Raw genomic sequence first — 451,837 nt, 5'->3', positions numbered from 1 at the left:
GTTGGGTAAAATTATTTAATCTTTTCACCTCAATTTCCTCATCAGTAAAATGGCCATAATACTGCCTACTTCATGCAGTAGTAATGCTTGCAAAGCTCTCTTAGCACAGAGCCTGGCACATAGCAAACATTCATAGATAATAGTTGTTACTACAGCTACTACTACTACTGCATTACTATTGCACTACTACAGTATCATTTCCGGTAATTGCATTTCCCAAAGGCCATGCAGCCCCTGGCAGTCCCTTAAACATCTGCTCTAACTTTAATCTCTAGAATTCTAATGCCTAAATTTCAATATAAAATTTCTAATTTTTTTTTTTTGGATTTAAAAAATGGAGTTATCTAGCAGGGCACGGTAGCTCATGCCTGTAATCTCAGCACTTTGGGAGGCCGAGGCAGGAGGAACGCTTGAGCCCAGGAATTTAAGACCAGCCCAGGCAACGGGCGAAACTCCGTTTCTACAAATAATTTAAAAATTAGCCAGGTTTGGTGGCACGTGCCTGTAGTCCCAGCTACTCAGAAGGCTAAGGTGGGAAGAATCACCTGAGCCCGGGAGGTCGAGACTACAGTGAGCCATGATTGGGCCCCTGCACTACAGCCTGGGAGACAGAGCAAGACCGTGACTCAAAAAAAAAAACAAAAATCCAAAATAACCTATATTCGGATATAAACATGTTTTTAATTTTTTTTCTTAAAGAGTTGATTGCTTTAGATAATTTATTATGCCCCGGGATATTTTCTTCTTTTTCCTGATTCTTCAGTTTTCTTTATTAAATTTGCCGTTTCCAAATGAAACAAAACGAAAGGTATATACTTTTCCAGAAACAGCTAGTTACTGAGTACTTGTTTCCCAACACAATAGCAAAACAGAAAACAAAGCTCGCTAAAGACTGCAAATTTAAAATTTACTTTAGTAATACCTATAAAATAATATTTTAAAATCATCTTTACTTGTTAGGTAGTAAGCCCATAATTGGGATCGCAAGTCAATAATTTGGGATTGGGTTTAGGGACCACCTCTTGGGAACAGGCAACTCTAAGTCCTGTCCTCTGCCAAAGCTTGTGTGGGGTGGGGGTAGGGAACCACCAAATGTCAAATGGGAGGAACATAAGGGATAGAACCTGGTATATGAATTTCTTTTACTCAATGTAATATAGTTAATTCTGCCTGCTCTGTGTCCAAACCATTTTGCTCACTTTAACGCTTCTGATCAGCCTCTGCCCAATTACCAGCTTGATTTATTCACATTATCAAGCTCCAGCCCACCACTTACTCTCCCCTTTCAAAGCCTACATAGGCTTTGTTTTGACTTCTCCAGCTGGGGCTAACTCTGGCCTTGTCACTTGACCTGGCCCAGGAGGTAGGAGCAGACTGCAAACACAGCCCTCTGCTTCCAGATCTTTCCCAACCCAGTTCTCTGGCTTTTCACCAAAGGGTGGGTTTTTTTCCCCTCAAACACAATTTTAGACCTGCTGTTCTGACTTGGACTTTAATGGCTTTTTATTAATGAGCAGCTGTTCACAGTTGAATACAAGATCATAAAGTCACATTCATTTCTTGATCAATTAAAACAAAGCTTTGCTGCACATAGAGTGATAGCTTTGAGCAGATACATTTGAAAGCATAGGATTTTCTGATGAGAATTTTAATGAATTGTTTTATTAATCTTCCTACTGGAGAATTTTACTTGCTTTCAAAATAATAAACATTAATATTCTGGAAAATTATAACTTCTTTTTTAATATTCAGAATCACCATATACTAGTTAGGGGTCAATTGCCTAATAGAGAAATCAAACAGTCTGAAGCAGATTTTTTATTTCTTTCCTATTAAATGAAAATTAACTTTCTATGAAGCATTTAAATACATTTTTCCTCATAATTATTATTACAATTAGCAGTAACTTTTATTGCTAAATGCAGGAAGATACAAAATTTAGTAACAATTTAGAGTTAACCAGGTTTCTTCAGAAGGGGCCTGATTAGAAATCGAGAAAAATAATACATATATTTTAGTAGAAATAAATTCAAATGAAAGATGAGGTGAATTCCCATTTTGTGTTCAGTAGTGAGGTTCAGCCACATCATACTTCTGGCTAATGTCCACATCGTTATTAGATTTATGACAGAGTTCAGCTATATTATGAATTAAGTAGAGTTGATGTGAACAGCATCTGGCAGTCTAAGACCTTTTGTTATTTCTAACAGTAAATGTACTGAAATTCATACAACCAACATAAAACAGTAGTTTGTAAATCTATCTTGTATATGGATTGAGAAAGTAGAAATAAAACAACATGAAACAATGGGAGACTCATTCATTGAGCTACAGCATGATGGACATCGCGACTTTGACCTTGAACAAGTTTAAGCCTCAGTTTTCTCATCTGCAAAATTAGGTTAGTAATTCCTGCTTTACAGATTTATTTTGCAAATTAAATATCATACCATATGTGGAAATGTGTTGGAAATACAGCAATAAAATTGGTGAAAGCTTTGAAGCAAACAGATTTATTATCTTCAAGATCAGTACAATCCCCTTTAGCTCACAACATGGAATAGTGCTTCCAAGAAATAGAGGTGAATTTTATGTCATCAGCAACCAGAAGTAGACATGCCTACTAGCAATACATTAACAAAGGGAAACAGGGAGGGAAAGCCAGAAGTCAACCCTCCATACCCCCACTTCTACCTTCTTTGTTCCCTTTGTTTTAAAGGCATAGGATGAAAGAGCAGCTGTCAGAACTAGGACACCTACAATCCTTCCCCTCTCTCTCCAGGCTTTTATGTACTACTCATGGGATATTTATCTCATACCAAGATCTGTTGCCAAGTTTTGTCTATTCTTTCTTCTCAGTGCCCATCATTTCAGCAAATCCGGATATCAAAATGATCTGCTAACTTAGTCTTTTGTATTTTACTATTTTCCTTCCTCTAAGTCAGTTTGGTACTTTGCTGTCTGATTAATATAAATATTGTTATACCTTCTTCATTGTAACTGATCTTTTTAAATTTTCCAGTGTCCGTCAATTCAAATTCACTTAGAAGGATATGCGTCTTGAGTGTTGCTTTTTAAACTCTTAATTTTGAATTGTTTGTTTGGGGATCTCCCTCTAACCACCCATGGCCCTTTAAGACATACCAGAAATTCTTGTTAAAGGCGTTGGTCTATGTATACTGTACATTTCATACAGTGAAAATTAACTTAAATCTATATTTTGTATGTAGTTCTTATTTGAAATTAAATCCTTTAAGGATTATTTTCACTTGAAAATTGAACTCATAATCATACTAGAAATTTTTGATGTGAAAAACTTAATAAATTTATTTTCTTCCTAAGAATTTATAACATTTACATATACAAAGGATCATCTGCCTAAATGCATAAATTACTGTAATGAAAAACCAAAGGAAAATACTCTTGCCATGGAGCCAGGCACAGTCATAAATATCTTGCACAAAAGGAATTATTTTTTTTGCTCATAGGCACAAAGCCCATTACCATAGCAACCATAATTACTCGGTCTATAACTGGGTGTGAATTTTATACACTGCTACTTCAAACATTAAGGCTGTACGTCAGGATAAAGTGCAGTTTCTGTAATATTTTTAAAAGATTTCTTAATCTCGAAAAGCTAGGATAGGAAAAGTTTCATCATGCTACCCAATCATTGGTTTATTAGAAAGTTTATTTAACACTTACCATGGGCAGACTGTGTGCTAAGCACTTCAGAGAAATTGAAAGAATACATAGTCCTTCACCTAAAAAAAAAACCTCTAATAAAGTCGCATTCATGGGTGAACGGCATTCTTAGAACAGTTTTTCCATGACCATCTTTCTAATTTCAGAATGATGGAATTATAATAACTACAGTACTGTATTAGGACTTGCAAGTAAGGCAACAAGAGGTTTGTAGCTGGTTAGACTGCCCACAAGTATTCAAGTACCTACTATGTCTCCTATGGCAGACTTTTCCTATTTCACAGTGTGTCTGTAGCTACTCTCTGGGGAGGGGAAATTGGGGGAATAAATCTTAATATCTCTTTCACTGGAGACCGAACACTCCTTGCAGCTACTACCATAATGCGGAAGCTGAAAATGCCCACTGATGATCTTAGAAAAAGGGCAAGACCCTCCCACTGTTTCAGTAGATTCCCCAACCCAACACATAATGGATTCAGATTAAAGTTTTTTTTTTGTTTTTTTTTTTGAGATGAGTCTCGCTCTGTCACCCAGGCTGGAGTGCTGTGGCGCGATCTCAGCTCACTGCAAGCTCCACCTCCCGGGTTCACACCATTCTCCTGTCTCAGCCTCCCGACTAGCTGAGACTACAGGCGCCTGCCACCACGCCCGGCTAATTTTTTTGTATTTTTAGTAGAGATAGGATTTCACCGTGTTAGCCAGTATAGTCTTGATCTCCTGATCTCCTGATCTGCCTGCCTGGGCTTCCCAGAGTGCTGGGATTACAGGCGTGAGGCACCGCACCCGGCCTCAGATTAAAGTTTAAGCATTTCCATTTGGGAGGGTATAGTAGTAACTCAAAGATGCATGTGGTATTTTAACCCTGGCATTGTCCACCTTTCCCATTAGGAAGGATTAACTCTCTGTTCTCTTGTTCCTTTCAAATTTTGCCATCTCAGACATCTGATGAAAGCAGGAGATTTAGGATAACCACCAAATAACAATGAAACCCTAAAGGAGCAAGGGCTGGTATAGGGCACTACAATGTCAGGAACCCAAACTCCTTTCAGCTGAGCTCTCTGAGTTCTGGAAGAGGTATAAAAATATTCTTCACACGAGGACATTGTAAAAGCCGTAAAATTGTCCACCATCTTAGTCTTTTCTTACCTAAAGTTTTAATTCAATCCACTGGAATTTTTTTTTTTTGGTCAAGATTTTTCTGTAGATTTTTACTAAGGAGAGTTTCTAATACAAGTTATGGAGCAGTAAAAGGCACTGGCCTTTATCATCCAGGTCTCAGGAGCCATCTTGCTCCATGTAACAGGAAAAACAGGAAGGGATGAAGAAAGGGCAAAGGGATGCATAATAGCTATGTTTTAAGGTCAGTTTCTAGAATATGCCACGAGATAATGTCTGTTTTTGTAACCCACTGCACAGAAGTTGATCACCTTCACTGCAAGTGAAGCTGGGAAATTGTCTTTGTTCTAGGTGGCCCAGTGCCCAGCCAATAATTCTAATAATTAGCACTCATGTGGTGCTTATTACATGCCAGGAACTGTTCCAGTGTAATAAGAAGCCTAATGGTTTCCTGGGCCAGGGATTGACATGATATAGGCCACATTATGGAAATAAAAACAAGAGTGGCTATCATTTTACCGCCTGTTAGGCACTGTGTTACATGTCATATATATGATACCATCAGTCTTCAAATACCACATTTTCCACATTTTATAGTTGAAGAAACTGAGAAAAAGAGAAACTAAGAACTTGCCTGAGGGCATAGAAGTGGTAAAGTATAAACCAAGAATTTGAAGAGGAATTTGGATTAAAAACTCTTCCCAGTGAAGCACTTGCCCATGCTCGAGGAAAAGTGGGAAGCACTTAAATGTTGGAATTTGGGCTCTGGAGTTAAATGGTCTGTGTTTGAATCCCAGCTTTACCATTAGTAGCTCTGTGAACTTGGGAATTTAACCTAACCTTTCAACATTTCAAATTTCCTCATTTGGAGAAGAGAATAAGGTTATCCTCATAGGATTGCTGTAAGGAAAGAGTCCATGTAGAACACACAGCATAGTGTCTGGCATGTAGTGAACATGTGATAAACCTTTACTTTATTATTGATTATTGTTATTATTAGTGCTAGGGGTATTTTAAATAGCACTTTTGGGGATAAAATGGATAAAAGGTAAAAACAGATGGACCATCTAGAAGTCACTGCAATGATCACAAGGTGATGGAATTTAGGAAAGAGTAGATACAGTAGCACAAGATATAAACATTTCACTTACTATGAGAAATACAAGAAGCTATTCTTATTAACTTCTTATTCTCTGTTTGTTACTTTGACCAAAATTGGAACAACATATTTACTTCACCAACATTTCAGGTCTTAGGTAGAAGAATATTCACACATCAAAGGATTTTTATGACTTGTTCAAGAAGATAGCCACTTCTTACAATAAAAATTATTTTTATTGAAACCAACGAGAACAAAGACACAACATACCAGAATCTCTGGGACACATACAAAGCAGTGTGTAGAGGGAAATTTATAGCACTAAATGCCCACAAGAGAAAGCAGGAAAGATCTAAAATTGACACCCTAACATCACAATTAAAAGAACTAGAGAAACAAGAGCAAACACATTCAAAGGCTAGCAGAAGGTAAGAAATAACTAAGATAAGAGCAGAGCTGAAGGAAATAGAGACACAAAAAAACCTTCAATGAATCCAGGTGCTGGTTTTTTGAAAAGATCAACAAAATTGATAAACTGCTAGCAAGACTAATAAAGAAGAAAAGAGAGAAGAATCAAATAGATGCAATAAAAAATGACAAAGGGGGTATCACCACCGATCCCACAGAAATACAAACTACCATCAGAGAATACCATAAACACCTCTATGCAAATAAACTAGAAGAAATGGATAAATTCCTCGATGCATACACTCTCCCAGGACTAAAGCAGGAAGAAGTTGAATCTCTGAATAGACCAATAACAGGCTCTGAAATTGAGGCAATAATTAATAGCTTACCAACCAAAAAAAGTCCAGGACCAGATGGATTCACAGCTGAATTCTACCAGAGGTACAAGGAATAGCTGGTACCATTCCTTCTCAAACTATTCCAATCAATAGAAAAACAGGGAATCCTCCCTAACTCATTTTATGAGGCCAGCATCATCCTGATACCAAGGCCTGGCAGAGACACAACCAAAAAAGAGAATTTTAGACCAATATCCTTGATGAATATTGATGCAAAAATCCTCAGTAAAATACTGGCAAACCGAATCCAGCAGCACATCAAAAAGTTTATCTACCAGGATCAAGTGGGCTTCATCCCTGGGATGCAAGGCTAGTTCAACATACGAAAATCAATAAATGTAATCCAGCATATAAACAGAACCAAAGACAAAAACCACATGATTATCTCAATAGATACAGAAAAGGCCTTTGACAAAATTCAACAACCCTTCATGCTAAAGATTCTCAATAAATTAGGTATTGATGGGATGTATCTCAAAATAATAAGAGCTATCTATGATAAACCCACAGCCAGTATCATACTGAATGGGCAAAAACTGGAAGCATTCCCTTTGAAAACTGGCACAAGACAGGGATGCCCTCTCTCACCACTCCTATTCAACATAGTGTTGTAAGTTCTGGCCAGGGCAATCAGGCAGGAGAAGGAAATAAAGGGCATTCAATTAGGAAAAGAGGAAGTCGAATTGTCCCTGTTTGCAGATGACATGATTGTATATCTAGAAAACCCCATTGTCTCAGCCCAAAATCTCCTTAAACTGATAAGCAACTTCAGCAAAGTCTCAGGATACAAAATCAATGTGCAAAAATCACAAGCATTCTTATACACGAATAACAGACAAACAGAGAACCAAATCATGAGTGAACTCCCATTCACAGTTGCTTCAAAGAGAATAAAATCCCTAGGAATCCAACTTACAAGGGATGTGAAGGACCTCTTCAAGGAGAACTACAAACCACTGCTCAATGAAATAAAAGAGGATACAAACAAATGGAAGACCATTCCATGCTCATGGGTTGGAAGAATCAATATCGTGAAAATGGCCATACTGCCCAAGGTAATTTATAGATCCAATGCCATCCCCATCAAGCTACCAATGACTTTCTTCACAGAATTGGACAAAACTACTTTAAAGTTCATATGGAACCAAAAAAGAGCCCGCATTGCCAAGTCAATCCTAAGCCAAAAGAACAAAGCTAGAGGCATCATGCTACCTGTCGTCAAACTATACTACAAGGCTACAGTAGCCAAAATAGCATGGTACTGGTACCAAAACAGAGATAGACCAATGGAACAGAACAGAGCCCTCAGAAATAATGCCACGTATCTACAACTATCTGATCTTTGGCAAACCTGACAAAAACAAGAAATGGGGAAACGATTCCCTATTTAATAAATGGTGCTGGGAAAACTGGCTAGCCATATGTAGAAAGCTGAAACTGGATCCCTTCCTTACACCTTATACAAAAATTAATTCAAGATGGATTAAAGACTTACATGTTAGACCTAAAACCATAAAAACCCTAGAAGAAAACCTAGGCAATACCATTCAGGACATAGGCATGGGCAAGGACTTCATGTCTAAAACACCAAAAGCAATGGCAACAAAAGCCAAAATTGACAAATGGGATCTAAGTAAACTAAAGAGCTTCTGCACAGCAAAAGAAACTACCATCAGAGTGAACAGGCAACCTACAGAATGGGAGAAAATGTTTGCAACCTAGTCATCTGACAAAGGGCTAATATCCAGAATCTATAATGAACTCAAACAAATTTACAAGAAAAAAAACAAACAACCCCATCAAAAAGTGGGTGAAGGACATGAACAGACACTTCTCAAAAGAAGACATTTATGCAGCCAAAAAACACATGAAAAAATGCTCATCATCACTGGCCATCAGAGAAATGCAAATCAAAGCCACAATGAGATACCATCTCACACCAGTTAGAATGGCCATCATTAAAAAGTCAGGAAACAACAGGTGCTGGAAGGATGTGGAGAAATAGGAACACTTTTACACTGTTGGTGGGAATGTAAACTAATTCAACCATTGTGGAAGTCAGTGTGGCAATTCCTCAGGGATCTAGAACTAGAAATACCATTTGACCCAGCCATCCCATTACTGGGTATATACCCAAAGGATTATAAATCATGCTGCTATAAAGACACATGCACACGTATGTTTATTGCGGCACTATTCACAATAGCAAAGACTTGGAACCAACCCAAATGTCCAACAACGATAGACTGGATTAAGAAACTGTGGCACATATACACCATGGAATACTATGCAGCCATAAAAAACGATGAGTTCATGTCCTTTGTAGGGACATGGATGAAGCTGGAAACCATCATTCTCAGCAAATTATCTCAAGGATAGAAAACCAAACACCGCATGTTCTCACTCATAGGTGGGAATTGAACAATAAGAACACATGGACACAGGAAGGGGAACATCACACACCGGGGACTGTTGTGGGGTGGGGGGAGGGGGGAGGGACAGCATTAGGAGATATACCGAATGCTAAATGTCGAGTTAATGGGTGCAGCACACTAACATGGCACATGTGTACATATGTAACAAACCTGCACGTTGTGCACATGTACCCTAAAACTTAAAGTATAATAATAATAAAATTAAAAAATAAATAAATAAAAAGAATTTAAACATCAATTTCTAAGACAGGAATGTTCAGAGAAATATTATTTAAATGCAAAAAATATTAAAAGCAAAAATAAAAGTTGCTTAGCATATGAATAAGGGATATGTGAAGCCATATTGCCCATGGATTCCAATAATTCAAGCATTTTTAAAAGTAGTAATTAAATTGTAATTTATCTGGAATAAACAATTATGTATTATGATAATTCTAGAAAGTTCTTAAAAAGCAGACAGCCAGAAACCTAAAGCAGTTAAAACAGGAACTTTTTAACAAAGTCTGTGGCTAACAAGCAATTTTTAGAAATTCCTTTTACTGCCATATAACTTGTATTAGAAAATTTCCTTATTAAAAACCGACAGAAAAAATCTTGACAAAAAAACTCCAGTGGGCTGAATTAATCCTTTAGGTAAGAAAAGAATACAGATGGTGGACAATTTTATGGCTTTTACAATGTTCTGGTGTGAAGAATATTTTTGTATCTCTTCCAGAACCCAAATGTAGGAATTTGTTCCATAGATGCTGGAATTGCAGTTTTTGGAATTTAGTTTTCTAACAGAAAGGAAGTATCATGGAATGAACAGTAAACTGGATTTGCCTTAGGAATACTGATTTTTAAGTCTTAGCATGAAATGGCCCACGTTCGGTCTCTTTCCCCCTCCCTATCCCAGGAACAGAGGTTTTTCACCCCACCAGGGTTGGAACTGAGGGGAGTATAAAAGTGCTCTGTTACCTGGTGCTGTACAATCAAGTATCAATGCTCTCTGGACATGGCAAATGTTCCTCATGAAGGGGCTTTCATGTATACTTTGAAGACTGCCTTGTCAGGGACCTCTTACCTGCAATTCCCTTAAAATTGTGACTATTTCCATTCCAGCTGTTTGTTTGAATTTTTTCTGTAGCCCCTAGGCCTTCAGTGGTCCTCTCCCAGTTTTCTTTCACTGCCCTTCTAGGTAGCCCTCCTGAACAAGGCTTAAGGCCTCCATATTGCTAGCAACCTCATGCTTTCCCGCTCTCTCTGTCTGTCTGTCTCTCTCTCTCTGTCTGTCTCTCTCTCTGTCTCTCTCTCTCTCTCTCCTTCCCTCCCTGTCTCTGTCTCTATCTCTGTCTTTCTCTGTCTCTCTCTCCCTGAGACAGTGATCATGTTGTATTGAAATGGTCTGTTTCCATTCTTTCCCCAAATGTCCTGAAAACTCTTCAAGGGAAGGCATAGCATCTTATTTCTTGTAGCCTTCCTACTTATTAGAACATCCAACAGATACTGCTCAAATGAATGAAATGCCACATTTATACCAAGATATTTCATTTTACTACCTGGTAAGTGTTTATATGTTTTCTGCTAAGTAAGATTAACAATGATCTGAGGTGAATGTACTAGGAGATGGCATACAAGAGACAAAGGTATGGGCTTTGTTGAATTCTCTCAGCTGTCCCAAATGTTTGCTGAGTGTCACTTGCTGGAAGGCTCTGGATATGGCTACAATGTCTTTATTAGGAGTTCTGTCAAATTAAGTATTCCCTTTAGAATTTTCTGAGTAAAGAATTGCTATTTTCAATACTGTTAGAGAGTTCGGTTAACTTAGCTACCTTAGTCTGTAGCTTTTTTGCATTCTCTAATTTATCTTCTTGAAAATAAGTTTGTTCTGTTCTTTGTTGACTTCCCCACACTTCATACTTCATTCATCCAGTAAACAGTGAATAAGAATCCACCAGTTAAGGGAACCCCTCAACCCTCAACTGGTGCCCGGGGTTGAGGGGAGTCATGCTCTTAGTAGTGGCAGTTTTGAGTGGGAAGCAGGGGCAGAGAAGGAGTTTGGACTTGTTCCAAAAGTTCATTCCAAGGGCAAGAAAACTTTTCCCAATATTGGCCAGAGTTTGGCAGATCCAGAAATACAGGACAGTCTAGAATTCCTGGGATTACTATGAATCTGAAACACAGGAACTCAGTGGGAAAAATCTGAGATGAGATTGTCATCTCAGATTGTGTGAAGACAATCTCATCTCTCCAAAATCCTTAGAAACTAGAATGGCTTAGATTGTTGGAAATCAAAACCTTATAAATGGATAGAGAAAATAAGAACCCCCCCCAAGTATTAAAAAGAATACTTAAAATGCTTCCAATCTGATGTAAAGAGCTTAAGTCCGAGCTAGACAAGCTCTTTTCATTATTTAAAGGGTTCTATGATTTGTTGGTACAATAACTTAGAGGTGTCATATCTACTTCCAAATGACAAATTTGTGCAAGTTTATTGAAATGAAATAAGAACATACAAATATAAAGAATCAAAACAAATTTATATTTTGAAGAAATCTGATTTTAGTGTTTAAAGCTAATTAGTGCATTTTATATATTATAAAAATATTTTTAGTATATTTTCATGAAAATGCTATAGACTTTTGCCTGTTGCCCAACAAAATAGCTAATAATTCTTATATTTTTGTTTCCAGGCTATTCTTCAGAACAGCACTTTAGTAGCTTCCTGAAAAATAAGAACAATACAAAACAATTTTTAAGTAGCAATAGCATATAGTATAATTTAAAATATATTTCATTAATTTTAACTTTTCTCATTTTTATGGTATAGTTAGCAGTATTTCCAAGTTTACCCATTTAATGTTAGAAACAGTAATGGTTTTGTTTTAGAAATTTATAGATTGTGGTGCTTATACAAGATTTTTTTATTTTTTATTTTTCACATTCAAAAATACACATTTAAATTATAAAGTCTTTTATTTAGTGAAACTTCATGATCCTCTTAAAAGTAATATATTATTAGTTCAGAATGCAAAGTTATAAAAGAACCCAGAATTTTAATCCATTAATGGTGTTTAAATTTCTTATATTCTAATTGAAAAATGGTAGTTTATTTAGTAGCAAAAGAGAAGCCATTGATTAATCTTCTTATTTGGAAAGTTCCTGGAAAAAACTCAGGAGCTCTATGATTTACTAATTATTTGAGAATAGAATTATATTAATTTGTTAAAGTACCAAAGTTGTCAGGAGTAAGCAGGATGAGAGTCAATAAAGGTTTTTGCACTTAATAAGGCAATGCAAAATGTGCAAATATCTACTGAGCAATATTTAGCCAATTAGACCTTATATTTTAATGCTTCTGAGAAAAAAATAAAATGAATTAAAGAAATGCTTGTCATCCTATTATAAAATAAACAATTGGTCTTACTTTTATTACTATTCTGGAGACAAGAAAACTGGCATAAAAATAACATAAACCCCCTTGTCTATATTCAGCTATAAGAGGCCAGGACAAGGTCTCTGCCAACTATGCTTCCCCCTTGACCGCTGGACTCCAATTAATTTCTTCCATTAGGATAGAAGAAAGGATTTCCTTCTTCTTGTTTTCTGGCTATTCCTGAGACCCCAGTAGTTTGTCTCAGCCTCCAGTTTGTTTTGACACTTCCAGACCCAGCCTTACTATGTCCCCTAATCCTTTATATTTAAATTTAAAATCTAGTCTTGGCTTTTATTGCTCAATATGCTTTAGTATTCTTCCAAATTGTTACCCCATCTCAAATTCTTCCTCAACTTTATTACACAGTATCTCTTATGTGATTTTTTTCACTAACCTGTCAGAAACTCTCTCCCGTTAAATGAATTGCAAACTGATTACTGTGTTCCAATCAAAGCTCTTTACAATTTGCCCACAATACCCCTACTCAACATTTCCCCTTAAGTCAGAGGTAAAGACTCAACTATCACTTTCAAGATTTAAAATCAATTAAACCACATTTTTCGTACTTATAATATGTAAGGCATACAGTCTTATAAGTGCTCACAATTTGGTGATTAAGATAGATTTGAATATAAGCTTAATACAAGTACATTACAGAAAGGACTATAATAATGATATAAACACAAAGTGCAATTGGAGACCAAGGGAGAGCAGAATTAAATGTAGAGTGGGAAGGAAGAAGGGAAACCTGCTGGATGAGGTAGTATTTGAGCAAGACCTAGAAGGATGCTGTGAGAGGTAACCTTGATGAGTAGAGACTGGCAGCCCAGTTATAGATATAGGGAACATGTAGGGTGGAGAGAATTCTTTCTGGAAATGATTTGGTAAAAGGAGGGAGTCTTCAAATCTGTTTTCAAGGTCTTTGATGTTGATTATATTTTTTGCATGTAGTGAGGAATAGTTGAGGATTTGAGATTCCTGTTAGAATTACATGACCTTAAATCTGACAGCAATATGGAGAATAGGCAAAAATGGCACTGGCACTAACTGAGAAGGAGTAGCTGGGAGAAGTATGTTTGTAAGGAGATGATGAGGAATTCTGTGCTAAACATGTATAACTGAAGATGTTTTATTCCACTGCCATTTTTTCCTTGCTCCTATCATGTCCCTGTTCTTGAGTGCCTTTTCCCTCCCTTTCCAAATCTTATACATTTTATACAGTCCCAACTTTCATGTGTTGCTAATGCAATGACATTTGCAGTCATCTCTAATCATAGAGGGACCTCTCCCTTTTATTAATCTCTCTAATATTCAATGTCTCTCTCTGCCTGTCATTCCCCGTACTAGCACCTTTATTATCCTTAGTGAAACTACACCTCCGCCATTCTCAGTACCTTACCCCATGTGACCAGGCCATGCTAATTAGAATGCTGTGGGCACAGTGATTGGTTCAGGATTGGGCATGTGACCCAAGCCAGGTCAATGACACAGTTTTGGGGCTTTTCTCTGGAACTGTTGGGAAAGAGGTTAGCTCTTTCTGTATTGGTTGATGGGCTGGTAGAAGATGTTGGTGGGTACCTTTGTAATGAGGATTGGGGGTGGTAAGTAGTCAGCCTGGGAGTGAAGCTAACACCAAAGAGAGTGGAGCCAAGAGAAGAGACAGAGGTTCTAGAAGATATCATCTGAGTCCTTAGATCCAACTGTTTTAGAAACCAGACAACTTCTAGACTTCTAAGTGATCACTTTACTAGCTAGATCAATTCAAGCTAAGAATCTGCATCTTGCAACTCAAAAAGAGTTCTGACATGACCTGCGCTTTTGTTTCACATTATTTATTTATATTTATTTATTTACGTATTTATTTATTTATTTTGACAGAGTCTTGCTCTGTCACGCAGGCTGGAGTGCAGTGGCGGGATCTCAGTTCACTGCAGCCTCCACCTCCCAGGCTCAAGCGATTCTCCTGCCTCAGCCACCTGAGTAGCTAGGATTATAGTTGCACACCACCATGCCCGGCTAATTTTTTTATATTTTTAGTAGAGATGGGGTTTTGCCATGTTGGCCAGGCTGGTCTCCAACTCCTGACCTCAGGTGATCCACCTGCCTCAGCCGCCCAAAATGCTGGGATTACAGGTATGAGCCACTGTGCCCAGCCTTGTTTCACCACATTGTTATAGACCAACATGTAGTGAATAACATTTTCCATAGGTTGTCTTGTCTCTGCCATTGAGACTGTTACTTTCTCTTTGTGTACACAGTGATATCATGCACAAGAGCTGTGCACACAGCCTTTATCCAGTAAACACTGGTACTTCAACATGCAGAGACATAATGTATTAATGGACTGTACTTACTTAAAGTTATATTCAAAGTTGAAACTGCAGCCATAAATATTTCCAAGAGCCACATTCTTCCAATCAGACAGCTAATTACTACAGCCATTATCTGGGCATATGTACCCACAGTTGATGCTTTGCTGTTGCTGCTGCTGCTGCTGCCACTGCTGCTGCTACTACTGCTGCTGCTGCCACTGCTAGAGACAGACTCTGCCAGCAGGCTGAAAGTTCTGGATTCTACCCAAACAACATTATCCAGTATAAATTCAATCTTATAATTTTTTCCTGGAAAAAAAAAAGCATCATAGTGTTTGATTTCCTTTTATGTTTTACTTGTTTTCATACAGTTCCCATTTGATTTTCATTGACTGAAAAACACTATATAGATCCTGATGAAATATTTTTGAAAGTTGAGTAAAATAAATTAGTTTAAGTACAGACAAGTATAGACAGGGTCTCAGAGTTAAAAGAGTTCTATCTGCCCATTAACTGAACAACAGGGAAGCTGGGTAGATTTTCTTTCTGCAGCAGCAGTACCTGCTTCTTAGAGCCCCTTCCTAGTGCCCAGGACTGGACAAAAACTGTTGGAAATGAGGGACAATAGGGAAGAGAGGTGAGGGTGTTGAATATCAGTTTCATCACTTCATACTTGACCTAGGAGTAGAGAAGCATCAGTCTCAGTTGGTGGAGGTGGGGATGGATACTGAACTTTCTATTTTGAAAAATTTCAAACAAGAAAAGAGTTGAAAGAATAATACAGCAAACAACCATATGCCCTCCATTAAGATTCAAAAAACTTTTACCATGTTTCACATTTGTTTGAAGTTAGATGATATTTTTGTATTACAAGGCTGTGACCCTTTTTCCTTATTCCAGGTAGACATTTTAGAAACATTGTTACTTGTGTTTAGAATGTAAAAAAGTTAAAGAGCTCATCCAATATTATTTAATCTCCAGGTTAAATCTTCCCACAGTTTTGAATAGGAGATAACCAATATATTTTTCCTTGCTATAATTTCTTTTGGGTCTATTGCTATCATTAATAATAGTCACCACACAGAATAGCATTTCTAATACTTGTACAGCCCTGTAAGTTTTTACTCATCTGTTTTCTGTGTTATTTGTTTTTAAAAAGTCATTTCTGTTTTCATTCTTTTTTTAGGAAGAGAATATAATTAGATCTTGATCACATCTGTGATTTCATGAACAACTGCAATTCATTATATAACTTTCAGGATATATGACACTGTACTATAGAATTTTCTATCACTGACAATTCCTGACAATGGTCTATTAAAATTTTTTTCTTTTTGCATTAAAAAATCTGAATTTTTGTGGCAGGTGAATTATTTTTATTAATTTTTTTGATGAGCAAATAATTTAGGGTAGTCCTTTTATTTTGTTTTTCTCCTCCTGAAGTACTGTGAAGAAGCCCAAGCTAGCCTTATGGAAAGACCACATAGAGGAGAACTGAAGAACCCAGCCAAAATCCAGAATCAGGTCCATAGAGATATGACCTCAATCAAGCCATCTTAGCCAGCTCTAGCTAATAGAAATTCCCAGCTGAAGCCCCAGACACTGGAGCAGTGATGAGCCATCCTGGCCCAAATTTCTGAACACACAATTGTGAGCAAATGAAATGGTGTTATTAGATTTGGGGCTGGTTTGTTTCATAGCAATAGAAACTGAAACAAACACTAAACATTACACAGGATGCTAAACAAGTATGTCCCAGTGTCTGTTAGTAATACTCTCTTTATCTAGGTTGGTTAAAGATGCAGATCCTTTTTCTCCCACCCAATTCTCACATCACCATTTTCTGTGTTAGAAACCACAACCCGTATCTCCTCTACCCAAGTACGCTGCTTTGCTCTTTATGGAGCTATATGTAGAAGAGGGGTGCTGTCCTGTCAGGCTGCAGTCTGATCCGCAAGGGGATTTCCTTCAGTGCAGTGACTGGGGGGGTTAACTGCTAGAAAGAGTCAGTGAAAGATATTTTGTTAATTTTCTCACTTATGCTTTGTTGTTATTGTAATTTTACTGTGGTTAATCTACAAACTGGCTAATTGATTTAAAAATAATGAACAGATTCCTATACTTGGCTTTCCTTATTATACATAACCAGGGAACTGAGATGCCACACCTGATGAAGAAAAGAGGAGAGAGAGAGAAGAAGAGGGGAGGGGAGAAGGAGAGGGTAAGAGAGAGGACAGAGGGGGAGGGAAGGAGGGATGGAAGGAAGGACGGAGGGAGGGAGGGAGGAAGGAAGAAGAGGAAGAAGAAGAAGAAGAAGGATGAAAAGAAGAAGAAGAGAAAGAAAGAAAGAAAGAAAGAAAGAAAGAAAGAAAGAAAAGGAAACACACAGGTGAAGAGCACTGGCACTTCTCCATGGCAAGTAAGACAGACCCTCCCAAGGGAAGCTTTGAATTCTGAAAAAAACTTAATGTATGAAAGAAAAATGCTTAAATTATTATTTTGTTGCCACAGTAAAATGCCAAAACCTATTTTAGTGCTTTAGTGCTCCAGTGATCCTGGGTACTTTTGGAACATTGTAGTTTGAAGACCTTAGTCACAAGGTTGGTTCTTTTCCACTGGATCCTTATTGGGTCCACCCTCATGAGGAGGTGAGCAAACTTCTTTACAGGTAGGGTTCTTGCCAGCTGCCTCATTTCCCATAAAAAAAAAATTCCATTTGGGCTGGTAGTTAAAAGAATTTAGCTCTGTTCTAAACCAGAAAGCAGTGGGACACAAGGTACTTGTCTAGGAGCACACCACTGAACTAATTGTCATTTAATTATTATCAAACATTAGGCTGAGATATTGCTGCCCAGTAGGCAGACTGAACATATCTGGTGTAGGGCACTATCAAAGCATGGAGAAACAAAAATTCAGGGAAAAAATTGGTGGGAGGGGTGCCACTACATAGCCTTTTCAGAAGTTAAGGCCCCTAACTATCTTAAGTAGGCCCTGGGTCGGGACAAACAGAACAATGGAGGCCTTTCTCAAGTGTAAGCAGTTTATCCATTTCATTCTTTTAGATACTCTACATTCTATCACCAAGAGAGATCTGTTTGGGGATATATCATCTGGACCCTGGTAGAATGGCTTTTACCAATCAGAGTTGTGTCCTCAACCTATATGAAGACAGTATAAAAAATGTAATTATGGCAGTCACGGCTATATTTACTGCACCGATGTTGAAGATATCACTTAATACAGATTAATTGTGCACACTTTCTGAAAAATCACGAGAGACATTTGTTCTGTTCTCAGAGAATATTATAATTCTCCACAGTAACTGGTCTGTTTATTTGATGGGTACTGTAAATTATGATAATGCTCATTTTCTCTTTTGCTTTGGCTTTCAGAAAGACCACAGCCAACTTTCTAGCCCAACTCTGAACTCCTCCTTAAGACACTAAAGTTATATGAGCCTACCTTATCCTTTCTTTTATTGAATTTGAAAATCTATATGTTAATTTTTCTTACTATAAATGTAATACATCTTTAGTGAGCAAATTTAGGAAAGTATACAATTGGATAAATCATGATATAATTTGATTTCCTTAATTTTTTATTTTAATTTCTATTTATTTCACATATTAAATCTACTCTTAAGCTAGACTAAATATTATCTGAAACAAGGCAAAATATAGCATTCTGATGTCTATAATTTATTGACCAGAGTGTTACAGAATGCTTTGTTCATTAAAAGCACATTATAATTGTCTCTATTTGTGGCTATGTATGTGAGGATCCAAAATAGTGCACCCACCTGTTCTAAGGGGAGTAAGGTCTGTGTAGTTGGCCCAACAGCTGCTAAACAGAATTGTTGTATTTCCACTAAGGCCATTGACTTGGTTATTATTGGAGTCCTTGAGTATGGCCCTCAAAGTTAGTGCAGTAATTCCAACTGATACACAGTTACCCTAAAAAAAAAAAGTAGATAATTATAACAATTGTCCTGTTTCCATGCTTTTAAAAATATATGCAAAACTTTATTTTCAAAAATGCCTCATTATAAATTGAAAATCTACAGAAGCTGCTTATTCCACACGAAGAGTTCATAAACCTGAGCAGCAGAAGTTCATTTAACATAAACATTTTTAAGACATTACAAGATGATATCCTTGGATATTAGTCCAACTTATAAAGGGGCTGTGTGATCCTCAGGCTGCCAGCACACCAGGATGAGTGAAACTGGCTTATCCTTCAGAATTTGTAGCTTAATTCCTTCACTTAAGTAAAATTTTGAGTTATGACTTACGTCAGAATCTGTTGCCTTTACCGAAGGCTGCTGAGGAAACGGCTGTCCCGGCTGTGCTGCCACCGGCTGAGTGATCACTAAGAGTGAGGACACAAAGGCCACGTGATGAACAGGAAATGCAGACCTTTCAACTGGCTGGGCAGTTACCTGTGAATGCATGAGGGATGAACTGGTTTCTACATGATAAACTACACTCAGCAGCAAACTCATTTTAGCCAGGCTGAGTATAATATATTCATTATTTATTTTAGAATATGTTCAATATGTAAAATTAATATAATTACAATATTTCCTCCATTAAATTTATGAAGCATTGTTATAAATATGCAAAGCAAAGCAAATTTGGAAACAATACACAACTTTTGGAAGATATGCTCCTTTGTTCAAACAACTTTATTATTATTTTAGCGAGCCCATAAAAAGTTAACAATAAATAAGAAAGACATGCCTGCTAAATTATTGTTTTGAAATAGAAACAGAGTTAAAATAAGAAATAAGTAATGATATTTTAAGTCCCAAAAAATGCATTTTTTTCTAGTTGCATTTTCTTACCTTAATCCACCCAGAGTCACTTGGGCTGGGGAGGGGATTAGTAATAGACATGGACGAAATGTTAAATCCAAGGATACTACTGATTTTTCCTAAAATTACAGCTTGTCCAAGAGAACCAGCAATTTCCTGGAGTTCAGATAATTGCATCTGACCTATAGGGAAACGGTATTATGACATTTGGATTATAAAAGTATAGAACTGTGAGAACACATGAGAGTTTTTTACTTTAGCTTTCTTTGCATTGCTCCATCACATTATAAAATTCTAAGGCTTTCTAGTCTTACCTGAGTGAAACACAACAGTCATATTAATGAGGGGAGGAAAAGGAAGAACTCAGGAGACTATATTTTAAGTTGGAATTAAAGGAAAAACAAACGTAGATAAAACAGATACAAGAAAAATGAAATGAAAACATATTGGGAGAATATGTCTCTTAATTTAATACTTTCTCCTACCAATCTGTGTATCAATGAAGCATTATCATGCATTTCTATTATCATGTGTCATTTTAAAAAATAAAGTGTTAATTTTGGAATGGAAGGATTGTTAGAATCGATCATATTATATGTACGTATTAATATATTAGTTGCTAAAGTTATTAAATTACTAACCAATTGTTACTTGCTTTGGACATTTGACAATTTTCAGTTCCTTTTAACACTACATGTAGTTTCTGTTCCCCTTTTCTAGCATGGCAGGTCTGGGGTTTCCTCTTAAACCTTCTGCCCCCACAGTGCTCTTTACCTTAAAAAGTGGTACCTTAATGCACCATATTTCTTTTTTCAGAAGCCTGGTAATTTTACTTAATCCCTGCTCCTTCACCTCTCCACTACACCACATCTAATCCATTACCAATTTCTAACTCTCTCTGTCCCCGTTGTTAAAATCCTAATTAAAGCCACATCAGCAGGGTTACTAAAACCACTTTTAAACTGGCCCTCTGGAGTCAGACTGATCTTTTAAGAAACAACTGTTAACCAGGATAACGTTTTGGTGTATTGCAGGCCTTGCTAACCCCTTGTTCCTAGGCATCCTGTACCTTCTATATCCAGAGTCATGCCTTGAGGAATCAAATCACTGAGTTTCTTCTATTAAAGTTAAGCCATAAGGCTTAGAGTGCTCAGGGAGAAGGAGGTAACGTCTTGGGCCAACAGGTCTGACATGACACTATGAACCCCACAGTCCTAAGCTATTTCAGTCCTTGTCAGTTTAAAAGGACTCTTTTGGATGACTCGGACTCTTTTGGAAAAAGGCTCAGTCTTTCAGATTCCTCCTTCTCCTCATACTTCCTCCAGAAACAGCCTTCTCCAAGGAGGCCTCCCAAGTCTGAGGGCTTGTATATCTAGCTGTAGCAGTACAGAACTGCTTCAGGTCCATGCGCTACTATTACTACTTTGTCTTCACTGGTTTTTGGCATGGACTGAAAGGTCTGATGCGGTCTGCACTGTTAACAGGTTCTCGCTGACCGTTCGACATGTGAGGGCATTCATTTCTGCTGATTGCCATCTCGAAACCAAAGACCTCAACTTGAAGTCCTCTTATTCCTGGCTGCAGGACTCTGTCTGCTCATAAATGCCTTTAATACATAGATAACCCCTTTCTAGGACATCTGGGAATTTCTGGATATCCTGATACTATATAAAAGCTATAAGGAGCCAGGAATACAACTACATGAACATCTTTCTTGCCACTTCTCAACATTTTGCTGTATTCACCAAGTTGTAGGGTTCTTCTTGAGACTTGAAACACTATCCCAGTCTGTGTCTGGAAAACATGCCATTAGCCTGTCCTTCCCACCATCCCTGACTTCTGCATTCTTCAGTGGTCTTATACCTGTCTGGATAAATCTAACAAGCTAAAACTGCTTTAAGGGGATGGAAGTAGGAGGGATTGTATGTGGGGAAATGTATGTCACATATAAGAAATAAATCCCAGTTTCTTTGGATATCTAGTGGCTAGTGTGGTAAATTTTGGACCTCACGACACGTAAGGGCTCACCAGGGATTTCTAAGAGTAGGTGAGTAATCTGTATGTGTGCCGTGGGCCCTCTACAACTCCTAAAGTAACAGGCAAAGTCATGCTGAGTCCAAACCCTGAGCCTGTAAGTCCAAGTGAGTACAGAACTGACGAAGGAAAGTTAACTATGACTCTGGGCAGAGAACATCGTGGGAGATCTGGTTGCAACACAAGCCTATGCTTCCTACGCTCTTCTAACCAAGAGTTTATAAACGCCTCCCTCCATGCAGGCAAGCCTTCCCACAGGCTTATCCCCCAATGGAAGAAACTTCCGCCTGCTTAGCTGGTAGAATTCCAGAGTGATAATGTGGTAGGTGCATAGGGTCAATGCCTAGAAGCAAACCTCTTGGGAAAATGAGTGAAGATCTCTAGTGGCATAAAGTGAGAACTTCACCCAGTACCCAGGTTTACACAGAGCCTGGGAGTTTAATGACAAAGTGACTGAAGACAGGTAGATAGGGTAGATCCCAACCTAGTGGGGCTGCAGTTTATATACGTCTGGAGGATGTCTTTAGGAAAAGGAATGCAGAAAAATCATACCTTTGTAGCTTTCATAATAACATTCAATGATTTGACCGCATTATGAGGACCTCTCCTAAGGTATTGAAAGTGAAAGCCCCTCCCAGGACTTGTATCAGTGAAGGGGCTTGAAGCGTAAGCTTCATTAGCTGGATGGTAGATCTTCCTCTGACAGATACCTGCCTCTCCTATTCTTGGGGAGGGGTACACCTAGGTCAGAGTACTTGTGCTTGACCACTGAAGACAAAGGCATGGTTGCAGGTTAGCAGTGGGGGATGTTACTGCATGCCAGAAGACCAGGAAAGTTCAGTAGTACCTCAAGAGATACATATGTAGAGCAGAGAAGATGACCCACTCTGCACCAGAGGCTGTGAAGATAAGAAGATAACATGAGGACGGAGGCCAGGACAGTCCCTTGGTATTCAGACCCCAACTTGAAAGGAGCAGATGGATAGAGAAAATTTGAAGAGCTGAGCTTTACTCAAGTGCCCAAACTGAGTGACCCTAAGGAAATGATTTCAGCCAGCAGAGATTTCTCTGATGGGACAGTTGAGCTTATTTTTCATCTCTGATAAAAAAATAGGAAGTGAGGGACACAGAGAGGGGATGATGGCTCATGAGGACGATTCGCTCAGTCACAAGAAATAAAGACAGATTATGTACTTGCACATCTGCCCTTGTTGGGATGAATCTGTGACTGTACCGTGGAAATCTAACCCACCACTCTACTGCTCAGAATATCCAATAATATTTACTCTTTTTCTTAAGAAAACATCCACAGTCCTTCCTTTGACTTCCAAAGCTTTCCACATCTAGCACCTGTCTACTCTTTGGCTACAACTCCAGCAGCTTGTCCTTCCTGGCTCCTTCCATTCCAGACCAATTGGACCTGTTTCCTCTCTTCAAATGCACCAAACTCTCACCAACAGTTTCCATAGCCTGCACACTCTTTTTCCTCTGTCTTTTCATTGACTATCTTCATCCTTAATCTCTCATCTATAAGGTCACTTGCTTAAGTAGGTCTTCCCAGATCTTTTTATATTAATCAAATTCTTTTGTTGAATTTATTAATCATCACAATAACAAAACAGAGATTCAAATTCCTTCCAATTCTAGAAGAGTTTGGTAGTACAGGAGCAAAGAAGGAAAAAGGGTCTCTAGGCACTTAGAGGGTTCAGGATGTGGGGTTGATGGGACTTCCTGAGGCCTGACTCGCCAGGCCCTGATCAGATTGTTTATGGATATGGATTTGGTAATTGCATTCTTCCATCTCAAACACCTGTTATTCATACCTGTGGTGCCATTGCTTAAGAACTGAATAGGAGGGTCTCCAATCTCTATTTCAATTATGAATCCCATGGATCTCTTCCTCCTCAGACTCTTCCCTCTTATTTTGCTGATACGGATTTTGTCACTTGGTATCTTTAGGAACAAGGCAAGATTTCTAACCAGATTGTGAGAGGTGTAAAAGTCATCTTCTGTTGCAGCAGGTAATTGGAAAGAAACAAATATCACTGTGGCAGTGTGAATTTCAACAGGTATAGTTCCTTTAACCAAAAGGTAAAGCATCTGGTAGGTTCTATCAAAGTAGTTTTCACCAAGGACAGTGGAATCCAGGTTAGGAAGGAATTGGTCTATGAAGGAAAAAAGACAGAACATCACAGCTAAGTACTTAATGTTTGTTTGAATTTAGAAAATCCCCCCAAATTCAACTTTATCATTCTTTCATAAGAAAGCATACCTTTTTAAAAACAAAAACACTTATAGAACTGACTTGCGAAATTAAAGCCACTCCTTTAAAAAATACCACAAATAATCATTACACATTGTTTGTTTTTTAAAAAATTAGCTATATAGACACAGTATAAGTGAGAAACAAATCGAGTTACGATCCCAGGAGCCTATACTGTAGTTGAAACACTATTCACATGCTCATAATTTTAAAGTCTTGACTGAAGGCATTTGGTAATTTAAAAATATAAATTTAACTTTACTAGCTATCTAATTTATACAGTGCTATATGCCAACTCTTAAAAGAGCATTTACAATTCAGTGTTTCTATTTTAACTAAGGACAAAACTGTGTAATAAAAATGAAGTATATATTAAAACATCTCAGAAGAATCTTATACCAACTAAACAGGCTTACATTTCAGCCTGAAAAATGTTTGGTTAATGCAAAACAAATTCTGCTAGGGAACTGAATTTTACAAAAGTGATTGAGATCATTATAATGAATGAATATATGTATGATTTTATGGCAGAGTATCAACAATTTCTAAGAGCTAATAAACCCACTAACACATATTGAGCCCAGAAACTGAATTGTGTAATAGTGGTGGAATGAGATATGTAGCTTCTTACCACATTTCATTGTGAGGCTTACTAGGAAAAAGAAATTAAAATTTTAGGAAGAAGAAGGAATTTCACAGTAATGAAAGGAGCAGAGACAAAGATCATAAAACATTTGAGTAACTCCAAAAATATGTATAGGTTCATAACACAGGGATATTATTTTGCATGCCAAGTGCCAAAGCAAAACGTTCACTTAAAAGCAACACTGTTTCAGAAAAACACCACTACCATAAAACACACATTTATCTGTAAGAGGGCAGTGGTGGAGTTGTTTTCTGGCTCTTCAGCACCTACATTATCAATTGTTTACATTACATTCTGTCTGTGGAGAACAAAATAATATCTCTGTGTTATGGATCTATACATATTTTGGGGTTTTGGAAATGTTTTATTAATATCTATGTCTCTGCTTTTTTCATTACTGTGAAATGCCCTCCTCCTTCTAAAATTTTAATTTCTTTTTCCTAATAAGCCTCACAATGAAAAGTGGTGAGAAGCTAAATGCCTTATTCCACTATTAATTATATAATTCAGCATTTGTCTGGGCTCAATATATGTTAGTCGAACTCTCTGCCTATGAAGATAGTTCCTATTTTCCTGACTCTGAATGATATTGTGCTTGGTACCATATGTGTTATTTGAAAAGAGTGAACAATTTATTAAAATTAAGCTATAAATGCCATTTTATTCATGACACAACTATTTATATATAAAAAGTAGTAACGCTGACTCTCTTAATTTAAAAGAAGGAAATATAACATAATGGTTAAGTGCATGGGTTTTACAGCTAGACTGTTTTTGAGTTCTTGCTGTGCACCATACCAGCTTGAGACTGCTATGGACTGAGTTGTGTCCCCAAATTTTACATGTTGAAGCCCTAATCTTCAAGGCGATGATATTTGGAGATGAGAACCTTTGGGAGGAAATAGGGTTTAGATGAGATTGTGAAGGGGGAGACCTCATGATGGAATTAGTGCCCTTCTAAAAGGAGACACCAGGTAGCTTGCTTGCACTCTCTCAGCCATGTCAGGACACAGCAAGAAAGTGGCCATCTGCAAGCCGAGAAAAGAACCCTCAGCAGAACATGACCATCATGGCACCCTGATCTCAGACTTTCAGAGATCCAGAGAAAATAAATTTCTGTTGTTTGAGCCACTCAATCTGTGGTATTTTGTTATGGCAGACTGAACTAAGACCACTATCTTGGCAAATTACTTCCTGTGTCTCAATTTACGCATCTGTGCCTACCTCATAGAGTTACTATGATGTAGTAACAATGACTTACATATAAAGCATGTAGAGCTGTGCCTGAAATATAGTAATGTCTCTGGAAACATTAGCAATTCATGTGATTAGTAGGAATACGACTTCTTCTATAAATGGTAAAGCAAACAGATTACCCATTCATATTTTCAAGTCTAGCTCATATTACGATCTACCACACACATCTATATAATGGTTAGCTAAGAATATGGATCACATCAGAAAATGACGATGAGTAGCCCATGTGGAATGGAATGTATGCTACTGGCCTCATTAGAACCCTGTTTAACAAAAAGACTTACATAATAAGAGATAAATCCTTGTTTTACAAATATCGGTCAATGAATAAGTTTAGCCTCTTCCATATGTTTCATTTAACAAAAGTTTATTTTATCATATTTACTTCACAACCTTCAGTTGATGTTATATTAGCTTTCTTGGCAATAATTCTTATGACTGCCAATTAATTTAGGCTCTAACCTCTATGAAATAGAAGTAAAGCCAAGATAAGGTGAAACTTTTAAGCAAAATCTCTTCTAGACATAGGAAGAACTGAACTCAATGTATGCAGAATGAAAACATTCTTAGGAAGCAAAAGAATGTCCCTGATAAACAAAAACTCATATCTGCATGTGCACAGATAAATAAGTTCCATTAGGAGTAATCTTTCAAGACACTCATGTTACAAATCAACACATCTTAGTATTTGGTGGACTACGGCTAAAAACTTGTTTTCTTCTGCATAATCAGTAGGTAAGGAATTAAAAATACTAATAATCAGACACTTAAAATATTATAAATAAGCACATATTCCATGTGTACTGTATTTTTCTGAGAAAATACCTTTGTACAGATGGTTATTAAGTTCACAGTATTTCTGCTGGGCATTCCATATTGTAGTTTTTGGACAGACCAATAAGTTGTTCACATAGACATCCAAACGTTGAAGTGTGGAAAAGAAAATTCCTACTAGAACAGCCTATTAAAGAGAAAAAAGTTTTAAGAAAGCAACAAAACGGAATATTTATAATTTAGCACTTAAACCGTCCTTCAATATTGTATACTTTCTGCAAACTATTAAAACTAAGTTTTATGGATTTGGGATAAGGGATGAACTAAAATTTTAAAATGGGCTTACATTCAACCATTCATACAGATAGTACAACTTAACCCTTAATTGACTATTCTTAGTAGAAAAGTACAAGAGAAATTATTAGAGGAGTATCTCTAAGTTTAAAAAAAGGTTCATTTAAAAGACAACAAAGAACAATACAGGCTTTCAATATCAGGAGCAGGGAAAGAGGGACTCAGCTATACTCTATATAATGCAGCCACACAAAATTAGGTACTTAATGTTGGAAAAAAATGCTATCTCTGAGAAAAATTTGGTAGGAAGACTAATAAATGTCAAAATAACTATCCTCTCTGATTCAATTTTATTCATTTTTCATGTTTATATTGCTTACATTTCATGCTCTCAGCTATGATCATAAAGAGACTGGCTTTTCCAAGAGCAGGGAAGGATTAATATGGAGTTTAATAAGCTATACATAGTTCTGGAATCTTCTTTGGATATTGTCTTCAGAGGCTTGGAATATTAACAGTCACATTACTTTGTAGTAACCATTCTCATTTTTAGAGTTAAAATATTCTCTTCTAATTTTTTACAAAAGAAAATTTTGAGTTCCTATTTCAGCCATGTGGTATTCAAAGTGCTGGCAGAGCCACTGGCTTCTCTGAGCTTATATTCGAGAGTGATGAAAGACAAAAAATACAAATAATAAAAGGTAAAGTAGGAAACATGTTAGATGGTGATGAATCCTGTGGAGAAAAGAAAAAAGTAAATCAGGGTGCATGTAACTTGGGAGAGCCAAGCAAGGAAGCGTGATCTTGGAGTCCTATTGAGAAAGTGGAATCTGAGGAGACGGGAACTTTAGCCACTTAGGGAAGAATGTTTTAGACTGAGGCAACATCAGAAACATAGGCCCGGGGGGGTAGCATGTTTGGTGTCCATAGGAACAGCAAGGAGCTCAGTGGGGCTGGAGGAGTAGAAGAAGCCAGAGAGCTCAGGGATGGGAGAGATTCCCACAGGGCCTCACAGGCCATGGTGAGGATTCTGACTCTTGGACAGAGACCAATAGGGAAATTGTTAAAGGGTTTGGGGCATGGGAGAGACGTGATCTGACATATTTTCACGGTATCTGGCTACTAAGTTGAGAACAGACTATAGAAGGGCAAAGGTTGAAGTAGAAAGAGGAATTGGGAGGCAATTACCATGATCCAGGAAAGGCTCAAACTGGATAGTAGCAGTAGAGATGGTGAGAAGTGGGCAGATTCTGGTATTTTGAAAGAGACTCAAAACAACTTGCAGATGGATTAGATGAGGAATGTGAGCAAAAGAGAGGAGTCCAGAGTGGTTCCAAGGTTTTGTCTGGAGCGAAGGGATGGAACTGCTGGGAAGGGGCAGGTGCCTCCTTTCCTTACTCCTTTTTCTGCTTCACCTTATCAGCATTCTTTCTTCACATTAAACACCCTGGGACTTTAAAGTTTCATATTCTTAGAAAAGAAAATCTGAATGATGACACTACTAGTTAAACTCATACCCTTTTCATACTCATTAAATATAAATTTAATGATCCTGGCTGAGTTCAGTTTCTAGCAAAGACTTGACGTTATTGAAGATATTAAAAATAACATGCTGCAGTCTCTGAAGTAAATTCCAAAGGTGTATTTCTGATATATATAAGTAATAGCAGCATTGAAGAATAAGTATATAATTCCAAGTGATAAGTTTTGGATATACATTATTTTTATGTAAAAATTTAGGTTTGCCTCATGTATGGAGCACCAGAATCAAGTGCATATGGCAAGGGGATGATGGTGATGCTTGGTACTTGTACCTTCAGGTTGATGAAAACTGTCTAGGCTAACAATAATTTCAGTGGTACCCTGATGTATCCTTGGAAATGAGCTGTAAGGCTGACAATGTTAGAACGGGGGAGGAGGTATAAGCCTTAGCAGATAGAAATAACATGCAAATAATCAACAGCAATTACTCTAAGACATCTTGCCCTACCTTGTTATGATCAACATTAAGCAACATCAGTCGAAGATTCTGAGGACTGGTGGCAGTGAAGTAAACTTCATAAGATTTGTTCAGAGCCACAATGCTGTGAAACAGGGACAGCCTTCTCTGGCATGTATATCCAGCACACCAGCCATGATCCTGTGGGCCTAAATCCATGCAAAATGAAAGTGCATACTCCTATATCATGCATTTTATTAGTATAAAATCTGAAGAGTAATTGTATTAAAAATAAATTGCAGTGGTCAAGTTCAAATGCAAGTTCAGCATTTATACCTATTACCCATCCACCGTTACCCAGCCAGCTAAGCTATTTCTCAAACCTTGGCTTAAAAAGGAAGGCAGGGAAGAAACTTCTTCCTATCACCCTACTTATACACTGCCCAGGGCAAGAAGGGCACATTAATGTATTAATAAGAATTTGTATTTGAAGGTCACTGAGAGAAATAGTAGATTTCCATATATCTCTACTTTAATGATAATATTCAAGCCTAGGCCACATGGTGAGGAAGAAAATGCTTGATGCTTTCTCCTCCCTACCAAATATAAGCTTGAGTGGGAATTGAACTTTCTCAGGCTCTTTGTTAGAAAATGTACTATAACAGAGTTAATTTGTTAACAATAGGCTCTGTACCTGGAAAACATTGACATTTGAATGCCTGAACCATTGATTCATTAATTTGTTCTTTCACTCATGCACTTGTTTTTTAAAAATAGTTAATTTGTAAATTCAACAAACACATTCGTCTAATCAACTAATTAATCTTCCTCCATTTTAATTTTAAGAAATTTTTGTTGACAGTTATGACTATTAGAGTGTTGACATCATTAATGAACTGAAGCCACCTAAGAAATAACACTCTATTAAACCCTCTAGAAAGCCAAGAGATAGTGAATGCTTTTCTACCTGAATCCAAACATTTTCTGAGCAGGTTTAAAATGACTTTTATAACAAACTTCTCTATTTCACTTAAAGTGGCTGAGATTATACATATAAAAAACATTGAGTGAAATATGGAATGAATTGTATTGATGTATTTATTCATTAGGTTTTCTGAATTTCCTAGCTTACTTGGAAATATTATCAATATTTATAACTACACTTCAAATTTTAAATCAATATAAACGTATAAAATTCATGTAGAGCCTAACCTTTTCCTTAGCATACAAAATATAAATCCTACTTTTAAATATAATTTCTTTGTGGGTTTTGAAAACAAACATAAAGAAATATCTATGTATAACATAAAAATTTAGAGACAAAAGTCATATTTTTAAAATAAAATTTAATATTAATATTCAAAAGGAAACTTCAGTGATTTTCTGTAACTTTTATCTTGGGGAATTTTTTCCCATCTAGTATAGCACATCCCAAGCTTCAGTGATTCTTCTAATAACTTCATGATTTTTCTGTGCTGCTATCATTTACATAAGACTTCTTTAAATTGATAGTCACTTTTTAAAATTTAAAGACATATTGAAGAAATATGTCTTGTCATTATCATAAATGGAAAACGTGTATTGCTTGCCAGAAAAGGGAAATGTAAAAATAAGACAATGAAATCTTTTTCACCATATAAAACAGAGCTATTTGGAAAAATCTCTTCTATTACTCCATTATTCATTGACAGTTCTGAAGTTGTTCTCATGATCTCTACTTCATACAATCCGAAAAGCAGCATCTAAAATTGGGTTAACTGCAGGTCACAGAAACCAGACATAGCACACATTGGGGTGGGAGAAGTGAGGAGAGCCCTAAAATCATGAAACTTTGGAATACTCCTGATTTAGTTCATTCTGTTCTTGTAAACAAGTTTTTAAAGCATTTATATTTTATCGATTTCTAGAATATTTTAGTACATGTTATGACACTACAAGGGCACATAAATCTATCTAATCCAAGCTATGTACACTTTCAGCACATAAAAGATCCTAATCTAAGCCTGTTTAGGGACTAAGTTTTGAGCCCCTGGTGTCATTTCAAGGATATACAATGAATTCCTGTCCTGTGTTTTCAGTACCTTTTAGAAGTTCATCTTATTCAAAAAGCCTTGGTCTCCTAGCTGATCTGCATCCTCATGGAGGCCATTACCTTCCTTCTCTGCTACAGCCTCCTAAGACCAGAATGGAAGAAACCTGATGCTAGAGCTTGACCAGCTGGTCTTGACAGTCAAAGGAATTACAGATGAAAAAACATGTTGATAGCAAGATAAGTCTTCCAAAGATTCATGAGCATAAAACATGAGCAGGCTGAGAATACTGCTTGTCAGGTATTCCAAATAACACATTATTAGTTTTTAATATATATTAGGCGAATTGTATTTTTTGGAGATACTTGGACCATTTTTTTTTCTTTAAAATATTTATACCACCTTATCAATAAAGTATGAAGCTCACTCCAGAAATAACTTTTCCCCTACTTCTTGCTCTCCTCCCCATCCCTCTTCCCCTCCTTCTTTTTATTTTAATGCCCAATTTTAAATAACTGTCCTTGCTTTCCTGGATGAGGTACTGCAAGATCAAGTCTCTCCCCTGCACATTGCTTATTATTCCAAATGGAAGGCAAACAAGGCCTGATGTTTGCTAGTTGTGTGGGGTAAATAATTTATGAGATGGCTTCATGCATTTAATAACAAGCAAATGTTTTGAGTAACTGTAGTTTATGCATATTGAATACCTACCATTAATGAGATCAACATAACCATTGCCCATTATAGCCACTGGGGAAAGTCTTCGAGTTTCTGTGTCAGGATCCAGACTTTCAATAACCATCATTGCATATTCCATCCCGAAGCACTGATAGCTCTGCCACTCTGGAAGGTACTTACACGTTGAATCTCTAATAATTCCTAGAAATATATGTATATACATTTTAGCAATAATACAGAATCTCTTTGCAAAAAAATCCTCATAACATCTTTTTCTTGTTATACTAGTTTAAGAAGTAGAAAATATAAGTTATTGGTTGAGTAGATAAGTAATTAAAAATGAAATATTTTGTTTCATGAGTTTAAGGCCTAACGACAGAATAAGTAAGATCCAACAAACCTTTATGAGGTGCTTTCTCAGTGACAGGAATTCTACTTCCATTCAAGAATGTGAGCATCGCCTTAGGAATTCTGTAGTCTCCAATTCCTACTTGGCTGTTTCCATCCCATTCATATTCTGCTTGAGGTATCACAGAACCAGCATTCCCCAGAAAGGAGCCATCTATGTCTCTAAGAAAAGATTTCCTCTTGGCATCACAAACCATGTCTACACAGTCAGATGGATTGACCTTACTATGGAGAAAAGTTGAATTATTCAGTTCATTGTTTCTAGAGAGCAATATGAATATACTTGAATATTTACTTAGAGGGTATCCAAAAAAATTGATCTGTTGAATCTTATTTCAGAGAGATTTCAAAGTGGGACCAAATAGCCTATGTAATTTGCATTATAATGAGGTCTGCTTTTCCATTGTGTTGATTTGGTCTATGATTATGAATTCATTAACATTTCAAAACGACAAGTCATACCTGTGGGATATAAAATCAGAATTCCACTTTTCTATTGTATATATTGTTGAATGATAGATTTCTTATTTGTGAATTGTTCACAACATACTAACATTGCTCCAGAGAGTAGGTGAATGATTACTGTTGTACAGGACATGTAAAATCCCTGTGTTGGCAGGGAAATCTTTATTATTATTTCCTTTCCTTCTTGTCTTTAAAAATTATGAAAGTATTGCTTACTATAAAATAATCTAAAGATTTATTAAAAGCTCAATCCCTATCACCTTCCTATACTAAGCTTTTAGGCTCATCACCAATTGCAGATTAGTATATATTCTTATAGACCTTTGCTTATGGATATATGGATATACTTGGATTGTGTTTATTATGCTACATATTTTAGTAACCATTCTATAGATAAAAGTAAGAGGTAAGATAAACTCATCATGCAGTTCAAATGTCGATGGTATTTTGGCCTCATCTTGAGTTACCTGGAGTGTTGATTGATTGTTACCTGATTATAATAATAAAACAGCTACTTAATGTGTAAGGTACTATACATTCAAATGGTATGCATACAATATACTCATAGAATACCATGATATATGCCATGGGCAGAGTTATAGTAACAAAATAATAGTGGACAGCTCAGATCTATTAAATAGTATGTAGAATAGCTCTCCCTTTTTGCTATGAGAAAGAAATGAAGCTCTTAATAGAAGTTATTCCTTACACAATATACAAGTTTTAGAGAAGGATTTTAATAAAGATTTTTGTAGTTCATGTGTTCGTTGTATTCAAGTATGTGCAATGCGCTTTTGTAAGCAAGTCTGTGAGTAGAATGCCCAGTGGCAGTCTTTTGTGTTGTGGCTTTGGGCTCTTAGTCTAGGTTCCCAAGAAATAAAGCCTGATATGTGGATTTTTGTTCAAGTAAATTAGCAAAAGAATCCTCTCAAAAAGGGGAGAAGAGAAGTGGTTTATCCACTAGCTTTAATCTGATCCCATGAAAACCTCTGGCATATGAACCGCACAGCAGAGTTGTTCCCACCTTGAGACAAAGCAGCCAGTCTTGTGCTCCTGAATCAGTCAGTCATTTTACAGGGACTGCAGGGTGGTGGGAGGGAGCACTTTGGACTCCTACGGCTAGTTCTATTTGGCTACCAGCAAAGTTCTGAAAAGCCATGGGTTGTTATTGGCCAACACTGAGAACATTTTGGGGCTGGGTACACTGCCTCGTAAAGATCTGGGAGAGCACTGACGGCATCGCCTGCAAGCACAGAACTCAGAAAAATCATATTTGAAAACGTGGTATTTTCTTCAGGACTTAGAAACTAAAATTATATGTTGAATCTGAAAGATTCAGTGACAACTAAATAAGAGCTAATAACTGCCTACTGAGGAGGGGCTCTATTGAGCCCCCAAACACTGAATTCAACAATAATTAAATAAGTAAGTGTTGGGCTGTCAGCAAAGCAAAATCAGATGAAGTCAAACAATTTATGAAATATTACATTTATCTGAAGAGGTGCCTACTTTTTTTCTGAGACATGGTCTCACTGTGTTGCCCAAGCAGGAGTGCAGTGGTGTGATCACAGCTGACTGCAGCCTCAACCTCCTGGGCTCAAGCAATCCTCTTGCCTCAGCCTCCTGAGTAGCTAGGACCACAGGTGCACACCACCACACCCTGCTAATTTTTATTTTTTAATTTTTTGTAGAGATGGTATCTCCCTATGTTGCCCAGGCTGGCCTCAAACTCCTGGGCTCAAGCAATCCTCCTGCCTCAGCCTCCCAAAATTCTGAGATTACAGGCACTAGCCACAATGACCGGCTGAGATGCCTATTTAAATACAGAACATAATTCCTTTTCTCTTCCCCTAAGCTGAAAATGGTCAAAGATCAGTAATAAAAGTTTTTCTGCCTTCAGTATTGTCTTATATCTAAATTCCTGGTCTGTGCTTCTAATAAATTTAGGAATTATTAGATATATTATTCTATGACTTAGAATCTAAATGATTGCTTCTGGAAATGTCCTGACACCAACTGACCTTTGTGATCAGATAATCATTGTTATAAGTTTATGTGTATTTATAATCACAGTGATTATAATGGCTGACATTTAATTTCCGAGCACATTTGGGGTGCCTGTGATAGGATATTTTGGAAGCAATAGGTAACCAGAAAGGATAAGAAAAAGGGAAGAAATAATAAGAGATATCTCTTATCCATTAATGACTGTTATTGGAGAAACGAACAAAAAAATTGTGTGTGTGGCTCTCGCCTGTAATCCCAGTGCTTTGGGAGGCCAAGGCAGAAAGAACCCTTGAGGCCAGGAGTTCAAGACCAGCCCAGGAAACATAGAAAGACCCTGTCTCTACAAAAAAAAAAAAAAAAAAAAAAAAAAATTAATTAAGCCAGACATAGTGGCTTGTGCTTGTAGTCTCAGCTGCTTGGGAGGCTGAGGTGGAAGTATTGCTTGAACTCAAGAGTTTGAGGCTGCAGTGAGCCATGATAGCACCATTGCACTCCAGCCTGAGTGGCAGAGGTATTTTCCAGGATGTCCTCAAACTCCTGGGCTCAAGCAATCCTCTTGCTTTAACCTCCTGAGTAGCTAGAACTACAGGCGCTTTATGCCTGCTCTTAAATGGAAAGATATTAATGTATAACACACTTCAGACCCATCTATAGCTTTCACATTTAACAATGATGATGTTATTCATGATTCACACACACAAAAAGCAATGGGAGAAAACATACATATTAAAGCCCAGTTTTAAAAACTCATCTGAGAACGTTCAGATTTACATTATTAAATGGTCTTAATTTTCATAATGCTCATTAAAGTATCATAAAAACTGGCAGTTATTTTAATATGCCAACTTTCTCAGATCTTGAGCAGGAGGAAGTGAGAATGAAAAACTATAAAGATAGAAAAACCACAATTTTTATTATTTTACCTTATATCAGGCCTATGTATAAATATTTTTGATTGTTCAGTAGTATCAACCAGTTTTATATTCTTCACATGGATTGGATGCTGTAAATCCTCATTTAAAGGGTTAGTAATGAATATAACATTAGTTTCCCCTGAACAAACATTCTTAAATCCAACAAATGTTGAACCTAAAACATAAATAATAGATAAGTGATTATTTTCTCTAAAGAAAGTGATAAAATCAGAATTAATGCACATTCTGCCAAACACATCTTTTGTCACTACCTTAAACATGGAGCTCTTGCCTGATATGGTAAATAAGTCTACCACTATTTGTTGTAGCCTGTTGCGTCCCAATATCCATATCACTGGGTAATGATCTCCCATATTTTCTCCGGGCTTGGCCGTGTAACTTGGTTTGGCCAATGGGACAATAGCAATCATGGCATAAACAGAGATCTGGAGAGTGCTTGCATATTGGAGCTTGCTCTTTCTTAGTGTTCCAGGGAATTCTGTGACTTCCAACATATGAGTAAGCCTGGGATACATGGGGCTCTATCACTCCTATCACCCCAGCTAATGGCCAGCACCAACTGTCAGCAAGCACCAACTCTCAGCAAGCACCAACTCTCAGCAAGCACCAACCACCAGACATGGAAGTAAGGCTATCCTAGACTAACCAGCCCATAGCCATCCTGTAAACTGACAGCACCTAATGGACAAGACCAGGTAAGACCAGCAGAAAAACCATCTAGCTGAACAAAGCCCAAATTGACAATCCACAGAATCATGAGATAAATGGTTGTTTAAAGTCTCTAAATTTGGGGGGTTGTTTGTTATCCAGCTAAGATAAATGAACCACTATTTTTCCCTTGGCTTCTTTGTATATGTTATGTGGCTAAAAGAGAAAATTGTTTGGATCAAAAAACTTAATCTCCATTGTACTTAAAATCCAATAACTCTAAACAGAAAAGCAAAAGGTGACCTCTAAAATTCTTAAATCAGTTATGTTTTATCTATGCCCCTTCTTAATTATATTTTCTCCTAAGAAGAGTCTATATACAGGAATATGAACCTGTAGATGAGTATTAATAAAATATCACAGTAGCAGATGCTGTTTGTGCCCTGCCCAGATCTCCTTTACTGGGCCAGTGCACCCAACCCCTAGTTCCTCCTATAAGTATTGGCTGCAAACCACTCATAGCTGCAGTCTTCTGTTTTTTTTTGTTTTGTTTTGTTTGTTTTTGTCTTTATTTTTGTTTTTTGAGATGGAGTCTCTGTAGCCCAGGCTGGAGTCCAGTGGTGTGATCATGGCTCCTTGCAACCTCTGCCTCCTGGGTTCAAGCAATTCTGCCTCAGCCTCCTGAGTAGCTGGGATTACAGGTGCCTGCCACCATGACTGGCTAATTTTTGTATTTTTTCAGTAGAAATGGGGTTTCACCATGTTGAGCAGGCTGGCCTCAAACTCCTGACCTTGGCCTCCCAAAGTGCTGGAATTACAGGCGTGAGCCACTGCACCTGGCCAGCTGCTGTCTTTTCTAAAGAATTCCCTTTAGCCACTTGAGAGTTCCCTCACCTGAGAGATTATGTACTTCCGTCCATTACCACAAGTAGCTATGCCTGACTGACAAGAGATATGGAAGAACCTTTTGCCTCAATGTGGGAAAAATATTTGGCACAATTTGTACTCCACAGCTCTCTGAAGTTTCAGGTAGAAGAAGCTGGACTTCAGTTGAGGTCATAACCTTGCTTAGCTCCTTCCTCTGCCCTATTCTAATACTTCTGTCACTCCCTTTCTCCTGAGAGCATACCTTCAATAAGCCACTTGCATAAGAATTCCATTTCTGCTTCTACTTTATTAATGCTTTGAAGAAAGAAAAGGAAACTATGGTGGTCATTCACACATTCAAAGCAAATCTCAGGATCTAAGTGTAAGATCAGAGGAACCTTACAACTTAAGAGATGGTTGGGTTCTGAGCCCTACCAAATCCCCTACATCAAAGGCCCTGGAAGAAACAAAGTGGGATGCTAAGTTAGATGGAGATATGTGGAAAGAGCCACTTGGACCTTGAAGTCTCAGAATGTGCTGAATGCTCTGGATGTGTATAAATGGTATATTCCTTCTTATTAGAAAGTAACTTCCTGCTCTGCTTGCAGAGTGTTAACCAAGGAAGACAGAAATTTAGAAAGGGTGATGGATGAGAGAGATGATGAGTATCATCTGTGGTTTAGGGACCAGCTATGGCAGTGTGACCACGAACCCTCTTCTTAAAGTTTTTCCCAGAAATTGTGACCATGCAGAATCTTGGAGAAATCATACATAACTTAATGTAACTAACAATGAAGAAAGCAAGTAGATCCCAGTGGTCCCAAGAGAGGACTAAAGTGGATACAGGCTGGTACACCCATCTCTCATCTCTTTGAATATTGGCTGTTAACAAATCTCCCTTTTCCCAGACAATTAGCTTAGCCAAAAAGGAGCCACATACACGGGAAATCAAGGTCATCCCCATAGGGGCAGCTGTAACCAAAAACTAACATGGGGATACAAATGACTCTCGTCCCCCACCCACCTCGCCAAATGTGGGATCAACTCCGTGGCAATTTTAACTTACACTCTAGAGTTTCCCAGTGGCATCAAGCGTAGCTGCCCTTCAGCTCATATCACATCCTTGCTTAGCAACTTCCCTTGCCCTGTTCTCTTCCTTCCCTTTCTACTAGGCGTTCCAAGAAGCCACTAATATAAAAGTCCTCATCTAAGGCTGTTTCTAGGGAATCTCAGTCAACCAACTTTTATATGTTATTTTAAAAGACTATATCATATGAAAGAATAATAGTTATTAATGTTATTTCAATAAATTTCAATTTTAAGGCTTCATTTCATAAAGGCAGTTTCATTGCCACATGATATTTATAATATTCTGGAGCATATTATGTATTAAAAGCCATACATGTTCAATTACAACCTATGTAGCATGTTATACAATTTCCTCCAAGGGTATCAGCATTGCAATTAACACTTAAAAATGTTGCTCATTTGTTTCACATTTCTGGGATCTAAAGTTGTGAGGAAGAATATGTTAAAACTTAGATGTCTAACTTATTGAACTACTTTCTTCAAAGAGACACTGGTTAAAATTATCCTGGAAGGGAGACTTGCTCCATTAAAACAGGAAATGCACAGTGTTATTTAATAGGCCAAATGAAAATAATTGATGTGTTTACTACATTAACTTATATATAATTATTTTACATTTCTAAGCAGCCATCCTGGTTCAGTGAAAGTGCAGTGGAGTTTGAGTCAGAAGATTTTTATTCTAATTCTAGCTGTGCCAATAGCTGTGGGAATTTGGCCAGGCACTAAAGTTCTTTGAGCTTAAGGTTCTTCAATTTCAAAAGGGGATGATAATATATAATCCTACTTACATGAAAGGGCATTTACAAATTATACAAATTAATTAATATTAAATCACAAATACCAGTGTTTTGTTGTTGTTGTTTTAGAAGGAAAATTTAACATCAGTTCTTCAACATGCAGTATAAGAATCCTGCCAAGAAACCATTCTCAAAATTGACTCTGATGTCTGATTTCTTTGTCATATTGAGCAGATTGTTATAAAAATTCACTTAAATCATTTTTACTAACAATGAAACATTATTAGTTATCCTCTACATATTGTTTACAGAAATTAATTGAGAAGATTTGTAAAAGACTGTGTACTTGCCTGAGATGTCCAAAAGGCCACTGATGGCATTGTAACTCATGATCCCTGCATGGGGCTTTCGGGGTGCCATGTTATGAGCTGAAGCAAAGGTAGGCCAACAAATCCCACTTCTCCCACCTTTTACCAAAAAAAAAAAAAGTTAATGAAAATTGAATATGCACTCATATGAACAACAACATTAAAGCTTCAAATTTTTCACCTGACGGAGATCTAGGACTCCGATGAGCAGCAGTGAGTTCAATATTGGGATCATCATTAGTTAGGACATCAGAGCAATTAAACCCAGGGCTACTTCCAACAATTAATGAGCTCTGTTTGGAAATAAGCCAAACAATATAGCATTAATAACAGCTCTTACTAAAGGAAAACATGATAATGAATAATATTAAATTCTACTGTAGTAAATAAAACACAAACTATAAATTCAAAAAGTGGATCATTCATTAAACAAAGATGAAAAAGGTTGCTACCCCAACTGGAAAGACACTGAGAATAGGAGAGGGAATACAGACATGTAAATAATTATATATAAGGACATGTTATGTTTCTGTGATAAATACATCCAGGGAACAGTAGGAACAAAAAAGTGGAAGAAGTGTCATCACCACCTAAACTGGCTCAGAAAAAACTTCATAGAGGGAGTGAAAATTTGACTAACTATTGCAAGATTAGCAGGTGATAAGCAAGAAGAGGGAAGGGAGGAGGAGAGATAAGAATGAACAGTTTTTTTGCTGGGCACGGTGGCTCACGCCTGTAATCCCAGCACTTTCAGAGGCCGAGGCAGGTGGATCATGAGGTCAGGAGATCGAGACCATCCTAGCTAAGACAGTGAAACCCCGTCTCTACTAAAAATATAAAAAATTAGCCAGGCGTGGTGGCGGGTGCCTGTAGTCCTAGCTACTCGGGAGGCTGAGGCAGGATGTGAACCCGGGAGGCGAAGTTTGCAGTGAGCCGAGATTGTGCCACTGCACTCCAGCCTGGGCTACGGAGCGAGACTCCATCTCAAAAAAAAAAAAAAAAAAAAAAAAGTTTTTTAGGCAGAGGGCAGTGGCAACAAAGGCAGGGAGGTGTGGGCGAGACAGAGATGAAAGTTAAGGAGATTATTCTTATTAGTCCTTCAGAAATTCCACCCTTCTCCGAGTTATTTTTTTCTCCATGGTGTGGCTGTATTAATTTCTTACCTTAATTTGTACACTTTTACTGGAAATTTTGTGTGATACAGCAGCTGGCAGGTAAATCATTGGAAAAATGGCCATTCCATTGTCAACCAGGGTCACATTATAAATGTGCACACTCTCTGTGGTCTGCAATAGAATTTGCAGGTTACACATAATACTAAGGACAATCATAAAAGAAAATAAATAATCACCATCTTTAATCATAATTACCTGAAAATAAATTCCATAATCCCAGCATGTCCAAATGGTAAATCCTTGTATGAGAGAACATCCAGGAAGGCCATCTTGGTTCATATAGATCCCATATAAACCTCCATGGGCTTCATTGTCAAACCACTTTTCCACAGGATTAAACTGGCCTTGGAGGGAAATATAGAACCAGAGAATGAACACTACATTTTATGTCATATAGTTTTAATAAGCAGTATCAGTTAAAGTTAACAAAATTCTTTTCAAAATTACATACATAATTCTGATATCAGGTTTAATATAATCAAAATTTTTTATGGCTCTGCCATTTATGGTTCACTCTATTTAGTGTTTTTCTTTAAATGTTCTCGAGATGGAGTCTCACTATGTTACTCAAACTCGTCTCAAACTCAAGCCATCTTCCTGCCTTGGCCTCCTGAGTAGCTGGGACTACAGGCATGCCCCACCTCGCCTGGTTTATTCTAATTAGTATTTACTTTTGTCTAACTAGTCTCTTCACTGTTACTTAAAATAACTGTATACTCATTTGCAAAAGTTTAGTGTTAACACCCTTACATTATTTATCTGATTAAAGTAAACATTAATTTAATTAGAAAGAGCATGGGATTTAGATACAAATAAGCCTAAACTTGAAACACAGTGGTACAGCTTACTGTCTGTGAAATGCTTCCCCCCAACATCTTTCCATTGCTATGTCCTTCTGGCAATCCCATTTTCAAGTCAAATGTCACTTACTTAAAAGACCTTCCCTAAATACCTGATACAAAATAACACCTCAGTCACTTTACATTACAATTAAAATTCCTTTCACTTGATATTTTTATTATTATTTGTGAATTATCCATCTCTTCTCTCCTACTAAGATGTAAGCTTCATGACAGAAGACATTGCGCCTAGCTCATTCACCATCATTTCTTGGAGCCTAGAAGGTAGTACAGAGATAGGTGGTCTTTAACTATTTTAACAATTGGTGTATGCATTATCTTGGGAAAGTTGTTTAACCTTTTAGGACCTTAGTTTCCTCATATGTAAAAAAGTTTTAATGATTAATTCAGAATTGTTCCAAAATAAAATGAAATAACCTACATACAGTGCCTAGCAAATACTCTCAATAAATGGCAACTATACTCATTATTAATATATAGAACAAACGGGATTTTCATGAAAGTTTTACTTATGTCCAAATCAGTTCAATAACCTTAATAACTACCTCCCCAAACAGGCATGAATTGGAGGATTGTCTATAAAGAGCAGCACCACCTCCTAAATTGTACTTAATACCAGCTCTCCTGTTCAGGTTCTCCAGTATCTGTTTCCTTTTATCTTCTATTGATTTTCCCTTCTTCCTAGTCCATTGGGTTTTACATTTTATTTATGATCTTCCTGGTTTTGATAATTTTCCTGCATTATTAAAATTGTTATTATTAAAAGAAGATTTTTAAATTTCTCTCCCTTAGAGTCACACAATATAGATGCATGGACAAATAGGGTTTGACCCCTGAACCTAGTGTATATCACTATCCCCAGTTTCCCAGACTCTTGTGTGGAGGATGGATTGAATAAATTGATGTACCATTACAGGAACGTAAACTCTTTATTCCTCTGTGATGTTGCATATTTCAGTTGCTATAACTCCAAAATTTCCTTATAAATAGTCTCAATTATTTAGGAATATCAACATAGTCAGTGAAAAATGCATTACATAGCGTTATACATACTAGTAAATATTCATATTCAAAGATATTTTGATGTTGAAAAATCCATAAGGATAACTTTATTGAAGTTGTAAAGAAATTACATATATTTTAAATTTTTAAGTCAAAGAAAAGCCACTTTAAATGGTTGGGAACTAAAATATTTAGCAAGAGCATACATCAAGGAATCAGTTAAGTATATTGACAAAATAGTTTTTATTCCTTCAAAATGTATTTTGCACAATAATAAAACCAGCTTAAGTCTAAAAATGTTTGAATTGACAGAAAAAAATGCTGATTCAAAGAATCTTAAAAATACACTTTTAACTAGTATATTTTTAAAAGGTGAATTTTATGCTATATAAATCATGCCAAATAAAGCTGTTAAAAAGTAACTATACTGAGATTTTTCTTTTAAAATCAGCTCTGGAAGGGACATACATTTCTCAAAGAAAGCCCATTTTCTTTAAATTTCTTTAAATTTCTTTAAATTTCTTGGAGGGTAAAGTCTGCAGATTTATTATGTATTTTTTTTGATCTGGTAATTATTTATTATAAATTATTGGTTGAAAATATAGAGATTATTTAAAAAGTATACAATTATAAGTACTGAGTCTCCTTGTTCCCAATTACTTTCTATGATTTTTATACTTTCCTTATGTAAATACAAATACCATATACATTCTGATTCCTTCCCTTTCTTCCACAAAACATATTTTATAGATATTATACCTAAAATAGCATTATATAAACTATTTTGCATTCTCCAGTTAGCACTTAAGAATATTCTAGAGATTTCTTCATATCAATACATTGAACTCTTCTGCCTTCTTTCTTTGAGTAGTCTAGTGTTCGTTCCTTTGTCTGGCTTTATATAACTATTCTACCATTGCAGGACACAAAGTGGCTTTCAGTTTTCTGCTAGTACAGACAATGCTGTGATGAATAACCTTGTTCATAAATAATTTTCTAAGTTTGTAAAGGCAACTGTTAGCTAGATTCATAGAAGTGGAAATACTGAGTCAAAGGTAAATGGCACATGTGATTTTGGTAGATGTTGTCATGTTACCCTAAGTAGAGATTATATTGTTTTGTCCTTCAACCAGCAAGGTGTAAATGTTTCGCTTTCCCTACAGCCTTGCCAAAAGAGTAGATGCTCAGTTAGTTCTTAATTTTTACTAATCCAATGTAGAGAAATCTATATTTGAGAAGTGTCTGTTCATGTTCGTTGACTTTTTGATGCATGCAGTTTTAACATACGAATAGTGAGCATTTATTCTGTCAAAGCAGAAGTTAAAATAATGGCATATGTCGACATGTATCTCTATAATAAGTGCTGTTTTTTTAAAAATAGTGGTGGGATGAGGTACTTACTGTCCCAATACCAACCAAATCAAGAACTCAAGTTGTCATTTGAGTTTTGGGATCATAAACTTGGGAAAATAAAGTTTTCCTTAGAAACCTATTTATTTATTTTTTTAGATCCAGTGTTATCTTGAAATAATTTATCTTGTTGAGTTATTTCAGTGCCCAGAAGGAAAAGATATTACATATTGAATTAACAAACAATAATTATTTATTTTAACAATTTTGTACAAGTTATTTCCTAGTTTTAGCGATTCTTGGTTTAAAAGACTTACCTGGGCAAGGTTCACCATCAAGGCGGTATCCTGCTCTTCCAAATCCAGCCACTACATTATTCTGTAAAACTGTATTGGTCCCTCTATTTATCTAGTGCAATGATTTAAAAAAATACTGTGTATCAGGCTAGTAAACATTTATATAAATTGAAAGTAAGTATATGACAATATACTTATGAAAACCTTTAATTATGACTACATTTTCATGAGGAAAATTTTTATTTATTATTTACCCCATTCAAACTTCATTACAAATCATGAAATTATACTAGGTTCTTGGTGTAAAACCATCATTAAGTACTATAGCCTGGACTTCATTTAAAAACTACGTTAAAGAGATTATTTCTTATTTCAGTCACAAAATCCACTGAATGTGGTTTAAAATTTACAAGGCACAGAACAAATTCCAGTATTATAACAAGGTAAGAAGAATGTTAACACTTTTTTCAGGAAGTTGTGATCACCGAAAAAGCGATAAATATATGTTTATATATTATATTTATATATGTTTAATATAAATATATATTTATATAAAAGTATGCATATATAGAATATATATAACATATATGTGTATATTTTGGGACAGAGTCTCGCTATGTTGCCCAGGTAGATGTCAAACTCCTAAGCTTAAGCAGTCCTCTTAACTCAACCTCCCAAGTAGCTAGGATTACAGATGCAAGCTCTTTTTAGTTATATTTTGTTACCAATTTGATTAATTTATTTAAAAAAGGACAACTAAGGCAATGAGAGTGGATCATAAGATTCAGTGGAGACATTGACTAGTTTACATAACATTTGCTATAATCACAAAGTAGGTTAGCATGAGTGTTAGGTAATTACTAAACAATTTTATTTTATAACCGAAGTCAAAGTAATAAAATATGGAAGCATAGAGCACACATTTCGTTCTTGCCTATGGTGTCAGCAAAACAGTCAAAAGTTGTGATCATATCAAACACACTTATTTTTAAATATTTTGATAAAAATAGAGTCACACGAATTCATACATGTCAATTAAGTACCTTTTCCTTCAAAAGCCATAGATACCCTTAAAGATTTGGAATTGATATTTAATATGTATAAACAGATAAAAAGATAATATTTTTTACCTCAATAATGTATACTAAATTTCAGCTTTCAGATTTTACCTTAAGGTATTAATAGTTGCACACAAAAAAAACTCAATCCTTATCCCATCTTTCAAAGATAACTATTTTAAATTTCTTTTGATTGTATGTCATAGGTAAACACAGGAGGAAGCTATCTCCTCCACTTTCTCTTGTCTTGTTTGTAATCTTACTCTATATTTAAACAAACACTTATAGTAATTGAAGAAAATTCATGGGAAACAAGAAGGTTCCAATTAGTAATATCAGATAAGTATAATAATCTTGCATGTAGAATCATGACAATTTTAGACGAGAAAAGAATTTTAGAGATTCCATTGTCTATTTTCATTTTTAGGGAGGAAACTAAATCCAGAATTAAGTAGCAATATACCTAAAGCACTCAGTCGAGCAGCAGCAAAGAGGCCCTGTACTGGAACTTGAAATAATGTTGGAGAAGAAATGAGGTAAGAGAACTATTTAAACCAATAGACATTGACAGAAAAAAAAATATACCAATGGCTATCGAAACTTACATCATCTTTTTAAAAGTGCATTCACTCCTTTAGTTAGCTCATTTTATTAGATATTTTTAAATAACTGATATAATTATAAATTAGTATAATTATAAGTTTGTTCTCACTACCTCAATTGCTGCATGCCAGAGAGTTGAACTTAAATCTTTTCTGTTCTGATAGGTTCCTGGCCAAACTGAAAGTGCAATCAAATTCCCTCGGACTCTGTTGGCATTCCCCCATATTCTTATGCCTGTTTAAAAAAAGAAAAAAAGAAAGAAAATCCCCAAAATACATAAGTCAATTTGCAACGACTATTATGAGTAATGTCTTTTGATTTTTCTATAAAATTATTTTTGTACTTTGAGCCTGACAAATGATCCTCTTAGAGTTTTGAAGGAGTCCTCTGAACTCTTTGATAATGAACTCTACCTCTTTTTTTTTTTTCTTTAGAATCTTCTGGGATGCTTGTTAAATATGTGGGTTCACAGGGTCCATTTCAGATTTTATTTAACAAACACACCCACAGCTTTTATATACATTAAATAAGTTTATTATACTTTATATTGACAAAAATCAATATAATATGCCTAAAGTTGTATGTAACCTTTATTTGTAATAATATTTATGATTGATATGTGAGGAGTAATAAATTTAAATAATTAGTGATTAGATAACTCATATAAGAACGTGATGTGGTAAAAATTCTTCCATGTTATAGGGCTATAGTGTCTAATATGATAGCCATAGCCACATGTGGCTATTTAAATGTATATTAAGTACAATTAAATTATGTACCATTAAAATTAACAATTCAGTTCCTCAGTCATAATTCAGCTCCTAGCCATAATTTAAGTGCTCAATAGACACATATGACTTAGTAATTACTATATTAGACAGCATAAATATAGACCATTTCCATCCTCACAGAAAGATCAATTGGGCAGTGTGGCTCTAGAGTATACAGATAAGAAAGCCTCCACAGGATGTGTAATTTGGACCAAAATATTATTATATTACCTTCCCCCACTGTAAAGTGAATGATGTTGTCATCTATGTCCAATCCATCTGTCCCAAATACACCAATTGCTGGAGAGAAGCCATGGTGAAAAGCACAGCCTCGAATATAAGATGAGCCATGTTCTTGAATCTATACAACATTGGAATACAGAGAACATTTTAAAAATAAAATTACAATATATTTTAAAAAATTGAAGTAAATGATTTTCAGTAAACAAACCTTGATCAATAATCAATACTCAATTCACTTTCTCTTAAAGATGATTTCTCCATAAGTCTTTAATATATCCATATATAAAATATGGAAATTTCCATATATCTGAATTTATTATTAGATGTATTAAATATGTATGCTTACTTTAAATGCAGATTTCAAAATTCTCAAGTTCTTTTCTAGGCATTTATATTCCTATTATCACTTATAAAATGCTAAGGTGCTAAAAATTATTTTTTCAGAATAGTTTATGATGACAGGGATTTTTTTTTAATTACAAAAAATAATACTTTAGGCAAAGAGTTACTATTCAAATGTCTATAGGAACCATTCAGTGAACAGGTTAGGGGTTTCAATTTAAACCTTCAAGATTATTTGTTATTTCTACTAAGAAATATGCTGTCTCTCATTTTTCTTAAATCACCAGCCCTCTTAGAATATTTATTTTCCCACTTTTGATGGAGGTGTAGATCAGACATGCATTTCATTTGAGAAATTTAAGCAATACTCTCTTTGTTTACCAGAAACCATTTGGAAAAATGTTTTTGGTCATTGTAAAATAAAGTGGATATATAAACCACTATTATAGATCTTTAATTCTTTCACGCTCCGTACTATTTTTCCTATGGTTTTTACTGGCCTTAAATAAATGAACAATATGGGTGGAATCAAATCCTGCTTATATAGGTCTAAAAAGTTAATGGGCCAAGAAAGTTTTATTATATTAGCTTTTAATTTTAGCTAATATAAGATGTGGCTATTTAGAAGTCAAATGAAAATAAAAATATTTTGCATATTTTTAATATACACAAAATTAAAAATAAAGCACAAACCTGTCCTAGGTTAAGAAACGTTACAGCATATCTTGGATCTGTGCTATCCCTGAAGCCTTCTTGACCACTGTGATAAAATTCCACATTACTTATTCTTGCATTTCCTAAGGTAGGGAAAGATTTAAAATTTGTTTTTCTTAAAACAGTTGGAATAAAACATTTTTGAAAAGCTACACAAAGTTGTTCAAATTTTTCATGAAAAAATCATTATTCTCTGCTCCTTTAATCCAGAAGAGGAAGTATTTCTCAGACCTCTTTTCATTGTACTCACAAATAGCCTTTTTCAACTTTTTTTTTTCTAATAGCCTGCACTCTCCCGCAAAGTTTTAATAATGCATATATACCATATATCTGTTAGTATACAGTGGCCCTTTGGAGGACCACAAACCATTGTAATACCTACATTTTTTGCCCCCACCTCAAGAACTAAGTTTTTCCTCCTGGGGGGTGATATTTTCAAATTGAGAATATATTGCATAAGGCATAAAATATAATTTACCTGACATTTCCCTTTTGATGCCATAAAGAGCTTTTAAAGGCATTACCTTTTATAATCTCTTTCAGAATATGTATTGCCAATTATCTGCTGGTCAGCTTATCATAAGTACCATCGAGGTGACAAAGGGTAATTTTACAGACTACTAATAACAGCAATAACAATCCATGAGAGATTGCTCTTTGTCAAGTGCTGTACTAAATGCATAACAGACAATATGGGGTTTAATTCTCATAAAGCACCCTGTGAGTTAGGAACTTTCATATCTCTATCATCTAGTTAAAAAAAAAACAGAGGCACAGGAACTCATGGCTGGAAAATAACAAAAGAGAATATTATTTGTTCAAAAACTGATAATAGGATGTGTTGGAGAAAAGTTATTTTGTACTAGAAAGGAAAGCCTACCTTAAAATCCATGAGGCAATTCTTATATACGTGGTTGAGAAGATATGAATAATTGAGATAATGATAGAGAAGCCATGATTACTACAAACCACCTGGGCTTACAAAAGCCATAGATGTGTTATCTTTACTTACATCACAAAATAATTTATAGCAGCAAGGAAAGATTCTCATAGGAATAGGGTTCATTGCCGAATTTGAAGTGAGAAAGACACAAATTAATATTCAAGATAAAAGAATCATCTGTTTCTTCATCTTTAAAAGGGGTAATATTTATGCCATAACATTATGAGGATTAAATGAGATCGTATGTGTTTAATGCTTAGCACAGTGCCTGTGATCTTGTGTCATGTTCATCATTACTATCACCATCATTATCAGTGGCAGCAGCACCATCATCATAAGGTAAGCTTCCTCTGGCAGATTATGACCAACAAGTAGAGGCTATAGTGAGACAGCTGTTTGCTCAATATAAAGATTTTATAAAATAGATCTGTTGCAAAATGAAATAGGCGGTGTTTTGAACAAATGAGTACCTGCAGAAACAGTTCAAATCAAGAATGGATGGTCTACTCCTAGTACCCAGATTGTGGGATCCAAATAACATCTTCCAATAAAAAGAACCAGAATTACTTGGAGCAACAACGAGTTCCAGTCTTAGAAAAAAATTACAATATGTGCTTGCTGTATCAGAAAGTAAAGAGGCTTAGAAAACTAAGTCATGTCAAGAGGACAGGCAACATGAAAAGGTTCTGAAGGTCAATAATGGAGCATTCTCAGTATTAATCAGATTAACAATCACAGTGGATTCGAACAGGTCAAATATGTTTTGATTCAGGAGCACATAATGATACTAACAACAAAACAAATAAAAACTCCCTGTCACCTTTGGAGGATGCTTGGGAACCAACACATTATCTTGAAACCTACTCAATATGAGGAAAAATCAAGCATTTTTTCCTGTATTTCCTATTCGAACTATTTTTCAATGCAGTCAAATGGTTGTTTAGGGGAGATTTTCTTTATTATAAATGAGAAGGAAATTTTAAACCTTAATGATTTAATGAATCTAGGCAATGTTAATTAGTAGCTACTAACATTGTAAGAAGAGAAACAATCATACGTTATGTACCTACTGATGGAAAAATACACTACCAACTGTACCTTTTCTCCTTCCTTCCTTCCTTCCTTCCTTCCTTCCTTCCTTCCTTCCTTCCTTCCTTCCTTCCTTCCTTTCTTCCTTCCTCTCTCTCTCTCTCTCTCTCTTTCTTTCTTTCTTTTGGCTGGGTCTCACGATGTTGCCCAGGCTGATTTCAAACTCCTGGCCTCAAGTAGTCATCCCATCTTGGCCTCCCAAAGTGCTGGGATTACAGGCCTGAGACACACTGTGTGGCAAAATTGTTGACTAAAAATTGAGCCTGAAATCTCTAGTTTTAAATCACCTAGGCATAGGAAATACAGGGAGACAAGAACAAGTTAAATTCCAGGAATGCAATCACTCAATTCCTGACTGTTGGAAACTCCACAGAATTAAAGGACCAACTTCTTTTAGAGATAAATTGCAAGGAGAGAGGAATGAATCAGAGATTTAAGATTCATAACCAGTTGCAATGTGGATCTTATTTAGATCCTTATTTGAAACAAGAGGATGGATGGAAGGAAGGGAGGAAGGGAGGGAGGAAGGGAGGAAGGAAGGGAGGGAGGAAGGGAGGGAGGCAGGGAAGGAGGAAGGGAGAGAGGGAGGGAGGGAGGAAGGGAGGGAGGGAGGGAAGGAGGAAGGAGAGAGGGAGGGAGGGAGGATACTGGGGAAATTTGAACTATCATTTGATGATAAGAAGTTATTATTAAGAAATTAACATTTTTAGGTCTGATATTTGTTGATGTTTTCTAAAATGTCTTAGAGTTGCATACTAAAATATTTCTAGATGATATAATATGTGGTTGCTTCAATACAATCCAGGAACATGAAGAAAGTGGATGGAGGTGTAGATGAAACAAGATTGGCCAAAGCTGATCATCGTTGAAGCTGGTGATTAGTACATTGGGATTCATTATATTGTTTTCTCTATTTTTGGTGTATGCTTGAAATTTTCCTTAAAACAAAGCGAAAACAACAAATGATCTGTGGTACTTATTCTAAAATTATCTCTGTTAGGTGAAAGACTGGTCTGTTACCTAAGGTCATTGTTAATTTGATAATTCATTTTGTCTGTGAAGATAAAATTAACAGCAGTAATTTAAGAGAATTTACTTGGAAGGTAACAACTGGGCTACATAATCACTTTTAATGCTTTATTTTCTCACATAATCTTATTTAAAAAGTGAGAATTATGTAAGAGCTGACTAAATACAGATGAGATCATGTTATAGCTCATTTAGAAAAATAAACCGAATTGATACCAACCTTTAAATGTCATCATATTTTCAGTGAATGAGCCAACCAGTACGCGTGCTCCAAAAGAGTCCTCAGACCAACCTGGGTAATCTTCACCAACTATTTTGATGTTCCTACTTAGTATCCCAACATCAGCTGCTAACGTGTAGTTCTCACCAGTTCCAGGGACGTGGTATTTTTCAGCTGCAGCATAAAGGCAGCTAGATTATTGCCAATGCTAAGAAATATCTGTCTTTACTAGTTCCTTTGCAGTTCATATGCTAAACAGCCTTCTAATAAGCCAAAAATCAACATGAATGCGTGATTATATTTACATGTTTAAACATATATAGATGGCAGTCTGATATTATGATATTCGTATTTATAAAATGAAATATAATAAAAAATATTTCCTCTACATCAAAATGATTATTATAATCATCAAGTATAAAGTTACTACTTAACAAATCTTGAAGATAGTATATAATCACTTCAAATTATATGTGAAAACCCTGTTGTGTGGCAAATTGAGAAGTGTATTGTAATTTTAATAGATGAGGAAATAAGGTAGAGAAGTAAAAGAATTTGCCCAAAGCTAGGGGGAGAATCAACAACACATAGCTATTAACACTCTTGCCACCTAAACCTTGGTTTGTTCCACTTTTTCTGTGGCGTATTTTATATCAACCACAAGTCTTCACAATAGGTAGTAGCATATCCAACACCATCTGTACATTTACATCTTAACAATTTGTAAAACATAACCTAGATTACACACTGCTTTTTAAGAAATGTTACTCAAAACTTTAAGACAAGCAGGTGCATTTCAAACAGAGAAAAATGCTTGATATTTTAAATGAAAGAATCTGTAATGTCAAACTTCGAAAACCAACCGTTTTACAACTAATTACTATGAAACATTTTTCAAATAAAACTTTTCTGTATGATTTAAAGAAAAATATATGATATAGAATTATAGACACATGCGCTTCTATCAAAGTACTGCTTTGAGAAGTTCTTTTCGGTTTCTTTTTCATGCAGGTCAAATGTCTTCTAGTCTATCATGCTGTCTTGCATCTGGAGTTCCCGTGAGCATCATGGGCATCTGAAAGGATTTTCTAACTTTACACTACTGTCTGCTCCCACTTCCTGAGATTTGGATGAAGGAACCATGCCAAATGGGGAAAGGCTAGAGTGCTGGGAAGGCCCTGCTCCTGTAAGTGGAAAACTCCTCTTCAGATCATGCTTATTCCTTCTTTCCTCAACAATTATAGTTTTATCCTTCCATTATTACTTGTCTAAACGCATTTACCAGTAAAGACTATATCCATGAAACAGTTTAGGACAACAAGGCTTTTGGATCAAGGATCCTCAAATTTCAGCGTGCACAAGAATCACCTAGAAGCTTGCTTTAAACAGAAAGTGTTGAGCCTTACCCTATAAAATGCCAAACAGTAGGTCTTTGCTGAATATTTGCTGAATGAACGAAAGCACATAGCGGGGACTATCGGTAACCAACACAGAAAGAGCAGCGCTCACTGGTATTATTGCCAATCTAAATAAAATGCTCCTTTAACATATTTGTGACACGTTTTATCAAAGAATTATAATTACAGAGTAAATGTGAATCTTTCAACACAATTATATATCTATTTGGTTAAAAAGCATCCACTTACCTAAGTGAGTATAGGAAAGGCTATCATTAAGAATGAGAATTTTATGATCATGCAGGATTTTAACGATACTTCTTGTTTCTGTCTGGTGGAAATCATAGCTTGTGGTTGTTATCACAATCTCTTCTCCCTCCTTAGAAAAATTCAAGTGCCAAATTTAAGAACAATTTTAAAAATAGGTTTATATTTCTTGATATCATTATTAAATCATTCAAATTTAATTTATATCTCATTGACAATTATGGTATTATCAGAAAGAATAAACAGTACATCGAAGTCTCTAAAAGCATATATGCTTGTGTTTGATATTAAGAATTATACATTTTGAATTATCTGAGCATTTTCTTAACTTTAATTCAGCCCTTTAGTAAAATCACAGTAATATATACCTTTTTTAAAAAAGCAAAGACATCCAAGTAAACATACTCACATTTTTATTAAAAACTGCTCAGGAAAATATTATTAAGAGTTGAATTTTTTCCCTAGTTTTTTGTTTGTTTGTTTAGTACAATTAACTATTACTTGTTATTCCTGAAAGGCAGAAAAGCCTGAGGAAAGTTAAAGGGCAAGGCTGAGTCCTAGAACTTTGTATATTGAGCTCCTCCTTGTCATCTAAATCTCTGCTCAGAAGTACCCTTGACAAAGACCATCTCTGGAATATTCAATGTTATCTGCTACTCTTTGCCATGGCAGTCTCTATCACACTACCTGTTTTATTTCCTTCATTATGCACATTATTTGAAATTAATAGATATTTATTTATTCATTTAGTATCTGACTCTCCCACTCCAATGGAAGTTCCATGATAGCTTGGACAAATTTCTTCACCACTAAATCCCCAATGCCTAGAAAAGTGTGTGACACTTGGTTAAATATTACTCTGACACAAAATTTGCAGACAGTATTAATTGGATAAATAATAGGGATATCAAAATCACTTAATTACTCTCTTTAAAAAGTAATCACACCAGAACTATCACAAGTAAAAACATATTGTAAATAGATCGTAATACTTCTCAATAAACCCTCTTTCTATTTACCAATTATAAACTACACTAAGAGAGCAAACCCATATGTTTTGATGATTTGCATTGATTTGCTCAAACTAAGGCTCTCTTTGTTCTGTGAGTCTAAAGTTTGCTCTCACCAGAAAGGAACTGGATGAGATCTGAGAGCTTGGAGACGAAATCCATCCATTTCTCTAATTTTTCTTGGCATTTAAAAATGTATTTGTAAAACATGTGGACTCTATGGCTTGTGCATAGTTTATGAGCACAGTAGAGATGAGAATTGCTACCATTTATACTTTATTAAAATATCTCATTTAACAGAGGCAGTATTTGAATGTCATTGGGTGTCAGAATTTGTTTTCTTTTCAAATTCTTAACATGTAAAATCATAAATTAGAAGTGAAGAGGTAACTAAGATAATAAAATATATTTTAAATAATTCCATTTTCTGTTTTGCAAGAATTTATAATAAATAATTTTATCCAAAAACGTTCATATTTTTCTTTTATGACTAATATACATTGGTATAAAATATGACTAATATGACTAATATATTATGTATATACATTTTTATGACTAATAGTCATATTTTAATTTTATCCAAAAATATTCATTTTTTTCTTATATGACTTACATATATATTAATATAAAATAATATGACTAATTTATATTATGTATATACATTTTAATGACATATTATATATATTAGCTTGTGTATACATAATGTATATTAGTCATATATTGTATGACTAGTCTATAGTCATATATGTCATAAAATATATATACATAATATATAGTCATAAAATATATATAAATACAATATACATACATATGTATATATGCACACACACATAATGTTCTCTATTTATTTTAAAGGACCATTGAAGCCACAATTTTTAAATGCCTCCTATTGGATAAATTTTTGCAAGCTTATTACAAAATACACATTTTTCATCTGGTTAATCACATGAGAAAATGAATGCCCATGAGAGTGGAATAGAAACTTTTTTCAGCTGACCCACTGTGTATATTCATTTTCCATTACATAATTATTTTCTCTACCTGCCAATCCACAGCCTCCATCAGAGATAGGACTTTGGAACCTGCAAGTGCAGTTTCTGAGAGCTTAGTTTTATATATTGAATGTGGAATTCCATGAAGATCCAGCTCACCAAACACCCCTAAAGAAGAAAAGCACACTCCTACTTATTCACCACACAGTACTGAGTTAGGTGCTATTATAAAATGAAAATTTCATTGATATATTTTATTATGTGATTAAACATTTTAGAACGAAAGGAATGAATTGGTGCTCTCTGCTTGGAACCATGTAAGAAGACTTTGACCCTTTAACCCACTTCTGGAAATCTGGCTCATAGACATTAAAGCCAGTATACAAGAGTACCTGAATGAAGATGCTTACCACAGCAATATTTAGAAACACGAGGAAACTGGAAGTAATCCAAATATACATCAATAGGAAAAGGATGGAATAAAGTTTAATATACTAATACTGTAGAATAATAGGCTATAAAAAAAGAGTTTTTTTGTTTTTTGTTTTGAGACGGAGTCTTGCTCTGTCACCCAGGCTGGAGTGCAGTGGCGCAATCTTGGCTCACTGCAAGCTCCGCCTTCCGGGTTCACGCCATTCTCCCGCCTCAGCCTCTCCGAGTAGTTGGGACTACAGGCGCCCGCCACCACGCCCCGCTAATTTTTTGTATTTTTAGTAGGGACGGGGTTTCACCGTGGTCTCGATCTCCTGACCTAGTGATCCGCCCGCCTCGGCCTCCCAAAGTGCTGGGATTACAAGCGTGAGCCACCGCGCCCGGCCTAAAAAAGAGTTTTATCTGTAAGTTTCAATCAGGAAAGATTTTCATAATATGTTCACTGAGAAAAGAAAACTGCATAATAATAGTCTGACCATGTTTTATGAAAGGAACAATACTATCACCACAAATCAGTATATGTAATATGAATATAGGCATAGATAAAAAACATAGGAAAACACTAAAAAAATTTTAACTAATGCTAGTGTCCTTAAAAGAGAATTAGAAAGATGTGTATTCTTTACAGATATGTTTTCTTCATACTGTTCTATGTTATTTAAAGTGTTACTTTTGAAATAAAAAGCACATAAATTTTTTTTTAAGATTGAATTTGTCTGCCTCAGGACATTTGTGAATGGTGAGCTAATTCAATCTCAAGCAATTGTTTAGCCCCTTATTTACTTGGTGTCAGTTTTAGAAATTGTACAGTAAAACAATGGTAGCACATGCTTATATGTGTCTCCTAAATAAATATGCAGTACCATTCATAAAAGCAGTTCTTAATTGTGACCAGGTGAAACTCTTTCAAGCCATTTGCTTTCTGAGCTCAAATAAGAATATCTACAGTATACTAATGCACCTGGGAATCAAATCTCAGCAATAGCTGTGATTGGGTAATTGATTGCGGAGTCAACTGATCCACAGATTATTTATTAATACTATAAATGGAATAATGTGTAGGAAAGTTACCTTTTAAGGAAAGGTACCAAAATGTGAAACATAGTATTGCTTACATAAAGAAAACTGTATGAAGAAAACCAGATTGGAAAAATAATATACATACAAAGAGATTTGTTAATATTAGTTTTGTAATAAATTACATTTTGGTTAAATATACACATTTATATCTGTTTTTACCTGGTGAAACGTGATGTTATTTAATTCTAAAATCTCTGCTACTTCTATAACCCTTTACAATAAATAAATTTCTGTAAAAACTTCTGATACTTTTGAATCAGAAGTAATTTTTATGATAAAGTATTTATCATTATGAACTGATATGTACTTTAGTGCCATATATTTTAAAGTAGATTCTTAAAACAGATGTGACACTTTTGGTATCTGTAGACACACACCTAAGACCTTTGCCCCTTGATTTGGTCCTTCTGAAAGAGCCCAGTCTGGGGCAGCATGATTTCCTCTAAGAACAATCTTTAAGTCTCCTTTAAAAGGGTTATCTTCCCAGCCACCGATTAATCTACCTCCCTGAAATGAAGCAGAAAATTGTTAATACTTAAAAATTGACCAGGAAAAAAAAATTCACCCATAAAAAGGAATTAAGAAGTCACTGGAAGCCTCCCCTACTAAAAACGAATGAGTTTTGTTATATAAAGAACAGCATTATAACTGGAAGTGACTTTAATTTCACTTTTGGATAAGCAGTTTAAATGATTTTTCAAAGGTCAAATTCAGTATCTACTTACTGACAGAACCAGACCTAAAACTGAGATTTCATAAGACCTAAACTAGTGATGTTTGAACAGACCATAATGTATTTGAAAGTAATATCCTATATGTAAAATACACTCTTCACGCTAACACCCAAGCTATGCCATTTATAAGCCATCATTGTTAATACTAATAGTTAATAGCTATCATTAAATGCTTGTTGTTTCCATCGTGCATAATGTGTAAGGCTTCACATATATTATATCATTTAACCTTTCTTTACACCAAATTCATGAATTAGTATTATTATCCTTATTTCACAGGTGAGAAAACGAATGGTGAAAGAGGTCAGATAACTTACCCCTGGTTACCCAACTAAAAAACAATAAGGTAAAATTCAGTTGTAATTTTAATTCACCTTAAAGCCATATGTCTAATCACAATACAATGCACTTTTAAAATATTAATAACCAAGTTTCTGGACTTTATTCCTTTTCTCAAAGAAATAATAGTAATGCTAACTACTTACTATTTTAATGCTGCTTAATAGCTTTTTGGCTAAGCGATTCTTTTTCATGAACAATATTACAAGACTGACAGGACAATTGAGCTGATTAAGCTGGTACAGGTTCAAGACCATCTGGGGTTTACAAGGAATGTGGGGATTGTTCCAAATAGCTGTAACATTTTGATTTATTTTCTCTTGCTTTCATAATTCTATCTATATCCCTTTGGTTTTTTAAAAATACTGTTTGTTTTATTTAAAGAACAAAAGGCTTAAATTCTTTTACTTTTTTCAGAACTCCTAGGACTGTTTGTTGGAACAAGCTGTTGGTTTAGCCTGACCTCATAATGACATAGATATTCTATACAGAATTGAAACTGGGCTAACTGCAGACTCAAGAATCCCATAATAACTACTCATAAGAAATGTTTAGTCCATAATTTAAAGGAGAACAGAAATATATTGGACTTACCTGAGACTCACATTTAATAGGCTACAGCCAGTTGTGTTTTTATTCACACCAGTTGAATATGCTTCCTTCTTATTATTTGAGTAAATGTACATTTTAGAATTAGATTAATAAAGATATAAACTACAAGGCCCTCACTCTTACCTGCAGTGATATGTAGGTAGCATTCAAAACAACTTCTCTGTAAGAAGATTCTGCAGCTGCTACATTGTATTTATCTTCCAGTTCTAGAACCCCCCAAATAATGAGTCTTTCCATTGATGGCATATCTATGTCAGCTACAATCCATGTTCCTATAAAACAATACTTTAAGAAATATAACATAATCCATAAACTACAACTTATAGCAAAACATTGACAAGCTTATCAGTGAGTCCTAGTTTTTAGTAAGTTTATGACATGCGTTTTCATATAATACCTAATTCCTGTCTCTCCCAGAAAAATCTGCTCTTGTTAATTAATGGTGAGGTTTAAATCCACAGAAACCCTAGAAGGCTAGGTTTAGTATCCGGGATGCATTAATAGAGTCCACTTCTCCACACTTGCTCTTTCCCCAAGGTGTGCTGATAAAACTGTGATATCTACCCTGCCATAGTGTTAATATTACATAAAACAAACATTTTATTCATTTGTGTTTATGCATTTACCTTCAGGTATAATCACATTTGCCCCTGGGTGAGGTACAGTATAATTATTTTCTCGTGATGATTGCCAAAAAGAATCATTTGACCATAAACTGAAAAGAGAAGAGAAATATTTCCATGAATTACTACTTGTTGTGATATACCCTAATTTTGTCTAAAATGTAAACCATTCCATTTCCCCATAATATTTTACATGGTAGAGAAGAAAAAAGAAATGCATGCTTTGTCCTTTTAAAGACGCTTGACAGATGGTGCTATTTCATTGGGAGTAGGGGTAGAGGATATAGTTGGCTAGATTCTGTGAAGAAAGGGGTAGAAGGATGGTCTCTGAGTTGACAAGGATGCACCAATGCCATTAAGCCCCTGGGCTGGGATGGGGGTGGCAGGTCTGTATCCAAAGTGAAGGCTAGGTTAAATTGAAATAATTTCGTAAAGTGTGTGGGAGGACAGACGGTCTTCAGTTTTCATCGCTATGCCTTCTAGAAAATACCTTTTAATGCAAATTTTTATGAAGAATATTATTATAAAATTGGTGATATTTTCCCACTGGAAAATATTTAAAATCATAGTCCTTCATTCTTATTCATACCATCACTCACTATCAATAATCATGTTATGCATTCCCCTTCTTGTTTCCCATTGTTACGATCAACAAAGCCCTCTTAAACCAAGCATTAAGTTATATAGCTTGAGCCTTCTGTTCTAATCCTGAGGTAGCACTTCTGGGTCAAGATTCTGTTTTGTCTTGTATTATTCATAGCTAGTTGAATAATACAAATTAATCAATCCAATTATAACTATTTCCAGTGAAGAAAATTCATACCATGGGAAGAAAGAAAAACTATACCATGGCATATACATGTAGTTTATCGTAGTTTACCTTCATCACATTCTGGCCTAGAGCAATCTAAATCTGTTATAGTAGTCATAATAAATGTTAATTAAATATTTAATAATTATATCTACCTTAGAATGCATGAGGGCCTTGATGATTCTCTCTCCATTCTTTGACATGCCACACCCTTTCTATGTCAGGGCACTTGCACAAGTTGCTCCCTAGGTCTCTCCCACCCTTCATGCAGCGAGCTCTTCCTCATCCTTTGGGTTGCAGTTGGAATAACCCCTCCCTGAGGGTGTTCCTAACCACCCCACCCAAAGGCTGTCCCTGCCATATTGCTGTCTGTCCCAGCCCCATATACGTTCTTTTTATAACATTTATCACAACTCGCACTTACGTACTTTATCTTCTGTTTACTTTTTTGTTTGTTTATTTGCTTGTTTTGTCATCTCTTTGGATTGAATATGAGTGAAATGAGATCAGAGATCACATCTATGTTGTTTATAATCGAATCCAAAATGCCTGGCACATAGTGGATACTCAGTAAATTTTTTTTAGTGGTTGAATGAATATATAAACAAATTCAATTTTTGTTCTTTTGTACAATAACCACTACATCATCTATTTATTTTGAAATGTAATTCATCTAATAACTATCATTGAGTTGTACTTGTTGCACAGTAATGGGCTATTCGGTGCCCACTAAATGTTAGTTCTTAGCATCATCATCATGATTTGTCAGTAGTATTTTCCATAAGGGATGCAAATATACATCAGATCAAGATCATGCCTTTCAGGGTCTTAAAGACTAATACTGAATGTGCTAGTACCACCATGTCCAGTAATTACTCTAATACAAGGTAGAAAGTGATGCTTCACGAGAAATAAAGGTAAAGAGCTACATAAGTTACAAAGATAGAAATATTATTTTTAACTAGAAGAATTAAAATATATTTGAAAGAAAATTATCTAAGTTCTATTATGAGATTGGACCATGATGGTTATTCTAGAGACAGCACCTGCTAAGAAAGCATTGGATTCATGAGGAGACTTAGTTTCTGGTGCTGTACTGGATATGCCATCAGTGAGCTCTGTGATCTCAGGTAATGCACCTATGTTCACTGGGTGTCAGCTTTCTCGTCTATATAATAAGGGAGTTGGGCCATGTCTAATAATCTAAATCTAACATTCTGCAACTGTGAGGTTACCAATAACTTTCACACATAATTTTTATAAGACTTTTTCATTTTCTCATGATGGTTTTTGTAAGGCTCAAGCAAAGCAGTGAGTGTGAAAGTACTTTGTAATCTACAAGACATTGTGCAGGAGTAAAGCATTATTATTTCATCCAGGAGTGACATGTGAAAAGGATTATGTTAAGAGATACTGAAGGGTATCAACTACAAAAGGCCTATGTACTTATATGTGGCTGGTCGCTTCTTGGGAATTGGTTTTCTTGATGGGGGATGTACAGGAAAGCAATCCTGGAGAACACAACAGTAAGCTTGGAAATTAATAATAACGTCTTTCACATCAGGATCCAGGTTCCCAGAAATGAGCTGACTCTGATGAAGGTCATTTCTTCCTGACACTGAAAGTGAAGTAAAAGTGGGTTAAATGAACATAGTGACCAAAGTGCTTGAATGTAAATAAAATTATGGCATTTTGGAAAATGTTCTTTAGGTAGTAACTTGAGTTATAATTCATATGTATGAAAGAGGTATTGAGAAATTCTGATAATGTATGTATTATAAAGACATACACGGTCAAAATATCTTGATAAAGATGAATGCTTTAGAATTTAATTAAAACTTATTCTTAAATATTTTAATTTTCCAAATAATTAAATCATAAAAATGGAAACAAAATATATGCCAGCTTCCATTGTATTCATTTTCTCTAAGCCCATGAAATAAAACTGTCAATGTGTAAGCATGCTGGTGTCACCTTCAATATAAAATGAAACTTCTTAATTCAACTCAAAACCTTTTCAAGAATAAATTTTGTCTCCAGTTTTTCCATTCAGCAAACATTTATTGGATCCTGTATATATTAAGCACTGCACAACACATTTGCTTATTAAGCAATTTTTCTCATCTTTTAGACAAACCATTAGATAAAATATCTTTTCTGCCTAATGACACATACCCAAGTAATATAGAGTACTAGTGTTTGCTTCAAGGTGCCAGTCTCCATTCTTGCTAGTATTCCAATTCAATGGATTTGAGGAACCATTCCTCATATCAATAATATTAAACATATCAGGATTTTGAGTGAAGTTATGTGATATAATTACATAGTCTTCTTCCTATAAAAGTTTATAGAAAAATGTGACTTGTATGTTAATATTCTTCATATAACACATTAATTTTAATGACATATAATTAGCCCCTATATTATGTTAATTAAGATTTAAAAGATTTGGATTCCTCAGGGATCTAGAACTAGAAATACCATTTGACCCAGCCATCCCATTACTGGGTATATACCCAAAGGACTATAAATCATGCTGCTATAAAGACACATGCACACGTATGTTTATTGCGGCACTATTCACAATAGCAAAGACTTGGAACCAACCCAAATGTCCAACAACGATAGACTGGATTAAGAAAATGTGGCACATATACACCATGGAATACTATGCAGCCATAAAAAATGATGAGTTCATGTCCTTTGTAGGGACATGGATGAAACTGGAAACCATCATTCTCAGTAAACTATCGCAAGGACAAAAAACCAAACACCGCGTGTTCTCACTCACAGGTGGGAACTGAACAATGAGAACTCATGGACACAGGAAGGGGAACATCACACTCTGGGGACTGTTGTGGGGTGGGGGTAGGGGGGAGGGACAGCATTAGGAGATATACCTAATGCTAAATGACGAGTTAATGGGTGCAGCAAACCAATATGGCACATGGATACATATGTAACAAACCTGCACATTGTGCACATGTACCCTAAAACATAAAGTATAATAATAAAATTTTAAAAAGACAAGTTAAAAAAAAGATTTAAAAGTTTTGGCTTTAGTTTGTTTTTTTGTCTTGAATTTCTATTTTGTTTATTAACATTTTACATGTCTATGACAATAATGCTAGTTCTGTCACTAAGGCAATGAAAGGATCTCTCTCTCTCTCATGTGTGTGTGTATGTATATATAAATACATATATATTAAGTATACACATGTAGAGTATATATATATGCACATACACACATATATATGTGATGTGTGTATGTGTGTATATATGCATATATTTAGAAAATATTTTATTTTAAAAATTGATAGATAAAATTGTAGACAATATTTTATTTCTATAATGTTTAAAAATATTTAAAACAATGCTGCACAAATGTGTGGTATAAGCGGAAGAACATGTATAAGATGGAAAACATCCAATTCAGGATACTGGCTACCATTAGAGGTGGAGAATGAGGAATAAGATGAGAGGAAATAATACAGAAGGCTTCCACTTTATCTACCATATTTTACTTTTTTATGAATTAGAAAGTAAATATTCACAGAATGTTAGATTTAGATAGAGTTAGGTAGTGGCTTTTTTTTTTTTTTTTTTTTTTTTTTGAGATGGAGTCGCCCTCTGTCACCCAGGCTGGAGTACAGGGGCGATCTTGGTTCACTGCAACCTCTGCCTCTTGGGTTCAAGCAATTCTCCTGCCCCAGTCTCCCCAAGTATCTGGGACTACAGGTGCCCACCCCCACACCCGGCTAATTTTTTTTTTTTTGTATTTTTAATAGAGACGAGGTTTCACCATGTTGGCCAGGCTGGTCTCAAACTCTTGACCTCAGGTATGTTTGATATATTTCATGATATAAAAAATAAAGTCCTTAACTGCTGGTCCCTGAGATATCATAAACTCTCAGTAATGGTAAGTTATTATCATGGTAATAATGACAGGGGAATAAGCTTAGTACTACAGCAATGTGGCAGAAAGATTGCTTACTTCTGATTCTCAAATGAAATTTTTTTGGCTTACTTCTTAGATTCAGAGTGGTTCATAAAGAATGTGCAGGATTTCAATAGCTCAATTTGTGATAAAAAGTCCCTGTGGCCTGACCATGTGTGTGAGTAAGTATGAGGATGGAAGCTGTGTTTGGGTAATACGCAATTATAATCATTAGAAGATAAATATTTTTACCTTAAATCCATAGAAAGTTGATGTATATGAAATGTTGGTTATGTGATCCACGCCTTTAAAATACCAGTTAATGTGATTTGCATTTGGAATCAGAGCCATCCATCCAGACATATGAGTCAGTCGTTTCTTCTGAAATGGAATAATGCTTGTGCCTATAGGAGAACATAGAACAAGCAAATAATAGTAATCTCTACCTCTAATAAACTCCTCCTTTTGTAAACAAGTGCAAATGCTAGTTTAGTTTGGTTGGTTTAGCAAATGTTGGTTTAGCAAATATTGGTTTAGTCTATGAAAGTCTTTAAAAAGATTAATATGGCATTTCATTACTTATGTTCTAAATGTCTTCGTTTGACTGAAGAACTGAAATGATTAATATTACATTCAACTGGATAGTAAAATGCTTTCAAACCTGGAATTTTGAATTGAGATGGAGTCTTTTTATTCCTTAGGGAAAGATACACTTGAAACATCGTGAAATTACAACTGCAAAAATGAAAGTGCCTAAATATATTAATATAATTATTTAAAGGTCATTGATCTAAACATAATTTCATTTTTATTCTTTAAGAACTTAGTTATTCTGAATCCTTGATGTATAAAAACATAAGCTCTGATTCTTTATTAGAGTTTCCTATATCTGTTGAGCTAATTAAAATCTGTACAACACATGTTAATTTTTACTAGTAAATAATTTTGTTTGACTTTAATGGTGTTTTGATTTAGAGTTCTTAAAGAACAAGGCTACAACTAGACCTATAACTTAACACTGATTAAGATATATACATTTTAGGAATACAAACCTTGAACCTGAACTACCTGTTATAGGAAAAACTATATAATTTAGTAATGCTTTGGTCACAAGAGAGTGCCTGATAACTTTAATAGAAGATTTGAAAAGTTCTCTTACAATATAAAGGAAAGGTCTTTCATTAATTTCCTCTATTTTTCTCCCCCTTCCTTTACTTTTCATCTCAGATGGGATTTTATATTAAATTAACAACCTCTTATTTTAAAAATTTAGGAGGAAGAAGCTAGAAGCAAGATTATAAATTAATTTGTCTAAAATAAGGCCCAACAAAATTCCAATGCCATGAGAGAACAAATTCATGAATTTCTATGCTTTATGAGTTAGTATTAATTTTAAAAGATTTGTGACCAGAGACACCAAAAACTTTCACTACCAGAAAATCCTGTAAAGTACGAAAAGAACTGTGACTAGCTGGATTATTGTTCAGCAAACATCCACTCCTCTCTTCTCCTTGAGGGCAAAGTAGACTTCCCTGCTTCATTGATCTTGGCCAATGGGACATTAGTGGAACTGACACTAGTAAATGCTTGAAAAGTGCTTGCTCAGTGAGGCTTGACTTCTTAAGCCTCTATCTTCACAAAGAGAAGAGCCTCCCCCAGGTAACTGCTCTCCCTTTGCCTGACACCTGGAACGAGTACACGTGGAGTTACCTGAGCTCAGCCCTTGGCGAGAAGCAAAGCCTTATATTGAAGCACAGCCTTCCAGCAGAGCCCAGCCTAGATCAATCAACCTAGCCCCTGGATGCCTAAGAATAAATGATTGTAGGCTTAAGCTATTGAGTTTTGAGATAGTCTGTTGTGAAGCAATGGTTAACATAGAAGAGCTGATTAAAATCATCCAAAACCTCTAGAATTTGCTCCTGGACTTGCAGAACTCAATTCCACTGAATTGAGTTCTTTTCTTTCTTTTTCTTTTCTTTTTTCTTTTCTTTTTTTTTTTTTCTTGAGATGGAGTCTCTATCTGTCACCCAGGCTGGAGTCCAGTGGTATGATCTCAGCTCACTGCAAACTCCGCCTCCTGGATTCAAGCAATTCTCCTGCCTCAACCTCCCGAGTAGCTGGGATTATAGGCATGTGCCAACACACCTGGCTAATTTTTCTGGTAGTTTTAGTAGAGACAGGGTTTCACCATGTTGGCCAGGCTGGTTTCGAACTCCTGACGTCAAGTGATCGGCCCACCTTTGCCTCCCAAAGGGCTAGGATTACAGGTATAAGCCACCACACCCAGCCTCCAGTGAAGTTTTCTGATGCTTGGGATTGCATTTTAACCTGTCATTTCTTAATAATTCAGTTTCATAAGTGAAACAAATTTCCATTTTTCTAAGTTGTGTTTTTCCTAATTTTTTAAGCTGCACTCATTTCAAGTATGTTGGTTTTAAGTGTCTTGGACTGAAATATAAACTCCTTCAAGTTGATATTTTCTAAAAATAGGATCATTAAGAGTTAGTGTCTCAAATTAATTTGCCATCTGGTATAACTTTATACATATATTTACATAAAGATATACCATCATGCATGAGATGCTTTGATAAAGATATACAAGGACATATGTAAAATTATAGCAAACCCTTACTTCCTACAAATCTAGTATACTTTTTAAACTTTTGTTTCACTCAGCATACATATACAATCGGGACAAGTTATCTTTTCCTGTTTTTAATTTTTAGAAGTAAATAATTTTATTTGACTTTAATGGAGATCAAAGTAGGCAAATGTACTTTACTATACAGTTGATTTTTTTTTCACACACACAAGTAAAATGCCTAGCATAGTGTTTTCTCTAATTTGCAATCTGGTCTGAGTATTGCAACTAATTCCATTTAATTCAACACTTGCTGAGTAGTTACTCTTTGCAATGTTCTGTATTGAGCCTTGTGGCATCAGAAAGATAAGTTTGTAGATCTTGCCCTCTAGGTATTCACAGTTTACTAACTCAATAAAAAATCTTAATTCTTGAAGGGAATAGACCAAAGAGCGCAGAGAAACTTGACAAGAAAGCTATAATGTTATAAATTCAGAAATACCAGATTCCCTGAATCAAAAAACCAGAAAATAAACAAATAAGCAAACAAAAGCTCCTTTCTAAAATCCTCACCACCACTAAAAATAACCACAAAAAGAAAGCTTAGAGATTTGAAAGCTTAGATATTTGAATATTAGTGCTTAAAAATTAATAGTTAAAGGAATATATACTTTTTTTTTTTTTTACATTTAACCTAATTTTATTCATGCTTGCCTTGGGATGGGGAATAGATCATTCAGTAAAAACATACAGTAAAAAGAAAATGTCTTATCATGTACAACTTTTAAACTACAATAATGACGTACCTTAATTACTTCCATGCACACAAGTCTAACATTCTTTTTTTAAAAAAAATAAACACAATTAAGTCTTCTAGGAGCATTTTATAATGAAGTAATTCCTAATCAATTTTTCTTTGTAGATCAAGCACCTCCAAAATACAAATTCCTATACACAGTGAGCACGTTACTTAAAATGAACACTTAAGTAAATTAAGTGTGTGGACAGCCTTAGGATAAGCTAACATTATAGATTCAGCTAGGTAGGCAACACACCATAGTGCCAAATGGAAAAAGTGTATTTGCAAATAAATTTTAAAAACTACGTTAATTTTTATTTTTTTATATATATTTTTTTCTTTTTTAGGATTTTTTTTTTATTATTATACTTTAGGTTTTAGTGTACATGTGCACAATGTGCAGGTTTGTTACATATGTATCCATGTGCCATGTTGTTTTGCTGCACCCATTAACTCGTCATTTAGCATTAGGTATATCTCTTAATGCTGTCTTTTCCCCCTCCCCCCACCCCACAACAGTCCCCGGAGTGTGATGTTCCCCTTCCTGTGTCAACGAGTTCTCATTGTTCAATTCCCACCTATGAGTGAGAACATGTGGTGCTTGGTTTTTTGTCCTTGTGATAGTTTACTGAGAATGATGTTTTCCAGTTTCATCCATGTCCCTACAAAGGACATGAACTCATCATTTTTATGGCTGCATAGTATTCCATGGTGTATATGTGCCACATTTTCTTAATCCAGTCTATTGTTGTTGTACATTTGGGTTGGTTTCAAGTCTTTGCTATTGTGAATAGTGCCGCAATAAACATACGTGTGCATGTGTCTTTATAGCAGCATGATTTATAGTCAAATTGACCACATAGTTGGAAGTAAAGCTCTCCTCAGCAAATGTAAAAGAACAGAAATTATAACAAACTGTCTCTCAGACCACAGTGCAATCAAACTAGAACTCAGGATTAAGAAACTCACTCAAAACTGCTCAACTACATGGAAACTGAACAACCTGCTCCTGAATGACTATTGGGTACATAATGAAATGAAGGCAGAAATAAAGATGTTCTTTGAAACCAATGAGAACAAAGACACAACATAACAGAATCTCTGTGACACATTCAAAGCAGTGTGTAGTGGGAAATTTATAGCACTAAATGCCCACAAGAGAAAGCAGGAAAGATCCAAAATTGACACCCTAACATCACAATTAAAAGAACTAGAAAAGCAAGAGCAAACACATTCAAAAGCTAGCAGAAGGCTAGAAATAACTAAAATCAGAGCAGAACTGAAGGAAATAGAGACACAAAAAACCCTTCAAAAAATTAATGAATCCAGGAGCTGGTTTTTTGAAAAGATCAATAAAATTGATAGACCGCTAGCAAGACTAATAAAGAAGAAAAGAGAGAAGAATCAAATAGATGCAATGAAAAATGAAAAAGGGGATATCACCACCGATCCCACAGAAATACAATCTACCATCAGAGAATACTACAAACACCTCTATGCAAATAAACTAGAAAATCTAGAAGAAATGGATAAATTCCTCGACAAATACACCCTCCCAAGACTAAACCAGGAAGAAGTTGAATCTCTGAATAGACCAATAACAGGCTCTGAAATTGTGGCAATAATCAATAGCTTACCAACCAAAAAGAGTCCAGGACCTGATGGATTCACAGCTGAATTCTACCAGAGGTACAAGGAGGAACTGGTACCATTCCTTCTGAAACTATTCCAATCGATAGAAAAAGAGGGAATCCTCCCTAACACATTTTATGAGGCCAGCATTGTCCTGATACCAAAGCCTGGCAGAGACATAACCAAAAAAGAGAATTTCAGACCAATATCCTTGATGAACATTGATGCAAAAATCCTCAATAAAATACTGGCAAACCGAATCCAGCAGCACATCAAAAAGCTTATCCACCATAATCAAGTGGGCTTCATCCCTGGGATGCAAGGCTGGTTCAACATATGCAAATCAATAAATGTAATCCAGCATATAAACAGAACCAAAGACAAAAACCACATGATTATCTCAACAGATGCAGAAAAGGCCTTTGACAAAATTCAACAACGCTTCATGCTAAAAACTCTCAATAAATTAGGTATTGATGGGACGTATCTCAAAATAATAAGAGCTATCTATGACAAACCCACAGCCAATATCATACTGAATGGGAAAAAACTGGAAGCATTCCCTTTGAAAACTGGCACAAGACAGGGATGCCCTCTCTCACCACTCCTATTCAATATAGTGCTGGAAGTTCTGGCCAGGGCAATCAGGCAGGAGAAGGAAATAAAGGGTATTCAATTAGGAAAAGAGGAAGTCAAATTGTCCCTGTTTGCAGATGACATGATTGTATATCTAGAAAACCCCATTGTCTCAGCCCAAAATCTCCTTAAGCTGATTAGCAACTTCAGCAAAGTCTCAGGATACAAAATCAATGTACAAAAATCACAAGCATTCTTGTACACCAATCACAGACAAACAGAGAGCCAAATCATGAGTGAACTCCCATTCACAATTGCTTCAAAGAGAATAAAATACCTAGGAATCCAACTTACAAGGGATGTGAAAGACCTCTTCAAGGAGAACTACAAACCACTGCTCAATGAAATAAAAGAGGATACAAACAAATGGAAGAGCATTCCATGCTCATGGGTTGGAAGAATCAATATCGTGAAAATGGCCATACTGCCCAAGGTAATTTATAGATTCAATGCCATCCCCATCAAGTTACCAATGACTTTCTTCACAGAATTGGACAAAACTACTTTAAAGTTCATATGGAACCAAAAAAGAGACTGCATCGCCATTCAATCCTAAGCCAAAAGAACAAAGCTGGAGGCATCATGCTACCTGACTTCAAACTATACTACAAGGCTACAGTAACCAAAACAGCATGGTACTGGCACCACAACAGAGACATAGATCAATGGAACAGAACAGAGCCCTCAGAAATAATGCCGCATATCTACAACTATCTGATCTTTGACAAACCTGACAAAAACAAGCAATGGTGAAAGGATTCCCTGTTTAATAAATGGTGCTGGGAAAACTGGCTAGCCATATGTAGAAAGCTGAAACTGGATCCCTTCCTTACACCTTATACAAAGTTAATTTTTATAATTAAATACAGAAGATATACTGATTTGCTAGAATAAATAAGATGTGATGTATTAACACTTCACTATAAAGGATGCATACCAGAACATTTATAAACAGTGAATGAGTTTTATTAAGAATAGTTTATAACAATAAACGCTGGCTAAATAGAAGTGCATTTTGTGAAGCACTATGGGTGGTATATGTTTTGCCACATACTCTTGTTACCTTGAGGTAGATAACACATGTTTACCAAATTCGGCATTCATTTTCAGTTGCTGCTGGTATCATGTGTTTTAAGAAATGTGTACAGTATGAAAAACTTGAAAATACTCATGAATGAAAAATGTCTTAGGAAAAAAATAGCTATTTTCATGCAATTATGTATAGTCTCACTGTGTAAATTTCAAGGCAAGGTTTGTTTCCTGTAAAACAGATCATTGTTCTATGAGAGAATGTTCTTTACTTGTCTTTGTGCATTTCTTTTCTCCTCCTGCGTTACACTGTTTTGCTCTAGTCTTTATTTTTATGTGCAAATGACATGCCAGTTAAAATGAAAACAATCTCACATGTAGAAAAAGAAAGTCTGGACTTTAAAAAACAAGAACTCATAAAACCCTTACTAAATGACACCATCTGATTCAAGTAAAAAATAAACACTAGTAATACAAAAAGACAAAACACATTTCATGAAGAATACAAAGATAAATGTCTGCTGAGTGTTTTAGTTTAGATGTTTCAGATGCTGCTGTATGTTTGATGAGGAATTTGAGGAGAAGATTTCATAGCAGAAGGTGTTAATGTGGCCTGTATTGACTTAAGTGGTGACCCAACTGGACTGTGAAACTGGGATGCCTATGGACTCCAGCTGCTTGTTAAAGAGGAACTCCCCACTGTTGTTCAGGAATCCTTCCTCATTTCTCTCTCCCCAAGCTTCCCATCCTCTACTGGTTCAGTTTCTAGCATTTCAGGATCTTCTTTCCTACTAAAGAACTTGTCCAAGTAACTAGTTTAAGTGTTTTCCTTTTCACCTTGTTCATCCTTCCTTACCTCACAAAACTGATTTATGAAAAAAACAGTCCTCCCTACCACTCAGAAACTGGCTGTCCCAAGAAGATTGGTACAAGGCTTCTAATTGAACCAGATTTGCCATTCCTTTTTCCTGTTTTTCTTGGCTTACTGGCTTTGATATCAAACTTTTCAATTCTAGTTGGGACACTGAGCTATTCAAGTCATTTAATTTATCAACAACATCAGTAGGCTCATGCTGGGAACTAAGCTGAATAGTTCCTGCAATAAAGAAATCAAAATCAAATCCCTGCTTCTTTTCCCTTTCTTTTCCAGCCAGTTGCTGTGATGCTTCCTCTAGCGCTATCTGGGCTTTAACCAATCCGTTCCTTTCTCATTTTGATTTGCCTTTCTTATCAGATTTTTCTTTGCGTTGTTCTTTCCAATTGGAAAGATCTATGGTAAGCTTGGGTTCATAGTAATGGTTAACTTCACTCTCTCTCCAAACTAAGTTATCTAAATATGATGATGACGACCTCGTTTTGCAGTTACAAGTATGGCTACACTCCAGATTACAGTATTTGTTTTCATGATGATCTGAGTATTGCCAACAAGGCTCAGTAGAGTAATTGGTATCAAAAGCAGGATCCTCCAGATACTTTTCCCGATCTCCATCCAAATATTTTCGGGGATCAACTTGTAAGGAATATATACTTTATTATGTTGTATATTTTAAATAATTTACTTAGGAAGGTTGCACATCTCTGTGTTTCTGTAAAAGTGTATCTTAAATCATGTTTTAATAAAGTACTAATGTTCAGTTTACTCACAGGTATGCCATAAAGTATGTAAAAGGATGATTAAATAAGAAACTATTCTATGATACAGTAATGGGAAATACTAAAATATCACTTTGTTACATAAAATAATTTCATTTGCTTCTGATGTTTTGGTTACCTTTTGTTTCAGTTTTTATTTGGAAGACACATTCATAGATATTTTGTTTAAAATATTTTATTGTACCACATACTTTAAAAGTTTAAGTAACATCATTCCATTCTGGACATCTATTTATCAGAAGAAAAACAATGGTTTCTGGGTTTATATTATTAAGACACTGTGACAGTTGGTATAGTTATTACTCAGATAGCAGGTACATGACCCTTTTAATTCACAGGGGAAAAAAAACACTAGAAAAAATGTTTTAAAATTAAATGTAGTAACTTATATAATCATAATGAATGATGGAAGTGGCGCTGCACACTTATGTTTTCTCCTGTAGATCCACTTTTCACCCTTCTCTACCCCGTTCCTTTGCCTTCTAGCTTCTGGTTGGGTTTGGACAGTAAGAAGCACAATAAAGAGAAGAGAGGGAAGGAGAAAGGTGAAAGAGAGGTATTTATTGCCCTGATTCTCACTCTTAGGGAATGTAGGGGGATCTTGGTGGGCTCTTGTATCTCTCAACCAAGGGGCACAGCTTCTTTCAAGCAGCCTTCTTCATATAGCTCTGTCTCTGGGTCCATGTAACTGTTCCTTCCCTTCATCTTTTCAGGGCCAGTAATGGTAATAGTATTTTTCCCTTACTAGCCCTTTCAAGAGTTCTATGGTGGCTGTTCTCTCAATGCCAGAAATGCTGGTAGGGGATGGTGCCATGGGATTGGGTTTTTTGATCCCAGTAGGAATAATGGAATGTAAAAGTGGCAGGAGTCAGTGCTTAACCATTAGATATAAAGGTAGGTTTAATTAGCACGACAGTCACTGGTCAGAGGAATCAGAGTGTTCTGACCTGCAGGAATCTGTGATAGCTGATTGATTGATCTTGAGATTCCAAAGATTAAATAGATGAGTAGCATATTAAGGTGATATTTGGTGTGCATATAGGAAGAAAACTAATAGAGGTCCTAGATGACAGAAGTCTAACTCTAATTACCTAGGTAGAAATTCACTGCTTCTTACCTATTTTCTAGATCCAAGCCAATTCACAGACCAAAAGCCCCACCACTGAGTGATAGAGATATGTGGCCAATTATACTAAGGAAAGAAAAATAACCAGACCTTCCATATTATTAGATCCTGGCTCTAAACTGATGCTAATAATCTTCGAAGTCACCAGTGCCAACATGCTAACATGGCCCACCAGCTAGAATGGGAGCTTATCAAGGGCAAGTGATGGATGAGTCTTCACTTAGTCTCACAGTGAGACCAGTAGGGTCATGGGTACGTATTATGGTTATTTCTCCAGTTCCAGAATGTACAGTGGAAACAGACATATAAAATCTGATTTGAGTATTTGCAATATGGTCCAAGTATTGCAACTAATTCCATTTAATTCAACACTTGCCGATTACTTACTATTTACAATGTTCTGTGATGAGTCTTATGGTGTCAGAAAGGTAAGTTTGTAGATATTACCCTCTAGGTATTCACAGTTTAGTAACTAAATAAAAAATCTTAATTCTTTTTTTTTTTTTTTTTGAGACGGAGTCTCGCTCTGTCGCCCAGGCTGGAGTGCAGTGGTGCAATCTCGGCTCACTGCAAGCTCTGCCTCCCGGGTTCACGCCATTCTTCTGCCTCAGCCTCTCCGAGTAGCTGGGACTACAGGTGCCCGCCACCACACCCGGCTAATTTTTTTTTTTTTTGTATTTTTAGTAGAGACAGGGTTTCACCGTGGTCTCAATCTCCTGACCTCGTAATCTGCCCGCCTCGGCCTCCCAAAGTGCTGGGATTACAAGCGTGAGCCACCGCGCCTGGCCAAAAAATCTTAATTCTTAAAGGGCACAGAGAGACTTGACAAGAAAGCTATTAGGTCATAAATGTAGAAATACCTGCCTTCCTGAATCATATATAAAATCTAAAAGACTGGCTCCATTTGAAATAAGGGCGGAAGTTGAAATTCTTCTAAGAAATATCTTTTTTTTTTTATTATTATACTTTAGGTTTTAGGGTACATGTGCACAATGTGCAGGTTTGTTACATATGTATCCATGTGCCATGTATCTTAATAAGAGAAGCTAACAACGTGGAGTGTAATAACAAAATTCCAGCATGTCCTGATGGATTTGACATAAGTAATTTTAGCAGCTGTCATGGGGCTGCTAAACACTTTCAAATCTTAATTGGTTTATATTGAGATACGTGGTTTAAAATTTTTAAATGGCAAGTCTCTACTTTGTAAATATCATTCAATGGGGGAAATTCAACAATATTGATAGCATTTTAAAGTAACATGAAAGTATTTGCAATACTGACGAGAAATGGTAAATACTGACACTGTAAGAGAAAAAATAAGTGCACTTGGATTCTGTTATTAAACTCTTTTTCTATACTTATGATTCCATATTATGTGTTTAGACCTTGATGATTACAGTTTTCCATATTGCTGTCAAGAAGCTGCATCATTTAGGTTTACCCAGAAAATGTAAAAAAAATTTTGACGATGATATAAAGATTTTGTTTAGCAAATCTTTGATTCATCAATGCTCTTTCCATTTTTCAGAATCTGCAATCCCTCAGAGCAGTGTATATTGTGAGAGTGGATTCATTATAAATAGATATTTTAATAATTTCTAGAGAGATGATGGATGGAATGATAAAGAGAGATACAGATCTGAGCCAGTCAGGGTAGGTTAGGTCAGGTAGAGTGAGACTAGGCAGACTTAATAACTGGAAGAATTCCCACACTGGTTCCCCAACTAATGGAGTGGGGTCAAATATAGTAGGAGGAACTATGTGGATACTCTATACTCTAGGAACCATGTTCGCCACCTCCTTAATCAAATAAAAGCAAGTTTAAATCCTTGAGTTGGAGCTGGGGGGTGGCGGGGGGCGGGGCAGGGGCTGAATGCAGAGATTAGTGCCATGATTGAAGATTTAAGAAACATGAGATTCAGGATTTTCACCCCATCCCCATTTATTTAGCTTGCTTGTTTGGCTGGTGCAAATGCCAGATGGATTATGAACAATGACAGTAAATTAATGCAACATAATCAGGTAATGATGTCAAGCATATTTGGTGTTTCAGGTATTGTACTTTTACCGGAACAAATCAGTAAATCCACAATCCCTGGCACCTGGTAGACAGCTATTAACCTAGTAAATGCTCCCCCATCCCATCTCAATCAGCAAGGACAATCAAAAACATTTGCTTTGAGTGGCAGCAACACTGGTACATTTTTACTTGCTCCAAGGGCTATGCCAACGTTCCCTCCCTCTGTCATAATCTTGTCTGGAGGTTTCTTGATCAGCAGAATATTTTGCTAGCCTCTGCATTTATAAAATGCTTCTCAAACACCTCCTTTGAGAGTATTATTTGTTTCCTGCTTGGACTCTAATATAAATATTATACTTTTTGCAATGTTTGAACAACCAAGTAACAATGCAAGGAGATGATGACAAATGTTTAGGAAGATATATTTAAATTAGTTGTTTAAACTAATATATTCCACTTACCAAAAGAGTCTGAAAGAACCACATCCTTTTCAAGCAGAGATACTGGAGAAGGCTGGTTGAACGCTAGACGGTGAAAGCTGACTGAAGCATCACAGACTGATCCAGGGAACCCAATGCTCCACTCAGCTTCCTGAGTACAATGAGAAGGGTCTAGCAATGAGCTGTGTGGAATGACGGTATGTCCTTTGTGCCCTGGGAAACAAAAAAACAAAATATGTTTTTTATTTCACATTAAGAAACATAGAAAAGGTCTACAATATACAGAATTGTGACCCATAGTACCACTAATACAGTCTAAAGGTCTGGGTAATTTTTCGTTTGTTTGTTTGTTTGCCTGGAGCAAGAGGATCTCATACAGAAGCTTTGCAGTGGCTCTTTGGTCAGGAATGTTATTGTGGATTTAGCTGAAACACAGGGTCTGAAGCACCCATGAGAGTCAAAGTTGGAAATGGGAAGTGGGATGAGTAGCCTATTCAAGGACACGGAGGATTTAAATCCAGGTGTTATGACCATAAAGCCTTTACTCAAAACTGGTAGACTACCAATTAACATTAAAAACCTAAACTGAATTAAGTAAATCAATAAACATTACACAAAGCTTTATATATCAAAAGCATCCAAACATTCTCCCTCCTTAAAGTTACGATTATACTTGAAACAGAAGTTAACAACTCTGGTTGAAAACTCAACTTTTGCGTTTGAATTTTGAGATGAATTTTCTTTCACCATTCAGAGTCTTTCAAAAGTAAATCATTACTGTCTATAGGTTTACCTGTCGATTGACTCACAAAGTATGAGGCACATATCCTTGCTATCTTATTTAGACATATTTTTTATCATTTATAATTTGTAAAGATGCTAAATTCTAGAAATCATGAATATTTATGAAATATTGAAAATGTGACATACTCTGAACTTGAAATGCTAAAAAAATTTAACCTACAATGTGTATGGAATTTTGTTCTTTTGGTATTCTTTGAATAAATTACAAATTTAGGATTTAGATTGGAATAAAAGGGTTCACAGCAGGTTTGTGACTTATTTCTTCTCTTAAAAGTATTTTCACAAGGATAGATACAGTCTGTCTACATTGCTTTTGTAGATAAGCCTGCAATTTATATGTTTCTGGAGCATGACTGGCTGGAGAATTAGGATAGTGATGTAAGCAGTTTCTTATCTGTGCAATTAACTGAGTATAAAATGGAGGCATTCTAAAACTGAAATGGTTTCCTTTTGTGATCAATGTTTCCATGAATATTGCCCCAAATTTTCTGTTAATTTAAAATCAATGTGCCAATGCAGGAGAAAAAGGACATATTTGGAGGCTGCCTCTGACAGATTGGGGCTCTTCCAGAAAAGAATGTCTAATCTGTGCCTGGTGCTTGCCTCTATCATTTAAATTATTAGTAAAGTTTGCTATTGGGTAAGATCTGTAATGCAACTAAGTCTGCTTTAACAATTCAACTCTGTGCCAACACAAACATATTTCCAATGGATTTTTATCACAAATTGAAAAATAACATTACCTGTAAGTGAGCCATCAACATCAATCATTACCATTTCGTGTTCCCAGCGAAAGCCAGCCTTGTTTGTTGTGTGAGAATACTGGATGTCAACAAACTTTGCACTCCAACCCCCACATCTGTCATTACAAACTCCAGAGATGGATGTCACTCCCAAAGCTACACAGTTGGGACGGTCAAAGTTCATAAAGTGCACAGAAGAGACAGTCAAGCCTTCACTAAATGGGAGAACCAGGCCTTTTGCTGTGCAAAATGCAGACCCCATTCCTAGTTCATCGAGATGGCCAACTATTTTGGCATTTTTAATCACCGCTCCATTGGTTTCACCCCATCCTCCAACATAAGGAGCCAGGATCCTCTTAGTCTCAATTCCAGCCTCATGGTTATTCACCATCACAAAGTTATGGAACTGAAGGGCACCTCCATTGACCCATTCAGCTCCTTTTTGACAATTCCAAGTAGTAAGTGAGTTAAATATTGCAGGCACAGGCAACGTAGACGTACAAGATCCCGTTTGCATGGGGAAATATTCCTCAAAGATCCACATTCCAAACCAACCTTGAGAATGGACAGTATTGTTAAAAAATTCGCCAAGGGGAACTCTTTTTTGACAAATGTTTCTGTCATAGGATGGCCCATCAGGGTGGTTGTTCATACGGTACCAAAAGCCAAAGTGAGTGCCACCAGCAACAGCATTGTGTCGTATGGTATTGTTCGGGTTGGTGACCCAAAATGCAGCTGGGGTCACATCATCATTCAGAAGACTGGTACTTTGCTGTACAAATACTGCCAAGTTATACTGGAGGATACTGCCATGTTCAATACCATCTTCTATAAAAAATGCTCCTCCCTTAATATCATATATAATATTCCTCTCAACCAGAAGATGGTGTGTGTTATGAATAGTAACAGCTCTGTTATAGGCCTGGTGAATTGCACAGCCTCTTACATAAGATTTAAACTGTAAATCTCCAAGCAGGTGCCAATGTATTGGATATCGCCCCAACCGGAAAGCCTGGCCAGCATGGAATACCTGTTAAGCCCAGAAATCAGTTATTTAGTAATAGCTTACATGTTGAGCTCATATTTTCTTGTTTCAAAAAATATCTAATTTTATATTATTATTAATACATTTATTTCTTCCAAATTTTTCATGTTTATTATTTGAAAATGTTATTGAACCCCCAACCCACCATGTTTTATACAATGTATAACAGACCAAACTTATTACAAAATGAATGAAAGAATGTAAAAAGCCATCTTTGACTCTTCTGCTTTTTGCCTTGGTGTATTAGTAAACTTTTGTGTTTTAGAAAATAAAACATCTTGAAAGACTTCTTTTTCTCCTTTACTTTGCTTCTTATGTAATAATAAGAAACATTTCTTGAATGTTTTATGTGTGCCAGATGTTGTGCTCTTTTGCATGCATGATCCTAGTCTTTGCCATAATCCCCTAAAGTAGGCACTTACCATTGACTTCATTTTACAGATTAATAAATGGAAGTTTAGAAAGGCTGAGTAACTTGTTTATGGTTACAAAGTTCCATTTAAACCCAAGCTGGTCTAACTCTAGAGCTGCTGCTCTTAATCATCCTGCTGTGCATTCTTTCAAATGGTCTATGATTTAATAATTTAATACAGAGGATACCAGTATGTCTGTGTGTGTGTATGTGCATGCGTGCATGCACGTGAGCATGCACAGGTGTGTCATATAATCTCATGGGGTAAGGAAATAAAACATTAGGTCCTCTGTTTTTGTTGTCCATCTGAAGCTAAAAATTAACCACTATTAATATTCAATATCCAGATCAACCTAGCAATCTCATTTAGTCCATATCTGAGATGTCACATGTAACGTATCTCAGGAGGAGGGAAGTTTACAAAATGGAGGTGCTGACTGTGTCACCATCAATGCAGTCGAGGTGTGCCTGGTTTAATGGATTTATGGATTTTATTATCCCTTCCTCCCTCCCTTCCTTCCTTCTGCTGAATACATGATAAGAACTATGCCAAACCGTGATTATACAGCCTGAATATAAATAAGATACACAGAAGTTTCTAGTGTCATAGGGATAATATGCATATTTATGTATTTGTTTAATTTATAATCAACTGAGAATCTACTATATGCCATGCATTATTCCGGGGAATCAGCAGAGAACCATAAAGACAACATCTGTAAAATAATAGAGCTTATGTTCTAGAGGAAGAGATTGAAAATAAATAAAAACAGACATCCTACTAGGAGTTATGTATAAATAAAGTAAACAGGAGTTTGGGTGGCAATTTTAAATAAAAGTGGTACGGAAAGTCCTCTCTGGAGTGATAACCCTTGTCAAAAGATCTGACTGAAATTAGGGTGTCAGCCATGCAAGTATTTGGTGGAGGAGGATTCCAAGCAGAATGAAAAGCAAGTACAGGCCAGGCACGGTGGCTCATGCCTGTAATCCCAGCACTTTGGGAGACCAAGGCAGGTGGATCACAAGGTCAGGAGATCAAGACCATTCTGGCCGACATGGTGAAACCCTATCTCTATTAAAAATACAAAAATTAGCTGGGTGTGGTGGCGTACACCTGTAGTCCCAGCTACTTGAGAGGCTGAGGCAGGAGAATTGCTTGAATCTAGGAGGTGGAAGTTGGAGTGAGCCAAGATTGCGCCACTGCACTCCAGCCTGGCAACAGGGTAAGACTCCATCTCAAAAATAAATAAATAAATAAATAATGAAAAGCAAGTACAAAGGACCTGAGATAGGAATGTGCTTGACATGATCACATAAGGAGTCTTCTATGACTAGCATGGCAAAAGCAAGGCATAGGGTCGTAGGAGATAAATTAGAGGGCATCTCTGGGTCAGATCACATGGTTCCTATGGGATGGACTGGACCTGTTGTTTTTACGTATACTATGAAGCCACTGAAGGATTTTGAAGAGGGGTGTAACAAGATCTGATTTATGGTTTTAAAATTTTACTTGACTGAAGTGTGGAGACTCTATTAGAGCAACATGGGAGCAGGAAGACCAGGTAGGAGAAAATCACAGCAGTCCAGGTGGGAGGAGATAGTGGCTCGGGCTCAGGGTCAGGTGGAGGTGTGGAAAGAGACTGGATTCTGGATACAGCATTTTGTGGGTAGAGAAGATAAAGATGCTGATGAATTCAATTTGGGGTGTGAGAAAATTTGAGAAACAAAATTTTGGTATGATCAAATGGGCGTATTAAAATTGTTGACTTATGTATCTGTCTCCTCTACCAGATTATAAGTAGCATTGACAAACAGCAGGAGTTCAATACACATTTCTTGTATGGATAACCTTGAGCAAACCGCGGTGATTTAGTAACAATGCCTCTCACCTCTACATATTCTATTCTCCCAGTTACCATGTTAGCACCAGGTACAGGAGCATGAAACATAATGCAGCCTCCAAATTGGTCACTTCCTATTTCTTCTCCAAACTTTCCTTGGAGACAGGTCTGTGTAGCAAATTCTCCTTCAAAACAGTTTTTAAAGCATCATTAAAAAAATGTCAGAATCCTCTTATATTGAAGATTTTCTCATAACTAATTGTATCATTTGATTCACGTATGATCTCAACCTCAACCTAGAACATAGTTATTTGCATTCACATCATTTCCTCTTTTAGATAGCAAGATAGGTAAGTACCTTGTCTTGTTCAACTTTGTATTCCCTAAAGTGCTTATACAGGATTTTTCAGAGAAGATACTAAATAAATATTTGAATGATCAAGGGAATATTGATAATGGGATTTAGTTTTATTATTTATGAAGCCTTCCCCAAGATTTGAGGATTAACATAATCAATACAATTTTATATTTGTAGAACATGAGAATATGCATTATGTCACTTACTTTTTTACAACCATAGTAAATAGAATAGAAAGTTTTCTTAATTTAAGAAGGATGAAACCAGGTTTCATATACATTGTGATACTTGACGCAGATAAACTGGAATGAGAACATAGCTCGTTTGACATAAAATCCATGAGCTTTGTCTTATACTTCCTTTTGAAGAAAAGGCTATTATTTAAGCGGGATCAGTTATTATTCAACTACTTATAGTATTGTAATGATATGAATGATTACATAACATATTTAAAAGAGACTTGTAAGATGCATTCTGCTTCCTGCTATGAAAACTGTGATATAAACATCATTAAAATTCACTAATATCCATTTCCCTTCTATTTCTGGGTATATGGGTTTTGCACTAACTCACTCTCTTCAAGTTAGGCATAGCCATGGAATCAGTTCTGACCAATGACCCTTGAGTATAAGAGACACCTGTCACTTTGAGACCAAAGCAATGAGTTGCTAGTGCTTTACTCTCCAGCAATCTCATCTCCTGCCTCAGAGATCACAGAAGCCCGTGCTGAGATAGATCCTTCATAAGCCTGGATCCCAAGGCAATTATAATCAGAAGAGCCCACCTGTTGACCCATATGGGACACATGCAGCATGAATGAGAAATAGACTTTTATATTTTAAATCACTGACATTTTGGGCTTGTTTGTAAATAGAGCATAACCTAGTCCAGTGGTTCTTAACTGAGGCCAATTTTGCCCCCAGGGAACATTTTTGCAAAGTCTGGAAACACTTTTGGTTGTCAAAGTTGTTGGAGGAGGCTACTAGAATTTAGTTGGTAGATGCCAAGTGTGCTGTCAAACATCCTGTGATGCACAGGACAGTGCCCCACAGCAAAGAATTATCTGGGCCAAAATACCAACAGTGCTGACTTTGGAAAACTCTGACTTAGCCTACTCCTACTGGCTCAGATCTTTATATCTATAGATTTCCCCACCCCCATCATTCCATCTATCCATTTGTCTGCCTATCCATCATCAGTCTAGGAATTAAATTAAAATATCTTTCTACAATAAATCCACTCTCACACTGTTCTGATAAACTGCAAATTCTGAAAAATTGAAAAAGCCCTGATGAATCAAAGATTTGCTAAACAGAATCTTTGTATCACTATCAAATATAGTTCTCCATATTTTCTGAGTAAATCTAAATAATGCAGTTTCTTGCTGACAATATTAAAACTAATCATCAAGGTCTAATCTAAACATAATAATGAATCATAATTATAGGAAGATGATTTATAAACAGAATCCAAGTGCACTTATTTCTCCCATTATAGTGTCAGCATTAACCACTTTTCTTCAATATATTCAAATATCTTCATGTTACTCACAAATACTATCAGCATTTTGAAATTTCCACATTTAATTATATTTACAAGATATTTAATGGTATCTTATAATAAGATTAATATCATTAAATTATATTTAATGATATTTACAATGAAATACATTGAAATAATGTATTTCAATATAAACCAATTAAATTGTAAAACTATATGGCATGATTATACCAACCACGAGAGCTGCTAAAATTACCTGTGTCAAATCCATCAGGACATGCGGGAATTTTGTTATTCCACTCAACATTATCAGATCCTCTTATTAAAATATTTCTTGTAAGAATTCCAACTTCTGCTCTTGCTTCAAACAGAGTTCCATCAGGGAGTGTGACCGTAATTCCTAAGTGTGTGTAATTTAGTGGGTTACTTAGTGTTATGTTTATGCCATCAGCAGATACAGATGCAATGGTCATTTTTTCATTCTCTCCTTGACTGTGTCTAAAAATTTTAACAAAAAATTTTAAAATTAATATAAATTGACATAACATATTGTTTTGGTATATTTGTTTTATTCATTTTAAATACTTCTTTGCAAAATAGGAAACTATTCTTATGTCATATAATATTCTGAACAGAAATTAGAATAAAACATTTTATTCTTGCTTGATTAAGTTTTACAAATATATTCAATTCAATTAAATATTTTTCAAGTTCTACATTCGTTCCTAGAACTGGAGTAGCTTATAAAAAGTATTTGGAAAACTATTAATTTATAACTTGGAGGATCATACTCAGTGGTTCTCAATCGAGGATGATTTTATTCCTCCCAGGGGACATTTAGCAATGCCTGAAGACACTTTTGGTTGTTACAATTGGGGGCTGCTACTGACATCTAGTAGGTAGAGACCAGGGGTGTTTCTAAGCATCCCATGATACACAGGATTTCCCCAATATAACAAAGATGATCCGGTCCAAAATTTCAGTCATGCACAAGTTGAGAACCTTTATAAAGGGGAGTCACTGAAAGTTGCTGAACAAGGAAAAGAAATTATTGAGTTGAAGTTTAGGAGATCTCATTTTTACCATTCCTCCAAATATACCCCAAATTCCAGCCACAGCAGAAGGGATTTGCCAATTCTGTAATGTACACATTCGTGCATTTAGTCATTCAACAAACATTTATTGAGGGTCTAACCTGCATTTTAGGCATAGAACTAAGCACTGGGGATACCAAGTAGAAAGTTTCCCTGATTTTAAGGAGACAAGTGTGTCAATGCTTGATTGTATAATATATTATCTACTAAAGTGTGATTGCTGCCGTTAACAAAGGTAAGCCTAAGGGAGTTACCTCTGTGTTTTCCCAACATTTTCTTTTGACTCTTCTCTCCCTTGGCACCTTTTACTCCTTTAAATGCCAGTTCAAATGACAGTGCCACGTGTGAAATAGATTCAAAGCAGCTCTCTCAACTTTCCCAACCCTACTTCTGCATTCTCTATACACTCTGCATAAAGCTCCGTTAGTGCTCAGAGCAACCACACTGCAGTCCTATGAGATAATCTACCTTTCTGTCCCTTCCACTGACTTGTCTGCTCTTCTAGGCATGAGACCCATTGAAATCATTTTATATGCTAAGCACTTAGTACAGCACCTGTCACAACTCAATAACAGGTTTTGATTGATTGAACAAATTAATGCAGAGTAAATTCGTGGGGGAAGAAAGTGGAATGGAGCCCAAAGAGGAAGATGATGTAATATTCCAGGTGTGAGAGGCTGAGAATCTAAATCAAACTGAGAGTAGAGAAAGCTGAGAGACATGCCAAGGGCAGACCAAAAGAACTTGGTGATACAAAGGAAATAATGAATGATGATAATTAGAAGGTCAATGAAAAAGATTTGTGAAGAAGAAAACTAGAATGCAGGGGTTTAAAGAAAGAAAACAAAGGATAGTAAGGATAAAATAGAAGAAATGAGCATATAATATCTAAGCAGTTTACAACTCTAAAATAAAGGATTAAAAAAAGAAAGATGCTACAGGAGACAGGAGAACAAAGCTGTTTATCAAGACAATGGGTGGATGGGGACAAGAATCATTCCAAAAGATACAGGGAAGGAATTGTTGGGTAGGGGCAGGGAAAGGTGGAGATTAAGGATGCTTAGAGATAAGGGCGAACCAGTGGTACAAGATCTCACAGGTGGTATGCAAAAAGACTAGATTAGCCTCCCTTGAATTTTCCTGGATTCGGATGATACGATGATTTCTTTAGAAAAGAAGTTGTGAAAAGCATTTTCATATGTTGTATGTACCTAAACACATCTTTCCTTCTTTGTTGTAATATAACAACACTAAGTGTAATAAGCACTTAGTTTGAGTCAAGTTCTGCTTTTACTGCTTTACACTTATTAACTAATGTAATCCTTACTAATAGCATTCCAATTTTACTGAAGCTCAGAGAGATAAAACAATATAACTACAGAACTAGTAAGTGGTATTGCAGGGAGCTAGACACAGACAAACTGACTTTTGAAGGCATTTTCTTAACCACTGGCTTTGCAAACTCTCAAATAAGATTTACCAATGACACAATGAACAATTAGATTTGGTGGGAAACTCCTTAATTCTTGTTTCTGAAAAATAAATAGCCCTATTCTAAACCCTTTCATTTCACACAAAAAACCATAAATGAAGATTTTCTACTCTGTTAGTAAGCCCTATCATTTTCCTGCTTTTTTATTTTGCCATTATATAATTAAAATTTCTTCCAAGGGCAGAACAAAATGAGCACTAAAGCTAAGTATATATTTAATTCTTCCTAATAACTGCAAGTCTATTTTTAACATGGAATATGACAAACTCAAAATGCCATCTTGAATTTTAAATTTAAGTTGTAACATGGCCTTAACACAATTTAGCTGTTTCTTATCATAAATCACTGTTCGTTTCCTAATAATCACAACCATATTCAATTTTACTATTATCTATAATTTGAACAATAAAGCAAAAATAATGCTCCTCTGGCCCTACCCCCATGATACTTGGTGGTATGTTAATTTTCTTTCTTTTATGTCTTATTTGCTAAAATATGTAATTAAACAGGAATTAAGGATCATAGGTACTTTCAGTTTTAAAATAACAGGCACCTAAAAGGTTATGTGAATCACTTTTTGTATAATGATTTCTTCTCTTTTATTTAGTCATTATTAACAATTTTGCTCAATGGGAACCATTTGCTAAGGCTGTAAGATAGGAGAGTTCACTAGCTGCTTTCAAACATGTTCTTTGGTGACCTCAAACTAAGAAGCTCATTTACATTTTTTCATTTATTAAGGTATTTATTTAAAACTCTAAGATATTTCCAAATGACTTTTAGTAGTCAAACACTTCTTTTTTCCAAATAGATTCTCACATGGCAGCCAAACCATGTAAAACATACATTTTACTAGGACATAGTTATTTCATAGGTTCAAATTTATATTTTTTCTTATTGTAAATCTATCAATTATAATGCAATACAAATGTGATCAACCTAATGTTAACACTTGGCAAATCTGTATTTGGCCGTTCGTATTTCATTATTAGAGGTTTCAAGCTTAAACCAAATAGTCATGCACCATCTGAATTGTCCCTCTTTATACAGTATAAAAATTTCTTTTCTAAATACACATAACTAAGCCCAGAAGACATCATACCTGTGTCCTGTGCTTGCAATTACAATGTTATCTCCTGGTTTCCATGTTACTGCTTCTTGTAAAATTAAAAATTTTTCCCCTGCCTTTGCAGTATGAGCCAAGCGAGTCCAGATCACAGGAACAGGCACACCTAGAACCAACACACTGAGTATTTCTTTACATGTGTTTGATTGATTATTGAGAACTTTATGCATTTTAATCTTTTCCTAAATTGAATCAATGTTGGAAAGGTTCATTTTACCTTGGCATTTCATACATTTCTTCAAAAAGAAATATGTAGAATGCTTGCTTTATAAAAGTAACAATTGTGTTTGTAATGACATGTATATGACTATACAACTTTTCAAAAATATTCTTCTGCAATGATATACCCTATTTATAACCATCTTTTTTTTTTTACAGGGACACAATGTAAATGGGGTGTGATAATGTTGTCAAAATGAGCGAAGTCTATTGTCTTTGTCATTATTGATAGGAATTTGTTAAACTAATAATCTAGAGTCAAATGTAGACTTTTCTAAGAAATTACATAGTATATATATTGAGCCCCATGTACGACTTTTATGATAATAAGGTATCACATTTATGGTATTCTAAATTTATAAAAGGGATAGATTATTGCCATGTAGAAGACTTCAATATAAAAAAGATTCACACCATGCTTTCTTTAAATAGTATGTTGCCCTGGTACCTCAAACATGATCAAAATCATTTTTGCTTGCTGACAAGGTTCTAGGATATAGTTACAGAAATCCACAACTATAAATCTCTTGTTATATTTTAGAGAGGCCCCATTTTCAGATACAAATATAAGAAATTACATTCTTCTGCTTCTAGACTTAGTCTTTTTATATAGATAAATAAATAAAGTAAACAGGCAATTACAGACAGGTACTATGGTTAGTGTAAAATGAAACGAGAAGAGCCTGGAGGCTCATGAAAGGGGGAAGAGGAGGAATGTAGAAAAGACCCAGAAATGCTTTCGCAAGTGTGACCTTGGTTCTGAGTTTTTTTGTTTTTGTTTTTGTTTTTTTTGAGACAGAGTCTCACTGTGTCGCCCAGGCTGGACGGCAGTGGCGTGATCTTGGCTCACTGCAAGCTCTGCCTCCCGGGTTCACGCCATTCTCCTGCTTCAGCCTCCTTGTAGCTGGGACTACAGGCACCCTCCACCACGCCCAGCTAATTTTTTTTTTTGTATTTTTCGTAGAGACGGGGTTTCACCGTGTTAGCCAGGATGGTCTCGATCTCCTGACCTCATGATCTACCCGCCTCGGCCTCCCAAAGTGCTGGGATTACAGGCATCAGCCACTGCACTGGCCTGTTTTGTTTTGTTTTGTTTTGTTTTTTTGAGACAGAGACTCACTCTGTCACCCAGCCTGGAGTGCAGTGGTGTGATCTTGGCTCACTGCAGCCACCACCTCCTGGGTTCAAGCGATTCTCCTGCCTCAGCTTCCTAAGTAGCTGGGCTTACAGGTGTGTACCACCATGCCTGGCTAAATTTTGTATTTTTAGTAGAGACAGGGTTATGCCATGTTGGCCAGGCTGGTATCGAACTCCTGGCCTTAGGTGATCCACCCGCTTTGGCCTCCCCAAGTGCTGGGATTACAGGTATGAGCCACCGTGCCTGGCCTGGTTCTGAGTCTTGATGTCTGGGCTAGCCTGGCTTGGATGTGAGAAAGAAGGAAGGGGTAAAGAGGGGATATCTAAAGACATGAGAAGCCTAACACGCTTTCACTTTATCACAGGATAAATTATAATTATCACAGGATAATTATCCCTGGTGTCCTGGTGAGTCTTCCTCTACCAACTCCCTTAGCCACTTGGCCACAGTACCGTGCAGATCCAGGATTCCCTCCCGCACAGCCAGTGTTTTGGCACCATAGACAGGGAGCTCAGGAGATCGCAGGTGCCCATGCAAGGTAATGACAGCCTTGTGTTGGAATGGGGATGTCTCTGTCCCAATCTGCAAAAGATGTCACAAATGCCATTCAGAAAATTAAAACCCCAAATCCACAATTCTAATCACACAAAAGTAGTTCTTTTCTATCTTCTCTTCTCTTTTGAGAATTAATTGCTCAGTTCATATCTTTCTTTTGAAAAATAAATCTTTAATTTTCTAGTCAGCCAAATAAACTATGCCAGACCTTTGAAAGGTATACTGATTGACTTTAGCCACATCTCAGAGTTAATGCTTTCCTGTTCTATTTTAGATTATGCTCTATGGGAATATACTACTATCTTCCCATTAAAAACACCATATTCTGGGAAACTTTTCTCCTTGCATAAAGGATTTTATACCAACAACAGAGACCTAAACAAAGATAAACTCAGGAGAGGTTGGTATAATTAACTATCCATTTTACACATTGTATTTAAAAAAATGAATGGAGAGAGGTTAGAAATGAACATGTATTATGTTCTTTTGAATACCTGAAGAATGCCTCCATCTGTAATTAGAATATTTTCTGCCTGGAGTTCAATGTCAGCTTCATCAAATATTAGAGTCCCACCTATGAATCATATAATTTTGAAATACATCACAAGGAAAAATCTTGTTAAAAGTTACCTACTAAATTATTCATTACAATTTAACATAATAATTATTAAATTATACATTAAATTAAAATTTAATTCCTCATTCATGTTCTGCTATTGTTATGCATATAACTTCACTTCAGTTCTTTGGCAACACAAAAGCATAAAAACTCTAGACAAAACCGTGGGAGTTTACAGAAAATCAAATTCCAGGGAAGATTATTTTCCCTTGAACATTGGGAAAGTAGCTTATTTTAGATGCTACTAAATAGCTCAGCTATGCAAATTAGTTCTATAAACACAGCACCTCAAAATATAAATGAAAAACAAAAGCAATTAAAGAAAAGCATATTGATAAAAACCATTATAATGTCAACATTAGCTCTGAACTTTTACCCATTAATTTGCACTCTCAACAGCTATAGCCTGATTAGCATTATTAAAGATCATACCAAGATACATTTTTATGAGACTAGTATAAATTTGTAAATTTATAAGTATTAAAATTTTATTTGTCCAAAGGTCCAATATTTAATAACTTCAGAAACCTGAAACTTTTCTATTTTACCAGAAGTTAAAAATAGTACAATAACAATGCAGGAGTCTTCTGGTGGCTAAGCCTGTTATGGCAAAGTTTGTGCACTAAATCCTCAAGCAGTCTACTCTTACCAATTAATGATTCTTTTACATGCAATTATCACAGTTGTGGTTACTTAGTTTTCCATAGTAAAAAATAAAACACAGCAGCAGAGACAACCCCAGGCAACAACAGAAACAGGTTCACAGGCAAAGGTGAAAATCACAACTTGTCTTCCAAAGGGAGTCAAGGAGATCATTTAGGATAGAGGTGAACAAATCCCTATGACTTTTTAACTCCTGGGACCCACTACATCAGTGTTTTTCAAAGTGGAAAATACCTTTTTTGTTGTGATCTAGTGAAAGTGCGTGGGCATGCTCACACCTCCCCACATTGTTATTGAACCAAAAGTTTCATAAAACAACATTTAGCTTTAAAAGGTACTTACCCATATGCATGCAATCTATTCTGATGCTTTCTATCCTATTTAATTTTTAAAATGCTGGCTGCAACACATTAAATAATACCATAACCACAAATGGATTGTAATACTCAATTTGGAAAGCCCAGGACTACACTGTGTATTAAAAAAATGATGGAACTACGGATGTTCATAATTGTGGATTTTGATTAAATCAGTTTCACAGAAATATTTCTCAGGCAGAGTCTAATGAACAGATATTCAGAAATTTACCCTGAATAAGCAACATTTTCAAAATAGGGGTGCTTTGATCCAGCAGAATGGTCTGTCCTTTTGTAATAACAACAAGAGACCCTTCTTCTGGGGGAGATTTTCCCCCCCATGAGAAATTGGAGGACCAGGCATCAACATAAAGAAAGCCAGCATTATCCTGTAATAGAATATAAGAGACCTTAAAATTTAGGGATTTTACCAGAGTTTTTCATTCGATTTTTCAAAAAGCATTTTATTACAATATAAATATATTTATATTATATAGTAAATATATATAAACAATAAGCATTTTATTAATAATAAAATCTAACCTACTTAAAATGTGTTATAATTGCCTCTTGGTTTATTTCACAATAATGATCAAGTTTAAAAAATCTGTTACCAATTACCCCACAACTCAGAAAAATCAAAAATCTTAAATAATAAAAATTTTAGGAAAAGCAACAAAAAATGTAAGCTACTTTAAATTTATTGTTGTCACAGCTCAGTTATTTTTTTGGAGACATTAAAGTAAAACACCAATTATCAATTAGCCCACCTCCCATAATGTTAGTTTTCTATTGCTGTGATTACTATACCCAACAGCACTATTACCAGTTTGGCCATGCCGACACCTCTGATGTGGACACGAACTGGAGCCCACCCTGATAGAGTATGGGCATCTGTCATGCAGATGATGTGTGTCTTGTTGGAATACTCAACATCACATTTAGCTTCAGCTATGGTGATATGAACATCCTCTATATTTTCACTGTAAAAAAGAGGGAAAACATAACATGTATGTTTTTCTCAAATTTCTAGATCATGCTGTCAAACCCTTTTATTCCTATGTATTATTGCAAAAAAAAAAAAGACCTCGTTCTATCAGCCACCAAAGTGCAGATCGATGCTTTTTTCAATATTAAGACTTCAAAATATTTATTGAAAAAAAAGTAAACAAAGAGGTTAAGAGTCCAGAAAATAGGACTGTAACTAGCAGGTGTTCCAGTGTTGGGGAAAGAAACAGTGATTGTTGTTGTTATTCAGTGATTCTATGTTGATCTCCCAACAGGTACTTTTAAAAGAGATTTTCAAGGATCACTTGTCCATGTGACATTTTCATCATGTTTGTGGACTTTAGAACTTAACCTCCAGGTAAAAATGCAAGTTCAAGGTAATCATAACTGCTTGAGGAGTTACAATGAACTTCTATGGTGTTTGTGATCTGGTGTTTTGACTTCAGCCTTCCCCACCTGAATAATGATGAAAATGCAGTACACAAATTTGAGCCAAATAATGAGTATGTTTAAGAAAAAGAAACTTGACCAATTACAGTAGAGTAGAACAGCTGTATGGAAAGATGTTTCTTTGATCCAATGAAGCAGATCATGGCTGGAGATAAGATGATGGGGAAAGCACAAGAAGAAGGTGATTTATATTTGTGATGCTACATACCAGGATTGAGGGCAAGTTGTCTAACCTGTTTAATCTGTCTTCTAACCACAAAACAAGGTAAAAACATCTCAGGAAGAAAGGCAGGACTTCTCTGTGGGTAGGCAGGGGTTGCCACAAAATAAATACTCAATAAATGTTAGCAATTAGTACTATTTTTGCCTTAAGCTTAAGTTACGAGCATATAGGTACACATTGCATGACTGTATTTCTGCACTGTCCGGGCATAGGAGAAAGCAGGCGTAATGGTTCAGGTCTGGAAATGCACAATGATGGGTATTTGTGTGGAGACAGTACCTGAATCCTGATCCCATGACTGTCAGTCTGGTGCCCCCTGCTGTACTGCCTCTCTTAGGAGATACTGCAGTGATGAGTGGAGTCAGTGACACTGTGTACGTAAACGGAGTCATGGACTGTGACAAATCTTTCCCATTAACCACACTCACTTCACAGGCTTGCTCAGCCCCCGTGCCTATGAAAGGAGGATCAGACTGAATGCACTTCTGCCATCAGGCCCTGATTCATTTCCAAAACCTCCAAACATTTTCAATAACATCTTCCTTTTCACACAATCATCTTTCTTTTCCAATAGACCTAGGCTACATGTGAATAATAGTGGCCTCTAGCAATAGCCAAAAACATTACAAAGTTCATGCTCATTATCAACAGAAGAAAAAGCCCTTCGACCCTCCCAGGGAGACTCTTCCTGTAGAACATTCTACAAACTTGCCAGCTTAGTTTTCCAATTCTAGAGGATCCAACTTTGTAAATTAGAACAGGAAGGAGGGAAGAACTGCTTAAAGGCAGGCACACTGACAACAGCAAGGAGTGACAGCTGAAGGCAAGGTCAGACACAAGGACTACAGAAACCTGATGCAAAAACCTAACGAGAAGATGCAGAGCCAGTGTTAAGACAAACAACCTAAAACCTTGACAAGTCTCGAAGCATTGCTACATATTTTTTTTAATCAGGATTAAACTCTGGTGTGGAAATGATAAATAAGCTCCATCATAAAAATATTGCATTTTTCAATATTCTTTGTTAAGGAAGTCAGAGAAAGAAGCAACAATATTTAGAAAAGCTTCACAAATTTCGTTAATGTTTTAAAAAATGTGTTCACATAAAACATATCCTTTATTCTTCTAGAATATTCACATTGTTTAAATATCTTCTTAAATTTTGTTAAGTAATAACTAAGATTTGTTGTCCAAAGTACCAAATATTTAATCTTCACAACAATCCATTGAATTAGAGTTGATAATATCTCCATTTAATAGGTGGAGAAACTGAAGCAGAGAGAAGTTACTTGGCTAGGGTTACACAGTAAGTAACAAAATTGAGATTCAGGGACTCCTCAGAGCCCAGGCTCTTAACCATTAACTAAAAATAAATAAGTAAGAATAAGAATAATAGCAAATTACATATGGTTTTAGACATCATTCTATCCACTTTATGTACATTAACTTATTAAACCTGACAATAATCCAGTAGACTACTGTGATTCATCTCACTTTATAGTTGAAAAAACTGAGGCATAGAGAGGTTAAATAACTTATTCAATGACACAGGTAGGGTTTGAGTTTAGCAATGCACTAACGGTATTGACACTCATAGCCATTAATGAAACTCCTATCTTTAACGGAAGCCTAATACTCTAATGGGAACTAAAAATGTGTTCACCATTTGGTATGCTCAATAAACTAAGAACCATCAGTTTATACCAGAAACTGAAAAACTGCAATTTATTACAAACAATTCCATCTGCAATTTATGAACCTCAACAGTCATGTAAATCTAGAAAATGTCCTGAAGAAATTGCTTAGAATAAGGACCCTCATAAAGTGATTTAATTACTCCAAGGAATCCAAGAACTTGAAAAAAGAAATTAACTGATCTTTATAAAATTAACTAGTTCTCAAAGACTGCCATTATTTTTTCTGACAACTTACCATTATTAGACGGAATTTCACATAATAATGTTGTGTAATCAGAACTAAGCCTGTCAATTGCACATTCTGAGCCACAAACTAATATAATTGAACTTTGTGGATTAAATCCGGTGCCTGTCACAGTCATGGTTTGACCCCCACCAAAGCTCCCTAGTAAAGACAAATAAAAAGGAAAAACAAAGCTAATTAAAATAAAACCTCTTCTGTGTACGTATTTTTTACCTTTATTTTAAATGTTAAAAGTAAGTTACATTAAATGAAGTTTTTTAAAACTGAAATTATAGTGCATTATTCTATTAATGCAACTGAATCTCTTTTGATTGTAGTGTTTTTAAATCTTCACTGAGTAAGTGTCATATCTGGTAATTTATTTGAACTATTTCGAGGAACTAAAATTTTATTTAAAAGAGATGTCACAAAGGATTTCAGAGTAGGCAAAACATAGACTATGCAATTACTATTTTAATTATAAGTAGATTGGTTTATTTATACTTTCTTAAGGTTTTTAACCAAAAAATGTTTTAAATAAAAAGATACTAATTTATATAGAAATAATTACATACCAGTGATGTCTAAACATGATTTAAGAAAAATTTTCACGTATAACTGTCATTTTAAGTAGGATTAAGTTTTAGGTAAATTAATCATACATCACTAAGAAATCTAAGGTATTATATTTTAAAGTTTAGTATTTTGAAATAAATCATTATACATTTACATGCTTATTTATTTGCTACATAAAGAAAAATATTTGTATTGTGCTATAAGAACTGGAAATTTTCACGGTGAAACCCCGTCTCTACTAAAAATACAAAAAATAATTAGTCAGGCATGGTGGCGGGTGCCTGTAGTCCCAGCTACTCGGGAGGCTGAGGCAGGAGAATGGCGTGAACCCGGAAGGCAGAGCTTGCAGTGAGCCAAGATCGTGCCACTGCACTACAACCGACAGAGCGAGACTCCGTCTCAAAAAAAAAAAAAAAAAAAAAAAAAAACCTAGAAATTTTATGTGTTTGAGTAACATATTATTTTCTAAATAAGGTTTCTAAATAAGTATTTACTGAAACAAAATATCTGCAGGTTCCTGCACACTTATGACTACCTTGGCTTGGATTAATATTTTGAATATTAAGTGGGTACTCAAATACAACTGTGGACACGGCTGAGCCTTTTGTCTTATGATGCATCATAACAGGAAATGTGCCCCCAGCATGATCTCCCACGATGCACTGCAACACACTGTCATTGGCCATGGTTACATTACACTGAATGTTATTTATCACCACTGAGATTTCCAAGATCTCAAAGCCAAAGTTGGATCCAGTGATCTCAATTTCAGTTCCTGGTGGACCTTAAAAAAAAAAAGCACACAATATAAATATATCTAACTATTAATACACATGCATTTAAAGATATACCTCTTTACTTTTACAAATAAAAGAATACCCTGTGTTTTAAAACTAATATAAATATTAACAATACATGCTATGTCATACAATACATTTTGACTACAATATACCCTACAGTCTACTGTATATAATTATAACTGATTTATCTCAATATTTATTATTTTTCCAGCCCTTTTGTCCATTCTACTGAGTTGTAAGTTACTAATTCATGCTAATAGAGAATAGAGGAGGAGAAAAGAGCAGGTCTAGAGTTAGGAAGTATGAATGTCTGAGCAGCGTGGGTTGGAGCATATTTTAAGGATTAGGCTTACTATCTTTATTTTTGGTAACTTCCTTCCTGACATTAGCAACTCTTTTGAGGAGAGACTACATTTTTCTTAATTCAAACGTTTTTGATAGGTATGACTTGGTAAACAAATTATGATATGTAAATGAGTGTAAGATAGTAAATACAGAAAAAAGGAATTAATTTAAAGACTTGTAGGTGAATGTTGATGTTAATGCCTTGAATGAGTGCACATAGAACAAAGAATTAGATTCTGGCTGTTCTCTTGCTTCCCTCTTTTGACAAACGTACATCGAGGGCATTAAACGTGTAGAATTTTTCATAGGTTGTTCAAATGAATGTCTACATACCTAAATTTTAAATGAAAATTCGTCAACATAACTTTTTACTTGCCCTCAAGTAGTAGTTTGATTTTAATTCAAGTGTTAATAGTAAAGAATTACCATATAATTGACCATAGTGAGGATTGCTTAAATATAAATAATTATTTTATTTTAAACATGAGAGATACTAAAGAGATATTTCATGTTAGGAAAGTTTTTGTTTGTTCATTTGTTTGTTTTGGAGATGGAGTCTCACTCTGTCATCCAGGCTGAAGTGCAGTGGTGCGATCTCAGCTCACTGCAAATTCTGCCTCCCGGATTCAAGTGATTCTCCTGCGTCAGCCTCCCGAGTAGCTGGGACTACAGGCGCATGCCACCACACACGGCTAATTTTTTGTATTTTACTAGAGACGAGGTTTCACCATGTTGCCCAGGCTGATTTTGAACTCCCGAGCTCAGGCAATCCAGCAGCCTCGGCCTCCCAAAGTGCTAGGATTACAGGCGTGAGCCACCGCACCTGGACGGAATAGTTTTAAGATACAATCTAAAGAAAGTTGTATAGGTCTTAACATTTAATTTTGCTTAACATTTTGCCTTTCAAATGGAACAGTGTTGTTCTCAGTGTGCTCTGTCACCTGACTCTTCAGCAAATAAAACAGCTCAGTTCTCACATCTGCAAGTCTCTTATACCTTTGAATACATTGTTTTGAAAAAAAAAAAAAAAATTCAAAGGCAGAGATGGGAAGAGACACAGTCCATGGAAATAAGAAACATATGCCATTATTTGCAATGATTACAACCACATGGGAAAAGAAATATGCCATTGCTATTGTTCACATCTTTCAAAATGAGCAAAGTTGACATATTAAAGAAGATTTCGACAGCAAACTCCTTGAAGGCAGAAAATACTACTTACTCAAACCTGATACATTTCCCTGTGATGTAACCTAAAAAAGACTTTTCTAAAAGGTTAACATTTAATGAGTTCTTCATTAAATGTACTATTCTAAGTTACTTTATATGAATAAACTTCTTTAACTTTATAATGTATGTATCTGCATAAATAAGGAAATTGATGCTTAAAAAACTTGTCCAAAATTTCATCGCTGGAAATTAAAGGAACCAAAATTTGAACCATTTGAGAGCCAACCTCTCAACTATTACACTATAGCTTCCTCTCCAGAATTCAGTACATACATAATAAGCATTTTAATAGTTCGAAGATGATCAGAAATAGCATAGCATAATGACAAAGGACCAAGAAGATATATCAACCTATTGTTAAATTAGAAAAATGAGTCATGCTAAGTAATTAAGAAAATCTTATTTTATAATATTTTCTCCATTGAATGGGCCAATTATCTCCTTAAAAAGAATTCTGGTGTGCTAATAAGTTAATATTCATTTGTAGTTTCATGGACATAAGGTACTCTGAAACACTCTCAATGTAAGTAAGATTGTAACTTTTGAATTTTAACTGGAGTTTCTAGTGCAAATCAACATCAATAACATAAATGAATTACCAGTTTTGGTCTATCTTCACTTATTTTTTCCTTATTTGAAATTTAGGTCAAGTTAATGGGAATTTTGTTCCTAAATAGAAGTTGAAATTTGGCTAAAATTGTCATCCCATAAATGTGTGAAAAATAATCATACAATAGAGACTACACAGAGCTTGAATCCCAGGTATTAAGTGTAAGTGGGATCATTTATAAACACACCTTAATAGTTATTTACAAATATCATTCCAATTCTATACTATTAAATATTATCAATACTATAATATCAAGATAATAAGGCAGATATTGGAGTACCTCTGCTTGGGATAATTCCTCTAAGAAATGGAGTATCCTCCAGGGCATATGTAAAAATCAAAGGTGGATAAGCAATTGTATTAACGAAGATTTTAACATCGACCATTCCAGTGGTCCCAGCGGGAGTGTGGCAGCAGACTTCATTGGGGTTGATGGAAATAATTTGACAAGGGTCATCCCCAATAGTGACTATAGTGTTGCCTGGATAGAAGCCATTTCCTGTGATCACCAGTGTAGTTCCACCACCAATGCTTCCAGAAGTTGGTGATAGAGATGCTACTGGGGGGCTGCTGACAGTCAGGTTTCCCAGAGCCAAGCCTTTACTTCCCACCACAACACTAAGAGAATGATGTCCAACTGGGAGAGGAGTCACAAGAGCAATGATGTTGTTTTCATTAACCTCTATTGCTCTGAACTGTTGATTTCCAATAAAAACAGCAATGTCCTCCAAAACAGTCCCCAAACCTTCTCCTTCAATAAGAAGTTTTACAGATCCTATGATGGAGTTCGGGAAGACTCCTGTTACATAAGGAGTGATGCTTTCTAAATATGAAAAGGTGCAGTTTCCCTGGCACTGGGCAGGCACTCCATGTATTAGAAGATCTACATCCACAAGCTGTTGGGCAGCAGGGGATGTTTCACATTCAATGGCCGTATAATTCACTGATAGAACTTTACATGGGAAACGACCCATAAGGACTTTTACACCTGCAGAAGAAACTGCAAATCCAGAGCCTTTTATGGTCACTCTTGTCATTCCTGTAGTTGATCCTGCATTTGGCAACACCAGGTCAATGTTTGGCAAAAGTACAAATCGCCTATCAAATTCATTGGACAACGTATTGATAGCAGTGCCCAGGTTGTAGACAGTCAAAGTGACAATTTCCCTGATACCAACATCCATTGAGTCTTGAGGGTCAATATGACATGTAATTGAATCCTCACTACTTTCTTCTATGACACAGGGGTAGCTACCAATTGTAACCTGTAAGCAAAATGAATACAAAATAAAACAAGTCAATACATATCTCCAGTATAAACAAATTTTGTATTAGCAACAACTATAAATTTTAAAAGCTAATCATGTGCAACTAAATATCTTTTATTCATAAATTTAATTTGGGAGGGGCTGATTAAGGCATCTCTTGGGTTAAATTGTGATTTGTACATAAATGTGCATTGCTACATTATTCATAATAATCAAAAGGTGAAAACAACCCAAATGTCCATCAACTGATGAATGGATAAATAAAAGTTGGCTTAACATGCAATAGAATATTATTAGGTCATAAAAAGAAATTAAGTACTGATACAAGGTACAACTTGGGTGAACCTTGAAAACATTATGCTGAGTGAAAAATAAATAAACTTGGTCACAATGGACCACATATTGTATGATTCTATTTACAAGAAATGTCCAGAACAACCAAATCTATAGACAGAAAGTAGATTAGAGATTGCCTTAGTCTGGGATCGATGGAGGGATTAGGTGTGATATCTAAGGGCTTTAGGGTTTTTTCTGGGGGTAATAAAAATGTTCTAAAATTGATTGTGTGATGAATGCCAACTCTGTGCCTATGCTAAAAGTTTATGAATTGTACACTGTAAGTGGGTGAATTGTATGGTATGTGATATAGCTCAATAAAGCTGGTAAAAATTAAATAACAAGGTTATCATCAAAATACTTTTATTGGGAAGATATAATAGAAGTACAAAGGAGATATTTATATTCTTACCTTATTAGCACATGGGAGATTACTAAAGCCATGTCCAATAATTGTTATTGGTTCATTTACTGTTCCAGTGGATGGAGTAATGTTGCTTATAGATGGTGAAAAACAACTTGAAACCTCAAATAGCAATCTTTTTGAATTTTTAACCCTGGTATTGTTCAGGCCGCACAGGGGTTCTGTTGCTAGGCAGCCTGCCACAGAGCTTCCCAAGTGTAAATTCTCAGGTCCTCCTTTAGACAAAAGAACTGCCCGTAAGTCGTGAATAACATTCTAAAACGATAACCATTTTCAAACTGAATTACTCTTTATTTTGATGATGATGGTTTAAATTCCGGTAAATCTTTTATGAAAAACAAAATGACAAATGGGTCTTAGGCAGTACAAAAGTATTAAAGACCTGATCAAAGATGTCATAGTAAAGAGAGAAAACTGAATATAAAATTGATTTATTTTTCAGTTTGTCCAAGGCCAGACCCCATGGGGAAAATAATAACATCATCTTACATTTAATATATGTCCAGGCACATACATAGTGTCAGAACTTTTTTACATTACATCTCATTGGAGGCACACAAGGATTCTGGGAGAAAGACTGGTAGGAAGACATTAATGAGATCCTTATTTTAGAGGATAAATTCCAGCCTCACAGAAGCCTAAACCTATTCAAGGTCACGTGGCTAGTAAGATAGAAGCACAGTTAGACTCAGTCATCTGCTACCTGCTCCAGAAATATCACACACACCCTGGGTTACCTGTGTAACAGAGTTTCCATCTTTAACCATCTTACCATGAGCATATGTGGCTTCAGAGCTACCCACAAACAGGTGCAGGGGAATGTGCCTGGTTTCAGCTGGTAAAACATTAATGACTCCTTGGAGAAAAATGGAGTGAGCCTCATCAACATACCCGCTGCTATAATAATGGATTCCAGGTGAAGTAAATTGGTAAGAAAACGAACCTGCCATAAAATGAGATTGCACATAATAAATATAAGCAATTAATGCATATTTGAAAAGAGACTGAAAACAATTTGAAATGATCATTTAAATGCACATACAGATGACAATTTCTTATTTTTCATGTGTATGAAATGTCAACAGAATGTAGTAAAACTCGCTATTAAAAGCTATCTTGTGTAACGAAATTACATTCCATGAAAACAAGATCCAGCATTGATTTTCTAGAAAACCATGGTAAGTCTGACATAACATACCAAAATTTAAAGAAAAATTCAACATGAAATGAAAGAAAATTTTTTTCGTGAGTGAAAAGTTCAAAATCTTACATGTACAAAACAAAACAGGCAATCTAAAAGGCACATTTTACACTGAGCTGTCCTATAGGAAACACTGATTTTAAATTGATTTCAGTCAGTCAAAGTTCATCACTTGCTACCAGATTGGTTTGATTTAAACATATATTCCTATTTTATTGCATTTTGCTTTTTCAATATGTTTTTCAATTGGTTGATTATCACAGAATCAATATATTTCTAATATCAGAACTCACTTGAATATGTATGAAATAACTTGCTTACACTCATTAGTAACATTTTTACTACAGCAATAAAATGCCAAATAACTTCACCTTATGCATTTGTGTATATTATTTGCGTAAAAATACTGTATTAAATCTACACAAAGTGTCATTTTATTACATCTAGGAAAAAGTGGCATGATGCAAAACTCAATAAGCAGAAACATACCTGATGTAGATTTTTGTCTTCCATTTGTGAATCCTTTGCCATCATAAATTACACTTCCAGGACTGGAGACAGAAAAAACCCTATATCCTATCCCTCTAAGAAATGGATGTGTTTGCCAATGCCATGCCACTGTGTCCCCCACAGACACATTAAGGACTGATGGTGACCAGATGTAACCTAATCCATGTACTGGGGGCAAGAATTGAGTCATATTTTAAAAGAAAAAGAGAATTTCTTAATAATTTTCTTTGACAACATTGCAATTTATATACAGTCAGTAGTGAAAACATTTTAATCAACACTAAAACTTAATTACTTACATAATTTAAGCACTTAACAAAAACAAATAGAAATAATGGAAAGCAAGGTAATAAAAAGATAAGGAAAAATTAAGTCACGAAACTCCAAAAGCTATGATCAACAGATAATTTGAAAAAAAAATTGGAAAGTCAATAAATAATTTGCTTAGAAATCTTACATACAATATTTTTAAAGCTATGATCAATTTTAATTGGAATATTCATTTGGAAATCCGTGACCAATAATAAACTACAACAATTTGGGAGTATCTGTGCTACAGCAAAACCAAATGGTAATTCCTGAAGTTGGAAATTGGAAAGTATGGCCTTCTAGACTCAAGTCTACCACTAATTCGCTCTGTACATGACCCTCTATGTCAAGCAGTTACTGCTGACAAATTATAAAAGAAATAACAATACTTAGTCTCTCAATAATTTGAAATATAAAATAAATAAAAATCAAATTAATTTCAGGTTTAAGTGCTTCAATTTTTTCAGTGTATAAATGGCTGATACCTGAATCTTTCCCATTGTTGGTAATCCTGAATATATTCCCAGTTGAATGAAGATTACATTTTATGACATTTTCTGATGATGATGTAACATTGCAAGGGATGGACCCTAGAAAGAATAAATACTGGATATTTTTAAGAAGCAAACATTTCGTCAAATTTTTTTGTGTGAATTATAGAGACGAAGCATAATTCATCAACATCCAAGACCCTAAAAAAACTCTGCGTTATATAGTAGGATCTTCAGAACTTCTTTTCTGATAGTAATCATGTGTCAGTACTATTTACAGAACAACTCCTCCACTCTATATGTTGCATACACATTAAATACACAGTAATTATTTATTGAAATCAAAAGTAGTTGTTCAGTTTCTCTTTATCACTTTAACCAAATACACTTAACTTTTTTTATGCTACTAGAAAAATAAAGCTGTGATTTAGAATATTCATATAATAACTCAGCACCTATAGTATTTCCTTTAAGCTGAGAAAAATGATAATCACTTTCCTATAAATGAAGCTCTTACCTAACAGCACGGTATTCTCAGCTGGTATTGTGCTGAATCCAAAACCCCTTATGGTGATTTCAGTTCCACCAAACAAGGAGCCTCTTTGTGGAAACATGCTGGTCACTTCCAAAACATACTGTATTGAAGAATTTAATTTGTCTCTGAGAAAAAAAATGAATAGATTTTTCAGTGGGCTTCCTACTGGTTTATCTTGCTAAACTCTTGCTAGGATACGACTTCTTTAGAAAGAGGAAATAATTGGATGTTTAATTATACATTACTTTTTCAAGATAGACAATCTGACAATTATCATAATCTCAATTTGGTTGGATGGTATATTCAATATTTTCCCTAACTATGAAAATTACATTTCCGAAAATTATAATGGCAGAAGAATTTGAAATGGAAGATCCTACAATATTATGGAAAAATATGCTTATGAGAACTGAAGTCACAAGAAATACATTAGATTTTTTAAAATATTTTATATTTTCATTAGAGTAAAACAAAAAGGCAGCTCTGCTTTAAAACTAGCAATTAAATCTCACACATTTGAGTAATCAAAGTTTTTTATAATTAATTTGAAGTTATTATTCCATGTTTGTTGAAAACTTGTCAGGGTCTCCCTTCCCACTACTTCAATGAGAGAGTTTTAAATTTATTTTGCTTGGTAACAGACAATGCATCTTCTTGGAGGCCATCAAAATGTAAATGCTTTTCTGATATGACATATTTGACTTCTAAACCCCAACTTCCCTCGTAACTGCAGAGAGGCAGAAAAATTCACTTGAGTCACTGTGTTAACTTTTAATTTCCACAGCATAACCTTGTTATTTCTTGAACCTGAATACACAACTTTTTATGGTGTCAGTTTCACCCATTATATGGTCAAGCTACAGCACAAGCCAATACAGAATCCATGTGAGCTCTGCCCTGTGAAACCAAGAGATGAATGTAGTGCTGAGGTTTATGTTTAATGTTGCTCATCTTCATTTACTTCTTGCAAGATTTTGCTGCAATCATCTCTCCTTCTACTCTGACATTAGCTTTATTGGCTTTTTTGCATCCATAAAATTTCAGTATCTTCCTTTTCTAAGTATTCCAAATCAATAACTTCCTCATATTAGAACTAAAATTTTATCAGTTAACAAATAGATTCAGGGAAAAAGAAATACTAAGCCCTTACAGAAAATTGAGTTGGAGAAAGACTCTCTGCATCATCTCCTTCAGATGGCCACCTCCTACCCATTTCTTTGCTTGTCACCTTTTCAGAGAACCTTTCCCTGATGCTCAGGATAAGTTAGCTCTCTCTATTATAGACTCTTACCGCACCTGGTACCTCTAACTCACAGTATTTTTCACATTTACAATTAAACTCTTGACGTAATCCTCTGTTTGAAATCTCTCTCTCCAAGAAAATTGTGAGCACCATTAATGCAGGGGAGATGGCCCTCTAATCCACAGTAAATCCAGCCAGCAGCATTGAGCCCCTAGAAGCTACTTGATATGCATTTCCTGAGTCAATCAAAATCATGTGACATATACATAAGGCTAGTTGTACAGAGAATTTTACAACCTTATCTGAATGGTATTGGTCTCAAAACTATGTGTCATATTGCAGTTGTATGAGATATTCTCAGCATCTTTTGCAAAAGAAGATATAGAAAGGTAAAGAGAACAATTAACACCTAAAGGTTAATGCCCACTTCTTTTCCTATCCCAATTCCACTAGCCCCATGTGTTCCACAACTCCATCAAGTTTATGTTCATTGTCATACCTTGTTAATGCAAAACCCCAGTTTCTGACTTCTACGCAGATATCATGTTTTCCAGGAGACAACTTGGGCAAGAGGCATCTAATATCTGTGAAGTTCCAGTGAAGAATCTGGCAGGTTTTTCCTCCAACATACACCGCCATGTTTTGTGTGAGTTCATTTCCAAAATTATAGCCCTCAATTGTTAAATTAACTTCTCCTAGTATTTTAAAATTTAAAAAATAATGCAAAAAGTTCAACTTGTTATCCAGTGTGAAATTTGCATATTAAATAAATCAACTCATTTCTCATCTTTCATTGGATTTAGGAAATCCTAACACTTTGAGAGGCAAAAGAGAAAACAACGAAAGATTTGGTAGCAGCAACAAAGGGATGAAATGTACATTCAATTGCTCAAAAGGAAAAAAGATGACAAAGTCCTTTTTAAAAAAAACTTACTATTTTTCTCCTTATTGCATATGTTCAATATAAAATAATGAATAGATTAATCTATGGTAAAACATACACACACATAAAACTATAACTGGTTTCACTTTAAGAAACAAAACTACAGAAGAAACTATGCTTCAAAAGCCTTTCTAGAAATGTTTTTTATACATATGACAAATGACTGATCTTACTGAAGAACTTCTTACCTAGTATTGTTCGTACTTTTGGACTAAAATCAGTTATAACTGGTGTCTGTAAACAATTATAACTAAAAGCACCCCTTGCTATGGCTTGAAATCCATTGGTAGTAACTGAAATATCAACCGCACCCTCAGTTTTCTAAAACAAGAGGAAAAAATAGAAAATATTAATTGTTGAGATACAGAAATGCAAGGGCTGAAAAGAAATAGATTATTCAGAATAAACTTCGGAAGATGTTTTATTTCAAAGTCATGATCAGAGTCAGTTTTCATATATTTAGAAAGTTGTGGTGTCAAATATAGGTTACATGCTTGAGTTCTCAAAATAGTTACATGACATAGTAGTTTTATGGGTTTTATGATCAATTTAAATGCATCTATATTATTGGATTGCTGATGGCTCCACAATATTGTTGAGATGCTCTGGAGAAGTGATTCTCTAATAAAGCATTAGATACTAGAGTTTGACTTTTTGCTCTTAAAATAGACAGGTATAGTTCTTATTTCTCTTCTCTGACAAATCACATCATTATATCTTTTGAAGACCTCACTCCAGAATCCAAGACTAAGCACTTGGATCCCCTAAGAAAACTATCTGATGCTTTTGCAGATATAGCATCTATGCAATTCCCAATTAGGAAAAACATTTTTTCACATCTAGTATTTATTTAATCCACACTCAGTGTTTAACTGAATGACATATTGTAAACAAAGTAAGTTTTAGTTTACCATATCCCGTCAATTCTCATCTCCATCATTTAGTCCAAAAAACAAATTTATTTTTCCTGCAGATTGCAAATACATATTACCCTCATTTATTCTGCTACACTTTTTTAAAAAAGTCAGTGACAGGATTCATTACGTTTTGGCATGTAATAAGGAAACCAGAGTCTTAGTTTAAATTTAAAAGCTATGTTTTATGTTCCCCTTTCTGTGTCCCTCGGGCCTGTTGTGGGGTGGGGGGAGGGGGGAGGGATAGCATTAGGAGATATATCTAATGTTAAATGATGAGTTAATGGGTGCAGCACACCAACATGGCACATGTATATATATGTAACAAACATGCACGTTGTGCACATGTACCCTAAAACTTAAAGTATAATAATAAAAAAACTATGTTTTAAAAATAAAGAATAATGATTGATTCTAAGATACAATATTCCATAGAGAACTTCACCTTTTTTGTGAAACTGAAAATTTAACACATTTAAACTGAAACTTTAACACATTTAAAAATGTATTCCTGGTCGGGCACGGTGGCTTACGCCTGTAATCCCAGCACTTTGGGAGGCCGAGGGGGGTGGATCACGAGGTCAAGAGATTGAGATCATCCTGGCCAATATGGTGAAATGCTGTCTCTACTAAAAATACAAAAATTAGCTGGGCATGGTGGTGCATGCCTGTAGTCCCAGCTACTTGGGAGGCTGAGGCAGGAGAATCGCTTGAACCCAGGAGGCAGAGGTTGCAGTGAGCCGAGATCGTGCCATTGCACTACAGCCTGGTGACAGAGCGAGACTCCATCTCAAAAAAAAAAAAAAAAAAAAATTCCTTTTTGAAAACTATTAATTTCTAGGTTTACTTTCCTGAAATCTTTAGACTACTCATTTTTTTCATCCTTAAATTTACCATGGTAAACTCTCATTCATTCTCAAATTCTGATGGGACATCAACTTTTCTGTGAAACTGTTTCTGACACTCTCTCTCCACTGTGTTTTATGTTTACTTTGTTACTACTTCTATTAATTCAAATGAAATACATTGCTTAATATTAGCTTATGTGTCTCTTTTCTTCATGATTTTAAGTATCTTGAATGTGGAGAGAATATTTTGTCTTTGAATCTTAGCGGAAAGATGTGGAAGAAATAAGTTTTAAGGAGCATAATAGAAACCCTGCAGTTCCTAAGTAAGTACACCACTTGTTCCACCCCCCCACTGAGATGCTTCCTAATTTATAAGATTTCAGACTTAGGAGGAAAAAATGACTGAAATCAGAGGCCTTACTTTTGGTGTCCTGCAGGTTATCCTATTCAAATCTCCTTCAATCACATTGCAGGTTTCATTTCCAACTAATACCTTTGAATTTTCATTAAAGCCAAATCCAGATAAAGTCAGTAGAGTACCACCTGCGTAAGAAAAGCAAACAAAAACAACAACAAAACCAGTTCAACCATAACAAAAAGAAATGTAGTAACATTTTTTGAGAATTGTCTTTTGAGAATAGTCTAATGATCCAAGAGATGGACTGGCCAATAGATCAAGGACCAGACTTGAGATGAGTAAAATCACCACCACACACCTGAGCCTGGGTGCTGATGCTCAGAACCATAAAGGAGCTGGGCTAAGTGATTTAATGAAATAACATAGATTTGCAACACACATTTGCTTTGGGGCATTGGTAGCAGCATCTGCTATTCTTCACAGTGCTTTCATCCTACGAAAAATTATGCTGCTTCTGTTCACTCAACCATTCTGTGGGTGGAAGGGGAGAGTTAATTAAGACTCTTGGCAAATCTCAAATTTTAATACCCCTAAGTAAAAGGAAAACTAAACTTTAAAAATAAGCGATGTAATAATGTAAAATAAAAGCATACCAAAAGGATCAAAATCAAAGCACAAAACCCTAAACTACACCTGGTAAAAAAAAAAAAAACAAACAAACATACAAAGGAAATGAAGCAGGACAGGAAAAATGTGTTATGTTCTTTCCATCCTCTGTGTTAGCCCTCCTTTCCCCAGTTTGTTCCCAGAACTTTTTCTGGGTCAAGGAGCTCCACTGAGACTGTGGTTACAAATGAAGCAGCTGGTAAGCAGAATAATAACTAATAAATCTTATCTTGACATAATTGATGTGCTTGTTATAGAAACATGTAATAATTGATGATATTAATTCAATAACCTAAGATGTAAGTATAAGCAGCACCCCGACTTGTGCTTTGTAAGAAACAAAAGAATTAGTCAGCCATTTAATCACTGTGCCTTCTCAAAGAAGACTCTCTGTTCTGTAAGAGGAAGCTTTGGGATCCTCTCCCTTCACCCTGTACTAGAAACAGCACATTGAACTGATGGAAATGCATGCAATTTTCTCTCTGTTTAAACTATTAAGCATTACCTGCTATGCTTCCAGAATCAGGCCAGATATGTGAGATCTGACTCTGATAAACAAAGTAGAACTCTTCACTCCCTAAATTCTGTGCTAGTCCAACATCAGCCACAGACACAGCAACTGGGGCATGTCCAGCACTTCCATTCAGAATCTGGCACTTGAGCTCTTTTTCTTGTGGAAAAAAAGAAAAAGATGAAGAAAATGGTAAATCAAATGGTTTTATGAGATAAAAGTTATGCTTGCAAATACTAACATTGGCCTTCATTTTTAGATCTCACAAAGTATATCCAAAGAAAACGAATCATATATTAATGGGTGGGGGAATCTTAGGAGGAATAATCCTTATAAACTACCTGAGGCTATGAATCAGACACTCCTAGAAAATAGATAAACCAATAATGAAAGCAAAGTAAACAATCTGCTTCTGATGCTACTGTACCCAAAACAGACTACTGTCATAATTAAAAAAAAACTAGTTTATAAGCTCATTTATATTAATAATTCTGAAATGTTTGTCAAACATATTATGTCCAAAATTGTGCAAAATACTAGGTTTTATCAGGAAAGATGAACAAACACTAAATGAAGGGCAGGCACGGTGGCTCACATCTGTAATCCCAGCACTTTAGAAGGCTGAGGCGGGTGGATCACCTGAGTTCAGGAGTTCAAGACCAGCTTGGCCAATATGGCAAAACCCCGTCCCTACTAAAAATACAAAAAATAGCTGGGTGTGGTGGCAGGCACCTGTAATCCCAGCTACTTGGGTGGCTGAGGCAGAAGAATCACTTGAACCCAGGAAGCAGAGGTTGCAGTGAGCTAAGATCATGCCACTGTACTCCAGCCTGGGCAACAGAGTGAGACTCCATCCCCCCCGCAAAAAAAACACAGAAACCAAAACAAAACAAAAACAAAAAGCAAAACACCAAAAACAAAACCAAAAAAGTAAATGAAAACATTTTCTTACATTTTTTTTTGAAATGTGACCATTTAATCCCTCAGCAGAGATGTATGTATGAAAACATAATTTCTATCACCAGTGATAGGAGAATTTGATATTGAGGATTTCATGAGTTGGGAAGAGTGATTTTTTTTCTCTCTCTTTTTAAATTATACTGTAAGTTCTGGGATACATGTGCAGAACATGCAGGTTTGTTACATAGATATACACATGTCATGGTGGTTTGCTGCATCCATTAACCCGTCACCTACATTAGGTATTTCTTCTAATGCTAACCCTCCCCTAGCCCCCAACCCCTCGACAGGCACTGGTATGTGATGTTCCCCTCCTTGTGTCCATGTGTTCTCATTGTTCAACTCCCATTTATGAGTGAGAATATGTGGTGTTTGGTTTTCTGTTCTTGTGTTAGTTTACTGAGAATGATGGTTTCATCCTTTTTTATTAACTCATCCTTTTTTATTGCTGCATAGTATTCCATGGTGTATATGTACCACATTTTCTTTTTCTTTAGAACACTGATAATACAGGTGCAGTATTGACTATTAGAGCTTAACAATGCATAAAAGATCTAAACTAAAAACAACAGAAAGGATTTGGTAAATGAATTTACTTATATAATTTCAATTGATTTAAGTTAAGAAAAATCTCCTAGAATTATGAAAGACAACTTTTAGGGAAATAAATAACTATGGCCTTCACTATTTCAAGATGTTAAAAAAATTTGAATGATCTTTAAATTCTACATTAATGGAGAGAGGTTCAGTGGGACCGGAAGTCAGGAGATGGCCACGTCTTCTTCCTGCATGGCATTGTCAAAACATGGGCAGACAGGACCATGGAACACAAGAGAAGCACTTCATACATTTTTGTGTCCCAGAGACACACCGATGGAAGAAAGATTTCATGTAACCTCCAAATGAAGGGGGAAAAATGGATAAAATTAAACTGTTATAGGATAAAGACATCGTACAACAGTGAAATAGTCTGTGGTCATAATCAAAGATAAGGCATTATATAGACCAGGTTGCCAATTTCATGACCCCATAGGGATCACGATAATTGTAATACTGGATGATGATAATTATACATGATCAACATAATTGTAATACTACCCTTTGATTCCACTTTATCTTAGAGAAGAACAATTAGACTTAATAGTTTTTAAAAGGACCTACCATCCACAGAAAGAAGAGAACAACCTATTGGTCCAACTGAGACTGATACAGCTGAACTAGGAGAAAATCCAGAACCCACTATGGTTAGAATTGTGCCTTCTTCATAGGACCCTAAAAATGATCAATTTAAATAACAATATTAAAGTTAGGAAAATAAAACCTGTTGTTATGATATCAGACATTTCTCAAATAAAAATAAGTCTATCTTCAAAAGATATAAACAATAAGCCTAACAGGAGAGCAGGGAGAAAAATCCACATTTATTTGTCTATGGCATTTTATTTCCATTATTTCCATTGAATTACTCTATATCTGTTCATATTTTGAATCTGTGTGTTGACAGAGACTAGTGGAAAGAATTATCTGATTGAAAATATGGCATAAGATAAAGAAACAAATTATTCTCATAACAAAGAAATTAAGTAGACATCTCTATATGGTAACTTAGTATATGATGGACTTGCCACTGCAAATTCATGAGGAAAGGATAAACCACACAATTAGTGGTATGGACACTTCCCATTTGAAAAGAAAAGAAGATTCCTCTGTTTATGGTGACACACATCTCAAAGTGCCTGGGACAGTTCTGGTTTACACCTGTGTTCCAGTGTCTTAAACTTAAGATTCTTCCATTTCCTCTTAAAAGTGTCCAGGTTTGATCAACAAATTATAGATAGATAGATAGATAGATAGATAGATAGATAGATAGATAGATAATAGATAGATAGATAGATAGATAGATAGATAGATAGATAGATAGATAGATATTACATATTTAACTATAACAAATCGTATGTATATGATCACCCTACTTATGTAACACCATGCACAATATAGATTCTACATAGATTCGAATAGCTAAAAACAAAAAACAAAACTCAAATATTTTATAAGTAAATATAATCAAATATCTTGATGACTTTGAGGTAGAGATGGATTTCTCAAATATGATACATGAAGTCATGGGGTTGACCATAATGGAATAAATAAATAATCTAAAATAAATCCATGACTTAAATGTTTTTGTAAACAAGATACTAAATCAAAGCACAGCTAATATACTGAGAGAAGCCATGTGCAAAGGATTGGTAAACATAAAATATAGTAAATGGTTACAAGTAAATTTAAAAAGACAATTCAATAAGAAAGGGAAAATGGATGCTAATACTTTGCAGAAGAAAAACTCGGAATGTCCAAGAAACATATGAGAAGATGCTCATGTGCATTACTAATAAGGGAATAGAAAAATTTCTAAAAAGGGATAACTTTCACCCACTGGAATAGTTAAAATTAGGAAGCCGATCACTTCCAATATTGGCAAGGATGTAGGGGATTTGTTGCTATTATATTTGCTGGTAGTATAGCCACTTGGGAGAGCAATTTGGTCATCTAGTAAACTGAATACTCACACAACCAATTGTTATCCAGTAATACCACGTCTGGGTATATACGCTAAAGAAGCTCTAACATATGCAATAGGAGGTTTGTACAAGAAAGTTCAATATAGTCTTATTGGTAAAAGCGAAAACTTGTAAACAATCTAAATGTCCACCAATAGAGGAACTAGTAAGTTGGTGTACTCATGAAATACTTTAAGGTGATTGATTAGGTGTATATAAAACCACATAAATATATCTCAAAATGAATTCTGACTGATAAAAGTAATATGCAAAATAACATTTACATTGTAATATTTCATTTCTAAGCTTACAAAACTGGCAAAATGACCATGTCTGTGTCTGTATGTGTGTATGTGTGTGTGTTATACACAAAAGGTATTTAAAATGTCATGGAAGAATACACACACAATAATTAATCACTGTGATTGCCCCTCGAGAGCTATGTAGGGGACTAGGTCTAGGGATGGTGCTTAAAAAGAAATTTAGCTGTTCCTATAATATTTCTTTCTTAAACTGATGATTGGAAGTAAATATGACACAATGTTAACAGCTGTTAATTTTCAGTGAAAAGTATATGTATTTTTGTAGTTTTCTTTATGCTTAAATTTTCACAATTTTAAAAATGATCCAAATGTGGCAAAAGGCAATTCAGATTGTCATATTGGGTAAGAAATAGTTTTTCAGGAAGTGCATGTAAAAGTGGGAATTCAACCATCCTGGCCAACATAGTAAAACTCTGTCTCTACTAAAAATACAAAAATTATCTGAGTATGGTGGTATGCACCTGTAGTCCCAGCTACTTGGGAGGCTGAGGTGGGAGAATCGCTTGAACCCAGGAGGCGGAGGTTGCAGTGAGCTTAGATCGCACCACTGCACTCCAGCTTGGTGACAGCAAGACTCAGTCTCAAAAAAAAAAAAAAAAAAAAGTGGGAATTCATTACAAAATGCAAGAGTGGATATAAACATAAGGATACCAAAGGACTGTAACCAAATTAAAGTTCATCAAATCCTTATTCTTGAGAGTTTTAACCCCATGAAACATGAATTATCCCAAAGTTAGTATCATCACTATTTTAAAAAGTCTGAAGAATATATTCTTTCAACACAAAAATGCACTATTTTTAAAATTTTAATAATTTTTTGGGAGGTACCAATATAAAATTAGTTGGCGAATTTTCCTACTATCCATCAATACTAAATATGTAACTGTAGCATCTGAGTTTATTTTTCTGATTAAAAAAGCCATCCCTTACTATCCTTATTCCTGCTGTTTTATTTCAGTCCTTAGTTGCTCAGACACAAAGCATAATCACATTTTTGAAGCAATAATACCATTTATGAAGAAATGGTATAATGTGTTCCTTAGATTGAGTTCCTGGCAATAATTTTTATATCTCTTATTCTCAAATCTAAGACACGATTCTATTCTTTTATGAAACAGCAGATATCTTGTTACTAGCCTTTTAATACTAACTCTCCTAGAGGAAGTGGTCTCATAGAACAAAAGACTCCACTTAATACCCTAGCTGGTACAGTTGAACAAAAGTTCCTCAATGTCCAAGTGAAATTTTAGAGACTGAGTCTAACTGGTGAAACTAGAGAAGTTTAAGATTAGTAAATCCTCTACTTCAAAGGCAAGATTTTAGCTTCAAAAGAAATTTTTTTTTTCAAAAATAAATAATTAGTGCCCTTTCCATAGCTTTTTTCTCTGATAGGGTTTTTAATTTTCACAATGTAGAACTGTTTGCTTGCTTTAGCTAGTGACAGTAGTAGAAACATAGTTTTAAAAGTCATTATCAGAGTTTACATTTTGCTGGTTATCTTTCACACCCTAGTATAGGTTAAAAATCAGGAAGTTACCTTGAGAAGGGCTTGTCGCCAAGACTAGGGGAGTAATGTCGGAATCCCATGTAAATCCACAGTCACCTGAACATTTAGCTGGAATTCCATTGACATAGACTTCAACCTTCAAGTAAAGAAACAAGAAGCTACAGAACAGGGGCAAAGAGGCAGCAGTAGAATATGAATAGGTTTTAACAAAAGTGATGGAATTTTTGTTGGTTTGCTAATTTACTGAAATTAGTCTATATTTTTTGCACTTTGATATTTCATTCATTTTTGCCGTTGGGAAAGTCACCTAATCTCTTTACACTTTAATTTCTTCATCTTTACAGAGCTGCTGTAAAGATTGAAGGAAAGATTTCTCTGTTTTCAAATTCTGGCATAGTAGAGCTAAAAAAATCTACTATTTTATCACAAGGAAGATAATTTTCCCAAAAGTCATAAAATAATATTATCAAGTTGATCAATGTTAAGACAAATGTTCCCATGAAATACAGAAGTCAAACCTCCTGTTTCACCAGGTCTTTAACATATTACAAACTAGTTATACTAATAAAATTACAATAAGCCTCATGAGAAAAGTTTCAGAAATACCTGCGGCTGTTGACTGGGTGTACGAAGTAGGTCTCCAAGTACATGTTGTCTGAATAAGCCACCTTCCTTTATCCTTGTAACTGTCATTTTAGCCTTTTCTCCAATAATGTTGGAATCATTAATCTATTTTTACACACAATTATTTTACTAGAAAGGTTATAACAAATATGACCATACTAGTGTTTCATTTTAAATTTCAGCATAGGCAAAGGTGAATAAAAGTCAAAGGATGTAAAATAAAATTCAAAACCATTGTAGTCACTTTTTTTAAACAAAAGGAGCCTCTTCAAAAATAAACATAACCTATCCAAGAAAAAAATTTAAGATCATTGCATTATCATACGTTGCATCAATTACAACTTGAATTAAAACTAAAATTAACTTGAATTTTTATAATTAAAAAATAAACCTAAAGAAAATGAATCTACCAAAGTTGATTTTCTCAAAATATCCTATGCTTTTTCTGAATATGATAACTGATAAATTATTCTTAAATAATTGAAAAATTGAGTCATCTTTCTATCCGAGAGTCAACTTTTCCTTGTATCATTTTTTACCTTTACCCTGGCTTTTCACCCAGTTTTGGAATTATATGTTCTTCCAATGGTAAAAATAAAGCCAAGTCAAATCAGTATATACAATTTGTTCTTTACACTGCAAATATGGCAACCTTCTGATGTATTCAGGGACTAGCAAAGAGATAGGAGTCTCCATGCTGGGCCATGTGTGAGCCAAATGATATGGAACAGAAACAATGAATAAGCAGAGGAGACTGATCAGAAAAGATGGAAGAGAGTAGATGCACAGACACCAGCACAGACACCAAAGGAGGTCAGTCACTAGACCTATCTTCATTGTGGAGATTTCTAATTTCAATTCCCAGCCATGTATTTTTTTAAAATAACCCCTACATCCTTATGACTATTACTATTTTGCACAACCGTACAGACTTGTTTTCTATGTTTACATAGTCGTTTTTGCCCCCACTTCCTTGTCTTCTCCACTTCCTCTCCTTCCCCAAATGATTTCATAAGTAGAGTTCTGCATTTTTTTCCACTTTACGTCATGAATTTCTTTCCAGGTAAATATATGTGGGCCTACAGATGGCTGCATAGTGTTCAATGTGAAAGTTACATCAATCCTTCTGCTATTGATGGGGATTTAAGTTTCTAGGTTTTACTTTTACAAATAATGCTGAAGTGACTACCTTTGTGCCTATATCATTTCACATTTATCTTATTATTTCAGTAGGATAGAGTTATATAAGTGATAGTGATGAATCATAAGCTCTCTGTATTAAGATACTACCAAGTTATCTTCCCAAAAGGTTGTCCTAATTTTCATTCTCACCAACATTGCATAGAAGGAACTATTTCCTTGCACTCTCATCATCACTAGAAAGCATTTTTTTTTTTTTTTGAGACGGAGTTTTGCTCTTGTTGCCCAGGCTGGAGTTCAATGGCAATGGCACAATCTCGGCTCACTGCAATCTCCGCCTCCCAGGTTCAAGTGATTCTCCTGCCTCAGCCTCCCAAGTAGCTGGGATTACAGGCTAATTTTGTATTTTTAGTAGAAACAGGATTTCACCACGTTGGTTAGGCTCATCTCGAACTCCTGTGATCCACCTGCCTCAGCCTCCCAAAATGCTGGGATTACAGGCATGAGCCACTGTGCCTGGCTGAAAGCATCGTCTTTTTAGTGTTTGATAATCTGAGTCCCTAGACTCCTCTCCTTCACATACTCTGGGCCTGATTCCTTTCCCTCATTCTCTTCTTCCTTCTAACTAAAGAAAGGTAATTAGATGACAGCCTAAGGTGTTACTCCCTTATGAACTTGGAAAAATCATCTTTATAACCACAAAAGTATCCAAGGCCCCAAAATACAGCTCTCATGGTAGAATGATAGTGAGGCTGATTCTCTTTGGGACCCCCTTAGCATACATCTGGATTTAGCTAGGTTTAGCTCTGAGGCCGGTCCTGACTGTGCTCCACCTGCCCCTGTCAAGGGGATTCTAACACACACATTCCTGGACTTTTTCTAAATGCGATATGGAGTAAAGTACCAACAGCTATTCTCCATGAAAGAGAACACTGGATCAGCTTAATTTAGAGAAAACCTTCTCCTTAATTTCCTTTTAAAGAAATTTTAGTTTATGGTTTGCATTTTTATAATATACATAGCCTCCAGCTCTTTTTGGAATAAGGCAGTGTTCAAATAAGCAAACAGCACATAGAAGAAAAGAGAAGCCAAGCCAAATGAGGGAACCTGTAGAAGATTCTGCTTTCCACAGGTGCTTCTCCACTTGATGTTCCACGCGTAGCCAGCACAGGTTCCCTCTCGTGTAACTGAGATTCTTCCCATTCCCTCCAGACTCTGGAGTGCAAACTGCAGATCTGCAGCTGACACAGCAGCGGGGAGGCCTGCACTCACAGAGGGGTGGCAAACAGCAGGGGTCACAATTCACAAACTGGCCGGACGTGGTGGCTCACGCCTGTAATCTCAACACTTTGGGAGGCCGAGGTGGGTGGGTCACCTGAGGACAGGAGTTTGAGATCAGCCTGGCCAACATGGTAAAACCCTGTCTCTACTAAAAATACAAAAATTAGCTGGGCATGGTGGTGCATGCCTGTAATCCCAGCTACTCGGGAGGCTGAGGCAGGAGAACCGCTTGAACCCGGGAGGCAGAGGATGTAGTGTCCAAGATCATACCACTGCACTCCAGCCTTGGTGACAGCGAGACTCCTTCTCAAAAAAATAATAATAATAAAATAAAACACATTCACAAACCAATTTCATCTTTAAAGTACACGAAATGTGTACTATGTATTATCACTTGCAAACTCTATGTCCCCCTCCAATATAGTAAAAATAAAATTTGCATTCTACTTATGCCAAGAATTTATGTATTTCCTGGAAATAAAATATACACAATTTTATCAATTTCAAAATAATAATTAATAATTATTTTTAAAAATTATATGAGTAATGTACCTTAAACTGTGGCCTTGGATCGAATATTTTTAATATCAATTCACAAATATCAAATATCAGTTGATGTTTTCATATCAATTCATTTTGATATTAAAAATAAAACTCTTAGTGTCAGAGTATATTGAGTGTTAAAATGATCTTTTAATATAGACATACTTTTATTTTTAAAATCAATTTTGATTAAACTAATAACTTAATGTTAATTTTTATGTCTCTGAAAATACTGATAACCTGTAAGTCATGAATATAAAACAGAAACAAACATTTGAGAATGCCACCAGTGTAGTGGATAAAACAGTGACAAAAACCTAAAAATGTCACTTGCCATGAATAGTTTAGCTTCATATTACTGACATACTCTCAATTACGTAAATTATAAGAGAAATACTACTAAAAAGGAGTACACCAAAATGTTTATTACAGTTGTCTAGATTAGTCTTGTCCAACTGATAAATAATGTGAACCACATACATAATTGTATATTTTCTGGTAGCTATATTTTAGAAAGAAAACAAAACCAGGTAAAATATTTTAATAGCAATAAATTGCATATAATCCCTTATATTCAAATGTTATATTTTGACATGTGGCACTAGTCACATTTTAAGTGCTCAGTAGCCACATATGACTCATGGCTACCATACTGAATAGCACAGACTTAGATAATTCAATTATAGATGTCTTTTTAAATCATATTCCAATTCTCAATTTTTCTATTTTCATATTATTGTTATTGTTTATGGCTACCACAGTAAGTAATGAATGCTTATTTTTTAAAATGCATGTATTATAGAAAGTTTTGACTTATGAAAGTCATAATTTCAACTGCCTTTAAAAAATGGCTATAAAAATTGTTATAAATTTTTGCAGACTTTTTAAAATATTATTTTTAAGGGAAAAAAATCAAAATAAATAATATTAGCTTTGGATGGGTGAATTATTTCCTAATCTATTAAAAAGAAGGATTTGAAACAACATTATGATTGGCTATTAATTGACCCTAATATGGTATATATTAATATATATGCATGTGACTTTAGTATATCACATATTTACTTATATATCAAATAAATAATTAATATATTTGCATGTATCAATAAGTAGTAATGCTCAAGTTAAACAACATTTAACACTTTATAATGTTATACATATGTGTGTGTGTATACACCAATATTTTAAACTTTTTTCATATACCTTTGAGAATATGTCCATAAGCTTGAATGTCAAAGCTGCCATTTAGAGGTGGAGATGCTGCTTGAATTCTTTGAATACGAATTTTTGACTCGCCTGGCCAATTATTTCCTCTGTAGACAAACTCGTTCTCTGTCTCATGTGTGATTATCTAATTTCCAAAATAAATATTGATAAAATGATTAAACTTTACAATGGCTTACATGATTTCTATTTCATCGTGGTACAATCCTGTGACATGGCATAAATGAACCTCATGTATTCAGGATTCTTCAGAACATTAAGGAGTGTCACATAAATCAACACAGGCCATACCTATATAGCTGCAATAATGAGGCCAAAGTCAACTCAGTCATCTGTGCAGCAATCAGCTGGAACTGCAGTAATACCTCATTAATTCAGAATGTACCCTCCATCACTCAAGGAACAAATATTTACAGAGCAGGCACTTTGTTCAAGTTACAGTGCTAATCACTGCAGAGAGGCAAAGGAGCATGAGATGTGGTCTTGGCTATTAAAAAACTAAAACAATTTTTTAAAAAATAGTACATGGAGTCTTGAAAAGTTAACCAACAACTTAAGAAAGTTTATGATTTATACAGTAGCTGATCCAGGCTAAAAAAAAATACTTGTTTAATGTTCAGTGCTAATCAATTGACAGAAGCAGCACATGCTGTAGAAATTCATAGATTGTAACCCTAATGGTGAAAATTATCTTCTCCTGTTTCTGATCCCTTATAGTTATATGTTACTACTCTAAAATTTAAAATGATAAGCCTTCTAGCCCACAGAATGAATAAACATTAGTGCTAAAAGACATAAGCAAGAATGTTCCTAGCAGCTATATTCATAATAGCCCCAAGCTGGAAATAATGCAAAAGTTGTTCAATAGAATGGATAAATTATGGCATATTTATACTATGGAAAAATGTACAGCAATAAAAGAGAATGAAACTACGGTATATGCAATGTGAATCTCACAAAATTGAATGAAAGAAGCTAGATTCAAAGGAGTACACACTGTATGATTCTATTGATATGAAGTTTAAGAACAACCGAAAATAATTCATGGTAGTAAATGTCAAAAGAGTGTTTATTGGAGTGAGGAGTGAGTTTAAGAAAGAAGAGCGGTTCAAGGAAGGTACTTGGGGAGCTAATGATTATCTTGATCTGGGTGTGATTACATGAGTGTATCTACTTTGTAAAAATATGTTGAATTCAGCAAGGTTATAAGATATAAGATAAAGACACAAAAATCAATTACACTTCTATATATAAATAATGAGCATGTGGAAATCGAATTTAAAAACATAAGACCATTTACGACTGCTCAAAGAAAATGAAACACGTTTATAAATCTCACAAAACATGTACTAGACCTGAACTGAAAATTGCAAAATGCTGATAAATGTAATAAATGAAGACCTAAATATGCTAGTAAAGTACAAAGAAGACAAATAAATGGAGAAACATACTATGTTCATGGATTGGAAGACTCAATATCACAATGGTGTCAATTCTCTCCAAAACAGTCTATAGATTTAATGTAATTATTGTCAAAATACCAGCAAGGTTTTTTTGTAGACATAAATAATCTTATTTTAAAATTTATAGGGGAAGGCGCAGGACCTAGAGTAGCAAAAACAATTTTGCAAAAGAAAAATAAAGTGAGAAGAATCACTCTACTCAATGTTAAGTCTAACTATTCAGATACAATAATCAAGAATGTGTGGTATTGGTGGAAGGACTGACACATAGACCAATGGAAAGAATAGAAAACTCAGAAATATGCTCACACAAATAATGATTTTTGACAAAGATTCCAATGTAATTAAATGGAAGAAAGATAGCCTTTTCAATAAATGGCACTGAAACAATTGGAGGTATAGGCAAACAAATGAACCTCAGCCAAAAATCACATCTTATATGTAAAAATTAACACAAAATGGATCATGGCCTTAAATATAAAATGTAAATCTATAGGATTTTTAGAAAAAAATAGAAAAATCCTCAGGACCTAGAGCTAAGTAAGTTCTTAGACTTGAAACCAAAAGCACCATCAAAAAAAAGCAAAAAAAAAAAATGATAAATTTGGCCTCATAAAATTTTTAAAACTTTGTTCTGTCAAAGACCTTATGAAGAAGATGAAAAGGTGAGGTACAGTCTGGGAGAAAATATTTGCAAACCACATATCTGACAAAAGAATTATACCTAGACGTTTCACAGTAGATATGTAGGTGGCAAATAAGTTCATAAAAAGATGTTCAACATCATTAGCCATTAGGGAATATCAATTAAAATGAAAATGAGCCATCGCTACACACCCTACCAGAATGCCTAAAATTAAAAATAGTGACATCACCAAACACTGGCAAGATTGTGCAGAAACTGGATCGTACACTGCTGGTGGGAATCTAAAATGGTGCAACCACTTCAGAAGAAAGTATGGTAGTTTCTTTAAAAACTATACATGTTCTTACCATACGATCCTATAATTGCACTGTTGGGAATTTAACCCAGAAAAAATGGAAACTTATGTCTCACAAAAGCCTGCAGATGAATGTTGATAGCGGTTTAATTCATAATAGCCAAAACCAAGAAACAACTCAAATGTCCTTCAATGGGTGAGTAAACAAATTGGTACATCCATAACAGTAAATATACTCAGCAATTAAAATGAATAAATTGATCAACACAATTTGAATGGATCTCAAGGGAATTATGCTGAGTAAAAAAAAGCCAGCATCCAAAAGCTATGTATTTGTATGATTATATGACATCTGATTCCATTTTTGTAGCATTCTTGAAATGACAAAATTATTGAGAGAATGAATTTGTGGTTGCCATATATAAGTGAGTGCAGGAGGAAGGGAACGAGGGAGGTGGCTGTGACAGCATGGCTGCAAAAAGGTAGCACGAGAGATGCTTGTAATAGAACTGTTCTGATGGTGGTCAGATGAATCTACACCTGTGATAAAATTGTTTAAGAACTACACAAACACGCACACACACACAATCCTGGAAAAATCTGAATAAGGTCAGTGGATTTTATCATGTCAAATTCCTTATGATATTATGCTATATTATACAAAAAATTATCATGGGGGAAAATGGGTAAAGGATGTAAAAATAGTTCTGTGTTATTTCTTACAACTGCATGTGAATCTACAATTATGTCAAAGTTCTTAAAACAATTTATTGATCTATACATTTAACATATGTGCATATTATTACATGTACCCATCACCTGAATTTTTTTAAAAGGTCACAAAAATCTAAGTCCTGTATTCTTCAATGTAACCTTTGATAAATAAAGATAGAGGTTACAATTACCAATTAGTTTATTGAGGAATCTTGAAAAATGGGAAATTTTGATACAGATGCTTTGAGAATACAGAGCCCTGAATTAGTTATTACCTTTTATTTTTTATTTTTTATTTTTATTTTTTGAGACGGAGTCTCGCTCTGTCACCCAGGCTGGAGTGCAGTGGCAAGATCTCCGCTCACTGCAAGCTCCGCCTCCTGGGTTCACGGCATTCTCCTGCCTCAGCCTCCACAGTAGCTGGGACCACAGTAGCTGGGACTACTGGCGCCCGCCACCACACTCGGCTAATTTTTTTGTATTTTTTAGTGGAGACAGGGTCTCACCGTGTTAGCCAGGATGGTCTCGATCTCCTGACCTCGTGATCCGCCTGCCTCTGCCTCCCAAAGTGCTGGTATTACAGGCGTAAGCCACCGCGCCCGGCCAGTTACTATATTTTCTAATAGAGCTAAGAGTAAAGCACTGAAAAGCATTTGTAAGATGCTAATCTTGAAGATATTAAGAGTAAAACATTGGGCCAGGATGGGATAAAGGCAATTTTTTTGGAGTTTTTATAATTTTTCAGTAATTTTAATCATAAAATTGTTTACTTTGCAAAAAGTCTTCTGTGAGGGTCTAATCCAATTACAATGGTTAATGATTGTTTAATCTTTAATCTTGAGCTTATTATACTTGTTTTTGATTTGTGGTAGGAAATTATATTAACTCATTGAATCTTTTTATAAAAATTTAATTTTTTAATGTTTTATTATATTTGTAATATTTAATATTAACCTTATAAATGTACAAAAAATTGTTCAGGTCCTTCTGGAATTATGAAAAACCACTTCTGTCTTCCTTTGTATAAATTTTCATACAAACAAAAATAAACGGTGTTTATAACAGAAAACAATTTAAAAGCATAATGCAGAATCTCAACTTTTCTTTCAATAATATCTGTTTAAGGATCTTTATTGGAAGAGACCATAACTTTTTCTTTTAAGTCCACAGAGAAAACTCTGCTTAAATATGACTTTTTTTTTAAGGCTATTTCTCCCTGTTTTCCTTCCCATAGACATATTTCTGTAACAATTTTTTAATACTTAAAGTCAATTTTCATACTCCAAATCTTCATATAACCTTAGAATAGTTAGTTGTCTTTTCCTGTTAAAATTTTCCATCTGTATGTTGGTTATTTAAAAAAATTAAAAATAAAATTCACTACATAAAAATTAATGCAAAATTCTAGGCTTACCTGCCCAAAGCTCACAGCCATCATGGGTATATTGTAACTGCAATTATATGAAGTCATGGTCACAGAATATTGATTTGTCATAGTTGGCCCATTTGTTTTGGTCTGATTCACCTGAAAGTGCTCTAAGAATATTCCTTTATTTGCTAATGCAGGAAGTCTTCTCTTGGGCATTTCTAAAGAATATAAATAAAAATATTAGGTTGGTGTAAAAGTAATTGTGTTTTTTGTCATGTAAAAGTCAACCTAATAGAAAGGAGATAAAATTGCGTTGCTTCTGTTGCTAAAAATAAAATCATCAAATAACATCAACATTGTCATGGAATAAAGTATTTAAAATCAAGTATTAGAAAGAAGACCTGAAGGCAAGTAGTTTATGAAGCTTGCTAAACTTTCACTTTTATATTATAAAGCTTTATGGCTTTTGACATATGAACCCTATCAAGTAAAGACCAAATATTTGAAAGCTACCAATCCCTGGGTTTCCTCCAGCCTTCTGTTGTTAGTTAGCTTTGTTCTGTTCTAGGTCCCCCAAATGTGATGCTCACTAGGATGTGTGCTTCATGAGGGCAGGACAAAGATTGTCTTCTTCATTGCTCTTTTCTTAGTACTTGACACAATGCCTGACACATAGTAGTTGCTAAGTGAATATCGTTTAATGAACGACGTTTATCCCAGCACAATCCGTCTGTCTTATACATGCTCTACCAATCATAATGTAGGTCTGGTGACAGCAGATTCAAAAGGAGTGACAATGAAGTAGTAACATTTACATTTTTTTTAAAAAGTCAGTTAACTCACCACCTTGCACTTGAAAGCAGTTCCAAAGAAAAGGATTCTAATGTTCCTCTCAAAAATGGGAAAAGTCACTTTTAAGGTGACTGTTTGGAGTTAGGTTAATTTCTTAAAAGATCATAGAGTTTAATTTTTATTATTATTACATCTAATAAATGTCATGTCTATTAACATGACTAGAAACACAATGCTAACACTATTGAAATGAAGGTTTCATGCGTAGTATTACTAATTATCACTCAAGTCTATGGAAAGTTTCAAGTCAATCTTAGTAGACAGATGTCAATGTCCATAGTTGCATTTTGGGAATAGATCTCTCATGGTAGTTGGTTTCTCAAAAATAAAACAAAGCAAAATGAAAATGTTTGACATAGTATATTTATCCATAAACGAAATCCTGGAGTATAAAGCAAATTCTTGCTATTGTGAGAAAGTTTTCATTAAGGATTCATTTATCCTTGGAATAATCACCTTGCACTATTCATTACAAAATAAAATCATAATATTATTGAGATAAAAGAATGACTCACTAATATTTAGAGATTAATGTTTCTATCCATACTACAGAATGTAAAAATAATTTCCATGGTAAGATTTTATTATATTTAGATTACAATAGAGATAAAATGATACAACATACCATCCAATGTTGAGATTGTAGATGTGTGTCCAATGTACACTACATCCACATAGAAGGACTGTGATTCCGATGCTCTATGTAAACTAATCCTTTGAAGAGAAACATTTGTCCCAGTGTATTTCGTTCTTATGAGATCCAGAAGGTCTATGCAAGTGTAAGTCCAGCTGAAATATGGTAGATTAATTTGTTGTATAGATCAGTGGTAATGTTTAAGCAAATATACTTTAAAAAGCATTAAAATTTTATAGAGTAAAATATTTTTTCCCACAAGAAGACCATCAAGGGAGCTTTATTAGCACAGAAAAGCAGCCATAACAAGGCACAGCAGGCAGAAGCTTACATTGGCAGTAAAAGATTTAGCATTGTATACAAATATAGCTTTCTTTTATTTGTAGCCTTGGCAGTAGCCATAGGAATGTAAAATAACATTGTGTAACAACAAGTAAGGAAACTAAAAAGCACAGGCATTGGTGTAGAGCACATTAACAAAACAAGACACAAGAATGGAGTCAACAATTTTAGTGAACAATACCAGGCATAGAACAGTAAGTTCAGTCCGCTGCTAAGAAGCAAAATTGGAACTTGATAACACTTCCAGGAAAGTTCCCTGGTGTAGCATTGTCCATTGTTCTAAGTGCTAGAAGGGTGTTATTTGTAGATATAAATGGTTGCACAGTACCTTTTAAATGTATAACTCAGATTCAGATTTTCCATTAAATAGTAACTGCATTGGAATCCCATAAATTACAGTTAAGCATTAAAGCTATAAGAGTTCGTAACACATATATAAATATTTCCATTCAAATAATTAAATACAGTTTAACAATAATCTTTCATCAGCTACCACTGTAGTTATTAACTGACTAGTTTGTTTGAGTACTGTATAATCCCATTTTCTTCAAGGTTCATAAACTCATCATGGGATCCACCTCTAGCTCATCAAAGATTAGACTACACATATCAGTTTTAGAAAATTGTATGCAAACGACATTAAGTTAAAGTGCTCTTTAAATTAAAAAAAAAAGTACTTAGGGCCTCGATGTAGAATTGTACAACTAATTATACAATTCTAAAATTTTAAAAACCACAACTTAGAAAATTTGGCATACTGAACAGGACCTTTTATAAGGGAAAAGGAGACTGCAAATGATATCAAAACTGAACTGCACACTGTGCCTTTGTGATTAAATAATTCCAGTTTTGAAGAGAAAGGCAACCTGTTTTTAGATTTTAAAACTTGATTTACAACTACAAACCACTTTTTGGAAGGTTGTAGAACAATTTTGGGGGGTGGGAAATGGCACTTTTAACACTAACAGTGTAATGAAAACGACAAATACTAATACATCTACTTGATCCGGGTGGACTGTCTGACCTATATTAAAGCAGATCTAGAATTATTTGTTAGAGGCCGGGTGCGGTGGCTCACGCCTGTAATCCCAGCGCTTTGGGAGGCAGAGGTGGGTGGATCACGAGGTCAGGAGTTCGAGACCAGCCTGACCAACATGGTGAAACCCCGTCTCTAACTAAAAATACAAAAAAAATAGCTGGGCATGGTGGTGCGCACCTGTAATCCCAGCTACTCAGGAGGCTGAGGCAGGAGAATTGCTTGAACCTGGGAGGTGGAGGTTGCAGTGAGCTGAGATCAGGCCACTGCACTCCAACCTGGGCAACAGAGTGAGACTTCATCTCAAAAGAAAAAAAGAAATACCTGTTAGAAGCAGATAAATGTATCTCATCTTGACTGGTAATATCAAGGGAACCCTGTTATTTTTAACAATCATGATATTCTTGTTTAAAGGTCTTGTAACATTTAGGGTAAAGAAAATCCATGAACTCCAGCAAATGTAATGCATCTTGAAATTACTGCACAGCAGATAAGTTTTTAAATTTTTTTTAAATTTTTAGTTTTATTTTTTGTGGTTACATATTAGGTGTCTACATTTGTGGGGTACATGAGATGTTTTGGTACAGTCATGCAATGCATAATAATCATATCATGTAAAATGGGGTATCCATCCCCTCAAGCCTTTAATCCTTTGTGTTATAAACAAATTATACTTTAATTGTTTTTAAAGGTACTATTAAATTATTATTGACTTTAACCACCCTGTTGTGCTATCAAATACTAGGTCTTATCATTCTTTCTAGCTATTTTTTGTACCCATTAACCATCCCCACCTCCCCTCAGCCATCATAAATTATGGGCTAAAAGGAGAGACCTATTTAATGATACGGTAAGTGATGACTTGATTGATACAGAAAAACAAGGATCCATAAAATGTTCCAAAATCCTGTGGCAGTGGAGGAGTGCATAGCATAAAGGCGATGGGCATTAAAAGTAAAATTGTTATTCCACTGTTCAATTCAATCAATCATTCTGAAAATGTACCTTCAGATGTCTCTTTGAGAAGGATTTCTGCTTCATAAAGATGGACTATAGCAAATTGGGCATGAAGCAGTGGTATATAAGCATTCTGTTTATGGACTTTTCTGCTCCTTGCCACCTAACAGAGGCAGGGCTGGCTCGACTCCTGGCATTGCATCTGCCTATGTGACTGCCAGCAAAGGATGTCCTCTTTTGAGTCAATAATTCTTCTGTGGAATGGCAGCATTCGCCCCACTCATTTCATTCATTCCAAGAGCTAGCTTCAGTCCCATTTTATACATTGGGTTCAACTACGTAATGGCCTCAAAGGCATATATTTGTGCACTGGGGGACACAACACGTTTTTCAATACTAATATATCTCTCTCAACACAGACAAATGGAAATATATCCAGTGTTCATGGATTGGAAGAATTAATATTGTTAAAATTGATATTGTTAATTATTAAAATCATATGGTTCTGTGCAAACACCATCCACAATATGTATAGATTTCAGGCATTTTTCTCTCTCTCTTCTTTGAAGTCCACTTCAAGTTCTACCACACTTCAGTATCTAATGAACTTTGTGTAAACAAGAATTTCTCTTTCTTTACATTCTATGGAAACATGTAGATATTATACTTAGGACAAGACATCAATCATTATCTTTTTAATGCTTATTTCAAGAACCTAAGGAATATATGAAGCAGGACTTTTGTGTTTCCTAAAAAATTCTTTGAAAAGCTTAATGCCCTTATTAAAGATTTTCCCTCTGACAAACACCTGTTGGACTCCGGATGCCTACCTCATGACTAAAGAGATACTGACATTGTATTTAAACTTAGTCTACAGTTGCCCTCACTTTATCCATTGATTGATCAGAGTATTTGAGGAGAATTAGGTCCATATGCTCAGGATCTGATGCCAGAGATATATACTTCAAAAATGATGTTGATGTTTTCTATTAAAAACGGAAGACTATGACTTCCTACACACACACACACACACACACACACACACACACACACACACACACCCTTTTTCTTTAAGACAAGGTCTCATTCTGTCACCCAGGCTGGAGTGCAGTGGCACAATCTTGGCTCACTGCAGCCTGGATCTCCTGGACTCAAGCAATCCTCCACTTCAGCCTCCTGAGTACTTGGGACCACAGGTGTGCATCACCGTGCCCAGCTAATTTTTGTATTTTTTGTAGAGATGGGGTTTTGCCATGTTGCCCAGCCCCCTCCTTTTTTTAACATAAGATCATTCCAGTTCCACAGGAAGGATAACTCTGATATGCTCCCACCCACCTGCCTAGTCCCATCTTTTTTCACCTTTCTGCCACTGTCCCAGTGAACACAACTGATTTCCTCCTGATAGAGTCCGGGGACCTAGCTTTGCTGGAGCACCTCCAGGTCTACACCCTGGCTGTCTCCCACTTCACACTTCTTGTCCTCTAAAATATAGTTTTCAAAACCTTTAACAAACAAGGTTTCCTTTCCAGTCCAACATATGTCAACAATTTTTAGAGTATATGAATTTCTAAACTTATGAATTGGGAACTGGCTGATGCATTTTGAAAATAGTGTTGGGGGCCAAGCAGGGTGTCTCATGCCTGTAATCCCAGCACTTTGGGAGGGAGGCCTAGGCAGGAGGATTGCTTGAGCCTAGGAGTTCAAGACCAGCTGTGGCAACATGGCAAGACCCAATCTCCACAAAAACAAAAAAATTAGCTGGGCGTGGTGGTGCACATCTGTAGTCCCAGCTACTTTCAGCGGGGAGGCTGGGGTGGGAAGATCACTTGAGCCCAGAAGGTGAAGGCTGCAGTGAACTGTGATGATCCCACAGCACTCCAGCCAGGGTGACAGAATCAGACCCTGTCTTAATAATAATAATAATAATAATAATAATAATAATAATAATAATAATGATGTTGGGATGATATAGAAAACAGGACAATTGAAATTGCAGATTTGAGCAGCAGCCTTTGCATCAAGAAACTTATTCCTCCATCAAGACTGCCCTTTCTTCCCATCTAACTATTCTACTCTCCATTAACATCTTGCCTGTTTTCATTTCTTGTCTTTGTTTTGTTTATGGTCAACATTTGGTTCTATTTCCAACTTTGGATCATTTTCTCACTCCCTCTGTCTGGGTGTCAAGAGGAGACGCTGGTTCTCCCTCACGCTTGTTCCACACATGGCAGTTCTGAGTCACAGAGTTCTAGTCTATGATGGGAAGAAAATAGTGCTTTCCATATCTTATTATAATAGAATAATGCTCTCCATATCTTATAAAATGATGGAAACTTACATGGCATGTATTAAAGTAGCATATAAACTGTATAGACCTATATAAAATGAAGCTTGTGATGTAGCTATAACAGAAAAAAAAGCACAAAAAAAATCTTTTCAAGATATGTAGATCCCACCATGGTTATTTTTATGAGAAAAGCTTTACATGAAAGAAAAACTTCTAAAATTGTAGAGAAAAAATGTTCTGTCTTCAGTGGAGTGATGGTTACATGACTGTATACACATGTTAAAACTCACTGAACTGTGCACTTAAAAAGAGTGAATTTTACTTTATGTAAATTATAGTTTAATAAACAACAACAATTTATGGGGAGTACTTTATAAAATAGAAAGGTGTGTCTCTGTGTATGTCTTCACTATTGCTTCTATTGTAAATGAAATATTGTAAATGAAATTTTTGTATGTACTGTGTATGAAAATGCAGTCACAACTGACATAAATTTCAGAAGATATAAAAATTAATAAAACTCCAAAACTAATTATATAGAACTAAATTGTGTTTAAAGGCATGACAGTTGCAGTCATTAAATAGCCTTCTCTAGGTCCATTTTGTTTCTTCCTTTATGTTTCTCTATTTGCATTTCTTTGTGCCTAACTTTTGGCACAGCAAGCATTATTTCAAAATCTCTCTACTTCCTTTTCTTTCAGTGATCAAACTATAATGACTATATTGTGATACGCCTGTCTCTTTCTACCTTCCAGCATAACTAGGAACATTATTAGATTTAGTAATATATAATTTAAATTCTAAAGTTTACCACTGTTTTGTCTTTTTATGGTTATGGGTGATTATGTCATGACCAGTTGTTATTTTCATAATCTGTAGATTTCTTTAAAACATGACTATTTCTGTTGGATGTACACGTGTAGAATAGGAAAACTGCCATTTACATCCATTGTGCACATGATTTGCCCTCATCTCCCCAAACAGACCAAAACAAAAACATAACACCCCAAGAAATGGATTTGTCTTACCTTTGTAGTTTATATACCATGGTATAACGTCATTTTCAAATTCATAGCGTAACTTACTTGTTTCCATAAGCAAAGTTGTATGTAAATTGTGTATCAGTGCTTCTAGTAATCTTGCTATTGTCTTGGTACTGGAATTTTAGACCAATATAATTTGCCAGGAATCCCTTGTATGCTAAACATAACTACATAAAAATATGAAAAACATTGGTAACAATATATTACCATTACATTGTTTTGTAATGATTCAAATAAATTCATAGTCAATAAATATTTATTGAGCATTTTCTAAATAAAATGTACCAGAACACAGAGAAATGATTAATTTCAGCCAGTTAGCTGCAGAAGAATTGGGAAAGATTTTACAGATGAAGTGACGTTGAGGTGACCTTACAATTAATGATAATTCTCTATAATTTTTTTAGGTATAATTTCCTTTAAAACTGGAAACAATTCACTCTCTGTAAGAGATGAGTTATGTACTAACTCTAAGCTACTCAGTAAATTTAAAAGTCCAATGCACATAGAAAAGAACAGAGGTAAACATTCAGGCAGATTAAATGGGACGTAAATATCATTGAACATTTAGAGATAAAGATGAATGTCATTGTAAAATAGTAATTAAATACCAATTTTAATGGTCCCCAAGTCCTTAAGCATGCCAAATGTATTAAGAACTTTCAATTTTAGGATAGGTGCCACAATTTGAGAATTTTAAAATAAGAGAAAGGGTGAATTTATGATTAACAGTGTTAAAACCCTCACGAAAACTGCCATCTCCTCTGCTCCTAATTTTGTTTTACTTTTCCCTGACTGGATACCCAAGATCGTCCTGCGACGGTTAGCCATTTTTCTTTCTTCTTAATTAACGAAGAAAAATGATGAAGCTTATACATTTTTAATTATTTTAGTATTTAAACTTGTGTGCAAATAATTTTTTCTGAAATTAAAAGAGAAATATAATGCATGATAATGGTACTATATACATATATATAGTATATATTTATTATTTTGAGAATCCTCAGAAGAGGAAACCACAAGCACCCAGAATTTACACTATAGTGCCTGTTACAATATGACATACTATTCATATGGCAAGCATTTTTCCTTGTCTTAAAATTTCATGAAATTTTATTACCAAGATATTTTCCAGATTCAATTAGCATATCATTTTGTTGAGCTTACCTGATTATAAGGAAACAATAAAATATCTCCATATGGTCGTCTGTTTGGTTTAACATCTGCTGAGTCAAAAAGAACAGCTGGGTTTTTCAGGGAATAACGACCACAGTAAGCATCAGTTTCAGCTGTCTTCTGCCCTCTGTTAATATGTTCCTACCGAAACAATAATATTTCCAATGAAAACATGATTTATTGTTCTGTTTTTCCCCCAGTGTATGCACCCAAACCATTCAAGGTTCAACCCAGATCCCATTGTTTCCCCGATTACTTTAACTTGAGATGTTTTCTTCCTTGTCTGAAATCTAAAGCTCTCATTCGGATCCATAATTATATAATCCCTTATACCAGTATTTGACTAGTTCCCAAGTTCGACTTTTTTCCTTACATTATGAGCTCTTTACGAGTATTTATTCATTCTTTCCATGAGTGTTTATGCAGTGTTTACTGTGTGTCAGGTTGCTGCTTGTTGCGTGTTTGCTGTTTAATCTTCAGGATTCAAGTGGTAAAGAACCCCATCCCTGTAGATAGAGGCCACCCGTCTAAGACAAAGAAGCCAATGATTATCATACTAAGTCTCAAGGGAGGCATCTAACTCACATAAAAGCATCAAGAAAGATGACTCAGGGGAAGTGACAAATGAGTTAAGTCTTTCAAGATAAATAGCAGTTGCTGGAATGGAAAAAAGGTGTCAAAGGCACTGTGCAATTGGTAAAAAGAAAGTAGGGGCTTCAGAGAGAGGCCAAAATATGTGCAAAAAAGCAGAGGTGTGAGAGAGCATGGTGCTGGGAATGCAAACTGTAAGGTTAGGTGCAGCATGGAAATGCACGTGAGGGTGGTGATGAGAGATGAAGTAGGAAAGGAGTAGGAGGTAAATTACATGTGCCATCCTCATGGCTGCTAGTACTACGTTCAAAATAGAACATAAATACACATATGTTTATTAAATGAAGCTGAAAGGGTCATCTATTGAATGGAAAGATATTTTTCTCACTAATCTGCTCATGAAAAGTATCATGAGAGATATTTTTAAGGATTTATATTCATATCCAGGGTATTAATCTGAATTAAATAACTAGAGTATACATTTTTTGTTCTTACAGTTTTCACTTGGAAATAGCAAATAGCTGGCTTCCTGAAGTCTTGAAAATGAGAATTAGAAAGCACATTTTCAATTTTCTTCCTTTACTCTATATTAAAGAAAATATCTCATTAAGAAAGAAATAATGACTGGGCCGTGTACTAATTAACCAGAGTGTTATGCCGAGAAGCAATTATATAAAACTACATAATACATAAAAACATATAACGCCCCACCATAAATTATAATCTCTGAAGTCAATGAGGAGAAAGGATATACTGTGCATCCATGTTAAGAAAACACAAACCAAGGCCGGGTGTGGTGGCTCACATCTGTAATCCCAGCACTTTGGGAGGCCGAGACGTGCAGATCACAAGGTCAAGAGATCAAGACCATCCTGGCCAACATTGTGAAACTCCGTGTCTACTAAAAATACAAAAATTAGCCGGGCATTGTGGCACGAGCCTGTAGTCCCAGCTACTCGGGAGACTGAGGCAGGAAAATTGCTTGAACTTGGGTGGTGGAGGTTGCAGTGAGCTGAGATTGTGCCACTGCACTCCAGCCTGGAGACAGAGCAAGACTCCATCCCAAAAATAAAAAAATAAAATAAAATAAAAAAGAAAGAAAAAAGAAAACACCAACAAAATGACATGATTTTGATCTGTGTCCCTACCAAATCGCATGTTGAATTGTAATCCCCAAAGTTTGAGGTAGGGCCTGTTGGTAAGTGATTTGATCATGGGGGTGGATTTCTCATGAATGGCTTAGCACCATCCCGTCGGTGCTGTTCTCATGGTAGTGAGTGAGTTTTCACAAGGTCTGGTTGTTTAAAAGTGTGTGTCACTGCCCCACTCTCTTCTCTTGCTCTTCACCAAGCCAAGTGACATGACTGTTCCCCCTTTGCCTTCACCATGATTGAGAGTTTCCCAAGGCCTTCCAAGATGTCGAGCAGATGCCAGCATCGTGCTTCCCACACAGCCTACAGAACTGTGAGCCAATTAAACCTCTTTTCTTTCTAAATTACCCAGCCTTAGGTATTTATTTATAGCAATGCAACAATGGCCTATACACAAAATAAACAAAAACACGGCAAATCTTACCTTTGATGAGCTTTCCTACTTTCTAGCAAGAAAATTCATAAGTGGTAAAAATTTTTTAACAAACAAATCATAGAAGGCACTACCAATAGCACTTACCAACAGCCCTTACAATAAATGTATAACAAAGTCATTTTTGCAATTTGTCTGTGAATCACAAAGTTATTACTGCTACTTCAAAAGAGAAATTATAAAATTTCAAACCATTATATAAATTCTTATTAGGTCAGTTTCACAATTCATTAAATATTTCATACCAGATTAAAATCAGTTTCATAGTCTCTGAAGTATTTCACAACAAATCCTTCTTCAAAATTTGCAATTTGTGGTGGACACTTAGTGCTAACCATTTCTTCCACTGCTCTCTGAAACTAAATTAACAATATAAACATTAGTAACTTCTGTTCATGAAAAGTTAGAACACTAGTAATCCTACTACTGATTCTACTAATTAGTTTTAATAGGACATTTTCATAATTCCCATATTTTAGTCATGATTATGAGTTAATTTTCTAAATAATTTTAAGTTAGTGTGATAATTTTAGTGTCTAATGAGTTTTCAAGACTTTTATTCTAGGATAAAAATAGTTACATACAATTGGCTAATAATAGCATACTTAGTTATAAGGCAGACATATTTGTTTAGTAGCTTTTTAAAGAGAGCAATGAAGGAAACCTAAATTAATTAGTACCCAATTAGATAGATTCAAAATAAATAATTTTTCCAACTAACTCAAAATTAACTGGAAAAAAAAAAACTATACACTCCAATGGATTCTGGCCAACATGGTGAGACCCTGTCTCTTTTAAAAATATAAAAATTAGCTGGGCACGTGGCACACGCCTGTAGTCCCAGCTCCTCAGGAGGCTGAGGCAGGAGAATCGCTTGAACCCGGGAGGTGGAGTGTTGCAGTGAGTGGAGATCACACCACTGCATTCCAGCCTGGTGACAGAGCAAGATTCCGTCTTGAAAAAAAAAAAAAAAGATTACATGCATATACTTTAAGCTTGTATTTATAATTCTTCAAAAAAATAAATTATTGCAGATTATGCAGAAATTAGTACATATTCACGAATCTCCTATAATTTCCAAATCAATTTCTCCAGCAAAGCACAGAAATAATTGTCGCTTAGAATTAAGGGCTTGAGACAATATACACTCTTTAACCCGCAAACAAATATTAACTTAAATTCATTGTCAAGATAGTTGTCAAAATGTTGTAACTCACAAGCATTCTTTCTTTATGAACAGCTGCCCCCTATGGAGATACATTAGGCCCTATTGGCACAGACCTAAGAACTTCCCTTTCCTTCTCTTGTCTTTGCAATATTTTCTCCCTTTTCTCCTCACTATGGGTAGGCTCCAACCTATCACGCCAAATAGAAGAATGTATTACTCCTCCTTAAAGTGCTCTTTATAAAAGGTTGACATTTACATGGTGTTCTGTTTAAATGTCTCTCCTCTTTGAAAGGATGCTCCACTTTTTTGTTGAGTAAAGTCTTAAAATTTGCCGAATTAGGATTTGGGTACCATATTTCTTAAGGTCTCTGCTGAAGCCTTAAAATTTCTCTCTGATGTATAAAAATACATCAATAAAATAATAGGATATTTAAACTAACCAAAACTTTATAGCTAAGCTTTTATTGCACTACATCTCTCAAGGAATTTCTGATTTTACAGGATAACAAATTGGATTTTGAGTGAAGAACAACTCCAGTGTGCATAGAGGGACTCAAAGCTTCTACACATAGGCAGGGCAAGGCTTTGGAACCTTTGAGATATGCCTTGTCTGGAAAAAGGGGTGGCTGCACTAGGTTGACTCTTAGTCTCCTTTCAGATAAAAGTGTCCACAATATGTAAATTGTGATGAGTTGATCAGGTGATAAATAATTTGCAGTGATTTTTTTTTTGAAGTAATGTCTCTTTCCCATCTGTCTACAAATGGCCCATGAATGATGTGAGAGGGTGCAGGGAAAATGCGTGATAGAAACATTCCTACAGCGTACTTCAGCCTCTGATGACCATGGAGTGAGCGGCTTAGAAGCGATCCCATCCCAGTTCAGTGTGAATGTCTCCAAGTTGGGTTTTCCTTTGGTTTGTTCTGTAATATCCAGTGTGACATTATTCCCTTCAACTACTTCATAACCAAGCAGATCAAAGTCTCCTGAAATTAAGTGCCAAAGAGAATTTGTAGAAGTTAACTAATAAAATGCCTATATATATAACTATATATATTTATATATATTAAATAGACACTTAAATGTAGCCAAATTGGTTTCATTATCACAAAAGAAAGAAGAATGGGGACGATATAGATCCTTAAATTTGAGCAGATTTATCCATAGCATAAATAGCAAAACAGACAAAGTGCTATATATTTAAGGTGCTGTTTCTATGGCTTAAAAGGAAGTATTGTAAGATAAACAGACAGATGTATTAGGACCATGAGATAAAGATCAATGAGCAGTAGGATATTCAAAAAATTCTTTTAGTTTTGTGCTAGTACCATTATTTTAGTGCAAATGCTCAGCTGGAATATTGCCATTTTCTTTAGACATGAATTGGGCACGCAGCTGAATTCCAGGAAACAATCTCCAACCTGTGAGGTTTGTTCATACCATGCCACTTAGATGATAATCATTGGCTTTGCCACTTTGAGAGGAATAAGGCCTGTCCTCAAATGTCTCTCCTCTTTGAAAGGATGCTCTACCAGTGGAATCTCATTGATCTTTTTGACCCTTTTTGTTGGGTAAAGTCTTAAAATTTTCCCAGTTAGGATTTGGGTACCATATTTCTTAAGGTCTCTGCTGAAGCCTTAAAATTTCTCTCTGATGTATAAAAATACATCAAAAAGGATATCCATATGTTTATTCATAAGTATTTTGACAGTCTAACTTTTGTACACTTTTTAAAACTTAAATTCACGTAAAATCAAATTCTTTATCCTCCACTCAACAATCAAATAAACAATTTCATAAAATGAGACATTAATATTTAAGTAACATTTTACCTACATATTGAAAAATAATGATTGCCCAAAGAAAAGTAAACACACACACATACATACACACACATTCAGGGACCTGCTTTCTGAGCTAAATATACCAAATAGCCAAATTAGTTGTGAAGTCTGACTTGAAGGCAGAATGTCTATGTCAATATTTCCAAAAGTGTTTTGTGTAAAACATTAATAGGAGGTTAATAGCTATTACTTGAAAAAAGATGGAGATAAAAAATAAGTTTGCATTAAACACAGGTGAATTGATTTTTTCTTTTTCCTTTTTTTTTCTAAATACTGCAGGACTCCTCAGGGATTTTAATATTCCAATGAGCTCTGCCAGTCTTCAAGGAAGACCCATGGTATACAGTGTCTCCCATGTGAATTTGACCACAAAATCTTTTCAGTAGGCAAGATTTGACCAGATGAGTGTCTCCTGGGCAATAGTGATTTGCCTAAATTTTATTTTCAGAATGAATATTTTCATTACTTTTTACTAATTTATAAAGTAGGCTATTATATGGAAAATGCATTTGTAGTATGTATAGTGCATTTCTCATGCATTGGAGTTGTACATTCCTTGAAATACAACTAAAATTTAAATTACCATAGAAAAAAAACATTTAATTTCTGCTTCTCCTAACATTAACCAAGCCTTTTTCTCTGTCATCTTATGGAGCTTTTAGAGTGGCACAGGATATACAATTGTTTCCTACAGAAGTACAAAATTAAATACATGCTTACCTCTAGTTGATAAGAATGTTACCATGTAGACATAGCTCTGGGGATTCTGTGTTCTTATTACTTGAACTGTGTCCGGTTTTATAGACCAGAGGTCATTCAAGGCTGATTGCAGTATGAATTCAGAAGCGTCAGCAGGTAGGAATACTTTGATTGGATTAAAACAAACAAACAAACAAACAAACAAACAAAAAAGTTGAAGTCTTTCTGAGCTACCGCAGCCAACACTGATGTCTTGTATTTACATTTTTAAAGCACCTATACTCTGTATCATGTAAGTTATCACTTAGAGAAATTGTATTTTGAAACTGATTCAAGTTCAGTAATATTGACTATTTAATTAATTTGTGATCTCTTTGAGGACAGGGCTGATATTTTATTGTTTTAATATTCCCACAGTAATAATCATTGGATTTGGCAAAGAATAAGCAATCACCAATATTTACTGGTTTAAACAATTAACAGTAGTAGCAAAAGTTGTATTTTAGGATTTATTGTAAAATACAGAAATGCAATGTTGTTTATTAGCTGATAAATTGGTGTTCCATAGGCCTATCATTTAATTAAAAAAATTGAAAGACATGTTTACTTCTGTGCAATGATGAATTTAATTCCTTTTAAATTTTTTATTTTTATTTTAAGTTCTAGGGTACATGTGCAGGATGTGCAGGTTTGTTACACAGGTAAATGTATGTCATGGTGGTTTGCTGCACCTATCAATCCATCGTCACCTAGGTATTAAGCCCAGTATGCATTAGCTATTTTTCCTAACCCAATGCCCTCCCCGTGCCGACCCCACCCCTCAACAGGCCCCAGTGTGTGTTGTTCCCCTCCCTGTGTCCATGTGTTCTCATTGTACAGCTCCCACTTATAAGTGAGAACATGTAGTGTTTGGTTTCCTGTTCCTGAGTTAGTTTGCTGAGGAAATGGCTTTAAGCTCCATCCATGTCCCTGAAAAGGACATGATCTCGTCCCCTTTTATGGCTGCATAGTATTCTATGGTGTACCACATTTTCTTTATCCAGTCTGTCATTGATGGGCATTTGAGTTGACTATTCACAATTCCTATTTTCTTAACTTACACCTATGAGTAACAAATATATAAATTCCATGTGCATTTAGATATATATTTATCATTATTATTAGAAAATGATGGTATATGCCAGAAAGTTATTTGCATGGATGTCATTTTCTATCCCAGTCTGAAGGCTTTTTTCCATAATATATTTTTCTGCTTCTTTGTCTAGCATATCATCAAAACTATATTTTCCAGACAGTATAATTTGACTACAGCAAATACTTTATAGCTACATATATACATGAACAGAAACAGTATCTCCCTTATTATTTATAACTTACCAGTTTTTTCCATATTATAGATTAATCTATATTGGTAAAGTGAACACGAATTAGCTTCCACACATGGGCTGGTTACCTTGATCTTCTGAACTTCATTAATTGCATTAGTTGTTTCCCAGTTTTCCAATGTTATAACCTATTTTCCAATTTAAAAAATTTTTAATATATGAAAAATATATATATATCTTAAGAGCATCATAATTCAGCTATTCAATGCCACTTTATTGCTCTATTTTACTACAAATGACAAGTAACAGCCTTTATGGTTTATCGTACAGATACTCAAAGTCATAATTCAATAATTGTCCATGACTACTTTCACCTAAAACAGTATCTTCTCTAGTAAAATTAATAATCAAATTGAGATCCTGCCTTCGGACATTTACTTTCTATAAGTGGAACTACAATCATAGCAAACCTGTACTTCCTGAATGATTGTCAACTGGGATTTGATAACTTGTTCTTCATTCACTGCATCTCCTGTTTGTTGTTCAGTATAAACATTTCGATACTGGTACAGTCCGACATCAACAAATGCACTTAATCTATACTCCTGCAGCAAGATTTCAATATAATATCTGGAAAATAGAGTAACTGATGAATATAACTTTTTTCCAGAACACTTGCCATGAAATTATTTTAATGAATAAAATATCAACATTATCTTAAAAGCCTGCCTGTTAAATGACTTATATTGTAGTATCTCATATTTTAAATATTCAAATGTTAAAATTTTCATAGCATTTTGCCAAAATAAAATGAATTATGTAAGATATCTGCATTAGTAGAAAGTTGTTCTCATTCATAACCAATTCATTCAGCTTAGTCAATAAATATTTATAGAAGACAATACTATTTCCTATACTCAAGATCCTGAAAAATAACCCTGTCCCTGGTATATAACACAGACAACATGCAGAGGTTAAATATTTTAATGTGTTCAAGAAAATGGCAGGCTTAGACATAGCATATATTTTATATTTGTCAGGAATAAAAGTTCCTACTTTCACGTTCCTTAAATTTGGCTCCATTTGTAACTTGGGGAATAAAACATTGCCTCAGGAAACTTTTACTGGTCAGAATTACTATGATCCTCCAATTAGCTGGATGGGATTTTCACTTTATATTTTGAATTCCTGATTCTTGACGTCTTCTGCCCCTCATCCTACTGTGTACCCAAGGTAATGCCTTCACTGAGCAGCTGTTAACAAGAGAGTGCAAAACTTCTACTTCTCCTCTAAATCTCTAGCAATGTCATCATTGCTCACATCTTTGGAGAGGACAGCTGGGAGCTTCCCTAAATTGTCTCACATCACTCAACATATATTCTTATATAGGGAGAATAAGTATCCACAGTTCACGAAAGAGTCTGAATGAGGGAAATTTGTCATGTTTCATATGTGTAGAATGATGGGGTTCTGGATCATCGCCCGATGGAACTGATATTTGGGGATTATATCAGGCTCTTGACTTCCATAAGAACCTGCTCATCAGCTCTACTGACTTGAGATGACCAACACTAATTAAAGAGCAGAATTCAAAGAAGAGCCATTAAAATTTTGCATCCTTACTTGTGGCTTAAAACTATTAATTGGGTACTTTCTTTGTGCTAGACAATAAACTAAGCACTTTGCAGACATTATTATATTTAATCTTCACAAAAGTGTCATAAAATAGATGTTATTCTTTTATCCATATGAATAACAAACGCTAAGGGAATTTTAAGGATTCAAAATTTTTTAAACTAGTAACTGAGGGAGAATTCCAAACAAAATAAGGTAGCCAAAGAGATACGCACTAGATGAAACTATATGTTTAATATTTGAGTAAAATGATTTAGCAATGTGAGCCACCTTTGGAAAGGCTTGAAGAGCCACTTGACAATAAACCAGCTAGAGTGGCTCAATTTCAGATTTCATAGCCATCATTGTAAGCACAGTATGTAAATTCCAAGCTGGTTTTGCAGGAGCACAGATACCAGGGAGCAGATGTATTAGGAGTTGCTTTCATTCAAACTCTGTGCTCCTGCCAAGCTGGTAGACTGAACTCATTTTCCAAAACCAAGCCAAAGTCTGAAAAGGTACTGACACTTAATTGCAGTAGGGATTAATCAAGCACTCCATTTATCTTGACCTGGCCCAGTAGTTTTCATGGTTATAGAAGAAAATGTTTAATATTTAAAGAAGTGAAAGTAGAAGAAGGAGGATAAAAAAGGAATGAAACTCTTTCCCCATGTCAGTATTACTAAGACCTCAGCGAGAACATTAAGTGTGAGAACATTAATTTGCTCCCAGATTCCATTGATCCCAACCCTCCCTGTCCAATTCCATAAGATCCTCATGATGCTGCCTCTGAGCATAAGTTCATCAATATCTGAAAGGGTGATGTGGTAAACTTAAAAGAAAACGCATTCCTCCCATCAAGAAGGGAAGTCTATTTCTTCACTCTTGAGTCTAGGCTTGGCCACTTGCTTTGGGCAATGGGATATTAGCAAATGTGACACAGACAGAGTATTGCAGAGTGTGTATGCATTAGGACTCCCCTCTTTACTGCACCTATCAACCCATCATCACCTAGGTATTAAGCCCAGTATGCATTAGCTATCCACAATGTGGCAAACCGGGGCTAGTCTCCTGGACGATGAGAGACCATGTGCAATGGGATGCCCCAAATATCTAAGACTCAACCATGCCTGCTGAGGCTCTAGACATGTGAGTGAGGCATTCTAGGTTACCAATCCCCAAATAAACTAGCCAGGACTAAAAGAACAGCTCAGCCAACTATAAAATTGTGCAAAATAATACACACTTATTGTTTGAAGTTGCTACAGTCTGAGGTGCTTTGTTATATATTAAAGTCTAGCAGATGCAAATGCATCTTTTGATGTTCTTCATGTAACTCCATTCCACCACCTTCTCCATTTTGAATGTATCATGTCTTTTATCTTCCTGTTTCCTAGGAATTCTGGATGGCTTTTTGAATGGGATTATCTGGTATTTGGATGATAATCCCACTCATTGGCTCCTTGGACTTGACCTTTCAACACTACATGATATGCTTTTTCAGTTCTGGCAGTGTATTTTAATATTCTTTAATTTCCAGTACCTGGCTCAGGGCCTGGAATAAACCAGTTAATGACAAATACATATTAACAGTGGCAACAGTCTATGTGGCTTAGTGATTTTTCCCTAGCAATACTGAAGAGATCAGCTGGAAGAACAGAGAAATTAGACAGGTGGAGTGACTGGAAGGTCCAAGTAAACAACTAAGAACAGGATCGAGTACATTTCACAAAAGTGTAATTTTGCAACAGGGTTAATCTAGACTTCAAATTTCCCTGGTTAGCTGAATGCCAGTATTCTTGAAAATAAACACATTTGAATAAAATTATAGAGAATGACCAATTATAAATTAAGCCAATAAACTAATATCATTTCCACCAATAAAAATAAATTGAAAATATTTTAAAATATAAATTTAAAGCTTGTAAATACCACACAGTAATTTAATGACAGGAAAAAACCTTACTCTTTTCCTTTCTGCAGATGAATATCATCTGATCTTTGTGTTGGACTGGAAAAATAACTGTTGGCATTAGCAGAATGATATGCAATCCTCACCTAATCCCAGAGAGACAGAGACAAAGAAAAGAGAGAATTTATTAATAGACCTTTTCAACATTTATTTATTTATCATTTATTATTTCAGTCTTAGAAATTTCATTGAGTAGAAAAATGTAAAACGACTTTATATTTTTCTTTTAAGATCTGTTATCTACTATGCTATAAATTTTTTTTTAATTATCAAAGTTCACTTCATTCCTTCCACCCTTCACTAACATCAGCACTACTGTACCAAGTATACACAGATCATAGCTTTTCCATAATTAGAACTGCAGTGGAAACTAAGAAGATACATACCAGGAAAAAGCTAGTTATTGACAAATAAAATATTCTTTTGCTCTGTGGAGAACTTTGAGAGATTTAATCCAAATTAGATTGCCAAAGATTTCTAAATGATTCTGCATACTAGAGTGAGAGGACTTTGGGCTTCCCATTAGGAATGATTATACCATCTTTGGAGTACACATGCTTTGGAGTACAAACTATGATAAAAATTAGAATTCATAAATTACAGGTAGCAATTTAAACTTACACAACCAGTTTGGGAAGCAATCTTGCCACATAAGTCGAGTCATAAAATGTTCCTTTGATTTGATCTGTTAGTTTCATATTTGTGAAATTGTCCTAACAAAGCAACCCCAAATACAGAAAAGTCTAATGAACATAGATACTCAATACAGTATTATTTGTGGTCATAAAACACCAGAAGTAAATAAAAACTTATCAGTAGGGAGATGGTTATTTAAGCTTGGTAAACCCATGTAATAACACTACTTAGTCATTAAAAATGGTAATTATATAAATTATTTAATAAAATTAGTATTTAATACTAATACGTGAAAAACTACATATGAAATTAAATGTATAATTTTATTTATGAAAAAATAGAGAGATGAATTTTATCTCATGACCAAGTAAATGTAGAATAATGAAATATTTTCAGGTATGGGAAATTTTCCTGTAGGCTATAGGTTTTCTATCATCTTATATCTTGTATCATATCCAGGATAATAGCCAAGAGCCAAACCATATGACGTCATTTCTCATACAATTTTAATATATTCATTCATTTTGATTTAGAGTAAGATACATATAAACAGCACCATAATGTTTTTACAGTATCAAATAGTATTCTGAGGTTTCCCTACCTTATCTTCTGGAAGTCCAGTCTGGCTAAAATAAATAGCATAACGGTCATCACCTTTGATGTAGAATCTATAAACATCAGAATCTGGAGCCACCAAAAATCCACTAAAGCGTGCAACAAATGTGTCTTGTTCCATGGGCCAAATATAGGAAGCTGAATCTACCCAACTGGCACCCATGTATCCAGGCGTTTTTTCATTGTATTCCAGTATCTCTTCCAGATGTACTGGACGGCTATTATTCCACATCTCAAGCTTCAGGCCTCTCCCTCCTAAGTGTAATGAAATAAAATAAGTCTTTCATCAGGATCATAATGCAGTGTCTCAATGGCTTTCTATTTGGGTATTGGTTATAGATTCTGTATAACAATTCATATTTTTAGCATGTGTGCAAACAAAACAATTAGACATTCCCCTACAAGTGCCTGTAGCCAGAGGGCAGTCTGTAGTTTGTTCATTATTACTTCACTTATTTAAGCCTCAGTTTCCACATATGTAAAATGGAAGTAATAATAATATTTGCATGGCTGCTATAGGGATTATGTATAATACATATGTAAAACATCTGGCATTTAAAAAGTGCTTTATGTAAGATAATATATAGTAATTATTACTTATGATATAACTGATTTTGCAAAACTTCAAAATTCATGCCATTTTATTACAAAACCTTTGCCTTGACTATTGTAACAAAAGTAAATTAATGGCTTACAAAGCCATTAATCAAAGAAGAGAAATTGTTGGCTTTCAGATTTCTCTCAATATTTGTTTTACTTTTTTAAAAAAACATTACTTCTACTCTAGGATTTCTTCTCCTTCTTGGACAGAATCAAAAACAGGATACTCTCAATAAACTGTACCTATACTTGCCAGAATAAACCCTGAGATTAAAATTTTTCCTAATCAGAAACGAGCCATCTCTCTTTTTTTTTTCCTTCAACTGCAACAACAATTAGGCTTATTTCTTCCTTTAGCAGCCTTAAGTTTGTCTGTATATGGAAAATAATGGCTACCCTTCTTCAGCTGAATTTGGTTGAAGACAAGCTTGAGCACTTCAAACTTTTACAGCAGCAGTGTTTAGTGATGTACGCAATTTTCTTTAAAGTCATCAATTATAAATTATCAAAATTATTTTCTTAAACTGTTCATTTTTTTCTAATATTCAAACCAAAGAAATTTAAGAGCTTCATAAACAATTCATTTGGCTTCAAATGTGAAACAATGACACGATTATAAACAACTTTCACTGTGAAAACCAGATACGAGATACACACCACATGCAGACACATGTACAGCATTTCAATGGTATTAGTGTAGATAGGAAAGCAATTTCACTGAGCCACAAGGTGAAAGTCTGAAAAGAATTTAGAGTAACATTTCTCTCATCTCCTGTTTTCACTCCCACGTTATTCTAGACAAGTGAATATTTAACTTCCCCTATTTATCTTTTTTTAATCAGAAAAGGGCATTTAAAAAATTTCTATGTAGACTCTACCAAGTTTTCGTTATCATAATTTAATTAGAGATAAAAGCATAATTAAACTCTGTCAGTAGAGACGTGCTGTTTTCAGTAGAGTGTCTTGATAATTTAGGCTGGGTTTTCCTCCATAGGTGCAGCTTTGTGGCAGCTATTTTAATAGAAATATTTTCTAATCCAGAAAATGTAAATTTTAAAACTCAGAGGAAATTTCTTACAACTCTTACTATAAATTCTAAATTATAAAAAGTTTAAATAATATTTTTTACTAATATATTCTTTTTATGTAAATATAGAAATGGCTATTGTCCCTTATAGTAACTTACCTGGATATACAGTTTTGAGAATATGAGGTTTGGGGGGTGTCTTGCAACATATACTGTTTTCTGTGACATTAAAAATATCACAAGGTTCACCTATAGAGAAGACACAAAACCGTTACTACTGAAACTTCAGAATGCAAATCACATCAGTGTATCTTTAAGCACTTTTGCAATTAAAACAAAGTTGCATAAACAAGAGGCAAAATTGGGGCTCTTTATTTCCTTTACATATTCTCTATTAAAGCTTTTCACATAATAATTGTCACACTTCCACAAAGCAACATTTTTTTCTGGTGGAACATCACAAGCATCACAAACCTGAGATAGAAAATTTCATAATTTCTGAGATAAAAAATTTGAAAATACTATGTCTTTGCACAAAATGTCACTTCTGAATCCAAAGTAAAAACTTATATTTTGTTCCTTGGAGAGAAGTTGCTGAATAAACCCATGTCATTCAGAATTTACAAAGGTAGATGACCCTAGACCTCTTGGGTAGAAAAAAGTGCTGGTTTAGTCCAAGTTCTTCAAACGAAAAAAAAAAAGGGGATAATAATTGTTAAATGGCATTTTCACAGACAGACTGAAACCAAAATAGGAAAAAAGCCTAAAAGATAGCTATTGTAACTTTTACATAAGCACAATTAGACTTAGGAGAAGAGTCTATGTTTTAAACCTCCATGTGTTCCTCACAATGCCTCACATATGGTCAGCCCTCGGAAAGTATTCACTGAAATGGCAACTGCAGCCCATGAAATGTGAGGACAAGGGAAATGGAGAGAGATATTTTTGCCAAGTTTTGTTTGATAGCCTGGAAAATTTAAATTTTGACACTACTTTTCACTATTTTATTTGTTTGTGTGTTTTTTGAGTCAGGGTCTTGCTCTGTCACCCAGGCTGGAGTGCAGTGGCATGATCATAGCTCACTGTAGCCTCCACCTCCTGGCTCAAGCAATCCTCCCATCTCAGCCTCTCAAGTAGCTGGAACTACAGGCATGTACCACTATGCCAGCTAATTTTTTTTCTTGTTTTCTTTCTTTTTTTGTAGAGACAGATCTCCCTGCATCGCCTAGTCAGGTATCAAACTCCTAGGCTCAAGTAATCTTCCTTCCTCAGCCTCCCAAACTACTGGGATTACAGGCATGAGCCACTGCACCCAGCCGCTTTTGCTACTTTGAGTGTTTTATGGATGCAAGAAATTTGAACCAGAAAACAGTAAATAGGAACAATATATTAAACAAATCACCCATTTTATTGGAAGCAAAGGAAAGACACATAAAAATCATGTTTTCAAGAGATTATTGAGGATTCAAAATCTTGAATCTGGTTGCCATATTAATGGTAGTGAAAGATGATAGAAAACTAATATGTTCTCTTTTCAGATCAACAGTATCATAGTCGTATGCAAAATAAACATAAGATCAGATTATAAAACATAGTATATAAATTAAAAGTGCATTATGGCCCTGGTTTTAATGTTTAAAACATAAAATCTGGTCAGATTAATACATTATACAAATTTTAAATATTTATGGCCCAGGTTTTAATATGTATGCCAATGACCAGCAAGGATTCACGCAGACATGAAAGAAGACTGTATAACTATGACATGAGGTTGCTTAATATCCATTTCTCTTTTGAAATCACATTTTGGCTGGCCTGTGGGCAGAATCTGTAAAAGGTAGAAAGTACTTGAGCAAGAGGACTGTGGAAATGCATATGCCTTGTTGCATGGGCAGGCATCCTGTCCCCTGCCTAGCAATAGAAGTGTTGTCATTATGGCTGAATGGGAAGATTCCCACGATCACATTCACTTCTTTTGAGCTGCATAGCTCCCTACCTCTGAACAGATCTGGACAGGACACATAAAAGTGAAGCATAACCATAGAACCAAGCCCTACATGCATTTGTAAACAGATAACTCATTGAAATTACTGCTCTTTCCAAGGCCAATATCTTCAGTGATTACTGATGTCCATATGAGGCACAGTATATGAGAAGAGTATGAAGAGAATAACCCAAAATATTACTTTAAATTTCCTCACAATTAGCTAACTCGCTGAGAAATAACAACCATTCAAAAAAGGCATTTAAGAGCTTCTAAATTAAGGGTAGGTGTGTCCTTAAACTGTGGCGAGGAATTCATGGATGGCAGCTACAATGCTGCTACACAAAGCCTGTTGGTGCCAACCCTAGAGCTCAGGTCCTATTCACATGAGGTTTCAGAGAGTGACCCTTGCTGGAAAATTGCAATGGAAAGAGTATCAAACCCCATAACCAAATGACTATGTGAAAATACTCAGCTTCCAATTGAAGGCATGAGTTGAGAAAAGACTATTATTATTATTACAAATTATTAAAGAACAGGCAGAATTTGTGGTAATAAGGTAATATATCAAAAACCACGAGAAATACCTCCAACTAGAACTCTGACGGGGAAATCTGTCTGATCAAAGAACCGCCCGCTTATTGTCAGCGTGGTGCCACCTCGAATGCTTCCTTGTGAAGGGAAAATCATGGTGACCTCTGGGGGAAAGCACATTAAATAAAATATCATAAATATTACACATAAACCCAAATGCCTGATTTTTAAAAAATTCCAAATTACCTAGCCATAGCGCCTAACACAGGTAGTAGATTACCAACTGCATGAATTAGGTGTTTCATTACTTTCTCTGATGCAATCCTGCAAAAAGGACAATAGACATGGCATTGACAGAGACTTACATTCCGTGAGGACCAGGCTTTAGTGGTGACTGATATTAAAGCAACATTTGTAATGCGAGCATTAAAGAAGTAAGGAAAACCTGAGCTGATCAGGAAGGCAGGTAGAACCACCTCTTCTTCCATATGCTCTTGAAGAATGAATCTTTCCTATGTTTATGGATCAACCTGTTATAATTTTCTTTTAGAGTAATACATTTAACTATGGTTGAACTTCTTGTGGTTTTGTATATATAAGTTGTAGGTATATTGTAAAATAGCCCAATACATGACATACGGCAGATTCTTACTAAAATTTATCCTTATTAACGCTATCAAATATCTATGTATTCTTACACATGAATTTCACACTAAATAAACTTCTAGGAAAAGCCAAGATATATCACATTTGATTGATTCCAAGACCCACCTTTTTTAACATCTTTGAAATCTAAACGTATCTTTCCATTATTCCTGACCGGGAGTGACGTACAATTCTTTCAGGATGATGTGTGTTTGTTCTGATACTCTCCAAGGGATACTATCAAACTGAAACCTCTTTAAATTAAATTATGATCGTCTTGAGGATTCTTTTGGACCACACTGAGAGCATATATCTGAGACAGCTTAAATGGTCTCCAAGTTACCAAAGTCAGACTTTACATTTTTTGACTTTACAATGGTGCAAAAATAATGAATTTGGTAGAAACCATATAGTACTTAGAATTTTGAATTTTGATCTTTTCCCAGGCTAGTGATAGGCGGTAAATACTCTCTCCCGATGCTGAGCAGCACAGCCAGCTGCAGCCCCCAGTCAGTCATGCAATGATGAGGGCAAACAACCTGTATTCTACAGAGTACTGTGTTGTCAGATGATTTAGCCAAATTGTAGGCCAATGTGAGTGTTCTCAGCATGTTTAAGGAAAGCTAAGCTAAGCTAAGCTAATACACATTCAGTGTATTAAATGCATTTTCGATGTAACAATATTTTCAACTTATGATGGAGTTACCCCATCGTAAATTGAGAGACATCTATACTGGTTTTTGGTTAAGATTGACAGTGGAGATTTTTTTCCCTCTCTGTGCCAACAGCCAAAGTTGAAACATGCAAATTTCCCTGCTGTCTGTGTTAGTGTAATGAGTTTATTTTTCAATCAATCTTAAACTAAGAATATTGTCTGCTGTGGGGGAGGTTCTGCTTAATGTTGTAGCTTCCTGTTAGACTCTCCATCTTAGGCATTTTTCCTTTCCTAGCAGTACATCAAATAATATAATACACATTACACTCATTGTCTTTGGTTTGATTAAATCAATTATACACGACCTTCCCCCCACCCCCCGCAACAGAGTGAAAGAAAAGTCACATACCTGCATATGTTTGAAACATTGAAATTTTATTGAGAGAAGAAACAAAATATGCCATTTTCTGTGGAAAACTCCTGTTAAAAAAAGGTTAAATTTTCTGCTTTAAATAATCTTTAATTTAGGAACTTTTTTTTAACTTCAGTGATAGAAATTATGTCATAATCTGCAAAAGAGCAGGATGGAACTTTTGGGAGAAGATAAGAATGTTCTTTATTTTGATTTGGTTGTTGGTGACATATGTATATACATTTGTTACTGAATTGCAAACTATATCTCAATAAAGTTGATTTCTTTTTTTTTTTTTTTTTTTTGACGGAGTCTCGCTTTGTTGCCAGGCTGGAGTGCAGTGGTGCAATCCTGGCTCACTGCAACCTTTGCTTCCCGGGTTCGAGGGATTCTTCTGCCTCAGCCTTCCAAGTAACTGGGACTACAGGCGCATGCCACCATGCCCAGCTAATTTTTTTGTATTTTTAGTAGAGATGGGGTTTCACTATGTTGGCCAGGATGGTCTCGATCCCTTGACCTCATGATCCATCCTCCTCGGCCTCCCAAAGTGCTGGGATTACAGGTGTTAGCCACAGCGCCTGGCCCTACAGTTGATTTTAAGAAATTATATTGACATAAAAAAGCATACAGAAGGATTACCCTTTATAAAGGCTGGGATCTTCTGCTGACCACCCCGGTCTGTCTTCTTTTAGAACCTCCTTTTTGTTCTGAGAGGAGGGATCATGCTAAGACCTTTCAATTGTTTATGCCGTTTGATCTTTACATCAACCACATGAGGTAGGTGAATTTCAGAGAATTAACTTAAGATCACACAGTGAGTAAGTGGCAGACACAGAACTGGACCCAGGCAGTTTGAGTCCAGAGCTGTGGCTCCTCACCTGTGTATTACACAGTACTCCTCCTCTGCCCGCTAATCTGTGTGACACTGCAAATGGATGACAGCAAATTAGCAACAATTGACTGGGTTAAAACTGTCCTTAATAAACACAGTGCCCATTATTCATATATATACACTTATACTTCTATAAACCTAAAGAATTAAGGAGGAAAATAATTCTGGAAATTAAATGCTGTTACTTTAATTGCCTTCAAGACATTCTTCATTAGAAAAGTTAAGAAATTCAAATATTAAGACTCAAATCTCATTCATCATAATTATACTGAATTAGAATCTAAAAGAATAATGTAAATCTTGTCACTGAGACCAACAATTAATGCTCCTGTAAATCTAACCCAGGCATTACCATGTTCATTTGCAAGACTAAAGAGTCTCTGGGAATATTTTATGCTAGATTAGTTACTTAAGAAGTTCATACTAGATTTCATATTTTTATGTCAGAAGCCTTTTGGCTGATTTCCCAAAGATCTGAAACCATGCTAGCTCCAGCGATATTGTGTCTGATCAGATCCTGCATCTCAAAAATTAACTCTGCTTCTTAAGTTAGTGGGGAAATTGCCTCCTGAAATAAAATTTGAATGTAATTTATTTTGGATGACACTGAGGTTATTTTCACTAATTCATTGATAATGACTAGGCATTTCTCAATTAAGGCAGCTTCGTCTGAACCTTATCAGTTTGGAACAGCTGTTGTTTGAACTTGGGGTAATAGAGGAGAGAAGGTTGGCTATTAAAAGAAATATAGAATAGATGCCACAGAAAGGCCTTTAATTGGTTCATTTGATATTCAACAATGCTGATGAAATTTGTGAAATATGAATTTTATAAGTTAATGAATGATTTAACATTCAAAAAATACCATGTAATCTTAAAACTAGGCTTTTAAATCATAAATGTCATATTTCTGTTATCTTAACTTCATAAGAATATTTTATACAGAAACACAAATTTCCTCAATTCTAAGACATTTGTACAAAGGGATGGCCATTGGCTTAAAAAAAAATGGGTGAGGGGTGGAATTATAAATTGAGTCCACAGAATCAACAATTTAATGCAGTATTTTTGCTTATATTATATGTGAATTTGCTGGCATTTCTAAATTGAAAGTTCTGGGCATGTTAAATGCAGCATATTGATTTATGGGTACTTATCAATCACATTCAACCTTGATCACTCATATCTTCTATTTTTGGATGATTGTTTCTCTGAGAGACATATGATGGATTTGGCAATTAATGTCTTTCATACAGACTCAGAACTAAGAATTCATTTTCCTTTCACCTTGGGAAGGTTGCTACTAAGAGCATTTAAAAAAATCATATATAGTTCAAAAAAATCATTTAAAACTCAATAATTATTGCTCCTAACATGGTTTTCTAATATGTTCAACAAAATCCTGTTGCCCTGTCTTATCAAGTCGTATGTAAGTAGGTCATCCCTAAAGAGAATAACTGTTAAGTTATGGGACCCTAAGTCATGTGTCCTATGTAAATCACAAAGGTGTATCCTAGCATCGTTTATATGTCTTCCACTCTGATTTACTCTTAGTTTTGGTCTAGCCTATATTGGTCTATAATAAAGTGTCCAGCCAGTCATCAATTTGTTATAATGACACCTATTGCCTCTAGGTGTCTAGAAGTAGATGATCTCTAAATATAATGATAGTGTACTTGAGTTCACTAACCAATTGCGGTTCCATACAAGAAGGGACAAAATCTCATCCTTCACTTGTAGTCTGTGAGTGCTGCTAGGAATAACATCTACTTTGATTGTAATATTGCCATTTTTTTCAGACCTCTGATCATTGTTCAGAGACAGAAAGGAAATTAACAGATCTTTCCTATTATTAATCTACTATAGCTATATTAGGATTTAGTGTTAAATAATGCAATTTATTTGAATTTCTGTCAACTCACTTTCTCAATTGGAGACACTGTGACATTTTGGGGAGAATAATTAACTTGGGTTTGGCACATCACGATACTGCCCACTAAAGGCCATTACCATACCCAGTTACTGTGACAGCCAGGGGATTCTCCACACATTTGCAAATGCTCCCAAAAGTGGGGAAATCCTGCTATGGTATGAAATCCTGGATCAGGATGGTAAGTAGTGATGAAATGTGGTACTGGTTGCTGAACTGTTCCATCAGTCATGGCAAAGCACTGGAATAAAATGCTCAGGTCCTAGAGTTAGATAGCATGGGTTTGCACACTGATGCTGCTTCCTACTAGCTGAATATCCCTGGGCAAATTATCTAATGTTCCTAAGTCTCATTTTCCCAGTGGGTAACGCAGGGTGGATGATAACATTCAATTTATCCATGGGAGCTTCTTTGGGAGGATTAAACTTGATAATGTATGTAAAGTGCTTAACACCACGCCTGCTGCTAAATGTTCACTATTATTATCTATAATATGGGGTTTCAACATGCATTGAGATTTGCATATTCTGATGTTTCTATAAATGTATAATGATCTTTCTTATTGAAATTAGAATGTAGAACATCTGGAAATGAGTTCTAGTTTTATTAAAAGTCATAAATATGAATTATTAATATTGCTGTTAAGATGCACAATTGAAAGATATAATTACCATCTTCCACAACTCTCTATGTCTTGATAACTTAAAAGAAAATCTTTATCAGGTAATATTAACCATGAGGTTTTGTTTCTTCTTCCATTAATTTAAATCTAAATTTAATTACTTTAGTTATTTAAAAAGTTACAGTTAAATCAGAAAAGCTGCAGGACATAAAATAATACTTTTCCATAACACAAGTAAAGATTTTTATGTTATTTTAGTTAATGCTAGATTTCCCTACAACAGAAAGGTTACGTATGAAGCATAAATTGTGAGTGAAAAGAAGTTACAGACCCTTTAACTGTCAATTGGGGAAAGAAAGTAGTTAATTTTTTTAAACCTCTGCAACTATGGCACAAACTAAATATACATTTTATCTTATTTACCCAGTTGAATCAATTATAAAAATTATTATTTACAAAATAGCCTACCTTCCATAATCATTATCTAAGATGAAGCTGACATTGTGATGACCTGGAATTTAATGAAAATACACAATCAATTAAATTCCCAATCACAAAAGAACAATAACTCTATATTATAAAGCTGATTTAAAAGCAAAGAAAAAGTATAAAATCAAAATTATATTTATCCAATTTTCTATTCATCATCAAAGAAATAAAAATTGAACTATCTTAAAGCAGCCACTATATAAAAATATACATAACAAGGTGTCTTGAAGTTATAACTAGAAACACCTAACAAAATATGATCATGAATGAAGAATAATAAAAGAACAGATATGTAACCATATTGCCCTGAAATTTCTTTTATTTATTTAACAGCTATTTAACTGTTCAGACACTCTGCTAGAGGCTGAGAGAGCAGATGTGGGGTGAGCACACAGCTTGTCCTTCTTCTAACAGAACATATTGTCTAGAGGAAGGAAAAATTAGCCAAGAGCAATGACACAGAGAACTAAAAATTGTGATAATGCTATTTAAAAAAAAAAAAAAGTAGAATGAGCTTTGAGAATGTAAGACAACTGATGACCTAGGCCTTTTTGAGAACATGGCATTTTATCTGAAATGTTCAGGATAGAAAGTTTGCAAAGGGCCTGAGACAGAAGAGAGGAAGTCAATTCAAGAATTAAAAGAAGGCCAGGCGCATTGGCTCACCCCTGTAATCCCAGCACTTTGGGAGGCTGAGGTGGGCGGATCACCCGAAGTCAGGAGTTTGAAACCAGCCTGACCAACATGGCAAAACCCCATCTCTACTAAAAATACAAAAATTAGCCAGGCATGGTGGTGCGTGCCTGTAATCCCAGCTACTCGGGAAGCTGAGGCACAATAATCACATGAAGCTGGGAGGCAGAGGTTGCAGTGAGCCAAGATCACGCCACTGCACTCCAGCCTGGGCAACAGAGCGAGACTCTGTAACACACACACACACACGCACACTTAAAAGATCTATGTGTCTGGAGGACATAGGTCAAGAAGAAAAGAACAGAGCAAAATTAAGGCAACAGGCAAAACAGCCAAATTAGACATGGAATGATGTAGGGCAAAAGAAGAAATAAGAGAAACCTGAAGAAGTTTACCTTATATATAAACCATAAGAAAATACTGATTCATACATGCTCTCATGAAAGTGAAAAGAAGCCAAGGAAAAGAGAAAATACAAACAAACGAACAAAACAAACAAAAAAAACCACCTGATCCAAAAGGCCTGAGGAGGGAGGTCTAGGAGAATACAAAACAGGAAAATAGAATAAGGCGTCTGTGAGCATTATGAAGAAAGATGACCAACACTTGCCAATAAAAGTTCCAGTCGTCTTACAAACCATAGAACCCATATCTCCATTTGGATGATCCAGTTTTAGACCATATCTAATAAAAAAAAAAGTTAATGTCAAAGCTTATATAGACACCAAAATTTTAGAATATTGTGTTTCTCTTAAAAACTACTTATTAATTTCAGAATATGAATCAGGACAGAAATTGTTGCTACAACCAAAATTTCTGTAAAATAAAACTATTTCCCAGACTTTGTTGAAGATGTTTGAATAAAATTTTATATAAAAATAAAATATTTTATAATTAATTTGGCTATGCCCTTTAATATTCCTTTACAAGACTTTGAGATACTGCCAAATGAAATAATTGCTTGATAAAGATATTGCTCAAAACATCTTTTCTCATAATAATCTAAATAGTTCATGTCATACTATCTTGGAGACCAAGTAGGATATACAGCACCTAACTGTAAAAATGATTGCTAATTTGCTATGTGGAATATTATAATTTATACTGTATTATAAAACATTTAGCTATGCAGTATTGGTAGCAATTACTATTTAAATTTAGTATGCTTATATCTGCTATTTGTTTTATAAAGAAAATAATTTGAATTACTTACAAATTATCAGATTTTGGTATGAGAAGCTCACAGGGCATTCCTCCAATGTAAACTCTGTACAAATATTTTTATTAGAAAAAATCAAGTTATGCTTAACAAATTGTTTCAAAAATGCACTCCTCCCATCAACTCCCTGGCTCCCCTTAAATTTTTCTTCTCAGTCACTTATTATTATCCCTCACTCATGCATTCAACAAAACATCTACTGAACCTCTATTATGTGGCAGTCCCTGTTCTAGGTACTGGGACACGTCAGTGAACTAAACAAAGATTCCTTTGTTGCCCTTGTGGAGCTGACATTTTAACTTGGAAAGACAAATAAAACATGATAATCACAACATATTTGGTGTGTTAGAGGTGTTAAATACTACAAGAAAAGACAACATAGAAACAGTTAATAAAGTCATCCATCTGAAGTTCAATCAACTCAAAAACAATTTTGTAATAGGTTTTATACTATAGGAATTAAGGCAAACAGCACAGACAGCACAAAGTTATCAGGAGAAAGAGGATGTCTAACAGCATCAGTGGCACATAAACGAAAATAAGAAGCTGAGAAGAGCCAGCATTCAGCTGCAGGGAAGACATCTGCCTTCATATTTCCTCAGGTGATCGGGTCTGACCTATTACTTTGAAGCTGATAGTACCTGATGCTATTGGAGGCTGGCAGGTGACTGATTGGTGTTAGATTCTTTGCAATACCAGAATAAACCACCAGCTTTTGGGACAGCAAATCCTAGACTCAAAATAAGGCCAGATACAAACTTGAACTATAAAAAATAAGGACTTTTGTTTGTAGAAAATTTCGAACTTTTTAATATACTTTTACATATAAGTCCCTTCATTTGATCATTGCATTAGGATTGTAAAGCAAGTAAACTGAATTATTGTACCCGTTATACACATTCATGGATTTAAATTCTCCTTCTAGCCTCCTGCCTTATTCTAGCTAAATAATAAATTTAGCAGCTAACACTTATAGGTTCCTATGATGTTTAATCCTTGCAACCGTCTTATGAGTTAGTAACTATTATCCTTCAATTTTACTGAAAAAACTGAAACAGAAAGCTTAAGCAGCTTGCCCAAGCCTGCAGACAATAAAGGGTAGAGCAAGAATTCCAACTCAGACAGTCTGGCTGCAGTCAGTGTTCTTAACCACAGTTGGTAATCCACACAGTGATCTGGGTATGCGTATCTAGAGTAAAACCACCCTATTTGGTCTTTAATATATACTTTTGAGAATTCTTTTTACCTGATCTTTTAGATCAAAAGCTGCTTAGTAAGCACTAATCCCTCTATCCATTTACATGTCCTCTATAATTTCTACCTGGTCTGAATTTGGAGATTTAGTTGAATGGACAAGATTTGTGAGAAGCAGGTCTTCTGAATTCCTGCCCAGAACACAGCCCATTGCTCTCAACTCCCTCCCTACTAACAGAATCCAGGCATAATAAATTGCCTTGGGAGCCCTGGTATCATAATTAACATGGTAGAAATGAGATAAATGCAGCTCCAAGACTTTCTTGCCCAAACATTAATAGATGTGTGAAAAAATTCTATGTTTACATATAATAGCTCAGGATTTCCAGAGTACAAGGATTAGGTAGCCTGACCTCTAATGTCCCCTCTCACTGCAATTCTGTGATTTCATGGAATAATTTCCATCCAAATCTTTATATTAAGCAGAAATAAATTCCAGTTTCAATGGGGGAAAAAAGGAATCTCTTTTTGAAAGTTAAACTTTCTATTTCCTGGCTACATTATGAGAAAGGATGACTTAGAAAACCCTGTCTAAGAATTAGAATATAAACCATTCATAACACTCAACTATGTTGAAGCAGACAACTTTTACTTCTACTAATCTGTACATATAAAATGTTAAATATCTCTACTTGGAAGTTCTTTTATTATATATAAGGAATTAGTATGAATATTTTCAGAAATTATAGATGCATACAAATATGATTTAATTAAAGGTTCTATTCTATAGAATGCCAGATAAATCTTTATTTCACTCATTAAAACCTTTTAAATTGCTTGTTTTACAAAATTATGTATTTGTATGTGTGTGTATATATACCTAACCTTTATAGCATTCAAAAAATTCTCTAATTGCTGAGAGTCTATCTGAATTGTTTAACTTATCTGTTTACCTGTTCTATGCATGAGTTCGATAAACATAAAATATCTTGAAAGCCATAATCGTGAGTCTACACTTTTTTCTGTAGGAAATAAACAGGACTTTCAGTCTTTAAAGGCAGGACTGAAATAATACCATCTATGCTACAGGAGGAAACTCTACTGACAATGCTAGTTTTCAGTCCAAAATGTGGACAATTATTTTTTTGACATTAACCTACTAGCCAAAGTTACTGTCTAGTTCACAGCTGGCAAATGGACAAAACAGGATGCAAAGCTTGGCCTGTTAATGAGTTATTGACAATATTTGGTTTCAGCACTTGCCTGTACATCATGAAGCAGTAGAAAAGGTGTCAAAACTGTGTTATGAGACTGTGTTCTACTCCTAACTCTGACTAAGCTGTGTTACCTCTAGGCCTCAGGTGTTTTTATACACAAAATGAGACAGTTAGATTAAGTAATAAAGGCCTCTAGTAATAAAGTTGTATGACTATAACTCAATTACTATTGGACTTGTCTTTGTGTTTCTTCTGTTAATAAATCCATCACAAAACAATAAGAAATTACATCAGACCAGAAAAGAAAGACATATCGACCATTGCTTTCGTGTCAATGAATCTCCCAATAGTCTGTTTTACTTTCTATAATATGGCTGAAAAAAAAAACACTGGTTAGTTATATTACATTGTAATGGGATTTAATATCATTGGATGCATTATTTTTAGAATATTACTTCTCATTTATGAGTTATAAGAATATATTTCCACATCAAAAGATTACCTCAAAATCCTAACATTTTTCCCATTTGAGCTTAGTGCAATATTACTTCCATAGACATCCGTGAAGATTCTGCCTTGGATTGTTATTTGTGTACCTGAAAACAAACAAAAACCCAAAAAAGGTTCTGTGTAAGAAAATCTATCCACACACTTAATACGAAAACATAAGAGATTTTCCCAGTAAAACCAGGACTCAGACACTTATACCTCATGTTTGCCACTATTGTTTAGCATTGTTCTGAAAGTTCTAGCAAACACAATAAAATATGAATGAGTATCTGTAAATATTTATGGAGTAAAGAAGTGTAGCATAGAAGACAGGATGGTATTCCACAAGTACTGCTTGAGTCAATGGATGACTATTTGAGAAAAAAAAAAAAAAAGATCTCTGTACCAAAAAGTAAGAGAAATCTTAGGTGAAATAAAAATGAAATATAAAAAATAAAACCATAACAATTATTGAAAAATAGGTGAAAATTTATATAATATTTATATAGTTAGGTTAGTAGGGCCTCCCACCCATTTTTAAATGCTATTTAAAAGTGAAGAAAAAGTAGGGGCCAGGCGCGGTGGCTCACGCTTGTAATCCCAGCACTTTGGGAGGCCGAGGCGGGCGGATCACGAGGTCACGAGATCGAGACCATGGTGAAACCCCGTCTCTACTAAAAAATACAAAAAATTAGCCGGGCGTGGTGGCGGGCGTCTGTAGTCCCAGCTACTCGGAGAGGCTGAGGTAGGAGAATGGCATGAACCCGGGAGGCGGAGCTTGCAGTGAGCCGAGATCGCGCCACTGCACTCCAGCCTGGGCGACAGAGCGAGACTCCGTCTCAAAAAAAAAAAAAAAAATGAAGAAAAAATAACAAAGGTTAGGATCTTTAGATGTGATAATAAAAATCAAAGGTTGTCTGGATGACAGAAAAATCATTAATACGTTTTAAAAGTAAATGATAAATTCAAAATATATTTCTTACATATAACATATAAATGGTTAATATCCTTTTTTAAGGATATATAAAGAATCCTTGTAACTTAATAAGAAAAATGGTGAATAACTTTAAATTAAGCCAAAGAGATAAACAGGTAATGTATAAAAGAAGGAATACCAATAGTCAATAGGCAAAAAATAAGTTTAATTACATAAATCAAAGAGTTGGAAAAAAATTTAAAACTACTGTATCTTGTATATTAATTCTTGAAAAAATAGTACCTAGAATTGTCAAGGTTACACATTCTCTGTTATTGCCATTGGGATTATAAACTGGAATAATATAGTTATTATAATGAAACCCTTGAAACCAGTTGAATATATAAGTGGCAGGGGTGGGAGGTGATAAATACATTAAAGTAGGTGAAGACATAGCCATTGAAAATCATTTTTTAAAAATATTGGTAGTTTTTTCTTTTTTCTCTTTTTTTTTTTTTTCAGATAGGGTCTTGCTCTGTCATGTAAGCTCAATCATGTCTCACCACAGCCTCACACTCCTGGGCTCAAGTGATCCTCTCGCCTCAGCCTCTGGAGTAGCTGGGACTAAAGGTGCATGCCACCAAGCCTGGCTAATTTATTTATTTTTATTTTTTAGAGACGGGGTCTCATGATGTTGCCCAGGCTGGTCTCAAACTCTTGGGCTCAAGGAATTCTTGCATTTTGGCTTCCCCAAATGCTGAGATTGCAGGCATGAGCCACCGTGCCTGGCTGATAGTTATTTTTATAATGAAAAAAATGCTATTTAAAAATTGCAGGAATTATACTAATTTTATATACTAAAAAATAAACACATTATTTACCATGAAACCAAAAGTTATTTCAGATGTCATATAACAGACCTGGAGTTCCAGATAAAGGTGTGATGCTTCTTATTGTAGGGGTTCTAAAACTTTTTGCCTGTAAAAAGAATAATGTCAATATGCAAACTTATCTCTGTTTTGTTTCTAGTTTTGTGAAATAGATAATTTCTTACATTACTAAATTTCAACAATATTCATAATGTAACTGTCATGTAGGAAAGAATATATTTAAATAAGATGAACCTGAGAGTTAATTTAGAGGATAGGATCATCGTGGTTTTGCTTCTTAATAGCTATGAGGCTGAAAGAGAAGGGAGGGAGAAACCAAGAGTGGTAACAGGTTTCTAGCTTGAGATGGTGAGAAATAATCAGAGAAAAAGTAGATTTAAGGAGGAATACAAAAACTGCAGTTTGAGATATGCTCAATTTAGGTCGCTTTAAGGCCATTTAGGTGTGACATACCAGAAAACCAAACACAGTTCCACGTCTGGGGAAAGAGAAGAAAGCCAGAGATATCTGGGAATCGTATTTGGCAATATATTTTGGAATCATAGAAGCTTCTTGAAGACAGATGTCATTATTGTTTTTTTTCAGTATTTCATCTTATATTAGAACACTGTAGTACTCAGTAATTGACAACTTAAAACTAATATAATTAAATATATATATGGGATAATGCTTAGAAGAAAATGTGTTACTGCTAATACTTCTATTTAGGGCAGCTAAATTTTGAGTGGCTCTTATACCACATGCAGGCACATTTTATCTCATTACATTAGAAATTACGTAGAAAGGAAAGGTAGTTACTTCGATGAAAATAGGAAAAGGGAGAATCACAATAAGAGTAGAAGTAGAGATAAAGGGGAAAATATGAACAAGAAAACATGTTGGAAGTATGAAAGTTTAATTTAATAATAAAATTAAAGGAGGGGAAACAAATCAGAAATAACAGACATTAAATTACTATGGAAGATAATTTAAATTGAGGGAAATTATTCTTTGTTACATGCTAATGTATTTTTAAATGTGGAAATAGATAGTCTATAAAACTAAAAAATAAAAATTCAGTTCTGCAAGAAAGAAAGCAAGATCAACTATACATAAATTGAAGAGAAGATTCCTACATACGTTGAAGGTACATGCCCAGCTGTTGATGTGACCTTTGCAGGTGTTATTTTCTGTAACAGGAACCCCGTCCACACTGACTCTAACAGTGTAGGAATCTTCTGGCATTGCTCTATAAAGAAAATGAAGAATATATGAGACATGCAATACCTCTCTTATTTAGTGTATAGTATTAATGAAAAATACTGCCCCAGACTGCATGTCATTTTTGACAGAAAGTGTCCAACATTGCAACTGATGTCTAGTTAAGTTCCATTCTATATTATGGAAAAATGATCTCCATCCTGAACTCTTTATTGCAAACTCTAACCTCATGAACTTCAGGCAAATGCCTATTCTGACTGTGCATGTTGGTGGTTATTAAAAAGGACAACAAATGTAATAACAACAAATGCAATAATAAACATTTAAAATAGTAACATATCACCTTGGTACAATCAGTTATTCCATACTTCACTTCCTAAAAAGTACTAGTTAATCAAGTTTCCCCTAAGTAAGCTTTTCCTGGTGAAGAACAGCCAACAAGCCTAAGATAAATGGAATCCTCTAGAATATGTGCTATCTGTTTCTAAGTTCAATATTGAAAGTTGCAATTTAAAGTGATTTTTAAAATTTTTCCTAAGTTGCTAATAACATACATGAATTTGGGCTGATAGTAAAGAACTTGAAATGTCACTATACAAAATGATTATATTTAATCTTAATGACTATATGAATATTTTGAACAAAATTAATCAAATCGAACAGAAAAGCATAATTTTGATATTTTAAGGCACATCATTACAATTAAATAGTAGTCATTTATCTTCTAAAAATGCTCAACAATAAGGTAATAGCTCTAATAACATGGGAAAAGATATAGAATATGTTTTTATCATGCCAATTAAAATTGAATATAATAAAGGCATAAAATAGTCTAAACATCACAAAATGAAAAATACTAACCTATAATCAGAAAAATATTATTTATAATAGCCAGGGTAATAAAACTATTATAATACTAATATTCATAACTGTAACTTCTGATATGATGAAAATGACTTTATTAAAGATACTTTAAAACAGACCTAGTATAGCATGTAATTTGAGTTGAATGACTTGCATCTTTTTCTACATCACAAGTAATTGACTGGAAAGAAGAAACTAATTGCACACTGTTTCCCAACTCAGCATTGTCAACTCCATAGTTAAACTGGTTTGCTTGAGAAAAACCTGGAAAAGTAAGAAGACTTAATTATTATTAATGGCATTCTATCTTCAGAGACCTAACAGTTGTCACCTGATATCAAATCATACAGTACATGATTTCATAAACAGTACTGAAGTAAGCAGTGAACCTATTTCACATTTATCCTTATGATTGTAATCTTCTTTGGAAGCACAAAATTTAGCCTTTAATTCATCTACTCCTAAAAGTATTGCTGGAGGATAGATACAGTCATCTCTTAGTATTCATGGGGATTTGTTCCAGCATCCCTTCGGATAACAAAATCCACAAATGTTCAAGTCCTGTAGTCAGCCCTGCAGGACAAGTATCCAGATTCCACATCTGGTGAATACTGTATTTCCCATTCGCAGTTGGTTGGATTCGTGGATGACAGGCCCAAGGTTAAAGAGAGCCTACTGTGAGCCTACATAGCACCAGATTCTGTATCTGGGGGTGATAAGTACCATGAAAAAGGTAGGCTAAGAGGACTAAAAAGAGTAGAGGAGGAGAACACTATTTTATAAAGGATGAGGTCTTTGTTTCAAGTTTCTACAAAGCAAAATCTGAGTTGAGGATTCGCCAGCACATAATTTATTTGGGCAATGAGCTATTTTAGGTATGAGAGAGAGCAAAATGTGAGGAAAGAAAAGCTGGGCACCGCTGAGGACAACTGGGGCTCAATATTGCTGGGAATTTCTAAGGAAAATATAGCATGTCTTTCCAAATAAAAAAAATCAATGGCAAGAAGCATTTATTCATCAAATCTGGTCCCCGTTGGTTGAGGGTTCTCCCCGGGGGAAATAACTTTTTCTGCACTTGCACACTGCACATAGGTATATGCTATATAAGTTCCAAAGTCCGGAGTTACTGCACTAGACAAGTCCTTGAATAACTGACAAAGACATGGTGTTAGAACTCAGTCAAGAAGCTGGAAGCACAAGTTGAGTCAAAGCACATAAGGAACTATTTGCCATAGCTCTAACTAGAGTTAGAGGTAAGAAAGAGAGGATGTAAAGCTGAATATAAAAGGCATCTGATACAATCTACCCACTATACCACACACAGCTACTCATGGCCTACATATTAAGCACAATCCGTCACCAAGTCTTCGAGGTGGTAGCAAGCTGAGAGCTCTACTAAGATTTAATACAAGAGTGTTAGAGGTAGCCAGCTGGGATCTCTGCGAAGATTTAATACAAGAGGGTTAGAGGGACAAGCTACAGGCTATACTACTATATAACTAGTCCTAAAACTATAATTAATTTTCACCATGCCCCCTTGCTGTCAGCCATTGTAGATTTCCCTTACCTGCAGCCAGCACTGTAGCTAATGGGGTGACACTAATGTTCATCCTGGAGAAATCTGAGCCCTTAATTGCCTTGCCCTTGTTAGGTGGTGGTTGCTGCAATTGCCTGTTCTCAGTAATCACTGGACATGAAGCCAAGAGATATCCCTATGAATACCCTGAATTCCAGACCTACTCCTTCTTAACTACATTAAGTTAAAGCAACCCTGTTTCTTTATGATAATTAGAACTGATTGTCTCTAGTCATATACTAAATATGTTTGATGAATTCAAACTGAGTAGACAATGGTGGTAGCTTTGGTTCAGTGGAATCCATATTGTGACCCATGATGGGAGCATTTTCTACCTGGAAACTAAGACCACAAATCCAGCAGAATGTAAGGTTGCAAAGGCAGAAAGCACAAATTCAATTTCCGGATAACAGGGAGTGATGGTGAAGGGAAGCAGCCCTTTATTTCCAGCTCCACGCATCTGTCTATTACAAAAACAACAGCATATGTCTGTCACTGGTTCAATGCATGTTATGGAGGATACCAGGGTCCCACCCCACAGGATGCTTTTCCCCAAGTTCGCATCTTGGCCATAGCTTTAACAGGCTGTCCCATCATTCTACTAAGCCACATGTTTCTGAGTGACAGATTTCATGGTCATGTGCCCATTATCACAAATTTTTCACTATAAAATACATTTCTTGTTCTGAGGCAATATTTTATGGAATTCTATGGCAGTATATCAGGCTCTGTAAGCTCTCAGAAGATGGTGCTGACAGAGAACTGTGGAACGAGGAAGCAAAGCCCATAATCAGAGTGTCAGTTCCAGTAACAATCGATCTCTGTTCTTTCCATGGGAGAAGGAAAGTGCTGTAATCAACTTGTCACTGAGAAGCTGGGTGGACTTTTTGAGGAGTGATACCCTATTGGGAGCTCAGTGTTGGTCTCTGCTGCTGGCAGTTCGGGTATTCAGCAAAAGCAGTAGGTTGTTTAGCCTGGGTGAAAGGGAGTCCACGTTGTTGGCTCACGCATGGCCTCCACCCCATGGCCATTCTTCATGGGCCCACTGCACTAGCACTGCGGTGGCCACCGGGAGAAGCTCCTGGATTAATCATCCAATCCATCTGTTTATTCCATCTCCTCTGTGGGGGATGTTCTCTTGCGGGAGTTAAGTTGAGACACACAGATCTGCATGCTTTATGCCCACTATTATGAGTCCCTTCATATGCCTCCTTCTAAGACATTCTAATTTCTGATCATCCAATCATGTTCCCTTCAGTTCCTAACCAACTAGTGAAGTCCTCTTTGACTGCCCAGGAGCCCATGTACATTCTTACTACAACCACTTTTCCTGCCTGCAAAGTTAGCAACTGTGTATACTGATCATGGCTCTGCCTACCAGGGAGGCTGACAGTGAAAAATGACTTAAGAGCCTTAGGGCCACTTTGCAGCATTTATGACTGAAGTCAGAGGTGATAGCGTGAAGATGTGAAGTGAGACACAGAATGTATGTATTATAGACACTCATGGAAGTTTTTCAGAGGGAGCAAGCCATGAGGATATCTATGGGAAGTGTATTTTTGGTAGAAGAAACAGGATGTGCCAAGGCCCTGTGGTGGGACCATGTTTGTGGATTCAAATAATAGCAAGTGTGGTTGAAGAAGTACGAGTGAAGAGAAATGGTAGGAGAGGAGACCAGAAAATGAAGGTGCTTAGGTTATTTTTAAGTGTGGGGAATAATTGCAGGCTTTGAAACAGAGGAGTGACATCATGTGACTCACACTGTCTAAGATTCACTAGCTGCTGTTCTGAGAATAGAATAGGGGCAGGAGTGGAGATGTTGTCTCAGCGAACAATGGGATAAATAATGGGATAAATGGCATGAGTTCGAGAGAAGATCAGAGGACAGTAAAGTGAAGAGAACAAATATTGCTAACATTTTTTGGCGTTTAATTACAAACAGGAGCAGAGAAATGAGTTGGTAGCTAGAGAGGTGTGTGGAGCAAGGGGAAGGCTGATGATTTTTCTTTTACTTTTTTTCAGGTGGGCAGAATAACAGTATATTTACATGCTGATGGGATATCTACCAGAAAGAGACAAAAGGATAATGTGAAACAGAGACAAAAATTACTTTAATCTTTCTATAAACATATGAAAATTCAAAACTACATTTGGAAGTAATTAAATATAGATTAAGCCTTGTATGCCACATAAGAATATTTTATATTTTTGAAACAATATTCACTTTTGGAATAAACCCAAGAAATAAAACCTATGAATAAGATTAGTGTTCTATTAATTAAATCCTATAATTAAATGTTCTCCTAATAAAAATGTTAAAAAAGTACTTATACTGTTCTAGTTCACAAAGTAAATTACACACATCTATGGAATTTTATATATTATACTGTTTTGGAACAAAGTTAAATGAGGAAATAAACAGCTTTTGCCCAGATTACTTCAATATCTAAAATTCCTAAATTCTGAATTCTAACAGTATGTGAATTTTTAAATATTATTTTTCTCTATCACAGGTTCTTAACAGTAAAACTCTACTTTAGGCAAATTAACCAGTAGTATTATATTTGAAACTATAAAAATGTTTTTTTGCACTAGCAAATTTGTATCCATGTCATTGTAAATTTATAAGCTATTTAATTTCAGAATATAATTACCTATAGACCATATCATCCCATAATACAATAATAAACTTAACATCAGTAAACAAAAAAATGGTAAACCCACAGATGTAGATTTAACTCTTTAAATGTTATGTATAATACTATTTACGATATGACAAATAGTGCTATAATATATTCCATTTACAATACTAACATTATAAAAAGATAAATATTTGTTATTTACCTTACAATGTTAGCGGTTTTCAAAATGTTTCAACAAAGCAATCATTACTAGAATATGTGCTCACCTTAAATAACCTTTAATAGTTGAAGTGGCAGGATTGGGGTTGCCAGAAGATATCTGTGGTACAACTGCTTTTTAAATTATTAGGCATTTTCGGTGTTCCACAAAGGTCTGCTAGACAACATGAATACTTCTGGTTTCTTGTAGGCCTAGAAGCAGGACTTCATTGTGCCTGATGTTCATCAGATACCAAAGCCTCTCACTTCCAGTTCTGGTAAAGCTATGTTGCAGGTGCCAGTGACGTTTAATTGAAAGGGCCCAGGCTTTGGACCTTGACATTCTGGCCTGGAATCCCAGCTGTAACACTCCCTTGCCATTATGACCTTGGGCAAGATATAACCCCGCTTAGCCTAGTCTCCTCATCAGAAAAATGGCCATAATCTATCTTAAGGGATTGTTAGGAATAATAAAGGATCATTTATGTATAATGTTTAACATGGTACCTGACTTAATCAGATATCTGCTAAGATCTCAGTAGATACCTGCTCTTATTATTTGCCACAAAAATCCTGAGATTTAGGTTCATCATTAATATCCCTTTTTAAAAATAACACAGAGGCCAGGTGTGGTGGCTCACGCCTGCAATCCCAGCACTTTGGGAAGCCAAGGCAGGCAGATCACCTGAGGTCAGGAATTCAAGACCAGTGTGGCCAACATGGTGAAACTCTCTCTCTACTAAAAATACAAAAATTAGCCAGATGCAGTGGTGCCCTGTAATTCCAGCTACTCGGGAGGTTGAAGCAGGAGAATCACTTGAACCTGGGAGGCAGAGGTTGCAGTGAGCGAAGAGTCCATCTCAAAAAATAAAAATAAATAAAAATAACACAGAATCAGTAAGTGGGTAGCTGGGATTCAAACCCAGGCTGCAGACTTCCTCCAGCCCTTATGTTCTTAGCTGCTAGGCTATTCTTTCTTTAATATGTAGGAAAAGTAAGCAGAAACTCATTAAAGGGTAGAGATTTTAATAAATTTCATTTTATTCCTCTAAGCTTAACCAAATAACTCATCCAACATAAGCTAAAGTACAACATAAATACCAATTTCACATGTGAGAGACATTTGCATTGACTTTGCAATTTTGAATCTAGAAAGGCAGTTATTACTAAAATGGAACTGTGAAAAGACATGAAAACACTGCAAAGCAAGTTACATGTAAACCCACTCTTTCCTTTTGTCAACTTTGCTTATCTTTGGTGTTCACATTGAGTTTGGAACACACAGAAGAGCTCCTGGCAACCAACTAAAGAATGGGAAGTTTTACTTGTGGTGTGGTTCCAGATGTGAGATATATATATATATAGATAGATAGATAGATAGATAGATAGATAGATAGATAGATAGATAGATATATTTCCTATCAGGTACGTGTCACATCAATGATAGGTAACGTGGATCTGTTCTTCAGCATTCTCAAGACAACTACCATTCTGAAAAATAATGCCAACGAAAGATGATACCATTTTCAGCTTAGGAGTTACTATAATGTCAAATATATACAGCATATGTGGAAAAAGTCCTAGAAGTAAAATCTATGGGAAAATAATGAACCAAATCCACAATAATTCATAAATATTATTATTAATATTGCTGAAAAAACAAGTATATAAATATTTCTGACTTTTAAACTAATTCCAAAGAGCTAAAAAGAAATACAAAGGAGTCCTCTTTTTAAAAATTTTAACTTAAAAGTATAATTCTAGGCCAGGTGCGGTGGCTCACGCCTGTAATCCCAGTACTTTGGGAGGCCGAGGCTGGTCTATCACCTGAAGTCAGGAGTTTGAGACCAACCTGGCCAAGATGGTGAAACCCTGTCTCTACTATACAAGAAATTAGCCGGGAGTGGTGGCAGGTGCCTGTAAATCCTGCTACTTGGGAGGCTGAGGCAGGAGAATCGCTTGAACCCAGGAGGCAGAGGTTGCAGTGAGTTGAGATCATGCCATTGCCCTCCAGCCTGGGCAACAAGAGCGAAACTCCATCTCAAAAAGAAAAAAAAAAGTATAATTCTAAACAAATGATTGAGGATAAAAACACCACCTCTGGAAGTACTCCAAGTCACAAAGATTACAGGAAAGGCTGAGTGTACCCTGGAAATGGAAAAGGATGAGGCTTCGGATGGAAATTCCTGACATGTTGATGTATTTTTTTTAATTTTGCAGAAAAACTGGAGACAGGAATTGCCAGGCACGCAAACCTGGGTCTCCTGATAGCAGCAATCCAAAAGGAACGCCTGGGCTGCTATCGTGGAAAATGTCAGTGTTATTAAAGCCAGCACTTGTCATGAAGAATGCAGGCTGTTTTGTTTTCTCTAGTTAAAAAAGCAGTGTTGAAAGTGTATTCACCTACTTAAAAGTTGTAGCATTCAAAACAATGGGAAAGAAAGATACAGTGTGATGGATGGAAGACAACTCCTAAAGATTTAAACCAGACCTATAACATAAATGCAAAGAATAATACAAACAAAAATAGCTCTAATGTATAGAGTTTATACTATTTATAATGGGTACCTTAGATGTATCATCCTTTTCAATATTCACAACAGTCCCAAGAGGTAGGAATTAATAGTCCATTTTACTGATGAGTAAGCTGAGGCTCAGCGAAGTAACTTGCCCCAGTCACATGATATGAAATGGCAAATGTGAACTGAAAGCCAGTCAGACTGAACCAAAGTCCATATGCTTTCTGTAACATTATTAAAAGTATATAATTCAACACTTCAACAAAAATGTGTGTGCCAGAAATTGTAAGGGAAATAGCTAGAAAAAGGAGCATAAAGTAAAATGTTATTCCTCCCATCTTACTGATTTTTTAAAATAAAAACAAACATGATAAATATCAAAGAAAACAATTGAGAAATACGAGGTATGACTATAAAGTAACAAAGCCAATATAATTACAAACACTCCAGAACTTATCAAAATTATAATGCTCTTAAAGCCAATATAATTACAAACACTCCAGAACTTATCAAAATTATAATGCTCTTAATCAAATTAGTCATCTCAGAGGAAGGTATAATAATTTCTACAGTCATGCCATTGTTCAAAACACTTTGGCTTGGGTATCATAAGAGTAAAATCATGTATCTGTATCTCCTGAAGCATAGTCTTGTGAGGTTTTATTTTGTTTTTAAAGCAGGGTTTCACTCCATCACCCAGGCTGGAGTGCAGTGGTACAATCATAGCTCACTGCAGCCTTAAACTCCTGGCCTCAAGGAATCCTCTCACCTTAGCCTCCCAAGTAGCTAGGACTATAGGCATGCAGGCCATCATGCTGGACTAATGTTTTAAATGTTTCATTTGTGGAGACAGGGTCTTGCTATGTTGCCCAGGCTGGTTGCCCAGGCTAGTCTCAAACTCCTGGCCTCAAGTGATCCTCCTGCCTTAGCTTCCCAAAGCACTGGGATTACAGGCACAGACCAACGTGCCCAGCCCAACCACAGCCTTTTAAACAAAGTAATGCTGTGGCGTATGTTTACAAGTCAATACTATACTATGTTTGGAAATAGCCAAAAGTCATTTGGATACATGAAAATGTTAACAGTAGATCTTTCAACTGGGTAGAATTTCAGAGAACTCACTAAGTCAAGTATTTCTATAATATTTTACTGTTTTATAATGACTTTTACAAAAATGAAACATTTTAAAAAGTAATATGAAGCCAATAGTTAGGTAGTCATCTAGAATTTACAATTCCATTTAGAAATTGTTCTTTGTAATTGATAAATAAGTACAGCATGCAATTCTAAAAACAGAGAATCTCTCAGAGACAACCCTGGTGATTTACATGAATATAGTCTCTCCAAATTACCTTTAAGTTCATTCATGTAGCTATAGAAGCTCTGGTGTGATTTGTAAATTCATTATCATTTTGTAGATATCATTCTGTGTATATTCTGGGCACCCAAAAGCCTACATTAAAATAGCATTTATTAATTTATTTTAAACCACTTTATTGAGCTATGATTGACATATAAAAGCTATATATATTTAATATATATAACTTTATGAGCTTGGATATAAGCATATACCCATAAAACCATAACCACAGCAGGATTACATGCCTGTAATCCCAGCACTTTGGGAGGCTGAGGTGGGCAGCTCACAAAGTCAGGAGTTCAAGACCAGCCTGGCCAACATAGTGAAACCCCGTCTCTACTAAAAATACAAAAAATTAGCCAGACGTGGTGGCAGGCACCTGTAATTCCAGCTACTCAGGAGGCTGAGGCAGGACAATTTCTTGAACCCGGGAGGCGGATGTTGTGGTGAACCAAGAGCATGCCACTGCACTCCAGCCTGGGCAACAAGAGTGAAACTCCGTCTCAAAAAAAAAAAAAAAATCATAACCACAGGCAAGGTCATAAACAGACCCCTTGCTTCCAAAAGTTTCCTCCTGCTCTATTTATTAAAAAATTTTTTTGATAAGAATATGTAACAAGATTTTTCCCTCTTAGCAAACATTTAGGTATACAATGCAGTCTTGTTAACTATATGCTCTATGCCGTACAGTAGATCTCTAGGATTTCTTCATTTTGCATAACTGAAATTTTGTACCCTTTGACCAATACCCCTCCTCCACTTCCTCTTTTCCCAGTTCTCGATGACCGCTATTCTATTCTCTGCCTCTGTAAGGCAGTATTTAGACTCAGCCTCTGAGAAAGACATATGAGAACCCGTTTTTAGTCATCTATAAAATGTAGTTAAGGCAGGGGACTGTAAGAGAAATCGGGAAGTGTTAAGTATCTGCACTGCCAAACAGATTCAGAAACTGGGACGGATGAGAAAAGTAGAAATTTACCAAATGACACACTGGGCTTTATAATTAAGAATCCTCAGGCTAATTGCCTCAGAACGTCCACACAAGAGAAAAGATTACATTTTAGCTAGATTTAAAAGGATATCTTTCCAAAGAATGGAATGTTTTGGTTTTTTTATTTCAAACTAGGGATGATCTGGGTCTATGTGCTTAAATTGAAGCCATAGTTCCTAGATCAGAAAATGTTCAGGTCTGGAAACAGAAGAAAATGGCTGGGTGTTTTCTTTTTTTCTTCTTCTTCTTTGGGATGGAGACTCGCTTTGTCACCAGGCTGGAGTGCAGTGGCGTGATCTTCGCTCACTGCAATCTCTGCCTCCTGGGTTCAAGCAATTCTCCTGCCTCAGGCTCCTGGGTAGCTGGGACTACAGGCACGCACCACCATGCCCAGCTAATTTTTGCATTTTTAGTAGAGACGGGGTTTCACCATCTTGGCCACAATGGTCTCGATCTCCTGACCTCGTGATCCACCCATCTCTGCCTCCCAAAGTGCTGGAATTACGGTCATAAGCCACCGTGCCCAGCCCTTCCTCTTTCTTAATCTGAGCATTTCTCTCATGGCATTTAAATTTCTGTTTAAAACCCAATAACTTTCAAGCATACCATCTTATCAGCAATTTACAATATAAGAAACATATGGTTAAAGATATATGAATATTATAAAATAATCTTTAACAATTATATTGTTCATGGGTCTTCTCTAAAAAATAACTCTTTAATCCAAAATATATTGTTTGTAATGTAGAAGCATAAACCATTTTAAGCATATCATTGAGAGATTGAATTCTGCAGAAATATTAGAAACATTAAAAGACATTACATTATATAACAAAATAATTAAATATCTTTGTTAGCTATGAAAACTTCTCATTTCTTAAAGACCAACTAATAGATTTTGCTAATATTTTTAAATGTTTCTTATTGTTCAAAAATTCCTAAGTATCTGAATACTGGTATCATTTATATTGCAAAGGTCTTATGGCTGAAAGAAACACATATTTCTATTTGAACCTAGGAAAAGCTGTGCATTAAATATATTTACTGATTGCCTTCTACGTTTCATCCTAAGACCAGGCAAGGAGAAGGGGAACCATGTATGGTACTCATGCCTTTATGAAGCCTGAGGTTGGGTGGCAGGAGAAGGAATCTAGAGTTTTGTTTTCTATTGCCTTTCCTCTTTCATTAACATACTATTTCTCTATTATACTTTCTTATCAACATGCTACCCAACACCCACAAAATGTTTTATTTGATCTTAAAATAAATTAAATGTTATTAGACTCATGAAGAATAAAGCAAATAATTGCTGAGTTGGGTTAATTGCATTCCTTTTATTTCAGTCATTAATCCAGATCTTGATGTTAAGCAAGTCAGTATAATAAGAATTCAGATGATCAAGTTGATAAAGACTCTTGGGGATTTCACTAGCTATCAAAGAGGATAGAGTTTTACTACTCTGGCCAAGTGAAGAAACAACTCCAGTGGTTTTTGTTTGTTTAACCATAAAGCTCTAAATATGAAATAGTCTTGAAAATACCTCAACCTTGGCAAAAAAAAAAAAAGCAACGATACCTTCCCCTCTTATAGTCAGCCTTGTTGCTCCATTTATGCTGCCATATTTAGGTATTATTTCTGTGACTTTGGGGATTATTTGAGAGCCATCTGAAAAATATTAAAATACAGTAGAGGTAAAAATCACCAAGTTCTTCATTTCAATCGTCAAAATTTGTAACACATACCACAAGGTTGCAAGGAAAACATCATGAAGTTTACAGGATTGAAAGTAAAATTCACCCAGGTTTTATTTTTGGCTCTGCCAATGACTTGACAGAGTCATTAACTTAGTTAATACCCACTGGCTTTGTGCAAAGCACTATCTTAGGTGCTACCAAGAGCAAAAATAACACGTGATCATTTTCATCACTTACCTATCATATTATAAAACACGTATTAAATTCTTAATTTCATGTAGTGCTCTGCTAACTGCAGATCTATAACTACACTTAACAGCTCACCTAACAGCACACACCAAGAAGAAATAGGTCATTATAAGGGCACAGAAGAAATGCAATGCTAGGTAGTTTGAAAGACTAGACCAGGTACAAAGAGAAATGTTGGTTTTGAGAAGAAATTGTTTTCTGTGAGACAGTGTGGCTTCAGGAAAGATAATTTCTGAGATTCTTCTAGCCACCTGATGATAATGAGTTCTTAATATAAAGATCACTAATTCATTCAACAAACTGTGTTAGCTTCCTGAAGATACAGAAATGTGTAACAGTCCTAACTTTCCAAAGGCTTAGGTTAGACAGTGCCAAGAGACAGAGGAGAGCACAGAGGCCATGGGTGACTCAAGGATCATTTCACCCACGCTGCTTGTGTCACACTGGCTTCTATAAAGAAGACATGCCCCTTCCACATTTTTGAGGACAAATATGAATTAGACTGGATCAGTTGTCAGAAACATAAAGATAGTTCTAGATAGAGGGAACTGCCCGGGCAAACAGGGTTGTGTGAGCTGCTTCTTTGGAGTATTGCAAATAATTCTTTAAAACAACTCAAAGCTACACGGTGGATAGAGGTGTTTATTTTCTGCTTAGACTGTACAGATCTAGTAACTGGTGGAATCCTAAAAGAAATTTTCACAGTAGGTAGAAAAATTTAAGTGATGATACAAAGAAAGGCCACAGAAATTATTAATTTCTCAAAATGGATGTATATAAAAAGGCTAAGGGAATTATGATTGGCTTGTTCAGTTCTGTCTTAAAAAGGTTTAGAGTGGACTTCACCTATAGTAGCAAAAGCTCTCCAACATAAAGGAGACCAGTTCTGAGGCCCCAGACCCAATGCCTCTGTCCTTCGGGTCTGTCTTTGCCAAGAGCTCCAAGGTGTTCTTATTCCCGCACATTCGTATCTCAGGGCAGCCCACAGCCAAGAGTACGAAACTCCAGCGAGGAAGCTGGATCCTATCTCCAGACGGTGCTGCTCCTCACCTATCTCAGGTTCATCCTCCTGTTATCTCCACAGACAACTCCAATTTCTTATCTTATCAGTCTCTTCCAGGCCCTCTTCTGGGTATTACTTTGAAAACACAGGGCAGCTGCCCCTGGAAATGACTGACACCTGCCACGAAGGCCCATCGCCGTCCTACTGGGGGTTGTTGCCCTTTCTTTTGTGAGGAAAGCGACCCAAGAATGGAGGAAAAGGGACTCAGGTTGCCTCTTCCCAGGCCCCACTCCCCCGCCAAATTTCAGTCTCCTTTCACTTGTGTCACTTTGGGGGTGCCGGTGGGAGATTTCATCATTCAAGTAGCAGCATTGATGAGTTAAAAGGCAATCTCTCGCAATCTTTTTCTCTGTGTCCTTGTCTCTGTCTCTCTCTTCGTCTGTCTCTGTTTGCTAGGCCTGCCAAACAGCTCCCCTGGTCCCCAGGATCGTCATGCAACCGCACCCACAGCCTCAGCCAGGTGCCAGGTGGTCCCGCCTCTCCCAGGACCCCGGGAGCAGGGTAGTGTCTACGCGGGCCTCTCCTGCTTGCCTGGCTAGCGTGCCCAAAGGGTTACCTGTGCTGGGATCCGCGGCACACAGGAGCAGCCCCCAGAGGCCCCAAATACCCAGGAGCCACAGGTGTCCCATTGAAAAGCCAGTTCTGCGGAGTTGGTGCCCTCCGCTCGCAGCTGGCGCTAGTGCTGGAGCTCGGCTCCGGGGACTGCGACTCGCTGGCGCGCCCGCTTCGTTCTTGGAGAGCTGGAGAACTGGGCCGCCCTCCCGTGGCCTGCCCCGACCCTGCTGTCGGGTGCGCCTCTGGGATTTGCATGCGCGCGCGGACACACACACAAACACACACACACCCTGGAACCTTCGCGGGAGAACCAAGGCGGCCCCGAGCCAGTCCGTGATAATCAAACCTCCACACTCAAACCCGGGTGCTGCCTTCCCAAGGCTGTCCCCATAGGTGGAAGGGCCTTACTCCTTTTGGCGAAAGGAATCAATGGTCATTGAGGTCTCCCTAGATTTCTTTCTCTATTTTCTTTTTTTTCTTTTCTTTTCTCTTTTCTTTCTTTCCCCGCGTATTTTCATCTGCCTGTCTGCTTTGGTCATTAATCCTCCCCAGGTGGGTCTACCAGTCCACCTAATACACAAACCCCACGCGTTTTTACCCCTTCACATTCATATGACTGTGCTATCTCTTTAATTGACAGTCATAATAATATTTGTTGGTTTCTCAGCATGTCCCAAACACGGCGCCTAGTGCTTTGTAGACAGTAGTTCCAATAGCGGACTGTTACCATCATGCTCATTTTTCTAAGCAGTGGACTGAGGCACAGAAATGTTAGGTGACTTGCCCAGGGACATACAGCTAAGTGCAGAGTGAGGACTCAAGCAGAGAGACTCCAGAGCCAGTTCTCTAATCCCCTCCACTGCCCTCAGTTCAGTAGACTTAGGGCGAAGGCTTACTGTTGGCATGGAGGGAGGTCCAGCACTGCTGACCTGTTTCTGGGATGCCAGATAGCAGACGAATGAAACGCAGGTGTCTCTGACCTCCTTAGAGAAGGCAGTTTATTATTCCCCACTGAATGCTCCCCAGGGGCTAATTCCAAATCCTCTCACTGTTCTTAATATCCTAACCTCAGGATCTCTTGATTGCCCACCTCTTCCTACTCTTTAAAAGGTGGGAAGGGGCTGGGCACAGTGGCTCACACCTGTAATTCCACCACTTTGGGAGGCCGAGTTGGGTGGATCACTTGAGGTCAAGAGTTCAAGACCAGACTGGCTGACATGTTGAAACACCATCTCTACTAAAAATACAAAAATTAGCCCGGTGGGGTGGCGCATGCCTTATAATCCCAGCTACTTGGGAGGCTGAGGCAGGAGAATTGCTTGAAGCCAGGAGGCGGAGGTTGCAGTGAGCTGAGATCACACCCCTGCACTCCAGACTGGGCGACATAGTGAGACTCGGTCTCAAAAACAAACAGCAAAAAAAGATGAGAAGATGCACCCACCTAGTTTGCAGTTTCTACATTTAAAAATGTTATGTGTTTTTACAAGATATTAAAAGATTATTACCCAAATAGCAATGCATAAGCTTCTATTGGATCCTGGTTTGTAATAACAATAATAATAATAAAGCTATGAAGGACGTTTGCAGAACAAATTAGGGAAAGTGAATATGGATTAAGTAACAAGTATTGAAAGATATTATAGAAGTGTTCATTTCATTAGGTATAATAGTGGTATCATACTTTAGTCAAAGAGTGTTTTCAAGTGATGGAATTGCATGATGAGGTATTTGGGGTTGTAGTGTCTTTATGTCTGGAATTTACTTCAAAATGGTTTTGCTGAAAAAAAAATCTGGCAAATTTTAAACAATGTTTGAATTTAAGTGTAGGTATGATCCTTTGCACTCTTTTATTAGTTTAAAAATTTTTATAAGTAGAAAATTTTAAATTATCTTTCTTTCCCTCCCTCCCTTCCTTCCTTCCCTCCTTCCTTTCTTTTTTTTCCTCTCTTTCGGGAAGAAGTATTTTTCTTCCATGACATGGTCAATCCCCTCTTTGAACTCTTTGTGAAAACTCTTCTCTTCCCATCTTACTGATTATTATTCTAACAATATCCCCCTTATCTCACTTCTAATTAATTCACTCTCCCCGTTCTCCTCTTTTCCTAGAAAGATATACAGTATTCATTACTAAAAAACTAAACACAAACCAAAAATCCTTTCTTCTCTTCTTAACTGAGGCAAACTCTAGTTTACTTGTTATTAAACTTCTTGAAAGAGCTGCCTGTTTTAGTAAACTCCTTGTTCAAGGTCACTGTCCACCTATTCATTCATCTATTGTACAAGGCCATCTGTGTTCCAGGGTCTTCTCTAAGTACTTGCTGGGGGATGAAGGAAAGGTAGAGGTTGGGAGTAAGGTTGACAGATAAAATACAGGCCATCCAGGTAAATTTGAATTTAAAATAAGCAGCAAATTATTTTTTCCAGTTTTAAGTATGTCCAAGCAAGATTTAGGACATACATATACTAAAAATTGTTCAGAGTTTATCTGAAATCCAAATTTAACTCAGCTTTCCATATTTTTATTTACCAAATCTGACAACTCTAGTTGGGAAGGAAGAGAGAAGAAATAGAAGAAAGAATCATAAAATAAGTAAAGTTAGGCCCTTATTCTTGAGGAGTTTATATCTGTCTAATGGGGTTAAGAAAATAATTTTCAGCCTGGGCAACAAGGCGAGACTCCCATCTCTACAAAAAATAAAAAAATAATTTTTAAGAATTAGTCATGCGTGGTGGTGCATGCCTGTAGTCCCAGAAACTCAAGAGGCTGAGGTGAGCAGATTACTTGAGTCTGAGAGGTCGAGGCTACACTGAGACATGATGGTGCCACTGCACTTTAGCTTGGGAGACAGAGACTGAATTTGTGTCCAAAAAAAAGAAAGAAAGAAAAAAAGAACCAGAAAACGAAAAGCAAATAGTTTTGTTATCTAGTTATATTCGTCTCATAAATTTTTGGAATCCCTCTCCAAGTCGTCAGCTACTGACAATTGTGCCTATAAAGGTAAAGTATGTAACAGTATATACTTCGCCACAGTAACAGTCCATGACCTGGGGGGTGGGAATCCTTACCATATTATATACTGAAGTTGTTATTTTTAATGAGAAACCATCAAATTAGGTAGAATTTCCTGTAGATAGAATTCATATCATTTATAACAAAGAGGAAAACTTTCCTAAGTATTGAGTGTATCAATAAAGTGCTCCAAATTTTTTATGTTGACTTCTGTTTTGCCAAATTTTTAAAAGATTTTTTTCACCAAATTTTTAGATAGCACATCAACCAGCAAATGGCATGCAACGTCCAAAATATAATATAGTTATTTCTATTGTGTCCTATTTTATTTTTCTACTTAACACATACTGATTGCATGGTTCATTATACTAGTTTCTTTCAGATAGCTTCACTTTCTTTCACATCTAGTCTTCTTAGAATAAGTTAAATATATATAAAGTATGTATTAGGTATACATATTATATACATACATATGTATTCAATATTATACGTTTGTATAATTTTTTTCTGTATGTATCACCATTAGTCACTCACATTAAATGATCATACTAAAGCTAGTAAATACTTCTATTAGACTACAGTCATCTAAGTTGGCAAATTTAGCAAATTAGTCATTCAGTAAAATGATCATTGGACTAATTAGCTTCAGAAAAGTTGATTTCTGGTAAATTAGCCTTCTTTCTTGTCTTATAATGCCTAAAAAAAAAGCCCCATAATTTTCATATATAAATTTTTAATAAACATTTGTGGAATGAATGAGCATCTTTAACTGATGTTTCCCTTTAAGTAGTGCTTATTTATGTGATAAATAAATGTCCTAAAAAAGATCACACCAGTGAGAATTTTGGTCTTGAATTATTAAAATAATTAGATGGGATAATGTCCCAATAAATAATTGTAACTAGATGGAAATTCATATAACCAAAAGGTCAACTTGGATCCAGAAAAAGCAGTTATGTAGTTGATGTAATTTATGATTTAAATTGTGTTCATTTTTACAATCTTCAAACCTTTGCAACACGGACTCATCATGGACATGAGAAAACATGAAAGTAGAATCCTGATCATTAAACCCCCTGTTTCTTTTGTAGGTTTTCAAAAATCTAGCTCTAACAAAACCCTGCCTAAAGGGCCAGGAGAGTGGGTGTGACCTGTGCAATCTCATAGGGCCCATATTCGGTTTAATACTCTGCTGTCATCTTGAGATCCTTAATATTTTTTGAGCAAGGGACTTCCCCTTTTCATTTTGCATGAGACCTCACAAATTCTGTAGCCTGTTCTACTGGCCCATATGGTGAAAAAAGAGACTGTTTTTAAACTTATTGGTCCCTTGACTTAAAAGCAATAAGAAAATGATAAGGGATTGATAAAAAAATCTTGGCAGAACTAGAGGGAACAAGGAATTTAATTGTGAATGTATCACTCAACTCAGGGCCTAATTTCAAAACCAGACCTATTAGTGAAAGATGGTGAACAAAATGAGGTACTTGGAAAACAGTAGTTTGCCTTTAACATATATTCAGTATTGTAGGCATTAAGAAAATGGCAGTGATTAAGAAAAATTCCTGTCCTCGTGGAGCTTACATTCTTGGTGGAGATAGATAATAAATACAAAAATTAGTGAAATACATAGCATGTTCAAAACTAATAGATGCTAGACAGAAAATACTAAAGCAAGGAAGACAACAAACAATGTAACCTTGTTGCGTAATGCCTGGAAGGAGATGAAAGGTTTCTAATTGCTTAAGGGTGCAAATACGGGATGGTTCAAATAAAAATCATTAACTCTCCATTGGCAAATTATCATGGAGCTACATAGCCCAGGTAATGTCAAACATATTCGACTGTTGAGACAATCACTGAAGTGTGTTAAAGTCATTCATTATTGCTAACATGTTGTGCCGTAACAAAGGTTTTACAAAGTTTGGTACCTTCTGTAAGTGTCAATGTTTCTTTCATTTACTTATTTATTTCCTTTAAATTCCTTTTTTGTATTTGGTGTGTTGTAAAATGGGTGTTTGTGATTACTCCTTCATGAATATAGTGTGTATTTTAAAAATAACTGTGAGAAAATTGTGAATATCAGACATGAGAATGATTATTTGTAGTAAGGCACAGACACAAAACGCCATGAAATTCCACGCTTGAAACTACTCACACTTCTAGAAGGGCATGGCTTCTGAACTCCTGCTGAAACCTTGTGTCTACCCGAGGTTTAAAGTAATAAAAAGTGTTAAAAAATGAACAAATTGAAAAAAAAAAAACTTGTCTTATTTCGCTTGTCTTACAAATTTCTTGAATATCCTATAATTTACTTAATTGACAGCCAAATTACTTGTTTCTATGACATTTATCAAATTGCTTAAAAGCCTTAAGCTGTGTAATATAGTTTCAAAATGTCACTTGAATCAAATGTTTTATTTTATCATTATTTCTTATATTTTTTACAGAACCTATTTCAGTTTATATTGAAGAGAAGAATGATGATGAAGACTGGATTATAGCTTCGCTTGCATAAAAGTGGTGGGACACCAAGGCCACCATGTCTTTATTTATAAAATGTCTTGCCAACAGTAGATTTTTGTTATGCAAGAAAAATCTCAAGGTGTAAAAGCTAGGACACTTTGAAAACATGAGTTCTCCATTTAGCAAAATTCTTTTTTTTTTTTTTTTTGAGACAGAGTCTTGCTCTTTCGCCCAGGCTGGAGTGCAGTGGCGTGATCTCGGCTCACTGTAAGCTCCTCAGCCTCCCAAGTAGCTGGGACTACAGGTGCCTGCCACGACACCTGGCTAATTTTTTTTTTTGTATTTTTAGTAGAGACGGGGTTTCACCATTTTAGCCAGGATGGTCTCCATCTCCTGACCTCGTGATCCACCCCCCTCGGCCTCCCAAAGTGCTGGGATTACAGGCTTGAGCCACGGCGACCGGCCAGCAAAATTCTTTTCCTTAAGATCCTATAAAGTTGGAGAGACTTCAGTTCAGCCATGTGCACTGGAGATGCTCAAGGTGGTTTTTGCACTGGAATAGAGGAGAAATCTAGAAGAGGTGCTTTTGTCCAGTATGTTGATACATTGTAGAATTATTGAAATATCTTAACATTAAAATGAGCCATTAAAGGATTGATGTTCTCACTACTGCCCTTCAGTATTGCACCTGGCAAAATTCTGATTTTGTGAGTCTCTTTTGGAAACTAACAAGGCTGGTGACATTTTGGGAAAGGTAAAAAATTGTTTTATTGTTCTGCTTTGTTTTATGTTCTTTTTCCAAATAAAACATCGATTGGAAAAATTAAAGCATTATACACTCTTTACTTAATTGGTTCTAACAATGCTTTTCAATGTATCTGGTATTGTTACCTCAGTGACAATGAAATCACCTCATGCTGTCATTACTTGTTGTTTTTTACACAGACATGCAATAGGAATAAAGGCTGTTTTTACAATCCTGAGAGAAGCTTTGTCACCAATCATAGAAGTCATCGACATTATTTAAAGTACCCTCTGAATTGTTGCATGTTTTAAAAATGATCAAGAAATAGGGCAACCAAAATATAAAGTACATTTTATCAAATAGAAGTTCACTGATTTCCAAGGGAGCAGGAGTTATTTATTACTTATTTGTGTGTGTGTGTATGTGTGTGTGTGTGTGTGTGTGTGTGGTGAGAACACTTCAAATCTTCTTTCTTATCAATTTCCAAGCACACAATATGTTGTTTTGAACTGTAGTCACAATGTTGTACAATAGATCTCTTGAAACTATTCCTCTGGTCTACCTGAAATGTTGTATCGATTGACCAACATCTCCCAAAGCCCCTCACCTCCAACTTTTGGTAACCAACATTCAACTCTCTGTTTCTGTGAGTTCGACCTTTTGGAATTCCACATACAAGTGAGATCATGCAGTATTTGTCTTTCTGTGCCTGGCTTATTTCACCTAACATAATGTCCTCCAGGTTCATCCCTGTTGTTGCAAATCACAGTTTTTTACTGTTTTTAATGGCTGAATAGTATTCCCTTGTGTATACAGACCATATTTTCTTCATTCATTTACTGATGTATACTTACATTAATTCCATATCTTGGCTATTGTGAATAATTCTGCGATGCACATGGGAGTTCAGATGTATCTTACAAATCCTTATTTCAATTCCTTTGACTGCATACCCAGAAGTAGGATTGCTGGATCATATGATAGTTCCATTTTTAATTTTTTGAGGAACTTCCATACCATTTTCCTTAATGGCTGTACTGAATTACATTGCTACCAACAGTGCACCAGGATTCCTTTTACTCCAGATTCTTGTGAACTGTTGTTATCTTTTGTCTTTTTTATTATAGCCATTCTCACAAGTGTGAGGTAATATGTCACTGTGGTTTTATTTGCATTTCCCTGATGATTAGTGATGTTTTTACTGCAGCTCAGACTCTGAGTTCTTGACTCTCAAGTAAATAGAAATGAACACCAGGCCAAACAGAAATTTTTCTTAGGCAAGGTTTTTTTTTTTTTTTTTTTTTTTTTGAGACAGAGTCTCGCTCTGTCTAGGCAAGGTTTTAATAGGCTTCTAGCTCACACAAAGCAAGGGAGAAATGTACAGAAAATGGATCTCAGTGCCAGCTCCCCAAAGGGCTTGGCTCTTGTCATTTTAAGGGAGCTAAGGTGAGAAAAGGAGCTATGTGTAGGCATATAGAGGCAGGAAATTTTAGCACCTGCGCAGTTTGATAACATTTCTTCATGTGTCATATGTGTCATTAGCATGCTAAATCCCCACCCCTGGGTGTGATTTTCAGTATTATAATGAGATTATAACGAGGAAAAACTTCATGAATGGTCAGTGCTGGAGTTCATTCATCTTGTCTTCAGCTGGCTGGAACTGGTCTGTTTATTATTGGGAATGCCAGAGTCTCACTTCAGTAACCTTGGAAGACATCACTCAAAGATATAAATGGTCAGTTTCTTCTGTTTATGGTTAGGGATTCAGCCAGGTCAGCTAAGTTAGGAGGAGGCAGCTTTCTACTCCCTGACTTGGGTCAGCTTGTTAAGGGAGGAAAGAAGGTAGAGCAAGGAAATGCCCGGACATTTGAGGTCTATGGAGTGGGGGTGAGGAGATCTGGGTTACTATGTCTCTTATCTGCCAGGACAGAGTTTCTTTCCTATACTGGTTCAATGTTGAACACCTTGCTGTATACCTGTTGGTCATTTGTGTGTCTTCTTTGGGGAAATGTCCATTTAAGTCCTTGGTTATTTTTAATCTGATTATTTGTTTTCTTACTGTTGAGTTAAAAGAGTTCCATATATATTTTGGATATTAACCCCTTATCAGATATATGGTTTGCAAATATATTCTTCAATTTAATAGATAGTCTCTTCACTCTGCTGATGTTTCCTTTGCTGTGAAGAAGCTTTTTAGTTTGATGTTAGCCCATTTGTCTATTTTTTTTTCTGTTGCCTGTGCTTTTAGAATTATATCCAAAAAGAAGTATTGCCCACACCAATGTCATGAAGCTTTTCCCTAATATTTTTTTCTAGTGGTTTTATGGTTTCAGGTCTTACATTTAAATCTTTATTTTAGTCGATTTTTGTTCATGGTATGAGATGAGGGCCTAATTGCATTCTCCTGCATGTGGATATCCAGTTTTCCCAGCCCTATTTTTGGAAGACACTGCCCCTTCTCATCATGTGTTCTTGGCATTTTTGTTGAAAATCATTTGACCATAAATATATGAATTCATTTTGGGAGTGAGGGGTAAGATTTTAGAGCTTGTTTATGTTAAGGGCAACTACTTAATGTTTCTTAAAGAAAAGAAATTCTGCATTCAGAATATTTTGAAAAAAACTATTGATGCATGGGTTGGCTTACCTGGCAATTATTTTTAGCCACATGGATGGGCTAAAATTTTCAAGTTCATTAGGCTTTCTACTTTAAATAATATTATAATCTTTACAGAATATGTAGCTGAGTTGGAAGATCAAAATAGAAACTGACATCCTTGCCAAACTTTGAAATGTTTTACCCTTAGCTAACTATCAATTTCTTTGAAAAGAGACATCTATAAATATCTGGAAACTGTTTAGTACCCTTTTGGAAGTTACTTCTATCTTAATTGTATTAAAGTTGAACCATGGGTCCAGAATCCTTTCCTTTCTGATATAAACTGTATTGAAAGCATTGTCCTAGTCTATAATCTTTGATCTTAGGCTCAAAAACCTTATAGGTAGGATTTAACTCAAAAAACCTTTGAGGATTCTGACATCTTTTGAGGCAAGCTTATCTTGGCCTTGTAAAATAGGCTTAAAAAACTTAAATTTAATGCTATGATCTAAATGTTTGTATCCTCCCAAAATTTGTATGTTGAAAGTGATGGTATACCAAAGTTATGCTGTTAGGAGGTGGGGGTTCTTGAAAGGTGATTGGGTCGCGGAAAACCCTCATGAATGGGATTAGTGTCCTTATGAAATAGGCCCAAAGGAATTCATTCACGCCTTCCACCATGTGAGGATGCAGTGAAAAGACTCTTTCTATGAACCAGAAGATGGCATTTATCAGACACTAAATCGCTGGCACATTGATCACCAACTTCCCAGCCTTTAGAACTATAAGAAACAACTTCCTGTTTGTAAGTAATAAATTTCTGTTGTTTATAAACCAACCAGTCTATGCTATTTTGTTATAGCACCCAAATGAACTAAGATATCCTTTTTGCTACAAACACACACACACACACACACACACACACACACACACACACAATCTTAACTAATCAAGAGTTTCAATACTTATAAACATTAAAACAAAAATTTGAAATTGACAACATGTCCTGCATAACAACAACAAGCATGTTGTCCTGTCAATCACAACCCCACAGTGTAATGTTCTTACCCAAGTTAAGAAACAACTTTACCCTGATGTTTTTAAAATAAGGTACAATTTTAAAGTTACTTGTATTTAAAATATATTGTCTTATTTTTGTGTTAATAAAGATGAATATAATGCATTTATTTTGAAATATTTGATAACTATAATTTTAATATAATTTGTTTCCTGTATAATTCTACAAATTTTATTGTGTGTATTTAAACATAATATTCTGAGAAAGAGTTCATAGCCTTCACTTCACTTCCAGAGGGACTCAGAAAAGGTTAGGAACAACTGATTTAGGCAGAGGGTAAAGATACAAAAGAAAGTGGGTCATAAGATTAGGATTTGGAAAACTCCAACAGTTAGAGGTCTAGCAGAAGACAGGTTAGCAAGTAAGACTGACAGACAGCAGCCATGGGTGAGAGGGGAAGTAGAACACTATTGCAGTACAGAAATTAAGAAAAGAATGCATCTGAGGATGTAGAATCATCACTTGTTATCAATGCTTTTGGGAGGTTGAAGAGGGTGATAATCTCTCTTGACCTGGACATAGATTCAGTGAAATGGTGATTTCCATAAGGCCAAATTGAGTGAGTTGAGTGGGAGGTGAAGAAGTAGAGACAATCCAATTAAAAAGTTTTGCTTATAATGGGAGCAGAAGAATGAGGCTGTTCCTAGAGGGAGATATGTGATCAAGACATGGTTTTTATAAAAGATTGTAGTTACCAGGCCAAGTGACTATGCTGCTATGGCTGATGTAGCAGAGGGGTAAAATTCCAATGGAGGAGAGGGAGGGACAACTGTAAGAGAGAGATCATTGAGAAGAAGAGAGGCGCTGGAATCCAGGGGACAAGTGGAGGCAAGGTTAAATGTATGGGTCCAGATTGAGGAAGACTGGTAAATTTGGTGATGGGATGATGCCAGGTTCTTGTCTGATTGCTGCTGTTGCCTTGATAAGCATGAGGCAGTGTTATTAATGCTGGAGAGAAGTGGGAAACAGGATTTTGGTAAGTAGGAAAGTGTATACCCTAGGAAAATGTACTGGAGTTCTTGAGCAGGAAAAAAGTGTTCATTTGAGGTTGTGACCATTATTTCTTTTCAAACCATGTTCATGGCTTAGACTACCTAATTCTGTTAAACTGTCCATACTACTCAAAGGAATATACATATTCCATGCAATCTCATTAAAATTTCAGTAATATTTTTCACAGAAACAGAAAAAGCAATCCTTAAATTCAAAAGATACCACAGAAGACCTGAAAAGCCAAAGCAATCTTGAACAAAAAGAACAAAGCTGAAGTCATCACATTTCCTGGTTTCAAATAATTTTATAAAGCTATAACAAATAGAGTAATCAAAAAAGCATCATACTTTGGGAAGCTGAGGTAGAAGGATCACTTGAGCCCAGGAGTTTGAGATCAGCCTGAGCAACATATGGAGACCTGAGACTCCAACTCCGTAAAAAAAGTTTTTTTGTAAATTAGCCAGGTGTAGTGCCACATGCCTGTAGTCCCAGCTACTTGTGAGGCTGAGGTGGGAGGATCGCTTCAGCCTGAGACGTTGAGGCTGCAGTAAACCATGATCATGTCACTGCACTCCAGCCTGGGTGGCAGACGGAGCTCCTGTCTCAAAAAAACAAAAAAAAAAAAAAAGAAAAAAGTGTCATGCTGGCATAAAAAGACGTGAGCCAATGGAACAGAATAGAGAGCCCAAAATAAACCCATGCATGTACAGTCAACTAATTTTTGAAAAAAATGCCAAGAATATAAAATGGGAAATAACAGTCTTTTCAATAAATTATGCTAGACAAACTAGATGTGCACATGAAAAAAGAAAAAACTGTTTAATCCGTGTATCATAAGTACCAGGAAATCAACTCAAAAGTTGATTAAATACTCAAAGACATGAAACAGTAAAACTAGAAGAAAACAGGGAAAAGTCTCCTTGACATTGGTCTTGGCAATGATGTTTTGGATATGATGCCAAAATACAGGCAAAAATAAACAAGCGAGATTACATCAAATTAAAAAGCTTTCTTGCAGCAAAGAAAGCAATCCTGAGTGAAATGGCAATCTATAGAATGAAATAATATGTTTTCAAACCATATATTTGATAAGGGGTTAATATCCACAATATTAGGAACTCCTACAACTCAATAGCAAAAAACAAACAACAATAAACCAACCCAATTAAAAAAATAGACAAAAGACTCAATAAATATTTCTCTAAAGAAGACATATGAGTGGCTAAAAGCTATATGACGAGGTGCTCAACATCACCAATCACGGATCTGCAAATCAAAATCACCATTTCACCCCACAACTTTTAGAATGACTATTATGAAACAGTCACAAGGTAAGTGTTGGCAAGAATGTGGAGAAAAGGGAACCCCGATACATTGTTGGTTTGTATGTAAATTAGTACAGCCATGATGAAAAACTGTATAAAGATTTTTCAAAATGTTAAAAAATAGAACTATCATATAATCCAGCAATTTCACTTCTGGGTATATATCCAAAGGAATTGAAATCAGAATTTTTTTTTTGAGACAAGGTCTCATCTGTCACACAGGCTTGAGTGTAGTGGTGCAGTCGTGGCTCACTGCAGCCTTGACCTCATGAGCTCAAGCAATCCTCCCACCTCAGCCTCCCAAGTACTTGGGACTATAGGCGTTTGCCACCACACCCAGCTAGTTTTTGAATTTCTTGTAGAGATGGGATTTTGTCATGTTGCCTAGGCTGGTCTGGAATCCTTGGGCTCAAGAGTTCTTCCCACGTTGGCCTCCCAAAGTGCTAGGATTACAGGCATGAGCCACTGCACCTGACCAGGATCTTCACCATGTGTCTGCACCTCCTGTCCATTAAAGCATCATTCACTGTAACCAAGATATGGAATTACCCTAAGTGTCCATCGATGGATAAATGAATAAAGAAAATTTAATACACACCTCCACATTCATCTACCCACTCTCCTCCACGCTAGAATCATTCAGCCTGAGAAACGAGGGAAATCATGCCATTTGTGAAAACATGAATGGACCTAGAGGATATAATGTTTAAGTGAAAAAAGCCAAACACAGAAAGACAAATACTGTATGATCTCACCTATATGTGAAATCTAAAATAGTCCAACTGATAGAAGCAGAGAGTAGAATGATTGTCAGGGGCTGGGGTGATGGGGAAATGAGAAGATGATGGTTAAAGTGTACAAAGTTTCAGTTATGTAAATTCTAGTGACCTATTATGCAGCACAGTTCCTATAGCTAACAATACTGCATTGTATACTTAAAATTTTCTAAGAGGATAGATCTTAAGTATTCTTACTACATACATGCACGCACACACATACACACACACAAACAATAACGAAGGGTGGGAGAGGAAAGTCTGGGAGGTGCTGAATATGTCTATGACCTTGATGGTAGTGACGGTTTCACAGGTATACACTTAGCCCCAAACTCACTGAGACGTATGCATTAAATAAATATAGCTTTTTACATGTCAATCATACCTCAATAAAGTAGTTTTTGAAAACATAGAAAATAAAGGCAAGTTTTATATATATATATATAACATGTATCCAAAGATATAAAAGGAATACTGACATATTATACATATTATTGTTCCATACATATTAAATGTACCCAAACCGGGAAATATTTTTATGCTATCTGTAATATTTTATTCATTTAAAAAATGAAGCAAAAAAATCACACTTGTATTTTGAAAAATTTTAAACCTATTTACAATAAGTAGCTATATACACTTCTATTAGATTCACATTTTAAATCTTTCTCTATCTCCATATATAGTATCATTTTTTCTATTCATTTTTCTATTCATAGTCTATTCATATAGTACCAGTTTTTGCTATTAAAACATTTGATAGTTAGTTACAATGTGGCACTTCATCCTTAAATACTTCAAGATGGAACAGGATCATTCTTCCCAAATATAAGTGTAAGACTCAAGAAATTTAACACTGAAACTACAATCTATGCTTAAATTTTTCCAAATGTCCAAATAATGTTTTGGATAGTTATGTTTTGTTTATTTATCAAGGATGACACATTGTTTTAAATTTTAATATATCTTTCTTTTAATCTAGCACAGGCCCTGTCTTTGCTTTTGCTTTTCTTTCTCTTTTTTTAAGTGTTTCATTCCTTCAAGACATTGACTTCTTTTTGAGAAATCCATGCCAATTGTTTTTCACAATGTAGTGGTTTTTATTTTTAAATGAGCCTTATCAGAAGTGTTATGTAATTTTCTTCAACAAAGTTCAGATAAACACGTGCATGCATGGACTAAGCTTTCAGAGTAGCCAGGTTTAGACAGGACTGTCTGTGGTCAGAAAAAAAAGAGAGAGAAGTTAACGTTAATAGTAAGGAGGTTCTAATGATAAACCGACCAATTTTAAGCTTAATAATGACTAAATTTAGGCTGGCAAGGAGGGAAGTGAGAGCATGTGGGGAGCAATGATAATGGTAAAGGGGGAGTTCACTGGAGGTCTCTAAAAAGTCTTTATAAAATGAAATAATTAGATCAGAAACACAGGAAATGCAACTAATCAGTGAATATGTCTGCTCTATTTTACTAAATTCGTCTACCTGAAAGCCCAATTTTTTTTGTAGGAGGTGAAATATGGGTGATAGACCCCACACACAAAATTATTTTATGAGTACCATTGCTAGAAGAATAGTACAGCATATACACAAATCCATGTGTGTGCATATGTGTGTATTTACACATGGATTTGTAAAGTTCTTTACTATAACTGACTTTAGGTCACACCTTCGAAAGAAGCACCCATAATTCTTTTACTTGATTATATTGCCAGTATCCCTAGGAAATCTGAGATATATTGTTGAAAGGCAATTGTCACATGAACCCCCAAATAAGTAATGAGATTAATGGTAGAACTGAGAAGAGAACCAGAGCACTCACTCACATACTGTCAGTATCTCAGCCCAACTGAATGCTCCTCAGATCAGACAATATATATCATTACTTAAATCACCTGCATATCAGACAGGCTATGGTTTAATAAACATTTCTATTTCCATTATTCTACTCTGTGGCTGTTAGCCCAGCAAAAGCCTAACTTTGATATACGTAGCTGTCTAGGAGGGGGTACGTTATCAAGGGTGTGCTCTCAACAAAATATTTTAAGGTAAAAAGTTATATGGCAACTGAAAGCCATTTTTTATCATTTAATTCTAGTGATCCCAGGCACAAATTCGAGGCATTAATGGATGTGATAAGCACTGGCACCAACTCCTGTACCCAAAATTACTTTATGAACAACGTACCACCAGGACTGCAGGTTCTACATGCCTTTGTTTATTGACGTGTTTTACCATTGTAATCAAAAGCCAAGATTCATTCAGTGGCCACAGGGTTTTGGCATAATATAAGGCTCTATTCATAGTGTGTGTGTGTGTGTGTGTGTGTGTGTGTGTGTGTGTGTGTGTGTTTTGATAAAGTGATACAGATTAAAAAAGGAAAATATGAATATTATTACCTTTTAAAAAGGCTATGAGAAAGGTACAGCAAGGAAAATAAACACTGAAAATTATTTTTCATTCATTTTTATTAAGAATTTACTGTGCTTCTTCTTATTATTATTGTTGATAAAGTAAGTGAAATAGACTATTCAGTAGTAGTGTATGCTATTTAAATCATCTTCTTGCTTGAATTGCTGAATTGACTTCAGAAAAGGATCCCAGCTAAACAACATCTACATCTCACAGTAGCTTCATCTTAATTCATACAAGAAGCACTTTCTGAAGTCCTCACATTAAGTTTTAATTCAGTAACACTTTCATCTTGAAAAAGTTACTGGCTGGGTGGCCTGAATCAGAAGCGGACCTGTTTGAAAGAATACACAATTCAGTTAGAGCCCCAAGGAGGACCAAAATACTGGCTTCAAGTGCCCTCTTGTGGCTGATAACAGAATAATCAAATATAATTTGAAGCCTGGAATAAACTGGCACAAGCCAAATTTTTCTCTTTTGCCCCTTACTTATCAATAATTTATTAGGCACTGAAAATTCAAAGATAAATAAGATACAGTCCATGTCATAGAGAAGTTCATAGCAGAACAAAGGCGAAGATGACTACAGATAATTTCAACCCTCCCTGCTAAGTGCTACTATAGTAATATTTATTCTATTTCAATCAAGTTACATTGGTCATCTTCATTTTTGTAGATATTCTTATGGTAATTAATATTAGAAATTCCTAAAAAATAAACGCAGCTATTTTCCACACAAGTGTAATTCATGTACTGTATCTCCGTACAACTAGAAAACACATTGTAAATAATTTTATATTTTTAAATTACTTCTAAGATAACACGAATCTATATTTTTTGTTTATTCTATTAATAATATTTGTTTTATTATTTGCATTCCTTCCAGGTCAGCATTATCAGACCTATTATGCAGATAAGGAAACTGAGGTAGAAGGGTCAGTCTTACCTGGTAATTCAGATGAGACCGGAACCTGCATTAATTGCACCCGTTAGTTTTCTTGGCAGATTCATCCAATGACTTTCGTGTGGTTTCTAATGGTAAATTTGAGGGGGTTTATGAAGTCATTGAGTAACACGAGTCATTTACAAGACGGGTTTTACACACACACACACACACACACACTGGATCATTTCCAGTATCAGCTACTGAACAGCTGTCACAGCTCTCTTCAGTTGGATGGAGCTTTTGATCAAGTTATGAAAAGTCCCATATCCAATTACCAATCCCCAGCATCACCCATTTCTTGGCTTGGCACTGCTCAACCAAATGATACACTTACGATGCCAAAGCAAAGTGATTACATAAATAATTTAGTTGGGTCTTCTTTAATCCTATACGAGCAGCTTACAGTAATCCTAATTAGTATTTTACTCACCTGCTGCAGTCATGTAACAGTAATCCTATTGAATTTCCAACATTGAGCATGAAAGGGTGCAAGAATTTAAAGAATATATTCCTAGCTTACAGAAATCAATCATGTGAGTCAAGATGTTCACAAAGTTGGTTTATTTGAAAGATACAAGTGATTCTAGATACAAACTAGAGAACATTTGTAAGATGTCAAAGAACCCTATAGGTGGTGGGGTAGAGGTGGGGAGTTCTCAGCACTTATCATTTTAAAGCTATGCTCTTTAGTATTCTAAATTGCTGTGATGTTCTCAATTTAGTTATTTTTAAATCCCATTTTAAAATATTTTCATAACGTTTTCATTTTTATATATTTTTGAGGTAATAAAATAGTATCTCTACGAGCAAATTTGGTTTATTTCCATATACAGTACTATGAAATACGAACTATCCGCTATTTCTCACCTTTCCTGTGTACTATTTATGATTGTTTTCATTGTAATAGGTAGCAGAATGATGAGCATCCCTATCACTTACGTTAGAACATTGTTTTATAAGAGATGAAGTGAAACAAAAAACTCGTTTGGATAGGTTTTGTGATTGTGTGCTTACCTCAGGCTCAAAACTTTACACAATTAAGTCCAGCTGGTTCAAAGACTACACTTTAAATTCATCAGAAAGATGAAATTGTCTCTGGAAGTGAACCAAAGATCAATTTGAATCCTTTTCTCAACTATACCCAACTTGTACCTTTTCTCATACTCCCATACTGTTCATTCACTTGTTTGTTCCTTCATTTGTTCCCTTGCCCTTTCATCCACAAATAAGCATCATACAGAGTCAGAGAAGTCATTTCCTCCTCTCCAGGAGAGGCCTGCAAAAGGTCAAGAACTACTGTGTTGAAGAGGACTTACGCATAGCTGCTTCTTATAGAAAAACAGTACTGGGGGATCCAAGTCAGAGGGATGTCTGAATGTTTTAGCAACTAAAGCTGAACTTTGAAGGGCAAACAGGAATGAGAAACATATGAGAAGGGGGGCTTCTGTGTTAACAGATTTTCAAAGGTACTTAGGGGTGAAACTTTATAGTGGGGATTCTTTAGAGAAACAGGATGTCAGATCAAGAAGTGCCTAGGTGTTAATGCTGAATGAGTTTCATTCTACATTGAGAAATTCCAAGCAGGGGAATAAAATAACGACTTGAATTATTGCTAAGGCCACTTAGGCAACAGTGTGGAATAGATATTGGAGGGGGTACAGATCAACTAAGGCAAAGAAATACTAAGTCTACTACAATAATCTGGGCTTGAACCAAGACAATTATGAGGGCACGTAGTGGATAATTTACAGCCTTGCTATACTCAGAAGTGGTTCTCTATCAGCAGCGTGAGCACCAGTTGGGTACTCACCAGAAATACAGAATCTTAAAGCCATGCCCCTTATCTTCAGAATCAGCATTTCAGTAAGCTCCTCAGATAATCTATATAGCTAGGAAGTACCATTCAGAAATAAGGAATATAGCAGGGGCAATTAATGGGGGGAAAAGTCATTATTTTACATAAGGTCAGTTTGAAGTGAGGATATTCTAAAAAGTTGATCCATAGCAGTTGGGTGTCTGGGTGTGGAGGCTAGGATGAAGTCTGGTTTGGAGACAGTTTAGCATTTATCAACCTGTATTTGAAGTCACGGTCTGACGCAAGTTTCCTGGGATTTGCTCAGGAAAAGTATATCCAGTTAGTGAGGCAGAGGGCCCTGGAGGGAGCCCTAGGAAACACCATTATTTACAAGTCCCAGACAGCAAAAGGTACTCCACAAGAAACAGAAGGAACTTCCAGTGGTAGGAAAAGCAATGTGAGGAGTGGGAAGAGAGTTCCAAGTGGCAGGATGGTCAACATTCGCATTTTCCAGCAGAAGTCACGTAAGAATAGACAAGAGTCCATTGGATTTGGCAATCCTGATGTCAGGGTAAAGCTAATGTGTGGAGATTACTTCCCATTAAGTTCTTTCTTGACCTTAGTATGTGGGGATGCAATTTAAAGATTCTGCATTCAAAGTTCAGATGAGTAGAGTATGTGGAAGGAACTTGGTATGGAGCCAACTTGCAAATGTTCTCTCTTCCATTAGATGGTAAATTCTTTGAAGCATAAGGAAGGCACATAAAGATGAGTAAGACCCAGTCCTAACCCTCAGAGTTTATAAACAATACGAATAAGACAACTGTAGTACAAGATGGGGCATTACAATTTATAAAATATTATGGGAACTCAAAAGAGGAATACACCATATGCAGTCAGAAAAGGTTGCTTACTTCTCAGCTGTTAACAGAGAACTGTACATACTAAATACTTAAACTACATTAATTGCTTTTGCACTCAACAAACTTGATGAATTAGTAATAAAGACAAAGTCCCATTCATTTCAAAATCCAAGCAAACTTCAAACTCATTCATGAGATATTTATTAAAATAACACATTTAGGGAAAAAAATCAATACAATGTATACATCATTACTGAAAACTGTATACCATCATACAAAAAAGGATTTTATTTTGGGAAACTGTTTTCTAATTTATGGCAAGTTTTACTTTCAGAAATAAAACCACAACAACACAATCTAATTCAATCTTAAAGGCTGGCATGCTGAGCAAGGAATGTTCTTATTCTTTGTAGGAGCTCCTTCTTTACACTGTCAGGTACCAGGGCTGAAAAACAAAAATAAAAAAATAAGAGTAAGAAGGTACCAATTAATACATGACAATTTAAGATCTGACATTTTGCTCAGGGTAAACAACATAAGCATTTCATAAATAACCCTCATGTTCAATTAAAAAAAATAGGTAAAGTTATCTGACAAAGAAGTGTCTTCTTGCAACTCATCATTTTAAATGAACTATCCAGCCGGGCGCGGTGGCTCACGCTTGTAATCCCAGCACTTTGGGAGGCCGAGGCGGGCGGATCACGAGGTCAGGAGATCGAGACCACGGTGAAACCCCGTCTCTACTAAAAATACAAAAAATTAGCCGGGCGTGATGGCGGGCGCCTGTAGTCCCAGCTACTCGGAGAGGCTGAGGCAGGAGAATGGCGTGAACCCGGAAGGCGGAGCTTGCAGTGAGCCGAGATCGCGCCACTGCACTCCAGCCTGGGTGACAGAGCGAGACTCCGTCTCACAAAAAAAAATAAATAAATAAAAAATAAATGAACTATCCAATGCCTAAATGCACTGCATGTTGATGAGAAGAAAACATGAGAAAATTCTTTATGAGTAAAGAAGACCATTTTTAAATACAGAGGCTATAACAGATGGATAAATTTGATTAAAACACAATAACAATTTATGCTGAATGAAAAATCACCATAAGCAAGGCCAAAAGATAAAAACTGAAGAAATGTTCTTACAGAAAAGGGCTGATCTTTCTACTATACAGTTGTTTCACACTGATAAGGAAAAGATCAAAAGACTAATAGAAACATGAGCAAAAGAGATGAAGAAACGGAGAGTTCTTGAACATAAAAGGGTCCCAATCTCAGAAGAGAAATGAAATTAAAATCACATTTACATAGCATATTTTACCAATCATAGGCAAAAATACAAAGGTCAATAATATACTGTGTTGGCTGGGTACGATGGCTCATGCCTGTCATCCCAGCAGTCTGGAAGGCTGAGGCAGGAGGATTGCCTGAGTCCGGGAGTTCAAGACCAGCCTGGGCAACATGGCGAAACCTGTCTCTACAAAAAATAAAATTAGTGGAGCATGGTGGTGTGTGTCTGTGGTCTCAGCTACTCAGGAAGCTGAGGCAGAAGGATCACTTAAGCCTGGGAGATCGGGGCTAGTGAGCCATGATCATGCCACTGCACTCCATCCTGGGTGACAGAGCAAGATCCTATCTCAAAAAAAAAAAAAAGTATCTATATTTATACATATATAAAAATATACATATATTTATATACATACATAAAATATATAAACATACATAATATATATTTTAAGTATACACATATGTAAAAATATATATGTATACATACACACTGTTGGCAACACTGTGTTGGCAAGACTAAGGGAGCACTTTCATATTAGGTGGAGTATAAACTGGTATATGTTTTAGAAGGTAATCTGTATTTTACTGAAATAATTCACGTATATACACTCCGAGCTAGTAAAAATCCAAAAAATTACAACTGTTATATGTTATACTTTTGACCCATTTGACTATTATCTATTCGGAATATTAAACCATAAATGCAAAAAAAAAAAGGGGGGGCTTAACTAAAACTTCTAATGTATTTACTTGTGTTCTGGGGAAATGGAAAACTTCAGATACACAGTTCAGTATTTCCATAAAAAAATTATACAAACCAAATAAGCCAGATATTCTTCTTTATAAACTGTTTAGTTTAAGCCAACCTACAAATCAAGACTATATAATTAATTCAAGTCCACTGGAAATGTAATCAATATGTATACTAAAAATAATTTTAATCAAAATTACGGTGATTGAGAACAGGATCAGTTAGTTGCCTTGAAATAAGATGGGACTATAAAAGAATACCATGAGGGAGGTTTTGGTGGTGAGGGAACTGTTTGTTCTGTATCCTGACGGTGGTAGCTACATGAACCTATACATACGTATAAAGTTCACAGAACTGCACACTAAAAAAACGACAATTTTACTGTGTTAAAAAATATGTCTACTCTTAACAACAGTAAGAAGACTAAGAACATAAAACATCTATTTTTACTTCTCTTTTCTTTATTTGCTCATTCTCTAGCAGGGGAGCTACAAGACATTGAAATGTCCAAGGTTTAAGTACTGAAGGAGAAGCAAAGGATAGTTTCTAACTTGTATAGCTGGTTCCTAAATAATGTTAACAGGCTAAGTGTAAGTCACAGAAGAAAACAAAAACAAAATGAATATAGAGAAATTTAAAAATATAAATTCATAAGCGGAATAATTTTTTTTCCTTTCCCCGAGACATACTTGAAGAAAAAGTCAGGTGTTTCAGTTGTAAACAGGCCTAAAGAGATGGCTGGCAAGGACCATGGGATTCTATAGCTTATTCCCAGCAGGGAGGAGTTCAAAAATTCATGTTCTGTAGTAATAATTTTCAAACTTATTTACCTTTTACACTTAAATTCTTTTCACAATTTCTGTGTGAGAAAACAACTTGGGCCATCTAATTTACCTTTCAGTTACAACCCCAACTTTACCAAAGTAAATGAAAATAATGTAGTTATATCTAAGATAACAATGATGTAGCTCCTGACAACATTTACTACACATCATCAGTTTTAATATAATTATTTCCTATCTTAACTTTGCCTTCTGTAAACAAGGCATTAAAGGTTGAAATTAAGAAGATGGTTGCATTGTGAGTCTTAAATATGAATTACTCTGAACATGAAGTCATGGAGCTACCAAATTCTTAAGTAGACATTTAAGAAGACAGACCTTCATTAATTTTTAATAAGGAGATAAGGGGGCAATGACTCAGGGGTTGGAATAAGACTTTGAATTATTAAATATTTAAGTGGAGTCATGCCATATCTGATAAAGTTTATAAATTCTAGCTTCATGTAGTATTTGACACTGCAGAATCCCATATTTTAAAAATTATTAGCTTGAATAACTGTATCAACTTGCATTGGTGCACTGTTCTAGAGTACAAGAACACTGAAACCTAGTATCTCATTTGTTACTCCCAGACTATGCTAGGAGGCAGGTAGGCAATTTTAACTCTTTACAAGAGGCAACACAGGTAGTGCTTTTCCTTAAAAACAGACAGAAAATCTGAATTAGCAAGAGATTTTTTAAAAAATTATGTCTGCAGCATGTTTCCTTTAACACACTCTGTATTCCTTACCTCTGCCTTTTGGAGTGATTTCAGCCACCAAGTCATCAACAGTAACGTGTTCTAGTCCTTTTTCTTTAATTACCTCTTATGCAAAAGCAAAAAACAAATCATATCATTTAAAATCATTATCTGTAAGAAAGATTTTCATAGAGGAAGGGTTAAGATCATGTTTTTAGAGTGTAGACTGGTTTTTTTAAAAAAAGGACACTGAAAATTTAGTTCAACCTTACAAACACATCAAGTATTCTTTAGATCTAAAAGATAAAAGTCTGTTCGTAAGTCTCAGCTAAATAACCAGCAACTTAATAAATAATTGTGACACTTACAATAAATTTAGACTGTAATATTCAAATCTAACATCTGTAAAATGCCAAAAACTTTATAATTAACATTTACTAGATCTCTATTAGGTGCTTTACAACATTTAATATTCACGATGATCTAATGGGCTAGGCATTTTCCCACATCACAGGTGAGGCAACTGAGGCTTAAAGATTAAATAAGTCATCCAGCCCTGAGTTGAAATCCAGCTCTTTCAGTGATGAAAATCTATATGACCTTAAAGTCTATGCTTTTACTACTTTGTCACATTGCCTTCTTACAGTTAATATATAAATGGTTTATTATTTTTATTTGTAGAAACCATTACAATACAATGGGGATTCATTAAAAATATCCAGAGTTCCATTATATCAAAAGCTGACACAGAAAGGAGGCTCCCCTTAGTGACATGTATAATCCATCAAATGGTATCATCAACAATACCCAGCAATTTAATAAGCTTCCCTTCTACTTTTTTTTAAGTGCATTCTGAGAGCTTTCATAGATGAATTTTTCAAATTTTCACTGTTAAAGACAGGAAAGAGATAATTTCTATAAGTCTGCCAACCCTAAAGTGTTCCATTTAAGTTAAAACATAAGAAACAATAAAGTTGTTGAAAGACATGAGATTCCATATTCTGATGCCAGAGAAAATCTTAAGTGCTCATGTTTCACTTAACAGAAACAGAGAAAATTTCTTAAAAATTTGGGAACTAGGTCTACATATGTCACCAAGAAGAGGAAACCATTACAAGATTAAATTCCGTATTTGTTTAAAATCATGCTTGAATACTTAATATACCTTAAAATAAGCAACCCCCAAACCAATCCTGATCAGAAAAATGGGATTAGTTTATCTTCCAAATGAAACTGATTACCTTTACAGTGTGCCTTCAACTGATCTTTCCAGCCACATTCAATTAATTTAGCTCTCAGCAACTCTTTGAGGCTGTTGAAACAGAAGTATTTTCAAATTGAACAATGTATAACTATCTTAGACAGGAATGTATGAAGCAAAGGTTCAGTGTTCAAATAAAAATTCCCTGCCTTCCAGTCACAAAACTTTAACTGTGGCCTAATCTTGGTTCGATTGCTAAATAGTTCTTTGATCTTATGCAAGTACGTAAATTCTGGGCCTTTCATTTCATCTGGGTCTCATTTAATGAGTAAAATTAAATGAAGTGGAGGGGCTAAAATACTTTTCAAGAGGCTCTATTCTTTGGCCACGTTACATACTGTCTACTGTCCTCTACCAACAGGAATATCATGGGTCTTGTACAACATCTAGAGAGTATTAACTGAACCTGGAGCAGCTGCACCTCTGAAATCTTCAAATTCCAAAATCCATTCTTTAACCTCAACTTCTTATCCTTTAGCTCTACTACTTCCCCCATTACCTCTAACTTCACAGGCTACCCACTTCTTTGATCCCAGCCTATCAGGCCCTTCTAAACTACAAAATGACAATGGTATTTCATTGACTTAAGATTGTTGTTCTCCCCACATTTTAACGATTCGGTAATTGGCATGCCCCCAGTGTTTTCTTTTTCTCAATGGCAAAAAAGTGGCAGTGTATATGCAACTAATGGCATCACAGGTGCAATAAAATATTTTCTTATCCTTTTGCCATATCCACGTTTACAAATCTTCAATCCTCAACCTAAATCATTTAACTTCTCAGGTTAAAAATGTCACATCCCAAACAAATTCTCTTTCCCTACAAACCACTTTCACTATCCCTATACATCCACTATGTGACATTCTCATCTTAATATTTAATTAGGTCTTTCAATCTTAATAGGGCCAAAATCCAACTTTTGATTCTCTACCACTTCATCCTGTTTGTTCTTCTTCTGAGAATGGCAATTCCATTCTTCTGGTTCTTCAGACTAGGAATCTCTGTAGTATCCTTCCGCTCAGCTGCCTTGTTAACACTACACATCCAATCTATGAGCAAATCCTATTGGGTTCAATTTAAAACATATACCTAGAAATCACCTTTCTCACTATCTCCACCATTACTACCCTAGTTCAAGCCATCATCTCTTCTCTAGAATATTACCATAGCATTCTAGGTTGTCTCCCTGCTTCTTCCCTTGTACACTTAGTTCTTCTCCCGCTGCTCAAAAACCTCCAGTGCCTTTCCAATTTACTCAGAATAAAACTCCAAGACTTTATTACAGCCTACATGATCCTTCGTGATCTGCCTTCTCCCCAGCTATGCCACTGACTTGATCTCCACTCTCCCTCACCCAATTTACTAAGTCTCCCTAGCATCCCTGTGCTCCTCAAAAACGAAAGGCAAGCTCCTATCTCAGGAACTTAGAGTCCCTGCTCGCCCTCACATCTTTCTGATTTTTTTTTTTTTTTTTTTTGAGAAGGAGTTTCACTCGTCACCCAGGCTGGAGTGAAGTGGCACGATCACAGCTCACCGCAACCTCCGCCTCCTGAGTTCAAGCGATTCGCCTACCTCAGCCTCCCGAGTAGCTGGGACTACAGCCCATCACCATGCATGGCTAAGTTTTGTATTTTTAGTAGAGATGGGGTTTCACCAGTTTAGCCAGGATAGTCTCAATCTCCTGACCTTGTGATCCGTCAGCCTCGGCCTCCCAAAGTGCTGGGATTACAGGCATGAGCCACCGGGCACGGCCTCCTTCTGATTTCTTGTTTTTTCTATCTAAAATACTACACCTCTTTATTTTCTGCTTTATTGTTCCTCTAGTGCTCATCACCATCTGACATTATTACACAGTTTTATCTGTCTCCTCCCATTAGAATGCAAGCTCCATGAAAACACAGACTCCATTTTTGTCTACTACTGTTACCTCCAACACCTTAACAGGGCATGGCATATGATAGAAAATCAGTAACTTGAAGCTGCACGAATCAAAAACAAAAAAAAAAAACAACACACAATCCGTACTCACCAGCAGTACTATCTTCTAAAGCTACCCAAGGCAGTTATAGATGCCTCCTTCCTCATTTTGAGGGTTGCTGTCTCTACATTTTATTAAAATTCTAAGATCTCCTTCCAATTTTTGGAGTTTTCCATTTTCAACCCTATATAATCTTCTACCTCATTTTTCTGCCATCTATCTTGTCCCCTTCAAGTCCAAGCTCCACACCAACAGAGTAAGCTTCCTAAAGTGTAAACGTGATCTAGTCATTCCCTTTCTTAAAACTTTAAATGACTCCCATCATCCAAAAATAAAGTCAGCAACAGATGTACCTCTTTTTCTTATTGTGTGAGATCTTATGTGATCACCTTAATGCCCAGGTTGAGTTGAAAGATTCCCCCTTCCTTATACATATTTGTCTTATTCACTTTATAACCCCGCCTCTGGGAGCCTTTCTTGATTCCTCGGCCCCTTCTTTGTACTTCTAAACCTGTTGATTCTGCAAATATTTACTTGGCCAATTATGAACCAAACAAAGCATTAGATGCTGGGTATAAAATGTTGTTTTTGGTGTTAAAGAACTTATACTGGAGGATACAAACTAGCCAAGTAGATGGTTAGAATACAATGTTGATTAAATGCTATGATGGAACAAGATATTTGGGACTTAGCTAGAATTAGCTAAAAAGTAAGAGAAGGAAGAATGTTTTAGAGAGTGGAAACAGCACTTGCTGCTCCAAGGTTGAGAGCTTGGTAAATGCAGCTGGTTCCACAACATTGTCTCCCTGTTAAAACCCAGGTAACATTATGTCTCCAGTTGTAATTCAGGTATGTACTTTTTCTTCTCCATCAAATTATCTTTAAGAGCCATATCTTGCTCATCTTTCTACATCACCACTTCCCTCCAAGTCCTGCAATATTTAACAAACCTAAATTATTTTTTCCAGATGTTTGGAATAGAAACTTTTATAATCTCAATTGTCTGTAATTCTTTCCAGTGACATGTTTCATTTCTTGTTTAGATTCTTACAAGCTAACTATTAAAGACGGTGAAATGTAATTTATTAACACAATCTATTACTTACCGTTCTCTTTCTCCAGTTTCTATCAACTTTTGGTTAATCGCTGCTCTCATCTGCGCATCTTTGTTCATCTTGCTAACCTGGGCATCAACATGTATTTTCAGATATAGAACATTTACAAAGCATTTTCTTCTAAATCCTCTAGGCAGGCATCCTAACATGTTTACCATTCTATTAACTGAAGGGGTGATACATTTCAAGTGTGTTAACAATGTCATTACTCTTTATTAAACACTTATGTGCTTGGCACTGGGCTAATGCAGTGTGCATTTGCTTTTTTTAAACATCACATTTAATTCCCAGAATGTATTGTTACATATTCATATTAATAAAATAATCTGTATTTTACTGATGAGGAAACTGAGGCACAGAGATAGCAAGTGGAAAGGCAGAATTTGAACTCAAGTACTTTGACCCTAGGAGCTCCCAAACTGAACATAACTGCCGATCACTTCTGCACAGACTGCATCCAAAAATTCGGAGAAGTCATATATACTAAACATCAAAAAAAGATTAAACACTATTAGTAAAAAAATAAAATTACCAGGCCGGGTGCAGTGGGTCACACCTGTAATCCCAGCACTTTGGGAGGCCCAGGCGGGTGGATCACGAGGTCAGGAGTTCAAGACCAGCCTGACCAAGATGGTGAAACCCCGTCTCTACTAAAAATAGAAAAATAAGCCGGACTTGGTGGCAGGTGTCTGTAATCCCAGCTACTCAGGAGGCTGAGGCAGAAGAATCGCTTGAACCCGGGAGACAGAGGTTGCAGTGAGCCGACATTGCGCCGCTGCACTCCAGCCTGGGTGTCAGGGCAAGACTCCGTCTCAAAAAAAAAATAATAATAATAATAATTAATCAAAAAAATAAAATTACTAGATAAGGCTCTAAGTGTTTTGCCTTACTCTTCACTAGAATGAACCCACAATTACAACTGCTAAACCTAACTGTGTGGATGTGTGTGTTTACACACACATTGCTGGTGGGATAAGGAGAAAACAAATCTCAAACAAATTCCTAACTTACAAAGTCCTCAATTTTCAGTAAAAACAGACAACCCAAACCAAAATGATGTTGAAAGGAGAGGAAAGTTAGGTTTTGAAAGAGTTCAAGCCACTTAAAAGTTTAAATTAAATAAAACTTGGCGTAAACTAACGTTTTCCCATCTAATCTGTCACTAACTTGAGATTACTTTTGTTGTCTTCCATCTGGCCTATTGAAAATTCAGACTGGCAATGAGTTTCCAGAGTTGATTTTTTTTTTTTCTTTTTTGAGAGGAACAGGGAAAAGGAGAAGTTGAGTGAGAACTAGGAAATGCTTACTTTTGTAATTGGAGGCTAACATTTTCAAAATAACTACAAGGTCTAGTCAGTACCATTCCTGGAATATTGAACTTGATCTCGTCTTGGCTCCTAAAATACGGATAGTGACCTTGGACAAGTCACTTAATTCTTAAAGGCCTCAGTTTTCTCACTGGTAAAACAAGGGCACTAGGGTATCCCTCCCAGTTCAGACATTCTTAGGGAAAATAGAACAGGGCGGAGACAGCGGGAGAGGCGGGAGGGGAGGAGCCAGAAAACAAAGCGAGGACTGGCTTCAGGCCAACTCCGGTAGCACGCCCTGTCGGAGAGCCCTACAGGCCCGCGAGCGCGGGTCGGGGACGCTAACGAAAGACAGTACATCGAAAGGAGCCTGGGCTGGGCCCGGGTCCCGGCCCTGAGGACCACGGGCATAGCTCACCACCATCACCGCGGGCGAGGGCCGTCCCTTCCCAGCGACGAAATGACCCTTGCGCTGACGACCGTTACCTACCACACTCTTCGGCTGCCCGGACTTAGACCCTCAGTAGCTCGGGCACCTAAGCACACAGAAAGCTAGAACACGCATTTCCGGGGCGGGGTCTCGCCACCCTGCCTATAATGTGAGAATTTAACCAGCGCGGGCCGCCTCCTGGTTGCTAGGGCCTCTGGGTAAGAGAGTTCAGACCTTGCCGTCGCGCGGGCGCTAAGTACTAGGAGAACTACATAGCCCAGCATGCAACAGTCTCAACTTTTTCACGGACACTACATTTCCCAGAAGGCAGTTCGCACCGCAGTGTTTTCTGGGATGGGAACCACGCCGCTTCCCAGTCTCCGTGCGAGGCGTGAAGCGCGGACCTTTCAACAAGGGCTTTATTAATTCTCACGCTGCGACCCTGGAAAGCGATGGAGGTGGCGGCTAATTGCTCCCTACAGGTGAAGAGACCTCTGTTGGATCCCCGCTTCGAGGGTTACAAGCTCTCTCTTGAGCCGCTGCCTTGTTACCAGCTGGAGCTTGACGCAGGTGGGAAGCGGCGGCGCCCTTCGTACTCCGTTCCTTTCCCTTTTCGGCTGTCTCCTGCCTGACCCTTCCCGCAATTTCTTTCTTTCTGACTGGCAAGCGAAGCCACCGTGGCGGCTTGGGTGGACTCACGGAGGCCGCTGCTTCTGGGGAATGATGTCCATCCCAGAACCCGGTGGGAGCCGCCTTCGCACGCTCTTCGGTAACGGGACCCTGGGCCCCCTCCGTCAGCAGCCCAGCCTCTGAGGTCTGAGGTCTGAGGGCTGGCGTGCGGGTGCTGCCTGGGGCCCTGGCTGCTGTGTGTCCACAGCCTGGCTCCTGTTTCGGGGGACGCTGAGAACATTCCTTCCTCCTGGAGCATCGCTTGTGAACGTGTGCGTTGAGAAACCACACCTCCTTGGAGGACCCCCAGTTCCTGTTTCCTCTGACCGAGAGCCGTTTCTTAGAAGAGAAACTACATTCCAGTTGTAGCATTTTTAATTACTCAGTTCCTGGCACATTAAGAACTCTGTGGTAGAGAACATCTCTAGAAGATAGTGAGGAAAGTGGATTTACTCCCACACTGCTACTCCTTGCTTTATCTGTAGCTAGTAGAATATCCTTACTCTTGTTTTTACAACTTAACGGCATTTTCGTTATGATAGAGCCCAGAGATCTGCATTTTAAAATACACACCCCTGCTGATTCTGATGCATGTTTTCAGAGATCACACTTTCAGAAATAGTGATCTAGAGTTAATTATAATAACAGACATTAAAGTATAAAACAAGTTTTTGCTAATTGATTTATTAAATTCAGAAGTATTTACGGAGTGCCTGTTTTGTGTTACGTCCTGATGATATCAAAATGAACAAGACACCTTCCATAACAGAAGAGGACTATTAACTAGTTAGGAAGAAAATTGTAAACAGAAAATTGTAAAACAATATGGGAAGGCAGTGATAGGGATATGTCCAAAATATAATGGTGGTACTTGAATATCTCTCCTAAACTTGTCTGGGGATCTGGGAAGTCTTCTTGGAGGAGTTAATATCTAAGTTGAGCTTTGAAGGGTAGGTAAGAGTTGACTAGGATGAGAGAGGATAAACTTGATTTTTCTTTTTATTTGCTTCCTTTTCCTCTTTGCCACCGTGTTTCTTCCAGTCACCCCATGTCAGTAGATGGTATCACCATGTTTAGTTAGTGCATTTGAAAGTGAAGCCAAAATTCAGTGTCTCGAAACAAGAAGCAGTTATTGCTCACAAGTCTACGGGTCAGCTGAGTGGTTCTTCTAGTTAGGCTCATTGATGCATCCTTGTTCAGTAATGGATCTGCTAGGAAGCTCTGCTCATGTGGCTGGACTTCCTCATATGTTTGGAGGGTGGGGGTAGGATCTCAGACTATAGGCTGGTTTAAGATTCTTTCACATGGTCTCCTCTTGACTTTTCTCCGTGTGATCTCTTATCCTTTAGCCTACTAGACTAGCCCAGGTTGGTTCCAAGAGACACTTGTGCTGGAGTCATTTGGGGTTTATTTCTTTTAGCCACTGTCTGCTTGGTAGCAAGTCCGGTCAACTCCACATTTTGATACCTCTAGGTCTCCACCCTAATCCAAATCAGAGTTATCTCTTACCTGATCTCTAGTAGCCTCCTGACTAGCCTTCCTGCCTTCACTTTTGGGCTTCGTCATTGCATTCTCCATAAGACGTACTTATCGGCCTTTTAAATTCTATCTTGATTTGTTGTCTGTTTCCTCCACTAGACTGAGTTCCTTGAAAACAGTGATGTTTTTCTTTTGCTCACTACCCTATATCTAGTGCTTGGCTTATAGTATGTATTCAATAAAATGAGTATATGAAGAAGAGAAGAAATTGTTGCGGTCATTCCATTCATGGGAAAGCATGAGGAAAGGGAAATAATTAGTAGGTTGTATGCTGGACATCCTTGCACTCGTATATTGCCGGAGCAAAACGTCTGGGAAAGTGAGAGGAAATAGATCAGTGAGGGCCTTGGTTGCCTTTTGGATTTCCGGTCATTCAGTGTTTCCCTGACATTTTTGTATTGAGCCAATACAATATAAAATAAAACTCAGCTGCTGTAGTTCTGTCAAGTTTTCTGTTTACTAGGTGGAGATGTTTCTTAAAAACTATCATTTACTCATCCATCTTTTCATAAACAAAAGGATATTTTAACACCAAAAAAGCAGGAAGCAAAATCTCACAATAAACAATCCATTGAATACTTTAACTTTAGAAAAAATTCACAAAGTTGTCCTTGTTCCGTACTCATTTCATCAGCGTTAATCTTAGATTCTGTGTTTGGGATGTACAACTGCAGGATATCAGGTGCCATTTGAAGATTTTTTTTTTTTTTTTTTGAGGTTGAGTCTTGCTCTATTGCCCAGGCTGGACTGTAGTGGTGTGATCGCGTGATCTCGTCTCACTGCAACCTCTGCCTTCGGGTTCAGGCGATTCTCCTGCCTCAGCCTCCCGAGTAGTTGGGATTACAGGCGCCCGCCACCATGCCCAGCTAATTTTTGTTTGTTTGTTTTTGTTTTTGTTTTGTTTTTTGAGACGGAGTCTCTGTCGTCGAGGCTGGAGTGCAGTGGTGTGATCTCAGCTCACCGCAACTTCCGCCTCCCGGGTTCAAGCGGTTCTCTGCCTCAGCCTCTGGAGTAGCTGGGATTACAAGTGCCTGCCACCAAGCCCAGCTAATTTTTGTATTTTTAGTAGAGACGGAATTTTACCATCTTGGCCAAGCTGGTCTTGCACTCCTGACCTCGCGATCCACCTGCCTCGGCCTCCCAAAGTGCTGGGATTACAGGCCTGAGCCACTGCTCCGCCTATTTTTTTTTTCTTTGAAGTTCCAGGGTACATGTGCAGGATGTGCAGGTTTGGTGCATAGGTAAACGTGTGCCGTGGTGGTTTGCTGCACCTATTAACCCATCACCTAGGTATTAAGCCCAGCGTGCATTAGCTATTTTTCCTAATGCTCTCCCTCCCCCTACCCCATCCTCTGACAGACAACAGTGTGTGTTGTTCCCCTCCCTGTGTCCATGTGATCTCATTGTTCAGCTCCCACTTACAAGTGAGAACATGTGGTGTTTTGTGTTCTGTTCCTTCATTAGTTTGTTGAGGACAGTGGCTTCCAGATCCTTCCATGTCCTCTTTGAAGGATATGATTGTGTTCCTTTTTATGGCTGCATAGTATTCCATGGTGTATGTGTACCACATTTTAAGTACAAGGGACATGAACAGATACGGGAGTTGAAAAGCTTACCTCAGGCTCTGTGGAGGTTGAGTTTGGAAGATGAGATGACTGCACACAGCAAACAGGAGGCTTTTGCAATAGTTCACATGATGAGTTTTTCATTAGGAATTACTTGAGGATGACGAAAAAGATTATTTTGTTTAAAAACTATCATTTCTAGAGATAGTGAAGCATAATTGAGGCGCTCCTGGTAATTTGATTTTATTCTAACGGAAGGAGTTCACTTTAGTTCCACAAACCTTTGATGGGCACCTTGGCTACCTGAAACACTGCATTTAAGATGTAAAGATGACGTCGTCTATGGTGTCAAGAACTTGATGCAATAAGGCTTATTCTCTTGTCTTAAATAATGTTATTAAGTTGTACCAAAATTTCCTTTGCTGCATAAGCAGTAAATGTCACTTTGTCTTTTTCTATTCCAAAGAACTAAATGAAAAACTTACTTTTAATCAAATTGTAATTGCCTTTTGATCCGGCAATTCCCTTCCTAGGCATTTATAAATATCCTTTTCCTAGAATCTTCATTTAATATGTCTTTTTATATGTTTTTATATGTTTCCCACCTATATTTCACTTAGCTAATTCATACTTCATTCTTTCATGTTGGCTTACATGTTACTTCCTCAGGGATTCCTTGCTTAACTAGTCAGAATCTATGCTATAGAATCTGTATTATACATTGCCATAGTAACCGGTACTTCATAGACTTTATCATACTTCGTAGCATCCAGTATGTTTTCTTTGCTAAGATTATTGATTTTGTATTGAGTCCCGTGTCCATCATTTTCAATGCTTTATCTCCAGGGTTGGAGCATGCCTGGTAAGTAGGACATAAATTTGTCTCACAGATTAAACAACTTTATGAAGACATAATTGACAATAAACTACAAATTTAAAATGTACAACAACTTAACAAGTTGTGATATATGTATACACCCGTGAAATCATCACCACAATCAAGATACTAAACTTAGCTATCATTCCCAAAGTTTCCTTGTACCCTTCTGTAACCATCTCTCTGCTCTTTCTGCATTCTAGGTTGACAGTTTTTTCTTTCAGTGCTTTAAAGTTATAGCCTCAGTCTTCTTGCTTATATTGTTTCTGATGAGAAATCTCATATTATCCTATCTTTGTTGCTCTTTACATAACATGCCTTTTTTCTTCTGTTTTAAGATTTTTCTCTTTTACACTGGTTTTGAGCAGTTTGATAATATTGTGCTCACTGTGGTTCTCTTTATGATTCTTAAGTTTTGGGTTTGTTTGGCTATAAACTGTGGACATATATTTTTTATCAAGGTCATATTTGGGCTATTATTTCTTCCAATTTTCCCCCCTTCTCTCCTTTGAAGACTCCAGTTACACATTTTTAGATCACAGAAGTTGGCCTCAGCTCATGAATGCCTGTTTCATTTTTTCTTTATACTTTTTTCTGTTTTATTGCCAGTAGTTTACATTTGCATGCCTTTAGTTTCGTTTACTTTTTTTTTTTTTTTGTAATATTAATCTGTTGTTAATCCCATCTGGTGTATTTTTCATTTTGGACATTGTAATATTCACATCTAGAAGTTTGACTTAAATCTTGCATCTTTCATGCTTCTACTTACTTATGTTGAACATACATGGAGTATACGTGGCAATAATTGTTTTTACATCTTGTTCTGTGAATTGTAGCTTCCATGTCAGTTTTATATTGGCTTCTATTGATTGGTAATTCTCTTCATTATGGATTTTGTTTTCTTTCCTCTTTGCATATCTGGTAATTGATTGGACGCCAGACATTGTGAATTTTACCTTGTTAGGTGCAGGTTATTTTTGTATTTTTCTAATGTTCTTGAGACTTTTTTCTGGGATGTAGTTGAGTTACTTGGAAACAGATTAATTCCACTGGTTCTTGCTTTTATGATTTGTTAGTCCGATCAGGAGCTGTGCTCAGTCTAGGGTTATTTCCCACTACCCAGGCAAGACTTTCCTGTGTTCACTACCCAGTATCCCACAAATTAAGGGTTTTCTCCATTCTGCTTATTGGCAGCAGTTATGGTTCCTAGCCTTGTGTGAGTGCCCAGCATTTCTCTTCAACCCTTTCAGATGGTTCTTTCTGTAGCCTGGGGTAATCACCTCAAACACATGCCATTAGTACTCTTGAGTACTTGAGGCAGACTCTCAGATCTCTGGGCTTCTCTCTGCATCTCTCTTTTCTCTGCTACTCTGTCTAATGAAGTATAGCTGCCTTATCTCCCCAGGCAGCCTAGTTTCTTCAACTCAAGGAGGTTGAAGTCAACTCTACATACAAGTACTCTGGCCTTTTTCTTTCTTCAGAGAAGGGGGAAGAAAAGCTGGTGAAGATTTACACTACAGTTAAAGGGAGGGAAAAGCCATGTAACCGTTGTATTTATGTAGAGTTGACTATACCTCATTTTCCCTTCTGTGTGCTGTGGTCTGAAAATTCCTGAAGGCAGTAAACTAGATTGGTGGTAGGGCTAATCTCCTAAGTCTTCTTTGTTGCTTTATGTCTGCTGTCTTGAAAACTATTGTTTCATTTAACTTTCTCTGGTTTATTTCATCTTATTGGATGTTTCTGGTGGAAAGATAAATCTGGTTCCTATTCTTCCATCTTGGCTGCAAACAAAAGTTGTTCAATATGTATTTTTAAGTGAAAAAATATTTTCTGTAGAATAATAGAGCTAGAAACAATTGAAAAGGGCTAATGAGGATAGTGAGAAAATGGATGTATAAACGGCTTTTTAAAGAAGTTTGAGAAGAACAAGGTAGGGGAGAGCTCTTCTTTAGCGGTCAGGCAGAGAAAACGAAGCCTTTTTTATTTGTTTATTTTGCGAGTGGGGAAGTTTCAGCATATGTAAGTGGAGGGGAAACACCAGTGGAGAGGAGATAACTTCTGGCAGGAGAAAACTGAATCATAAACACCTGTGTGGGAATTAGCCCTGGATGGGAGAAAAGGAACAGGGAAATCAATGCTTAATCTTATGTGCCATGCATTGATAGTAAATACATTGCATATTTCAATTGAAGCTTGTCAATGCTTTTGTACAATTAGTATTACTAACCTTTATTATAGATGAGGAAATGGGCAATAAGATGAGCTAACTTAACTAAGCTATTCAGCAAAGCTGACCCTAAAGCCCATACTTTTTCTAATGATCTTTGTGGTCACTTTGGCCTTTTTCTTTCTTCAGAGCAGGGGGAAGAAAAGCTGGTGAAGATTTACACTACAGTTAGAGTAAAGGGAGGGAAAGCCACGTAACCATTGTATTTATGTAGAGTTGACCATAAAACTCATCTCTACCCTTATGGAGGAAAAGATGGGGAAAATACCCACATAAATGTGTTATGGTCAGAGAAGTATTGCATAAAATAATTTTATGGGAGCAGTGCTGTTAACTCTGGTCCTCCCGTGTTCTTTAAGTCTCGCTTTAGAATTTGTGGACTTTTACTTTTTTACACCTTCATAGATAAATAGCAAGCTCAGTAACTACGTGAAAAGAAGACTTATTGGATTGATTCTAGAAGATAAGTGGTCCACGAAGTGACCTTTGTAAGTTAATGTTCTTTGCCTCTCTCTTCTCCGTTTTTAAAGATTATTATACTTTGCTTATGTAAATATTAGACTGCATCATATTTAATTGATGTCAAAGAGTTAAATATTGGCAATATCATGTGGTTCAAGTAATAGTGTATTTTGAGAAGTCAAGAAACAGTAATGAATATCATTGTTAGCACCATTAGTGCAGGAGACAGGTCTGTTTTATTCACTGTTTGTGCCCAATGCCAACCACAATGTCTGGTACATATAGTAGATACTCAATAAATAATTTATGAATGAAAAACTATAGGCCTTTGAGGTCCCATGAGGCTTTTGTGGTTTTCATGTGAAAAACTAGGTTTTGAGGTTCGGTAAGTATTTGGGCAAATGTTAAGGGAGACTCTTCTTGTGAGGCCCTAAGTTCTTTTTAGAAGACTAATCCTTATCAGATTTTTCAGCAAAGCTCTTTTATTTTCAATGCAAGATATCATTAAATAATAAAATATTTACTACACTGGCTTCTCTGTAAAAAGTTCTTCTCCTTCAACCCTTACAAAGATCTATGCAGAGATTGAAGCCTCACTGCCCCCTACTTCTTTTTTTGGGAGAACTCTGCGACAGAGCTCTGCCAGTAGCTAAGAACTGTCACATTCTGAACACTGCTTTTCTACTTTCAATTGCTCTGCCTCCCACTTTTATAATCAAGATAATTGACATGGTCATCATCATGTGATAACTTTTCCTTTCTCATTTGGGGCCAGAGAGGTGTCCTTTTTCTATGCGTTAATAGGGCTTTTACAAAATAGCGTGTAATGTAGCCTAGACTCACATCTGTGTCTTAAAAACTTATATAAATTATCTTGTTGGAATGAAACAATCATGAAGTGTTGTAATAAGGCAGATGTCTAAGAAGCCTCCAGTTTGTTCAGGATTGCCCAGAGGTCTTTGCACAGATATGAAGAAAATGTATTTGTTATAGCGTTGTCTAATATTACTGCTTCAGGCCCTTATGTTACCGTGCACTTTTCCTGCAGTATCGAGTTTCATCCACACAGTGGTGCTAGAAAACCAAGAAATGATCATTGTTTTCCTCCTAATCAGTAGAATACTGTTGCTTATAAAATAAGTGGTGTTATGTTTCCTCAACCTCTATCAAATCTATCATAATTAGGATTTTTACCTGTGAAATGTTTCCATGATCTCTCAACCAGATGATTGCAATAGCTTTCTAGTGGATCTTCCTGGATTTACCCTGCTTTATTCCAATTTGTTTTCCATATTGTAGTTATAAGTACTGTTTTGTAAACTCAAATCTGAACTTTACTCTCCTGCTTAAAAACTGTTAATGAATTCTTTTAAATTGAATTTGTCAACAAAAATAAATACAGTCCATTCATAATCCAGTCCTTGCTGAGTTTTCATTTATTGCAACCTTTCCTGTACAAGTCCCCTTGTTGCTCTGCATTTCAGCCAGTGTGGCCTTCTTTGAACAGTGTGGTCTTCTTTGTGTTCTTTGAACACGAGTTTTTCTTCCTACATTTTACAGATTTTCCTTCTGTCTGGAAAAGTAGAGGAGTGGGTATGCATGTGTATAGGTATATTTTTTATTTTAAAAATATGTTAAATTGATAAACTGGGATTTTATGTTATATTTTGATGCATGCATACAGTATGTAATGATCACATCAGTATTTAGGGTGTTCATCAACTTCAGTATTTACCATTTCTTTGTGTTGGGAACATTTTTAATCTTCTAGCTATTTTGGTACTCGCTGTTTTGAAACATACAATATATTGTTGTTAACTGTAGTCATCCAACTGTGCTATCAAACATGAGAACTTAATCCTTTTAATTGTATGTTCGTACCCATTAAGCAACCTCCCTTCATCGCCCACCCCCGTCTTTCCCAGCCTCTGATAACTATCTTTCTACTCTCTCCCTCCATGAAATCCACTTTTTTAGCTGTGTATATGATGTCTTTCTGTACCTGGTTTATTTTATTTATTTATTTTTGAGATGAAGTCTCACTCTGTCCCAGGCTGGAGTGCAGTGGAGCAATCTCGGCTCACTGCAACCTCCGCCTCCTGGGTTCAAGCGATTCTCGTGCTTCAGCCTCTCCAGTAGTTAGAATTACAGGCACGCACTGTCACACCCAGCTGATTTGTTTTTTGTATTTTTAGTAGAGACGGGGTTTCACCATGTTGGCCAGGATGGTCTCAATCTCCTGACCTCATGATCCGCCCGCCTTGGCCTCCCAAAGTGCTGGGATTACAGGCCTGAGCCACGGTGCCCAGCCCTGTGCCTGGTTTATTTCACTTAACTTAATAACCTCCAGTTCCATCTATGTTGCTGCAAATGATAGAATTTCGTTCTTTTTTATGGCTGCATAGTATTTCAGTGTGTGTATATACTACATTTTCTTTATCTGTTCATCCTTTGATGGCCACTTAGGTTTCCCCCATGTCTTGGCTTTTGTAAATAGTGCTGAAATAATCATGGAAGTGATGGTATTCCTTTTGATATACTGACTTTCTTTTGTTTTGATAAATATTCATTTGTGGGAGGGACTATTGTGGTATAGTAGTTATAGTTTTAGTTTTTTGAGAAACCTCTTTACTATTTTCCATAATGGCTGTACTAATTTACATTCCCACTGACAGATTATGCATTCCCTTTTCTCCACATCCTTGCCAGCATTTGTTATTTTTTTTTGTATTTTTTTGAAAATAGCCATTCTAACTAGAGGAAGATGATATCTCATTGTGATTTCGATTTGCATTTCCTCAATAATTAGTGACGTTGAGCATTTTTTCATGTACCTGTTGGCTATTTATTTATATATTCTTTTGAGAAATGTCTGTTAAGATCTTTGCCCTCTTTATAATGAGACTTTTTTTTTTTTGCTTCAACAGCAAAAAAAATTTTCATTCCTTACGATTGAATAGTTTGCAAATATTTTCTCCCATTCTATAGATTGTCTCTTCACTAGGTTGGTTGTTTCTTTTGCTCTGCAGAGGTTTTTTCTGTTGTTGTTATTGTTTAGTTAAATATAATCCCATTTGTCTTTTTGTTTTTCTTGCCTATGCTTTTGAGGTCTTAACCATAAAATATTTGCATAGACCTATATCCTAAAGCATTTCTTCTCTGTTTCCTTTTGGTATTTTTATAGTTTTTGAGTTGACTTTTGCATATGATGAGAGATAGGAGTCTAATTTTGTTTTTCTGCTATGGATATCCAATTTTCACACCGTTTATTGAAGAAGGTATCCTTTTCCCAGTGTATGTTCTTTGCACCTTTGTCAAAAATCAGTTGGCTATAAGTACATGGATTTATTTCTGAATTCTGTTTCTGTTCCAGTGGCCTGTATGTTTGTTTTTATACCAGCACTATGCTATTTTGGTTATTATTGCTTTGTAGTATATTTTGAAGTCAGGTAGTATGATGCCTCCAGATTTGTTCTTTTTGTTCAGTATTACCTTGGCTATTCAGGGTCTTTTGTGGTTCCATACAAATTTTAGGATTGCTTTTTTCCTTCCTGTGAAGAATGTTATTGGTATTTTGATAGGGATTGCATTCAATGTATAGATTGCTTCAAGTAGTATGGTCATTTTAACAATACTAATTTTTCTGATCCATGAGCATGAGATGTCTATTTGTGTCCTCTTCAATTTCTTTCATTAATGTTTTGTAGTTTTCTTGTAGAAGTCTTTCACCTTGTTAAAATACTTTCTTAAGTTAATTCTTTCTTATCTTTTATATCTTGGCTCAAACCTTGGAAAGCTTTTGTTAATCTCCCCAAGTAGAACTCTTACATTATGTGTTCTCATGGTACCCAGTGATTATTCTTTATCACAATTTAATTATATAAAATTTATTTCATAAAAATTATATAAAATTTATATGATTATTTGACTAATGCCCATTTCCTCACTGTATCATAAGTGCTAATTGGCAAGATTCCATTCTTGGCTCATCACTGTGTCATCAATGCCTATTGAAATTTTATTTATTTATTTTTAAATTTTTATTAGTTGCTGTATAAATGAATATAAGTCAGACAGGACTCAAAACAGGTATTGGAAGTGGGAACAGGTGAGCATTGGGGGGAAGAAGAAAACAGTTCCCATCAGAATACAGTAAAGTGAGTTTTATATTAGGGTAGGATATTGGCCCAGCATAATCCATTTATATGTTTCCTGCTGGGGCAGAAATTAATTCCAGATCATGAGCAGTTCTGAGCCATAAAAGTTTCCATCTTCATGAAAGGGCAGAAGGAGTGAGAGGAAGAGATCACATTTGCTAGATTTAAACCTAGGGAAGCAGCTAATGCTAAGTGAAGAAATCTCTGTTCTGTAAGTAGGAGATCTTGTTTCTAGTCCAGCTGTGATACTGTTTTGCTCTGTACCCTTGGAAAAGATGTAGTATAACATTGGAGAAGTCATTATTTGTGTTTACATTTATTTATATAACTGTATAATGAGATTTTAAAAGTTAATTTCTTAATGTGTATTAAAATGAATGAGATAATAGTATATAAAAACATTTTTAAAGTATATAAACATTTCATAAATTGGGCTTAACATTTTCCTGGAAATGGGAGATTTGTCAATTTTAGAATTTCTGTTATTTTTATTCATAATTATTAGAGGTGCCTAAAAGAGGGTCATGACATAAAAAGCCCTATCTCCTGTGGCCACTGTATTTTAAGTCTTGTAAGGAGGTGGGACCGTATCAGTTTTGCTTACTGTTTATCCTCTGTACACAGTTCCCAGAAATTATCTTTGAAAGAATGATATACTGAATTGTCCTGAAGGCCTTTGTGATTGGCATTCTGTGATTTTTTTGCCTTGTAGGCATTCTACAGATAGAAACTATCTGAGGCAAAACTCTTGATGTTTATGTTTGCTTTTCTTGTATTTCAGCTGTGGCAGAGGTAAAACTTCGAGATGATCAATATACACTGGAACACATGCATGCTTTTGGAATGTATAATTACCTGCACTGTGATTCATGGTATCAAGACAGTGTCTACTATATTGATACGCTTGGAAGAATTATGAATTTAACAGTAATGCTGGTAAGAGAAACATGTATGTAATAATATATGTATGTAATATCAAGCAAATTTGATAATTAAGTTTCCCTTTTGAATCTAATATCCAGAGAAGTGAGGTGCACATACCTGTAGTATATGGAATCCTATCTACGTAATACTCCATTTCTTATTTCAATTTTAATTTTCCTCTTTCATCCTGTTATTTACACTTACCTCCACTCTCACCATTGGGCAGCGACTCTCATGGATTTTATATATTATTAATACTGATGTAACTGTTCAGGTCTGCTTTTCCTATGCGAGGTATTGTCCCCAACTATAATGGTGAATTTGCTTTTGTTTTAGTTTTTACTTTATGTATTTTTAACTATGTTAATTGGTACAAACATTTAGGATTGTTTTGTTTATACTGAATTGATTCTTTTAGCATTATAAAATGTCTCTGTTCATCTCTAGGTTCTGTGAATATTTTTTGTCTTGAAATTTTCTTTGATATTAATACAGTTATTTCTGGATATTTGTAAATTAATATTTTTCTTCTTATATCCTTTTTCTGTTTATCAGTGTTCTTGTTTTTAAAGTATGTGTCATAAAGAGCATATAGTTGGCTCTTGTTTTTTCCATATGACAGTCTTTCTCTTAATTGGAGGGCTGACATTTATACTTAATTTAATCTAGTTCCTGATATTCTTGGGTTAATATTACCATCTTGCTCGTCTCATTATGCCCTGTTTGTTCTTTGTTCCTTGGTGTCTCTGTTCCTACTTTTTTGTGGGAGGAATTAATCACAGTTTTTCTTTTTTAAAAAAATGTCCTTAGAACTCGATTTAATTTCCTCTTTTGGCTTTTTATTTAAACCTGTTTGTATTATTTTTAAATGGTTGATACAGAGATTATAGTGTTTTCGTTGACTTACCACAGTCTGCCTCTAACTAATATTATTTTACTTTTAAAACAATGTGAAAACCTTACAACAATATAATTCCTTTCACTTACCCTCTCATTGTTTGAGCTAATTTTATCATATGTTTTTCACCTTCATATGTTGGAAACTCCGCTATACATTGTTAATACATTTGCTTCAAACAGCCAATAATCTGTTAATAGCTTCCTAAGTACTCTGTTCCTTCTAGCCCTCCTGCGCATTGCATCTACAGAGTAGTCTGTCTAATTTGCGTGTTTAATATTATCACTTGCTGAAATTCTTTTAATATTTCCTTCATGGCAAAATCCGTGTTTTTAATATGTAATTTTTAAATAGGCAATGTGTTCATGTAATTTAAAAAACAAAAAAGTTATAAAAGGTATTTAGTGAAGCCCCCTTGATCCCATCTTTTATCTATCCTGTCTCCAGTATCCATTATTTCCCCTGCAATGTCTTTATTGGTTTTGTGTGTCTTTCCAGAGGTGGTAGGTTATCTGTTGTTGTTTTTTGCAAGTATAAACACAAAATGATGTTGCGGGAAGTCAGGGACCCCAAATGGAGGGACCGGCTGAAGTCATGGCAGAAGAACGTAGATTGTGAGGATTTCATGGACATTTATTAGTTCCCCAAATTAATGCTTTTGTAATTTCTTATGCCTGTCTTTACTGCAGTCTTTTAAACATAAATGGTAAAGATTTCATGGACACTGATCACTTCCCCAATCAATACCCTTGTGATTTCCTATGCCTGTCTTACTTTAATCTCTTAATCCTGTCAGCTGAGGAGAATGTATATCGCCTCAGGACCCTGTAATAATTGCATTAATTGCACAAATTATACAGCATGTGTGTTTGAGCAATATGAAATGTGGGCACCTTGAAAAAAGAACAGGATAACAGCAATTGTTCAGGGAATAAGAGAGATAACCTTAAACTCTGACCGCCGGTGAGCCAGGCGGAACAGAGCCATTATTTCTCTGCTTTCAAAAGCAAATGGGAGAAATATCGCTGAATTCTTTTTCTCAGCATGGAACATCCCTGAGAAAGAGAATGCGCACCTGGGGGTGGGTCTCTGAACTGGCCCCCGCTGGGCGTGATCGTCTCTTATGGTCCAGCCTGCAGAGGTGAAATAGACTCCAGTCTCCCCATAGCGCTCCCAGGCTTATTAGAAGGAAGAGGAAATTCCTGCCTAATAAATTTTGGTCAGACCAGTTGATCTCAAAACCCTGTCTCCTGATAAGATGGTGCCGGAAACTTCATTAGCAATTTTAATTTCGCCCCGGTCCTGTGGTCCTGTGATCTCACCCTGCCTCCACTTGCCTTGTGATATTCTATTACCTTGTAAAGTATTTGATGTCTGTGACCCACACCTATTCACACACTCCCTCCCCTTTTGAAACTCCCTAATAAAAACTTGCTGGTTTTTGCGGCTTGTGGGGGCATCACGGAACCTACCGACATGGATGTCTCCCCTGGACGCCCGGCTTTAAAATTTCTCTCTTTTGTCCTCTGTCCCTTTATTTCTCAAGCTGGCCGACACTTAGGGAAAATAGAAAAGAACCTACGTGAATATCGGGGCAGGCTCCCCAATAAAATAATATATATGCTTAAAATAAACTTTTCATCTTTGCATATACGTTTATATGCCAAGTTTTCTCCAACCTTGCCTTATAGCACTTTGTGTACTACATTCTAGCCATACTAAACTCTTGCAGTTCCTGAGACATGCGCTGTATCCTATTTCTTCTGGTCCTTTTCTCATTGATTAACTGCCTGGAGCATACTTTTAATTCAGTGTCAGTCTGCTTTGCAATCTTTACTTAAGTCCCGGGTAACCATTTTGTCATCTAGCAAGCTTGCCTTGACATCTTACCTCTGTTCCCCTAGGAATATTCACACCACTGGCTCTCAAATCTACATGTGCTATGAATTTCCTCTAGTCTAGAGGTTGATATGCTTTTCTGCACAAGGCCAGCTAATTTAGGCTTTGTGGGTCAGATAGTCTCTTGTTGCTCACTTTTGCTGTTGTAGTGTGAAATCAGCCATAGACAGTTTATAAGCAAATGAGTGTGGCCATGTTCCAATTAACCTTTATTTACAAAAACATAAAATGGGCCTAGCGCGGTGGCTCACGCCTGTAATCCCAGCACTTTGGGAGGCAAAGGCGGGTGGATCATGAGGTTAGGAGATCGAGACCATCCTGCCTGACATGATGAAACCCTGTCTCTACTAAAAATACAAAAAATTAGCCGGGCGTGGTGGCAGGTTCCTGTAGTCACAGCTACTGGGGAGGCTGAGGCAGGAGAATGGCATGAACCCGGGAGGCAGAGCTTGCAGTGAGCCGAGATCGTGCCACTGCACTCCAGCCTGGGCGACAGAGCAAGAGTCCGTCTCAAAAACAAACAAAAAAACATAAAATGGGCAGGAATTGGCTTGTGGACTGTAGTTTGCCACCCCCTGGACAAGGCCATGGGTTCTAGCACCCAGCAGAAGGCTTGATCAATATATTTGTTGAATGGATAATAGCTGTGTAAAGTTCATTATTACTGTTGGGAGTTGGCTTTGCATTCTGAATAGGATCTTCCTCCTGTTATTTCTAATCAAAGTATAGGTATGAGTTCTGTATTGGCAATGTAGTGTTTATCTCAAAATGTTCGGAAAGGAGTTAGACATTTCCTGGTAATAAATATTTTCCTCCAGGTGACTCCTAAAACAGATAGTATAAAATTCTGATTGTTTCTTGTTGGATCAGAGGAGATGCAATCTGGCCTCTTACTCTCTTAGGTATTAGTTGCTGCTTCTTGCTAGCCCTATGTTCTACGAAGAATTACTATCTAGGCCCAATGTGTATAAGCCAACTAAAGTGATAGGACATGAAAGAGGCTGGGCAAGGATCAGACTGCACCGGTCGTGGTCAAGAGATCTTTATTGGAGGTATCGAGCAGAGAAGGAAGAGAAGAGAAGGAAGAGAAGAGAGGAGAAGAGAAGGAAGAGAGAGAAGAGGAGAGAGAGAGAGAGAGCTGCTGGTGTGCTGGGTTTTATATCCCTTGGGCCTACGTGGGGCGGGCCCAAGGGAAGGCAGGAGATGCGTCTTTCTGATTGGCCCTCCTTTGGCGGGTTCAGACAGTGCCCAGTCAAGGAGGGGAGAAGAACCTGGAACCGACGCCATTAAGGTACCCCTGTTACCTAACATTCCTCCCTTTTTTGTTTTTTAAGAAGTGAGGAAATGGGCGTTGTAGTTCGTTTGGCTACTTCCTGCTGAACAGGGGCGTTGTGGGGGAGGGGTATGGGAGGACTGTGAGGATTGTGGACAGGGCACAGTAGGAGTATAAGGTGAGCCAGTGAGAGGGTGGCAGTGTCCCAGACTGTGGGGTTGACAGATAGGGACAAGGAAGACGGAGTGTGGGGTTGGTCAGTTGAGTTGGCAACTAGGGCGAGGAGGGAGGTGGAGTCTGGGAGAGCTATGGGATTAAAAGTGATGGCTGCTCTAAACTTGGAAAGGATATCTCTTCGTACTAGGGGAAGGGGGCACTGGGGCATAACTAAAAACCTATGAGAGAAGAGGTGACCTGAGAAGGAGCAGGATAAAAGTGGGGTAGTTCTTGGGCGCATGGTTTGGCCTCCTACCCCGACTATAGGAGGGCCGGAAGTGGAATTCCCGCAGAACTGAGAAAGTGGCTCCTGTATCGAAGAGGAAGGTGACGAGGCGCCCATCTACTGTGAGAGGCACCCTGGGCTCCTGTGCAGTGATAGTGTGCGTCGGGCGGGGGGAGTCCCAGGGCTCCCTCAATCATCAATGGCCAGTCCTAAGAGGTCGGGGGCGGGGCCGGGGTCTGGCCCAACCCCCCTCCGGGAGTTGGGGCAGTCGACGGTCCAGTGACCGGGCTGGTGGCATTTTGGACATGGCTTGTGTGGAGGCCTGGGATTGGGAAACTTACGGACCCAATGCCCTTCTTTGCCACACTTGAGGCAGGGCCCAGGGGGCTGATGGTGGGCAAATGGTGGCTTACAGTCACCAGTGTTTATAGCTGGCCGAGGAGGGGCTCAGAGAGCTTGAGCCAGCATTTGACACTTTTGCCTCCTCGCCTGCTCGTCACAGTTATGGTATACCTTGAACGCGGTGGCCAGAATCTCGGTCTGCGGGGTGAAGGGACCTCTGTCTAGCTTCTTTAATTTGGCTCTAATGTCTGGGAAGCTTTACGCAAAAAAATGGGACATGAGAAGCTGCCTGCCATCAGGGGCTTCTGGGTCTATGTTGGTATATTGTTGGAGTGCCTGTGTAAGGCGGTCAATAAAGGCGGATGGGTTTTCATGTTTCTCTTGTACGATTTCGTGAAGTTTTTCAAAGTTGACTGCCTTTTGGGCTGCTTTACGCAGCCCGGTTATTAAACAGGTGGCGAAGTGGTCTCGGGCAGTGACGCCAATTTGGGTGTTGTAATCCCAGTTAGGCTCTTGCTCAGGGACTGCTTGAGCCCCTGTGGGCAGGGCTGGGGTTGTTTGGTGGACCTGGTCTGCATGAGTGCAGGCTTGCTCCCAGACTCGCCGGCACTCCTCAGGGAGAAGGGTGTTAGAGAGGATCATGTAAATATTGTGAAAGGTGAGGCTGTAAGCTTGGAGAAGATACTGGAATTCTTTGATATGTGAAGCGGGGTTGGAGGTATAGGAGCCTAAGCGTTTTTCGATTTGTGAAAGATCAGCCGTAGAAAAGGGGACATGGACGCGAACGATGCCTTCTGCCCCTGCTACTTCTCGCAGAGGAGCGAGGACAGGGAGGTGAGATCTGGAGCGAGTAGTAGGAGGGCTGAAGGGTGGAGGAAAGGAAGTAGGAGAGGTTGGAGAGGACGGGGAAGGAAGGCCGGGGTTGGCGGAAGGAGGTGAGGCTGCCGCCGGGGCGAGGCCCTTGCGGGCTGGGCGGCAGCGGGGGGAAGGGCTGTGGTTGGTGATATGGCGGGGGCTCATCGGCGGGATCAAAGTCAGGAGCGGAAGGAATGGGGGGGTCGGGGAGGGTGACAGTTTGAGGGCCTTTAGGAGGAAAAACCCGTGGAGGTGCGGGATCTCTGCCCATTTTCCTGTTCGCTCACAATAGTTATAGAGATCCTGGAGGATACCAGGATCGAGGGACCCATAAGGGGGCCACTTGTTTTGGTTATCTAAGGGGTAAGTGGGCCAGTCTTGTGTGCAGTATTTAATTAGACGTTTTGGTTTGAGGTCGGCCGCTAAGCCTAGGGCTGACAAATTGTTTAGGAGGCATCGTAGGGGAGAGTCGGCCGGCAGGGATGCAGAGCCTCCCATTGCGGGGCTATGAGAGGATATGCAGTGAGGGCTAAGTAGGGCGTCCCCTAATAGCCGAACACTGCGACGTGACTCAGAGCTTCTGGTTCGGTCGTCACCAAAGCGAAAGGACTGAGGGGCCGACTATGGCCGAGGACCATGGGCCACCTGGTACCAGGATTTTTGAGACGAGAAAGGGAAGGGGGCCCCAGGCCGGAGACGCAAGGAGGAGAGGGAGAAAACTCCGTTCCCTGCAGGCCGAGTCTAGAGTAAGATTTACGGCGGCCGAGAGCGGGCGGCTGAGATGGGAGTTGGTCGGCTGGTGTTGGACACCAGGAGGGGAGACTTACCGAGATGAGGCCGGTGTTGGGTGGAGAGGTCGGCGAACAGGAAAATGGGCCAAGACTGGCCGGGGTCTGGACCGAGCCCGAAGAGGATCGGGGTCCCACTGAGAGGAAGTGGGGAGTCCTGATCCGAGTCACGGCACCAATGAAAGAGGCCGGGCAAGGATCAGACTACACCGGTCGCGGTCAAGAGATCTTTATTGGAGGTATCGAGCAGAGAAGGAAGAGAAGAGAGGAGAAGAGAAGGAAGAGAAGAGAGAGAGCTGCTGGTGTGCTGGGTTTTATATCCCTTGGGCCTACGTGGGGCGGGTCCAAGGGAAGGCGGGAGATGCTTTTCTGATTGGCCCTCCTTTGGCGGGTTCAGACAGTGCCCGGTCCAGGAGGGGAGAAGAACCCAGAACCGGCGCCATTAAGGTACCCCTGTTACCTAACAAGACATGCGTTTTTATGAGTGGCTATGCTCTGATCTCTCTGATCAAATAAATTTTAATGATCAAATAGATTTTGATGTAGAGTTCTGTGTGTATGTGCGTGAAAGTTTTTCCTTAATCCTTTTTGTGTTAACGAATAGGGCATTTGTTGATAGCATTTGCTGTACCATAAAGTTTGCCAATAACATTTATTCTACCAATTTTCTGACTCAAGAAGTCAGATGACATTATGGTAGATCTGAAAGTGTCAATTTTTGTAGTACCGTCCATATTCATAATTTATTTTACTTTTCCATAGGTATCTTGTGGCACATGTGATGGAGCTCTAATACTTGTTGTTAGGGAGGTAGGGTAGTTAGTCGAAAGGGAACTAGACATTTAAGACAGACTTACCAAATGAGTTCATTTTAACGTGTTTATTGAAAACCTACTCCGTGTAGGACACTAATGTATAGGTTGGTGCAAAAATAATAATGGTTTTACCATTACTCTTAACATGTTCAAGTACTTATATGTATACTTACACATATAAGTTCAGGTAACTTATATGTTATACTTTTTAGGTGCTAATATGAGTGTACAGGTAACTATTACATGGTAATATGTAGCTGACAAAAAGGGTACAGCAGTCTGCATATATCCTTGGCTTCAGTTTCATAGAAAATAAGAATAATGATAAGGTTTTTTAGATGTTAAAGCAAGGTGTGTGAAAATGCTTTGAAAAGTGGAAGGCATTATGCAAATATAAAGAGATATTACTGGCATATGTGTTGGGGTATCACTTTATGGGAGACAAACACTGGCTAGGTTTTTTGCACATATTCCTTCTTTGAGAGCAGTAGAACTGTATAATAAGAATAAATCATGATGTCAGGTAACTTTTATTGCATAGAGATTATTACATATCAGGAACAATTCTAAACACTTTACACATACTGTTTAATCCACAGAACAATGGATCCTGTGGATCCTTTCTCATAGGATAATATCCTGATATTATCCTGATATATGAGATACTATTATTATCTACATCTTACAGTTGAGGAAACTGAGGCGTAGGGATGTTTGTAAGAGTCTGGATTTGAACTCATTTATTCCAGAATGCCACAGTGCTCTACCAGTTCTCCTTTTTTCTTGTTAATAGAGACGGATATTATGTGTTAGTAGAGACAGAGTTTCACCATGTTGCCCAGGCTGGTTTTGAACCCCTAGGCTCTAGAGCTCCGCCTGCCTCAGTCTCCCAAAGTGCTGGAGGATTACAGGCATGAGCAACTGCTTCTCTAATCACCTATTCAGTTTTTTGTGCAGTAATGGGTTTATTCAAAGTGTGTTTCTAGGGTAATTTTGTAATATGTGTTTTTATTAGAGGAAACCATCAGTTTCCTCTTAGGTTTCCAAATATGCTGCTATAAAGTTGCATGCGTTATGCTCTTAAGATTATTGTTGTCTTTTCTCTCTTTTCTCTTTCCTTTCTATATTTTTCCTCTTTTTACCTAATCAAGCTTTAGAAAGGGTGTTAGTTTATTTTTACAGAACCATGTTTTAGGTTCTTACAGCTTGTTTTCTGCTTAATTTTCTTTGGTTCTCAGACGATATTGTACCTCGGAATAATTGTGGAGCAATTGATCAAAACAAAAACTAATGTCAAGGTACCATTTCCCAAAATTCTGATTCATTATTGTCAGGGTTGGTCATGGACTGGGAACCTGCATTTTATCAAGCACCTCAGGCGGTTTTGCTTGTGGTCCAGGGATGACCAGGTATTAAGAAATTTTGTACCTGGGATACAGAAGAAAACTACACTTATTTCTTATTATTTTTCTCATCAGCAACAAATGAAATCAACCTACTCTGAGTTTCTGTTAGGTGCGGGCAGGTAGAGAATGTTGACCACTAACTAGACTATTGGCTTATAGCAGAAAACAGCTCTTCCAATATCCATTTTATTGTTTAATAATTTTTTTTGTTTTCTTTTGTTTTCATCAAAGGCACACGTGCACAAATCCTAGACAGGCTCCTTTTCTGTGACTGATGTACAAATGACCACCTTTGTTAAATCTGAACTGTTGTAGTAAAAGTGAATGCTATGGGACCCAACACTTGAAAGCCATAGGTTGCTAGGTCTTCAGACTGTCTGGAGCCAGCAGGTGGCAGCAGGTCTACATACTGGTTTATAAAGACAGAATACACTACTTACAAGAAAGTTTAACTTGTAGGTTTACAGTCCTTCATTTTAGAGAAATGTCCCTTGGGAAGAAGTGTGCTAAGGAAGTAGAAAAATGCCTTGGGAAAGCAAAAAAGTGTTTAAAATTTGGTTTTTTAATATATCATTATTTTATATGATATTATGGCTCATTTTAAAGTAATGTGTTCCGTTTCTTAGTATTTAGGAAATTATTTCTGTAATAATTTGTTTTGTATTTACCTGAAAAGCTAATTTGTTTCTGTTACTAAAAGAGTGTCATCTTATAGTGCCTCTTTAATCTGTACTTAAAGGTCTAAGGGGCAGTTACTGGATTTCATTGGTAAGAATATATGTGTGAGGCTGCATCTTGGAATGACAGGTTACAACTATTTGTTAGAGGAGCTCAGTTTTATGTCAGTATGTTCATCTCTAGGCCTGAATGTCAGCTTGTTTTCACAGTTGAGTTAATTATTAGGGGACCACTTACTTACCTGTGTAGAGACAAAGGCAAAGTGTCCCCTTTATTCTTAGAAAGTTTGCTGAAAATCTGTTGACAAACGGCAGATTAATATGAGAAAAAGGCATATAAATATATTTTAACATGTGTACATGGCAGAATCCAGGAAAATGACTACCCAGTAACCCAGTGGGGTACAGATGCTTATATACCCTTATTCATACCCTTCTTGTATTTGATCAGTAGGGTACATGGGGGAAATGCGGGATAGCAAATGATCTTTAGGGGGAAATGAATGAATGGGCCTAATGCTCAGACAATGATTAGTTAATACTTTTCTTTGGAAATTGAATGGGATGGAGGGCAGACAGTGGTTTGTGACTAAGTTCATCTAGGCTGTAGGTGGGGTGTTTAATTTTCAGCCTCTTCCTCTGTGATAGAAGTTTTAATCTTCTCTGGTGAATGAAATTTCAGGGAAAGCAATTGTGTTTCTCTTTGGCAGGTCCAGTTTATAGGTAGATGAAGGAACTTCAGAGAATAGCTTCATCCTGTGCTTGGCAGACACAGGAAGGGAGACGAGGCCAGAAAGACCTTGAGGCTGCTTCATGTTGAAGTGCCTTTATTTCAGAGTAACATTTTTTGAGCTGCAATGCCTGATGAAAGAAAAGAAAAAATAAAGAGGGGGGTAAATTCTTAGAACTGTGCGTTTAATACAAAAAAAAAGGAAAAAGGAACTTTTTATATTCTTTCTTCCAAATAAAGTTAATGGTTATTAATGATGAAAAGAGTTTGTCCAGAAAAAGATCACTTCCTTTAGGCAAAGTTTTAAATATCATTGTCTTTTAATACTAGTAAATAGTATCTAATAATGCTAGTAAATGGTATCCCCACTTGCTTATTTTTTTAAACTTGAGTAGCCCTTTCTATAAATCTATATTTATTAGAAAACTACTTTGTTAGTTCAAAGATTCTCTACCTATAGCTACAACTAAGAGGGCCCCAAAATATGTTTAAAGATGTTTTTTATACATATATATAGTTTATGTATTACTTGTTTGCTATTTATTTACAGTGTCATTTATATATAATATGTGGCCATTATAATTTTTATACTACATCTATATTGACCCAGGCATCTGCATTAAAAATACTGTTTAGAGGCCTGAAGAAAAACTGAATATAGTGGTTATATTCAAGGTTGGTTTGGGGGGTTGGGGGTGAGTATACTAGAAATTGTATTGAGATCTGAAGTATTAATTTATTTAGAAAATCTTGAGAAGTGGTTTCTTCTCAAGCAAATGTGGAGTAGGGGAAAGAAAACCAACTTTTGGAGTAGGGTTTATCAGGATTTGAATCTTGCCCCTGTCATTTTCAAGCAGTGGAGCTCCAGGCAAATTATTTAATTTTTTTGAACCTCTCTTCTACGTGTGGTTAATAATTTTAACTTCATAGAGTTTGGTGATAAATACATGACATGGCAAAAAGTCAAAGCACTTACTTAATACAATTCTTATACATTATACTGATTCAGTAAGTATTCCGTTCATCAGTGAAATTTTAATCCATATGAGTAAAGTCAATTGCCAGTCCTGGGCAGGGACAAATCCCCAAGCTTGATGTGTAGGGAAGGGAGGGGGCCTGAACAATCCCTGAGGAGTAGTAGAATAGCAGATGGAACACTGAGAAGGGATTTCCTTGAGGATAGATTTCCACAATGGAAAGGAAATGAGAGATTCTAAGAGACGGGCTAGCGGCTTGTAACCTACATGGAAGAGGTTATGAAATGACGACAGAATAGAATGGGCCTGTGAGGCTGGAAGGAGATATTTTCCTTGGTCCAAGAACCATTTGCCTTGTGTGGGAAGAGTTTGATAGATGGAAGTTTCAGTGGGGGAGTAGGTGGGAGTGACCGATGAGGAGGAGAAAAACTGGCCCTGAGAGACGGAAGTTGGAAGCTGGCTGCTTCTTTAGCTACATTATCAGCATAAGCGTTGCCCTGAGCGATGGGATCTGATGCCTTTTGATGGCCCTTGCAGTGAATGACTCCAGCTTCCTTTGGAAGTAAAGCGGCCTTGAGAAGAGTTTTTATTAAAGAGGAATTAATGATGGAGGACCCTTGCGTAGAGAGGAAACCTCTTTCAGCCCATATAACAGCATGGTGGTGCAGGATATGGAAGGCATATTTAGAGTCAGTATAAATATTGACGCTTAGTACCTTTGCAAGAGTGAGGGCCCGAGTTAAGGCAATGAGTTCGGCTTGCTGAGAGGTAGTGGAGGGGGGCAGAGTAGTAGCCTCAAGGATAGATGTGGAAGATACTATAGCATAGCCTGCCTTTGCTGGTGAGTGGCAATTAGGCCTGGTGGAACTGCCATCAATAAACCAAGTGTGATCAGAGTGAAGGACAGGAAAGAAGGAAATATGGGGAAATAGAGTGAATGCCAGGTGGATCAGAGAGATACAGTCATGGAGGTCAGATGTGGTATCAGGAATAATGTGGGGGCTAGCCTAAAACAGTAAGGTCAAGTTGTTCGGGCAGAAAGGCTACACAGCACAGTCCTGGCTCTTGTGTAAGAATCCCAACCACACAGCCCTGCACTTCAGCTGTGTGTAATGAAAAAGGTTGGGATGAGTTAGGGAGAGCTAGTGTGGGAGCAGCTTTTAGGGCTGTTTTTTAAGGATTGGAAAGGGAAGTGAGGAAAGGATTTAGGATTTATGGGGTCAGCTAGGTTTATCTAGAACAGAATAATGGGTTGTGGAGGGGAGGTATTGAGGATAGGAGAGTATATGGGTTTGGCACCATGGGGTGGTTGATAAGGCGCAGATCCTGAACTAACCTGAAAGACTTGTCCAGTTTTTGGACAAGTGAAATGGGGGAATTGTAAGGAGAGTTTATAGGCTTTAAAAGGCCATGCTATAGCAGGTGAGTGATAACAAGCTTTAATCCTTTTAAAGCGTGCTGTAGGATGGGATATTGGCATTGAGTGAGGTAAGGGTGATTAGGTTTTAATGGGATAGTAAGGGTTGCATGATCGGTTGCCAAGGAGGGAGTAGAGGTGTCCTATACTTGTGGATTAAGGTGGGGAGATACAAGGGGAGGATGTGAAGGAGGCTTTGAACTGGGGAAAAAGGCGGCAATGAGATGTGGCTGTAGCCTAGGAATAGTCAGGGAAGCAGATAATTTAGTTAAAATGTCTCGACCTGATAAGGGAGCTGGGCAGGTGAAGATAACTAAAAAGGAGTGCATAAAATAATGTTGTCCAAGTTGGCATGAGAGTTGGGGAGTTTTAAGAGGTTTAGAAGCCTGGCCATCAATACCCACAACAGTTATGGAGGCAAGGGAAACAGGCCCTTGAAAAGAAGGTAATGTGGAGTGGGTAGCCTCCGTATTGATTAAGAAGGGGACAGACTTACCCTCCAGTGTAAGAGTTACCCAAAGTGTCTGTGATGGTCCTGTAGGCTTCCAAGGCAATCGGGCAGAGTCAGTCTTCAGCCACTGAGCTGAGAAGATCTGGGAAGGAGTCAGTCAGAGAGCCATGGGCCAGAGTTCCAGGGGCTCTGGGAGTGGTTGCCGGGCGAGTTGGACAGTCTGATTTCCAGTGGGGTCCCACACAGATGGAAGATGGCTTAGGAGGAATCCCAGGCTATGGGCATTCCTTGGCCCAGTGGCTAGATTTCCGGCACTTGAAGCAAGATCCTTGGGGAGGCGGTCCTGGAGGAACGCCTGGCCCCTGCAGTTTAGGCTTTTTGAAGTTTTTGTGTGCTGGAGATGTGGCTGGGGTTTCTCTCACAGTGGAGGCAAGTAATTGCAACTCTTCTCTATTATTGTACATCTTGAAGGCGAGGTCAATTAAGTCCTGTTGTGGGGTTAAGGGCCAGAATCTAATTTTTGGAGCTCTTTTTAATGTAGGGAGTGGGTTGGGTAATAAAATGCATATTGAGAATAAGACAGCTTTCTGGCCCCTCTGGGTCTAAGGCGGTAAAGCGTCTAAGGGTTGTTGCCACACGGGCCATGGACTGGGCTGGGTTTTCATATTTGATGAAAAAGAGCCTAAATGCTAACTGATTGGGAGAAGTCTGATAAAGAAAGAGGAGCATTAACCTTGGCTATGCCTTCATCTCCAGCCACCTCTCTAAGAGGAAATTGTTGGGCAGGTGGGGGAGGGCTAGTCACAGAACGAAACTAAGCCAGACCTGGTGTGAGGAGGGGAGGTAATAGGAGGGTTATAGGGTGGGGGAGTGGAGGCTGAAGAAGAGTTGGGACTTGGCTTGGCCTGGCGAGGAGCAGCCCAGGGAGGAGGGGAGAGGTCAGAAGGGTCTGTGGAAAAGGAAGATTCACAGGACTCAGAGCTTGGGGTGGAGACTGAAGGAACAGACAGGAGAGAAAGAAGAAAGATTTGGGATGAGTCTCATTGGGAGCAGAGATTAGGAAGGGACTGATGTGTAAAAGGATGCCTGGACATCAGGCACCACAGACCATTTGCCCATTTTATGAGAATTATCTAGATCTTGTATGATGGAGGAATCAAAAATGCCGTTTTCTGGCTATTTAGAATCATTGTCAAGTTTGTATTGGGGCCAGGCGGTGTTGCAGAAGAAAATAAGATGCTTAGGTTTTAGGTCAGGTGTGAGTTGAAGAGGTTTTAAGTTTTTAAGAACACAGGCTAAGGGAGAAAAAGGAGGAATGGAGGGTGGAAGGTTGCCCATAGTGAAGGAGGCAAGCCCAGAGAAAAGAGAGGGTAGAAGCAGGGAGAAGGGAGGTAGTGAGCAGCCCTGGGCTGCAATGTGGGTGAGCAGCCAAAGCAGGCATCCGCACACTTGACTTGCCACCAAGGGAATGTTGGTGAATGACCAAGGCAGGCATCCCCACAGTGATCAGACACCAATGGAGTGTGGGTGAATAATCAGGCAGGTGTCCCCGCAGTAATTAAACACCAAGGGAAGACTGTCTTCCTGAGTCCGTGACTGGTGCCAGAGTTTTGGGTCCACAGATAAAATGTGTCTCTTTTGTCTCTACTAGAGAGGAAAAAGAGCTGGAATTGGAAGGACAGGGAGATTGAAGGGTAGCGAGAGAGGGAGATTGAAGGGTAGCAAGAGAGGCCGGAGAAGAGAGTGAAAAGGCCTCTTACTGCATTTGAAATTGGTGAGATGTTCCTTGGGCTGGTTGGTCTGAGGGCCCGAGGTCGTTGGTGGATCTCCTCACGGAGTGAGGAAGAGGACAGGGGACTGGTCTCCCAAAGGAGTCCTCCTGTCCTGGGTCTTCGGCACCAAATGTCTGGCGCATCTGTGTAAAGAGACCACCAAACAGGCTTTGTGTGAGCAACAAGGCTGTTTATTTCATCTGGGTGCAGGTGAGCTGAGTCCGAAAAAGGAGTCAGCAAAGGGTGGTGGGATTATCATTAGTTCTTATAGGTTTGGGATAGGCATACAAAGTACATTCTTAAGGGCGGAGAGAATATTACAAAGTACTTTCTTAAGGGCGGGGGGAGAATATATCCTGTCAATAGGGTGGGGCAGGAACAAATCACAATGGTGGAATGTCATCAGTTAAGACTATTCTCACTTCTTTTGTGGATCCTCAGTTGTTTCAGGCCATCTGGATGTATACGTGCAGGTCACAAGGGATATGATGGCTTAGCTTGGGTTCAGAGAACTGATAGTGGCTTGGTAGTGGTGAATTCTCTCAGCATTTGTTTGTCTGAAAAAGACTGTGTCTTTCCTTCATGTATGAAGCTTTGTTTCACTGGATACAAAATTCTTGCTTGATAATTGTTTTGTTTGAGAAGACTGAAGATAGGGCCCCAATCCCTTCTAGCTTGTAGGGCTTCTGCTGACAAATCTGCTGTTAATCTAACAGGTTTTTCTTTATAAGTTACTTGGTTCTTTTGTCTCATAGCTCTTAAGATTCTTTCCTTCACCTTAACTTTAGATAGCTTGATGACAATGTGCCTAGGCAACGATTTTTTTGCAGTGAATTTCCCAGGTGTTCTTTGTGCTTCTTGTATTTGGATGTCTAGGTATCTAGCAAGGCTGGGGAAGTTTTCCTCAATTATTCCCCCAAATATGTTTTCCGAACTTTCAGATTTCTCTTCTTCCACAGGAATGCCGATTATTCTTAGGTTTGGTCATTTAACATAATCCCAGACTTCTTGGAGGCGTGTTCATATTTTCTTATTATTTTTCCTTTGTCTTTGTTGGATGGGGTTAATTCAAAGACCTTGTCTTCGAGCTCTGAATTTCTTTCTTCTACTTGTTTGATTCTATTGCAGAGACTTTCCAGAGCATTTTGGATTTCTATAAGTATGTCCCTTGTTTCCTAAAGTTTTGATTGTTTTTTATTTATGCTATTTCATCGAATATTTCCCCTTTCACTTCTTGTATCATTTTTTTTGTTTCCTTACATTAGGCTTTGCCTTTCTCTGATGCCGCCCTGATTAGCTTAATAACTGACCTCCTGAATTCTTTTTCAGGTAAATCAGGAATTTCTTCTGGGTTTGGATTCATTGCTGGTGAGCTATTGTGATTTTCTGGGGGTGTTAAAGAACCTTGTTTTGTCATATTACCAGACTTGATTTTCTGGTTCCTTCTCATTTGGATAGGCTCTGTCAGAGGGAAAGTCTAGGTCTCAAGGCTGTTGTTCAGATTCTTTTGTCCCGTGGGTGTTCCTTTGACGTAGTAGTCTCCCCCTTTTCCTATGGATGTGTCCTCCTGAGAGCCGAGCTGTGGTGGTTGTTATCTCTCTTCTGGATCTAGCCACCCAGCAAGTCTACCAGGCTTCAGGCTGGTACTGGGGTTGTCTGCACGGAGTCCTGTGTTGTGTACGATTTGGGGGTCTCTCAGCCATGGATACCAGCACCTGTCCCTGTGGAGGTGTCAGCGGGGTGAAATGGACTCTGTGAGGGTTCTTAGCTTTGGTGATTTAATGCACTATTTTTGTGCTGGTTGGCTGTCTATTAGGAGGTGGTGCTTTCCAGAGAGCATCAGCTGTGGTAGTATGGGGAGAAACAGACCGTGGATGGGGCTGTAGAACTCCCAAGAGTATATGCCTTTTGTCTAGAGTTCCCAAGGTGGGTAGGGAAGGACCATTGGGTGGGGGCAGGGCTAGGTGTGTCTGAGCTCAGGCTCTCCTTGGGCATTTCTCGCCACAGCTGCTGTGGGGGATGGGGGTGAGGTTTCCAGGTCAATGGAGTTATATTCCTAGGAGGATTATGGCTGCCTCTGCTGAGGCATGCAGATTGGTCAGGGAACTGGGGGAAAACCAGCAGTTACAGGCCTTACCCAACTCCCATGCAATCTGAGGGGCCTGTCTCACTCCCACCATGCCTCCACCAACAGCACCAAGTCTGTTTCCAAGTAGTGGGCATGCAGGGCTGAGAACTTGCCCCAGGCTACCCGTTTCCCAGCTGCAAAAGCAAATATGGCTTTCCTTCTTCACCCGCCTGTAGAGTCTGCCCACCAGATTCACGCCCTTCCCTGAGTTCTGGGTAGGAGACTTCTCCATCAGTTCAAAATGTTACAAAGTTCAGCTGGCGATTTCCTTTTCCCTGTGGCCTTTCCCCGGTGCTTCTGGCTGCCCTCCCGAAGGACCCCTGTGAGGACAGGCAGAAATGGTTTGTCAGGGAACCCAGCGAGCTGACAGGGCTTTCCCTGCTGCTTCCTCTACCCCTATATTTTGCTCAGCTCTCTCAGTTGACTCAGTTCCAGGTAAGGTCAGAGTCTTCTCCCATAACCTAGACCTTTAGGTTCTATAGTGGGGGTGTGTGTTTGAGGGATGGATCTCTCTTTCCCACTTCCACAGTTCGGGTACTCACAGTATTTGGGGTGTCTCCCGGGTCCTGTAGGAGCAATCCACTTCCTTCAGAGGGTCTGTGGGTTCTCTTGGCTTTCCTGATTTATTCCTGCAGTCATTCTGGAGCAAAAAATCATGATGCGAGGCTCCATAGGCTGCTCTGTCCATCAGAACTGGGCTGCAATCTAGTCCTGCCTCCCGTCTGCCATGATCTGCCCATCCCCCTAAACATTTTAAATAATCATATGTTTCTTGTTAAGTTTTAAGGGCTCTTTTTATGTTATACATATTAGCCCTGAGTTATATTTATGACAAATACTTATCTCCCTTTCTCTTACATGCCTTTTATTTACATGTGGAAAGACTTTTTCTATCCTGAGATTATAAGAACAGTATTATTTTCCCTTTCCTTTAACACACTTAGACACTTGATCTTCTGGAATATGGAATATTTTTGTTTATGGTATGAGGGAGAGAATAAGTTTAATTTTTCCCAGAAGTTCTCTGGTGTCCCAGTAGCATTTGTGGGCTAGTCTGTTTTCTTTTTATTTCACTAACTGGAAATACCACATCATGCACTAAATGATGTGACCTACAGTAAAATTTATCTTAATTGACCTCCACTTAACAGACGGAATGGGTTAATTGATAGTCTCTGTTCTCTCTGTAAAATATACTGATGGAAGACTACAGTAAGCTTAATGTTTACTACTAATAGGCTACTTAATACTATGCTGGTATGATTCTGTTTCTTGCTTGTGGTTTTAGATCACTGATACTCAGATTTGATCATTCTACAAACTTAATGTGAGTTCTGCTTGCCATTGTGTATTTATTATTTAATTTAATATTATATAAAGCAGTAAAATATGAAAGGAAGGAAAGGTGCTGTTTCGGAGAAAGCTAAATTAGGTGCTTTAGAAAGAAAAAATGGGTCACCAAAAATTTTGTGGCCAGTAAGGACATTGTATGCAGTTTACTTAAATATTATAGCATATATAGATCTAAGTTCTAGGAGCAGGTAATGAAATATGGATATAAAGGGTTACTTTTCTCCTATAGAAAAACTTGTAAAGTTTAGCAACAAAAACAAATGGTTGAATTTGAGTGCAGTTTGGTATATGAGAGGAAGTTTATCTTCTGAGTTATAGACCTTTAGAAATATATTCTTTTGTAGAACATTTTAATGATGTAACTGTTGTAGTCCATTTGTGCTGCTGTAACAAAATACTTGAGAATTGGTAATTTATAAAGAACAGAAATTTATTTCTCTGACTTCTGGAAGCTGAGAATTCCAAGATCCAGGTACTGGCAGGTTTGGTGTCTGGTAAGCTTCCAAGATGATGCCTTGAACATTGCATCCTCCAGGAAGGAGGCATAATATGTCCTCACATGACAGAAGGCAGAGGGGGAAAAAGAGACAAACTCCCTCTTTCAGTCCCTTCTCTAAGGTTACTTAGTCCCAATCACCAGTGTGGAGCCCTAATGATCAGAGGCCCTAACTTCTAGTAACATCACTTTGATGATTAGGTTTTAACTCAGCTTTTGGGGAGGATACCACATTCAAACCAACCGTAGCAGCAACTCATAACTTTACATTATAAGTACATAGTCCAATTAAAATGTGTTAACAAAACCCTAGATTCGTAGCAGGCTAAATACAGTGTTTTCATACCGCAGATTGGTGTCTCTGTAGGCATTTTGAACATGATGTGGTATTTTTTTTTTTTTTTTTTTTTTGAGACAGAGTCTCGCTCTGTCGCCCAGGCTGGAGTGCAGTGGCGCGATCTCGGCTCACTGCAAGCTCCGCATCCCGGGTTCACGCCATTCTCCTGCCTCAGCCTCTCCGAGTAGCTGGGACTACAGGCGCCCGCCACCACGCCTGGCTAATTTTTTGTATTTTTAGTAGAGACGGGGTTTCACTGTGGTCTCGATCTCCTGACCTCGTGATCCGCCCGCCTCGGCCTCCCAAAGTGCTGGGATTACAAGCGTGAGCCACCGCGCCCGGCTACATGATGTGGTATTTTTAACTAGTGAGTTAAAAATACTGATCTTTAGGAGAATGAAAACTAGATTACTGCATTGTATTAGTTTTCTGTCATACGACAACTTCAAAACTTAGTGACTTGAAACAATAACCACTTATCATATCACACAGTTTCTATGGTCAGAAATCAGGGAGTAGTTCAGGTGGGTGGTCTGGCTCATGATTTTTTCGTGAGTTTATAGCCAAAACGATAGCCAGGGCTGCAGTCATCTGAAGCCTTGACTAGGGCTAAAGGATACATTTTCGAAATGATTAACTCATGGAATGCTGATTGTTGGCAAGAGCCGTCATTTCCTCCCCATGTGGGTCTGTCCATGGGGCTACCTTAAGCGTATTCATAGCATAGTAGCTAGCCTCCCTCAGAACGTGTGATCCAAGAGAGAGAGTGAGGTAGAAAATGTAAAGTCTTTTATGACCTAGTTCTAGAAGTCACATACCATCTGTCACATCTACTATATATTTTTGTTAAAACTGAATCAGTAGGACAGCTCACATCAAAGGAAGAGGAATTAGACTCCAACTCTTAAAAAAAGGAGAGAAACCACCACACTGCAGATATTTATTTTGTGTGTGTGGATCAGTGAAGAGGAAGAGATTAATGTAATATTTGGTCTTCTTTTTAGGACACTGCCTTAGGAAAACCACGAGAGGTGTTTCGACTTCCTACAGATTTGACAGCATGTGACAACCGTCTTTGTGCATCTATCCATTTCTCATCTTCTACCTGGGTTACCTTGTCAGATGGAACTGGAAGATTGTATGTCATTGGAACAGGTGAACGTGGAAATAGCGCTTCTGAAAAATGGGAGGTGAGGGTTTGTTTAAGACTTATGCAAAGTCTAGAAAATATATGTAAATTACACCCTACTTATTTTAAAATGACACTTTTCAAGGATGGTTTACATGTGATCTGTTGTTTGTTTGATATATATGTTTTGTATCGCTTTTTAACTAAATTATAAAATGTATATTTTTCACAAACTGTTACATTAACCACTCCTGTTTTGATCTGGAGTCAGTGCAGTTGTCAAGAATTGCATTCATTTTTCAGCAGACATCTTATATGCGTAGAGTACTTCATTAAGCATTGACATTGCCTCCTCCTTCTTGAAGAAGAGTTGACCAAAAGCTTATGTTAGGATGTTTTTCTCCTCTGCCGTTATGTTAGATTTGCTGGGATGTTTACATTGGTCAAATAGTGGTCAAATTACCAGAATATTCTCTACTTAGAAAAATACATGATATAAATATATAGTTATATGCCAATTTCCAAGACAACATTTTTACTCTAATTTAAAAAATTAGATATAAATCTAAAGGGTAGGTTAGGGTTTTAATATAATAAATAAGGAATTAATTTCTCTAGAACTACAGTTTTTGAAAGTAGAAGAAAATGATGCCAAGTAGATCATCAAAAGATTTAGTTTACTGCTTCAGCTCCTTTGAGTTATGCTAGTAAGTGTATTGTAATATTGCTACTGTCTGAATCTCAGCGGGTAGCCTTTAGTTCTGGGTAAATAAAGAGATTCGAGCTTAATATATTTATGTCTTACAAAATAATTTCATCTGACCAACAGATGCCTACAAAGACCAGGCTTTAATTACTTGAGAAAAACCAGTTGGGTCTTAGAACCAAATGGTTTACCTACTTTACTAAGTTATACTAAATGTTATACTACCAAATTATAGTATGTTCAATATACACAGTAAATAACCAAAACAGCAGTAGCCTATTTACAAGAGCCTGTTGCATTCACAGTTTCAAATATTCATTGGATACTGTGACAATTTCTGTTTTGGCCTTTAGTAACAACTTTTATTTTTCTGAAAAACAAGTAATGTGGTATGTAGCACAGCTACGTGAAACAGTTGGAAGGTATTTTGAGAATAATGGGCAGGAGAGATATGAGTGGGAATTTATCTGGTATTGAGCTGTATGGATTCTGTAGATTTTGAACAGGACAAACCTACTTGGCTCACTTTCATCTTAAAAATAATACCACACATTATTTCATATGGGCTTATACTTCTTTTGGTTTTGTTTTGTGTATCCCCTTGGTGTGTATTAAGCCTTCAATAATATCTTTTAAATAAATTTAAAAATTTAAATCTACCTTGTACCTTCTTTAGCGTATACTGCTCTAATGAAATAAGCTCCCTCCAGAGATGTTTTCAGCTAATAATAGTTTTGACTAGGTACTGGTGGCAGAGGGAGGAGATTTGGGCATTAATTGAGGTGTGAGGGATACTGTGGAATATTGGTCACTTTAAGAAACAATTCAGGAGGGTTTTAGGACTTTAGGGTAATTAATATAACAGAGAAGCTAAAAGTAGAAGTGATTACGGAGCATGGTGGGGGGTAAGGGAGCCAAGGGTGGTGGTGGTGGTGGTGATTACTGAAGTTTAAAAAGAGAAATTAAAGGAGACAGCTTGCTTTCCAAATGTGTTGCCTCTAATACCATGGAAGTGCTGTGTATCAACGGTATCACAGTTTAGATGCTGGGCTTGTTCAGAAAACTAGAAACTTCAGCCTAATAATTTTTAAAAGTACGCCATCTACTCTTTTGCTTTCATTCCAGTTCCTTTCACTCATACTAGAAAGAAAAAAGAGACAATAAACTAGCTACTTGTTCCTGCCGAAACTTGTCATTTTCTGTTCTTCCCTTTTGTTTCCACTATTCCCCAAACAAAAGCAAAACCCAATCAACCAATAAAAACCTGCCTTCATCTGTCATCTCTGTTTTGAATATTTAAGGATTTTTTTTTAAGCTTTTGCTTTTTCTGTTTATGGAAATCTTAAGAATGGATTCTGAAGGCCCACTACTTGAATGATTTTGGCAGATGTTCAAATATGTAGGGAAGTTGATGACATTAAAGCACATTTTTCTTTGTAAGGTTTTCAAGTAGGAGTAGATATGTGGGGATTCCAGGTACAGGTTTTGTTTTTTGTTTTTTGTTTTTGTTTTTTAAAGCTACCTTTTTTTCAGTTAGGCTTTTTCTCAACTGTCCATATCTTATCTGGAAATCTTGTTTAGGAAGCAGCCTTAAAACCTTCTCTATTTTGTATTTACTCTTAAAAATGTAATAGTTGTTGAGATCTTGTGTTTGTGGTATAAGAAAGAATTTGGTAAGATTTTGTGTGTTTCTGTATGATGCTTAGATAAGATTTTGTGTGTTTTTACATGATGCTTTTTTGCTTTTCAAAAAACACTTTAGGATTATATTTTAAATAGAGTTTGTTAGCTTATTCTTAAATGCTAATAGGCTCTTTTGTTTTTGAGAAAAAACATGTTTTGGTAATTCTTCAATGTTTTTGACTCTTGCCTTTGTAAACTTCCAGAGAATAAACAAACAAACAAAAAACAGGAAAAAGGCATACACACATGCACACTCATATACAATATCTAGAAACAGAAGAAGCAAGGTAGCCAAGACTAATGGTCAGTTTTTTTTTTATACAAATAAATATTTTCTTAAAAGTTCTGTCCTCAGGGAACATTATCTAAACTTGCAGTCTTTATGTAAAGGCCTTTTTATTTTTAAATTTCTTGTAATAAATAGTATCCAAAATAACTGTTGAATCATCAGAATACTATGTATTCCCTCTGTGCTATCTGTGTTCATGTAATTATGTACACTTCTTTGTGTGTGCAATTTTGTTTTGTAGATTATGTTTAATGAAGAACTTGGGGACCCCTTTATTATAATTCACAGTATCTCATTGCTAAATGCTGAAGAACATTCTATAGCTACCCTCCTTCTTCGAATAGAGAAAGAGGAATTGGATATGAAAGGAAGTGGTTTCTATGTTTCTCTGGAGTGGGTCACTATCAGTAAGAAAAATAAAGGTAAAACAAAAGTCTGAATCTCTCTCTCTGGTTGGCATTATTTAGTAGATTTTGAAACGCAAACTCTCCCTGTATATACTGTTTGCTCTTTCTTGGGCATTGTGTTACAATTCTGGCACCTGCCACTACTGGTGGAATGAATATGTGTAGATAGTTTTTCCTCAGATGTATTTTATAGAAAAAAAATTGCAGTGTGCATCCACAGCCAATTATGCCTTTTATATAAAAGAAGATATTGTTACATGTTTTGAATAATTTAACAGGTGTATTTTTAATATATACAAAAATATGTGCATATATATATGTGATACACAAAAATTTATAACTAAAACTAAATGTAAATTAATAAATTATAGTATAATTTAAGTGTAAATAAATATAAATACTTACTTGGAAATGAATGTCTTTATTTCATTAAATTACAGGTATGATTTCTTTTAAATCTAATTGGAAGACTGTTACTTTTTCTCACCAAATGTGCTCCCATGTTTAGAATAGTCCTGAGCTTTGGTGTGTTTGAAGCTGTCTGTCAAGCTTCTAACTTGACATTAAAAATTACAATCTCATGTATTAATTAGGGTTTCTTTAAGGTATTAAGAAATCTCTTTGCCTTTGCTTAGTTCCTGCTGACTCATTGAGTGTTTTCTTTTTAACTATAGTTGAGTACTGAGAGTGCTTGTTTCCATAATGACTCTATGCTCTTTTTCTCAGTAGTTTTTATTAGCTGACTCATTTATGAGTAAGTTAATATAAATTAAATTATCATTCATCTCTGTAGAAAAATATTTCTTTACCATAGCTGCTAGTTTTCAATTCAATAAAGACTATAGTATTTGTTTCCTAAGAGGGTTTTGCCTTTTATTCTAAAACAGCTATCTGTCTTATCTATCTAATAGATATCTCAAAATAGTTTATAAATAAACTGAATAAGTCTCCTAGATTTGTTCTTTGAAGTATTCAATATAATTTATTAGTTCTTTTTGGTGTTGTAGTTTTATCTCTGGAGGAACACAGTAACTTTAAACTTTAAATTAGATATTAGAAAACTTTTTTGAAATCCCAGTTGGTAACCATAAGATCTATGTCACAGCTATCCGAGTATGCCGATACAGTGCAAAAGCAGCCATAGACAATATATAAATGAATGAGTATAGTTGTGTTCCAGTCATGCTTTATGGACATTGAAATTTGAATTTTATGTTTTTTTGACATATATTTAAATATTATTCTTTAAATATTACTATTTTAACAATTTAAAAATATAAAATTCATGCTTAGCTCACAGGCCATACAAAAATAGGCCTAGATTCAGCTTTGGCTCAAGGGTCCTAGTTTGCAGAACTCCTGCTTCAGATAATGGAAACCTTAATTTTTTTAAGGTACATAATTCAAAATCTTACAGGAGACATTGTCATGCATATTCCTCCTCCTTTCTCCAAGACACTTGGTTCTGTAACATCTTTTTCTCAATCTGTGGTAACTCATCAAATTGCCTCAGAACATAGCAGTGCTCTGCTCCAGCTCTATCTTCTCCATCACCTTTGTCTTCATTTCTTTGCCTCAACTGGACAGATACATTGAGACTAACCTTTTTTCTCCCAAGATTGCAGTTATCATTAATTCTCTTTGTTGTTCCCTTTATCTTTCTTTTATATCTTGTTCCTTCTCTCCCAGACTATTACTAATATGATTGGTTTTTTTTTCTTTTTCTTTTTAGTTAACAGAACAGTATTTTTTGTAAACTATTTTAAATGAAACATTTCATAAATTATATTTATGGTCAGATAAGTTTGAAAATGTGGACATAAAATAGCTCCATTACACATTAAGCATATTAAAGTTTCTAAAAATTGTGAGTAAAAAAAATTTAGGTTAGATGCAAAGGCTCTAATCTCAGCACTTTGGGAGGTCAAAGCAGGAGGATCACTTGAGCCCAGGAGTTTGAGACCAGTCTGGGCAACATAGTGAGCCACTGTCTCTACAAAAATTACAAAAACATTAGCTCAACATGGTGGTGTGCACCTAGAGTTCCAGCTACTCAGGAGGATTTCTTGAGCCTGGGAGTTTGAGGCTACAGTGAGATGTGATCGTGCCATTGCATTTTAGCTTGGGCAACAGGGCAAAATCTTGTCTCAAACAAACAAAAAACAATTTACATTTAATTTTAACCTAGCATTTCTCCACATATTTAACCATGGAATCCAGTTTTTGAGACTTCCTATTCTTTCTGTCCCATGCATGTTGGGAAAAGCCACCCTATAAATATGTAATGTCTGTGTTTGGATCTTTAAAGTCAAGTAGGACTTTTGGCCCTGCATGTATCTATAGGGGAAGTGTAGGAGTTTTGTTCATTCATTAAATTACAAGCCTGTTCTTAAATATGTGTGAATTTAATGTGTGAATGTAGGTGAGGATTTTGAGTAAAAACAATGAGATATTTTAGAACAGATGGTATTATTATGTTAAAACTCATAATAATATAACATTGAGTTGTGATTTTTGACTACTCAGTATGAAGCCTGCAAGTATAACCCACTTTGAAGAGTAACAGTATAGGTAAAAGTATGGAGTCAGCTAAAATGTTTGAGTACTTTTTAAAGCAAAAAATTACTGTCTTTATAGGAAAATAAGTTTAATTTGTCAGAAACTTTTGGAATACAGTTGTTTATATCTTAAAAGTAGCACTAATTTATGTTTAATTATAAGCATATAGATAAATGTCTTGAGTGTGTAAAAAAAATCATTTCTGCTATAAATTTATTTCATTGTTAAAATGCCCCTTATCAGGAGTTAGAGCAGGCAGAAAAATAGTCCACACTGCATGTTTCCTCTTGTCCTTAATTTGTCACTTTTCAGAAGAAACTTATCACATACCTGCTGAGAAGGCAGACAGGCTTTAGTCAAGGAGAGGTAGGTCATACAGAGGCTGTTATTCCAAGTAAGCCAGTCATGTTGGAGTTCTGGGGCACTGCTGTCTAATAAGAGATTTCTTCAAGATGGACATGTTTTATATGTGTACCATTCACTGCAGTAGCTACTAGTCATGTGTGGCTATTGAGCAATTAAAATGTGGCTAGTGTGACTGAGGAATTCAAATTTTACTTAATTTTAAGTAGACTCTTCTGGCCAGTGACTACCACATTGGACAGGACAATCAGGAACAAATTTCACCAGACCCAGTATTTTAAAATAGGGACTTATTTACAGAAAATTAGGTTGTAAATTGTTTATCCTTATGAAAAGACTCTTAATAGTGTACCTTTTAATAATACATTAAAATTATTTAATTATAATTAAAATCAATTTTTAAATATCAGAATATTTTGATAATAGTTTTTATTTGTAATGTTTTGTTCTAAAATACTCTTTCTTACAGATAATAAAAAATATGAAATTATTAAGCGTGATATTCTCCGTGGAAAGTCAGTGCCACATTATGCTGCTATTGAGCCCGATGGAAATGGTCTAATGATTGTATCCTACAAGTCTTTCACATTTGTTCAGGCTTGTCAAGATCTTGAAGAAAATATGGATGAAGACATGTCAGAGAAAATCAAAGGTAATTTTTATTCTTAATAGAGCTTATTTGTATTTGCATAAACATATATTTATGTCTTTTGTTTTCCCAGTTAGGTTGATAGTTCTACAAGGGCAAGATAGATGCATAATTTTTTCTTTATTTTCTCATGTATTTTCCAGAAGTCTTTTATAAGGTATACCACCTTAATAGTGTGAATGAACTGGTTTAATTTGATCATTTTGTTATTACCAAAAATGTTTTTTAAAAAAATCATTTATTAGCTTCCTTGATTAGGTGCTTAATAAATAGTTATCAAATAAATGTCTATTTGCTATTAGTATTGATGGTATTAATAGTGTAATATTGAAGTTATTAATTTTTAAAAATAAGTTAAGCTAACGTACCTGTTCTTACCTTTTATACTAAACTGAAAGTGAGTTCCTTGAGGGCAGAATCACATAATTTTATCAGTGTTGAATGAGTGAATGAAGGTTATGTTTTAGCATGAAAAGATTGGCTAGGCACTGCAGCTCACGCCTGTCATCCCAGCACTTTGGGAGGCCTAGGTGGGCGGATCACAAGGTCAAGGAGATCGAGACCATCCTGGCTAACACGATGAAACCCCATCTCTACTAAAAATACAAAAAAAAATCCAGGTGTGGTGGCGGGTGCTTGTAGTGCCGGCTTCTTGGGAGGCTGAGGCAGGAGAATCACGTGAACCCAGGAGGCAGAGGTTGTTGTGAGCCAAGATTGTGCCACTGCACTCCAGCTTGGGCGACAGCGAGACTGTCTCAAAAAAAGAAAAAAAGACTAACAAGAAATTTCAGAAGAAATTTATATTTGTATATAAAGAACAGACATTCTTTTAAAGCTATTCAAGAGAACATTCCTCTGTAATAATTACTGTTCGTATTTCTGATGTTCTTAGCCAGAGAATAGTATATTTTACTTAACAGAGATTTTTATAATATTTAACAATTCTGCATATTATTCTTTGAATTTGCCTTTTTTGTTAAACAAGTTAATTATTTTTTTTTTTGTTATTGTACTTTAAGTTTTAGGGTACATGTGCACAATGTGCAGGTTTGTTACATATGTATCCATGTGCCATGTCGGTGTGCTGCACCCATTAACTCGTCATTTAGCATTAGGTATATCTCCTAATGCTATCCCTCCCCCCTCCCCCCACCCCACAACAGTCTCCGGAGTGTGATGTTCCCCTTCCTGTGTCCATGTGTTCTCATTGTTCAATTCCCACCTATGAGTGAGAACATGTGGTGTTTGGTTTTTTGACCTTGTGGTAGTTTACTGAGAATGATGATTTCCAGTATCATCCATGTCCCTACAGAGGACATGAACTCATCATTTTTTATGGCTGCATAGTATTCCATGGTGTATATGTGCCACATTTTCTTAATCCAGTCTATCGTTGTTGGACATTTGGGTTGGTCCCAAGTCTTTGCTATTGTGAATAGTGCCACAATAAACATATGTGTACATGTGTCTTTATAGCAGCATGATTTATAATCCTTTGGGTATATACCCAGTAATGGGATGGCTGGGTCAAATGGTATTTCTAGTTCTAGATCCCTGAGGAATCGCCACACTGACTTCCACAATGGTTGAACTAGTTTACAGTCCCACCAACAGTGTAAAAGTGTTCCTATTTCTCCACATCCTCTCCAGCGCCTGTTGTTTCCTGACTTTTGAAAGATGGCCATTCTAACTGGTGTGAGATGGTATCTCATTGTGGTTTTGATTTGCATTTCTCTGATGGCCAGTGATGATGAGCATTTTTGCACGTGTTTTTTGGCTGCATAAATATCTTCTTTTGAGAAGTGTCTGTTCATGTCCTTCGCCCACTTTTTGATGGGGTTGTTTGTTTTTTTCTTGTAAATTTGTTTGAATTCATTGTAGATTCTGGATATTAGCCCTTTGTCAGATGAGTAGGTTGTGAAAATTTTCTCCCATTTTGTAGGTTGCCTGTTCACTCTGATGTTAGTTTCTTTTGCTGTGCAGAAGCTCTTTAGTTTAATTAGATCCCATTCGTCAATTTTGGCTTTTGTTGCCATTGCTTTTGGTGTTTTAGACATGAAGTCCTTGCCTTTAAAACATTAGTTTTACCTTTTTATTTTTAAGTGAAAGCACGTTGATTAAGAAAGTAAAGAAATAAAAGAATGGCTACTCTATAAGCAGAGCAACCTAGGTTTACTATTTTGGGATGCTTTAAAAAATGAATATTAATGTAATATATAATTGAAAAATATTTTTCACAGGTTTATAAATATATGCACCTCTGAATACAAAAACTTGTGCACTTAGTAGGCCTTTTCTTTAGACTTTTAACACCTTGGTTTCCTCATACGGGATTCGTTTTTTGTTAGATTATCTCTAAGATCCTTTCCTGAATAAATGTTACTATTCTGTCTAATTATAATGCTAACCTCATCCAAAGCTCAGGCAGAATAGCTATTTATTTCTGTAGATCGTGTGTCTTTAGAATTCCTTTGGTAAGCAATTTCGAGGGAATAGAAGGAATGCCTTAATCTTTGGAACCATTCTGCCCAGATAACTTAGAACCATGTAGTTCCAAGACAGATTGAAGCCTAAGTGGGACACATCATGTTTTTTTTTTTTTTTTTTTGGAGACGGAGTCTCGCTCTGTCACCCAGGCTGGAGTGCAGTGGCACGATCTCGGCTCACTGCAAGCTCCACCTCCCGGGTTCACGCCATTCTCCTGCCTCAGCCTCTCTGAGTAGCTGGGACTACAGGCACCCGCCACCACGCCCGGCTAATTTTTTGTATTTTTAGTAGTTGGGGTTTCACCGTGGTCTCGATCTCCTGACCTCGTGATCCGCCCACCTCGGTCTCTCAAAGTGCTGGGATTACAAGCGTGAGCCACCGCGCCCGGCCTCGCATCATGTATTTAAATCACTACCACAGGTATTGTTTTTCTTGATGACATCTCATGCTATATCTTGAGTTCCCTCCAAATTCATTGTTTATTTTGTCATAGGATTTTCACAGTAATAAAGGAAAAGTGTTGTAATTTTTAAAAATTATGGGTAGTTTGGTCATTGATGGGCATGTGTAATACTTTTTGAATATTAATATATATACTGGTTTCCTTTTCTGTTAACTTCAAGAAGACTGGTATTACCTATTGGCTATTTGGCATTTTAATAACATATGTTTTTAAAGACCTAAAACACAATTTCTAAAGGCATAGAAAGGTACTCAAAGCAACCAATAATTGAGAAAATTATTTAGGTGTTTGTATACATTTAACAACGTATACGTGATTAAAAAAATGTGACTTTACCTTTAGTCTACATCCATGGCCTTTCATTAATTAATACTTTTTTAAAATTTCAATCTTTATTTTAGATTCAGCGGGTACATGTCAGTGTTGTTTTACCTGGGTGTATTGCATGGTGCTTAGATTTGGGGTACGATTGATCCTGTCATGCAGGTACTGAGCATAGTACCCAACAGTTACTTTTTCAACCCTTTCTACCCCCTCTAGTAGTCCCTATCGTGTGTTGTTGCCGTCTTTATGTCCATGAGTACCCAGTCTTTAGCTCACACTTATAAGTGAGATCATGTGGTAGTACCCAGTCTTTAGCTCACACTTATAAGTGAGATCATGTGGTATTTGGTTTTCTGTTCCGGCACTAATCTGCATAGGATAATGGCCACTTGCTACATTCATGTTGCTGCAAAGGACATGATTTTGTTCTTTTACCTGGCTGTGTAGTATTTCATGGTGTATATGTGCCACATTGTTTTTATTCAGTCCACTGTTGATGGGCACCTATGTTGATTCCATGTCTTTACTGTGGTGAATAGTGCTGTGATGAACATACTAGCACATGTGTCTATGGCAAAAAAAATTATTTATTTATTTATTTTTTGTGTATATACCCACTATTGAGATTACTGGGTTGAATTGTAGTTCTGTTTTAAGTTCTTTGAGAAATCTCCAAACTGCTTTCCACAGGGCCTGAATTAATTGACATTCCCACCAATAGTGTATCAGCATTCCCTTTTCTCCACAGCCTTATCAGCATGTGTTGTTTTTTGACTTTTTATTAATAGCCATTCTGACTGGTGTGAGATGATACTCCGCTTGTAGTTTTGATTTGCAAGTGCAAATCTCTGATAATTAGTGCTAATGATTAGTGATGTGGAGTATTTTTTCATGTTTGTTGGCCATTTGTGTGTCTTGTTTTGCGAAGTGCTGTTCATGTCTTTTGCCCATTTTTTAATGGAGTTATTTGTTTTTTGCTTGTTCAGTTGTTTAAGTTCCTTATAGAGCCTTGATATTAGACTTTTGTTGGGTGCATAGTTAACAAATATTTTCTCTGATTCTATAGTTTGTTTACTCATAGTTTCTTTTGCTGTGGAGGAACTCTTTCATTTAATTAGGGACCATTTGTCAATTTTTTTGTTGTTGAAATTCCTTTTGAGTACTTAGTCATAATTCATTCTCAAGGCCAGTGTCCACAATGGTGTTGCCTAGGTTTTCTTCTAAGATTCTTACAGTTTGAGGTCTTACATTTAAATCTTCAGTTCATCTTGAGTTAATTTTTGTATATGGTGAGAGGTAGGGGACCAGTTTCATTTTTCTGCATATGGCTAGCCAACTATCCCAGCACCCTTATTGAATAGGGACTCCTTTCCCTATTGTTTGTTTTTGCTGCCTTTATCAAAGATTATCAGATGGGTATAGGTGTGTGACTTTATTTCTTGGTCCACTGGTCTGTGTATCTGTTTTTGTACTTTTTTGGGTTACTGTAGCCCTGTAGTATACTCTGAAGTCAGTTAGTGTGATGCCTCTGGCTTTGTTCTTTTTGCTTAGGATGGCTTTGGCTATTCGGGCTCTTTTTTGGATCCATATGAATTTTAGAATAGTGTTTTCTAGTTCTGTGAAAAATGACATTGGTAGTTTGATAGGAATAGCATTTAATCTGTAGTTTGTTTTGAGCAGTATGGACATTTTAATGATATTGATTCTTCCGACCCATTAGCTTGGAATGTCTTTCCAGTTGTCTGTGTCATCTGTTATTTCTTTCAGCAGTGCTTTGTAATTCTCTTTGTAGAGATATTTCACCTCCTTGTTAGATGAATTCGTAGGTATTTTATTATTATTATTATTATTATTGGCAACTACAGTAAATGGGATTGTGTTCTTGATTTGGCTCTCAGCTTGAACATTATTGGTTTGTAGAAATGCTACTGATTTTCATACATTGATTTTGTATTCTGAAACTTTACTGAAGCCATTTGTCAGTTCCAGGAGCCTTTTGGTGGAATATTTAGGGTTTTCTAGGTATGGAATTATATCATCTGCAAAGTTTGACTTTTCGTAATTGGATACCTTTTATTTATTTCTTTTGCCTGATTGCTCTGGTTAGTACTTCCGGAACTATGTTGAATAGGAGCAGTAAGAGTAAGCATCCTTGTCTTGTTTCAGTTCTCAAGAGGAATGCTTCGTTTTTGCCTGTTCAGTATGATGTTGGCTGTGAGTTTGTCATAGATGGCTCTTGTTGTTTTGAAGTATGTTCCTTTGATGCCTAGTTTCTTAACGATTTGTATAGTGAAGGGATGTTGGATTTTACTGAACATTTGTTCTTCATCTGTTGAGGTGATCATATGATTTTCGTTTTTAATTCTGTTTACGTAGTGAATCACATTTATTGATTTGCATATGTTAAACTAACCTTGCATCCCCAGGAATGAAGCTTACTTGATCATAGTCAAATTTTTGTTGTGCTGTTGGATTCAGCTTGCCAGTATTTTGATGAAGATTTTTACATCTATGTTCATCAGGGATATTGGCCTGTCGTTTTTATTTTGTGTGTATGTCTTTGCCAGGTTTTGGTATCAAGATGATGCTGCCTTCATAGAGTGAGTTAGGGAGGGAGTTCCTCCTCCTCGATTTTTTTGGAATAGTTTCAGTAGAATTGGTACCGGCTTTTCCTTGTATGTCTAGTAGAATTCGGATGTGAATCCATCTGTCCAGGGCTTCCTTTGGTTGATAGATTTTTTTATTACTGATTGAATTTTGGAACTTGATATTGGTCTGTTCAAGGTTTCAGTTTCTTTCTGATTCAATCTTGGGAGATTGTGTTTCTAGGAATTTATCCATTTTCTCTGGATTTTGTGTGATACAGGGGTTCATAATAGTCTCTGGGTTTTTTTTTGTATTTCTGTGGAATTGGTTGTAATGTTACCTTTTCATTTCTGATTGTGTTTATTTACATCTTCTCTCTTTTTGTTAATCTAGCTAACAGCCTATTGATCTTGTTTATCCTTTCAAAAAAAACCAACTTTTGGTTTCATGGATTCATTGTTTGCATATTTGAGTCTCAATTTCATTCAGTTCTGCTTTGATTTTAGTTATGTCTTTTCTTTTGCTAGCTTTGGTATTTGTTTTTTTTTTCTTGTTCTTCTGGGTGTGATATTAGATAATTAATTTGAGACTTTTCTTACTTTTTGAGGTAGATACATAGCACTTTCCCCTTAACACTGCTTTTGCTGCATCCCAGATAATTTCCATGATACTGTGTGGTTTTTGAGAGATCTTCTTGGTATTGATTTCTATTTTTATTCCACTGTCATCTTACAGTATGATTGGTATGATTTCATTTTTTATAATTTATTGAGACTTGCTTTATGGCTGAGCGTGTGAGTGATCTTGGAGTATGTTCTGTGTGCAGATGAGTAGGATTTATATTCTGTGGTTGATGGGTGGGGTATTCTGTAGATGTCTGTTAGATTAAGTGTCAAATTTAAGTCCTGAATTTTTTTCTTTAGTTTCCTACCTTGATGATCTGTGTGATGCTGTGAGTGGTATGTTGAAGTTCCCCACTATTGTCTTGTGGCTAAGTCTTTCCATAGGTCTAGAAGTACTTGTTTTTATGTATCAGGGTCCTCCAATGTTGAGCACATAGATATTTGGGATAGTTCAGTCTTCTCATTGAATTGAACCCTTTATTATTATGTAATGCCCTTTGTCCTTTTTTAACCTTTGTTGGTTTAAAGTCTATTTTATCTGATGTAAGAATTATGACTCCTGCCCTTTTTGTTTTCCATTTGCATAGCAAGTTTTTTTCCAGCCCTTTACTTTGAGCCTGTGGGTGTCATTGTGTGTCAGATGGGTCTCTTGTAGAATGCAGATGGGCCTTGTTTTTTTTGTTTTTGTTTTTTGTTTTTTGTTTTTTTTAAATCCAGCTTTCCACTCTGTGCCTTTCAAGTGGGATGTTTTGATCATTTACATTTAAGGTTAATATTGTTATGTGAAGTTTTGATTCTATCATGAAGTTGTTACAGATTGCTTTGTAGTTTCTATTGTATAGTTGCTTTACAGGGACTGTAGCTCTGTCCTTGTGTTTTTGTGGTAGCAGATACTGTTCTTTTGTTTTTCTGTTTAGAACTTCCTTAAAGATCTCTTGTTAAGGCTGGTATAGTGGTAACTAATTCTCTTAGTGCTTGCTTGCCTGGAAAATATTTTGTTTCTCTTTCACTTATGAAGCTTAGTTTAGTGGGATATGAAATTCTTAGGTGGAATTTCTTTAAAAATTCTGCAAATAGGCCCTCAATCTCTCCTGGTTTGTGAGGTTTCTGCTGGGAAGTCTGCTGTTAGCCTAATGAGGTTCCCCTATGTAATCTCTTTTCTCTAGGTGCCTTTAAGGTTTTTTCTTTAGTGTTGACCTTGGACAGTCTAGTGCTGTATGCCTTGGTGATCTTCATTTTGTATAGTATTTTTCAGGGGTTCTCTGGATTTCTTATACCTGAATGTCTACCTCTCTAGCAGGATTAGGGAAATTTTCTGAATTATTCCCTCAAATATGTTTTTCAGTTTGTTTAGTGTTTCTTCTCAGGAATGCCAGTAGTTCATAGGGTTGGTTACTTTACATAATTTCATATTTCTCAGAAACTTTGTTCATTTTTTTTTAATTCTTTTTTCTTTATTTTTGTCTAGCTGGACTAGTTTGAAAGACTGGCCTTCAGGTTCTGGAATTCTTTCTTCTGCTCGGTCCAGTCTGTTGATAAAGCTTTCAATTGTATTTGGAAATTCCATAAGTGAGTTTTTCAATTCCAGAAGTTTGTATTGATTTCTTTTAAAGATGTTTATCTCTTCCTTCGTTTCTTGGATTGTTTTAGAAGTTTCTTTATATTGATTTTCAACCTTGTCTTAGATCTTGTTGAGCTTCCTTGCAATCCATGCTTTGAATTCTTTGTGTCTTATTTCTGAGTGTCTATTTTGGTTAAGGACCATTTCTAGAGAACTAGTGATATTTTTTGTTGTGTCACTACATTCAGATTTTTCTACGGTGCCAGAATTCTTGCACTAGTTTCTTTTTTTTTTTTTTTTTTTGAATTTTTTTATTAAACTTTAAGTTCTGGGATACATGTGCAGAACGTGCAGGTTTGTTACATAGGTATACACGTGCCATAGTGATTTGCTGCACTCACCAACCCGTCATCTACATTAGGTATTTCTCCTAATGCTATCCCTCCTGTAGCCCCCCACCCCCCGACAACCCCGGTGTGTGATGTTCCCCTCCCTATATCCTTGTGTTCTCATTGTTCAACTCCCACTTATGAGTGAGAACATGTGGTGTTTGATTTTCTGGTTTCTTATCTAGAGATGCTGGCACTTCAAATTTTTATAATATTTTTGTGCAGGTAGGATTTTTTCTTTTTCTTTCTTTCCTTACAGTATTATGTTTGTTTGTTTGTTTGTTTTCTTTCTCTTTCCCTCTCTAGGGGGTGTGACTGTAAAGAATGCTGAATAGGGTCTTTAGGCTTTGCTTCCATAGCCCTACGTGGTTCTGTTGGTAGGTTGTATATTGGGCTATGCAGTTTAACCTACAAGCCAGTAGATGGTGCTTGTTAGTAACAGCCAATTGCAGCCAGTGCAGCAGGGTATATACTTAATCCTTGTTTATTGGGAGAACTCTCTGTTGCCTCAGGCAATGGGCTGATTCTTGGATTGCACAGTTGTCTGAGCTCCCTGCTCAGCCCTGGGGAGTGGGGGCCAAGATGGGCAGGACGAGACTGGGCAGATCTGCCTACAGATCCCCCAGTGGCAGGTGTGGGCACCAGCGCTGAGGGAGAATCCACCTGGCAGCCACTAAATGCCCACAGGCATGCCTAAATGTGGAGCTGAGAAACCCTCCCAGCCCCAAGTTCTCCGGACAGGGTTCGGGGGATGGCATGAACTCCTAATCTAGGAAAGCTCCACGTACCTGGAGCTCTGCCTAGGCATGGAGCAGAGAGGGCCCCTCTGTATGAAAATCTCTGCACAGGAGATGTAGGTTAACTCAGGCTGTTGAAACAGGCAAACAGGTGCTTTGAATGCCTGAAAGTCTGCCTGGGTGTGAAGCAGAGAGGGCCCCTCTACACCAGATATATGCATAGGAAAGATGGGGCAGTTCAGGCTGCCAATCTGGGCAAGGTGCTTTTAATGCCTGGAGATCTGCTTAGAAGTGGAGTGGAGAGGACCTGGCTGCACTGTGATGTATACACAGGAAGGGTTGGGGTAGTATGGCCTTTAATGTATACTAAAAGTGCATGTGATTTTGCACATCCTCCCATTCCCATTATCTGGCAGAAGCTATCCATTGAGATATTATTATGTAACTGCTTTGCTAGCTTTTCTGAATAACATATTTTGTGTTCTTTTGAACTAGGGATTCACTGTGTGTGTGTGTTTAAAGGAAAGAAGGAGTGAAAGAGGGATGAAGGGAGGGAGAGAGGGAAGAAATGAGGATAAAGGATTGCTATCAGTATTTTATGAGTGCTCTATCTCCTCAAGCATTAGGTAAGTCTGGAAGGGGAAAATTTCATGTTAATTGCTGCAAATCTTTGAGTGAAAATTCCTCAAAGAGATCTGTGCATGTTTGTTTATAATTGCATTTTGTGAGATGATCACTAGTAAATATACTAAAATTCTTTTAGATAGGTTTTGTGTGTGTGTATGCTTTCTCTAATTTTTTATTACATGATGCATTTTTCTTTTCCCAATAGAACCTCTGTATTACTGGCAACAGACTGAAGATGATTTGACGGTAACGATGCGGCTTCCAGAAGACAGTACTAAGGAGGACATTCAAATACAGTTTTTGCCTGATCACATCAACATTGTACTGAAGGATCACCAGTTTTTAGAAGGAAAACTCTATTCATCTATTGATCATGAAAGCAGTACATGGATAATTAAAGAGAGTAATAGGTATTTTTATAATTTTACTTTAATATTCTATTATCTTTTTTTCTTTTCTTTTTACTCTTTCCACAGTGGTTACATCAGAGATTAATACAATAGTTCTGTCTGTATTGCTGGTTACTTTTCTTAATATATATTAAAAATAGAATTACTGTGTCAAAGAGCCTATTTCTAGTTGAAATTAAAGATAGTAGCCTAGCTATCACTTGGAGAATATGGTAGTGCTTTGTTTTACCAGCTCTGGATACAATAATAATCATAGGTAAAAATTACTATTTTAAATTGCACTTTTTCAAACTTTTTAATAGAAATAATTTTTTTAACTTTAGTTTGCTGGCTTGATAATATATTTCTATTCTTTAAAATTTTAAATATACAAAAGGATATAGAGTGAGAAGTCTGCCTCCACCACAAGCCTATGGGTCACCCATCCTCCCACTCCTCACAATCAGTGTTGTTTCATTTTACGTACATTCAAGGATCACACATACTTTTTCCTTTTCTTTAAGGAAAACTACTTTTGGCGGCTAGCTGCAGTGGCTCACGCCTGTAATCCCAACATTTGGGATGACGAGGTAGGAGGATTGCTTGAGGCCAGGAGTTTGTGACCAGCCTAGGCAAAAAGAGAAAACCCTGTCTCTAACAACAACAAAAAAGATTTTAACACATACTTTACACAATTATACATCTTGCTTTTGTTCACTTGCAGTGATAAATCTTAGGGATCTTTCCATAATGAATATATAAAAATTATTAAATTCTCTTTTATGACATCACGGTATTTTATTCTATCAACTGCACCATCATTTTAGACAATCCTCTATTGTGTTAATTTAGGTTGTTTTCAGTAACTTCTGTTTATATACATATTATTTCACATGTGTAGAAATATATATGAAAGATAAATTTCTAAAAGTGGAATAATTAATATTTCTTTGTAAATTGTAGTAATTTTTTCTTATGTAAATTCTCCATTTATATTTCTTTTGTGAATTGTGTGTTCAGGACACAGCCATAAAAGAAATACATAAGTGGCCAGGCACAGTGGCTCATGCCTGTAATCCCAGCACTTTGGGAGGCTGAGGCGGGTGGATTGCCTGAGGTCAGGAGTTCGGGACCAGCCTGACCAACATGGTGAAACCCCATCTCAACTAAAAACACAAAAATTAGCTGGGCGTGGTGGCAGGTGCCTGAAATCCCAGCTACTTGGTAGGCTGAGACAGGAGAATTGCTTGAATCCAGGAGGCGGAGGTTGCCGAGACTGGGCCATTGCTTTCCAGCCTGGGCAATAAGAGCGAAACTACATCTCAAAACAGGCGTTTTCTGCGTATCAAAATTAAAAATTTTTGTTCTTCTAAAGATACCATTAAGAAAACAAAAAGGTAAGCCATGAACTGGGAAAAAATATTCACAGTACTCATCTTAAACAAAGGACTTTCATTCTTAGTGTATAAGGAAGCCTTACAAATTCATAATAAAAAGAAGCCAATTTTTTTAAATGGTCAAATTATTTGAATAGACATGTCACAATAGAAGATATATGAACAGCTAGTAAGCACATCAAAAGGTAATTATCATTAGACATTAGGAAAATTAAAACTAGAGTGAGACACCAATACATGGCTAAAACTTTGAAGACTGACAGTATCAAACGTTGGCAAGGATGGAGGGCACCAGCAACTCATTCTTATCTGGTACAAGTGTAAAATAATAATACAATCACTTTGGCAGACTGTTTAGCAGTTTCATATCAAGTTAAACATATACCTATTTTTAATCTTAACAATTCTACTCCTTGATATTTAACCAAAATGAATGTATATAATTTTTTTGTTTTTCTAAGACAGGGTCTCACTCTGTTGCCCAGGTTGGAGTGCAGTGGCACAGTCACTCAGCTAGTTTTTGTATTTTTTGTAGAGATGGGGTTTTGCCATGTTGCTCAGACTGGTCTCGAACTCCTGACCTCAAGCGATCTGCCTGCCTCGACCTCCCAAAGTGCTAGGATTACAGGTGTGAGCCACCGTGTCCAGCCGAAAATATATGTTAAAAAAACAAAACAAAGCCAAAACAAATTTGCAAACATATATTCATAGCAGGCATACTTATAAAAGCCAGAAATATCTCTAGTGTTACTGAAAAGGTGAATGGATAAGTACGTGTGGTATATTCATACAATGGAATGTTACTCTGTAATAAAGTGCTAGCAATAAATAAAAAGCAATATGAATGAATTAAAAACATTAGGAGTGAAAGAAGCCAAAGACAAAAAATCATACTGTGTGATTCCACATATGGAGTTCTAGAACTGGCAAAACTGATCTGTGGTGATACAAATCAGAACACTTGTTATCTCTAGGGTGTAGGGAGATTGACTGAAGAAAGGCCAAGGGAATGGTCTATATGGTGGAAATAATTCAGTATCCTCACTGGGTTACAAAGGTATATGCATTTGTCAAACTCAGTAAATTGTACACTTAAAACCTGTGAATTTTATTTATAAATTATACCTCAATTAAAGGAGCAAAACTATATCTTTTTTAAAAAAGATAAAGTTAAGTGTCTTACAAAGTTATAATCCTTTGCCCCCCCCAACTGCCATTTTGCAAATCTATTATTTCAGACAGTTTATTCCCCAATTATTTGGATTACTAAAATTACTTTATTTTAAATCAAGTCTTAGTAATTATTAAATTCAGTGATGGATTAATGAATAGAGTTAGGTAGCTAATTTTTTAAATGGTCAGGTTTGGTCAGAAATGAGAAATGGTTGATTTAAAATACAACCTAAATCTTGTGCTTTAAGTGGATGTTACATAGAGGATAACTTAGATGTTTTTATATAAAGTGTAGTTCTTAATTAGTAGTATATGATCCATGTGAGTCTGATACAAGTCTAAATCATGAGCATCTAAGAAAAATATATCTAGCTCATAGAAAGTTTGAAGTTGTAAAAGCAGGTATCTTACATTTCATTAATGAAGACATTTGGTGATTTTGTTACACTTTTTAATATATCAAAAATAATTGCTTGTAAGGTTCTTTTAAAAGTATTTTGTATCTCCACATACTCTATTTAATTATGTTTATGTGTATGTGAGTCACATTTACAAATTGGCAAACCAACTAGAACATATTGTTAAATGTAAGTCATCAAGCAGTAACCCAGCAAAGGTCTAGGGGAATAGCTTGACTTCATGTAAGTAGTTTCAGCATTCAATACATCAACATAGATCAGTATTATTTTTCCATTAAATTTGAGGTGTTTGATTATTATTTTGTGTTAAAAAAGATAATTACAATGTAGCATAGGTGGTATGGTTGTTTTAAAAACATGATTTTCTGTACTTGAGTAAATTATTCGTACCTCTCATTTTCAAAAGTTACTGTTGTCTCACTTTGGAAAGATTTTTTTAACTAATCCGTAGTTTATTATATTTGGCATTGTGTGGGTTTTTTTTTTTTTTTGCTTGGATAGTAGCATACAATACTAGTTTTAAAATGTATAAATGCAGTCTTACAAGAAGGGTGCACTGATTAGCTGTGCAAATTAATGATGGTTTGGAAATTATAACAGATTGTATCAACTCTTTCAGACCTGTTTAGGTAGCAACTAAGAACAGTTCACTGGGTAATGTTCTTTAATAGTTATTTACATATATTTTTTCAGAGAGGCAGAATAGTGCAGTAGTGAAGAACATAGACTTAGAACCAAACTGTTTAAATAGCTTGTGACCTTGGCAAGTTGCTTAACCTCAGTACTTTTTTTCTTACTTGTAAAATGGTGATGATAATAATATTTACAGTACTTTATTTGGTTACTGTAACCAATGAGTTAAAACATGTAAAGTGCTTAAGACAGCACCTGACATGTAGGTAAGTATAAGCTATTGTCATTATTACTATTATTATCATTATCATTATTATCAAGATTACCTTTATCCTTAGAAAATGTAACTAAATCTGGGGGCTGGGCACAGTGGCTCACACCTGTAATCCTCGCACTTTGGGAGGCCAAGGCAGGCGGATCACTTGAGGCCAGGAGTTCAAGATCAGCCTGGCCAACATGACAAAACCCTGTCTCTACTAAAAATACAAATATTAGCCAGGCGGGCGTGGTGGTGTGGCCTGTAATCCCAGCTACTTACTTGGGAGGCTGAGGCACGAGAGTCACTTGAACCTGGGAGTCGGAGGTTGCAGTAAGAGAGATTGTGCCACTGTACTCCAGCCTGGGCAAGAGAGTGAGACTCTGTCTCAAAAAAAGAAAAAATGTAACTAAATCTGGGCTTTTATTGTGGTAGTAATTTTCAGTGCTAATGATAAGTACTCATATTATTATTTTGTATAGTCTCTTAAAATAGGTAGTTTCAAAAAAATGTTAAATGCTCTAATTCATAAGGTAGTGATTGTAACAGTCTTGAAAAAGAACAGCTGATAAGTTTGCATGTCCTATTTGATAACTATAATAGTTATTATTGTATTCTTGCAGTTCTGTTCCAGGGCATGAGCTAATATGGTACACGTGTACGAAAGATGGCACATGGAGAAGGTTGCTTTGTTGTGGAATAGCTATTACCACTTCCCTTTTCTGTTATAGCAGTGGGTGCTCCCAAAGCATCTTACTTGGGTTTTCCTTCCTATTCCAGAGGAACATGGGCCAAGTTACTTCTTCTCCTATGTCCGTAGTCTGCCTTGACTCTGCTCTCTTTCCCTTTCCTGCTGCATCAGTCCTTGATCTCAGGGTTCCCTGACAGGCCATTTTTAGTGTATTTGGAATTGTTTAGTTGTTTACATGTACAGAATTAGATTTTAAATAAGTTAATAGAGAACACATTAACATCTTTTTTCCCTGTATTACCAAAGTTAATTTTTTTCCTTATTTCTACTTTTCAATTATTTAACATCTGTATTTTAAAATTAAGATTTGCGTTGATTTAACCTGCTTGATCTTTAGGTTAATAATCATATATTATGGCTCTTAGTTTGTGAAAATAAAGTTAATTGTTGGTTCCAGATACAAAGAATTATCCTTTAGTTACAGCCCTTTTCCTCTTTGCTTACATGCCCACACCCCCAACCGTTCCCCAGATGTCTTGTAGATCCATGCTTCTTGTATTTCTGTTAAGTTCAGGAACATACTGCATACCAGTACTTTCTGGGTGACCTGACTCTTTCCAGCCAATCCTCTCTTCAGGCCATTTGATGTACCATTTCCAGTGGTACTTTCTTTCTTTATTAAATCTGGACTATTTGCCATTGGATTATAGGTTTTCCATCACATGCAAAACTTAAATGAGTAAGATTTTTGGTAAACCATCCTCTGGACACCGGAGGGTTCTTTCTATAGAAGATAGAAACAAACAATGTTTGTTACTGATTGTATAATTTGTATAATTGCTTAATGCAACATTACTTTTCCCATTTAAACTTCTAGCTTGGAGATTTCCTTGATTAAGAAGAATGAAGGACTGACCTGGCCAGAGCTAGTAATTGGAGATAAACAAGGGGAACTTATAAGAGATTCAGCCCAGTGTGCTGCAATAGCTGAACGTTTGATGCATTTGACCTCTGAAGAACTGGTAAGTAGTTGGAATAGTAGTGTGACTTTCCAAGGGTCCAAGAATGTGTTACATGAAGATTATGCCGTGCTTTTCTAACAATATTTTGCTTTTCCTAGCATAAAAGATACATATCAGATACTACTGATCTGAGTGATGTTTGAATATGGCCTAAGTTCTAATATTTATTTCTTACACTATGTAAATACATACATATACGTGTGGTCATACTGTATAGAGGGTTTGCCTGTATCTGTTTATGTGTGTATGTATTGTGCACACTCTCTCTCTCTCTCTCTCTCTACATGTATTCTTTAGGAGAATCAACTGACCAATGCTGGTAGGACAAAAATTATGTTACAATTTATTTGCTAAGAATCTGCTTATCACTAAAATTTTTGAGGTGAGTTTAGAATTTTGCAAGAATATATGTATCATATATAGTATAGTTATTTTTTCTTTGTGATGTAATTCATTATGATGATTACAGTGACAACACAATACTTAATCATGAGGTTGAATACATTCCCACTCTGATAACGTGTAAGATCATGTTAAGAATGTGAACAAATACAGCAGTACATCAGAATTTTAAATTATATGTTCATTTTCTAACAATGATATCAGCATATGAAAGATGTCTGGTTTATTGCCATCTTGAATTATAGAGATGAGGAAGACTGTACAAAGAATTATTTATACTGTAATGTTACTTGCATCCTAAGATAGAAAAGAAGGACTGGAATATTGAAAGTGAATGTCTCTATCAAAAGGAAACATGGCTAAATAGAGAAACTAAGTTTCATGTTTGCCAGTAGTAATTGAAAATTTCAGGAATCACTGGAATTCATATGTAGTACTACAAAAGTTTGATTTCATAGCCCTGTTTACAACAAGCCATGCAGGCTGCATTGCCTTATATTCACTCATTCAGCAAGTATTATTGTATTAGGCTCTGGGGATATAATAGTGACAGTAATGGAGATGTGTTTTGAGATTGTAGATAATTGCAGTTAACTACTTTTTAAACTTGATGGTTTTAATTGAATATTAGTGTTTATGAGAAAGTTATTTATGCCTGAACACCAGTGTGTTTGTTAGATTTTGAGAAGACAAATATACGGTCTTACCTGCAGCTGAAGGCAGTTTTATGTTTTTCAAATATCCATACTTGCCTTACTGCAGTGGTTAGAATGTCTGCTCCACAGCTATATAGAACTCTCAAATGGTAAAAGCAGACATTCTTGCCTTATTTGTGATCTTGGGGAAAATAATCGACTTTTATCATTAAGAAGGGTAGATTCTTTTTATTACATTGAAGAAATTTTCTTCTATTTATAGTGTGCTGAGAGTTTTTATCATGAATGATTATAGAATTTTCTGCATTGGTGGGATAAGCCCTTCTTGGTCGTGATATATTTTCCTTTTACATATTGCTGAATTTGATTTGCTCATATTTTCTTGGGGATTTTTATATCTATTTGTGAGGAATATTGGATAGGTTTTTTGTTTTGTGTTGTTTTGTTTTTTACCATCTTTTTCCAGTTTGGATATCTGGGGTAATAACTTTGTAAAATGATTAGGGAAGTGTTCTTTCTTCTATTTCTAGAAGAGAATATATAGAATTAGTGTTATGTCTTAAAATGTTTGGTAGAATTTGTCAGTAAAACAATCTGGACCTTGAGTTTGCTTTTTTGGAAGGCACTTAACTATGGTGCCTTAGTTTTTAATGTTTTTAATTTCTTTTAACAGATATAGGTCTAATGTGAGCATCTGTTTCCATTGCCTTTGTTTTTCAGTTTTCCATTTCTTATTTTCTGTGTTACATTTATTATGTTCTTCCTTTTGTTTGCTGGGGATTTATTTTGCTCTTTTTTTCTATTTTTGAAGGTGATACTTAGTTGATTTTTGACCTTTCTGTTCCAATGAAAGCACTTAATGTTGTACATATCTTTCTAAGCACTACTGTAGCTGCATTCTCTAAATTTTTAGCCTACCTTCTTAATTCCATAGGGATTAATTTGATTTGATGCTGGGCTTCAGTCTTTTACATGGCTGATTTATTCCATGTTTATTCTTACACCTAAGGCAAAACTTTTCATTTATCTCAACTGAAAGCCTAGGATGGTTACCAGGTCTTCTCCTGCTGTGTGGACTCTGAAGTCTAATTTTTGACTCCCAAGCACTTTAATACCCCAAACTCAGCTTTTAGCCCCTTATTTGCTGCTTTCCGCTTGTCTTTTTCAACTCAGTTTAGAAATCAGCAAATGATCCTTGGAAAGCAATATAGCATGTTTGACCCTTTTCTCTGCGATTTCCTTGTCTCTCTAATCTTGTCCTGTGAAGCACTGGTGGCCTTGATAGTTCTGAACTTTTAATTTTTTCTGCTTCTAAAGTATGAATAATTGGAAGGGGAAGGGAAGGAGAAATCTATAGGGTACTTTCTCTATTCTGCTGGACATAGATATATCCTTGAGTCACTGTGCACGATGGCATCGACTAACCAGGAGATTGCTGGCGGTGCCTTTACAGCCAGCCACAGAAACCATAATTGTTCCCATTGGTATTTAGAGTAGAGGCAACAGCCACAACTAGGCGGTTCCATATCCCAGCTGGGACACGGACACATGTTGAGTATGTAGATCTTCTAGAACTCCCATCCATTTAGTTTCAGATTCTCTCAGTTCATTTCATTAAGTTCTTAATAACATGAGAATTAGCATATCGCTGTATCTTAGCAAACTAGATGTTTACACATCTGGTCAGTTGTAGAATTGTATTTCTGCTATATGCAAATATTGTATAATTTATTCCTTAATTATTGTGATCCTGTTATTCTGTGAGGTATATAAGACCAGACCGTGACCTTTGCATTGAAGCAAGGGAACATTTAAAAATTGCTTTTATGAATTTATGAATTTTATGAATTTATTTATGTCTACTTTAGGCTTATTGTTAACTATATTTCAGTGTTTCTGTTTGGGTAGATATTTTGTGTGTGTGTGTGTGTGTGTTTGTGTGTGTGTGGTGTGTGTGTGTGTGGTGTGTGTGTGTGTTTTAGTGGTTCTAGAGGTTACATCTTTGACTTATCACCAACTATCTTTAAAAACTGTCTCATCTATAACTTAAGAAATTTATATTTTCCACTCTTTGTGTTACTGTTGTCTTACATTTTATATTCTATTAAAATTAATAATACCTTGTTATTTTGGCTATAGTCAGTAATTCTCTTTTAAAAGAGATTAAAAATGTGAAAAAAAGGTCTTTCATTTACTCTTATATTTGCCTTTTCCTCTATTCTGCATTCCTTTGTGTTGATTGACATTTGCATCTGATGTTATTTTTTTCTGGCTTGAGAGCTTCTTTTAGCATTTTTTCTAGTGTAGATTTGCTGGTGATAAATTCTTTCAGCTTTTTTCTGCAAAAATATTTCTCTTTTCTTCCCTTTTCCAAAGTTATTTTTGTTATGTATATAATTCGGTGTTGACAGGTTTTTGTTTTTGTTTTTTTCTCTTACACCTTCAAATATACACCATTGTATTCTAGCCTACATAGTTTCTGATGAGAAGTCAGCTGTCTTTTACATCTTTGTTCCTCTGTAAATAATGTCTCTTTTCCTCCTCTGTCTGCTTTTAGGAATTTCTTTATTACTGGTTTTCAGAAATTTAATTATAATGTGACTTACTGTGGTTTTTGATTTTTTAAAAAAAATGTTTGTTGTGCTTGGAGTTCTTTGACGTTCTAAAGTGTTGGCCATTACTTATTCACAATTTATTTTCCCCATTCTTCTTGCGCTCCTCCAATTACCCATATGCTAGACGATTTGATATTGTTCCACAGGTCACTGAGTTTCTCTGCTTTTATGTTTTGTCTTTGTGCTTCATTTTGTAGTCGCTATTGCTATTTTTCAAGCTCGCTAGTCTTTTCTCCTGCAGTGTCTAATCAGCTGTCTGTCACATCTGTTTTGTTTTTCATTTCAGATTTGTGTTTTTATATCCGGAAGTTCAGTATGGTTCTTTCATCTCTCTCTTTCTCAACATGTTTATGTTTTCCTTTACATCTTTGAGTATATGGAACTGTTTATAATACCTGTTTTCATATCCTTTTCTGCCGACTTCGTCATTCTGTTATTTCTGTTTTTGTGATTATGATTTTATTGGTCATAGGTTTGCAATTCATTTTTAATTACTGCTGTAACCTTAACATTTTTAAAGATGAAGAAACCCATTCCCTTGTTTATTTGTTTTACTTATTTACTTACTTTATTTTCTGGACTAAGAATCCAAATCCAGACAAAGAAAAACCACCTTGCAATGCTCAAGAGTTAGAAGAATGTGATATTTTCTTTGAAGAGAGCTCCAGTTTATGCAGATTTGATGGCAATACATTAAAAACTACTCATGTGGTAAGTTACTGATAATAATATTTCTAAAATTTTGTCAATAGTTACTCAGGTAATGATTGGTCTATATATGTTTTTCAAAGATACTTGATTAGCAGTTACTGGCTTTGGTAAGTCTCATCACTCCATAAAGTAGCATCTTTTCATACTACCACACTCAGCAAAACAGTGTTATATAGTTTTGGTACCACTGTATATTGATATCTTTCAAGTGGTGCTTTTCTGGACAGCTTTTTAATATACAATTGTGACCCTATAATGTATAATAACTTCACGTTTTTTTTTTTTTTTTCATTCAGCATTATGGACTTAAGTGTTTCCTCATGTTATTTAAATGTCTGGTTTAATGGTTGGATTATACTATGATGTTGGTCATGTCTGCATGTAGTGGTTCTACACATTACAATAAGTAATAACTTTTTTAAAGTACATTATTTATGATGATGCTATTTTTAAAAATCTCTGTCATATGAAGCCTTTTCTATTTCCAGGGATATTTATCTAATAACGAGTTACAGAATTCAAATTAATGAATCATAAGCCTCTGACAAATTGATTACCACTTATATTTTTATTAGTAATGATTGCAGTTATTGCCTGATTCACTGCATCTTCACCTTCACTTTTGTTTGATCATTACTAATTGGTGTGTAGAATAAACTTGTGCCAATCTTTTTTTTTTTTTACTGTCAACTATTTTATGTAATAACTATTTCTTTTGTGAAGAAGTTTTTATTTGTCTTAGTGTTTCTTACCAATTTGTATGACGTGTTTTAAATTTGGATAATGCTTCTATATCAAGTGAGTTAGTTTTTTTCTTCTTTTTATATTTTGGAATATTTTTTATTCAACTCATTAATTCATCTGGAATTTGTCGTTTTCTCTCTGGTGTGCCATATATGTATATATTTCACCCCCCACCCCCCCCCCCCCCCCCCCCCCCCGCCCCACCACCACCTGAAAATTACACTCTGTTTACAAGCTTTGACAGATTTGTATTAAGATACTGAAGAAGACTGCCTGGAGTGGCTTGGTGCAGTAGATGTAGATTTTTTTTTTTTTTTTTAATTTAAAACCTTATTAGATATTCCTTCTTAGGGGAATCCTTAACCATTAGTTAATACTACTAAATGTGCGTTTCGTAGAGTTGTTTATGTGAGCAGGGTGTCTCAGCAAATCAGTGGCTAATTTAGAGCTGTGCATATAGAAATTAATCTAGTGTTATTACTGAAACCAGAAGGAAATTTAGGAGACTCATTCCAAGCAAAAGCAACAGAGGAGATTGAGAAAAACTTGGTCTTTTGTTTCTGTTTTTAGACTTGTGAGTCTGATATAGGTTTCAAAGGTTCTGTTTTCAAGAAGAACCTGAAAAATTTCTGCCAAGTGTGCCCTGATGTTTCTTTGTCATGTAGAGATTTGGGGGAAAGTGTATTCTAGCAGAATTCATGTAACTGAAGTTAAAAGTGTCATGGGAAGCTGGCTTACCAGGTCTGAGTTCTGGCCCAACATCTTACTAACTAAAAGGAAATATAACTGTTCTTCTCACTCGCTATCCCTTCCTAGTCTTTTTGGATACTACCAGCTTTATTTACTGGCTGAACATTAATTAGTACTCAAAGAAGTTGTAAAATGAGCATTTCTAGATTACACCTGTGTAGATAAATGAGGTGGAATGGGATAGGACCAATGGCTAGGCAGAAGTACCATTTGAAACTGTATCAAAATTAAATATTTGCTTTTACAATTAATTTCTATCTCTTCACTGCTGTCTTCTTCACCACACTTTAACAGCAGTAAGTTCTAAAAAGCACATGTATGACATTTTACCAGTGTCCTCAACACCTACCAAATGTTCTGATTCATAATAGATGCTTAATATATTTCTTTAGTATATTTCTTTATATATTTCTTTAATATATTTCTTTTATCTTTTAGTGACAGTCATTAAATTAAAAAAAATGGTTTTAGGTCCATCTTGGATCTCAAGAAATGAATATCTTTCATTTTCCCGCTTCCTCCTCAATTACTTTTCTAATTGAAGAGTAAGCAGTATTCTTAGTCAGATTATTATATCCAGGCTGGGTACCGGTCAAAACCCAAGATTATTGGAGCTGTTTTGATTTTTTGGGAGTTTTACTTCCTAGATGTTGTTTAGTTTTGACGTAATCCCATACATGATTCCCTGAATTGTGATAAACAAGAGCTATCACATAGCTACTCTTCTTTTTATTACCTTGAGTTAAATTTTAGAGAACCAGTTTCAAGCATGACAGAAGGCTCTTGAATCTGACTAACTGGAGATTGTTTGTTCTAATAATGAAGAATCTGGTTGTTCTTCTTAACGTTATAGTTTTAGGTGCTATTACTCTTAGATACTGTTTTCTGCCAAACTTTTATAAGGAAGGCAGCTATATCTTAGGGTGTCATAAAATGCTGTGGTTTAAACGTAGCTTCCCTGAGAATTTCAGTTCATCTTAGTACTCCTAAGTAGTGTTGATCAGTAGTTTAATATTGTCACTGAGATACCTCCCAGTTTATGATACCTTTCTTCATTTCCTATGTTTGAGCATATTAATTAAAACCAAGCAATGGCAAAATAAAACCATTATTACTGATACATTACAGTACCAAAGCTTAGTGGATCTACTTACTAAGTCCTAGGACTTAGCAGATTTAACTATAGTCACCGGCAATGTTAAATCAGCTCTGGCTGCCCCTAGAGGGGCAGTTGAAACCTCTTATTTCCTGAGGCCTCTAGCTCCTTATAGGAAAAAGTGATAGAACTGAGCAAAATACACCGATTTTTCTTACATTTACCAGTCAAATGTGACTTCACTCCTTAGGAATTTATAAAAGCTAGAATGTTATAGCAGTGGATCTTCTCAGTGTCGTAGATGGAAACATCAAGAGTGGGGAAGAAGTCCAATACATAATAAAAAGGGACAATCTTTCCAACTTCAAAGAAATTCCATATTTCATCTTCATTTTACAGATTTATTAAGACAAGCTGAGATAGATGGAGTTTATATGGGATCAAAGCGAGAGTCAGTAGTAGAAACTAGATCTCTTGGGTTCCAGTATGCTTTCCATAATTTTCCCTAAACAACAGGATCATAAATTTCAATTTGGAGATCCTAAGCTACTACAGTTAGTCCTTACTTCTGAATAAATACAGTTAGTCTTCTGTGTTCCTAAGGAGTGTGAACAATAGATTTCTGTGGTAAGCAGGTTCTATCCTCAGTAACTTAAGAAATAAACAAATAATCCTTCATTGTACCATAGCTTTGATAGACAATATTTGATGAGACATTTCCAGTATTTTGTACATACCGTTTTAACTATTTAACCACATTTCGGAGTTTAATTGCTGGTTTAACTTCAATTAGTGTATAATTAAAACTAAAAATTCTTATCTTTGTTTCAGTTGGACTTTAAACCAAACTTTCTTTTTATAATTATAAGCCCTTTATGGTAGAACAATTTTTATTTCTTTGGATATATATACAATCATGGGATTGCTGGGTCAAATGATAATTCTGCATTGAGTTCTTTGAGAAATCTCCAAACTACTTTCCACAATAGCTAACTAATTTACATTCCCATTAGCAGTGTATAAGCATTCTCTTTTCTCCCCAGTGTCACCAGCATCTGTTATTTTTTTACTTTTTAATAATGGCCATTCTGACTCGTGTGAGATCCTAAATACTGAGTACATATGGACACACAAATAAAAACAACAGACACCAGAGTGTACTTAAGGGTGGAGGGAGGGAGGAGGGTAAGGATTGAAAAACTACCTGTCAGGAACTATGCTTATTACCTGGTTGGCGAAATAATCTGTACACCAAACCCCCATGACATGCAATTTACCTTTGTAGCAAACTTGCACATGCACCCCTGAACATAAAAATTATAAGCATTTTGATTTTTCTATTACTAATTTTTATAAATATAGACAAAAATGCAGTGAAGTAAAAATGCATAAACATATATGTAGAATGGATACTCATACAATGTTTGAAATTTGAAATTACCTTACATGGGAAGGTTAGTATATGTCCTTAGAGTTTTAGAAAATAATGCTGTAATAAAAAGGTCAGAACTCTATGTTTTAAATGACAAATATCCCAAAATATGTTTCCTTTAAAGACATGGACATTAGGGTTAGAATTGCCATTTTGAAATAAAATGTTAAATAAATAAATGAAGCAGCACAATAAAAGAAATATTAAATATCAGAAATGAGTATTTAATATTTCTCTGAAATATTAAATTGGTCACGGAAGTGTAAAGCACAAATCAGAATTCAGATAGAATTGAAGGTGAATTATTTTTACTTCTATCTAAGAGCTATGCTGTCAAAATGTTAGCCTCTGGCCATATGGTGACTATTGAGCAATTGAAATGTGGCTAGTCTGAATTGAAATGTGCTATAAATATAAAATACACAACCAGATTTTGAAAACATGAAATACATACAATATTACAAATAGCTGGGCGTGGTGGCTTACGCCTGTAATCCCAGCACTTTGGGAAGCCAAGGCAGGCAGATCACGAGGTCAGGAGATCGAGACCATCCTGGCTAACACGGTGAAACCCCGTCTCTACTGAAAATACAAAAAAAAAAATTAGCCGGGCATGGCGGCAGGCACCTGTAGTCCCAGCTACTCGGGAGGCTGAGGCAGGAGAATGGTGTGAACCTGGGAGGTGGAGCTTGCAGTGAGCCGAGATCGCACCACTGTACTCCGGCCTGGGCAACAGAGCGAGACTCCGTCTCAAAAAAAAAAATAATTATTACTAATAAATTTTTATGTTGAAGTGATAATCATTTGGATATGTTTCATTAAATAAAATATATTATTAAAGTTAATTTATCCAGTTTCTTTTTGTGTTTAAATATGGCTACTAGAAAATTTAAAATTATGTATGTGGCTCCCATTTTATTTCTGTTGGACAACACCGATCTGTATTAGTCAAATTATATAGATTCGAATGACCAGAAGGTGAAAGGATATTTTTAAGTATTAGATTATGGTGAATTTCTTAGATCAGATGATATTCATCTGTTGCTTAAGACAGGGGTCCCCAATCCCCCGGGCCACAGACCTTACAGGTCCCTGGCCTGTTAGGAACCTGGTCACACAGCAGGAGGTGAGCAGTGGGTGAGCTCTGCATCCTGTCAGATGAGCAGCAGTCTTAGATTCTCATAGTGGTGCTATTGTGAACTGTGCATGCAAGGGATCTAGATTATGCACTCCTTATGAGACTAATGCCTGACGATCTGAGGTTTCATCCTGGAACTCCCACACACACCTGCCTTTGTCCATGAAAAAATTGTCTTCCATGAAACGTGTCCCTGGTGCCAAAAAAGTTCGGGACCACTGGCTTAAGATATACAGTTGAAACACCTGAAATAATATTTGTAACTTTTAAATAAACTCATCAAGACAGAAGGAAGAGTTACAAACAAAATAATTTTTTAAGTTAATGTCATTATGAAAGGAAGTAGGAAAGGCAAGTGCTGTATATTATTAATCCTTTCAAGAGGATCTTAAGGATAGGATCAGAAGTTATTAGAGCATTTATAATAGTGTAAATAGTTATAATAGTTTAAAAAACATTTAAAAAGTATCTAAACCAGTGGTTTTTGGTCTCAGGACACCTTTACATTCTTTTTTTTTCCCTCCATATTTTATTAAACTATTTGGAAATGAAAAATTTAAATTATTATAAAAAACATAGAATTATCCATTACAAAAAAAGTCATTCAAAGTAATGAATAATCAAGTAACTTCATGTAAATGCCATTTTTATGAAACAAAATTGTTTAATTACTAACAATTCATTTGTAATTAAAATTAATATGTTAGAAGATTTGAGATTTATTTTTTAATTAGGTTGAACAATGTCCTTCAATTATGTTTCACTGAATAATTAGTATTCTTAGCAAGTGTTTTAACCACCCAATGGGTTTACTTTGCCTGCCTTTACCTCCTTAAGCTTTTTGGTGTACTTAATTTTTATATTTGGATTGTATTTATCAAAATGTATCATATTAGAAATTAAGAAATTTTTAAAATATTCATTTTAAAATAATAACCTGTTGTTAACATTAGTAATATTTTCTAATGAAAATTGGGACATTTTGCAGAGTAAAAAAAAAAGTAGGAGGAATGTCATTGTTTTACATTTTTGCGGATCTAATGTCTGCATTAATATAGTTGAATCCTTATATCTGCTTCTGCATTCAATCTCTTGCAATATGATACTGTAGTTGAAATATATTCAGATTCCTATAGATATATAATTGGAAAGAAAGGGATACTTAATTAACATTTGCAGTTAATGGTGAGTTTTTTCCTTTGATATTACACCAAAATTTGACGTGCCCATTTCTTAAATATTAGTTGCAATGTAAACTTTTCATGCTCTGTTACTTTAAAATCAGTTCGTTTTTGAGACACTTTGAATGGATGTTTTTACCCATGATGTTAACTTGGAAATATTGCTTCTCTGAGTTATGCAGACTTTCCAAATGCTAATCTATTTCATTATTCAATATAAACCAATACACACATAAGCATTTGTTAATATACCACTAATCTCACCAGAAAAGCGTTTAAGGATTGGCAGGCTATTATCCTCATGGTGATAAATATGAGTTCTTCAAAATTCTAAGTTTTGTTCAAAAGCTGAAATTTTATCATTGGCAACAAATACTTTTGGGTGTTCTCCTTGAAGTAACAGACTTCGGTCATTTACTTTGGAAAAATGTTTGCCAAATCTCAATTCAGAATAACCATAGTTTGTCAGCTGTTGTTCCAGGTAAAAATGATGTTCCATGAAAAAATGGCCATTTCAGTGTTTGCAACTCAAACGATTCCCAAGTGCTTTTCCTTGAGACAACCATGGTACTTTAGTATGCAGTAGAAGTGCTTTATGTGTACTTCCTATTTAGTCATGCAGAATACTAAAAAGACATATACTCAAGAGTCAGGATTTAATAAAATTAATCATTTTGACTTCTTTCTCAAGGACATTTTAAGGTGAAACTAGCCTTTTCTTTACAGTGAGTACGTGGCAGTGAAGAATGTAGCAACTTCAAGTAATTACTAGTATCTGGTGCTATTATTTGCAGTAATTTATGCTATCACTCCAGCAGTTTTACCTACTTTTCCTTTTGTACCATCCATACAAATTTAAAACTAGGGAGAAAGCAATTTACATCCTAGTATTACTATGAAAATAGTTTTAAGCCTATGGACCCCCTGAAGGTGTCTCCCAGCACCCCCGCTCCCCAACCCAATAGGGTTCTGCATATCATACTTTGAGAGTGGCTAAAGCAGAGATTGTGTGTATATGCCACTCACACAGTAACAGCACTAATTCTTAGAAAATTACAGAATAGTAGATAGGTCAAGAACTGTGAAGGTTCTGAGATTTTACCCCATTAACAGGCTAACAAGTTAACCTGCCAGTTTAATGGATGCTGGTAGGAGACAGGAAATTACTGGATTGGAGACTTTATTAGTTTGCACAGTAAACAGCATAAGCATTAGCATATTTATGCCAATTTCTCAAGTCTAAAATTCCCATTGGGCAAAACAGATGGGTCCAGATGGATTCCCACCTACATCAATAGGCTGTATTACAGGAGAGTAAACTTGAGCTTAGGGAACTTGAATCTGCTATAATGATCAGTTAGCATGTCTAACTGCTTATTGTCATAAACGTTTTGCCCATAGTATTGGAGGGAGGCACTCTATCTTCTAAGGCTATTCATTATGCAAACATCCCTGTGTGAACAAAGTTCTTTGAAAAGGAATTTGGAGGAAAGAGACTTTATTCCAGTGAACAGTTTGCAGACTGAGGAGATGTAGCCTTAGGCAGCCGTCAGTGTAAAATGAAGGTGCGTTCTAGAGAACAAAGAGAGGGTTCAGGGTTTTTTTTGTTTTTTTTTGTTTGTTTGTTTGAGACAAAGTCTCACTCTGTCCCCCGGGCTGGAGCGCATTGGCATGATCTCGGCTTACTGCAACCTTTGCCTCCCGGGTTCAAGTGATTCTCTTGCCTCCGACTCCTGTGTAGCTGAGATTACAGGCTCCTGCCATTACGCCCAGCTAATTTTTTGTATTTTTAGTAGGGACAAGGTTTCACCATGTTGGCCAGGCTGGTCCCAAACTCTTGACCTCGTGATTCACCCACCTTGGCCTCCCAAAGTGTTGGGATTACCCGCGTAAGCCACCGCACCTGGCCACGTTCAGGTTTTATAGCAACAGTTCCTGCCCCGGTTCCCAAGCAGATCTGTTTATGCAAATAAATGAATGACAGCTTAGTTCTGATCGGTCAGCACAGCTGAGCCCCTTGGTCACTATAGTTGAGCCATGATTGATTGATTTACTTTGGAAGAATGTTTGCCAGATACCCAATTCTGAATAACCATAGTTTGAGCTGAATAACCACAGCTGAGCCCTGATTGACTGGGGCAGGTGAGCTCTGATTGGTTGGTTTTCAAGCCTAAAACCAGAAGTCTCTGTCAAATGTTTCTTTCAGATGGTGAGTGATGGGTAAGGGGATTCTGGCTGCTGTTTATTTTGGCACCAACAATAGGAACTGGTTTGGCTTGGCTGTAGAAAAGGAGGTCGTGTCATACTTTTACAACAGCTTTCTGAGAACACAATAGGTGACCACTTCCTCACCCAGCCATGGCTGCCTGCTTCTGTTTTAACTTTGAGCACTTCAGCCATGGGAGTCCATTTTGTCTGTCCACTGGGGGCATTAACATTTGGAAAGGTATTAGAAAGTAAAGAGCAGTCAGTATCTCTGCTTTTAAAACATACAGAAGTTAAAGAGAAATGCAGAATTAACTTACAACAATACGAAGTAAAACCACGTATAAAGGTATTTAAATTTTCTTGGTAGATTCCTTTAGCCCATAGAGAGTAGCTGAAGTGAGTAGTCTATTTTCTTGCCCTTGTAGTTTGATAACTAAAAGAAGTTTTTTTTTTGTTGCAACAGTAATTGCTGTTCATAACACCATCTAATGCAGTGCTCCATACCTGTGTGTGTATGTGTACTAGTATAGATGTGTATGTATAGGTATATATTATACTTCTTTATGGTATGTACTAGCCCTTACTAGTACATAGTGAGGCCGTATGAGTCCTGAGGGCCTGTGAGTCCTACTTGAAGAAAATTTACATTTAGAAAAATAATTAAACCGGGCAAATTATGTTGGTATGAAGGCATCATTTTAATAAAATTTAAGTAGAAGTCTTTTATAAAAAATATACATTGCTTAAATAGCATTAATGTAAATTAAACAATGAATGTTTTTTGTTTTATATTTTCTAGATCTCATCTCTTAACTACTTATGTCTCCTTACACCTTTTTCCTCTTGCCCAAGAAAGCAGTCCTAAATGTCTAATATTTCATTGTTAATATTTATTACTTATATGTTTAACAGCCCTTATCACATTTACCTCTTAATAATAGGTTAATTTCATGTTCTTGAACTCCGTGAATGGAATCATACTCTTGGGTATTCTTTTGTGACTTTTTTTCTTCAAGTTTGTGAGAGTCAACCACATTGTCATGTATAGCTGAGTTTCATTCGTTTTGACTCTTACATAGTTTTCATCATGTATATATATGTAATTTATTCATTCTAGTGTGGATTTTTAATTTTCTTGATCTAGCAGTGCTAATGTTAACATTTTTGAAACTTTCACCTTGTAGTCCTTGTGTAATTTTTATGTCTATAACAATACTGTAGGTTCAATTTGTAGCCTACTGTTTTAAAAATTAATATTGCCACAAGCATTTTATACTAATATATTGCATGCTGTCATATAAGCTTATACTACAATTTAATCAGTTATCTAATGAATTTGTTTTCCCTATATTTTTAAAAATTTTAAATATAATCATTTAAAATACCCTCCTGCATGTATTTTTTTCATTATCTTAGAGTCTTGGCCTTGGATTAAAGTGCTCTCCAAATATTGCAGAAGTTACCTGTCACCACTTTTAATGTAACCATGCCAACATTGAGCAAATAAATGTATATAGTGCTTACATCCAATTTTGGAGACCTATTGGTAATCAAGACAGTCTCTACTTTTAAAACATACAGTCATGTGGGGAAAAAGCATGTAAATAAATATTTATAACAATAATTATATGTAGGAAAGTGAGGAAAGAGAGTTGTATCAAACAAATATTGCAATTTATGTGATATCCCAGAGATGATGGTTCTTTTGAGATTCAGAATCAGCACAAATTTGGCATTGCCAGAGTGTAGAGTCTCAAAGAGACGTGTGTGTGTGTGTGTATGCATAGCAATACTACTTAATACTATTTCCATCTTAATGGTTATGAATTGATATCTGAGATATGTGAATTATACATTGAGTTTCTTTGGCTCATATTGCAGTTGATTTCTGTATGCTTGTTTTAAATTCTGTTTGCTCCTGTTGTACCCATTATCTATTTTTAGCTTTTTGACTAGCATATGGGCCAGGTGCAGTGGCTTATGCAGATAATCCCAGACTTTAGGGAGCCAAGGCTGGAGGATCACTTGAGGCCAGGACCAGCCTAGGCAACATAGCGAGACTCCACCCCCACCTCTTGTCTATGAAAAAAAATGTGTCAGGTGTGGTGGTGCACACATCTAGTCCTAGCTACTCAGGGGCCTGAGGCCCGAAGATCTCTTGAGCCCAGGAGTTGAAAGTTCCAGTGAGCTATAATGGTGCCTGCACTCCAGCCTAGGCAACCTGCAACAGAGTGAGACCTTCTCTCGAATAAAAGAAAAAAATAGCATATGATTTGATTTTGGGTCATAATTGTTGTAGACATTTCCCTTTGGCTGTTTTTGGTTAATATTGCTTATTTTTTCTCACTTTAATGACAGCCTTAAGTGTTTATGTATTTGAGTAATGTTTATATATTTGCCTTCTTGCACTTAGAAGATTATTGCCCTCTTAAAAATCTGATAAATATTCATACTGTTTTTTGATATTTTTATTGTGTCCTAATCTTCTGTGTGACTCTTTGAGGTTTACTTTTAGTATATGGAAAAATCTTTTGAATAGTAAGCTGTTAAAAGTATGAATTAGCAAGTACTTGATTTGCCCAGAAGAAACTTATTAAATAAGGCAAATTTGTGTTGCCCCTGTTTTTGAGAAAGTGAAACTTATCATGAAAATCTTTAAAAAACAGATGGTAATATTTAGTTTATAGCAAAACAGAAATTAAAGCACATTATGCTTTAATTAAAGTACTACCACCAAATCAGTGAGAAGATACTTTCTTCTGGAAGAGAGTTAGCAACAGCCAGGGCATTATTCAGGCAGCTGTCAACCATCTTCCCAGTACTCAACCTGCCTTTCCAGCTCCTCATTAATAGACAGTGAAGTGGAGGACGTTTATTGCCTGATTAACCAGATAATCCCATAGACACACCTCTAACCTTGTTAATCTGTAAGGCTCTCATTTTTCTCCTCCAGGGAGCCCTTTCTCTGTCAGCATTCCATCTTCTTCTCCAGAATGACAGTGGATCTGAGATTTTTAGCCTACTTGCAAGCTAACAAGTTAGCCTATCACAGTTTCATAGATGCTGGTAAAAAGACGTGAGACTCCAGTGTCAGACACAAAGGATAGTTATTACTGACAGCAATAGCATTAACCCAGAGTATCAGCATTTGGACCAGTTCCCTGATCCTCAATTTCCACGGGGAAATATGGAGATGGCCAGTAAGCCTTCCTGTACTTTGCTTAGAAGAGACATTATTCTACCAGACTTTAAACAAATCTGCCTTTTGCTTTGGAAAGAGATACTGTATCTTCCTAGGTTATTTGCGTTATTTGCTTTACAAACATCCTTGAAATAGTAGTCCAGAATTAAGGACTTATATTTAGTGCCTCTGCTTCAAAGATATGCAGAAAATGCGAGTATTTAGGATAATTGTCTCCCAGCAGCTTAAAGTTCAGGAGTTCAGGTATCACAGTAATGCTGACCTCATAATACGAGTGTGGTTTTATTGGAGACATTTTAGTTTCTTTCAGGATTGTGAGAGTATAATGAATGTTGTTAATTATTGGGTGCCAATTATTATTACCTGTGATGGACTTGTTTGCGGAAGTCTTCAGTTCCTTTTTTGCCTTTCATTCTCCTCTGAAAAGATATAATTTTAGTTGCAAATCTTATATTTTTTTATTCTTAAAATTCTATACAGTGTCAAGCCTTCAGTGCAGTAGAATTCAGTCCTTTCCTTGGGATAGTAATGAAATGCTTAACTGATACTTTTTTTTTCTTAGAATCTGTGTTCATATATACTGATCCTTTCTCCAGGAACATACTCTTCCTAGAAGCTGTTGTTTTAGCTAGGATATTTAATTATTTTCCTTCTAGAATCTTAAAGGACAAAACCATTTTTAGCAGCTATCATAAATTACTATTCCAGTTGGAAGAATTTTTATCAAATATAGCTTTTCTTTCTTCACCAACCTTTTCCTAGGGAGACTGCCCCTCACGCACTAGATGAGATGAAGTCTATGTTCCTGGCTGGAGGAATTGATAGATAGTTGATAATAAATGCAGTTTGTTTATTATTATTATCATTTGCTATACATTTTGTGGGTTTGACAGTAATATAAATAATAAACCTGACACATGAATACAATGACCTGATTTGTGACAAGGGTGACATAGCAGTGCAGTGGGAAAAGGATGGTCTTTTCAACAAATGGCACTGGGTCTGTTAGATATCTGTAAGAAAAAAAATTATTTTGACTTTTACATCACACCATATGCAAAAGTCAGTTACAGATGGGCTGCATATGAAATAATAAACTATGATGATAAACATGAAATAAACTAATAAAGCTTTTAGAGGGAAACACAAAGTCATCTTTGTGGCCTTGGATTAGGCAAAGATTACTTGACCTAGGACATGTAAAAACACTAACTCCGAAAAAAGAAAGTGATCAAAATTAACATCTATTTTTCAAAAATGTGTCATTATGATAGTAAAACAGAAACCTACAGAGAGGGAAATGAATTTGTAATACATGTGTTTGACAAATGATTCATTATCTGCAAGACTCAGTGGGCCAGGTACCTGTTTTTATAAAGTTTTATTAGAACTCAGTCATAGACATGTATTTATATGCTGTCTATGGCTGCTTACAAACTACAACAACAGAGTTTAATAATTTTAACAAAGACTGTATGGCCTTTAGGCCTGAAATATTTACTGTCTGACCCCTTAAGTTTGCTGATTCCTTCTTTAGACAGTACTATACTGGCTTGATTACTGTCACGTTACAGGGAGTTTCCATTCAGATGGTGTTAGTCTTGATTTTTTTTCCTAAATAGGTTTGGTTCTTGTAAAAACTTTACAATCAGCTTTTTAATTTGCACAAAAATGGCTATGGGGCTTTTAATTGGAATTGTGTTGGATCTGCAGGTCAACTTGAGGAGAATTGATACTTTAATGATATTGAATCTTCTGATCCATAAACATTGTCTCTTCATTTATTTAGGTTTTCCTTAATGTGTCCTAGCAGCCTTTTGAAGTTTTCAGTGTTATATTTAATCCCAATACTTTGTATTTTGGGATTCTAATATAATTAGTATTTTTTTAATTCCCAATTTATTTTGTGTATTATGTAGCAACAGTGTTACTTGACTTTATATCGTAACTTCGATAAATTATCTTTTTCCAGTCACTTTATTGTAGATACGCCAAGATTTCAATGTACAGGGTAGTATCTGTGAATGAAGAGATTAACTTCTTCTTTTCCAATCTGCATACCTTTTGTTTCTTTTTCTTACCTTATTGTACTAGCTAGGATATTAGATGCAATGCAGATATCAGTGATGAGAATAGGAATTCTTGTCCTGTTCCTAATCTTAGGAAGAAAGATTGAGTGGTTTACCATTAAATATGACATTAGTTCTAGAGTTTTTATTTAAGTAGAAGTCATGTTTAGTCTTAGTTTGCTGAGTTTTTTTTTTTTTTTTATCATGAAGAGGTGTTGAATTTTTAAGTGCTTAGTTATGGTGTCTCTTTAATCTCCTGTAATTTGGAATAGCAAGTTAACCAACATTTTTAGCTTTATTTTGTACCTTTTTTATAGATGATCTTTTAATTGGATTGTATATCCTCATCAGGTTCAGACGTTGCATTTTTTTTTTTGCCAGGAATACTACATAAAAGATGTTTCCCTTGCAGTGTATCACATTAAGAGGAACTTGGTGTCATTTTTTCCTGTTCTTGTGGTGCGATATTTCATTATGTGATGTCTACCAGGTTTCTGTAATCTAAAGTTATCTTTCATTTTGAATTAATAAGTACTTTGTGTGAAGATCAAAGTAATCTTTTTAAAGGATTTAGTAGATTATGTCATTTCTCTATTCCTGTTCTCCCTGTAGCAGGCTTCCTATGTGTTACATTTAGAATAATTTTCAGTGTCCTTACCATGGTCTACAAAGAACCTTCCAAGTTTCTGCAACTCATTATGTGTGATACTTGTTTAATTGAGACTCAACACATGCACACACACATCCGATGCAAAAGTTTCACAAAACAGTACTATCCTTATTGTATGAGATGTACTCTAATATTCTTCTGTGGTATTTTAATGAAATAAGATAGAAAATCCTGTTCTTGATTTTCTAACTTGATTTTGCTACCAATGTGAAGACGTAGTTTAAAAGAACACTGCCATCCAGTCCTGATTATCTTATTTTTCACCATTTTTTCCTAGTTCAGTTTTCTGGGTTGTGTTTTGCTTTTTGTTTTGAGACAGGTGTCGCTCTGTCACCAAGGCTGAAGTGCATGCTCACTGCAGCCTAGACCTCCCAGGCTCAAGCAGTCTTCCCACTTCCAGCCTCCTGAGTAGCTGGGACCACAGGTGCATCCTACCACGCCTAGCTAATTTTTGGATTTTTTGTAGATGTGGGATCTCACTGTGTTGCCCAAGCAGGTATCATATTCCTGAACTTTCAAGTGATCTTTCCACTTTAGCCTCCCAATTGCTGGGATAACAGGTGTGAGTCACAGCACCCGGCAACTAGTTCACTTTTCTTTAGCTGCACTGGCCATTATGCTGTTCTTCAAACCTACTGAAACGTGCTTTTCCCTTAGAATCTTTGCATTTGTTATTATCTCTGCCTGAACTGTTCTACCTTTTCTCACTGTTTCCTTACTTTATTCCTCCTACTCTTTTTATTTACCTCTGCTCACGTTGTCTTCTGTCCCCTATTAAAACATAATCACATTATCCATCATCTCACGTGCTTTTTTCTTTTTTTTTTTTTTTTCCGTATGGGACTTTCTATTTTCTGATATGTATCTGTATATTTATTTTATCTGGTAACATTTATATGTATCCTTCACTGGAATAGTCAGTAAAATGTTATGATACGTCATAGTTAAGACCTAATTTGATAATTTTCAAAAAATGAAAAGTATCAGTTTTAAAAAATATTTCTAAGTAATAGTTATTGTGGCTTTTTAAAGTAGAAATTTAAGTGCATTTCCACCAATTGTATTTTATACCACTTAGCTAAGATCTGACATCTTCCTATGCTTCAGTCTGTAGTCAAGGTAAAGAGATATTTAAGTATATAGGTAACTTAATGGGTGTTCAAACCAAAAAATGCAACGCAGGATTTACTTCTTTTCCATATTTTTTAGACATCAATTTTATACACAAAATGGATGAACAACTTATCTATACAACTTAACTGACAAAACTAGATGATAAGCATATTTATGGTATGTGGGTTACCATATCTGAACTAGTGTCTAGCCAGGGACACATTCTGGTCGCTATAAAATGGACTTTGGGAAAACATGCAGGTGGTGGTAAAGAACATGAGTTTGGAAATATATCTGAATTTAAATTCTAGCTACCAGTTATTAGCTTCTTGACTTAAATCTCTGAACTTACCAAGTTTGAGCTTCCGCTTTTAAATGGGATCATATTCTTAATTCTCAGTTAGCGAAGATTAAATAAGGTAGTAAATACAGATCAGCTAAATACTTGATGCATAGTAAGAACACAGTAAATAATTTTTACAATTTATTCTATGTACAGAATATGAATTTGGAATTAAAGTTTCAATCTGGCATCCCAATACATACTTTATTTCTGAGTAGATAAAACCTTTTTATTAATATTATTTTTAAATTCAATTTGGTATTAGAAGTGACTAAAAGTTGTCTTTCACTGACATTTAATCTTCAGAAGTCTTTAATTGCTAAGTATTCTACAAAGAGAATAATAAGACAATTAATTGACTATTTGAAATGCATGTCAAATTTTCCCTAGAGAATATTTTACTCTAATTGTAGTCTTCATTCAAAGACTACAAAGGTAATTCAAAGGTAAATATGACCTTTTCTAGAGTAAACATAAGAGAAGAAATGTGGAAGTATATTTTATTGCCCAAAGGATTTATGGAGTTTAGAGTTGTTTTTTATGCAGTAAGATATTTAGTTGGTATTAACAAGGAATGAATTTTCCAAGTGAGTAAATTGCCTAAACAAGTTAATTTTTTCCATTCAAATACCAAAAATATTTAAAGCCTTCTTTTCCCCCTCAGAATCTTACTAAAATGTGTTATTTGCCCAACATCTTACATAAAGCATTCTGAAGAGAAAGTAACATTTTGTTGATGGTTACATATCATCAAAATGAACATTAATTACCATACTTTGTATTTCTAGGTAATTACCATTAAAGGTATTTGAATTAAATGGGAGTCTTTGCCTACTTCATGTAAAAAAAATGTCTTTTGTGTTTGTTTCCACTGCTCATAAGCTATTGGCTGCTTCATCTCACCTCTGGCAGTGCATGTACCCCAAGCAACCGTCGTTTTCTTTCTTATTTGCTCTCCTGTTTTGCTCTTGGCTACCAAGTTGTAAACTCGATGGAATTTTGTTCACAGTCAGAATAAATAGTTCTCTAGTGAAAAATGGGTTTTGTGGCACCTGTTCTTGACTCAGGAACCTTCTGAACATCTTGTACTTTTTTCTTCCAGGTAATGGCCCATGCTAGATAATGGATAATGTTTTACTTCCCCTGTTTTCCACTTCAAATTATGATGCAATATCCTTTTGTTCTTCATATATTTTTTTCTTTTTCTCATATTGGTATTTAAAATAAATATAAAAATAAATATAAAATATTTAAATATATTTAAAATAAATATAAAAATAAAGTAAGTATACTTTAATTGTGCTTTTTATCACACTTCACTTTAATTCATTTAATTCACTTAGCAAAACTAGTTATTTTAGTCACTTTACTTTTTAATTTTAATTGTACTTTGCTTTTGGAAGAAAAAGCAAAGTACAGTTGTACTGGAAGTACAGTTGTTTTGGAAGAAATCCTGTTACCTAAACTTTTAGAGGTTGCAGGCAACAGAGAAAACCTTTGATTATCTCAAGTCATGATGTGAGCATATATGGAGCCTATGAGGAACAGTGGAAACAATCTCTTTAGATCTCGTGGATAACGAAGGTCATTTTGGAAACAAATTCACTGGCAAGTCAGGCCTAAAGGAAATGTGGAACATTGTTTAGAAAATAGCACAAGTTCTGATGACCAGGCGATCTATTTGCCTCTTGATAATCAACTTGTTCTCTAAGTCAGTTCTGTGCTGTTATGATCACATTGCCATCTTCTGTATTTGCTTCTGCTGAGCATACTTCTACTTATTGATCACTCCCTTCCTTTCTACATCTTTCATGGTTTCTGCTTACTGTACTCTCTAGCTATATCTTCTGCCTCTCTTCTTAGCTTGAATTGTTTATTTTTTGGTATTTAAACTTCCTGAACAAGAGGACTTTACTGTTTTGGCTAACCACCATCCAGTATGGGAAGCATCTGTTCAAGAAAACACTCCATCATAACCATTTTATGAATCAGTAGATTAAAGATGGTTAACTTTGGATTAGATGCCAACCCTTGATTCTGTTGGCAGAAGCCAGGGAAGTGGGTTCCTATAGTACATGGGTTGGCTACTTGTATATTTGGAACCTCTTGTAGATATTGAATTGTCACTAGTCTGTTGATTATAAGTTGAAATCCTAAGCTTTTTAGGCAAGTTAATAAATAGTGATCAAGGAAATTCATGCTTTTGCCTAAAATGTAGAAAGTTGGAAAGATTGTCACGCCCATTGTAATAAAATAATGCTGGATTATTTATGGAATCGTAACTTTTTAAAGACTCATCAGAAAGCTGAGCTTACAGGGCAGCCAACAGCTTAAAATCTAAGGAAAAGTAAGTCAAGGAGAGATGAGATAGGGACACTGGTTCACCTGAACATTGGAGGGAGACAGGAGGACGGCCATGTAAGTGGGTAAGAAGGATTCAACTAACAGATTGCTAAAGACGTGGTGTGATCCGTAACTGTCACCTAGCATTCACAGACATAAGGGAAGTTGCTCACACTTACAGGATCTTCTTTATGGACCTTGACGAGGGCAGGACATTAGAAAAAGCTATCTTGCTGGTTCAGAATTGGATTAGAGGGGAGTGTTCTCTGCTTTGGGAAAAGTATGAAGTCTTGCCTGCACTGTTTTTTTCTTAAGTATCAGCAGCCTAAGCTGCTGAGGGAAGAGCATCAAATCTTAGCTTGCCAAGGGTTCAGAAGAAGACCCATTGCAGCTAGAGGAAAAGATAAAGAAAAACCTCAAAACACCATCTCTATGCCTTGAGGAGGGGCAGAAAATCATCCAGGTTATTAGAAATCACCTACCACTGGAGGAGGGCAGTATCTCTGAAAAAGCTAAAACCCTGAAACTGAGGTCACAGAGTACTGAGGCTGAGCCAGACAGTAGAGAATGCTTTTCCTTGACTCCCCAACCCACATCCCCCTCACCATCAGGCTAGGAAGCACATCAAGCAACAAGTAACCGCAGCCTACCACTAGAGAGGAAGTAAGAGCATAGACTGTCTCTGAGGTGAACATGCACAGTGAAGGCCTAAAGCTTGGGATGGAACAATACCACTGAGGAAAGTACTCGAGCAAAACTGAGTAACCTATGAATTATAGTGGAACTCAAAAGGAAAGTTAAAACATATTTTGTATTGAATGAAGATGAAACATGGCACACGTGGAATACAGCTAAAGCTTAGGGGGATATTTACAGCATTACATGTTATACTAGAAAAGAAAAAAGTGCCCCAATTTAGTAGTTTAAGCTTTCACATTAAGAAACTAGGAAAAGAAGAGCAAACTAAATCTAAAGCAAGCAGAAGGAAGGACACTCTATGGATAAAAGTGGGAACCAGTCAAATTGAAAGAAGGAAATAATAGAGAAAACTAATAAACTAAAAGCTAGTCCTCTGAAAAGATCAAGGTTGATAAGTCTCTAGCCAGACTGAGGAAAAAGAAAACACAAAGTGTCAACATCAGGAATAGCACTTAGGATGTCAATAGAGATCCTAAAGACACTAAAGTGTAACCAATGAAGTCTTATGAACAACTGTATTTCCATGTATTTGACAATTTATATGGAACAAATTTTTTAAATTTAAATTACTAAGTTCACTTAAGAAATAGATGAGACCTGGCTGGACACGGTGGCTCATTCCTGTAATCCCAGCACTTTAGGAGGCCGAGGTGGGTGGATCATGAGGTCAGGAGTTCAAGACCAGCCTGGCCAAGATGGTGAAACCCTGTCTCTACTAAAAATACAAAAATTAACCAGGCGTGGTGGTGAGCACCTGTAATCCCTGCTACTCGGGAGGCTGAGGCAGAGAATTGCTTGATCCTGGGAGGCGGAGGTTGCAGTGAGCCGAGATTGTGTCACTGCACTCCAGCCTGGGTGACAGAGCGAGACTCCATCTCAAAAAAAAAAAAAGAAAAAGAAAAAGATGAGACCTCATTAGTTATATCTGTTGAAGAAGATCAAATTCATTTTTAAAAGCTTTCCAACAAATCTCCAGCAGCAGATGGCTTGACTGGTTTGTTTTACCAAATGAAGAAACAATACCAATTCTCTACAAACTTCTAGAAAGTTAAAGAGAAAGGAACACTTTCCAACTTATTTTATGAGGCCAGCATTACCCTGATACCAAAGACATTAAAAGATGAGAAAACAGGAAGAAAAAAAACTAATATCCTCCATGAATACAGACACAAAAATTCTTAACAAAATATTAGTAAATGAAATCCATCAATAAGTAAAAAGGAAAATTACATTATGACCAAGTAGGGTTTATTCTAGGAACTCAGAGCTGATTTTGTTATTCAGATATCATCAATCAATCAGTATAATTCACCATATCAACAGACTAAAGAAAAATATTTGATCATCCTAGTTGTTGCAGAAAAAGAATATGAAAAAAATACCATTCATTTATGATAAAAATGCTGAGCAAACTAAGAATTGAAAGAAACTGCCTCATCAGAAACCCTGGAGTTAACACCATACTTCATGGTAAAAGACTGAAGGCTTCTGCTACAACTGGGAACAGGCCAAGATGTCTGCTCGCACTACCCTTGTTAAGCATAATGCTGGGAGTCCCAGGTACGCAGTGAGGCAGGAAATAATAGTGAAAGGTATAAACAGCTATCAAGAGATTCTAATACCACCATGAAAAAAATGAAGCCAAACACCTTTTAGGCATTATCTTAAAATAATGCTCGGCTGGGTGCGGTGGCTCACGCTTGTAATCCCAGCACTTTGGGAGGCCGAGGCGGGCAGATCACGAGGTCAGGAGATCAAGACCACGGTAAAACCCCGTCTCTACTAAAAATACAAAAAATTAGCCAGGCGTGGTGGCAGGCGCCTGTAGTCCCAGCTACTCGGAGAGGCTGAGGCAGGAGAATGGCGTGAATCCGGGAGGCGGAGCTTGCAGTGAGCTGAGATCGCGCCACTGCACTCTAGCCTGGGTGACAGAGCGAGACTCCGTCTCAAAAAAAATAATAATAATAATAATAATGCTCATGTTCAGTTTCTTTATCCACTCTTAGTTTGGAATCTTTGAATTGTTTTCCTTTTGTGGCATCTGGCCAACCTAAGAAGTAGCAAACGTCTGGCAGTAGCATAATCTTTATTTTATTTAGCTGTATGAAATACTCAGTTTTGAAGTAAAAAATAGGGAAGCTAGAATTTATTTATTAAGTAAAATGAGTATCACGTAGTCTCTTACTACATACAGAAAGAAGTAAAGAATTCAACAATTCTTGCCAGGCACCAGTGGCTCACACCTGTAATCCTAGCACTTTGGGAGGCTGAGGCAGGAGGATTGCTTGGGTTGAGTTCAAGACCAGCCTGGGCAACATAGTGAGACCCCTCATCTCTACAAAAAAATTAAAAAATTCCCCAGGCATGGCAGTGTGTGCCTGTAGTCCCAGCTACTCAGGAGGCTAGGGTTGGAGGATTGCTTGAGCCCAGGAGGTCAAGGCTGCTGTGAGCCATGAATGTGCCACTGGACACCAGCCTGGGTGACGGAGTGAGACCCCATCTCAAAAAAAAAAAAAAAAATTCAACAATTCTTTATATATAAGTCTTGTTTTTTAATGGGATTCTTACGTCTCTCTGTAAATTATACGTAGTTACTGCCATCAAAAAATTGACTAGTTTGTTTACTTTGGATTTTAAACTTTAAGGTACTTGGTTTTGAGTATATGTTAAAAATCCAAATCTTATTTGAAACATGACTTTGTCCCTTTTCAGGGGCAGATCCATTTACTGAGGAATATATATGCGTTATACGAATATATAAAATTGAAAGCAATAAGCATACATTTGTAACCACTGATAAAAATAGAATTTATATGACAAAATGACAAGTAGAACAATGAATTCTGTATTTCTCATTTTTGAAATGGTACAAGAGTATAGAAATTTGTCTCAAATATGCTGGGATTAAGACAGAATAAGTATATGTTATCTTTATAGCTATTTACACATTTCTGAGAGATAAAATTGTTTAAGAGCTGTAGCTGTGAGCTACAGGAAGATTACTTGAAAGCTGCTATGCTTTCCTGTCAGTGTTACTCATCTCATTCTTAAAATTTGAAATGCCATTAATGTACAAAACAAAATGTTTTAAGAATGCTGGAAGGGTAATAATTAACATTAATACTTATTAAGGGCTTTCCTAGACAGGTAATAATCAACATGAACACTTATTAAGTTCTTTCTAAGCTTTGAAATAGATTGTTTACTCATCATAACAATTGTGAAGTGAGTAGTAGTATTACTGTATTTATAAGGGGAATAAATGGTTTAAATACCCTACCCAAAGTCATAGCTATCACCCTCAAAGAGCCTGTAAGTGAAATGAAGAGACAAACTCTATAGGAAAGGTATAAATAATTAGTTGCAATACACGATTTCTTTTTAATAGCATTAGGGGAAACTTCTTTGGAGGAGAAGATTCCATTTGCATATGGCATAGAGTGTATAATGGACAGGATATGCAACGGGTTAAAAAAAAAGCATGAATAAAGGAATGGGGAAATAGGGGAGACAGTTTTGCAAATTGTGATCCAGTTTTGCTAAATGTTATATTTTAAGGAAAATAATAGTGAATATTGAAAAGTATGCTGGGGTCAGGTTTTGAAAAGATTTCAAAATGCCATTTAAGGCAATTTGGACCTTTTTTTTTTTTTCCAAACAGTGGAAAGCTATAGGGGGAAATTACTGAGAAACTAAGATTTCTGGAAGTGAGAACTAAAAGGCACAGAGAACTATGTACTAAGTCTAGAAGCTCTTGACCCTAGTCACCCTCTCGTTAGGTTAAGAACCTAATTATGAGATTTTTGCCTTACAGAATCTTCAGCCAATTATTCTAACTGTAAAATAGATAATTCCCAAATCTAAAGATAGATTAGCCTTGGTGAAGATATTACAAAAATAATCACTTTTTACATAACGTTCATTTAAAAAAAATTTCTTTACAATTTGGAGAAAAAAGGGCAAATTTCTAGTTCCCAAGAAGAATTAGCATTGTGAGATGGGTGGTATGTTAGGTTGCTGTTATTACTGCAACGAATTGCTGCAAGTGTAGTGGTTGAAAACAACACAGACTTATTCTCTTACAATTTGGGAGGTCAGAAGTCCTAAAATGATTTGTAGGGACTACATGCATTCTGGAGGCTCTAGGGGAGAATCCATTTCCTTGCCATTTCTAACTTCTAGAGGCTGCCTCCATTACTTGGCTTGTGGCTGGCCCCATCCTCTGTCTTCAAAGCCAGCAGTATATCATCTTTTAAACTCTGTCTATCCCCTTGATTTTGTTGTTATCTCACCTTCTGTGTCTGTGGCCCTCCTCCCTCCCTAAGAATACTTTTTAATACATTGAGTCCACCCACGTATTCCAGGATAATCTCTCCATCCCAGGACCTTAAACTTAATCACATCTACGAAGTCCCTTTTGCCATATAAGGTAACTTATTCACAGGTTCCAAGGGATTTAGATGTGGACATCTTTGGGGGACATTATTCAGCCTGCCACAGGTGGTATGTAAAAATATTAATAATCTAATATGATAAGTAATTTGATAGGAATAACATATATGATGCTGGAGTTCTCAGAATTCAAGCAGCTCGTATAACCATGAGAGTGGGAGAATTCTGGGAGCAACTGATGGTTGAATTGAGTCTTAGAGGTAAATGGGAATCTATCAGGTAAAAAAAATACAAGGAGTCCAAACAGAATGCCATGTCAAAGGTGTGGCAAAGACAAGCTGTATGAAATTGCTAGTTTCATAATTAACAACACTTGACACAGGTGCCATAATGGAAATATGTGTAAGGTAAGTGGCTGCTGAAGTGAAGAAACATCTTAAGTCAGAGTGAGGGGCTCATAGTAAGGCACCTACCTTCATTCTCATCCTCTTATTTTCATGATTGATCTCCCTTGGTGGTGGTCACCTTTCACTTGGTGGTGAACAGGGTGCTCTGTTCTTTTCTCACTGCTGTCTCTTCAAGTATGGGTGGACCAGAGATCATTCAATTATATTAATCCTCATAATGTTCAATACATTCTTTAGGCACTTGGCTCATGAAAGTAGATGTGTTTTTGTGAAAATATTATTTCAACTTATATTTTAGCTGTTGTTTATTTTTCTTCTGTGAAAGCCCTTGGTTAAAAAAAATAGAATATTAGAGTTGGAGTACAGGGAAGAGAGCTGAAGCAGTGTTAGGTCCATCAAACCTTATAATAATAAAAGGCCAGTTAGGTAGTGGTGACTTTGAAAATAAACCTCGTCTAGCCACTGATCATCGGGAGTAAGGAGAGAAAAGAAATAGTCTGTGGTCTCTGTGTGCTGGCCTTCTCCCCTTATTTTGTAGAGAGCAAGCACTGGCTCTACGAAAAAGCCCTATTTCCCTGGCGTTGCTGGGGAGCAGAAGATGGGTTGCTCTGACACTGTATTCTCCTGTGGCCAATAGCCTGTGTTGTTACAGCTTTGCCAATAATAGGTCCCCTTGCTGGAGAGCCACTTCACAGCTTTCCTTATTGGATTCAGGTCAGGTCTCCACTTCTTACTTTAACCCAACCTTTTACTGTTCTCCAGTCTGCTTGCAAACTCCTAGAATCAATTACATATTTATTAAGTACTGTGCATATTTTATATTTTCTACATTTGATGTGATTTTTGTTGGTATTCTGTTTCGTATTTTCAACTCTGATAATAACATTTCTCTTAAAGACTATCCTTACAACATATCTTCATTTAGAAAAAGTATTTCTGTAGATGGAATTCAGAGAGTTTTCAATTTGATGATTTTGTATTAAAATGAATTTCTTTAGGCATCAATATTGCAATAACAATTATTGATGTGTTACAATAACAAATGTTGACATTATTGACATATTGACATTGATACCTTAATTAAGCAATACGTTTAAGTAAATAGTTTTAAACATCTGAGTGTGAATTCCAGCATTGTGATATTTCTCTTTAGCCTAGAACAAGTTACTCAAGCTCTCCAAGCCTGTTCTTTCATCCCTTAAATGAAGATAATAATAGTCTGCGTGTTGTTGAGAAGATTAGTATTTATAACATGCCTGGCATGTAGAAATGTGCTCATAAATTCTGGTAGTGTCATTGTTCTTGGTAATTATTACAAGTTAGCATTAGTAAACTTCATGTGTGTATTCTATGGTTTAAAAATAGTCCCCGCTTATAAAATTGGTGCTTTATATCAGCAGTCCCAACCTTTTTGGCACCAGGGACCAGTTTTGTGGAAGACAGTTTTTCCATGGGCTTGTGGGGGCTTGGTGGATGGTTTCAGGATGAAACTGCTCCACCTCAGATCATCAGGTATTAGTTAGATTCTCATAAGGAGCGGACAGCCTAGATCCCTTGCATGTGCATTTCACAATAGTGTTCACGCTCCTGTGAGAATCTAATTCCACTGCTGATCTGACAGGAGGCGGAGCTCAGGCAGTAATGCTCCCTTGCCTGCTGCTCATCTCTTGCTGTGTGACCCAGTTCCTAAAAAGCCACTGACTGGTACCAGTCAGTCTGCGGTTCAGTGACTGGGGACCCCTGCTTTATATCCTGTTTTAAACTATTTACTAACAATTAAGAGGTGGTATATCACGTGGTGATTAAGAACATAGACTCTGGGTCCAAATTTCAGCTCCATGACTTATGGCCAGACTGACCATCGACAAGTTACCTAAATGCCTTGTGCATCACTTTGCTCAGCTCTGAAATGAACATAACAGTAGCACATTTATCTCAGGGATATTATGAGGAGTCAATCAGATTAAGTATATAAAAAGTATAAAACAGTTGCTGACAATGCTGGTTGTCAGCTTCTGCCATTGTTATTGTTGCTATTATTAATTTGTTATTGAGTAAATTTTTTTTTAAATCACTTTTTAGGTGAATCTTGGAAGCAACCAGTACCTTTTCTCTGTCATAGTGGATCCTAAAGAAATGCCCTGCTTCTGTTTGCGCCATGATGTTGATGCCCTACTCTGGCAACCACACTCCAGCAAACAAGATGATATGTGGGAGCACATTGCAACTTTCAATGCTTTAGGTATAAAGCAAACTCTTTGACATTTTCCATGAAATCAAAACTACGTCATCATTTAAAGTTCATTTGTTTTTTTCTTTTTAATTTGAGCTGTCCTGATTACATTTAGATTGATTTGCGCCATGATTTGTTTGCTTGTACTAGTTGATGGGTGTTAGCACTGTTGGAACATTTAGACTAATCTGTTTTTATGCTTCAACACAGAATAGAAATGAAAGTGGTTATGTAACCACTTGAATTATTCTAATAAGTCATTTGCTTTTTCTAATTCTGTAAGCCATATAATACTAGAGTCTGAACAAGGAGGTTGATAATACCCTACATGGAACTTGTATTCAAGTTTCTTCAGAGTAATCTTCAGAAACATCATAGAATTCCCCTAAGGTGTAATGCACATTAGGAGACATCTTTTGTCAAAATTAAGTACAAAAGAGAGCCATTATAATGAAACACTTATGGAAAGCGGTGATAAGCAGAAATTAAATTCATTTGGTAGGATAAAAGAAAAAAATCAGTTTTAAAATTAGGGCTTGAAAATGTTTAAACTACTTAATTGTAGACGTATGCAATCATTGATTTTCTGTCAAAATGCATTAGTATTGTGTGATAGAAATTTTTTATGTGAATTAGCCATAGTTGTTGCTTTATTGAAAGGTTATTTTAAACTGGCAGCAAGAAGTGAAGTTATGTATTTTGTTGGCTATATGTGCACAATCCTAATTGTAGAAGAAATTTATTAATTATCCCTTATAGTTAATAATGTAGGCTGCTGAACTGGTTCAGACTCCAAATGGATTTTTATGACCTGAAGTACAAAGTTTGGTTGACTAATTTAACCATATAATTTTTAGCCTCCCTACTATAATGCTATTTTTAAATTATCTATACTTTAGTCAGAAGAAAGCTCTATCATATCATCTTTAGATGCTCAGATCTTCTATTTGTATCCCCAAATCCCCTATTATAGAGGAATTCTATGCTTAATTCTAAGTTAAATCAACATACATTAGATATGTACTCTTGAAATATTATATACATTATTCTGTCAAGGTTAGCCTGGATAGCTACTTTAAACTATTTAAATAGGTATCTAAATCTTCACTTTTCCTGCTTCAAACCTGCTTAATATTTTTAAAAACAGTATTGATCTGCATGTGCTTAGTAGTTCGTTTGCTTGTTCATTGTTTGATGAGATCTCAATTTTAATTAATGTATTTTTATTTTACATGATCTTAAATACCTAACATTTGCTAACCATGTCACAATCTAAAAATCATAATTTATATTTTGGAATATAAATGTTGTTTTAATCCAAAAAGATACTTTTTAAACACGTACATGAATTAAGATAAGGATTTTTTCAGTTTAGAGACTTGAAATTACTTTTGAGGTTATAGTGATCAACATTCTACTTCTGGGGGCTGAAAGTACAAAAAAAATCCAGTTACAGTGTTGGTATTGATGTATAAAAATATCACTAACATTTTAGGGATAATAAGAGAATGCATCACGAATACTAGTACATTCAGGGATACGTTATGAACAGAAACCTAAAATAACTTTATGATGGTATCCTATACATGTTTTCCAATTTATTTAAGAGGAAAAAAATGATTCTGTGATGCCCTATCTGTAATTCACGAAGCTAAATATTAAATTGGCACTTAAAGATATTTTGTCATGTATTGAGTGTTTTAGATTTTAGAATTTCAGTGTTTGAATTATTTGTGGAAATTAAATGAAACTATATTATGCTTTTTTTGAAGAGAGAAAGCCATATCTGTTTTGTTCCTTAGGAATTAAAGTTGTATTTTTGTACCAGTTGGGAGAGACTGATTGTGGCTAATCATTAATGATTCAGAATTATATACCTTATGGTATATATTTTACTTGGGCATTTTAATTTGTAATAAACATTGCAAAATATTAAATGTTAAATCATCATTTTTCCCCTTCTGTCTAATATGTAGTTTTTCTTTTGTTTGTCTCATATTCTTGGCAGGCTATGTCCAAGCATCAAAGAGAGACAAAAAATTTTTTGCCTGTGCTCCAAATTACTCCTATGCAGCTCTTTGTGAATGCCTTCGTCGAGTATTCATCTATCGTCAGCCTGCTCCCATGTCCACTGTACTTTACAACAGAAAGGAAGGCAGGCAAGTAGGACAGGTTGCTAAGCAGCAAGTAGCAAGCCTAGAAACCAATGATCCTATTTTAGGATTTCAGGCAACAAATGAGAGATTATTTGTTCTTACTACCAAAAACCTCTTTTTAATAAAAGTGAATACAGAGAATTAATTATTCTAACATATTGGCCGCTTTGTACTGGAAAAGTATTCAGTGGTACCTGGAGGTCTGGACGGTTATACTGTAACCTCTTAAGTTTTAATGTGCTAAATATATCTTGTATGATTTTTTATTTTTTACATAGCATTTGGAAATATATTCAAGAGATTATGATTCTGTAAAGCTATGGAATGAAGCTGCAGATTTAGAGAACATTGGCTTCTTTAAAAAAAAAAAAAGAGTAAAGACAGTACTAGCAAGTATACTTATTTTTTAAAACAGGCTAGAATCTCATGTTTTACATGAAAGATGTACAATTCAATGTTTAAAAATAAAAATATTTATTGTGTACTCCGTTGATTAGTTGCTACAGTCTGTACCTATAAAATGTATAGGATAATAGTTAAATGTTGAGTATTGTACATATGTATTTAAGTGGATTGAATAACTGAGTCTACATGGAGGGGGAAATGCTAGAGAACAGCAGGTCTAATATTTTTTAAGTTTACTGAGAGACCTTTATTATTATTTTCAAATTAAGTATAGCTTTATCTAACTTTTAGCCAGTTGCTCTACCACAGACATAGACAGAGATAAGATTTCACATTATCCATCACTGCATAACAAACCACACCAAAACTCAGTGGTTTAAAACGAGGACTTTTATTATTTTTCACAATTCAGTGAGTTGGCTGTCTCTGTTGTACAGGGCCTCTCAGCCTCCAGTAGACTAGACGAGTCTTCTTTCCATAGTAGAGAAAAACATCTTAAGAGAGCAAGCTCCAATATGCAAAAGCTTATCAATCCTGTACATCTATCATATTTACTAATGTTCCATTGGACAAAGCAAATCACATGGCCAAGTCTAGAGTCAGTATGAGGGGACTACACAAGCTGACAGCGGATGGTATGACTCATTGGGGGCCATTGATGAAACAATCTTACCACACAAGGACAAATTATAATTTATCCTTGTAGCTTTATTTTTCTAACAACTTAAACAAAATAATCCTGTTTATGTGTTATACTTTTTTGCCACAAATTTTGTTTTTTCAAACTTATCTTTCCAGGTTTGTTTTAGTATGTATGTACCTGGAAATTTTTATTACTTTTTATACCATTTCAAGCTATGTATCTTATATAAACTTCAAGTTGGATTTTATATTTTAATAAGGAAGTTAAGAAGACCTTCATTTAAGAGGCAGAAGATTAAGATAAGAAATATAAGATAGAAAAGCTTTGTTCCTAACATATCTTTTGCCTGTCTGGGCAAGTATTTGACTCAACTAAATTTTAATGAATGAATGTTTGAGAGACAGAGAGGAGGAAAAAAAGATGAGGATTACATACATGTTCTAAACCCTTTGTCAGAATGCAGTTTCTAGAGAGTACTGAGGTGCTAGGTAGAAAGTTAGGAAAGGTCCTGAGGATTAGTATTGACAATTGGAGTCCTAATAGTACTCTATTCGTATTAGGAAAGAGAGACTAGATACCAAACATCATGAGATCATAGAGATGGAAAACTGTATAGTAACCAAAAACCAAAACAGTGATATTTCCAGAACTTTTTAGTATTGTTGTAAAACTTCATGAAACAAAAGACCATTTAAATAGTGAATTTTTAAATATCTTTATTATGGGAAAGTAGATCTAAATTTTCTCTAAAATTTTCCCCAAAGATAATATCCTCTTAGGGAACATGAGAAAAATGTATAATAAAAATGTGGTGCTTAATTAACCATGACTACGTATATATAGCCAATTTTAGTAATCAATATTCTTTGTGCATGTGATTTTTTTGCATGATTAATGTTGAATTGAAAGCTCTCAGGATAATTAATCCTAAATATTGTCGCATGTTGACCTATGTTAAAAGATGAATAGGTCTAGAGCCGTGATTTCAAGCTATTTTCCTGAAATGCTTCAGGGATTCCCTAAACATTTAACTCAGCTTAAACAATGTTCTAAGGTACATATACTTAGAACATTGAGGTATATACTACAAGTGCTAAGAATATAGTACTTTGTATTTTTGTTGATTTTTATCATGTTTTAAATAGGAATTTATAAAATATTTATGATAGTAATAAAGTAGTATTTTATGTGTTTTGCATATTAAGAGTCATGTAACAATATTCACTCTTTTAACACATTTAAGCATCAACTATGTACCCTAGCGTGATTTTTTAAGTATTAAGGATAATGTATTACTAAGGATAAAGAGACAATCTACATTCTAATGATTTTCAGGTAAAATTTCTTTTTAGGGAAAAAAAGAGGAGAGGGTGGCATAGAGTGGTTGCTTTCCTGCTAAGGAAGTCTGACCAGGGCTAGAATATTGGAGACTACCCATAATAGTCAGGTAGAGGAGTTGCCAATGGGAAGAGTTAGAAAAAAGAATCAGAGTGTCAAGAAATTAGGAATGGTTAACAATGTTAAAAAAAAAAAATACTCTTAAATAAAGTTTACTCTTCACATTTCTACATAAAAGGGAAATGACTGTACAGAACAAGTTAAACCATCATTACACAGGAATTTCTAATATTTTGTGTTATTAACTATAGAAAAGAACAAATGGTAAGTTTATGTGTGGCAAGTCATATAAGAAGGCAAAACTTATCACTGATTATTACTGGAAGAATATTCTAATTCTTAGTAGTAAGTGTGTCTTACTGAACAAGTAATAATAGTTGAGTGGTAAAAAAAAAAAAAAAAAAAAAAAGGCCTAATGATGGAAGTATAGAAGTAATAAAGCAAAGAGAAGTAAGGCCTTCTAGAATTGGTAAGAAAGAATAAATGCACAGAAAGAGCCAAGGTAAAAGGTACCCAACTAGATATCAAGATATATCATGAAGCAGTAAAAAGAGGTAGCATCATTGCATTAGTAAACAAAATAGACACACATTTAATCGTCCTATACTTACAAGAAGAAAATATCTATATTCTCAAGGTTGAGAAAGCTTCTTAAGATCCAGAAGGCAAAAATATAAGCGAAAGGATTGATGAATTTGATCATTACAAAATGTAAAATTTCTTTATGACCTACTTTTGGTATAAGATAAAGCAGCAGACTGAGGAAAGATACGTGACTCATGCATAATGTATGAATGTTAAAATCTAGAACATAAGAACTATCATTTAATAAAACAAACAAGTTATACAAAAGGAAAGCAGACAAAAGATATGAACAGTTAATTCACAGAAAAGAAAATAAAGATGGTCAGTAAAGCTACAGTAATCCAGACAATGTGGTATTGGCACCAATTTCGACAAATAGATCCATAGATCAGAATAAAGAGTCCAGAGACTCAGACACATGGTCGGTTGATTTTAGTCAGAGATATTTCAATGAAGAGGTAATTCAAAATGCAGAGATAATTTGATGGAGAAAAGATATATTTTTAACAAGTGGCGCAAAAACAATTGGGTATTCATTTTTGCCTTTGTAGTAGCCTAAATAGTGGCCATCCAAAGATATCAGGTTCCAGTCCCTGGAACATGAAAATACAACCTTATGAAGATAAAGAGTCTTTGCAGAAGTGATTACAATGAGGATCTTTACATGGAAAAATTATCCTGGATTATCTGGGGTGGACCCTAAATCTAATTGCAGTCTCCCTTACTAGAGAGAGGCAGAGTGCAATTACAAACACAAAGAGGGGAAGCTTATGTGAAGATGGAGTATAAAAGGCCACAAGCCGAGGAATGCTAGAGCATGCTGGCAGCCACCAGAAGCTGGAAGAAGCAAGGAATAGATTCTCCCTCAGAGCCTCTGGAGGGGGAATGGCACTGCTGACACCTCGATTTTGGTCTTCTGGCCTCAGACCTGTGACAGAATGCATTACCACCAAATTTGTGGTAATTTCATTACAGCGGCCATAGGAAACTAACATAGCCTTATATCAGAATTTACTTAAAATGGATCCTGGACCTAAATGTAAAACCTGAAACTGTGCAACTTCTAGCAGATAACATAAAGGAAAAATTTTTTGTAAGGCTGGGTTAGTCAAAGATTTCTTGTATATGACACCAAAAGAGAAAACTGATAAATCATACTTCACCAAAATTAAGAAATTATGTTCTTAGGCAGTGTTGTGACAATGAGAAGCCACAGATTTGGAGAAAACATTTACAAATCACTATTTGATAAAGGACTAGTATCCAGAATGTATAAAGAACCCTCAGAACTCAATAATAAAATAATCAAATACATACATTTTTTATTGGGCCAAAATATTGAACAGATACATCATACAAGATGAATGGCAAGTAAGCATGTGAAAAGGCACTCAACGTTATTAGTCACTGGGAATGAGCAGATTGAAAGCACAATGTGGTATCACTACATAGCTATTGAAATCCTTTAATTGAAGACTGACCATTCCAGATGTTGGCAAAGGTATGGAACAAATGGAACTCTCAAACACTGCTGTTTGGAATGTAAAATGGTAGAATCGCTTTTGAAAAGACTTTAGTGGTTTTCTAAAATATTAAACATTCATCTTCCATGTGACCCAGCCATTCCACTTACCCATTCTTTTACCTAAGAGAAATGAAAGTGTATGTCTATTCAAAGATTTGAACAGAGCAACAGCATTCATAATAGTCAAACCTCAGAACAAGTCAAATATCTGTCTACAGATGAAGGGCTAAATACATTGTGCTATGTCCATGCAATGGATTATTACTCAGCAATAAAAAGTATCAATATACCCAACATAGATGAATTGCAAAGTAATTATGCTGAGTGAAAGAAGCCAAAATACATACTGTATGCTTCAACTCAAAATTCTAGAAAATGCAAACACATAGAAAACAGATTAGTGATTACCTGAGTGGGAGGGATTTGAAAGATTCTAAATGGGCAGAGAAACATTTTAGGTAAAGAGATATCTTCATTATCTTAATTGTAGTTCGTGAGTGTATACACAAGTTAAATTTTATTAAAAAGTATACCTTAAGCATTCTATTTTGCACATCAACTCAATAATGCTTTTTAAATTTTTTTAAAGATTAAGTATTGAATCATCAAAATTTTCTTACCGATTTAATTTCTGCTTTTTAATTTTTTTTTCTTGTATTGCAGTGGCATTTTAGTGCATGTTTCCTATATTATGGGGATCAGCATCCCTTCCCTTTTATCTTGGAAGTATACCCATTCTCCTTATTTTGGAAGTATACCATAATTTCTTTCTAAGCCAATATATTTGTGTGTTACTGACTCTGTCCTTGGCACCATGTATAGAGAACATTATTAAGGCTAAACCAGTCAGTACTTTGCGAATGCAGAATCCCTGGTCACAGTGACTGGTTCATAAATGGGCACTTGACCCATTTAGAAACAGTGATTCACAGTGAGAATTTGCAGTGATTTCCGGGACAAAGGCTTGCCACTGGATGTAAGAATAAAGGGATATAAACAAAACCACATTTGTCACTACAGTAGGGTGAGAACTTCTCAAAATAGGGAGCCAAGGAAGGATGGCGCTAAGAGACTGAGAAAATGAACCTTGATAATATCATCTAGTCCTACCAAGAAATTCTTAAAACCAGCTGTTCTTAGAATTTTGGATAATGGGGGTCATTAAGTTTTCTTTTTCCCTAAGTCAGTTTAGGTCAGATTTTCTGTTACTTGTACTCAGAAGAGGCCTAATTCCGTGGTGGAAAATTCTTTTAATGTATGACTATACTCTGCACGTTGAGACTTTATTCTAGATTTTTACATCAGAGTCTATGGATGAGAATTACTGATATTTTAATCCACATAGGGGTTTAATAGATCAGTTACAAGTGCTTTTTAAATGGGGGAATTTTTTTTCATTTTAAAATAGTTTAGCAACTCCTCTAAAATGTATATTAATGAAAAGAAATTTGGAAGAAGTTTCTTTGGTACCAGGGAGGGAAGATAAAAGTAAATGAACTTTCAATCCTGAAGCTCTATTTTCTGACTTCAGTATTTTCCATGCACCCCGTCTACAATTTTTTTACTCCAAACAAGAAAAAAAAAATCTGTAACATATTACATTTTTAAGCCACTTAAATTTTTTCCACTTCTGCAACTGACTTTTTTTTAAGTGTTTGAGATTCACTTTTAATGCTTGCCAAAATATCCAATATGAATCTATCTCATAGTGCAGGAAAAAAAATGGTATCAGGTGAATATTGAAGAAGATTAAACATATTCTTGACATTAGAATAAATATTGTTCTGATATCTGCCATCTATGTTTTTCACAAAGAAAATGTAGTTTGGCCTACAAAATTAATACCGTCACTGAAATTTATGAAATGAAGAACTCTCAAAAAACTATTCTTCTGAAGTCCTTTACTAAGTAGTAAATAAGCATTCAGTGTTTTTCTTTTATCTGCAAATATACACTTAGAGGAAAAAGAGAAGGATGAAGATATCTTAGTGGAGGCACAAGATAATATAAGCATAAAGCATACCCCTACATAGGCTGATATAATAGGAAGTTCATTAGTGTTGCCTCAGGAACCCAGCTGGAATCAGGTGTGAGGAAAAATAACTGAGATTGCAGCCAGCACGGAAAGCTGCTTTGTAAGAGTCTGGCAGTTTTTCAAAAGGTTAACAGTTACCATATAACCCAGCAATTCCTCACCTAGGTATATACTCAAGAGTAATAAAAACCTGTACACACATGTTTATAGTAACCAAAAAGTATAAACAAACCAAATAGCCATCACCTGACTAATGAATAAATAAAAATGTGGCTTATCCATACAGTGGAATATTATATAGCAATAAAAGATGCTACAACACGGATAACCCTTGAAAACATTATGCTAAGTGAAAGAAGCCAGTCATAATGGGCTACAGATGGTAGGATTCCATGTATATGAAAAGGCAGATCTTGCTGTGCATGGTGGCTCACGCCTATAATCCTGGCACTTGGGGAGGCTGAGGAGGGCAGATCATTAGAGACCAGCCTGGGCAGCATGGCAAAACCCCACTTCTACCACAAAAATAACAAATATTAGCTGGGTATGGTGGCACATGACTGAGGTAGGAGGATCACCTGAGCCCAGGAGGTCGAGGCTGAAGTGAGCCATGATTGCACCACTGCACTCCAGCCTGGGCATCAAAGTGAGACCCTGTCTTTAAGGGAAAAAAAAAAAAAAGCAGATCTATAGAAACAAAGTAGATTAGTGCTTGCCAGAGGCTTAGGGGCTACAATGGGGGAGGAATGGAAAGTAACTGCTAATGGGTATAGGGCTTATTTTGGGGGTGACAAAAATTGATTGTGATGATGGCTGTACAACTCTGATTATACTAAAAACTCTTGAATTATATACTTTAAATAGGTGAGTTGTGTAGCTTGTGGATTCTGTTTCAATGAAGCCATATGGAAACAACAGCATGAGAAAAGAGCTAAGAAAAAGACTCTGAGATCATCTTCCATGCTAAATATGAATGGATTTCTAAAAATGTATTAGTATTTTTGCCTTCAACTTTGTTCAAACATCATATTTTTAAAGAAATTTGAATTTTATGGTAGGGAAATTATTCCTACAATTTTATTAGGGAAACCAGATAAAGTGGTGATTCCCTCTCTTGCCAAAAACTCTCAAAGGAAATACTTTTCCTATAATATTATGAGGCGTTATTTGGACAAAACATTTGCTTGATTTTTGCTTTTGTTATTTTCTTCTGATATTTACGTTTCATCTAAGACTATGTGAGTCTATAGGAAATGATTTTAAGCTGTCAGCATTTTTGTTCTTGTTAACATGCAGTCTATGAAAACCACAGAAAACATTCTACGTATCTTGTTTAGGAGCGCATTCACCAAAATTGCAGTGATCCTAGAAAAATGTATCTACCGACTTCAGGACCCCTATGAGACATGTGCTGTCTAAGGGGTTTTAGTGTTGGAGTACATTTTGATATTTAAAGTTTTTCTGAACATGTTATAGTTTAAATTAGCACCTCTGAGTTTATCATTTATACATGTTCCATGATGAATAACTTAAGCCAATAATAAGAATTACGAGTGCTTAAATGTCCACGTTCTAGTTAAAAATCCTTGCAGTGGGCCCAGGAGAAATATCACAAATTATATTTAAGGATGTGAGGCCTGTTAGGGCCTTGGAACAGGGGAAAAGCATTAGCAGGAATGTTCATGTACTCGAGTTTCTCATGATCTAGAACTTCTAATTTTCTTTGTCTTTCTCTTCTCTGCTCCCTCTCCCTTCCTCCCCTTCATCCTTTGTACTCTCATCTCTCCCCCTCCTCCTTTTCCTCTCTCCTCTCCACTTCTCGCTGGCAGCTACTGCCTTGGCAGTTTCCCCCCTCCCTTAACCCGGACACTCATCTGCCATACACCTACCAGGAAAGACCTAAGATATCATCACTGACAGAAAATACTGTAATGAGAATGCATTTGACTGCTCATATTTTCAGATCACCTCCTTAATAATAAAGAGCAAAATATATCTGTTTATACTTGTGTTAGCGGAGAGAATTGTTAGCAGGGAAAATTCTTTGTTATCAACATCACATGGCAAAACGACTGTAAAAAACTAATACTCCTGTAACTGTGGGTGAAGGTCTTAGATAATGAGAGATGCTTGACATGTGAGCAGAGAGCAGAGTATGGGAAGCAGTTTGAAAGAGGAGATTGGGCATCAAAAGGGCCAGATCTCATAGTTACCTAGTTGGCTTTATTACCAATATTACACTATGTGTGGGAGGAAACTGTATTCATATTATTATTGTGCATAATTATGGATGTATATACATATATATACATATACACATATATATGTATATACATCCATAATTATGCACAACAAAAATAATCTGCAGTTCAGACCTCCTGGGCTCCTTGTGTGTGTGTGTGTGTGTGTGTGTGTGTATGTTCCTTCCTTGATTACATATTTCTTTTTTTAGCAGAAGAATCGCTTTGTTAGATTTCAGTATGCATATTTTACACATCTTGAAGAGAAAAAAAGACTTCAGATTTTGTAAACAGGAAAAGCAAAATGTTACATGGTCAAAGGAGAGCTCAAAGTGTTTTAAGCTCCTTGTATAAAACACATCAGAAAGTAAAATAATAAAATACAGGCAGTTCCTCCTTGTATTGCATTTCACAGATTTTGCATTTTTTACAAATTGAAGGTTTATGGCAACCTTGCATAAAGCAAGTCCTTTGGCACCATTTTTTCAATACCATATACTTACTTGGTGTCTCTGTCATATTTTGGTAATTCTCATGATATTTCAAACTTTATTATTATATGTTATAGTGACTAGTGATTGGTGATCTTTGATGTTTGTTTTTCTTTGTTTGTTTGTTTGTTTTTTTGAGACAGAGTTTCACGTTTCACTCTTGTTGCCCAGGCTGGAGTGCAATGGTGCAGTCTCGGCTCATCGCAACCTCTGCCTCCTGGGTTCAAGCAATTCTCCTGCCTCAGCCTCCCGAGTAGCAAGGATTACCGGCATGTGACACCACACCTGGCTAATTTTGTATTTTTAGTAGAGACAGTTTCTCCATGTTGGTCAGGCTGGTCTTGAACTCCGGACCTCAGATGATCCACCCGCCTCGGCCTCCCAACGTGCTGGGATTGCAGGCATGTGCCACCACGCTCAGCCCAATCTTTGATGTTTCCATTCTGATTGTTTTGGGGCACCATAAACTGCACCAATATGAGACAGTGAATTTAATCTATAAAGGCTGTGTATGTTCCAACTGCTCCACCAAGTGGCCCTTCTCCGTGATCACTCTTTCTTTTTCTCTCTTTTCTTTCATTCTTTTTTTAGGGGGGGCGGGGCGGCGTGGAGCAGGAGACAGGATCTTGCTGTCACCCAGGCTGGAGTGCAGTGGTGTAGTGCTGCAATCACAAGCTTCATGGCTCACTGCAGTCTCAACCTCCAGGGCTCAATCTATCCTCCCACCTCAGCCTCCTGAGTAGCTAGGACTATAGGCACATGCCACCACTCTGGGCTAATTTTTTTTATTTTTTGTAGAGACAGATTTCATGATGTTGCCCAGGCTGGTCTTGAACTCCTGGGCTCAAGTGATCTGCCTGCCTCGGCCTCCCAAAGTGCTGGGATTACAGGCGTGAGCCACCATGCCCAGCTCATGATCACTACTTCTTAACAGCTGTATGCTCCTGTGTAACTTTGCTAGTGCAGAGGAGGATCAAAATATAAACACAAATCTTCAAGGAATTTTGTTTTCTAAAATGAACATGATTTAGGGAGTCAGACTTCCCCCAACACCGACTCTGTAAAATGGGGACAATGCTACATTCCTCATAGTTATTATGAATGAGGCTTATATGTTACATAGCGTGCCCAATTTTTAGTACATGGTGGTTTCCTCAGAAGAGTTTATAATGTCTTAAAGAATATACAAGTGTTAGATAAGAAATAAATTGTAACAGCATGATACTGGGTGTTAAATGAGTTTTTTTCCCCTGTAATTGACCATTAAAGCTCACAGAAAGAAGTTTGCTAAGCACCCTACCCTGTAGGCTTGGGTAACCACCCATGATATTGAAGGCACCAGGGCTTGCTGAGAGGCCATTGTTTAGTGGAACCTACAGTGATGGTAACATCACTCATACCCCTACTCCCTCCAGATGATTTTAGAGGACTGAGATGAATTTGCCATTTGGTGAGAGTGAGAGGAAGTGCCTGAATATTTTTCTTCTGCAAAGAAATGCTGAGAGATTCTTATAAAGTTTGGGAATGTTAAGAAGGGTTGACTGCATTTATTTCCTAGCTGGATGTCTGCTTAGCCGTCAGGCTTTCCCGCCTACCTAGTGGAGCAGGGTAAAGGGCAGTGTGGACAGATGGTTTGGTAGTGGGGCAACAATGAGGAAGTGGAGTAAGGAGCCTGTAATGAGTTCCTGTTGCCTGAGAGGTATGGGGATGGTTGTCTTCATGCCTGCAGGTACCAATGTGGGGGATAAAGAAAGTCGATGATATTGGAGCCAGAGGCTCTCCAAGGGCCACCACAGTGTGTAACAATAAAGCACTACATATGAGGGGAGCTGCAGGTTGCTGCCCTATTGGAGTAAGCTGCTCTTTGTGGCTGAGTCTCCCAAAGGCAACTGTCAAAGGCAGAAAGCACAATTCTGAAAGTTTCAGGGATGAGGCGGGGCAGGATGAAGCAGCTAGGTAATCGAGGGTTAGTGATGACAGCAGTAAACTGTGACAGTGGTTGAGCACCTAGCTACTGCATAGGCTACTGCATAGGTTCAAGTCCCAGCTTTGCCATTTACTAACCATAAGATTGGGTGACTTTGTAGTTTCTCTTTGTTTCCTCATCTATAAAAGGGAGGTAATAATTGTACCTGCTCTATAGAATTATTGTAAGAATTAAATGAGTTCATACGTGGAAGAATGTTTAGCACATAGCACTCAAATGATAACTTATTCAAATAGTAATTATGAATATTGAAAAAATGGTACTACTTGGACATGCATGTACAAGAAGAGTCATTTAGGCTCTATGAGAGTCTGAGCTTCTTTAGGATAGGGAATGGCTTGTTCACCTTTATAAGGACTGTCATATGATAGATGCTCAATAAATGAACAGATGATAAAGTAATGTTGAAGAATATATCAATTCCAGCCAGAAGGAGTATCATTGGAAAAATAAAGCACAGAAGCAGGAAATTTAAGCAGGTATGTGAAATAGCTATTACATTTGGCTCGAGCAGGGTTTCTCACACTCAACACTATTGACATTTTTGGCTGGATAATTCTTGGGTGTCAGAGGTTGTCCTAGGCATTGTATGACCTTTAGCAGCATCCCAGCCTCTACCTACAAGATATCAACCAGTAACATGCTTCCTCAGTTGCAACAAGGAAATGTCTTCAGACATTGCCAATGTTCCCTGGGAGGCAAAATCATCCACAGTTGAGAACCCATTGTGATAGAGTATTGGCTTTATGAGAAAGGAGTAGGAAGAAATAAGGTCGGAACATTAGGTTGAGGCTATATTGAGTATAGTCTTAAACAAGCTAAAGATCTCAGAGTTTATCTTGAAGACAATAGGGAACTGTGGAAAGTTTTGGGCTAGAGAGTAGTGAAAGTGGTGCTTAAAAGGGTTCATCTGTAAAAGTATGCAGACAAGAGAAACATGGTAATAGTCTTTACTGTCAAAAAGAGGACAAATAGACAATAGTAGCAAATAAGCAAAAAGAAGGAAGAAAATATAGTACAGATTTATCTTTTATCATACATTCAGGGTTAGGAACAAGTTATAGAAGGGGCACATTGTCTTTAATTTGGGACATTTTGTGTTGAAAGTTTCAGCCTTTTAAATTTCTTTGAAAATTTTCTGCAAGGTAAGGACAGAATTCTCCTTTCAGAAACAAAAAACCCTTGAGATCTTGAAACATAAAATAGACAATACCATCCTAAATTTACACATTTATCTAAATGACAGGTTGAAATCTTTGCCTTTATGTACAAAGAGCTACAGACATTTCAAAATTCTATTTCTTAATTACAATTACAGCTAATACATAGATAGTAGCTACTATATACCATCCACTGTTCTAGCACTTATTAACTATATTTTCATACCAACCCTATTTTACAGAAGAGGAAACTGGGACACAGAGAAGTTAAGTGATCTGTCTGAATTACATAGTAAATGACAGAACCTGGATTTGAACCAAGGCAATCTAGACTTTGCTGAACTCTCAGCCACTTTTAAAACCTGCTTTGTTGGGAGGCCGAGGCAGGTGGATCATGAGGTCAGATCAAGACCATCCTGGCTAACATGGTGAAACCCTGTCTCTACTAAAAATACAAAAATTATGCGGGATGGTGGCAGGCGCCTGTAGTCCCAGCTACTCGGGAGGCTGAGGCAGGAGAATGGCATGAACCTGGGAGGCGGGGCCTACAGTGAGCCGAGAAGATCGCACCGCTGCACTCCAGCCTGGGTGACGGAGTGAGACCCCCGTCTCAAAAAAAAAACAAAACAAAAACCTGCTTTGCACACACAGCTAGTAAATTGTTTATGTACTTTTTGGTAATTGTGGTGATGACTTAAATCATATGTGTCCCAAGTCTCTGGAATTTTAGGCAAATGGAGTTTGGGGCACAAATGTGCTTCTCAATCATTGCTTTTCTTTTGCTGCTTAGTTACCTTTTTCTGCAATTGTCAGTATTCAGTATCTTCAGAGACAGAGGTTTTAGGAAAATAAGTAAAAATATTCAAATCAATGGGAAAACTTTTGTATGATTTTAGAAGCTGGTGATTTTCGCCTGTGCTTTGTGGGATGGGTCAGGATAATCTCTACTGTGATTTTCATAGCACCGGTTTTGAATTCCTTCCAAATGAATGCTTTTGAATGGTTTCCCCTGACCGACAGAGTGACTCACCCCAGCTGTGTGATAATTCCTAATTAGGCCTAAAAGGGTTATTATAACTTGGTACAAAGAGAAGGAAAACTGCCATTCAACTGTTCATGAGTAATCTTCCTTTCATTTTTTTACTCTCTTTTCTCCAAATCTTGTTTTGTTTTGTTTTGTTTTAACCTCCCTTGATGTGTTTTTCTTAAGGTATCATTGTGACTTTTGTTGAATTTCGGGCTAAAAGTACTTGTTTACGTACCCAAAGATCTTGTTTTACAAAGATAGCAGTGGGCTAAGCTCTCTGATCTACCTGGTGTCCACGATGAGTCATTAACAAAGCAGGAAAGTTTGTTGACCTATTTGCTGAGTCTGCCTACTGTGGAGACAGTTGTGAAGACATTTTTTTTTTTTTTTTTTTTTTTACGTGAGTGAACTTCTCCAGTAGGGGTTTAACCAGTGTTTTCCATTGCATTTCTGGTAGGACTTTGGAATCATGATTCGTAAGCATTGACTCAGTGTAGAGTTAGAGAAAGGAGTAGTGCAAGCCATCTGTCCCCTACCAAATGTAGTTAACAATTATTGATCCTAGGTCTAACAGCAGTCTAAAGGCAAGTGATGCAAGCTTTTCAAACTTATGTGGAATTAGAAACTCCAGTAGTCCATGACAAACACCAAATATCATGAATTGGATTAGAAATGTTACTTTTAACAAATGAGATAATTCAACACTGCCATACACACTTAAGTTGCTTAAAGAGAAGCTTCTGGCAATTGTCTTCTCAATTTTCTCCAAGAATAGTATTTGAAAAACTACATTAAGAAACTACTATATGTTGATGCCATTATTCTGTTTTCACCCAGATGAAGTAATGGGCCAAAAGATAGCATCGTCTAAATTGTACTCCCTATCTGGTTTTGTACATTCTAGACTCCAGAATGTTAATCTCAGTAGTAATCCTAGAGAGATTCTTTAACTTGGTATATTTATTGATATCTTAGTTTCTGAATGTAACAAATTACTAAAATAACAATATACCACAAACTTGATGACTTTAAACAACACAAACTTAATGTCTTAAATTCTGGAGATCAGAAGTCCAAAATCGGCCTCATTGGGCTAAAATCAAGGTGTTGGCATGATAGCATTCCTTTGGGAGGCTCTAAAAGGGATCTGTTTCCTTGCCTTTTGCAGCTTCTAGAAGTTGCTTATATGGGTCACGGCACTCTTCCATCTTCAAAGTTAGCAATTGCTGGTCAGGTTTTTCTCATGCTGCATCATTGTTCTGACACTGATTCTTCTGCCTCCCTCATCTACTTTTCAGGGCCATTTTGATTACACTGGCATTGGGCCCACACAGATAATCCAGGGTAATCTCTCTTAAAGTTATCAGATTAGTAACCTTAATTCCATCTCCAACCTTAATGTTTCTTTGTCATGTAATATATTCACAGGTTCTGGAGATAAGGATGTGAACATCTTTGTTGGAGGCATTATTCTGTCTATTACTGCTGTCTGATTGCCTGCTATCTAGAATATATGGCTTCCTAAATTAGTGTTATAGATTGAAGCTTTTAAATACATCTTAATTTCATTATTTTTGTTATCTAAGTATATGTATCTTAAAAGCAATCTCTAAAATTCTGTTTGAAATAAGACAATGTATAAAAAGGTATATTTGCTACAATTATGACAAAAAGTCAAATATGAAATGATCATACAAATGGATAGTAAAAACCTAAAGATCACCCTCAAAACAAATAGAAAGATGGCAAATTAAGAATCTTTCAAAATAATTTCTAGAAGACAGAAGTTGGAAGTCGGTTGATGATGAAACAAGTAAAGAAAAAAATAGCTGTAATACACTAGGAGAGGACCACTGAAGAGATAGGAGCCAATTTACCAAAATGGAACCCCAGGGAAACTCTGGGCTCAGATTCAGTCAAGCGGGAAAGCTAATGAGGCTGAAATCAGAGGGATTAATTAAATAACTCGATATGGGCCAACTGTACCCATATATGGGCACCCGTTTTTTCCTCTCCCCTATTCACAGATCACAAGAAGATGGCATTTCTCCAAGGCATGACTTGTGTTGCCTTTACTATTATTATTAAAAAGAAAAAAAAGATTATCTGGAGACAACTAAGGCTTCCAAAGATTGTGATGCTTCCAAGAAAAATATTTCTCATTCCGGATTTTGGGCAGGTGTGTAGCTTCACAATAGGTTCTCCATTGGCTTACAATGAAGGAGATTATACAAATGGCTATACCCTGAATTTCCTCACTGGAGTTCCTGGTCAAATTTTTTATGCTGGAGAGAGATCTGGTCAGAAGAAAGACCAAGATACCCTATACAACAGAAAATTAACAGTGGCAGCTTGCACATTTATTTTAAACAAAAATGAATAACTTGTGGTAGTGAAGGTAGTAGTGGTGAGGATTAGCCAACCAATTATAGAAAAGAATTTCCCAGAATTGAAGAGTCTTCAGGCTAAAAAGACCCACCTATAGTCCAGCATAAATAAGTACCGAAAGATTGTATTAGTCCATTTTGCATTACTGTAAAAGAATACTGGAAACTGGGTAATGTATAAGGAAAAGAGGTTTATTTGGCTCACAGTTCTACAGGGTGTACAAGCATGGCATCAGCATCTGCTGATGAAGAAGCTTTTACTCAATGGCAGAAGATGAAGAGTGACCAGGCTTGTCACATGGCAAGAGAGGGAGCAAGAGAAAGGAGGAGGTGCTGGCCTCCTTTAAACAAACAGCTTTGGTGTGAATTACCAGAGTAAGGACTCACTCATTATCATGGGGACGGCACGAAGCCATTCATAAGAGATCCACCCCTATGGCCCAAACACCTCCCACTAGGCCAACCTCCAACACTGGAGGTCACCTTCGAAGGGGACACACATCCAAACTATGTCAAAGACCACACCTAGATAGTGTCATAAACTTTCACAATATCAAGATTAAATACTGATTCTAAAAAGTTCAAAGACAAAATTCATTTATGAGGAATTAAGAGTCATATTGACAACAAATTTTTTCACATGTATTGGAGAGTGGAAAATAATGGCATAATAAATTCAAAATTCTGTCTTAAAGTTATTTCCAATCTAGAAACTTCTGTCCAACAAATTATTAATTTAATGTAAGGGCAGAATAAATATATTTTCCTACATGTAAATTTTCAGAAAGTTGAATATCTTCATTATAAGGATATAGTCCAACAAAATGAGAAAATGAACCAAGAGAGGGACACACATGAAATACTGAAAATAGTAAGCCCAAACAAAAAGTAAAAAGGGTCTCATGCGGATTGTGGTGTAGTGGATTAAAGAGCAACCAACCAGTCCAGTTAGGAACAGAAGTACAGAGGGCTCTAAGAGGGAGTGCTTTAGGATAGAGGAAGACTTTATAGAATAAAGTAAATGTTTGAGCTTAGAAAAAACTCAGAGTATGCTAAATAAAATTAATGCAAAAGAATAAATTTCAGAATCCCTGAAGAAATCCCTGAGAAAAATAAATTTTTGGAGAAGAAAGGCATGGTTCAATACTACACTAGGTGGCACCTAGCATGAAGTTGAGCATGTTAACCTTAGTTTTCCCCTTGAGTGGCATTAGGTCAAGCTATTGTACTCACAGAGGAAGAAATGCAATTCCAACAAACTACTTGGGTTTTTAATGAAAAAAATACTAATATAATCATAAATATGAGAGAGAAAAAGATAATGGGGGAATGGGAGAAAATGAAAAGGCTATGTGGTATGTGGCATGGCTATATTGTAGGACTCTATCAAATCTTCAGTGTGGGGCCTGCTAAACCCTGTGTGCTTGGATGAGTGAATTTTATGGAGGCTATCCACAGACAAGGTTGTCCAGTTGTGTAGTCTGTTCATCATTTAATACAGGTAATATGTAAAGAGGCTAGGTCCCAGTCACTAGAGTGGCAAAGATAACACAGACTTCCCAAGAGTTAGCTAATGTCTTTGGTGGAAGAGGTGGGAAGTGAGGAGAAAGAGTGCAGCTTTGATTTCTACAGGCAATGGATTTGGAAAAGGAGAGTTTAAAGACGTTTCCCCTATATTTGAATCACCAGCATTACACCTGCATGACAAACTAAGGACTTGGGTTATAAGTGACAGAAGCACTTTTTAAAAGGATCAGAGCTGCATGAACTGTGGACCATCTGGGACCTCGACGTTTCAACCACAACTTAAACACCATTGTCACTCGATCCTCTCTCCTTTAGTATATCACCTTTATTCTCTCCTGCTGCTCACTGGATGTCTCTATCTGCTGGTAATGTGACTAGCAACAGTTTACAGTGCTACATTGTAACAGTTTCATAATCTGCTTAAATCTGAAAAATCCCAGTGACAGCCGTTAGATGGATTTGCTTCGTTTTGTGTGCCCATCTCTGCAGTCATTGTGCCTAAGGAGCAAGGCTCTCCAATGGCTCAGCTGTGGAGTGGGAGTTAGGCCTGTTACCAGATTACAGGAGACCAAACAAAGCCCATCGGAGAATTCTGAACCTAGCTTGTCTCCACAACACAAACGAGCAGGCAGTACAAACTCCAAAGCTAACACAAATAAAAAAGTACCAAAAAAATCATAAATCAGAAATTTAAAAAACTCTCACTTGGCTCCAGGGCCAATAACCAAAACGATGGACTGAGGTTTTATTAACCTATCAGGCTATGGAGATCAGAATATGTGGATACCTATTCTACAAGCACCGAAGAATAAGAATTTTGTTACTTAATCTTTTAAACCCACACGTGTTAGTCATAGATTAACAGCTTTCTAACAGCAAATCCAATACACTTCCTTAGTCAATCCAGCATTCTCGAGGTAGCCTTTATCTCTTTGCAAGGCAACTCACCTTCCTTCCTTTCCCTTACTGACCACCTCTTATTATCCTTCATAAAAATCATTTCTCCTGTGCCCTTCTACTTGTCTTCAGGCTCTACTTTTCATTGGCAGTAGCTTATCACATAAACTCATCTCTGCTAATGTGTTACATCTCCCAGGTAACAGAGCTCATTGTTGACTACCAAGGATAAATCTCCTTTATATCCAAACTCTGTCCCCCGAGCCCAATTACTTTCCTCTGAAATACCAGTGTATTTTTCATTAAAATGCTTGCAAATCCTTTGGGTTATTAGGTTTATGGCAGCCCCATTAAGCAGAACAATGATGATTTATGTAAGAAGTTAGACCAGAATCTTTGTTTTGTTTAATAAAAAGGTTCACAGCCTGCAGCCAGATGCTGAGCTCTTGCAACCTTGCATCTTTCTGTCACATAGACCGTCTTTCTATTTTGTTTCCCAGGAGAATGCTAGTCCTGCTTGGAGTTGCTTTTCTAAACTTACAAACCAGAAAGCCCAGCTGTGATGTTCAAGCTCCCTTCTGCTGAGGAAGCAGCACGGGCTTTGGATCAGGATAGACCTTGGTAAAACTTCTAGATCTGCCCTTTATGGGCTTTGTAACTTTCCACAAGTCACTTAACCTCCATGAGCTTAAGTTTCCTCAGGTATATAATGGGTGATAAGACTTTACCGAGTGTTGCACAAATTCAATAAGATACTGAGTAAACCACTCTGCTAGGCTATAGTATCTCCAACCTCAGATCCATGCATCACCTTTCCCTCTTCTCTTTTGTGTGTTGCGAGTAATGAGACCCCTGCAGTCTGCATTTCCCGGGTTTCCAGTCCCAGCTGGGTTCAATCAATAAATGATACTGGTGGGGGATTAGGGGTGTAGGGGAAGGATAAGCCAAGGAATCCCCACGATGTCCAGTCTTCTCCAACTTAGGTGGCATATATTGCAGCAGTCTGTCTCCTTTGTGGCCCCAGTTACTGCTGGCCAGGTGCACCATGATGTCAACTTCTGCAGGTAACCCTGGCCTCTTAGTTAGCTAAAGATGGGGTTCTTTGTCCCACAGCCATGAAAATTCAGGCTCACAGACAATTTGAATAGTGAGTAAACAGGGTTTTATTGGGTGAAAAGGGGAAAACAGGGACTCTCACAAGGCCAGAGTCCCAGCTAGAGCACTTCCCGCCCAGCCGTTTGAATCCCAGGTTCCACACAGGAAGAAGAGGGGCCAGGTTCCTCCCTACTGTAGACTTCCTGAGGCTCTACTCCAGTACACAGGCTGGTCAGAGTTTCTCTGGGGACCCCCTCCCACCTGGCTGTCTCATTCCCCCGTCTAAAGAACATCTAACTGCCATTAGAGTAAGGATGAAGACCAATCGTAACTGCTTCCTGCCAACAGGGGGCGCTGCTTTGGGGGAAAGCAGTCAGATCTATCTCCCTCAGAAGCCTATTTAAGGGTTCCCAGCAGAAGGGACCATCGTCCCAGGCTCTGGTTGTAAGACTGTTTGGAGTTTGATGGCCTGAAGGAAAGAACAGACAAACCAGGTTATTAGAAAACATGTATCAAAACGAAACAAGGGGAAAGGTAAGGACAGCTCAAAAATTCTGAGGCCATTTACCAGTTTGCACAGGGAGAAGGAGGCCAAAAGCCCAAATGGCAATAAAAACCTTACCCTTTTGCTGGCATGTTGGGCTTCTGGGTTCCCTTCCCCTGAGCCCAATCTTAAGCCAGCCAGTTTAAGGTTTGGGAAATTAATTCTTTCCTTTGGAGGATGCGTCGGAGGGGAGTGTCCCATAGTATGGAGACAGAATTACCTATCAGTGAAGAGAGGATGAAGAGGAGAAAGGAAAAAAAGGCGGGTTTTTTTTTTTTTTTTTAAAGGAGTCCAAGGGGTTCAGGATGCTTTTGAAAGGAGTACAGACAGAAGATGAATAGCAACCTATCTAGAAAGAAGCAAGCAGGCATCCCTGGTTCCCTTCTCTTCCTAGCAAATACTCAGGGTATGTTAGGGAGAAAGGGAAGAGCATCCTGTTTTCTTTTTCCATCCTTGCATCCCCGAGTCCTGGTGACCTTGGCAGGTCCTCCCATGAGTGCCAAAGTGGCTTGCACCCATGAAGCAGTGAGGGCCTAGAGAATAGGCATTATCATTCTCACCTGTGCCTACAGATGACCCCTGTGCCTCCCCGCTTCTGTCAGTAGCCTTGGAGTTCCCTAGACTTCATTTATGCTATGGATATTAACATGGCCTTTATCCATGAAACAGGAAGCTTAGGGTTGGCTTAATCTGCAGGAATCAGCCACGCTCACCTGCACTGTGCCTCTTAACCTCTGTTGTCAGTTATCTCTGGATCCCTCAGATCCAGTTTTCCTTCCTAGGGCTTTGACCCGAAGCTTAGAATTGAGTCTGGGACAAAAGTGTACCTCGGGGCATTGGATGGACTCCTTATAAGCCAGATGCTAAGGTGAAACTGTGGAACTGAGTCCTCTTCCAACAAGAGAGGAAAGGGTATCTTGTGACACACCCAGATAACTGGTGGCTATAATTATGTTTGCGAAGATTTAGTTATGCATGGGGCTTGGCTTTGGTTAGCTGCCTTGGTCTTACTTTCCCAAAAAGGAAACCTCTGAGTGATGAGAATTCTGTTTATTCCCATCACCTGGCAGGATTTGCAGGATAATTGCTCAGAACTAGGATATTGATCAGGATTTCTACATTACCCATCCCCTCTTGTTCTTTTTTTGAGACAGAGTCTCGCTCTGTCACCCAGGCTGGAGTTCAGTGGCGTGCTCTTGGCTCACTGCAAGCTCCACCTCCCGGGTTTATGCCATTCTCTTGCCTCAGCCTCCTGAGTAGCTGGGACTACAGGAGCGTGCCACCTCACCCAGCTAATTTTTTCTATTTTTAGTAGAGACAGGGTTTCACCATGTTAGCCAGGATGGTCTCGATCTCCTGACCTCATGATCCACCCACCTCGGCCTCCCAAAGTGCTGGAATTTCAGGCATGAGCAACCGCACCTGGCCCTGTCTTGTTCTTTTTGAGCTGCTGCCGGAAATTGCTGGTTGGATCACAGGAACAAGCAGGATTAGTCTAAAGTGTAGGCGAAAACTTAAAAACAACTAGTGAGTTTAGAATTTAATGACAAAGGTATACATTTTGAAACACAATTTCTCTCTCTCCAGTTCTCATGTTTGTTAAAAAAAAAAAAAAAATCACCATTGGACTGAGTGGTTTGCAAAATAGGCCTTAGTCTTACATTTGGCCTGATTTATTTGCATAAAGTGCAGCAAGAATAATTATTTATACATAGGCCTTTTGAATTGGCTTTGATGGAACTCTGTTCCACAAAGGATCTCAGATAAGACCTTTTAAAGCTGAGCCCAGCCATGGGTTTGCATCATCAAATACCTGTGAGTTGGGTGATCCTCTCCTCCTAAGGTCCCAAAATAAACTTGGAGCTCCTGGACCTGTTAGAAAGTGACATTCTTTACTGATCACAGACCAGGAACCCTGTTCAGGGAATCTGTAGACAAAGGTACGAGGCCAGTTTCCCCCACTGGGCTTTTATTAGCTCCGCAAGTCAAGATTGACTCCTTAAAGGGAAGCATATGCTTCCAATCAGAGCCTTGGTAAAATACCCAGTTTTTCCTTTTGCATTCTGTTGCAAGAGAAAAATGGATTCTTATTGCACCGATGCAAACAACTATATTGCCATAAGTTAAGAATACTCACAAATAGGTTCTAAATTCTGGAGGAACTAGGCCAAGAGAAACAAACATGCTCCAAATTTTGATCATGGGACTGTACCTTGCTTAATTATTATAAACCATAAATAGTTCAAAATAAGTTTCCTTGATTCTGAAAGACAAAACAAGGATCAGCAATATTCCAAGCAAAAGTCAAAAGTTTGCTCCAGCTTTCTGAGTTCAGTCCATTTAGTTAACTTGTTTTGCTTGATGTTCATAAGCATTTCATCTCTTCATGAGTCCTGTACATTTTCCTTTATTCCAATGTCACAATTTCCAAAGTTATCAGAAACCTGATTGTCTCAAATACAATCAGCGCAGATACTACACTTTTCCCACAGTCTTCACAACCCGCATACCAGGAGATTCCCTCTGGTGCCTATACCACCAGGGCCCTGGGTTTCCAGCACAAAACTGGGCGGCCATTTGGGCTAACACCCAGCTAGCTGCAGGAGTTTTTTTCATACCCCAGTGGCACCTGGAATGCCAGTGAGACAGAACCATTCACTCCCCTCTGAAGGGAGCTGAAGCCAGTGAGCCAAGTGGTCTAGCTTGGTGGATCCCACCCCCACAGAACCCAGCAAGCTAAGATCCACTGGCTTGAAATTCTTGCGACCAGCCCAGCAATCTGAAGTCACCCTGGGATGCTAGAGCTTGGTGGGGGGAAGGGCGTCCACAATTACTGAGGCTTGAGTAGGCCGTTTTCCCCTCACAGTGTAAACAAAGCCGCCAGGAAGTTCCAACTGGGTAGAGCCCACTGCAGCTTGGCAAAGCCACTGTAGCCAGACTGCCTCTCTAGATTCTTCCTCTCTGGAAAGGGCATCTCTGAAAGAAAGGCAGCAACCCCAGTCAGGGGCTTATAGATAAAACTCCCATCTCCCTGGGACAGAGCACCTGGGGATGGGGCAGCTGTGGGCACAGCCTCAGCAGACTTAAACATTTCTGCCTGCCAGCTCTGAAGAGAGCAGCAGATCTCCCAGCACAGCACTCAGCTCTGCTAAGGGACAGACTGCCTCCTCAAATAGACTGACCCCTGTGCCTCCTGACTGGGAGAAAACTCCTAGCAGGGGTCGACAGACACCTCATGCAGGACAGCTCCAGCTGGCATTTGGTGGGTGCCCCTCTGGGACAAGGCTTCCAGAGGAAGGAAAAGGCAGCAATCTTTGCTGTTCTGCAGCCTCTGCTGGTGATACCCAGGCAAACAGGGTCTGGAGTTGACCTCCAGCAAACTCCAGCAGACCTGCAGCAGAGGGGCCTGACTATTAGAAGGAAAATTAACAAACAGAAAGAAATCGCATCAATATCAATAAAAAGGACATCCACACCAATACCCCATTCAAAGGTCACCAACATAAAAGATCAAAGGTATATAAATTCACGAAGATGAGGAAAAACCAACGCAAAAAGGCTGAAAATTCCAAAACTAGAATGCCTGTCCTCCTCCAAAGGATCACAACTCCTCACCAGCAAGAGAACAAAACTAGGCAGAGAATGAGTTTGATCAATTGACAGAAGTAGGCTTCAGAAGGTGGGTAATAACAAACTCCTTCAAGCTAAAGCAGCATGTTCTAACCCAATGCAGGAAAGCTAAGAACCCTGAAAAACGTTAGAGGAACTGCTAACTAGAATAACCAGTTTCGAGAAGAATATAAATGACCTGATGGAGCTGAAAAACACAGCATGAGAACTTCCTGAAGCAAACACAAGTATCAATAGCCGAACTGAATGAGCAGAAGAAAGGATATCAGAGACTGAAGATCAACTTAATGAAATAAAGCATAAAGACAAGATTAGAGAAAAAAGAATGAAAAGGAATGAACAAAGCCTCCAGGAAATATGGGACTACGTGAAAAGACCAAACCTACGTTTAACTGGTGTACCTGAAAGTGATGTGGAGAATGGAACCAAGCTGAAAAACATACTTCAGGGTATTATCCAGGAGAACTTCCCCAAGCTAGCTAGACAGGCCAACATTTAAATTCAGGAAATACAGAGAACCCCACAAAGATACTCCTCGAAAAGAGCAACCCCAAGACATAATTGTCAGATTCACCAAAGTTGAAACGAAGAAAAAAATGTTAAGGACAGCCAGAGAGAAAGGTCAGGTTACCCACAAAGGGAAGCCCATCAGACTAACAGCAGATCTCTCTGCAGAAACCCTAGAAGCCAGAAGAAAGTGGGGGCCGATATTCAACATTCTTAAATAAAAGATTTTTCAACCCAGAATTTCATATCCAGCCAAACTAAGCTTCATAAGGAAAGGAGAAATAAAATCCTTTACAGACAAACAAATGCTAGAGACTTTGTCACCACCAGGCTTGCCTTACAAGAGCTCCTGAAGGAGCATTAAACATGGAAAAGAACAACCGGTACCAACCACTGCAAAACATACTAAATTGTAAAGACCATCGACACTATGAAGAAACTGTATCAAGTAATGGGCAAAATAACCAGCTAGCATCATAATGACAGGATCAAATTTGCACATAACAATATTAACCTTAAATGTAAATGGACTAAATGCCCCAATTAAAAGACACAGACTGGCAAACTGGATAAAAATAAAGACCCATCAGTGTGCTGTATTCAAGAGTCCCATCTCACAAGAAAAGACACACATAGGCTCAAAATAAAGGGATGGAGGAGTATTTACCAAGCAAATGGAAGGCAAAAAAAGAGCAGGGGTTGCAATCCTAGTCTCTGATAAAATAGACTTAAACCAACAAAGATCAAAAAAGACAAAGAAGGGCATTACATAATGGTAAAGGGATCAATGCAACAAGAAGAGCTAACTATCCTCAATATATATGCACCCAATACAGGAACATGTGGAATCATAAAGCAAGTTCTTAGAGACCTACAAAGAGACTTAGACTCCCACACAATAATAATGGGAGACTTTAACACCCCACTGTCAATATTAGATCAATGAAACAGAAAATTAACAAAAAATTAACAAGGATATTCCGGACTTGAACTCAGCTCTGGACCAAGTGGACCTAATAGACATCTACAGAACTCTCCACCCCAAATCAAGAGAATATACATTCTTCTCAGCACCACATCACACTTATTCTAAAATTGACCACATAATTGGAAGTAAAACACTCCCCAGGAAATGCAAAAGAACAGAAATCATAACAAACAGTCTCTCAGACCACAGTGCAATCAACTTAGAACCCTGGATTAAGAAACTCACTCAAAACTCCACAACTACATGGAAACTGAACAACCTGCTCCTGAATGACTACTGGGTAAATAACAAAATTAAGGCAGAAATAAATAAATTATTTGAAACCTATGAGAACAAAGACACAAGGTACCAGAATCTCTGGGACACAGCTAAAGCAGTGTTTAGAGGGAAAATTATAGCACTAAATGCCCACAGGAGAAAACAGGAAAGATCTAAAATCAACACCCTAACATCACAAGAGAACTAGAGAAACAAGAGCAAACAAATTCAAAAGCTAGCAGAAGACAAGAAATAACTAAGATTAGAGCAGAACTGAAAGAGATAGAGAAACAAAAAACCCTTCAAAAAAAATCAATGAATCCAGGAGCTAGGTTTTTGAAAGGATCAAAAAGATAGATAGACTGCTAGCCAAACTAATAAAGAGAGAAGAATCAAATAGACATAATAAAAAATGATAAAGATATCACCACTGATCCCACGGAAATAAAAACTACCATCAGAGAATATTATAAACACCTTTATGCAAATAAACTAGAAAATCTAGAAGAAATGGATAAATTCCTGGACACATACACCCTCCCAAGACTAAACCAGGAAGAAGTCAAATCCCTGAATAAACCAATATAAATATTTAAATATTATAAATATTTAAAAACAGAGTTTTTAAATTTTCCGTTACTCATAATTTGACATCTCTGTGTTTTTAAATCAATCTTGAAGGATTTTGTGAAATTTTAAAAATTTACCATCACTGGTTCCCAGCTTCTGTCTTTCCCTCACACTCCATCCATTTCTCTAAATAAACCTGGCTTATTTCCTCCGAGTTGTAACAAAGTTGTTTGACAGAGATTTATATTTTCTAAGCTCTTTCTACCTTTACTAATAATTTGGCAACTGTAAAATAATGAAGTTACTTGCATCTTTGGTAGTGATAAAAATGAGTGAGTCAGAATGTGTGTGTTTTCTATTTAAATTCTAAACTAAAGAAATAGGACATGCCAAAAACAATTAAAACTACTAGAGATAAGATAATACAGTGCACCTCTTGACACTGATCTGTGGGTTGTCAAATGAAGCACTGGATTGGAAAACAATTTTGCAGGTACTTAATCCATCTACAGTTGGCTCTTGATAATTCTGTTCTTTATTACCCAGATATCAGGGAGTACATATTGTTTACCTTTTATTCCTGAGGCCTAGTACAGTGCCACTCTATCTGTAGATGTTCAGTAAATGTCTATTGAATAAAGTAGGGCAGATCTGGGATCCCCTTGCAGCTTAGAGCAGAGGCCCTGAGGAGCTGTTGATCAGAACTTTGAAGATGGCACTTCCCAGTTGTGCTGCCACTGATGTCTCTGAGGGGGCATAATGAGGTCAATTCTGGTATTGCCAAAAGATGCTGGAAATGAGAGCAACTGCTACCACTGAAGCAATGCTGACAGGAATGGGAACAAAGTACAAAAGTCCTTCTCCATTGGTCCAGTTTCCCTCTAGCACAATGTTTCTCAGCTAAGGTGACTTTGCTCTCCAGGGAACATTGGCAATGTCTGAAGACTTTTTGGTTTTCACAACGTGGGTGGAAAATGTTGTTGGCATCTGATGGTAGAGGCCGGGGATCCTGCTTAGCATGCTACCAATGCACAGGATAGTTCTCGTCAACACACAATTATACAGCCCAAAATGTCAGGAGTGCTGCGGCTGAGAAACCTTGCTTTCACAGAAACTGAAAGACAGATGACAAGGCAGTCCTGGAAGGGCAGTTTGCTAGCCCCATGGTATCAGAGTGGAGCACAAAAGAACAGATTTGGAGCTCAGATACAGTATATAAATGACTGGCACAAGCATCTATCAGGGAAAAGCTCATTCCTGAATACAGAGAGGGTGTGAATGTCTGTGGACCTCTTGATCCAATCTCTATCTTTTATAGACAAGAAAACAGGTTCAGGGAAATGAAACAACCATGGTAAGAAAAATCCTTTCTTGGAGAACACACAGTTAAAGATAGTGAAGGATCATTTGTATTTGTCTCAGCTGCTAGTTTTTTTTTTTTTTTTTAATTTACTATCAGGGAAACAAATGAATACCTGAAGAGTGTGAACATAATCCTCCCTTTGAATGAGTTAAATGTATAGAAATATATATTAAATGTTTTTGCCTTGGTCTTTTTAGGACTATTTGAGGCATAGAAAAGAGATCTGTTGAAAATATAGAGTCAGGTTATTTGGTGAGAGTTGCTGTTCCTAAGTTTTTTAAGTGTTCATAAAATATGTAAAAGTGGCCGGGCACGGTGGCTCACGCTTGTAATCCCAGCACTTTGGGAGGCCGAGGCGGGCGGATCACGAGGTCAGGAGATCGAGACCACGGTGAAACCCCGTCTCTACTAAAAAATACAAAAAGTTAGCCGGGCGTAGTGGCGGGCGCCTGTAGTCCCAGCTACTTGGAGAGGCTGAGGCAGGAGAATGGCATGAACCCGGGAGGTGGAGCTTGCAGTGAGCCGAGATCGCGCCACTGCACTCCAGCCTGGGCGACAGAGCGAGACTCCGTCTCAAAAAAAAAAAAAAAAAAAAAAAAAAACATGTAAAAGTGTCTGTAAAAAAAGCACAGAACAAATTTAATGAAACTTTCTTACTGAAAAGTGTAATAAGCCAAACTTAAGGCACTTAACATTGGCAGTGACTTAAATCACATTAACACTTTCTTTTGAAATTACTTGATTACTTTTCACTACAAATCAATTGCAATGTATATGCATTTTAAAAGGACAGAAATAGAAAAGGAAATATGTACGTTTAGGTGATGCATTACTTAATCTTTATATTGGAAAAGTAATTTTCATAGCCTTGGCATATTACCAAAATACTAAGGTAGTATGAAGCAATAGAACATCAGTAGGAAATCAAACATAAAATAGGAATTATTCTAAAGCCTGTTAATTATAGGAAAACCACTATGCATTTTATATTGATATTAAATAATGATAAGGGGTTAAATGATGCCAGGAAAAACTATTCTTTTTCAAAAAACAATCTAAATTATCTCAATTATAGTTGTTTTTTCATAGTTTCATTGGTTATATGTAAAATAATTTAAAGCTGAGAAAATTATTTTTATATAAAAACATATACCTCCTTTTTTTATTATACTTTAAGTTTTAGGGTACATGTGCACAATGTGCAGGTTAGTTACATATGTATACATGTGCCATGTTGGTGTGCTGTTCCCATTAACATGTCATTTAACATTAGGTATATCTCCTAATGCTATCCCTCCCCCCTCCCCCCACCCCACAACAGGCCCCAGTGTGTGATGTTCCCCTTCCTGTGTCCATATGTTCTCATTGTTCAATTCCCACCTATGAGTGAGAACATGCAGTGTTTGGTTTTCTATCCTTGCAATAGTTTGCTGAGAATGATGGTTTCCAGCTTCATCCATGTCCCTACAAAGGATATGAACTCATCATTTTTTATGGCTGCATAGTATTCCATGGTGTATATGTGCCACATTTTCTTAATCCAGTCTATCGTTGTTGGACATTTGGGTTGGTTCCAAGTCTTTGCTATTGTGAATAGTGCCGCAATAAACATATGTGTGCATGTGTCTTTATAGCAGCATGATTTATAATCCTTTGGGTATGTATCCAGTAATGGGATGGCTGGGTCAAATGGTATTTCTAGTTCAAGATCCCTGAGGAATCACCACACTGACTTCCACAACGGTTGAACTAGTTTACAGTCCCACCAACAGTGTAAAAGTGTTCCTATTTCTCCACATCCTCTCCAGCACCTGTTGTTTTTTCCTACCAAGTAAAGCTTCCAGAAGAAATAACGAATAATTGCTATTTCTATTTCTTGTTTTCCATTTTCCTCTTCATACACTGTTCCTTGGTTTCTCTCTCCAACTCACTGAAGGGCCTCTCACTAAGATGACAGATTATATCCCAGTTCCCAGTCCAACAGTTATTTTTCAGTGGTCTACCCACCATGATATTTGACACTATTGAAAATTCACTCCTGAAGCTCTTTTCTCTCTTCTCTTCTGATTACCTCCTAGTTCTTTCTCTACCTCTCTATTTCTTCATCTCTTTTGTTGGAATCTTTTCCTCCCTGTCCCTTTTCTAAAATAGAAATAATTTACATACCATAAAATTCACGGTTTTCAAAGTGTATAGTTCAGCGGATTTTAATATGTTCACAAGGTTGTGAAACCATCATCACTATCTAATCCAGAACATTGTCATCACCCTAAAAAGAACCCTATAACCATTAGCAGTCCTATACCTCTTCCCTTCTCCCTCCATCCCCTACTGCTCTATTTTCTGTCTCTATAAACTTGCCTATTAAGGATATTTCATTTAAATAAATTAATACATTATGTGGCCTTTTATGCCTGGGTTCTTTCACTCACCAGTTTTCAGGGTCTGTGTATGTTGTAACATGTGTCAATACTTTATTTTGTTGTATGGAGAAATAAACAGATCTTCAAAGACCCATTGAAGCACTACCAAGCAATTCAATATATATGTAACTGGGGTCCCAGAAGAAGAGAGAAAGAAAGGAGCTTAAAAATATTTGAGGAAATCACAGGTGAAACCTTTCCAAATTTGGTAGAAAACATCAGCTTACAGATCCAAGAAGTTCCATGAAACTCTAGCAGAATAAATACGAAGAAAATATTTAGGTGTATTAGAGTCAAACTGATGAAAGCCAAAGATTTAAAGAAAGTCTTGGAAGTAACCACAAAAAGGTGACATTTTACAGACAAGGAAACAATAATATCATTAATGCCTGGGAACCAATAATTTTTTGTCTTGTGAAACTAACCTTCAGTAATCAATATAAAATACAGAAATTTTCAAGTAAACAACTCAGTTAGGAACCAGCAGATCTGTACTACAAGAAATACTGAAGAAAGTTTATCAGGTAGAAAGAAAATAACTCCAGATAATAATTCAAATATACAAGAAGAAATGAAAAATACTGGAAATGATAAGCTGGTGGTTAAATGTAATTATATATATATTTAGTTTTTCTTCTCAATTTTTTCAAGGACATATAACATTAAAAATTTTTTTTTGCTTTTTTTCTTTTTGTTTTGACATAATTTAAAACAAACATAAAGCAAACATAACACTGTACTCTTGGTTTTGTAACACATGCACACACCTGTATCTATATCCACTGATACGTATGTATAACAGTACTAAAGATGGTGGTACATGAAATTATATTGTTGTAAGTTTCCTGTGTTTCACCTGAAATAATTAAATATTAACTCTAAGTAGATTGGGATAAGTTAAAGATGCGCATAATCCGTAGAGCAACTAAACATGAATGCAAAAGATATAGCTAGTTGTGATGGTTAATACTGAGTGCCAACTTCATTGGGTTGAAGGATGCAAAGTATTGTTCCTGGCTGTGTCTGTGAGGCTGTTGCCAAAGGAGATTAATATTTGAGTCAGTGAGTGGACTGGGAAAGGCAGACCCACCTTCCACCTAGGTGGGCACAATCTAATCAGCTGGCTGCCAACGTGGCCAGAATAAAAGCAGGCAGAAGAACATGGAAAGACTAGACTGGCTAAGTCATCTGGCCTTCATCTTTCTCTCATGCTGGATGCTTCCCGCCCTCAAACATCAGACTCGAGGTTCTTCAGCTTTTGAACTCTTGGACTTACACCAGTGATTTGCCACAGGCTCTCAGGCCTTTGGCCACAGACTTAAGGCTGCACTATTGGCTTCCCTCCTTTTGAGGTTTTGAGACTCCGACAGGCATCCTGGCTCCTCAGCTTGCAGTTGGCCTATTGTGGGACTTCACCTTGTGATCATGTGAGTCAATTCTCCTAATAAACTCCCCTTCATATATACATCTATTAGTTCCATCCCTCTAGAGAACCTTGACTAATACACCAGTAAACTAATAGAAAAATTAAAATGGAATACATCTATAAAATTTTTATAGGGACACAAAATAGATCAATGGCTGCCTATGGTGAAAGTGGAGGGAGGGAATGGTTGCAAAGAGGCATGAGAAAACGTTTGCAGTTGTTAGAAATGTTCTGCATCTTGATTCTCCAGCTGGTTTCACAGGCACATATATTTATCAGAATTCATAGTTTTTTTTTTATAATGAACATTTTATTTTTGAATAAATTTGGATTTACACAAAAGTTGCATCATACAGAGAGCTCCTGTAAACCATTCACCCAGTTTACACTGGTGTTAACATCTTACATAACCATTTGGCATATTTGCTAAAAGTAAGACGGTAACATTGGTGTATTATTAAAATCACGGACTTTTTGGGTTTCATCAGTTTTCCATGGTATTAGTTTTCTATTGCTGCTGCAACAAATTATGTCAAATTTGGGGGCTTAATATGATACAAATTTATTATCTTATAATTCTGTAGGTCAAAAGTCTGACGGGCTTAGCTGGTTTCCCTGTCACAGGGCTAAAATCCAGATAGCAACAAGGTGTGCTCCTTTCTGGAGGTTCTGGGGATATATCCACTTTGAAGCTCATTCGAGTTGCTGTCGGAATTCAGTTGTAAATAATGTAGTTATAGGACTGAGGTCCCTTTTTTCCTGCTGGCTGTTCACCAGGCACTGGGCATCGTTCTCAGTTTCTAGAGGCCCTCCTGCATTCCTTGGTGAAAGCTGCCTTTCTCCATATTCAAAGATAGCACTGGCTGTTTGAATCCTTCTCACAATTCAAATCTCTCTGATTTTCCCTTCTTTCTCACCTCCTCTGCCTCTTCTTGAAAGAATTTTATACTTTAAATTTTAGTTTCGTTTTTATAAATTAGACCCTGATAAGGTTAATTTAAAATACATCTCAGTAAAGACTATAAAATTTATAAAACCAAATATGATATTTGAAGAACAAAATATTAAGATAAAATAACCAATTAAAAAATCAACAACTTGAAATGTATTTTATGGAGTTAAAATCTTTAATTGTCTTATTTATGGTTAGTCTTTTTTCTTGTTAAAATTTTTTATGTTAAAAATGCTTATTTATAAGGGAATTTTTTGGGTGATAGAAATATTTTGTATCATGACTGTGGTGGTGAACTTAAAAGTCTATGCATTTGTCAAACCCTATGAAAACTACACTACAAAAAAGTGAATTTTATTATATGTATACTTAAAATCAACAAAAAATCTGTATGTAGGAGGAACTTAAAAGGAAACACAGACTAAAAAATAAACCTATTTTTTTCATTATAAAAGATTTTTTGGGGGAAAAAAAGAGCAAAGAAACCTAGCTGAGTTATAAATGAATGTAACCATCCTGAGAGAGATGGAATAGTAAAGAACTAAGCTACTTTGCAAAACAGAATTTCAGGAGGATAAAAACAGAAAGAATTGTCCACAAATGCATGGGTTGGCAATTCACAAACTATGTATATAGTAAGGTTTAATTAATAAGTAAATATAGCTTAGATATCAAGAGCCAGATTTGTCACTGTCAGAGAAAGAAGTTACAAATAAGGAAAGGGAGAAGGATAGAATTCTTTGAAATCTGAGGTACTGGCACAAACTCATTGTTTTTAAAATGTATGTATTGAGATAGATACCCAAAGAAAGAAATTTGCTGTGTATGTGCGCATGTGTGTGTGTGTGTGTGTGTCTATTCTCTGTTCACTAAGTGAGCCTAGAACGAATGACAGCCCAATAAGAATGAGTACACCCAGATAGTGGTGCTATTGGAGCATGATATACCATTCTCCAATAAGAACCAGAGCTTCTTAAAGAAGTGCTTGATTCCAAGTCTGGGACGTGAAAAATACAAGATGAGCCCGGAGCATCTTATGGTACCTGAAAGTTTTTAAAAATTCAAAAAGGATCAGGATGGGTCATATTGGGAAAGCTCTGGAGCCAATCAGAAAGAGCTCCCAATGGCCAAGGCTGGAACAATTTGAGCAACAACAACAACAACAACAAAATAGTTATTAGATTATAATTTAAAGAATGAAAGAAAAATACATGAGTCTATACTGATATAAATACATTGTATGAACAAATTAAAAAGGAAGAAGGCACAGCTCTTCCTTACAGAAGATTTCCAATTAATAAATGTAGGCAGAATGAGGAAAATAGAAAGTCACCATGAAAATACCACAATAATAATTGTTGCAGGCAAGAACCATCAATCAATGCTAAAATTTGTGATCTAATGTTTGAGGAGAAATAGAATGTTTGCACAGTCTCAAAATATCACCCCCCAAGATATTAATTACAGAGGAAAAAATAAAGGTACTTCCATTCTGTGGTAGTCTTACCAAAAATGTACAAACTCAATCTAAGCAGGAGAAAACATCAGAAAACCCCAATTTAAGAGCTATTGTACAAAATAACTGATTAGTACTTTTCAAAAGTATCAAGTTCATAATAAGCAAGGAAAGACTGAGGAACTGGCATAGATTTTATGGTTACATAGTTCTGAGACAGCCAGGTGGGAGGCGGGTCCCTGGAGAAACTTCAAATAGTCTGCCCACTGCAGTGGAGCCTCAGGAAGTTTGCGCCCTTTGCAGTGGGGAGGAGCCTGGCCTCTCTTCTTCCTGTGTGGAACCTCAGATTCCAAAGGCCTGGCAGGAAGTGCCCTAGCAGGGACTCTGGCCTAGCGAGAGTCTCTGTTTCCTCCTTTTCTTCCTTTTCACCCAATAAAACCCTGCTTTACTCACCCTTCAAACCACCTGCGAGCCTAAATTTTCATGGCCGTGGGACGGACAAGGACCTCATCTTTAGCTGAACTAAGGAAAATTCCTGCAACAGTTCTTTATATTGAAGTCTTTTACCCACTTAGAATTTATTGAAGCATTGACAAAATGCCAATCATAGCAGGAGATTTTAACCTATCTCTTTCAATAATTGATAGAGCCAATAAAATTTTTGTAAGAGTTGCTTGTTGGAGCATTTTTGTAATCACCGCTTTAAAGTTTTTTTTTTCAGATAATTCCAACATCTGTGGCTTAGAATTGGCACCGGCATCTATTGACTGTATTTTTCCCAAGTGAGGTAGTAGAGAGTAGAACTATTTTGCAGATGGAACCAACACATCTTCATGATTATGTTTGCATTTCATCAGAGGTGTGGATGAAATGAAGGTAGAGATGGTGAGGAGTGAGGTCTTAGGAAGCATCAACAAATTTCTATGGCCTCTGGCTTGGGTATCTGGGTGAATTTTGGTAGCGTCTAGTGAAATTGGAGCAAAAGAGAAGGTGAGAATATGAAGGATTTGTTTGTTTGTTTGTTTGTATGCCCATAGGACAACCACACTGATGTATCCAGCAGGCAGTTGGATATTCAAGTCTGAACTCACAGAAGGGGCAGATCTAGAAATACAACTTGTAAATTAGTATTAGTATTGCATAGTGGTGTTTAAAGCAATAAAATATGATTTAGAACAGTTAATTGTAGAAAATAGAATGAGAAAAAAAAATAAAATAAAAAAAGAAAATAGAATGAGAGCAAAAGTATTTTAAAGAGCAGACAGAAATAGGAGACTCAGAAGGAATAATTAAAGAGAATATACAACAGAAGTCTAGGAAGTAAAGAGTGTCAAAGAACAAGATTTCAACAAATTGAGTTGAAAGATCTAATTAGCTTTTACTAGCCATTCTGGCCCTTTTCGAAGTTAAGTTTTGATTACATAGCACCTAGTATGAATGACTCTATTCTGGTTTGGTCTGATCTGTTGGGGCCTAGTACAAGAGCTCAGTCCAAAACAATGACCTCTCATAAGTTCTATTTTAAAAGCATTTCAAGAAACATAAATCCACATGATCAGAAGCAGGAGAACAATGTAGTAAGATAAAGACTAAAAAGGGTATTGGTCGCTGGTCACATTTGCCAGTTTCTGTGTCTTGATGAAGGTGGAAAAAGATCAATGCGGGAATGAGAGAATAGCAAGGAAGTGGATTAAAAGGTGGGGACCACTGTTTTTTAAATTATGGCTAAGAAAGGAAGGAATGAGTGAGGCACATGGTGAAGAAACATGTGGAAGAAAACCGTATGATTCCGAGACTTTATAAAAATACTTTTTTTAAGTAATCATTTGTATTTGGTTCATCTCATATGACTGAAACTTCATCTTGGAAAAAGAATTAACTGAGACTATTTTAGCAACTAAAGTCCAAGTGGTACAAAGCCACAAATAGATCTTGAAGAAGTCCAAATTCCCAGAGCTGCTGCTTGAAAGTACAACTCCTCCATTAATTTCGACCTGCTGTCACCTTGCAAAAGGAGCCAGAGGTAACTAAGGCTTTGTAAATTAAAAGTTACCTCTTGAATGTCTTCTACACACTGTGGGATATGGGTACAAAATGCTTCCTTGTCTGAGCTCATTACTGAAACTAGGCTGCTTCCCTCACTTTCTGCCGTGTCTCTGGTGGCCATCATCTTTTTTTTTTTCTTTTTTTTTTTTGAGACAGAGTCTCGCTCTGTCACCCAGGCTGGAGTGCAGTGGCGCGATCTCGGCTCACTGCAAGCTCCGCCTCCCAGGTTCACGCCATTCTCCTGCCTCAGCCTCTCCGAGTGCCTGGGACTACAGGCACCCGCCACCACGCCCGGCTAATTTTTTGTATTTTTAGTAGCGAGGGGGTTTCACCGTGGTCTCGATCTCCTGACCTCGTGATCCACCCGCCTCGGCCTCCCAAAGTGCTGGGATTACAAGCGTGAGCCACCGCGCCCGGCCCCATCATAATCTTAGAACACTAAATAGACCTTCTGCTAAGCAGAGGCTTCCTTTCTCCCACCACCTGTTAATAATTGCAATTATACATTATGCTTGCTTTCCTCATTTCTTTCTACTTCTGTTCTCAGTGTTGTTTATAATGTGGGTTTGATTAGTTTCTTTGACCCTACTAGAGGGAAGCTGATTGGCTAAGGATACTTTGATCATCAAAAAATAGAATTACTACAGCACAACTCCAGATCTGTAAGAAACTGTTTTCCAACTCAGAGACTTTTGTGCAATATTTTTTCTGGTTTTAGAAAAGCTATAGTATCATCAGACAATTTTTTTTTTGCTTTGCACAGTGATAAATTCAACCTATGAAAGTGAAAAAGTAAATTTCTATTTTCTGTGTCCCATTCTTTTCTTGTTTCAGCAAAAAGTTTACTTACCTCTTGACTCAGCCAGGTAGTAGGTGAGGGTGTTCCCAATACTGATTATGGCCCCAAAGCCAACAATTCTCTTTGAGGGAACCAAGAGTGAAACACGCTGAACCTGGATTCTGAGTTTTACCTGATAACACCTTTAGAGATGTCATAATTAGTTAGGAAGGTAAGCATGATGGCTCCAGTATTGTCTCCCTCTGTACCGCCCAATAGCTTAAAAGGGAACTAGGGTAACAATTCAAAAGTTAAAAAACAAAAGGGATGAGAAAATAAAAGGATTTAGATTATTTAATCTGTACAACAGGAATATAATGAGAAAAAATGACTTTGAGAATTATAACCAACTCTCACCAAAGTAAAGTAAAAATCATATTAACTGTAAGTTGACTAGTGGAGACCCCAAAGAAAGGCTGTGTAATCACTGAACTTTCATGTGTTTAACATTATGTTGGATAAATTCTTGTCTCATGAAAAATTATGCTTCTTGGAGAAGCAAATGAGCTATACCACTAAAGGATCCTACTTACTTCCAGTCTTTGAGGTAGATTTTATGTGAACTTTGAGTTCATAGATGTAGCACTTTAAAGATTGACTTCATTTCCAATAAACCATAAAGAATTTGAGTGAATAAATTTGGGAGAAAAAAATGAAGACTTGGGGTAAACTATGTTGGACAATTTTGAAGAGGTCTGTTGCAAGATGATACATTTTAAAAATTGTTCAGACTCAATTTTTTCAGTTACTCTTAATGAATGGGTGCTGATTTTGTGGGATAGGCAATATATTCATGTCTTCACAAAGTGGTTTGAAAAAAACTTCTGGAAAAAGATATAAACTTTGGCAATACTGAGTCCACATTCCTGCCTGGCAGCATTCAGCCGGAGCAGGCTCCCGTGGCTGTTTCATGCATGTATGTGGCCTTGTAGATACTTGAGTTTGAGCTTCTGGTTCACTTCCTTCCCTTCTATGCCTACCCCGCCTTTATTCTCAGCAGTTTCAATAACCTCTGAGTGACCCATCCAGCATCTTGGCCCACTTTGCTTGACCTTCTCCCAAAATGATCTTTGCTTCCATTTTAGTTTCACAATTCTGTGTTGTCCCTTAATACCTTATCCCCAGTGAATGCACCACCTTCAAAGTCTTCAAGTAGTCCTCTCATCATCCAGCTGCCTCACTCTATTACTCCTACTGAAACTCTTAATTTACACCATCTAGACTTTTAATTTTTTAATCCTATCATTTTTCTCCCATCTAACTCTCTTACCATCACTGCTGCCTACCCAGCTTACATTTTATGACCAATCGTTAGAATTTCTCATTTGAAAGTCATCTGCCCAAAATCCAGCCAACCACTGCTTGAACTCAGCTATCGACCTTCTCTGTGCTTGTACCAGAATAGCTGAATGCTGTTTGAGAAATTATACAACTGGACCAAATTAGCCATACTTTAAATTCATCTAAAACTCAAATATATTCTCAATGTAGCATCAAAACTTCATATTTCCCTAATTTTTTTTCAAATTTTTACCCTCCCTTCACGCCTTCCCTAACTTCTTCCTCACCCATTTGCCTCACCTCAGACTCTCTAGAATGAGACTCCAGGATAGCAGGGATTGTGTATGGCTCAGCACTATTGTTTAGGCTAGGGGCACCTAGTATGATGCCTGACCCATAGTAAGAACTTAATAAATATTTGCTGAATGATTATTTCAAGGTGAATATTTTTCCACTAACAAGTCTACCAGCCTGCCTATACACATCCCCATTTTGCCCTGCCTTCCTTATTGTTCAATGGTTGTATCCCTATTCACATTTATGTGTTCGCAATTCAGGCTTCCCACATTATTTTGAAATAATAAGATCTTGAATTCGAAAATCCATCCATGTTATCACAAGATAGTTCAACATTACATTCGTCCAATAATACTAATAGACAAGCCTTATATAGAATATTTTATTATGATGACTATCATCGTGACTAGCAATTATTGAGCACCACATTATTGCTAAGTAGTGTTCCAAGGGCTTTCATATTATTAACACACTTAATCTTCACAATGACATGAGTTAGGAACTATTTTTTTCATCTCCATTTAACTGAAGTGCAGAGAGGCCAAGGAACTTGCCACATTCTCGCAGTCTAAAAACAAGAGCATCACTCTCACCCATTATGCTCCACTGCCTCCTTTAAAAAGTACAATAAGAAGGGGAAACATTAGTCCAAACTCTCATTGTAAAGAATATTGCTGAGATGGAAAATGAATGCAAGGGTAAAGGAAGGAAGAGAAACTTTATGGTATCTACTTCGTTCATTACAATATCTCCAGGAACTAGTTTCTAGTAACTAGAAAAATGTGTCACACATAGTAAATATTCAAGAAGTACTGTTGAACTTTTGCCTTCCATCAATTAGCACACTTAAAAAGTCAAATGCTAATCTCCTTTAATTTAGGGTAAAAATAAGTCTCAATCATTTTTCCATTTTATATCCATCAAAAACCCACACAAGACTATTTTTTAGATAACTCAGAGAAATCAAAGCATTCCTCTTTAGGCATTTTTAAAAGTTTTTAGATGCTTATTCTGAAAGTTCTAAGACAAAATCAACTTTAATTTGTCACTAATTGACTCTATTGGATTAGAAAACTCATTTATTTCCTCATTTAACAGTATTTCTTGAATAAAGCGATAGCTTATAATTTCCTGAGGATGGTCATGGGGAATGAGAAGGCAGATAAACATATAAATAAATAATTATTTTCAGGTGATGGATGGTAAGTATTATGAAAAAATAAAGCAAATTAAGGGGTAGAGAGTGACGGAGGGGAGCAAGGGGAGAGCCAATTTTGATAAGATGATGAGGGAATTAATTTCTAAAGGGGATGACATTTAAGTAAAGACCTGAATGGCATGAATGAGTATAAAGGTCTTGAAATACAAATGAGTCTAGCATTTTGAGGAGTAGGAAGGTCAGTGTGGCTGGAGAGTGGTAAGTGATTAGGTCAGAGAGGTAGGTAGGAGACAAGACATGGAATACTTTTGAGTGCCGTGTTAAGGACCTAGACTTTATTATGGGTGTCATGATAAGATATTGGAAGGATTTAAGAAGGGGAATGATACAATCTGATTTACATTTTAAGAGATCAATTTAGCCATGTTTGGAAATTGCTGATAGAGTTTCTATCTGTTTCCCCTCTAAATTTCATGTTGAATTGTAATCCACAGTGTGGGAGGTGGGGCCTGGTGGGAGGTGATTTGATCGAGGGGGTGGACTTCTTATGAATGGTTTAGCACCATCCCCTTGGTACTGTCCTTGGGAAAGTGAGTGAGTTCTCACGAGATCTGTTCTTCTAAAAGTGTATGTCCCCTGCCCTCCCAACTCTCTCTCTTTTGCTCCTGCTCTGGCCATGTAGCCTGCCAGCTCCTCCTTTGCCTTCCACCATGACTGGAAACTTCCTGAGGCCTCACCAGAAGCTGAGAAGATGTTGATGCCATGCTTCCTCTAAGCCTGCAGAGCCATGAGCCAATTAAACCTCTTTTCTTTATAAATTACTCAGTCTCTGGTATTTCTTTATAGCAGTGCAAGAACAGCCTAACACAATTGGAGAAGCAAGAGGGGAAGCCAAGTGATCAATTAGGAGGTGATTGAAATATTCCAAGTTAGAGTGGATGGCGGCTTATACTAAGTGGGAGGAGCAATGGAGGTGGTAAGAAGTGGTTAGATGGTTAGAATTCAGAAATATTTGAAGGGAGGGTTAACATGACTTGCTGATGCATTAGGGGTGGGGTATGAAATAAAAAGAAGAATTAAGGCCAATGCGTAGGTTTTGACCTGAGTAATAGTGAACAGTGGCATTATTAATTGAAATGGGAAAAAACTTATCTTAAGAACTCAGTTCAAGAATTCTCTTGGGCTTTGTTAACTTCGTAGGATGTCACAAGGCTACATCTAAATTTGGAACAAAAAAGGGAAGAAATATTTGTCTTCATTAGTATATAGAGTATGAAGCCACTCTCTATTAGTACTTCAAGTAGCTCTAAGGAAAGTTACCTCACTCCGAAAGACTTACGCTTACTCATCAGAAGGCAGCCCAAGTCTACCTATTTAGTTCCACCAATAAATCCCTTCTAGGTTTTTAAGGACTAGAGCCTGTTATAGCAAATCCTATTTAATAATATCTGAGCCCTTTTCCCATTCACTGTGACCTCCCTATTATTCCTAGTTAATATGAATTCTCTAGGTTTGGGTATCCCATAGACTGGGTAAGCATTAGTCCTTTCCTGGTCCTTGGATCCCTGTTTCCTGGAGACCTCTTCCTCTAGGGTCCTGCCTCCTCTGGGGTTATTATGTTTTGGTTTGGGAATTAGAGTTGTGTACCATGATAATAATACATGAAGCAGTGTTCTAAAGAAATGAGGAGCTCCTAGTAGATCTATGGATTTAGAAATAGGAGCTCTATGTAAGAGAAACTGAAGCAGAACAGATGAGATTAAAGCTCAGCGGATATAAATCCGAAGAAAGGCTACTCACAGAGCATAGAAGCTAGAGTGTAGGAAACAGGGCTAAGTAGTGGGTCATTTGACTATAAGGACAACATTTATCTAAATTATAGTCATTTGACTATAAGGACAACATTTATCTAATTATATATTCTCTACCATGAGAATGAGAAGACAAACAACAAACTGGGAGATAATATTTGCAAAAGGCATATCTGATAAAGGATTGTTACCCAAAAAATGCGGAGAACTTTTAAAACTCAGCCATAAGAGAACAACCCAATTGAAAAAAAGAGCCAAAGACCATAACAGATACCCCACCAAAAAAGGATACACAGATGATATTGTTTGGCCATTTCCCCACCCAAATCTCACCTTGAATTGTAATAATACCCATATGTGAAGGGAGGGGTCAGGTGGAGATAATTGAATAATGGGTGCAGTTTCCCCCATACTGTTCTTGTGGTAGTGAATAAGTCTCATAAGTTCTCATGGTTTTATAAATGGGAGTTCCCCTGAACAAGCTTTCTTGCCAGTTGCCATGTAAGACATGATTTAACACCTCATTTGCCTTCTGCCATGATGGTGAGGCCTCCTCAGTCATGTGGAACTGTGAGTCAATTAAACCTCCCTCCTTTTTAAATTACCCAGTTTTGGGTATGTTTTTATTAGTAGTGTGGGAACAGACTAATACAGTAAATTGGTACTGGTAGAGTGGGGTGCTGCTGTAAAAATACCCCAAAATGTGGAAGTGACTCTGGAACTGGGTAACAGGCAGAGGTTGGAACAGTTTGGAGGGTTCAGAAGAAGACAGGAAAATGTGGGAGAGTTTGGAACTTCCTAGAGACTTTTTGAATGGCTTTGACTAAAATGCTGATAGTAATATGGACAATGAAGTCCAGGCTGAGGTGGTCTCAGATGGAGATGAGGAACTTGTTGAGAACTGGAGTAAGGGTGACTCTTGCTATGTTTTAGCAAAGAGACTGGCTACATTTTGCCCCTGAACTAGAGATCTGTGGAAATTTCAACTTCAGAGAGATAATTTAGGTCACCTGGAGGAAGAAATTTCTAATCAGCAAAGTGTTAAAGAGGTGATTTTGGTGCTCTTAAAAACATTCAGTTTAATGTATTCACAAAGATGTGATTTGGAATTGGAACTCATGTTTAAAAGGAAAGCAGAGCATGAAAGTTTGGAAAATTAGCAGCCTGACTATGTGATAGAAAAGAAAAACCCATTTTCTGAAGAGAAATTCAAGCTTGCTGCAGAAATTTACATAAGTAATAAGGAGCCAAATGTTAATTGCCAAGATAATGGAGAAAATGTCTCCAGGGCATGTCAGAGACCTTCATGCAGCCCCTCCCACCACAGGACTGGAGGCCTAGGAGGAAAAAATGGCTTTATGGGCCAGGCCCAGGGCCCTGTTGCTTTGTGCAATCTCATGACTTGGTACTCTGTGCCCCAGCTGTGGCTTAAAGGGGCAAATGTAAGTCTCATGAGATCTGACGGTTTTATAAATGAGAGTTCCCCTGAACAAGCTCTCTTGCCTGCTACCATGTAAGATGTGACTTTGCTCCTTATTTACCTTCTGCCATGATTGTGAGGCCTCTCTAGCCATGTGAAACTGTGAGTCAATTAAACCTCTTTGCTTTATAAATTACCTAGTTTTGCATATGTCTTTATCAGCAGCATGAGAACAAACTAATACAAATAACAAATAAGCATATGAAAAGATGTTCCACATCATATGTCATTAGAGAAATGCAAATTAAAACAACAACAAGATACCATTGCACACTTATTAGAATGGCCAAAATCCAGAACACTGACAACAGCAAATGCTGGTTAGGATGTGGAGCAGCAGGAACTCTCATTCATTTCCAGTGGAATACAAAATGATACAGCCACTTTGGGAGGCAATTTGAAGTTTCTCACAAAACTAAACATACTCTTACCATATGGTCCAGCAATCATGCTTCTTGGCATTTACCCAAAGGACTTGAAAATGTATGTCCACACAAAAATTCACACAGGTGTTTATAGCAGCTTTATTAATAATTGCCAAAACTTGGAAGCAACCAAGGTGTCCTTCAGTAGATGAATGGATAAATAAACTGGTTCATTCTAACAATAGATTATTATTCAGCACTAAAAGGAAATGAGCTATCAAGCCATGAACAGACAAGAAGTAATCTTAATTGCATTTACAACTGAAAGAAGCTGATCTGAAAAGGGAACATATGGTGTGATTCCAACTATATGACATTCTGGAAAAGAAAAACTATGGAGAGAGTAAAAAGATCAGGGATTGTCAGGGTTTGGACACTGGAGGAGGGATAAATAGGTAGAGCACAGAGGATGTTAGGGCACTGAAAATATTCTGGATGATAATATAATGATGGATACATGTTATACTTTTGTCCAAACCCACAGAATATACAACAAAGACTAAATCCAAATGTAAACTATGAACTTCAAGTTATAATGATGTGTCAGTGTGGGCTCACCCTTAGTAACAAAGGACGCACTCTAGTGGGGGATTTTGATGTTGATAGTGGGAGGCTATGTATGTGTGAAGGCAGGGCATATACAGGAAATCTCTGTATCTTACTCTCAATTTTGCTGTGAACCCAAAGCTGCTCTAGAAACCTGTCTTTAAAAAATAAAGAATTTAAAAATTTTTAATAAAAAAGAAATTAAAGTATTAGATTTGGAGCTTAGAAAGGAAGAGCTTTTCTGCAGACCTAGCTTGCTGAGAAAGCTCAATTTGGACTTGAAAGTGGAAAGGACCAATAAGAAAGTGTGATTACACCAAGAGTGAGGCCCAAACATAGGGCATCCTTAATGGAAGGGAATAAAACAGAAAGTATTTAAAGAAGTTTATGTTCAAGCTCATTGAGTTATGGAAGGCCTATAGCAAACCTAACTTCAGTGTGATCCAAGTCTTAAAGCATACCATTCTTCCCTTTAAGGTCTTGGAAGGTTAGCTCAAATACTCATCACAAGACACATAGAAAGTTTCACTGCTCCCTGTATGTTTCTGCATATTCTCAGGACACTTACATTCTCATGGTCCTTTTTTATTTTAAGCTCTGAAGCTGCTAGAGAAGTAATTAAATAAAGCAGTTGTAAAAGAATATGGACTCCAGGGCCAGATTGCATAGATTCAATTCTTCCTCCACCACTGATTGGCTGTGTGTCCCCAGGCAAATTACTTAACCTCTCTGTGCCTCAGTCTGCTCATTTGAAAACTGAGGTCTTCAAAGAGTTGTAATGAAGACTCTGTAAATCAATATATACAGAGCTCTTAAAGCTGTGCCTTGTGCATGTTTTTACTCAGTTTGTGATGGTCTCCCCATCTCACATGTGCTTTCTTGATTTAATGCCTTTTTGTTTCTCACCAACACCTGCTCACGCAAGGTGTGTAGCAGGCTTTACTGGAGCAATACTGTCCAATAGAAATATAATATGAACTACATATGTAATTTGAAATATTACAGTAGCCACATTTTTAAAAGGTAAAATTAATTTTAACAGTATATTTTATTTAATCCAACATATCCAAAATATCATAATTAGTTGTGATCAATATAAAATATAATTATTAGTGAGATTTGTTTTACAGTCTTCTTATTCATATTAAGTCTTTGAAATCCAGTGTGTATTTTACATTTTGAGTACTTCTTAATTCTTTCTAGTCATATATCAAGTACTTTATAGCCACCTGTAGCTAGTGGCTACCATGTTGGACAATGCAAGTCTAGAGTGACAGACAACTTTAAATTTACTTATTAGATATTTTCATTTGCAAAAGTCTTTTCTCTGAGCAATTTTTAAAGGCTCTGACATTCTATGGGACATCTTGGCATCTTGATGTCTGGCTAGTTTTTCTCTCTTCTTTTCCCTCCCTGCACTCTCAGGAGAAAAGGAGAAAGAAATTCAATGGAAACACATTTATTTCATTTGAATATGTAAAGTAAGTTGGCATTCTTTATCCTTCAGCTCACATCTCAGCCTCTGCTTGAAATATAGGCAGTTCTTGATTTGCATGGGCACTGTGTGAACTCAAATGTGTGCATTTCTGAACTGTGTACTCACTTTGTACATATTTTCAGATAACTAAGGAAGGACTGCCTATAGTACTTTAAAATTTTGATTTTTTTAGGCAAAGACTAACCTTATTGCCAGTCCTTCACTCTGTGTGGTGAGTGGGTGATAACCTCTGGGTTTTTTGTTGTGGTCATAGTGGTAGTGATTTAGGTTATCTATTTGTTATTTCTAACCTGAGATTTCTGTGCATGGATTTAAATGTTATTGTTCCCATGTGTTGATTTAGTGTGTTTTGTACTGCTGGAGAAGCACTAGAAAAAGGATTTCATTCTGAAGGAAAATAGTTAAATTCTTCAAGTTTCAGAGAAATGTCTCTTTTTCTCCTAGAATGAAGGTTGCAGAAAGTTGCCCAACCAGTAGTGATGAGTCCCATTTAGGCTTCCTTAGGTTTGCCAATTTTATCACTTTTTCTTTTCAAAGGGAACTTAAAACTGTAGAACTTATTTAAAAATCTCTATTTTTATACCTGAGATATGTTTTTAAATGTCATATATTTTAATCAAGAATACTTAAGAGATGCTTAAAAAGACAATGCATGATTAATCAATTAAATTAACAGTAGTCCCGTACTAAGAGCTTTTGCATTTAATGGGGGCACCAAAAGATGCAATCTTAAAGTGAGTGACAGCATTCTTTTTTTTTTTTTTTTTTTTTTTTTTTTTTTTTTTTTTTTTTTTTTTTGAGACGGAGTCTCGCTCTCTCACCCAAGCTGGAGTGCAGTGGTGGAATCTCGGCTCACTGCAAGCTCCACCTCCCAGGTTCACGCCATTCTCCTGCCTCAGCCTCTCCGAGTAGCTAGGACTACAGGCACCCGCCACCATGCCCGGCTAATTTTTTTGTATTTTTTTAAGTAGAGACGGGGTTTCACCGTGGTCTCGATCTCCTGACCTCGTGATCCGCCCGCCTCGGCCTCCCAAAGTGCTGGGATTACAAGCGTGAGCCACTGCACAGCATTCTAATTATCATACTAAATAGGTATTTGATAAGGCAAAAGCTAACTCCATTACAAATGTGTTTCTTTTCTACATGATTCGTAATTTTACCTATCCTGAACATTTTTGTACCTACCCTGAACATTTTTGTGGCCAGGCTGATTTGTCCCCTTGGCTCAGGTAGGGACTAAATGATGAGATAGAATTTTTTATATCAGAAAATCCACTGAATCTCATGCTTTGACACATTTTTAGCCCAGTGAAAATTTGTGGCCTCAGTGATTACCCTGAGGAATTCATAATCCTACTTTGCCTTTTGAATTATCAAAGAAAGATTAAATGGTATTTCTTATGTTTTCTTGTAAGTAATACTTATAGAGATTTTTATAGTTATTTAAAAATTATTAATCAATGCATATTGTACATATTATATTTCTCTGGAATGGATGATTGGATAACTAGATCAGTCCACTCTGTTATCATAGTATGTAATCAAGTTTGTTGTCAAAATAAGAAGATTAAAATTGAGAGAACTTATTTTAAGACAATAGTATTATTATTATAACAGAAAGTGGGAATGTGATTTTAAGATTTATAATTGAGGATATGAGGGAGAAAATATTTTTGGAGGGAGTACTTTGTTGTTGCTGTTGTTATACTCATTGTCTCTCAATTTCCTCATTTTCTCCCCCTCACACATTCATCTGAGCCTCAAATGCGAAAGAATCCATTTGAGATAAAGAGGATAACAGGGCCTACTGTGGTCTGACATTTTAGCGGAAATCCATATGGAAGCTACATGATTAAACATTTTTCCCTTGAGGAGCTTTTTCAGGTTCCTTGCTTCTCTGATCCTCACTATGTAAACAATTCCTAATCAATAGCTCTAGCTCTGATGGCTCTCCTGGGCTCAAGCTCTTCATTCTCAGCTGCCCAGTGAAGATTTGCATTTGGATGTTCAGTGGCCACATTAAAGCTCAACATGTCTACAGTTGAATTCTCATCCTTCCAACCTAACATCTCAATGGTACCATTATCCAGCTTACCTGGACTTGAAATTGCAATTTAATCTCCGAATTCTTTCTTTCTCACCTCTATCCTCTAGTCAGTTGATCCTGTTGTGTCTTTGCAAAGTCTTTAGCAACTTCCTGTTCACACTGCCATCATTCTAGTTGCAACTTCTGTCTCACATGTGAACAATGACAGTAATTTCTCATCTGGTCTTCTTGTATCATGTGTCTTCCTCTTCCAGCCTGTTCTATAACTGCCACCAGAGTTAATATCCTAAAATAATCAAGGTAGAATGAAGGCAATTTGAGACTAGCAAGGATAATCCAGGACCAGAAAGGGTCTGGCTGATCAAGGTTTTAGGGCAGCAAGGTGAGCGGTCAAGTTTGAAGAGGCACAGACTGGATGTAAAGATCAGTGGCTTTTATTGGCTAAGCAGGGAAGAAGTTGAAACTGAAAAGATTCTGCTGAGTCTGAAAGGATCATGGTCAGGCTCACTTAAGTTCTGGAAAAGGAGGCTATTGGGTCTTGATGTTAGAAGTATTACAAGTGACCAAGAAGAATAGCTGTTGTATCACAGACGGCTAGCTCCCTCAAGGCAGGAGCTATCTGGGAAAGATCTTGGTATTCTTCTCTCTTATCTAAGGCGGTGCCTCCCACACACAGAGAGCTGTCATCCCATAGCAGAGAGTGTTTGTCTTAGCCCAGTTTAATTCTCTCAGCTGGTACTGGATCACCCCAGATCTACTGTTCATTACCATTACCAGAAAGCAGTGAGAGGATTTGGCATGAATTTTGCCCATAGACAGACTAACTCTACTGATTTTACCTAGAAGCCATCCTATAGGTGGGAATTTCCAGTTAACACCTTTCAGTAGCTTCCTGTTAACAACCAGATGAAATTTAAACTCCTTATCTCAGCATTCCAGGCTCTTTGGAAACTGATCCAACCTAACTCTCTAGCTGTTAATTTGGCTCTACATTAGCTACTACTTTTGCCTAAATGCTCTCCTACTCTGCTTTGTCTGTCAAAGCTTATCATGTTGATAGAAAGTCAGACTGCATGGATTAAAATCTTTATTTTCTTTACTGTTAACTAGCTGTGTCATGTGGGAAAATTACTTAACCTGTTCAAGTGGTAATTGCCTCATCTGTAAGGAAGAAATGATCATAGTATCTACTTTGTAGATTTTTTGTGCTGAGACAACAAATAAAAATATTAATTGTATTATAATATTACATATACCATATGAATGTTAAATATAATATTTATATTAAAATTTTAAATTTCTAGGACTTGGTAATAATGTTAAGCCTTTAACTATTGCCCAAGTCTCACTTATCTTTCAGGGTCCAAGTAAACACTACTAGATAATGTAATGTGCTGATTAACAGTGTGGGCCATGGGTTTGCCTCCTAGCTCTGCCACTTAAGCTAGCTATGTAACCTTGTGCAAGTTATTTTACCACTGTAAATGGTGATGACAGTATGGATTACACAGGATGGATTATGAAAACTAAATAAAGTACTTGTGAGACATTGAGCATAGTGCTTGACACATGGTAAACATGTGATCTTATTATTTTATCTTATAGATGAGATCAAGCTTTCTTAGGATACTGTGGCTTATAGGATTTGCAACCTGTGAACTCTGGGTTTACCGTTCTAAAACTATGTTGTCTTTCCAACTTTCTGTGTTGTTGATTTCATGGTGTTTTAAAAAACTCTGTGACATTATTTACTTTTCATATGTTAAAATATTGTCTCCCTAACTTGTCATCCCCCTAGGAGCAGGACTAATTTTTACATTTTATTTATCTCTTCCAAAATGCTCAGCGTGGTACCTTTCACATAGTAGACCTACATAAGTACACAATGCAGGTTTGGTTAATGAACATGGTAAATTTGGAGGGCAGGTTAGGTTGCTAGTGTTAAATAAAATCTATGGAGGTCATTGATTTGGGCTGAACTTCTACTCTAGACCCCAATAGACGAACACAAATGGAGTCACTCATGCTAAGTTCCATGTCATCAAACTGAAATATAAGCTGTTTGCTTGTAGGACCTGACCTTCCAAGAAATTTGGAGAGAGAGAATAGCCAAATCCCATTAAGCCAACAAGATTTTGTTTACATCCTGCAAGGGAAATAACCCGATGATAACCAATCCACTCTTTGCGCTATACTGTTTACTTGTTCCTGCTAAAGCTGCCTTATAAAAGCCCATTGTTCTGCTGCACCCAGTGGAGCACCTTTGTGTTTTGTAAACTGAATTCTGCCTGGTTCATGAATCACAAAATCCAATTAGATATTTAAAACTTAACTTGTGGAAATTTTGTTCTTTGACACCAGGAATTCTATCAAGATATACACAGATTTTAAAAAGAAGATATTTTCCTTAAGCAAAATTCTGGTTATAAAAATTAATTATAAAATGACATTTATTTAAAAAGCCATTTATCTCTAAAATGTAACTCATGTTATTTCTATCTATTGCAATGTATATTTTAAAGTAGACTATCAAAATGATAGATGTTAAGTATCATCCCTTTAAAACATGATCAGGTTTGAGGCACTGCAGAGAATATGTGTGTTGCCAAAAGACTATGTTTAAGACATATCTACTTATTAAACTATAATAGGAGCAGGTCCCCTAAGTGGTGGAAGCATGGCTAAGACTGAAGTAAAAATCACTACCTTTATCTTCTATTTTATTTAAGTTACTTAGAAGTTGTTAAATGTTAAAGTATTTAGGAATTCCAGTTTGCTATGTAATTATTCTTGTGTCTTTTACCTGTTTATTCATATCAATATTTATTTTCAATGAGGTGAATACCAACAATGTAAATAGTATATGGAAGGAGAGACTTCACATTTATTAGACTTATCTCTACTAAGGACTTTATATACATTAAATTATTTTATTAAAATACTTAAATGTAACGCATAGAATAAGTGCTGGAGAAATTCTGGCTGTTATCTTCATAGTAATTCTTCAGTTTACTATGGAAAATGGAGGGAAATTCTGTGTCTTTAGAAAGGATGGGTGTGTACATGTTAGAGTCTTGAAGAAAAGACCTTTGGTGAATATTGTGAATTATTAGCTTATGTACTTTTCTCTACACACTTATATGCAATGGTTCTGCCCCCACCATAGACAGCTGTAAGAATCTATATTCACTGCTGGAAGAAGAGGTAGCCATAGGATAGGAGAACAACAGAAGTGACTTTTTGTCATTTGACATCAAAAGTGGAGATTTTACCATGAAACGTAAATTTGGAAGATTCTTTTCCAAACCAAACTTATTCCCCCTTCCCAGAGGCTATAAAATATCCCTGACATAGAATATTTAACAAAGTTAGAAATGTAGATATAAAATTAGGTACAGGTGAATGTCCCAGATAAGAGGCTTGAATGCCGCACTTTCACACTCCCCACTCTTCACCTCTCATCCCCCAGAGGTAGGAAGCAGAATGGTAGAACTCCAGATAGAGTCACAGGATCCCTTCCACAGGGTCCCATGCAAGAGATACCCATCCATCACTTTCTGTGTATAACCTAAAAAAGACATTCACTCTCAAGGAGTACTCCCTCACTTAGTTTCTACACTCAGTATGGCTCAGGAGAGGCAGAATGGAGAGGACAATGTAGTATATCTTTGTCAAAAGGTCCCAAGGTAGCCCTACCCAATTTACTTCTACCTAGAGCAGTGGAACTAGAGAACTGCAAAATGTTTCCATGTCTCTCACATGTGAGTGGAAGTATCTGAGTGAGAGCCAGAGGACCTAAAGGAGCCTCAATGTCAGGACAAAAGTGTTGCAACAGCAAAGATGAGAAGCAATCTGGATGCCTCATAAATTATGAGTATGTTGGGATGTTGACTACTGAGAACCAAAGAGAATATTCATCTCAGCTGATAACAGTTTATGCAATGGAGAATGTCTTCATGTTAAGGACAGACGACAGTGCAGTACTAGGAAATACTTTGCTCTAAGCTTTGTGGATACATATTTTAGATAACTTTTTTTTTTTACCTCTCTGAATCTATTTTTCACAACCTTCTGTACCCTGCTGTCTGCCTTAGAAGGCTGAATTGTATGGAGTACATCATCAGGTTTCTTGACTTCTGACATCTAGGGAAGTCTATTCAGTTGAAATACTGATAGGAGATTGAAAGGAAGAGAATGAGATTGAGGGACTTTTTTGCTATTTCCCTGCCTGTGAGATTACTTCAGTCCCTTGACTGAACATCACTGCTTCTGTAAGGCAACCCTCTCCAGCATTCTCTTTGTCTCCAGGTTTCAGTAATCACTCCTTCACCTTGCTCCTCAGACCTAGGGCTGGTAATAATCTACTAGTAGAGTTGTACAAGGCAATCGTTTGCATATAGTCTTTTGAACCCTTCTTGACCACATGAGAATGGGTGTTGAGCCTTTTCTTAGTCTGTTTTGTCCTGCCATAATAGAATACCTGAGAATGGGTAAGTTATAGTGAACAGAAATTTATTTTTCAGAGTTCTGGAGGCTTGGAAGTCCAAGATCAAGGCACAGGCAAGTTTTGTGTCTGATAAAAGCCCAGTCTCCATTTCCAAAATGCCAACTTGAATGCTGCATCCTCCAGAGGCGAGGAATCTTGTTCCTCACATGGCAGAAGACCAGAAGGGAAAGAAAGAGTGAAAGCCAGCTCCCAAGCCCTTTTTATAGTGCTCTTAATCCATTCCTAAGAGCAGAGCTTTCATGACCTAAACACTTCCCATCAACCTTCACCTAAGGGTTGTTTGCACTGAGGATTAAGTTTCAACATGAATTTTGAAGGGGACAAAACACTCAAACCATTGCAAGCCTGAAACACTTCTATACCAGGAATTAAGAGTCCTCACAGCCTGTGCTAAGCTTATTGCCTTTTGTGGGAATATTTTTCCCTGTTTCAGACTCAATGTGTACTCCTTTGTCCTGCTTAATACGTATATCAATGGGCCTCAGGCACAGTCCAGATTTCTGTGTTTTAGATCCAATAGAAGAGGGGGAGGAGTCCTTCCACTGCAGCACGGAGTGGGATGTGTGCAGGTCCATTGCCTGTGAAGGCTGCAGGTAGAGCTGCTGGTGATGGGGAACCGACACATTGCAAGGGGCTGGATTTTGTATATCTTTTCTCTCCTCTGGCTTTAAGTAAATGCCGTATTACTTGAGCCTATTGTGCATGTTGTTCAGCTGTTCTCTTTCCTGGATGACACTTACCTGTCTTTAACCATGGCTGCACCACCTGGTCACTCAGTGAATGGGTGAAACGATGTTCTGCTCCTTGCCTTAAAGTGGGATTCTAAAATTCAGTTGTTCACATATTTTAGGAATGGAAAGATAATGTTTTTGCTTAAGGGAATGACACATGGGTAAATTATGGCATACAGTGGCATCAGCATTACTCAATTATCACCAGTGATGGCAAGTGCAGGCAGATAAGGTGCAAGTAGAGGACAAGACATTGGGAGATCAGGAGGTGGAGTCATAACAACTTAGTTGTTATGTTGAAAATATTGATGATAAATCTTGTGGATTCATCTGGATTCTTGTGATTGTCCTAGAAAACATACATTTGAAACAAGAGAAACTGGAAGCTGTGATATAAAATTTAAAGCATGTGAAGAACCAGAGTGCCTCCATGACTGCCTTGAAATATTCCCTCATATGCTGTGGACATTATTAGAGTGACTGCAATGAGGGAGACAGAAATACTCAGATTTTCCAGAAGATATTATCTAGTGACTGAACTACTGCTGGTCTCTGGAAGGATAAAATGCCTTCTTGATTTGACCTTGTATTTCAGTCAATGATTGCTTTGATATATGTATATATGTATATATAAATACATACATGTATACATGTGTATATAAAAATATATATATACACATGCATATCCTGTACATTTCCTTGATTTAAACTCCCACAAGATGTGACTTAATTATTTCATGACTGAGGTGAAGGAAAGATAGCATGTTTACAGGAGAAAAAAGCCATTGGCTTAGGAAGAGGAAAGACTGTCAATTTTCTGATTTGTGTGGGATATTAATGGTTTGACTTTCAGCGTGTAAAAGCCAACTTAAGATTTCTCTAGAAGCTGGCAAGAGTTCCAGAATCAGTTATTATTTCTGTCTCAACAGCCAGAATAGTTTGGAAAAATTCAAGTCCCGGCACCCAGTTTCTTTTCTTACCTAATCTTTTCCCACCAGAACATCATATATTGTTATTTACCTTGAGTTGAGAAGTGATTTGCATTTACACCCATAAATTTTTTTATCCTTTTAACTAATGTAAAGTTTTGCACATAATTCAGAACTCTTTAAAAGAACCATTTTGTTTTTCTATTTCTATTAAGAACTTTAGGCCCAAGCAGCACATCATTGTGTAAGAAAAAATATAAGTGCTACCTACAATAAACAGCAAAAAGCAAAACAACAGCAAAGGGGGAAAAAAACAAAAACAACACAGTTCCTGGCTTGTTACTGGGCTCTGGTAAAGCCTGACTATGGAACATGATGTTACTATTTTCCCCAAACTATACATTAACTAGTGTTATCAGATCTGCTGAATCATAAAATTGGACCAATATCAGCAACATTTTACTATAAAATAGAAATGGCTAATAGATATTAGATCTAAGTTGACCCAGAGGCACAAAGAAACTGCATATGCAGGTGTTCAGACTCATGTCATCTTCTTCTGCTTTGCTGCGTCTCTCCCAACTCATATCTTTTGCCTCACAGAGAGTTCCTGTGGCTTTTTTATTGAGGAGGAAAGAAAGGTGGGCCTGGCCTACTGATGTATCTGTATAGTATACTGGCACCAGGCAGGAGTGGATGGCTGTTTCACTATAGTTGACTTAAGAGAGACTCCAAAAGACAGTGGTGAAAGTGCATATCATGCCAATAGGCAGAACTTTAGGTGAGACATCTGGTTGCTCACTTTTTGTGTTAAGACAAAGAGTCTGAGTTACAGATATGCACTGATTTGTAGGCAAGGCCTAATGGGCTGGCCAGGTGGTCAGGCACTTAAGGACACAAATGGAAGATTGAAGATAAGGAAGGATATGTAAATGTACCTCCTGGAATGGCTTCTTCCCCTTTCTGGAGTGTTCTTGCCCATGATCTTCACAAAACTAGGACTATGTTTAGGACCTCAGAGGTTCTCTTTGATGCCTGTTAACATTCTCTTGTGTAACAGTTCTGTCAAATGGAAAATAGCAAAAATCTCAAGATGACAAGACAACCAACCACTTTGATCCTACAAGTAACCCTTCCAAGTAAAAATCCCTTTGCAGCCAAGGTGCTTGCTAAGGGTAAAAGAAACATGAGCTGGGTAGCAGAAGAAGGCAGCTTAGATCTCCTAACCAGCTACCAGAGTGGGGACTGAGCACCTGTATTTTATGTAAATTAATAACTTCATGATCTGTCTTTTCCCCCTACTATGGGATATGAAAAATATTGGTGATATTTAATGTTTTAAATTTCAGGTGGTAGTGTAACCAAATTAATGCCAGCTTCTAATGGGAGTTTAGTCACCTGGATTGAAGACAAGAAGTTTCAAACAGGATGAAGGAAAAGAAAGTGCTGAAGGACAAAAGCGGTGAGCTTTAAGGGATATCTTCTAGTTTTTCTTCCAAAACTATATCCTTTTGCTCCCTGCTTTATATATGAAGAAGATAACCTGTACAGATTACATCCACAGCCAGAGCTGTAAGTAATAGAGTTCAAATTCATTTTATCCACCATATCTTCAATTGCCTCCTTTGAACAAAGATGCCTTTGTTCCCTCAGCTCAAGGATAGGAGACCCAACTTTGTAATGGTAGAGCAACTGCAGTGTCTAGCAGCAATGAGAGCATCTAGTGGCAGTGCTGGTAAGGTACTGTGTTGGCTTCAGGCAGGTGTGCTGGGCACACCTGTCTGGTGATGATGGCCTGAATTATTCTTCCTGACATTTAGCCCTCAGAGCCTCCTTGGTTCCAGCCCAATTTCCCAATCTGCTCTCCAGCTTTCTATAAATTATCTGAGCTGCTATCTATCTTTCAAATTGGATCCAATTATCCATTTTTTGTTTTAGACTACCAGATACAATTTCTATCTAGTGGATGAAGAAGCAGTGTCAATAAACAAATAAGCCAAACAAACATCAGAAAATGACAATTGTGTATAGAAGATTCAAACAGGGTTATTGAGAGGTTATTTTATGTTTGTTGTTCTGGGAAGACCTCAGTATGGAGATGACATTTTAGATGAGATCTGAAAGACAGGAGGGAACCAACTGCATGAAGATTATGGGGAAGAATGTTTCACAAGGAAGAAGCACCTACTGCCAAAGCCCCAAGGTGGGAAATGAACCCAACATGTCTATGGAACTAAAGATAGAGTAACAGGGTCAGAGAAATTAGAAACAGTAGGGAGGGCAGTACTACAGAGCTTTGTAGGCCATGGTAAAGAGTTATTCTAAGTGTGATGGGGAATGAGTGGAACGTTTTAAGTGGGAGAGTGATGTGATTGCATTTACATGTTCTTCCCCTCTCTATTCTTCCTGGGCATCACAGCTCTGCTAAGAAGTATCTCTCCTTAACTACAGTTCTTGTGGAGCAATCCCTCCTCACAGTTCCTCATGGTTCTAACTCTCATGGAGCTCTGGATGCATAACTTTTCCTCTTTGAGGCCTAAGAGAGATAACAGCTTTCTGCTGTTGCCAGCCTTTGGGAGTCTTAATATCGTTTGTGGATTCCCTTGAACCTGCCTGCTCCTCTATGAATAATTCCTTCATTAAAGTTTATTAAAGCCTTCTGAGTAGTATCCATTAGACACTACTAGACAATTGATAGAAAGCTGGAGAACAGGTTAGAACATTGGGTTGGAACCAATGAGCCTCTGAGGGCTAAAAATCAGGAAGAATAAACCAGGTCATCATTACCAGACATGGTGCAATCACATCCTGTAAATACAACATTATGTGATTGCATTTGCCTGGCTTGGGCTACTGTGTAGAGAATGGATTGGAAGCAGGCAGGAGTGGAAACAAGGAGACTATATGAATTAGGGTCATGATCTAATGAACATTACTCAGAAGGCTTTAATAAATTTTAACGAAGAATTATTACAGAGGAGTAGGCAGGTTCAAGGGAAGCCACAAATGATATTGAGGCTCTCAAAGACTGACAACAGCAGAAAGCTGTTATCTCTCCTAGGCCTGAAGGAGGAAGGGGGCAAAGTTATGCATCCAGAGCTCCAAGAGAGTTAGAACTGTGAGGAGGAGTTGCCCTACAAGAAATGTAGTTAGGGAGAGACATACCTCTTGCCAGAGCTGTGGTGCCTAGGAAGAACAGAGAGGGGAAGAAATATCTTGACTTTTGTTCCCCACTTCTTGACTGTATTAGTCTGTTCTTACACTGCTATGAAGAAATACCTGAGACTGGGTAATTTATAAAGGAAAGAGGTTTAATCGACTCACAATTTGGCATTGCTGGGGAAGCCTCAGGAAACTTACAATCATGGTGGAAGGCAAAGGAGAAGTAGGCACCTTCTTCACAGGGCAGCAGGACAGAGTGAGTGCAAGCAGGGGAAATGCCAGATGTTTATAAAATCATCAGATCTCATGAGACTCACTCACTATCTTGAGAACAGCATGAGCGAAACTGCTCCCATGATCCAATTCACTCCACCTGCTCCTGCCCTTGACACATGAGAATTATGGGGATTGCAATTCAAGATGAGATTTTGGGTAGGGATACAACCAAACCATGTCACTGACTTCTTGCTGGTGCCTCCCTTCAGCCACACTGACCCAGAATCTGGCCAGCAAGGGAGTCTGGATGAGGCAGCCTGTAAAATCAGACTTCTGGGATACACAGCAGGATACACAGAAGATTGAGACTGGATCTGAAGGAGGTCGTGGGGATAATAAACAGAAAATAACTAGCATGGGGACCAGTTAGAGTTTGTTGCAGCAGTCTAAAACAGAATAACAGTAGCTTTTTTCTTTTAGGGCCTTTTAATTGGCGATGATAAGGAGTAGACAAATTAAAAATATCTGGAGATAGAAACAATGGGACTTACTCACTGATTAGATATGAAGCTGCTGAGGGAAAGAAAGGAATAAAAAATGATTAACCAATACTGTGTTACAATGAAATATGAGCCCACTAGGGAACACTTTGTGGGCTAGCTAAGACCAAAAAGAGTTTATAGCAATGGACATTTCAGGGGTTTTCAGAGTGCAATTGCTTAAGTTAGAGGCACTGAATATCTAGTAAGAATTTATTAGAAAGAGCATTAGCCCATGCGGCAAAGCAGGATAGTACAGCTCCTTCCTCAGAGGATTTAAAGATGATGCTGAGATTTTTAGCTCAAACTGGAGTATTAGATTTAACACAGTTCATCATAATTGTATGAATATGTTTCTCTTACTAGCTGATTGAAGGCAGACACTAAGTCTCATTTATTATTTTCTGTCTAGTTCTTAACCCACAGTCAGGGGACATAAAGTAGGAATGGAATGAATGCTAAATAAATGATCCCATGTTTAATTCAAATAACAGCAACAACAGTAATAAAAACAACTATTCCTATCTAGCAATAAATGCACGTAGTAGAAACCATCTAAGTACCACTTTCTCTTTTTCTTATTTATGTTTTCTCCTTTTTCATTACTTCTATCTGTGTAAATTTTTTTAGATGTAAACATGATTGAATGTGGTAGAAGAGAAGAAAATTAGATATTAGATGTAGGAGTAGGAGCTTGTTTTTCCTTTTACGAACTTTTTTGTTTTGCTATTATGCTTTCTTCTTTTGACAGAATAAGACAAAAGGCAATGAAGATGGTGGGGAGAGAGGAAAGAGCAGTGAAGAGGAAGTTTAATCTGAGGGCATAGAGAGGAGAAAAATGAAGATGGGAAAAACCTGGGACAAATTGCTGAGATGAGAATAAAAGCAACCCAAGAGGATGAGAGGGCCTGGCAAGGTTAGATTATGCAAACCTTCTCTCTTACTGTCTTTCACTTCCCGTGAGCCTGTTCCTTTTGCTGCTGGCATGCATACATATACACCCTCAAAACACAATTTGAACATGAATTCCTTAATGGAAAAAGAGACTCTTGGGCTCATACAGGTAGCATAATCTGGATGAAATGACTAAATCAGAACTAGCAGCCTTTCAATTTTGGTTTCATAGCTTCAATTTAAATGCTCCAGCAGAGAATAACTCTTGAAAAAAAAAAAATAGCCACCTGAAACAGAAACTTACCGGAAAAAAACAAAATAAATAAACTACTGAATAACCTTTCAAAGGCATCTTTGAAAAGTGAGCACGGGATGCCTTCCTAATTCATTAATTTGGGCAAAAGCTCTGGATAAACTTATACCAATTATTGCAAGGCATTCTCTATTCTTACTGCATTTTTAAAACAAAGTCCTCCTCTAAAAGTTATCAATTATACAAAAGCTTTAGGAGGAATTTTAGTACTCCTTTACCCAAAGTAAATGGTGGTAAATTTCCTTTTATTCTTAGCTCTGAGTTTGTATTTATTTATAAGTCATTGTGATCATGTATACTCATATTTGTAATACGCTAATTGTTTTTAAATGGGATTTTTGTTCTGATTTTAAAACAAAACATCCTCACTGGAGAATATTTGGAAATGTAGCACACAAAGTAAATCATATTACCATTGTTCCATTTTGATATATATAAACTTTAGGTATTATTATATATATATAATAAATTTTAAGATATTATTTTATATATAATAAAATTAACCAATTTAAGTATATAATTCAGTGAATTTTGTCAAATGTATAATCATATAATTACCACCACCACAATCTTGATATAGAACATTTCTATCACCTAAAAATTTCCCCTTTTCCCCTTTGTAGTCAATCCCTTGCCCCCACTTCTACCCTCTGGCAACCATTGATCTGCTTTTTGTCACTTTTGTTTTGTCTTTTCTAGAATTTCAAATAATCGGAATCAGATATAGTCTTTTGTGTCCAGCTTCTTTCACTTAACATAATACTTTTGCTGTACTGATATTGTTACATGTATTAGTCGTTAGTTCCTGTTTTATTATTCAATATTTGCATTGTATGGTCATACCACAGTTTGTTAATTCACTTATCAGTTGATGGACATTTGAGTTATTTTCAGTTTTCTTTTGCTGTTATGAATAAAGGTGCTATGAACATATGTATATAAATAAGTAAATAAACAAATGCTGCTGCTGTGCTTTGTGAGGTCTAAATATAGTCAGGATGTATGTTACATAGCTTCTCAGTTATTAAGTTTAGATTTGTTCCCATGAAGCTATGTTACCAGCTTCCTCCCTGGGCACCCTGTAGAAAGGTATATTTAGTGTATGGGGGAGTGTAGAGAGACACACAAGATATGGAGGTATGACGGTCATAAACAACTTGAATTCCTATGAACCACAACCAGAGAGAAATACTTTTTCTCCTTCAAGTCTTTATTTCTTCCACTGTAAAAAATAAAAGCAAAAAGGATATTTACAATTCATGTAATAATGCTAGTGGCCATATTGTTTGACATTTAGTTGTTGTGGAAAAAATAAATTACTCTAGCTACGCAGCAAACCCACTCTAGCTAATTTATATAAGGAGGTATTTATTCTAGGGTATTAAATGGCTTATGAAATTGTTGAGTGGGATGAAGCAACAAATTCTACTTTGAGCTTTCAGGAAAGAATCCCAAAGCTACGTGCAAAATTGGACCTTTAAAAATGTTGCTGCTGAACGAAAAACCAAACACTGCATGTTCTCACTTATAAGTGGGAGCTGAACGATGAGAACACATGGGGAGAAACAACACACACTGAGGCCTGTCAGTGGAATGGTGGGGGAAGGGAGGGCATCAGGAAGAATAGTTAAAGGATGCTGGGCTTCCTACTTAAACGATGGGATGATCTGGGCAGCAAACACCATGGTACGCATTTACTTATGTAACAAATCTGCATATCCTGCACATGTACCCCTGAACTTAAAAGTTGAGGAGAAAAAAATGCAAATTAAACAAAAACTCCATATAATTCATTAACTATAAAAGAGAACTGAAAATAATTGCACAAATAGTGTCTATCTTGATGTGTAAGTGCTCAGGTAAAATGATGGTTGAAGATGTAATGAAGTCACCCAATGAGCAATCTACTTATAGAATCCCTATGAATGGGACAGCTAAAAGGCCCAACTATGAAGATGTGTTGTTTCGTAATTCAAATGTCAAGAGTGGCCTTGCCATCCATGTCACAGTGTCCCCAGATGGTGGACAAATTGGTAAAATTGCCAGCAAAACAAAGTACAATCTTTGCCCAGTTTACAAGATAATGGCATCCCTGGAAAAATCAACATGTCTTAAAACCACCCCAAAATATCTCATGTTTATGTGTGAAATTGAATTATGTTATACTGATGATTAGAAGCAGATTTTTTTGTCTGCGTGAATGTCCAGAGGACAATAAACAGGGTGAGAAACGGGGACATGACTTCATTATTCAAGACCATCTTGTGCATTGCAGGAGACTTGTCATCTTCTCCTGGGCCCGCTAAATGCCAGTAGTCCCCCCACACCCCATCACTGTGACAACTAAAAACCCTCATGCCAATATCCGGATTGCCTCACCTCCATGAGTCTAGACTGTAGGAGTTACCTCCAGAAGAACCAAAACAAGAAATAGTTAAAAGAGGTTGCCTCTGGGAAGGAGGCCACTGTCTAGGAGGGAGGGCTGGGGGACTCTTGCTTTTTATCATGTTTTTTAGCCCCTGTGTTCTATTTAATTTTTACCATGTGTATGCATTACATATACATACAAATTTTTTAAAAAATGAAAAAAATGTTGCTGCCTTTCCTATGGTCAGGAAGTTATTGGCTTCAGCGTAAATTACCATTGCCACAATCAGGCTGCCACTAGAGTCAGGAAGCTGTTGCTACTGCTGCCAGAGTTAGAGCCATACTGCCTCTTACCATCTGTATCTGTACCTTTGAAATGGATGTGCAATATGTTGCCTTTCAACATGCATGAAGTTAGTGACTGGACAATGAGACCTTTTCTAACACAGCCAACAAAAATACAAATGTCTCCACAATCTTATTTGGTCATGTAAACAAAAGCAACAGCAAGGCAAAGGAGGAGACTGGCATCCTCCTAACTTGTGCCTTTTGAATTTTAGAAGAGTTCATCTTATTTCCAAAACTAAATCATGTTCAGGTCTTGGCAATGATTTCTTGGATTGGAATTATATCATCATCTCTACTGGGTATCCTGGTTTCCAATTACAGGTCTTGGACCTCTCAGCTCTATAAGTGTGAGCCAATTTCTTATAGTAAATACACACACACACATTTCTTATATACTATTATAAATTGTATATTTATACTATTATAAATTATACTATTATAAATTATAAGAATATATAATATATTGCATAATATATATTACATATATTCTTATTATATATTACATATTATATGTTATATATACATTATACATACATTATATATGATATATATAACATATATAATATATTATATACTATATAATATATATTATACATAATATATATTATATATTATACATAATATAAATAATTATATATTTTATATAATATATATTATATAAATATATAATATATAATATATGTCATATATAATATTATATAATATGTATGTCATGTATATAATATAATATATTATATAATATATCATATAGAATATATGCAGTGTGATATATAATATATGCAATATAATATATAATATATGCAATATAATATACAATATATGCAATATAATATATAATATATAATATATGCAATATAATATATTTAATATATAATATATGCAATATAATATATTGCATATATTATATAACTAATGCGATATATTATATAACATATGCGAGGTGTTATATAACCTATGCGAGGTGTTTTATAACCTACGCGAGGTGTTATATAACCTAGGCGAGGTGTTATATAACCTATGGGAGGTGTTATATAACCTAGGCGAGGTGTTATATAACCTATGGGAGGTGTTATATAACCTATGCGATGTGTTATGTAACCTATGCGGGGTGTTATGTAACCTATGCGAGGTGTTATGTAACCTATGGGAGGTGTTATGTAACCTATGCGAGGTGTTACATAACCTATGCGAGGTGTTACATGACCTATGCGAGGTGTTACATGACCTATGCGAGGTGTTACATGACCTATGCGAGGTGTTACATGACCTATGGGAGGTGTTACATGACCTATGTGAGGTGTTACATAACCTATGCGAGGTGTTACATAACCTATGCGAGGTGTTATATAACCTATGCGATGTGTTATATAACCTATGCGATGTGTTATATATGTGAGTCTGTGTGTTCTATTTCTCTGGAGTACTATTGTTCTGTTTCTCTGGGGAACCCTGAGTAATACAGATTTTGGAACTGAGAGTGGTTCCACAGATACGGAATTTTAAGGATGAGTTTTCAGAATTGTTTCTTGGGTTTCTGAAGTTGGCTCTCTGATCTGAATAGATTTAATGGTGCCAATGACTCTATTTCCAGTAGTGAAGGGAGCACCGATAGTCCATGTCATGATCTGGCAATGGAGATATGCAAAATCTCTGCATTAGATATTCTGAATCAACCACTTAAGAAACAAGGTACTGAGTGATTATGCATATAATACTTTTGAACATCTTTAGAAATCTAATATAATTACATTGTATGATTATAATATCATGTAATATTACAGTGAGGTTGACTGGTTGCTACTAACATCAATGAACAAAATGATGGAAGAAGAGGATGAGCTCAGGGATTTGAATTCCCACCTCAAGCACTACATTGATAACCTGAAAGTTTCTGTTTATGTACTGAAGGAGACCATTATCTCTTGCAGCCACAGTGGTGGTTGCTGAAAATCAAATGCAGAATCTCACCATGTGATTGGCTGAATTACAACACAATTTAAATTATCAGGCCGAAAGAGTGTCTACTGTTAAAGTGATGACATTGACTGGGGAAAAGGGGTATCTTGTACATTGGAATGGAAATGTGTAGGAAGACTCTGATGATGCTGAGGACATTAAGCCTCCAAATTCTTTTTTGCTGTAAACTAGATGTATTTATTTAATTTATATCTGATAGATATATTGAATTTATTTCTGATAGATAAATTGATATCTGCCAACTGCCCTGAAATATATCAATAAAATAAATGAATTATTGGAGGGATAGATAGTGATAATGCAAGTATAGTATAAGATTAATGACAATATAAGCCCCTAAATTTTTTTTTTTTTTTTTCATCTTTTTGAGACCAGGTCTCACTCTGTTGCCCAGGCTGGAGTGCAGCGGCAGGATCTCAGCTCATTGCAACTTCTCCATCTCATGGGTTGAAGTGATTCTCATGCCTCAGCTTCCTGAGTAGCTGGGACTACAGGCACCTGCCACCATGCCCAGCTAATTTTTGTGTTTTTAGTAAAGGCAAGGTTTTACCATGTTGGCCAGGCTGGTCTCGAACTCCTGACCTCAGAGGTGATCCATCCACCTTGGCCTCCCAAAGTGCTGGGATTGCAGGCATGATCCACCGTGCCTGGCTCATAAGCCCCTAAATTCTGATGAGTCTTCTTTGCCAGTAAAAGAGATCCCCTCAACCTCAGTGGAGGTGGCCTTGTCGTGCTCAGTAGAATCAGCCTTCCCACCCTCAGTGATATTGGCTTCCCCCCATCATCAGTGGTTCCAACCTCTCCACCCCACCTGTGGGGGTTAACCCTGCATTGCCTGAGGAAACTATAATGGCTACCCCTGAGATAGTCAACTTGCAAGACAATGCTGATTCTTTTTAGGATCCACCCTTCTTTGCTTCTAGACTTATAATTAGATTCAAGTCCCAGCAGGCCCCTAAAGGTGAGGTACAAAGTGTGACCCATGAGGAGGTATGCTACACTTCAAAAGAACTACTTGAGTTTTCTGATTTATACAGAGACAAATCTGGAGAACATGTGTGGGAATGGATATTGAGGGTGTGATATAATGGCAAAAGGAACTTAAGTTGGATCAGACCAATCCAACTTTAGAGTTATATGAAGTTGGATATAGGCTCTCTATGCAGAGACTTATTCTACATTTAATGTTGCAGCTCATGGAGTTAGGAAGGGCTCTAACAGTTTGGTTGGTTGACTGAAACATGGACCAAAAACTGTCCCAAAATGAATGAATGCTGAACCTGCCTTGGTTTAATGTAGAGAAAGAGACTCAAAGACTTAGGAAAATTGGAAGGCTAGAGTGGATTTGTCATATAATACCTACACACCCACACTGAGAAGGTCCAGAAGATGTACACTTTGTGACTTCTGTAAGAAATAACTTTGTGAGGGGAGCCCTGGGATTCTTGAAGAGATCCCTTCTCTGTAGGCAAGGTCTTACAGTGGGGACTGCTATTACTTATTAGGAAGCCTAAATGCAATGGGAATGTATTAGCTTGTTCTCACACTGCCAAAAAAGACATACCTGAGCCTGGGTAATTTATAAAGAAAAAGGGGTTTAAAGGACTCATGGTTTCACATAGCTGGGGAGGCCTCACAATCATGGCGAAAGGCAAAGGAGGAGCAAAGGCACATCTTACATGGTGGCAGGCAAGAGAGCTGTTCAGGGGAACTCCCATTTATAAAACCATCAGATCTCGTGACACATATTCACTATTCAGAACAGTATAGGGGAAACTGCCCCCATCAGTCAATTATCTTCACCTGGCCTGACACTTTACATGTGGAGATTATTACAATTCAAGGTGAGATTTGGGTGGGGGTGCAGCCAAACCATGTCGGAGAGTAATTAGGTTTTGGTTTGACAGGGCCCAAGTAGCAGCACTTGACTATCAAAGGCAAGGTGGATGTGGTTACTGCATTGAACAGCAGAGTCAAAGCAGCAATTGGAATAGTTTGACTTGCAGACCTATGGCATTGGCTAGTTGATCATGGTGTTCCTAGAAGTGAAATAGGTAAGAAACCTCTAAAATTCTTACTTGATCTGTATAAATAGAAAAGTTCTAGTCCAAGTGAAAAAAAGTCTAACCCGAGATAAGAACAAAGCCATAGTCACTCAATTAATTTCCAGATTTGAGCCAGTTTACAGACCCTAAACTCCTTCAATGAAAGGGAGGTCCCTTTGAAGAAGGATCCCAGTACACCACCAAAAATGTATACTGTTAATCTTTCTTCCAACTTTCTACAAAGGCACCTATAGTCTTTTAACTGTGCAATGGGGAAAAGGAAATAATCAGAACTCTTGAGGACTACTGAACACTGGGTCTGAGCTGACACTAATTTCAAGGGATTCAAAACATTACTGTGCTCCATCAGAGTCAGGGCTTAGATCTGTCTCACAGTGGGCCAGTGGGTCTCTGAACCCATCCTGTATTTTATTTTTTCAGTTCTAGAATGCGTAATTGAAGTTGATATACTCAACAGCTGGTAGAATTCCCATCTCGGTTCCCTGACCTGTGGGGTGAGGACTATTACAGTGGGAAAGGCCAAGTGGAAGCCACTAGAACTGCCACTACGTAGCAAAAATGTAAACCTAAAGCAATGCCACATTCCTGGAGGGATTGCAGAGATTAATCCCACCATCAAGGACTTGAGGGATAAATGGGTGGTGATTCTCATAACTCCCCCATTCAACTCAACTCTTGGTCTGTGTAGAATACAGACATATCTTGGAGAATGACAAGGAATTATTGCAGGCTTAACAAGATGGTGACTCCAATTGCAGCTACCACACCAGATCTGGTTTCATTGCTTAAGAAAATTAACACATCCACACCAGGTACTAGGGTGCATCTGCATTCCCCCAACCCCCACTATAACCAAAAAGGAGACACAACACCTATTAAACTTCTTTGGATTTTGGAGGCAACATGTTTCTTGTTTGGGTGTGTTACTGTAGCCCATTTACTAAGTGATCCAAAAAGCTGCTAGTTTTGAGTGGATTCCAGAACAAAACAACACCCTGCAACAGGTTCTGACTGCTGTGCAAGCTGCTCTGCCACTGGGTCTATCTAATCCTGCAGATCCAGGGGTGCTGAAAGTGTCAGTGGCAGATAGAAATGCCCTTTGGAGTCTTTGGAAGGCTCTAGGATTTTGGAGCAAAGCCCTGCCGTCTTCTGAAGATAACCACTTTTGAGAAAAAGCTGTTGGTTTAATATTGGACCTTAGTAGAGCTGAACACTTAAACATGGGCCATGAAGTTACCATGCAAACTAAGCTACTCATCATCATGAACTGGGTGTTATCTGACCCACCAAACCATGAAGTTGAGCATGCACAGGAGTACTCCATTGTCAATTGGAAGTAGCATATCCATGATCAGGCCCAAGCAGGCCCTGAGGGCACAAATAAGTTACATGAAGAAGTGGCCCCCACTTCTGCTACATTGCCTTCTCTCTGTACCTTTGGGCCCATGGAGATTTCCCTATCATCTCTTGACAGAAGAAGAGAAGACTTGGGCCTGATTTACAGATGATTCTGGAAAATATGCAGGCATCCCTGAAGGATATTGGTGGAGGAAACCAGCAGGCAGAACTTTGAGCAACACATTTGGTTGTTTACTTTGCTTGGAAGAGGAAGTGGCCAAATGCATATGTACAATTATGTATCAATTCATGGCCTGTGCCCAGTGGTTTTGTTGGATGGTCAGGGACTTGTAAAGCACATGATTGGAAAATTGATGACAAGGAAATTTGGGGAAGAGGTATGTGTATAGATCTTTCTAAATGAGCAGAAAATGTGAAGATATTTGTGTTTTGTGTGAATGCTTACCAAAGGGTGACCTCAGCAGGGGAGGATTCTAATAATCAACTGGATAGGATGATGTGTTTTATGGATACCAGTCAGCTTCTTTCTCCAGCCACCTCTGTCATCGCCAGTGGGCTCATGAACAAAGTGGCCATGGTGACAGGGATGGAAGTTATGCATGGGCTCAGTAACATAGACTTCCATTAACCTAGGATGATGTGGCTACAACCACTGCTGAATGTCCAATATGCCAGTAGTAAGTCATTGATAAGGTATCATTTCCCAGAATGATCACTAGGACTGCTTTCATTATGGAAGAGGTAGCATTTTGTTACTGGAATAGACACTTTGGGTATAGATTCGCCTTCCTTATAAGCATTGATTCTGCCAAAACTATCATCAGTGGGCTTATAGAATGCCTTATTCTTCATTCTTTCTTTCTTCTTTCTCTCTTTTATGCTTTGCTTCCCTTTTAAACATGAGTTCCAATTTCAAATCATCTCTTTGTGAATGCGTATGACTGTACGCCTTCAGAAAAATCCAGATGACCTCTTTAATGCTTTACTGCTTAGAAATTTCTGCTGCCAGATACTCTAAATCATCTCTCTCAAGTTCAAAGTTCTACAAATCTCTAAGGCAGGGACAAAATGTGCCAGTCTCTCTGCTAAAGCATAGCATAAGTGACCTTTACTCTAGTTCCCAGTAAGTTCCTCATCTCCATCTGAGACCACATCAGCCTGGACCTCATGGTCTGCATCACTATCAGCATTCAACAAGTCTCCAAGAAGTTGCAAACTTTCTCAAATCCTCCTCTCTTTTTCTGAGCCCTCCAAACAGTTCCAAAGTCGTCTGTTACCCAGTTCCAAAGTTGCGTCCATATTTTCATGTTATCTTTATAGCAGTACCCCACTCTACCGGTACCAATTTCCTGTATCATTCCATTTTCACACTGCTATAAAGACATAACTGAGACTTAGTAATATATAAATAAAAAAGGTTTAATTGACTCTCAGCTCCGCATGGCTCAGAAAACTTACAATCATGGAGGAAGGCAAAGGAGAAGCAAGCACCTTCTTCACAAGGTAGCGAGAGAGAGAGTGAAGGGGAAGTGCCACACTTTTAAACCATCAACTCTCATGAGAGCTCCCTCACTGTCACGAGAACAGCGTATTTGATGTCTTTTGAAGTGGCAGATGTTTAAATGTTTCTATTTTTCTACATAAAATTGAAAAAATCCTCTACGTTTTCTACAAAGTATCTGCACCTATAAAAATAAGATATCAGATGCAATTGTAAATTGAAAGCTTTAACTGCCAATGTAAGAGCATGCTACATTGTTATCACTATCAGTTTATATAATAAAGAGAATAAAAATGTTATTTTACTATCTTTGTAAACTGAATTGAGGTAAATACTGTGTTTAGGGGCAACTATTTATTGTCAACCAGGCATTGTGCTTATCGTTGGAGAGGAAGAGCTTAAAAGCCACCATTTCTACCTTTGAAAAGTTTTCATTATGGAAAGGGAGACAGACATGAAACCATCCAGATGAAATTCCTCTATTTTAAATATTTCTGCAAGGCTACGTGGCTCCTTTGAATGCTTTTTGCACACCTACCTTGCCCTCATCGTGCCTTTTTCTCAATATCTTGATTGCAAGTGATTTAATCTCATTGATCTAATTTTCAGTCCTAGGTTGATGGTTCAAAGAAGGAAAGGTTGCTAGAGGTTGACTTCACAGTTCTTAGTGCTGTGAGATGGTTTCCTGATTTGTGTCTGGGTACTCCCCAGGGTTGTCGCTAAGGGTAGATTCCGAACTTTCCTTTGGCTGCACTCAGGCTGTGTTTGGTGTCAGGGCCTAGACACAGAGTACTGGAGAATAACAGAAGCATATTGTAAGTGTGGGGCTCAGATCTTGAGAAAGTTTGTGTGCATGTGCACATAAATATTTCTTGAACATTTCACCTTGATTGCTTGGTCTCATCTACTCCTATCTGTCTCTCAGCTACAAAATCAAATTTACTTATAAACTGCTACTTGAAACTACTGGATTTGACTCATCTGTTTGTGAAAATAATAGCAATAACAACTGCTCTTATGTGTTTCCTGTATGCTAGGCATTTTAAAGGCGTTATTTTAGTCCTCTCAATAATCCTATTAAGACATTATTTTTTACATGGGGAAACTGAGGCAGAGACGGGTTTGGCCATTTGTTTCTGTTAATATAGTTAGAAATTTGCAAAGGCAAGAATTTGTGTACATAAAACATGCTTGTTGGCCGGGAGCGGTGGCTCAAGCCTGTAATCCCAGCACTTTGGGAGGCCGAGGCGGGTGGATCACGAGGTCAGGAGATCGAGACCATCCTAGCTAACGGGGTGAAACCCCGTCTCTACTAAAAGTACAAAAAAATTAGCCGAGCATGGTGGCAGGCGCCTGTAGTCCCAGCTACTCTGGAGGCTGAGGCAGGAGAATGGCGTGAACCTGGGAAGCGGAGCTTGCAGTGAGCTGAGATTGTGCCACTGTACTCCAGCCTGGGAGACAGCGTGAGACTCCATCAAAAAAAAAAAAAAAAAAATGCTCGCTCATGGATACCCACTAAATATATATAGTTTTAAATGATGCCCCTTCTTGAATATTTTTAGTTTTATGCCTATTTTTAATTTAGTAATTAATTTTTAATAAATGTTATTTTTAAGAACAGTTTTATATTTACAGAAAACATTCAGAGTACAGAGAATACCTTTAATCCTGTACCCAGTTTTTTTATTATTATCATCTTACCATTAAGATGGTCCATTTATTGCAATTTACCAATATTGATGCATTATTATGAATTAAAGCCAATGCTTTATTTAGATCTCCTTAGTTTTTACCTAATGTCCTCTTTTGTTTGGGGATCCCATTTTAAATACCAAATCACACTTAGTCATCACACATCTTAGTTTTCTATTGGCTGTGACAGTTTCTCAAACTTTCCCTTTTTTTCTTTTTTTTTTTTACAATTAGATATATTTTACTTACTATGTAACATATATAAAAATAAAATTAACATGTAGTTTCTATTTACTTATTTAAGCATTCTTAGGGTACAATTTATATACAAAAATGTGCACCATATTTAATGTATACATTTTGATGATTTTGGACAAACATATACACCCATAATACCATCAGCACAATCAAGATATGTGCTTACATTGATTACCTATGGTATGTGCACATAAACCTATCATCTCCAAAATTTCCTTGTTTTTTTTGTGTGTTTGTGCTTGTGGTAAGAACATTTAATGAGCTTTATCCTCTTAACTTAGTTTAAAGTGCACAGTACCAAATTGTTAACTATTAGTATTATGGTGTGTAGCAGATTTCCAGAAATTATTCATGGTGCATAACTGAAACTTTGTACTCACTGATCAACAATTGACTTTCCTTGTTTTTAATGACCTTGACAGTTTTGAGGACTATTGGTTAAGTGTTTTGTAGGATGCCCTTCCACTGAGATTTGTCTGATGTCTTTATTAGACTAGGTAGTTAATTTTTAATAGTTATTTTTAATTTTTAAACATTAAGTTAAGGAAATGCAGAGATGCAATTTCTGAAATATTTCAATATTAATATTTTAAATGAAACTGTTAAAATGCTCTTTTAATTGTGTCTAATCCAATCTAAATACCCTAGCGATTTGATAGCCATCACCATTCATTTAAAAAATACAGGAAACTTTTTTAATTGTAAGAAGTTGAACATCATATATTCCTGAAGCTCTACATTTTATTCTACTTTCCCTGTAGAGTTTTATATTAAGAAAACATATTTTTATCCTTAAAATTATTTTATTGATCCCCCATCACACTTGTTTTTAACAAAGCTATGTTTATAAATTTAAATTAAAATGTTTTATTATATTAACACATATGTGCAGGATCATATTATCATTGCATTATGAGTATGCAATTTGATTAAAATAATATGATAATTACTAAACAAAGACAATTTAATTAAACACTGAGATGAATGGCACCTTTTTTCAATTAGTTAATGCAACTCTAGATGAATATTACTCATTACTTGAGTGAGACAGGAAAGGTTCAGCATCAATTCACATAGATAAGTAGATGGCAATAGAATGGATTTTGTTATGCTGATTTTCCTTAATTCTTTGAACACTTTCCGAGTTATATGACAACCATCTCAAAGTGGTCTAGGTCCACCTTCAATTTTGTTGAGAGCAAAGAACTGAAAATCAATTCACTTGCAAAGATTTGCTACACAGCTGTTGGAATCATTCATTTTCTTGATTTCTGGGAACTGTACCAGAAGTGCGTTACCCATACTTTTCAGATGGGTATTAATTATATTTGTTATTTTTGCACTTAGAGGCATGTAGTTTAACTCAATACACTCAAGAAAGAATTAGGACGTGAGGTAGTAATAACTTCTACATACCTTTGCCATACATTTGACAAAATGCTGTGTCTCCCATATTCTACATGCTTTAAACATATTTTTATCAAAAACTTGGAAATTCAAATTCAGTTCATTCAATTAATAGAAAACTTCCACTCTATAACCAAATTAGCAAAGTCAGTACTCATTAGTAAACCAGTCAACCAAATCAAGCATACTCATTGTTAGAAAAAGTCTAGCTTTATTCTTTAATTCAAGTAAATGGATTAACAGGTGTTTCATTTTCATTATTATGAAAGGCACTGAAAACCAAATAAGGATTCCATCTTGTAAGATAGACCCCTCCAAACAGCTGAGTCTCATTTAAGATGATGTAGGATCTAAAATAATGTTTTACTTTTTATGAATCATAAAACAAAATATGTTTTAAAATTTCATATGTTTAATAATGTAATATTATACAATATCCAAAATCTTATGTGATGGATAGCAAAAATAAGTAGCTGCAAAGTAAGGAGTATAATAAATCAACCATGATATTCCTTACCTCAATGAGTTTGTAGATATTTATTGAAATCTAGTATCAGATTTTGGGAACTATTAAATAAGTATATTATATAAATATTCATAATATCATCAGTTTTTTGACAAAACATATTTTCTATGTATTTTATGAAAGAAAAATGTTTTATTGCTTAATTGATATGGCAGCTATCATATAATTGCATACTATATAATAGAAAATAGAAGATATTAACTACTTTATAAAATGAACTAGTATATAATTGCAATAAATATTTTAAGATCTGATTTGATATATTGTACTTTAATGACTTTGTTTAATAATGCATACTGAATCTAAAAGAAATCACATAAAATCTTCATCTGTAGATGTAATTTCCACTAAAAGTAGAAAAAAATTGAATAGTCCTGGAAAACATACTCTGTTTTTTTTTTAAGAGTAAGTATTGTTTACTAAACTTTGGTTTTATTTAAGTATATATCTACATACTATGTCAGTGAGAAACATTTCCCAACAGAAAATATACTCTTTTTTTTTTTTTTTTTTTTTTTTGAGACGGAGTCTTGCTCTGTCGCCCAGGCTGGAGTGCAGTGGCACAATCTCAGCTCACTGCAAGCTCCACCTCCCGGGTTCACGCCATTCTCCTGCCTCAGCCTCTCCGAGTAGCTGGGACTACAGGCGCCCGCCACCACGCCTGGCTAATTTTTTGTATTTTTAGTAGAGACGGGGTTTCACCATGGTCTCGATCTCCTGACCTCGTGATCCGCCCGCCTCGGCCTCCCAAAGTGCTGGGATTACAAGCGTGAGCCACCGCGCCCGGCCAGAAAATATACTCGTAAGAAGAGTTAGTGTCATTAAGCTGTAGTGTTTTGCAATAACGTGTCTTTCGTTATGAATATTATAAATACCTGAAAAATTGCTCATTTTAGAAAAGGATTTTTTAGCTTTTAATGTTTCTTGACAATGCTTTCTTCAATATTCTCTCCTCAAATTCTCCCTTGGGGACAAGACATTCTTTCAAAAGGGTCTAAGGAAAGGAAAAGGTGAAGGCTGCCACTGTATATCTAATTTTAAAACATTTTCACAAGCATCAATATACCCCGATTTCTAATGTTACATGCTTCAGTTTTGTCAGAAATATGGATAAGACAGAGAAAAAGGGAAGACAGGGTCTTGATATATCAACAAAGGAGACTTTCCTGCATACATTACATTAATTACCTTTTGTTGATGCCCTAGATATTTTTTTTTTAAATTTTTTTTTTTTTATTATACTTTAGGTTTTAGGGTACATGTGCACAATGTGCAGGTTTGTTACATATGTATACATGTGCCATGTTGATTTCCTGCACCCATTAGCTCGTCATTTAGCATTAGGTATATCTCCTAATGCTGTCTCCGCCCCCCCACCCCCCACCCCACAACAGTACCCGGAATGTGATGTTCCCCTTCCTGTGTCCATGAGTTCTCATTGTTCAATTCCCACCTATGAGTGAGAACATGCGGTGTTTGGTTTTTTGTCCTTGTGATAGTTTACTGAGAATGATGTTTTCCAGTTTCATCCATGTCCCTACAAAGGACACGAACTCATCATTTTTTATGGCTGCATAGTATTCCATGGTGTATATGTGCCACATTTTCTTAATCCAGTCTATCGTTATTGGACATTTGGGTTGGTTCCAAGTCTTTGCTATTGTGAATAGTGCCGCAATAAACATACGTGTGCATGTGTCTTTATAGCAGCATGATTTATACTCCTTTGGGTATATACCCAGTAATGGGATGGCTGGGTCAAATGGTATTTCTAGTTCTAGATCCCTGAGGAATCGCCACACTGACTTCCACAATGGTTGAACTAGTTTACAGTCCCACCAACAGTGTAAAAGTGTTCCTATTTCTCCACATCCTCTCCAGCACCTGTTGTTTCCTGATTTTTTAATGATGGCGATTCTAACTGGTGTGAGATGGTATCTCACTGTGGTTTTGATTTGCATTTCTCTGATGGCGCCCTAGATATTTTTATACCCTAGGATAATGGCATAATTAGATTCCAGATGAGTCATAGGGATGTCTTTCTTCTGTAAAATGGGAAAAGAGTCATTTTGAAAGGGAAAGTGGGGAAGATGATCTACCTGATGATGGGAAAAAGGGCATATGAAAGTTGAGAATCTGAAAACGAATGCTCTTAAAATTATAGCCAGTGTGACTACTACATCTATACCGGACCCGTCCCAAATCTAGCTTTTTTTTCTGCCACAGAAATATTGTTATTTTGCCATTGCTTTCTCAGTATGATATTCAAACTCTGCTCTATATCCTTCTTTGTATATTTTAACTTCATCTTTGAAAGAGAAAGAACAAAAGAACCACTTTTAGTTATATCTGTCCTTGAAAGATAATGTTCATGACTTCACTATCAAGGTCTCTAGCAATATTGTGTACAAATACCAAGATACCAATGCCAACTGGAAATGGCAACAAACCAAATTATGGTACTAAGGCAATGACTATATTTGAGTACATCTTCTTTAAAAAAACCATGAAATACATCTACATAATAGAAAACAAGAAAATATAGTAAGAAAGAAGGAGATAAATACATCCATTTAGAAATAACTTGTGAACACTTTTGGAGTATCTATTAATCAATCAATCATCTTTTTATCTATCCTTTATTGTGTCAATAAATCCATCTATATTTGAAATTATGTAAACCGTTTTGTAATTTAATTTTAACTCTCCAGCACATTAAGAACATCTTTCTATGTTGATAAATGTACATCTACAACATAATTTTTAGTGGCTGTAGAATGTCCCATTGTATGATCGAATCACAATTTAATCAATCTAGTACAGTTGAATGTTGTTTTCAATTTTTTCATAACCATAAACAAATATGTGATTAATACCTACATAGCTAGATCTTTTAATACCCTGTTAGTTATTTCCTTGGAAGTTTTTTTCTAGAAGAGGTATTTCTGTGTTAAAATTGAAATCTTTGGATACATAATCTCCAGAATGGTTATATCAATATATACTCCTAGAAGAAACATATGAGTCTCCTTAGAGGCTTATATACTTTATTTGAGAAAAGTTAATACACCCGGCTTTGGTAAGGAGTGTGCATTAAAGTTAAGAGAGTGTTTAAGTAACATACATCTTTATGTATGTGTAAATAATATATTTAGAAGAAAAGAAAAATTACAGAGATCTTTGGTTTTCCTTCCTTGCTTAGTAATCTCTTCATAGCTCTTGTATTTATAGGCTTTACAAATAGAGTTTTAAATGTCAACTGATTGGTGGCAAACAAATCAAGATAATTATTCTACTACACATGAAAACATGTTTTGCTCTCAGCATCTGTATAGTTTAAAGCTTTGATTAGTTGCTCAAACTGCAGAGTCCTGAAGGTTGGCTTATTTCCTCATTCAAAGAAAGTTTGTTATGTCAGGAAGTTTGGACATCAGGAAATAGCAGAGGCATATTGAGAGAGGCAAACTATACAGTGCAGAGGAAAACTTGGTTTTATATTCTTTATTTAAAATCATTATGAGGTTAAAGCACCAGTGTTCCCAGTAAGTCCAGTAGATAGTTATTGCCTGAAAAAATTCTTGGCGATGATGATGATAAAAATAGGATCTAGAAAGAGGTTGTGACATTTTCTTCCCTAACAAGGCATGGAATAAAGACTTAGATTGTCACTAATAGAGAAGTTATAAGTATGACTGAAAGGGACACTATGAAATAACCAACATGGATTAATAAAAAAAGACTGTCTAATGGCATAGGACCAGGGAAGCACATGTGACATGGATGAAAGTTTACTGGACTTGTATTTGGACTTGAGTTATTCATTTTTCTATTCATTTAGCCAATATTTACTGAGTATTTACTATATGCCCAAACCCAAACTAGGTAATTGAATACAATGGTGAGCAAAACTGACATAATCTTTTTCTCACAGAACATAGAATTTAAGGATAAAAATGGACATTAAAAAGTGAATACAGTGTTTTTAGCTTCAACATGTACAGACCTTGGAAATCTTCATTTCTGTCTTTAAAATGAGAAAAAAATTGAACAAACTGAACATTAATGACTTTTCTTGGACCCATCAGAGAACTGAGTTCACAGGGTACCATATTTCAATCTGGAAAGAAACGTAAATTTGGGGAGTTATAGCAGAGATATGCTTAGCTGGAGCAGAAATCAAACTGGTAAGAACATATAAATGATAATGTTGATAATTCTTGACATATGCAAATTTTAAAGAAATTATTTAAAACGTCAGCAGATCCCAGGATGGAATTCAGAATCTAACTGTATTACAAATATATGAAACAACCACTGCACTGAAGGTACTGGGGAAAAGAGCGCCAACCTAACACTGGAAAAGGGTGGAATCTATAAGACTAAAGGCAAAAAGAACTGCATATAAGCACTGTACTCTAATTGATAAAGTTGTTTCCCACAGGAGTATGAGGTAACAATTTGAATATCACTATATGTGTATATTAGAATTGAAAAACCAAGCAAATGCATGTAAATGTTGGTTTTCTCACTACTGGAATGGGGGGATATAGATAAGAGGAGAATGATCCATGTGGTAATGGATTAGAGTTGGAGATATCAGTATAAGCTCATGTTTAGTCTAATATAAATACTAGCCTGATGAGACTGAGAGTATGGACGAAAGCCAGTACAGTTTGAGAGGAGAAAGAGTGAGGGTCCATGGTAGACCAGGCTGCTGAGGGCTGCTTGAGGCAGACCATGCAGGACCTTGTCTGCATATCAAAGCATTTTCATGTGTATCCTTAGGGCACTGAAAAATCATAGAAGGGTTTTAACCAAGGCACTGATGGTATCTTTTTGAAAAGATCTCTAGCTGAAGTATAGAGAATGGATTAAAGGAAGGCAAAAATGTACGTAGGTTAGAGCAGTTATGAGGATACCACAGTGGACAATGTCAGAGGCAATGGTGGCTTAGTCCAGGGATGGGGAGTGGGTGAGAGTAAATGGCATTAGAATCTCAGCTCTACCTAACTAGCAGTTTGCACGTGAGTAAGTTACTTGTCCTTATGAAGGAAAATTAAAAACACTTAAGGCAAATTGTTGTTTTACTTAGTTTTATAGATTTCAGGTATGGACATCCTACAATCTGTACTAGCATTTATCACACGTGTAGTTAACAATATTTCCCAATTTCGTCCCAGCAATTTAAGCCATTTCTTCTCATTAAAACTCATGTTAAAAGAGAGAGTAATTTGTTAAATCTTTTTATATACTTTTTCTTTTACTGGAAAATAGTTATTAAAATATATAAATCTGTACATTTTGCCTTCCTTTAATTCATACTCTATAAATTTAAAATTGGTTGACATTACCTGTCTCAATTTTCTCTCGTTAAAAAATATGACATTTAGGACAGATCCAATCATAGCTATCTCTTAAAAATATCAACTTTCTTACAATTAGCAATGTTTGAGTGTTGTTTCAAAAACTAATGCTATAGTTTATATCATAAAAGTTGAGTAGTAATTTCCCTAGTTAATAAAGCATCTTACTCTGTTTTGATCATCACATTTCAAAAGAAGTTTTTAGTGCTGAGTCTCAAAAACAGTGACATCTTAAAAAACATGTCAGTAAGGAAAGGTTAAATGAGTTAAAATTATTTACCTTACATGAAAAGAAAATGAAATCATGATTTTATGACTATTTTCCAGTAAAATAAAAATTATATAAAAAGATTTAGTGAATTATTCTCTTTTCACATAGGTTTTAATGAGAAGAAATGGCTTACATTGCTGGGAATGAATTGGAAATACTGTTAACTACACATGTGATAAATACTAGCATGGATTGTAGGATGTTAATGCCTGAAATCTGTAAAACTAGGTAAGACAACAATTTGCCTTAGATGTTTTTAATTTTCCTTCATAAGGAGAAGGTGGTTGCAGCAGAAGGCCCTTAGAAGTCTCTTTCAACCCTTTCATTCCATGAGAGAAGGGATTAGTATCTACTGATTCTGACTTGGTGACAGCTGCTTTTATCATGTTCTTTAATCCTTGCAGTTATCCTCTGAGGTTGGGTAATTAATACTGCTTTATCCATATCAAACTTTTTTTCCTTCAATTCTTTCTCCATGCCCTGGTAAGAGCATCTTTTTGGATGTGATGGAAATAACAATTGAGCCTCCAAACTGCTTGTAAATCTTTTTTATGTGTAGCAGTTAAACTGTTTATAGTCACAGACTCAGGTGCAAACATGAAACTTTATTCCTCATTTCTGCTTGGTGTTGAAAAACATCATTTCATCATTTTGCTAAGCTAAGGAAACTCAGTCACTGCCAGTTTAGAGCTCAGGCTCTGTAGCCTCCCTCCTCCCCTTTCTTCCCCTTATCTCCTTGAGTGGTGTCTGGAATTAGGGGAGATTCTGCCCTATGTGACATCATGAAGTGGGTGTCATGAAGATCCAAGATCATCTTCTGACCTTGCTTGCCTGTACTGATGGGTGCCTTGTGCTAGCAGGTCCTGAGGCTTCGCATCTAGGACTGCTGCATCTGCTGACAGTGTCATTTCTACCACAGCCTTTAGTTAGCTGGATACCATGGTATGTATTAGCCTTACCTCAGGCATGAGCTTTCTTTTGGCCTACTGTTAATTTCTCTGCCTCTCTTGGAGACCTGAGCGATGGTTAGATGGTTTTCCATGTAGCTTTAGGTCTGAAGGAGACTTGGAGGGAACGTATCAGGTCCACACCCATTGCTCATCCACTCAGTGGTGTTGTTTGAATGCAAGGCTTCCCTTAGAGATATGTATTCTCTTTGGGTTAAACTTTGGAAAGAAAGGCTATATCCTTTCCACCCTAGGATCCCTCTAAACTGATCTGCCACCTGGGATTAAAATACAGTAGGGAAGTGTGGCAGAAGCTTTCTCAGGTGCTCCACATTCATATCTCTCTTTTGCTTTTCTTTTTAGGTTCTTGTCCTCTTTCTCCATAGCCCATAATGGGTTTTAACCACCTATCTGGGTGTTAAGGAAGATACTTTTGTGCCATCACACATTCTTCTCTGCTCTATGTTTTGAGTTTTCCAATCTTTGCTCTTAATCAATAAAGCCAAGCTTTTTGAATTCCCCCTAAGTCCACCAGAAACTTCCCACAGAAAAACCAAGCAGCATAAAACTATTATCTCTTTCAAATGCCTGGTTCTTGCACTGGAAAGTCACGACTTTCAAGATATTTTGGAACAAAAATCCCAAAATTTGACACTGTTTTCTTACTGGATTCTTTATATTCTTCCTTCTAGAACAGTAAATCTTAGCTTAATGGTCTATGTTTTTGTTTTGCTTTTGTTTTAACTAACTTTGATATTGAAATATAACATATATATAGAGGCATGCAAAACAATAATAAGCATATAGAGGCGTGCAAAAAAAATAATAAGCATACAGCTTATCGGCTTACTGCAAAGTGAATACTAGTGATACCATCACCCACATCAAGAAACAGAATTTTACTAGTACTCTAGGAATCCCTTAGCCCCACTCCTTCCTCAGATACAACTCAACCTTCCAAAGGACCACTGGTCCAATTTCTCTTTTTTTCTTTCTTTCTTTTATTTTATTTTATTTTTTTTTTTGAGAGGGAGTCTCACTCTGTCGCCCAGGCTGGAGTGCAGTGGTGCGATCTCCGCTCACTGCAAGCTCTGCCTCTCCGGTTCACGCCATTCTCCTGCCTCAGCCTCCTGAGTAGCTGGGACTACAGGTGCCCGTCACCACACCCGGCTAATTTTTTTGTATTTTTAGTAGAGATGGGGTTTCACCGTGTTAGGCAGGATGGTCTCAATCTCCTGACCTCGTGATCTGCCCATCTCGGCCTCCCAAAGTGCTGGGATTACAGGTGTGAGCCACTGCGCCCGGCCTCAGTTTCTAATACTATAGATTGATTTTACCTGCTTTGGAATTTTATGTAAATAAAAGCATAGAAGATGCATTATTTGTGTCTGACCTGTTTAGCTCAATATTATATTTGTGAGAAGCATTCCTATTGTTGTTGAGTAGCAGCAGTTTGTTCATTTTCATTGCTGTATATTCCATTGTTTGATTTTCCACAATGTATTTTTCCATTTTATTGTTGATGAATATTTAGGTTGTTTCCAGTTTTTTGCTATTGTAAATAATACTTCTAAAATCACTCTTGTCCATTTCCTTTGGCATACATTGTATGCATTTATGTTAGATAAACTCTTTGGAATGAAAATATTCATCTTTCATTGGCAGTACTTAGTCTAGATACAATATTATTCTTTTAATAGCTTCCTATCTTGACTTCTTGCCTTTCTCTAATGCATTCTCTAAACTATAGATGGAGTACTCTTCCTAAAATCAAGCCATATCCTATAATTTATGTTTTTAAACCACTTCAATTGGATTGCATTGCTTGGGAATGAATTACAAACCCCTTCCATGGCCCACAGGCCTTCTACTACTTGGCTTCTGCTTGCTGCAGCTTTCACTCTTTGCTCTAGCTAAACCTTGTTCACCTTTCCTAAATGTGCTCCTTCACAGATGTTTACTCTGCTATAAACTCAGTTTTCTTTCACTCTTTGCCCATCTCCATCCCCACTCCTTTCTGTGATTTTATCTGGCTAACTTCTACTTACTTCTCAAGTCATAGCTGGTCATTTCTGAGATAATATGGAAGGTTGAATTGTCAAATTCTGGGCATATGGGAAATCACAACACTCAAGTGAAACATGGAGAAGTCTGAGTATGTCAACAAAGTCACCCAGGTCTGTTCTTCCCATATTAGGATGTGTATTAGAACACATGAGGACCTAAATGAAGCTTGAGTGATATTACTTGCATAAGGGGAGTCATTTCAGTAATGGAATATCTCTTTTATTAGACAGTTTAAATGACATTTCCTAGTGAGCTATGTTTCATAAACTCATAAATTCCAGCTTTAGTTATAATAAGCAACCTAGATAGACCACAGTTAGGACATCTCATAGAAAGGACTCTCCTCCTAGAAAATACTATCAGCTCTATCATTAGTGTGATTACAAAGGGTTTGACTGTGGCATCTCTTCCTAGAGGTTGATTCTTGGCAATCTCTTCCTTCTCCTTGAGGAAGAAATAGATTATAGACCTGCTGTTAATCCTTTTCTTCCCAGTTTCCTAATGTAAGCACTTCTGACCCTCTAAATCTGGACAGGTATCCCTACCAATATTTCTGTAGTTTTGAGTTTCTTCTACCCAAGTGATTGCCAATGTATTATAACTTCTTGGTCTGTTGTTGCCTGTAGCCTCTTCAATGCTGTGAACTCCGTTAAAATGATGATTATATGTAATTTTTTACCATTGTATGCCTGATGCCTGGCAGTGTGCCTGAGACATACAAAAGACTCAAAAACATTTATGAATTGGTATATCTGTTCCTTTAAACTAAAGTCATTTGTTTACTCAGTATGGAAACTGACATGTTGCTTTTTAGGCTTGTTTGAACAAAGTTTATATTGACTTTGTAATTTTAGCATAGCAGAAAGAAAAAGATTCATGAGTTTCTTGTACAAACCTTGTCATAATAATTAGATTTTTATATTCTCATCAAATATGAGGCCTAATAAATGTTTTTGACCTTTTTGGAGATATATTATTTATTCCCAAGCACATTTCCACTGACTTACATTTTTCTGTTTCATGATCATTCTGTCTTTTTTTTTTTTGTCATTTTCTCACTCTTCCATTTCTCTTATTTTCCATTTTTACCTATTTGTGATTCACATTTTCCTTTTGTATTTTAAAAAATCCACTCCCTTTCCTTAGTTTTTGTCACCAGATAGATAGAATTTTAAAAATTAGATTTCCCGTCTGTTTGAATCCAATATTAAATAGTAAGATTCTTGTTATTAAAATAATTAGGAGTTTAGAGCTAGCTTTTTTCCATGAAGGCTTGCCTCCAGTTTATCCAGGAGGCTGACTGATAAGATTATGATAAGCCTGCTAACACTAAGTGACAGTTCCTAAATTATGCTAAAATATTTCAATGAAAAGTGATATATTCAGTCATTTATTTGCATTCAAACAATACTCCAATACATTTAATAATAATATTGAGTTTACTTGATACCTAACATTCTTTCTGAAACTAAAGCATCATTCATGTAGGGAATCTAGCACTGACTGCTACCACATGGGTTCTTTTGAATTGGACATGCCATTGCTTTCTTGTGCACTGGTTCAATTGTGCCAATCCTTTTTCTCTAACATGTTTCTCTATTCAAATTACTGCCAAATCTTTATTCAGATAGCATTCATAATTACAATGAGTTTTCACTGAGTGTGAATACATCATTTATGTAATTAGTCTACCTCTGTTCTTATCTCATTAGCTAGTTTATTATCAACAATTAAAGTAGTACTACTTGGCATCAATGAAATTATAATCATAAATGCAAACATGGGCCTGAAATTATATTACAATAGTCAGCAATATGATGCTTATCTAGATGTTTTAAAATAAGTTTGTATTAATTTTGTTCAGATTATTATCGAAATAGATACACAAAAGTTAAAAATTTTATGAACAACTCTCAGGCCCTTGAAACTATGTTTTGGATCCCCAGAGGGTAACATATATTAGTTTGAGAAATAATAGCCTCTTCCTTTAATTCTTAGACCAGTGAGTCCCAAAGTTTGATTCCCTGAACAACAGCATCTGAATCACGTGAGAACTTGTTAGAAATGCAATTCTTGGGACCCATCCCAAATCTACTCAATCAGCAGCTTTGGAGATAGGGCCTAGCAATTTATGCCTTTCTGGTAATTCTGATGCACAATAAAGTTTGAGGACCACTGTCCTAGGCTATAAGCAGATGCTATTTGTCCTGGATAGAAAAGGCAAGTAAGGCAATATAGCTGTATGTATTCTAGGGATATGCATGTGATTTGATGTACCTAGCATAAATCATCAAAAGGCTAGTATTCACATAACAGTGACTATAGTAAGAAATAATTTTAAGTAAAAAGAATAGAACTGGATTTTTTGAAACACAAAGGATAAATGCTTGAGGTGACGGATAGTCTATTTACCTGATGTGATTATTACACATTGCATGCCTGTATCAAAATATCTTATGTAAACTTAAAATATACACACCTACTGTGTACCCGCAAAAATAAAAAATATAAAAGGCTAGTATTCAATCTCAATCACATAATGGGGCAGGTTCTTACAAGTTTAAAGCATCAAGAGGGCAGTAGTAAAACAAAAATATTATTCTAAGATTGGAAAATGGGGTACCATGATCTGGACTCTAATTCTTATGAAGATCAAGCTGAGCCAGGAGAGATTGGGGGTCTGGAAGCAACGATGTGAAATCTGAGGATTAGGGGTTAATAACCAGTGTCTATGGACAAACCGAACATAAATTCTAAACCAGTGGTAGACAATACTTTCCTGACTTACTGTTGGATATGTTATTATTGTGATGGGGTATACTTCTACTCTTCTTAAAGCTTTGGTATCCTGACAGTTATGGTTTCTAGAGGTATGTTGAGGGCTAGTCTATGAAGCTGAATTTAAAAATGTATCAGAATGTTAAGGTCAGCTGCATCCATCTGGATGGCATCTTATTCAGGGTTCAGTATAAGCTTCACTTCTCCAGAAAAATTATCCTCACCCTATAAAGGATAGGTGAAGGGTTCCTCCCATGTGCTCCATAGTGCCATGAAATTCTCTTATCATAGAAATCTTGGACTGTAGTGGAAGGGCCTTGTCATCTACCTATCTTCTACAGAATAATTTTTCTACAGTCATTTGGAAATTTAACATCAAAAGTTGTTATACTGTGTTGTGTATATGTGTGTGGGGAGGGGTGTGTGGGTGTGGGGGTGTGTGTAAAATAGAGGACTAAGCAGAATTACTTGATTCTATTAACTGTTCTTGGGCCCATCTGTGGTATTCTAAGCACTGGAGTGGGGTTGATTGGGTATATAAAGAGCTGCCCTGTTCTTTGAACAATAGCCACAGTGAAGATCTGTCCACTGTCTGCCTAGTATAAGTTTACCGAGTCAGCAGTAGAAGGGGCAATCTGTTTTGTTGCAATGTACATTAAGAAAGCAACAAGACTGGCCGGGTGCAGTGGCTCACACCTGTAATCCCAGCACTTTGGGAGGCCGAGGCAGGCAGATCACCTCAGGTCAGGAGTTTGAGACAAGCCTGACCAACATGGCGAAACATCGTCTTTACTAAAAATACAAAATTAGCCGGGTGTGGTGGCACATGCCTGTAATCCCAGCTACTCAGGAGGCTGAGGCAGGAGAATCGCTTGAACCTGGGTGGTGGAGGTTGCAGTGAGCCGAGATCGCACCATTGCACTCCAGTCTGGGTGACAGAGCGAGACTGTCTCAAAAAAAAAAAAAAAAAAGAAAGAAAGAAAGCAATAAGACTTAAAATCTTTCCAAGATAATTTTTATTCTTTATTGCAGGGGTCCCCAACTCCCGGGCCATGGACCATTATCAGTCCGTGGCCTGTTAGGAACCAGGCCTCACAGCCGGAAGTGAGCGGAGGGTGAACAAGCATTACCACCTGAGCTCTGCCTCTTGTCAGATCAGCGGCAGCATTAGATCCTCATAGGAGCACGAACCCTATTGTGAACTGCACATGCAAAGGACCTAGACTGTGTGCTCCTTATGAGAATCTAACTAATGCCTTGATGATCTGAGGTGGAACAGTTTCTCCTGAAACCATCCCCTCACCATCTGTAGAAAAACTGTCTTCTACGAAACCGGTCCCTGGTGCCAAAAAGGTTGGTACTGCTGGTTGTCTGTTAGGTACTGTACTAGGAACTTGTGATAAAAAGATGAGTAAGATTTAGCTTCTGCCTTCAAGGAACTTATACTTTAGTGATTAAAACAGGCGTGTGAACAAACAGACTACAATATGACATGCTAAGTGAAAAAAGGGAATTTTGTGCAATTACGGAAACAGCATACACAGGAAGAAGTTATTCTCTATATAGAAAGCCTTCAATATGAGGTGGTTTCTTTTCTTTCTTTTCTTTTCTTTTTTTTGAGACAGAGTGATGCTCTGTTGCTCAGGCTGGAGTGCAGTGGCATGATCTCGGCTCACTGCAACCTCTACCTTCTGGGTTCAAGCAACTCTCCTGCCTCAGCCTCTGGAGTAGCTAGGACTATGGGTGCATGCCACCAGGCCTGGCTAATTTTTGTATTTTTAGATGAGACAGGGTTTTGCTGTGTTGGCCAGGCTGGTCTTGAACTCCTGACCTCAAGTGATCCGCCCGCCTCAGCCTCCCAAACTGCTGGGATTATAGGCGTGAACCACTGTGTAAAGCCATGGATCCTGTATTCTCAATCACTACCTGACACTGCAGCATCTTGAATAAGTGGTTCTTTCTTGTGAACCACTGTGTTCTTGTGTGACCACACCCCGCCAGTTCCCAAATTTTGAAAAAAAAAAAAAAAAAAAAAAGAAGGATACTACGAATGGAAACAGATTCAAGTCTAACCCAGCTGAGGGTTTCTAAACTGGGTTTTGAAGAATAAATAGGAATCTTCCAAAGAAACAAAGAGAAGGCATGGGGGTGGGGGTAGGAAAGAATTAAAACCAGCATCCTGGTCATAATTAAAACCACAAAATGGGGGCTTCCACTTTGAGCAGTATTGTGGGCTAAGGTACCATTTAGCTGTCTCTGCCACAGCAAGACACTTTGAAAATGTGTGTTAAGTTCACAAGAAAGTATGGAAAATCTTGAAGGACCAGAAAATGAGAAGGAAATGTTAAAATCACAGAAGCAAATAAACATAGACATGGAACCTAGTGTTGCTCTGGGGATAAGAAGCTTTATCCATAACCCAGGGCTTTATGTATCAATGACCACTGGAGTCAAAACTAAGTTTGGACACTTGACTCTTTGTTAGGCAATACTCACAGATTGAAAAATGCTGAGAAAACTAGATAACAAATACTAGATATTATCTTAAATCTGCAAATCTTTTAGCAAAATGTAGGCTTGGCTAAGCTAATGAATAACCAGCCTACAATGAAAATGCCATGTGATTGATTATGAGTATGTATTCAAATTTCTGCTTCATGTGATAGTCTATGCTTTAGGAATTATAATGGGAAGTATAAGAGAGAAAATATGAGAGAATTTAACTAGGGAAGGAGGAAAATTGGAAAGGTGAGATAAAGCTAACCTAATAATTCTAGTCCCCAATCACTGTCAAGAGCCTGGATAATAATGAATTTGTACTTTCCAATGCCACAGCCTTGTGCTAAGAATCAAAATCCTTCTGAAAGCCAGGATAAATAGTAGTTCCTAAGACAACTCTGAAGCTGTACAGGCAGATCCTTTGAGGAATTTCCATAAAATACAAATGATGACTGCAAAAATAAAGAATTCGTTTGAATCTGCAGAGGGACATAAATAAAAATGAGTGAAATGATGTCAAAAATGATAGAAAGTAGTTGCAGAAGTAAGTCACTAAAAGGGAGGAAAGAATAAAATGCTTTGAAGCATTCTCATATTGCAGTGGAATGGATGAATTTCATAATGAACTCTGTTTGAAAGATAGTCATTTATGTGTGCTTGCATTCATTCACTTAGTAAACATTGAAAGCCAAGTACGTGTCAGATACTGTGTAAAAAGCCAAAGATACACAAAATGAATAGAACTCAGTTCTTGCATTCTGGAGTTCATGGTCTAAGGTAAGTCTTCATATAACAAATGATTGCAGGACGGTGAGATAATGGCTATAATAAGATACAGCAGTGACACAACACAGTGTAGGGTGGGAAGTGGGGAGGGAGGTATACGATTTTTTTTTTTTGAGAGGGAGCTTGAAGAACTGAGCTCCTCTTAACAAATATGTTTAAGTGTGACAAAATAGAGCCACACTAAAAACTCTCCCTGAGGACTAAATTAAATGTATTGATCCCTGGGGTGAGCATCTGCTTATTCTCAGAATCTTCTTTTTATTTTTAGAGTGCAGTATACCAAATCAGTGAGCAAAGCTATTTATGACTCCTCAAAGTAAAAAATCTGTCTTCTCCCTCAGTCACAGAGTGTGACCCTGCACACCTCCTACCTGCCATTCACCCCAGAGAGGATTTTGAAGTTAGGAAAGCTGGAGATGATTCAGATTTGGGGGCTTGTAAATCCCTTTCTGAGTTTACAAGTCAGATTTCATACAAATTATATTTCTGCCTATGTATATGCATGTCTATGTATATTCCAGCCAGTGTATATGCAATATAATGGCAAAATAAAAACATAAAAAAACAGCAAACAATGGCACATTCAGGTGTAAAGGAAATCAATTACATGATATAAATTTTTAGAAATGAATCTGTTTCCATTGGAGTATCTTTTTTTTTCAAAATTTGGGATCTGGGGGGTCACACAGATAATTATTACACAAAGAACCACTTATTCAAGATGCTGCAGTGTCAGGCAATGATTAAGAGTACAGGATCCACAGCTTTACACAGTGGCTCACGCCTGTAATACTAACGCTTTGGGAGGCTGAGTCAGGCAGATCACTTAAGATCAGGAGTTCCAGACCAGCCTGGCCAACATGGTGAAACCCCTTCTCTACCAAAAAATACAAACATTAGCTGGGCATGGTTGTGGGCACTTGTAATTCCAGCTACTCAGGAGGTTGAGGCAGGAGAATTGCTTGAACCTGGGAGGCAGAGGTTGTCGTGAGCAGAGATCGCACCACTGCACTCCAGCCTGGGTGACAGAGTGAGACCCTGTCTCAAGAAAGAAAAAAAAGGAGTATGGGATCCAGAATCTGTGTGGCCTGGGCTCCATGTAAGCAGGGGCACTGACTCCTCAGGGAGTCCAGGCACAATACTAAATTTAGCAGAGCCTTTGTTTCCTCATCTGAAAAACTGGGATGTACTTGCCATTCTTTCTTCACAATGTCATTGTGAGGATTATGTGATGCTTGCAAACAGCTTAATACATGTGATGACAGTGATGATGATGAAGAGCCAACCAAGCCACAGGAGTGGGGCTTGGCCAAGGGAACCCTTTGGTCCAATGATTTTCAAAGTTTCAGCATATTGGCATCACGTGGGGCAAGGCCAACTTCATGGGTATGTGGTCTGTGCAATCCTACAGGGCCTCATTCAAAGAAGGGCCCTGCACTCAGTTTAATGGTCTGCTGTTACCATCTTAACACTCTTAAAATTTTAAAATAAGAACTGCAGGTTTTCTCAATGGACCCTACAAATCTTGTAGCTGTCCTGCCTGGAGAATGTTTAAAAATCTTCATACCTGAGCCCCACTTTACATCAGTTAAATCAGAATCTCTGAGGTTGAGACCACAGATTCTTATTTCTTAAAGCTTCACAGGTAAGCCTTACGTATAGCAAAGTTGAGAACCAGTGCCTTAGTTTTCTGGTTGATTGACAGGAGTCCAGGAAATTTCTTGCCTCAGTGACCTATATAACCTTGGTGGGAGAAACATTCTTTTGATATGAGTTTCTAAATGCAAGAGAATTAACACAAATTCTCCAACTTTGAAACCCATCTAGCACTAGGCTACACACACTGGGATGCCCACCAGTGTCACCACATGGTGACAGATCTTAGAAAATTTACTCTGTTTAATCTGTGAAATGGGGCTTAAAGTAACACCTACATCCTAGGTGGTTGTGAGAATTAAATGAGATAATGCATATTAAATGCTCACCAAAAAGCCCGACACATAGTGTGTTCAATAAACGTGAGCTATTATGAATGTTATGATTCCTACAGGTTTCTTTTGGTTTGATTAATACACAGATCCTTGGATGATCTAAAAACTCCTATCACAGGAACATCAAGATTATTTGTTTCAAAGGACATTCTTAATTATTCCTCAGAGTATAGAAGTATAGAAGGCATTTAGTCAGAGGAAGATGTATAATGGTCTGAGGCAAGCCACATCACAGCATGGGGGCAAGTTGTGAATAATTTACTCATGCTGCCAAGCTGTCAAATGACTGTACGGTTTTCCAAAGCAGCATCAGACCTGGTTTCTCAGACGCTCCTCCTTTAAGGAAGACATGGCTAATTGGAAGGAAAAAAAAATGTCCTCAGTCCTCATGCTCTGTGCACATCAACACATGCCATCTGTCACTCTTCTTCTCTCAGGCACTACCCCAGCCAACAGCATCTATCCATCATCAACTGATGTACGTACATTTGTTCCTTGATCATTATTTTCCTGTTTATTCTGATGTTCTTCATTTTTAATGATAAAATAAAATAGATCCTACAAGTCACTTTGTTTAGAGCCTCAAATACTGCTACGATGCAGATAGATAGGTTTTAAGCCTTAGTAGGGAATGAGGACAATAGGAAATAGAAATATTATTGTCTCAAGGCATAAACAAGCCATAAACTTATGGGCTTAATTTTGCAGTTTGAAATTTTAATATCCTATTTTCCTCTATTTGAGAAATAACCAGCATTTTTCGAGTACCCTAGGGAGAAAAAAGTTATGAATGACTTTTACTGGAAAATTACAAAGAACTGTGTAAACACTAATTTAATTAGAATTCAATAAGAAAGCCAAAATCCAGAAATTATCTGCCTGACACCTGGTTGACATGTTTATTTGGTATGTTAATTCTTAAGCTGGCAGAACTTCAGAATGACTTGGCAAGCCTTAAAAAAATCATCTAAAGCTGTGGGTCCACCCATGATCAATTAAATTAGAACCTTTAGAGATGAAGTCGGGGCATCAATATTTTAAAAATAGTTCCCCAGTTGATTCTAACATGTAGCAGGGTTGACAACATGAAATCCCCACTAGAAATGAGAGGGATCCTTGTAGAAACCTCAGGGGCTGCATGCTTTAAGAAACTAGGAAAGTACAAAAGCAGTAAAAACAAATGAACAAACAAACGAACCCAATCAACCAACCAAACCAAAGAACCTAACAATAAAAAATAGCCCTATTTGATATTGTGGTTGAACTGTATCTGTAAGCAAACAATAACGGTTGTATTTGGTTTAAAAAAATATATACATGAACGTACTTCTAACCTTGTAGGCACAAGTAAAAATCCTTTCTTGGTAGAATTTTCTCATGCTGAAAGCAACTTCAGGGTTCCCAGCTCCCTGACCCTAAGGGTATTATGACCTTAAAGAAAATTCAGGGCAAAACACATTGTGGCTTTGATTATTCATAACTTTGTCTCACACTACTAGACTTCCTCCACTTAGCTAGATGTTTAGAAATCCTCCTGCATACCTCAGCTAGACCTGAACTCCCCTAAAAAGCAGCTTCACTAATCCTCCTTTATTTCCCAGCCAAGCGTGGGACGCTTTTTTTCACTGTTTGTGTAACACAACCCCCCCACCCCAACTCACTGATGCATTCATGTTCCTGAGTGACACCGTACTCCTCCCAGGGACATAAATGTGTAGCACGTTCTTCTGAAGGAAACTCTTGCCCTGAGTCCCTACCTTTAGAAAACTGCCTGTACATTGTAGAGGAGATTGCAGAGGACACCTTTACCCTACTGCCTGAGAGTGTGATCAGTCTAGAACCTGCCAGCTTCATCTGCAGTGCCTTTTCTCGCCCCTGTCAGATTCTGGAACAAAGCAGTCCCCTAAGCTGCAAAGGCAGCCCTTCTAGGCTGACTATACAGAGAGACATTATAAAGGAGGAGAGAGAAGGGAGGAAGGACAGAGGTGAAAAAGCATTTAATCACTTAGTAATCCCTGACAGTGGGCTACCTAATATAAACAATCGGATTAACACTGTTTGAAGTCTCTTCATTCAAGAACGAATGATCCTTAGTTACTTAAATCAGATCATGTCACTCCTCCTCTTAGAAATCTCCAATCATCTCCCAACCCACTCAGAAGACAGTCCAAAGTCCTTACTATGGCCCTAAGACTCCAGGGGGTCTGTACCCCCTGTTTCTTTCTTTCTTTCTTTCTTTTTTTTTTTTGAGACGGAGTCTCTCTCTGTCGCCCAGGCTGGAGTGCAGTGGCGCAATCTCGGCTCACTGCAAGCTCCGCCTTTGGACGGTCTCGATCTCCTGACCTCGTGATCCGCCCCCCTCAGCCTCCCAAAGTGCTGGGATTACAGGCGTGAGCCACCGTGCCCCGCCTGTACCCCCTGTTTCCTGGTTCTCATCCCTTCATGGTCCCCGGCTGTTCAGTGAAATTCAACCTCATTGGCTTCTGCTGTTCCTGGGAAGCGCCAAGTGCATCGGGGCCTTTGTGAGTGCTATTCTCTAGGTCTGCAAGGCTCATCCCCAGAATTCGGCAGGGCTTCTCTTTCCCTTCCTTTAGGGATAGACAAGCTGAGCCTCCTTTATTTTTAAAACTTTTCTTTTTGGCTTTTTATTTGCAATAATTATAGATTCACAGAAAGTGACAGATAGTGATTAATTAAATTAGTCTCTAATAAAGCTAAATATGATGTGTCGGAAGATCTCTAAAATCACACTCCTTAGCAGATATTTTTTTCTCTAGAACACCGAGAACAGCTGTCCAACATTTCTGCTTGAATATCTCAGCGTGGTAATTGATTGTAAGACACAGCAGGGCAAGGATCCTATCTGCTGTTTTCCACGCCAATTTCTCCCAGCACCCATTTCTCCCCAGCACCAAAAGCAGTGCTCAATATATATTTGTTGAATATATGCAAAATTGAACCCTTCCCTGTTCTTTAGCCCAAACATAAATCTGCAAGTTAATCCTGAATTTTCCCTTTTCTTTATGACATACATGGAATTATATAGCTATCCTTGTGGATTGTATACCATTTATATCTATGAAATCTGTATCTCTCTCATCCTATGGTCATCACTCTAGGTTAGGCTTTGAACATCTCTCACTTGAATTATTACAAATATCTCCTACTGATCTTCCAACCCTGAGTTTAGCTCCCCTCTAATTCATTCTTTAGTCTGCAGCTAGAATATGTTTTTTAAGTAGATCTGATTGTGTCATTTATTTATTTTTTTGGCTTAAAACCTGTTACAGACATTCTATTGTTCTCGGGATAAAGTCCAAACTCTCTAATATGGCTAACATGAATTGAATGATTGGATGAAATAATATCAGTTGAATACTTTTCCTTTCTCACATCAAATTCTGTACTGCAGACATACTGGCACTGAGCTCTGTCCTAGCTCAGAAACTTTGCAGAGTGAAGTTTTTCCTGCTGCGTGAAGAGGCTTATTCCCTTCTCCACATCCATATGGGTAACTACTACTACTTGCTCTCATCCCCTCTTCAAGACTGGGCTATGTGCCTTGTTGAAGCTCCTTCCCCAAACACACACATTAATTTGTAACCCCCGTGAAGGTAAGGGTAGTGTCTAACTTGTTCTCCATTGTATTACTAGCACCTAATACTGTCCCTGGTACATAGCAGGGATTTAGCAAATGATTTCTGATCAATTAACTCTTGTTCAGGTCTGATGATTAGGGTATGTGATGCCTAGGAGGGCAGGCTGTGTTGTTTAAGTTTAAATACTGATATGGTTTGGCTGTGTGTCCTAACCCAAATCTCTTCTGGAATTGTAATCACCACCTGTTGAGGGAGAAAAGTGATTGGATTACGGAAGTGGTTTCTCCTGTGCTGTTCTCATGATAGTGAATGAGTCTCACGAGATCTGATGGTTTTAAAAGTTGCAGTTTTTCCTGTGCTCACTCTCACTTCTCTACTGCTGCCTTGTGGAGAAGGTGCCTTGCTTCGCCTTTGCCTTCTGCCTTGATTGTAAGTTTCCTGAGGCCTCCCCAGCCATGCGGAACTGTAAGTCAATTAAACCTCTTTTCTTTATAAGTTACCCAGTCTCAGGCATTTCCTGACAGCAGTGTGAGAATGGACTAATATAAATACCTAGCACTTAGAACAAGCCCTAAATATACATAACAGTTTGCTTCCTTAGGAGCACTGTGTAGGCTGCATGCATGTATCTCCAGGGCCTAATACTGGACCTAGCACATTGTAAATGCTTAGAAAATGTTTGTGAAATCAATGTTGTATATATTATAGCAGCACTATTTTTAAATGCATTCTAGCTTGCTTCTGATAGACAAAATAGTGGCAAGAATGAGAGCTTATATAAAGGAAAAATTCAAATTATTTTGCTTTCTTTAATATGGACAACTCCTGATTGTAGTAGAAATGGTTTTAGTACCTCATTCACCAAATAATCTCCAGCTTTGCCAAATTTTCCTTTTCAAGATATCCTAATTGTTTTTTAAGGGACACACAATATAAATATGGTATTCACAGGGTAACAAACACACACACACTAAAGTTTTAGAAAGGTAGTATGGTATAGTGGTTAAGAGCCTGAGCCTAGGAGTCAGACAGACTTAGAATTACATGTTACTTTTATCACTTATTAGATGTGGAAACTTAAATTACTGAATTTCCCAAGTCTCATTTTATTAAATTGTAAGATGGGAATAATAATAATATTACCAAAATTTTGAAAGGATCAAGTGAGATAAATGCTATACATAGCACTTGGTATACTAAACACATAGTATTTCAGTAATTGCACCTCATATTATTATTTTCATTATTATTTAAAGATATTTCAGTTACCCTTCATGTAATTGAGTTGCTGTTAAGCAATAGCTCATCCTTTGTGTTTCTGGTTTTGTTTTGTGTTTTTGAGATGGAGTCTTGCTCTGTTGCCCAGGCTGGAGTGCAGTGGTATGATCTCAGCTCACTGCAACCTCCGCCTCCCAGGTTAAAGCGATTCTTCTGCCTCAGCCTCCCAAGTAGCTGGGACTACAGCCATGCCTGGCTAATGTTTCTATTTTTAATAGAGATGGGGTTTCACAATATTGGCTAGGCTGGTCTCAAACTCCTGACCTCATGATCTGCCTGCTTCGGCCTCCCAAAGTGCTGGGATTACAGTCATCCTTTGTTTGTTTTAATACCTCCCTGAAGCTATCTAGGCATCCATTCATTCACTTTGAATTGCCTTAATACCAACTTGGAACATGTCTAAGATTTTAAGGAAGAAAATGTGAAGAACTGGCCTACAATAGTCCTAGTCAACAGAACTTCTGATGCAAAAACACAAAGACTATGTGTTCTGGAAACAACTAGAGAAACCCTGTAGAGATATCTGTAATGGAAACTTTAAAGTTACCAATACTGGAAACTTTGATTTGGGTTTTAGCTGTTTTAACATAAACAACAGACTAAGACTTATTTTACTATGGGGTAATTGTGTAGATATTTTATGAACACTACCTCAGAAGATGAATGCTTAGGAATGACCAGTGGATGTATTATGTATGAATGATGACAGAATGCTGCACAACATTCTGACCTTTTCCTCTCTTGAGAAAAGTGGAAAAAAAGCCAAAACTCGCCACATAAAATGTATTAAATATATGCATATATTCACACTAATGAAATTGTATACATTATGTACAATTTTTATATATCAATTATACATCAATAGGGCTGTTAAAAAAATTTCCACCAAATTAAATTTTAAAAATGTGTCAACTGATGCTCAGCAAGAGAGAGTAAAGAAACTGACTTCCTGAAAGGCATTCTCTAAGTTTCGAGTAATTAATCATTTAGAAGGAACATCTGTTGCATCTTGAAATGGACTGGGAGAAAAACATTCTCTGGAAAACAGAATTTGAATCTATGTCACAGAGTTTTACAAACAGTTTCCAAGACTACAATAAAAAAGACAATTAGATTTGGCACTCATGGCTACCAAACCAACATTCTATGGCATCATGGCAACGTTATTGTTTTTGTTCTGTTATGAGTTCTGATCTTTAAAATTCTCCTGAAATAATCAGAAATAAACTTTTAATGTTATCTCATTTGATTTCATGGTGCCTAAAAGTCTGTTCTCTAAACTTGGCATGCACTGAACTGTTGTTACATTGAAAACTAGAACATCTCCTGTTTGAGATTGACTCTCATTGGCATCATTATGTGACAGAAAGGTAGGCTTGCAGTCAGCCTAATTTGAATCCTGTCTTTACCACTGACAAGCTGACAGAATTTAGGTAATTTGGATGAGTTACTTCCATTGAATAGAATAGAGTTGCCTCATACATAATACAGGGACTATAATATCTACCTCTTAGAATTGTACAGAATAAATATGAGCATTTGATGTGCTCATTACAGAGTAGTTCTAAATGTTTTCCCTTTTATCTTCATAAAACTCCAGCCAACTCTAATGAAATCTCCTGACAAATGCCCTCGAGTCAGACAGAGACAAAGTGTTAGGGTAGAAATGCATCTTGCAGCAGTCCTTTAAACTCGTGGGTGGCTAGTGTCAAATTCTGTTTTCTGATGAATGGTATTTCAGAAGGGATCTAGTGTACTTGAATGATCGGCTTAGGGAAAAAAGTTCATTAATCTTTTGTTTGACATTTGATTTGTCTGTAAATAACCAAATATTTAAACATAATTAAGCCTGTTATTTGTTGACACTTCCGTGATCCAGGCACTTTTTATACACACTATTTCATTTTATCACCCCTAATTTATAGATGGAAGCTCTGAGATGAAGAGTTGAATTTTAAAACTAGTGGCAGAATCAGGGTTTAAATCCAGCCTGTTTGATTCTAAAACCAGGCACCTTTTACTTCATCACTTTGCTTCCTCAAATCATTCCTTTTTCACATATGTGAATGTTCAAGGCTACAGCATTATTTAGCGATTGCTAATCAGTATCAGTATATTCATATTACAATTCCACAGATTTGCTTTCCTTTGCTTTACCCTATTTCATTTTTAACACCTGCATAGTGTCTTTAAAAGTATATATTAAATATCTACAACTGTATATATCAATCATATGTCAATAAAATGGTTTACAAATTAAATAATTAGAAAATGTGATCCAACTTTATGTCTAAGTAACCTAAACTCATGTTTCTAAGTTATATTCCTCTCTCCTTCCCTTCCTTCTTTCTTTCCTCCTTGCTTTTCTTCCCTCTTTCTCTTCTCCCTTCTCTCCTTCCTTTGGTCATTCTGATCCATTAAATGTTACATATGCATGTACAAACATGTATGTATAGAAATGTAGCAAAGCACTCCAGCTGTGCATGCTTACAAGTGTTAAAGTGTATTGTGCCATGGAAGGACACTTTCTGAAAAATAGCAGGTTTGTAGAACATGAATGAATGATACATGGTTGGCTGGGTGCAGTGGCTCATGCCTGTAATCCCAACACTTTGGGAGGCTGAGGCAGGAGGATTGCTTGAGCCCAGGAGCTTGAGACTAGCCTGGGCAAAATAGTGAGACCCTGTCTCTGAAAAAGAAAAAGAAAATAGCTGAGCATTGTGGTGCCTGCCTGTAGTCTCAGCTACTCAGGAGACTGAGGTGGGAGGATTGCTTGAGCCTAGTAGTTCAAGGCTATAGTGAGACTTGATCACACCACTGTACTCCAGCCTGGGCAACAGTGAAATGCGGTCTCAAAAAAATAAAAATAAAAAATAAAAGAAGGATGGTTGAGTTCAGAGCTTGGCTTGGAAGGAAAAGTAGATAATTGTCTATAATATGGTAGGACATTTGAGAGCCCGTCTAATTGCCTTCACATTTGAAATGTCTGTATTAAAGTTTTTCTCCTGTCGACTACGCTGTTGTTGAATTCTAAAGCACTTTTGTGAAATAAATCATTGAGAATAGACTTTGTGGTGCAAGGAATAAAGCCCCATTCATTAAAAAAGGCCTGAAATATGAAACATTAATTTTACAAATATTTATGGAGCCCCTGCTATACAGTAAACATTGAGTATTCAATGACAGAGATGATCCCTGTCTTTATGGAGCTTACAGTCCAGTTGAAACAAGTATTTTTTAAATTTAGTCAGAGAGGGGAATCAGGGTGAAACTAGAGAGCTGCGGAAGCCTCACAGTCATGGCGGAAGGCAAGGAGGAGCAAGTCCCATCTTACATGGATGGCAGCAGGCAAAGAGAATGAGGAAGTCGCAAAAGCGGAAACCCCTGATAAAACCATCAGATCTTGTGACACTTATTCACTACCATGAGTACAGTATAGGGAAACTGCCTCCATGATTCAGTTATCTCCCATTGGGTCCCTCCCACAACATGTGGGAATTATGGGAATACAATTCAAGATGAGATTTGGGTGGGGACACAGAGCCAAACCATATCAGTTATCCTGGTTGGATATCCATGGTTGGGGTCCCTTTATTGGCCTGGACAAACGGAAGGAGCAGAGGGGTGGGACTCTGGGGGGAGGATAGCAAAATGATGCTAAGACAAACATGGTCTCCTTCCTAATTTTACCTGTCACTAGCTCTGACCATGTGACACACATAGTGTAAAATACGAACATGCATCTCTGAACCATGGTAGACTGGATCAATACTTCTTCCATGTTCACTCTGTGGTTGTGGCACTCCTGGGCCAGGCCAAGAGTAAAAAACCCTTCTAATTTAAATATGTGTACCATCTAAAGGAAATAAGTTATGTCTAATAAGTTGACTGGAAGCTCTTTATTCCTTTTCCTTTTGCAGAAGCAGATATTTATTATTGATATAAAATATACATATATGATTTACCATCTTTATCATTTTTAAGTGTACAATTCATTGGTAATAAATACATATATATATATACTCCCCCCTTCATCCTCCCTCCTTCTTCCTTTCCCAGCCTCTTGTAACTGCCAATATACACTCTATCTTCATGAGATCCACTTTTTATAGCTCCTATATATGAGTAAGAACATGCAAGATTTTATCCAGTTTTCTATTTGGAAACATTTCACTAGCCATTGAACCAGAACCTTTAGGGCTTATTCATGACATACCACATGAACAGTTGAAAAATACTCTTAGATTTCTAGAAAAAGTACAAAGAGGGAGAGAATTGCAATGGAAAATGGAAAAGAAGGAAGGGTCAACATATGTACAAACTAATTGCAAAAAAGCGAAATGAAATGGATTCCAATGAAAATAGATTATCATGGATATCTGTGCTCTGGTTCTGGGCTAAGATTTTTAGAAAAAGAAAAATAACTTTTTTTTTCTGATAATTAAGAGAATATATGTTAAAACTTGAAGAAATTAAGATATTATTTAAAGGGAATTTTATCTTGCCTTTTTCCATTAGAATGTCTGTGTAAAATGATTTACTAGGATCACTGGTCCTAAGGGTTCTGATTCTTTGTGTTTGGTTAGAAATTTCTCACATTCACATAAATATCACCTGAAAACTAAAGAATTAAACTTTTGTGCAATAAAAGATATCATAAAGGCCAACTAGTGTGGTGGCTCACGCCTGTAATCCCAGCACTTTGGGAGGCCAAGGCGGGCAGATCACCTTAAGTCGGGAGTTTGAGACCAGCCTGACCAACATGGAGAAACTCGGTCTCTACTAAAAATACAAAATTAGCCAGGCGTGGTGGCACATGCCTGTAATCCCAGCTACTAGGGAGGCTGAGGCAGGAGAATCGCTTGAACCTGGGAGGTGGAGGTTGTGGTGAGCTGAGATCGCGCCTTTGCACTCCAGCCTGAGCAACAAAAGCAAAACTCCATCTCAAAAAAAAAAAAAAATAAAAGCACATGAAAAAACTACCAAATAAAATATGCCACAAATATACAAGGGATATTTAAAATATACAAAAAACTTCCATAAAGTTTTAATAAAACTCAAGCAATTAAAAAAATGGACAAAGGTCGTGAAAAAAAACTTACAGAAAAATATACAAGTAGAGGAGAGGGAGAAATAAAGAAGCTGCAATTTAAAATAATGTGACTTTTGGCTGGGTGCAGTGGCTCACGCCTGTAATCCTGGCCTCTTGGGAGGCTGAGGAGGGCAGATCACTTGAGGTGAGGAGTTCGAAAGCAGCCTGGCCAACATGGTGAAACCCAGTCTCTACTAAACATATTTTTAAAAGAGGCATGAGAATTGCTTGAACCCGGGAGGCAGAGGTTATGGTGAGCCGAGATCGCACCATTGCACTCCAGCCTGGGCAACAAGAGGGAAACTCCATCTCAAAAAAATAAATAAATAAAATAATGTGACTTTTGACCTTCCATTTAGAAAAATCTTAAAAGACTGATAATATCTAGCATGGGTGAAAGTACAGAGGAATGATTACTCTCATGTATTCTTGGTTAGGGGTATGAATAGATGTAGTGTTTTTGGAAGTCAATATAGCAATAAAATTAAAAATGCATATGCCATTTGACTCAGCAATTTCTTTTTTAAGGCTTATATCCTATAGGATTGCTGGAAGAAATGCAAGAAAAAAAAACCACAACAAACTTCATGATAATGCTTACTGAAGCATTGTTTGTGATAGTAAAATGCTAGGATAACCTATGTGTCATTGATAGACGGATGTAAGTAAATCATGGTACATCCACACAATAGAATAATATGCAGTTGACCAATGTTCTTCAACCTGAGTGATGTATGGATCTTCTCTAAGAGATTTTTAAAAATTATTTCCAAAGGAAGCATGAAGACTATCTTTAAGTACAGACATCAGATACTATAAAATTAAATGAGAAAAATCAAGTTACAGATTTGCATGTTTAGTACAACATTCTTTAAGAAAACAAACTCAAGCTATATATCTATTCTATTTCTCTCTCTCTGAATATATAGAAAAGGCTGAAAAGTACACATCACACTGTTGATAGTAACTACCTTTTTTTACTCTACATGAGTCTGATTTTTAAAAATTTGTTTCAATAATATTGTGTTCCTTACCTACTTCCTTAATTAACCAATTTTTAAAATTAGAGACAGGGTCTCACTATGTTGCCAGGGCTGGTCTTGAACTCTTGGTCTCAAGTGATCCTCCTGCCTCAGCCTTTCAAAGTGCTGGGATTATAGGCATAAACTATCATGCCAGGCTGTTATTTAATTTTTAAAAATGAAAATATTTTAGAAAAACAAAAACCCTCTTATCATAGGATTTATTTTAATCTTTAAAAATTTACTTTGGGATGAAATTTATGGGATTTAAGAAGTAGACCAAGCCATACTTAATCCAAATACATAAATGTAAAATGAGTTTTTCATTAGTGATCTCTGAAACCAAGTATGACTCAAATCAATGTGCATTAGAAAGTCAAACATTCTTTGTTAGTTTTTTGAGGTGGTGTCATTCTAGCTTGCTCTAAAATATTTATTCATTCAGTAATTTATCTGCATTACATTTCATGTAGTACTGTGGATGGAAAATGTTCAGCATTTGTTATATTTGTATAGGAAAAATACTCCATGAGATAGTTTAATAGTAGGAAGCAAGGTACCTCAAAATTCAATACAGTTCAGGCCCCAGGAATAATCCAGAGTAGAGGATAGGAAGGGTTAAACTCCATGTGAGTCTTTGATTCTGACATAACAATTAAATTATACAAATTCCTAACTTGTGTTAGATTTTAGAGTTTGCAAAAACCTACATACGAGTTATTCCTGTTTGTGCTCCTTGCAATCCTTTAAGATAAGGGGGGCAGGAATTAATGTCTCCATTTTACAGCTGAAACTGAAAATTAGAGGACCTCAATGAATGAAAAATCTGAGTAGCTTATCCTGCCAAGTGGCAGATTAGTTCATGGCAAGTCTTATCACTTAATAAGAAATCAAACACCAGGAATCTGGGGAAGAAGTGTATTCAAATAAGGATGCTTGGACCAATCTGAAAAAAAAAATTCAATTCAAACTGAGTGAGTAACAATTCACAGTAAGAATTAGGTTATATCAAAAATTCAGTCAATTTTTCAAGGCATACAGAATTAACACTAGTAGTAGTAGTGATGTTGTGGGCAGCTATCAACTTGTGAAGGGATCAAAGATTTGCCTGCCCAAGGAGGTGTCTTCTTTCGTAGTTTCTGAAAATTCCCTTGGAGTCACTTCTATTGTCATTGTCCCCAGGTGGACATGACAAATAAATTAATGGCTTATTGGATGGTATGAAACCTTAGTCACCTTTTCTCCTTTTTAAAATGGCATTTAAAACTTATAGAAACATTGCAAGAAGAGAACAAGAAATTATTGTACCCATTTGAGAGTATGTTGAAGACATCATGCCCCTTTACCCCTAAATACTTCCTCATGCATTTCCTAAGAATGTAAATTGTCTTAAATAACCACAGTACATTTGTTAAAATGAAAAAGTTTAACATTGATACAGTACTATTGACTCCATATTCAAATTTTCTGAAGTGGCCTTAAACTGTCATACAGATTTTTTTTAACCATGTCTAGGATTCAGTCAAGTATTACCTTTACCTGTTTTTGTCTTAATAATAAATCAACTATTCCAAAAATGTTCCAGCCTTTGTATCTGTTGAGTATTGGTGCAAAGTATCATAACACATAAATACAGACTAGTGTCCAAATCCCTCCTCACAGTAGATGAAAGGATGGCTGGGATTGGTCCTACCAAGGTACCCTCTTAGGTGCCAGTGTCACAGTTTGGAGAATCAGTATTTGCTAAATCTTTAGGCAAGGGTTCTACCTGCTGCAGCATGGTCAGCAATTATTTTGTGAAACAGTTAAGGTAGATTAACATCCATAATCTACAGTTGAAGAGAGACCTAGATATTAAGTGACAGAATAAAAATTCCAACCCATGTCTTTAGTATCTCAATCCAGTTGCTTACTGATTTCCACATCACCTATCTATTCCTTTCCTAAAATCATCTTAACAAATTTTCTGCCCTTCAACATTCTGTGAAATTGTTACTTGTTTATGTTTTATGTTTTGTCCATGAAATTCCCTTTTCCTGAAAATACTTTCTGTTTGTTCTTTTCTCTTTCTTAAGATTTTACTCATGTTAAAAACCTTTCTTGAATGTTGCTTTCTCTGTAAAGGCTGTCCTGACATCCTCAGAAAGAATGTACCACTTAGTCTGCATGGCTCCAAAGCACTTTGCAGATCTCTATGTTAAAAAAAAAATTATTTCAGTGTTAACTAAATATATGTGAATTCACAATTGAGAATGGAATGGCCTTGTCCTAGTACAGTGCCTGGAATATCATAGGTATTTAATAAATTGTTACTTAATAAATGAGCTTTCATTATTTATACATTCACTGACTCCAGTTGGCATGGGTCTATGAACTGGAGAATGTGTAATGTAAACTAACCCTCAGAAGCTAATACTCTCAGGCAACTGACATCTGAAAGATTTATAAACTCAATTCATTGCCTTAAATACAAAGTCTTATAAGAAACTGGCCTTTAAAGTCCAGCATGGCATACTTTAATCAGATGACATCAATTTTACCATTTGGGAAATGGATTTTAACTTGAACAATCATTTACAATCATTTAGACTTGGTTATATGCAGTCTATTGAATCATTCAGATTCAATTCTATTTTTAATGTTGGAGGCTGCTAACCTAGTGGGGATCCCAGATGGAAATCAAATCTGTGTACACATGGGGAGTTAAGTTCATGGGCATGCAGCTGTGACAGGGTAGAGTCACCAGCAATTGATTTTCATGAGGGAGGGGCCTAAAAGCCTCACTGTAGGCAGCTCACACACAATGAAGGAAAAGTTAAAAGATGAAATCTTTGTGTGAGTGCACTGGGAGTATTTTGAATTTAGCTGGAGTGTAACTTTTGGCTCAACACTACTGACACTGATTCAGTAATCTGTAAACTCAATACAGCCATTTTTTTTTTGGTCATACTACTTGCATACTGATGACAGAAATATTTTTATACTTTTAGAAACTTGCTCTCCCAAGTTGCACCAAATATAACAGTGATTCTGCAATTTTCTACATATGTAAGCTACTCCCAGGTAATTCTTAGGCCACTACTGTTACTGATGTTGGAATGGGCTTCTGACTTTAGTTGGCTCAATCAGACTAATGTGAAAGACATATTCCATCCTTGAAGAGTGATTCCTCTCTCTCGCCTCCTCTGGATATTAACAAGAGACCATGTTATTCCAGTGGCTGCTGGTTGCCATCTTATGAGCCAGCCACTTCAAACAGCAGACGAGAGCAATCAGACAAGAGAAAGGAATAAAGAACATCCAAATCAGTAACGAGGAAGTCAGACTGTCACTGTTCGCTGATGATATGATCACATACCTTAAAAACCCTAAAGACTCATCCAAAAACTCCTAGATCGGATAAATGAATTCAGTAAAGTTTCAGGATACAAAATCAATATACACAAATCAGTAGCACTGTTATACACCAACAACGACCAAGATGAGAAATCAAGAACTCAACCCTTTTTACATTAGCTGCAAAAATAAAATATTTAGAAATATACCTAGCCAAGGGGTGAAAGACCTCTATAAGGAAAACTACAAAACACTGCTGAAAGAAATCATAGATGATACAAACAAATGGAAACACCTTGCATGCTCATGGATAGGTAGAATCGATATTGTAAAAATGATCATACTGCCAAAAGCAATCTACAAATTCAATGCAATTCCCATAAAAATACCATTAACATTCTTCCCAGAACTGTAAAAACAGGCCTAAAATTCAAATGAAACCAAAGAAGAGCCCCCCAGAGCCAAAGCAAGACTAAGCAAAAAGAACAAATCTGGAGGCATCACATTACCCAACTTCAAACTATGCTATAAGGCTATAGTCACCAAAACAGCATGGTACTGACGTGAAAATAGGCACATAGATCAATGGAACAGAATAGAGGACCCAGAACTAAATCCAAATAGTTACAGCCAATTGACCTTTGACAAAGCAAACAAAACCATGAAATGAGGAAAGGATACCCTATTCAACAAATGGTGCTGGAATAATTGGCAAGCCACATGTAGAAGAATGAAACTAGATTCCCTTTTCTGACCTTATACAAAAGTCAACTCAGGATGGGTCAAAGACTTAAATCTAAGACCTGAAACCATGAAAATTCTAGAAGATAACATTGGAAAAACCCTTCTAGACATTGGCTTAGGCAAAAACTTCATGAGAAAGAATCCAAAAGCAAATGCAACAAAAACAAAGATAAATAGATGGGACTTAGTTAAACTAAAAAGATTCTGCACAGCAAAAGAAATAATCAGCAGATTAAACAGACAATCCACAGAGTGGGAGAAAATCTTCACAAACTATGCATTTGACAAAGGACTAATATCCAGAATCTACAAGAAACTCAAACAAATCAGCAAGAAAAAAAAAGTAATCCCATGAAAAGGGGGATAAGGACACGAGTAGACAATTCTCAAAAGGAGATATATAAATGGCCAACAAACATATGAAAAAATGCTCAACATCACTAATTATCAGGGAAATGCAAATCAAAACCACAATGTGATACCACCTTACTCCTGCAAGAATGGCCATAATTAAAAAATGAAAAAATAACGTGTTAACGTGGATGTGGTAAAAAGGGAACACTTTTACACTGCTGATAGGAATGTAAGCTAGTAAACCACTATGGAAAACGGTGTGGAAATTCCTTAGAAACTAAAAGTAGATCTACCATTTGATCTAGCAATCCCACTACTAGGTATCTACCCAGAGGAAAATAAGTCATTATATGAAAAAGACATTTGCACATGCATGTTAATAGCAGCACAATTCACAATTGCGAAAATACTGAACCAGCCCAAATGCCCATCAATCAATCAGTGGATAAAGGAAATGGGTGTGTGTGTGTGTGTGTGTGCATGTGTGTATGTATGTATATGTATACACCACGGAATTCTACTCAGCCATGAAAAATTAATGAAATAATGGCATTCACTGTAACCTGGATGGGGTTGGACACCATTAAGTAACTCAGGAATGGAAAACCAAACATTGTATATTCTCACTTATAAGTGGGAGCTAAACTCTGAGGACACAAAGGCATAAGCATGATACAATGGACTTTGGAGACTTGAGGGGAGTGTGGTAGGGGGATGAGGGATAAAAGATTACACATTGGGTACCTTGTACAGTGTACACTGCTTGGGTGATGCATGCACCAAAATCTCAGAAATCGCTACTAAAGAACTTATCCATATAACCAAACACTACCTGTTCCCCAAAAACTATTGAATTTTTTTTTAAAGAAGTAGCTATAGAGTCATTCAGAACTGGTTCAATTGGTGCATATGCTGGAGCTGGCCAGTCCTAAATTGAAAGGGCAGATGGCATGTATGTCTTTCATATTCTGCTTCATCTAAATTCTACACTTGGATTCCCAAGGACTATTGTCTTAGCTAAGTCAATGTTTCCGAGTGCACAACCACTGTATCCCAAAGGGGTGGTTCCAGAGAATTTCCAAAATCAGCTGCATGCAGTGTTAGAACCAGCCTTTCCACATACACTCTTAGGCTATGTTCTTAAGACTGGGTCAAAAGCCTAGACAGCTACCTTTTTGTCAAGGTAAATTTATTTCAGGTGCCCTGTTCCTATTTCTTGCCAATGAAACCTGACCGGAGCAATTCCAGAAAGCCCCATCAGACCTTCTTCCTAAGTTCTTCTTTCAGGCAACAGTGTTGAGGCTGTGTTCCTTTGATTTTCAGAAGTTATCTGGGTTCCCAAGTAACTCTTCTGAGATCATGACCTGCTCAAGTTACAAAAGGTTTTGGTTTCCTACACCGCAACAACCAAAAGGGCTACTCAAGTGAGTCTTGGCTTGATAAAAATAAAGGGCTTTAAAAATTTCTATACAAATAATACAAGTTGAAATTACATATGCATGTATGTAAAATCAGAATATTATACAAATGCTGCTTTATATCTTAAGTACTACTACTATATAATTTTGATGATCCCATAATATTCCATCTATAGAATTATCATAGTTTAATCTTCTGTTGAATTTTTAGATTATTTCTAATTGCTATCTATTATAAATATTTCCTCACAATGAACACCAGAGGCATAAGTTTAAATGCTCCTAATTGTATCTTCAAAGATCTCTTTAATCTGAAAGACTGAACTCAAGGAAATCCAGAACATTGCAAAATAAATTTGAAGACTGGTTTGGAATATGTCACCAAGTCTAACAGGGAAATTGTGAGCTAGGACCATGCAACTATTCCTTTTTGTTGCAAACAATACCCAAGTAAGGGGCCCTAATTCCTCTTCCTTGGCTGTTCATTTGCCCCTGGTATGCTGGGTTCCATTTGCCTCTCAAATCCCCTTTTTCAGCCTTTAGTTCCTCCTCCATGCTTTCCCAAAGGTGACTCTTGACCAAGACCTTCCCCATTTCTGCTAGGTAGGCATGGGGTATTTCTGAGAGCCCAGTTCAGTGTCTCTCTGCTTCTTTCACAACCTTTTAGAACTTCCAGTTTACACCAGCCTTGATTTCTGGAGAAGCACAAAGAGGTGAACACAGAGAAATTTGTAAATGTTCCTAGTAGGGTAGGAGTTAAGAGCAGGATCAAGAGCAGTGTTGAGGTCAGGGAGTTGACAGTCCACTTTCACAGTATAGATCCCATGCCTTTCCTAGGTACCTTCCAGCTGTGACAGTTTATTTCCTATCTCTGACTCAGGCTATGTTTCAGCACCTGCACCTGTGCTGCACATTTCATTTATTTTTATCTTCTGTTTGCAAGTGTACAGGCTCCTATGTTTTACTGAGATCAATTGGCTTCTGACCCTATTCCTCCTTCTAACCCTTCTCAGATCTCCTGAAGACCCAGGAGCCTCTTCTGTCTCTGGCTGTCTTAGTAATGAAGAGGCTGTGGTGGTGCTCAGTCATTTATTCAGTCATTCATATTCATAGAAAAGCATAAAAACAATTTTCTTAATTACAGTACTTGATGCTGCGATGTGTCTCCCAATTTTCTGTGTGCAGTTTCCTCTATGTAACAGGCACTCTGCATGAATTTGTCACCTTTAATTGCTGGAGAAATTTCTCCAGGAGAGGTAATACACAAAGAGGGAAATAAGCTTCCAGGATTCCATTTAAAGAATGTTTACTTGACTCTAGTCTTACTGGGTTCAGGAAGCCTGGCTGAGCTGCTGCTTTTTGATTTGCATGTACAAACCAAGATTAAGCTTCTGGTTTGCATTCTTCATTTGCTTATGAAAGTTCTGTTTATTTACCTGCAGGTGGAGATTTAGAACTTACTCACTCCTGAGATCACTGTGAAAGGAGGGAATGAATAATTTGATGGTCTCTAAAACATGGAGAGAGAAAGGCTGCTGCCTTTCACCACAAAATTGAATTTTGTGAATCCATCAGTTAATGGCTGTGTAAAGTGGAGTGTGGACTCTGTGGCTTCCCTCCAAATGCACTAAAAAAAAATGAAAGAAAAAAGTCAGCAGGTCTAGGTTTGTTGGGTAGAATGCTTTGTAATCTCAGTCCAGTCTACAGGATTTCAAAATAACAGCTGGAAGGCAGAATAAAGACCAGTGAATATGTTTGCTTTTAGGATCTTAACAGTTAAATCTCCCTGTTTGATTTCAAAATTCCACCTCAGTTTTATCAGATGTTAGTTGGCCACACTAAGTAGATTATTTTTCTTTTTAGTCATTTATAGTCTAATGACAACCAAATATGTTTTGTTTCATTCTGGCTCTGCCCCTCACTCATGTCATCTGAATGCTTGAGGCTGTTGCTGATTGAAAGACATTCTGAAGCCATAAGTGATGATATCTGATGTTAGTTGGTGTTAGTACTTCTTGTTTGGGTAGGGTTGAACTCAGATATCAAGTAAGCTAGGGATCCCTTGAGTTTTTCTTTCCGTTGACATTTACTCTTCTTCCATGTTTGAAAAAGAAGGAAACTAGCACATCTACTTTGTTTCTCAAACAGCCTGTTTTCAATACAATTGTAACTTTCACTGAACCGATACTGCAATTCAGTCTGCTGTTCTGGCTAGCCAGTGCCTGCCATTATTTACCTTTGTGAGTTGACTTATATTAGGGGGGAAGATATGCTAGAGATGGAAGTTTTTTGTGATTGAGTGTCTGAGAGCAGAGGTGGAGGAGGCAGAGGACAGGGTGGACCCAGGCTGGATTTGATCTTCTAGCAAGAGAGTGTTTGCAGGTGGAAACTGAGAGCCTATTTTCATGAGAGTCATTCTTATACACAGTGAAAAAGCAGTGACATTAGAACCAAGGTTATGGCAAAAGATGATATGACATAGGAGATAGGGGATATTTACATGGAGCAGGGAAATAAGTGCAGTTCTTTATGACAATGGAAATTTTTGCAACTTTTGAAGTCAGAAGAGATGATTCCTTGGGCAAAGCTGCATTATCATGAGGGGAACCAGAAGCCATGGCAGCAAGAAGGCTATCCTTTTGTGGCTTTGAGTCAAAAAATAGGCTCAGGTTGAAGAACAAGGTAAGCCCTGAGCAGTGTGATACCTACCCTGCAGGAAATATCTGAAGGGGAAGCTGAGGTTCTCTGTTTTAGGTAGGGAGGTTAGCCACCTAGTGAAATTGCATGTTAACCCTAATGTGACTTAGTTTGTGTCCATAGGCTGCTGAAGTCCAGGGGAATACAAACTACATTTCCTCCTATTTCACACAGTACAAATATGTATTTGGGATTTCAGATTTCAATTCACTTGAAAACAGAGGCATTACACTTTGCCTTAGGGCACTTTGCATTAATGCCAAATTATTGGCAGAGATCACTCTTTTCACTGCATTTCCATTATTTCAGCACATTTGCATCTGATGACTTTTTCTAAAATCTGATGAGATAAACTTTCTATTTGTTTTGTGTTGTTTCAGAAATGGAAGCTTGCAGAATGTGAAATCCTACTGGGGTAATAAAAAACAAATGCAGAAATTGCTTCTGGCAGATGATAGTGTATGGAATGAGTTAGTTGCCTTTTTTTTTTTTTTTGAGATGGAGTTTCGCTCTTGTTGCCCAGGCTGGAGTGCAATGGCTCTATCTCGGCTCACTGCAACCTCCGCCTCCCAGGTTCAAGCAATTCTCCTGCCTCAGCCTCCTGAGTAGCTGAGATTAAAGGCATGCACCACTACACCCGGCTAATTTTGTATTTTTAGTAGAGACGGGGTTTCCCCATGTTGAGGCTGGTCTTGAACTCCTGACCTCAGGTAATCCGCCCGCCTCAGCCTCCCTAAGTGCTGGGATTACAGGCGTGAGCCACCTCGCCCGACCAAGTTGCCTTTTTTTAACAAGAGGGGTGAGAGTGGAAGATGAGGGATGTCTGAAAGGCAACTTGTGAACTTGTGGAAGTTTGGATGAGACTTCTAGAAAGTGAACTTGTAGTGAGAATAGTAGGAGGAAAAAGTGTGCCAAGAGTAACCCTAAAAGCATTTTTAAAGAGCATTTAAGTCATTGTTTAGCAACTTAAATATTCAAATAATATCTGCTTACCTTTCTGGCTGGGTTGATCTATTTCTCTATCTCTCTATCTGTCTGTTCATCAATCTATCCATTAATCCTCCTTAAATATATAAAGTCAATCTTTAATTGAATAAAGATCTTCAATCTGCAATAACAGATACAGAGAAAGTGTAGCTTTATGTCTATGTGTTTTTAATGTTAAAAATTATAAATTTAAGTTCTAGCATAGATTGCTTTTTCTGGTCAAAGCAGTGGTAAATTGAATAAGCTTTTAGAATCTTTTCTGGGAAATATTCCCTAATTAGGAAAATATTGCTTGATTAAAGTATGAAGAATCTCTTATTAATAAGCCCACTTTGTCCCTCCCTGATGTTTTAGTACCGTGTTTTAAATAACACTCTGTGAAGGATCAGAAAGAGAATGAATAGGAAGAAAATAATGGTAGAGGAGGAGGTAGAGAAGAAGAAAGAGAAAGATGATGAGAAAGATCAGAAGACATTGTAAAGCTGCCTTGAGGCCATCATGGTAAATAAGCTTGTAGCTCCTGTGACATTTTGATGCAGCAGCTTGTCCCAGAGGTTTTGGAGCAGGCACTTTTGACTCAATATAAGAAAAGAAAATTATTAAATGCTTGGTATATTTTATTACCAAGAAATGTTTGAAACAAATATTCTCACCCCCATCTTCAAGTTTTACCTCTTTGAGTTGTATATTGGGCGTGAGGTAGGGGTTGAGATGGTTTGGAAGAGGAGAATAAAACTCAAGGCTGAGGAGAGGAAGAGAGGGCCATTAGACATCACCTCTATACAAAGCACATAAAACCAAGACAGAAATGCTTACTAATTTTACATTCTCAGAAGGCACAGTCAATTGTTTTAATCACAGACACTGTTTAGTCTTGGAGAATTCCCTGGAATTATAAATGGTCTCCATCTGACTACTTATTTGTTGCCTTCAGTTGATTATGTGTTTGACGTTTTCCCTATTGGACTGAATTCTTTCTCTACTTCCACAGATAGATGACCATCACCTCAACACTTTCTTCTTAGTGTCTGCTTCGTGTAGGCACCAGTTTTGATGCTAGGTCCCAAACCCTCTAGCTCTTCTATTTGACTATATCATGTCAATCATAATCCATGGCAATATTAAATTTTGATAAAAATCCCAAATATATGCAACTGACATAAGAAATTAAAGAACAGCATTTTATACTAATCATCTTCATTGCCATTTCTGATCAGCAAGCAGAAGGGCATTATGAGATATAGCCTAGATGATCAAGAAGTAATGGCAAACTCAGCAACCACCCAATTTGCCCAAGTTGTAGTTTGCCACCTGGCTATGGAAATCAGTGTTTTCACATCCTTAATATCTTGGCATTAAAAAAAGTGTTCAATATTCCAAGCAAAGGGACAGATTCTTTCAATTGTCTCAGATCCTTCTGGTGGCCAATTGCATTCCTCCCCAAGAAAATGACTGATTGTGAATGAAATAATGGTACTCACATGAAATATTGAATATTAAACTCTTAAAAACCATTCCACCAATAAATCTAACCCAGAATATGCTATTTGGAAGACTTCTCATTGATCTTTTTAAAATTCTATTTTTCTTCTCTTTATCTGTCTGTTGGGGTAATGTCTCAAAATAGTTTTGTACACATCTATCCAACCATGACAAATAGGACTTAGAAGCTAAACAAACAACTATTCTAATTGTTGGTATTATTGCCTATTTTTCAGAGATTTTGCAGCTCAAGAATTAGTCTTCCTTAAAAGTTAGAAGTTGTCACAACCATGTCACCTGTCATAATAGCCAAGGGCATGAGACATTTAACATTCAAGGTATGGAGTGTAGGGTAAAAGTTGAAATCCATTTAATTATCAGTGACGGAGTTTCTCTGAGGATAACTTGGCAAAGCCAGAGTCATTAGGAACTGCTAATGAAATGAAATTAGAAACTGCTAATGAAATGGAGTCAATTGGTGTCCATTTCATATTGGAGAAGCATAACCAAAGTCATGAGTGGTAGGTAGGTTATATATTTTAGTTGATGAGTAAATGTGTGTATGAAGTGAAGAAAGAAAGATGTTTGTGTTGACCCTTTGCTTCCTATGATTTATACTTCTGAAAATTCTGTAATTTGGCAATATGTTTGTGTGTGTGTGTGTGTGTGTGTGTATTTGGGGTTGAGATGGACTTTTCTGGCTTATATTGTTACATAAGAAAATATGAAACTGACTCAAGGGATAGTCATTCAAAAAGATCCTTGCAATAAAAGCCCTGCTGCACTCGAATTATGATTTAAGAATTATGAACATTGTTAGTCATTTTGAAAAGAGAATTTAAATAATTTTGCCATTTGGTTAATTTAAAAAAACTTTAGTGCCAAAATAATCTGAGGCCTTATAGGAGAAATATTCTAGATCAAACTACTTTTCTTTTGGACTTCTATTACCAACATTTACTTATTTAGTAAACATGTTCTTTTGGAATAATTTTAGATTTACAGAAAAGTTGCCAAGATACTACTACCATTATTCTAAACCAGAAAAAAAGTTACGCAAAAAAGTGTTATTATTATCATGCTTTATATTTTCAGAAAAAATCTTAGTTTGAAAGTAAGACATAGCCCAGATAAATTTCTTTCTTTTTTTTCTTAATTTCTTCCCTTCCCCTTCCCCTTCTTCTTCCCTTCCCTTCCCTTCCTGATAAGTTCTCACTTGGTTGCCCAGACTGGAGTGCAGTGGTGCAATCATGGCTCACTGCAGGCTCAACCTCCTGGGACCAAGCTATTCTCCCACCTCAGCCTCCTGAGTAGCTGGGTGTACAGGCACATGCCACCATATCTGGCAACTTTTTAAATTTTCTGTAGAGATGGGATCTCACTATGTTGCCCAGGTTGGTCTCAATTTTCTGAGCTAAAGTGATCCTCCAGCCTTTGGTTCCCAAAGTGCTGGGATTACAAGAGTAAGCACTGCATCTGGCCCTAAATTTCCTTTTTTTAATGAGCATTACCTGACTTTAGACTATTCCACTCTTGATATTCTATGGTAAACAAGTTTCCAGTTTCTATCTCATTTGTCTGTCTCCACACCATCTTATTCCTTCTCATTGCTTTAGCTCCAGGCATTTTTTGAATGTCTCCTTTTCTGTCTACTCCACCCCATACCTTCTCTGCCCTTTCATATTCTACTACCATTTAACATTCAGCACATATCTCACTGCCTCCTCAAAGTCTTTTCTTGCTAGCTGCTATGATCTGAAGATTTGTGGCTCCTTACCACCACTAATTCATATGTTGAAATCTAATTACCAGTGTGCCAGTGTTAGGTGGAGCCTTTGGGAGATGATTAAATCTTGAGGATGGAGCCCTCATGAACAGGATTAGTATCCTTATAAAATAGGCCCAAGGGAGCTCCTTTGGCTCTTCTGCCATGTGAGGACATAACAGGAAAGCACCATCTGTGAACCTAGGAAGCAGCCCTCACCAGACTCCAAATGTACTAGTGACTTGGACTTGAACTTTCCGAACTCTAGAACTGTGAGACATACATTGCTGTTGTTTATAAGCTACCCTGCTCTGATATTTTGTTGTAGCAGGTAAAATAGTAAGATACTAGTTTAGACTGGAGTAATTTATCTCTCTCTTCTGAAATTTCATGACCATTATTGTTTATGTTAATGATTGGGGAATTTATCAGGTACTTCCTTTTTTCTTCTCTTGGTGTCTTAGACTGCTAGTTAAACCTTGTACTGTTACCTAAATTTAAAATGTTTGTATTTGGTCTCTTCAGCCAGATTGTAAGATTCTTGAGGACAATTCTTATTTCCTCTTTTGTCTTATTGTAGCACTAAGAAAGGTGCCTTGTACCCAGCATTTCTCAATGAGTATTTATGGCTTCAGATGTTTGGAATTCCTTTTATTGAGTCTGATTAGTAATTGTTAGGAAATGTTGAGTGCAAACTATGGGCCTTATATCTTGTAACTACTTTTAAATATAATGTAATTTAATTCTCATAATTCATTCATGAATTAGATGTGTTTCTATCTCTATTTTACAGATGTAATTATTATATTCTAAGAGTAAAATACTTATAAATTACACAGGGGAGAATTTGAACAAAGTTGAGTTGAAATGACAAGATCATTTATGGTTCAGGAGTATAGAGAAACAACTATTTTTTTTCTGCAATTCATGAAATTTGTGCTCTATTAAAAGTATTTTAACTGACATACATATGCAATGTTACTTCAATAGTTTAGAAAGCAACATCTGATTGGAAATGCAAATGTTCCCTGACTTTCCATAGTTTGACTCATAATACTTATGATTTTTTGACTTTACTGTGGTATGAAAGCAATACAGATTCAGTAGAAACTGTACTTTGGTACAGTATCCAATAAATTACATGAGATATTCAGCACTCTTTCATAAATAGCCTTTGTGTTAGATGATTTTGCTTAACTATAAGCTACTGCAAGTGTTCTGAGCATGGTTAATGCAGGCTAGGCTAAGCTACAATGCTTACTAGTTTAGGTGTATTAAATGCATCTTCAACCTACAATAGTTTCAACTTTGTGAAAGTGAGGAAGTTCAAGTAGTGGGACAAGGAAGGAGGAAAAGTTGGTGAAGGGTATGTGAGTTGGTTTCCAGTATGAAGAATGGGGGCTCAGTAATGCTGAGGACCTTTTGAAGAATCATTTTGAAGATGCCTCAGAAATATTCCATTAGAAGATAAGAGCCTGGAACATTTTTCTATTGGTTTTTATTTCCCACTTTTTGATTGGTGTCCCTAGAGGCATTAACTCCCTTGAAATCTTTGGCTACCTGTGCTTATACGGAGCGATGTAACACAGCTTGGGAGAACTCTGCTACTTTAGTTTGCTGAAGATGAGAGAATGGAAATGTATATGGAATGGTCTACCATAGCTGTCCTGAAATCATGGGACCAAAGAGGAGATGTGGCATGAGGAACTGCAAGTGGCTACTACCCCACTGGCTTATTTGTATAGATTCGTCTACGTTATCTCACCTTTTAGAATAAATGTATCAGTAGAATGGGAAGTTAAGTGGAGTGGATGGGATGGACACATTCAATTTATTATTAAAATTAAAATGTCTATTTGTGTATTACTTACCATTATTTCGAAAAACCACCAATGGTACATGTGAGTGGCACTGAATTAAAATGAAGTCTTTGGGGCAAGTGATTTAAGGTCCAATCACACCAAAAATGAAATAATTTGGAAGAAAAAGAAAGCTAAAGAGCCAGGTCTTTCAGTTTGATGCTTTATTGCTCACCATACAATATTGGAACAGACACAAAGTTTCTCACAGTAAAGCACATGATACTGCACTTTCTTAAAAAAGAATGTTAGCCCCACAAGGACACAACGATTAATTCCCAAATGATTAAGTGAGTCAGCATACAACTTTCTAAAGCTGATAGAAGGAAGCCAAAACATTCCAAGACACGTCATAAGCAACATGCAAGTCAACAATGTTATCACCGTAGCCTGAAGCTAATCACTACATGTTTCTCAGTTTCATATTTAATGTCGAAGCTTAGGTTCTTGAAGGGCCTAGGTCCCTGAGCTAGCTCTGATCTCTATATGTAGCATAATTGGATAAATCCAGAGTCTTTTAGGACCCCTGAATAATATACACATATATAAATATTTTAAATATATGACAATATAATATAGAAAAAAAATACATATATTTTTCACTTGGAAAATTAGGACTATAAGAATACTTTTAGAATTACAACATAAGACAAATAGTATACTGTATTCTCTATAGATAATGAAATTCACAAAGTTTAGAAAATAAACATAGCAGATTTATATACATTTCTACTTTATATTCTTGTGTGTGAGTGAACATTTCCTCACCAAATATAAGTACAGGTTGGTCCCTTACTTTCTTTGTCAGGTTTTTTTTTTTGGACTAGTTGCCTTCCTTAATCCCTGATGAATTGGATTTGCTCTGGATATACATTCTTAATATCAAGAGCCCTGCTTTAAGATTTATTTATGTCTCCTTTTCTTTACTCATCTTATTTTTCTCACACGGCTCATCTTTTCTTTAACTATCTAAATCAAATTTATCCTTGAAGGACATTCTACCTTCTCTACAAAGCCCTCCTTAATGACTCCAAGCCCCACGGAAGCCCCTTTCCCTCTGAAGAACTAAGCTGTTTATAGTCTGAAATCATACAATTTGGCTTCCAATTATGTGTTCTTCTTTTTCTGGCATGTTTCTATGTTAATATGTTATCACTAAATTGTAATCTCCTTGAAAGCAGAAACAATGTTTTAGTCTTCCTTTTTCTCATTATTAAATTGGATGATGGACATGAGAGTACCATTGAAATTGTCATGCATGTTACATACATAAGGGATTATTCTGACCATCATCTGGCACACTTCATGTAGTGCCTTTCAATGAGCCAGGAAAACTATTTAAAAAATAAAACAAGCACAATGAGTTATCTGATTGTGAAGATAGATCTATAGGCAAATTGGGTATTATCAAAAGTTTAGAATGTATTTCTGAGCTGGGATTGATTGATTCATTTTACAGATATTTAGGGATATCATCCAATAGATAATAGTTAACTAAATAATAGTTTAGATAATTTGTGGAATACAAAGATGAAATAGACATACCCTCAAGGATCTTTCCGTTTAGTTGCTTATTAAGAATTATGTAATAAGTAAGAGCCTTGAAGGCTCTATCTGAGGGCATGAACTCAGTGATTTTCAAGGTGTGCTCAGAAGACTATAGGCATCAAAATCATCTAATAAATGAGAATTTTTTAGGGCAAGACCAAAAGAAAGTGCATTTTAAGATAAGCTCCCAGGTAACTCTTATGTATATGAAAGCAGGAATGTTTTATTATTCTTAGCTAGGGATTAAATACTTGGCCTCCTTACTAGGGCATCTTGTGCCATTTCAGGAATATAATGTTCTTATTGACTTCTGAATTCAGATCTCTGGTTAGATGGAGTCTTACTCTGCTCCCTTGTATTTATTTCTTTTTTTTTTCTCAAAAGCCTCCATCTTTATCAATATCAGTCCATAGCATTTTTGAGGAAGTTCATACTCTCTTTTCTGGAAGTCAGAGAACAGCCACATGCACAAGAATTAAGTTCATTATTCTGTGAGGAATGAAATAACAATTTATGGGTGTTGCTTCAGGGCTCAAATACACTGAAAGGGCTCCAGTTGACTCCACTCTTTATCCCACTCTTTTAACCTTTATAATTTACAAAGTACTTTCATTTCCATTATTCCAGTTGAGGGCCTGTAGTATGGACTTAACTCAGATGCTTCTTCGTGAGGCCAGGCAGGCAATCAGTGTGAATTCACTGTTTATTGGCCATTAAAAGTATCCTTTGTTTCCTTGCTGGATCCAGGTTTGAAAATTCTGGACAATGTACTGTCTTAGCTGTACTACTTCATTTAGCTCTTTTATTTTTCCAGATGTCATTTCCAAAATATGGATTAATAACTTTATATTGGCTTTATCATGAATGTGCTTGGTGTAGAAGAATGTAAATAGACCCAACAACATTGTACACAGACATTCATGATCCCTCTTGTCAAAAGAGGGTTACAATAGTTGCCCTTTATACACAGTTTGGTTTGGTTTTCTGCAGTGTCAGTTACTTGCAGTCAACCTCTACACAAAAATATTACATGGAAAGTTCCAGAAATAATGTATACATTTTAAATTGAGAGGCATTCAGAGTGGCATGATAAAATCTTGTGCCATCTGACCCAAAATGTGAATCCTCTCTTTGTCCAGTGTATTCATGCTGTGCACTCTGCCTGCCTGCTGCAAGTCATTTAGTAGCCATCTTGATTATCAGATCGAGAAAACATAGTATATACAGAGTTTGGTACTATCCACGGTTTCAGGCATCCAGTAGGGGTCTTGAAATGGATCACCGGAGGATACGGAGGAGCACTGTATTTGAATATTAGAAGCAGAACCCTGTAGACTTAGTTTATGTCAACATTGTCATCATTTGGTGTTAAGCATGTCAGTAACAAAATTTGTTCTCCGATGTGAAACTCCTGTAAATGAGGTTTGCTGTTGAGTGAAGAGATTATACTTATAGACTGAACATATCAGAAAAATAGTACAGGGTCTTATCTGACCTTATTTTCCTGTGTAATCAGTGAAGAATTAAGTTAACAGATACTTCTCTTTAGAGTCCATAAAGTAGAATGAGAATATGTAAAATTGATCCTTGTATTAAAAGTCATCTTATGATATTTCAAATGGACCATTAACAACTGCTTCTTTAAATTGTATTTCTGACATCTCAGATTTGTATTCTAAATATTGCCAAACAGTTATATCTTCAGGTGATGTCATGTTGGTCTTCTTTTTCTCGTAGGATTGTGAGCTTCATAAAAAAGGGGAGAGTTTGTCTGCTGAAACAAATTTCTGCAGCAATTTTTCACATATTGAGTGTTTTTTGATTAGTTTCTGACTGAAACCTCTAAAATGCCAACTTCTCAACTCTGTACATGATTCCTACCATGTCAATGAGGACATAAAGAGAACTCTAATTTAAAGCATCAGTTTTTCTATGTTTAAAAGTGATTTCATGAAAATGAAAGTTTGTAAAACAATGACATATTTTTATACATAAATACGTTTGAAAGAACATTTTGTATTTTTACTTAAGATATTTCATGTCCAGGTTTAGTCTTGAATGAAGTTAGATGAATCTTCCTGCTATGAGGAAAGTGATGATTGTGGAGTGATGAGAGTTTGATGGGGAGAGGGAAGAGAGAGAAAAATACTTATGACCACAGAGCTCTGTAAGATTTCTTCATGTGTATTATTCTGAAAGCTTGTTGACTCAGTCAAATCTTGGTTTTGATGGCTATTTATTGTAGACAGCTAAGGATACATAAAAAATAAATTGCTGGAGGTATTCATGTTTGCTTCGCCCTAGGGGAATGAGCAACTTAAAACATTTGAAAACATTTTTTCTTGACTCTGGAACTGACTAGTTCCTCTTAGGTGTACTCTCATTCACATTGAGTTTCCCTACTTCATATATAAATATTCCAATCCCTGTTTTAATTGCAGTTGAGAAGTAAAGATGATATTAAATATAATATTTATAGAACTTATACATTGACGGGTTAACCACATAAAATCTTTTCCTTCAGAAAGTTAATATTTTCTCTTTATCATGTTTACAGGTTTAACATAGTTTAGAATGATATAAATTCTTTTATTCTTGAAGAGCCAACCAAAACTATGTCAACCCAACTTTTACTAAGACTTATTATTCTTATTATTCCAACATAGCCTTCTGAAAATAAAACACTTCAAATATCCATTAAGACTTAGTTGCACTAAACTAAGTTTCATGGCTATAGCTTTTCCTTTGACATTGCTAATTGGTTAGCCAAATCAGCCATTTATTTTGGTATATTATCACGGTATATTGTTCTGTACATTCAATTTGTTTAAGAATGACTGTAGAGTTTGGACTTGTCTTATTTTTCTTCAGCATTTAGAATATTTGCCTTGTAAGTTAAGGTCTAGAAATATACTCACAGCCCTTAGGTCCTAAGAGGGAATTTATGTTTGTTCATTTTATTCATGATCTGTGCCCTTTACTCAATTACCTCAGGTGTGAGATCTAACCAAAGACCCTCAGCAATTAATGAAATTGGAAGTAACAAAAGAACACAGGGAATTTTTATTAAGGAGGGCTGTTAATAACATTGCTTCATTTCACCAGCAAATTTTAATCTAGCTCTTTATTTCTCATTTGGTGGTATATTAAGTTTTGATTCTTTATGGAAATATTTTATGATTGAGTATAGTGTGATAAAGAATATTTTAAAAAGTTATATCTCTTCTGTGTAAATTCAAATATCTATTGGACATTACATAGGAACATTTAATTTTAAAATGGCATTTGCTTTAGAGTTAAAACACTATGAACTGAGTTCTTATGGATTTCCCATGTGGTCTAAAACTAACAGATTTTTGAGAAATAACTTTTTAAAAATAAAAGTGGAAGAATTCAGCCCATACATTAAATTTCCAAAGATAAGAAGAGCATCTTTGTATTCTGTGTATATCATGTTAAACTAATTGTATTTTTTAGCACCTGATATAATCATTCTGCAAAACCCGTAACTTTTTATTGATTACGAATTAGGTCACAGGAATACTGGTCTAATCATCAGAGAAATCACAGCCATAGTGAAATTGTGATGAAGAAAATGTTGATTGACTACCTACCAGCATACCTGAGACATAGTAGATGCTCAATGATATTAGTTCCTTTCTGTAATGAAAAAATCTCATGTATTCCAGTCCCCTTTTTTACCAATTTATGAACATGTGGGTATGTGTTTATAAACACACATGTGCTTGTGTGATTTGGGGTTGGGTCACTATGGTGCTCTATTTATATGATGCCAAGATTAATATTTATACCAGAACAAAAAGTCAGTTAACATAGATTGCTTACTGTCATACAGGTAGGGTTTTAGGGTATTTCCTGCAAATATTTGCTTGCATTCATTTACTGTTATAGTAACAGGATAAAAATGTCTTGCTGGAGTAGATAAGGCCAATTTTCAAAAAAAAGCATACTCTAGAATGAGGTTCTGGATAGCAGATTCTCCATGAAACAGCACATAAAAACAAGTTTCAGAAGTAGAATGGTGTATTCTTCATTAAGAAGATGGGGAGGCGTAATTATTATTAGCAATTAGGTTCTAGAAAAGTCCATAAAATAGGGATATAGGCTGGAGAGGAAAAGTGACAGCCTACGGGCGTGTAAAGGTATGGGTACTTTTTGATCTACTCATTAAAAATCAGTGACTACTGAACCATCACCAAGGGCAATTTTTGCCCTTGGAGATTCTGGTTGGCCAAATCTCAGTAGGTAAGAGATTCAGGTAGGAACTGACAAGTGTCCTGGACAGATTCATTCACGAGTCTCCAATAATCACTGGAATAGCAGATGTCAGTCATAAATATAAAGATGACATACTGATAATATGATGAAATCAGTTTTAACTCTGCTGAAAATAAAGCCAACAGAATTTTGCATTGCTTTTAGAATCTGTAAATAAAATATCACTAGCATTTTAGAAAAACAAAAAAAGAACCTACAAACGACAAGCAGATAGGAAAGAAAGACAATTGCAGCCAAAGTAAAATCCGTAGACTACAATTCTCAGTGGGAGCTCTTCATCTGGAAGAGGGATACCAGGATTTTGGCTGACTTAGAATAACAATGAAGCTTTTGAGAATGTTTCAGACTTTTGAGCTAGATTTTGCTTGAATGATTTGCTTGACATGGCTGAGTAGTTTATAAACAAGAATGTTCAAAAAGATTTTCTTGCTTAAAAGCATCATGAGAAGAGGCAAAATCTAATTCTAAATACTTTTGACTATACTTTTCAAATTTAATTGTATGTTAGTTTGTATCTTCACAGTTACTTAATCTGGGTTTTTACCTTTTTCCACCCATCATGTGGGAGGCTGGAAGAGTTGATAAGAGTTGGATTTATCTTAAAATCTACATTTCTCCTTAATTAATAATTTCAGATATTTTGAGGTTTATTTTACATTAAAGTTGATTGATGATTATCTACCTTCTAAGATATAAAAATCATCTCAGAATTTTATAAACATTATGGCAGTTTTTAAAATACAGTTAACATGTATGTCTAAAATCTTATTTTTACTCAATAAATAAAATGTTTCTGTAGTATTTTTCCCTTTAATTTCAGATATCCATGAACTAGCCCTGTACTATGTTAAAATGAATACTAAATGCAAACATTTAAAAATCTGCATGTTGTCAAATTATCGAATGTATAAATAAATTAGGGGAGTTGAAAAGTGACATTTGATAAGGTTACTATGAATAATGTAAATTGATGTCTAGATTTTATTGAAACTCTATAAGTTCAGAAAATACGGTGAATTTCTTAAGTTAAATGAAAAGGACTAAACTTTAAGTTTCCATCATTTAGCTATTTCACAGATCTGCTCCATTTTTAGTGATACTAGTTTGTAAGAAGGAAAGTCTGAGTCATCCTCATGGGTTAAAGTATCTAGGGCCAGGACTTGTTAGAGCATTGACAAAGACTGATCTGCTCTGTCTTCACATATGACTATTGGCCATGTTCTCCCTTTTGTTGATGACTGCACAGATTCTCATTTTCTTTGTCATCCATTTTCTTCTAATTCATGAATCAACTTTGGCTAAAGGATACCTCAGAAGCCAAGCAGGTGTCATCAAAAGACACTTTTGTGGCAGACAGGTGAGTGTCAGTGACAGTGATATCATCAAGCTCTGTGCTGAAATGGTCTGACTCCTTGATGACACTGTAATTTAGGGCCACACTGTAGTTAGCAGGTTTCTCTGTTGGCTTCTGCTTGCAGTTGCAGAGCTTTCTGAAGGCTGCACGGAATTTCTGGGACATGAGATTGTAAATCACCGGGTTGATGGCACTGTTGAGATAAATGCAAATTCTGCAAAAGAGCAAAAACCAATTTTCTTGGAAAGGACTGGAGAGAAATGAGTTGACAACCACAAGAGTCCTGTAGGGCATCCATAAAAGGGCAAACAGAATTACAACCACTGCCAGCATCTTGGTGACCTAGGGAGAAATAGAGAGAAATGCTGTACAAACACAAATGAAAACAAAACAAAACAAAACACCCTTTCTTCTCTCACCCAAACCTTTAGTTCCCAAAATGTAGTCTGAGACAAGGAGTTAGATGCAGGTCATTTATTGGGGAGGTGATCCCAGGAAGCAGGATTAAGGGTTATTAATTAGAATGCTATAGACAAGGAAAAGCCAAAGTAGGGTGTGTTATTGAGATAGCTCCCCCCGTAGCCAACTCTGGCTCAAGTAATGCAATTGAGAATTATCTGTCAGAAGTAAGAGAATGAATGCCAGTGTCCATTCATTAAAGGATATTGTTAAGGACTTTAACTCCTGTGTACTTCCAGGATTCTCTTGCCTGAAAACTCCTAGGGCCTTTAGAGAGACACTTGAGACCAAGAAGAGGAGAGACAAATGGTACAGTGGATGCCTGAAGTGGGATATTTCCCACTGCAGGAACCATCTACTGCAGCTATGGCTGAAATCAGTCTTGTAAGAGGATGTTAGCACAGGGCACCAAAAGTGTCTGTGGCAAGCATTAGGAGACTTAGGGTCAAATCCCTTCTTTACTTACCCTATGTGTGGCCTAAGAAATTATCTTAACGTATCTTATAGCTCATCTGTAAAATGGAGCCAACATTGCCCTCCTAAATCAAATGAGGTAACAGTGCATGAAAAGAATAATGCAAAAAAGCCAGTGTTTATTGAATGTTTAGTGACTGCTATGTGCCAGACACTATCCAAGGTGTCTGTTATTTGCTATCATGTTTAAGAAGTTTTAAACCTCCTAAAATAGGTATTGTACCCACTACTTTTTCAAATTAGAAAACAGGTACAGAGGCTGTTAAGTACTTTGGTGGAAGCTGTAGAGTCTTGGGGCCGGGATTAGTATCCAAGTGAGCTTGAATTCAAAGCTTTTGCACTCTTTCAGGTTAAAGGGAAGTGAAAGAGAGAGAAAGCAAATGCTGGAATTTTACCTAATGCTGAAGCCACTCCTAAGTATAAGCAATGCACAGGAAGTAAGACAATAGGTAGGATGAGGTCAATATCCCAGATTGCTCACTGGTCACTGAGCTTCATTCTGACTCAATGCATGTAGGATATTAAGGCTACATATTTTACCACTAGGAGTAGAAAAATTGTTCAGTGAGAATATGTGATTTCACATTGGTTCATATAATACCAAGTAAGACATTCCAGAGATTCTGACTTCTTTTAGAGCCAAAGAGGGTCTACTTAGCAAAGGGGTTAACTGAAACATGATTTTTCCTAAGTGGACTTTAAAATATATATATAAGTAAATAATTGGTCATAGGAAATCAAAGTGATAAATGTTCTAAGCTTTGGAAGGAGTTGTAGTGATTATCATCTTCACTGTCATCATCACCATGATCTTTGTCATTATGAACCATATCCCTGCCTTTATTCTCTGCTTGGTACTCCAGGCACTCTGAAATCAGATCACTGCTTCACACTTGTCAACATTCTCCGACTCCCTGTCAGGGGTAAAGCATCCTACATTGAAATACCTAGTTTAATTTATAATTAGATCTATACCATCACATTTTAGTCCTTTAAGATGGCCCAGGTGATCTGAAAAATGCCATATAAACATTATCTTATTTAATGCTTATAGTAATTCCATGAGTAAGCTAGTATTCTTTTCATTTTGCATATGAAGAAATTGAGGTTTAGGTAATTTATATGATTTGTCTATAGATACATGAGTAGTAAGTGACAGAGCTGTGATTCAAATCTGTCTACTTAAGACAAAGGTCATGCTGCTTCCTTTATACTTTGCCCTTTCCATGAACGTTTCTTGCGTTTTCAGTAACATTTCTATTATGTTATTTCCATTATGATCACCCAAACACTTAACTTCTTCAATTATAAACCAAACAACACTTACTGCTGCTAAATTTCAGAAGAAAGGTTGAATTTCATCTACCTTTTTCTTTCCCTACAACTGTTAGGTAAAATGTTGAATCCACAAGTAACATCTACTTGCCTCTTTTCACTGAATGTCAGTGAAGGGAGCAACTTTCATTGTGTTGGAGAAGAGCCACCTGTTTCAAGGTTAGTATCTCTCCTGTGCATTTCCACAGTGCCTCCAGGCATACTTTGACATCATTCCCAAACATTTCATTGCAGTGACCTATACTTGTTCATCTCTCCAATAAATAGTAAACTCCTTCAGGGTATGGGTAAATTTCTTCATTTCCCTACTCTCAGGGATTTAGTGCACTATGTGACACAAAGTGGCCCTAAGAAAAAACTTGAATACATTCAGGCATGGAAGGAATTAGTTTAAAATATGTAACCATAGGTCTAAGAAGAAAAGAGAGAAGAATCAAATAGACACAACAAAAACTGATAAAGGGGATATCACCACTGATCCCACAGAAATACAAACTACCATCAGAATATACTATAAACACCTCTACGCAAATAAACTAGAAAATCTAGAAGAAATGGATAAATTCCTGGAGATATACACCCTCCCAAGACTATACCAGGAAGAAGTTGAATCCTTGAATAGACCAATAACAGGCTCTGAAGTTGAGGTAATAATTAATAGCCTACCAACCAAAAAAAGTCCAGGACCAGATGGATTCACAGCCAAATTCTACCAGAGGTACAAGGAGGAGCTGGTACCATTCCTTCTGAAACTATTCCAATCAATAGAAAAAGAGGGAATCCTCCCTAACCCATTTTATGAGGCCAACATCATCCTGATACCAAAGCCTGGCAGAGACACAACAAAAAAAAGAGAATTTTAGACCAATAGCCCTGATGAACATTGATGCAAAATTCCTCAATAAAATACTGGCAAACCGAATCCAGCAGCACATCAAAAAGCTTATCCATCATGATCAAGTGGGCTTCATCCCTGGGATGCAAGGCTGGTTCAACATACTAAAATCAATAAACGTAATCCAGCATATAAACAGAACCAACGACAAAAATCACATGATTATTTCAATAGATGCAGAAAAGGCCTTTAACAAAGTTCAACAGCACTTCATGCTAAAAACTCTCAAATTAGGTATTGATGGGACATATCTCAATAAGAGCTATTTATGACAAACCCACAGCTAATATCATACTGAATGGGCAAAAACTGGAAGCATTCCCTTTGAAAACTGGCACAAGACAGGGATGCCCTCTCTCACCACTCCTATTCAACATAGTATTGGAAGTTCTGGCAAGGGCAATCATGCTGCTATAAAGACACATGCACACGTATGTTTATTGCAGCACTATTCACAATAGCAAAGACTTGGAACCAACCCAAATGTCCATCAATGATAGACTGGATTAAGAAAATGTGGCACATATACACCATGGAATACTATGCAGCCATAAAAAATGATGAGTTTATGTTCTTTGAGTTTGTTCATTCTCAACAAACACCATGTGGCACATATACACCATGGAATACTATGCAGCCATAAAAAAGGATGAGTTCATGTTCTTTGAGTTTGTTCATTCTCAACAAACTATCGTAAGGACAGAAAACCAAACACCACATGTTCTCACTCATAGGTGGGAATTGAGCAATGAGAACACTTGGACACAGGAAGGGGAACATCACACACTGGGGCCTGTCATGGGGTGGGGGGAGGGGGGAGGGGCCTGTCATGGGGTGGGGGGAGGGGGGAGGGATAGCATTAGGAGATATACTTAATGTAAATGACCAGTTAATGGGTGCAGCACACCAACATGGCAAATGTATACATATGTAACAAACCTGCACTTTGTGCACATGTACCCTAGAACTTAAAGTATAATAATAATAATATGTAACCATGATAATTTACTGTGCTTTAATACTCTGCTTTATTGTTAGAGAGTTTTTGCAAGAATATATTATTTAAAATTTTTAAACTCTCTTAAATGGAGATTAGGTCAATTAATAAAATGAGTCCTTAATACATTTCAGTTTTTTGTTAAATGTTAAGGAAATGTGAAAAGGAACAAATAATGTTTCTAGTATTTACCCAGAGGAAACTATACCTCCTGTGAGGTTTCAGAGAGTATGTTTAATCCTACTCATGCCTTTTTTTTAGTTAATTTCAAATTTTTTATTTAGTTTAATCACTTTTTTAAATGTTCACAAGTTTTTACCGTAGCTGTAGCTTGGATTTTAACAGCTCTTATTCAGTATAAAGAACAAACACTTACAAAAGAAATATCCTGAAGATCGTCTTTTATACTCATGTAATTTCATCGTGGTTTTTGAAATTTTATTTCCGCTATTATTCCTTATCCTGAGAATGTGACATAAATGTAGATTTGAAATACATCTTAAGAACCTCATTGTTTTTAAGCATTGACGTTTTTGACAGAGTAGCGCATAGGGTGTATGGTGATATGAAAGACAGCTTCTTTACAGCAGCCTCTGCCCTAAGATTTAAAGGTCCTTGAGAAATAGCATGACACAATCTTTGAGTAAAAATGATCCTATACTATACTTTCGATTGGGAAGGAATCTATCCATCCATTCTAAGTTATGCATTTGCATCCCTACTGTGTATCAGTCAATGTTCTGGTTCTTGATTTGACAGTGATCCAGAGAGACATGGAAATGCATTCATGTACCTTAAATCTGATGAACAATTATAATACAATGTGACAACTGCTAATATACAGAGGAGTGTTTTGGTTCTAAAAGAACCCTTGATATAAACTTGGGGTTGAGAAGTCATTAGCAGGGGCTTTCTGGTCCAGTCAAAATCTTAAGATAAAGAGAGACGAGAAGACTGTTCTTGCAGAGATAAGTATGTGCGACAATCTGGAAGTGTAACAGTGGGTATATCATGGGACTAGAAGTAATTTAATGTGCAAATTCCAGTTGCAGACCATGTAATGAAGTGGCACTATCTCTTTTTCTAGTAATCTTGTGGAAACCACTACAAAGCCATTACTTTTATATGATAAAGTGATGTCTCACTCCGTGGAGTGCTTGCCTTCCATTCCTTCTGTCTTCCCTACAGAAAGAGAGATACAGCTGCGAAAAGGGGTACAGGCATATTGAGTTCTGAAAATGTCGGCTCTGTGGAGCCATTTTAGTCAACACAGAAGCAGGTAGCCATTTTTGTAGAGTGTGTTGAAGGCAAGCAAAAGAGATTGCAAAAACTAATGGATTAAAATTTAGTATTTAGAGAGCGATCTTACCGGCAGAGATAGTTGAGGAAAAGGGTAGATGAGAACAGGAGGGTCTAGGCTTGATGCCTTGTCCTTGGCCACCCTAGCTAAGTGTTATCTTCTTTGTGAATATCAGCTGGAAATTTTGATACCAAACTCTGCTATATGTCTTTAAGTCTACACTGTATTTAAATATGTAGAATAAGTGGCATAAACCTCTCACAAAAGTTTGGATTCAGTCCTTCTCAACACACCCTTTTGTCATCTTTATAAAGCCTCTAGAGAAGCATCCTATTCAGGGAGTTATCTTTTATAAATGTGAATTGGACAGATTTCTTTTTTTTTTGAGACGGAGTCTCGCTCTGTCACCCAGGCTGGAGTGCAGTGGCGCGATTTCGGCTCACTGCAAGCTCCGCCTCCTGGGTTCACGCCATTCTCCTGCCTCAGCCTCTCCGAGTAGCTGGGACTACAGGCGCCCGCCACCACGCCCGGCTAATTTTTTTTGTATTTTTAGTAGAGATGGGGTTTCACCGTGGTCTCGATCTCCTGACCTCGTGATTCGCCCACCTCGGCCTCCCAAAGTGCTGGGATTACAAGCGTGAGCCACCGCGCCCAGCCTGGACAGATTTCTTATTGCTAAAATTAAGATTATAGTTCCTCAAGAGGGCTATGTATGCATTTCAACCCTGCCTATGTGTGCTGCATGGAAGAAACAGGCTAATTGGGTTGTCTCTTCTAGCATGCTTATGAATCTTCTATTACTAACTACTATTATTGTAACTACTGCTATGACTCTTACTACAAGTTCCAAAACTATTAGCTAACATCTGTATATTGCCTTTTTGTTTTTAGAATAGTATTAGATTTATAGAAGAGTTGTAAACACAATGCAGACAGTTTCTATATACCCCACAGCAAAGTCCTTCTATTATTCACCCCTTGCATTAGTATGGTAGATTAGTCACAATTAGTAAATCCATGTCAATAATTTTTATATGGAGTTAGTTAGCTCCATGCTTTATTCAGATTTCCTTACATTTTACCCGAAGTCCTGTTTCTGTTCCAGGATCCCATCCAGAATACCACGTTATCTTTAGTTGTCACAGCTCCTTAGGTTCTTCTGGGCTGGGACAGTTTCTCTAACTTTCATTGTTTTGATGGTCTTGATAGTTTTGAGGAACACATTATGTATTGTATAGAATGCACTTTAAGTTGAGGTTGGCTGATGTTTTTCTCATAGTTAGACTGGAGTTATGAATTTCTGAGAGGAAGGCCACAGGAGTGACATGCTATTCTCAACATAACATATCAACCATTCTCTCTTGAACCTGCTCCAAACAGGCTTGCCAGAATGGGAGAAGATGTGAAGTTAGCAGTAGTAAACATATCTTTTGAGAATTTTACTGGAAGAGGACAATTAGGGAAACTGTTCTAGAATAGTGAATAGTCCAGTGCACAGTGTGGGGGTGGCCTCATCTTAAGCATATCCACAGAATCATTTTTAAAACATCTGCCTCTTTTATTTCTTAGTCACACATTTAAGAGATCAAGAAAGTGCATGAGACAATGACACCTTTCTCATCAATGCTCCAAATCCTGAGTGGAGTTCTGAAAGTTTCTGAATTCTCTGAAATTAACAAAGTTCTTTTATTGTAATTGAACCATTTTGAGCTCATATTCCTCTGAAATTTGTAGGACAAGTGTTATCATTACCATTTCATTGATGAGAAAGTAAAAACTGAGCTTAGAGAAGCAGAGAAATAAAGCAATACAGCTTATACATGTAAGTATCAAAGCTAGCTACTGAACCAAGGTTTTCTGAGTGTAGCTCTCATTTTCTTTCCAGAGAATCACAAAAATCAACATAAATAGTTGAAGAATTTTAATCACTGTAAATATTGCTTATGAACTATTTGAAAGACATAATATTGTTGTCAGAAATCATTGGTAACTATGGAATCGTGGGGGTTTTGCCCCGAACAGGAGTGCTACATTCAGAAAGCACTGATTAGGAAGAAGAAAGATTTCATAACAAGGAAGACAGAACTCCTTCATACTCATCTATTTCCTGGGAGGGAAAAAAGGAAAATTAAAAATGCAAAAATAATCAAATTTTAAAAATGAAAACTTTTATTTCTTTGGCCACAGCCTAGTTAATAGTATGCCATTTATTAGGTTCTGTTTGCATAGTATCTGGGGACATTTTGATTATTTGTCAGAGATTAGCTTATTAGTTTGCCTAGGGAATCTTAAGGATTTGATTCATACCTCAATTCCCTAGAAGTTTTAGTCGAAATTTTTGTACTGATTCAGAAAAAATTCTGAGTTTTGATTCTATATATGATTCAGAAAAAATTCTGTGCATGCTCATGGGTCTTGCTAATATCTGGATACTCTTGCTTTGGAGATAAAAGCTGTGGCTTTGTCCTTCTATGTTTTTTGAATGACAATATGTAGTAGGTATAGAAGAAAGAGTTGGAATTTGCATTCAGCATCTTGGATTCACAGTCCTATTCTGCCTCTGAAGATCCTGAGCAGGTCATATGACTTTTGTCTGAAGCTTATCTAAATTCCAGGGCAATCTTAAGTTGTGAAAAAGCTCTGTTAGTACTAAAAAGCAAAGTCATATACCAGATGGTGACAACCTTATCATTAAACTTGTATTTGAAGACTATCTATCTCTTTTATAATGAGTGATTTTCAAGAGCATTATAAGCAGATAACTTTAATTTGTGAATAGACACTTCATCAATTTTGGATCCCACTTTGTATAATGCCAAAACACTTTTTTGGCTTCATTCACAAAGTAAATCAACAAAAAACCTTCACTTCATCTCTACTGCACAAAAGGTTGGGAGAAGTCTTTAGTACATATGCCTGGCACATAAGTACTCAAAGCACAGTTAAATTATTATTGAGTAAATATGTATTTTTCACAAATGTTAAAATATAATTATGGAGTTATGCATTGATTTAGAATTCTTTAAATTAGCAAAAATATGCTAGTTCTTGTATTTCTTCTGGCTGGAATACTCTCATTTTCAGAAATATACTTCTTTCTGGAAATATTTTCTTATTAATGAATACAAAACATTTAGTCTTTAATATTCGAATGCCATTCTTCACAGGGCAACAATACATTCTGTGCTTGGACTCTGCCCATGTTCTCCAGTATTTCTGAATATTAACAAAGTGTCCTGTAACTGGGAATATTTTACTCTCAGATGGCCCTCAGCAAAGTGATCAATGACTATTTAAATTTTGTTACAATAATTGGGCCAGCTGAATGAACTTGACATGATAACTAAACAAATCTGAATTTAGCTGAGCTTCCACACTAATTGGAAGCTCTGGGAATTTCTTCTTGCAGATTATTCTGTTTTGTTTTTACTTATCTCTGGACATACAGTTTTTTGTTGTTTTGTTTTGTTTTGTTTTTTTGAGATGGAGTTTTACTCTGTCGCCCAGGCTGGAGTGCAGTGGTGTGATCTTGGCTCACTGCAAACTCTGCCTCCTGGGTTCAAGCGATTCTCCTGCCTCAACTCCCAAGTAGCTGGGATTCTATGCGTGCACCACCGTGTCTGCTAATTTTTGTATTTTTAGTGGAAACGGGGTTTTACCATGTTGGCCAGGCTGGTCTCGAACTCCTGATCTCAAGTGATTCACCAGCCTTGGCCTCCCAAAGTGCTGGGATTACAGGCGTGAGCCACCACACCCAGCTGACATTCAGTTTTTAAAAGACATTTATAATCAATGTGGGGTGCTTCATATCATGGAGTGAGATCATTGATGGGGCTTAAAAGTTGAATGATGGGGCTACAAAAGGGCTTGACATCAACTTGTCAGTTACTGTGTAATAAAAGTGAATAAAGGCTGAGTGATGATTCATGGTGGGGAGACTATGGACTGACATACTCTGTGTTGTGCATCACTTGTGGATTTCTTGCCAAGAAGCCACCCAGGGATGCTAATGCATAGGTTCTTGACTTCTCTTGTCAAGTACTGAACCTAAATGTTTCATTCAGGATAGCCTTTCTGGCAAGCATTATGGAGTGTTTTCTGGTCTCTATTCTGATTAAAAATGCTCAAGAAAATATTAGCAGGGATTCACAATAGAGAAACTTTGGTTGTATCTGATAAGGCTTGAGGAAATAGAAGAAGGGCTAAAGAAAAAAAAGGTGACATAGGATTTTTATTTTTGTTTTTCTCATAGACAAGGTATCGATGTCACCCAGGCTGGAGTACAGTGGTGTAATCATAGCTGACTGTAAACTTGAACTCCTAGGCTCAAGCAATCTTCCCATCTTGGTCTACCAAAGTGCTGGGATTATAGGTGACAGTCACTGTACCCAGACAGGATTTTTAAAATATAAGTTTATAAGTGTGGCACATCCAGTGAAATGGGAAAAAAAGTTTTTTATTCACAATTCTAGAGTGTGCTGAGAAAGATAGGTGGGGTTATTTTATGAGCAAGACATTTGAGGGGACAGGAAACTATATCTCAGGGGGGCTGCATGCACCAGTAGGGGCATGAGCTGACACTGTCTTCAGGCGGATATCATAGCACAGATGACAGTAGGAGTTACAGGATGACATAAAGCTATGTAGAATATGACATGACCCTTCCTCTGTGACACCTTCAATTCTCTAGGAAAATAACTTAGCATAACCAAATGCAAATGTGAAGGTACTTCCAGTGGAAAATCAACAGAGCTCTGCTTCTCACTCTGATGTGGGATGAACCCTCAAAGCCTTGTACTTTCTTTCAAGAAGAAAGTTAGAGAGAGGCACACACACATGAAGAGTGGGAAAAGTGATGGGACTTTGAGCTGTCCTGGTTAGTGGAACTGGGGTTCAATGTTAAGCTGCACCAACATTTCTCAGTGTAAGAGAGGCTCCAAGTGATAGTGAGCCTTGCATTCTGAGAATCAATGACAGTCCATATGAGACAGGAACTATGCAGTGCTTTCTGAACATATTTTAATCTAGAATGGAAAAAACTAGATGAAAATTGAAGGTATTCTAATCTAAGTAATAGGAATTCACAGATTAAAGGAAGAAAGATAATTAAAATATATGAAATACTTAGTATGCACCAGGCAAGGTGCTTGGTATATTCTTCATAACGGCCCTACTTTTTTTTTTTTATTATACTTAACCTTAATGGCCCTACTTTTTATCTGCATTTTACAGAGGATAAGACTGATGTCAGAAAGTTCATATGCTGGTGATCAAAAGCCACACTTTTGATGCATTGGTATATCAAAGTGATATATTGGACTCCAACATCATCTTTTTCTCTTTACTATTATGCATTGAATTTTGGGAAGGAATATTTTTCCTGAAATTTGAAAAACCTAAAAACAAAACTTGGGCTTAAAGGTTGGAATTGGTGGAGGTCATATGTGGGAGGGGAGCAGGGAGAATGAAAAACTAACTCTTATTTCTACACAAGAGTTTATGCCTATTGCACCTAACAAAGATATTCCTATTCACACTGTGATACTAAGTCCTTATGGAACATATTTTTTAAATGTTTCTGATTTCAGGGTTCTTCTTTGAAGAATGGAAAACAGCTGTGTGCTAGGTAAGATTTGCATCTAGACTTGAGGATTAGATGTAACACTTCCTGCAATACTAGCAACTATTGTAGTGCTAAGGTTTCAGTATTGATTGTGGAGTCTGGTAATCATGAGTGATGAGAGGTTGGCCTTTCTCCTATTGCTTGGATGTTTTCTTGTTCACAGGAGGTGAATATTTGAAAACACACTGAGAAAAACTCACCTGGCAGAATTTGGATTCAAATTACAGTAACATCTAAATTTAGAAAATAAAATGTCATTTTGAATTCTTTTATGAGCCATGCTGGAAAAATGCTACCGTTGATCTGCCATGGGCTGAGTTTGCTATTTAGCCTGTTCTGAGTATTCTTTCTTCTAGGTATATTACTGGTAAATAGCTAAGCCTGTGGAAAAGTCTGCCCTAATATAGCTTGCTTTAATTTTCTTAACTTTGCTCTCTAGGGTATATGGTTACCTCTCCTGGTTATATTTTCATTTGGAACTAGTTTTTAGGAATTCTAATTGGGCATCTTGGCTGGCTCTGAGCTGCTAGCTGTAACACTTCTCTGAAGACACTGATCTTTCCCAAGGGAGATATTTCACAGCCTCTTTTCTCCCTTGTGCTTCTCTGGCTATACACCTGGTAGGGGTGACACTGTAAACAGAGACACAGATAAGTGATTCCTCAGCTGCTTACCCAGTAGGGGCTGGGAAATCAAAGGGGATATTTTAAAATGTAGAATGCAAATGACGGAGAAGGAGAGAGGTGATGGTGATCCTTAAATAGAAGTAAAATTCTCAGAGCTCCCAGATTTTTAAGAGGGCACTTAGTTGTCTTGCTTCTAAAAATCTTGGACAAAGTCCCTCATCGTAGAGCTGGGAGCACCTGGGAGGCATCGGACTCCTTCTCCACCTGTGTCTCTCCCAAGGGAGACAGCCTGTACTATGCTCAGGCCTGGAGTTACAGAGCTAATTTTCTAGCTGTCCTAAAAGAACTCATACAGTCAGCCAAGGGATAGGCACATTTTCTTTCCTTCAGCAAACCATAAATTCAACCTTTTCCACTGATTTTAGCTTTCTGATCAACTAAACATGATACTCAAAATCAGAAGCCTTGGTTTTAAGTTTCAGCTTTACAAACCATTGCTACTCGAAGATTTTTGAGCCTTAATGTCTGCATTTAATGTGTGAAAATATAGGCATGAGGATTCATTACAAGGAGAACATAAAAACACATTGTAATATGTACTATACCTTTCTAATATAAGGGGCTGTTATATTCTTTATCTTGTCTTGAAATCTGCATCCTTGATAAGAGGTGCCAGCTTTATCACTCTGTGTTAACGTAGCAGTCTGAATGGAGTTTCTTTGCACTTATCTGGTTCTTCACTACTTGACTAAAAACATAATTTGAGCCTACAAACCATGCTGGCCCTGGCTATGAGTTCCAACATTCAACACAGATGATTACTGCATCAGAGTCTCTTTTGGATGATATGGTCAGGGTTGGTTTGTAGTATTAGTATAGTGATGAAGGGGACAGGCTATGGAGGCAGACCTAGCTGGAATCTAAATCTAGTTCTGCCACTTACTATCTGTATGGTGTTGGATAAGACATTTCACCCTTGTAAGCCTCAGTATATACGTCTGTGAAATACAAAGAGGTATGAAGAATAAATGAGGTAGTTTAGGTAATGCACCAGCATAGGGTATGGTTCTCAATAAAAGACAGCTAAGTTTCCATAATTTAAGGGGATGAGATTTCCCATCACTGGGGAAAGGTGTAGTATTTAACCAAATGACAGATAAAGCCTTTGATAATAAATAATAATAATATCCTATTGAACACTTTATATTTTAAACACAGAACCAGGGACTTTATTGAATTATTTAACTTTTATAGTATTTCTGAGGCAGGTATTCCATTCTCTTTATTATATAATTGAAGAAAAACAGATTCTGAGACATTAATAATTCTGGAGAGTGGTAGATACTAATCCTTCTTCAAGTTACTTTCCCTCATGTCTCCCTGTTTATTCATTTGTGCTAATAGTCACAATTGAAAGGATCCTGTTCCTTCGTTGGCTTACTTATGTATTGTCTCTCATTATTCCATAGAATGATGCCTCCTTGAGGGTTGCCACTCCTCTACCTGCAAAGGGCAACATGAGGCTCTGGCATTTAGTAGGTGCAATAAACATTGAGGAAATGAATGAATAAACAAATGAGAAAAACAGTTCATGAATGCTAGTCTAAGTCCTGCCTCTGTGGAGTTCCATGTTGCCATTTTACATTTCCATTCCTAATCACAAATGTCATTATTATATCGTGTCTGGTTTCTTTCCTGGTATGTAAAAGGGCAGGATATGTATTGCATATTTTTATCTCTAACTTTTAAAACAAGTTTGGCATCAAAAATACTTGCATTTAAAAATTAGAATCAATGTATAAAGATTCCTTCTCGGAAAAGGACATGATTGATAGGGCAGAATGCAATTACAGTGAAGAAAATTTTTTCGGGGAACAGTCTGTTATTCTGTAGAAATAAAGAATTATTGGCTATTTGTTATGAAGAACTTAGGAAAAATAAAGAGCTAAGGGAATGCTAACTCAATATGATTTATGCTAAGTTTATTTCCTATTACTGAATATTGATCGGCACTATGTTAATATATACCAACCTAAAATGGGATTTGCCTCCAAAAGATACAAAGCTCAGTTTGACAGGTATTCTCGCTCTGTCCTATCTGTCAGCTGTCACATTCAATCTTTTGTTGCTCCTCCTTCACTCATGAAGTTGTAGAAGGCTATTTCTCATGATGCCACTCTGCATCTTTAGATTATAAATTGGTATTTTTAGGGCTCCAACATAAGCCTGAAATAAGCAGGCTCCAACATAACACAGAAAGCATTTTCTTTAGGAGATAAAGAGTTAAAATGAAGGCAGGGGATGCACTAGCTGCTAGTTTAGGCTGCCTGTAAAAAGCTTGATCTTTCCTGCATTTGGCAATTTTGTGGAATGCAAACATTTCTTTAATGTGTATTTATAATTTAGCTATTGAGCGATTATCATACACCAGTACAAGTGTATAATTATTTTCACAAATAAATTCTTTAGGAATGGCTCAGGAGTCAGCAAGCTTTTACTGTAAAGGGCTAGATAGTAAATATTTTAGCCTTTGTGGGCCATACAATCTCTGTCACAACTACTTAGCTCTGCCAGTGTAGTGAGAAAGCAGCCATGGTCAATAAATAAGGGAACAGGCATGGCTTTTTAAGTTCTACTAAAAATTTAATTAGGAAAACATATGGATTCAATGCAACAACATGCTCTGAAAATGGGCTGTTTATTTACTATCGCTGACTGCCCTATTTAAATTAGACCCCTCTCATTTCAGCATTTCATTATTTCCCTTATTTGCTTGATTTTTCTCTACTGTCTGACAGGTCACAACTTGATATAATATGGGCATTTTTTTTTATTCCATGTTTCCCCATTTCTCCTTAGAAAGATAGCTCCATGCAACAGGAATGTTTGTCATATTTATCCATTGCATGTTCCCAAGGTCTAAAAGAGTACTTGGGATTCAGAAATGTGCAAGTATTCAACATATTTTTGTGGAATGAATGAATGAATGAATTTAGTTGTCACACATGTAAGACAATGTTCCCTTTTTCTTGGGCAGATATAGCCTGTATCTCTGCACCTCATTTCTGAGAGTTCGTACCATTGGCAAGTGTGGGAGAAAGCAGAAAATAGTGTTGCCATCAAAGACTTTGGATTAGATTCTAGGAATTAGACTTTTTGCTCTTCCATTTTTTGAATGGGTGACCATGAGCTTAATATCACTAAATCTTATAGCACTCATCTTTAAAAATCACAGGATAAATTACACTTATGTCATAGATACAAATGAGATGATGTGTGAAAATCCCTTAGCACCACCATGCCTGGCACATATAACAGCTCAGTAATATTACCTATTATAAAGGTTAATTAACACATGGACACATATGCAAATGGGACAGATTATTTCCTGGATTATGTTGTTAGATAATCAGACATGTAATCTGTTGCATTAAATATATTTATTCAAGAGATGGGGTATTTCTATGTTGCTCAGGCTGCTCTTGAACTCCTGGGCTCAGGTGATCCTCCCACCTCAGCTTTCCAAGTAGCTGGGATTACAGGCATGAGCCCCAGTGCCCAGTTACCAAATGTGATATTAACTGAAGAATTTAAGCTAAAATATTTAAACAGTGATGCTTGAACTGGGATGGGGAAGTTTTGTGAGGGTTGTAGAAATCACTTGGGGGGATTTTCAAAACTCTCTGTGCTCTCTGAAGAGTCTGCAATGTTGCCTTATTTTTAGAATTTGTCTTGGGATGTACCTCTGCTACTGACGGGAAAATGTCCTGTTCTTCAGGGGTTTTGGGTGAAATAAATGTTGACAACAACAAATTTGCAATATATAAATTTACAAGGTATTATATTAAAATACAATACATTCAAATCTTCATAGTGACTATAAACATGGCAATAAATATAAAATATTGGCCAGGTAGTATACAAGGAAATCGCTACTCATTCCAAAGGCTTTTGTGCATACCATTTCCCCTAGCAGTACTACATAACAGTTTACCAAGATGTTTTACTTCTGAACGTAGACATTTCTATTTCTCTTTGGGAAAAATGGTTTTGTGAATTTTTCCTTGCTAAGCATCATTTTTCAAGTTGTCTTTATGATAAATTTTTGGTGCTTTTGAAAGAATATTTTATATTGCTCAGTGTTACTAAGCAACTTGACTCTAGCATTAATTTTTGGAATTGTGTTTGGTCACTTTCGCTGAAGAAGAAAGATGATCTTACTGAATATGTAGAATTCCGACTGTAATAATTTTCCACTGTAACTCTTTAAAGATAGTGGGCTACCTGGCAGTGGGCTTATATTTAGGAATCAGTTTGCAAAAGTCTAGTCTACCTTCCTTAAAGGCTACCAAGATGTTTCTAATGAGCACTAAAAATTATTTGAGATGATAATTCATTTCATCACAGCCCAAAAGTTTCTGTTTTTTGACTAATGACGCATATAAGAACATGAATTTTCTTTCTTCTGGTGCCTCAGTGTTCATGTTTTTTAAAAAATCAAGATTGCTTTCTCTACTTGTGGTATATGCATGGGCATTGGTCTGATTTAAAACATGTTAATGATGGGAACAATGAGCCTGGTATGATTAAATAACCTTTCCCGATTGATTATCCTGAGGAAGTGGATGGAATTGAGGAGGAGCAAGCAACAGAAACTGTTATTCATTAGCTTAAAAGCCATGATCAGGCAGTTTTCCACCTGCCTCAGTTTTGGGTCTGCATTGGATTTCCAGTGGCTGACACAGACTTCTTGAGTTGGGAGAGCTCCCCTAAGGAACAACCAAACATTCTGCATGATGCTCAAGTGTGAAGAGTGGTAGATTGATAGAGAAAGCCTTTCTGGCCTTTTCCTTTAGTACTCTTGATAGTTTTAGTGAGGCACAAAAAAACCCAGTATACTTGCACATGAACAAGGAGAGTCAAGCACCCTTGATCGATCCTGTTTATTAAGAGCATTTGTACCTCACACTATTACATTCCTTTGAGGTTAAGTCAGTAGCAAAATAAAGTCAAGAACTGTGTGCAAAATGGAGTGTGTTGCTTTTGTCACAAGGCTAACTGAATTGCTTCTAAATGTGTTTCTAGAATTCTTTAAAGATAAAGTGGAAACAGCCAAGATATTTGAGGGAAAGAAAAAAAGTGGACTGTGAACATGAGACATGTCATCAGCGAATGTTGATAAAGGAAAGACCTGGTTTAAGATTGTGAGGACAGAGTTATTACTCATAAGTTGGCCTTGTTCACATGTTTTTGAGTAAGGGATGTACTGAGGCACTTGGCTTCTGTTGATTTGGAATTAGGGCTTCAGATGGAATTTTTTGGCAAATGAAGAAATCCCTGCCCTGTGGATTTGCATCCAATATGATTCAGTCTGGCCTTTAATTATAAGATCCTTGCCTCAGTGAAGGGGAATAGAGTGCTAACTATGAAATCATACCTGTTGTAAGTGTGTCACTGGCTGCAACAGCAAAGGAAACAACCTTGAGGACCATGCCAGCTAGCTACTGGCTAATAAAGTGGCTCGTCTAAATATGGTTTATTGGGAATGAGTCCCAGAACAGACTTACTGGAAAGTGTTTAGATGTCACAAAGAAATTCAGATCAGCTGTAATTTACTACCACACCAGTTCATTTTTTAAAAAAAGTGAATGGAACTTGTTGTCAGTAGTCTACCCATCCCTACTTCTCCCATTTTCCACAATGAACAGCCATGCATTTTCTCCTTGCCATTACCCTCATTCTCAATCAATGACTTTCCATTCTACCTCACTGAAAAAATAGAGACCAACTTGCTAAACTCACAACTTTCTTCCTCATTACTTAAAATTAATCTGCAACCACGATCATCCTTATTTCTTTTCTTTGCATCTATTCATTTCTTCTTTAATTCACTCATTTATCTATTTGTTTGACAAACATGTATTGGATACGTCCATGTACCAGATACTGTGCTAGGTGCTGCAGACGGATCAGGAAATTAGACACAATCCTTTCTGACAAGAAAAAGAAAGATGAGCCCTATCCTATTCCTTCTTGCCTCCTCAGGAATCATGCACCATCAATATCAAGTCCTGCTTGTGTATCTACAAATAATTCCTTCCACTCTACTAGCTCTTTCCCATCAAAATGTAAACAGAAGTAGATTTCTTCTATTTTAAGAAGTAAAGCAAAATAAAGCAGACAAAAATACCTTGCCTTGTTTCTCCATGTTATTACTGTTCTGTCTCATAATGAAGCTTGTTAAAACAGCAGTATATTCTTACCCTCCTTTTAGTTTTTCCTCCATTCATCATTCATCAACATCATTCAACCTTATTTATTTCCCCAACACCTTATGGAAACTACATTCACAAACTGGGTGCTTCTCAGTCCTTATCTTTACATTTATCATTGACCACTACTGAAATAGTCTCCTTCTTTGATTTCTGTGACTCCTTCTCCTGATTTTCCTCCTCCCTCTCTGAATATTCCTTCTCTATTTATTTCAAAGGCTCTACATCTCATTCTCCCAGAATTCTAGCTACACCAGGGTTTCTTTTCTACTTTACAAAATTTCCTTTAGTGATCACATCTACTCTGGTGTCTTCAACAAACCATCCCTATACTAATTAATCCCAAAGCTATATCTCCAGTCTATATGTTTCTTCTGAGCCTTAAATCTATATTTCTATTTGTATCCTGGCATTTTATAGACGCTTCAAGCACAACATGGACAAAACTAAACCTGACATGCTTACCCTACTGAAATATGTTTCTTCTTTAATGTTGTCAACATTTACATAAGTTATACTATTCAATTAATAACAACAGTAGCTAACATTTATTATTTCCATGTTCCAGGCACTGTGAGAAGTACTGTATATGAAATTTTGCACTCAACCCTAATAACTACCTTGTGAGATAGGTACTGTTATCATTCTTTTTATAGATATGCAAATGAGGCTCAAGATTGTAAGTTAACTTGTTCACATCACATAGTCTGCAGCCAACCCTGGCTCTCGCTCCAAGGGGTGAAATTGGAATTCAGGCTCTCAACAGTCACACCACTTTCTCTCTCCATGGTTCAAGTAAAGTCACTTTGACTCCTTTCTATTCCCCTTTCTACACATCTACTCACACCAACTCTATTGATTCTATTCCGAATGCATCATTTTCTTCCCTATCCTCAATGCTATTTACCTTATTCTGTTAGGCCCTTCCAGATTGATTCATATCTTGCCCATATTGTTCCAGTCCTCTCCTAACTAATGGCTTTGACTTTGGTCCAATTATTTGGCCACATTGAAGACAGAGTGGTCTTCCCCAAGCTTAACTCTGATTATAACACTCCTTGCCTTGTAATCTCCCAATCTTTCCATAGCCTTTAGAAGCTTGTCCAAATCCTTCATATATATACTGAATAAAGGCCTTATTTCCTGATCTCTGCTTACCTCACTAGGCTCATCTTTCGTTGCCCAGACTTAAGGAGCTACTTGCCATTTTCGGGACTGATTGTTTTATTTCTAGATTTCTGGCTTCACCTGTGTAGATCCTAGTACATAAAGCATCTTCCTTCCCTTCACCTACAAAATGCCTGTGAATCCACAATGCTTAGCTTGAGTGCTCCTTTCTAGAAAGCCTTTCTGGTGCCCGCCTCTCCTCAAGCCATGTAGATCAGGTGCCACTAATTTGCGTTTTTACCATGATAACATTTGTTTCCTTATGACTTTATCAGCTTACTATTCTGTCTTCTCTATTAGATTGTGAACGTTTTTGTGAGCATAAGCTTTGTTTTAATCATTTTTGTATCCTAATGGCTAATAAAGTCCCTGACATTTAGTATGTTTTTAATTAAATCATAGGTGAGGAGATGCAAATCTGTCCGAATCTATCTGATCCTTACTTTCACCATTTTCCTGTCCCATATAATATAACATGCTGAAAGGGATTGTAGTAATAGAATTACTATTTTGGAATTCAAAAAAAAACCATGCTTAATTCCAGGATAGCACCTCTACTGTGCACTGCAGTTGTTTTATGCCAATGTATTGATTCGATTGCTTTTAACTTATTCAGAGAGATTTCCAGTTGATTCCTAAAGAAATCCCTGGAGGTCCGTCCTAGCCCCTTATAATCTCTAGTTAAATATTTCTCCTGTAAATATACTCTGAATCTGAGCCTATTCCTATTTTTCCTGGTAAAACAGAAAATCTACCAGTGAATTACTTTCTCCTGCCCTCCCCTACTGAATTTTATGTGTGCATAACCTTTCAAATGTTTGTCAAGTAAAATTAGTCACAAAGCCGCACTCCTATCAGAGGAAATGTGGCAGGGTGTCAGTTCTGCACATTGCCAGGGGCTTGAGTCACTTGACTACACAAAAATGATCTTTAAAAATTCATGGGGTGCTCTGCATTTACCCTGCCTCTGTCCTCTCTCACTCTCACAATGGTGCCACCTCTCTTACTGAGCCACTTCCTTATTTTCTAAGCTAAGAGCTTCTGCCCACAGAAAATATGCTGAGTTTCCCCATAGTCATAAATCCTCGTAAAACTCAAACAACAAAGGCTCAGAATGGAGAGGCATAGGATGCTTTACTTTCTTGTAGCTACTATATAATTATGTTCAGAGCAATCTATCCAAGGGTTATAGCCAAACGTCACCAGTGTTGTTTATGAAAGGTTTCAGTGTTTTCTTTTTTGAAATGTTATCTATTTTTATTTCAACTGAATATGGCTGTCAAGTGGTTCACATTATGCATCCTAATCAATGTGCATATGTATGTGGCCTTGTTTAATTCTCAGAGCTAATTTAGCTTTAAATTTATTCAAGTTCTTCTCATGTACTTCCATGCAGCTCTCAAGTGTTGTGTCTGACTCCAGTGGCAAGACCATGACTTCTGTTTTAGATAAATCCACTTACTATTTTAACTTATTCTTTTAACTGCGTCTTCCCTTGCTCCTTGGCTCATTTTTCTTTAATTTTACCCCCAACTGAGAGAATCCACTAAAACGTGTCTTTGGCCCTCTAGCCATGTCCAAGAGGAGAAAATAAATCCTTTTATTTCTAGCTAAGTCTCCCATCCCATTTTAGCCTCCTATTTGTAAATATTCTTCTAGACCTCAGTGTTTGTCAGTCTGTTCTTCATGCTTTAAATTCAACCATCATTCTCAGCAAACTATCGCAAGGACAAAAAACCAAACACTGCATGTTCTCACTCATAGGTGGGAATTGAACAATGAGAACACATGGACACAGGAAGGGGAACATCACACACCGGGGACTGTTATGGGGTGGGGGTAGCGGGGAGGGATAGCATTAGGAGATACACCTAATGCTAAATGACGAGTTAATGGGTGCAGCACACCAATATGGCACATGTATACATAAGTAACAAACCTGCATGTTGTGCACATGTACCCTAGAACTTAAAGTATATATAAACAAAACAAAACAAAAAGAATCTGGGTAATTGTCACAATCTGTAATGGAATAAATAAATTATTATATTTTCAACATTTGGAAAAAAAAATTCAACCCCCACCACACCTTTCCATTATTATATTGATTTACAAATCCACTTTACCTGATACTGACCACTCACTTCCAATCCCATATTTCTAACTCCTCCATAAATCTCCTCCTCTTAATGTCTCTCTGTTTAACATCTCTCCCTTACCATTTCTTTCAATAATTCTACCATTTTCTGTTTCCTGAAAAACATCTTTAGAGTCATATTTGATTCTTCCATCTTCTTATGCTGTATATCCAGGCTTTACTAGTTTAGTAATTTATCAATATGTCCCTAGGCACCATGGAGGCACCATGGACACAACAATAAATAGGATCATGTTTCTGCCACTGTGGGATACACAATCTGCTGAGAGAAAGGGGCATTTGAAAAAATTATTAACAGCAAAATGGTGAACCATACAGATGAATGCACAAAGTGATATAAAGAGAAGGGAGAAACACCAAACCCTGCCAGTGGTGGTCAGGAAAGCCTGCTCTGAGAGGTGACCTACCACAGGGAGGATAGAAAGAAACAGGTCAAATAAGGGGCTACTGAGTGCTCAAGACTGGAGGAGTCTGCATGCTGGCTGGCAGGCATGAGAGAGTATAACAGTGACGGAAATTGCCTGTATGAGGGTGTGTTGGGGGACAGAAGGCAGATGAGTTTGGGAAAGTAAGCAAGGAGCAGATCATAAATGTCCTACTATCCCAAGACAGTGACTTGGGATTTCAACATATAGAAAATGCGAAGATTGAAGGATTTCAGGCAGCACGGCGATGGTAGCAAGTTTGCATTTTAGATGATTCTAGCAGCAAGCACCTGGAAGAAGAACTGGAGGAGGGCAATCAAGAGGCAGGGTGTGGGTTGGGGGATGCAATGGCTGATGGCTGTAATCCTAGCACTTTGGGAGGGCAAGGTAGGAGGATCCCTTGAGCCCAGGAGTTTGAGAGCAGCCTGGGCAACATAGTGAGACCTCATCTTTATACAAAAATGAACAAAATTAGCCAGGCATGGTGGCACACACCTGTAGTCCCAGCTATTCAGGAGGCTGATGTGGGAGGATTGCTTGAGCCCAGGAAGTTGAGTCTGTGGTGAGCCGAGATCAAGCCACTGCACCCCAGCCTGAGTGACAAAGCAAGACTGTCTCAAAAAAAAGAAGAAAAAAAGAGGCAGGGGGATTGGAAGGAGGCTTCTTCACATGTGGCAAGGCAGGAGATCAGCCTTCTTGCCTACAGTGCAGAGAGGACACAATGGAACTGGAACTGTGGTCATAAAAATAAAAGCAAGATACTGGATGTGGGAGGAATTTCAGAGGAGAGAATTCCATGTATAATGACATGAGGACAGTAGGGATTTTGAAATAGGAATTTAAGGAATAAAAAGAGGAAACTAGTTATCGTTCTGCAAATGGATAGACAGAAATCCCTGAGGGCCCATTTGGAATGGAAACTCCAAGGGTGAAGAAACTATTGTCTGTAGAATGTGATATTCTCTGGCATTGTTCAATAGCTTGAAGAGAAAACTGAGAAGGCAGGTGTTGATGGTGGTCTTGGGCTTTGTTTTTCTGGCCTCATTGACTACTTCTGCAGATTGGAAGGTCTTCTTGTATTTCATGTTGGCCTGGTGAATGCCTACTCATTTTTCAAGCCTGAGAGTTACTTGTATCCCACTGGGGGCTTGCTCTTCAACCTTACGTACAATAAGTACCACTTTCTCATCTCTTCTGTACACTGCACAGCTTAATCTTGTGTTTTAATGTGGATCTTTCATATTCTACTGAATGGTCCAGAAGAGAGTATTATTGGTTCTTTTTAGACAGTATTTGGCGTAAAATTGGTGCTCAATACATGTTTATTGAATTGAAGAGATAATGGATGAACAAAGACAGAAAAGTGATGAAAGGGTCATATTTTAAAGGGTGCTGAAAGCCCTCAGAGAAGCTTGGAGATATATATGTATTTTTAAGAAGATGATGTGTGAAAACTGTTTAAGGAAAATTAGTCACATAGGGGCACTCAGATGGATTTGTTCTCATCTTTATACCTCTGTTCATTTTGTTTCCCTTCCCTGGGCAGTCATTTCTCTGCCTCTCTATGCCTTCTGTCCAAGGTAGCTCTTTTATTGTGGGGGGAATTTAAAGGTTCATGGGAAAGCCAACATGTTCTTGTACAATGAAGTCAATTATCTAAGTTTGCCATGTTTCCAAATCAGCCTGTCCTATTTGGAGGGGGAAATATTCCTAAAACATCTTCTCCACTAACACAATCGCCATCATACTGGCTAGTTGCACTTTTGTTATTTTGGGAATTCAGAAAGGATTTAATAAAAGACAAAGATATTTTAATTAAAATCAGAGAAAAATATGTCACATGTAAAGGATAATTTTTCAGGAAGCAAAATAGAGTGTTGGACTTGACCAAGCCCCTAAGTCTGTATGAATGTATTCTTTCACACTTTCATTTACTACATTTGTAAAATTACATGTTTTATATATATATATAATATATATACACACACACATATATATTTGTATATATACATACACACAAACACAAAAGTGTGTCGATAAGTATTTAACAATCATCTCTCCACAAAAAAAGAGGGGACCCTGGCTTGTCATATTTGCTGATTTTGTAAAGTAATTCAACCATGACCAATTTTAAGCCACCAGTGTGACGGCACTGAATGCAGAGTTGGGGAGTGAGACTAATCACCTGCTCTTGCAAAGCCTGTACTCCTTGGCAGCTACACACCACTGAGTGTGTACACTTTGGGGAACCTACTATATGCCAAGCCCAGGGCTGAGGGTACCAGAATACAAGGCCCTATTCTTTGGGATGTTAGTGAGAGTGGGAAGACATGCTACCAATTATGAGGACCAAGAATTACTAAAGCACATGTGTATGCAAAGTACTGTGGAAACATAGGAAGAACACCTAACATATATGTAGTTAGGAATGAAGCTATATAAATCTACCTGAGAAATTCAGTGAAGGCTTGATGAGGTGGCTGGGCATCATTTGATTTACGACTTGAAAGATAATTGGGAGTTTGCCAGATGAAGGGTGTTCCAGCTGAGAGAACGCAGCAGGTTCAGAGAACTACAAATAATTCAGAATTGCTGGAGCATAATGTGTAAGTTGGGAGAGCCACGTGAGAGGAAGCTGAAAATGTAGGAAAGGGACAAGCTCTTATTTGTGACGCTAAGGAGTTAAAACTCCAGCGCTCAGGGGACTGTGAAAATTGTGCCGATAGTATCTCTGTGTTAGATAGTATTGCTTAGTGAGCAATATGCAGAATGATTTGGGAACCAGCCATGGGAACCAGAGAGGCTGGTAAGGTGTGCAGTGAAATAGGGCAGTGAGAGGCGGTGAACCAGGGCAGCAGTGGTGTGAGTGGAGAAGTAGGTCAACAGGAGAATAATGAGCTGGAATCACTAGGATGTGGCTATTGCTTAGCTATGGAGGGAGGGGGATAACAGAAGAAAAAGGCACTTAGAAGGACCCCCAGGTTTCTGGTTTGGGAATCTAATATAGGAAAGAAAGAAAGAGGTAGAGGTTTATAAGGCAAAATAATGTGTTTTGTTTTAGGCCTATTGGATTTGATGTAATTATGTGATGTCCAAAAAGCAATTGTATGTATGGGTCGGGAGATGTCTTTTCTGAAGCTATACACTGAAGACTCAGGTGAAAGTTGTAAGCTTGGGCATAGAAGAAAGTATATAGAATGACAAGGGACAAGATGGGGAGGAGAGGCGGGAATTAGGTGTAGCAGGACCACAATCTGGCTCAGACTTCCTTCTCTAGACACTTCCCTTACATAGCTTCAACAATACCAGATTATTCCCTCTGTGAACGTGCCCAGTCTTTTCCCATCTACTTCCCCCTTTCTGTTGAACTTTCCTTCTTTTGTCTCTGACTTTATTGCTGCATGTAGACATTCATCCCACTTTTATAGGTCCAGTTCAAATACCATGTACTCCAAAAGCCTTCCGCCATTTTCCTTCTCCTGTCATTGATGCCAGGTTCTCTCTCATAGAATGTAGTGGTATGCTCAGAATTATTTGTGTACATGGCCCATATTAAGCTCCTTGAAGACAGAGTTTGTCATTATTTATTCCTGTAGCCTCTATACCTAGGATAGTGCTAGGGGCTTTCTGGATGTGAATGAATGTTTAATTAAATTAGGGAACACATTGAATAAGAAGGACCTACTGCAAAATTTTGCTTAACACTGACCCAGCTCGAGCATTATAACTTTTGCTATTTCCTCCAACTCATTAAAAAAAAAAAAAAAAAAAAACCTAAAGGAGACTAAGAACATACTTACCAACCAGACTTCATCTGTCTGGAACTTGGAGTATCTGTGTGCATGTTGAAGAATTAATGAGAGGCTATGTAAAGAAGTATAAAGTAGTTTGTCATCTTCAAGTTTAGCTGATTTTATGATGTTTCTTGTGTGATCAGATTGAATTCTATAGGAGCATAGGTCTTTCTTTTTTGTAGGCATATAGAATTTTTTTTCTGCTAGTGAAATTACGGCTCAATTATTCATAAATACACATTGTTTATTCCTAATTTTATATTTGCAGCTTTTATACAAATATAAAATTAGGAATAAACAATGTGTACTTATCTAAAAGCACACAAAACACACAACTTTAGGAGATTATTAGTCAATTTATAGGATATGTACAAAATCTTACACAGGATGTGAATCAGAAAATAGAAAACTATTCTTTAATAAAAATAAAATGGCACACTTAGCTGTGAGCTGTCACAAAAATTACACATTTTTCTCCTGAACTTAGAGATATTTACACTATTAATATATAGTTGAAACCAGACATTGGAATAAATAACACAATTAAAAATGAAAGATGAGCTGGGCGCAGCAGTGTGCACCTGTAGTCCTAGCTACTTGGGAGACTGTAGTAGGATGATTTCTTGAACTCAGGAGGTAGAGGTTGCAGTGACCTATGATTGCACTACTGCACACCAGCCTGCATGACAGAGCAAGGCCTCCATCTCTAAAAAAAATTTGAAAAATGAAAAAATAAAAAAAAAAAAAGAAAATGAAAGATGAGCCTGTAGCCTCAGTACTCTTGGGAAACCTCTAATTTAGGCCTAATGCTGAAGAGTTTAATATCATTAATTTGCCGTGTGAGCTTAATCATTGATTAAGCTACCTGCAGAGAAGAATGAGTCTGTTGAGTAAAGGTTCTCTTAGATGTAGGTGGAGCTGGCAGCTGCTTACGTTTACAATTATGAGATTTTATGGTCCCGAATGCCAGCCCTACTGCCTGACATTCCAACATTGTGCCTCCTTTCCTATGCGTCTTACAGGTTTTACGTAGCCTCTCATGAATTCTTCAGAATGCAAACTAATACCCCAAGTTCTAGACAGGTGAAGGCTGGTCAGTAACTATCTCGTTAGTCTTTTTTTTTTTTTTTTTTTTAAATGAGTTGGAGGGAAAGCAAAAGTTCTAAAGCTAGAGCTGGGTCAACGTCAAGTAAAATTTTGCAGTAGGTCATTATTGTTCAATATCTTCCCCCAATTTAATTAAACATTCATTCATAACCCAAAACATGTATTCTTTAAAAAGTAAATAGGCCGGGCATGGTGGCTCATGCCTGTGATCCTAGCACTTTGGGAGGCCAAGGCGGGCGGATCATGAGGTCAGGAGATCGAGATTATCCTGGCCAATGTGGTGAAACCCCGTCTCTCCTAAAAATACAAAAATTAGCTGGCCATGGTGGTGCGTGCCTGTAATCCCAGCTACTTGGGAGGCTGAGGCAGGAGAATTGCTTGAACCCAGGAGGTGGAGGTTGCAGTGAGCTGAGATCACGCCACTGCACTCCAGCCTGGTGACAGGGTAAGACTCTGCCTCAAAAAAAAAAAAAAAAAAAAAAAAAAAAAGTAAATAGCACTAGAAGTAGGAGTTGGAGTGAGGCAGGGGAGAAGAGGGAAGACACATGGAAGCCAGTTCTTTGTCTGAGTGTCTTCATTTTCCATGAGCATTGTATGACTGAGGAGTGCTTAAAGAGGGTCAGGAGGGTGCCCAGTGAGGTGGGGATCACTGAGACACATAGGAGAGAGGGAAGAGTAGGTGGCTGGACAGGTGGGAGGAAAGCAAATCTGAATTTTGTCTGATATATCTCATATGACTTCAGCAACAGCACTATGAGGTCATTGTTTTTCCTATTTTATTGATGAGAAAACTGAGGCTCAGAGGAACAAACTTAATCCTGATCATTTTCTTTTGCTTTGCCTTGTGCTTTCTCTTTGAGAATATTATTTCCAAAATTTTATGTGGAAAACTAGGAAGCCAAAACTACATATACATTTGACTATAATTGTGTTAAAAAAAAGACCCAGTGAAAACATAAGAAAAGCAATATAACAAGATGATGATGATTTTGGTCTTTGAGAGGTGGGGTCAGGAGGTAAGAGATGGCTTTTGCCTATTCCTAGTTTTCTATATTTTCCGTAATACACGATTGCTTTTATAGCATCATTGTCATTATCACCAATAACAGCAAAAGGCATGCATTACTTTAAAAAGGAAAGTTGTGCCAGGCGCGGTGGCTCAAACCTGTAATCCCAGCACTTTGGAAGGCCGAGACTGGCGTATCACCTGAGGTCAGGAGTTCAAGACCAGTCTGGCCAACATGGTGAAACCCTGTCTCCACTAAAAATAGAAAAAAATTAGCCAGGTGTGTTGGCACACACCTGTAATCCCAGCTACTCGGGGGGCTGAGGCAGAAGAATCTCTAGAATCCTGGGGGCGGAGGTTGCAGTGAGCTGAGATACTGCCACTGCATTCCAGCCTGGGCTACAGAGGGAGACTCTATCTCAAAAATAAATAAATAAAATAAAAATAAATAAATAAATAATAAATAAAAAGGAAAGTTGATTCTGTTTCTTGGGCTACCAATATTTCTTCTAGATGTTTAATAGTTTCATGGAAACAAAGACTGATATTTTTAAGGCTTGATGAGTCAAGTGAATTCCATAGTAAAAATTCTGCCATTACTCTTAGAGCTTCTATTAAGACTATGTTACATGGTTTCTCTGCTAGTTATTGTGTAAGAATTAAGAAAAAAATTATTGAAGCAACTCCATTGAAAATAAAACTGGTAGCCTGTTTTATAAATCTATAAAATATTCTGCATATTTCTGCATCCTATAGAAAGTACACATTTGAATTGAATGTATTTATTGATATTACATTTTAATAAGATGTTCAGGTGTTTCTGTGTTTTCAAAATACCAAAAATCCAATCAATTACATAGAAATACACAGTCAATGATAGAGATATTGTATCTACATAATGTTGAACCCCTGAATTGACTGAACTGAGGGACTCTTGAGGCATTGTGTAGATAGAGCTGAAATGAGACAAATATGATAATTTAAACAATGCCTCCTTTATATTAAAACAACCAACTATAAAAGCAATAGATTTAGTCAGTGAGATAATCCTTTTGGTTTACACAATTCCAAGCCATAAGTTTGGGTAATTTACTGAATTTACCCAACATTTAGATGTTTTCCTAAAATATAATTGAATCCCTGAATAAAAGAGAACAAAGATTTTGGCCTGGATTTTCTGCATAGAGAATGAAAGTTAAAAACAAATAAGCGAGGAAAAAACTCACATTTGTCCCTTATATGTAAATGCTCTTTTGCTTCCTTTTTAAATGTGGCTCTTTTAGGCTATGCATATTTGAATTTAAGAACTTGGTTAGAAAGACCTGACCCAGATGAGTATTTATTAAACTGTAAATTAAACTTTCCTAAAAGAAAAAAATGCAGAGAAAATATTAAAATTAAAGTCCTTTGGCTATAGAAGGTGGAGGTTTAAACCTTTCAAAGATTTAAGAAAATAACTATTTTGGAAGAAGAAAAAAGCAGGTCACTAATTTTGTACAAAACTGGCTCCCCTTCACTGTTCTCATTCCCACCGATCGGGGCACCACATTCTTCCAGACTCAGAATCCTTGGGCCATATTGAATTGTCCTTTCTTCATCCTTTATTTCTAATATGTTCACATCACACCCTTTCTTTCTTTGAAACATCTTTCTGGTATACTCTTTAAATTCTCCTGATAAAGGATCTTACTGACTCATGCCTGTATCACTACTAACAACTTCCAAAGTGGTCTTTCTTCCACCAATCTCTCTCTCTTCAAATCTGCCTCCCTCACAGCTGTCAGATTTCTCATCCCTGAACACCATTTCATCATTGCTGCTCCCTGCTCATCACTCACATTCTTTGTTGCCTCTGCATTAAGTTCAAATTCCTTTCTTTGCCTGATTGTCTGGATCCTCCACAGCTTTCTCTGTCTCTCTCTTTCTCTTCTTTCATTTTCACACATCAATCCAGTCTTAATTTTTACCACTCCCACAAATGCATCATTCATTTCAGACAACTAAGTCGCTCCATCCCATAAGTCCCACTCTATGTGCCCCTTCCCAAACCCATGCCATTCTCATCCCAGCCACTATGTCTTGTCCTTTACGCATGGAATACTGTCCTTCTTGACTTTTACTTTTCAAATTATCTTCATCCTTCCAGAGCCATCTCAAATGCCACCTCTTCCATGAAGAATTCTCTGATACCTGTAGCCCGGTAATTTTCCTTCTTTTCTCTGAACTCCCATCCCATCTATAATCAGGGTTGAATTACAAGACACATTACTTAAATACACTCCTATTGGCTTATATGTCACTCCATGTTTCTCAATTAGGGTGTTATTGGTATTTGCAACAAGGGAACTTCATTCCTTATTCTTGGAGGCTGACAGTGGTGTTAATGTGACAATCCCAAATGCTCAGAATGTGTTTCCAAATGCTCTAATTGTTTAAAAAAACTCCTTAAAGAAGTTACCATGTCATATACATATTTGTTCAACAAGTAATCTTTGTTAAAGCAGTGAATGTGTATTTTTAAGGAAAAACCTGTAGTTCCCTCACAGTTGCCAATATATTTTTAAAAATTAAGAAGGAGCCTAGTTAACACTCAGGCATTAATCACCACTCCACTTTAGGCATCTTTCATGGATCCTCACACTGATCTTGGATATTGCTATTTATCTCATTTAACAGATGACAAAACTAAGGCTCACAGAGTTCTACTTATCCAAGTTTATAGAGTTTGAATGGAATCCTGGCATTTAAGCCCAAGGTTGTTTGGAGCCAAGTCTTTGGCTTTTTCTTCTATCATATAGCCTCTGTAAAGACAGCTTACCGGTAACAGCTTTGAAATAAGACTGTGAACATGTAACATAATTAGCAAATTAAAGCATATTAATGCTGATGGGCACTAATGACTGTAATGGAAACAAAGAACATTAGACAAGACAAACAAGTTTTAAAAATTTATAACAGGAATGCAAATTGGGGTCTAATGAATGAATTTATTCCCTGATCTTCCTTGTTGCAGACATTAACCCATGTCTGGTGTCTAATTGAGATGTACATATTCTTTAATTTCTTATTACATTTGTTAACGTTTGTCTTGGAAGATAGTCAGTAGATCTCTCTAGATTTCCATTAATCAAGTTTTGGGTAATAAATGGCCAAATAAGCCTTATATTAGGTATCTCACTGCTAGATCCAAGACAAAAGAAATCTAAGAGCTGACAATAGTTGTTTAGGTCTTTCTTCTGTCATCTAGTTATCTTTAATAATAAGTATTATATAAACCAAGTATTACAGCACCATTTAAAATGCAGTATATGTTTCCTTTAAGTTATGGCTCATTATTCATTTCATGCATGTCTAAAACACTTAAAATTTTTAGCAGTTTATTTCGTTGTGTCCAGTTACAATGCATATATCAGCTAGAGTTTATGAAGTAACCGTGTGAATGATTCATAGGTATAGTTTTTTTTACAAAGTACACTCAGTTTCTGGCTATGTAAACAGAAAGAACTATATTCTTTTCAAGAAATATGAGAAAATTCAACCCATTTAAAAGTATCAGCATGTTGATTTCAAGTTTAGCTTTCTTTTTCAGCAATGAGAATAGATATCATCTGTTCATTATGTTTAACAAAGAAGGAAAAGAAACTTAAAGCTAAGTTTGTAAGTAACTTAGAACAATTGTATAAATATAGATAAATGTGTAAATGATATAAAAGTATTTTATTCTTGTATCATTTCAAAAACACTGAAATAAAGTTTTGCACTTGGTTCACTAGTAAAACCACTATTCAACTAATTATATGGGCATTCAGGTGACCTGAAAGTATAAAAGAGTTTTTAGGTATGCTTAGGAAAAAACCGATTTTTAAAAAAAATTTCAGTCATTCTTTATGAAAAATTGAGCTTGATGTTGTCTATTTTATTAGAACATTTCCTGAGCAAAGTGCATTTTCAGCTTCTGCATGCTGGGACACTGTGTAGGGAGCTGGAGGAGAGGGTGATAGAATCTTTCCCCACTAAGACTACCAAAAATAAGTCCAGGAACCTTTCTCAGGTATATGTCTCCATTGTAAGTAACTACAGAATGGCAAAGAAAGTTTCATTTTTTAAAAATAACCTATTTTCAAACTGTCTTGTCAAATATTTGTTGTGCAATAGAATTTTTAAAGATAATTATTTATCATGCAATAGAATTCTTTAATACAGAAGCCAGAAATTGTCCAAATAGTCCGATAACATTTCCAGAGAGGCACAAACATATTAAAGGTGAATTTCTAGAGTTTCTGTTTATATTTCTTTGTATCTTAATAGCACCTGAACTGATACCTGCTGATATGCTATCAAATTTTCCCTATCTATTTTTCGATCTTCAGTTGCTTTAGAGATGGATTTAATATGTTAGGCAGAAGCTTACACTGTGAAACATTTGCATGATTGTATTTTGGTTTCGCCATCAGCTAAACAGGGCAAAGTTGTTCCCATCTCCAGGGAACTCTATCCCATATTTCCTCTATTGACTTGGAGTTTCAGTTTTGCTTACCTGCTTCCTTGAAGATACTGTGCTGTTGAAACATCTATTAGAGGTATTTACATTCAAATTTGTGTTCTGATGGGTTGAGTCATTTTTCCATGTCTTAGAGTTTTCTTTAGGATCTGAAGGAATGGGATTTAAGAAAAGGATTCTAGCTATGAATCCATAGAGGACGGTAGCCAGGATCATTGGCACAACGTAAAAGACACCAAAGTCCATTAGGTAAATAGGTGAGTAGTAATTCCTGGAGATCTTGTAGCCACAGGATATCACAATAGCATCTTTGTAGGTGCTAATATTGAGATCCAGCAAGAAGAACCAGAGCATACAGTAAAGAGATGTGAAAGCCCAGACAAAGATGATAATCTTTTTGGCTCTGGAAAACGTGCAGAGAAACTGGGCTTTGATGGGGTGACAGATTGCTATGTACCTCTCAATGGTAAAGGCTGTTATTGAACAAGAGGATGCATTAATTCCCAAATACTGGAGGTAAGTAATGCAGAGGCATCCAACATAGCCATAGACCCAGGAACCGTAGATACTGTCTGTTATGTTGGGGAGGCCTGCGGCCACCAAGACCATGAGATCAGCTACTGCCAGGCTCACCAGGTAGCAGTTTGTGGGGGTCCTCATGTGCTTGGTTCTCATGACAACCAGGACTACCATGATGTTGCCTACAATGCCCAGGCCACAAATAATAAGCACAAGTAAGATGGTGACCACCTGGTATTCTAAGGCCACCACTGCTCGTGGCTGAAGCTGTGTTTGGTTCAGTTCATTGACTGTCTCGTTTTCCATCTTTAGTGGCTTAAAGTTTCTCGGGAACACTGACTTCTCAAAACATCTTTCCAGCGCTCACCTTTATTGCAGCAGTTCCGTCCCCCTGTGAAGGGTCATAGTACATATTCATTAACAGTGTTACAATTTCTGATCAAGTCCCAATCACAAATAACTCTCACTTCCACTCCTTTCACTTCCCATTTTTCTATGGGAATAGGGCTCATGTGTACTTCTTAAAACTTCTTTTATTGCATCTCTGGTGTAGAATGGAGTAACTATTTTGACCAGCTCACATTAAGAGGGACCAGTTCCCTCTTAATGGAGAAAAATGCTTAAGGAAAGAGAAACAGTAAAAACTCCTTGTTTTGAAACAGTGCCCAATTGAAAAAAACTAAACAATATCTACTAACTGAAAAATAAATACGAATACACCTCTTAGATGCCTGGCAAAAGTGTATAATAAAGAAGAAAAAGATCCCAGAGGAAAAAGCTAAGAAGCTCAATAATCAAGCTTGTTACAAATTTAGCTGTTGCCTCTTTTGCTCTCAGAGTGTGAGATGTCTTTGGTATAAAATAGCAAGCCTTTGAAAGATGACATTTCCCCATGCCCCCTGCCCCACAGATTCAAGAGAGGACAATTTCTTCTCTTACCTTATCCTCTGTAGCGCTGCCTGATTTTCTGGGTAGATGAAGTGGTAATAGTTCCAAGTTTCTAATCTTGCAGAAAATCTTGTCTACTCTATTTGAGAGGAAGACCACTTAGCAGTGCTCAGTCTTTAAAACTGCAGTTTCTCCAAACCCTCCACAGCCCTTTCCAACTAATGACAAACCACAGAGCCGCAGCAGAAGCAGAAGCAGCAGCAGGAGCAGCAGCAGTGAGGCTGTCAAATCATAGATCGTCGCCTAATGAGAACATACACGCTCACTTGCTCTCTCACAGAGACACACATACACACACACACATACATTCACACACACTCACAGATGCCAGTCAGTCCTCACTGATTCAGAGTCTTCTGCTCTTGGAGGATTTACTATTAAATGTGCTGATGAGACAGTCTTTAATTTGGAAAGCTGAATCACAAGCCAGGGGTCTAGAAGCAGCTGGCTTTGTCGTTGCTGATCGTCTAAGTTCTGCAGAAACTAGTACCTGAGCTGCTCTGAAATACATTTACACTCCTTGCTTGATAGGACTCTGGGGTTAGCAAATCCTTCTCAGTCTAGACACAGCCCTTGAAGCTTGAAATATCTGTCTGAGCTGAAATCAACCTTTCTCTATTATGAAAACCGTTGTACTGTTTCTCAAATGAATCAGTACAATTGGCTTCCTCCTCTCGTATTTTGTGAATGGAAAATTAGTTAAAGTTGATTTCAAACCATTTCAGCTGCAATCTTCTGATGCTTATAACAATTATTTTTAAAAGGCCTCTTTGAGATCAGAACATCAATTTAAACTGCGTAGGGTCTGTTAAGTTTTTCAACTCTTATTTCTGGACCACTTTATAGAATCTCTCTATCGGCCCTGGGTGCTTTTCCCCTTCACCTGTCCTCTGGATTTCCAATCACATGAACCACCCAGCAATGTTTTGTCTCAGTTTATTTCTAGGTGGAAAAATCATCTAGTAAAAATCTATACTAGTGCCATTCTGTTACCAAGCCTCTGAAATGAAAATTTATAGACACGTCTTTTGAAGAAAAGTACACTTCAGCATTATTATTTCTCTAAAGTAGCCAGTGGGCAAATCTATAGTTTTTTTTGTTTTTTTTTTTTAACTTTGAGACAGGATCTCACTCTGTCACCCAGACTGGAGCACAGTGGCATGATCACAGCTCACTGCAGCCTCAACCTCCCGGGCTCAAATGATCCTCCCACCTCAGCCTCCTGCGTAGCAGAGACTACAGGTGCACACCACCACACTCAGCTAAGTTTTGTATTTTTTTTGTAGAGATGGGGTTTTGTTGTTTTGCACAGGCTGGTCTTGAACTTCTGGGCTCAAGTGACACACCCACCTCAGCCTTCCAAAGTGCTGGGATTACAGGTGTGAGGCACTATGCCTGGTCTTAAATCTGTATTTTTTAAATGGAAGCTCAGAAAACATGTATCTTTTCTCAAGATGCCAACTAGATACATCAAATGCTGATGCTTCTCCACTTTTATTTTATTAACTGACAATGAAAAATACCCTTAGCTAAATTTCCTGTAAGGTAACTGGTGGATTGAGAATAGACCTCTAAGCTGGGCGCAGTGGCTCATGCTTGTGATCCCACCAGCACTTTGGGAGGCCAAGGTGGGCAGATCACCAGAGGTCAGGAGTTTGAGACCAGCCTGGCCAACATGGCAAAACTCCGTCTCTGCTAAAAATACAAAAATTAGCCGGGCGTGGTGGCACACGCCTGTAAATCATAACTACTCGGGAGCCTGAGGCAGGAGAATCTCTCGAACCCGGGAGGCAGAGGTTGCAGTAAGCCAAGATCACGCCATTGTACTCCAGCCTGGGCGACAAGAGCAAAACTTGTCTCAAAAAAATAAAAAACAAACCCAAACAACAACAACAACAACTAACAAAAAACACCAAAACCTCTAGAAGAGATCAATGGAAGAGTCTATTTTGAGTAGACAGGACAATAGGGATATCAAAAACATGCACAAGGCCGGGTAACAATGAGATGAAGGTGAAAGTGAAGTTCTGGATGATATTGAAAGACTTTCACCCATTGAACCATTGAGGAATCCTTGAATACCCATTTCTCCTTCCCAATTATTTGTAGTTACAAATTAATGACCTGTGAGCCCACGTTCAGCCTTCAGACATGTATTGTTTGGCCTATATATGGTAAGCCCAAGGGATTTAACACAATTTATTATTTTTTACCTTTCAAAATTGAGAAAATGAATATTAAATTTTAGGGATTGTTATCATAAACATGTGAAAGGTCTGGCAACCAGGGGCTTGCATTTCTTCACAGAAATAATCATTTGTGGCTGAGTGGGTGTTGTGATCAGGAGTTTGTAGGGGTCCCTGGTGCAGGACGTGCATCCTGTTCCTCACTCCACACTACCTCCAGCATCTCTCAGTCATGCATACCTGCCTTCTGCCACCATTTGAGTTCTGACCCCTGCATCAAACCCAAGTTCCTGAGAGAGACAGGGGAGGGCACCAGCCAAATGCACATTCTTTTATCCCGAGCAGGAATTTTGTCTGAGTTCTAGTTTTCTCCTCCACCTGGTTTAGGAGGCTGGACAATGGATATCCCTTATGCCTTTCTCCCTGGCCAAGAGGACAGAGATTGCTCTGAAAAGCTTGTCTCTTGTCTAGCCTCCTACTTTTCAGAATGAAAAGTGCTTTCTAAGATGAAGGTGTTTCCTCCTTACTGCACCCTACCCCCACCACTTGCAGACAAAAATTCCTCTCGAAAAGTCTTCGTAAAGCCCATCTTCCCATCTTGTTCCCCTAAGGAGTTTAGTTAGCCTTCAGGCCTCCTAAAAACAGCTTACTTCAAGTCTTATAGTTGAGTTGTCAAGATGAGAGGAGAGAACCCATATACTGCTACCTGCTGTCTAAATTCCACCTCCACTCCAATTCTTTTCTTATTGCCATTCTTCAACACTTACAGGCAAGACCATTATTCAGAGTCTCTTTTCTGTGTCTGTTATTTTAACACATAATTATTAAGCTCCTACTGTGTGTCAAGCAGCTAGTACATAAAATTTTGTTTTTTTTTTTTTACCTCCAAGTAGGTTGTGGTCTATTGGGAGCAGCAGGTTTGTAAACAGTTACAGTGAGATATGCACTAAAATTGTGCATTCACAGGGTTTGGACTATGAAGGGAAGGCATTTGTGGGTGGTCAGGGCAGTCAGCTGAGGCACAGAGAGGAATTCTGAGGCAACGTAACATCTGAGAACAGCCTTGAAGAAAAGCACAGCTTTCCTTTAAAAGGTGGGGAAAGTGAAGACATTCTGACTAGAAGTAATAGAATATTACAAGAGTCAGCTGTGTAAAATGGCCAGGGATTTGGGGAGACAGGGGAGTGATTTTATGATTCAGCTTTGGCCATGAGGCATTTGAACTGGTGATGAGACAACCATCTGATGACCACCAGGAAGGTTTTCTAATAAAGGCGCTCTCCCTTGTGCACTGACTCAGACTGTCCTTGGTCCTGCAGCCTTCTACCCCTAAACTTGTTCTTTCAACTCTGGAGAGGCTACATTTCTGAGTTTGCCACCCCAGATTTGCCTATTCAGTATGGTACTATCAATCAACTTTCATCTTCTCAATAAACTTTCAATCAATTTCATGCTCTTTGCAAAATTATATTTTCAAAGGATGATTTCATAAGGTAGGTTTTCTATTTGTAAACTCAGATAATATCTAATAAATGCTCCCTATATGCAAACAGCTGTACAAAAATGGGAGAACATTTCTTTTTTTTAAAAGGCAAGATCAGTATTATGAATTTTGCCTTTTGCCTCAGACTCCAAGTGCTAATCCCTTAATTACATTTTTGATATTTTGTTTATTATGGATTATTTTCCAGTGATTTTGATTTTTAAAGATTGCGTTTAAAATATCATAAAATGTTATCTTGACAGCTGAGTTTTATGGAGCTCCCTACACTTTGCGCCGTCACTTACCTCATTCTATTCTCAGGCTTCTCATCCCTGGCTGAATTTCAGAATCAACTGGAGAGTTTTTAAAATTACAGAAACGTGGGTCCCTCTCTCAGACATTCTTATCTAATTAGTCATAAAGTGAAGCCCAAGCTTTGGTGTGTACAATGATGTTTGAGAACCACTGAGCCATGCCAATAAAATTTGGTGTCTGGAGATGGGAAATTGGTGGTGTGGGCTAATCCAGGCTGCTGGAGGGCCGGGCAGCTGAAATAACTGGGTCTTAAGTAACCACCAATGTTCAGAAAGGTGACAGCTGTAGAAAATTTGGCAACAGAGAACACTGGCACAAGACTCTGGTTCCTGTGAAAAATAACTATTCAGGTTTCTGGATTTAGAAGTGCTGAATGTGGTGCAGTGTACTGAGTGAGTTAAGATTCAGACACAGAAACCATGGCAAAGATTTGGTCACTGGAATCAGTATGTAAAGTCTTGGCAGCTTCCATGTGATGTTGGGCTTGCAGGTGTGCAGAAGGCCAGAACTGAGGTTTGGAAACCTCTACCTAGATTTCAGAGGACATGTGGAAATGCCTGAATATCCAGGCAGAAGTCTGCTGCAGGGGCAGAGCCTTCATGGAGAGCCTCTACTAGAGCAGTGCAGAGGTGAAATGTGGGGTTGGAGCCCCCATACAGAGTCCCCACTGGGGTACTGCCTAGTGGAGCTGTTAGAAGAGGACCACCATCCTCCAGACCCTGGAATGATAGATCCACTGATAGCTTGCACTGTGCACCTGGAAAAGCCACAGACACTCAATGCCAGCCCATGAAGGCAGCTGCGGAGGCTGTACTCTGCAGAGCCATGGGGTGGATCTGCCCAAGGCCTTGGGAACCCACCTCTTGCATCAGCATTCCCTGGATGTGAGACATGGAGTCAAAGGAGATTATTTTGGAGCTTCAAGATTTAATGGCTGTCCTTCTGGATTTTACACTTGCACGGCGCCTGTAGCCTCTTTGTTTTAGCCAATTTCTCCCATTTAGAACAAGAGCATTTACCCAATACCTGTATCCCCATTGTATCTTGGAAGTAACTAACTTGTTTTTGATTATACAGGCTCATAGGCAGAAGGGGCTTGCCTTATCTCTGACGAGAGTTTGGACTTGGACTTTTGATTTAATGTTGGAATGAGTTAAGACTTTTGGGGACTGTTGGGAAGGGATAGTTGTATTTTGCAATATGAGAAGGACATGAGATTTGGGAGGGGCCAGGCACAGAATAATATGGTTTAGCTCTGTGTCTCCACACAAATCTCATGTCAAATTGTAATCCCATAGGTTAGGGGAGGGACCTGGTGGGGGATGATTAGATCATGGGGATGGATTTACCCCATGCTGTTTTCATGATAGTGAGTTCTCATGAGATCTGATGGCTTAAAAGTGTGGCACTTCGCCTCTCACTCTCTTTGTCCTGCCACCTTGTGAAGAAGGTGCATGCTTCCCCTTCATCTTCCTCCATGATTGTAAGTTTCCTGAGGCCTCCCCAGCCATGTGGAACTGTGAGTCAATTAAACTTTTCTTTATAAATTACCCAGTTTCAGGTAGCTCTTTTCTTATAATGTCTTTGTCTGTTTTTTGTAACAAGTCAACACTGACCTGATAAAATAAGTTGATAAGTCTTCCCACTTCCTATATATTTTGAAATATTTTTTATTTCAAAATATATAGGAAGGATTAGTATTATTTCCTCTTTAAATATCTGGTAGAGTTCATCAGTGAAGTCATATGAGCATGGAGTTTTCTTTGTTGAAATGTTTTTAATTAAAAATGTGATTTTTATTTGGAGCTATTCATGTTATTTATGTCTTCTTAAGTAGTTTTGATTACTTTGTCTTTCAATGAATTTATCCTCTTTAGCTAATGTTGTTTATTTTATTTGCATTAAATTTTCAGAACATTTCCCTCTTTATAATATCTTCTCAGTGTATAGTGATGTTCACTCTTATTCTTTCTATTGGCAATTCATGCAATCTCCTTATTTTCATGATAAGTCTAGCTATAGGTTTATTTATTTTATTGACATTTACCAATGATCAACCTTTAGTTTGTTTACTATTTTCTGTGTTATCATTATTATTTCTCTTCTTCTTTGGCTTCAATTTGCTCCTTTTAAAAAATAGATAATTATAAACTATTTGGTTCACAAAACACACAAATATAAAATGAGGAAGACATGGTTTATTATGCATACATGTAGAAAATATATGAGAAATAATTATTTTAAAGGGACAGTATTTTTTTTTAACTTTTAAGCTCAGGGGTACAAGTGGAGGTTTGTTGCATAGGTAAACAGGGGTTTGTTGTACAGATTATTTCATCACCCAGATATTAAGCCTAGTACCCAATAGTTATCTTTCCTGATCCTCTCCCTCCCCTGACCACCCTCCAATTTGCTTCTTACGGTGAAAGCTTAGATCACTGATTTATAACTCTTTTTAAAATGTAAGCATTTAGCACTATACATTTCCCTCCCAATATTACTTTAAGTTCCATTAATTTTGATATGTTGTATTTTTATTTTCATTCAGTTAAATATGTTTTCCAGTTTTCCTTTTATAGTCTTTAGAAGTGTGCTGTTTAACTTTTGTATGTTTGCAGATTTTCCATATAGGGTTTTGTTATTGATTTCAACTTTAATTCTATTGTGGACAAAAGATATACTCTGCATGATGTCAGTCCTTTTCCACTTATGAAGATTTATTTTATAGACTATCATATAGTCTATCTTTGTGAATGCTCCATGTGTTCTGCTTTGGTTGAGTAGAGCATTCTGTAATGTCGATTAGTTCAAGATGGATTGTAGGGCTAAGTATTCTACATTGCTATTGATTTTTCTTTTTTTATCAATTACAGAGCTATCATGCAGAGGTATCCAAAGATAATTGTGGAGTTTCCTATTTCTTATTTTCACTTCTGTCACTTCTTGAACCATGTCCTGTGGAACTCTGTTATTCAATGTCTCCTTGATTAATTGTCCCCTTTACTATTATGAAATGTCCCTCTTTATCCCTAATACAACTTCTTTTAAAGTTTATTTATCTGATATTTGTATAGTCACTCTAGCTTACTTATAATTAGTTTCTTCATTTGTATTCCTTTCTATCCTTTTACCTTTCTGTATATTTACTCTAAATGGGTTTCTTGTAATCACATATAGTTGAATATTACTTTTTCACTCAATCTTATAACATGTGACTTTTAATCAGAGTGTTTAAATCATTTTCATTTAATGTAGTTATCAGTGGGGTTAGGTTTGAATCTATCATGTGGCTACTTATATTTATTTCCTGATATGCTGCATCCTTTCCTGCACAAAACATTCCCTTCTTAAATATATCTTTGTTGAATAGACAAAATAATATTGAAATCAACTTATCTTCACATTTCTTAATGCTTTAGAAATATTTTTATGTGACGTATTTGTACATGTTTACCTTTTGAAGCTAGTGTTTTTCTTATTTATTTGAACTCATTATATAAAAGATATATCCATTAAATTATCTATTAAATGTATCTGTGGTTTTATATCATTGTCTTTTTAAATATGGAGCTTTTTACTATTACATAGTGTAAAATTTTAATCTTCTATCACTACAGACCTCAAATCTTATTTCCTAATATTTCAACAATTTCATTTTAAAATTTAATTCTTTAATTCATCTGGCATCTATTTTGATTTGAGATACAGATCTCA

At 36.7% G+C, this 451,837-nt stretch overlaps 4 protein-coding genes and 1 long non-coding RNA gene across 11 annotated transcripts; 2 read left to right on the top strand and 3 right to left on the bottom strand.

The window, feature by feature from the left end:
- Positions 1-11,778: 11,778 nt before the first annotated feature.
- Positions 11,779-173,088, bottom strand: PKHD1L1 (PKHD1 like 1). The gene is made up of 78 exons (XM_032760273.2): positions 173,016-173,088; positions 171,029-171,118; positions 160,287-160,431; positions 159,223-159,331; positions 158,134-158,191; positions 156,311-156,404; positions 153,392-153,445; positions 152,789-152,862; positions 151,465-151,507; positions 147,550-147,620; positions 145,894-146,004; positions 143,482-143,571; positions 141,682-141,950; positions 140,439-140,530; positions 137,329-137,488; positions 136,911-137,046; positions 135,555-135,698; positions 133,819-133,976; positions 132,069-132,182; positions 129,640-129,789; positions 128,515-128,639; positions 122,799-122,962; positions 121,367-121,539; positions 116,814-116,961; positions 114,894-115,048; positions 112,629-112,751; positions 112,053-112,158; positions 108,793-108,903; positions 106,666-106,830; positions 105,558-105,679; positions 103,563-103,695; positions 102,931-103,126; positions 101,171-101,313; positions 100,648-100,752; positions 99,833-100,021; positions 98,915-99,085; positions 98,131-98,357; positions 96,395-97,379; positions 93,665-93,913; positions 92,566-92,715; positions 90,913-91,087; positions 89,779-89,935; positions 89,185-89,341; positions 87,809-87,888; positions 87,212-87,341; positions 85,379-85,508; positions 81,947-82,188; positions 79,881-80,017; positions 76,535-77,564; positions 75,009-75,200; positions 63,321-63,472; positions 61,307-61,466; positions 60,578-60,749; positions 58,324-58,412; positions 57,821-57,969; positions 56,390-56,519; positions 54,550-54,668; positions 52,481-52,610; positions 50,835-51,008; positions 47,533-47,636; positions 46,486-46,615; positions 45,597-45,718; positions 43,845-43,935; positions 40,511-40,659; positions 40,304-40,426; positions 39,322-39,433; positions 39,123-39,239; positions 35,420-35,585; positions 32,017-32,249; positions 31,650-31,817; positions 28,960-29,117; positions 26,727-26,862; positions 23,559-23,900; positions 19,732-19,883; positions 19,180-19,326; positions 18,688-18,841; positions 14,931-15,197; positions 11,779-11,865 (listed from the first exon to the last, which is right to left on the bottom strand). The coding sequence occupies exons 1-78, from the start codon at positions 173,086-173,088 to the stop codon at positions 11,855-11,857; spliced, it is 12,762 nt and encodes a 4,253-aa protein (XP_032616164.1). The 3' UTR covers positions 11,779-11,854.
- On the top strand, positions 36,025-77,868 carry LOC131384286 (uncharacterized). Of its 5 annotated transcripts, none has more exons than XR_009214975.1 (13): positions 36,025-36,126; positions 39,084-39,211; positions 45,309-45,417; positions 48,757-48,835; positions 50,859-50,910; positions 51,846-52,020; positions 57,026-57,092; positions 62,920-62,970; positions 63,166-63,250; positions 71,885-71,954; positions 72,527-72,776; positions 75,043-75,184; positions 76,582-77,868. It is a non-coding gene; the product is annotated as an uncharacterized LOC131384286 (long non-coding RNA). The 5 variants fall into 5 exon arrangements; XR_009214976.1 differs by having other exon boundaries at positions 48,695-48,835; positions 72,630-72,776; XR_009214974.1 differs by having other exon boundaries at positions 48,695-48,835; positions 75,046-75,184.
- A 19,114-nt stretch (positions 173,089-192,202) lies between the features above and the next one.
- ENY2 (ENY2 transcription and export complex 2 subunit) lies at positions 192,203-201,893 on the bottom strand. Of its 2 annotated transcripts, none has more exons than XM_032760272.2 (5): positions 201,721-201,893; positions 199,915-199,991; positions 196,811-196,881; positions 195,621-195,695; positions 192,203-192,462 (listed from the first exon to the last, which is right to left on the bottom strand). In XM_032760272.2, exons 2-5 carry the CDS (start codon positions 199,980-199,982, stop codon positions 192,386-192,388), a joined length of 291 nt encoding a protein of 96 aa, XP_032616163.1. In that variant the 5' UTR covers positions 199,983-199,991; positions 201,721-201,893; the 3' UTR covers positions 192,203-192,385. The 2 variants fall into 2 exon arrangements, with proteins under 2 accessions (XP_032616163.1, XP_032616162.1); XM_032760271.2 differs by having other exon boundaries at positions 201,649-201,885.
- Positions 201,894-201,938: 45 nt separating this feature from the next.
- Positions 201,939-289,742, top strand: NUDCD1 (NudC domain containing 1). 2 transcript variants are annotated; one of them, XM_032760270.2, is made up of 10 exons: positions 201,939-202,230; positions 213,938-214,092; positions 234,141-234,326; positions 237,185-237,365; positions 240,742-240,924; positions 250,924-251,128; positions 256,554-256,698; positions 260,957-261,082; positions 286,952-287,111; positions 289,111-289,742. In XM_032760270.2, exons 1-10 carry the CDS (start codon positions 202,113-202,115, stop codon positions 289,401-289,403), a joined length of 1,752 nt encoding a protein of 583 aa, XP_032616161.1. In that variant the 5' UTR covers positions 201,939-202,112; the 3' UTR covers positions 289,404-289,742. The 2 variants fall into 2 exon arrangements, with proteins under 2 accessions (XP_032616161.1, XP_058299777.1); XM_058443794.1 differs by lacking the exons at positions 201,939-202,230; positions 213,938-214,092 and adding an exon at positions 220,367-220,535.
- Positions 289,743-408,366: 118,624 nt separating this feature from the next.
- Positions 408,367-444,426, bottom strand: TRHR (thyrotropin releasing hormone receptor). Its single transcript, XM_032758487.1, has 3 exons — positions 444,131-444,426; positions 442,709-443,582; positions 408,367-410,875 (listed from the first exon to the last, which is right to left on the bottom strand). The coding sequence occupies exons 2-3, from the start codon at positions 443,495-443,497 to the stop codon at positions 410,468-410,470; spliced, it is 1,197 nt and encodes a 398-aa protein (XP_032614378.1). The 5' UTR covers positions 443,498-443,582; positions 444,131-444,426; the 3' UTR covers positions 408,367-410,467.
- Positions 444,427-451,837: the final 7,411 nt, after the last annotated feature.

Source organism: Hylobates moloch, unplaced genomic scaffold (genome assembly GCF_009828535.3).
Source record: "Hylobates moloch isolate HMO894 unplaced genomic scaffold, HMol_V3 SCAFFOLD_9, whole genome shotgun sequence".
In the NCBI taxonomy this organism is placed as follows: Eukaryota; Metazoa; Chordata; class Mammalia; order Primates; family Hylobatidae; genus Hylobates; species Hylobates moloch.
This window is presented reverse-complemented; position numbering and strand designations above follow the sequence as displayed.

What these genes read in the sequence shown, in the direction of transcription:
- PKHD1L1 (XM_032760273.2), bottom strand. Translation starts at nt 173,088, where the DNA reads ATGGGACACCTGTGGCTCCTGGGTATTTGGGGCCTCTGGGGGCTGCTC. An exon ending in CATGGTCATCAGAGGCTGAA is followed by an intron (nt 132,183 to 133,818) that starts GTACGCTGTAGG and finishes TTGTTAATTTAG; the next exon opens with TTTCAGAGAGCAGTGGAAGA. An exon ending in AACTTTGCTTATGGAAACAA is followed by an intron (nt 122,963 to 128,514) that starts GTAAGTTACGCT and finishes ACCATATTTCAG; the next exon opens with CTGGACTTACACTTGCATAG.
- ENY2 (XM_032760271.2), bottom strand. An exon ending in GTTGAAGGCACACTGTAAAG is followed by an intron (nt 195,696 to 196,810) that starts GTAATCAGTTTC and finishes CTTTTGCATAAG; the next exon opens with AGGTAATTAAAGAAAAAGGA. An exon ending in AATCACTCCAAAAGGCAGAG is followed by an intron (nt 192,463 to 195,620) that starts GTAAGGAATACA and finishes TTTGTTTTTCAG; the next exon opens with CCCTGGTACCTGACAGTGTA.
- NUDCD1 (XM_032760270.2), top strand. Translation starts at nt 202,113, where the DNA reads ATGGAGGTGGCGGCTAATTGCTCCCTACAGGTGAAGAGACCTCTGTTG. An exon ending in CATTAAAAACTACTCATGTG is followed by an intron (nt 261,083 to 286,951) that starts GTAAGTTACTGA and finishes ATCACTTTTTAG; the next exon opens with GTGAATCTTGGAAGCAACCA. An exon ending in TGCAACTTTCAATGCTTTAG is followed by an intron (nt 287,112 to 289,110) that starts GTATAAAGCAAA and finishes TATTCTTGGCAG; the next exon opens with GCTATGTCCAAGCATCAAAG.
- TRHR (XM_032758487.1), bottom strand. Translation starts at nt 443,497, where the DNA reads ATGGAAAACGAGACAGTCAATGAACTGAACCAAACACAGCTTCAGCCA. An exon ending in CAGTATCTTCAAGGAAGCAG is followed by an intron (nt 410,876 to 442,708) that starts GTAAGCAAAACT and finishes ATTTCTCCCTAG; the next exon opens with GTCACCAAGATGCTGGCAGT.